The sequence below is a fragment of the Bombina bombina genome, chromosome 1 (assembly GCF_027579735.1).
Source record: "Bombina bombina isolate aBomBom1 chromosome 1, aBomBom1.pri, whole genome shotgun sequence".
Lineage (NCBI taxonomy): Eukaryota > Metazoa > Chordata > Amphibia > Anura > Bombinatoridae > Bombina > Bombina bombina.
In genome coordinates this window covers 1,030,804,338-1,031,381,053 of record NC_069499.1, presented here as the reverse complement: position 1 = coordinate 1,031,381,053, position 576,716 = coordinate 1,030,804,338, and the positions used below count along the sequence as shown (strand labels likewise).

Here is a 576,716-nt window from a genome sequence, read left to right as displayed (position 1 = left end):
TGGGAGTTTTACGTTTTTCTAGGGATGGAATTGCTAGAAAATGCTGCTGATACCGGATTAATGTAAGTTTAAGCTTAAATACAGTGATTTAATAGCGACTAGTATCAGGCTTACTATTAGAGATATATACTCTTATAAATGTGCAATATAAAACGTTTGCTGGCATGTTTAATCGTTGTTTAATCGTTTTTATATATGCTTTGGTGATAAAACTTATTGGGGCCTAGTTTTTTCCACATGGCTGGCTTGATTTTTGCCTAGAAACAGTTTCCTGAGGCTTTCCACTGTTGTAGTATGAGTGGGAGGGGCCTTTTTTAGCGCTTTTTTGCGCAGTTAAAATTACTGACAGACATTCAGCTTCCCTCAGCAGTCCCCTGCATGCTATAGGACATCTCTGAAGGGCTCTAAAGGCTTCAAAAGTCGTTTATTGAGGAAGGTAGGGCCACAGCTGAGCTGTGGCAGTTGTTGTGACTGTTTAAAAAAAAAAAGTTCTTTTTTTGATCCGTTTTTTGCATTAAGGGGTTAATCATCCATTTGCAAGTGGGTGCAATGCTCTGCTAAACTATTACATACACTGTAAAAATTTCATTTGAATTACTGCCTTTTTTCACTGTTTTTCAAATTTTGACAAAATTTGTTTCTCTTAAAGGCACAGTACCGTTTTTTATATTTGCTTGTTATCTTGATTTAAAGTGTTTCTAGTCTGTATAAACATGTCTGAGATAGAGGAAACTCCTTGTTCATTATGTTTAAAAGCCATGGTGGAACCCCATGTGAGAATGTGTACTAAATGTATTGATTTCACTTTAAACAATAAAGATCAGCTTTTATCTTTAAAAAATTTATCACCAGAGGATTCTGACCAGGGGGAAGTTATGCCGACTAACTCTCCTCACATGTCAGACCCTTTGACTCCCGCTCAAGGGACTCACGCTCAAATGGCGCCAAGTACATCAAGGACGCCCATTGCGATTACTTTACAAGACATGGCGGCAGTCATGGATAATACAGTGTCAGCGGTATTAGCCAGACTACCTGAATTTAGAGGAAAGCGTGATAGCTCTGGTGTTAGGCGTAATACAGAGCATACAGATGCTTTAAGAGCCATGTCTGATACTGCCTCACAATATGCAGAAGCTGAGGAAGGAGAGCTTCAGTCTGTGGGTGATATCTCTGACTCAGGGAAACCTGATTCTTATATTTCTACTTTTAAATTTAAGCTTGAGAACCTCCGTGTTTTGCTTAGGGAGGTTTTAGCTGCTCTGAATGACTGTGACACAATTGCAGTGCCAGAGAAATTGTGTAGACTGGATAAATACTTTGCAGTGCCGGTGTGTACTGAGGTTTTTCCAATACCTAAAAGGTTTACAGAAATTATTAATAAAGAGTGGGATAGACCCGGTGTGCCGTTTCCCCCCCCCTCCTATTTTTAGAAAAATGTTTCCCATAGACGCCACCACACGGGACTTATGGCAAACGGTCCCTAAGGTGGAGGGAGCAGTTTCTACTTTAGCAAAGCGTACTACTATCCCTGTCAAGGACAGTTGTGCTTTTTCAGATCCTATGGATAAAAAATTAGAGGGTTACCTTAAGAAAATGTTTATTCAACAAGGTTTTATCCTGCAGCCCCTTGCATGCATTGCTCCTGTCACTGCTGCTGCAGCGTTCTGGTTTGAGTCTCTGGAAGAGGCTTTACAGACAACGACTCCTTTGGAGGACATACTTAACAAGCTTAGAGCACTTAAGCTAGCTAATTCTTTTGTTTCTGATGCCATTGTTCAATTGACTAAACTAATGGCTAAGAATTCTGGATTTGCCATCCAGGCGCGTAGGGCGCTATGGCTCAAATCTTGGTCAGCTGACGTGACTTCAAAGTCTAAACTACTTAACATTCCCTTCAAGGGGCAGACCCTATTCGGGCCTGGTTTGAAGGAAATTATTGCTGACATTACTGGAGGTAAAGGTCATGCCCTTCCTCAGGACAGGTCCAAATCAAGGGCCAAATAGTCTAATTTTCGTGCCTTTCGAAACTTCAAGGCAAGTGCAGCATCAACTTCCTCTGCTACAAAACAAGAGGGAACTTTTGCTCAGTCCAAGATGGCCTGGAAACCTAACCAGTCCTGGAACAAAGGCAAGCAGGCCAAAAAGCCTGCTGCTGCCTCTAAGACAGCATGAAGGAATGGACCCCTATCCGGTAACGAATCTAGTAGGGGGCAGACTTTCTCTCTTCGCCCAGGTGTGGGCAAGAGATGTTCAGGATCCCTGGGCGTTGGAGATTATATCTCAGGGGTATCTTCTGGACTTCAAGGCTTCTCCTCCACAAGGGAGATTTCACCTTTCACGATTATCTGTCAACCAGATAAAGAAAGAGGCATTCTTACACTATGTGCAAGACCTCCTAGTTATGGGAGTGATCCATCCAGTTCCAAAGGAGGAACAGGGACAGGGATTTTACTCAAATCTGTTTGTGGTTCCCAAAAAAGAGGGAACCTTCAGACCAATCTTGGATCTAAAGATCTTAAACAAATTCCTCAGAGTTCCATCATTCAAAATGGAAACTATTCGGACCATCCTACCTATGATCCAGGAGGGTCAATATATGACTACGGTGGATCTAAAGGATGCTTACTTTCACATTCCGATACACAAAGATCATCATCGGTTCCTAAGGTTTGCCTTTCTGGACAGGCATTACCAGTTTGTGGCTCTCCCCTTCGGGTTAGCTACAGCCCCAAGAATTTTTACAAAGGTTCTGGGGTCGCTTCTGGCGGTCCTAAGGCCGCGGGGCATAGCAGTGGCCCCTTATATAGATGACATCCTGTTACAGGCGTCAAATTTCCGAATTGCCAAGTCCCATACGGACATAGTTCTGGCATTTCTGAGGTCGCACGGGTGGAAAGTGAACGAGGAAAAGAGTTCTCTGTCCCCACTCACAGGAGTCTCCCTTCGGTGGCTCAGTGCATGGAGGTAATCGGCTTAATGGTAGCGGCAATGGACATAGTTCCGTTTGCGTGCCTACATCTCAGACCACTGCAACTATGCATGCTCAGTCAGTGGAATGGGGATTACACAGATTTGTCCCCTCTACTAAATCTGGATCAAGAGACCAGAGATTATCTTCTCTGGTGGCTATCTTGGGCCCATCTGTCCAAAGGTATGACCTTTTGCAGGCCAGATTGGACAATTATAACGACAAATGCCAGCCTTCTAGGTTGGGGTGCAGTCTGGAACTCCCTGAAGGCTCAGGGATCATGGACTCAGGAGGAGAAACTCCTCCCAATAAATATTCTGGAATTGAGGGCAATATTCAATGCTCTTCAGGCTTGGCCTCAGTTAACAACCCTGAGGTTCATCAGATTTCAGTCGGACAACATCACGAATGTGGCTTACATCAACCATCAAGGGGGAACAAGGAGTTCCTTAGCGATGTTAGAAGTCTCCAAAATAATTTGCTGGGCAGAGAAACACTCTTGCTACCTATCAGCGATCCATATCCCAGGTGTAGAGAACTGGGAGGCGGAATTTCTAAGTCGTCAGACTTTTCATCTGGGGGAGTGGGAAATCCATCCGGAGGTGTTTGCTCAATTGATTCATCGTTGGGGCAAACCAGAACTGAATCTTATGGCGTCTCGCCAGAACGCCAAGCTTCCACCGTTTCCTCTGCTCCCTCGACTGATTGCCAGAATCAAGCAGGAGAGAGCATCAGTGATTTTGATAGCGCCTGCGTGGCCACGCAGGACCTGGTATGCAGACCTAGTGGACATGTCATCCTTTCCACCTTGGATTCTGCCTTTGAGACGAGACCTTCTACTTCAAGTTCCTTTCAATCATCCAAATCTAATTTCTCTGAGACTGACTGCATGGAGATTGAACGCTTGATTTTATCAAAGCGTGGCTTCTCCGAGTCTGTCATTGATACCTTAATACAGGCACGAAAGCCTGTTACCAGGAAAATCTACCATAAGATATGGCGTAAATATCTTTATTGGTGTGAATCCAAGAGTTACTCATGGAGTAAGATTAGGATTCCCAGGATATTATCTTTTCTCCAAGAGGGTTTGGAGAAAGGATTATCAGCTAGTTCTTTGAAGGGACAGATCTCTGCACTGTCTATTCTTTTGCACAAGCGTCTGGCGGATGTTCCAGACGTTCAGGCGTTTTGTCAGGCGTTGGTTAGAATCAAGCCTGTGTTTAAACCTGTTGCTCCCCCATGGAGCTTAAATTTGGTTCTTAAAATTCTTCAAGGGGTTCCGTTTGAACCTCTTCATTCCATAGATATCAAGCTTTTATCTTGGAAAGTTCTCTTTTTGATGGCTATTTCCTCGGCTCGTAGAGTCTCCGAGTTATCTGCTTTACAATGTGATTCTCCTTATCTGATCTTCCATGCAGATAAGGTAGTTCTGCGTACAAAACCTGGGTTTTTGCCTAAGGTGGTATCCACTAAGAATATCAATCAAGAGATTGTTGTTCCATCATTGTGTCCTAATCCTTCTTCAAAGAAGGAACGTCTTTTACATAATCTGGACGTGGTTCGTGCTTTAAAGTTTTACTTACAAGCTACTAAAGATTTTTGTCAAACATCTGCTTTGTTTGTTGTTTACTCTGGACAGAGAAGATGTCAAAGGCTTCGGCAACCTCTCTGTCTTTTTGGCTAAGAAGCATAATCCGCTTAGCCTATGAGACTGCTGGACAGCAGCCTCCTGAAAGGATTACAGCTCATTCTACTAGAGCTGTGGCTTCGACTTGGGCCTTTAAAAATGAGTCTTCTGTTGAACAGATTTGCAAGGCGGCGACTTGGTCTTCGCTTCATACTTTTTCAAAATTCTACAAATTTGATACTTTTGCTTCTTCGGAGGCTATTTTTGGGAGAAAGGTTTTACAGGCAGTGGTACCTTCCGTTTAAGTACCTGCCTTGTCCCTCCCTTCATCCATGTACTTTAGCTTTGGTATTGGTATCCCACAAGTAATGGATGACCCGTGGACTGGATACACCTTACAAGAGAAAACACAATTTATGCTTACCTGATAAATTTATTTATCTTGTGGTGTATCCAGTCCACGGCCCGCCCTGTCATTTTAAGGCAGGTCAAAATTTTAGATTAAACTACAGTCACCACTGCACCCTATGGTTTCTCCTTTCTCGGCTTGTTTCGGTCGAATGACTGGATATGGCAGTTAGGGGAGGAGCTATATAACAGCTCTGCTGTGGGTGATCCTCTTGCAACTTCCTGTTGGGAAGGAGAATATCCCACAAGTAATGGATGACCCGTGGATTGGATACACCACAAGAGAAATACATTTATCAGGTAAGCATAAATTATGTTTTTTATTTTGTGGGTTTGGGGGGTGGGGGTTTGTATACTGTTAGGGGGGGGGGGTTGTTTATCCTTTTTTTTTTTTTTTTAAAAAAAGAGCTGATTTCTTTAGGGCAATGCCCTGCAAAAGGCCCTTTTATTTTTTGTAATGGTAGATTTTTTTTAATTAATGTTAGTTGTTTTTTTTGTAACGCTAGGTTTTAGTGTAAGGCAGCTTAGTTTTTACTTTTATTTCACAGGTAAGTTTGTATTTATTTTAACTAGGTGGTTAGTAAATAGTTAATAACTATTTACTAACTAGTCTACCTAGTTAAAATAAATACAAACTTACCTGTGAAATAAAAACCTAAGCTAGCTACAATATAACTATTGGTTATATTGTAGCTAGATTAGGTTTTATTTTTATTTCAAGGGTAAGTTTGTTTTTAATTTTAAATAGTTATATTTAATAATATAATAGGTAATATTTTGTTAATAATTGTAACTTTAATTTAGGTCTATTTTAATTATGTTAAAGCTTAGGTTTAGGGTTACGATTAGGGCTAGGTTTAGGGGTTAATATAGTTTAATTTAGGTTGTTGCGATGTGGGGCCGGCAGTTTAGGGGTTAAAATGTTTATTTAGTGGCAGTGATGTGGGAGGCCAGAGGTTTAGGAGTTAATAACTTTATTATAGTGGCGGCGATATCGGGAGCGGCAGATTAGGGGTTAATAAATTTATTTTGGAAGTGGCAATATCGGGAGCAGCAGATTAGGGGTTAATAACATTATGTAGGTTGGCGATGTCGGGGGCGGCAGATTAGTGGTGTTTAGATGTGGGGTTTATGTTAGGGTGTTAGACGTAACTTTTTTTCCCATAGACATCAATGGGGTTGCGTTACGGTGTTTTTCATTCCGCAATCGCAGGTGTTAGTTTTTTTTCTATCACTCTTTCCCCATTGATGTCTATGGGGAAAGTGTTCACTGAGCACATCAAAGCAGCGCTTGTATTTTATGCGGTATGGAGCTTAACGTAACCATATCGCACGCACAAGATGGCTTTTCAAAAACTCGTAATGGCAGCACTATGGAGGGTGAAATAACACAACTTTTGTTGCATTCGTTTCGCACCCTCTATAGCGCAAAACTTGTAATCTATGTGTATGTAAGGCTTCTCTCGTCTCTCTGGGATTTCCAGGTTCCTCCCCTTTTCTTAGAAAATTCAGTGAGTTCTGCCCCTGTGAAGTCAGCATTATATTCTCTCCCCAAATTAGAGAATGTTTGATTATCTGGCCCTTAGAAAGTAATGACGCTCTCTGGGAAACTTTAAGTATTAATTTAAATAAAAGACATGCAAAGTGCAATCTAAATTATACACATTTATATACAAAGTATAAGCCTAATTTGTTAAAGTTACACAGGAATTGTGAAATCATAATCAGAATTTTGAAAAATTGCAATCCTAAATACACAGTTGTATACAAAATAAAATAGAAAATGCAAAGTTTAAATGCAATAAAATTTAATCTGAAGTATAAATGGATATAAAATAGAAAGCACAAAGTGTAAATGTAGCAGAACTGTCATGTTATGTAGTGCTATATTGCACTGGGCTTGTCTCTCCTTCACATAAAGAAATGAAGGGAATGCCCCTTGGAAAAGTAAAGCAAAATCTGCCTTTTGAATATTTCACTAGTGATCTCGCAGTGCTGGAGGATCACTTTAGAATATCTCACCTGAGTGAAGAGGTTTTGAATATCAGGGTCATAGGGGCCTGTCTATCAAGCTCCGAAAGGAGCTTGACGGCCCGTGTTTCTGGCGTGTCTTCAGACTCGCCAGAAACAGCAGTTATGAAGCAGCGGTCACAAAGACCGCTGCTCCATAACACTGTCCGCCTGCTCTGAGCAGGCGGACAGGAATTGCCACAATTCAACCCGATCGAGTACAATCGGGTTGATTGACGCCTCCCTGCTGGGGAGCTGCTGGTGCAATGCGGAATACGCATTCAGCGTGGTCTTGCGGACCTGATCAGCACTGTCGGATCAGGTCCGCATGACCTTTGTTAAATAGGGGCCTTAGTCACAAGACTGCCAAAGGTGTCGCGGGATCCTGTCTGTTAGCCTCCTCCTGTTGGGTCTTCATTGTACTCCATACTTATATCCTCTGCTGTGGTTTACACAGCACTGGATGGGCTCTCTACTGGAAGCAGGCTTTTCATGTACTCACATAGCCCACAGGCTATTAGCAGGTACATGTTCAGTACATCATAGCCAGTGGACACATTTATTACATAGACTATATACCACCTTCAGTACCTAGACTCTTTATTAACTTATGGGTCTAGTATTAATGAAACTACATTACATGGTACTTGCTGCTGGTTGCTTCACAGCTCAGGTACCAGATAATAGGACTTTGTCCTACATCATACCCACTGACATGTAACAGAAGGGTTAATTATTGTATACAGAGTTATTCTCTTTGTGTTTGTGCAGTGTACCTTATATTATTTTAAACTGATCTCCTCTGCAATGACTTTTCTACTTATCTTGTAACTGTCATTTTTTTAAAAAATGTGACTACTCCTTGGATTAATACTCTAGGAGGGGGGTAGGAATATTTAATATTTCATGAGCTGGGATATATTTTTTCTGTCAGTGCACCAATACTATTATATCATTTTAATTTATTAATTATTTAATTACTTATTAAATAATTTTAACAAAGAAGATCCTTTATTTCTAATTACTGTTTTATTTTTCTTAACTCTTAGACGTTTATCATATGTCCCTGGGATACAGTTTATTTACAGTACTTGTTCTGTGTCCTTGTTTGCTCAGTAAAGTATATTATTTGGTGCTCTTTGCTATTATTATCTGTGCTTTGTGTACACATTATGGAGCATACTGGAACTGTCCTAGCTCCTTTAGAAGGTAGATCCACTAATCACTTACTTTAAATCCAAACTGTCTATTTTGCACGTTTATTGCTATTACTCAGCTCCTGTATAGATCACAGTATGCATTTTAATTCAACTGATACTGTTCCCTCTAAAGGAATCTGCCCTCTCTATTTTCAGTACAAGGATGTTCTACAGATTTTGCTCCAGGATAAAAAGATTGTATGTGCTCATCAATTTTCAAAGTATTGTCAGCTATGCAATACAAGTATGCTCAAACATAATGTGTCTGAAATTCATCTTACTGTTGATTTAAATGTTTTTTCTGATACTTCAAGGATGAGACCAGGTAAGGATTTCTTAAATAATCAGACTCAGTTGTAATGCTCGTGGGATATTTCCCTATCAGACCAATCCTGGCCAGTAATCTTCTTATCCTGGCGTCAATTGGCAAGGTAAAGAAAATATCCCAGATAAAAATATAAAATTTGAAAAATGAGGAGGCAATCCAATGCTCACAGTAGTGAAGGGAAAAAACAGGAGCATGGTCACTTGAAAATGCAAGGCTCAATAACAGACAGACAGTCCAATTCTTCACAGTAAAAAAGGGGTTAAGCAGAGAATGGTCAGAGACAAGCAATATCAGGCAGGCAGTCCAATCCTTCACAGTAACAAAGGGGTTAAGCAGAGAATGGTCAGAGACAAGCAATATCAGACAGGCAGTCCATTCCTTCACAGTAGCAAGGGGTTAAGCAGAGAATGGTCAGAGACAAGCAATATCAGGCAGGCAGTCCAATCCTTCACAGTAACAAAGGGGTTAAGCAGAGAATGGTCAGAGACAAGCAATATCAGGCAGGCAGTCCAATCCTTCACAGTAGCAAGGGGTTAAGCAGAGAATGGTCAGAGACAAGCAATATCAGGCAGGCAGTCCAATCCTTCACAGTAGCAAGGGGTTAAGCAGAGAATGGTCAGAGACAAGCAATATCAGGCAGGCAGTCCATTCCTTCACAGTAACAAAGGGGTTAAGCAGAGAATGGTCAGAGACAATCATATCAGGCAGGCAGTCCAATCCTTCACAGTAACAAAGGGGTTAAGCAGAGAATGGTCAGAGACAAGCAATATCAGGCAGGCACTCCTATCCTTCACAGTAGCAAGGGGTTAAGCAGAGAATGGTCAGAGACAAGCAATATCAGGCAGGCAGTCCATTCCTTCACAGTAGCAAGGGGTTAAGCAGAGAATGGTCAGAGACAAGCAATATCAGGCAGGCAGTCCAATCCTTCACAGTAACAAAGGGGTTAAGCAGAGAATGGTCAGAGACAAGCAATATCAGGCAGGCAGTCCAATCCTTCACAGTAGCAAGGGGTTAAGCAGAGAATGGTCAGAGACAAGCAATATCAGGCAGGCAGTCCAATCCTTCACAGTAACAAGGGGTTAAGCAGAGAATGGTCAGAGACAAGCAATATCAGACAGGCAGTCCATTCCTTCACAGTAGCAAGGGGTTAAGCAGAGAATGGTCAGAGACAAGCAATATCAGGCAGGCAGTCCAATCCTTCACAGTAACAAAGGGGTTAAGCAGAGAATGGTCAGAGACAAGCAATATCAGGCAGGCAGTCCATTCCTTCACAGTAACAAAGGGGTTAAGCAGAGAATGGTCAGAGACAAGCAATATCAGGCAGGCAGTCCAATCCTTTACAGTAGCAAGGGGTTAAGCAGAGATTGGTCAGAGACAAGCAGAGTTCAATGTCAGGCAGGCAATCCAAAATATGCACAAGGCAAGTAAGAATACAGCACCCAGGAGAACGCAAAGTAAACCTATATTTTGGCAAAATAGAAATTAAAAGGAGGCACTTACATAGGCACAGGTTTGTGCCAAGGATCACACACAGGTGAATGGGAGCGGCATCAGCGTCAATACCAGCGTGCGGCAATGACGTCATCTTCGCATGCTCACAACAACTGCCGCGACCATAGCAGCGGCCATGTCGATACAGAGCGGCGTGACATCAGTCACCTCAGATATATCTTCTAAGCATGAGATATAATGAGGATTCTATTACTGATCAAGACATAGGGGCATATTGATCACACTCCATATGGAGCTTGATGCCCCTTGTTTGCTCGCCAGAAACAGAAGTTATGAAGCAGCGGTTATAAAAAGCATTAATTTCACTTACACCTCACAAAGGATTTTAAACAATCCTCTGCTTTAGTTGTTCCTTTCTTTGGTTCAAATATGGGTCAAAAGGCTTTAGCTGTTTTTTTTAACTTACAGTTGAAAGCAGTTGATATTTAAGGCTTCATGGAGGCATGAAAGTCTCCCTCAAGACATATTTCTGCCCTTTCTTCTAGTACAGTTTACGTAATTTTGGGTGTTTGAGGCTAATGTTAATCAGATGTGCTATGAAGCTCTAAGTTCTACCATGATGATGTTTTTGGCCCCTTTGAGGCAGTTTTTGTCAGGAAAGCCATACAGGCTATAGGGTATGGTAAATAGGTGCCTGCCTTACTTTTTATCCCACCCATTTACTCATGAACTTCACTGCTTTCATATTAGATCCCATAAGTAATGTCTTGTGGACTCTCACCAGCTTATGAAAGAAAACAAAATCCCTGAGACCTGTCCATATTTATACATTTAATAGGCAGCAGTTACAGCGTGCACCTCAGTTCTCCTGCTTTGTCATTTCCTACATTTCTGTTTTTCTTCTTTCTTGGTTATACGTTACACTGAGATACTGAGAGGTGGGAGGGAGTAAAAGCTCTTGGACTGTAGGGTATCTTTGCCTCCTCATAGTGGCCAGGAGCTGAAACCCAGGAGTTATGACTCATGGACTTCCACCACCATGAAAGAAATTAATTTATCAGGTAAGCAAACATTTTTTGTGTGTGACACAAGTGGTGATGTGGTCATACATTGCTTATATATATAACCATATAACTATGGTTGACGTGGCATTGGTGGTAGGTGGGGTCACGAAATGGCTCTACCTTAAGCCCCACCCTTGACCCTGTCATATGTTTTACAACTCAGCAATGATTGCATTCCTTTGGATAACACAACCACATTATTTGACCTCTTTATATGACAGTAACACACAGAGTAGTGATTTGGTCTCTCTTGAGTGCCAGTAGCACACTCAAAGCAATATGTTTACACTCCACTGTTTACAGTAAAAGAGAGAATAGATTTTACATCCGAGGTTCTCTGTAATACAGACACATCAATTTAACACCCTACTTGGCTGAAAGTAAGACAAATTGTAGTGCATGTGCAGTGTCAAACTTTTCTGGTGATATTTGTATTGCATAGAGGCATAGGAGGACTTTAAGGTTAGTTGCCTTTTACAAGACTTTGAAAATGGATATTATGTCCAGACTAATTAAAAACAAAATCAGAGGTTTTGGAAAAATTTCAGATGTAGATATGGACTGTCATAAAAAAGGTTGAGAACCTTGATTACATTGCAATTAAATGCAATTTTAGCTTAGATGAAAATGCACTAATTAACGCCTAGATTACAAGTTTTTGTCGGTAAGGCTGTGCGGGGCTAACAAGCATTTTTTTCTTACTGCTCACTTAAGCCAAGGCAGGTATTACAAGTTTTCTGCAAGTCGGCGTTAGCCTCAGAAAAGTGAGCGTTGAGAAATCTCACTGTAATACTAGCGTTGCTTACGGTAGCGGTAAGCTGGCAAAACGTGCTTGTGCACGATTTCCCCATAGGAAACAATGGGGCTGAGCTGGCTGAAAAAAAACTAACACCTGCAAAAAAGCAGCTTTCAGCTGCTAACGCAACCCCATTGTTTCCTATGAGGAAATTAATTTTATGTCTGCACCTAACACCGTAACATGAACCCCGAGTCTAAACACCCCTAATCTGCCGCCCCCGCTATCGCTGACACCTAAATAATATTATTAACCCCTAATCTGCCGCTACGAACACCGCCGCCACCTACATTATACTTATGAACCCCTAATCTACTGCCCCCAACATCGCCGACACCTACATTATAGTTATTAACCCCTAATCTGCCCCCCCAACGTCGCTGCAACTATATTAAATTTATTAACCCCTAATCTGCCGCCGCCAACGTTGCCGCCACTATAATAAATTTATTAACCCCTAAACCTAAGTCTAACCCTAACCCTAACACCCCCCTAACTTAAATATAATTTAAATACATCTAAATAAATTTACTACAATTAAATAAATTATTCCTATTTAAAACTAAATACTTACCTATAAAATAAACCCTAAGATAGCTACAATATAACTAATAGTTTTATATTTATTTTACAGGCAACTTTGTATTTATTTTAACTAGGTACAATAGTTATTAAATAGTTATTAACTATTTAATAACTACCTAGCTAAAATAAGTACAAAAGTACCTGTAAAATAAACCCTAACCTAAGTTACAATTACACCTAACACTACACTATAATTAAGCTAATTACCTTTACTACCTACAATTAATTACAATTAAATTAAATAAACTAAATTACGAAAACCCCCCACTAAATTACAGAAAATAAAAAAAAGAATTACAAGAATTTTAAACTAATTACACCTAATCTAATCCCCCTAATAAAATAAAAAAGCCCCCCAAAATAATAAAATTCCCTACCCTATACTAAATTACAAATAGCCCTTTAAAGGGCCTTTTGCGGGGCATTGCCCCAAAGTAATCAGCTCTTTCACCTGTAAAAAAAAAATACAGTACCCCCCAACATTAAAACCCACCACCCACACACCCAAAAATCCTATTGGCTGATGCAATCATGCAAGCTCAATCCTATTGGCTGATTGGATCAGCCAATTGGATTGAACTTCAATCCTATTGATTTTTCCTACCTATTGATTTTTCCTACCTTAATTCCGATTGGCTGATAGGATTCCATCTTGGATGACGTCACTTAAAGGACCAGTCATTCAGTCGTCGGATGAAGAGGATGCTCCGTGTCGGATGTCTTGAAGATGGACCCGCTCCGCTCCGGAAGGATGAAGATAGAAGATGCCGCCTGGATGAAGCCTTCTGCCGGTCTGGATGTCCTCTTCTGGCCGGATAGGATGAAGACTTCGGACCCTCTGGAGGACCACTTGTGCCCGGCTGGGTGAAGACATCTCAAGGTAGGGTGATCTTCAAGGGGGTAGTGTTAGGTTTTTTAAGGGGGGGGATTGGGTGGGTTTTAGAGTAGGGTTGGGTGTGTGGGTGGTGGGTTTTAATGTTGGGGCGGTATTGTATTTTTTTTTTACAGGTGAAAGAGCTGATTACTTTGGGGCAATGCCCTGCAAAAGGCCCTTTTAAGGGCTATTTGTAATTTAGTATAGGGTAGGGAATTTTATTATTTTGGGGTGCTTTTTTATTGTATTAGGGGGATTAGATTAGGTGTAATAAGTTTAAAATTCTTGTAATTCTTTTTTTATTTTCTGTAATTTAGTTTCCCCCCCCCCCCCCGTAATTTAGTTTATTTAATTTAATTGTAATTCATTGTAGGTAGTTTGGGTAATTAGTTTAATTATAGTTTAGTGTTAGGTGTAATTGTAACTTAGGTTAGGGTTTATTTTACAGGTACTTTTGTACTTATTTTAACTAGGTAGTTATTAAATAGTTAATAACTATTTAATAACTATTGTACCTAGTTAAAATAAATACAAAGTTGCCTGTAAAATAAAAATAAACCCTAAGATGGCTACAATGTAATTTTTTATTATATTGTAGCTATCTTAGGGTTTATTTTATAGGTAAGTATTTAGTTTTAAATAGGATTAATTTATTTAATTGTAGTAATTTAATTTCGTTTTATTTAAATTATATTTAGGTTAGGGGGGTTAGGGTTAGATTTAGATTTAGGGGTTAATAAATTTAATATAGTAGTGGCGACGTTGGGGTCAGCAGATTAGGGGTTAATAAATGTAGGTAGGTGTCGGCGATGTTAGGGACGGCAGATTAGGGGTTAATAAAATTCAACTAGTGTTTGCGAGGCAGGAGTGTGGTGGTTTAGGGGTTAATACATTTATTAAAATGGCGGCGATGTCCGGTCGGCAGATTAGAGGTTAAACATTTTAGTTAAGTGTTTCCGATGGGGGGCTCGGTTTAGGGGTTAATAAGTAGTTTATGGGTGTTAGTGTACTTTTTAGCACTTTAGTTAAGAGTTTTATGTTACAGCGTTAGCCCATAAAACTCTTAACTACTGACTTTTATATGCGGTAGGAGTCTTGCCAGGAGAGGGTCTACCGCTCATTTTTTTAGGCGATCGTAATACCGGCATTAGGCAAATTCCATTAAAAAGATAGTATACGCAATTGACGTAAGGGGATTTGCGGTAAGCTAAAATCGCGGAAAAAAAATGAGCGGTAGACCCTCTCCTGCCTGACTCGTAATACCAGTGGGCGTTAAAAAGCAGCGTTGGGACCCCTCAACGCTGCTTTTTAAGGCTAACGCAAGACTTGTAATCTAGCCGAAAGTAATCTCATTTATACAGGTTATGAGGAGCTTGATTAAATGGCTGTACCAGTGTATAAACAAAATGCACATACAGTATATATTAGAGCAATGCAATTTTAAACAACTTTCTAATTTACTTCTATTATCTAATTTGCTTCATTCCAGGGTCGGCTCCAAGGAGGGGCATTGGGGGGCAATGCCCACCCAAATGGAATGCTGTGCCCACTTAAAACTAAGGATTTTATTTTTATTTTTATTTTTTTTACACTAGGCCTCTATGATTTAGTGCAAAATTAGCACAGTGAGGTTGCATCACGCATCTGCAAGGAGCTCCGTGACTTAACCTCTTATTTGGAATTAGAAGTTAGAGACTTTATGGACTTGTCTTTAACCCTATTAATTTTACCTAAATATCATGAGTTACTCATTTTTAGACCATGATAAGAATATGATTGTATCATATAAATATAAGTCTTTAAATGGCTACCGGCTTCTATGGACGCCTCAAAAGTGCACTGTGATCTTAGTCTGGGCCTAAGATCACAGTGTATTTTTGAGGCGTCGATAGAAGCCGGTAGCCATTTATAGATTTATATTTATATAATACAATCATGTTCTTATAGGTTCTTAAAGGTTCACAGTACATAGGTTGTATTAAGTAGCCTGATATCCGTTAGTTATTGCGAAACAGGTATAGCTAAATCTAATCTACAAAATTCCCAGTACCTGAAAACCTACTATCCTCACTGCTATTGCAAACAAAGGAGTTAATTGCATTGGTGGATTTGGGGTGCATGGCTGTTTAGGGGACATGATTGAGATTTGAGAATGAGTTTAAGGGTTTTGGATCATGGTGGTTAAGAGGTGAATTGTTTTAAGGAGCTATTGCACTGGGGGTCTCAAGTTTAATGGCTCTGTTTTAGTGCACTGCAAAGGATTTAGACTTCATTATTTTACCTAGTGATTTAGCACATATTCTCCAAATGTTAATAGTGGGGGATAAGCCAGCCAGCAGCTATACTTTCCTGTAGAATATGTAGGTCTGCTCTTATTTTGACACTCATACATGCTTTGTAAATGCGTGCCCCCTCATGAAAAAAAAATGCCCCCCCATTTAATTCGTTCTGGAGCCGACCCTGCTTCATTCTCTTTATATACTTTGCTGAAAAACATATCTATCATGGACTCTTGCCAATATGAAAGAAATGAATTTATCAGGTAAATTCTTACATAAATTATGTTTTCTTTCATGTAATTGGCAAGAGTCCATGAGCTAGTGACGTATGGGATAGCAAATACCCAAGATGTGGAACTCCACGCAAGAGTCACTAGAGAGGGAGGGATAAAAATAAAGACAGCCAATTCCGCTGAAAAATGAATCCACAACCCAAAACAAAAGTTTTAATCTTTATAATGAAAAAAACTGAAATTATAATCAGAAGAATCAAACTGAAACAGCTGCCTGAAGTACTTTTCTACCAAAAACTGCTTCTGAAGAAGAGACAACATCAAAATGGTAGAATTTAGTAAAAGTATGCAAAGAAGACCAAGTTGCTGCTTTGCAAATCTGATCAATAGAAGCTTCATTCTTAAAAGCCCAGGAAGTAGAAACTGACCTAATAGAATGAGCCGTAATCCTCTGAGGCGGGGATTTACCCGACTCCAAATAAGCATGATGAATCAAAAGCTTTAACCAAGATGCCAAAGAAATGGCAGAAGCCTTCTGACCTTTCCTAGAACCAGAAAAGATAACAAATAGACTAGAAGACTTTCTGAAATCTTTAGTAGCTTCAACATAATATTTCAAAGCTCTTACCACATCAAAAGAATGTAAAGATCTCTCCAGAGAATTCTTACGATTAGGACACAACAAAGGGACAACAATTTCTCTAGTAATGTTGTTAGAATTCACAACTTTAGGTAAAAATTTAAATGAAGTCCGCAAAACCGCCTTATCCTGATGAAAAATCAGAAAAGGAGACTCACAAGAAAGAGCAGATAATTCAGAAACTCTTCTAGCAGAAAAGATGGCCAAATGGAACAATACTTTCCAAGAAAGTAATTTAATGTCCAGAGAATGCATAGGCTCAAACGGAGGAGCCTGTAAAGCCCTCAAAACCAAATTAAGACTCCAAGGAGGAGAGATTGACTTAATGACAGGCTTGATATGAACCAAAGCCTGTACAAAACAATGAATATCAGGAAGATTAGCAATTTTTCTGTGGAACAGAACAGAAAGAGCATAGATTTGTCCTTCAAGGAACTGAAGAAACTGTAAAATTCTAGGAATTCTAAAAGAATGCCAAGAGAATTTATGAGAAGAACACCATGAAATGTAAGTCTTCCAAACTCGGTAATAAATCTTTCTAGACACAGATTTGCGAGCCTGCAACATAGTATTAATCACTGAGTCCGAGAAACCTCTATGACTAAGCACTAAGCGTTCAATCTCCATACCTTCAAATTTAATGATTTGAGATCCTGATGGAAAAATGGGCCTTGAGATAGAAGGTCTGGCCTTAACGGAAGTTGCCAAGGTTAGCAACTGGACATCCAAACAAGATCCGCATACCAAAACCTGTGTGGCCATGCTGGAGCCACCAGCAGTACAAATGAATGCTCCATTATGATTTTGGAAATCACTCTTGGAAGAAGAACTAGAGGCGGAAAGATATAAGCAGATTGATAATTCCAAGGAAGTGACAACGCATCCACTGCTTCCGCCTGAGGATCCCTGGACCTGGACAGATACCTGGGAAGTTTCCTGTTTAGATGAGAAGCCATCAGATCTATTTCTGGAAGCCCCCACATCTGAACAATCTGAAAAAACACATCTGGGTGAAGAGACCACTCTCCCGGATGTAAAGTCTGGCGGCTGAGATAATCCGCTTCCCAATTGTCTATACCTGGGATATGGACCGCAGAGATTAGACAGGAGCTGAATTCCGCCCATGCAAGTATCCGAGATACTTCTTTCATAGCTTGAGGACTGTGAGTCCCACCTTGATGATTGACATACGCCACGGTTGTGACATTGTCCGTCTGAAAACAAATAAACGGCCAAAACTGAAGCGCTCTGAGAATCGCACAGAGTTCCAAAATATTGATTGGTAATCTCGCCTCTTGAGATTTCCAAACCCCCTGCGCTGTCAGAGATCCCCAGACAGCTCCCCAACCTGAAATACTTGCATCTGTTGTGATCACAGTCCAGGTTGGACGAACAAAAGAGGCCCCTTGAACTAAACGATGGTGATCTAACCACCAAGTCAGAGATAGTCGAACATTGGGATTTAAGGATATTAATTGTGATATCTTTGTATAATCCCTGCACCATTGGCTCAGCATACAAAGCTGAAGAGGTCTCATGTGAAAACAAGCAAAGGGGATCGCGTCCGATGCTGCAGTCATGAGACCTACAACCTCCTTGCACATAGCTACTGAAGGGAATGATTGAAACTGAAGGTTCCGACAAGCTGAAACCAATTTCAGACGTCTTTTGTCTGTTAGAGACAAAATCATGGATACTGAATCTATTTGGAATCCTAAAAAGGTTACCCTTGTCTGAGGAATCAAGGAACTTTTTGGTAAATTGATCCTCCAACCATGTCTTTGAAGAAACAACACTAGTTAATTCGTGTGAGATTCTGCAGAATGTAAAGACTGAGCAAGTACCAAGATATCGTCCAAATAAGGAAACACCACAATACCCCGCTCTCTGATTACAGAGAGTAGGGCACCGAAAACCTTTGAAAAGATCCTTGGAGCTGTTGCTAGGCCAAAAGGAAGAGCAACAAATTGGTAATGCCTGTCTAGAAAAGAGAATCTCAGAAACTGATAGTGATCTGGATGAATCGAAATATGAAGATATGCATCCTGTAAGTCTATTGTGGACATATAATGCCCTTGCTGAACAAAAGGCAGAATAGTCCTTATAGTCACCATCTTGAATGTTGGTATTCTTACATCACGATTAAAATTTTTTAGATCCAGAACTGGTCTGAAAGAATTCTCCTTCTTTGGAACAATGAACAGATTTGAATAAAACCCCAGACCCCATTCCTGAAAGGGAACTGGCACAATTACCCCAGATAACTCCAGGTCTGAAACACACTTCAGGAAAGCCTGAGCCTTTACTGGGTTCACTGGAATGCATGAGAGAAAGAAACTTCTCACAGGCGGTCTTACTTTGAAACCTATTCTGTACCCTTGAGAAACAATGTTCTGAATCCAATGATTTTGGATTGAATTGATCGAAACATCCTTGTTAAATCTTAGTCTGCCCCCTACCAGCTGCGCTGGAATGAGGGCCGCACCTTCATGCGGACTTGGGGGCTGATTTTGATTTTTTAAATGGCTTGGAATTATTCCAGACTGGAGAAGGCTTCCAATTGGAAACCGTTCCTTTAGGGGAAGGGTCAGGTTTCTGTTTCTTATTCTGACGAAAGGAACGAAAACGGTAAGCAGCCCTAAATTTACCCTTAGATTTTTTATCCTGAGGCAAAAAAGCTCCCTTCCCCCCAGTGACAGTTGAAATAACAGAATCCAACTGAGAACCAAATAATGTATTACCTTGGAAAGAAAGAGATAGCAACGTTGATTTAGAACTCATATCAGCATTCCAAGATTTAAGCCATAAAGCTCTTCTAGCTAAAATAGCTAAAGACATATATCTGACATCAATTCTAATGATATCAAAAATGGCATCACAAATGAAACTATTAGCATGTTGAATTAGCTTAACAATGCTATACACATTATGATCTGGTACTTGTTGCGCTAAAGTTTCCAACCAAAAAGTTGAAGCAGCAGCAACATAAGCCAAATAAATAGCAGGCCTAAGAAGATGACCTGAACACAAATAAGCCTTCCTTAGATAAGATTCAAGCTTCCTATCTAAAGGATCTTTAAAAGAAGTACTATCTGCCGTAGGAATAGTAGTACGCTTTGCAAGAGTAGAGATGGCCCCATCAACTTTGGGGATCTTTTCCCAAAACTCCAATCTATCAGTCGGCAAAGGATACAGTTTCTTAAACCTTGAAGAAGGAGTAAATGAAGTACCCAGTCTATTCCATTCCCTAGAAATTACATCTGAAATAGCATCAGGAACTGGAAAAACCTCTGGAATAACTACATGAGGTTTAAAAAACGAATTTAAACGTTTACTGGTTTTAATATCAAGAGGACTAGTCTCCTCCATATCTAATGCAATCAACACCTCCTTTAATAAGGAACGAATATACTCCATTTTAAATAAGTATGAAGATTTGTCAGTGTCAATATCTGATGCAGAATCTTCTGAACCAGATAGATCCTCATCAGAGATAGATAAATCAGATAAAAATTCATCGAATTTATGAGAAGTTTTAAAAGACCTTTTACGTTTATTAGAAGGTGGTATAACAGACAGAGCCTTCTGAATAGAATTAGAAACAAATTCTCTCACATTAACAGGAATATCCTGAACATTAGATGTTGAAGGAACAACAACAGGTAATGGATTACTACTAATGGAAATATTGTCTGCGTTTGAAAGTTTATCATGACAACTAACACAAACTACAGCCGGAGGAACAGTTACCACAAGTTTACAACAAATGCACTTATCTTTGGTAGAACCGACATCAGGCAGCAGGATTCCAGTAGTAGATTCTGAAACAGGGTCAGTTTGAGATATCTTGCAATATGTAATAGAAAAAACAACATATAAAGCAAAATTATCAATTTCCTTATATGACAGTTTCAGGAATGGGAAAAAATGCAAACAAAATAAGCCTCTGGAAACCAGAAGCAAAATGAAATAAGGACTTAAAGGGACACTCAATCAAATTTAAACTTTCATTATTCAGATAGAGCATGCTATTTTAAACAACTTTCCAATTTACTTCCATTAACAAAATGTGCACAGTCTTTTTATATTTACACTGTTTGAGTCACCAGCTCCTACTGAGCATGTGCAAGAATAAGTGTGTATGCATTTGTGAATGGCTGATGGCTGTCACATGGTACATGTATGCATTTGTGATTAGCTGATGGCTGTCACATGGTACAGGGGGGGTGGAAAAAGACATAACTTTTAAAATTGTCAGAAAAAAAATCTACTACTCATTTGAAGTTCAGACTAAGTGCTATTGCATTGTCTTGCTATCTTGCATTTGTTGATTATGCATATCTACTGTGTTGACTGGTCCTTTAAATAATGTCAAAAATCTGGCGCCAAGTATGATGCCCACAACTGACAAAATATATTTTGGCGCCAAGAACGTCTGCAACAAACATGAGCGTCATAGATGACGCAACTACGTGAAAACTCTTGGCGCCAACTAAGACGCCGGAAATGACGAAATTACGTCAACAAACGTAATTCTTGCGCCAAAAAAGTCTCGCACCAAAAATGACGCAATAAATTATAGCATTTTGCGCTCCCACGAGCCTAACAGCCTGCAATTTAGAAAAGAGAGACAATTTGAAAAATCTTCAGGTAAGAATTTTTTTTTTATATGCATTTCCCAAAATGAAACTGACAATCTGTAAGAAGGAAATATACTGATTAACCTGAACCATAGCAAATATAAGTACAAAACATATATTTAGAACTTTACATATAAAGTGCCAAACCATAGCTGAGTGTCTTAAATAAAAGAAAACATACTTACCAAAAGACACTCATCTACATAAAGTAGATAGCCAAACCAGTACTGAAACGAGAATCAGTAGAGGTAATGGTATATAAGAGTATATCGTCGATCTGAAAAGGGAGGTAGGAGATGAATCTCTACAACCGATAACAGAGAACCTATGAAATAGATCCCCGATAGGATGACCATTGTATTCAATAGGTAATACTCCCTTCACATCCCTCTGTCATTCACTGCACTCTGAGAGGAACCGGGCTTCAGCATGCTGAGAAGCGCATATCAACGTAGAAATCTAGCACAAACTTACTTCACCACCTCCATAGGAGCCAAAGTTTGTAAAACTGAATTGTGGGTGTGGTGGGGGTGTATTTATAGGCATTTTGAGGTTTGGGAAACTTTGCCCCTCCTGGTAGGAATGTATATCCCATACGTCACTAGCTCATGGACTCTTGCCAATTACATGAAAGAAAAAGGGATTATCTATCTTTTTAAAAAACAACATTTCTGGTGTTGACTGTCCCTTTAAGTACTGGCAAAAAGTCTGCCAGTATAAAAATATAAGTTTTTTCTATTTTTATTAAATATATTTTCTGCCGGGTAGTATCCCCCCTTACCTCCCAACCTCTATGATCCCCCAAACCGCTCTCTAGCCCTCCCCCCGCTACCTATTTGCCGCCATCTTAGATACTGGCAGCTGTCAGCCAGTACCCAGTTTGCTGCAAATTAGGCAAAAAAAAATTTAAATACCATTTTTTTCTGTAGAGTAGCTGCTTCCCTCAATACCCTACCCCACTTCCCCTCACAGATCCCTTTCCCTCAATGGATCCCCCTCATTGCCCGTCCTCCCTCCTTCCCACTCACTGTTGGCTAATTTTTTTTTTCAATGCCTGTATCGTGGCGTAGCGTTCCCACCCGCTCCCGCCCTCCTCCCGCCCCCCTCCAGCGATGGGCCTCCCACCCGCCTCCCTCCTTTCTGGGGCATGCAGAAATAGCACAATCTCACTATTTGTAGCAAGATCACAGCAGAGAAAAGCCCAGGGTACGGCGCTGGTCATTAAGGGGTTAAAGTTAAAATTTTGCTCTCTCATGTTCATAACGTCATGGTAACAAATAGACTTTAAGAAGTTGCGAATACAAAATTGCATCCCCCCAGATTTCAATGGAGCCGAAAAAGTTGAAAAAACGTAGCATAAGAAGATAATATTTCATAATCTAATGTTCTGCGCATAGCAGAATATGTTCTATTTATTCTTAAAGAGATATTTAAATGTATATCAGATGGATATTTGCACAAATATACATTTATAATAATAATAATAATAACTAGTATTTATATAGCGCCTTTCTCCCAGTGGGACTCAAAGCGCTTTCTCTTGGAAATAACCAAATCGGCAGCTGAATAGTAATAGTTGTTATTATTACCCAATTTAATGGTACTCATTTTATCGACCTCGGAAGGATGAAGGGCTGAGTCGGCCCTGCCGGGATTTGAACATATATATGTTATGAGCTGTTTATTCTATTTTCATTATTTTATACTAGTACTAAAGCCCGTGTACACGGGCCATTTTTTTCAGAACAGCGGTCCCACCCCTTGCTCTCTCCCCCCTTTCTTTTGCTCTCTCTTCCCCCCTCTCTTTTGCTTTCTTTCCCCCCTCTCTTTTGCTTTCTCTCCCCCCTCTCCTTTGTTCTCTCTCTCCCCTCTTTTGCTCTCTCTCTCCCCTCTTTTGCTCTCTCTCTCCCCTCTTTGGCTCTCTCCATCCTTTCTTTTGCTCTCTCTCCCCCCCTCTTTGGCTCTCCCCCCCCTTTGGCTCTCCCCCCCCTCTTTGGCTCCCCCCCCCTCTTTGGCTCTCCCCCCCCCCTCTTTGGCTCTCTCCCCTCTTTTGCTCTCTCTCCTCTTTGGCTCTCTCTCTCCCCTCTTTGGCTCCCCCCCCTTTGGCTCTCTCTCCCCCCTCTTTGGCTCTCTCTCCCCCCTCTTTGGCTCTCTCTCCTCTTTGGCTCTCTCTCTCCCCCCTCTTTGGCTCTCCACTCCCCTTTGGCTCCCCCCTCCCCTTTGGCTCCCCCCCTCTTTGGCTCTCCCCCCCCCTCTTTTGCTCTCCCCTCCCCTCTTTGGCTCTCTCCCCCCTCTTTTGTTCTCTCCCCCCTCTTTGGCGCTCTCCCCCCCTCTTTGGCTCTCTCCCCCCCTCTTTGGCTCTCCCCCCCCCCTCTTTGGCTTTGCCCCCCCCTCTTTGGCTCTCTCTCCCCCCTCTTTGTCTCTCTCCCCTCTTTTGCTCTCCTCTTTGGCTCTCTTTCCTCTTTGGCTCTCTCTCTCCCCCCCTCTTTGGCTCTCCCCCCCTTTAGCTCTCTCCCCCCCCTTTGGCTCTCTCCCCCCCCCCTCTTTGGCTCTCTCTCCCCCCTCTTTGGCTCTCTCTCCCCCCTCTTTGGCTCTCTCTCCTTTTTGGCTCTTTTTCCTCTTTGGCTCTCTCTCTCCCCCCTCTTTGGCTCTCCCCCCTTCTCTTTGGCTCTCCCCCCCTTCTCTTTGGCTCTCTTCCCCCCCTTCTCTTTGGCTCTCTCTCCCCCCCCCTTCTCTTTGGCTCTCTCTCCCCCCCCCCTTCTCTTTGGCTCTCTCCCCCCCCCTTCTCTTTGGCTCTCTGCCCCCCCCTTCTCTTTGGCTCTCTGCCCCCCCTTCTCTTTGGCTCTCTGCCCCCCTTCTCTTTGGCTCTCTGCCCCCCCTTCTCTTTGGCTCTCTGCCCCCCCTTCTCTTTGGCTCTCTGCCCCCCCCTTCTCTTTGGCTCTCTGCCCCCCCCCTTCTCTTTGGCTCTCTGCCCCCCCCCTTCTCTTTGGCTCTCTGCCCCCCCTTCTCTTTGGCTCTCTGCCCCCCCCTTCTCTTTGGCTTTCTGCCCCCCCGCCTTCTCTTTGGCTCTCTGCCCCCCCGCCTTCTCTTTGGCTCTCTGCCCCCCCGCCTTCTCTTTGGCTCTCTGCCCCCCCCTTCTCTTTGGCTCTCTGCCCCCCCTTCTCTTTGGCTCTCTGCCCCCCCCCTTCTCTTTGGCTCTCTGCCCCCCCCTTCTCTTTGGCTCTCTGCCCCCCCTTCTCTTTGGCTCTCTGCCCCCCCTTCTCTTTGGCTCTCTGCCCCCCCCCCTTCTCTTTGGCTCTCTGCCCCCCCCCCTTCTCTTTGGCTCTCTGCCCCCCCTTCTCTTTGGCTCTCCCCCCCCCTTCTCTTTGGCTCTCTGCCCCCCCTTCTCTTTGGCTCTCTGCCCCCCCTTCTCTTTGGCTCTCTGCCCCCCCTTCTCTTTGGCTCTCTGCCCCCCTTCTCTTTGGCTCTCTGCCCCCCCCCTTCTCTTTGGCTCTCTGCCCCCCCCTTCTCTTTGGCTCTCTGCCCCCCCCTTCTCTTTGGCTCTCTGCCCCCCCCTTCTCTTTGGCTCTCTGCCCCCCCCTTCTCTTTGGCTCTCTGCCCCCCCCTTCTCTTTGGCTCTCTGCCCCCCCTTCTCTTTGGCTCTCTGCCCCCCCCTTCTCTTTGGCTCTCTGCCCCCCCCCTTCTCTTTGGCTCTCTGCCCCCCCCCTTCTCTTTGGCTCTCTGCCCCCCCCCTTCTCTTTGGCTCTCTGCCCCCCCCTTCTCTTTGGCTCTCTGCCCCCCCTTCTCTTTGGCTCTCTGCCCCCCCTTCTCTTTGGCTCTCTGCCCCCCCCCCCCCTCCTGCTCCCTCTCTGGCTCTGTCTTCGCGGGACCCCGCCCGGCCACGCCCCATCGCGGCAACACCGCCCGGCCACGCCCCTCGCGACGCCCGGCCACGCCCCTCGCGACGCTCCCGTCGGCCACAAACAGCTGTGAGGTCTGGGGAGCGCGTTGCCGCTTCTCACGCAGCAGACCTCACAGCTGTTGAGTAGCTCGCGCTCCCTATCTCACAGCTGCTTGTATGCTGTGTACCTCGCGCTCCCAATCTGTCAGCTGTCAGCTATGCCGAGGTGCGCGAGAATAGAATCTAAGGCCAAGTGTTTGTCTGTACTGCGCATGACGGCTTCAGACAAACACTTGTCTTTTATAATATAGGATGTTTAACCAAACTTTTCCTTTTCTGAACTCTTCTCTGAAACTGCAGATATATTACTTCTGTATTTTCCAGCAATTCACTCCTGACTTAATAAGTGATATATCTTTAACAACTAACTTTTAGCCTAATAAGTATGTATCAGTAAATCTTAAAGTTATGGCTTCTCTCATACATTGTTTTCTAAATATCTGAAACTCAAGGTAAAATCCAAGGCTTCTCTGTACAGTATCAACTTCTCAATCCAATTAGCCAACTAGCCTCTGGTCACATTCCAAGAAAACATATCTCCCAAATTTTAACATAGAGGACCTGTTTTTTTCCCCCTTTCCTAGTAACCACTAATCACGTGAGATTTATTAGCCAATTATTATCAGCCAATTAGCTCTCTGCTTTGTAAGGAACTCTAGGGTATAAAAATGCATGTATATGAAAATGATTTAGTCTTGCGTTGCTGTGTTTTGTGCAGGGACACTGTTGCAACAGTGTAATAAAGATTACCTCTCCTGAGGTGAGCCCTTGTTTGATAAATATCTGGTCTGGACCTCTTTATTACTGCACCTGAGACGAGCTCACTCACGACATATATATATATATATATATATATATATATATATAGGAATATATATATTTAAAAATACATAGAACATACAGTTGTGCTCATAAGTTTACATACCCTGGCAGAATTTATGATTTCTTGGCCATTTTTCAGAAAATATGAATGATAGCACAAAAAGTTTTCTTTCACTCATGGTTAGTGATTGGCTGAAGCCATTTATTATCAATCAACTGTGTTTACTCTTTTTAAATCATAATGACAACAGAAACTACCCAAATAACCCTGATCAAAAGTTTACATACCCTGGTGATTTTGGCCTGATAACATGCACACACATTGACAAAAAGGGGTTTGAATGGCTATTAAAGGTAATGTCAGGGTGCCAGGAATCATACTGAGATGAGAAGTGCAAAAATAAACCTTTATTAATAGCAAAAAATAATAAAAAGTCCACAAGTCAAATAACAAGCCAGGAATCAAAACCAGAGCTGGTAGTCAGACGAGCCGAGTCAGGAGCCAAAGCGAAAAGTCAGATGAGCCGAGTCAGGAGCCAAAGCGAGTAGTCAGACGAGCCGGAATCAGGAACAAGGAGAACAGCAGAGTCAGGAACAAGCCAGAGATCAGGAACCCGGAGGGACATCAGACAGCCAGGTAATACACAGGAGCTTTCACAAACAGGTCTGAGACAACGCAAGGGTAAAGCATACTGAACAGAGGCCCTTTAAATAATAAGTGATGACATCACAATTCTGAGACTGCATCCTGTCTCACACGGATGATGTACACCAGTCTGGCCATAAAAGGAAGTGCAGGAAATGAGCAGCATCACACAGTATGCACCAGAGTCAGCAAGAGAGGTGAGTAAAATGGCTGCCAGCAGCACATGGCAAACAAAACAGGGAAAAAAACCCTTACATTACCTTCCCCTCAACTACCCCTCCCCCACGGGAGGACAAAAAGCTTATTGGGGAAACGGGCATGGAAGGCACGGAGGAGGGTAGGAGCATGAACATCAGAGGAGGGAACCCATGAACGCTCCTCCGGACCATAGCCCCTCCAGTGAACCAAATACTGTACGCGGCCCCTGGACATACAAGAGTCAATAAAGCTCCTCTCAAATCAAGTTTAGTAAAGACCGTAGCTCCCTTGAGGCGGTCAAAGAGTTCCGTAATGAGCGGAATAGGGTAAGTATTCTTAATGGTAAGATGATTAAGACCCCTATAATCGATGCATGGTCTTAACTCACCACCCTTTTTCTTCACAAAGAAGAAGCCAGCCCCTGCAGGAGAACAGGATTTGTGGATGATCCCCTGTGACAGAGCATCAGCAACATACTCCTCCATAGCACAATTCTCTGCAACAGACAGAGGGTAAACCCGTCCCTGAGGAGGAATGGCTTCGGGTTGCAGGTCTATGGCACAATCGTAAGACTGGTGAGGAGGCAATGTACCGGCATGCACCTTGTGAAAAACATCTAGGAACTCTTGGTACTCCTCTGGCAATTGAGATACCAAATAAGTGCACAAGACTTTAACTGGTTTCCGAAGACAAGTGGAAATACATTGTTGAGACTACGACAAAATTTCGAACCTGCGCCAGTCGAGACTGGGATTGTGCTTTTGGAGCCAGGGATAACCCAGAACAACCGGAAAATGCGGAGAGTTTATCACCTGGAACTGGAGGGTTTCAAAATGGAGAGCCCCAACAGCCATGGATAACGGAGCAGTTTCGTGAGTAACGAGTGCGGGCTGAAGGGGCCTGCCATCAATGGCCTCAATAGCAAGCAGAACGGACCGAGGCAAAACAGGAATGGAGTGCTTTGATACAAAAGCACTGTCAATGAAATAGCCTGCAGCACCGGAGTCAACAAGAGCCTGGGTGACTATGGAGGAGTCCACCCAGGATAGGACAACCGTGACCAAAGGTTTCTCCTTTAGCGGTTCCAGGGATGAGGATAAACCACCCAAGGTCTGCCCCCAACAGGACCTTGTAACCCACAATAGAGGCAGAGCCCCTCCCTCCTCCTAAAGGCCCTCTCCGCCGCAGAGAGACGCGTGAATCCCAACTGCATCGGCTCAGCAGTACCTGGTGACTCGGGACCAGGAGGCATGGGAGGAGAGGAAGGCATGGGTGGGAGACAACGGAACAGGAGGCTTCCGCAAGCGCTCCTTGAAAGAGGGCCTCTCACTTAGTCTGATGTCAATTAGGATCAAACAAGACACCAAGGCCTCGAAATCTTCTGGTCAATCTCTGGCAGCAACTTCGTCTTTAATCGCATCAGAGAGCCCATGAAAGAAGGCGGCAACAAGGGCTTCATTGTTCCAACCTACCTCTGTGGCAAGCGTACGGAACTCAATGGCATACTGAGCAACAGATCTTGTACCTTGCTGAATGGACATGAGTCGTTAAGCAGCAGAGGAGGAGCGAGCCGGAACATCAAATACCCTTCGAAAGGAGGCCACAAATTCAGGGTAATTTGAAATCACAGGTTTATTAGTCTCCCACAAGGGATTAGCCCAGGCAAGAGCTGTGTCAGAGAGTAACGAGATGAGAAATCCCACCTTAGCTCTGTCAGAGGGAAATGCCTGAGGTAACATCTCAAAGTAAATGCCCACCTGGTTTAAAAACCCTCTGCACTGATTAGGATTGCCTCCATAACGGTAAGGTAGAGGTGCTGAATCGGACATGCTCCTGGTAGGACTAGGTGCAGCAGCGGAAACAGGAGCAGCCATAACTTGCGGGACACTTTGGTCCAAATGTGCAGTGCGAGTCAGCAGGGTTTGCAGGGCTAGTGCAAATTGATCCAAGCGGTGATCCTGTTCATCCATCCTGGAAATTATGTCAGGTAAAGGTGGATTATTAGCACCATCAGGATTCATGGCCCTTGCTTAATGTCAGGCTGCCAAGAATCAGACTCAGACGAGAAGTGCAAAAATAATCACATCATTATTAATAGCAAAAAATAATAAAAAGTCCACAAGTCAAATAACAAGCCAGGAATCAAAACCAGAGATGGTAGTCAGACGAGCTGAGTCAGGAGCCAAAGAGAAAAACGTCAGACGAGTCAAGTCAGGAGCCAAAGCGAGTAGTCAGACGAGCCGGAATCAGGAACAAGGAGAACAGCAGAGTCAAGAACAAGCCAGAGATCAGGAACCAGGAGGGACGTCAGACAGCCAGGTAATACACAGGAGCTCTCACAAGAGACAACGCAAGGGCAAAGCATACTGAACAGAGGCCCTTTAAATAATAAGTGATAACATCACAATTCTGAGACTGCATCCTGTCTCACACGGATGATGTACACCAGTCTGGCCATAAAAGAAAGTGCAGGAAATGAGCAGCATCACACAGTATGCACCAGAGTTAGAAAGAGAGATGAGTAAAATGGCTGCCAGCAACACATGGCAAACAAAACAGGGAAAAAACCATGACAGGTAACCATCCTCACCTGTGATCTGTTTGCTTTTAATTAGTGTGTGTGTATAAAAGGTCAATCAGTTTCTGGACCCCTGACAGACCCTTGCATCTTTCATCTAGTGCTGCACTGACGTTTCTGGATTCTGAGTCATGGGGAAAGAAAAAGAATTGTCAAAGGATCTGTGGGAAAAAGGTAGTTGAACTGTATAAAACAGGAAAGGGATATAAAAAGATATCCAAGGAATTGAGAATGCAAATCAGCAGTGTTCAAACTCTAATCGAGAAGTGGAAAATGAGGTATTCTGTTTGATAACATACTGTATTCATTTTGCCATCAATTCTGACCATATTTTCTGTGCCTTTGTAGCTCACACATCCCCAAAACATCAGTGATCCAACTCCGTGTTTCACAGTAGGAATGGTGTACCTTTCATCATAGACCTTTTTGACTCCTCTCCAAATGTAGCGTTTATGGTTGTTGCCAGAAAGCTCAATTTTGGTCTCATCACTCCAAATGACTTTGTACCAGAAGGTTCGAGGCTTGTCTCTGTGCTGTTTGGCGTATTGTAAGCGGGATACTTTGTGGCATTTGCGTAGTAATGGCTTTCTTCTGGCGACTTGACCATGCAGCCCATCTTTCTTCAAGTGCCTCCTTATTGTACATCTTGAAACAGCCACACCACATGTCCTGTATTTCAGCTGAAAGTTATTTGTGGGTTTGTCTTTGCATCCCGAACAATTTTCCTGGCAGTTGTGGCTGAAATTTTAGTTGGTCTACCTGACCGTGGTTTGGTTTCAACAGAACCCCTCATTTTCCACTTCTTTATTAGAGTCTGAACACTGCTGATTTGCATTCTCAATTCATTGGATATCTTTTTATATCCCTTTCCTGTTTTATACAGTTCAACTACCTTTTCCCACAGATCCTTTGACAATTCTTTTGCTTTCCCCATGACTCAGAATCCAGAATAATCAGTGCAGCAGTGGATGAAAGATGCATGGGTCTGTCCGAAGTCAAGAAACTCATTGACCTTTTATACACACACACTAATGACAAGAAAACAGATCACAGGTGAGGATGGTTACCTTTAATAGCAATTCAAACCCCTTTGTGTCAACTTGTGTGCATGTTATCAGGCCAAAATCACCAGGGTATGTAAACTTTTGATCAGGGTCATTTGGGTAGTTTCTGTTGTCATTATGATTTAAAAAGAGTAAACACAGTTGATTGATAATAAATGGACTTAGCCAAACACTAATCAAGAGTGAAAGAAAAGTTTTTGTGTTATCATTCATAAGCCTCTATCAAACTGTCAACCGCAAATACGCTGGAATTCCGCAGTGTATTTGTGGCGAGCCTGATTCGCCGTAGTTATCAAACCCTACAGACCGGCAAAAGTAGAATATAGTGACGTAACATCCGCCGGACTCAATCCGACACAGAATGATGGTTACGTCACTACAGATGTTCCGAACGCAAGTTCGGCACAATCTGACAACTTTTGCTAGTTATCAAAAAACTAGCAGGTACGCTCGGCACTATTCCAGGAGGCGGCGGATGCCATAGGAAACAATGGGAGTCTGACAGCAGCGAAAGCTCATGTTCGCTGCTGCCCGATATCCCATTGATTCCTATGGGAAATGTATACACCTAACACCCTAACATGTACCCCGAGTCCAAACACCCCTAATCTGCCCCCCCTACACCGCCACCGCCTACATTATACTTATTAACCCCTAAACTGCCGCTCCCGCACCGCGCCGCAACTAAATAAAATGTTTAACCCCTAAAACGCCGCTCCCGGACCCCGCCGCAACTAAATAAAATGTTTAACCCCTAAACCACCACTCCCGGACCCTGCCGCCACCTACATTAAATTTATTAACCACTAATCTGACCCCCCTACACCGCCGCCACTACATTAAATTTATTAACCCCTAATCTGACCCCCCTACACCGCCGCCACCTCCTACATTAAATTTATTAACCCCTAAACCTAAGTCTAACCCTAACCCCCCCCTATTTTAAATATAATTTAAATTAATCTAAATAAATATTCCTATCATGAAATAAATAATTCCTATTTAAAACTAAATACTTACCTATAAAATAAACCCTAAACTAGCTACAATATAACTAATAGTTACATTGTATCTAGCTTAGGGTTTATTTTTATTTTACAGGCAACTTTGTATTTATTTTAACTAGGTACAATAGTTATTAAATAGTTATTAACTATTTAATAACTTCCTAGTTAAAATAAAGACAAATTTACCTGTAAAATAAATCCTAACCTAAGTTACAATTACACCTAACACTACACTATTATTAAATGAATTCCCTAAATTAAAATAAATTAATTACAATTAAATAAAATTAACTAAAGTACAAAAACAAACACTAAATTACAGAAAATAATAAAATAATTACAAGAATTTTAAACTAATTACACCTAATCTAATCCCCCTAACAAAATAAAAAAGCCCCCCAAATAATAAAAATCCCTACCCTATACTAAATTACAAATAGCCCTTAAAAGGGCTTTTTGCAGGGCATTGCCCCAAAGTAATCAGCTTTTTACCTGTAAAAAAAAATACAATACTCCCCCCAACATTAAAACCCACCACCCACACACCCAACCCTACTCTAAAACCCACCCAATCCCCCCTTAATAAAACCTTACACTACCCCCTTGAAGATCACCCTACCTTGAGACGTCTTTGCGCAACCGGGCAGAAGTGGTCCTCCAGACGGCCAGAAGTCTTCATCCGATCCGGGCAGAAGAGGACCTCCAGACGGCCAGAAGTCTTCATCCAGGTGGCATCTTCTATCTTCATCCATCCGGCGAGGAGCGGGTCCATCTTGAAGACATCCGACGCGGAGCATCCATCCAGACCGACGACTACCCGATGAATGAATATTCCTTTAAATGACGTCATCCAAGATGGCGTCCCTTGAATTCCGATTGGCTGATAGAATTCTAATCAGCCAATAGAATGCAAGCTCAATCCTATTGGCTGATTGGATCAGCCAATAGGATTGAACTTCAATCCTATTGGCTGATTGCATCAGCCAATAGGATTTTTCCTACCTTAATTCCGATAGGCTGATAAAATTCTATCAGCCAATCGGAATTCAAGGGACGCCATCTTGGATGACGTCATTTACAGGAATAATCATTCGTCGGGCAGTCGTCGGTCTGGATGGATGCTCTGCGTCGGATGTCTTCAAGATGGACCCGCTCCGCTCCGGATGGATGAAGATAGAAGATGCCGCCTTGATGAAGACTTCTGCCCGTCTGGAGGTCCTCTTCTGCCCGGATCGGATGAAGACTTCTGCCCCTCTGGAGGACCACTTGTGCCCGGCTGGGTGAAGACGTCTCAAGGTAGAGTGATCTACAAGGGGGTAGTGTTAGGTTTTATTAAGGGGGGATTGGGTGGGTTTTAGAGTAGGGTTGGGTGTGTGGGGCGGTATTGTATTTTTTTTTTACAGGTAATAGAGCTGATTACTTTGGGGCAATGCCCCGCAAAAAGCCCTTTTAAGGGCTATTTGTAATTTAGTGTAGGGTAGGGCTTTTTTTATTTTGGGGGGCTTTTTTATTTTATTAGGGGGATTAGATTAGGTGTAATTAGTTTAAAATTCTTGTAATTATTTTATTATTTTCTGTAATTTAGTGTTTTTTTGTACTTTAGTTAATTTTATTTAATTGTAATTAATTTATTTTAATTTAGGGAATTAATTTAATGATAGTGTAGTGTTAGGTGTAATTGTAACTTAGGTTAGGATTTATTTTACAGGTACTTTTGTATTTATTTTAGCTAGGTAGTTTTTAAATAGTTAATAACTATTTAATAACTATTGTACATAGTTAAAAAGGAAATTTATGCTTACCTGATAAATTGATTTCTTCTACGATACGACGAGTCCACGGATTTCATCCTTACTTGTGGGATATTATCCTCCTGCTAACAGGAAGTGGCAAAGATCACCACAGCAGAGCTGTATATATAGCTCCTCCCTTCCCCTCCACCCCCAGTCATTCGACCGAAGGTTTAACCCCTTAACGACCAAGGACGTACGCCACACGTCCTCAAAAAAAAGTCAGTTAATGACCGAGGACGTGTGGCGTACGTCCTTGGTCTGGAAAGCAGCTGGAAGCGATCCTGCTCGCTTCCAGCTGCTTTCCGGTTATTGCAGTGATGCCTCGATATGGAGGCATCCTGCAATAACCCCCCTTGGCCATCCGATGCAGAGAGAGCCACTCTGTGGCCCTCTCTGCACCGGACATCGATGGCCGGTATCGTTGGTGGGTGGGAGCTTACGTGGGAGGCGGGTGGCGGCCATCGGTGCGCTATGTGGAGTGGAGGGGGGCGGGAGCTACGGGGGCGCGCACGGGCGCGCGCGCGTGCACGGGGGTGGTGGGTGGGCGCGTGCACGGGGCGGGAGCGGGTGGGAACCGCTACACTACAGAAAAAAAAAAGTTGAAAAGTTGAAAACCCCCCCCCACTAAAATGCAATCTAAGGGTCCTGGAAGGGGTTGGGGGTTGGTCTCGGTGGGGGGGGGGAAGCTACACTACAGAAAAGGGAATTTAAAAAAAAAAAAGGCACATTTTGTTACAAAACTGGGTACTGGCAGACAGCTGCCAGTACCCAAGATGGCGCCCATTATTGCAGAGGGGAAGGGTTAGAGAGCAGTTTGGTGGGGGATCAGTGAGGTTGGGGTCTAAGGGGGGATCCTACACATCAGCATATGTAAATATGCTTTTTTTTTTTTTTTTTTTAAAAAGGGCCAAATACCTTTTATTTTAGTACTGGCAGAGTTTCTGCCAGTACTTAAGATGGCGGGGACAATTGTGGGGTGGGGGAGGGAAGAGAGCTGTTTGGGAGGGATCAGGGGGTCTGATGTTTCAGGTGGGAGGCTGAGCTCTACACTAAAGCTAAAATTAACCCTGCAAGCTCCCTACAAGCTACATAATTAACCCCTTCACTGCTAGCCATAATACACGTGTGATGCGCAGAGGCATTTAGAGGCCTTCTAATTACCAAAAAGCAATGCCAAAGTCATATATGTCTGCTATTTCTGAACAAAGGGGATCCCAGAGAAACATTTACAACCATTTGTGCCATAATTGCAGAAGGTGTTTGTAAATAATTTCAGTGAGAAACCTAAAATTGAGAAAAAATTAACGTTTTTTTTAATTTGATCGCATTTAGCGGTGAAATGGTGGCATGAAATATACCAAAATTGGCCTAGATCAATACTTGGGGTTGTCTACTACACTACACTAAAGCTAAAACTACCCCAAAAAGCTCCCTACATGCTCCCTAATTAACCCCTTCACTGCTGGGCATAATACACGTGTGGTGCGCAGTGGCATTTAGCGGCCTTCTAATTACCAAAAAGCAACACCAAAGTCATATATGTCTGCTATTTCTGAACAAAGGGGATCCCAGAGAAGAATTTACAACCATTTATGCCATAATTGCACAAGCTGTTTGTAAATAATTTAAGTTAGAAACCAAAAGTTTGTGAAAAAATTTGTGAAAAGTGAACGATTTTTTCTATTTGATTGCATTTGGCGGTGAAATGGTGGCATGAAATATACCAAAATGGGCCTAGATCAATACTTTGGGTTGTCTACTAAAAAAAAATATATACATGTCAATGGATATTCAGAGATTCCTGAAAGATATCAGTGCTCTAATGTAACTATCGCTAATTTTGAAAAGAAATGGTTTGGAAATAGCAAAGTGCTACTTGTATTTATGGCCCTATAGTTTACAAAAAAAGCAAAGAACATGTAAACATTGGGTATTTCTAAACTCAGGACAACATTTAGAAACTATTTAGCATGGGTGTTTTTTGGTGGTTGTAGATGTGTAACAGATTTTGGGGGTCAAAGTTAGAAAAAGTGTGTTTTTTTTCCATTTTTTCCTCATATTTTATAATTTTTTTATAGTAAATTATAAGATATGATGAAAATAATGGTATCTTTAGAAAGTCCATTTAATGGCGAGAAAAACGGTATATAATATGTGTGGGTACAGTAAATGAGTAAGAGGAAAATTACAGCTAAACACAAACACCTAAAAAATTTAAAAATAGCCTTGGTCCCAAACGGACAGAAAATGGAAAAGTGCTGTGGTCATTAAGGGGTTAAGGAAGAGAAAGGAAAAGCTAAAAGGTGCAGAGGTGACTGAAGTTGTAAAAAATTAAACATAATCTGTCTTAAAATGACAGGGAGGGCCGTGGACTTGTCGTTTCATAGAAGAAATCAATTTATCAGGTAAGCATAAATTTCCTTTTCTTCTACAAGATACGACGAGTCCACGGATTTCATCCTTACTTGTGGGATACAATACCAAAGCTACAGGACACGGATGAAAGGGAGGGACAAGACAGAGACCTAAACGGAAGGCACCACTGCTTGAAGAACTTTTCTCCCAAAAACAGCCTCAGAAGAAACAAAAGTATCAAATTTGTAAAATTTGGAAAAAGTATGAAGGGACGACCAAGTCGCAGCCTTACAAATCTGTTCAACAGAAGCATCGTTTTTAAAGGCCCATGTGGAAGCCACAGCACTAGTAGAATGAACCGTAATTCTTCCAGGAGGCTGCTGTCCAGCAGTCTCATATGCCAGGTGGATGATACTCCTCAGCCAAAAAGAAAGAGAGGTAGCTGTAGCTTTCTGACCCCTACGCTTTCCAGAATAAACAATGAATAATGAAGATGATTGATGGAAATCCTTAGTTGCCTGTAAGTAAAACTTCAAGGCACGAACCACGTCAAGATTATGTAACAGATGCTCCTTCTTAGAAGAAGGATTAGGACTCAAGGAAGGTACAACAATTTCCTGATTAATATTCTTATTTGAAACAACCTTAGGAAGAAATCCAGGTTTGGTACGTAAAACCACCTTATCAGAATGAAAGATAAGATAAGGTGAATCGCTCAGAAACTCTTCGAGCAGAAGAAATAGCAACTAAAAACAGAACTTTCCAAGATAACAATTTAATATCTATGGAATGCATGGGTTCAAACGGAACCCCTTGAAGAACTCGAAGAACTAAATTCAAACTCCAAGGAGGAGTAATTGGTCTAAATACAGGCTTAATTCTAGACAGAGCCTGACAAAAAAACTGAACATCTGGCATATCTGCCAAACGTTTGTGAAGCAAAATCGACAAAGCAGAAATTTGTCCCTTTAAGGAACTAGCTGATAACCCTTTCTCCAATCCTTCTTGGAGAAAAGACAGAATCCTGGGATTCCTAACCTTACTCCATGAGTAACCTTTGGATTCACACCAATAAAGATATTTACGCCATATCTTATGATAGATTTTTCTAGTGACAGGCTTTCTAGCCTGTATCAAAGTATTGATTACCGAATCAGAGAATCCTCGCTTAGATAAAATCAAGAGTTCAATCTCCACGCAGTCAGCTGCAGAGAAATTAGGTTTGGATGTTGGAAAGGACCTTGAATGAGAAGGTCCTGTCTCAAAGGAAGTTTCCAGAGTGGCAGAGAGGACATGTCCACTAGATCCGCATACCAAGTCCTGCGTGGCCTCGCAGGCGCTATCAGGATTACTGAAGCTCTCTCCTGTTTGATTCGAGCAATCACGCGTGGAAGGAGAGGAAACGGTGGAAACACAGAAGCTAGGCTGAACGACCAAGGCACTGCCAAGGCATCTATCAGTTCGGCCTGAGGATCCCTCGACCTGGATCCGTATCTTGGAAGTTTGGCATTCTGTCGAGATGCCATCAGATCCAATTCCGGTCTGCCCCATCGGAGAATCAGTGAGGCAAACACCTCCGGGTGGAGTTCCCACTCCCCCGGATGAAAGGTCTGTTGACTTAGAAAATCCGCTTCCCAGTTCTCTACCCCTGGGATGTAGATAGCTGACAGATAACAAGAGTGGGCCTCTGCCCATTGGATTATCTTGGATACTTCTATCATCGCTAAGGAACTCCTTGTTCCCCTCTGATGATTGATATATGCCACAGTCGTGATGTTGTCCGACTGGAATCTGATGAATTTGGCCGAAGCCAACTGAGGCCACGCCTGAAGCGCATTGAATATTGCTCTCATTTCCAGAATATTGATTGGAAGTAGAGATTCCACCTGAGTCCAAACACCCTGAGCCTTCAGGGAATTCCAGACTGCACCCCAGCACAGAAGGCTGGTGTCCGTTGTCACTATGACCCACGAGGGTCTGCGGAAACAAGTCCCCTGGGACAGATGATCTGGCGACAACCACCAAAGAAGAGAGTCTCTAGTCTCCTGATCCAGATTTATCTGAGGAGATAAATCCGCATAATCCCCATTCCACTGTCCGAGCATGCACAGCTGCAGTGGTCTGAGATGAAAGCGAGCAAATGGAATGATGTCCATTGCCGCTACCATTAATCCAATTACCTCCATACACTGAGCCACTGATGGCCGAGGAATGGACTGAAGTGCTCGGCAAGTACTTAAAATCTTCGATTTTCTGACCTCCGTCAGAAAAATTTTCATGTCTACCGAGTCTATCGGAGTTCCCAAGAAAGGAACCCTTGTCTGTGGAACTAGTGAACTTTCTCTAAGTTCACCTTCCAACCGTGAGTTCTCAGGAAAGACAACACTGTGTCCGTGTGAGATTTTGTCAGCTGATAAGTTGACGTCTGAATCAGAATATCGTAAAGATAAGGCGCCACTGCTATGCCTTGCGGTCTGAGAATCGCCAGAAGAGACCCTAGAACCTTTGTGAAGATTCTGGGTGCTGTGGCCAACCCAAAGGGAAGAGCCACAAACTGATAATGTTTGTCCAGGAAGGCAAACCTTAGAAACTGATGATGATCCTTGTAGATAGGAATATGAAGGTAAGCATCCTTCAAGTCCACGGTAGTCATATATTGACCCTCCTGGATCATTGGTAAGATTGTTCGTATAGTCTCCATTTTGAACGATGGGACTCTGAGAAACTTGTTTAGACACTTGAGGTCTAGAATGGGTCTGAAAGTTCCCCTGGGAACCACGAAAAGATTTGAGTAAAACCCCTGTCCCTGTTCCAAATTTGGAATGGGACAAATTACTCCCATGGTAGAAAGGTCTTTACACAGCGTAAGAACGCCTCTCTTTTTATCTGGTCTGCAGATAATCTTGAAAGATGAAATCTCCCTCTTGGGAGAAAGTCCTTGAATTCTAATTAGTAACCGTGGGTCACTATTTCCAGTGCCCAGGGGTCCTGAACATCTCTTGCCCATACCTGGGCAAAGAAAGAAAGTCTGCCCCCTACTAGATCCGGTCCCGGATCGGGGGCCGCCCCTTCATTCTGTCTTTGTAGCAGCAGTGGGCTTCTTGGATTGTTTACCTTTATTCCAATTCTGGTTGGGTCTCCAGACTGACTTAGACTGGGTAAAATTCCCTTCCTGCTTTGTGGAGGAAGAAGAAGCAGAGGGTCCTCTTTTAAAATTCCGAAAGGAATGAAAATTATTTTGTTTACCCCTCATCTCAACAGCCTTATCCTGAGGTAGGGCATGGCCTTTACCTCCTGTAATGTCAGAAATGATTTCCTTCAATTCAGGCCCGAAAAGGGTCTTACCTTTAAAAGGAATAGCTAAATGCTTAGTTTTTGATGATACATCAGCAGACCAAGATTTGAGCCACAACGCTCTACACGCTAGAATGGCGAATCCTGCATTTTTCGCTGCTAATTTAGCAATTTGAAAAGCGTCATCAGTAATAAAAGAATTAGCTAGCTTAAGAGCCATAATTCTATCCAAAATATCATCTAACGGGGTCTCAACCTTAATAGACTCTTCCAGAGCCTCAAACCAAAAAGCTGCTGCAGTAGTTACTGAAACAATGCAAGCTGTAGGTTGTAAAAGAAACCCCTGATTAATAAATAATTTCTTTAGAAGACCCTCTAATTTTTTTATCCATAGGGTCTTTGAAAGCACAACTGTCCTCAATGGGTATAGTTGTACGCTTAGCCAGGGTAGATATCACTCCCTCTACCTTAGGGACCGTTTGCCATGAGTCCCGAATGGTGTCTGATATGGGAAACATTTTCTTAAAATTAGGAGGGGGAGAAAACGGTATACCTGGTCTATCCTATTCCTTTTATATAATTTCCGAAATTCTTTTAGGAACCGGAAAAACATCAGTGTAAGTAGGTACCTCTAGATATTTGTCCATCTTACACAATTTCTCTGGTGGTATTACAATAGGGTCACAATCATCCAGAGTCGCTAAAACCTCCTTAATTAACAGGTGGAGGTGCTCAAGCTTAAATTTAAAGGACATAGCCTCCGAATCTGTCTGAGGTAACACATTCCCTGAGTCTGGAAGCTCTCCCTCAGACAGCAATTCCCTGACCCCCAACTCAGAACACTGTGAGGGTACATCGGAAATAGCTAATAAAGCATCAGAGGATTCAGTATTCACATTAATACCTGACCTACTGCGTTTACCCTGTAATACTGGTAATGTAGATAATACCTCTGTAAGGGTAGTTGACATAACTGCAGCCATCTCCTGCAGAGTAAAGGAATTAGACGCACTAGAGGTACTTGGCATCACTTGTGTGAGCGTTAAATGTTGTGACACTTGGGGAGAATTGGATGGCATATCCTGATTTTCTTCAGACTGAGAATCATCCTTAGACACACTATCTTTACTTAGAATATGCTCTTTACAATGTAAGGCCCTTTCAGTACAAGAGGTACACAATGTAAGAGGGGGTTCCACAATGGCATCTAAACACATAGAACACTGAGATTCCTCAATGTCAGACATGCTGAACAGACCAGTAAAAACCAACAATATTCGTTTAAACACTTTATTAAATGCTTTAAACAGTTTTCAGAAAACGTGTACTGTGTCTTTAAAAGATAAAAAGTGAACCATTTTTTCAAAATGGCGGTAAACTGTTAATTTATCTTCAAAATTAACTCAATCCCAAATAAGATTTCCAAAAATCATTGCACCTTAAGTATTAAGGGAAAGATTAACTGCTAAAAAGTATTTATAGCCATTTATAATAAAGTCAGCAAACAAATACCCTCTGCACCTCGCCACAGCTCTGATGTGGTGCCTACTTGCCCCCGGGGTACTTTGAGAAGACTCAACAATAATCCGGAGAGGAAAGAACTCTGCTTAAGCTCCACCGGAGCTAATGGCTGCTGCTTCCTAGCCAGAATACAGAGCGCGTCTGAGCGCGCGAAAATAGGCCCCGCCTATCAGGACCGATGACCGAGTAGGACCAAACAACCGAATGGAGGAGCGATTACGATACAAGCCATGTGGAAATGATTACCCCTTAATAAAATACTACAGTTATAATGTGTAACAACCAACCGCAAAACAAATCTCCCAGTGTCTTTATAATGAATCTTCAGTTGCCTTGCTGTACCTTTGAGGCAGCAAGAATGACAATGACATCATAATGCCTGTAAATTTCAGGCCTTTGTTCCTTGTGAAGATGGTCTCTGTCATTATAAACCTTGCCCAAAAAAATGTCAACAGAATAAAATGAATAGGTTTCAGTAATACCCCCTTGAAGATAGGTCTACTGCTTACCCCTTCCCTAACAGGGAATACATTTTCAGCCGTTTTCTGACATACCAAGTCTCCTCAGAATAAAAGGCTGCACATACCTCAATGCTGCTGGTAGCATGAATCGGTCTCCACACTGAAGATGTCTCCTGTATTACCTTCAGATCTGTGGTAACCAACATGGATCTTAGTTACAGCTGCTAAGATCATCAACCTCAGGGCAGAATTCTTATTCCAAATCCCCCTGAGGGAAACAGTACTCACCGGTACCATTTAAAATAAAAAACTTCTTGATTGAAGAAACTAACACTAACACCTCACTTTACCTCTTCCTAGTATAACACAGGCAAAGAGAATGACTGGGGTGGAGGGGAAGGGAGGAGCTATATATACAGCTCTGCTGTGGTGCTCTTTGCCACTTCCTGTTAGCAGGAGGATAATATCCCACAAGTAAGGATGAAATCCGTGGACTCTTTGCATCTTGTAGAAGAAATAAATACAAAGTTGCCTGTAAAATAAAAATAAATCCTAAGATAGCTACAATGTAACCATTAATTATATTGTAGCTATCTTGGGGTTTATTTTATAGGTAAGTACTTAGTTTTAAATAGGAATAATTTATTTAATGATAGGAATATTTATTTAGATAAATTTAAATGATATTTAAGTTAGTGGGTGTTAGGGTTAGGGTTAGACTTAGGTTTAGGGGTTCATAAATTTAATATAGTGGCAGCGATGTTGGGGACGGGAGATTAGGGGTTAATAAATTTAATGTAGGTGGGGGTGGTGTAGGGGTGTCAGATTAGGGGTTAATAAATTTAATGTAGGTGGCGGCGGGGTCCGTGAGTGGTGGTTTAGGGGTTAAACATTTTATTTAGTTGCGGCGGGGTCCGGGAGCGGCGGTTTAAGGGTTAATACATATAATGTAGGTGGCGGTGGGCTCCGGGAGTGGCGGTTTAGGGGTTAAACACTTTATTAGAGTTGCATTGGGCTCCGGGAGCGGTGGTTTAGGGGTTAAACACTTTATTAGAGTTGCTGTGGGCTCCGTGAGTGGCAGTTTAGGGGTTAAACACTTTATTAGAGTTGCGGTGGGCTCCGGGAGCGGCGGTTTAGGGGTTAAACACTTTATTAGAGTTGCGGTGGGCTCCAGGAGCGTTGGTATAGGGGGTAAACAGTTTAGTTTAGTGTGGCTGCTTAGTGACAGGGTACCAAGAAAGCTGCGAATAAGCCAAAGAGCAGCGAGATCGATGACCGTTAGGTAACAACAGTCCGTTGCTCATCGCTCCGTACTTGGTGCGCGGCTTTTTGACAGCTTTCTTGATAATTTTGGAGAACGTATTCAGGTCCGTGGCAGCAATGTTAGGCGAACTTAGGCGAGCATATTGGTGCCGTTGAATGCAAGAAAGTCAACGGCTTGATAAATAGGGGCCACATTCTCTGAAAAATGGCCAAGAAATCATAAATTCTGCCAGGGTATGTAAACTTATGAGCACAACTGTATTCCCCTTTGTGCAGAACATTGGAATGTGAGATATTTACAATAAATACACAAACACTTCATTAAATATGAATATTGCATTTTTTTTTCATTTTTTCATCTACTTAACTGCAAAGGGCTCCAATGCACTTATATATATGTCTATATATGTATACATTTATATTTATGTGTTTAATGTCTGTAAATACATATATACACATATAAATACATAAGTACACACACATAAATATATATATGTATCTCTATGTTAAAGCCCTTTTTTTTATAACACCTGAGACCTCATATCTTTGAGCCCTTATATATAATATTTTTATTTATTATTTTTTATTAGATAGTGTTATTATGATTGTAGTTGTGCTTTTAAAAGTTGAAGTGTTTTGTGACTTCAGCAAAGTATATCAAGGGATTTAAGCACATTTAATAATAGGAGTAAATGGGAAAATCATTTAAAATTGCCTGTAATGTTGTATCTGAATCCTAAAAGAACAAAAATGGGTTTCATATCCCTTTAGTAGGTCCCATAGGTTGTAACCTGTAGTGTTCTGCAAACATTTAACAATAAATGCTGTCAAGATTTAGAACACTATATTTTTTTTATGGCATGAAGAATTTACTAGACATGTGCAAAATTTCATAGTTTATTATTCAGTTTGTTAACAAATAATGTAGTTATCCTCTTTGTTTTGGCATTTACCTTGATCTGACACCAGGGCCTCTATTTATCAAAGGTCTTGCGGACCTGATCCGACATGCGGATCAGGTCCGCAAGACCTCGCTAAATGCAGAGAGCAATACGCCCCCTGCAGACTCGCGGCCAATGGGCCACCAGCAGGGGGTGTCAATCAACCCGATCGTATTCGATCGGGTTGAATTGTGGCGATTCCTGTCCGCCTGCTCAGAGCAGGCGGACAGGGTTATGGAGCAGCGGTCCATTCGGAGCTTGATAGATAGGCCCCCAGGTATTTGATATAAAAAATGCAATTTAAAATATCTAAATAGTTGATTTTTAAGTATTAATAGGACTGTTTTTTATGTTCTCAGTATTCTGTAATTAAGCCTTCTTTACTAGGTGTGTTACAGTGTGATGAGCTTGTTTTGTTACGTCATTTTTGAAAATGTGTGGATTTTGAAGTTTACATTTATACAGTGTGGGTTACATAATAAGGTAGGTTTGTCTGTTTATCCAAGTAGTAGGCCTATTATAGATAGCTAGACCATTACAGCACTGACAAATGAGGAAAGTAGAAAATATGCATGGACATAATTGCTAAGGGTTTTCAGGTGATCCAGTTGCTGCTACCATTAACAGATATTCTTTGTGTCCCCATAAATAAATATACAAACATATATATTGCTGATATGTGCCGAACATCTGACCATTTAATAGTTTTAGGTACAAACCCTTTTAATATGTCAAGGGCACTGGGAAATCAGGCAAAAGTTTGAATCTTATGAACTATGAAAGCCTTCTTCTTCTTCTTCTGTATTCTACCCTATTTATTTTAGTTCTGCCTACATATAAAACCCAGTATAAAAAGAGTGATGTCTTGCAGAGGAAATAATACATTTTAATACTACAAATGTAAAGTGTTTTTTCACTATAGGCAGGTTGTTTTGCCCTCTTTGGGGCTCTTCAGTATGATGTAGGTCCTATGTTATTGGACTCAAACATTGATTTTATCATTGATTTTAGGTTTAAGGCTATATGCCGTTTTGCTGATTACATTAATTTTTATAACCACACTTACAAAGCGTGAAATGAATGCTTGAGCAGAACAACAGCACCAACCATAGACAGCTTGTTAGGCCCGTTTGGGCTCATCATCCCTCCAATGTGTTAATCTTAGCAAAAAAGCAAATATGCTTATCTGTGCAAAATTGCATCACTTATAATTCAAAATTAATTTCAATATAATGGGCAGCCCTATAGCAAAGTGTGAAATGCTCGAGGACATCAGCATCAACCATAATGACTTGAGTGAGAAAGAGTCCCAAAGTAGCGAAACAGGCTGCCTATGGTTGATGCTGTATTATTTAAGCCTCATGTATTTCACAGTTTGCTACACTACTGGTTTAAACAACTGACAGAAGCAAAGGGGTGCCATATTAAAAATGCATTTTGAATTAGTAATACACTCTGTGGGATAATTTGTATATTCTATACATTGTATATTTATTCCTTGCTGAACTAATTTCAATGGAGGGTTAATCTCACTCTATTAACAACAATACATTTATTTGGTACAATGGGAGTCTCTTCTCTAAAGGATTTCCAAGGCTGTAGGTGCAGACCCTTTTTTCAATGAGCTTACAATCTAGTGCTTCAGTGCTTTGCTCAAAGAGTTTACAGTCTTGTGTTTAAGGAGAACTTACCACTGGGTACAGTGTAGAGAAATAAGAGAAATCCCTGCTGTAAAACTGCACTCAGCATGTGACATAACACTAGTCCCTCTTACTGCCACTGCCATAGAGTATTCACATCTTTGCTATACTGGGTGCCACATATGAATAAGTCTATGCACATCTTGTAAGGATTTTTCATCCAATGCAAGAAGATAGGTGCATGACACAATGTACCTTATAATGCAGTATTTTTTTAGTTTCTAATCTGAGGTATAAAATACAGGACCATCCTATGACGTATCAAATTTTGTGCTTCAGTAGGACTCTCTGCTTCAAAAATCCAAGAGTAGTACTTGTCCCACGGTGAGTGTAGACATTCAAGTTTAGTGTCACAGGCATGGTAGTCCTTGTTTGAGGGTGCTGCAGTTCTCAGATAAAATTGTAAACCAGCTGCAAGGTGCTTATCATCTAGTAGTATTATTGGTGTCTCTATTCCAAGGCATTGCAGTGAGGATATACGTGCAAACATATTAATCATATCACTGTATTCTCTTTACCAAGATCCTTAACATTATTACATTATACAGATGTGTGCAGTGACAGTGGATTTAAGCCATTCAATTTGATTTAATATAAGTTTATTAAAGTTATAGCAGAGTAAGTGTGATTATGCTTTATTGTTGGTGGTATGATTCAAGTTCTAGTGTCACAGAGATGATTTCTATATCTTAAATCAATAAGTCTTGAAAAGTACAGACAGCTTTAAAACATACAGAACCAAATAAAAGCTAAAGATTTTTATGAAATCGGAAAGTATAGGAAAAGCATGACAGAAATGTGAGCAATTATCTGACCTCATGGCACATGTCTGTAGGCTCTTGGAGCAGGATCTGTATTTACAATCTAGTGTGGCAATGAGATGTCTTACAAACTTGTTAATCTCAGAAAATCTTACCTTATATACTTACAGTTTAGTAAAATCCTAATAAAAATCATTGAAGAACATCTGCCATCAGCGTGTATACTGCTGGCCAGATGCGCATCAGTCTGATCTGAATTTATTTCAGATCGGCAGTTGTCTTTTCTTCATCCGGGTCAAGCAGATGCTGCACTTTACAGTACAATGTTTAATATGGATCCCAGCACCAGTGAGTTTGCAGCGTATAAATTGCAGACCCATGCGGTGGGGTTTATATGCTAGGCCTTTACTAGAAGTCCTTGCTTTAGATAATTTGCAGACTAATGATAGTTATTCTTACCATCCTTAAAGCTGGTTTAAAGCCTTTACTGCCTGCTGTAAGTCTTATAAAGATATGTAGTGAAAGCACAGAAAGGCATTTACTTACCTATAAAATAAATCCTAAGCTAGCTACAATATAACTAATAGTTACATTGTATCTAGCTTAGGGTTTATTTTTATTTTACAGGCAAGTTTGTATTTATTTTAACTAGGTAGAATAATTATTAAATAGTTATTAACTATTTAATAACTTCCTAGCTAAAATAAATACAAATTTATCTGTAAAATAAAACCTAACCTAAGTTACACTAACACCTAACACTACACTACAATTAAATAAATTACCGACATTAAATACAATTAAATAAATTAAATTAAATTAGCTAAATCACAAAAAACAAAATTTATGCTTACCTGATAAATTTCTTTCTTTTGAGATGTACCGAGTCCACGGTTTCATCCTTACTTGTGGAATATTGTCCTTCCTAACAGGAAGTAGCAAAGAGAGCATCACAGCAGAGCTGTCTATATTATTCCTCAAATAGAAACAAATCTGTTATGATCATTTCTACGCTAATTTGAACACTTTTCCTCTCTATATGATTGCAACCATTCAATTTAAGAATGCGATAATTCTTGAATTGCATTCCATATAAAGAAATATAGATCATTGTTAAGATTCTAATACCCAGTTTGGGTCCGCTAGCTTGTCTTTACATTTGTTGTTATTTCCTGACAGGGAGGCGTGTGCAAATACGTAATTTGGTACACACGCCTCAAGCTGCAACACACCCTCTGCTATTAGCCTATCGCGAGTAGGCATAACGTGATTGGATGACCAAATACAAGACGTCACTCACATTGTGAAAACCTGATTGGCCGCTTGGCCTTTAAAAGGAAGCTACTTGGAAGGCGCGAGCTGCCTTTGATAAAGCAGATGCGAAACGCGCGTCAGGCGTACGCACTGCTTGTCCTCCGTTTTTTATAATGTTGTGGAAATAGAAAGTATTATAGTTTAAAATACCTAATAGTACTTAGCGGTCTAATTGTTGGCCTATCTGGCAATATGTTTTTATAACGCTACTTACCCTACTGTCTAATAATTAGTAATTACTGTGGGGCTTACTATCTCCCCTATGGGAGATCGCTTTTGAATAGATTGTTTAACAATACAGTGGGGTATTTAAGTGTCCACCGCTATATGCTAATGCCATTTATTACTCTCTAAGTAATTTATATTTAACCATTTTATAACTTTAACGCAAGTTGTTACGGTATTAATAGGTAATATATGATGGGTATTTACTTTTGAGCGCACTGCATTGCTATTAAGCTTACTTACTGTGGACATACGATATTACTGTGATTTAGACATCGGTGTGCCAATACATATATACCCTTATTTGTTTAAGCCTATTACCACGGTGTTACAGTTCTTATCCTAGATATATAGCATTGATCCTGATTGATTGTTAGGGCGATTATAGGAGACTACAAACAGAATGTACACAACTACCTTTAATTGATTATTTGACAAAACTTTCAGTTTTGCCTTTGGAGGACTAGCAGTGCTCATCATTGATAAGGCTTTTAAATTACACTAACACGTAAATCACATACACTGGTTTTATTGGTGGCATGGTCCACACATCTCTTTTAATGCATATTGAATAAAAGGTATATTTTAATATTTTTTGGTCTATTTTGGTTATAATATATCTACCTTCCATCTACACTCACCAGGTATTATAAACCTTCAAGTGTGCCACTATAATGCTTCTTTCCTCTACCTACAATATAAACCATGTTATATAGGCATTAGGCACTACTTACTGGTGTACCTAGGAATACACCAATAGGTTTAACCCCTTAATGACCACAGCACTTTTCCATTTTCTGTCCATTTGGGACCAAGGCTATTTTTACATTTCTGCAGTGTTTGTGTTTAGCTGTAATTTCCCTCTTACTCATTTACTGTACCCACACATATTATATACCGTTTTTCTCGCCATTAAATTAACTTTCTAAAAATACCATTATTTTCATCATATCTTATAATTTACTATAAAAAAAATTATAAAATATGAGGAAAAAATTGAAAAAAACACACTTTTTTTAACTTTGACCCCCAAAATCTGTTACACATCTACAACCACCAAAAAAAAAACATGCTAAATAGTTTCTAAATTTTGTCCTGAGTTTAGAAATACCTAATATTTACATGTTCTTTGCTTTTTTTGAAAGCTATAGGGCCATAAATACAAGTAGCATTTTGCTATTTCCAAACTACTTTTTTTCAAAATTAGCGCTAGTTACATTGGAACACTAATATCTTTCAGGAATCCCTGAATATCAATTGACATGTATATATTTTTTTTTAGAAGACATCCCAAAGTATTGATCTAGGCCAATTTTGGTATATTTCATGCCACCATTTCACCGCCAAATGCGATCAAATACAAAATATCGTTCACTTTTTCACAAATTTTTTCACAAACTTTCGGTTTCTCACTGAAATTATTTACAAACAGCTTGTGCAATTATGGCACAAATGGTTGTAAATGCTTCTCTGGGATCCCCTTTGTTCAGAAATAGCAGACATATATGGCTTTGGCATTGCTTTTTGGTAATTAGAAGGCCGCTAAATGCCGCTGCGCACCACACGTGTATTATGCCCAGCAGTGCAGGGGTTAATTAGGGAGCTTGTAGGGAGCTTGTATGGTTAATTTTAGCTTTAGTGTAGTGTAGTAGACAACCCAAAGTAATGATCTAGGCCCATTTTGGTATATTTCATGCCACCATTTCACCGCCAAATGCGATCAAATAAAAAAAAAAAAGTTAAATTTTTCACAATTTTAGGTTTCTCACTGAAATCATTTACAAACAGCTTGTGCAATTATGGCACAAATGGTTGTAAATGCTTCTCTGGGATCCCCTTTGTTCAGAAATAGCAGATATATATGACTTTGGCGTTGCTTTCTGGTAATTAGAAGGCCGCAAAATGCTGCTGCGCATCACACGTGTATTATGGCTAGCAGTGAAGGGGTTAATTAGGAAGTTTGTAGGGAGCTTGCAGGGTTAATTTTAGCTTTAGTGTAGAGATCAGCCTCCCACCTGACACATCAGACCCCCTGATCCCTCCCAAACAGCTCCCTTCCCTCCCCCACCCCACAATTGTCCCCGCCATCTTAAGTACTGGCAGAAAGTCTGCCAGTACTAAAATAAAAGCTTTTTGGGGGGTTTAGGTTTTTTTAAAAAAAAAATAATAATAATTATTCTGCTGTATAGGACCCCCCTTAGCCTCCAACCTCCCTGATCCCCCTCAAAACAGCTCTGTAACCTTCCCTATCTGCCTTATTGGGGCCATCTTGGGTACTGGCAGCTGTCTGCCAGTACCCAGCTTACACAAAAAAGTGCTTTTTTTTCTTAGTTTTTTTTTTCCTGTAGTGTAGCTTCCCCAAACCCCCCCCCCCACCACCACCACAAACCCCAACCACCTCCCGTGCACGCGCGCGCGTCCGTGCGCGCCCCCGGGCATCCCCGCCCACGATCCCGCCCCCCTTCACATCTCCAGGGCCATCGATGGCCGCCACCCGCCTCCCTGTACTGCTCCCACCCACCAACGAAGGAAGCCACCGATCTCCGGTGCAGAGAGGGCCACAGAGTGGCTCTCTCTGCATCGGATGGCTTCAAAAGGTTATTGCAGGATGCCTCCATATCGAGGCATCACTGCAATAACCGGAAAGCAGCTGGAAGCAAACAGGATCGCTTCCAGCTGCTTTCCACACCGAGGACGTGCAGGGTACGTTCTCAGGCGTTAACTGCCTTTTTTTTGAGGACGTACCCTGCACGTCCTCGGTCGTTAAGGGGTTAAGGTTATATACCTCCTTCCCACCTTCCCTATAGGATAATAGGGACCTTCTATTACGTATTACTTTTAGACTATTCAGTAGTCACTCTTTGGGAATAATTATGGCCTCCATCAATTTGATGGAGGACTTCCTCAACAGAGAAAAAAGCAGAAAAGCTAATATTGACAAAACTTTTGCGAATTTCACAGCAGAGGGTATAAACAAGAATGACTTTGAAGACTGGGAATCAGGTCTTAAAATCCTAGGGGAAATATTAAGAAAGCATACAAGGTCTACATGGAACAAAAGTACATATGATAGATACCTTGCTAAACATATAATCCCTAGAGGCCTGAGAGTCAGACTTTTTCCCACATTCAGCTTTCACATTGAAAGCTATAGAGGGAGGTGGGAACAAGCTCTGATATCTTGTTCTGAAACCCTAGTAGCCATCCTGTCAGACTACGAAACCGAGATAGTGGAGGAACTTAACAAAGAAATATCTGAAACCACTACAAAACTTAAGGCATTTGAAAGCTTAGAAAATTTTTAAAACAGCATATAGAAACCTAAGAGATGAACTAGACGCAAAAGAGAAAGAAATAATTAAAACAAAATGTGAAAAACTGAGTCGCGATATAAGAGACTTTGAACAAGGAAGAGTCTTTACCTGGGATGAACGAAACCCCAGACGTAGACGTAATAACTTCCTACCATCTAACACTAATAAAGATGAAGTGTCCACCTCTGAATTTGAATCCTCAGCAGGGGAAGAGGGGTCAGAGGGACCTTCAAACAGAACTCTCTTAGTGCCTAGTGCTGAAGATAGACAAGCCTTACTGTCAAAAAACGAAAGAGAAGGAAAACAGAAAGGAAAAGAAAAAGACGGGGAGGGAAGAACAGAACGAAATTTGAGGAATCGCACTTGTTGGGGGTACAGAAACAACGAGAGATCCCGGGAGGACTGGTCCAGATGACCAAGATGGTAGACAATCTAGAAATAATTAACCTTTCTAACAAAACCCTAACTGTACATCATATAAGGGTTTTGAGTAGAGGTTTGTCGTTTTCACCTACAAACAAAATAGACTATTTTGATGTAATCAAAGATGTAAATCTGTTTGCAAGGAAATTAGCCCTAAAGAAATTATATACTAAACACAATGACAGTGACCTGGAATTACAAGCTGTAATGGATCTGGTCACACTATTAGAGGACAATGAAGGAACAACTCTGAATGAGACAGAATGGCAAAACAAATTGACAAAAAAATCAACATATATGCCACAGATATCTCAATACCCAGAAATAGAGATATTTTTGAGACTAGTGTGCAAAGACATAATCTCTATTCAAGACAGAAATACCAGCAATCTGACCAGAGAGGAATCAGTGGCCCTGAAAGAAATCCAAAAATGGGAAGATGTCCTGATTAAACCTTCAGACAAGGGTGGGAACATTATGATCTGGCCCACAGAAATGTATATTTTGGAAGCTATGAGACAACTGGGAGATACCAATTGCTATAAATCCCTATGGAGCAATCCATCAGGGGACTATCTTAGGATGTATAACATCCTGATTCAAAATGCCAAAGATGAAGATATAATCAATCCCAAAGAATATAAATTTCTGACAGTAGAGAACCCAAAGTGGCAACGTTCTATCTGCTGCCAAAGGTACACAAGAATAAAACAACTCCGCCAGGTAGACCAATTGTCTCCGGGATTGGTAGCCTTTGCGAACAGGCATCTAAATACCTTGACTTATATCTAAGAAATATTGTCCTCACACTCCCATCATATACGAGGGACACTATGGATGTTCTAAACAAAATCGAAGGAATGACTCTAGAGGAGGACATGCTACTCGCGACGTGCGATGTAGAATCTCTGTATACATCCATAGACCACAAATGGGGATGCCACGCAGTTAATTATTTCCTGCAGATGGAAGCATCTGAAAACTCCGTAAAGAATGAGCTCATCGTGAAACTCCTGAAATTTATACTGAGCCCTAACTTTTTTGTCTTCAACGACAAATTTTTCCTTCAGACTCGCGGAACCGCCATGGGCACTGCGTGTGCACCCACATATGCCAATATATATCTAGGGTGGTGGGAACGCGAGTTTGTATACGGGACTGAAATGGATAAATATGCAGAGAATGTTATCTTGTGGCTTAGGTATATAGACAATGTGTTTATAATCTGGAAAGGAGAGGCTTCAACCTTCAAGGATTTTATTGCAGAACTCAATAATAACAATCTTAACTTACGCCTGACGTACGAAATTAAATATGATCATGTAACTTTCCTAGACCTAAGAATATCAAGAGACATGTTCGGAAGGATACAATCGGACCTATACAGGAAAGAAACTGCCACGAATGCCATCCTAAACTATAAAAGTGCTCACCACCCTTCTACTAAAAAGGCAATCCCGTTTGGAGAATTCCTCAGACTGAGACGTAATTGCTCAGACTTAGACACCTTTAAAAGACAATCAAGAGATATGAAGGCCAGATTGAAGACCAGAGGATACCCAAACAGGGTACTCAAAAAGGCATATCATAGGGCCCTACATACGAAAAGACTAGACTTACTAAAACCTAAGTCTAAGACAAACTCTGATAACAAAGTACGCTTTATCTGTACCTTCAATGAAGCCCATCAAGAAATAAAGGAAATTATGAACAGACATGCCCATATTCTGAGAATGGATAATGACCTTTCAAAATGTCTGGGAGAAAACATCTCAATAAGTTGGAGAAAGGCACCAACTATAAGAGATAAACTAACAAGAAGCCACTTTGTTAAACATACTCGAAGGAAGGATAAGACCATAGGCACATATGCTTGTGGCACTTGCATTTTCTGCCCATACATGCTAAATATACAACGAATGGACATTTTTCCCAAGGGGACAAAATACATTTTTCAATTTTCATTTTTCAATTTTCAATTGTAAGAGTAAAAACATAATTTACTGTATTGAATGCAGGTGTAAAAAGAGATATGTAGGGATGTCCACAAGAGAATTCAGGAGGCGTTTGGGAGAACATATAAGTAATATTAAAAATGCTAGGAAAGACCTAGAGAAAGACAAAAAACTGACAACGGTGGCCAGGCACTTCCTAGACAGACATGACTGTAAACCAGATCTTAGATGTTGGATATTACAGAAAATATCCTTAGGTATTAGAGGTGGAAACATTGAGGATGCCCTTCTAAAAGCTGAAACAAAGTGGATTTTCAGACTACAATGTATGAGTCCACAGGGCATGAATGAACAGATCACTTACAGTACCTTTTTAGGATAAATATTACTATATATCACGTGATACGAATCGTCACATCAATAATATAATATGTAAGTGTGAACAACAGGAACGACTCAAAATGAAGAGTCACCAAAAATAATGTGCCATCACATTAATCTAAAAATATTGATTCCAAAAAACAAACCTCTTAATTTGGGACCTCTAATGTAATCAAAATAAAACTCTAATTTACGAAAGGATTAGGGATAAAAATATAAATATCCAAAATAAGGTTTCAATAAATTAATCCTTTCAAAAAACTGAAAAGTCCTCCTTTTCTCTCTTTTAAAGTGAATGTGCACATGAATAGACAAATTCATGGAAGAATTAAAACTAAGCTCCATATCTATAAAATCAATACAATGGGAAAAGGATATTAGATCTACTGTATTAATATTTCGAATAAAATGATGTTTAATATAATAGATGACCCTCTTTAGACCCTCTACCCTTACTGTAGAATATGTTTCCCCAGATGAATTTTTCCCCATACCTGAGAAATGACAAATATATAACGTTCTGTGTGTTTTCATTATGAGGATATCCAAACCACAAAGTATAGGACCAGTGTGTACATACAAGGATTGATAATGAATTTGGTGTAATACATGTCCTAATTGGATCTTTATAAAAACCAAATAGATCCTAATACTTTGTTTGGTGTCAATTATTCCTCAAATAGGAACAAATCTGTTATGATCATTTCTACGCTAATTTGAACACTTTTCCTCTCTACATGATTGCAACCATTCAATTTAAGAATGTGATAATTCTTGAATTGCATTCCATATAAAGAAATATAGATCATTGTTAAGATTCTAATACCCAGTTTGGGTCCGCTAGCTTGTCTTTACATTTGTTGTTATTTCCTGACAGGGAGGCGTGTGCAAATACGTAATTTGGTACACACGCCTCAAGCTGCAACACACCCTCTGCTATTAGCCTATCGCGAGTAGGCATAACGTGATTGGATGACCAAATACAAGACGTCACTCACATTGTGAAAACCTGATTGGCCGCTTGGTCTTTAAAAGGAAGCTACTTGGAAGGCGCGAGCTGCCTTTGATAAAGCAGATGCGAAACGCGCGTCAGGCGTACGCACTGCTTGTCCTCCGTTTTTTATAATGTTCTGGAAATAGAAAGTATTATAGTTTAAAATACCTAATAGTACTTAGCGGTCTAATTGTTGGCCTATCTGGCAATATGTTTTTATAACGCTACTTACCCTACTGTCTAATAATTAGTAATTACTGTGTGGCTTACTATCTCCCCTATGGGAGATCGCTTTTGAATAGATTGTTTAACAATACAGTGGGGTATTTAAGTGTCCACCGCTATATGCTAATGCCATTTATTACTCTCTAAGTAATTTATATTTAACCATTTTATAACTTTAACGCAAGTTGTTACGGTATTAATAGGTAATATATGATGGGTATTTACTTTTGAGCGCACTGCATTGCTATTAAGCTTACTTACTGTGGACATACGATATTACTGTGATTTAGACATCGGTGTGCCAATACATATATACCCTTATTTGTTTAAGCCTATTACCACGGTGTTACAGTTCTTATCCTAGATATATAGCATTGATCCTGACTGATTGTTAGGGCGATTATATATCTTACTTAGGAGACTACAAACAGAATGTACACAACTACCTTTAATTGATTATTTGACAAAACTTTCAGTTTTGCCTTTGGAGGACTAGCAGTGCTCATCATTGATAACGTTTTTAAATTACACTAACACGTAAATCACATACACTGGTTTTATTGGTGGCATGGTCCACACATCTCTTTTAATGCATATTGAATAAAAGGTATATTTTAATATTTTTTGGTCTATTTTGGTTATAATATATCTACCTTCCATCTACACTCACCAGGTATCATAAACCTTCAAGTGTGCCACTATAATGCTTCTTTCCTCTACCTACAATATAAACCATGTTATATAGGCATTAGGCACTACCTACTGGTGTACCTAGGAATACACCAATAGGTTTAAGGTTATATACCTCCTTCCCACCTTCCCTATAGGATAATAGGGACCTTCTATTAACTCAGAAAGGCTGAGGAAGGGTAAGCAGTAATCCTAGTTATATAAGGGGCATTACTAGCTTACATACAGGGCTAATCTTATGGGCACTCAGTTTGTGTATAATATATTGGGCAAACGTTTGTGTTTTATGGGACATATGTTTGAGGGTACACTTGGCTTATTTAAGGGTTTTTATAACCCACATGGCTTTCAAAAGAAGGTTTTTGTGTAGGCCCCAGCAACATCGAGTGAGAGGGGCGAGGCCTATTTTCACGCCTCAGTTGCGCACTTAGTTGATGCAGGCAAGCAGCAAGCAAGTCTCCAGAGGTCCTAGTACTCTTCTGGGGCCCAATCGAAGCTTGCTCCACGTTGGATGTCTTGAAGATGGACCCGCTCCGCGCCGGAAGGATGAAGATAGAAGATGCTGTCTGGATAAAGACTTTGCCCGCCTGGAGGACCACTTCTGCCCGTCTGGAGGACCACTTCTGCCGGCTTCGTTGAGGACATCTTGCCGCTTGGATGAAGACTTCTCCCGGTAAGTGAATCTTTGGGGGTTAGTGTTAGGATTTTTTAAGGGTGTATTGGGTGGGTTTATTTTTTAGGTTAGGGCTTTGGGCCTGCAATAGAGCTAAATGCCCTTTTAAGGGCAATGCCCATCCAAATTCCCTTTTCAGGGCAATGGGGAGCTTAGGTTTTTTTAGTTAGGCTTTTATTTGGGGGTTGGTTGTGTGGGTGGTGGGTTTTACTGTTGGGGGGTTGTTTGTATTTTTGTTACAGGTAAAAGAGCTGATATCTTTGGGGCAATTCCCCCGCAAAAGGCCCTTTTAAGGGCTATTGATTAGTTTAGGCTAGGATTTTTTTTTTGGGGGGGGGGCTTTTTTTATTTTGATAGGGCTATTAGATTAGGTGTAATTAGTTTAAATATCTTGTAATTTGTTTTTTATTTTCTGTAATTTAGTGCAGTTTTTTTGTTGTGATTTAGCTAATTTAATATAATTTATTTAATTGTATTTAATTTAGGTAATTTATTTAATTGTAGTGTAGTGTAGTGTAACATTGTAGCTAGCTTAGGGTTTATTTTTATTTTACAGGTAAATTTGTATTTATTTTAGCTAGGTAGTTATTAAATAGTTAATAACTATTTAATAACTATTCTACCTAGTTAAAATAAATACAAACTTGCCTGTAAAATAAAAATAAACCCTAAGCTAGCTACAATGTAACTATTAGTTATATTGTAGCTAGTTTATGGTTTATTTTATAGGTAAGTATTTAGTTTTAAATAGGAATTATTTAGGTAATAATAGTAATTTTTATTTAGATTTATTTTAATTATATTTAAGTTAGGGGGTGTTAGGGTTAGACTTAGGTTTAGGGGTTAATACATTTAGAATAGTGGCTGCGATGTTGGGGGCGGCAGATTAGGGGTTAAAAAGTGTAGGTAGGTTGCGGAGACATTTGGGGCAGCAGATTAGGGGTTAATAAATATAATGTAGGTTGCGGCGATGTTAGGGGCGGCAGATTAGGGGTTAATAATATTTAACTAGTGTTTTCGAGGCGGGAGTATGGCGGTTTAGGGGTTAATATGTTTATTCTAGTGGAGGCGATGTCCGGAGCCGCAGATTAGGGGTTAAAATTTTTATTTTAGTGTTTGTGATGTGGGAGGTCCTCGGTTTAGTGGTTAATAGGTAGATTATGGGTGTTAGTGTACTTTTTAGCACTTTAGTTATGAGTTTTATGCTATGGCGTTGTAGTGTAAGAATCATAACTACTGAATTTAGGACTTTTGCGTTAGGAATATTGGAGGTAGAGGGTGTACCGCTCACTTTTTGGTCTCCCAGGTCAGACTCGTAATACTGGTGCTATGGAAGTCCCATAGAAAAAAGACTTTACAAACTTTATGTAAGTCCGTTTGCGGTAAGGCCAAAAAAGTGTGCGGTGCCCCTAAACCTGCAAGACTCGTAATACCAGCGGTAGTGAAAAAGCAGGACCTGTTAACGCTGCTTTTTCAGCTAACCACAAAACTCGTAATCTAGCCGTTAGATAACTAATATTTACATGTAAGTGATTACTGAAGCTCAGCAGGATCAGTCTGGAAACCCTAGTAAAGCGAGCAGCAGTTATTAAGGTTGGTGGCTTTGTGTTGTCAGTTGGTTTTGTGACATAACTGCTGCATCACATAAGCCACTCCCCTAAGGCTGTCACCATGACAACCAGGCATTACATTATACCATGAATGTCAGTTTAGCCTTTAGTTATGTTATTAGTGTAGCTTTATCATAAGATGTTTAATTATGCATAATAAAACAACTTTGTAATATACTCATGATTTATTTTGCCCTTTTTCGTGTAATTTAGCTCTGAAAATTGTAAATTGAGTTGAAACTGCATTATGCTTATTTTTTAAAGCTAACTCTGCATGAAATCTTTTCCTACTTGACTTTAATAGATAACAACTGCAAAACAAATCACTTTATACTAACCTGATTAGCCTTGTTGTCTGCCGACTCAAACTTACTTGGCTCCTCCAAATAAGGCGAGGGTTTGGTGTGGTTTGGCTATTGAAAACCAACGGCAGTAAACAGGATTTTATTTTGTTAAACAAATGTTTGCACTTGGTTGATAGGACAATAACAGAAATGTCTTGTAATTACAAGGTGTTTACTGTCCCTTTAAGTTCTAACAAAACTCCCATTATAAATCCTGAGTTTCCAGTGCTTACATGTTGGGAATAGATTATTAAAATTACATGAACTGCTTTGGTCTGGTAATATCTACAGAGCTTTGGCTGAGCCCCAGGATCATGCCATGTGATTACCAAAGGGGTTACCAGCCATACTAATTAGCATATGTAATTGTGCAGTGTAGCTAAGAAACTACAGGTGCTAAGTGTGTCATTAATTAATAGTAGATTCCCCACATTTAGAAGCCTTTATGTCTGTATTAATTTTATATTAATTATAGTTGATCTGAAACATACAAATAAGGTTTCCAGGTTTCCTGTATTTTAGCAGGCTGTCCAGTAAAATCTGTACAAAAATACTGGAAACTAAAATGTCCAGTATCTTTAAAGACTCCTGCCAGCTAAATGTAAAGAGCCCTCAAGGCCTTTATTCATTAGAAAAATGGCTCAAAAAGAAGGTACACTGTGCATTTTCTATTATATGTGTTACAGTCAACCATGGGGGAGTTCAATAATTGCTGGGTCTGTATCTCCCAAGGTGGTCACATCACTACTATGTATATGTGTTACTGGCAACTAAGGGGATACAATGACTGCTTAGTTATGAAAAAATATATGTGGTGGGATTAAGGGTGGGGCCTAAGGTTAAAGGGAAAGTCTACACCAGAATTTTTATTGTTTAAAAGGGTAGATAATCCCTTTATTACCCATTCCCCAGTTTTGCATAACTAACACAGTTATATGATAACACTTGCTAACCAATCACAAACTAATATTCAGATATAGAGACTTCCTGTGGGAGGAGCGTGAAGCAGACGTTAACCACCATACCCCGCCAAAACAGCTCCTATTGCCAGGGGTGAGAGCCCTGCTTGGGGAGGAAAGGTCATCTCGAGACGGAAGTCCCACATAACCAAAATAGAGGCCGGATGGTATTGGCCACGGGCACACGCATCACACTGAGCACTGAAAGACACTTCAGACGGAGACCGAGATCTGATTACCAGCTGCCGCAAACGCTGTAGTTGCTCCGGTCGTGACGGAACCATGCTGCAGTATACAGGCTGTGTGTTGCTGCTACCTTCGTTTTTTGCCCGGTAACGGTCGGGAGGTGTCTCGCCTGAAGTTGGGTAAGTGGAGGAGCAGAGGAAGAGGCCTGGGGCAGAGGCTCAGAATGCCAGTCAATTTCCATGGGAAAACGCAAGTATCGCCTATAGCACGGGGCGTATCAGGGCAATAATTTGTGTGCCTGTTAAAGGAACTCTTGATTTGATTAACCCCGGGTCTAAAAAGAAACTGAAGGTACTGGGGCTAAATAAGAAGTGCTTACTGAGAGCAAATGCACACTCACAGAGGGAGCTATTTTGAGTTGAAAATACAAGCTGTACCTCTATTTGCCAGCGTAAACCTCAAATTTCCAAGGGAGGAGGAAACATCTTTTTAACTTTGCTTGAATTAAATTGTTAAAATAGATGGGACTTGTATCTACACATGGCAGAAAGTCTATAAGCTGTCTCAGTGCGGGCTATGTATAAGTATTGGTAAATACACCTTGTCTTTAGCAGAAGAGTTCGTTCTGAAGCAGTAAAGCGTGTAAATGATTATATACTAATACAGCATAAAGCCCTGGTTGGCAGACCAAGGTCTCTGGCAGAAGGGGATGAGGAGGAGAAGGGGCAAGGAAAGAAATTTGGCTCATGGCTTGCTAGAAACATTCTTATCCTTTCAGTATTACCCTCACATAACGCTTGTATGCAGAAGCTGCAATTTGAATACGTTTCATACAGGGTATAATTGAACTCTCCCAAGCATTCACAGTCTGGTATAATATCTTGAGGGTTAATGGACTATCTAAGTACCAGAAGAAGTGTGCTGAGTACTCTCCGTGAAGTTTAAAATTGTAGCAATGATAAGAGAGCCATTAATATGTAAATGTCTAATTTGCTGACGTATTATTTTTTGTTATTGTTTCACCTTGTATGACACTTTGCTTTAGACTAAGCTATTTTGCCATTGGTTAATTTTGGTTGTCTTTAATATCAGCCCTCTGTGTGGCTGGTGGGGAAGAGGGGTGTAGGCATTGGCAATATTGCCTAGCTAGTATATTATGACCCAGCAGGGTAAACGTTACAGGACAAGATAGTTACTTAGAAAGGATGTGAAGTGAAGTACACTGTGAAGTAGACTCCCTACATATTGCTTTAAATAAGCTTTTTTCTTAAGTAGAAGGCCGTGAAAATATAAAGAACGGGAGCTGGGTCTGGGTCATTGAAAGAGTGTCTGAGCTTAAAAAAAGAAAAAAAAGAGAAAAAAGGGGGGAGAGAAAGGGAAAAAAAAATTACCAACTTTATATGTTTTTTGGCTAGAACTATTACCGCAATTATAACAATAAGAGGTTGACTGGAATTTGTATTGTGTAAAATGACATATCTTATGTAATAATAGAATAGAGTGCGCTAGGTATTTTGAGAAGTTACCTTGGGTAAGGCAGACAGGAATTAGTATTGACAGTGAGACCTGTATGTTAAATATTTTGAAAAATTTCCATATAAACACTAGTATAAGTTAGTAAACCACACCGGTTTACGATAGGATTCTTTTAGAGGGATCCCCTTATTATCACTCCACTAAGTTGGAATATCACTAATATAATTTGTTCACTCAAATATAATAAGTTAGTTGGTACGCAGAAGCGTATTCTGGTTCATAAACTTTTCTTACTACTTAGCTCCCACTGTCCCCTTTCTGTTTTGTTTTTTTTTCTCTCTTGCCTTCTCTTCCTTTTACTTTTCACAACCACACCACACTTATTCCCACCCTATGGAAAAGTTCATACCTAACCTTAAAACTAGGTCTCCCGCCATGCCAACCAAGAGAGACAAGAAGGTTAAAATGCCACAAGAGATAGGATCAGAGGTTACTACTGATTTACAGACAGTAAGCCTAGAAAAACAACTGTCATTGAATCAACTACCTGAAATGATATCACCTCAGTTTGAATCTGTTAAAAAAGAGATAGCTACTCTATCGACAGAAATTAGATAATTTTCGAACAGAATATTGGAGGTTGAGGAGAGATTATCAGATCTAGAGGATAGACTAAACTCACACGAGGTAAATTGGACAAATTATGAAGATAAAATAAAAACAATGCAACAAAAAATTGACGATTTAGAGGATAGATCACGCAGAAATAATATTCGTATTGTAGGACTGCCCGAAGGGAGTGAACATGAAGATCTGGTACTATTCGGTGCAACCACTTTACCACAATTATTAGGGATGCAAATATCAGAAAGAATTCAGGTGGAAAGGGCACATAGTATAGGAACTGTTAAGAGATATCAAGATGGTAGCTCTCGACCAAGGATGATAGTGATAAAATATTTAAATTTTCAGGATAAAATACAGATAATGAGACACTACAGAAAATTCCGGTATTTAAGATAGGCACCAAACAAATATATATGTTCCAGGATTTCTCGGCAGAGACATCCGCAAAATGGCTCCTTTCTGCACAAGTTTAATTAAAGTTGGAATTAAGGCAAATTTGAGGTATACGGCGAAAATTGTAGTCATGAATTCAGAAGGGAAAGCTCTTGTATTGAATACGGTAGAAGAAGCTAAAAAATATTGTATAGAGAAAGGTGTAGAGATATAATTTATTATATTGCAGTGGAACTCTTGATTAGATATAGGATGTTGTTTTTTTTTGTTTTGGGTTGTTTTTTTTTTTTTTTTTTCTTCTCCGAATGGCAGTCGGGCTCCCACGCTCTGGCAGGAAAGTGACATCAGGGAAAATAATTTTTAAGGAAATGATTTTAAAATAAATAATAATTATATGTTGAAGTGTGTTTCGTAGAATGCGGGAGGAATAACCTCCCCTATTAAAAGAAAGAATATCTTTAAAATGCATAAACGCCACACTCCAGATATCGTGTTTCTTCAGGAACTGCACCTAAAAGAGGCGGAAATATTTAAGTTAAAAGTTAATTGGATCTCGGAAATAATGGCAACACCTTGCAGCAGCAGGAAATGTGGAGTGGCCATAATGTTTAATAGAAACTTGGTATATAAGATTAAAAAACAAGTGTTGGATCCGCATGGGAGATTTTTGATTATACAAGTGGAAATTAATAATAGGATTTGGACGTTATGTAATATTTATGGTCCGAACAAAATTAATATGGAATTTTGGGAAAAAATTAAGAATAAATTAACACCTTATCTAGGGCAAAATGTGGTCATGGCCGGGGATTTTAACGCTACTATGTGGCCAGAGATTGATAGGCTACGGTCTAGAGCCAAAAGACGACATAATAGAGAGGCAAAGCTTTTAAGGGAGATCACGAAGACATTAAAATTAAAAGACATATGGCGCCTACAGCACCCAGATGAGCGTGACTTTTCTTGTGAATCTAAATCACACAAAAATTTATGCAGATAGATATGTTTCTGATAGACGAGAAATTATTAGCCCTAGACCTGGAAGCACAAATGGCAGAGATAGCAATATCAGATCATGCGATAATTAGCCTAAAGATAGGAGGTGGGACAAAAAAGTACAATAACATAAATTCATTTAGTTTCCCTAAGCACATGATACATGATGAGAAATTCCAGAATTTTATGGTGGAAAGATGGAAAGAATATTATAAGCAGAATAGACCATATGTGAGCAATCCAGAAATATTCTGGGAAGCGAGGAAAGCAGTTCTAAGGGGCGAGATAAAAAGATACATGATAAAAAGAAAGTGGAAATTTAAAGCTAGAGAGATTCACTTGGCGAACCAACTTAAAAACTCATATGGTAGGTACGTGAATTCTCCAAATGCAAACACATGGAACAGTTATAAAACAGCTAAACTTGAGAGGAAGACCTTTTTAAGAGAAAACTGGGCAAGGGAAGATATGAGGATAAGAGCTTATTGTCAGGGGTATCAGGGGATCTCTGCTAAACAACTAGCAAAAATAATTAAGTTCAGGAAAAGGAACAACTTGATCCCAATAATTAAAGAAGGCCCTAAAACGTTTATACAGTCAGCAGAGATACGAGAGGCTTTTTTCAGGTATTATCAGAAATTATATTCCAGAGATAAAATTAATGAGACTAAGAAGGGAGAATTCTGGCAAAAAAAACATAATTTATGCTTACCTGATAAATTCCTTTCTTCTGTAGTGTGATCAGTCCACGGGTCATCATTACTTGTGGGATATTAACTGCTCCCCTACAGGAAGTGCAAGAGGATTCACCCAGCAGAGTTGCTATATAGCTCCTCCCCTCTACGTCACCTCCAGTCATTCGACCAAGGACCAACGAGAAAGGAGAAGCCAAGGGTGTAGTGGTGACTGGAGTATAATTTAAAAAATATTTACCTGCCTTAAAAAACAGGGGCGGGCCGTGGACTGATCACACAACAGAAGAAAGGAATTTATCAGGTAAGCATAAATTATGTTTTCTTCTGTTAAGTGTGATCAGTCCACGGGTCATCATTACTTGTGGGATACCAATACCAAAGCAAAAGTACACGGATGACGGGAGGGATAGGCAGGCTCTTTATACAGAAGGAACCACTGCCTGAAGAACCTTTCTCCCAAAAATAGCCTCCGAAGAAGCAAAAGTGTCAAATTTGTAAAATTTGGAAAAGTATGAAGCGAAGACCAAGTTGCAGCCTTGCAAATCTGTTCAACAGAGGCCTCATTCTTAAAGGCCCAAGTGGAAGCCACAGCTCTAGTGGAATGAGCTGTAATTCTTTCAGGAGGCTGCTGTCCAGCAGTCTCATAAGCTAAACGAATTATGCTACGAAGCCAAAAAGAGAGAGAGGTAGCAGAAGCTTTTTGACCTCTCCTCTGACCAGAGTAAACGACAAACAGGGAAGACGTTTGTCGAAAATCTTTAGTTGCCTGTAAATAAAATTTAAGGGCACGAACTACATCCAGATTGTGCAAAAGACGTTCCTTCCTCGAAGAAGGATTTGGGCACAAGGATGGAACAACAATCACCTGATTGATATTCCTGTTAGTGACTACCTTAGGTAAGAACCCAGGTTTAGTACGCAGAACTACCTTATCCGAGTGAAAAATCAAATAAGGAGAATCACAATGTAAGGCTGATAACTCAGAGACTCTTCGAGCCGAGGAAATAGCCATTAAAAATAGAACTTTCCAAGATAACAACTTTATATCAATGGAATGAAGGGGTTCAAACGGAACACCCTGTAAAACGTTAAGAACAAGGTTTAAACTCCATGGTGGAGCCACAGCTTTAAACACAGGTTTAATCCTGGCCAAAGCCTGACAAAAAGCCTGAACGTCTGGAACTTCTGACAGACGCTTGTGTAACAGAATGGACAGAGCTGAGATCTGTCCCTTTAAGGAACTAGCGGATAACCCCTTTTCTAAACCTTCTTGTAGAAAAGACAATATCCTAGGAATCCTAACCTTACTCCAAGAGTAACCTTTGGATTCGCACCAATATAGGTATTTACGCCATATTTTATGGTAAATCTTTCTGGTAACAGGCTTCCTAGCCTGTATTAAGGTATCAATAACTGACTCAGAAAAACCACGCTTTGATAAGATCAAGCGTTCAATTTCCAAGCAGTCAGCTTCAGAGAAGTTAGATTTTGATGTTTGAAAGGACCCTGAATCAGAAGGTCCTGTTTCAGAGGTAACGACCAAGGTGGACAGAATGACATGTCCACCAGATCTGCATACCAAGTCCTGCGTGGCCATGCAGGCGCTATTAGAATCACTGATGCTTTCTCCTGTTTGATTCTGGCAATCAATCGAGGAAGCATCGGGAAAGGTGGAAACACATAAGCCATCCTGAAGGTCCATGGTGCTGTCAAGGCATCTATCAGGACCGCTCCCGGATCCCTGGATCTGGACCCGTAGCGCGGAAGCTTGGCGTTCTGTCGAGACGCCATGAGATCTATCTCTGGTTTGCCCCAACGTCGAAGTATTTGGGCAAAGACCTCTGGATGAAGTTCCCACTCCCCCGGATGAAAAGTCTGACGACTTAAGAAATCCGCCTCCCAGTTCTCCACTCCCGGGATGTGGATTGCAGACAGGTGGCAAGAGTGAGACTCTGCCCAGCGAATTATCTTCGATACTTCCATCATTGCTAGGGAGCTTCTTGTCCCTCCCTGATGGTTGATATAAGCTACAGTCGTGATGTTGTCCGACTGGAACCTGATGAACCCCCGAGTTGTTAACTGGGGCCCCAGCCAGAAGAGCATTGAGGACTGCTCTCAATTCCAGAATTTTTATTGGAAGAAGACTCTCCTCCTGATTCCATAGTCCCTGAGCCTTCAGAGAATTCCAGACAGCGCCCCAACCTAGTAGGCTGGCGTCTGTTGTTACAATTGACCAGTCTGGCCTGCTGAATGGCATTCCCCTGGACAGATGTGGCCGATAAAGCCACCATAGAAGAGAATTTCTGGTCTCTTGATTCAGATTTAGAGTGTTGAATGGAATGAAGGACACGGCATGCATTTTGAAGTTTTGTTAACCTGTCCTCTGTCAGGTAAATCTTCATTTCTACAGAATCTATCAGAGTCCCCAGGAAGGGAACTCTTGTGAGTGGAAAGAGAGAACTTTTCTCTTCGTTCACTTTCCATCCATGCGACCTTAGAAATGCCAGTACTATCTCTGTATGAGATTTGGCAGTTTGAAAGCTTGAAGCTTGTATCAGTATGTCGTCTAAGTACGGAGCTACTGAAATTCCTCGCGGTCTTAGTACCGCCAGAAGAGTGCCCAGAACCTTTGTGAAGATTCTTGGAGCCGTAGCCAGTCCGAATGGAAGAGCTACAAACTGGTAATGCCTGTCTAAAAAGGCAAACCTTAGATACCGGTAATGACTTCTATGAAGCGTATGTGAAGGTAAGCATCCTTTAAATCCACTGTGGTCATGTACTGACCCTCTTGGATCATGGGCAAAATTGTTCGAATAGTTTCCATCTTGAACGATGGAACTCTTAGGAATTTGTTTAGGATCTTTAAATCCAAGATTGGCCTGAAGGTTCCCTCTTTTTTGGGAACTACAAACAGATTTGAGTAAAACCCTTGTCCTTGTTCCAACCGCGGAACTGGATGGATCACTCCCATTAATAAAAGATCTTGTACGCAGCGTAGAAACGCTTCCTTCTTTGTTAGGTTTGTTGACAACCTTGACAGATGAAATCTCCCTCTTGGGGGGAGAGGATTTGAAGTCCAGAAGGTATCCCTGAGATATGATCTCTAACGCCCAGGGATCCTGAACATCTCTTGCCCAAGCCTGGGCGAAGAGGGAAAGTCTGCCCCCCACTAGATCCGGTCCCGGATCGGGGGCCCTCAATTCATGCTGTCTTAGGGGCAGCAGCAGGTTTTCTGGCCTGTTTGCCCCTGTTCCAGGACTGGTTAGGTTTCCAGCCTTGTCTGTAGCGAGCAACAGCTCCTTCCTGTTTTGGTGCAGAGGAAGTTGATGCTGCTCCTGCTTTGAAATTACGAAAGGAACGAAAATTGGACTGTCTAGCCTTGGCTTTGGCCTTGTCCTGAGGCAGGGCATGACCTTTACCTCCTGTAATGTCAGGCAATAATCTCTTTCAAGCCGGGCCCGAATAAGGTCTGCCCTTTGAAAGGAATATTAAGCAATTTAGATTTAGACGTAACATCAGCTGACCAGGATTTCAGCCACAGAGCTCTGCGTGCCTGAATGGCGAATCCTGAATTTTTAGCCGCAAGTTTAGTTTAAATGTACTACGGCATCTGAAATTAATGAATTAGCTAACTTAAGGAATTTAAGTTTGTGTGTGATGTCATCTAGTGTGGATGATTGAAGTGTCTCTTCCAGAGACTCAAACCAAAATGCTGCTGCAGCCGTGACAGGCGCAATACATGCAAGAGGTTGCAATATAAATCCTTGTTGAACAAACATTTTCTTAAGGTAACCCTCTAATTTTTTATCCATTGGATCTGAAAAAGCACAGCTATCCTCCACTGGGATAGTGGTACGCTTAGCTAAAGTAGAAACTGCTCCCTCCACCTTAGGGACCATTTGCCATAAATCCCGTGTGGCGGCGTCTATTGGAAACATTTTTCTAAATATAGGAGGGGGTGAGAAAGGCACACCGGGTCTATCCCACTCCTTAGTAACAATGTCAGTAAGTCTCTTAGGTATAGGAAAAACGTCAGTACTCGTCGGTACCAAGCAAAATATTTATCCAACCTACACATTTTTTCTGGGATTGCAACTGTGTTACAATCATTCAGAGCCGCTAATACCTCCCCTAGTAACACACGGAGGTTCTCAAGCTTAAATTAAAATTTGAAATGTCTGAGTCCAGTTTATTTGGATCAGAACCGTCACCCACAGAATGAAGCTCTCCGTCTTCACGTTCTGCAAACTGTGACGCAGTATCAGACATGGCCCTTGCATTATCAGCGCACTCTGTTCTCACCCCCAGAGTGATCACGTTTACCTCTTAGTTCTGGTAGTTTAGCCAAAACTTCAGTCATAACAGTAGCCATATCTTGTAATGTGATTTGTAATGGCCGCCCAGATGTACTCGGTGCTACAATATCACGCACCTCCTGAGCGGGAGATGCAGGTACTGACACGTGAGGCGAGTTAGTCGGCATAACTCTCCCCTCGTTGTTTGGTGAAATATGTTCAATTTGTACAGATTGACTGTTTTTTAAAATAGCATCAATACATTTAGTACATAAATTTCTATTGGGCTCCACTTTGGCATTAACACATATAGCACAGAGATATTCCTCTGAATCAGACATGTTTAACACACTAGCAAATAAACAGCAACTTGGAAATACTTTACAAAGTAATTTACAAATAATATGAAAACGAACTGTGCCTTTAAGAAGCACAGAAAAATATTATAACAGTTAAAATAATTAAGTTATAGCATCAATCTTTGTCAGAATATACAGTTTTAGCAAAGGATTGTTTCCCCTCAGCAAATGATAACTAACCCAGGCAGCAGAAAAAAAATACACAAATAAACGTTTTTTTTTTTTTTTTATCACAGTCAATACAATCAGCACAGCTCTGCTGTAATGATTACTTCCCTCAAAAAAGGCTTTGGAGATCCCTGAACTCTGTAGAGATGAACCGGATCATGCAGGAAGAAAATGAATCTCTGACTAAGGCCTAGATTTGGAGTTCGGCGGTAAAAGGGCTGTTAACGCTCCGCGGGCTTTTTTCTGGCCGCACCATAAATTTAACTCTGGTATCGAGAGTTAAAACAAATGCTGCGTTAGGCTCCAAAAAAGGAGCGTAGAGCATTTTTACCGCAAATGCAACTCTCGATACCAGAGTTGCTTACGGACGCGGCCGGCCTCAAAAACGTGCTCGTGCACGATTCTCCCATAGGAAACAATGGGACTGTTTGAGCTGAAAAAAAACCTAACACCTGCAAAAAAGCAGCGTTCAGCTCCTAACGCAGCCCCATTGTTTCCTATGGGGAAACACTTCCTACGTCTGCACCTAACACCCTAACATGTACCCCGAGTCTAAACACCCCTACCCTTACACTTATTAACCCCTAATCTGCCGCCCCCGCTATCGCTGACCCCTGCATATTATTATTAACCCCTAATCTGCCGCTCCGTAAAACGCCGCCACCTACGTTATTCCTATGTACCCCTAATCTGCTACCCCTAACACCGCCGCCCCCTATATTATATTTATTAACCCCTAATCTGCCCCCCACAACGTCGCCGACACCTACCTACACTTATTAACCCCTAATCTGCCGAGCGGACCTGAGCGCTACTATAATAAAGTTATTAACCCCTAATCCGCCTCACTAACCCTATCATAAATAGTATTAACCCCTAATCTGCCCTCCCTAACATCGCCGACACCTACCTTCAATTATTAACCCCTAAACTTCCGATCGGAGCTCACCGCTATTCTAATAAATGGATTAACCCCTAAAGCTAAGTCTAACCCTAACACTAACACCCCCCTAAGTTAAATATAATTTTTATCTAACGAAATAAAATTAACTCTTATTAAATAACTTATTCCTATTTAAAGCTAAATACTTACCTGTAAAATAAATCCTAATATAGCTACAATATAAATTATAATTATATTATAGCTATTTTAGGATTAATATTTATTTTACAGGCAACTTTGTATTTATTTTAACCAGGTACAATAGCTATTAAATAGTTAAGAACTATTTAATAGTTACCTAGTTAAAATATAACAAATTTACCTGTAAAATAAATCCTAACCTAAGTTATAATTAAACCTAACACTACCCTATCAATAAAATAATTAAATAAACTACCTACAATTACCTACAATTAACCTAACACTACACTATCAATAAATTAATTAAACACAATTGCTACAAATAAATACAATTAAATAAACTAGCTAAAGTACAAAAAATAAAAAAAGAACTAAGTTACAGAAAATAAAAAAATATTTACAAACATAATAAAAATATTACAACAATTTAAACTAATTACACCTACTCTAAGCCCCCTAATAAAATAACAAAGCCCCCCAAAATAAAAAATTCCCTACCCTATTCTAAATTAAAAAAGTTACAAGCTCTTTTACCTTACCAGCCCTGAACAGGGGCCCTTTGCGGGGCATGCCCCAAGAATTTCAGCTCTTTTGCCTGTAAAAAAAAACATACAATACCCCCCCCCAACATTACAACCCACCACCCACATACCCCTATCTAACCCAAACCCCCCTTAAATAAACCTAACACTAAGCCCCTGAAGATCTTCCTACCTTGTCTTCACCATCCAGGTATCACCGATCCGTCCTGGCTCCAAGATCTTCATCCAACCCAAGCGGGGGGTTGGCGATCCATAATCCGGTGCTCCAAAGTCTTCCTCCTATCCGGCAAGAAGAGGACATCCGGACCGGCAAACATCTTCTCCAAGCGGCATCTTCGATCTTCTTCCATCCGGTGCGGAGCGGGTCCATCTTGAAGCAGGCGACGCGGATCCATCCTCTTCTTCCGATGTCTCCCGACTAATGACGGTTCCTTTAAGGGACGTCATCCAAGATGGCGTCCCTCGAATTCCGATTGGCTGATAGGATTCTATCAGCCAATCGGAATTAAGGTAGGAATTTTCTGATTGGCTGATGGAATCAGCCAATCAGAATCAAGTTCAATCCGATTGGCCGATCCCATCAGCCAATCAGATTGAGCTCGCATTCTATTGGCTGATCGGAACAGCCAATAGAATGCGAGCTCAATCTGATTGGCTGATTGGATCAGCCAATCGGATTGAACTTGATTCTGATTGGCTGATTCCATCAGCCAATCAGAAAATTACTACCTTAATTCCGATTGGCTGATAGAATCCTATCAGCCAATCGGAATTCGAGGGACGCCATCTTGGATGACGTCCCTTAAAGGAACCGTCATTAGTCGGGAGACATCGGAAGAAGAGGATGATCCGCGTCCGCCTGCTTCAAGATGGACCCGCTCCGCACCGGATGGAAGAAGATCGAAAGATGCCGCTTGGAGAAGATGTTTTGCCGGTCCGGATGTCCTCTTCTTGCCGGATAGGAGGAAGACTTTGGAGCACCGGATTATGGATCGCCAACCCCCGCTTGGGTTGGATGAAGATCTTGGAGCCAGGACGGATCGGTGATACCTGGATGGTGAAGACAAGGTAGGAAGATCTTCAGGGGCTTAGTGTTAGGTTTATTTAAGGGGGGTTTTGGGTTAGATTAGGGGTATGTGGGTGGTGGGTTGTAATGTTGGGGGGGGTATTGTATGTTTTTTTTTACAGGCAAAAGAGCTGAAATTCTTGGGGCATGCCCCGCAAAGGGCCCTGTCAGGGCTGGTAAGGTAAAAGAGCTTGTAACTTTTTTAATTTAGAATAGGGTAGGGAATTTTTTATTTTGGGGGCTTTGTTATTTTATTAGGGGGCTTAGAGTAGGTGTAATTAGTTTAAAATTGTTGTAATATTTTTATTATGTTTGTAAATATTTTTTTATTTTCTGTAACTTAGTTCTTTTTTATTTTTTGTACTTTAGCTAGTTTATTTAATTGTATTTATTTGTAGCAAATTGTGTTTAATTAATTTATTGATAGTGTAGTGTTTAGGTTAATTGTAGGTAATTGTAGGTAGTTTATTTAATTATTTTATTGATAGGGTAGTGTTAGGTTAATTATAACTTAGGTTAGGATTTATTTTTACAGGTAAATTTGTTATTATTTTAACTAGGTAACTATTAAATAGTTCTTAACTATTTAATAGCTATTGTACCTGGTTAAAATAAATACAAAGTTGCCTGTAAAATAAATATTAATCCTAAAATAGCTATAATATAATTATAATTTATATTGTAGCTATATTAGGATTTATTTTACAGGTAAGTATTTAGCTTTAAATAGGAATAAGTTATTTAATAAGAGTTAATTAATTTCGTTAGATGTAAATTATATTTAACTTAGGGGGGTGTTAGTGTTAGGGGTTAGACTTAGCTTTAGGGGTTAATCCATTTATTAGAATAGCGGTGAGCTCCGATCGGAAGTTTAGGGGTTAATAATTGAAGGTAGTGTCGCGATGTTAGGGGAGGGCAGATTAGGGGTTAATACTATTTATGATAGGGTTAGTGAGGGCGGGTTAGGGGTTAATATCTTTATTATAGTAGCGCTCAGGTCCGCTCGGCAGATTAGGGGTTAATAAGTGTAGGCAGGTGTCGGCGACGTTGAGGGGGGCAGATTAGGGGTTAATAAATATAATATAGGGGTCGGCGATGTTAGGGGCAGCAGATTAGGGGTACATAGGGATAACGTAGGTGGCGGCGATTTGCGGTCGGAAGATTAGGGGTTAATTATTGTAAGTAGCTGGCGGCGACGTTGTGGGGGGCAGGTTAGGGGTGAATAAATATAATACAGGGGTCGGCGGGGTTAGGGGCAGCAGATTAGGGGTACATAATATAACGTAGGTGGCGGTCGGCAGATTAGGGGTTAAAAAATTTTAATCGAGTGGCGGCGGTGTGGGGGGACCTCGGTTTAGGGGTACATAGGGTAGTTTATGGGTGTTAGTGTACTTTAGGGTACAGTAGTTAAGAGCTTTATAAACCGGCGTTAGCCAGAAAGCTCTTAACTCCTGCTTTTTTCAGGCGGCTGGAATTTTGTCGTTAGAGCTCTAACGCTCACTTCAGAAACGACTCTAAATACCAGCGTTAGAAAGATCCCATTGAAAATATAGGCTTACGCAAATGGCGTAGGGGGGATCTGCGGTATGGAAAAGTCGCGGCTGTAAAGTGAGCGTTAGACCCTTTAATCACTGACTCCAAATACCAGCGGGCGGCCAAAACCAGCGTTAGGAGCCTCTAACGCTGGTTTTGACGGCTACCGCCGAACTCCAAATCTAGGCCTGAGTTTTTTCTGATGCATAGTGAAAGCACCAAAATGGCCCCTCCCCCACACACATAACAGTGAGAGGGATCAGTGAACTGCTCTAATTTAAATCAAAACTATTGCCAAGTGGAAAAATAGTGCCCAAAACATTTTTTCACCCCAGTACCTCAGAGAAAAAAACGTTTTTACATGCCAGCAAAAAAACGTTTACCTCAATAATTAATTGTCATTTAAAACCTATTGCAAGTCCCTGCAAATTAGGTTACGTCTATGTATACAGTCTAAAAACCAGAGGAAGTATAAAATAACATTACATGACAGCCTGATATCAGCTACATCTACTGCCATTCAAGGCTGGGTTTACATTATAACGGTATGGCAGGATTTTCTCATCGAATTCCATGTCAGAAAATAATAAGCTGCTACATACCTCTTTGCAGATTAATCTGCCTGCTGTCCCATGATCTGAAGTTTGCCTCTCCTCAGATGGCCGAGAAACAGCAATATGATCTTAACTACTCCGGCTAAAATCATAGAAAAAAACTCAGGTTGAGATTCTTCTTCAAATTCTACCAGAGAAGGAATAACACACTCCGGTGCTATTATAAAAACAACAAACTTTTGATTGAAGATATAAAAACTAAATATATCACGATAGTCCTCTCACACATCCTATCTAGTTGTTTGGGTGCAAGAGAATGACTGGAGGTGACGTAGAGGGGAGGAGCTATATAGCAACTCTGCTGGGTGAATCCTCTTGCACTTCCTGTAGGGGAGCAGTTAATATCCCACAAGTAATGATGACCCGTGGACTGATCACACTTAACAGAAGAAATGAAGGTACCGAGAATAACCAAGAATGATCTACAACAGATTAATTCTCAGATAATAGAGGATGAAGTTAAAAATATGATAGACAGAATCAAAGCTAATAAGGCACCAGGGCCTGATGGCCTCCCAGCAGAATTCTATAAAATTATCAAAGAAGAGATTACGGGTAAACTGGTTGAGTTATATAATAGTTACTAAACCCAAGGGAAGTTAAATTCACTATAATTTACAGACGTCAACTATATCTTTAATACACAAGAAAAGGAAAAGCCCAGAAGATATGGGATCATATCGACCAATTTCACTCCTGAATCAGGACTATAAAATATTTATGTCAATTATAGCAGATAGACTGAAGAAAGGGATTGGAAATCTGATACACAAAGACCAAACAGGATTTATTCCGGGAAGAAACCCAGTACGCAATATGCGGAGGGTTTTAGTTACACTAGACTATTATTATAACAAAATTCAGAACTCAAATAAAAAAAGATCAGTGGATCTGGCAATGCTCACAATCGACGCAGAAAAAGCGTTTGATTCCATTATATGGGATCATTTATTTACCACACTCAAGAAATTCGGTTTTAAGGGTAACATGTTTCATTTAATTGAAAGGATATATGATAGTCCGAGATCCCAACTGCTGGTAAACGGAGAATTATCACAATACATAACGCTGCAAAGAGGGACCAGACAGGGTTGCCCTTTATCTCTGCTATTATTCGACATTGCACTGGAACCTTTGGCCGTTTTACTTAGACAGGAAGTAAAGGGCATGGAAATTGGGGGACAACATTTTCTTATTTCTTTATATGCGGATGATATTATGTTACTTCTACAGGATACTAAGTCAAGCATCCACAAAAGTCTAGCGATTATCAATAATTTTAGTCTTTTTTTGGGGTATAAAATCAATGCGAAGAAATCGGAGTTATTATGGATCAATAAAACTACATAAAGTTTAATGAATCATAGATTCAGGGAAGTAAACTCTATAAATTATTTAGGAATTAAAATAGGTAAAAATCCCAAAGATTGGTATTATCTTAATTACGCTGAGTTCTTTAATAATATTGAGGGAAGATTGGGTAAGTGGAATATCCACTACTTATCGGTATCTGCAAAAATAATGCTGATTAAAACAACTGTCTTTCCTAGGTTATTGTTCTTAATGCAAAACTTACCATTGCTTATTACCAGACAAGATGTCGGCAGGTATAATAGAGCCTGTGCGCTTTTTATTTGGGGCAAGAAAAGACCTTGAATAGCAATGGAGAAACTTACACAAAACAAAAATTATGGTGGTTTTGCATTACCTAATATTGTTAAATATAACATTGTTGCACTTACCAAATTTGGAATAGACTGGATAGCGGAGGCCAACTATGTGACCTACTATGAATTAGAATCGGCATTGATAATGCCCTTTGATCTCAAAGCAATACTGCATCATCCGTATAGAAGATTACCTAGTAATATTAGTAGTTTAGTAACTTTTTCTAATGTGGTTCGTGCATGGCAAAAATACTGTGGCCTCTTGGGTCAAGATTTCCAATTAACACAATATTTGCCTATTGTTGGTACCCCAGATTTCATACCCGGGATAAATAATATGGTCTTTAGAGACTGGAAACAAAAAGGGATACGTTATTTTTCTCAGTTAATGCAGACGGATAGGGGAGTGATGCAATCATTTGAGGTATTAGCAAAACAATATCAGTTGCCGACAAATTTTTTTTTTGCTTATTTACAGGCTAGGAGTTACCTATCTAAACTATTACAAACGTACAGAATTGTGTGGGATCCAGGAATTGATTCAGGAGTGAAATTATATACGGCAGGCAAAAGAGCTATATCCTATTGGTACAAGATATTACAAAATCTTTCAGGGAAAAAACATATAAATAAAATAAAAGAGGTTTTGATGAGATATGATAGTTCGTTGCAGGGCGAGGAAATCGAAAGGAGCTTTAAGTTAGCAGACGCAGCAACAATTTTGGTGAGTTGGAAAGAATCTCAGATTAAGTTACTGATTAACTATTATTTAACCCTGATGCGGATTAGTAAGTGGGCACAGGATGGACATAAGGGGAACTGCTTTAAATTTAATAAAGAGGGGGCAGATTTGATTCACTGCCTCTGGGAATGCCCAAAAATTAGACAATTTTTGAGTAAAATTCAATACTGGGTGAACAGATTCTTGCAAGACGAGTGTTTATTGCAGCTGAGCCATATTTTCTTCTTAAAAGACGAAGGCGACAGACAGCTAATTAATATGGTCATTCTTGCAGCGCGTTATTTGATATTCCGGAAGTGGAGATCCCCTGATGCCCCTAGCATGTGTGAGTTTATAAATAATATATAATTACAAATGATTATAGAAAGACAGCATTTAGTACGAGCGTCGGAAAAGGTATTCAGAATTTTCTTCATCAAATGGAAGAATGTAATTTTATCTTGGCCTTTCATGTTACAGGTTCAATTTGTTGCGCCTCTGAAAAATAAGTTGTTTTTTATAACATTGGTGGCAGAGGAAGTTCTTCCCTCAGACTGGTTATGAAGAATTTCTGGTCGGAGAGTGGGGTCAGACTGGCATCCGGGTCCTTTTTTTTGTGTGTGTGTGAGGTTAAAATGCAAACTTTGCTGGATTTAAATAACATGTTTAGCATAACATCGCCAAAGAACATATCTGAGTATTGAGCTTCTCTGTAAGAGTGATCTTGGTGTTGTAAAGAAAGACATTAGATTGTTAATTTTGTAACAGAATAATTCAGCTAAGGTGAAGAGCAGGAGCTGCGTCTCCTTCGAATGTTATTGTAATCAGGGAAGCTGCGTCTTCCAAGAATTGTCTGTTGTTTTTTGTTGTTTTTTTTTTTCTCTTTCTTTCTCTTTATGATAATGTGATGTGCACAGAATAAATAAAATACCAATTTAAAAAAAACCCCAAAAAACACAGTTATATAAATACACTTTTTACCTCTGTGATTACCTTGTATCTAAGCCTCTGCAAACTGCCCCCCTTATTTCAGTTCTTTTGAGAGACATTCATTTTAGCCAATAAGAGCTGGCTCCTTGGAACTCCACGTGCATGAGCACAGTGTTATCTATATGACACACATGAACTAACACCCTCTAGTGGTGAAAAGTAAATTGGAAAATTGTTTAAAATTACATTCTCTATCTGAATCATGAAACTTTATTTTGGACTAGACTGTCCCTTTAAGCTTTTGTGGGGATATTGTGTTAACCCAGCTACGTCCTGTGTCCAGTCACCTATAGGTTGTCCAGTATTTTTATGGAGCACAGCTGGCAACCCTAGTTACTAACCTGCACTCACCCATCAGCTAATTATTTTACTTGTGCACTGGTTCAGCTATAATGACAACCTGTCCTGTTGGGGGTACTTGAGGACTGCAGTTGAGAAACAATGGCATAAATTATACGACTAGAATTTTATGTGCTTGTTTTGGGGTGGATTGAGTGGGCGGAGTTATGTAAAACCATACATGGGCGTGGCTGTGCTAACAAAGTGTCCATGTCATTTTTTTCAAATGTTGGTAACTATGATATAATAATAAAAACAATAAAAATAAATCTTACAAACTACATGACTGTAATATAATGGAATAAAATCTATTGTTACTGCTAGCTGTCTTTTTAGACAATGTTTTATTAAAAGGTGATCATTTATTCTTTTTGGATTAAATGGGTAAGACGTTTACTTATTTTAGGACATGGGCAGTCATAATGTTGCACAAGTTTCGTTAGTTGATTTGACCTTGATAATACGTTTATGAAACGCACAGTTGAGACGAGGCTAAAGTTGGCTTCTTATTCGGCCAGCTTCTTATTCGCTGAAGTTGGCTTCTTACTCAGCTATCTTCTTATTCGGCAACTGATTACAATTAGCCAAATAAAGCTGTATAAGCAAAATAAGTAGCATTATTTTTATTTTAACCCCTTAAAGACCAAGGATGTACCAGGTACGTCCTGAAAAAAACTGTCAGTTAGTGGACGTACCTGGTACGTCCTTGGTCTAATTGAGTGCTGGAAGCGATTGCGGATTGCTTCCAGCAGCTCTCAGGGTATTGCAGTGATGTCCTCGGCATTTAGCATGCCTGCTATTTACCAAAAGGCAACGCCAAAGCCATATAAGTCTGCTATTTCTGAACAAAGGGGATCCCAGAGAAGCATTTACAACAATTTGTGCCATAATTGCACAAGCTGTTTGTAAATAATTTCAGTGAGAACCTAAAATTCTGAAAAAATGTAACGTTTCTTTTTATTTGATCGCATTTGGCGGTGAAATGGTGGCATGAAATATATCAAAATGGGCCTAGAGCAATACTTGGGGTTGTCTACTACACTACACTAAAGCTAAAATTAACCCTACAAGCTCCCTAATTAACCCCTTCACTGCTGGGCATAATACACATGTGGTGCGCAGGGGCATTTAGCGGCCTTCTAATTACCAAAAAGCAACCCAAAGGCATATAAGTCTGCTATTTCTGAAAAAAAGGGGATCCCAGAGAAACATTTACAACCATTTGCGCCATAATTGCACAAGCTGTTATGTAAATAATTTTAGTGAGAAACCTACGGCTAGATTACAAGTTTTGCAGTAAGCTGAAAAAGCAGCGTTAACAGGTCCTAACGCTGCTTTTTCACTACCGCTGGTATTAGGGGTACCGCACACTTTTTTGGCCTTACCGCAAACCGACTTACGTAAACTTTGTAAACCCTTTTTCTATGTGACTTCCATACCGCCGGTATTACGAGTCTGTCCTGGGAGGGCAAAAAGTGAGCGGTACACCCTCTACCTCCAAAATCCGTAACGCATTTTAAAGTCAGTAGTTATGAGTTTTACACTACAACGCTGTAGCATAAAACTCATAACTAAAGTGCTAAAAAGTACACTAACACCCATAAACTACCTATTAACCCCTAAACCGAGGCCCTCCTGCATCGCAAACACTGAAATAAAATTATTAACCCCTAATGTGCCGCTCTGGACATCGCCAACCACTAGAAATAAACATATTAACCCCTAAACCGCCGCACTCCCAACCTCGCAAACACTAGTTAAATATTATTAACCCCTAATTTGCCGCCCCTAACATCGCCGCCACCTACATTACATTTATTAACCCCTAAACCTAAGTCTAACCCTAACACCCCCTAATTGAAATATAATTTAAATAAATCTAAATAAAATTACTATCATTAACTACATTATTCATATTTAAAACTAAAATAAACTCTAAGCTAGCTACAATATAACTAATAATTACATTGTAGCTATCTTAGGGTTTATTTTTATTTTACAGGCAAGTTTGTATTTATTTTAACGAGGTAGAATAGTTATTAAATAGTTATTAACTATTTACTAACTACCTAGCTAAAATAAATACAAATTGACCTGTACTACACTACAATTAAATCAATTCCCTACATTAAATACAATTAAATAAATTAAATTCAATAAGCTAAATTACAAAAAAACAAATACTAAATTACAGAAAATAAAAAACAAATTACAGATCTTTAAACTAATTACACCTAATCTAATAGCCCTATAAAAATAAAAAAGCCCCCCCCAAAATAAAAAACCCCTAGCCTAAACTAAACTACCAATAAACCTTAAAATGGCCTTTTGCGGGGCATTGCCCCAAAGAAACCCCCCCAACAGTAAAACCCACCACCCACACAACCAACCCCCAAAATAAAATACTAACTAAAAAAACCTAAGCTCCCCATTGTCCTGAAAAGGGCATTTGGATGGGCATTGCCTTTAAAAGGGCATTTAGCTCTTTTGCAGGCCTGAAGCCCTAACCTAAAAAATAAACCCACCCAATACACCCTTAAAAAAATCCTAACACTAACCCCCGAAGAGAACCCCCCCCAACAGTAAAACCCACCACCCACACAAACCAACCCCCAAAATAAAATACTAACTAAAAAAACCTAAGCTCCCCATTGTCCTGAAAAGGGCATTTGGATGGGCATTGCCTTTAAAAGGGCATTTAGCTCTTTTGCAGGCCCGAAGCCCTAACCTAAAAAATAAACCCACCCAATACACCCTTAAAAAAATCCTAACACTAACCCCCGAAGATTCGCTTACCGGGAGAAGTCTTCATCCAAGCGGCAAGATGTCCTCAACGAAGCCGGCAGAAGTGGTTAGGCTTTTATTTGGGGGGTTGGTTGTGTGGGTGGTGGGTTTTTACTGTTGGGGGGTAGTTTAGTTTAGGCTAGGGTTTTTTTTATTTGGGGGGGGGGGCTTTTTATTTTGATAGGGCTATTAGATTAGGTGTAATTAGTTTAAAGATCTGTAATTTGTTTTTTATTTTCTGTAATTAGTGTTTTTTTGTGTGGTAATTTAGCTAATTTAATTTAATTATTTAATTGTATTTAATGTAGGGAATTTATTTAATTGTAGTGAAGTGTTAGGGGTTAGTGTAACATAGGTTAGGTTTTATTTTACAGGTACATTTTGTATTTTATTTTAGCTAGGTAGTTATTAAATAGTTAATAATTATTTAGTAACTATTCTACCTAGTTAAAATAAATACAAACTTGCCTGTAAAATAAAAATAAACCCTAAGATAGCTACAATGTAACTCTTAGTTATGTTGTAGCTATCTTAGGGTTTATTTCATAGGTAAGTATTTAGTTTTAAATAGGAATAATGTAGCTAATGTAATTTTATTTAGATTTATTTAAATTAAATTTCAATTAGGGGGTGTGAGGGTTAGGGTTATACTTAGGTTTAGGGGTTAATAAATTTAATATAGTGGCAGCGACATTGGGGGTGGCAGATTAGGGGTTAATAAGTGTAGGTAGGTTGCGGCGGCAGATTAGGGGTTAATAAATATAATGTAGGTGGCGGCAATGTTGGGGGCAGCAGATTAGGGGGTTAATAAATATAATGTAGGTGGCGGTGATGTCTGGAGCGGCAGATTAGGGGTTAATCAGTATAATGTAGGTGTCAGAAATGTCGGGGACCGCAGATTAGGGGTTAATAAGTGTAAGATTAGGGGTGTTTAGACTCTGGGTTCATGTTAGGGTGTTAGGTGTAAACTTTATTTGGGGCTGCGTTACGGAGCTTTACGCTGCTTTTTGGCAGGTGTTAGACTTTTTCTCAGCCGACTCTCCCCATTGATGTCTATGGGGAAATCGTGCACGAGCACGTACGACCAGCTCACCGCTGACTTAAGCAGCGCTGGTATTGGAGTGCGGTATGGAGCACAATTTTGCTCTACGCTCACTTCTTGCCTTTTAAATTCGGGTTTGTAAAAACCCGAATACCAGCGCTGCAGTAAGTGAGCGGTGATAAAAAACTGCTCGTTAGCACCGCATAGATCCTAACGCAAAAACTCGCAATCTCGCCGCTAAAGTTTGTGATAAAATTTGTGAAAAAGTGAACGGATTTTTTTATTTGATCGCATTTGGCGGTGAAATGGTAGCATAAAATATACAAAAATGGGCCTAGATCACTACTTTGGGTTATCTTCTAAAAAAAATATATACATGTCAAGGGATTTTCATGGATTAGTGCTACTTGTATTTATTGCCTATAACTTGCCAAAATAAGTAAAGAACATGTAAACATTGGCATTTCTAAACTCAGGACAAAATTTAGAAACTATTTATCATGGGTGTTTTTTTGTGGTTGTAGATATTATTATTAGTAAATTATAAGATATGATGAAAATAATGGTATCTTTAGAAAGTCCATTTAATGGCGAGAAAAACGGTATATAATATGTTTGGGTACAGTAAATGAGTAAGAGGAAAATTAAAGCTAAACACAAACACAGCAGAAATGTAAAAATAGCCTTGGTCCCAAACGGTCAGAAAATGAAAAAGTGCTGTGGTCCTTAAGTGGTTAAATAAAATAATAGAATTTCCCGAAACCTAAACAAACATATTTTATACAAATACATGTTATATTGCAATAAACAGATGGTAAACATGGCACAATTTTGGTTATGTTTTAGATAAGTAACTTGTATATTGAAAGGGTTAAAATCCTTTGGGTAACTGATTTCTATGTTGATATATACAGTGTGTGAGCCCCTTCATACAATCCACATATTTTAGCCTGGCCCACGGTTTCTAAGGCAAATGAACTGTAAGTAACTGGTATTTTCAAAGGGTTAAAATAATTTGAGCCAATTATTTCTGTGTGGATATATACAGGGCGTGAACCCCTTAATAGGATAGACATGTTCTCAACCTGGCCCAACGGTTTCTATGGCAAACAAACTGTTGCCAACCATGCCACTTCATATATTTTTTCTTTTCTGAATAACTGGTATTTTGAAAGGGTTAAAATCTTTTGGGACACTAATTTCTGTGTGGATATATACAGGGAGTTATCTCCTTCATAGAATAAACCTGTTTTCAGACTGGCCCAACGCCTTTTTATGGCAAACAAACTGGTGTCAACCACGCCATTTTATATATTTACCTTTTCTGAACAAGTAACTGGTATTTTTAAATCCTTTGGGACACTAATTTCTATAAGGATATATACAGGGTATAGCTCCTTCATACAATCGACATGATTTCAGACGGGCATAATGATTTTTAAGGCAAACAAACCGGTGTCAACATTGCCACTTCATGTATTTTACCTTTTCTGAATAAGTAACTGGTATTTTGAAAGGGTTAAAATCCTTTGTGACACTCATTTCTATGTGGATATATACAGGGCGGGAACCTCTTCATACAATCCACATGAATTCAAACTGGCCCAACGGTTTCTATGACAAAAAAACTGGTGCCAACCTTGCCACTTCATATATTTTTCCTTTTCTGATTAAGTAACTGGTATTTTGAAAGGGCTAAACTCATTTACGCCAATCATTTCTGTGTGGATATATACAGGGTGTGAACCTCTTCATCGCGTAAACATGTTCTCAACCTGACCCAATAGTTTCTATGGCAAACAAACTGTTGCCAACCTTGCCATTTCATATATTTTTCCTTTTCTGAATAAGTAACTGGCATTTTGTAAGGCTTAAAATTATTTGGGCGACTCATTTCTGTGTGGATATATACGTGGTGTGAGCCCCTTCATACAATCCACATATTTTCAGACTGGCCCAACGGTTTTCTAAGGCAAACAAACTGGTGCCAATCTTGCCACCCCATATATTTTACCTTTTCTGAATAAGTAACTGGTATTTTGAAGGGTAAAAATACTTTGAGCCACTAATTTCTGTATTGATATATACAGGGCGTGAGCCCCTTCATAAAATCCACATGATTTCAGACTGTCTCAACGGTTTTTAAGGCAAACAAACTGGTGCCAATCTTGCCACTTCATATATTTTACCTTTTCTGAATAAGTAACTGGTATTTTGAAAGGGTTGAAAAATTTTGGCCGACTAATTTCTGTGTGGATATATACAGGGCGTCAACACCTTTATACTATCTACATGTTTTAAGACTGACCCAACAGTTTCTATGTAAAAAAAAACTGATGCCAACCTTGTGACTTCATATATTTTCCCTTTACTGACTAAGTAACTGGTATTTTGAAAGGGTTAAAATAATTTGGGCCAATCATTCCTGTGTGGATATATACAGGGCGTGAACCCCTTCATAGGATAGACATGTTCTCAACCTGGCCCAACGGTTTCAATGGCAAACAAACTGTTGCCAATCTTGCCACTTCATATATTTTTCCTTTTATGAATAAGTAACTGGTATTTTGAAAAGCTTAAAATTCTTTGGGCCACTCATTTCAATGTAGATATGTACATAGAGTTAGCCCCTTCATGGCCCAATGCTTTTTTATGGCAAACAAACTGGTGCCAACCGTGCCACTTCATATATTTTACCTTTTCTGAATAAGTAACTGGTATTTTGGAAGGGTAAAAATCATTTAGCCACTCATTTCTGTGTTGATATATACAGGGTGTGAGCCCCTTTATAAAATTCACATAATTTCAGACTGGCCCAACGTTTTCTAAGGCAAACAAACTGGTGCTAATCTTGCCACTTCATATATTTTACCTTTTCTGAATAAGTAACTGGTATTTTGAAAGGGTTAAAATCCTTTGTGCCACTCATTTCCATGTGGATATGTACAGGGATTAAGAATAAACATTTTCTCCCAAAATAAGATATAAACCTCACAAACAGTGTTCTTAATAGTAAAGAACTGGAAAAGCAAAGTGGTGCCAACTCTCGACATGTGGACCCGTAGAGTTTCAGAGTTCCTGGAACTTGAGGAATATTACTATATTAAAAACAATAAGATGGAGGTGTACGCAGAGATGCTGGCCACTTGGGAATTTTATATTAAGAATATAACACATAACCTAGCAAATCCATCACTATAATATCTTGGTGCGGTTTTGGTCCCAGTGGATGGATGTGTCACGAGATGAACTACATAATTGAGCAAACTCCTTTATTCTCTTTCCTTCTTTACTATTCTCTCAACTGTTCTTTTTCATCTATTTTTCTTCTTACCCTTATATATATTTCATATTATTTGTGAATAAACAGAAGGGGGTACCTTTATTTATTTTATGCTATACTATCAAAACTTTAAAAAATTTAACTGACTTTGTCATTTCATGAAGGAGCTGCGTCTCCCAATCATACTGTAAACCATTTTTTGCTTTTTCAAATAAAGTTGGTTTAATAAAAAAAAAAAAAAAAAAAGAATAAACATTTTCTCAGCCTGGTCCAAAGCTTTTTTTTAGCAAACTGGTGCCAACGTTGCCACCTCATATATTTTACCTTTTCTGAATAAGTAACTGTTATTTTGAAAGGGTTAAAATCATTTGGGCCAATAATTTCTGAGTGGATATATACAGGGCGTGAACCCCTTCATAGGATAGTCATCTTCTCGACTGGCCCAAGTGTTTCTATGGCAAACAAACTGGTGCCAACCTTGCCATGTCATATATTTTACCTTTTCTGAATAGGTAACTGATATTTTGAAAGGGTTAAAATTCTTTGGGCCACACATTTCTGTGTGGATATATACAGGGTGTGAGCCCCTTCATAAAATTCACATTGTTTCAGACTGGCCCAACGGTTTCTAAGGCAAACTGGTGCCAAACTTGCCACTTCATATATTTTACCTTTTCTGAATAAGTAACTGGTATTTTGAAAGGGTTAACATCCTTTGTGCCACTCATTTCCATGTGGATATGTACAGGGATTAAGAATAAACATTTTCTCAGCCTGGCCCAAAGCTTTTTTTTAGCAAACTAGTGCCAACGTTGCCACCTCATATATTTTACCTTTCCTGAATAAGTAACTGGTATTTTGAAAGGGTTAAATTATTTGGGCCAATAATTTCTGTGTGGATATATACAAGGCATGAACCCCTTCATATGATAGACATCTTCTCAACTGGCCCAAGGGTTTCTATGGAAAAAAAACTGGTGCCAACCTTGCCATGTCATATATTTTACCTTTTCTGAATAGGTAACTGGTATTTTGAAAGGCTTAAAATCCTTTGGGCCACCCATTTCTGTGTGGATATATACAGGGTGTGAACCCCTTCATACAATCCACATGTTTTCAAACTGGCCTAATGGTTTCTATGACAAACAAACTGGTGCCAACCTTTCCACGTCATATATTTTTCCTTTTCGAAACAAGTAACTGGTATTTTAAAAGGGTTAAAATCTGTTGGGAAACTTATTTCTGTGTGGATATATATGCCTGAACCCTTTAACAGAATAAATATGATCTCAGCCTGGCCCAACACTTTTTATGGCAAATAAACCTGTGCCAACCTTGCCACTTCATATATTTTACCTTTTCTAAATAAGAAACTGGTATTTTAAAAGGGTTAAAATCATTTGGGCCACTCATTTCTGTGTAGATATATAAATGGCCTGAACCCTTTAATAGGATAGACATGGTCTCAGCCTGGCCCATTACTTTTTATGACAAACAAACTGGTGCCAACCTTGCCACTTCATATATTTTTCCTTTTCTGAATAAGTAAGTGTTTGAAAAGGGTTAAAATCATTTGTGCCACTCATTTCTGTGTGGATATATACAGGGTGTGAGCCCCTTCATACAATCAACATGTTTTTCAGACTGGCCCAATGGTTTCAAAGGAATAAAAAACTTGTGCCAACCTTGCCACTTCATATACTTTACCTCTACTGAAAAAGTAACTGGTATTTTAAAAGCGTTATTTCTCACTCATTTCTGGGTGGATATATACAGGGTGTAAGCCCTTCATACAATAAACATGGGCCCCTAGTTATCAAGCCGTCAACCTCAAATACGCTGGAATTCCGCAGCGTATTTGTGGCGAGGCTGATTCGCCTTAGTTATCAAGCCCTAGACACCGGCAAAAGTAGAATATAGTGACGTAAGCTTCGATCCGCCGGACTCAGTCCGACACAAATCGATTCTTACGTCACTCCAGATGTTCCGCACACAAGTACGGCACAATCTGACTACTTTTGCTAGTTATCAAAAAACTAGCAGGTACGCTCGGCACTTTTCTGGCCCAGCGTAACTGGGAGTCTGACCATAGCGAAAGTTCATGTTCGCTGCTGCCAGACATCCCATTGATTCCTATGGGAGCTGTCTGCACCTAACACCCTAACATGTACCCCGAGTCTAAACACCCCTAATCTGTCCCCCCCCTACACCGCCGCAACAAAATAAATGTATTACCCCCTATAACCCGGCGCCCCCCGGAGCCCCCGCAACTAAATAAATGTATTACCCCCTAAACCGCCACTCCCGGAGCCCACCGCCACTATAATAAATATGTTAACCCCTAAACCGCCGCTCCCGGTCCCCGCCGCAACTATAATATATGTATTAAGCCCTAAACCGCCGCTCCCGGACCCCGCCGCCACCTACATTATACCTATTAACCCCTATCCTGCCCTCCTACACCGTCGCCACCTATAATAAAGTTATTAACCCCTATCCTGCCGATCCCGGACCCCACCGCAACTAAATAAATTGTTTAACCCCTAAACCGCCGCTCCCGGACCCCGCCGCCACCTATATTAAACTTACAGGGAGTGCAGAATTATTAGGCAAGTTGTATTTTTGAGGATTCATTTTATTATTGAACAACAACCATGTTCTCAATGAACCCAAAAAACTCATTAATATCAAAGCTGAATAGTTTTGGAAGTAGTTTTTTAGTTTGTTTTTAGTTATAGCTATTTTAGGGGGATATCTGTGTGTGCAGGTAACTATTACTGTGCATAATTATTAGGCAACTTAACAAAAAACAAATATATACCCATTTCAATTATTTATTTTTACCAGTGAAACCAATATAACATCTCAACATTCACAAATATACATTTCTGACATTCAAAAACAAAACAAAAACAAATCAGTGACCAATATAGCCACCTTTCTTTGCAAGGACACTCAAAAGCCTGCCATCCATGGATTCTGTCAGTGTTTTGATCTGTTCACCATCAACATTGCGTGCAGCAGCAACCACAGCCTCCCAGACACTGTTCAGAGAGGTGTACTGTTTTCCCTCCTTGTAAATCTCACATTTGATGATGGACCACAGGTTATCAATGGGGTTCAGATCAGGTGAACAAGGAGGCCATGTCATTAGATTTTCTTCTTTTATACCCTTTCTTGCCAGCCACGCTGTGGAGTACTTGGACGCGTGTGATGGAGCATTGTCCTGCATGAAAATCATGTTTTTCTTGAAGGATGCAGACTTCTTCCTGTACCACTGCTTGAAGAAGGTGTCTTCCAGAAACTGGCAGTAGGACTGGGAGTTGAGCTTGACTCTATCCTCCTCAACCCGAAAAGGCCCCACAAGCTCATCTTTGATGATACCAGCCCAAACCAGTATTCCACCTCCACCTTGCTGGCGTCTGAGTCGGACTGGAGCTCTCTGCCCTTTACCAATCCAGCCACGGGCCCATCCATCTGGCCCATCAAGACTCACTCTCATTTCATCAGTCCATAAAACCTTAGAAAAATCAGTCTTGAGATATTTCTTGGCCCAGTCTTGACGTTTCAGCTTGTGTGTCTTGTTCAGTGGTGGTCGTCTTTCAGCCTTTCTTACCTTGGCCATGTCTCTGAGTATTGCACACCTTGTGCTTTTGGGCACTCCAGTGATGTTGCAGCTCTGAAATATGGCCAAACTGGTGGCAAGTGGCAGCTGCACGCTTGACTTTTCTCAGTTCATGGGCAGTTATTTTGCGCCTTGGTTTTTCCACACGCTTCTTGCGACCCTGTTGACTATTTTGAATGAAACGCTTGATTGTTCGATGATCACGCTTCAGAAGCTTTGCAATTTTAAGAGTGCTGCATCCCTCTGCAAGATATCTCACTATTTTTGACTTTTCTGAGCCTGTCAAGTCCTTCTTTTGACCCATTTTGCCAAAGGAAAGGAAGTTGCCTAATAATTATGCACACCTGATATAGGGTGTTGATGTCATTAGACCACACCCCTTCTCATTACAGAGATGCACATCACCTAATATGCTTAATTGGTAGTAGGCTTTCGAGCCTATACAGCTTGGAGTAAGACAACATGCATAAAGAGGATGGTGTGGTCAAAATACTCATTTGCCTAATAATTCTGCACTCCCTGTATTAACCCCTAATCTCCCCCCCTACACCGTCGCCACCTATAATAATTTTATTAACCCCTATCCTGCCCCCCCTACACCGCCGCCACATTAATAAAATTATTAACCCCTAAACCTAAGTCTAACACTAACCCTAACACCCCCCTAACTTAAATATTAATTAAATAAATCTAAATAATATTTTTCTTATTAACTAAATTAATCCTATTTAAAACTAAATACTTACCTTTAAAATAAACCCTAATATAGCTACAATATAAATAATATGCAAAAAAGTCTCCCAAGAAGTTCCAAGCATCCACGACTGTACGCGGTATGTAGAAAAAAGTCCAAAGTCTCTCAGAGGTAGGGTATGATTAAAATAGTAAATTTATTTATAACTATTAAAAAAGGCAGACTCCATACAAAAAAACACAAAGGGTAAAGAGCAGTAAAAAGAAAGTCTGACCGGTTTCGGTCACTCAGACCGTAGTCTTAGACATAAAATGCAGACTACAGGTGTGTGCTATTTAAAGCCACAACCCATCTGCAATTGGTGTAGTTTGTACACTGCACATACGTGCTTTAACCCTTCAAGTGACAGCATATTTTAAATTAAGGTCACAGTATGTTATTAGAAAATTAAAAAAAAATGTTTATATAACTTGAATGCATTAAGTGCATATACAATTTACATGTGATGATGATAATAGTAATAGCAAGAAGGACTTGATACTTTATAGTTAGTACATGCATAGTAAAGTCAATTATTGAAAAAGTGTGTCTGGAGATTTGTTAATCTTAAATGAGAGGGATGAAAATATAATAACTCAAACTAAGGCTAACCATGCTACATATTATTCAGCATAGATAAGGCATATTTATAACAATTTAGTGTAGATAATGTATAATAATAATAATCAATTGCAAAAATATACATCTAAAAAAATTATATATAATATTTAATGCCAATATGATAAAAATCATAAATCTCCTATGGTTTACAGCCGTATTGCTGATGCAAGCTTTTTTAGTAAATGGTACAAGTTTAAACCTTAAGTGTCAGTTCCCTTTCATCATTTGAACTTCCAAAGAATAGCTAACATAATATACTACCTATGCCAGTAATTAATGATGTCAAACTCTGAGTTAAATCCTGTAGGTAGCAGGCTACCGAGTTTATGAATCCAGTAAATCTCCTGTCTGGATAAGATATGAAATTTATTACCACCTCTAGGGGGACTTACAATCTGCTCGATAGCCTGCCACCTAAAGGTGCTCAAATTTCCCTGATGTACTTCCAAAAAATGTTTTGATAGAGCTGAGACCGCTCTCTCTTGATTAACGTATGAAAGGTGCTCTTTTATCCTAGTCCCCACTTCCCTGGTGGTTCTACCTACATATTGGCGGACACACTGGGTGCATTCTATCAAGTATACCACATATTTGTTACCACACTTAACACAACCTTTTGTTTCAAAAACTTCTTTAGTTGTGGCTGAAGTAAAGGTGTTAGATACACATATGTGGTCACAAGATTTGCACGACCTTTTTCCACATTTGTAGGTACCATTGAAGTGTAACCAAGAGTGATTTCTTTTTTCTTTCTTAAGCATACTAGGGGCTAAAAGATTGCCCAGCGTCAGATTCTTTTTGTAAACAAAGTTGCATCCATCTTTAATGACGCCGCGCAGTCTAGTGTCCCCTCTTAGAATCGGCAAATTCTTTCTTATTATGTTGCACACTTGGTAATATTGGTTAGAGTATGTAGTAACCAATGTTGGTTTTGTCTTAGTATCAGTGCTGTTAGTCAGTGTCTTTGTCTTGTGTGTAAACAAATCCTCTCTGTTCATTTGGCTAACTTCAATATAGGATCTTCTGACCAATTTTTTGGAATACTGTCTGTCTGTAAACCTTTTACTAAGGCTTAGACTCTCTTCCTGAAAATCTTCAAAACGAGTACAGTTTCGTCTTGCTCTCATAAATTGACCTTTGGCAATACCCTTAAACACATGCCCAGTTGCTTGCTTGCTTGCCTCTCTAACTGTTTAACCTATTATCACCTGCAGCTCATATCACACAATTTGCATAGACACTAACTCATTCAAAATGACTGCTACTTGCATGCTTCTTTTCCCTCTAAGAGGTTGCTTCATCTAAGCTGCTAATTAACATAAGCTAATGACCAATCACCATCTATACATATGAATATCTATGAATGATTAGTAAATTTGTCCTGCATGACCGCTGCAATTTGCAAACTGCAACACCTCCTAGCTCCCTTTGGTCCTTAAACAGCACCCTACAATGTTATGTCTGTGCTGATTGTTTCTTTCCCTGGATGGGTTGTTGTTTACAAGAGCTCCAGTTTTGCTTGGTTCACAATACCTATTAAGGTCTCTCTCTCAGACTGTCTGTATATTATTATTTTGCCAATACACTGGTATAGCGCTCTTGGAGATATATGGAAGAAATGGCAGGGACTGACTCCTTTTTTTCTTTGAATATTACTGATGATGATGATTTAGATCTTCTAGAACTTAAAGATGTATTTGAAAAAGATGTCCCCAATACACAACTAGGAGATTATTTCTATGATATGGAATCCCTTAAAAGAAAAGAACAAAAACTTAAATGGGACAAATGGATCTTATCTAAATATATAGCTATGAAGATGATACCTAGGGGACTGCGGATAAACAAATTCCCCACATACGACATACAAGATGCAAGTTTTGTTGAAAAATGGAATCAGGCTTTAACTGACTGCTCTCTGAAATTAATTGCATTGCTTATAGAGTATAAGGATATGCTTTTAAATGAAGTTAAACAGAAAATTGTTCTTTTACAGGTTGACATGAACAAATATAAAGAGTATGATGTTTATCCTCAGTATGATAAGATACTTAAGAGTACAATAGAGGAATCAAGGAAATTGATCATACAGATAAAACATTCCAAATTTATCCGTGACCAAAAAGACTACACTAAAGGCACTGTATACATCTGGCGACGTCGCCAGAGGAGTAGGACATGGTCTAACTCTAACTCTATAGTTAGGGGTGGTCAATTTCCTGATTCCAACGAGATGCATAGTCAAGATAATCATAACATCAATAAGTTATCAACTACCAAAACCCAGAAAAAGGTTGCCTTCTCTGACTCAGAGCCCGAATTGACTGATGAAGATCGATTTGCTTCTAGCTTCGATTCGGATGCTTTTTCGGGCTCTGAGGGAGAGGAAGTATCCTTGAGCCAGGCATTTGACACCCAAGTTTTAGAAGACGAGGTAGCACCTAAAGGCATTCTGAAGGATTATCGCAATACAGGGACTATTCCAAAAAGAGGCAGACCAAGAGGGAGAGGTAGAAGTCGATCACATCACTATAGGCAAGTCAATCCTAGAGAGATCAACACTGAATCTGACACTCAGGTTTTTCACTGGGCCCCGAGGCGACCCAGGGGAGGGGGGAGAGGGAGAGGGGCCACACAGAGAAATTCATTACCCCTGATGGAACAACACCAACAGAGATACCCCGTGAGGGAGAATCGGAGGGCGCAAAGACATCAGTACCAATAGATAACACAGTTATCAACCTCTCCTCATATACACTATCCGACTCTGAAAAAAGAGTCTTGAGTTATGGATTAGGTTTTGTGCCTTCACGTAACTTTGATCTCTTTCAGACCATCTTAGATGTCAACAGATTGGTGAGAGATTTAACTCTTAAAAAACATTTTGCAGATACAGATACTATGACATCTACACGTACAGCAGAGACACTCAATACACCAGATTATGACAAGATGTGTTTTACAGATATATGTGCCCTCACCAATCTTGAGGATCTATCTATACAAGGAGAAACTTCCAATACTCAGATATGTGGCAAAATACAACATACGCTGAAGTCTCACTCAAACTTTTATCCTTTGCAAACAAGGGGTAAAAGCTTGGAGGTTTTTCATAAACGAGTAGTGGAGGATCTTACCCTTCTTTCAAAATCTCAGACAGGTAAGGCTTCAAACTTGTCAATGAGAGAAAGAGAGGCTATTGTTACTCTCCAGAACAACCAGCACATTGTTATCCGCCAGTCGGATAAGGGTGGAAGTTTGGTTGTTATGGATAAGAGTACATATATTGATGAAGCACTCAGACAGTTAAGTGATTCTGAAGCATATCAACTAATTCCCAAAAATCCCACCGCAAACTATAAAGATCTTCTTGTGGATCTTTTGGATGATGGTTTGGAGATGGGCATTATTGATCAGCAGACATTTGATTGTCTCATAGTAGATAGTCCAGTGATGCCCATCTTCCACCATTTCCCAAAGGTCCATAAAAGCCTGACTAATGTACAAGGTAGGCCCATAGTGGCCGGAATAGGTTCCCTTTTGGAACCATTGTCCAAATGGGTAGATGACTATCTCCAGCCTTTAGTCTCTTGTCTACCAAGTTATATACGTGACACTGCACATGCGCTATCAAAACTTGAGACCACACAATGGGAACCACAATTCAGTTGGCTCACCATAGATGTGGTCTCACTATATTCAACTATACCCCACGAGTTCGGGATTAAGGCGGTTTCTTTCTTTTTGGAACAACATACCAATATTAAGCAGGAACACAGAAATTTTGTGATTCGAGCAATTGAATTTCTGTTGCAACATAATTTTTTCATGTTCAATGATGATTGCTATCTCCAGAGACGTGGAACCGCGATGGGGGCTAAATTTGCCCCCTCCTATGCCAACCTCTTCATGGGGTGGTGGGAGCGGTTCCACGTCTATGGAGATAGCAATATCTTTTCATCTTCAATAGTGAAATACATGCGTTTCATCGATGACCTGTTGATTATCTGGTCTTCAGGCAACTCTCAGGCACAGGCATTTGTTGAACATCTTAACACGAATAGGATAGGACTGAAGTTCACGTTTGAATGGAACAAGAAATCCATTAACTATCTTGATGTCACATTGACATTTGATAAATGTTCCAAAAAGATAAACTCTACTCTCTTTAGAAAACCGATCTCGGGCAATACCCTGTTAGACGCTCGCAGCAGTCAACCTGGGCATGTGTTTAAGGGTATTGCCAAAGGTCAATTTATGAGAGCAAGACGAAACTGTACTCGTTTTGAAGATTTTCAGGAAGAGAGTCTAAGCCTTAGTAAAAGGTTTACAGACAGACAGTATTCCAAAAAATTGGTCAGAAGATCCTATATTGAAGTTAGCCAAATGAACAGAGAGGATTTGTTTACACACAAGACAAAGACACTGACTAACAGCACTGATACTAAGACAAAACCAACATTGGTTACTACATACTCTAACCAATATTACCAAGTGTGCAACATAATATGAAAGAATTTGCCGATTCTAAGAGGGGACACTAGACTGCGCGGCGTCATTAAAGATGGATGCAACTTTGTTTACAAAAAGAATCTGACGCTGGGCAATCTTTTAGCCCCTAGTATGCTTAAGAAAGAAAAAAGAAATCACTCTTGGTTACACTTCAATGGTACCTACAAATGTGGAAAAAGGTCGTGCAAATCTTGTGACCACATATGTGTATCTAACACCTTTACTTCAGCCACAACTAAAGAAGTTTTTGAAACAAAAGGTTGTGTTAAGTGTGGTAACAAATATGTGGTATACTTGATAGAATGCACCCAGTGTGTCCGCCAATATGTAGGTAGAACCACCAGGGAAGTGGGGACTAGGATAAAAGAGCACCTTTCATACGTTAATCAAGAGAGAGCGGTCTCAGCTCTATCAAAACATTTTTTTGGAAGTACATCAGGGAAATTTGAGCACCTTTAGGTGGCAGGCTATCGAGCAGATTGTAAGTCCCCCTAGAGGTGGTAATAAATTTCATATCTTATCCAGACAGGAGATTTACTGGATTCATAAACTCGGTAGCCTGCTACCTACAGGATTTAACTCAGAGTTTGACATCATTAATTACTGGCATAGGTAGTATATTATGTTAGCTATTCTTTGGAAGTTCAAATGATGAAAGGGAACTGACACTTAAGGTTTAAACTTGTACCATTTGCTAAAAAAGCTTGCATCAGCAATACGGCTGTAAACCATAGGAGATTTATGATTTTTATCATATTGGCATTAAATATTATATATAATTTTTTTAGATGTATATTTTTGCAATTGATTATTATTATTATACATTATCTATACTAAATTGTTATAAATATGCCTTATCTATGCTGAATAATATGTAGCATGGTTAGCCTTAGTTTGAGTTATTATATTTTCATCCCTCTCATTTAAGATTAACAAATCTCCAGACACACTTTTTCAATAATTGACTTTACTATGCATGTACTAACTATAAAGTATCAAGTCCTTCTTGCTATTACTATTATCATCATCACATGTAAATTGTATATGCACTTAATGCATTCAAGTTATATAAACATTTTTTTTTAATTTTCTAATAACATACTGTGACCTTAATTTAAAATATGCTGTCACTTGAAGGGTTAAAGCACGTATGTGCAGTGTACAAACTACACCAATTGCAGATGGGTTGTGGCTTTAAATAGCACACACCTGTAGTCTGCATTTTATGTCTAAGACTACGGTCTGAGTGACCGAAACCGGTCAGACTTTCTTTTTACTGCTCTTTACCCTTTGTGTTTTTTTGTATGGAGTCTGCCTTTTTTAATAGTTATAAATAAATTTACTATTTTAATCATACCCTACCTCTGAGAGACTTTGGACTTTTTTCTACATACCGCGTACAGTCGTGGATGCTTGGAACTTCTTGGGAGACTTTTTTGCATGTTCTATGTGGAGTACTGGGACTCCATTCCTATCATACAGTTCCGGATTTTGCATCACAGTGAAGCAGAGAGAGACGTGACCACGCTGAATCATATGGAGGCGGGACCGGGGGTGAGCGCACACAGAGAGGGATTGTGCAGCGTTCGTGCGTAGGAGAAGTGACATGGTGAGTTTGCAACCAACGGAGCTGAAGCATCGGCCGGATTTCGACATGAGTGAGTGAACAGAATTGCTAACCAGCCATCGGATGTTACTACAACATAGCAAGGAGAGCGACAGGTGATATACGATCATAGAGGTTATTCTGTTTTATATTTCATTCCCACCGGTTGCCTGGTTAACCTAGGAGGGTAATGTTTATTGGAAGCACTATTTCCAAGCTGCCGGGGGTACTGTCTAAATGTTTGAATAGTTGATTGGCCTCCCAATAAGTCACCTGGTTGACTTGGGTTTAGGGCCTTTTCATATGAAAATACAGATTAACGACTTGGGTTTAGGGCCTTTTCATATGAAAATACAGATTAACCCCTTCCTGGACTAACTCAGAACTGTCGCTTTGTTTATCTTCTCTACATAAAAGTATTTAAATCTGAGTAAACGGACAGTTGCTTGCTTGCTTGCCTCTCTAACTGTTTAACCTATTATCACCTGCAGCTCATATCACACAATTTGCATAGACACTAACTCATTCAAAATGACTGCTACTTGCATGCTTCTTTTCCCTCTAAGAGGTTGCTTCATCTAAGCTGCTAATTAACATAAGCTAATGACCAATCACCATCTATACATATGAATATCTATGAATGATTAGTAAATTTGTCCTGCATGACCGCTGCAATTTGCAAACTGCAACACCTCCTAGCTCCCTTTGGTCCTTAAACAGCACCCTACAATGTTATGTCTGTGCTGAATATAAATAATAATTCTATTGTAGCTATCTTAGGATTTATTTATATTTTACAGGCAACTTTCAATTTATTTTAACTAGGTACAATAGCTATTACATAGTTATTAACTATTTAATAGCTACCTAGTTAAAATAAAGAGAAATTTACCTGTAAAATAAAAACTAACCTAAGTTACAATTACACCTAACACTACACTATCATTAAATAAATTATTCCTATTTAAAACTAAATACTTACCTGTAAAATAAACCCTAAGATAGCTACAATGTAATTAATAATTACATTGTAGCTATTTTAGGATTTATATTTATTTTCCAGGTAACTTTGTATTTATTTTAGCTAGTTAGAATAGTTATTAAATAGTTAACTATTTAATAAAAACCTAGCTAAAAGAAATACAAAATTACCTGTAAAATAAATCCTAACCTAAGTTACAATTAAACCTAACACTACACTATCATTAAATTAGTTAAATAAATTAGCTACAAATAACTACAATTAAATTCAATTAAATAAACTAACTAAAGTACAAAAAATAAAAAAAGCTGCGGCGGTATAGGGGGGGCAGGATAGGGGTTACTAGGTATAATGTAGGTGGCGGCGGTTTAGGGGTTAATACATTTATTATAGTTGCGGCGGGGTCTAGGAGCGGCGGTTTAGGGGTTAATAACTTTATTTAGTTACGGGGGGCTCCGGTATAGGGGGTAGAACAGTGTAGTTAGTGTGGGTGCTTAGTGACAGCTTGTCAATAAAGCTGTCAAAAAGCCGAAGAGCAGCGAGATCGGATGAGTGATAACTATCACAGTCCGCTGCTCATTGCCCTGTACTTGGTGCGCGGCTTTTTGACAGATTTTTTGATAACTTTGGCTAACGTATTCAGGTCCGCGGCGGCGATGGTAGGCGAGCTTAGGCGGGCGTATTGGGCCGGCGAAGGCAGGTAAAGTAGACGTGTTGATAACTAGAGGCCAATGTCTCAGTCTGGCCCAACACTTTTTGTAGCACACAAACTAGTGCCAACGTTGCCATCTAATTTATTTTACCTTTTCTGAATAAGTGGTATTTTAAAAGTGTTAAAATCCTTTGGGCCACTCATTTCTGTGTGGATATATACAGGGTGTGATCTGCTTCATACAATCCACATGTTTTCAGACTGGCCAGATGGTTTCTATGGCAAACTAACTGGTGCCAACCTTGGCACTTCATATACTTTTCCTTTTTTCTGTATATGTAAGTGGTATTTTGAAAGGGTTAAAATCCTTTGGGCCACTAATTTCTGTGTGGATATATACAGGGCTTGAACCCCTTTATAGGACAGACATGTTCTCAGCCTTGCCCAATGGTTTCTATGGCAAACTGGTGCCAACCTTGCCACTTCATATATTTTTCCTTTTCTGAATAAGTGCACTTACACTTCTGTTGTTATTTTTTTTGCAGAAAAAGAACAGAGATGCCACCATGGCATAGTACCACCGAAACAGGTAAGGGGTTGATGTAAGATAACAAGTTATACTCACAAACATATAGCACCCCACGGTGCTAATGGAGCAGGCTGGAACTTTGCAGTAGTCCAGCTCACTGTATACAACCAGCAATGATGTCCGGTCAGATGACCTTGGGGAAACCCTCCTATTGCCTGTGTGCAGACAACCATAGCCCAGTAACGTTTAAACCAGGGCAGAAAGAAAAAGATTGATTGCACTTACAGGAAGGAAAGCACCTCCAGGTGCAGTACAAGCAGACTGGGGCTTCACAGCCGCCCAGCTGACTGATATCTCCAGCAGGCAGCAAGCAGCAACATACATGATCTAAAGTACCCAAAAGTGGTGTATCAATGTAATACATCACAAAAGCAAGTGCATGGTTAAAAAGATTCTTTATTAAAATGCGACGCCTTTCTCAGCCTCCAAGGGGCTGTTTCCTCAGGCTGTAATACAAACAAAAGACACTTGCTATATAAAGGGTAACCAACATTCTCTGATAGGTCAACCAATTAACCGGTCACACCTGTATGTATACATAATTAATTAGTTGACATGGTAACACAGGTAAACGATGAGCTCATAGAAGGTATGCAATATACATATGGTTCACAAATAGTCAGTTGACATGGTAACCAAAGCTACCAGTAGCTTCACATATATAGATAACATAAATTGTATGCCCAAAATGATATTTGTAGTATTGAAAAATACATATATAAAAAACTGATAACTTAGCAGATAAAGCCCTTACCCTAAAACTCCCCCCTCCCTCCTCCCCCATTTGCACCACATATATCCTTGTTGGTCTAAGCATATGTAATCCTTAACCATACTTGTCTATATACAAATTACAGTGTTGCACTCCAACCATTAACCCTCTAGGGTGCGCCAATTAGTATGATAAAAAAAAAATGTACATGTCCAATATTAGCTTATTAAACTTGTTTTAGGTTTATAGGTGAGAATAGTGTAAGATGAAGGTGCGCTAGGGGAGTGTATGCCACTGTAATGGAACCTCCTCTAAAGACTCCTATATGTAGATGATGTAGTAATTGTAGGTTTAGAGGGCGCCAAAAAAGCTTATACACTACAGAAGTTAATAAATTGCTAAAAAAACCATATTTTCACAAATAGATAGTAATTTAACGATTATTCCTTGTTTTCTCTTTGTTCTAATTTGGTTTTAACAACTATACACAATTATCCAATATTCTTATCTCCAATCTGCGTCCTATTAATACTTATATCTATGTACCAACCATAAATTTGTAACTAAATGCTGTTACTTCAATAGTTTCACACGCTTATATAAAAATTGTATAATCAACATTTTTTACTTATCGAAATATTGTATTTAATGACAATTTAACATATGACATAAAATTGAACAAATCCTAAAAAATCTTAAAAATATATATGTGTATATATAAGGGACGTCTCCCTTTAAAATCGTTGGAGGCCTTGTTGATAAAACCTTAAAAATATAGAACTAAGTGGCCATAGTTGCATAAGGTAATTGCAATAACTTTTAGAACATTATATCCATTGCTTTAGTTCTATTATAGAACCCTTGAAACACTGCGACAAGTATTTTTATATATAAAATCGTCAGTGTCTATAGAAGAAGCAAACGATCTTGTGACAAAGTTACAATTTTGTGGACAGTTTTTTGTTGATACTGTTGTTGCCGTAATTTTAACTTTAACGTTTTTTGCAATTAGTTGGTTTGCTGTTTCCAGACCAGGTATTACACCTATAGTACACTTATAGTGTCAATCTTTTTGTTTAGGCTATTCACACACACAATTATCCAGCTTTTCAACTTTGTTGTTATATGATAGTGTCTGGTAAACCGGACTGTATATCAGGCTGTTAACAGTTTACAATAGTCATGTGCAATTCTCATGTGTGATTTTCTTATATGGCAGTTGGTGAGAACAAATGGCCAAAAAAGACGTGACAGTAATGATTTTTCAATTTACGAGTCTAATATCGACCTAACTCACCGCCTCAGGTAGTTGCCTTGCTTCTAAAAGGGTTCTTCTTACCACTTCAGTGGCTCGTGTTCCCTTTCGATTTCAGCGTCTTGTCTCCTTAGCGGCGTATGAGTAGGGATTCCCCTTGAAGTTTCCTTGTTTGTCACGTGACCCGTGAACCTTTCTGTGATAGGTTTCTTCTTGTCACTCTTTGCCGTCTCACTTTTTCATTCTTGAATCCGTTGCAATTAGGACAAGTAGTTGTTTATGATAAGATGGTGAACCAGGCACCTCAGCCAATCTATTCAACGCGTTTTGCCCTGTATTGGGCTTTATCCTTGATCCTTCTCTTTAAAGCAGGGGTTAAAGTAAATTTCAGTTTGGACAATGCTAGTGGGAAAATATTGTCGGGGGGTTTATGGTGTCGTGGCGGGGGATTGGGGAGGCATCAAAATGCACCTTCGTCTGTGTAGACAAAAATCCTTGCACCGGCCCTGATGGGTTTTATGACAAACAAACTGGTGCCAACCTTGCCACGTCATATATTTTTTCCTTTTATGAATAAGTAACTTGTGTTTTAAAAGGGTTAAAATCATTTCGGCTACTGATTTCTGTGTGGATATATACAGGGTGTGAGACCCTTTATACAATCCACATGTTTTCAGACTAGCCCAAAGATTTATATGGCAAATAAACCCTTTCAAAATACAAGTTACTTATTAAGAAAAGGTAAAATATGTGATTTGGCAAGGTTGGCATCTTGTTTGTCAAAAAAAGCATTGGGCAAGGCTGAGAACATGTCTATCTTATGAAGTGGTTCATGCCATGTACGTATCGATACATAAATAGGTGTCACAAAGACCTTTACCTTTTTAAAATACCAGTTACTTTTTTAGAAAAAGTTAAAATAAATGAGGTGGCAAAGTTAGCACAAGTTAGTTTGCCAAAGAAATTGTTGGGCCAGTCTTTTAAAAAAAAGTGGATTGTATGAAGTGGCTTACACCCTGTATATATCCTTACATAAATCAGTGGCCCAAAAGATTTTAACCCTTTCAAAATACAAGTTACTTATTTAGAGAAGGTAAAATAAATGCAGTGGCAAGGTTTTTACCAGTTTGTTTGCCATAAAAAGCAGTGGGACCGTCTAAAAACATTTTCTTTATATGAAGGAGTTCACGCCCTGTATATATCCACACAGAAATGAGTGGGCCAAAGGATAACCCTTTCAAAATACCAGTTACTTATTCAGAAAAGGAAACATATATGAGGTGGCAACGTTGGCACCAGTTTCTTTGCTACAAAAAAGTTAGGCCAAGCTGAGAACATGTTTATTCTATGAAGGGGTTTAGGACCTTTAGGCCCAAAGGATGTTAATCCTTTCAAAATACCAGTTACTTTTTCAGAAAAGGTAAAATATATGAAGTGAAAAGGTTGGCACCAGTTTGTTTGCCATAAAACACATTTGGCCAGGCTGAGAACATGTTTGTCCTATGAAGAGGTTCACGTCCTGTATATATCCACACAGAAATTAGTGGCCCAAAGGATGTTAACCCTTTCAAATTACCAGTTACTTATTTAGAAAAGGTAAAATATATTAAGTGGCAAGGTTGGCAGCAGTTTGTTTGCAATATAAACTGTTGGGCCAGTCTGAAAACATGCGGATTGTATTAAGAGGCTCACACCCTGTATATATCCATACAGAAATGAGTGGCCCAAAGGATTTTAACCCTTTTAAAATACCCGTTACTTATTCAGAAAAGGTAAAATATATGAAGTAGCAAGGTTGGCACCAGTTTGTTTGCCTTAAAAAACATTGGGCCAGTGTGAAATAATGTGGATTGTATGGTGTAAGGATTTAGTAGAGAGTGAGGATGGATCACAACTGCAGAGTATGCAAAATAAATGATTTGTATCACTTTTGGCAAATGGACTATTGAACAGCATAGACCAAGCTGCCTTCAGTGAAGTTGTTATTCTCAAGTAATTGAATTGCAGATCAGAAACTTGTCTGGCAACGAATGATGTAAATCATATATGCTGTTGAACGTCACAGCAATAGTATAGACATAAACAAAGGCTGGATCAGAAGAAATATAAAAAATAAATCAGTTTGTTAGTAGCAATCTTTAGAGATCAGCTAGCTCCCAGTACGATAAATCTTGATAAAGAAAAGCAGAGTTCCAGAAAGCAGGTAGTGTTGCTATTAGTGCTGGAGTAAGATATAACAGTTCAGTGTGAAGTGTAACTCTCAGTTTTAGACACTGTTAGTTAGTTTGTCACAGAACGGTATACACATGTGCTGATAGTCTTGCGGTCAGTAGAGCAGCAGGGAAAAGCAAAGTTCAAGGTTTATTTGTACAGCACAGCTTAAAGTAACTACAGTGCTTACCCCCAGTCACCGGATGGTGTGTAATAGAAGCGGAATTAATTCTGAGATGTCCTTGTACTTAGTCCGTGGGAGGTTGTTTGTAGATGAGTTGCACTGTGTTGCAGTGGAAGAGAGGTTGAAGTCCGGTGTGTGAGAAACGCTTCAGTGGCTCAGATGAGATAGCAACTCAGAGGGAGAAGGCAGCAAACACACTGCAGTATGAAATAAGTCTCTGTTGTAGCGTGCACGCTAAAAAGAAAAACTCGCCTCTGTAAAACTTTCTGTAGGCAAAATGAGCATATGAACCGGCAGTAGAAAATAAGTAATCCCAAGGTAGTAGCTGATTCAGAAATTGGAAGAAAAGCAGACTGGTTTGTTTTCAGAAAAAACACACAGCAAGTGGAAAACAGACACGCTTCAGAGCTAGTCTAGAAACTTAATAATTAAGCAACTGTCTGCAGTCAGCTGATGCCTTAAGTACAGGTAAGGCTGAAGTCAGGTGAATGGGAAAGGCATAGGTAAAACATGGAGCGGAATCCATACATAAGGTGAATGGGAAAGGCATAGGTAAAACATGAAGCGGAATCCTTACATACGCCCCCCTTCAAGCAAGCCGATCCTCGGCTTGATGTTTAGGTCTAAGGGGATATCGTCTGTGGAAACGAGAGATGAGTCTAGGTGCATCTATATTGGTATAAGGCTCCCAAGTGTCATCATCAGGTGAGTAGCCTTTCCATCTGACCAGATATTGTAAGACACCTTTATGCCGTCTGGAATCCAGGAGGTCTTGAATTTCATAAGTGTCCGGATCTAGGGGTACAGGTACAGGTGGTAAAATGGTTTTCACTGAAGGATCATCTGAAGCTGGTTTAAGAAGGGACACATGAAAAGTAGGATGGATGGGTATAGAACTAGGAAGGTCCAGAGTAACTGCATTTGGGTTAACAACGTGAGTGATAGTGAACGGTCCGATATATAATCCTGCTAGTTTTTTACTGGGAACAGGGATTTTGATGTTTTTTGTCGAAAGCCAAACTTTATCGCCTATGGCATAAGATGGTGATGGTCGTCTGCGTAAGTCGTAGTATTTCTTCTGTGAGGTCTGAGCCTGTTGAATATTTGTTTTTAGGAAGTGGAAGTTTTCAGCGAGCTTCTGTAGTAGATCATCTACAGAAGGAGAAATTGGGTTATCCGTTTGTTCCAGGGAGAAATGTGGATGAAAAGCATAGTTTGCAAAGAAGGGTGAAACTTTGGTGGATTAATTAACCGAGTTATTGTAGGCAAATTCTGCCAGATATAGGTATTGTGACCATTCATTTTGCTGATAAGAGCAATAACAGCGTAGATACTGCTCTAGCCATTGATTTAATTTCTCTGTTTGGCCATTTGTTTGTGGATGGAAGGCAGTACTTAGGCGATGATCAATTTTCAGTTGAGCAGAAAGACTTTTCCAGAACTTCGAGGTAAACTGAGTACCCCTATCAGTTGTTATGATGGAAGGAATTCCGTGGTATCTGACAATCAAATTTAAAAAGAGTTGTGCTGTCTCACTGGAAGTGGGAAGTTTGTTAAAAGGGATAAAATGAGCCATTTTGGTCAGGATGTCTGTGACAACAAGAATGGTGTTGAAACCTGAACTCACAGGTAATTCAACTATGAAGTCCATGCCGAGATGTAACCAAGGTCTATCAGGTATTTGAATTGGAAGAAGATGTCCATATGGCTTGGCCCTTTCCTTTTTGGAAGTAATGCAGATGGAGCAGTTTGATATATAGTTTTTCACAGATGTTTCCAAATTTAGCCACCAGTAGGATCTGCTGAGAAGTTCCTTTGTTTTCATAATACCTGGATGTCCAAGGAGAGGTGGATCATGATGTTGTTTAATTAGAGCAGGTCTAAGAATCTCGGGGACATACAAGAGAGTCCCATGATAGTAGAGGTTGTTTCTACGAGATAGTCGGAGTTGAGGTAGCTGAGGATCTGACCGTAAAGCTGTTTGAAGTTGCATCTTGAAAGTGGACAGTAGACCCAAAAATCTATCTGGGGGAATGATAGAAGTAGATTCCTGAGTGTTTGGAGGTCTAGGGTCTTTCCTAGAAAGTGCGTCCGCTTTTCCATTTTTAGAGCCGGGCCTGTAGATGATTTGATAGTTAAACCTGCTGAAGTATAGGCTCCATCTTACCTGTCGACTAGAGAGAGTTTTATTCCTCTGTAGGAATTCGAGATTACGGTGATCCGTGTAGATGATTATTGGTAAGACGGTGCCCTCCAGGAGATGCCTCCAATGTTCAAAGGCACGTTTTATCGCCAGGAGTTCCTTTTCTCCAACAGCATAGTTCATCTCAGGTGCAGAAAGAATTTTGGAATAGAAAGCTACTGGATGTAGTGGTTGGGATATACTGCGTCTTTGCGAGAGGACAGCTCCAAGGGCATAATCGGAGGAATCCACCTCCAAAATGAATTGGAGAGAAGGGTCAGGAAATTGAAGTATTGGAGCTGAGCAGAAGGAGTTTTTTAATGAGTTGAAAGCTTCAGTTGCCTTGGAGTTCCAGGTGAAAGGTGTACTGGAACTGGTGAGTACAGTGAGAGGTTTAGCAATTTGAGAGAAATGTTTAATAAACTTTCTATAATAGTTGCTAAACCCGAGGAAACGTTGTAGTTCCTTCCTATTTGTTGGTTGTGGCCAGTTTTTTACTGAATCGACTTTGTTAGCCTGCATTTGGATACCTTTTGGGCCAATGGAGTACCCCAAAAAATCTATTTCCTTGGTGTGGAATACACACTTTTCTAGCTTTGCATATAGCCTATGAACTTGGAGCCTGGAAAGTATCCAACTAACATGTTTAACATGTTCTTCAAGCGTGTTTGAGTACACTAGAATGTCGTCCAGGTATACGACCACACAAGTATCAAGAAGATCGTGAAATATATCGTTAATAAAATACTGGAATGTGGCCGGGGCGTTAGTTAACCCGAACGGCATTACCAGGTACTCAAACAGGCCGTATCTTGTCCTAAAAGCGGTCAACCACTCATCCCCTTCTCTTATGCGGACAAGGTTATAAGCCCCTCTTAGATCTAATTTGGTGAAGATTTTGGCATGTTGGAGGCGTTCAATGAGTTCGGGGATGAGTGGTAGGGGATACCTGTTTTTTATCGTAATTTTATTGAGTTCCCTGAAGTCGATGATTGGTCGAAGGGAGTTATCTTTGTTTCTTACAAAGAAGAACCCGGCTGCTGCTGGAGAGACTGAAGGACGTATAAAACCTTTTTTTTAAGTTTTCATCTAAATACGTCTTTAAATGATCAAGCTCGGGTTGGCAAAGAGGGTAGAGATGACCGTAGGGAGGAGTGGTACCAGGTTTGAGGTCGATCGGACAGTCATACGACCGATGAGGAGGTAGAGTATCAGCTTCCTTCTTACTGAATACGTCTGCAAACTTCTCATATACTTTAGGTATGTGTGGAGTTTCTGTCAAATGGAAGAGAACAGAATGATTTAGACAGGTTTGCTGGCAATATGGTGAATCAAATTTTACTTCCAAAGAACTCCAATTGATCACAGGTTCGTGTAAACGGAGCCATTGCAACCCTAGTACAATGGGGAATAGAGGAGAGGTAATAACATCAAAGGTGATGTATTCCTGATGTGAACCTAGAGTGGATACCAAAATGGGAATTGTATGCTGAGTAATAGGACCAGAAGAAATTTCAGACCCATCTACAACCCGTATAGAGACAGGAGACAATTTAGTGATGAGAGGTATTTTATTTTTTTCAACAATAGCTTTATCTATGTAATTCCCTTGGGCTCCTGTGTCAATTATAGCTTCTTTCGTCATGCGATTGCTGTCCCACTGTAAAGAGAGGGTTAAAGTACAGTGAATTGGTTTATCATGTTCAATCATTGAAGTCAAATGTAAGAGAGACTTACTATTTTTATTTTTACGTAGGGAGGGGCATTCGAGGATAGGATGGTTTGGACTTCCACAATACATACACAGTCCTTTTGATTTTCTTCTAAACCTTTCTTCAGAGGTCAATGGACCCCTCATAAAGCCTATATCCATAGGTTCAGGCACACTTGATGAAGAAACAGTTGGAGGAGGATGGAATGATCTCTTGTAAGAAGAATCCCCAATTTGACGCTCTGACTTCCTTTCGCGAAGCCTTCTATCTATTTGCATTGAGAGCTTCATGAGGCCGTCTAAGGAGTCAGGGAGATCAGTTCGGGCTAGCTCATCTTTAACTGCTTCCGAGAGTCCTAGGCGAAATTGGTTTCTTAAGGCAATCACGTTCCATTGGGAGTCAATGGCATGTTGTTTAAACTCCGTTATATAAACTTCAACAGGACGGTTGCCTTGCTTTAGTTTCCGCATCTTGCTTTCTGCAGTCAATTGTAAATTTGAGTCTGAATAAAGTTCATCCATGACTGCTAGAAAAGACTGTAGGGATGATAGAATAGGATCGTTGGTTTCAAAGAGCGTGTCTGCCCAGATTCGGGGTTCACCCCGTAGATAGGTAATCATTGTGAGCACTTTAATCTTATCATTAGGATATGTGAGTGGCTTAAGGTTGAAAGTGAGGAGGCAGGCATTCCTATATTGGCGATAGAGACTCCTATCACCATTGAACAAATCAGGTGCTGCAATCTGTGGTTCCACAATAGATTCAGCAGCTTTTGCTTTGGGAGGAGTTGTCTCTCTTATAACCTTAGTTAAAGTCTCATTTTCAACCTTTAGATCTCTAAGGCCTTGACTGAGTTCATCTACTCTTTTAGACAGGTTGTAAACGAATTGGGGCAATTCTGCTGGATCCATATTTTTTAAGGCTTAATTATTCTGTAAGGATTTAGTAGAGAGTGAGGATGGATCACAACTGCAGAGTATGCAAAATAAATGATTTGTATCACTTTTGGCAAATGGACTATTGAACAGCATAGACCAAGCTGCCTTCAGTGAAGTTGTTATTCTCAAGTAATTGAATTGCAGATCAGAAACTTGTCTGGCAACGAATGATGTAAATCATATATGCTGTTGAACGTCACAGCAATAGTATAGACATAAACAAAGGCTGGATCAGAAGAAATATAAAAAATAAATCAGTTTGTTAGTAGCAATCTTTAGAGATCAGCTAGCTCCCAGTACGATAAATCTTGATAAAGAAAAGCAGAGTTCCAGAAAGCAGGTAGTGTTGCTATTAGTGCTGGAGTAAGATATAACAGTTCAGTGTGAAGTGTAACTCTCAGTTTTAGACACTGTTAGTTAGTTTGTCACAGAACGGTATACACATGTGCTGATAGTCTTGCGGTCAGTAGAGGAGCAGGGAAAAGCAAAGTTCAAGGTTTATTTGTACAGGACAGCTTAAAGTAACTACAGTGCTTACCCCCAGTCACCGGATGGTGTGTAATAGAAGCGGAATTAATTCTGAGATGTCCTTGTACTTAGTCCGTGGGAGGTTGTTTGTAGATGAGTTGCACTGTGTTGCAGTGGAAGAGAGGTTGAAGTCCGGTGTGTGAGAAACGCTTCAGTGGCTCAGATGAGATAGCAACTCAGAGGGAGAAGGCAGCAAACACACTGCAGTATGAAATAAGTCTCTGTTGTAGCGTGCACGCTAAAAAGAAAAACTCGCCTCAGTAAAACTTTCTGTAGGCAAAATGAGCATATGAACCGGCAGTAGAAAATAAGTAATCCCAAGGTAGTAGCTGATTCAGAAATTGGAAGAAAAGCAGACTGGTTTGTTTTCAGAAAAAACACACAGCAAGTGGAAAACAGACACGCTTCAGAGCTAGTCTAGAAACTTAATAATTAAGCACCTGTCTGCAGTCAGCTGATGCCTTAAGTACAGGTAAGGCTGAAGTCATGTGAATGGGAAAGGCATAGGTAAAACATGGAGCGGAATCCATACATAAGGTGAATGGGAAAGGCATAGGTAAAACATGAAGCGGAATCCTTACATATGGAGGGGTTTACACCCTGTGTATATAAACACAGAAATTATATATATGAAGTGTCAAGGTTGGCACAAGTTTATTTGCCATAAAAAGCGTTGGGCCAGGCTTTAAACATATCTGTCCTATGGAGGGGTTCATGCCCTGTATATATCGACAGAGAATTTTAACCCTTTCAAAATGCCAGTTGCTTATTCAGAAAAGGTAAAATATATGAAGTAGCAAGGTTGGCACCAGTTTGTTTGCCTTAAAAAACATTGTGCCAGTGTGAAATAATGTGGATTGTATGGAGGGGTTTACACCCTGTATATATAAACACAGAAATTATATATATGAAGTGTCAAGGTTGGCACAAGTTTATTTGCCATAAAAAGCGTTGGGCCAGGCTTTAAACATATCTGTCCTATGGAGGGGTTCATGCCCTGTATATATTGACAGAGAATTTGAACCCTTTCAAAATGCCAGTTGCTTATTCATAAACGCTAAACTATATGAGATGACAACATTGGCACTAGTTTGTTTGCTACAAATAGTGTTTGGCCAGGCTGAGAACATGTAAATCCTATAAAGGGGCTCACGCCCTGTATTTATATACAAAGATATTAGTGGCCCACAGCAGCTGTGTGTGGGTATACAGTGCTAGGAGTGACGGATATAAGTAATACTGCTACCGGATGACATATGAAGCGGCCCTCCCTCTTAAGACTTTACCTAGATCCATAAGCTATAGGAGCTTTGTGAAGAGGAGGTGAGATCTGTATCGCATCCAACGTTATTACATCTACACTGTTACTACTCACCTGTACAAGTGACTTTATAGACTCATTAGTCCTCTGTGTTATGACACATTATAACATTAGTGTTATGTGAGATGAGATGTTTGCTAAGTTGAATTGTTTGGGTATTGTTGTCCCCTCACCCCCTTTTGTTTTGGTATATAATTGTGCGCTTACAGGCAGCGCTAGAGGGGCCAATATTCAGCATGCAGGGGAATTTTGCAGTGGGCGACCAAGCAGTGCTACAATATTTTTCTTTACAACCTATTAAGACAGGAGTTGAACCAGATACAGAGCTTTCGAGGATTTTTTCAACTGACAAAGCTTACTCCTCACTTGGAGAACTTTTTGATGATATGGAGAAGCTAAAAATCAAAGAAATAAAGCTACAATGGGACATTTGGTCTATGAATAAATATATTGAACTATGCATTGTTCCAAGGGGTTTGAGAGTGCCTTCGATACTAACGATACTGATTTTATAAAAACTTGGAATGTGATACTAACAGAATGTTCTACTAAGCTTATGTTATTGCTTTGTGAGTATAAATCTAAAATGTTGTCCTCAGTTAGGGACAATATATGTGACATACAAGCTGAACTTAATTCCAGACAGAAGGATGTAGATTATGGAAAATTTGATTCAGTCCTAAGAGATACTATAGCAGAAGCTAAAAAAACTGATTATCAATACTAAACACACTAAGTATATTCGTGATCAAACAGATTACGATACTGATTCAGTTTACATTTGGAACCATACTAGACGGACCCAATTTCGCAGACAGCAGAATCGTAATAGGGGTAGACGCAATAGGAGAGGAAGGAGACATTCACAGGTCACCTTTTCATAAGGGCATCCTTAAACACAATCAGGTTGTGGGAACAGTCACTAATAACAAATCTAATAAGAGTACTGGGTTAGATCCAGTTTTGAGACATAAGGAGACAGAGAGTAAATACAAAGCCAGTGAGTCAATTATCCTTCAAAGGGATGTGAGTGATACTAATGCCACTAACTACGCTAAACCTACTAACTCTGATATTGCTCAGGAACATTTACAGCAGGTTTTTTCCTTGCCCCAGAACAAACCGGACAGAGGGGGGACAGTAGGTCAAGAAAGAACCGGATACAAGCTAAGGGAGACGATACATCAGACAAAGTACAAATATCATGTGTCATAAACCTAGCTGACATAGTCCTGATGGATGCCCAGTTACGTGTATTGAGTCTTGGAATGGGATTTGTGCCCACAAGTAATTTTAATCTATTTAGAACGGTGATTGATGTGAATCGGTTAATCCGCAAAATCACTCTCAAGGGCCATTTCTCAGGAGAAGACACAATGCAATCCACTGTGAGACAGTCCACACAATGGGTTATCACTAATCTGAATACTGACTTGACCTTCTCTGAGTCATGTGACCTGGTCTCACTTAACACTCTTCTGGTTGAAGGGGATGAACCTGGTAATTTGTTAAACACGAATCATGTAAGAGGTTTGAAACCACCCTCAAAGTTTTACCCCATACATAGTAGGGGTCCAGTTGTGGAAAACTTCTACAGAAGAGTGGAAGGTGACCTCAGGGCACTTGCTGACCGTACTAATCAGTCCTCTGATAATCTGGACAAGACTGAAAAACAGACTTTAGCACTTTTGGTTAACAATCAAAACATTGTTGTGAGAAATGCGGACAAGGGTGGCTCGGTAGTGGTACTTAACAAAGCTGACTATATAGGCGAAGCTATGCGTCAGCTTGATGATAATCATTGTTACTCCGAGCTACCTGTTAACCCTACTTGTTGCTTTCAGAGAGAACCTTCTGGATGAGGTAGTTGAAAATGGTTTCATTGATAAAGATACCGCAGCCTATATACTTGTGGAACATCCGGTTACACCTGTTTTTCACCACCTTCCGAAGGTGCATAAGTCTCTCGTAAACATCAAAGGCCGTCCGATTGTTAGTGGCATTGGGTCGCTTTTCGAACATTTGTCTCAGTGGTTGGACATGATATTACATCCATTAGTGGAGGTCTTGCCCAGTTTTCTGAGGGATACTAAGCACCTAATGAATTTGGTGCGTGATGTTACATGGATGGATGGTATACACTTATGGGCTACTGTAGATGTAACAGCCCTGTACTCCTCCATACCACACTCTAAAGGAATGGAAGCACTATCATTTTTCCTTAAAAATTGGTCTTCCTTTACAGTAGGTTTTCAGGACTATGTTTTGCAAGTGTCTAAGTTTTTGTTGACTCATAATTTTTTTGAGTTTGAAGGTGTCTTCTACCTCCAAAGATGTGGGACAGCGATGGGGGCTAAGTTTGCCCCCTCCTATGCCAACCTATTTATGGGTTGGTGGGAGCTGTCCCACATCTTAGGAGACAAGAACCCTTTTCGTAACTGCATTACCTTTTACCGCCGCTTCATTGATGATTTGATTTTTATATGGCACGGTAGTTCTAGTGACCTGGAATTGTTCGTGAAGGGGCTTAATGCCAATGACATAGGCCTGAAGTTTACTAGTGAGATTCAGCAGATTAGCATTAATTTTCTGGATGTGGTATTGAGTGGCAGCCCTGATGGCTCAGTGAAGACAAGTCTGTACAGAAAGCCTATATCAGGTAACTCTTTACTGCATGCCAGGAGCTGCCACCCCAGACACGTGCCGTATGCGATAGCCAAAGGGCAACTCATGAGGGCTAAACGGAACTGTTCAGATGCCAGGGAATGTAAGACTCAAATCACAGAAGTAAGAAGGCGCCTTACCCAGAGAGGCTACTCTAAAAAAGTAGTGGCCAGGGCACAGAGAGAGGTCAATAAACTAAGTAGATGTGATCTACTTAGGGATAGACAACCGGACAATAAGAAAGTCCACAAAGGTGTAACATTTGTCACAGAATATAGCACTCAGTATGAGGAGGTTTGTAATGTTATCAAGCACCACTTTGGTATGCTGATTGCTGACGATAGGCTTATACAGTGTGTTAAGGAAGGGCTTAGGTGCTCGTATCGGCGGAATAAAACATTAGGTAACATTCTTTCCCCCACTGTTTTACCCAAGTCTGTTTCTCAAGGTAGTGCTTGGCTCAGTAGCAAGGGCTCCTAAAACTTAGGTAGCTCTAGATGTGGAGCATGTGACTATTTTATTGTGTCAGTCCATTTCCAGTCCACATTGACTGGTAGGTCTTATGAAGTTAACTTTTGTCTCAATTGTACTTCAACTTTTGTCATATATTGTATAACTTGTACTTTATGTGGCAATATTTTGGGCTAACCACTAGAGACATCAGGACTAGGATTAGAGAGCATCTATCCACCATTAGAGTAGGTAAAGCGACCACCCCCTTGGTACATTACTTTGCTCAAATTCACAAGAAAGACCTGACTTGTTTCTCCTGGCAGCCCATAGACATGGTTCTCAGACCTAAGAGAGGGGGTGATCGGGAAGTAGCATTATGCAAGAGAGAGATGCTATGGATTTTCAAAATGGAAACCAGAATTCCAAAAGGATTGAACTCTGAGTTTGATCTTATTAATTATTGGGAATAATCCGCTTGCTAAATGTAATAACTTACCCCTCTCTCCCTCTCTTGCTCCTTCTCCCTCCATTCTATATCAACAGTTGCAAATGCGTGTATCAGGACCCTATTTACTCTCCCTTTATGTAGGTTGTATTAGAGTTAATATGTACATGGATTGGTGTATATTAGTTTATATGCTATACTCATATAAATATAGATATGGATTGGTAAACCTTCTATATCCACCATGAATACAGTGGAAGTGATTTGAATAATGCATGCAACTAAAATTTGAGATATATATATATATATATATATATATATATATATATATGGTACACCCCTGATGTATATGTAATTATGGACTGGCAAGCTTTCTTTGTATACTTTAATTCTAATGGGCTAAGTCTTTTATGAGCTCGTTATTGCTTGGTAATTCATTTATACATATATATACCTATACATTATACGCATGAGTATCGTAATATTGATGTGCTATTGTCAGGATTCTCCTTAAGGTTTCTGGCTAACAACCTTCTACGCTGCTGTACCTTTAATTGCCTTTTGTGTTACTTCCTGTCCCCTATAAAAGACTGCCTGCTCTGTATCAAATTGCTTGGTATTGAAGTTCACTTTACTATTGAGCTCTCATCTGCCTACAGATTTTGCTTATTGAAATATCACTTACGCTGAGTCTGCTTTTTCGTTTCACTTTGCAGCTATCCTTTTGCAACCATTACCCTGCAGCTACGATACCTCCATTCTCTCCGGCCGGATCTACAGGATTAATCCGCGGTGCCGTCACACGCCAACGGAACGGACCATCCTCGCAAGTACCGCTGCTCGGAGCCTCACAACAGCCCCTTCTCACAGCTACACCGGAGCCCTGAGTTTACCATTTAGAACTTCCTCTACCTACCCACTAACCGACGACTCTTACATAAGGTACCCTTCAAGTTCTAAGCTGATACAATTATCTGCTCTGTCACGCAACTAAACCTGTATAGCATTAGCAGTAACCAGTTCCGCTGTATATTGTGTCTGTAGCTTTACCCTTATTAATCTTGGTGATATTCATGCCAGTATTTGATTCAGTGGGAAAAGTTATTTATTAGCAGCACTCTGTCTGCAGACTATTTCCACCTGTGTACTTCTGTCATTAGTCCACACTCGGTTCTGATTTATTGGCTTAGCTGTATGTTACAATGTTATATCATTGGTGACAGTTATAAGCTAATTAACTAACTTTCCTGTAACCTCACATTAACTGCTTGGTAACATAAATGGGGCACACCAGCCACACTGGTACATCATGTGTTCTCCATATGTTCCTAAGCCACAACTCAAATATTAAATCTCAGCAGCTGTGGTCTAATCGAAGTTCTCTTCTTGTTCTCTAGATATCTTTGTTTCCAAACAAAGTGTGACAGACGCCAACTTCTATCGGAAGTTCATAAAGAACTTCTCGAAGGTCACAAAACCTCTTACTCAACTAACTAAATCTGATAAACCATTTAAATGGAATCCTGATGCACAATCTGCATTTCAAACATTAAAAAACCTGTTTACCTCTGCTCCCATCCTGAGGTTTCCTAACCCCGAATTACCATATACCTTAGAGGTCGACGCATCAGACGTAGCTGTGGGAGCAGTTTTATCTCAACGTTCAGGCATAAATCAACCCCTCCATCCAGTTGCCTACTTTTCTCGTTCTTTAACCAGTTCAGAACAAAACTACCCTATCGGTGATAAGGAGCTGCTCGCTATCAAGTTGGCATTAGAACACTGGCGTCATCTTTTAGAGGGAACTTCAGCCCCCACTGTCATATATACGGACCATAGAAATCTTCAATACCTTAAAACAACAAGAACACTGTCCGCTAGACAAGTCCGCTGGAACCTCTTCTTTTCCAGGTTTAACTTTCAGATTGTCTACCGAACAGCGAAGAAAAATCATAAGGCTGATGCCTTATCAAGATTACCAAATTACACCCGAACCGATAATCCCAAGGACACTATTATTCCATCAGAAAACTTTGTCTCTTTTGCTATTGAGACTAATTCCACACTCATTCATGAACAATCACTGGATTCCAGTAAACCACTTTCCCAACTACAGAAAAGAGATGACGGGATATATTATTTCAAGGAAAAGATATATATACCCCCTACATTAAGACTGATACTGTTACAGTCTTCTCATGAATCCTTACTAGCTGGACATCCCGGTGTTAAAAAAACACAGGAATTAATCACACGTTCTTACTGGTGGCCGGGAATTCATCAAGACATAAAAGATCATGTTCTCACTTGTAAAGATTGTACTATTTCCAAAAGAGCAAAACATCCTCCCTATGGTCTTTTGATACCATTACCTACACCTAGCAGACCTTGGCAAGAGATTGCCCTAGATTTCATCGTCGACCTTCCGAAGTCTGATAACCATACAACCATACTAGTTGTTGTTGACCTTTTCAGCAAAATGTCGCACTTTATACCTTACTACAAACTTCCTTCAGCCTCTGAGACTATTCAACTACTTATCTCCCATGTGTTCAAACATCACGGAATCCCTGAGTCTATGCTTACTGACCGAGGAACTCAGTTTTCTAGCAAACTTTGGAGTGAATTTTGTAAGATCTTCTCAATTAACAAAAGGTTAAGTACGGCTTATCATCCTCAGACCAATGGACAGACCGAGAGGTCAAACCAGTGGCTTGAACAATTCCTTAGGACTTACTGTTCATCTCAACCACTACAATGGTCTAAACATCTTCCATATGCTGAGTTCTGCTTTAATAATACTATCCACTCCACAACTAAACAAACTCCATTCTATGTGAACTATGGTTACCATCCCAAATTCCAATTGCTCTCTGATTACCAGAGCTCCTCACCCAATATCTCAGATCTCTCCATACTTATTTCATCTAATTTCTCCACTGTGAAAGCTGCTATAGAGGACGCAAAGAAGACTCAAAAGTACTACTATGATAGGAAGAGAGTACCATCTCCAACATACTCCATTGGTGACTTAGTTTGGTTATCAACAAAACACCTCAGACTTAACGCTCCTTCTAGGAAATTTGCACCTCTATTCATCGGGCCATTTCCAGTAGTGCACATCGTCAATCCAAATGCAGTTCGTCTTCAACTACCGGATACCATGAAGGTGCACTCCACTTTCCATGTTTCCATGTTGAAACCGTACAAGGCTCTCAGGAATTCTTCTTCTAACACCGTACTTCCTGAGGTTATCGTGGACCCTAATACCGAATATGAGGTACTATCCATCCTGGACTCCCGTATCCATCGAGGTGTTCTCCAATATCTCGTTCGTTGGAAGGATTATACCCCTGATGATGATTCGTGGGAGCCAGCTGTTAACATCTCCGCTCCTAGACTGGTGGCACTCTTCCATCGTAGGAATCCTGACCGTCCTAGCCCTTGAGCCCCGGAGTTGCTCCTTGAAGAGGGGATTCTGTCAGGATTCTCCTTAAGGTTTCTGGCTAACAACCTTCTACGCTGCTGTACCTTTAATTGCCTTTTGTGTTACTTCCTGTCCCCTATAAAAGACTGCCTGCTCTGTATCAAATTGCTTGGTATTGAAGTTCACTTTACTATTGAGCTCTCATCTGCCTACAGATTTTGCTTATTGAAATATCACTTACGCTGAGTCTGCTTTTTCGTTTCACTTTGCAGCTATCCTTTTGCAACCATTACCCTGCAGCTACGATACCTCCATTCTCTCCGGCCGGATCTACAGGATTAATCCGCGGTGACGTCACACGCCAACGGAACGGACCATCCTCGCAAGTACCGCTGCTCGGAGCCTCACAACAGCCACTTCTCACAGCTACACCGGAGCCCTGAGTTTACCATTTAGAACTTCCTCTACCTACCCACTAACCGACCACTCTTACATAAGGTACCCTTCAAGTTCTAAGCTGATACAATTATCTGCTCTGTCACGCAACTAAACATGTATAGCATTAGCAGTAACCAGTTCCGCTGTATATTGTGTCTGTAGCTTTACCCTTATTAATCTTGGTGATATTCATGCCAGTATTTGATTCAGTGGGAAAAGTTATTTATTAGCAGCACTCTGTCTGCAGACTATTTCCACCTGTGTACTTCTGTCATTAGTCCACACTCGGTTCTGATTTATTGGCTTAGCTGTATGTTACAATGTTATATCATTGGTGACAGTTATAAGCTAATTAACTAACTTTCCTGTAACCTCACATTAACTGCTTGGTAACATAAATGGGGCACACCAGCCACACTGGTACATCATGTGTTCTCCATATGTTCCTAAGCCACAACTCAAATATTAAATCTCAGCAGCTGTGGTCTAATCGAAGTTCTCTTCTTGTTCTCTAGATATCTTTGTTTCCAAACAAAGTGTGACAGCTATAATATAAATCAAAGTTTTTTATTAAGGTATTTGGCAATACATAATGTAAAACATAACATCGTATAAATCAGCACAGTAACACAACCTGCCTATGCAGTAGAGAAAAAAAAAAGAAGAAGAGATACAAAACAATAACCCCCTTGTAGCTAATATGTCTAATTACATGTATAATATTGCAGAGGGTTGTAAAATGACAAGCCCAAAATTCAATCATGTCTTACATATTATCTAGTCCAACTATTTTTATGATACCTTAGATTTTCTTTTACATTTTGAGATAACAGTGGCACTTTTTATTTAGTTAAGCTGTCCCCTAGAATATTTGCAATTAAAATATTTAGCATAATATCATATAATGTGAGAGGAGAGGTAAATCTTTTAAAACAAGAAGAAGGCTATAGTGTAATATAATATAACACCTCCCAACCTAAACCAGGTTACTTTTGTACCTTGTTAATAAAACCTTAAACTGGGGAGGGTCTCCACTGACATACATGGTCTCTCTTGGACCCAAACAATCGCCTAGATTTAGAGTTCTGCGTTAGCCGTCAAAAGCAGTGTTAAGGGGTCCTAACGCTGCTTTTGGCCGCCTGCAGGTATTTAGAGTCAGGTAGGTAAAGGTGTACCGCTCACTTTCAAGCCGTGACTTTTCCATACCGCAGATCCCCTTACGCCAATTGCGTATCCTATCTTTTCAATGGGATCTTCCTAACGCTGGTATTTAGAGTCTTGGCTGAAGTGAGCGTTACAACTCTACAGACAAAACTCTTACCGCCCATGGAAAGGCTGTAGTTAAGAGCTTTCTGGGCTAACGCCGGTTTATAAAGCTCTTAACTACAGTGCTCTAAAGTACACTAACACCCATAAACTACCTATGTACCCATAAACCGAGGTCCCCCCACATCGCCGCCACTATAATAAAATTTTTTAACCCCTAATCTGCCAACCGCACATCGCCGCCACCTACATTATCCCTATGAACCCCTAATCTGCTGCCCCTAACATCGACGACACCTACATAATATTTATTAACCCCTAATCTGCCCCCCCCACGTCGCCGCCACCTAACTACACTTATTACCCCTAATCTGCCGATCGGACCTCGCCGCTACTCTAATAAAGTTATTAACCCCTAAACCGCCGCACTCCAGCCTTGCAAACCCTATAATAAATAGTATTAACCCCTAATCTGCCCCCCCAACGTAGCCGCCACCTAACTTCAAGTATTAACCCCTAATCTGCCGACTGGTCCTCGCCGCTACTCTAATAAATGTATTAACCCCTAAAGCTAAGTCTAACCCTAACCCTAACACCCCCCTAAATTAAATATAATTTTAATCTAATGAAATAAATTAAATATTATTAACTAAAGTCTTCCTATTTAAAACTAAATACTTACGTGTAAAATAAACCCTAATATAGCTACAATATAACGAATAATTATATTGTAGCTATTTTAAGATTTATATTTATTTTACAGGCAACTTTGTATTTATTTTAACTAGGTACAATAGCTATTAAATAGTTATTTACTATTTAATAGCTACCTAGTTAAAATAATTACAAAATTACCTTTAAAATAAATCCTAACATAAGTTACAATTAAACCTAACACTACACTATCAATAAATTAATTAAATAAATTACCTACAATTAAATAAACTAAACTAAATTACAAAAACAAACAAACACTAAATTACAAAAAATAAAAAAAGATTACAAGAATATTAGGCTAATTACACCTACTCTAAGTCCCCTAATAAAATAAAAAAGCCCCGCAAAATAATAAAGGTCCCTACCCTATTCTAAATTAAAATGTAACCGAAATAATAATAATATTTAATTTATTTTGTCAGATTAAAATTATATTTAACTTAGGGGGGTGTTACGGTTAGGGTTAAACTTAGCTTTAGGGGTTAATACATTTATTAGAGTAGCGGCAAGGTCCGGTCGGCAGATTAGGGGTTAATACTTGAAGTTAGGTGGAGGCGATGTTAGGGAGGGCAGATTAGGGGTTAATACAATTTATTATAGGGTTTGCAAGGCGGGAGTGTGGCGGTTTAGGGGTTAATAACTTTATTAGAGTAGCGGTGAGGTCCGGTCGGCAGATTAGGGGTTAATAAGTGTAGGTAAGGTAGCGGCGACGTTGGGGGGGGGGGGCAGATTAGGGGTTAATAAATATAATGTAGGTGTCGGCGATGTTGGGGGCAGCAGATTAGGGGTTAATAGTATAATGCAGGTGTCAGCGATAGCGGGGGCGGCAGATTAGAGGTTAATAAGTGTAAGATTAGGGGTATTTAGACTCGGGGTTTATGTTAGGGTGTTAGGTGCAGACTTAGAAACTGTTTCCCCATAGGAAACAATGGGGCTGCGTTAGGAGCTGAACGCTGCTTTTTTGCAGGTGTTAGGTTTTTTCAGCCAAAACTGCCCCATTGTTTCCTATGGGGGAATCGTGCACAAGCACGTTTTGCAAGCTTACCGCTACCGTAAGCAATGCTGGTATTGAGGGTTGAAGTGGCGGTAAATTAGGCTCAACGCACCCTTTTTGGAGCCTAACGCAGCCCCTCAGACAACTCTAATACCAGCGTTGTTTGGAAGCAGCGGTAGGAAAAAAAGCTGCGTTAGCTACGCGGATCTTTACCGACAAAACTCTAAATCTAGCCGAATGTTTGTATAATTATTAAGATGAACTAATGATGCTACATGTACATAAAAAATACTCTGAATCATTTCTTTTCATATATATGTGAGGAGGAACTGCCACAATACACAGATGACGTTGGGAGTTTTACTCAGTTTCTGTATGCCTAGGTGGTAACCTAATATTTGGTAAATTTAAAATGACCATACCTGATACCTTGTACAGGAATAACTGGGAGCAGGCCAGTTCCAACTAGAGTGGGGGTCAGTCTATTATCTATCACCAGAGACTAGTAACTGCAGTCTGTCTCTGTGATCCCAATGATCAATAATAATACCCCTTCAGCATACTAGGTAAGATCTGCATGTCACATTAATGCAGATCCTAGCCTCATATCTAGTGTCACTCATTGCTTGCACCATGTTAACACTAACTATTTGTGGCATGTCCCCACATGAGAGTTCATTAGAGAGCTGTTATATATACACAAAATTATTTTAGGCACCCCATATCCAATATGTAGCATATAGTAGGCAAACCTAAAATATTATTATATAGGATGTAATAGTATCCCCACAACTTTTTCTAATCTGATTGACACTGACTCTGTGTCTGGCTAATTATACATCATTAGCTATATATATTACAAACAAGCACCCATTTGAATTGAATAGAAATAAGTACAATAGGTAGCCATACAACATAATAGCATGTGATACAAAATTAAACCTATATTTTACTGATATAGTATTCCTGCTTTCTAGGTCTGCTCAGGACTAGGAGCTAGTGAAATTATTGCACTATCAATGAGAGTATGCTGTATAGGTCAATCGGTAAGGGTAGTGACATAGCTTTAGTAGACAACCTTATGTTATATTCTTTTCAGACTCCTAACAACAAGTATAAAGGATCTCGGATCATTTGATCACAAAGGGTAATAAACTACAATAATAATAGATGTCATGATGCGGTAGCTAATAATGTCACTATTGCACTGACATAATGATCCCCTAGCATAAACGTGAAATGGGTGATAATGTTTGGTAGTTGACCAAAAATAAGAAACAAACAGTGAACAATATTTAAAGACTAATAAAGTACAACAGCAGCTACTATATAGTAACTATGGTTTGTATGCAGGCCACCAGCTGGTGATCCCCCTAGAGTTATATGTCCCAATAGCATCTTCCTGGCAGTCATTTCCCAAGCCGGATCTTACAACATTGAACCCCATTATAATTGTCCATGTTATGGAGTAAGTAGTATCCAATGCCTCTTCCGGGATAATAATGGGCCAAGTGAAACGTGCACAATGAAGCTCCAGGAACACGGCCGACGAACTCAGGCGGTGTACCTGGTAGGATGACGGACCTGGTCTGAAATAACTCTCTTATGGGTAACTCCCTGTTGCGGCTGCTCTGTTGCATGTCGTAAGCCGAGGCTCTAGTTGAAGGTAAGTGCTTTTTTAGATCTGACGATCTTGCTGCCTGAATGATTACAGACTCCTCATCACCACCGAGGGGATCGGCCGCATCCCACTCCAGCGGATCCGAGGGTAATAACGCACGCTTTATGTCACATACCATAAGTGGAGTTTGTTTAAGCTGCTCCTTGGTAAGTGAATTTTAAAACTTTTTTGCGCTGCCTTCTTCGGGTAAGCCCTGGCTCCTAGGATATTTTCCCAAAAAATATCTAGTTTTGGTATACAGGAGGGATATAGGTTTAGGAGTGTGAGGCGCAAATGGATGCTAATACCCTTATATTTTGAAAGTAAATGACAGGATTTTTACAATCTGTTTCAAATATATTTCAATTATATTTCAAATATTACAACATGCTTAATTTTGAATAATATTTTATTATCTCAAGGAGAGTGAAATATAAGTATACATTAAAAAAGCTTATATGTCTGTACCCCTAATCAGTGGGTATGTGGAAGATCTTGTATGTAGTTTTGACAGAAATTAGATATGTTGTTGGATATCTGTCCAGATATGATCATGCAGATGAAATGGTAATCCTGTAATAGGATAGGAGCTGATCTGAGTATTTTGGGACTAATCTAAGTGTTGTACCTAGTACATAGAATACCTAGTGCAATGGCCTAAAATAGTCAAAAATATACAATATTACATTAATACAGGAAGTGTGTTTGTATTACCATGAATATAGTTAATATAGTTAATATGCCATAAACGAGCTCTTGATTTGTTTGAAAATAAGGTACATAAAAATATTAATAAAAATATTCAACAGAAGTAAGGTTCTAAATAAATATTGTCTTAATAAATGTCTTAATAAATGTTTTCTACTGGTCGGCCGACAGGTTAAAAATATATAGATTGTGAAGAATGTTTTTAAAAAAATATATATATATTGTGAAGAATGTTTTAAAAAAAATATTATTTTGATGCCCAAATTAGGTTAAAATACCACCGGTGGATTTGAAAATGGATGTTCAAAAAGTCTTAGACAATATGTGTCAATTTTGCCATTTCTTAGTATAAACTGTACTCCTTATATTGAAATATATTGAAATAATGTTGCGAGGTCCTTTGTATATCCTCCTCTCGTTGTTACTATATGTGAGAGTGCGGTCCGTGCATTGCTTAACTGTTGCCAGAGCTCTACGGTCTAAAGAGGTAAAGCAGTAAGGAGCGGTATTTTACTTACTGTGCTCTTAGCCGATTCTGGAGCCTGGTGGAAAATAGTCCCGCTCAGCTGGTCTTCTTTTGCCGGTCGTGGATTCTCCGATGGATCAGGGTAATTGTTGTATCCACCTTTAATTTGGTTTGTGGTCTGCGGTTTGGAAAACAGTTCCGGAGGGCACAAAACACCGATGTGTTTAATCTGCCTTGTAGAAAGTCTTTTTGTTGCTTACACTGGAAGCGGATGAAAAGAACTTAAAGTTGGCTTATAGCGGATTGGTGATAATTCCTTTAGCCACAGTGGGGCTGCTCCTTGCCCTGGAGCCCACCATGTCTGAACTCCCGGCCAGGACTGCTTAGCACAGCGCACCGAGTCAGGTCCGGTCCCAGGTCCTCATATTGTAAAGGCCATACTGTGCCTGCAACCTCTTCAGTATCTCCAGAGACTTCCAACAGTGTGTTTCACGGGCTCATAACTTCCCTGCATATGTCACCGAGATCTATAAATCTATAATCCACCAGTTGCCCTAAGGCCTCTAATTTAGCTCTTACGATGAGACTAAAGTCCTCCATATTGATAGCGTTGTGAGATATTCTTATTTATGAAGATGTAGCAGGTGAATACTGCTTTACTCGGATGGTATGATTATCCAAGGGGGGAGATGCATGAGTGTAATGGTGCCGCGGCCTATATTTCAAATCCAATCAGTTTGAATCTAGTAGATAAGATTGTAAATATAAAGGCAATATTCAGCTCTGTGTCTTCTCCTATGTTAGATTGTTAAATTACAGGAGTGGATAACAAGTTTAGAAGGAGATAGGCAATGTTTTGGTAGATTCACTTGAGGAGCTTCACAAAGTTGCTGCTGATCATGGCCGCAGTCAAGACACGCCCCCACAATGTGCTTTTTAACCAATGGTGTTGCTTTAATTATGTATATATTGTACACCTGTGGCTGGCCTCAGTATGCTATGATTACGGCTTTGCCGAAACGCGTAAGCCTTGCCAGCCAGAGGTACCCCATCTCTAGTTGTTTGACAACCTGCATGTCCTATTTTTACTTGCCAAATAAAGGTTAAGTTTTACTTAAAGTTCTAACGCTCTCGCTTTCTTCTTTGTGGACCAAAAGATTTAAACCCTTTCAAAATACCAGTTACTTATTAAGAAAAGGTAAAATATAGGAAGTGGCAAGGTTGGAATCAGTTTGTTTGCCATAGAAACCATTGGGCCAGGCTAAAAATGTGGATTGTCTGAAGGGGCTCACGCCCTGCATATATACACACAGAAATGAGTGGCACAAAGGATTTTAACCCTTTTAATTAATCTGATTCCTCATTGAGAAAAAGGTAAACTATATGAGGTGGTAAGGTTGGCACCAGTTTATTTGACATAGAAACCATTGGGCCAGGCTGAGAACATGTCTATCCTATGAAGGGGTTCACGCCCTGTATATATCCAAACAGGAATGATTGGCCCAAATTATTTTAACCCTTTCAGTAAAGGGAAAATATATGAAGTCACAAGGTTGGCATCAGTTTTATTACATAGAAACTGTTGGGCCAGTCTAAAAACATGTAGATAGTATAAAGGTGTTGACGCCCTGTATATATCCACACAGAAATTAGTCGCCCAAAATTTTTCAACCCTTTCAAAATACCAGTTACTTATTCAGAAAAGGTAAAATATATGAAGTGGCAAGATTGGCACCAGTTTGTTTGCCTTAAAAACCGTTGAGCCAGTCTAAAATCATGTGGATTTTATGAAGGGGCTCACGCCCTGTATATATCAACACAGAAATTAGTGGCTCAAAGTATTTTTACCCTTCAAAATACCAGTTACTTATTTAGAGAAGGTAAAATATATGAAGTGGCAAGATTGGCACCAGTTTGTTTGCCTTAGAAACCGTTGGGCCAGTCTGAAAATATGTGGATTGTATGAAGGGGCTCACACCACATATATATCCACACAGAAATGAGTCGCCCAAATAATTTTAAGCCTTACAAAATGCCAGTTACTTATTCAGAAAAGGAAAAATATATGAAATGGCAAGGTTGGCAACAGTTTGTTTGCCATTGAAACTATTGGGTCAGGTTGAGAACATGTTTATATATCCACACAGAAATGATTGGCGTAAATGAGTTTCGCCCTTTCAAAATACCAGTTACTTAATCAGAAAAGGAAAAATATATGAAGTGGCAAGGTTGGCACCAGTTTTTTTGCCATAGAAACCGTTGGGCCAGTTTGAATTCATGTGGATTGTATGAAGAGGTTCCTGCCCTTTATATATCCACACAGAAATGAGTGGCCCAAAAGATTTAAACCATTTTAAAATACCATTTACTTATTCAGAAAAGGTAAAATATATGAAGTGGCAAGGTTTGTTTGCCATATAAACCATTGGGCCAGGCTAAAAACATGTAGATTGTATTAAAGGGCTCACGCCTTGTATATAGCCACAGAGAAATGAGTGGCCCAAAGGATTTTAACTCTTTCAAAATACCAGTTAATTTATCGGAAAAGGTAACATATATGAGATAACATCATTGGTGCCAGTTTGTTTACTACAAAAGAAGTTGGGCCCGGCTGAGAACACGTTTATTCTATAAAGAGTATCACTCGCTGTATATATCCACACAGAAATGAATGGCCTAAAGGATTTTAACCCTTTCAAAATACCAGTTACTTATTCAGAAAATGTAAAATATATGAAGTAGCGAGGTTGGCAGCAGTTTGTTTGGTATAGAAATCATTGGGCCAGGCTAAGAAGATGTCTATTTTATGAAGGGGTTCACACCCTGTATATATCCACACAGAAACGAGTGGCCCAAAGGATTTATACTAGTTACTTATTCAGAAAAGATAAAATATATGAAGTGCAAGGTTGGCACCAGTTTGTTTGTAATAGAAATCATTGGGCCAGTCTAAAAACATGTGGATTGTATGATGGGGCTCCCACCCTGTATATATACACACAGAAATGAGTGGCCCAAATGATTTTAACCCTTTCAAAATACCAATTACGTATTCAGATAATGTAAAATATATGAAGTAGCAAGGTTGGCACCAGTTTGTTTGCAATAGAAACCATTGGACCAGGCTGAGATGTCTATCCTATGAAGGGGTTCACACTATGTATATATCCACACAGAAATTAATGGCCCAAAGGTTTTAACCCTTTTAAAATACCAGTTACTTATTCAGAAAATGTAAAAAATATGAAGTAGCAATGTTGGCACCAGTTTGCTTGTCATAGAAACCATTGGGCCAGGCTGAGAAGATGTCTATCCTATGAAGGGGTTCACACCCTGTATATATCCACACAGACATGAGTGGTCCAAAGGAGTTATACCAGTTACTTATTCAGAAAAGATAAAATATATGAAGTGCGAGGTTGGCATCAGTTTGTTTGCCATATAAATCATTGGGCTAGGCTAAAAACATGTGGATTGTATGATGGGCTCCCACCCTGTATATATCCACACATAAATGAGTGGCCCAAAGGATTTTAACACTTTCAAAATACCAGCTATTTATTCAGATAATGTAAAATATATGAAGTAGCAAGGTTGGCACCAGTTTGTTTGCCATAGAAACCATTGGGCCAGGCTGAGAACATGTCTATCCTATGAAGGGGTACACACCATGTATATATCCAAACAGAAAACATAGGCTCTAATGATTTAAACCATTTTAAAATATCAATTACTTATTCAGAAAAGATAAAATATATGAAGTGCAAGGATGGCACCAGTTTGTTCGCAATAGAAATCATTGGGCCAGGCTAAAAACATGTGGATTGTATGATGGGGCTCCCACCCTGTATATATCCACACAGAAACGAGTGGCCCAAAGGATTTTAACACTTTCAAAATACCAGTTACTTAATCAGAAAAGGTAAAATATATGAAGTGGCAAGGTTGGCACCAGTTTTTTTGCCATAGAAACTATTAGGCCAGGCTGAGAACATGTCTATCCTATGAAGGGGTTCACACCTAGGGTTGCCACCCGTCCCTTAAAATACGGAATCATCCTGTATTTGAGGCTAAAATAGCACGTCCCGTTTTGAATCAATACGGGACGGGGTTTGTCCCGTATTTTCTACTGGCTGGCAGCCACCGGGGCCATGTTGGTAGGAGTCCAGGGGACCCAGTGACAAGCGGTGCAGAGGTGGTGGACATGGAGTTAGTGGTAGGCGGGGCTTGGTAGTGTTGGTGTGGCGGGAAGCAGTTCAAGCAGAGAGAGTAGAAGGAGACGAAAGAGAGGATTTGCACCCGGTGTCTTAAGTATGCTTAGAAAAGAAAATTACAGCGCTAAAATCTAAAGGTTTATCTTAAGCCACTCTCCTACCACCTCCCCTAGATGGCTGAATGAAAGAACTTAACAAAAAAACGTAAATGAGAGGGCGCTAAAAGCTAAGAGAAACCAACACACTTAATCTACATTAATTAAGCATCTATAGTAAAGAAGACAATACACCAAGTAATTTAAAAAGATTTACTATCAAAAAAATAATAAATTCCACAATATGCGGGACGTCTCCCTGCAGCAATAAAAATAAAATAAATCAGAAGAAAAATACTATATGGAATACCACCCCAAAAATAAGAAATATAAAAAATGAAAAAATATATCAAAAATCAAAAAACAAATTTTTTTTTAAAAAGCAATATTGCTGGCTAAGAGAATGTCCAATCTAAGGTAACTTCAGATGTTCCTCTTTGTTGCTGGGGGATCCAGTGTGTATCAAAAATGGAAAACAAATGTTGCTGATATAATAGTTACTCCTTATGTTTGTATCAACTCCTCAAGTGTTAACACATATAGCAATTGTTTCCCATAATTTTATGTGTAGGCCAAAATACTGCTTCAATGTATGCAGAATGTTATGTGTAGGCCAAAATACTGCTTCAATATATGCAAAATGTGCAGTAGGTGGGACTTTGTTTATGAAGAATTGTATATTTGGATCACTACAGATAAATAAATATTGACTCTATGAGCCTTGTTCGATAGTCACTGATTATTAGTATTTGTATACACTTCTCACCTTAACAGCCTGCTATATGACATTTTACTTGGCAAAATTTACTTATACTTTTTACCGGAACTTTTCCTCGCCAAGCGCGATGACACTCTTATGCGGCTGTATGCCAGATGATCGCTTGTGACAGGCAGCTTGGGGTAATACCGGAATCTTTTCCTCACCAAGTTCGATGGCAATCTTGAACGGCTGTATATCAGATGACTACACTTGACAGGCAGCTGGGGTAATGCCGGAATCTTTCCTTCTCCGAAACCGTTACCTCTCCAGTCAGCGTCTTTACAGATCTTCGCCTCCGTTGGTTGTATGCAGCTGTAGCAAAAGGGTAATCAGCTGGGCTGATATTTTGAAGCAACCTCCGCTCTTAGCGTGTTTCACGCGCGGGTAATCTACTAGGTACCTAGTTGTAAGTTCTTGTCAGGGTCAGCAACTCTCTTTCTCTACGCGTTTCACCCGTGTAGATGGGCTTTCTCAAGATGACAGTTGCTCCCGGAACTCATGTTTAAAAATCCGCTGCTGTGTTTCAATTGGATGATCATTTTCCTCAATTAGATCTTAAGGTGAGTTGCTTGTTAAGGTGGTATGTAGAGATCCAAAGCAAAACTTCTTTGTTGCAACATTTGAATATTCATCATTTAAAGGAATTTTCTATAAGTTTTTTCTGGCCCCAGGAAGTTTCAATTATTTGACATAGGTTATATCCGTACATAATTATTGCAATCCGTACATAATTTAGTATAAAGTGCTAAATGCATTAACAGAAAAAACATAAAAACATTAACAGAAAAAACATTATTAGGGTGGTATATTCCATTAGGCGGTATTCCAAAGTTTAAAAATTTTTTTTTTTTTTTTTTTTTTAAATTTACTCTATAGTTTAAACAATTTTCTCTGAATAGAAGAAGTTAGTAATCAGATTGTACTCTGTATTCTTTACTGGGATAAATAAAATGGACTTTATTCATTAGAATTTGTTCTCCTAAAGGTACATTTTAAGATGTATAGTAGTACTATTAAATTGTCCATGCCTGTCTTAAGTATGCTGGCTGGTGGGGGACCGGCACTATAATAATAACTGGTGAGTTAAAAAGCAACTTAAGGGCTCCATGTACTAAGCAGTCAGCGAGCTACCCGCAACAAATCTCGCGTCAAAACTCGCAAACTGATATGTACAAAGCCGTCAATTATGTAAAAACTCGCATCTTTAAAATTGCGAGCGTACTTATCCGCCATACCTCGCTACCTCTCCATTTTTTACTGTAATTAGACACATTTGACCACCAACTCGCCAAAAACGAATGTACTAAAAAATCTATTTGTCCGCTCGCGTCAATCTCCGCCCCCACCTCGTTATTTTTGCCTCGCCACCTTTTAGGTGGCGGGCAATGTACAAAACAATAGGAAAGCCACTCTAGACGCCAGTCTATACATATATAAAAGGCAGTAATATCAGCATTGTACTTACATTGTTCATTTCAGCAGCTATGGAGAGAATTCTGTTTTTGTTTATTCTCCGTTTGATGCAAATCCGGGCTAGAAGACAGAATACTGGAAATGTAGCTAATCGATTGGTTAGAAGAAGGAGAGTTCGAGTCCCCCGTGTATTCCTTCCACGGGTTGGTTTGCACGGCCTTTCTGACCGAGAGATCATACAAAGATTCCGTCTTGATCGTGAATCGATATTACATATATTACACCTGTATCGAGAGATTGAAGATCATTTGGAGCCGATGACTGCTCGTTCACAAGCTATTCCGGGACTTCTGAAACTATTAGCTGCATTGCATTTTTTTGCAACAGGCTCCTTTCAGGTAGTTTCTAGCGTCATTATTGGAATGAGTCAATCTGCTTTTTCACGCCACTTATCCAAAGTAATAGGGGCTATGATGGTTATTTTTCATCGATATGTTTGTTTGCCATCTACCCCTGAAGAATGGCAATCTATCAAGTCAAATTTCTATAGGATGGCTGGGATGCCCAATGTCCTAGGTGCCATAGACTGTACCCATGTTGCTGTAAGACCACTTCAAGCTCGTGAGGAGATCTATAGGAATAGAAAGCATTTCCATTCCTTGAATGTCCAGATGGTCTGTGACCCCCACATGAGGATTATCAGTGTCCGTTCTAACTTTCCTGGCTCCTGTCATGATTCTTACATTTTAAGGCAGACTGGGTTATACCGGAAGATCGAGGACGGAAATATGCCTGACGGATGGCTTCTAGGTAAGCATAACTGGCGTCTAATATGTCTCTCATTTCAATGTACCAAAATTGCGCCCAATTTGTCGACTGTAATCTGTATAGTTTAAATTTGTATTGTATAGTTCTGAATCTTTATAATTATTCTTATATTAATATTTATATTTATTATATCTTCTATTAGGAGATGGAGGGTACTCATGTACAGAATGGCTGTTGACTCCCTATAACAACCCACAGACCAGAAGTCAAGTACGTTTCAATGAAGCTCACCGATCTACCAGGGGGATTATTGAGAGGACTTTCGGTATTTTGAAAATGCGGTTTCGATGTCTTGATCGTTCTGGTGGTGCTATGCAGTATGCACCAGAGAAAGTTGCAAAAATTATATTGGTTTGCTGCATACTGCACAATATTGCAATTAAAAGAGGCTGTCCATTAGAAGATGAAGATCCAATAGATGCTGATGATTTACCAGAAGAAATATGTGTAGAACAAGCTAATAGGCGTGGAAATGCAACAAGGGACATGGTTTCAGAACAATATTTTGTGTTTGAGGATTAAAGTTTCAGTTGATCAATAAAAAACTTTCTTTATTAACTTGTCTCCATTTTTTTTTTAAGAATTAAGGTTATTAAAAATCACTCATGATAAACAGTTAAATACATAACAGTTGTTGTTCTTCAATTATCAAAGGTTTCAAATAAATAAAGTTTATGCTCAAAGTTATTACAGACAATATATTATAGGTAATACATTGTCTTTGTGACATCACACTAGTGTCTACAGCTGCTCTCACTCTTTTACATTATGTGATTAGTGTAATGTAATCCCTCCATAGCTGATGCTAATCCATTGTATTGTGTCATTGAATTGTAGCTGTAACAAGCGACAGTATATTCAACAGTGCTTTATGTTATCAGATTGGATTTTTGAGTTAAAAAAGACTTGCTAATTTTATTTGTTTTATTCTAACCTCTATTTTTAACAGCTACTAGGTTTTCCCATATTCAAATAAATACCTTAAGGGCTTACTCTTAACACTTATTTTTTTTTTTTTTTTTTTTTTGAAACAGCTTTATTAAGAAATTAGTAGAGTTTGTACAGACAGTGCATGTTACATTACGTTAGAGAAAGAAATCACATTGATGGTATCAAGTACAATGTATACTGACTGTTGACAAAGAATAATGCTGTCAGTTAGGGTTTAACGCTTTAAACATACAAACAAACATACAATAAAATGAAAAATATATTTGTGTAAAAAACAACAATGTCTGAGTGATTAATTTCGTCGTGAAACTGCGTGAGAAACTTCTTACTGTGGAACCTGGGATCTGGAGTTCACATATTCCTCCCATATCACTTTCATTTGGGCATATGAATCTATGTTCTTGTTAGTCATGTAGGAATACTCCTCTAGCTCAAGAATTTGATTAAAAATGTGTAACCATTGTGTTATATCTGGTACTATTCTGCTTTTCCAATTTTTTGCTATTAATTTTTTGAGACTATTGCTACCGATAAAAAGTAAATTTCTTCTATCTTTTGAAATCTTTTGTGGGATGATATTGAAGAGCCACAGTAGGGGGTTCGCAGGCAGAGAAATACCCAACATAGCCGACATCTCACATGCCACTTCTCTCCATATACCCACTATTTGTGGACATGTCCACCATATATGAGACATAGTACCTAAGTGTACTCCGCATCTCCAACATCTATCGCTACAAGTGGGGAATAGTTTATGAAGTCTGGCTGGGGTAAGGTACCATCTCTGAATTATTTTTAAATTCATCTCAATCAATCTGCTGGATGCAGAGATTCTAGTCACTGTCGAGAATATTAGTGTTCTGTCTGTGTCGGTCAAGTCTATCCCCAATTCTTTCTCCCAGCTATCAATATAATATGGGCTATTTGTTGTGGACTGTAGAAGGGCATAGGTTGATGAGAGAGCTCTTCTAATGGGAGCCTTAGAGTTGCATAGGGCCTCAAACGGGGTTAGTGTGCGTAGAAAGTTATTCCTATCTTTATGTTTATAGATATAAGAGTGGCACTGTCTCAAGACGAACCAATTACTGAATGCCAGGAGGCCTGACTCCATCAGTTCAGGGCTAGTATATAAATGCTGTTCATTCCCTAAATGCACCATCATGATTACTCTATTGTTGTCTGTGTCAGGGGCTTGTCTGAGGAGGCCCATCCCCGGGGGAAAGTCTATATTATCGGTAAGCGGAGTCAAGGGTGAGAACCTGGATGAGATGTGTGGATATTCAATCAGGATCCTATCCCATGCTTTCATCGTTTCTAGGATAAGTGTGTTTTGTGTGATTTTATCTGGAAAGATCGTCCGTCTCTGCCAACATAACGCCCCCAGGTGTCTCTGTTCTGTGATATCATGTTCTAGCCTCACCCATGCCTTGTGTTCGTAATTTGTATACCAGTCTATCACCCTTTGCAAGAATACAGCCTGTCTATATTTTGTCAAGTTAGGAACTCCCAAGCCTCCATCCCTGACGTGCATGCACATAATTTTTTTATTTATTCTAGCTTTTCTTCTGTCCCAAATATAGTCGAATATTACGTTCTGTAAGGTATCTAAGAAATTAGAAGGGATAGTAATTGGTACTGTCTGGAGTATATATAGTATCCGAGGCAGAACATTCATCTTTGTGGCCTGGATTCTACCTAGCCACGTTATGTGTTGGGAGCGCCATGAAGACATGTCTGCAATGAGGGTCCTTTGTAGGGTTTTGTAGTTAAGTGTAAACATCTCCTTTTCAGAGGGGGCTAGCATTATCCCTAGGTATTTTAGGCTATTTCTCTGGATTCGGAACGGGCATAATCCCCTAATCCGTTCCAGTGTATGTCCTTCACACTGAATGGGTAGCATTTCAGATTTGTTTTTATTAATCAAAAAGTTGGATGCCATATGGAAGCTATCTAACTCTTCCAACAAGTGGGAAATAGTCTCGGCTGGGGAGGTTAGGAAAAACAGCACATCGTCTGCGAATAGTAAAGTCTTATGTTCCCTATTTGCTATTGTGATGCCTAGTATGTCCCTATTTAGCCTTATCTTTGCTGCCAATGCTTCTACAACGCACGCGAAAAGCAGGGGCGACAAAGGGCATCCCTGCCTCGTTCCATTGGAGATGTCTAGTTTCCCTGAGAATATACCATTCACCCTAACTTTAGCTGTTGGAGAGGTATATAGGGCCATTATTTTTGAAATAAAACTATCGCATATACCAAATTTCTGAAGAATCCTCCTAAGAAAAAGCCAACTGATGCGGTCGAAAGCTTTCTCCGCGTCAGTGGAGACCACTACTGTTGGTATTTTGTTACTTTGTACATAATTGATAAGATGGATTGCCCGTACTGTGTTATCTTTTGCCTCTCGGGCCTGTATAAAACCCACCTGATCATTACTTATGATGGATGGTAGGACTAACCCTAATCTGTTAGCCAAGATCTTTGAATATATTTTCAAGTCCGTGTTTAACAGCGAAATTGGGCGGAAGTTCTCTGGCCTATCTGGTGGTTTGCCCGGTTTCGGGAGCACCGTAATGTATGCTTCTAAATTAAGCTGTGGAAATGGGACCTCCTCTGTTATATCATTAAACAGGGACACCATGTATGGGATCAGAATATTTCTAAATTTTTTAAAATAGTTGTTAGTAAATCCATCAGGGCCTGGGGCTTTATTTGATGGGAGTTGGGAAATAACTTCCTTTATCTCTTCAGGGGTTACAGGGGCTTTAAGAGTATTATTCTGGTCTAGCGTTAGCTGAGGTAAAGGAATATTTCTTAGATAGTTCTGAATATACCTGTCATGACCAGGGTTATCAGTATGTAAGCTTTCCAGGTTGTATAAGCGTTCGTAATATGTCCTAAAGGCTTCAGCTATTTTGTCTGAGGTGTATACTTCCTTATTGTGGATATTTTTAAGTGTCAGGATGTAACTCCTATTAATTTTTCTTTTTAACTTCCTGGCTAGAATTGGGCCACATTTGTTGTCTCCTTCATAGTATTTTTGTCGCAATCTAAATGTCTGTCTCTTGCATTCCTTTCCCATAAGTGAATTAACTTTCTCCCTACATTCAGTTATTTTTTGCTGCAGATCTAAATCTGTAGGGTCTGACTCTCTATGTTTTTCTAAAGTCTCTAGTTGCTGTAATAACTCGTTGAGGGCTCTATTTGTCTGTTTAGTTTGGTGTGATTGAATACTAATTATCTCCCCCCTTACTACAGTCTTGTGTGCCTCCCATACCATTCTGATGTCTGTCTTGGGGGTCGCGGTCGTGTTGATAGTAAAATATTCCGTTATTGATTTTTCTAAGCGTTGGATAATGGTTGGGTCTCCCAGTATGCCTTCCTCCAATCTCCATGAGTATTGTCTATGGGGGATATGTGGCCAGTTAAACTCACAGCTAACTATAGAATGGTCAGACCATGAATTTGGGAGTATTTTTAATCTTGTGACTCTAGCTAGATTGGTGACATCTACCATTATGTAGTCAATGCGTGAGTGTCTTTGATGTGGATTGGAGAAAAAAGTATATTCTTTCCTATCGGGATAAAGTACCCTCCAGGCATCATGTAGGGCAAGATCTTTCAGTTGTACTTTAACAGAGTTAATCACCCGGTGAGGAGTAGAAGAGGTATGGTTAGAGTTATCTAGTATGGGGTTCATTGTAATATTAAAATCCCCCCCCATGACTACCGCCCCCTTAGCTAGTTGCAGTAACAGATTAGATAATTGTTTAAAAAAGTTATCTTGTTTTAAATTAGGGGCATAAACATTCACCAAGGTGACCACTGAGTTAAAAAGTTTCCCTATTAAAATGAGATATCGTCCCTGTTTGTCCGCGATTTTCTTAGTCAGTGTGAATGGGATACCCCTCTTTATTAGGATGGCAACCCCATTTGTTTTAGCAGTGTTCGAGGCGTAATATGAGTCTCCAAATTTATATGTAAAGGTCCTAGGTTCCCTACCTCTAATAAAATGTGTCTCTTGTAAAAAGATCACCTCTCCCTTTTTCTGTTTGAGGTCTTTCAGTGCTATATTTCTTTTGTACTGGCTGTTAAGTCCCTTTGTGTTGGTTGTCAGGAAGTGAAGATTGCTCTTTGTGCCTAACATATTAACTAATTTTCCTTCCTCCACCTATTTTCAAGGTTTTAAAAGTGACTATGCTAAGTGGTGGCTTCTTAAGTGATGGCATGACATTCCCAGAAAGAGGTGTATGTGTGCAGCATTGAATATATTCCCAGTTCCATTTGACTATCATCTTATACTTTGTGCAGCTATATTTGTATTGCATTTGATTCACTCTATGACATTTGATTGTAAGGTTAAAACTAAAATTTAAGCATAAAAATAAATAACAATAAACAGTAAACAAAATCTTTGTCCCTTTGAGAGAACTATCTCTCAGGGCCATAATATAGATGAGGAGTGTGTCCAGGACCACTCCTTAAACATGTAAATTTCTGAATTTCTTTCAACCTAAGGGTATGTGAAAAAAAGGCAGAAAAATATAAACATAAATATTAACGATAATTTTTAAACTTTAAACATTAAACATGGTCACAAGACTGTTGTCCATTATGGGAGGTTCATTGAGTGAGCTGTCTGTGCTCACTTAGTAGGCATAGTAGTGTAATTGTTCTTCCAACGGGCACCTGGAAGGTGAATGTCAATTTGGAGCTACGACTAAAGCCATGGCCCGGGGAAGTCATTGTCTATTATAGTGAACGCTCCATTACATTACATCTGGGAATGTTTATAATCTTTTAGTAAAGAAGAAAAGGAAGAGTAAATTAGATTGATCTCACCCATTACTTGGTAATTTCACCAGAGCTGAGAATTTAAGAGTCCACTTCCACCTCAGGGCTTGATGGTTGTTCTAGATCTTTTGCCTTCCTTCTTTTTGGTGGTACTTTGGTCCATCTCTGAATTGAGTCCTGGTTAGGCTGTATGCGTTGTCTGGTTTCTTCCTTCCCTACATCTGAGGGATGCGGCCGTCGAAAAGAGAGTTTCAAATCTTCTGCTAGAGCAGGTAGATCCTCTTCTGTTTTATATATGATTGTGCGCCCTTCGTGAGTCAAAATTAAACTGAACGGATAGCCCCAGCGGTAACGTATTTGTTGCTCCTGCAACACTTTAGTAATAAACCTTACTTCTCTCCTTCTTTGTATAGTAGCTGGGCTAAGGTCCATGAAAATTTGTAGCTTATGGTCCACATATTGGATAGTAGAGGTGTTACGGGCTGCCTGCCAAATCTTTTCTTTTTCTGCGTAGCGTAGGAATCTTAGGATTATATCTCGTGGCGGGGCGTTTGGAGGTGGGGGTGGTCTGAGGGCCCTATGTGCTCTGTCCAGTTCTATGTCAGGAATTGTTTGATCATCCAAGAGAAGTTTAAACAGACCCTGTAGATAATTAGGGATATCTAAATGTGAAACGGTTTCAGGGACGCCCCTGATCCTCAGGTTATTACGGCGCCCCCTATTGTCCAGCTCCTCTATCTTATCTTGCAAGGTCTCCATCTGAGCTTGGTGTATATTAACCTGTGTGGTTACGCCATCAAATAAAGTATTCATAGTCTCTTGTGTTTCTTCTACATATTCAATTCTCTGCCCCATTTCATTTAAATTCTGCTTCATGTTTGCTAGATCTTTTGTTATTAAGTCCTTGAGAGCATCAAAGTCAGCTTTGGTGGGTAAGTTAGCTATGTCTGCTTTAATCTGCGTGGCGTAAGACCATGAGATATCTGTGGCTGAATTCGCAGAGGATTCTATACTTGTTGAATCTTGGCTGTGTGTGTCTCCCTCTTTTTGATTATTTGTGGGGCATTGGAAAAAATTGCTCACTGAAGAAGAAAGCTGTGAGTGCGATTTGGCCGCTTTGTCAGCTTTATTTTTAGCTTTAGATGTCATGTTGAATTTATAGTGAGGCCTCTGCAAATTGTATGCACGTGGGAGATGATTACAACACAATGAGAATTAATTCACTGTTTGCGTTACTGACTCAATCTTCTCTGTTCCTATGAATCGAACAAATTTTTATGAAGGGTGCCCTGCTTAGGGGCAGTGAGAAAAACGAGGCCTCTCTTCTCAAAGTTATTTCCCAGATCTGCTTGGTTTTTCTACATCGTCCTGTGACCGGATTATAGGGTGCCTTCTCTACATGTTGTTCAGTGTAGGGGGACTTGTTTCAGTTATTAAGAGGCTTGAACGTTCCATTGTAATTGAGCCTGCCTCCGCTCCAAATACTTCAGTATCACCTTTTAGCTAGGCCGTAATGGCGGCGAAACTTTAATTTCGTCAGTTTTAGTAAGTAGCTGCCGCAAGGATTGACGGCCGTCAGAATTAGTATGCCTGATGTTTGAGCTTTAGCAGCGCTTATTGTAGTCAGTGTGTCAGTTCTTACCAAATGGCGAAGCCCTTAGATGTCGGTGGCGACTTTTAGCGTTGTGACGGATCTGTTCAAGTGCCCATGTCGGATCTTTCTGTCACCTCCACCTTTGCTGGGCATATCTTTATCCACAATTTGCATGAAGAAAAATCTTTAGTAGAGGACTGTAACCCTTAGTTAGTGCACAAAAGGAGTAGTCCCGGTGCCGGAGCTTCACACACAAGCGGCCATTCACCTGCGTGGCCAGGCTCCGCCCCTTAACACTTATTTTCTTAACCTTTATAATATATTTTTGCATTCAAGATTTGTTAAAAGAATAGTGGCATATAGAAAATAATGGCAAAATAAATTATTTTATTACAAAATTAGAATCTTTAAACATTATATATTAACAATTGTAAACCAAAGTAACTTGTAATACATATAAACAAATAGGAAAAAAAAGGAAATGTTTAGAAACCAAATAACAATTGTAAACAAAAATAAATTCTAATACATATAAACACATATGAAACAAAGAAAATGTTTAGAAACAAAATAACAATTGTAAACCAAACAACATTTTAATACATATAAACACATCTTAAACAAATAAAATGTTTAGAAACAAAATAACTATTGTAAACCAAAGTAAATTTTAATACATATCAACACATCTGAAACAAAGAAAATGTATAGAAAACAAATATCATTTGTAATAACTATAAACATCGATATTTACAAACCTTCATAAAATACATTAATCTACAGATACATTATAATTTTCTCTATTTTTCGGGGATACATATCTATATCAATGCGCTAATGATTGACATAACGATTAATCACGTCATCGTCTAACATGTCGCGTCCTGAACCTTTTGGTGCTGGAGAATTGGTGATATTAGTTTATGCCATGGATAAATATTTCCCTAAACGGATTGGTGGTGTGAGGGGAGTGAGACAGGAATGCAGAGACAAAATTATATACGAGATGCTGAGAAGAATGCATCGTATTTCAAAAATTAAAAGAACAAGACGACAGTGTCTTAGAAAATATAGTGATTTGAAGAGAAGAGAACCGAAGTACTATAAATCGATTCGAAGATTGATAAGGACATGTAAGTTTCAAAATTATATATGAAATAATGTTTAATAATATAAAAAAAGGGTTTATTTTTGAACTGCGTCATCATTGACGAATCCAGGACAATATTATTTTCTGAGTGTTACTTTGACTATATTAGTATATACAATTGCAAAAAGTTACAAAAGTAAGCATGCAGAACTGAGTTAGTAGATTAAAATTTAACTATATTACTATATACACTTAGAAGGTTAGAAAACTTAGCATACAAAAATGAGTTAGTAGAGTAAAATATAACTATATTAGTATATACCATTGAAACATGCAGAACTGAGTTAGTCGAATAAAATATAAATATATTACTATATAACATTGAAACATGTTAGAAAACTAAGCATGCAGAACTGAATGTTTTGAAAACAAAAAATTACTTGGAATAATTAGATTAAAAATTTTTATTCCAAATTTTTTTTATATATATGTTTATAGATATGAGAAGTAGGAGAATGAAGTGTGCACACCCACCACGCTACCTAAGGTCAATGTTGGTGCAAACACCCAGAAGTGAAGCTCTTTCTCCACCTTTGCCAATAACACTATTGGATATTGAATTATCTCCAAATCCATATGAAATTTGTCATAAAAAGACACAGACAGGTAATGACTTATTATTTAAATTTTAAATCATATATTTTATGTTTTGGCTTAAAAAGTTTTAGCATGCAATATTAATCAAGTTGCTAATTTACTTCTATTATCATTTTTTTCCTCATTAACTTTCTATCTTTATTTGAAAAAGAAGGCATCTAAGCGAAGGAGCCAGCCAATTTTTGGTTGAGCACCATGGACAGCACTCTTTGATTGGTTCTGTCCAATTAGCAAGTACAACACAGTTGGTGCACCAAAAATGGGCTGGCATCTAAACTTAGATTCTTGCTTTTCAAATAAAGATACAAAAAGAATGAAGTAAAATAGAAAGTTTATTTAAATTTCATGCACTATCGGAATCATGAAACTTAGAAATTGGGTTCTATGTCCCTTTTAATGATTATTAATATTGTTTTAAATAATATATCCTATGTTTTTGATTTAATAGTTTTCTATCTTTATCTTTGTAATTACGTTCATAGATATTACCATGGAAGACATGGAAACTAGTATGGAAATGGAAGAATTTCAAAATCCTGATAGTGTGACAATATTTGAAGCATTGACTTCAGATGATACTCAACCAAGGATAGAAGTTTTACCAACAATGATGTTAGATAAAGGTATGTTTCATACTCAGTAATCTTAAATCTAAGAAAATCCAAGTTGTAACTAATACATATTGTATATTTCAAATAGGAGTTGGCTCAGATGAAAGCTTTAAAGGAGTGGACATAAGTGTAGAAGCTAATATAGTAGATATCGTAGATAACAGCACATCAGGAGGTAATATTTGTGATGAAAAACCCTATCATACATTGAATATGTATATGAAAATTTAATTAAAATTTGCTTTGCATTTATTTTTCTACAGATTTATCTTCAACATCAACTATTGAAACTGCAGACAAAAGTACTCAGAGTTGTCTTGAAGATCATGTGAAACAAAACATTTCTAAAATTAGGGCAACTTTGGGAATGTTAATGGAGCAAGTAGATTTTTTATACCGTAAATATGTTATTTGATTTCATTTTTTGTTTTGTCATGATGATTGTCAGAAGAATGACAATTAATAACTGAGAAAAACTTTTGTGTTGAAGAATCAAAAGTGAGTTTGAATTTATGTAAATAAACTTTTTTTTTGGCCATAAAAAAAATTGTCTTTATTAAATAATAACATTTTAAACTTAAAATACACAAAAAATAACTTATTAAACAATATATAGATAAAAAAAAATAACGGTGACTAATATAGTGTTATAAATAATACAATAAATGTTCACTCCAGACGTGGCCTCTTTGGGTCTGTTGTACCCTCCCTTTCACTGACAATAGCCAACAGAGATTGTAATGTCCTTTCACTGATGGTTAAAGCTCTGTTAATTTGCTGGTTTTTCTCTTCATCCATCCGCCTCTGCCACTGGAACATCTCTCTTTGCAGCTGTAATTTCTGCATTTCTATCTCATTCCTTTGCATTTCTATTTCAACATTTTTTTCTGAAAGAGCAGCCCAGCGGTCAATATTTGTGTTAATAATATTTTGCATTTCTCTGTGGTCCTCTCTGTATTGCCTTGCAAGTGTCAACATTTCCCTCAATGCAACATCGCCCAATAGTCCTTCTGCCGGTGTATTGTCAATATTTACACCACCTGTTTGCAGTGCAATTGGTGGTGCCTGTGTTTCAACAGGTTCCTCAATGTTTTCTGGTGTGTGAATTTCATCCGGTTGCGCATCTCCCAAATCTTCAAGAATATCTGGAGTCTCACTTCCATCATGCCCTCCTGGTGGTTCATCTTGAATGGGATTTTCCACTATCGGCATGAGATTGATAGTGATCTCCCTTGATGAGTTTTCTTCTTCTAGATCAAGACATAACAAATTGTTAGTAAATAAAAATAAAATTTTATAAAAACACTTGCAGAAATAGAATAGAAGGAGAGAGCAGATACAACCGTCATACAACAATTTAAGTTATATATATATACATATGTGATACATACCATCAAATAATGGAGATGAATGTCCAGTCAATCCCTGGAAAAGACGTCCCAAATCACCTATAAAAAAATACATAACATAAAAATAAATAAATAAATAAAATTAAAATGTTTTTTTTTGTCAATGTAACTATATATATTCAAAATTATTAATGGAAATGTATTTTGCAATTAACTGGACACTGAAGCAAAAATAATCTTTTTGAGAATAAGATATATTGCATGGAATTTCTATCAACTTTCTTATGTAATACTATGATCAATTCTCAAAAAGAAAATAATGATACATTTTAAAACCATTAGAAAGTTGATTAAAATAGCATGCATGCTCTACACGAATCCTCATTTAAAAAAAATTGTACAGTGTCCCTTTCATGAAAATCTATGATCATTGCTATTTGTCCTTCAAATTACATTACATCTGTAAAAGATCTCGAAATAGAATATGTCAATAATGACATTTGACATTTAAAAAATAAATTAAAAAAAAATAAATTGAGAGATAAAAGAGATAAAACACACAACATTGAAATTATTCATTTGTAAAGTACTTACCAGTTGATCTACCAACACCAGTTTGTGGAGTGCTGGTCCTTAGATCAGGAAGTGTGTCCGCCGAGGAAGCTGTGTGTGTAACATTAGATGTTGAGCGTATTAATTGTCCATGTGTAAAACTGGCCGAAGGTCTGGAAACAGCTGCACTGGGTGGTCTTGACACCGCAGAAGATGAAGTAGAACAAGTGGGCACTTCGTTACTCCTCACAGGCTCGGCTTGTGTTGTTGGCGTCGCTTTAAAAAAAAAATAAAAAAAAAATTAGGTTTATTTTTATTTCTAGTTGAAACTGAAAGCTAAAAGTGTTAATAATAATAATTACAGCAGTGAATGCAGGCTCAATCATTAAAGGGACATGCCAACCACCTTTTTTTATGATTTGGAAAGAGAATGCAGTTATAAACATCTTTATAATTTACTTATATTATCTAATTTGTTTTATTCTCTTGATATTCTTTGTTGAAAAGCATTTGATTGCTGCACAAAGAAGCCTAGTGTGATTGGCTTAACATGTGTATTTATTTTTCTTCAACTAAGAATATCTAGAAAATGAAGCCAAAGAAATAATGGAAGTAATTTGTAATGTTGTTTAAATTTCAATTCTTAATCCGAATCATTAATAAAAGATTTTGGGTTTAGTGGCCCTTTAAAGGGACATGAACAAATATAATTCCCTTTACAAATTGCAGAAAAAAAAGCTTTTTCAAAAATATTTAATTTTATTATGTTTTTGCCTTCATTGGATTTTTATACTTTGAGGAAAAGCAAATCTATACATGCACAGTAAATGATCATTGGTTGATGCAAATAGATGGTTCATGTGACTGCGTCACTATGTGCATAGCTATATCTGAAAAAAGTATATGTTTATAAAGCGGAGAACAATTTGGAAAGATGTTAACAATAATATTCTATAGTCAAATAACGCAACATGGAAGTCAATAGATCAGAAATTTAAGAAGGCATGTGATCTGGGGTTAGTCTCATGATTAATGTCGGACATACAATATTATTTTAATAGTTTCAAATTACATTATTTCTATTGTCATTATCTCTTTAAGGTTTCTATGCAATACTGGTTTGAAAATAAACACATGGGTGTTATCTTTAGGGATCACTATATTAATAATCAACAAATCTTTAGTTACGTTAGACCATTAAAAAAAAAGGCAGTATAACAACACTATTATTGTACAATCCCTTATACATATATGCGACATAAATGATTACTGTATTTGGGGCCTAAATGGCTTGTACAATCCCTTATACATATATGCGAGATAAATGATTACAGTATTTGGGGCCTAAATGGCCTATATAGATTAGGATACTGAAGCGTAAGAAGTCAGATAATGTTATTTTAAAGAAATATATATTGGAGACAATGACCTATCATAACTTTAAAAAAAACATTTACGTCAACTATGTTGTACATTTACCTCTTAAATCACTGTCACAATCATCCGTTATGCCAGTGATGATCTCTGGTCCCAGACGCTGAACAAGCTTCTGCTCATAATCATTGAGGTCTGCCACATATGCTGGTCCACCTCCGGTAGCACGTGCCGAATTTTTTTCTCTGGCCAATTTAGCTTTGGCGAAGCGTTTAATGTCGTTGTAACGCTTCTTCAGCTGATCGACATCCTTTTTTCCTGGACCCTGGGCACTAACAGCGTCGCTGATCCTTTGCCAGATCTGCTTCCTCCTAGAAAAATTTGTCTGTTTGACACGACATCCAAACAAATAATCATAAGAGTCAATAATCATGTCAATCAAAACGACGTTTTGCTGATGAGAAAAGTGAGGATTCTTGGATTTTGAAGCGGTTTCAGATCCAGATGAAGCCATATCGAAATTGTAAATAAAGATCACAAAAACGAGCGCTCTGTAATTACTCTCCAAAAATTTTGGAACAATAATAAAGTTGTTTAAAAAAGTTGTACATTTATAGGAGCAAAATTCTATTCCCGCGACTACTATGACGTTCATGACACCTTACATGTCACGTGTTAACAATTGGCCAGACAATTCAACTGAAAGTTAAGTACATCAGCTTAGTCGCGGCGAGCGAGGCGTCAAATTTATCAATATTCCGCCACTGCTCGCGGCGGGCTAGACGTGTCTATTTATTGTGGGATTATTAGTACATAGCTACAGCGGACACCATTTCGCCCGCGGCGAGTAACGGCGAGTTTAGCCGCGTCTAAAATGACGGATGGATTGACGGCTTAGTACATGGAGCCCTAAAAATGATGTGGTACACAGCAGGATGTGACAATTAAACATTTTGCTTCCAGGACGTCTGGCAGCTGATGCGCAGGGCTTATTTAGCAGCGAATGGGTTTAACTGTGGTAATTGTGGCTTTGCCTTTACCTTGCTATGTGTAGCTGTAGGTAGGATCGCTCCGGTACCAGTGTTTATCTGTATAGTTGTTTACTTCTGGACATTAGTTGTTGGTATCCCGTGAAAGTAAAGTCTGTGATCTTGTGATCTAATGTTGTGACAGGATGAGAGACTGTCATACAGCACAACATTGATTGTCTTTAAATAATACCTAAACAAAAAGCATGGAAGACTGCAGCATTAAGCAAAAAGGCAATATAAAAATTATACTAAATAATTACTATTTTTCCAGTGTGTATAGGTTTCTTGACTCTTTTTGCCCAATGCTTGCTAAGGAGTTTGCCAGCAACCAGATAGGGAATTGATTTGATGCAAATAAGTCTTGGCATGACAAACCTTTTTATTTGTTTTAGCAATTCACACAATATATAATATGGCTGCCAGAGATTAAATAAATGCAAGCTTATATTGTTCCCTGCAAGAATGTACATGCCTGGGAAAGTGTGACACAGGTCTGTTATATGTGATACTTTGCATGATTTTGAATAGGGCTGGGATGAGTATGTGTACCATAGCTTAGGAGCTAAGTGGATATTTGTAGTAGACAGTTGCTATAGGACAGTGCATGCCAAATCCCTGGGCTTCTCAATAATTTATGGCTTATTCTTCATATACCTATATATATCATTGGCTTCCAAGTTTCCCTAAATTTGTCATTCTCTACAATTGTAATTACTAGAGATGTAATATAATGCAATACAGGTACATTCTAGGTTAATGATAAATTACTCTAAATACCATATACATTGTATACAACATTTTGTATTTAACTGCATGTAATAGACACTACTATAAAGAATAATATGCACAGATGCTGAGCTAAAAATCCAGTATAAAACCGTTTAAAAACGTACTTAGAAGATCCCAGTTTAGCACTGTTAAAAAGATTAGCTGGGACACCCACTGCAATGGTTCTATAGCAAAAAAAACAGACCCCCCCCCCCTCCACACTTCTGCATATGAAAAACATGTTTTAAGTTGTGATTTACCACCACTGGCACGTCATCGGGCCTGTGGTCATCGTGGCCCCGAGGGGTTTGGCCCCTGCTGCGTTAGGTGTCCCTTATTTTTCTGTTTTGAAGGTGGCAACCCTATTCACACCCTGTATATACCACACAGAAAATAGTGGCCCAAAGGATTTAAACTATTTTAAAATACCAGTTACTTATTCAGTAAAGGTAAAATATATGAAGTGGCAAGGTTGGCACCAGTTTTTTTGCCATAGAAACTATTAGGCCAGGCTGAGAACATGTCTATCCTATGAAGGGGTTCACACCCTGTATATACCACACAGAAAATAGTGGCCCAAAGGATTTAAACTATTTTAAAATACCAATTACCTATTCAGAAAAGGTAAAATATATGAAGTGGCAAGGTTGACACCAGTTTGTTTGCCATGTAAACCATTGGGCCAGGCTAAAAACATGTGGATAGTATGAAGGGGTTCACGCCCTGTATATATCCACACAGAAATGAGTAGCCCAAAGGATTTTAACTCTTTCAAAATACCAGTTAATTATTCATAAAATGTAAAATATATGAATTGGCAAGGTTGGCACCAATTTGTATGCCATAAAAAGGTGTTGTGCCAGTATGAAAACAAGTGGATTTTATGATGGGGTTCCCACCCTGTATATATCCATGCAGAAATTAGTGGCCCAAAGGATTTTACCCCTTTTAAAATACCCGTTACTTATTCAGAGAAGGTAAAATATATGAAGTGGCAAGGTTGTTAGCAGTTTTTTGCCATAGAAACCATTGATAATAGGAGTAAATTAGAACGTTGCTTTAAATGGCCTGCTCTATCTGAACCTTTCAAAATACCAGTTACTAGAATAGGTAAACCAGAATAGGTAAACTATATGACGTGGCAAGGTTGGCACTAGTTTGTTTGACATAGAAACTGTTGGGCCAGTCTGAAAACATGTGGATTGAATAAAGGGGCTCACGCCCTGTATATATCCACACAGAAATGAGTGGCCCAAAGGATTGTAACCCTTTTAAAATACCAGTTACTTATTCAGAAAAGGTAAAATATATGAAGTGGCAAGGTTGGCACCAGTTTGTTTGACATAAAAAGTGTTGGGCCAGGCTGAGAACAGGTGTATCCTATTAAAGGGTTCAGGCCCAATTTATATCTACACAGAAATGAGTGGCCTAAAGGATTTAAGCCCTTTTAAAATACCAATTTTACTTGTTCATAAAAGGTTAAATATGTGAATCGGCAAGGTCTGCACCAGTTTGTTTGTCATAGAAACCGTTGGGCCAGTCTGAAAACATGTGGATTGTATGAAGGGGCTCACGTCCTGTATTTATCCACAAAGAAATAAGTGGCCCAAAGTATTTTAACCCTTTTAAAATACCAGTTACTAATTCAGAAAATGTAAAATATAAGAAATAACAAGGTTCTCATCAGTTTATTTGCATAAATAGCATTGGGCCAGGCTAAGAGCATGTCTATCCTATGGAGGGGCTCAGGGTCTGTATATATCCACACAGAAATGAGTGGCCCAAAGGATTTTAACCCTTTTAAAATACAAGTTACTTATTCAGAAAAGATAAAATATATGAAGTGGCAAGGTTGGCACCAGTTTTTGCCATAGAAACTGTTGGGCCAGTCTGAAAACAAGTGTTTTTTATGAAGGAGCTCACGCCCTGTATATATCCCCACAGAAATGAGTGGCACAAAGGATTTTAACCCTTTTCAAATATCAGTTACTTATTCAGAAATGGTAAAATATATGAAATGGCAAGGTTGGCACCAGTTTGCCATAAAAAGTGTTGGGCCAGGCTGAAAACTTGTCTATCCTATTAAAGGATTTAGGTCCTTTATATATCTACACAGAAATGAGTGGCCCAAAGGATTGTAAACCTTTTAAAATACCAGTGCTTATTCAGAAAAGGTAAAATATATAAAGTGGCAAGGTAGGCATCAGTTTGTTTGCCATATAAACCATTAGGCCAGACTAAAAACATATGAAATGTATGAAGGGGCTCACGCCCTGTATATATCCACACAGAAATAAGTGTCACAAAGGATTTTAACTCTTTCAAAATACCAGTTACTTATTCAGAAAAGGAAAAATATATGAAGTGGCAAGATTGACACCAGTTTGTTTGCCAAAAAAAGTGTTGGGCCAGGCTGAGATCATATATATCCTATTAAAGGGTTCAGGCCCTTTATATATCCACATACTATAGAAATGAGTGGCCCAAAGGATTTAAAAAAAGGAAAAATATATGAAGTGGCAATGATCACACCAGTTTGTTTGACATAAAAAGTGTTGGGCCAGGCTGAGAACGTGTCTATCCTATTAAATGGCTCATGCCCTTTATATATATATATATATATATATATATATATATACAGAAATGAGTGGCACAGAGGATATTAACCCTTTAAAAATACCAGTTACTTATTCAAAAAATGTAAAATATGAGGTGGCAAGGTTGGCACCAGTTTGTTAACTATAAAAAAGCGTTGTGCCAGGATTAAAACACAAGGATTCTATGAGGGGGCTCACACCCGGTGTATATCCTGACATAAATCAGTGGCACAAAAGATTTTAACCCTTTTAATATACAACTTACTTATTCAAATCATAACCAACATTGTGCCATGTTTCCCATCTGTTTATTGCAATATAACAATGTTATATTGCAATAAACAGATGGGAAAACATGGCACAATGTTGGGCAATTGATTAAAATCAGCCAAATAAAGAAGTAAAAACAAAATATCTACAATTATTTTTATTAAAATAATAAACTTTTCCAAAACCTAAACAATCTTACATTTTATACAAATACATGTTAAACATGTATTTGTATAAAATGTAAGATTGTTTAGATTTTGGAAAAGTTTATTATTTTAATAAAAATAATTGTAGATATTTCGTTTTTACTTCTTTATTTGTATTTGTATAAAATGTAAGATTGTTTAGGTTTTGGAAAAGTTTATTATTTTAATAAAAATAATTGTAGATATTTTGTTTTTACTTCTTTATTTTGGCTGATTTTAATCAATAGCCCAATAAGAAGCGGGCTGAATAAGAAGCCAAATTCAGCATCGTCAGTTTGAGTGTGATTCATATGTTGACATTCACTTTACAATTGCGAAATATTTAAATGACTCAAACAAACGAATCTCTCCATGACTAATTACCAAGAAACATCCTCCTTCCATGACCATAAATGAATCTTGAACAGAATAATTTATATTAGTCTACTTCACTCCTTTAGGGGGCGCTATGCTATAGCCTATAACTATACAATTTGAGAAGCGTAGTTGTGTTGTATACCGGAAGATGTGCAGTCTTGTGTAGGAAATGACATAATATATGTTCCTTAGTCATTTTTTACCGGCCGAATCGGAAGTAATTTTTTGGTTCCGGAATCATGGAGCCCACGTTCGTTCTTCGAAACCTGGCAGATAACCTGCATGCTGTATTAGTAAAGCTGAGAGGCAAGTCCGAGACCATGAGCCTTTTTGCAGGAAGGAATGTGTTTCTTATATTGCTGTAATATATTGAATAAGGTGTCCACCGGCTGCCTTAATTAGCTAATGAACCCTAATTGCAACTAACTTACATTCTAATAAAAGTTAATAAGTTGTATAGAGCTATTATTACTGTATACAGATTAACATGAAACACATTATGCATTCTCGGTAACTAACAAGACCATTGTTTAAAGCCTAATTATGAGTGTGCCTATATTTTGTCTGGGAAGCTCATTAAAACTCATATAATGACGAGACACTGTCATGTCTGCCAAGTAAAAATGTTAAAATATTATTTTGAAATTGAGAAAGGGTTCACTTCAGTTCAGTTTAACTGGACTGTGAATTAAAAAATAAATAGAGCATGTCATTTTAAACAACTTTCCAATTTGCTTCTACTATCACATTTACTTTATTATTTTGGTATCCTTTGTTGAAGAAGAGTAATCCTAGGTAGGCTGATAGGAGCTTAGGAGAGTACACTTTTCTTTAGCATGCTATGGCAGCAGTGTTTGCAACTATGAATAATATTGCTATAAATATTGTTGCAAAAACTGCTGACAGGTGGCTTAAAGGGACACTGAACCCAATTTTTTTCTTTTGTGATTCAGATAGAGCATGCAATTTTAAGCAACTTTCTAATTTACTCCTATTATCAAATATACTTCATTCTCTTGGTATCTTTATTTGAAATGCAAGAATGTAAGTTTAGATGCCGGCCCATTTTTGGTGAACAACCTGGGTTGTTCTTGCTGATTGGTGGAAAAATTAATCCACCAATAAAAAAGTGCTGTCCAGAGATCTGAACTAATAAAAAAGCTTAGATGCCTTTTTCAAATAAAGATAGCAAGAGAACGAAGAAAAATTGATTATAGGAGTAAATTAGAAAGTTGCTTAAAATTGCACGCTCTATCTGAATCACGAAAGAAAAAAAAATTGGGTTCAGTGTCGCTTTAAATGGGCATTCCAGCCTAAATTGGAATCTGCAGACTCAATTTGTTAATTGCTGATATGATACAAGCTCCACTGATGTTCTGAACAGCTGCAGTATTTAAAATGCTGACACACTGAAAATATCTAGCTATGCAAAGAAAAATGACTAAAACAGTGTTAACTTTTACTAGAAGCCTTTTTGCCAGTACATGTATATTGCAAATATGTTTGTATTCAAAGATGTATTTCATCTATGTGCATTTACATTTCAACTGGAATGTCCCTTTAAGGCACAAGCGCACTCCTGAGCTCACCTAGGATTACTCTTTAACAAAGGATACCTAGAAAAGTTGATAACTGTAGTAAACTGGAAAGTGGTTAAAAACTTCATGCTTTATCCGGTCTATTTACGTTTAATTTTGACTTTACGTCCCTTAAATTTGTTTTTATATCAATCATAAAATTAATTGGAAATGCATTCTAGTAACATACTAATTCCTAGGGATAGGTTTCTGACTGGTAATGAAAACTCTGAGTTGTTGGTGGACAAACACGGTTCCAAAAGCATAACACAAAAAAGTAGTTTTTGTTTAGTAAAAAATAAAAATAATATTTTTTTAATACAGTATATATATATATATATATATATATATATATATATATATATATATATATATATATATATATATATATATATATATATATATATATATATATAGTACTGTGCAAAAGTCTTAGGCCACCATTAGATTTGTTGTTTTAGCTATGGTATAATGACCATGTATCATTATTAATTAGTCTCTTTGTTAGAATACAACTAGAATTATATTTGTGGAAGGGTAGCAGCCAAGAAACCACTTTTTTGGAAGGGGAACAGGGTGAAAAGGCTAAGATATGCTAAAGCTCACAAAGATTGAATTGAAGATCAGTGGAAAAGAGTATTATGGGGAGTGACAAACCCACATTTGAAATTTCTGGGTCCAATCGTCAACAATATGTGAGAAGAAGAGTTGGGGAGAGAGCTGTAAGAATGAGTGCTTGCAGCCTTCAGTGAAACCTGGTGGAAGGTCTGTCCTAGTTTTCCGGCTGCATTACTGCCAGTGGTGTTGGCGATATTGTCCAAATTGATGGAATCATGAATACTGAAAAGTACAGACACGGTTTTAAAGGGACAGTCTAGTCCAAATAAAGTTTCATTATTCAGATAGGGCATGTAATTTTCTTGGTATTCTTAGTTGAAAGCTAAATCTAGAAGGTTCATATGCTAATTTCTAAGACCTTGAAGGCCGCCTCTTAGCTCAGGGCATTTTGATAATTTGTCACCACTAGAGTGTTCATGTGTTTCATATAGATAACACTGTGCTCACGCACGTGGAGTTCCTAGCAGCCCGCACTGATTGTCTAAAATGCAAGTATGTCAAAAGAACTGAAATAAGGGGCAGTTTGCATAGGCTTAGATACAAGATAATCACAGAGGTATTAATATAACTGTGTTGGTTATGCAAAACTAGGGAATGGGTAATAAAGGAATTATCTATCTTTTAAAACAATACATATTCTGGTGTAGACTGTCCCTTTTATTTATCATGCCATTCCTTCTGGAAAGCGCCTGATTGGGGATGGTTTTACTTTTCAGCATGATAAAAACCCAAGTACACTGCTAATGCAGTGAAATCATATTTGGAGAGAAAAAAAGCTGATAAAACACTGACATTCATGGACTGGCATCCGCAGAGTCCAGACCTCAATATTATAGAGGCAGTATGGGATCACCTGGACAGAGAAATAAATAAAATACAACCTGAATCTAAAGAAGAACTCTGCGAAGTGTTGAAAGAAGCCTGGCATAATATACCAGAAGATTATTTCAGAAATCTTCAGGACAGTCTCCCAAAAGACTTCAAGATGTGCTTAGTGCCAAGGGAGGTCACACTAAATACTGACTTTTACCTAAAGAAGCCATTTTGTTCGGAAAATTTAAATAAATATGGATGGTCATTAAAGCTACACAACAACAAATCTAATGGTGGCCTAAGATTTTTGCAAAGTACTGTACATATATATGTGTTAATATGTGTATCTACACATAAATATAGATTTATATGTTCATATACATATCTATTTATTGCTGCGCAAATTGCCCCCTGCGCTGTGCTAGATGGTTTGCATCAGAAGGAGGCTCCCTTTGCTGAGCGCAAAGCTTCCAAGCAATGCGTTTGCATTGCAATACTGGTATTACTGAGTGAAGTGCAAATATCGCTCTCTCAAAAGTGCAATTTATTTCTTGTAATTGGCAAGAGTCCATGAGCTAGTGACGTATGGGATATACAATCCTACCAGGAGGGGCAAAGTTTCCCAAACCTCAAAATGCCTATAAATACACCCCTCACCACACCCACAATTCAGTTTTACAAACTTTGCCTCCTATGGAATTGGTGAAGTTTGTGCTAAGATTTCTACGTTGACATGCGCTTCTCAGCATTTTGAAGCCCGATTCCTCTCAGAGTACAGCGAATGTCAGAGGGACGTGGAGAGTATTACCTATTGAATGCAGTGATTTCCCTAACGGGGGTCTATTTTATAGGTTCTCTGTTATCGGTCGTAGAGATTCATCTCCTACCTCCCTTTTCAGATCGACAATATACTCTCATATACTGTTACCTCTACTGATAACGGTTTCAGTGCTGGTTTGGATATCTGCTATATGTGGATGGGTGTCTTTGGTAAGTATGTCTTTATTTCTTAAGACACCTCAGCTATGGTTTGGCACTTTATGCATTTATATAAAGTTCTAAATATATGTACTTATATTTGCCTTGAGTCAGGTTCATGTATTTCCTTTTGCAGATTGTCTGTTTCATATTTGGCAAAGTTAATATTGAAGAAATATTTTTCTTACCTGGGGTTTAGTCTTTTTTTCAATTGACTATTTGTTTATATTTGCGGGCTGTCTTAGGCTCGCGGGTGCACTAAATGCTACACTTTATTGTGTCATTCTTGGCGCGAGAATTTTTTGGCACGAAAAAAGCACGTCCGTTGACGCAAGTTCGTCATTTCCGGCGTCGTAGTTGACACAGGGGTTCACACAGGGTTGCGTCAGTGACGCGAGTGTGTCATTTCCGGACCCGGTTGGCGTCAAAAAAGCATTGTCTCTGAGGGGTACCGAATTGGATTCAGAGTAAGACATCCTGTGAGGAGATTTTTTCTCTCACGCATCCCAGTGAATCCAGTAAAAGCTCATGCTTTCCTGAAGTGTGTTTCCGATCTGGAGTTTTCAGGGATAATCATGCTGGTTCCTTTTCAGGAACAAGGCCTGGGGTTTTATTCAAATCTATTCATTGTCCCAAAGAAAGAAAATTCATTCAGACCAGTTCTGGATCTGAAAATTTTGAATAGTTATGTAAGAGTACCAACTTTCAAGATGGTAACTATAAGGACTATTCTGCCTTTTGTTCAGCAAGGACATTATATGTCTACAATAGACTTGCAGGATGCTTACCTTCATATTCCGATTCATCCAGAACATTATCTGTTCCTGAGATTCTTTTTTCTAGACGAGCATTACCAATTTGTTGCTCTTCCATTTGGCCTAGCAACAGCTCCAAGAATCTTTTCAAAGGTTCTGGGTGCCCTGCTCTCTGTAATCAAACAACAGGGTATTGCGGTGTTTCCTTATTTGGACGATATCTTGGTACTAGCTCAGTCTTTACGTTCTGCAGAATCTCACACAAATCAACTTCTTGTGTTTCTTCGAAAACATGGTTGGAGGATCAATTTACCAAAGAGTTTTTTGATTCCTCACACAAGGGTCACCTTTTTAGGTTTCCAGATATATTCAGTGTCCATGACTCTTTCTCTAACAGACAAGAGACGTTTGAAATTGGTTGCAGCCTGTCGGCACCTTCAGTCTCAGTCATTCCCTTCAGTGGCTATGTGCATGGAAGTTTTAGGCCTCATGATTGCAGCATTGGACGCGATTCCTTTTGCTCGTTTTCACATGAGACCTCTCCAGCTTTGCATGCTGAATCAATGGTGCCGGGATTATACAAAGATATCACAATTAATATCCTTAAATCCCAATGTTCGACACTCTCTGACATGGTGGTTAAATCACCAGCGTTTAGTTCAAGGGGCCTCTTTTGTTCGGCCAACCTGGAATGTGATCACAACAGATGCGAGTCTTTCAGGTTGGGGAGCTGTATGGGGATCTGACAGCACAAGGAGTTTGGAAATCTCAAGAGGCGAGATTACCAATAAATATTTTAGAACTCCATGCAACGGTGGCATATGTCAATCATCAGGGTGAAACTCACAGTCCCCTAGCTATGAAAGAAGTATCTCGGATACTTGTTTGGGCGGAATCCAGCTCTTGTCTAATTTCTGGGGTTCATATCCCAGGTGTAGACAATTGGGAGGCGGATTATCTCAGCCGTCAGACTTTACATCCAGGGGAGTGGTCTCTCCATCCGGATGTGTTTTCTTAGATTGTTCAGGTATGGGATCTTCCAGAAATAGATCTGATGGCCTCTCATCTAAACAAGAAACTTCCCAGATACCTGTCCAGGTCCAGGGATTCTCAGGCGGAAGCAGTGGATACGCTGATACTTCCTTGGTGTTATCAACCTGCTTATATCTTCCCGCCTCTAGTTCTTCTTCCGAGAGTGATCTCCAAGATCATCATGGAACAATCGTTTGTGTTGCTGGTGGCTCCAGCATGGCCCCACAGGTTTTGGTATGCGGATCTTGTTCGGATGTCCAGTTGCCAACCTTGGCCACTTCCGTTAAGGCGGACCTACTGTCTCAAGGTCCATTTTTCCATCAAGATCTCAAATCATTAAATTTGAAGGTATGGAAATTGAACGCTTAGTATTAAGTCATAGAGGTTTCTCTGACTCAGTAATTAATACTATGTTACAAGCTTGTAAATCTGTCTCTAGGAAGATTTATTATCGAGTTTGAAAGATTTACATTTCATGGTGTTCTTCTCATAAATTCTTTTGGCATTCTTTTAGAATTCTTAGAATTTTACAGTTTCTCCAGGATGGTTTGGAGAGGGGTTTGTCTGCAAGTTCCTTGAAGGGACAAATCTCTGCTCTTTCAGTTTTATTTCACAGAAAGATTGCTAAACTTCCTGATATTCACTGTTTTGTACAGGCTTTAGTTCGTATTAAGCCCGTCATTAAATCAATTTCTCCTTAATTTGGTTTTGAAGGCGCTCAGTTTGAGCCTATGCATTCTTTGGACATTAAACTACTTTCTTGGAAAGTGTTGTTCCTTTTGGCCATCTCTTCTGCTAGAAGAGTGTCTGAGCTATCTGCTCTTTCTTGTGAGTCTCCTTTTCTGATTTTTCATCAGGATAAGGCGGTTTTGCAGACTTCTTTTGAGTTTTTACCTAAGAGAAATTGTTGTCCCTCCTTGTGTCCTAATCCTAAGAATCCTTTGGAAAGATCCTTACATTCTTTGGATGTGGTAAGAGCTTTGAAATATTATGTTGAAGTTACTAAAGATTTCAGGAAGACTTCTAGTCTATTTGTTATATTTTCTGGTCCTAGTAAAGGTCAGAAGGCCTCTGCTATTTTCTTGGCTTCTTGGTTAAAGCTTTTGATTCATCAAGCTTATTTGGAGTCAGGTCAAGCCCCGCCTCAGAGAATTACAGCTCATTCTACTAGATCAGTCTCCACTTCATGGGCTTTTAAGAATGAAGCTTCAGATGATCAGATTTGCAAAGCAGCGACTTGGTCCTCTTTGCATACATTTACTAAATTCTACCGTTTTGATGTATTTGCTTCTTCTGAAGCAGTTTTTGGTAGAAAAGTTTTTCAGGCAGCTGTTTCAGTTTGATTCTTCTGCTAATGTTTTAAGTTTTTCTTTTCTTAACTTATATTTTGGGTTGTGGATTAATTTTTCAGCATATGGCTGTTGTTTATTTTTATCCCTCCCTCTCTAGTGACTCTTGCGTGGAGTTCTACATCTTGGGTATTTGATATCCCATACGTCACTAGCTCATGGACTCTTGCCAATTACATGAAAGAAAACATAATTTATGTAAGAACTTACCTGATAAATTCATTTCTTTCATATTGGCAAGAGTCCATGAGGCCCACCCTTTTTTTGGTGGTTATGATTTTTTGTATAAAGCACAATTATTCCAAATTTCTTTGTTGATGCTTTTTTCTCCTTTCTTTATCAGCCCACTTCTGGGCTATTCGTTAAACTGAATAGTGGGTGTGGAGAGGGGTGTATTTATAGGCATTTTGAGGTTTGGGAAACTTTGCCCCTCCTGGTAGGATTGTATATCCCATACGTCACTAGCTCATGGACTCTTGCCAATATGAAATAAATGAATTTATCAGGTAAATTCTTACATAAATTGTTTTTGTGCTCTACTCGTAATCTGGCTTAAATTTACATTTGATGATCTTTTTCTCTTAGAAAAAAAATCCATAGAGAATAACTAATTGATCTTTTGTTTGTGCAGATGGGGAATCCAGACCATGTGAGAATTTTAATCCACAGGACTTCTGGGAAAAACTGGGTAAGAAATGTTTGCTTTGTGCTGCTTAAATATAAGCAATATTCATAACTGTCCCACATTTCAGAATAAGACTCATGTGGGCCTTGACATGACAGTATTTTTTTTAGAGATTGTTGGTATTTTGGAGTGTGATTGTAAATATTTATTTTAGTCAACAGAAATGTTTCCAAATTTATATAATATTATAACATCTATATTAGAAGGAAATTGTAGTCGAAAGATAGGAAGGCAAACAAGCATCTACTAACTGTATAATTTCCTATCCTTCATCTCTCTCAGAGCTGATACCACAAATCTTACTACTAGATTGTTACTTCAGTACGCCTTATGGCAAAAGTGGACCTCTATACTACTTATAGAAGGCACAAAACTAATATCCAACCATTAAGGAAATATGTACTGTTATTTTACATTTGTTAAAAGATACCTCCAGTAAGCAAACACATTTATTTAAATTGTAATTGCAACATGTTTTAATTTCTTCTACAGAACAGACATTTAAAGCCACATCTCAGGAAGCTACCAAGATGAGCCTGGCATTCTCCAAGGCTCCTCTGCCTTCAGGAGAGGTGGGTGATATCCTGGGGAAGGGATGTCTCTTGACCATATTAAGTATCATACTAGCCCTAGTTTGCTTTCTGATTTTTTTCAGGATAGTCAAAAATTAAGTGACGGGCTTGTCAATGCTGTCTTAGCAGCGGCCACTGTATATTGCTCTCTCCCGAAAACACAAGGTATGGTATGATATTGGTTAACATAAGTTTTGTATTTACCTGTTTGATAAGGCATTGCATAGTGTTAGATATGAGGGTATTAAAACTCTAAATAGTTTATCTGAGATTTTGTAATATTATTCTGTTTATACAAAGAAATGATAACTTTACATCTTGCTAAACCCTTACAATAAAGTTTAACCATTACTTCAGGTACAACCTTGCGTAAGGCTGTGCGGGAGTCTGTTGCAGAAATCATAGAGGGTATTATCCAGCTTGTGGAAGGGATCTTGCGTTCCCTATTACAGAGGTAGGTAATGCATGCTGGCTTTTGTTGACCTCTGCGTAACACTGCATGATCTACCAAAAAGTATTATTGAAATATTGCATTTTTAATTTCATCAGCAGTTCTTTTTTTGTAGATTTTCATTTCCCTAAACTAAATCTAGAAACCATTTTGGTTTCGAGGTTTAATGCTTACTAAAAATGTGTGTACATTGTTCATATATCTCTCATGTTGCAGTGTTTTGAGTTCACTGTTTGTTTGCTCATCACCCCGTTGCTTTATCGCTCACTTTAATTACACATTGTTTTTAATCTTCTCACATTCTTAGACTGCTCTATTTCTTGCACAATCTTTTCTCATGGGACACCTTCTGTCTCTTGAGTCTATCATCTGTAGCTTCCTTGAGGTTCAGTTTTCTATTTGTATTTTACTCCTATCTCTCTTGATAAATAAATAAAAAAAAAAAAAAAAAAAAAAAAAAAAAACATTTTTAAAAAATGTCTTTCTTGGGTTCTTCTGTGAGCTTTTTCTCTGACATCTTTACTTGTATTGCTATGTATACATTGTTTGCGTCTTGACTTCTGTTGCCCACCAGCTTTATCTCAATTTTTGTTAATATGGATGCAGTCTCAACATTTCATGGAAACATTAATTTTGCCTATTATGCTTATTACAAATCTTATCTTTTTAGTCAACCCCAGGCACAACTGGTGTCCACAGGCAATGTGTGGGAAGCATGTGACCAGTGGCCACAAATCCCCAAAGGTTTGTAGTTTCCCATTGTTCCCCTTATAAATTTCTGCCCTTTGTTCCCCTCTCATTCTTTTTCTCAGTGTTCACTGATTTTATTCTCTATTGTGGGTCTATGGTTAGTTTATGATATACATATCATATATTGGCAATTAAGCACTGCATTGCAAAAGATCTACATACAAAATAAATGTTTGAAAGCATTTAAAACTTGTTTTGTTAACAGAAAATGAATTGTGTTACAATCCAGGGATATACCCCATGATAAACTTGTTGAGTTCTGTTAAAACATTTTTGCTGGGGCCAGGTAGAGGAAAATATAAATGAGCTCCTGCACAGACCAAGCAATTACTGTGTAGCAGGAAGCTGGGTCAAGGATCTTAATGTTGTAGAATGCACTCCAGTCTCTATGTGGGGAGAGAAAAACACAATTCCCACTGTTAAATTATGGTAATAGCAAGCAAAATAAATGCAGAGAGTACATTGGAAAGTATTGAGTACACAGAAATAAACATTTTATTTGGGGAATTACATTTTGTGTTTAATGTCCTTTTAACAGAAAATCGAGCGGCTGTGATAGTGCTAGTGTCTGGATATCTGGCTGTTGTGAAGGATGCTGTGGAGGAAGTTGAGCAGGTAACTCCTTGACCCTACATGGAACAAGTATATGACTGATAATAGTTGCTCTAAAAATGATTAGTTATATAATTATTATACACATACTGGAAGCAACTAAGTAATAATTAATTGTGGGGAAAAATATTAATGAAGGGATTGTTTTAGGGGATTTTTTTTTTACTGCACAAAATATGAAGGGGGTACAAGATTATAGCAAGCTTTTTTTATATTTCCTTTTTCTTTGGAACACATTTTTTACATTACAGGTTTATTCAATGCATTTGTAGTGAAGAGACAAGCTAAATCCTTACCATTCTAGAAGCCACAAGATTCCTATTAGCTAAGTTCTGGCCTCCCAATTTCTCCAGCATTAAAATTCTTAAACAGAGTATACAACGTTACTAGTTGTATACTCTGTATAAAAAACAAAAACATAGGCTTGGTGACTTCAAAACAGCCTTTATTGTGTTACTTTGTATCTACTCATGTTACAAATTACACTTTTAGTGATACTTTTTTGTATTTTATTTTATACTGACCTTACTTCAATGTGTCATACTGGCTTCCATTGTAATAATATATTTTGTATTAGCCTGTTTATTTTCCTTTTTCCTCCCTGTCTTCTTTGGTCAGTTGTGTCATTTTGTTTGTCTATTTATCTAGTGCTTTGGAGGACAACTTAGCGAAGTGCTCAGGTATCATTGCATTTCTCCTGCCTATTAATTAATCCTTTTGTGGCTGTACTAATGTTTCCGATGTAAACACTATTAGTAAAAATGAAATCACGTGATCGTCAATGCGATTGCGTTATTTCAAGGCCAGGATCGGATCTTGGGGGACTGCCTACGCTGCTAGGCATGCCCCCAGGACGATCCTTGCCTATGTCAAAGGGGGAAACTGAAGGACGCTGTATATAGTAGGGCGTTTCATGCCAACCTAACTGCATTAAAGCCCAGCATTGTTAGGACGGCATGAAACATCCTAACAGTGTAAAGGGGTTAAAGGGACATACCATTGCAATAATGGATTTTTCTAATGCTTGTGTGTAGCTATTGTATGTTTAGTCCCTTTAAAGTCAAGAAACGTATAATTAAAAGGATATGATATTCATAAATGTTCTGCCATGTATTATGGGTAGCCGTTATGGGTCTTGGATAGGCCTCAATAGGGCTTTGTTTCTCTAGTGGCATCACTGGACTTACCTTTCTTACTGGACCAGCTGCTAAGATTTGCCTTTGGCTTCTAGCTGGGGTACTTCCCGATAACTTGATTCGGTCCTGAAAACAATTGTCATTGGACCTCGATCCTCCTAAAAATGACTGGGCTTGCTTGCAAAAGCCTTCTTTTTGGCCAGTGAAAGGTTTGGTGGGTGATTCCATCTTGCTGTGATGTCAGATAATGGAGTGAACTCCTAGGGTCCTGTGAATATTCATACTTTATTTTCATTTCCCATAGCGTCTTCATCATAGGAGAGTTGTTTGCACTTCCTTAATACATGCTGTAGCATGCAACAAAGCTGGCAAATCTTGAGTATGCATCAAATACTGTTTTCCATTTCATGATTTTGGGACTCTATCTTGTTCTACTTTTACATATTTTTTTAGATGGCTGAACCATCATTATTGCCTCTGTCTTATGTCCAAAAATATTTTTATATACAGGAATTAAAGGGATAGAAAGGTCAAAATGTAAATCTACATGGGTGCATTTCAATGTTAAAGGGACAGTCTACACCTTAGTCATCTTAAAGTCTTACTTTAGATGAAGCTGCAAATAGCCTCATGCACCCCTTTCATGCTGCAGGAACAGTAAATAAGTTATTTTAAAAATAATATTGTTTCTGGCCACTTGGAAATGGCTGCCAAGCTCAGCCCACCGATGACATCACAATCTGGGCTGCATCTAAGCACCCTGGCAGTCTGTTGAATCCAACTAGTGAGCCTTTTGTGATTGGGCGCCATATGCAACCCAGACAGTGATATCATCAGTGGACTGAGCTTGGCAGCCATTTCAAAGTTGCCAGAAACATAATTAATTTTAAATTAACTTTTTTTTTATCATTCCCGCTGCATAATATAGAAAAGGTGGAGAAGAGTATTTGCAGCTTAATCTAAGGTAAGACTTTAAGATAACCAAGGTGTAGACTGTCCCTTTAAATTTACAATACACTTCCAATAGCAAAAATGCTTCTAATAAAAGTTTTTTATCGGCATAAGCACATATGCTGTGAGTTCCATGCACTAATATCCAAGCTCAGAGAGCTGGCGGTAGTGTGTATTGTATCTGTGAAGACTTAATTTATGTCATGCAAGCCACTGCTAATCTTAGAAGGTGTGGTGCATGGGCCCTCACTGCATTTGTGCATATGCTGCTTAAAAAACAATAAATGGAACTTTATTGGAAACATGCTTCTATTTAAAAGTTAAATGCACCCATGCACATTTTAATTTTGACCTTTCTATACCTTTTTAAGATTTTTTTTTTTTTTAACAACAAGCTACAGATGTCTTTATATTACACAACAATATATCTATAGTATATTTATATTACATAACATTAGCACGGTTAAAGTATAAGGACTCAAAAATGTAGCAAGTGCTGCTTTCCTGCACCTGATAGACCTACAGTATGATTAGTTTTCTCTACATGGTTACCTTAGTAGCAGATTAGTCTCTGGAGTGCAGGCAGTTGAAACTCATATTCAACACACTGCTCCCTGACACGTTGTATTAGCTTCCTGAACTAACTTTCTCTGACAAGTTGCCTTTCTCTGCTAAAGACAGATTACTGCTACCTTCTATGGTGTACACACTATGTTCACAGCTAGTATCATTGCATCCAGTGATATCTGGCTTCTGGCCTAGAGGGTTGTTGGTCCTGTTGGTCCTGTTGAGGGCCAACTCAGCTTGACCTTGGTAGAGGGAGTTGAACTATTTTTAGCCTGTTTGCAGAGGTAAACACATAGTTACACAGATACATATAAACAGTTTGTATTGTATTTTATTTTTACTTAAATGGCCACTAAACCCAAAATCTTTCTTTCATGATTCAGATAGAGAATAGAAATTTAAACAACATTACAATTTACTTCCATTATTTATTTTGCTTCATTTTTTAGATATCCTTAGTTGAAGAAAAAGCAATGCACATGGTGAGCCAATCACATGAGGCTTCTATGTGCAGCAACCGATCAGCAGCTACTGAGCATATCTAGATATGCTTTTCAGCAAAGAATATCAAGAGAATAAAACAAATTAGATAATATAAGTAAATTAGAAAGATGTTTAAAATTGCATTCTCTTTCCAAATCATAAAAGAAAAAATGTGGGTGTCATGTCCCTTTAAGACTTGTAATGTCTGTTTCTATTATTTGTTTTGTCTCATTAAGGCAATGGCAGATGGGGAAGATCCATTTCATGATGTGCTGGAAGATGATGTTACAGGAATTCGTGGTAATCAGGACACATACTGGTCAGAGGCAGATCGACAACTTCTCACCCCATGTGTGGGTTTAATGAAGGCCTCCAAAGCTTGTCTGAAAAAGGTGCTAGGTGCTTTGAAGGCACATGGGAATGTGGATTCAGTGGAAAATGTTGCTCAATTAGATGACATTGCTGAAATTACACAGGAGATCAGCCCCAGGTATGTGTGATCTTTTCACATCCTTCCCAGCAGATTTTGGGTTAGACTTTATTTCTGATCTAAGGTGCTTTATCCCAAATCTGATTATGATTAACAAACGTTTTCCAGCAAACATATAAGGTGAATTCGATATACCTGTTTTGCTATTAGAATGGAAGAGCTGTTTTCAAAATAAATGGTATATTCACCATTCTGCCTCCATACCGGGCAACAAACCATTAAATATTTTAAAGGTGTAAATATAAATGGAATTCTCTGGTGTGATCTAAATGTAAAATAAAACATTTATGGAAATTAAACACATAAAACTACCACAAAGAACAAACATTAATCTCTGCACTATAAACATGTTGAATTTAATGGCAACAATATGGATTAACACATTTAAAACACATACAGAATAGTTAAACATTGGATAAACTATTTTGCTGTAGGTTGTTGCTTTGGGATACAGATAAAGCAGATGTTTTTATATTTGTAATTGACTTCATAATATAGACTACTGATTGAGCTGGGATATAAATATTCAGTTCCCCAGTGACATTTGTGAAAATGTATTTTGATATTACTTCTATCCTTTGTTAACTGATTTTCACTGTCTAACGGACACGGCTTGCAAACTATGTTTTCCTAACTCCAGGACGCCTAGGACTTGGGTTTAAAAGGACATAAAAGTGCAAAAAGTAAATGCTCTAAAATGTTTGAGCATTTTATTACTGCACTGTTGATTGCATATAACTATGGGGTTAACCCCTGCATTGCTGGGAATTAGCTGCACACTGGTGAGCCATTGACAATAGAGGTGTGTAGCATCCAATCACCAGCTAGCTTCCAGTAGTGCAATGCTTCTGCTGTGGATATGTACATTTAATTTTCAACAAAGAATACCAAGAGGATAAAGTACTTTTATAAATTGGTCCGGTTTTGAAAAATGGCTCTATTTAAATCATGAAAGTTTAATATTGACTTTCATGTCCCTTTAATTTAGAAGCTAGTCAGAATATTGAGGAGCCACGAAAAGGTTTTTCTCTAAAGATATATTCTGAATAATACAAAAAGCTAGGAGCAAAAAGTAAAATTCTAAACGCTGTGGCTTTCTAGGTCTGGCAAGGCTCATTTAAAGTCGTTCTCTCTCTAAGCCCAAATTAATCCATAACATTGATGCAGCCACTGTTCAGCCCAAACAAGGCAATCTTTATAATCCGGCCTGGTTTTGAGAAACACTTATGTAAATCCTTTACTTATATAAACTATATACAGTGAATCTTATTCTTAGAAGAACTGCAGCCTGTATATTTGCCTTTGGTACAAATTGAGCATACATTAAACATACTCGGCTCATGGCATACATGTTAATGTCCAAACTTAGATGTCATAACCACAGTTATGGTATTAATTCTTATTTCTTAAACCAAATGAAAGAATATGAATGTCAAGTGTTTCTGGTAATGAGGCTAGAGGATGACAAAGTTAATGACCACCACATTTCTTCTTCTTTTTTATTGTTAGAGAAGGTTTTATAGCAGGGATAGGCCGCTCATGACCCATGGGCCATATGTGGCCCTCTGGAACTAAAAATGCGTGCTTTGGGAACATTGTTAAATGAGATAGCCACAACTCAAAAGAGCTCTCCTATCCTGCATCCTTAACTAAATCTAAACCTGTTTAAGAAACCATTTTAAGAACTATATATATTATTAGTGTGTTTAATACCACAAATTTATATGCAGCCCTTAAGGCTTCTAAAATGTTGATCTGTGGCCCCCACATGTACAGAAATTGTCCATCACTGTTATAAAGTATAGGATGTCAATAACCAATATTTGCATGTGATGATAATAATAATAATAGTAATAATGTCACTGTGTAGCTATTATTTTTACTGTTCTTGTTTCATGCAAAAAAATCTAACTATAACAAGTGTTCTCTTTTATCAGCGTTGATGAGTTGGCCCTGAGTATGTATCCTCCAATGAATCACACAGCTGTAAGATATAATGTAAGTTCTCTTTTCTGCCATACTGCTTTCTTTACTCAGCACAGTTTGGATTTCCTTTTGTGTGTGCTTGGCATATATTCTTACTTTTTATCTGTTAATTTTACAGGCTGCAAAGTTATCCTCAGTACTGAAAAAAGTGCTAGAAATCATAAGGTTTGTGCTACCTATATTAGTTATGTCTTTCATAATAAGATGAAGTGCTATTAGTTCTCTACTTCTATGTAAGGCTATAGGGAAGAACTTATGCTCACAGTAAGTTACCTTATTACCAAATGTAAAAAATGAGGGACAAATATGTGGTACTCATTTTCATAAACTATGATCAAATCATATTGAATTGAAGCAGATGTAGTAGTTTTTTAACCTGTTTTAGGAAAAAAGTTGATGAATTATTGTATTTAATTAACTTTTATTAATTACACAAGATCACATTTTTTGGGATATGGGGTGGGAGGGGCATCATGAAACAGGAAGTCTAATAGATGTGTGTTTGTTATTCTTCTCCTAGGACCAGCCATGTTTGTCCTGACTCAGAGTCCCCATGGGTGCAATTTTTAAATGGAGCCATTGACCACAACCTGGATAAAATAAAGAGCTTAACACAAAATGCTCAATGATATTTTGTACTTTTAAATTCTCATTAGCTTTCTGTCCTTGTTAATTTAGGAGTCACAGTTATGAGAACAACTTTGAAAGGTAGAGACAGTTTGTTCATAATAAGTGTGAAAGAGCTTTTAGCCTGGGTATAAAAGTATACTCTCTATAAAATGTAAGTTTTAAGCTCTTTTACTGACCAGTCATTTAAATAACATTTGTTTAAAAACTTTGTTAATGCTCCACAGCATTGCATATATAAGCATTCTAATTTGTATCTGATTTTTCTTTCTCTGTCTTGTTTCTTTTTTGTTTTTTTAAGTCATGGTATTTTATAAATTGTCTTAAATGTATCAAAGTTACCTACTGCTGTCACAAATGATGTTATTGTGCATGAACATAGGATTACATGAAAAGAATGAATGGAAAGTTTCTGCTCAGCAAGAAAGCAAACCTACTACAATGAACGTTAATTTAATATTATTTTGCATAGGTCTGCATGTAGGGGACCAGGTTTATTATATTAGTGTGAAAATATTTATACATAAATATATTTTTTTAAAGCTGTAATAGAGGTGTTTCAGTTTAAAATTTGCATTTTGCATGGAAGTTGAAAAGCTGTTTTCTCTAAAGTATATTAAAGTTTTGTTTGTTCAGTAAACTATGTCTTAGATCTTGATGTTCTTTTTGAACTCGCAATACACTTGTTCATATGCTGTATGATACAATCGTACATAAAAATTACCAAATAAAAAGAAAAAATATGTGCTTCTGTTTTACCATTCTAACCCTAGACGGCAAAAGGGAAAGTTAATCCCTAAGTGAAAAGTCTTGAGAGGAATGTCCCTTAAAACATCATGCAAATATGAATTTAGTGAGCTAAAAATGGACTAAACCCCCCCCCCCCAAAAAAAAAACAGATCACATACATAACCTATTAATTTTTTGAAAAACATAAATTGACATTTCCAAGAGTTTATAAAGTTCTATTATAGCTCCAAAACAAATGCTTATGCTTCCCATGTATTATCTGACATGCTCATGACAATAAAATGCATAAACCAAAATATTTTTTGTTTAAACAAATTTATCCATGTTTTAGTGGTGCATCAACAAAAAAGGCACAAAAATAATTTCTGCTAACACCCATCAGGATATATATTCAAAAATTATTAGAAGCTGTCTTACCTGGGACTGTTTTGATTGTTTTAAAAAATAGTTAATTTAAAACTGTGCAGAATGACAATAACTTTGTTTGGCAAAATTATCAAAATATATAAATATCTAGAAACCAGAATAATAAAACAAATGTGATAGGTTCAGTTCTAGAAAAGTCTTGCAGACAAGAGTGTGAGGAAGTAATAATAGATGAGGAGAGAAGTCGGTCTTGGGCAGAGTGTGGGGTGGGGAATATTTGCAGACAAAGGCAGAAATAACAGAGGGTGCAGTGTTGGTGAGAGCTTTGTATGTAAGAGTCAAAATTTAGAATTTTATTCTTGAGGCTAAGGGAAGCCAGTGGAGGTGTTGGCAGAGAGGTGCAGCAGATGTGGAGCGATGCTTAAGGAAGATGAGCCTGGCAGAGGCATTCATGATGGATTGCAGTGGGGACAGACGGTAGCTTGGGAGACCAGGGAAGACAAAATTGCAGTAGTAAAGGCGGGAAATAATAAGGGAGTGAATAAGAATCTTAGTTGTGTCTTGAGTGATAAGTGGCAAATTTCTTTCTAATGACACGGTGAGTCCACGGATCATCATCAATTAGTGTTGGGAATATCACTCCTGGCCAGCAGGAGGAGGCAAAGAGCACCACAGCAAAGCTGTTAAATATCACTCCCCTACCACAATCCCCCAGTCATTCTCTTTTCCTGTAGTGCAAGGAGGAGGTGAAGTTTATGTGTCTGATGAGAAGTTTTCTTCAATCAAGATTTTATTATTTGTTTAGCAGAGTAAGCTTACTCTGTTCTTTTCTGGGGTCTAGCCTAGTCCACATCAGTCTCTTCAGTAGGGCAGTGGGGGCTTTTGAGCACTTGAGAACTTGTGAGGTACAATCCTCACTGTGTTTTCTCAAGAATGTGCTGCCCTAACTAGAAAACCTGAGTAGGTTTACTCAGTTTTTCTCTCTTCACAGGTCCATGTGAGTTGCTGCACCCTCTAAAACCAGGTGAGCTGTCCTGCTGCCAGACAACACTTTCAGGTAAGTGCCATTTTAATTTTCTTTTGCAAGGAGATTGCTGGCACTTGTTACAGCTAAAAGCTGTCTTATTTAATATGGGACTTTATTAAACCTTCATGTTTGGGGTTTCTTTTAGGCAGTTTGGGCATTGAGACTGTGAGGGGATTTATGGTGGCTCAGTGTGTTATAGTAGTTTTTATACTTTAACTTTTGGTCATGGAGATTACTGTTGTAAGACATTTTTTTCGGCAGTTAGGGCTCTGTAACCGCTCTGTATTTAAAAATGAGCTGCAGGACAGGTAGGCACCTCAGTAAAGCTACTGAGGTTATAGGTAGCCTGTGATCTATTTGGTTTGTTGCGCTAACACGCACTTCTATTTAAAGAAACAGTACACATTTATTTTTTATTTTCAAATAAAGAATTTTTACACCTTATCCTTATTTATTACATAAGATGAATCAAGAGGCTTTTCAAACCATTATTCCAGGTGAAGTTGCTGCTTGTCAGTTATGTTTTAATGCTCAAGTGGAACCCCCAGTTCCTTTTTGTTCCTCATGCATTGAGAGAACTTTGTTATAGAGATAAAATATTTGACCATGAGCCACCATTATCCCAGGCAAATGCTGTTCAGGTGTCTTCTGTTGCAGATATGCCGCAGTTTTCTCCTCAAGCGTCCCAACTTTTTCAGTCTCCACATACAGTTCCCTGTGTTTCCTCTTGCAATCCTGTAGAATTTTCTTCACAAGTCCTTGCTTCCCAGGTATCCCTTGCGGTATCTGAGGCCTTTTCAGCTTTTCCCATGTTGCAGTGAAGGCGTAAAAGGAAATTTAAGGAAACCGGTTTCTGATCAAGTTCTGGCTATCCAGAGTGTCCCTTCTCATAAGCACGAGGAAGAAGACATGTTGGTAGCATCTGAGGGGGGAATCTCAAACTCAGACAGTGTAATTCCTTCTTCTGATGCTGAAGTGGTATCCTTCAGATTTAAGCTAGAACACCTTCGCTTATTACTTAAGGAGGTTTTGGCTACTTTGACCGACTCAGACACAACTATCGTAGTCAATCCTAGAAAGTCTAGTAGATTGAACAAATACTTTGATGTTCCCTCCGCGGTGGAGGTTTTTCTGGTTCCTGACCGTGTTGCGGAGATTATTTCTCGAGAATGGGAAAGACCTGATATTCCATTTTCCCCATCTCCTATTTTTAAGAAGATGTTTCCTATAGCGAATTCTATTAAGGAGTCGTGGCAGACGGTTCCTAAGGTAGAAGGAGCGATCTCAACTTTGGCCAAGAGGACTACTATTCCCTTAGAGGATAGTTGTTCTTTTAAAGATCCAATGGATAAAAAATTGGAGGCTTTACTAAAAAAGATGTATGTCCACCAGGGTCTACAATGGCAACCTGCGGTGTGTTTCGCCACTGTTACCAGCGTTGTGGCTTACTGGTTTCATGCGTTGTCTGAATCTCTTCAAACGGATACCCCTTTTGATGAGATCCAGAACAGGATTAAGGCTCTCAAGTTAGCCAATTCCTTCATTACAGATGCTTCTTTACAGGTTATTAAACTGGGAGCCAAAATTTCTGGTTTTGCGGTCCTAGCCCGCAGGACCTTGTGGTTGAAGTTCTGGTCTGCTGGTGTTTCATCTAAATCTAAGCTCATGGCTATTCCTTACAAGGGTAAGACCTTGTTTGGACTTGGTTTGGCAGAAATTATCTCAGATATTACTGGAGGGAAGGGTTCTTTTCTTCCTCAAGATAAAAAGTTAAACAGATGGGACGTCAGAGTAATTTTCATTCCTTTCGTAACTTTCAAGGCAAGTCTTCCTCCCCTTCTTCCAAGCAAGATCAAGCCAAGCCATTCTGGAAGCCTAACCAGTCCTGGAATAAGGGAAAGCAATCTAAAAAGCCTTGAGCTGATTCCAAGTCAGCATGAAGGGTTGGCCCCCGATCTGGGAGCGGATCTTGTAGGGTGCAGACTCTCTCTTTTTTCCCAGGCTTGGGTGGGAACTCTGAGTTCCTTGGCCATGACAGTGGTGACCCGAATTATTCAGTGGGCGGAGACCCACAATTGCTGTCTTTCTGCGATCCACATCCCAGGAGTGGACAATTGGGAAGCGGATTTTCTGAGTAGACAGACTTTTCATCCCGGGGAGTGGGAACTTCATTCAGATGGGTTTGTCGGCAAGTACTCTAAAGGGTCAGATTTCAGCATTGTCTATTTTGTGCAATCGTTTTGTCAGGCCTTGGTTAGAATTTGGCCTGTGTTTAAACCTGTTACTCCTCCATGGAGTCTTTACCTTGTTCTTAAAGTTTTACAACAGGCTCCGTTTGAGCCTATGCATTCTTTAGATATTAAAATGTTATATTGAAAAGTTTTTTCTCTTGTTGCTATTTCCTCTGCTCGGAGAGTTTCAGAACTCTCTGCTTTACAGTGCGATTCCCCTTATCTTATATTTCACTCTGACAAGGTGGTTCTGCGTACTAAGTTTGGTTTCCTGCCCTAGGTTGTTTCGGTCAAGAATATTAATTAGGAAATCGTTGTACCTTCTTTGTGTCCTAATCCTTCTTCTCACAAAGAACGCTTGTTACATAATCTGGATGTTGTGTGAGCGCTAAAATTTTATTTGCAGGCAACTAAGGACTTTCGTCAGTCTTCTGCATTGTTTGTTCCCAAGGGTCAGAAAGCTACGGCTATTTCACTTTCACCCTTTGGCTGAAGAGCGTAATTCGCTTGGCATATGAGACTGCTGGACAGCAACCTCCTGAGAAAATCACAGCTCATTCCACAAGGGCTGTTTCTTCTTCCTGGGCCTTCAAAAATGAAGCTTCTGTGGAACAGATTTGCAAGGCTGCAACTTGGTCATCTTTTCACACTTTTTCCATATTCTATAAATTGGATACTTTTGCCTCGGCTGAGGCTTCTTTTGGGAGAAAGGTTCTTCAAGCAGTGGTGCCTTCTGTTTAGGTTCCTGTCTTGTCCCTCCCTTATCTGTGTCCTCTGGCTTGGGTATTGGTTCCCAACAGTTATTGATGATGATCCGTGGACTCACTGTGTCATTAGAAAGAAAACAAAATTTATGCTTACCTGATAAATTTCTTTCTTTCTTGACACAACCTGCCCTGTATTCAGACAGTTTCTTTTTATATAAACCTCAGGCACCTCTGCACCGTGTGTTACTTCCTTTCTCTCCTTTCCCTTTGGTCGAATAACTGGAAGATTGTGGGTAGGGGAGTGATATTTAACAGCTTTGCTGTGGTGCTCTTTGCCTCCTCCTGCTGGCCAGGAGTGATATTCCCAACAGTAATTGATGATGATTTCGTGTCAAGAAAGAAATACATTTATCAGGTAAACATAAATTTCGTTTTTAGAGATATTTCTAAGGTGGAAGCATCAGAAGTTAGCTAAGGACTTAATGTGGGGAGCAAAAGAAAGTTTAGAGTCCAGTATTGACCCAAAGGCAGCGGGCCTGAGGGATAGATGTGATGTCAGATTTGTCAAAAGTAAGTGAGATTTGGGGAATGTGGAGATTTATAGAAGGAGAAATTAGGAGCTCAGTTTTAGAGAGGTTCAGCATTAGGTAGTGAGAACTTATCCAGGATGACAAGAGTTAGCAGAGAAGAAGAAATGTCTACTGCAGAAAGATAAATTTGGGTGTATAAAGCATACAGATGATACTAAAACACACAGGACTTAAGAGCCTAGAGATGAAGTGTAGACTGAGAAAAGAAGGGAACCTAGAACTGAGCCTTGAGGTATCCCAACAGAGAAGGGTAGAGGCGAGGATTTAAGATTAGCTAGGGGGGCAGCATTTGCAGGGGGGAGAATTTGCAGGGAATTCTATCTAAGTGAACATCTTTTGGCCTCTAGTTATCAACGCGTCTACTTTACCTGCCTTCGCCGGCCCAATACGCTCGCCTACCGCCGCCGCCGCGGACCTGAATACATTCGCCAAAGTTATCAAAAAAGCTGTCAAAAAGCCGCGGACCAAGTACGGGGCGATGAGCAGCGGACTGTGATAGATATCACTCATCCGATCTCGCTGCTCTTCGGCTTTTTGACAGCTTTATTGACAAGCTGTCACTAAGCACCCACACTAACTACACTGTTCTACCCCCTATACCGGCGCCCCCGGAGCCCCCAGCAACTAAATAAAGTTAGTAACCCCTAAACCGCCGCTCCTAGACCCCGCCACAACTATAATAAATGTATTAACCCCTAAACCGCCACTCCCGGAGCCCACCGCCACCTACATTATACCTAGTAACCCCTATCCTGCCGCCACCTATAATAAAGTTATTAACCCCTATCCTGCCGATCCCGGACCCCGCCGCAACTAAATAAATAGTTTAACCCCTAAACCGCCGCTTCCGGACCCCGCCGCAACCTATATTAAACTTATTAACCCCTAATCTGCCCCCACTACACCGTCGCCACCTATAATAAATTTATTAACCCCTATCCTGCCCCCCCTATACCGCCGCAACCTATAATAAATGTATTAACCCCTATCCTGCCCCCCCTACACCGCCGCCACTATAATAAAATTATTAACCCCTAAACCTAAGTCTAACACTAACCCTAACACCCCCCCTAACTTAAATATTAATGAAATAAATCTAAATAATATTTCTCTTATTAACTAAATTAATCCTATTTAAAACTAAATACTTAACTTTAAAATAAACCCTAATATAGCTACAATATAAATAATAATTATATTGTATCTATCTTAGGATTTATTTTTATTTTACAGGCAACTTTCAATTTATTTTAACTAGGTACAATAGCTATTAAATAGTTATTAACTATTTAATAGCTATCTAGTTAAAGAGAAATTTACCTGTAAAATAAAAACTAACCTAAGTTTCAATTACACCTAACACTACACTATCATTAACTAAATTATTCCTATTTAAAACTAAATACCTGTAAAATAAACCCTAAGCTAGCTACAATGTAATTAATAATTACATTGTAGCTATTTTAGGATTTATATTTATTTTACAGGTAACTTTGTATTTATTTTAGCTAGTTAGAATAGTTATTAACTATTTAATAACTACCTAGCTAAAAGAAATACAAAATTACCTGTAAAATAAATCCTAACCTAAGTTACAATTAAACCTAACACTACACTATCATTAAATTAATTAAATAAATTAGCTACAAATAACTACAATTAAATTCAATTAAATAAACTAACTAAAGTACAAAAAATAAAAAAAGCTAAGTTACAGCCAACAGAATGCAAGCTCAATCTGATTGGCTGATTGGATCAGCCAATCGGATTGAACTTCAATCTGATTGGCTGATTCTATCAGCCAATCAGATTTTTCCTACCTTAATTCCTATTGGCTGATAGAATCCTATCAGCCAATCGGAATTGAAGGGACGCCATCTTGGATGACGTCCCTTAAAGGAACGTTCATTCGTCGTTAGTCGTCGGGAAGAAGAGGATGGCTCCGCATCGGCTTGTCTGAAGATGGCTCCGCTCCGGATGGATGAAGATTGAAGACGCCGCTTGGATGAAGACTTCAATCGGATGGAAGACCTCTTCAGCGCCGCCTGGATGTTGACTTCAATCGGATGGAAGACTTCTTCAGCGCCCCTTGGATGATGACTTCTGCCGCTCCGGATCTCCTCTTCGGTTCCATCGGTGGTCGGCTGGCTGAAGACGGCTCAAAGTAGGATGATCTTCAGGGGGGTAGTGTTAGGTTTATTTAAGGGGGGCTTGGTTTAGATTAGGGGTATGTGGGTGGTGGGTTTTAATGTTGGGGGGGGTTGTATTTTTCTTTTACAGGCAAAAGAGCTGTTTTCGTTGGGGCATGCCCCGCAAAAGGCCCTTTTAAGGGCTGGTAAGGTAATAAGAGCTGGTAACTTTTTAATGTAGAATAGGGTAGGGCATTTTTTTATTTTGGGGGGCTTTGTTATTTTATTAGGGGGCTTAGATTAGGTGTAAGTAGCTTAAAATTGTTAAAATATTTCTGAAATGTTTGTAAAAATTTTTTTTTTTTTTTTTTTGTAACTTAGCTTTTTTTTATTTTTGTACTTTAGTTAATTTAATTGAATTTAATTGTAGTTATTTGTAGCTAATTTATTTAATTAATTTAATGATAGTGTAGTGTTAGGTTTTATTGTAACTTAGGTTAGGATTTATTTTACAGGTAATTTTGTATTTCTTTTTGCTAGGTAGTTATTAAATAGTTAATAACTATTTAATAACTATTCTAACTAGCTAAAATAAATACAAAGTTACCTGTAAAATAAATATAAATCCTAAAATAGCTACAATGTAATTATTAATTACATTGTAGCTAGCTTAGGGTTTATTTTACAGGTAAGTATTTAGTTTTAAATAGGAATAATTTAGTTAATGGTAGTGTAGTGTTAGGTGTAATTAAAACAGGTTAGTTTTTATTTTACAAGTAAATTTCTCTTTATTTTAACTAGATAGCTATTAAATAGTTAATAACTATTTAATAGCTCTTGTACCTAGTTAAAATAAATTGAAAGTTGCCTGTAAAATAAAAATAAATCCTAAGATAGATACAATATAATTATTATTTATATTGTAGCTATATTAGGGTTTATTTTAAAGTTAAGTATTTAGTTTTAAATAGGATTAATTTAGTTAATAAGAGAAATATTATTTAGATTTATTTCATTAATATTTAAGTTAGGGGGGTGTTAGGGTTAGTGTTAGACTTAGGTTTAGGGGTTAATAATTTTATTATAGGTGGCGGCGGTGTAGGGGGGGCAGGATAGGGGTTACTAGGTATAATGTAGGTGGCGGCGGGGTCCGGGAGCGGCGGTTTAGGGGTTAACATATTTATTATAGTGGCGGTTTAGGGGTTAAACAGTTTATTAGCGTGGCGGTGGGCTCCGGGAGCGGCAGTTTAGGGGGTAATACATTTATTTAGTTGCGGCGGTGTAGGGGGGGCAGATTAGGGGTGTTTAGACTCAGGGTACATGTTAGGGTGTTAGGTGCAGACATCTCCCATAGGAATCAATGGGATGTCTGGCAGCAGCGAACATGAACTTTCGCTATGGTCAGACTCCCATTGATTCCTATGGGATCCGCCGCCTCCAGGGCGGCGGATTGAAAACCTGGTACGCTGGGCCGGAAAAGTGCCGAGCGTACCTGCTAGTTTTTTGATAACGCCCAAAAGTAGTCAGTGGCGAACTTGCGTGCGGAATATCTGTAGTGACGTAAGAATGGATCTGTGTCGGACTGAGTCCGGCGGATCGAAGCTTACGTCACTAAATTCTACTTTTGCCGGTGTCTAGGGCTTGATAACTAAGGCGAATCAGCCTCGCCTCAAATACGCTGCGGAATTCCAGCGTATTTGAGGTTGACGGCTTGATAACTAGAGGCCTTTAAGTGATAAGAATTGTTCAAGAATTACACAGAATATTTGAGTACTACTCACTTGCTACTTACTAAGCCTAACATCTGCTGAAACTAACCATGCTCTTTCTCATTTACCCACTCAAATCACTGTCTCTTCTGGGGTAATTTTTAAATCTGTTTTGGTACATGTTTTTCACCCTCTGCAATCATCGTCTTTTTATCTTTTAAAATCCTGTTCACAGCATGTGCAATTCTTTAATCTGCTAATTTTGCTAAATTGATTAACCCCCCACTCAATGTGGTTTACTTGTATTCATCCCTCTAATCTTGGTCTAAATTGTACTTTTTTTCACCTGGGCAGCGCTTATCTTTCTAACTGAACACATATTTTAAGTGATAGCACATAGAATTATACAAGAATTTAACAATATTTGAAGAAGATTTTAACTACCTCTGAGGCAAGTAAATATATTTTCTTTGTTATCACAGTTTTCTGCATTTACTGTTCTGATACATTTTCTATTTTACTTTTCCTTCACAGTTAGACTTTTATAGGATATTGGTTGTTGGATTACAATCACTGACTTTGTTCTCTTTTTTTCCTTTTTTTTTTTTTTGGATCACTGACTTTGTACTCTTTTTTTCATTTTCTGCGCAACATTTTTTCAATTTTTCCTTTGCAATTTTTTTTTTATTTTTTATTTTTCAAATTTTTTCATTTTTGAATAAGCAAGTTGACACTGTTTGTTTTCTTTATATTTGCAATCAAAAAGGATCATTTTTCACCCTCTTTTGACCACTCTTATAATTTTGTACACATTATCACAACTAACACTGGTACACAATATCTCTTACGGTATCCTCTTCCTAGTCGATATCAGCAATCCATACATTTGACTTTATTGTATTTATTTTTTAAATCCACACTTTGGATTGATTTCTTTTAGACATTGTTTGAATTTTAATTTTCTTATATTTTCATTGGAGGTTCTATCTTTGCCTCTACATCAATTCATTATTCAGTGTTTTTATATAGATATATTCAATATTCAATTTGTACAAGAGTGGATCCACATCTTATTGTTTTTATTGTCATTTATTACCACTGTACTCATCGTGGCATGTTTTATTCTTGTGTAAATTGCTAGATCTACAATTAAAATATTTATAAACACAAACTCTATACATTGTACAACATTTAGCCCATTTTGAGGTGCTCTGAACATATTTATTTTTCTTAGTATATCTTCTAAGCTAGATAGTTAGCTCACTGTTCAGAGCTATAGGTGTCCGTCTTTGGCGCTATACCCCATTGAAATTCTTTTCCTTCATGAGTACTTTACAGACAGGGTCACTCATTCATACCTGTCATTTATCATCCCCCCTGAGTCACCCACCCTTTTCATTGACCACTTTGCTTCATTGCTACCTTACTTCCTATCCTGTGACTCACCTGCCCTCATTCTTTGGGACTTCAATATTCCTATTGATAACCCTAGCACTCCTGTAGTTTTAAAGCTCCTGGAGCTCAAATCATCATTTGACCTCTCACATTGGACTAATTCCCCAACTCACAAAGATGACCATTCAAAAGACCTAATCTTCAGGCACCACTGCTCTGTTTCTCAGTTTACTAACTACCCACTCCCACTTTCTGACCACCATTTCTTGAAATGCACACCCACCACCTAACCATTCAAATATAAATTTACACACCATAAACGCATAACTACTCTCTCACACTTTAGGTCTTTTGAATCTCCCTGCAATCTCCTCCCTTTCCTTTCCTGAGGAATCTATTTCCCTGTATAATTCCATTCTGACCTCCGCCCTTTACAAAATAGTAGCTTGCACCCCACGGAAGCACCCCCAAACCATGGCATGCACATCTGACATGTTACTTGCAGAAATGCACCCGAACTGGTGAACGGCACTGGAGGAAATCTTGCTCCTCTGCCGACTTCTTGCATTACAAATTTATACTGCACTCCTACTCCTCCACTCTCAACTTCTCCAAGCAAAACTACTTTTCAACTTTCATTTCATCTATGTCAGCACTTGACAATCTCGGGTGCCAATTCACTACTGGTGCCCTAATATTACACCATGGCGCCCTGCTGGCTGAAGGTAACACGCTAGGAGAGGTACTAAGAGTCAGGAGTGGCAGCGGATTTGGGTTTAAAAAGTTAGTTCTGCTCACATTGCACTTACAGGAGTATAATCTATTTCTGTATATAAGATGTGATAATGTGATGTGTAAGTAACATTATTGATATTGACTATTAAAGAAAGTTTATTTGGCTCTAAAATTCACTTTCATTAATATATATCAACATTAAGGGCTAGATTAAGGGTGGAGTGATATCTTGCACTCCTGCTCTCTTTTTACACAGTGCGTTAATCGGACATTCAATATTCATATTTCACATTCCAATGTTCTTCACATAGTACATATTCTGCTATTTATTCTTAAATAATTATTGATATATATATAGATATATACATACATATATATATATATATGATTATATATATATATATATATATATATATATACACATATTAAAACATGTATATGTACTGTATGTATCTCTATGTTAAAGCCCTTTGCATTCCTTTTTGCAGTTCTGAGACCTCATATCTTTGAGCCCTCATAAATGTTAATAACATTGAACCTTAGCAATATCCCAATGTGCGTTAAATTTAATTGCGCTCAAGTGAACACGTTTACTTTCAACCTGTAATATGTGCTCTACTTCTGATATGCGCAAAGACCTGCAATAAACCCCTTTCTGCTCACGGCAACAGTTAAAGCGCCACTCCTAATCTAGCCCTTAATTGAGTGTGATAAACATACAATTTGTTTTAGGTAACAAAATATAGACACGCAATCTGTAGGATTTGATGTTATGAAAATAAAAAATATATATATTTCACATGCTTTCATTGGGGTCAAAAGACGAGGAATCTTCCCATTTGCCTGTGCATAATTTAAAATGCAGTTTAAAAATAAAAGGCAAGCCTTTTAAAAAAAACTTCACAAAAAAGTGTGCATTTATTTATTTAAAACAAAGCAAAATATGCTAAAGATAGTTTATTATGGCGTAAAAATAAAAGATGACAAAACAAAATACATACACCGTGGATGCCTGAAAAATACCTGGCTCCTAGATTTTTAGCATACTTGTCAAGCATTGATATATGTTCTACAATTCTAAGCTACTTTTCTTATCTTTTCATACCCTCCTGTGCCCTCTCTCTCCTCCAATCAACTTTCCCAAATGATCCTTTTGGATCCCATTACAAAGCAATATCAATTATGGTGGATAGATAACCAGTCAATTTCTTTGAGGACATCATTTGTCTGTCTAACATGGACAATAATTACAACAGACACAAGTCTCACAGGTTGCGGTGCAGTATGGGTGTCAAGGAGAGCACAGGAGGCAAGATTATCAATAAATGTAACTAAACTCCATGTAATCTTCAGGACTGTTGAGAGATGGTCTCTTCTGAAAGATGAAACTTATCTGTGCTTTCAGTAAGACTATCACAGCTGTGTCTTATATTAATCATCAAAGGGAACACACAGTTCCCTAAAAATGATTGAGGCCACTCGGATTCTAAATTGGGCAAAAAAGAATTTCTGCATATTTTTTGCAATTGATATGCCAACAATATGTGGACCTCTGGGAAGCAGATTATGTAAGTCTACAAAACCTTTACCCAGGAGAATGGTCTCTTTATTTGGATGTCTCCAAACAGATTGTAGAGAAGTGGGTTCTTCCAGATATAAACCTGATGGCTCCTTGTTTAAACAAAAAGCTTCCTAGACAATCTGTGAGATCCTCAAGGATCCTCAGGTGTAGTTTGTAGATGCTCTAGTAGCTCCTTGGTCTTTTTGTCTGGTATAAATCTTTCCACCAACTTTTCTGCTTCCAACAGTGATAGCTTGAATCAAGCAAGATTTAATGTCAGTAATTCTCATTGCTCCAGCTTTGCCACACAGAACTTGGTTTGTGGACCTAGTCCAGATGTCCAGCTCTCCTCAATGATCTCCTCCTCTACGTTACAACCTTCTGTCCCAAGGTCCATTTTATCTTCTCAAGATCTTGAGTCTCTGAACTTGATGGCTTGCAGATTGAATGCATAATTTTAAAACAGGTTTTTCTAGTGCTGTTGTAAATATCTTGATCCAGGCCAGGAAGCCTGTCACGAGGAAGATCTATCACAAAGTATGGAAGGTTTTTCTTTCCTGATGTGAAACAAGGTTTTAATTGGCATTCTTTCAGGATTCCTTGAAATCTTCAAAATTTAGATAAGGGTTTATCTGCAAGCTCTTTAAAGGGTCAAATTACGGCTCTCTTGGTTTTTTAACCACTAGAAAATGGCAAGACCTTCTGAAATTCAAAGTTTTGTTCAGGCTTTAGTCAAGTTGAAACTAGACATTAAACCTATTTCTCCCCCTGGGAACCTTAATTTGGTTTTAAAAGTTTTACAAGTCTCTCCATTTGAACCTATGCATGCTTTAGAAATGCAGCTTCTGTCTTGGAAGGTCCTGTTTCTTTAAGCATTTTCTTCTGCCAGAAGAGTTTCTCAATTATCTGCTATTTCTTGTGAGCCTCCTTTTCTGGTTTTCCACCAGGATAAAGGTGTTTAAGGACTAAATTTGATTTTTTGAAATGTCATCCTTACATACCTTTACTAAATTCTACAACTTTTATGTTTTTGCTTCTTCTGAAGCGGCTTTTGGTAAAAAAAAGTTATCCGGGTAGCAGTGTCTGGAAATGAGGTGTTTGACTTATTAAAAAAACAAAAACAAAGTATCCCGCCCAAATTAGTAATAGACTTATGAACTTACCAAAAAAAAAGGTCCAAGAGTCTTTTAAAAAATCCACTTTATTAGCATCTTATCACTGAAAATCCTGATCACTTCCCCAGAATGCACATGGCTAGACCATTGTTCATTTCTACAAGATCTTCAAGACACATTAGTATACATTTTTTTTCATAGTGTTACATGCACAGTATCTCTTTAATATAAACATAACCTAAAACCAGATTAATGCAAACCAATAAATCAGTTTGCTCAAGGTTTATTGGTATAATACTTCGCACTGGTATACAAAAATCTTCCTATAATCTTAAATGAGGTAGAAATATTGTTTTCAAGGAATCCTATATTTCCTGCCAGATATAAATTAATACCTAGGCAAACTAGGGCCTATTCAGATATCAATGAAGAAATAGGTTTGTCATACACTATATACTGTATCTGGAAGCATTCCATTAAAAAATGTAAATAAATTAATAAGATACAATACACACACCCTGAGCCTGGTTATGTATGGACTATTTGCGAGAAGTAAACTTTTAACATAAACAAAACAAAAACAAAGTCTTGCTGCACAGCCCTTACTAAACAGAATTAAGCAGTCCTAACTGTCGTTGGGTGGCTGTTCCACACTTACTACAAAATGTCAAAGCAGAATAACAACTTTACAGACCTAGAACCTTTAGACAGCAGCTCAGCATCTGCATGTTTCTGTCTCACAGGTTCTCTCTAACTGCCCCAGCACACATTATTTAACATGTGCTAATAGCCATTTGTTAGCTGCAGGTGAGTGATAATTAGATTGTGGGGAAAACCTGGACTGGATTCTTCACCTGCAGTTGTTTGCCACATCCAAACTGTGGAGTAGATAACTAGCCCATAATACACAACTGAATAGTACATTTTTAATACCACCAAGAATATTGCATAATTTGTGGGTAAACATATACACAATTTCTTGTACTCACATATCTTATCCCATCTCAGACCCACTGGGATAAGCAACCTTATCAAAAAGTGTTTGCATTCTGGAAAGACTACTAGCATTTCCCTGCGTAATCCCTGCTCTGTGTTTAAAAAAAAAAAAATATATGGTTGCCAATTTAGGAACCAACGGGTAACTATTACTTTTCTCTTTATTCTCCCTCACCAAGGTAAGTCTCTTACAGATAACAATTAAAGGGGCATGAAACCCATTTTTTTTCTTTCATGATTTAGAAAGAGCATACAATTTTAAACAACTTTCCAATTTACGTCTTTTATCTAATTTGCTTCATTCTTGATATCCTTTGTTGGAAAGCATATCTTAATAAGCTCAGTAGTTGCTGATTAGTGGCTGCACATAGATGCCTCATGTGATTGGCTCACCCATGTGCATTTCTATTTCTTCAACAAAGGATACCTAAAAGATAGATAATAACATTATATTGGAATGTTGTTTAAAATTGTATTCTCTACCTGAATTATGAAAGAAACATTTTTGGTTTCATGTCACTTTAAGGTTGTCACACTATTGAATACCTTATTTCATGAGGATCAAGCTTTCTAATAAAATACAAGATAAGGTGCTCTTTCACTTGTGTCAGGATATCTGTGAGTGTTATTAAATTATATCTATATCTATATATATATCTATATATATCTATATATATATATATATATATATATATATATATATATATATATATATATATATATATATTTTATACATGATAAAAACAAGAATTCATTTTATTTGTGAAACTGTTTGTGAGGCAGCCCCCTCTTGTTCTGAAACACAGATGTGTAGAACAAAAGAAATAGACACTTGTAAAACTCAAGATATCACTTTAACAGAAGATCCCTCTTCTATGTAATAAAAATGTTTAGGTAATGACCTCATGTGGAGATATACAGACATCATTTCTGAGATGGGCCTTTGAGGCTTAAGTGTATGCAGAGAAGAACCTATTTTTACAGAGGGAAATGACAGTTTATAATGAGGTGTTAATTGCCCCTGAAACTCAGATACACATAGGCGTCTGGGCTCATGTTACAGCTAACATATGGGACGTTGAAAGCCTAAGAATCAAGATTTCAAAATATCTTGTCCTATGTACTTTTGATAACAAAGTATCTACATAGTTCTTAAATAAATTAATGTATACCTAGAGAGTCATATAAATGATTTGTCTATAATTTTCAAGTCTATTTAAAATACTCAAATGGCATATGTGTATGAACCTGGGAGATGTGTCTAGCGCATAAGATACCTTTAAATCTAAAGTGAATATGTAACTGTCTATTTTAAGTGTTTAACCAACTTACTTCAGAATAACAACATTGTTTCTTTCATTTCAGACCGAGGAGAAAACAGTAAATTGTCCCATTAATTATATATAAATTGTGTTTTTCATGCACTCAAAATAACACTATCAAGAGATGTACAAAGATGTGGGCTATATTTATATTGAAAATGAATGAGACTCCAATAAGCATATTTTAACATAGAATTGATAATATACTCGTGTTTGATCTCAAAATGTACATTTTAAATTATATTAAATGGAATATATATGTTGAACAGATAAGTTTATTAATACAAGAAATTATAGTTTATTAAATAAACATTTTAAGGTGAGATATTTAAACTGCAGCAATAATTCATGGTGAGACTGCATTCTGGTTATCTGCTGCCACCAATAGTTCAGAAATGGTATGACAGCCAAACAAATTGACTATTAGAACATATGCAAATCCAAATAAGACAATCAGGGAGGCTTCTCCCAAATAACCAATCAATGCTCAGCTCCGTTAAGGGTGAATCATGGACAAGCTTCTGTAAGGGCCTATCAAAATCTTGTGGGAATGATTAAAGAAAAGAAGGGGTTATATCTTTGATAAATGCCCACACACAGTAGACAAATGACACCCAGACTCAAAGAAGCATAAAGTTTTGGAGAGGAAAATACACAGGCTTTGTGCCAAGTATATTCTCTGCCATTTTGGGACACTTTCTTGAATAAAGGAAGATAACAGTTTTGAGGCCTGTACCTTGTTGCTATAGTTAAATTGCAGCTAATGATTTAAAGAACATATTTGGTGTTTTAAGTTATATCCATAGTCCTGTGTAGTTTTAAATAGTCACAAATGCTAAATAATTGTATTTGCTAGATAAAGGTATTTTGTATTTCATATCACTAAGTCAGGCTTTTTATTGCTATATTTATATTTTAGAATTTGCCTTATTGTAGCTAAATAAGAGGTTATTTCAGCTCAGATAAATTGGCATATCAATTGGATGTTAAAGGACCAGTCAACACATTAGATTTGCATAATCAACAAATGCAAGATAACAAGACCATGCAATAGCACTTAGTCTTAACTTCAAATGAGTAGTAGATTTTTTTATAACAAATGTCAAAGTTATGTATATTTCCACACCCCTTGTACCATGTGATAGCAATCAGCCAATCACAAATGCATATACGTATAGTCTGTGAATTCTTGCACATGCTCAGTAGGATCTGGTGACTCAAAAAGTGTAAATATAAAAGACTGTGCACATTTTTTTAATGGAAGTATATTGGAAAGTTGTTTAAAAGTACATGCTGTATCTAAATCATGAAAATGTAATTTAACCTGAGTGTCCCTTTAAAGTATCTTGGTATATTGTTTATCTAAACACTGTAAAGTTAGCGGTCCATATTCTGGTATTTTATTGGGGTATTTTAATGTTATTCATTGTGAGTAAGGTTAATTTTAAAGGTATATTTTTATGATCTGTTGTATAGAATATTGCAACGGAATAAGCATGCATAGTTGATTCATAAGCTAGTCTCTACTTAATATATTTCAATGTGTTTATAAATTTAACTAATCTCAAGAATTTAGGAATAAATATTAATTTCAATTCTTCCATATATATATTTAAATTGGTGGTTATTTTAAAGAATAATATAAATAAATTATATTTATAACCTGGTATATACTGACATATTATCTGGAGGCACTGCTAGAAGATTATTATATTTATCATATTGTGCTCGTATTATGAGTTGAAAGTAAATTTATCTCACGGCAACCCGATTATCGAAAAAATCTGAAGTTTATGTATTACCCCATAGAAGTCAATAGAGACAAAAAAGTAAGACAAAAACCCTAACACTCCACACTCGCCCAAACTTGATCGCATATTCTCATTTGCGCTAAACCAACATGAAAATAGGAATATTTTTAAATTCCAATGTTCTTTACTTAATAGAATATGTTCTATTTATTCATAAATACATATCTCTATATCTGATGGTATTTTTGTACAATATATATCTATATGGAAAAGAGTGTGTGTATGGGCCTCTCTTAAGTGGAATATATGAATAAAAAAGTGTATGGGGTTGCGATTCCCCTATCCCAAAACACTTATTTCTAGGAACCTCAATCACTATGAGGTAAGTGGTCACCAAAAAATATCTGGCCTCCGTAATTGGCTGCGATATCCAAACTCCCCAAATGATCAGTCAGGAGTGTCGAGGTGAATCGATCAGCTGTGTTTCGCAAGAGATGCTGACCTCCCACTGTATATCTTGGCTCAGATAAGACTCCAATTGCATGTGAATGGAAAAAGACAAACGCCTTGATGTGCTCCGCAGCTCTCACTGCCAGCAGCATGCAGAGATAATGGTAGAGGAAAAAGTTGCAAGTGCTCGTGAACTGGTTACTAAGGTAACAAAAAGCCTGACTGGGTAGGTGCTCGTGAACGCTTTAACTACTGGCGTCTGGCACCACTTTAGTTGTTCTCAGGTCCCAAGCACAGGAATGAGCCCAAACAGTTCCTCTCAACTCAATCTGCTATGTTATACACAGACATCAGACACGTTCTTTTCTATCTACGAATTTCAGGACGTTGCAGATATGTAACATTCAGTACAGCGTCTGTAGAATCGCAGTATACAGAGTGTAATACTATTAATGAGAACAGCTAACTCATGGACCTCATAGAAGCAAACACCGCTATTACTCTTCCACTCCGTGCACTGCGCATGAATCCAATGAAAAGTTGACTGTTGTTGTCCCGAAACGTCACTAAATTAAACTTGTTTGCCACAGTTGCAGATAGATCAGTGAGTGCTTCTTCTTTGCATTTTTTACAATTACCTTCAAAGCACCCTGACAGTTGCTATCGTTGGTGAGAGTGCACATACACCAATTGCTGTATGTATATATATATATATATATATATAAGAATATCTATTTACAAATACATAGAACCTATTTTGCTATGTGCAGAACATTGGAATGCGAAATATTTACAGTAAATACATAGTTTAAGCCTTTATTAAAAATTCATATTACATAAATATGGGTTTACATGTTTTCATCTACTTAACGGCAAAGGGCTTCAATGCACTTTTATATATATATATATATATATATATATATATATATATATATATATATATATATATATATATATATATATGTATTTATTTGTAAATACATATATACACATATAAATGCATATGTACATATATATAAACATGTATATATATATATACAGTGTATATATATATATTTATACACATACATATCCATTTTTAGACATGTAAATGTATATCTCAATGCTAAAGCTCTTTGCCTGCTTTTTTTCTAACAAAGATTTCATATCTTTGAGCCCTTATAACTTTTGTGTGCAATATTTATTTTTAATCATTTTTATTAGATGGTGTTGTTATGAGTATAACTATACTTAGTGATATGTTTTGAGATATATATATATATATAGTGATGTGTTTTGAGCAACTTTTATGTTTTGCGAAACAGTTAACCAGAGCTCTGAAGTCACGGTAATCATTCTAGCATAAATCCATTGCGTTTACTTTCAACTCGTAATACGAGCGATAAGCCTTATGAGTGCAAACCCTCATAATATACCCCTTATCACGCAGGCATAAATGTTTGCGCTCCACTCATAATCTAGCCCTAAACCAAGAAAAGCTCTTAGTTAAGGGCCTTGGCCACTTTTGTATGGCTTTAATTTTAGCAAGCTGGAGTTCCACCATTACCCTACCAGTGGAATAACCCAATAGTACATTTACTTGGGTTAGCTATTAAACCAACATTTTGTATTGAATTCATAACAGCTTCTACTTTTGGAAGATGGGATTCCCAATCCTCACTGTGTATTAGATCATCATCTAAGTATGCCGCTGCATGCTGTGCATGTGGCTTTAATATTCTGTCCATTATACTTTCGATTGTGCCTCATGTAAGTCAAGGTAAGACTGTATTGAAATAGAACATCAGGTGTGATATTGCTGAGAAAACACCAATCCAACTAAAACCTTCTGAGAATTCTTTTACTTGCCTTTTCAATCCATAGATAGCTCTCAAAAACAAAATGTATGCTTATCTGATAAATTTATTTCCGGTCATAGAGAGTCCATGATGTCATTCCAATTACTAGTGGGATATTCAACTCCTGGCCAGCAGGATGAGGCAAAGAGCACCCCAGCAAAGCTGTTAAGTGTATCTTCCCTTACCAATAATCCCCAGTCATTCAGCCAAAGGAAAATGGAAAGAGAAGAAACACAAAGGTGAAAAAGTGCCTGAGGTTTACTCAAAAAAACTACCGAATTATAAATAAAAAGAGGGCGGATCGTGGACTCTCCATGTCCGGAAAGAAAGAAATTTATCAGGTAAGCATGAATTTTGTTTTCTTTCTTATGACATGGAGAGTCCACAATGTAATTCCAATTACTAGTGGGAACCAATACCCAAGCTAGAGGACATGGAGGGAGAAAAAGGCAGGAGGCCCTAAAGAGAAGGCATCACTGCTTGAAGAACCTTTTTCCCAAAAGAAGCCTTAGCCGAGGCAAAAGTATCAAAGTGTAGAATTTGGAAAAAAAAGTATGCATAGAGGACCATGTAGCCGCCTTGCAAAATTGTTCCACAGAAGTTTCATTTTTGAAAGCCCAAGAAGAGTAGACAGCCCTAGTGGAATGAGCCGTAATTCTTTCAGGAAGCTGCTGTCCAGCAGTCTCATAAGCCAAAGGAATCAAACTTCTCAACCAAAGAGACAGAGTAGTAGAAGTGGCCTTCTGACCCTTACGTTTTCCAGAGAAAACAACAAACAGGACAGAAGATTGCTGAAAATCTTTAGTAGCTTGTAAGTAAAATGTTAGAGCTTGCACAACATCCAAGTTATGCAAAAGACGTTCCTTATGAGAAGAAGGATTAGGACAAAAAGAAGGAACAACAATTTCCTGATTAATGTTTTGATCCAACACCACCTTAGGGAGAAAACCCAATTTGGTACGAAGGACCACCTTATCAGCATGAAAAATAAGGTACGTTGAATCACACTGCAGAGCTGAAAGCTCAGACACTCTGCGAGCAGAAGAAATAGCAAGAAGAAACAAAACCTTCCAAGATAAAAAATTTATATCAACAACATGTGTCGGCTCAAACGGAGCCTGCTGCAAAACTTTAAGAACTAGATTAAGGCTCCACGGGGGAGCAACAGGTTTAAACACAGGCCTGATTCTAACCAGGACCTGAACAAAGGCTTGAACATGTGGTAAGTCTGCCAGATGTTTGTGCAAAAGGATAGATAGAGCAGAAATCTGACCCTTTAGAGTACTGACCGATAAACCCTTCTCCAGGCCTTCCTGAAGAAAAGACAAAATCCGGGGAATCCTCACCTGGCTCCAGGAGAACCCTTTAGATTCACACCAATAAAGATATTTACACCATACCTTATGGTAAATCTTGCGAGTAACAGGTTTGCGAGCCTGGCACATAGTTTCAATGACCGCTTCAGAAAAACCACGTCTAGACAGAACTAGGCGTTCAATCTCCAAGCAGTCAGCTTCAGAGAATCTAGTTTTGGATGGAGAAAAGGACCCTGAATGAGAAGGAGGTAGAGATGACATCCATACCAGATCCACAATCCAGATCCTGCGAGGCCATGCAGGAGCTATTAGGATCACAGATGCTCTCTCCTATTTGATACGAGCAATGACTTGTGGAAGGAGAGCAAACAGAGGAAACAGATATGCCAGAGAGAACCTCCAAGGAACTGCTAGAACATCTATCAGAACGGCCTGAAGATCTCTTGACCTTGAACCGTACTTTGGAACCTTGGCGTTTTAGCAGGATACCATCAGATCCAACTCTGGAACTCCCCACCTGAGAGTTATCTGAGAAAACATTCCGGATGGAGAGCCCACTCCCCGGGATGAAAGGTCTGTCTGCTCAGAAAATCTGCCTCCCAGTTTTCCACACCTAGAATGTGGATGGCAGATAGAAGACAACTGTGAGCTTCCACCCACTGCAGAATGTCACCTCCTTCATGGTAAATGAACTCCCGAGTCCCTCCCTGGTGGTTGATGTAAGCCACTGAGGTGATGTTGTCCGATTGTAATCTGATAAACCGGACTAAAGACAGTTGTGGCCACACTGCTAGGGCATTAAAGATAGCTCTCAACTCCAAGATGTTTATGGGAAGAGAGGACTCTTCCTGAGACCATAGGCCCTGAGCCTTCAGAGACCCCCAAACAGCTCAACCAGCCTGACAGGCTGGCATCCGTAGTCACAATCTCCCAGGAAGGTCTCAGGAAGCAAGTGCCTCGAGACAGATGCTCCTGGGACATCTACCACGATAGAGAGTCTCTTATTAGGGGGTCCAGATTTATCCTTTGTGACAAATTTAAATGATCTCCATTCCATTGACGGAGCATGCAAAGCTGTAGCGGTCGCAGATGGAACCGAGCAAAAGGTACGATGTCCATGGATGCCACCATTAGACCAATCACCTCCATGCATTGAGCCATTGATGGATGAAAAGCAGACTGGAGAGAAAGGCAGGAAGCAAGAAGTTTGGATTTTCTGACCTCCGTCAGGAAAATATTCATAGAAATGGAATCTATTATTGTCCTTAGGAATCACACTTTTGTAGATGGAATTAGAGAACTCTTTTCCAAATTCACCTTCCACCCGTAAGAACGTAGAAAAGATAACAGCATCTCTGTATGAGATTGGGCTAGTGGAAAAGATGGCGCCTGAACCAAGATGTCGTCTAGATAAGGCGCACAGCAATTCCCTGGGATCTGATCACTGCCAATAGCGCCCCCAGAACCTTCGTGAATATTCTGGGAGCCTTGGCCAGACCAAAAGGAAGTGCAACAAACTGGAAATGTTTGTCCAGAAATGCAAACCTCAGAAACTGGTGATGTTCCCTGTCAATAGGAACATGAAGGTATGCATCCTTTAAGTCTATGGTCGTCATAAATTGACCTTCCTGTACCAAAGGAAGAATGAAACGAATAGTTTCTATCTTGAAGGACAGAACCATGAGGAATTTGTTGAGGCACTTGAGATCTAAGATTAGACGAAAAGTCCCCTCCTTTTTAGGGACCACAAATAGATTTGAATAGAATCATAGACCTTGTTCCCTTAGAGGGACTGGTACAATAACTCCCAGGGAAGATAGGTCCTTTACGCAATTTAAGAAGGCCTCCTTCTTTACCTGGTTTGAGGATAGTCTTGACAGGAGAAATCTGCCCCTCGGAGGGCAAGACTTGAATCCCATTCTGTAACCCTGGGATACTATGTCCACAGCCCATGGATCTGGAACATCGCATATCCAGGCTTGACGAAAAAGAGAAAGCCTGCCCCCCACCAGATCCGCACTTAAATTTGGTGGGGGGGACCTTCATGCTGATTTAGAGTCAGCGGAAGGCTTCTTGTTCTGCTTTCCCTTATTCCAGGGTTTCCTGGATTTCCAAGTGGACCTGGATTGGTCTTGTTTGGAAGAGGGAGACTTCTGTCCCTTAAAGTTCCGAAAGGAACAAAAATTAGATGTCTGCCGACCCCTAGGTCTATTCTTCTTGTCCTGAGGCACGAAATAATCCTTTCCAACTGTAATCTCTGAGATGATTTCCGCCAGACCAGGTCCAAACAGAGTTTTACCCTTGTAAGGTAAAGCCAAAAACTTAGGTTTTGAAGAAACATCAGCCAACCAGGACTTCAACCACAGAGCCCTGTGAGCTAGAACAGTGAAACTCAACATTTTAACTCCCATTCTAATTATAATAATACTTTTTTAAGTAAGCCTCTAGCTTCTTATCCATGGGATCCTTAAAAGAGCAACTATCCTCTGTAGGAATAGTAGTTCTCTTAGCAAGAGTAGCAATAGCTCCTTCTACTTTTTGCACAGTTCGCCAAGAGTCGCAAATAGAAACATCTTTTTAAAAAACAGGGGAAGGGGAAAAAGGAACCTCTGGCTTATACCATTCCTGAGCTATAATTTCAGACATCTTTCTAGGAACAGGAAAAACTTCCTCAGAAGATGGAGAATCATAAACTCTATCCAGCTTTGAAGACTTTGTGGGTTGACCACAACCAAAGGTTCAGAGTCGTCTAAGGTAGCTAGGACCTCTTTCAGTAATAACCGGAGCTGTTCAAGCTTAAATCTAAAATTTACCTCTTTAGATTCTGAAAATTTTCCTGTCAAAGTGTCAGAGTCTGACATTTTGCCTTCAGAAGCTATGGAAGTATGCTCCTCATCAGACAAATGAGAAAGGTTGACCAGCGCAGAATTAGAGGGGTCAGAAGCCTTAGTAGCAGACAAAAGTTTAGATGTCCTCTTATGCTTACCTGAAGTAGGTAAAGCAGACAAAGCCTCCAAAACCACAGAAGTTATCTGCGTGGCAAAATCCCCTGGCAAATAAACACCCCTAGGAGGTTGAGAGGACATGCAAGGCACTCTATGCGAAACTGATAAGGCTTGGGACGTTTGAGGAGAAAGCTGAGGCATATCTAGAACAGCAATATCCTGAGAAACCTTAGGTTCACAAGGGATTAATTTGTCCTTATATTTTAAGGTCTTAGCTAAGCAATTGGTATAAAATTGCATAGGCAGTACAATTGGGACTTCCAAGCAAAGTAAACATTTATCCATATTGAAAGAAGAATCCTTTTCAGATTCCATAGCAGATATCAGTTCCCACAAAAATTAAAAATTACATTTTTAGTATATATAGAACTAATAAATTACTTCAAAGAAACTTTGAAAATCTTATAAATATTATGTAAAAACAAACAAAACAAAAAAAAAACTCTGAGTGCCTGAGGCTCCTACCGTACTGGGAGACAAATAACCCACTAGAATTGAACTCTCCAGGAGAGATGAGATTCACAAGCTTAGACCGGCAATCCGATCATCAGAAAAGCTAGCCGCAGCAGTCCAGACTCAATGACTGTAAGGCTCTCACCTTCAAAATATATAGTTTTGAATTTATGGTTTTGTAGCTAGCTAAGCAATCCCAGATAAAATGTAAATAAATCTGGGTGTTACTTATATAGCAAAATACTAGATTGTAGTATGTTGAAGTATAATGAAACATATCAGTTAAATGTGCTACCAATTTTAACAGTTTGACTGTGAATCAAGATTAGTACATTTAATATTGATAGGATGAACTGCAGTGAGCTTATGGTTGAGTTCAAAAAGCAAGTTGATGCAAACACACTGATTATGCAGGAGATTAGATATGTTGAATTCGTTATGAGAATGATCAGGTGTAAAGGAAACTATGACTTACGGCAGCTGATATATTCACTCAGAGCTGGTTAATATGGTAAGTAATATCCAAAGGTTATAAACAAAAGTAAAGATACTTACGGTAACATTGATACAAACAGTATGAAGTTTACGATGTGTTGATGGAGCCGAAGCAATTGGAAAGAATTCACAGATGACGAAGGTAATCCTTAGTAGCAGCGTTCAGGTCAGAGCAGCGGAAGCATCCGGGAAGGCTACAGGAGCGAGAAGCAACTGATTCGATGTGAACAATGGTTCATAGGTCACGCAGTGGAGAGCAGCTGAGCACACAGGTGCGATCGATCCAATGAGCAGTAGTTCCGTAAAAAGCAATACAATAATACAGCATACAAAGTACAAAGTCAATAAGTGATAAAGAGAATAAGATAAATTCTCTGAGAGACAAGAGTTAGGCTTGAGTTGAAAATTAAAGGTTACACCAAACAGACTTCAATAATCAGGCAACATGGTAGTGTTGCTATTGACTTTAAATAGGGTGTACCTGATAATGGGAGGAGTGAGATTTAAAGAGACATGTAAATGATTGACTAAACTCCACTCTTCATACACACGGAAGAGCGGAGAGTCACGTGAGTGGACTGAAAGTAAAAAGAAACTGCGCCACAAGTCACAGGAAAAAACGCCACAAATTTCAAAACGGCTGAATTAATAAACATAAATTTGGTCTGGGCTCCAAAGCCTGAGTTTGAGCATACATAATGTGCCAGCAAATGTGCCCCAAAAAAGTATCTAAGACCACTTAGATAATTTATGTCCCAATTATTAGATCCACTAGAGATTTTACCTCTAAAGTTCTATCCTTCAGAACCTAGAAGGAAAATGCACTTACCTGTGGATCCAGCTGTAGGGCAGGCAACAGCTACTTAGGTGTGAACGCCACTCCACTCCCCGTCAGGAACCTGTAGTAAAAGAAAGAACAGAGTAACCAACCCTGGCTTTCTACAAAGGGGTAGCAAAATGTTAGAAGTAAAGCAAAGACTTCCTCACTGCCTTCTAACTGCTAAAAGCCACCACTACTTTTACTCAAAAGATTAACATGGAGACAGCTAGACCCCAATCCTTGCTTTCAGGGAAAGTACCCATAAAAGGATTATTATCTTCAGACATTAAATTCGCACCACCTCCATTGACAGAGGCAAAGGAATGACTGGGGATTATGGGTAAGGGAAGTTACACTTAACAGCTTTGCTGGGGTGCTCTTTGCCTCCTCCTGCTGGCCAGGAGTTGAATATCCCACTAGTAATTGGAATGACGTTGTGGACTCTCCATGTCAAAGGAAAGAAAAATAATTACAAAAGCAGTGAAACCAATGTCACTGCTGTTTGGCTCCCCCTTTTATTAACTCTTCCTGTGTATATAATCATATTGAAACTATAATTTATTATTATATTGAGGGGAGTCTGGTGCTGTGTACCATATAGCTATTTACAATTTCAGCATAGACACTAAAGCAGAGTACACTTATCAGCACTCCCAGTCAAGTTCCAACTATCGGGGGACTGCAAAATGAAAAGGAGGATATGTTTCAGATGAAAGAAAATTCTTGAGAAATAAGTTTTTTTGCAGCCCTGTTGAACTATGATCACCAAAGACATCAACTTGGGTGGGTTGCAATTGTGAAATAATCTAATAGCATAAAGCAGATGTCCTCTCTTCCAATATTTATTTCAGAATCAGATCACCCATTGCAGTGAGTTCCTCTTTAGAGCCCCAGCCTTCACAAGGAGTTTCCTCCTAAAATGGTATTTGTGGTAAGATGTGGCATATACTGGCATAAACGAGTGCAAGAGGGCATGCATGTGATTAATGGGCTGATGTGCACATACCTGGAATAGAAGGGTGCAGTGGGTCATGAATCTGGTCTGGGGTCTGATGTGTCATAAACATGGTATAAGCTGTGCAGGGGATCTGTCTACAGAGGTCTGATGCAGCATTTGCGTGGTATAAGAGGGGCATATGGACACGCATTAGACAAAGATAATGTGAGCCGACAACATACATTATGAGGAGGGACCTATGGTATCTTAGACTAACAAAAAATTAAAAATAAGGTTTTCTGATTACAGAGGAGGTGTGGAGTTTAATTACTAGTGCATAACCATGTACAGTATATGCAGATATGGAACTGATACAGTGATAACTTATTTTCCAAGAAATATTTATTTATTGTTTGTCAGCAACATTACAAATAACATAAATATGACCTGTAGAAACATCAAATTATTGTATAGTTTGTTAATAATATCCATCAAATTGAAAATTACAATTACAGAGTATAAATCACAGACGCAGGAAATACGTCAAAGGTTCCATTTTAAAGGTCACATGTTGAAAATCAGCATACTGCTCAATAAACTTATTGATAAAGAAGTGTATGTAATTAGGTAACCACTAGGGTACAAAATAGAGAAGAAGGAGGTGGGAGTGTTTCTCTGATTCCTCTTATAATTTAACCCCATGGATGGCAGACATCATATGCTATATGGTCAAAAGTATGTGGACACCTGACCATCAAACCTATATGAGCTAGTTGGACATTTCATTCCTTTAAAGGGATTGTAAACACCAAAAATTTTATTGTTTAACCACCTAGTGACCAGACCATTTTTCAATTTTCTTCCCGTTAATGACCAGGGCTGTTTTTACATTTCTGCTGTGTTTGTGTTTAGCTGTTCCTCTTTCTTATTTACTGTACCCACACATATTATATACTGTTTTTTCCGCCATTAAATGGACTTTCTAAAGATACCATTATTTTCATCATATCATATAATTTTCTATAAAAATATTATAAAATATTATAAAAAAATTAAAAAAACTATTTTTTTCTAACGTTGACCCCCAAAATCTCTTACACATCTACAACCACCAATAAACTCCAATGCTAAATAGTTTCTACATTTATTTATTTTTTAAATTTATTTTTTAAATTTAATTTTCAAATAAGTACAGAGAAACGGCAGAATACAGATAGTCCACCGTACAAAAAATATTGTATACAAAAATATCTTGAGATACATATTGAAAATATAAAAAGGCTCCTCAATATGATAGAACATTAGGCACGTTGATAGACCAAGAGGAACCCTTTAAGAAAATAAAAGCATTTCTCTTTTAAGAACAAAATAATTAGAGGAGCTTTCCACGTGAAAAAAAGAAATCTAATACAAACATTACAAGTTATGGTACGATGTAATAACAGAGATGTGAGAAGTAAACAATTTATAGTGCTGTGGGGTAATTAAGGAAATAGTAGCAGCAGGAGCTACAAACTACCAGTGAAGGGCTACTACCCCCCATTGATATACAATAATCCAGAAAACGAGTAAGCGTCTCCCTAGATCATATAGACAGGGAAAGGAGGGGCCAGAGAGGGAGAGGGAAGGAAGAGGAAGGAAAGAAAAGGGAGATAAAAAAACAACACCCCACATAGGTGGGGGAGGAGGAAGTAAATTATTGCTTAACAAGCTTGCCAGCAGAGTCCATGAATCAGGAGTTTAGGGTGTCAACAAAGACAATTCAGGTCATTCACTGGGGTTATCTCCTGGCATCAGGCTATGTCTCCAGAGCTCCCAGCTTCTCGATATTGAAGTTAGCAGCGAAGATGGGACTCTCCATGGATTTCAACTGAGCCATGATTACCAGGACCTGGGACCACCCAGGGCCCTTGGGCTGTCACCAAGACCTGGCCATAGCCAGTTTAACTGCAGTAAACAAGTAAACACATATGTTGAGGACATGAACTGGGAGCTTTTCTGAGAATATGTGAAAAAGGCCCTTTTGAGGGTGTCCCCCCCATCTGCACACTGAATCTTCTACTACACAGAAGAGCCCTGGTCCAGAGGTTTTGAATTTTAGGGCCCTCCCACCACATATGGGCTGCAGTCCCAATCCGTCCACATCCCCTCCAACATAATGGAGAGTGAGAGTGCGAGATCTGGAATAATCTAAGAGGAGTAAAATGCCATTGGGTTAAAAGTTTATAGAATAATTCTATATAAGAGACATTATGGATCGCTCTTTTAGTGTGGAAGATAGGTCTAGATCAAGACTCCTCCTACGAGGCCTCAAACCTAAATTGGGTTTTACAAAAAGTAGGAGTGTGCAAAATATCTGTGTAGGCAAGTGAGAAAATTCAGGAGGTACGTGTAGCCATATACCATCTTTTTTAGTGGGGCCTCTACCCTCTCAATCTGCTCTCGCGACAGGCACAGAAGTTTTAAATTAGACAGAAAGGTTTGTATAGAGTGTGGGGTTAGGGTTGAGTGCAAATTGTATAGTTGAACGTAATAACTAGCAAATTCCGCACCTATATCTTTTGGATTAGAGATCTTTGTCTCCCCCTTATTCAAAAAAGGGATTCTAGAATGAGCTGCGCAATTTTTTAATTTCCAAGCTAAAAGGAAATCTGGTCTATTGCCTTTATAATAGAATAGGCGTCTATTGGCCACAAGCAATCTTGGACTTTTTGGTTTTCCAGTAGCTTGATAGAATTCCTAGTGGAATCAATAAGGGGTTATAAAGACGGGTCTAAAGAGGCCATATGTTGGGTAATAAGGGATCAAAGGGACCCATGCAATTGAGCCAGAGATGCTGTGGATCTCTTGCGAGTTTGACTTTGTATTTTAATGAAAAGACCCCTAAGAAAGGCTCTTAAAGAGCTCCATAAGCAGAAGTCATCAACTTCACCTGTGTCATTGTGTTGTAGAAAGTAGAAAATTTCCTCAGAATTTTCCTCAGCCGAGATAGAGAGGAGAGAGTCTAACAGGCGCCAGGGGGGTCTAGATCGCATAGTCGGTGATAACGGTAACTGAATGGTGATGGGAGAATGATCTGACCATGTACAGCTGCCAATTTGCGCTTTCGAGATTTGGTCTAAAAGCCAGGAATTACAAAAGAAGAAGTCAATTCTGGAATACCAATTATGTACCAGGGAGAAAAAGGTAAAGACTTTGTCCGTGAAATGAAGGGAGCGCCACACGTCAAAATGTCTGCCTGAGCTAGAAGAGAGAAAAATTGTTGGGAGGTAAACAAAGCTTTATCCAATGTGCGCCCCTGGGAATACGTTTGTCAGTTTTGGGATCCAGAACCATGTCGAAGTCTCCCGCTATCAGTAGTGAGCCTTGCTTAACAGTGTGCAGTTTAGCGAGAACTGCCTCTGACACCAAAATTTTGTTAAGGTATCAGAGAGCTAATGTGTGCAAAGTTAGGGGGATATATATAAGCAGCCAGCCGGGCCAAAGGGCAACAGTAGTTAGCCCTTCTTATGGGTATAAAGAAAGTGGAGAAAGGGGACAAGGGGGGAGAGGGTTTCAAGGATCCAAAGGACAGTCAGACCTATATTTCTGAAATAGGTTTACGGGCAAAGGCACATTTTAATAAGGCATTTGGAGGATACATCCTAAGAACATGGGGATTAGTACAATAAAAAAAAATAATTCACAGCATAATTGGTTAGTATACCGACAATACAACAGAGACCCATATCCTAATAGGCCCGGGTCCGCTGCCGCAAACATAGACCAGGGGTATTAAACCCCAAATTTTTATGCAGCTAGTGTCAATATAGCCGAAGGGGGCATACCAATGAGTGCAGCAGCACACCAGAGTCTAGCTTTGTGTTGCTACACCCCTAGACTTTATCATTATACTATGGGAAAAGCAAACATATGTAAGGGTCAAGTCCCACACAGGCAAAGTCATGTGGAAGAATTATCTAAACATAATATGAAAAAGCAATCATAGAGAACATATAACAGAGCTAGCAAGTTATGAAAAGTTTTCCTAACATTTCCCTGCAAGGCAAAATAAATGAACAATTATCAAATAGCGTAACCAAGTGCATATCTAACTTCTCCCTGAAAGAACACATACTAAAACTGTACCTGCCTCAAGCAAGCCTAGCATCCTCAATTTAGGAACCAGGCATACGGTTATATGACTTTGTGTTTCTACACACCTAGGTGTGACCATTGTACTATGTGAATAGTATATATAAGCGTGGGTTATGCCTTACACATATAGAGTGACGTAAGAAAATTATCAAGGCATAGTATGAAAAGACAATCAGGTAGAACAATTAACATGACAGGCCATTCGTTATAAGTTTTCCTAACGTTTACCTGCAAGGCAAAAGAGGTTAACATGAGACAAATAACATAACCAAGTGCTAGTCTAGCTTCAACCTAAAATAACACAAACTATAATAGCTTTGTTAAGTCACATTTTCGAGCCTTGGCCATTTATAACAAGGGTCTTTGCATAGATGAAAAAGTTCAAGTGTCATTTGTGATATGCAAGATACATTGTGGCAGTTCTTTTTGAGGGGAAGAATTGAATCAAAGTCCTCACTTAACCAGGCCAAACCAGCTCGGCATAGTGTACCATTCTGACTGTATTACAACAATATATGAAAAAAAATGCAGTTAGTCAAAATATGTGGTACTCATCTTTATAGGAACATCACAGGAGCGTCTACTCCCAATCGACCTTCCAGGAGCTGTCCAGAAGGAAGCGTGCCCAAGGGAGCTGAAAGGAAAGCATCTATGTTAAATGGTTTGTTCCCCGTAGCCAACCTCTGTGCTGTATTGGATGTACTGGGCCTGGGAGAGGACAAGGAAGCATCCTCGCTGCACTGTAGATTCCATGATTGAATCAGCTTTAGGCCCTGAGATACCTCCGAGATGGTGAAAATATATTCGTCTCTAGGCACGATCAACTTTGTTGGGAACCTCCACCTATATCTGATGTTGTGTTGTCACAGGAGGTGGGTGACTTCGCTAAAAGACCTGCGTTGCTGGAGGGTACGGGGTGCCAAATTGGAGAATATTTGGATGTCCTGAAATTTTTCTGGAAGAGTAGGCTTTTGTAGGTGTTCTCTTTGGACTCTTTTCTTGTAGGTGAAAAAATGTAACCTCACTATGATGTCCTTGGGTTGCTCCACAGCAGCACCTCTAGGCTTAGGAACCCTGTGGGCCCGATCAATGAGGTTCTCATTTTCTGTCAAAGGCTTAGCAAGGATAGAAAAAAATGTTCAGTGAGGAAGCTTGAGATATCTTTGTTGGAGATTTCTTCTGTGACCCCCTTTAAGTCTCAAATTATTTCTGTGCGACCTGTTTTCCAGGTCCGTCACTTTATCTTCAAGGTTGGACAATTGTATTGCTAGGTTTTGCGTATAGCTTGATTGGTTAGAATGATAGACTCCGAAGTCCTCCTGTTTGCGTTCAAGTATATCAATCCTAGCATTAGTAGCATTTAGGTCTTTGCGGATTTCAGCTAGAGAAGATGTCAGTTGGTTTGAGAATGAAGAGTGATGGGTGTCCAGCATAGACTTTAGAGAGTTTAAGATAAAGGATGGGGTCACGGTATTAGGTTCCCAGTTGTGAATATCTTGCAAAGCTGACTCAGCTAGAGGAGATGTCTCAGGGCTATTAAGCACAGTGTTGTTATCATTTCCAGGGTTATGCGAGGGGTTAAAGTGATCTAGTACTGTTTTCTTTATCACATTAGCTCCCTTCTGGTTCTTTTTTCTCTGAGAGTGAGAAATCTTTGTCAGGCAGTTACAGGCACCAATATATTTAGATCCAGCAAATTAAAACAGGCACTATGCTAGCTAGTTGGAAGAAGAAGAGGGTGCCTCAGATGGTTAAAAGTGTCACAAAATAAGAGAGTAAATGCTCACCAGATGTAGTTGCACCGTACTGTGACCAGTGCTGGAACATAGGCTAGCCCTTAATACAGCGGCTAGTAAACGGTCAACTAGTCTCTTAGCCGAAGACAGGAAGAAATATCCCAATTCAGGTATTTGAATACAGGTATTGCCACCAATCACAGGCTGCTGGGCTTTGAGCCGGTCTGGATGCAATGCATACACACTGGTAATGGTTCGTGTATAAAAAACAACTTCCCAAATTATTAAAAATAAAACTTTAATGTCTCTTTGGATGCAACGCGTTTCTCGACCGTTCAAGGGTCGTTTCCTCAGGCAAATGTTAAAAGAAAGATACAAACATGCTACATTAGCCTAATTAAGTACACAGTTGCGGTAAAACAGGACGTCGTCAAATCAGAATAGAACCAATAGGCATATAGATCGTCATCTCTAAAAATGTGTTACATTATATCAATTACTAACCATTTAAAACAGCCAATAAACTTGTATACAATACAGATTTGTGCAAGATGATTGCAACAGTCACCCAATCTATACAAACATTTTCTTTAAAAACATCAAAACAATTAGGTGACCAAAATGTAAAAACATTAAAAATACAAGTGTATAAATAACTATCTTATATCACATTGCTACTCATCTGTCATAGTTGAATAGTGAAATTAGACTTCTAAAAGTTATATATATTCAAATATCTCCCAACATATAAATACATATATAAATATGTGTTTTCTGAAGTTACGTGTTGGGAAATAAAAGGATTGTATATAAATATGTGATTTAGTGGTGTCTGAAAGTGTGTCCCCCGAAATGTATATGGGTGTATCTAGGATATAATTATATCCCTTATTTATGATTTCTTATTGAATGCCTACAATCCGTGAATCTAATGTATCATAACCAATTGCAGTGTTTTAAAAAAAAATGTTTTGTGTGCCTCTGTGTGAATCTAATGTATAAGATATGTATCTTAGAATAACAGTATGTATGTATTTCGTCAGTGATTGTCCCTTGTCGTTGTGCCTTAATGGCATGTCAAAGTCAAATTATCAACTGCATGTTTAATTGCATAACCTCTAATACCATATGGATTTGACGGAGGTTTAAAAAGATCCAAAATGTCAAAAATATACCACAAATTACAGATGCAAGCAGTCCAAGATCCCACAACTGTCAATCTAGGCTGATATGGCTAACAGTATGATAAATAATATATCTCCTAACTTAACCTGATATTTGGCAAACTTATAGATATATCTATGTCAGAGCTGACGTATGTATTACAACACAGCACATCACAAAAAGATTGGGGCTTCATCTTTACTATACATCACGTATCACCGCACATTATGCACATAACGTATATATTACAATACAGCACATTACTGATAGTTTGGGACTGATTTACATCCACTAGAATAGGAAATGTTATCTCATATTACACACACTTTCAAATCGTACTAATATTAATGGAAACATATATACTGTTAGGACTTACGGTCAATAATACAGTTTTTTAAGAAAAACATATATACATATTTCTTTCATGTAATTGGCAAGAGTCCATGAGCTAGTGACATATGGGATATACAATCCTACCAGGAGGGGCAAAGTTTCCCAAACCTCAAAATGCCTATAAATACACCCCTCACCACACCCACAATTCAGTTTTACAAACTTTGCCTCCTATGGAGGTGGTGAAGTAAGTTTGTGCTAAGATTTCTACGTTGATATGCGCTTCTCAGCATTGTTGAAGCCCGAATCCTCTCAGAGTACAGAGAATGTCAGAGGGACGTGAAGGTAGTATCACCTATTGAATACGATGATTTCTCTAACAGGGGTCTTTTTCATGGGTTCTCTGTTATCGGTCGTAGAGATTCATCTCCTACCTCCCTTTTCAGATCGACGATATACTCTCAATTTACCATTACCTCTACTAATAACTGTTTTAGTACTGGTTTGGCTATTTGCTATATGTGGATGGGTGTCTTTTGGTAAGTATGTCTTCATTACTTAAGACACTCTCAGCTATGGTTTGGCACTTTATGCAAATTATATAAAGTTCTAAATATATGTATTGTACTTATATTTGCCATGAGTCAGGTTCATGTATTTCCTTCTGCAGACTGTCAGTTTCATATTTGGGAATATAAACACTTTAAGAAATTTATTTCTTACCTGGGGTTTAGTCTTTTTTCAATTTGACTACTTTTTGCAATTGCGGGTGTTAGGCCCGCGGGTGCGTCAAATGCTAGACTTTATTGCGTCATTTTTGGCGCAAACTTTTTTTGGCGCGAAAAAATACATTTTTGATGCAACTTCGTCATTTCCGGCATCATACGTGACGCCGAGACCTTTCACACGGCGGCGTCATTAGTGACGCAAGTGTGTCATTTCCGGTCTTTTTTGGCGCCAAAAAAGTTTATGTTACATTGTGCGTCATACTTGGCGCCAATTTTTTTTCATTATTTCAATACCCCATTGTTTGCCTCCTGCTTTCTTCTCTATCAAGAGGCCTATGCTTTTGCATTTTTTCCCATTCCTGAAACTGTCATTTAAGGAAATAGATAATTTTGCTTTATATGTTGTTTTTTCTCTTACATTGAGCAAGATGTCTCAATCTGATACTGTCTCTGAAGTTTCTGCTGGAACATTGCTGCCTGACATCAGTTCTACCAAAGCTAAATGCATTTGTTGTAAAATTGTAGAAATTATTCCACCGAATGTCATTTGTAATAGTTGTCATGATAAACATTTACATGCAGATAGTGTTTCTATCAGTAATAGTACATTGCCAGTTACAGTTCCTTCAACTTCTAATGTGCATGATATACCTGTAAATTTGAAAGAATTTGTTTCTGATTCTATTATGAAGGCTTTGTCTGCATTTCCACCTTCTAATAAACGTAAAAGGTCTTTTAAAACTTCTCATTTAGCTGATGAAATTTCAAATGACCAACAACATAATAATTCATCCTCTTCTGATGAGGATCTATCTGAAACAGAAGATCCTTCCTCAGATATTGACACTGACAAATCTACTTATTTATTTAAAATAGAGTATATGCGTTCTTTATTAAAAGAAGTGTTAATTACTTTGGATATTGAGGTAACCAGTCCTATTGACGTTCAGTCTAATAAATGTTTAAATGCTGTTTTTAAACCTCCTGTGGTTTCCCCAGGTGTTTTTCCCATTCCTGAGGCTATTTCTGATATGATTTCTAGGGAATGGAATAAGCCAGGTACTTCCTTTATTCCTTCTTCAAGGTTTAAGAGATTGTATCCTTTACCAGCAAAATCTATAGAGTTTTGGGAAAAGATCCCCAAAGTTGATGGGGCTATTTCTACTCTTGCTAAGCGTACCACTATTCCTATGGAAGATAGCACTTCCTTTAAGGATCCTTTAGATAGGAAGCTTGAATCTTATCTAAGGAAGGCCTATTTATATTCAGGTCATCTTCTCAGACCTGCTATTTCTTTGGGTGATGCTGCGGCTGCATCAATTTTCTGGTTGGAAAATTTAGCGCAACATGAATTGGATTTTGACATATCTAGCATTGTTCGCTTACTGCAACATGCTAATCATTTTATTTGTGATGCCATTTTTGATATTATCAAAATTGATGTTAGATCCAAGTCTTTAGCTGTATTAGCTAGAAGAGCTTTGTGGCTTAAATCTTGGAATGCTGATATGAAAAAATCTAGATTACTATCTCTTTCTTTCCAAGGTAATAATTTATTTGGTTCTCAGTTGGATTCTATTATTTCAACTATCACTGGAGGAAAAGGAGTTTTTTTGCCTTAGGATAAAAAACCTAAGGTTAAATCTAAGGCTTCTAACCGTTTTCGTTCCTTTCGTCAGAATAAGGAACAAAAACTCAATCCTCCTCCCAAGGAATCTGCTTCCAGTTGGAAGCCTTCCTCAAATTGGAATAAATCCAAGCCATTTAGGAAACCAAAGTCTGCCCCTAAGTCCGCATGAAGGCACGGCCCTCATTCCAGCTCAGCTGGTAGGGGGCAGATTAAGGTTTTTCAAGGATTTTTGGATAAAATCTGTCCAAAATCATTGGATTCAGAGCATTGTCTCTCAAGGGTATCGAATAGGATTCAAAGTAAGACCTCCCGTGAGAAGATTTTTTTCTCTCACGCATTCCTGTAAATCCAGTAAAAGCTCAGGCTTTTCTGAAGTGTGTTTCAGACCTGGAGTCTTCAGGGGTAATCATGCCAGTTCCTCCTCAGGAACAAGGTTTGGGGTTTTATTCAAACCTATTCGTTGTACCAAAGAAATAAAATTTGTTCAGACCAGTTCTGGATCTGAAAATTTTAAATCGTTATGTAAGAGTACCAACTTTCAAGATGGTGACTATAAGGACTATTCTGCCTTTTGTTCAGCAAGGACATTATATGTCCACAATAGACTTGCAGGATGCATACCTTCATATTCCGATTCATCCAGAACACTATCAGTTTCTGAGATTCTCTTTTCTAGACAAGCATTACCAATTTGTTGCTCTTCCATTTGGCCTAGCAACAGCTCCAAGAATCTTTTCAAAGGTTCTGGATGCCCTACTATCTGTAATCAGAGAACAGGGTATTGCGTTGTTTCCTTATTTGGACGATATCTTGGTACTAGCTCAGTCTTTACATACTGCAGAATCTCACACAAATCAACTAGTGTTCTTTCTTCGGAAACATGGTTGGAGGATCAATTTACCAAAAAGTTTCTTGATTCCTCAGACAAGGGTCACCTTTTTAGGTTTCCAGATAGATTCAGTGTCCATGACTCTGTCTCTAACAGACAAGCGACGTTTAAAATTGGTCGCAGCATGCCGGCACCTTCAGTCTCAGTCATTCCCTTCAGTGGCTATGTGCATGGAAGTTTTAGGTCTCATGACTGCAGCATCGGACGCGATCCCCTTTGCTCATTTTCACATGAGACCTCTACAGCTTTGCATGCTGAATCAATGGTGCAGGGATTATACAAATATATCACAATTAATATCCTTGAATCCCAATGTACGACACTCTCTGACATGGTGGATAGATCACCATCTTTTGGTTCAAGGGGCTTCTTTTGTTCGGCCAACCTGTACTGTGATCTCAACAGATGCGAGTCTTTCAGGTTGGGGAGCTGTTTGGGGATCTCTGACAGCACAAGGGGTTTGGAAATCTCAAGAGGCGAGATTACCAATAAATATTTTAGAACTCCGTGCAATTCTCAGGGCTCTTCAGTTTTGGCTTCTGTTAAAGAGAGAACCATTCATTTGTTTTCAGACAGACAATATCACAACTGTGGCTTATGTCAATCATCAGGGTGGGACTCACAGTCCCCAAGCTATGAAAGAAGTATCTCGGATACTTGCTTGGGCGGAATCCAGCTCCTGTCTAATCTCTGCGGTGCATATCCCAGGTGTAGACAATTGGGAGGCGGATTATCTCAGCCGCCAGACTTTACATCCAGGGGAGTGGTCTCTCCATCCAGATTTGTTTTTTCAGATTGTTCAGATGTGGGGTCTTCCAGAGATAGATCTCATGGCCTCTCATCTAAACAAGAAACTTCCCAGATACCTGTCCAGGTCCAGGGATGTTCAGGCGGAAGCAGTGGATGCACTGACACTTCCTTGGTGTTATCATCCTGCTTACATCTTCCCGCCTCTAGTTCTCCTTCCAAGAGTGATCTTCAAAATCATCATGGAACAGTCATTTGTGTTGCTGGTGGCTCCAGCATGGCCACACAGGTTTTGGTATGCGGATCTGGTGCGTATGTCCAGTTGCCCGCCTTGGCCACTTCCGTTATGGCCGGACCTACTATCTCAAGGTCCGTTTTTCCATCAGGATCTCAAATCATTAAATTTGAAGGTGTGGAAATTGAACGCTTAGTTCTGAGTCATAGAGGTTTCTCTGACTCAGTGATTAATACTATGTTACAAGCTCGTAAATCTGTCCCTAGAAAGATTTATTATAGAGTTTGGAAGACTTACATTTCATGGTGTTCTTCTCATAAATTCTCCTGGCATTCTTTTAGAATTCCTAGAATTTTAAAGTTCCTTCAGGATGGTTTGGATAAGGGTTTGTCTACAAGTTCCTTGAAAGGACAAATCTCTGCTCTTTCTGTTTTATTTCACAGAAAGATTGCTATACTTCCTGATATTCACTGTTTTGTACAGGCTTTAGTTCATATTAAGCCTGTCATTAAATCAATTTCTCCTCCTTGGAGTCTTAATTTGGTTCTGAAGGCGTTACAGGCTCCTCCATTTGAGCCTATGCATTCTTTGGACATTAAACTACTTTCTTGGAAAGTGTTGTTCCTTTTGGCTATCTCTTCTGCTAGAAGAGTTTCTGAGCTATCTGCTCTTTCTTGTGAGTCTCCTTTTCTGATTTTTCATCAGGATAAGGCAGTTTTGCGGACTTCTTTTCAATTTTTACCTAAGGTTGTGAATTCTAACAACATTAGTAGAGAAATTGTTGTCCCTTCCTTATGTCCTAATCCTAAGAATTCTTTGGAGAGATCCTTACATTCTTTGGATGTGGTAAGAGCTTTGAAATATTATGTGGAAGCTACTAAAGATTTCAGGAAGACTTCTAGTCTATTTGTTTTATTTTCTGGTCCTAGGAAAGGTCAGAAGGCTTCTGCTAGTTCCTTGGCTTCTTGGTTGAAACTTTTGATTCAACAAGCTTATTTGGAGTCGGGTCAGGTCCCTCCTCAGAGAATTACAGCTCATTCTACTAGATCAGTTTCCACTTCGTGGTCTTTTAAGAATGAAGCTTCAGTTGATCAGATTTGCAAAGCGGCGACTTGGTCCTCTTTGCATACATTTACTAAATTCTACCGTTTTGATGTATTTGCTTCTAAGGAAGCAGTTTTTGGTAGAAAAACTGTCAGCTGTTTCAGTTTGATTCTTCTGCTTTTGATTTAAGTTTTTTTCTTTCAAAGATGAAATAAACTTATTTTTGTTTTGGGTTGTGGATTAATTTTTTCAGCTGAATATGGCTGTTTTTATTTTTATTCCCTCCCTCTCTAGTGACTCTTGAGTGGAAGACTCCACATCTTGGGTATTGATATCCCATATGTCACTAGCTCATGGACTCTTGCCAATTACATGAAATAAAACATAATTTATGTAAGAACCTGATAAATTCATTTCTTTCATATTGGCAAGAGTCCATGAGGCCCACCCTTTTTATGGTGGTTATGTTTTTTTGTATAAAGCACAATTATTTCCAAATTTCCTTTGTTGATGCTTTCTACTCCTTTCTTTATCACCCCACTGCTTGGCTATTTGTTAAACTGAATTGTGGGTGTGGTGAGGGGTGTATTTATAGGCATTTTGAGGTTTGGGAAACTTTGCCCCTCCTGGTAGGATTGTATATCCCATATGTCACTAGCTCATGGACTCTTGCCAATATGAAAGAAATGAATTTATCAGGTAAGTTCTTACATAAATTATGTTTTTAGGTAGACTCTTTTTTCCTATGCGCACACTATAATCAGTTCTGACATAGATATGTCTATAAATTTGCCAAATATCAGGTCAAGTTAGGAGATATATTATTTATCATACTGTTAACCATATCAGCCTAGATTGACAGTTGGCGGATCTTGGACGGCTTGCGTCTGTAATTTGTTGTATATTTTGGACATTTTGGATCTTTCTAAACCTCCATCAAATACATATGGTTTTAGAGGTTATGCCATTAAACATACAGTTGATAATTTGACTCTGACATGTCATTAAGGCACAACGACAAGGCACAAGCCCTGACGAAATACATACATACTGTTATTCTAAGATACATATCTTATACATTAGATTCACACAGAGGCACACCATTTTTTTTTTTTAAACACTGCAATTGGTTATGATACATTAGATTCACAGATTGTAGGCATTCAATAAGAAATCATAAATAAGGGATATAATTATAGCCTAGATACACCCATATACATTTCAGGACACACACTTTCAGACACCACTATTTCACATATTTATATACAATCATTTTATTTCCCAACACGTAACTTTTGAAAACACATATTTATTTATGTATTTATATGTTGGGAGATAGTCCATTTGAATAGATATAACTTTTAGAACCCTAATTTCACTATTCAACTATGACAGATGATATAAGATAGTTATTTATACACTTGTATTTTTAATGTTTTTAAATTTTGATCACCTAATTGTTTTGATGTTTTTAAAGAAAATATTTGTATAGATTGGGCGACTGTTGCAATTATCTTGCACAAATCTATATTGTATACAATTTTCTTTGCTGTTTTAAATGGTTAGTAATTGATATAATGTAACACATTTTTAGAGATGACGATCTATATGCCTATTGCTTCTATTCTGATTTGACAACTTCCTGTTTTACAGCAACTGTGTACTTAATGAGGCTAATGAAGCATGTTTGTATCTGTCTTTTAACATTTGCCTTAGGAAACGACCCTTGAACGGTCGAGAAACGCGTTGCATCCAAAGAGACATTAAAGTTTTATTTTTAATAATTTGGGAAGTTGTTTTTTATACACAAACCATTACCAGTGTGTATACATTGCATCCAGACTGGCTTAAAGCCCAGCAGCCTGTGATTGGTGGTAATACCTGCATTCAAATAGAATTGGGATATTTCTTCCTGCCTTCAGCTAAGAGACTAGCTGACAGTTTACTAGCCACTGTTTTAAGGGCTAGCCTGTGTTCCAGCACCGGTCACAGTAAGGTGCAACTACATCTGGTGAGCATTTACTCTCTTATTTTGTGACACTTTTAACCATCTGTAATACACTATGAGGTGCCCTCTTCTTCTTCCAACAGTCTTTTAGTTTATTCCTCACACCGGCATCACAAGTGGAGCAGCCTCTTCAATTCGCCAATCAAGAGTAAAGTACATTTTAAATTTTATTGTCCAATTTTATTGTTCTAAGTTTTAGTTTTATATTTAGTTTTTATTATCATCCTATATATATCATTTACCAGTTCAGTTTATCTCATGCCATCACATTTTAAATTGTAATACCATTATTTGATTTTAATGCATTTATTTGAATTATGAGATTTTTAATATTTATTATATAGAACATTAAGAGAATTACAAGGTGCACCCCCAATTGGAATCCTTCTTAGGTTTCCTTTTTTTGCACTATGCTAGCTAGATTTTAGAACAGAATATCAACCCCTCTGTAAGGCTTTCAGGGTGTTAGGCACGTTGATAAAGAATTCCCAGGACTTGGGTATATTAGTGCCTAAAGGATCCCTCACGCCCCTCCCCCTCAAGCATTACTTTAGGTCTCCATGTTACTTTCTCACAAACAGTCCACAGAAATCATCAGTAATACTGGGTCATGAATGTTAACATAGGTGGGTGGAGGTCTAATACTCTAGAATCTCCAGGGCCTGATGTGCCTTATAGATTATTGTGGCTTATTAGCACGGTGACTTCACTTAATGTGCCTAGTATCAGAATCTCAGCCCTAATAGAGATAGGTGGCTACTTGGGCCTAAACGTCAAAGTCCCTTTCTGGTAGGGTAGCTGGTGCCCTTTATGAGGTATCTGGAGGAGGGTCCCCTCTTTCCCCCCACTCCACCCACCACTTCAAGCAGCTAACCAGAGCATGTATCTTCAAGGCTGCCGGTCTCAGCATTCTGCAACGTCCTGTTCAGAAAATCCAATATGGCCACCGGATCTTCTCCGAACAACAGTCCGCTGCAGGGAAATTGAATATTCACTCGGTAAGTTCAGGGGAGTCCCCTCTTTCTCCTCTCCCCACTCACCACTCCAGAGTACTAATGTGGGAGCCGTGCACCTCCTGGGCAAACGGCTCCTGCAAAGGAAATGGCGTGGCACACTGGCTCGAAGATTGCCACCGGAGCACCTCCTGAAGAGCTGTACACAGCATGTACTGTGTTATGGACCGGGTCTCCTCAGCTTTCTAAGTGGCAGCCTGCAATCCTGTCCAGAGGGTTCCCGGAGCAATCCGGTGCTGACTAGAATAATTTAACCTTCTTAGACTTAGAAAAGTATGGATGCGAGATAACACTGCACGGAGCCGCTCAAAGTGTGTGTGTTCTCTAGCCCGGCTGGCTCCATCCCAGTTTCTAAATTTTGTCCTGAGTTTAGAAATATCCAATGTTTACATGTTCTTTGCTTTTTTTGCAAGTTATAGGGAAATAAGTACAAGTAGCATTTTGCTATTTCCAAACAATTTATTTTTTTCAAAATTAGCGAAAGTTACATTGTAACACTGATATCTGTCAGGAATCTCTGAATAACCCTTCACATGTATATATATATTTTTTTTAGTAGACAACCCAAAGTATTGATCTAGGCCCATTTTGGTATATTTCATGCCACCATTTCACTGCCAAATGCGATCAAATAAAAAAATGTGTTAACTTTTTCACAAACTTTGGGTTTCTCACTGAAATTATTTACAAACAGCTTGTGCAACTATGGCACAAATGGTTGTAAATGCTTCTCTGGGATCCCCTTTGTTCAGAAATAGCAGACATATATGGCTTTGGCATTGATTTTTGGTAATTAGAAGTCTGCTATTGCAGCTGCGCACCACACTTGTATTATGCCCAGCAGTGAAGGGGTTAATTAGGTAGCTTGTAGAGTTAATTTTAGCTTTAGTGTAGAGATTACCCTCCCACCTGACACATCCCAACCCCTGATTCCTCCCTGATACCTCTCAAACAGCTCTCTTCCACCACCCATCTCTCAATGGTCACCCCCATCTTAAGTACTGGCAAAAAGTCTGCCAGTATAAAAATAAAGTGTTTTTTATATATATATATATATATATATATATATATATATATATATATATATATATATATATATAGTTTTTATATATTTTCTGCAGTGAAGGATCCCCCATTACCCCCTAACCTCCCTAATCCCCCCAAACAGCCCCCATTACCCCCCAACCCTCCCCCTCTACCTATTTGCTGCCATCTTAGGTACTGGCAGCTGTCTGCCAGTACCCAGTTTGCTCTAAATTATTGTCATTTTTTAAAAATAAATAAAAAAAATACACTTTTTCTGTAGTGTAGCTGCCCCCCTCATTATCATCCAGAGTACAAAGAAAATCCAGCACTCACTGTTAAAATCTTGGGTGCAAGCTGTAATAGGACACTGCACAAACCCTATATCAATATCCAAAAGTACAAAGCAAAACAGCAGCACTCCACATTAATAATATTTACCAATTCTTTATTGCAGCATGAGCACAACTGAAGCAGCATCCCCTTCCAAGATCCCTTTCCAGACACGGATCCCACATAGAATCCCCCTTGCCTTCTCCCTCCTCCCCACTCACTGCCGTGCTGTAGTGTGGCGTAGCGGTCCCACCCGCTCTCGCCCCCCTTTCTGCCCTCCTCCCACCTCCTCCAGAGATGGGCCAATTAACCCACCTCCCTCCGAGCCCTCCCACGCCACCAACGATCGGCACCATCGCTGGTCGATGCAGAGAGGCCCACAGAGTGGCCCTCTCTATGCCTCAGTTACTGCCTAAAGGGTATAGCACGATGCCTCAAAATCGTTGCTTCGCTGCAATATCCTGAGAGCGGCTGGAAGCGATCAAGATCATTTCCAGCACTCAATTTGACTGAGGATGTGCTATGTACGTCCTTGGTCATTAACTGACGTTTTTTTTGAGGACGTACATAGCACGTCCTTGGTCATTAAGGGGTGAAAAAGATAATCCCTTTAGTTACCATTCCCCAGTTTTGCATAATCAACACTGTCATAGAAAATATACTTTTTACCTCAGTAATTGCCTTGTATCTAAGCTTCTGCTGTCTGCCTCCTTATCTCAGATCTTTTGACAGACTTGCATTTCAGGCAATTAGTGTTGACTCTTCACGTGCATGAGCACAATGCTATCTATATGAAGAACATGAACTAACGCCCTCTAGCTGTGAAAAACTGTTGAATGCAGAGGCAGCTTTTAAAAACTTATACATTAGCATATAAGCCTACCTAGGTTTAGCTTTCAACTAAGAATAACAAGAGAACAAAGCAAATTTGATGATAAAAGTAAATTAGAAAGTTGTTTAAAATTACATGCCCTATCTGAATCATAAAAGTTTAATTTGCTATATCTTTAAATAGCAGGTGGTACCAATTAAATTATATTTGAACTTCCAATGAAATGAAGGCATAACTTGGTGTAAAGTGATTCCTAACTCATATGAGAGACTTCATCCTAAGGTTAAATAGGTTAAACGGACATAAAACAAGCTGTGATAGAGACAAAATATAATATTATGTACTTTAATTACTTTACCTGCAAATTTATACTGCAGTGCCTTGCCATTAACCCTTTCTTTTAAGTTTTTGAATTGTACACCTCAACTCCCCCCATACAATTCCTTCTATGGCTGCATCTATATACACCTTTGATTTAGTAGAATGCAGACTTTAACACTCATTATCTGCTGGAGCTTGCCTAGAAGCAAATAACCAGCTGTGAACTCAGTTGAAATACAATGCCTGTGTTTCTGATGCTAAACACTGATAATGTGGGGGGGTGGAACAGACCGTGGCCGGACTGTTATTCGACGGACATTTGTCCGACAGATAATATTCCGACAGACAAGTGGCCGTTGGATAACAGTCCGACCACAAGATAGATAGATTCGAGAGATAGATAGATTCAATAGATTGATAAATTTGATTAGATAGATAGATTTGTTAGATAGATACTGTAGATAGATACTGTAGATAGATAGAGTATTATAGAGACAGAGAACCACAAGATGTGCGGCCTGGGACCCATGGTTAGGTTCCCAGAGGCGGTTGCGGTGCCCAAGGCTCTGATTAGAACAAAGCATTTTGGAGCGTATCTGCCCTTGGCAGAACTTGGAAAATGCTTCGGCATTCTGTCCGTAGGCATTCTGTCCGAGAACCAGATCAGACTACTGCAGACAGCATGGCTATGTAACTAATTTTGATTATTTTGGAAAATCATTTTAAAATACTTGCCAGCAATTTTTAAACAATTTTTTTATGCAAACTATTTTTTACTTAATCTTTTCTTTATCTTTTAAGATATTCACAGATCTCAACATGTTTTAAGGCACTTTAACATTTTCCCACATAGCTGTTTCTAAATCTCCTGATATTCTAGTATCCTACATCACACAAAATAAAAATGTAGCTCCTTCAAATAATAATAATCACGTTTACATTATACTTTGAGGCTCTTAAAAAGAGTTTCTGGCTTCCATATGAGAGAACAGCATTTAAAAAAGATAAGAAGTAAAAGCTATTTGAACTGATGTCTCAGTTGTGCATTTGGTAATTAGCTTATCTCTGAGCACTATTAAGAAAACAGGAAGTGCATATCAGCCTATGAACATTAGTAGGAAGTGCCAGTAAGCCCATGAGCTGCCCCTTTAATTACAAAGCTGCGTAAAATAATATTTAGTTTGTGTTCTGTCTGTACCCTATTTTCCTCTTAACAGGTATATATTGTTATATTAGCAATTTTTCTGTTTTTACAGTTTATTTCTTAGTATGCAAATACTGGTTTAAACTCTTGTTTCTTCTAATTTTGGAAGGCACTCTTGCCTTATTTTGCTCACATTCTGAACCTCTTCGTGCTTGCTGGTAATCTTGTGATTACTCCATTGCAGTATGTCTTAGCTAAGGGGCTTATACACACAATTATCCAGTCTGGCTCGTATATCCATAAAACCAACTTTTATTCTTGCAGTTAAAATGTTACAAGCAGTGTAAAACCAAACTAATAGAAGCTATCAATGTAGGGAAGCGCTCCCCTAAAATCTCTCTAACGTGTTTTGTCTGAGAGCTGTAATTGTAGATGCTGTGTCATCTGGGGCGTGAGCTATTTGAACTTTCCAATTTCATTTATTTGGTTGCTACTTCTCTGGTTGGACTACATACATCAAATGCAAGAGAAAGAAAACCCAGAATATGGTCGGCAGTCCGTAATATATAGTCAGCAAAAAAGAGATATCTCCTAAAGTGCAAAGTGCTAAAGCATGAACTACAATGTTCCTTAATGTACCACTCATTCACTCGCTCCTATGCAGATAGTGGAGCTCTCACTCACCCAATCCGATGGGGAAGGCGGGTATCGCCGTTCGCGGCTGTAGGTTCTGTCCGGACGCCTCTATGGGGGCACGGCCCAATCCTGGCCAATGAAACACACTCTGGAACGAGGCAGAGATCCCTTGCTCCGCCTCAACTTATTCCAGACACTTGTTCCTCCGGTAAAACCAGTATCCCTCTGCCAGTGACGTAGCAGAAAACAGTTCCTGTTAGCAATAGTGAACTGCTGGAAGTAGGACAGCACACAATGCACTCTTTTTTGCGAAGTACACAAACTTGTAATGCACAGCAGGAAACAGCCAAACTCCGGACAATGACAGCTTCAATAAGAGAAAGTGGAGGCTGCTTCCATAAAACAATTCCTTTATTGATTTAGTTTAAAAACGGCAAAACACAGCAAGGATAGGACATGGTGTAGAAGGCGCAGCACAGTCTGGCTTATTTATATTATATTTATTTGTGATGTAGTTCCTAACTTTCTTACGACATAAGTAAATATTATAATACACTTAGTTAAAACTCCATTTTCGCTATATACAATTAAGAATTACTAATTAAATATATATCTTATTCATCTCAATTGCCTTAGTTCTACTAGTATTACTATTGATACTTTTCTTATAACAATGTATTGTCTGTATATTTGTGGTATCCATTTGCTATGTTAACTTGATACATTAAACTAATACATTAAACATTTCATATACTGTAGGTCATATTTCTAAAGCTTGTATAAGATTTGCTATTCCTTGCTGACTTTATATGTCCTCTCAAGATACATTTTCATTACCAAATAGGGCAATCTATAAATGTATACAGGCAGATTGCTTAATTCTACTGCATTTAATGGTCCATTAAGCAGAAAACAGACAGTGATCGGCAGTTATATGACTGACCAGCCAGGTCTTGATTGCTGCTCACAAGTTGAACGTTACCTTTGCAAGGGTGAAACGCATTTTTTTATAGGGTCACTAATGCAAGAAATACATGTTCTAAGAAAACTATCGGCTAGATTACGAGTTTTGCGTTAGAGTTAAAAAGCAGGGTTAAGAGGTCCTAACGCTGCTTTTTAACGCCCGCTGGTATTACGAGTCTTGCAGGTACAGGTGTACCGCTCACTTTTTTGGCCAGACTTGGAAATACATGTTCTAAGAAAACTATCGGCTAGATTCCGAGTTTTGCGTTAGGGTTAAAAAGCAGGGTTAAGAGGTCCTAACGCTGCTTTTTAACGCACGCTGGTATTACGAGTCTTGCAGGTACAGGTGTACCGCTCACTTTTTTGGGCAGACTTGGAAATACCGCAAATCCACTTACGTCAATTGCGTATCCTATATTTTCAATGGGACTTGCATAGCGCCGGTATTTCGAGTCTGACAAAAAGTGAGCTGTAAACCCTCTCCTGTCAAGACTGATACCGCACTTAAAAGTCAGTAATTAAGAGTTTTACACTACAACGCTGTAGCATAAAACTCTTAACTAAAGTGCTAAAAAGTACACTAACACCCATAAACTACCTATTAACTCCTAAACCGAGGCCCCCCCACATCGCAAACACTAAAATTAAATTATTAACCCCTAATCTGCCGAACCATACATCGCCACCACTATAATAAATATATTAACCCCTAAACTGCCACACTCCCGCCTCGCAAACACTAGTTAAATGTTATTAAACCCTAATCTGCCGGCCCTAACAACGCCGCCACCTACCTAAATTTATTAACCCCTAATCTGCCACCCCCAACGTCGCCGTCACTATAATAAAGTTATTAACCCCTAAACCTAAATCTAACCCCAACACCCCCTAACTTAAATATAATTTAAATAAATATAAATAAAATTACTACAATTAACTAAATTATTCCTATTTAAAACGAAATACTTACCTATAAAATAAACCATAAGATAGCTACAATATAACTAATAATTACATTGTAGCTAGCTTAAGGTTTATTTTTATTTTACAGGCAACTTTGTATTTATTTTAACGAGGTACAATAGTTATTAAATAGTTATTAACTATTTAATAACTACCTAGTTAAAATAAAGACACATTTACCTGTAAAATAAAACCTAACCTAAGTTACAATTACACCTAACACTACACTACAATTAAATTAATTACCTAAATTAAATACAATTAATTACAATTTTAAAAAATTATCTAAAGTACAAAAAAAAACAAACACTAAATTACAGAAAAAATAAAGAAATTACAAGATTTTTAAACTAATTACACCTAATCTAATCCCCCTAACAAAATAAAAAAGCCCCCCAAAATAAAAAAGCCCTACCCTACACTAAATTACAAATAGCCCTTAAAAGGTCCTTTTGTGGGGCATTGCCCCAAAGTAATCAGCTCTTTTACCTGAAAAAAAATTACAATTCCCCCCCTCAACATTAAAACCCACCACCCACACAACCAACCCTACTCTAAAACCCACCCAATCCCCCCTTAAAAAAACCTAACACTAACCCCCTGAAGATCACCCTACCGGGAGATGTCTTCACCCAACCGGGCAGAAGTGGTGCTCCAGACGGGCAGAAGTCTTCATCCAACCGGGCAGAAGTGGTCCTCCAGATGGGCAGAAGTCTTCATCCAGATGGCATCTTCTATCTTCATCCATCCGGTGCGGAGCGGGTCCATCTTCAAGACATCCGATGCGGAGCATCCTCTTCTAAGGTAGAAAAAAATCATATTGGCTGATGCAATCAGCCAATAGGATTGAACTTCAATCCTATTGTCTGATCCAATCAGCCAATAGGATTGAGCTGGCATTCTATTGGCTGTTCCAATCAGCCAATAGAATGCCAGTTCAATCCTATTGGCTGATTGCATCAGCCAATAGGATTTTTTCTACCTTGATTCCGATTGGCTGATAGAATTCTATCAGCCAATCGGAATTGAAGGGATGCCATCTTGGATGACGTCATTTAAAGGAACCTTCATTCGGTCGTCGACCGTCGTTAGAAGAGGATACTCCGCGTCGTATGTCTTGAAGATGGACCCGCTCCGTGCCGGATGGATGAAGATAGAAGATGCCGTCTGGATGAAGACTTCTGCCCGTCTGGAGGACCACTTCTGCCCGGTTGGATGAAGACTTCTGCCCGTCTGGAGGACCACTTCTGCCCGGTTAGGTGAAGACGTCTCCCGTTAGGGTGATCTTCAGGGGGTTAGTGTTAGATTTTTTTAAGGGGGGATTGGGTGGGTTTTAGAGTAGGGTTGGTTGGTGGGTGGTGGGTTTTAATGTTGAATAAGCCAATCAGATTCAAGTTCAATCGGATTGGCTGATCCAATCAGCCAATCAGATTGAGCTCACATTCTATTGGCTGTTCCGATCAGCCAATAGAATGCGAGCTCAATCTGATTGGCTGATTGGATCAGCCAATCCGATTGAACTTGAATCTGATTGGCTGATTCAATCAGCCAATCAGATTTTTACTACCTTAATTCCGATTGGCTGATTGAATGAAGATGTCTACCGGTCCGGATGCCCTCTTCTTGCCGGATAGGATGAAGACTTCGGACCCTCTTCTGGACCTCTTCTTGTCGGATAGGATGAAGACTTCGGACCCTCTTCTGGACGGATCGGTGATAACCGGCGTGGTGAAGATAAGGTAGGAAGATCTTCAGGGGCTTAGTGTTAGGTTTTTTAAGGGGGGTTTGGGTTAGATTAGGGGTATGTGGGTGGTGGGTTGTAATGTTGGAGGGGTATTGTATGTTTATTTAAATGCAAAAGAGCTGTTTTCTTTGGGGCATGCCCCGCAAAAGGCCCTTTTAAGGGCTGGTAAGGTAAAAGAGCTGTTAAAATTTTTATTTTAGAATAGGGTAGGGCATTTTTTTATTTTGGGGGGCATTGTTATTTTTTTAGGGGGCTTAGAGTAGGTGTAATTAGTTTAAAATTCATGTAATCTTTTTTTATTTTTTGTAATTTAGTTTAGTTGATTTAATTGTAGATTGTAGGTAGTTTATTTAATTAATTTAATTATAGTGTAGTGTTAGGTTTAATTGTAACTTAGGTTAGGATTTATTTTACAGGTAATTTTGTAATTATTTTAACTAGGTAGCTATTAAATAGTTATTAACTATTTAATAGCTATTGTACCTGGTTAAAATAAATACAAAGTTGCCTGTAAAATAAATATTAATCCTAAAATAGCTACAATGTAATTATTATTTATATTGTAGCTATATTAGGGTTTATTTTACAGGTAAGTATTTAGCTTTAAATAGGATTAATTTATTTAATAAGATTTATTTTATTTCGTTATATTTAAATTATATTTAACTTAGGGGGGTGTTAGTGTTAGGGTTAGACTTAGCTTTAGGGGTTAATACATTTATTAGAGTAGTGGTGAGGTCCGGTCGGCAGATTAGGGGTTAATAATTGTAGGTAGGTGGCGGCGACGTTGGGGGCGGCAGATTAGGGGTTAATAAATATAATATAGGGTCGGCGGTGTTAGGGGCAGCAGATTAGGGGTACATAGGGATAATGTAGGTTGTGGCGGGGTACGGAGCGGCAGATTAGGGGTTAAAAATAATATGCAGGTGTCAGCGATAGCGGGGGCGGCAGATTAGGGGTTAATAAGTGTAAGGTTAGGGGTGTTTAGACTCGGGGTACATGTTAGGGTGTTAGGTGCAGACTTAGGAAGTGTTTCCCCACATATGCAGGTGTCAGCGATAGCGGGGGCGGCAGATTAGGGGTTAATAAGTGTAAGGTTAGGGGTGTTTAGACTCGGGGTACATGTTAGGGTGTTAGGTGTAGACTTAGGAAGTGTTTCCCCATAGGAAACAATGGGGCTGCGTTAGGAGCTGAACGCTGCTTTTTTGCAGGTGTTAGGTTTTTTTCAAGCTCAAACTGCCCCATTGTTTCCTATGGGGGAATCGTGCACGAGCACGTTTTTGAAGCTGGCCGCGTCCGTAAGGAACGCTGGTATTGAGAGTTGCAGTGGCGGTAAATATGCCTGTAAGCTCCCTTTTTGGATCCTAACGCAGCCCTTCTGAGAACTCTAAATACCAGTGTTGTTTAAAATGCGCGGGGGAAAAAAACCACGCGTAGCTAACGCACCCCTTCTAACGCAAAACTCTAAATCTAGGCGATAGTTTGCTAAATTATAATACCATGGGGCCGATTTATTAAAGTGCGTATGGACATGATACGATGTGAACTGCTTGTGCAATGCCTCCCTCTGCAGATTCGCGGCCAATCGGCCACTAGCAGAGGGTGACAATCAGCCCAATCGTATAAGATCGGGCGGATTGATGTCCACAGCCTCAAAGCAGGCGGACAAGTTATAGAGCAGTGGTCTTTAGATCGCTGATTCATAACTGCTGTTTCCGGCGAGGCTAAAGGCTCGCTCGGAAACAGAGGCATCAAGCTCCATTCAGAGCTTGATAATTCGGCCCCCATGTGTTTAATAAAGGGGAAAAAAACTAACTGCAAGTTTATATAGTGTTTGCCCATCACTGAAATTAGTTTATGATAGAGCAGCCAATGCCGAAAAGACCATACTGTGGCATTCTGAGATAAGGTTATATGTAAAAAAAAAATCTTTATTAGGAAAATGTGGATAGTATAGTGTATAGCTACTTTATATGTCATTTAAAATTTATTAGAATCATGCCGTTTTATTTTATTCTCTCAGATGACATGAGTGATTATTCAGTATTTTTAATGGAGTTGCAACATTTTGTGTTTTGCTTGCAGGATTAGTGAGCAAACTTTACTTGTCTAATTAAAACAAAACATATATTTCTATATTGATTCTGTGTGTTGCAGATGTGGAGAGGTAGATACAAGTGACAATTTGACAAATGTTGAAGTAGTAACCAGATAAGAAAGCACTGAAAAGCCACATTTTTATTTGGATTTTAGTTTTGACAAATGTTTTTTTTACACATATTGAGACATAGCCCATGCATAGCCTTATAAAACATTTAATGTTTCTCCAGTTATAACCTATTTTGATGAATACCACATTATAGCCTAAATTACAAGTGGAGCACAACATTTTTAGGGCTATAGTGATAAACATCTCATGAGACCAATCAATAGCGCTTCTATTTTTGTGCAAAGTTTTTTTTTTAACACTCAAATGATAGTCTAGGGTGTGCTAACATCTGCTGATATGGCGGGTGCACTTAACACCTAACTTTTATGACGACGACAGAGTTAAATTCATGTATGCCAGGTGCATTAAGCTGATGGTGCACAAAAGTAGTTAAATTCTTCATGTAGTTCTGTGCTATACTATTAATAATAATGGCTTACTTCAGGTAAAAAAATTTGAACAACAACACTTAACTCACCACTTGTAATACAAGCGCAATAAGCTACCTGCGCTATCCATCCTAAAGTATAGGGCAGGATAAAAAGCTTTGGCTGCGTTAAGATGCTTTTAATAATATATTTAACCATCCACTTGTAATACCAGATTAAACATTATTCTTTGCACAAGTTTGTGCAAAAAATAGTGCACCCTGTGCTATTGATTTCACTCCACTTGTAATTTAGTTATATGGCCCCCATTTATCATATGCCAGGCAACCAAGGTTCACTATCAGGAACCTTGTCCACCAGGCTTCACCCAATGCAGCCCCTACTTGTGTGCAGCTGTTAAAGGGACAGTCAAGATTCAGATAGGGCATGCAATTTTAAATAACTTTTCATTTCACTTTTATCATCAAATGTCCGTTGTTCTTTTGGTATTCTTAGTTGAAAACTAAACCTAGATAGGATCATATGATAATTTCTAAGCCCTTGAAGGCCGCCTCTTATCTCAATGCATTTGACAGTTTTTCACAGCTAGAGGACGTTAGTTCATGTTTTCTATATAGATAACATTGTGCTCATGCATGTGGAGATATGTATGAGATGGCACTGATTAGGTAAAATGCAAGTCTGTCAAAAGAACTAAAATAAGAGGGCAGTCTGCAAAGGATACAAGGTAATCACAGAGGTAAAAAGTACATTAATATAACTGTGTTGGTTATGCAAAACTGGAGAATGGGTAATAAACGGATTATCTATCTTTTTAAACAATACAAATTCTGGTGTAGACTGTCCCTTTAATCATCTGTGGTCTTAAGACTGCAGCTACTTAACAAGCATTGCCTGGATCACCGAGGCCCAAACCTTAATTCACAGCTTAATAAATGGGGCCCTGTGTGGGAATTTGCAAAATAATAAGAAGAACAGGAAATACCATAATTAATGTATTTTTAAAACTGATACACAATATTTCAGGTATTGTAAAAATATTTTCTGGATTTAAGAGTAATACAGAAGTATTTTTAATGTATTTAAGCATGCAGAGTGGGTGGGTCTTACTCTAGACTAATAGAAGTCTATATTGAGAAAATCTAGTATAAATGTCCATTCTGGTCTGTCACCAATGTTTTCTTTTTCTTTTTTAAGCCTTTTAATAATGTTCTGACATTCTTTTAGAACTCTTTTTGTATTTGTCATTAAAATATATGAACGTATGAAAATGTACAAATATATTTATGGTTATAAACTTAATTTTCACAAAGACATTGAGTAAAAATGCTTATCCCTGCCTAAATACTGTGGTATTGGATGGAAACACCACTATACTTTTGCTGATTTTTACATCACAAAACTGTCTGCAGTTGAATCTCACACAAAGTTTCAGAGCGCCTGTCTGTGTTGGGGTAAATGTAATATTATATTCCTGAGTAGTTCCAGGGTCACAGTTGCTGCATCTGAAAGTGAATGACAGGAAATCTGATGAAATACACTTATCATACCACTCACTATAACCAAACACAGTTTATCTAATCATAACTAGGCACCTCGCCCTATCAAAACTGTAATAGCTCAATTTTTTTAAGTAGTAGTATGATTGGAAATGAGGAACAATCATTTAAAATGATGTCCTATTGCCTAATGTGGTTTGTTTTATTTTGTTTGTTACCATTACATTAATTATCTTCAATGCCTTTCTTATCTTTCTTGACTGGCCTGACATGCTTTTGGAGGGTGGATAACAAGAAAGTGAATTTCATGACTGTGGCCATTTGCTGACTGCTGATACTAGTTGTAGGTTTGTATCAACTGTTGTGCACTACTCTTGCTTGCTAGAGATAAGAATATACAGACCTAGAAGTCAATGAAACATAAATTACTTAAAAACAAAAAGGTTTTCTTTTGCAATAATTTGCTAGATATGAGAGAAAAATGTGAGTTACCACAATAATAAAAATGTAGTTATATTTGTATTAGTAAAAAATACTTTTAGTAAAAGTTATCACTGTTGTAGTTGCATATTCTGTTGTAGGTGCCCTACGCACATGAATTCAAACATTCTGCCTGTTCAGACAGCCAGGGGTATTGTGTTAGTAAAGAGTTTGGGCCTGATTCTCTAAAGGTCTCTGGGCTGGTGAAATTCTCTAACAATGCTCACCAGTACTTCTATTTCCAGGGTATTTGTGCGCATCTGGCTTACCACTCATGATTGCTTGAGTGCAATGTGAATGTGAAAATCCAAAGTGAAAATCCGTTTGGCGTGGTGCCGTAAAACCGGAAGCGAGATAAAAAAAATGGAAGTGACGCCACTTCCTTGTGATACATTACGCATTTCGTGGAACACTAATCCACTTCGTCAGAGGTTTATCTGTATCCTTGGATTAACCTTGAATTTCCACATTCACTTTTTTGGATTCAGATAAGCTCCTTTTATTTACATATTTTATCTTTTACCCTGTGATATTTTGATTAGACTTGTGCGCGGCGGAAAAATTTGCTTCGGTTCGTTTCGGACCGATTCTGATTTTTTTTAATTTCATTTTCAGATCCATTCAAATTCGGATACATTCGAATATATTCGTTTTGGATTCATTCAGATTCGAAAAAATTTGGATGTATTCGGTTTGGATTCGATTCGGAAGTTCGGTATGTGTTAGGTGGGATGTGCTGTGTATTAGACTAGTATTATGTACTGTATATTAGGTGTAACCCATCTGAATCAACTTAAAGGGACATAAAATAAGTTGAGATAGAGACAAAATATAATAAGATGTACATTCATTACTCTACCTGCAAATTTATACTGCAGTGCCTCGCCATTAAGCCTTTCTTTTAAGTTTCTGAATTGTAAAGCTCTAACTTCCCCCACACAACTCCTTTTATGGCTGTATACATTGTTGTTTTGGTAAAATACACAAATGAACAGGGATTATCTGCTGGAGCATGCCTAGAAGTTGTGAACTCAGTTGAAATACAATGCCTGTGTCTAAACACTGATAAGAGGGGTGGAGCACAGTGTCTAGGCAGCATGACTATTTTCTTTCTATCCTTTTAGGATATGCACAGATCTCAACCTGTTTTATGGCACTTTAAGTACCAACCTCACAGGTACCAGCTACACAATATGCACAGAGCTAGCAGAGGTATATAACCTAATATACAGTACATAATACTAGTGTAATACACAGCACATCCGACCTAAGTACCAATCTCACAGGTATCAGCTACATAATGTGCCCTGCACACAGCTAGCAGAGTGATATCACCTAATATACTGTACAATACTAGTGTCATTGTGATTAGTCCATGGCCATTCAAATGTAACGAATAAATCCGAACTAACTCGGATTTATTTGTTACAAATGTATTTGGATTAGTTTAGTTTCGTTGCTAGCGAAAATTCTGAAATTTGAATCGATCTGAAGCTCCGAATTTGACCAATTCGTCAGAATTTCGATTCGAAACGAAACACACATGTCTAATTTTGATATTTGTATGCTTTATGTGTTATCTTACAAGTGTGATCACCTTGATTTTAACCATTGCCCGTTTTTTTCATACTCTGTTTTTAACTCAGCATTTTACTTAGTATTTTTTTGCTTTGGATCTGTTTTTATTCAGGGTCTTTTTCTATTTATCTGGTCATTTGCTTTACCCTCATACTTTCAATGAGTTAGAGGGTGTTAGGTTGTACAATTTATATTAAGTAATTGGCCTTATTTGTTTTTAGTTTTTATGTTTTTTCACTTGATAATAAAGTCTTTTTTATGTCTCATATTCGGTCTTAGGACCTATGGAACACTGATATTCATTTGATCAGTGCATATTGATACTGATGTTCCTGTTCCCACATATATTGCAGTCCTTTTTATTTCTAAATATAATTAGTAATTTATTACTGGCAATCAGTTATTTATTTCATTTTTTACTACACACCTAATGTTAGGTTCAAACTACATCTATTTGCTTATAGTTGGTGAAATATCTTCAATTCATGCACTTTATATATAGGGATAGATATATATTTTATCAAAATACCATCAGATATGTGTAGAAATATGTTAGCACCATTGAGAATATGCAATCGGGTTTACACGCAAGTAGTGTGTTACTCTTCCCCCCACATTTTTTTCCTCCATTCATTTCTATAAGGGAATATTTGAGCATGCACATGATATTCTAACTTTGGCTTTTTGTGCACATTGGGTTACCGCTTGTGCAAAAACTCTTTAATTTCAACTTGTAATATGAGTGCTACCCGATGCGTGCAAAAAGCTTACTTCTAGCAGAGTTAGCACGTGAGTGGAAGCGTTAAATAATTCTCCGCGTAATCCGGCCATAAATACATTTCATGCACCTCTCTGTAATTTTGGGTGCTGCCATTTTGGAACCTATGTATGAATTTTGCTGCACATATTCAAACACGTCAACACTAGAATGCAGCCTTGACTAGAGAGAGGAGAGGAATAACCTCAATACTAAGCTTATAAAATGTGCTTCTGGTAAGCACAGACTACTCTTGATTTGCAAAAACACAATAGGCAAAAACAAAACAAAAATACATTACTCTTTTGTTTAATTGTCTGTACCCACCTGTAGGATCTTTCTCTGTATATCAGGCTTTCACCAGAAACTGTTATTACACAGCCATCGAGAGTATCCTCCAAAGGGTTTGTGATGTTGATTTTTGCTGTGATAAGCTGGTATTGTATCGCTGTCTCGTGCATCTGTTAAGAAGGATGCATCACATATCTGTCATTGTGTATTTATTTCTTTAACCACCATCAAAACAAGCTAAGCACTATCATAGAAAAATTATCATTAAAAACATTTCCATATAATAAAGATGATGATGAATGTATATAACGAAAAAAGGTGTAAAGAGACATGGAAGGCAAAATTATACTTTGATGATTCAGACAGACCATACAATAAAAAAACAAAACAAAACAGTTTACTTTTTTTTATCAAATTTACCTCTTCCTCTTGGTATCATTTGTTGAAACTTAGATCTTTTTCATGAAAGCATACTGAGATAGGAGAGGAGTGTGCATGTATCTTGAGATATTTTTGCAAAACAGTTTTTAACAATATTATACCTATAGAGCTAGATTACAAGTGAGGCGCAATCAATAGCGCAGAGTGCATTCATGTTTGTGCAACCTTGTGCAAAGAATAATGCACAATATGCTATATAAGTGGATGGTTATATTTGTTTTATTGAGGTTTAGTCCATTAGTGTTGATCTGCATACTCTTATCAAGGCAAATGTACCTTCTCCAATTGCCATTAGTGAACAGGGCCAAGCAACCAGTCTGTAAAACGATTCGCTACATCAGTCATCAGACCTCTACTATAGGATAGGGAGCCACCTGAGTCAGCATCTCCCCTGATGCACGAACCTCCCTACCTCCCCTGATACCGGTGCCCAGCTGACTTTTGGATTTACTTATGGTAGTCTGATCTTAGACCCAAAGCTCTATTTAAAGGGACAGTCTAGGCCAAAATAAACTTTCATGATTCAGATAGAGCATGTAATTTTAAACAATTTTCCAATTTACTTTTATCACCAATTTTGCTTTGTTCTCTTGGTATTCTTAGTTGAAAGCTTAATCATATGCTAATTTCTTAGACCTTGAAGCCCACCTCTTTCAGATTGCATTTTAACAGTTTTTCACCACTAGAGGGTGTTAGTTCACGTATTTCATATAGATAACACTGTGCTCGTGCACAAGAAGTTATCTGGGAGCAGGCACTGATTGGCTAGACTGCAAGTCTGTCAAAAGAACTGAAAAAGGGGCAGTTTGCAGAGGCTTAGATACAAGATAATCACAGAGGTTAAAAGTATATTATTATAAATGTGTTAGTTATGCAAAACTGGGGAAATGGGTAATAAAGGGATTATCTATCTTTTAAAACAATAAAAATTATGGTGTAGACTGTCCCTTTAAGACATAAGAGGCTCCGCTCCCCAAAGGTACCAAGTCACAATGAAACCAGAGTTTTCTGTGCAGGAAGAGGAATAGAGGTTGCCAGCATATTTGAGACCTTGGAAGTTTGCTAAGAACAATGAAGGATCGACATTTCTTTCCAAGATGCAGTTGTGTAAAGCTCAGGTTATAGCTGGTAAGACCACCACTCTGTAGGTTGCAATTTTTTTTTAAATATTTTTTTAAAGGATACATTTTTTTTCCCTTAGGGCTTTTTTTTTTAGAATAGGGCTTTTTTTTATTTTATGGACAAAAGAGCTATATTTACTCTAGGTCACTGCCCTACCAAATGCCCTTCTAAGGGCAATGCCCAACCAAATGCCCTTTTCAGGGCAACATTTTTTTAGGATATTTTGTTTTTTTAACTTATTTTTTTTTTTTTAATAAAAAGGGGTTTTTATGGCTATTATCACTTTAGGACAATGCCCTACCAAATGACCTTATCAAGCAGGGGTGGACTGAGACCAACCAGGGCCCCCGGGCAAAAGTGTGGCTGGGCCCCCCACCCCCTTTTTGCTCCACCTACCTAGCTCCTCTGCCCCTCCTCCACTTTATTGCCCTTCCCACGTCCTGTGCTCCTACCACTTCATATGCCCCTCCCCTGCCATGTTTTTAATTTCCATTTAAAGAGAGACAATTTTTTTCATTAAACGAACATTATACACTAAATTTTTCTTTACATAAATGTTTTGTAGATGATCCATTTATATAGCCCATGGGTGAGTCTTTGTAAAAATGTATAGTTTTGCTTATTTTTAAATAACATTGTGCTGATTTTCAGACTCCTAACCAAGTCCCAAAGTTTTAGAGGTATAAATACTGATGTATACTGACTTCAGACTGCTTATGTTTGTATAATAGGGCTTTTTCATATGCAGGGAAGGGGGAGGTTCTGCTATAAGCCCCTTTCCGTGGGTGTGTATTCCTATATGCTGTGCCTTATTGTCCTGTAACCTCTTATTGCAGCACCCCAGCTCCTGAGTGCCTTATTGTCCTCTAACCTCTTATTACAGCACCCCAGCTCTTGAATGCCTTATTGTCCTGTAACCTTATAGTAATAGGATGTTACAGGACAATAAGGCACTCAGGAGCTGGGGTGCTGCAATAAGAGGTTAGAGGACAATAAGGCACTCTGGAGCTGGGGTGCTACAATAAGAGGTTACAGGACAATAAGGCAGTCAGGAGCTGGGGTGCTACAATAAGAGGTTACAGGACAATAAGGCAGTCAGGAGCTGGGGTGCTGCAATAAGAGGTTACAGGACAATAAGGCAGTCAGGAGCTGGGGTGCTGCAATAAGAGGTTACAGGACAATAAGGCAGTCAGGAGCTGGGGTGCTACAATAAGAGGTTACAGGACAATAAGGCACTCAGGAGCTGGGGTGCTACAATAAGAGGTTACAGGACAATAAGGCACTCAGGAGCTGGGGTGCTGCAATAAGAGGTTAGAGGACAATAAGGCACTCTGGAGCTAGGGTGCTACAATAAGAGGTTACAGGACAATAAGGCAGTCAGGAGCTGGGGTGCTACAATAAGAGGTTACAGGACAATAAGGCACTCAGGAACTGGGGTGCTGCAATAAGAGGTTACAGTACAATAAGGCAGTCAGGAGCTGGGGTGCTGCAATAAGAGGTTACAGGACAATAAGGCACTCAGGAGCTGGGGTGCTACAATAAGAGGTTACAGGACAATAAGGCAGTCAGGAGCTGGGGTGCTGTAATAAGAGGTTACAGGACAATAAGGCACTCAGGAGCTGGGGTGCTACAATAAGAGGTTACAGGACAATAAGGCACTCAGGAGCTGGGGTGCTACAATAAGAGGTTACGGGACAATAAGGCACTCAGGAGCTGGGGTGCTACAATAAGAGGTTACAGGACAATAAGGCACTCAGGAGCTGGGGTGCTACAATAAGAGGTTACAGGACAATAAGGCACTCAGGAGCTGGGGTGCTGCAATAAGAGGTTACAGGACAATAAGGCAGTCAGGAGCTGGGGTGCTACAATAAGAGGTTACAGGACAATAAGGCACTCAGGAGCTGGGGTGCTGCAATAAGAGGTTACAGGACAATAAGGCACTCAGGAGCTGGGGTGCTGCAATAAGAGGTTACAGGACAATAAGGCAGTCAGGAGCTGGGGTGCTGCAATAAAAGGTTACAGGACAATAAGGCAGTCAGGAGCTGGGGTGCTGCAATAAGAGGTTACAGGACAATAAGGCAGTCAGGAGCTGGGGTGCTGCAATAAAAGGTTACAGGACAATAAGGCAGTCAGGAGCTGGGGTGCTGCAATAAAAGGTTACAGGACAATAAGGCAGTCAGGAGCTGGGGTGCTACAATAAGAGGTTACAGGACAATAAGGCAGTCAGGAGCTGGGGTGCTGCAATAAGAGGTTACAGGACAATAAGGCACTCAGGAGCTGGGGTGCTACAATAAGAGGTTACAGGACAATAAGGCACTCAGGAGCTGGGGTGCTACAATAAGAGGTTACAGGACAATAAGGCACTCAGGAGCTGGGGTGCTAAAATAAGAGGTTACAGGACAATAAGGCACTCAGGAGCTGGGGTGCTGAAATAAGAGATTAGAGGACAATAAGGCAGTCAGGAGCTGGGGTGCTGCAATAAGAGGTTACAGGACAATAAGGCAGTCAGGAGCTGGGGTGCTGCAATAAGAGGTTACAGGACAATAAGGCAGTCAGGAGCTGGGGTGCTACAATAAGAGGTTACAGGGCAATAAGGCAGTCAGGTGCTGGGGTGCTGCAATAAGAGGTTACAGGACAATAAGGCACTCTGGAGCTGGGGTGCTGCAATAAGAGGTTACAGGACAATAAGGCAGTCAGGAGCTGGGGTGCTGCAATAAGAGGTTACAGGACAATAAGGCACTCAGGAGCTGGGGTGCTGCAATAAGAGGTTACAGGGCAATAAGGCACTCAGGAGCTGGGGTGCTACAATAAGAGGTTACAGGACAAAAAGGCAGTCAGGAGCTGGGGTGCTGCAATAAGAGGTTACAGGACAATAAGGCACTCAGGAGCTGGGGTGCTGCAATAAGAGGTTACAGGACAATAAGGCACTCAGGAGCTGGGGTGCTACAATAAGAGGTTACAGGACAATAAAGCACTCTGGAGCTGGGGTGCTGCAATAAGAGGTTACAGGACAATAAGGCACTCAGGAGCTGGGGTGCTACAATAAGAGGTTACAGGACAATAAGGCAGTCAGGAGCTGGGGTGCTGCAATAAGAGGTTACAGGACAATAAGGCACTCTGGAGCTGGGGTGCTGCAATAAGAGGTTACAGGACAATAAGGCACTCAGGAGCTGGGGTGCTACAATAAGAGGTTACAGGACAATAAGGCACTCAGGAGCTGGGGTGCTACAATAAGAGGTTACAGGACAATAAGGCAGTCAGGAGCTGGGGTGCTACAATAAGAGGTTACAGGACAATAAGGCACTCAGGAGCTGGGGTGCTACAATAAGAGGTTACAGGACAATAAGGCACTCAGGAGCTGGGGTGCTGCAATAAGAGGTTACAGGACAATAAGGCACTCAGGAGCTGGGGTGCTACAATAAGAGGTTACAGGACAATAAGGCACTCAGGAGCTGGGATGCTGCAATAAGAGGTTACAGGACAATAAGGCACTCAGGAGCTGGGATGCTGCAATAAGAGGTTACAGGACAATAAGGCAGTCAGGAGCTGGGGTGCTGCAATAAGAGGTTACAGGACAATAAGGCACTCAGGAGCTGGGGTGCTGCAATAAGAGGTTACAGGACAATAAGGCACTCAGGAGCTGGGGTGCTGCAATAAGAGGTTACAGGACAATAAGGCAGTCAGGAGCTGGGGTGCTGCAATAAGAGGTTACAGGACAATAAGGCACTCAGGAGCTGGGGTGCTGCAATAAGAGGTTACAGGACAATAAGGCACTCAGGAGCTGGGGTGCTGCAATAAGAGGTTACAGGACAATAAGGCACTCAGGAGCTGGGGTGCTGCAATAAGAGGTTACAGGACAATAAGGCAGTCAGGAGCTGGGGTGCTGCAATAAGAGGTTACAGGACAATAAGGCACTCAGGAGCTGGGGTGCTGCAATAAGAGGTTACAGGACAATAAGGCACTCAGGAGCTGGGGTGCTGCAATAAGAGGTTACAGGACAATAAGGCAGTCAGGAGCTGGGGTGCTGCAATAAGAGGTTACAGGACAATAAGGCAGTCAGGAGCTGGGGTGCTACAATAAGAGGTTACAGGACAAGAAGGCACTCAGGAGCTGGGGTGCTGCAATAAGAGGTTACAGGACAATAAGGCACTCAGGAGCTGGGGTGCTGCAATAAGAGGTTACAGGACAATAAGGCACTCAGGAGCTGGGGTGCTGCAATAAGAGGTTACAGGACAATAAGGCAGTCAGGAGCTGGGGTGCTGCAATAAGAGGTTACAGGACAATAAGGCAGTCAGGAGCTGGGGTGCTACAATAAGAGGTTACAGGACAATAAGGCAGCCAGGAGCTGGGGTGCTGCAATAAGAGATTACAGGACAATAAGGCACTCAGGAGCTGGGGTGCTACAATAAGAGGTTACAGGACAATAAGGCAGTCAGGAGCTGGGGTGCTGCAATAAGAGGTTACAGGACAATAAGGCACTCAGGAGCTGGGGTGCTGCAATAAGAGGTTACAGGACAATAAGGCACTCAGGAGCTGGGGTGCTGCAATAAGAGGTTACAGGACAATAAGGCAGTCAGGAGCTGGGGTGCTGCAATAAGAGGTTACAGGACAATAAGGCAGTCAGGAGCTGGGGTGCTGCAATAAGAGGTTACAGGACAATAAGGCAGTCAGGAGCTGGGGTGCTACAATAAGAGGTTACAGGACAATAAGGCAGTCAGGAGCTGGGGTGCTACAATAAGAGGTTACAGGACAATAAGGCACTCAGGAGCTGGGGTGCTGCAATAAGAGGTTACAGGACAATAAGGCACTCAGGAGCTGGGGTGCTGCAATAAGAGGTTACAGGACAATAAGGCACTCAGGAGCTGGGGTGCTGCAATAAGAGGTTACAGGACAATAAGGCAGTCAGGAGCTGGGGTGCTACAATAAGAGGTTACAGGACAATAAGGCACTCAGGAGCTGGGATGCTGCAATAAGAGGTTACAGGACAATAAGGCAGTCAGGAGCTGGGGTGCTGCAATAAGAGGTTACAGGACAATAAGGCACTCAGGAACTGGGGTGCTGCAATAAGAGGTTACAGGACAATAAGGCACTCAGGAGCTGGGGTGCTGCAATAAGAGGTTACAGGACAATAAGGCAGTCAGGAGCTGGGGTGCTGCGATAAGAGGTTACAGGACAATAAGGCACTCAGGAGCTGGGGTGCTGCAATAAGAGGTTACAGGACAATAAGGCAGTCAGGAGCTGGGGTGCTGCAATAAGAGGTTACAGGACAATAAGGCAGTCAGGAGCTGGGGTGCTACAATAAGAGGTTACAGGACAATAAGGCAGTCAGGAGCTGGGATGCTGCAATAAGAGGTTACAGGACAATAAGGCAGTCAGGAGCTGGGGTGCTGCAATAAGAGGTTACAGGACAATAAGGCACTCAGGAGCTGGGGTGCTGCAATAAGAGGTTACAGGACAATAAGGCAGTCAGGAGCTGGGGTGCTGCAATAAGAGGTTACAGGACAATAAGGCAGTCAGGAGCTGGGGTGTTGCAATAAGAGGTTACGGGACAATAAGGCACTCTGGAGCTGGGGTGCTGCAATAAGAGGTTACAGGACAATAAGGCACTCAGGAGCTGGGGTGCTGCAATAAGAGGTTACAGGACAATAAGGCAGTCAGGAGCTGGGGTGCTGCAATAAGAGGTTACAGGACAATAAGGCAGTCAGGAGCTGGGGTGCTGCAATAAGAGGTTACGGGACAATAAGGCACTCTGGAGCTGGGGTGCTGAAATAAGAGGTTACAGGACAATAAGGCAGTCAGGAGCTGGGGTGCTGCAATAAGAGGTTACAGGACAATAAGTCAGTCAGGAGCTGGGGTGCTGCAATAGGAGCTCCTGAGTTTACTACTTTACTCACATCAGATACATAAAACAAACAAATAACCTAGTGAATGATTTATTATTGAATAAATACATTGATTGAAAAGTTAGGACAATAAGCAAAACATAGAAAGACAATAGAGTGTCCTATAAAAAAGTTTAATTGAATCCACAGTAAATACATTCAGGCCTCACAACTTAAATGCACATCTAGGTGCTGATATATGCATACTGGGCATTTACAGTCCTCCAAATAAACTGATAAACTGTTGTATGTATGGATGAGATTGCTTGTCTACATGTATGTGTGTTAGTTTATGAGCGTATGTTTATGTGTGTGTGTATGAATGTACAGGGAGTGCAGAATTATTAGGCAAGTTGTATTTTTGAGGATTAATTTTATTATTGAACAACAACCATGTTCTCAATGAACCCAAAAAACTAATTAATATAAAAGCTGAATAGTTTTGGAAGTAGTTTTTAGTTTGTTTTTAGTTATAGCTATTTTAGGGGGATATCTGTGTGTGCAGGTGACTATTACTGTGCATAATTATTAGGCAACTTAACAAAAAACAAATATATACCCATTTCAATTATTTATTTTTACCAGTGAAACCAATATAACATCTCAACATTCACAAATATACATTTCTGACATTCAAAAACAAAACAAAAACAAATCAGTGACCAATATAGCCACCTTTCTTTGCAAGGACATTCAAAAGCCTGCCATCCATGGATTCTGTCAGTGTTTTGATCTGTTCACCATCAACATTGCGTGCAGCAGCAACCACAGCCTCCCAGACACTGTTCTGAGAGGTGTACTGTTTTCCCTCCTTGTAAATCTCACATTTGATGATGGACCACAGGTTCTCAATGGGGTTCAGATCAGGTGAACAAGGAGGCCATGTCATTAGATTTTCTTCTTTTATACCCTTTCTTGCCAGCCACGCTGTGGAGTACTTGGACGCGTGTGATGGAGCATTGTCCTGCATGAAAATCATGTTTTTCTTGAAGGATGCAGACTTCTTCCTGTACCACTGCTTGAAGAAGGTGTCTTCCAGAAACTGGCAGTAGGACTGGGAGTTGAGCTTGACTCCATCCTCAACCCGAAAAGGCCCCACAAGCTCATCTTTGATGATACCAGCCCAAACCAGTACTCCACCTCCACCTTGCTGGAGTCTGAGTCGGACTGGAGCTCTCTGCCCTTTACCAATCCAGCCACGGGCCCATCCATCTGGTCCATCAAGACTCACTCTCATTTCATCAGTCCATAAAACCTTAGAAAAATCAGTCTTGAGATATTTCTTGGCCCAGTCTTGACGTTTCAGCTTGTGTGTCTTGTTCAGTGGTGGTCGTCTTTCAGCCTTTCTTACCTTGGCCATGTCTCTAAGTATTGCACACCTTGTGCTTTTGGGCACTCCAGTGATGTTGCAGCTCTGAAATATGGCCAAACTGGTGGCAAGTGGCATCTTGGCAGCTGCACGCTTGACTTTTCTCAGTTTATGGGCAGTTATTTTGCGCCTTGGTTTTTCCACACGCTTCTTGCGACCATGTTGACTATTTTGAATGAAACGCTTGATTGTTCGATGATCACGCTTCAGAAGCTTTGCAATTTTAAGAGTGCTGCATCCCTCTGCAAGATATCTCACTATTTTTTACTTTTCTGAGCCTGTCATGTCCTTCTTTTGACCCATTTTGCCAAAGGAAAGGAAGTTGCCTAATAATTATGCACACCTGATATAGGGTGTTGATGTCATTAGACCACACCCCTTCTCATTACAGAGATGCACATTACCTAATATGCTTAATTGGTAGTAGGCTTTCGAGCCTATACAGCTTGGAGTAAGACAACATGCATAAAGAGGATGATGTGGTCAAAATACTAATTTGTCTAATAATTCTGCACTCCCTGTATGTGTCTGTGTATGAATGTGTGTTTGCGTGTGTATGTGAGTGTCTATCTGTATTTAAATTGTCTGTTTATGTTTTTGTCTGTATGTGAGTGCTTGTCTATGTCTGTGTGTATTTGTCTGTGTGTGTGAGTGTGTGGTGTGTTTCATGCCTCTTTTTGGATTCTTAGCTTTCAATACAAAATCCAGAGGACTTTCTTCCACTTAAATGCAGCAAGAATAATGTTTTGATTGAATTAACATTTTGTCTATTCAAATTAAGTAAAATAACCTTGTGTTCTAACTATACCATTATGTCATGTACATGCCCAAATATCAGACTTTAGACAAGAGGCTTTCTTGAAGCAAACCACATGCCATTAATGCCAACACAATAGTTCTCAGACCAACTGCTTACCTCAGTGCTCCCTTTGAGCTAGCTGACCACTGACCAGATTAATGCCACTGTCAGCTCTTATGCAGGGACATCCACAGGTCCAAACATGGCACTTCATCATGACCACACTTTCTTGCCACCAGCCCTTTGCGCACTCGCACCCGCCCTCCCTCAAGCAGCAGAAAGCTGAGCATGACTGGGGCAAGCCTGGCCAACTTGTAATGTTACATAGTTTTGCTAAATACAATGGCTGTTATTTTTTTTCTTACAAAGGCCTTAAGCCGCCCAATAGGAAATGAGTGTTCTAATTAATGAGTAGATATATTATAAAATATAAAAAAATAACTATTCTTATTATGTCAATGACATAGCGGTGGGGTTGGCACAATGTTTAAGTCTGGAATTTCCTGACTTTTGTGCAAATAAGGCTCTTTTTCTCCAGAACCCAGGGTAGCTGTAGAACATGGATAGGATTTATTTGAAAAGAGTGCATTAAAGGGAAAGTTAAAGTACAATTTTAGAGTCCTGTCCCATCTAGTATTCAAAGATGAGTAGGGATGAGGAACCAGAGAACAGTCAGTAAACTGTCATATTGTTCTTTATGTTGTTAGTGGGCATAAAAGTATGTGGTCTGAAAGTCTGGCTCTAAAAGACTTTAAGTGGTTCATAAGATTCTTAAAAGAACATTGAAAACACTAAATACATTTGATATGCATAGTATTCAGGTTATGCCCCGCCTCCCTCTAATCATGGGTGCCGCCATGTTGAAATCTTTCACTTACATTCCAATGCTAACATGATTGCACATGTGTGGTAACTCTCCCTCAGATGCCTGCAGTCTAACCTAGGCTCCATAATGGCACCACCTATGATTAGAGGGAGGTGCATAAAAAATATGTTTAGTGTTCAGTGTCCATTTAATACTTCTAAGGGAGCTTTTTGCTGATTTATGGTAAAATAAACAACTCTCAACAAAATCTTCCATTCTAACAGTTTTATGAATATTTTTTTGCTATAAGTGGGTCACTGCCAAGACCCCAACAAACACCAACAGTCCCAATATAGTTGCTAAATAAAAATCTTCTTTTATTCAGGTAAATAATCCACTGTAAAAGCAACAGGATTCCTCCCTTAACCATGAAATACTGACATATAATATATGGCAAACACTATATATATATATATATATATATATATATATATATATATATATATATATATATATATATATACCACATGATCACACTTATTTTTTCATTTTAAAGCAATACTGACAGATCTAGATTCCTGTTAATACATTGAGATTCCATTTTATCACTTAACAGATCCAATCGGCTGACCATTATTTTGAAATGAGTTACCTGGTTTGCTTGATTTTTTGATAGTAATGGCACTTCATCATGACCACACTTCCTGCCACTCATACCACCAGCCCTTGAGCAAGCACCTGCGCCTCCCCCGCCGGGCCGCCACCCCCCCACACTCTGCACCCCCCCCCCCCCAGAAAAGTTACAGAAAAAAAAAAATTTGAATGTAAAATATTAATAAAATAAACAAAAAACAAAACCTAACACCTAGATTATGAGTTTTGCGTTAGAGGCTGTGCGGTGCTAACGAGCAGTTTTCCCTCACCGCTCACTTACCTACAGCGCTGGTATTACGAGTTTTCAGAAACTCGTCGTTAAAAGACAAGAAGTGAGTGTTGAGCAAAATTTTGCTCATTACCGCACTCCAATACCAGAGCTGCTTAAGTCAGCAGTGAGCTGGTGTAACGTGCTCGTGCACGATTTCCCCATAGGAATCAACGGGGAGAGCCAGCTGAAAAAAAGTCTAACACCTGCAAAAAAGCAGCGTAAAACTCCCTAATGCAGCTGATTGGAACAGCCAATAGAATGCGAGCTCAATCCTATTGGCTGATTGGATCAGCCAATAGGATTGAACTTCAGTCCTATTGACTGATTGCATCAGCCAATAGGATTTTTTCTACCTTAATTCCGATTGGCTGATAGAATTCTATCAGCCAATCGAAATCTAAGGGACGCCATCTTGGATGACGTCACTTAAAGGTACCTTCATTCAGTTTTAGTCGTCGCCAGAAGAGGATGCTCCGCATCGGATGTCTTGAAGATGGACCCGCTCTGCGCCGGATGGATGAAGATAGAAGATGCCGTCTGGATGAAGACTTCTGCCCATCTGGAGGACCAGTTCTGCCCGGCTTGGATGAAGACTTCTGCCTGTCTGGAGGACCACTTCGCCCGGCTTGGATGAAGACGTCTCCCGGTAAGTCGATCTTCAGGGGGTTAGTGTTTTTTTAAGGGTGTATTGGGTGGGTTTTATTTTTAGGTGAGGGACTTTGGGCGGCAAAAGAGCTAACTGCCCTTTTAATGGACAATGCCCATCCAAATGCCCTTTTCAGGGCAATGGGGAGCTTAGGTTTTTTTAGATAGGTTTTTATTTGGGGGGTTGGTTGTGTGGGTGGTAGGTTTTACTGTTGGGGGGGTTGTATTTTTTTTTACAGGTAAAAGAGCTGATTACTTTGGGGCAATGCCCCGCAAATGGCCCTTTTAAGGGCTATTGGTAGTTTAGTTTAGGCTAAGGTTTTTTTTTATTTTGGGGGGGCTTTTTTATTTTAATAGGGCTATTAGATTAGGTGTAATTAGTTTAAATTTCTGTAATTTGTTTATTATTTTCTGTAATTTAGTGGGGGGTTTTTGTACTTTAGCTAATTTAATTTAATTTAGGTAATTATATGTAATTTATTTAATTGTATTTAATTTAGTTAATTTATTTAATTGTAGTGTAGTGTTAAGTGTAATTGTAACTTAGGTTAGGTTTTATTTTACAGGTACTTTTGTATTTATTTTTGCTAGGTAGTTATTAAATAGTTAATAACTATTTAGTAACTATTCTACCTAGTTAAAATAAATACAAACTTGCCTGTAAAATAAAAATAAATCCTAAATTAGCTACAATGTAACTATTAGTTATAGTGTAGCTATCTTAGGGTTTATTTTACAGGTAAGTATTTAGTTTTAAATAGGAATAATTTAGTTAATGATAGGAACCTTTAGTTAGATTTCTTTTAATTATATTTAAGTTAGGGGGTGTTAGGGTTAGGATTAGACTTAGATTTAGGGGTTAATAACTTTAATATAGTGGCGGCGACATTGGGGGCGGAAGATTAGGGGTTAATAAATGTAGGTAGGTGGCGGCGATGTTAGGGACGGCAGATTAGGGGTTAATAATATTTAACTAGTGTTTGCAAGGTGGGAGTGTGGCAGTTTAGGGATTAATATATTTATTATAGTGGCGGCGATGTCCGGTTCGGCATATTAGGGGTTAAAATTTTTCTTTTAGTGTTTGCGATGTGGGAGGGCCTCAGTTTAGGGGTTAATAGGTAGTTTATGGGTGTTAGTGTACTTTTAGCACTTTAGTTATGAGTTTTATGCTACGGCGTTGTAGTATAACACTCTTAACTACTGACTTTAAAATGCGCTACCAGTCTTGACAGGAGAGGGTCTACCGCTCACTTTTTGGCAGACTCGTAATACAGGCGCTATGCAAGTCCCATTTAAAAAAGAGGATACGCAATTTACGTAAGTGGATTTGCGGTATTTCCAAGTCTGGTGAAAAAAGTGAGCGGTACACCTGTACCTGCAAGACTCGTAATACCAGCGGGCGTTAAAAAGCAGCGTTAGGACCAGCTAACACTGTTTTTTAAGCCTAACGCACAACTCGTAATCTAGCCGTTAGTTAGTTCTGCATGATGCAGGCAGTGGTGGCGGGCCCTCCAAAGATGCTGGCCCTCGGACAAAGGCCGAATTGCCTGACTTGTCTGTCCGCCCCTGTTATCAAGGCAATTTTTAGAGTAGATTTTTTTAAGGTAGGCTTTTTATTTGGGGGGCTACTTTGGTTTTAGAATAGGGGTTTTTGTGCCAAGTAAAAGAGCTTAATGACTTTAGGGCAATGTCCTACAAAATGCCCTTTTCAGGGCAATTGTTAGAGAAGGTTTTACTGTTAGTAAATGTTTTTTTATTTTGGGGTGGGAGTTTTTTTAAAGGGGACTTTAGTTTTAGGATAAGCATAGCTGTTTTTTTTAAAATTTTTGTAGTGGTTTGGTTTTCTTTTTTGTAGTGTGTGTTTTTATTTTGTATAATTTTAGTGCTTGTTACTTTGTGTAATTAGGGGGTGTTAGGTTAGAGGTCTTGGGGGTTAGCTGTTGCTCAAAGGGCTGGTGGTATGAGCGGTAGTTAAGTAGTGTAGGGTTAGTTTGTGTTGAAGGGTTGTGGCGGTTTAGGGGTTACTAGGTTAGGGGATGTTTGCATTGGGGGTTTGAGGTGGTTTAGAGGTTAATAGGTTAGGGGGTGTTTGTGGTGGGGGTTTGTGGGTGTTTAGGGTTTAAAAGGTTATATAAGTTGGTCAGGTTAATAGTTTATGGCAGATTACTAGTTAATAGTTTAGTGGAGTAAGATTGCCCCGGAAGTTAGGTGTGTAATGTGTTAATAGTTTAGAGAAGCAGTATATGTACAGGGAGTGCAGAATTATTAGGCAAGTTGTATTTTTGAGGATTAATTGTATTATTGAACAACAACCATGTTCTCAATGAACCCAAAAAACTCATTAATATCAAAACTGAATAGTTTTGGAAGTAGTTTTTAGTTTGTTTTTAGTTATAGCTATTTTAGGGGGATATCTGTGTGTGCAGGTGACTATTACTGTGCATAATTATTAGGCAACTTAACAAAAAACAAATATATACCCATTTCAATTATTTATTTTTACCAGTAAAACCAATATAACATCTCAACATTCACAAATATACATTTCTGACATTCAAAAACAAAACAAAAACAAATCAGTGACCAATATAGCCACCTTTCTTTGCAAGGACACTCAAAAGCCTGCCATCCATGGATTCTGTCAGTGTTTTGATCTGTTCACCATCAACATTGCGTGCAGCAGCAACCACAGCCTCCCAGACACTGTTCAGAGAGGTGTACTGTTTTCCCTCCTTGTAAATCTCACATTTGATGATGGACCACAGGTTCTCAATGGGGTTCAGATCAGGTGAACAAGGAGGCCATGTCATTAGATTTTCTTCTTTTATTCCCTTTCTTGCCAGCCACGCTGTGGAGTACTTGGACGCATGTGATGGAGCATTGTCCTGCATGAAAATCATGTTTTTCTTGAAGGATGCAGACTTCTTCCTGTGCCATTGCTTGAAGAAGGTGTCTTCCAGAAACTGGCAGTAGGACTGGGAGTTGAGCTTGACTCCATCCTCAACCCGAAAAGGCCCCACAAGCTCATCTTTGATGATACCAGCCCAAACCAGTACTCCACCTTGCTGGCGTCTGAGTCGGACTGGAGCTCTCTGCCCTTTACCAATCCAGCCACGGGCCCATCCATCTGGCCCATTAAGACTCACTCTCATTTCATCAGTCCATAAAACCTTAGAAAAATCAGTCTTGAGATATTTCTTGGCCCAGTCTTGACGTTTCAGCTTGTGTGTCTTGTTCAGTGGTGGTCGTCTTTCAGCCTTTCTTACCTTGGCCATGTCTCTGAGTATTGCACACCTTGTGCTTTTGGGCACTCCAGTGATGTTGCAGCTCTGAAATATGGCCAAACTGGTGGCAAGTGGCATCTTGGCAGCTGCACGCTTGACTTTTCTCAGTTCATGGGCAGTTATTTTGCGCCTTGGTTTTTCCACACGCTTCTTGCGACCCTGTTGACTATTTTGAATGAAACGCTTGATTGTTCGATGATCACACTTCAGAAGCTTTGCAATTTTAAGAGTGCTGCATCCCTCTGCAAGATATCTCAATATTTTTTACTTTTCTGAGCCTGTCAAGTCCTTCTTTTGACCCATTTTGCCAAAGGAAAGGAAGTTGCCTAATAATTATGCACACCTGATATAGGGTGTTGATGTCATTAGACCACACCCCTTCTCATTACAGAGATGCACATCACCTAATATGTTTAATTGGTAGTAGGCTTTCGAGCCTATACAGCTTGGATTAAGACAACATGCATAAAGAGGATGATGTGGTCAAAATACTCATTTGCCTAATAATTCTGCACTCCCTGTATATACAATGTTTAAATGATATGCATTTTCCTTTATAATGCATATTAATTTAAGTATTGTATAGATTTTTTTTTTCTGTGTTAAAACATCCCCCCAACATGTTTAAAATCTATACAATACTTAAATTAAAGTGATGATAAATCTGAGCGTTTAAAAAACACTAGGATAAGCATAAGAACACTCAGCCTTGCTCAAGATTGATATAGGGAAGATATTTCTTTCCTTCAGCCCTCTGGCTCACATTTGGCTATTACATTTTTTTACATCCGGTATAATTATAGTTCCATTTATTCTAGTCGGCTTTGCTTCCAGGGTTGGAAAGGTCCTGAGTACTTGATAGGTGTTTCCCAGTTTAAACATCCAAAGCCAAAACATCCTCGGATAACTAACCTGCTTTTAATGCATAGCAATACTTGATATAGCCTGTTTTGGGGTAACCTAAGAAAACTGCGTATCATTACTATAAATATACAAGAGAATACTTGCGCACAATAGTTATTCCTATTCCTTTTTTTTAAATATATATATATATAGATTTAGGATCCCACGCACTTTATTTTTCACAACACTGCTGATTTAGGCACTATGGAGCGGTTGCCAGCGGCCGAGGCAGCGCTCTGTATTTTATTTTATTTATTTGCTAGCATATCTAATATAAAATATTGCTCCCTTCACGCAGACTGTTTTCAATTCCTATTAATACCCGTACCCATTATAGTACCTCACACAGGCCATACATCCATAGAATCCGCTGTATCCTCAGTCCTAGAGGTGTCAGCATATGTGTTTATCCTCAGTCCTAGAGGTGTCAGTGTATGTGTTTATCCTTAGTCCTAGAGGTGTCAGTGTATGTGTGTATCCTCAGTCCTAGAGGTGTCAGTGTATGTGTATCCTCAGTCCTAGAGGTGTCAGCGTATGTGTGTATCCTCAGTCCTAGAGGTGTCAGTGTATGTGTGTATCCTCAGTCCTAGAGGTGTCAGTTTATGTGTGTATCCTTAGTCCTAAAGGTGTCAGTTTATGTGTGTATCCTCAGTCCTAGAGGTGTCAGTGTATGTTTGTATCCTCAGTCCTAGAGGTGTCAGTGTATGTGTGTATCCTCAGTCCTAGAGGTGTCAGTGTATGTGTGTATCCTTAGTCCTAGAGGTGTCAGTGTATGTGTGTATCCTCAGTCCTAGAGGTGTCAGTGTATGTGTGTATCCTCAGTCCTAGAGGTGTCAGTGTATGTGTGTATCCTCAGTCCTAGAGGTGTCAGTGTAGGTGTGTATCCTCAGTCCTAGAGGTGTCAGTGTATGTGTGTATCCTCAGTCCTAGAGGTGTCAGTGTATGTGTGTATCCTCAGTCCTAGAGGTGTCAGTGTATGTGTGTATCCTCAGTCCTAGAGGTGTCAGTATATGTGTGTATCCTTAGTCCTAATGGTGTCAGTTTATGTGTGTATCCTCAGTCCTAGAGGTGTCAGTGTAATTATGTGTGTATCCTCAGTCCTAGAGGTGTCAGTGTATGTGTGTATCCTTAGTCCTAGAGGTGTCAGTATATGTGTGTATACTCAGTGCTAGAGGTATCAGTGTATGTGTGTATCCTCAGTCCTAGAGGTGTCAGTGTATGTGTGTATCCTCAGTCTTAGAGGTGTCAGTGTAGGTGTTTATCCTCAGTCCTAGAGGTGTCAGTGTATGTTTGTATCCTCAGTCCTAGAGGTGTCAGTGTATGTTTGTATCCTCAGTCCTAGAGGTGTCAGTGTATGTGTGTATCCTCAGTCCTAGAGGTGTCAGTGTAGGTGTTTATCCTCAGTCCTAGAGGTGTCAGTGTATGTTTGTATCCTCAGTCCTAGAGGTGTCAGTGTATGTGTGTATCCTCAGTCCTAGAGGTGTCAGTGTATATGTGTATCCTTAGTCCTAGAGGTGTCAGTGTATGTGTGTATCCTCAGTCCTAGAGGTGTCAGTGTAATTATGTGTGTATCCTCAGTCCTAGAGGTGTCAGTGTAAGTGTGTATCCTCAGTCCTAGAGGTGTCAGTGAAGGTGTGTATCCTCAGTCCTAGAGGTGTCAGTGTATGTTTGTATCCTCAGTCCTAGAGGTGTCAGTGTATGTGTGTATCCTCAGTCCTAGAGGTGTCAGTGTATGTGTGTATCCTCAGTCCTAGAGGTGTCAGTGTAATTATGTGTGTATCCTCAGTCCTAGAGGTGTCAGTGTATGTGTGTATCCTTAGTCCTAGAGGTGTCAGTGCATGTGTGTATCCTCAGTCCTAGAGGTGTCAGTGTATGTGTGTATCCTCAGTCCTAGAGGTGTCAGTGTATGTGTGTATCCTCAGTCCTAGAGGTGTCAGTGTAATTATGTGTGTATCCTCAGTCCTAGAGGTGTCAGTGTATGCAGAGGAGTAACTAGAAACCACAGGGCCCAGGTGCAAGAATCTAAGAAGGGCCTCCCCCCAACAAAAAAAGGGTGAATTTAGTACATATCATTTTTTTTTTTACATTACACAGAAAAAATGTGAATCAGATTACATGTCTGCAAAAGGAGGTACCCTGTGCCCACAGTCTCTGAGATGGTCTGACCCCCTATTACTGTATATATATATATATATATATATATATATATATATATATATATATATATATAAAAAACATGGAAGGGAACTGCACTCCAAGACCGGACCAGGTACACATCCTGTGACTCAGCAACATCCAGCCCTGGGTGCTAAATAGCACTCCAAAAAAGCTGTGATGTCACCAGAGCCACAGGCAATTAACCCCAGCCCGGAATGGGTGCAAGAAACAAGCGGGATTACAAACAAAAAGTAATACAACACATAGAAACACCCAGCACTCACCAGCTAGCTCACAGCTAAGATAAAATCACAACTGGAAAGGTTAGTTACCGCATCTGGCCAAATGGGAAAGCTCAGGCACCAAGTCAAGGTCCTTTGCATTGCCTGAGTCCCTAACACAGCCACACCATCATGCGAGCTCACAAAGCCAAACTGACTGAGAACAAAGAAGGGGTGCTCAGGTGGATGTAATCACCCAGAGAAAATACAAAACATAGAAGGGAACTGAAATGGAGCTGCAGTGTATGTGTGTATCCTTAGTCCTAGAGGTGTCAGTGTGTGTGTGTATCCTCAGTCCTAGAGGTGTCAGTGTATATGTGTATCCTTAGTCCTTGAGGTGTCAGTGTATGTATGTATCCTCAGTCCTAGAGGTGTCAGTGTGTATTTTTCTTTCATGATTCAGATCAGGTATACAATTAGAAAATTTACAATATACTTCTATTATTTAATTTGCTTCATTCTCTTGTTATCCTTTGCTAAAATGTTTATCTAGGAAAGCTCAGGAGCAGCAAAGAACCTAGGTTCTAGCTGCTAATTGGTGGCTGCATATATATACCGATTGTCATTTGCTCACCCATGTGTTCAGTTAGAAACCTGTAGTGCATTGCTGCTCCTTCAACAAATGATACTAAGAGAATGAAGGTGATTACATAAAAGAAGTAAACTAGAAAGTAGTTTCAAACAATTGTATGTTCTACCTAAATCATGAAAGAAAAATGTATGGTTTAATGTCCCTTTAAGAAATACAATTGCAGTTGCTTTGTAAGGAAGGATAAAACCTAATAGAGAATAATGTGTTACTTAAAGGGATAGGAAAGACAACTTTAGATTTTTTACTTCTGTTATCTATTTTGCTTTCTTTTTTTGGTATCATTTGAAAAGCATACCTAGGTAGGCTAAGGAGCAGAAATGCGCTACTGGTAGCATCTAGTGATTGGCTCATTTAATGTCTTCAGTTAGCACCCAGTAGTGCATTTCTGCATATTCTTCTACAAAGGATACCAGGAGAATGAAGCAAATTTAATAATAGCATTAAATTAGACCTTCAACCTGCCTATTTAATCGTAAATTTAAGCTGCCCTTGTCGGGTTCATATATATGATATATGGCATATGGCATATCACAGCCGGTGCCTCACCAGCCTCTGACCTCACTGCACGTCACTGATCCAGATGGACATGTGTATTTTTTGTTTAGCATGCTCTGGACTATTTCTGCTATATATCCTCTACACATGACGATCAGGGTGTATGATGTTAAGTCTGGTCCTTTTCAATCTGCTGATTTGAGTGCACTACAGTCTTACTCTTGAGTCCTTTTTTGTTTCCATGCTGCTATTATAATCTATTTTCAGTTATGGTAATTCAGGTCCTTATATCTGTTATATTTGAGACACTGTCATTGATTATGTTTTTTGTTTGTTTATGAAGCCAGTCTGTATGGTTACTTTTTTATTCTCACTGCAAGATATGATGTGCAAACCTATTAACCTGTTGATGTGGTCTCTATTGGGGTGACGCGTGGTATAATAATGTAATATTTGTTATGTCAATATGGTGGGCTGGACCCACACTGATATCCTCATCCATGGTTTCCCTGCCTTTTATATTTGATGTTTATCTTGTTATTATACTTCCCTGAGCAACTATTATACTAATATTTAAGTCCAAAAAGACCTTGAATGTTTACTGAGGGAATAACTGATCTGATATTCATAATATATCACTTGTATTGTTGGAACTTTCCTACCAGACTCTATTTTATTAGCCTTGATATCTGTCTAAAATGTTTGATGCGCCTCTATTTGAGGTTTACCTCATCTGCCTATGATATTCCACATTTTAAAAGCCTCCTCAGCTATATATCTTATTCATCGTATTCAACTTACCACCTCCCCCCCATCCCCATAATAAACCTCCTAATCTAGGAGGGCTAACTATGAGGCTTTTCTTGCCTATGCCGCAACCTACCTATACTTATATATCTTACCATATTATTTACATACAGGGAGTGCAGAATTATTAGGCAAGTTGTATTTTTGAGGATTAATTTTATTATTGAACAACAACCATGTTCTCAATGAACCCAAAAAACTCATTAATATCAAAGCTGAATATTTTTGGAAGTAGTTTTTAGTTTGTTTTTAGTTTTAGCTATTTTAGGGGGATATCTGTGTGTGCAGGTGACTATTACTGTGCATAATTATTAGGCAACTTAACAAAAAACAAATATATACCCATTTCAATTATTTATTTTTACCAGTGAAACCAATATAACATCTCAACATTCACAAATATACATTTCTGACATTCAAAAACAAAACAAAAACAAATCAGTGACCAATATAGCCACCTTTCTTTGCAAGGACACTCAAAAGCCTGCCATCCATGGATTCTGTCAGTGTTTTGATCTGTTCACCATCAACATTGCGTGCAGCAGCAACCACAGCCTCCCAGACACTGTTCAGAGAGGTGTACTGTTTTCCCTCCTTGTAAATCTCACATTTGATGATGGACCACAGGTTCTCAATGGGGTTCAGATCAGGTGAACAAGGAGGCCATGTCATTAGATTTTCTTCTTTTATACCGTTTCTTGCCAGCCACGCTGTGGAGTACTTGGACGCGTCTGATGGAGCATTGTCCTGCATGAAAATCATGTTTTTCTTGAAGGATGCAGACTTCTTCCTGTACCACCGCTTGAAGAAGGTGTCTTCCAGAAACTGGCAGTAGGACTGGGAGTTGAGCTTGACTCCATCCTCAACCCGAAAAGGCCCCACAAGCTCATCTTTGATGATACCAGCCCAAGCCAGTACTCCACCTCCACCTTGCTGGCGTCTGAGTCGGACTGGAGCTCTCTGCCCTTTACCAATCCAGCCACGGGCCCATCCATCTGGCCCATCAAGACTCATTCTCTTTTCATCAGTCCATAAAACCTTAGAAAAATCAGTCTTGAGATATTTCTTGGCCCAGTCTTGACGTTTCAGCTTGTGTGTCTTGTTCAGTGGTGGTCATCTTTCAGCCTTTCTTACCTTGGCCATGTCTCTGAGTATTGCACACCTTGTGCTTTTGGGCACTCCAGTGATGTTGCAGCTCTGAAATATGGCCAAACTGGTGGCAAGTGGCATCTTGGCAGCTGCACGCTTGACTTTTCTCAGTTCATGGGCAGTTATTTTGCGCCTTGGTTTTTCCACACGCTTCTTGCGACCCTGTTGACTATTTTGAATGAAACGCTTGATTGTTCGATGATCACGCTTCAGAAGCTTTGCAATTTTAAGAGTGCTGCATCCCTCTGCAAGATATCTCACTATTTTTGACTTTTCTGAGCCTGTCAAGTCCTTCTTTTGACCCATTTTGCCAAAGGAAAGGAAGTTGCCTAATAATTATGCACACCTGATATAGGGTGTTGATGTCATTAGACCACACCCCTTCTCATTACAGAGATGCACATCACCTAATATGCTTAATTGGTAGTAGGCTTTCGAGCCTATACAGCTTGGAGTAAGACAAAATGCATAGGATGATGTGGTCAAAATACTCATTTGCCTAATAATTCTGCACTCCCTGTAGTAGAACCATATTCTCACTTTTCCTTTCATTTAACAATTGCTAAACCATTCTAAGTTTATAGATCCAAAAGTGACCACTCAAACTGTTAATTAAGAAAAAGAGGTTCCAGTTTTTTCTCTAAGATTATTCATATTGAGAATTTTATTTTCTATCTATATAGAAGTTGTCAAATTGAAATGTACCATCTATATTTGTTTTACTGATATGATGTTTCATTTAAGTTGCATCGTTCTCGCACAACCTCAATAAAAATATTTATAAAAAAAAAAAAAAGTAGTTAGAGGGAAGAGCAGAACATAATATAATTCAACGTCTGTCCCCATCAGAGGGTTAAGTAGTTGTGTATAATCTACATTTTAATAGTGGGTAACTTTTATACTCCTAACATGCCTACTAGAAAAGAGATCTGCACCTCGCACCCCGCAAACCCAGCGATCCTACCCACCCCTTATATTAACAAAAATCTATGCTAGTTCCCTCCTGTAACAGAGGAAGAAGTCTCTGCACTCCTATCCTCGGCTCATCTCACAACCTGCCCACTTGACCCTATTCCTTCATGACTTATTCCCTCTCTCTCTGCTTCACTAACCCCTACCCTAACTCATCTCTTTAACTAATCTCTCACTGCTAGCACATTTCCTGACACATTCAAGCATGCGTCAATCATACCAATCCTAAAAAAGCCCTTGCTTGACCCCTCCACGCCTTCTAACTATCGACCGGTCTCCTTACTTCCCTTTGCTTCAAAATTATTGGAACGACTAGTGTATAATCGGCTAACTCAATTTCTCACAACTAACTCCTTACTTGATCCACTACAATCTGGTTTCCGCCCTAAACACTCAACAGAAACCGCTCTTGCTAAAGTAACAAATGACCTGTTATCAGCTAAAGCAAAAGGCCATTACTCCTTACTAATTCTTCTTGACCTGTCCGCAGCTTTTGACACAGTTGACCATCCTCTCCTCCTAAAAATACTACATTCATTTGGCATCCAAGACACAGCCCTCTCCTGGTTTGCATCATATCTTTCAAACCGCTCGTTTTCAGTTTCCTTTAGCAACATATCTTGTGATCCTATGCCTCTCTCAGTTGGAGTACCGCAAGGCTCTGTCTTGGGTCCCTTGCTTTTCTCTCTTTATACATCCTGCCTTGGAAAACTTATAGCCTCCTTTGGATTCCAGTACCACCTATATGCTGATGATACCCAAATCTAGCTTTCCTCTCCTGATATCTCTCCCTCTATACTCAACCAGATTTCTGACGGCCTCTCTGCAATTTTCTCTTGGATGTCTTCACACTACCTCCAACTCAATCTGTCCAAAACTGAGCTGCTTCTTATCCCCCCCTCTTCGAGACATCCGACACCTGACATTTCTCTGATGGTTGGAGACTCTATTCTCAACACCTCACCCCAGGTCAGCTGCCTTGGGGTCACACTAGACTCAGAACTCACATTCAACCCACATATACAAACGCTTACCAAATCCTGCCGTTCACACCTATGCAACATTTCCAGAATTCGTCCCTTCCTTAATCAAAAAAACTACAAAAATACTTATTCATTCCCTCATCCTGTCACGCATTGATTATTGCAATCTACTCTTAAATGGCCTTCCAAAACACTGCCTTTCCTCCCTCCAATCTATTATGAATGCTTCTGCTAGACTCATCCACCTAAGTCGATGATCTACATCAGCTGCTCCGCTCTGCCAGTCTCTACACTGGCTCCCCATACACTCCAGAATACAATTTAAAGTATTAGCCCTAACCTACAAAGCACTCAACAGTCTAACTCCCAACTATATTTCCTCTCTCATCCTGAAATACTCCCCATCCCGTCCTCTTCGATCAACCTCTGACCTACGTCTCTACACTCCTGTTATCTATACATCCCACTCCCGTCTCCAAGACTTCGCACGTGCTGCTCCTGTCCTCTGGAACTCTCTACCCCGCTCCATCAGACTGTCTCCAACCTTGTATAGCTTCAGACGATCCTTGAAAACCCACCTATTCAGAGAGGCTTACCATCTCTCCTCCATCCCGCATCCGAACCAAGCTAATACATGTACTTGAACTGCTTGACTCACTGCTGCAAATACAACCGATGTAACAAGCTACCCCAACCTTATGTCTCTGCACCCTAAACCTATAGACTGTGACCTCTCCGGAGCAGGGCCCTCTTCCTCCTGTGCTAGATTTGTTTAGTCTTGTTATGTTTTGTATTTTATCACAAATCTTTGTCATTGAATACCCCTATCATTGTACGCAGCGCTACGGAATTTGACGGCGCTATACAAATAAATGATAATAATAATAATACTAGCTATTGGTTATAGGGCCCATGCCCACATGGCAAAGCTTACCTACACATTATAGTTACAAACATGACATTATTCCCTCACAGGAACTGCTTAGATACCTCGTCGCTTAAGCCCTATATAACTGCCTTGCTTCACAAACTTATCTCCCCACACATTAGCCAACAAAGAAACATCTCATAAGAGGCAGTCTCAGTCTAATTGTAACTGTAAATTTGAAGATTACTCGCTTCTTGGTCAGGCTTTTAGCCCCCAAACTAGTAATATATACTACTGAAACCTAGGTCTCTGAGAAATATTCTATTTTTATTTTTATATATACCCTTTCTCATTTTATTCATACGCTATTATCCTAGTTACTATTTTACCAAGGTCCAAGAGTGACCGTCTGTATCATTGAATTTCCTCTATGTGTTATTTTGGTTTTCCTGGGTACAAAAGTGACCCTCTGAAGAGTAAGAGGAATATTTAAAGTTAAAGAAAGAGGTTTCAATTTATTTTGTTATGTATAAATATTATTGTAAACTTCTATGTTTTCAGTCACTATTGAGCTGTATGTGTAAGATGTACATATTTACATATCTTAGTGACATAATAATATAACAACTAATGTATTTTAAAAAAAAAAGTTTCTGTAACCTGTTTACTTGGTGTCATATCCTCTAACAACCTCAATAAAAGATTTTTAAATAAAAAATAAAAATTATAATAAAACTAAAAAACCCTAGGATTTACTAAAAATAATGTGGACTTCCAGTGATGACTTAGTAAAAAAAGGGTGCTAAACTCACATGGCAAAGTGCTCTTTACCAATGATGTGACGTTTCCACCTCTAAACCAATAGCCGTGCTGCTAGCATACAGAACACTGCCAGATGACTAGAATGGCTAGTGAAAGAAGAGCGCTGTGCCACGCGTGGCCAGAGGTGCTGACTTTAGTGAGGAGCCACGCCACAGAAAGGGTGAGTTTAGCACTAAAAGTCCACTCTATTTTTAGTGATGGTAAATCCTAGCGTTTTTTAAACACTCGGATTTACCATCACTTTAATATGCAGTATACAGGAAAATGCATTTAATTTAAACATAGAATATACCTGTATTGCCATAGCTCTTATAGTTTTTGTTTGTGTCTTTATAAGTCAGGTATAGCGGAGATGTGGGAGTTAGCTGGGTGTTCCAGGGGAGTAACCTGCATTTTGATTGGTATAAATCACCAGTAGTGCAATATATTCCAATCTCTGAAATACAGGTTACATGTAGGGTTTCAGCTATGTTTGTCTCGCCACCTTTCAGTGGTGAGACTGTATAGTGTGAGGCAGGTAGTGTAAGTGTAGTTACAGTTAGGTTACACAGGCATTTTTTGACGTGTTCCTACATAGAAACAGTGTTTGGCTTTAGTCAATGCGGTTTGTGTGCTTTTTAGGAACACTTCAAATATGGCCCCCCACACACTCGGGGCGATGTTGGCGGACTTTTCCAGAAGTCGTAATCCCTATTATTTCTTATGGGAGAGACATCGCAACTCGTCTGCCCCCTTTTATAGAATATATTGACTGACTGAAAACAATTTGCCTTTCTGGCCTTGTTAGCCTTGCAGTGCGTCATTCTGTTGATATATTCTAAAAAAGTGTGCAGATCTGGGAAGTGCAGATGCGTGGCGATGTGTCTCCAATAGGAAATAATATGGATTGCCACTTCTGTAAAAGTCTGCCGATATTGTCCCATGTCGGCAACTTGCTTTGAATATCTGTGACTTATGGAGACTTCCCCAGGGTCATAATTTAAATGCATACAGAATGAGAAGCTCTCTACCAGGAATAAATAACAGGTTGTTCTATGGCGACTTAGCAACTAGGAACAGCATTTTTTAGCCTACTTGTGCTTTTCACAGAAAACTTTCCTGAAGTATATCAGTATTTTCCCTCCTAGTAAGGTCAATCCAGCCCCAAAAAAAGGACAATCCTCTTCTGAACAAGGCAACTGGCAACCCCAGATGATCGTTTCGGCCTTCTATGTGCCTCGTCAGTGAGGTGCAGCCATATTCCCCTAAGCATGTTAGGCAAGGAGTCCACATCTGGTTTGCCCCATCACCCTTAAAGGGACATTATACACTCATTTTTTTCTTTGCATAAATGTTTTGTAGATGATCTATTTATATAGCCCATAAAGTATTTATTTATTTTTTTTAAATGGATAGTTTTGCTTATTTTTAAAAAACATTGCTCTGATTTTCAGACTCCTAACCAAGCCCCAAAGTTTTAGGAGAATACAAACGTATACCTAATCCAGCTTTTTTCTGTTTGTGTAAAGGGTCTTTTCATGTGCAAAGGAAGGGGGAGGGGGGAGTGTCTCATCTTTCCCTCTTGCAGTGGGTGTTACAGTAACCTTTTAAACAGAGCTAAACTGGAAACTTCTAAGTACATTTTTAAACGGTTTTATACTGGATTTTTATATCAGTATCCGTGCATAATATTCTTTATAGTAGTGTCTATTACATGCAGTTATATGAAAATTGGCGTATACTGTCCCTTTAAGGAGACTTCCCCAGGGTCATAATTTAAATGCATACAGAAAGAGAAGCAATCTACCAGGAACGAACAACAGCTCAGCAGATTTTTATATGGCAAGTTTCCACCTAGGAGCAGCCTCTTTTAACCCAATTGTGCTTTTCACAGAGGAGAACTTTCCTAAAGTATATCAGTTTGATCCCACCTAGTAAGGTCAGTCAAGTCCCAAAATACCAGGCAATCCTCCTCTGAACAAGGGAAATGGAAACCCCAGACGATCGTTTTGACCTTCTATGGACCTCATCAGTGAGGTGCAGCCATATTCCTCTAAGCTCATTGGGCAAGGAGTCCACGTCTAGTTTCCCCCATCACCCTTAGGAAGACTTCCACAGGATCATAATTCAAATGCATACAGAAAGATATAGCGCTCTACCAGGAACAAATAACAGGTCAGTAGCTTTTTCTATGGTGAGTTACCACATAGGCCTTTTGAATTAGCCTAGTTAGGCAACATCTATAAATTGCTTTCCTCTTAGTGGTTAGTTATTTTACATTTGTAGCTGTACTGATCACCATCTCTCTATATATATATATGAAGGGAAATCTTACTTTAAGACAGGATGACTTCTAATATTTAGGGGCATATTTATCAAAGCGTCAACTGAAAATACGCTTGAATTCCGCTGCGTATTTGTCGCGAGATAGATCCGCTGTAATTATCAAAGCATCAAAATCGGCAAATGTTGAATTTTGTGACGTAATATACGATCCCACAATCTCAATCCGACGCAGATTGATGCAAGTTAAAAACAGTGGTATTCAAGCGGAAATTCTGTTCTTTCACCCTCCTAATCGACGCTATTTGAACCTCTCCCTAAGTTATCAAAAATTCTACATTTACGCTCACGTCTTTTCCGACTCAGTGTACCTAGTTTTCAATTCGCCACCCTGGAGGTTGCGGATGCCATAGAACTCAATGGGAGTCTGAAAACACAGAAAGCTTCGATGTTCGATGCTGAAAGAGAATGAAGCATATTACATAATAAATGTAAATTAGAAACTTTATTAAAATTGTTTACCCTTTCTAAATCAAACAATATTATTGCATCACATTTGGTGCTCTAGTAGATAAAGGGATAAACATGAAAATTACATTACTACTTATGGATTATGCTACAACTTTGTCTCTCATTATTTCTTGAAATTTGGTGCAAAGTTTTGCCCCAAACTTGTTGAACTAATAGATATAGAGATAAACAACATAATATAGCAAACTTCCTTTTTATTTTTTTGAAAAATCTATCGGCTAGATTTAGAGTTTTGTCGGTAACGACCCGCGTAGCTAACGCCGGCTTTTTTCTGGCCGCACCTTTAAAATAACTCTGGTATTGAGAGTCCATATAATGTCAGCGTTAGGCTCCAAAAAAGGAGCGTAGAGCATTTTTAACGCAACTGCAACTCTCGATACCAGAGTTGCTTACGGACACGGCCAGCCTCAAAAACGTGCTCGTGCACGATTCCCCCATAGAAAACAATGGGGCAGTTTGAGCTGAAAAAAAACCTAACACCTGCAAAAAAGCCGCGTTCAGCTCCTAACGCAGCCCCATTGTTTGCTATGGGGAAACACTTCCTACGTCTGCACCTAACACCCTAACATGTACCCCGAGTCTAAACACCCCTAACCTTACACTTATTAACCCCTATTCTGCCGCCCCCGCTATCGCTGACCCCTGCATATTATTTTTAACCCCTAATCTGCCGCTCCGTAAACCGCCGCTACTTACATTATCCCTATGTACCCCTAATCTGCTGCCCCTAACACCGCCGACCCCTATATTATATTTATTAACCCCTAATCTGCCCCCCACAACGTCGCCTCCACCTGCCTACACTTATTAACCCCTAATCTGCCGAGCGGACCGCACCGCTATCATAATAAAGTTATTAACCCCTAATCCGCCTCACTAACCCTATAATAAATAGTATTAACCCCTAATCTGCCCTCCCTAACATCGCCGACACCTAACTTCAATTATTAACCCCTAATCTGACGACCGGAGCTCACCGCTATTCTAATAAATGTATTAACCCCTAAAGCTAAGTCTAACCCTAACACTAACACCCCCCTAAATTAAATATAATTTTAATCTAACGAAATTAATTAACTCTTATTAAATAAATTATTCCTATTTAAAGCTAAATACTTACCTGTAAAATAAATCCTAATATAGCTACAATATAAATTATAATTACATTGTAGCTATTTTAGGATTAATATTTATTTTACAGGCAACTTTGTAATTATTTTAACCAGGTACAATAGCTATTAAATAGTTAAGAACTATTTAATAGTTACCTAGTTAAAATAATAACAAAATTACCTGTAAAATAAATCCTAACCTAAGTTACAATTAAACCTAACACTATACTATCATTAAATTAATTAAATAAAATACCTACAATTACCTACAATTAAACCTAACACTACACTATCAATACATTAATTAAATACAATATGTACAAATAACTACAATGAAATAAACTAACTAAAGTACAAAAAATAAAAAAGAACTAAGTTACAAAAAATATTTTTTTTTTTACAAACATAAGAAAAATATTACAACAATTTTAAACTAATTACACCTACTCTAAGCCCCCTAATAAAATAACAAAGACCCCCAAAATAAAAAATGCCCTACCCTATTCTAAATTACTAAAGTTCAAAGCTCTTTTACCTTACCAGCCCTGAACAGGGCCCTTTGCGGGGCATGCCCCAAGAAGTTCAGCTCTTTTTCCTGTAAAAAAAAACATACAATACCCCCCCAACATTACAACCCACCACCCACATACCCCTAATCTAACCCAAACCCCCCTTAAATAAACCTAACACTAAGCCCCTGAAGATCATTCTACCTTGTCTTCACCTCACCAGGTATCACTGATCCGTCCTGGCTCCAAAATCTTCATCCAACCCATGCGGGGGCTGGCGATCCATCATCCGGTGGCTGAAGAGGTCCAGAAGAGGCTCCAAAGTCTTCATCCTATCCGGGAAGAAGAGTAGATCCGGACCGGCAAACATCATCTTCCAAGCGGCATCTTCTATCTTCATCCGATGAGGACCGGCTCCATCCTGAAGACCTCCACCGCGGACCCATCTTCATCCGGCGACGTCCAACTGAAGAATGACGGTTCCTTTAAGGGACGTCATCCAAGATGGCGTCCCTCGAATTCCGATTGGCTGATAGGATTCTATCAGCCAATCGGAATTAAGGTAGGAATATTCTGATTGGCTGATGGAATCAGCCAATCAGAATCAAGTTCAATCCGATTGGCTGATCCAATCAGCCAATAAGATTGAGCTCGCATTCTATTGGCTGATCGGAACAGCCAATAGAATACGAGCTCAATCTGATTGGCTGATTGGATGAGCCAATCGGATTGAACTTGATTCTGATTGGCTGATTCCATCAGCCAATCAGAATATTCCTACCTTAATTCCGATTGGCTGATAGAATCCTATCAGCCAATCGGAATTCGAGGGACGCCATCTTGGATGACGTCCCTTAAAGGAACCGTCATTCTTCAGTTGGACGTCGCCGGATGAAGATGGGTCCGCGGTGGAGATCTTCAGGATGGAGCCGGTCCTCATCGGATGAAGATAGAAGATGCTGCTTGGAAGATGTTGGTTGCTGGTCCGGATCTACTCTTCTTCCCGGATAGGATGAAGACTTTGGAGCCTCTTCTGGACCTCTTCAGCCACCGGATGATGGATCGCCAGCCCCCGCTTGGGTTGGATGAAGATTTTGGAGCCAGGACGGATCGGTGATACCTGGTGAGGTGAAGACAAGGTAGGATGATCTTCAGGGGCTTAGTGTTAGGTTTATTTAAGGGGGGTTTGGGTTAGATTAGGGGTATGTGGGTGGTGGGTTGTAATGTTGGGGGGGGGTATTGTATGTTTTTTTTTTACAGGAAAAAGAGCTGAACTTCTTGGGGCATGCCCCGCAAAGGGCCCTGTTCAGGGCTGGTAAGGTAAAAGAGCTTTGAACTTTAGTAATTTAGAATAGGGTAGGGCATTTTTTATTTTGGGGGTCTTTGTTATTTTATTAGGGGGCTTAGAGTAGGTGTAATTAGTTTAAAATTGTTGTAATATTTTTCTTATGTTTGTAAATATTTTTTTATTTTTTGTAACTTAGTTCTTTTTTATTTTTTGTACTTTAGTTAGTTTATTTCATTGTAGTTATTTGTACATATTGTATTTAATTAATGTATTGATAGTGTAGTGTTAGGTTTAATTGTAACTTTATTATAGTAGCGGTGCGGTCCGCTCGGCAGATTAGGGGTTAATAAGTGTAGGCAGGTGGAGGCGACGTTGAGGGGGGCAGATTAGGGGTTAATAAATATAATATAGGGGTCGGCGGTGTTAGGGGCAGCAGATTAGGGGTACATAAGGATAAGTTAAGTAGCGGCGCTTTGCGGTCGGCAGATTAGGGGTTAATTATTGTAGGTAGTTGGCGGCGACGTTGTGGGGGGCAGATTAGGGGTTAATATAGGGGTCGGCGGTGTTAGGGGCAGCAGATTAGGGGTACATAAGTATAACGTAGGTGGCGGTCGGCAGATTAGGGGTTAAAAAAATTTAATCGAGTGGCGGCGATGTGGGGGGACCTCGGTTTAGGGGTACATAGGTAGTTTATGGGTGTTAGTGTACTTTAGAGTACAGTAGTTAAGAGCTTTATGAACCGGCGTTAGCCCAGAAAGCTCTTAACTCCTGACTTTTTCCTGCGGCTGGAGTTTTGTCGTTAGATTTCTAACGCTCACTTCAGCCACGACTCTAAATACCAGAGTTAGAAAGATCCCATTGAAAAGATAGGATACGCAAATGACGTAAGGGGATCTGCGGTATGGAAAAGTCGCGGCTGAAAAGTGAGCGTTAGACCCTTTTTTGACTGACTCCAAATACCGGAGGTAGCCTAAAACCAGCGTTAGGAGCCTCTAACGCTGGTTTTCACGGCTACCGCCAAACTCCAAATCTAGGCCTTTGTGCACCATGTTTAAGCCATGTAATACAAGTCACACTCTCCACTTCACGCCAAATTTGACTCAACACTTTTCGCACCAATTATGATGCAAACTCCTAAACAACTCACACACTAGTGAATTTTTCCACCACTTTTGATTGGAATATGCATAATTACATAATTTATGACATCAGCCAATCTGATTCAAATACACATTATAAACTATCACTAACGAATCATATTGCTAGATACTTGTGTCATTGATCACTCATCAGAACTTGTAAGTGCCATTTGTTACATTGTGTATTATACTTTGAAAGTATGTATATGTGAAATTAGTATTAAAGATAAACATTGATGCTGACATTAGGACACACAGTGTAATATTTTAGACAAGGATTTTAAAATTCGAATTGATGTTTGATTCAATGTAACAGATAAAAAATAAAGGATTAGCTTTAGAGAAATGTGCTTGTTCATGGACAATAATGAAATGGTGTAAATAAAGTTGGGAAAAACACGAATAACCGCAACATCGATGACTGTTAGTTAACACCAGTCCGATGCTCTTCGCACCGTACTTGATGCGCGTGCTTTTGACGGCTTTTTTGATAAATAAGGGGATTGTATTCAGATCCGCAGAAGCGATGTCTGGTGAGCGTATTGACGCCAGCGAATGCAACATAGTTGATGCTTTGATAAATAGGCCCCTTAACCTTAATCACAAATAAACAATATTCAGCTTCTCAGTCCCTCCTCTTGCATTTGTAGATCCTATAAGGACAACAAGAGGCATTTCTGTCTACAAAATGGAGGCTGGTAAAGTGGCTTCATTTATACTCAGCTTGGTTATGAATTTCCTCCTGGCATTTAAATTATCTTTCTCCTTAATCCATGAATTTAAAATTTGAGGTTACATGGTTGTTTCATATTCACAGTTTTACCTGCAAATGGCTTTAAGTGCTATTCTCTATGTTTTACAATAACGTGCTTGTTTTTATTGCACCTTTGCTAACGTCAACAAAAACAAAATGTATTCTTAAAATTACACTACATATGCTTAGAGCAGCAGTAATGCACTACATGGGACTTGTGATTGGTGGCTACACACATTTGTTTCTTGTCATTGGCTCAACAGATGTGTTAAGCTAGCTAACAGTAGTGCATTGTTGCTTTGGAGCTGACTTTGAATACATGTTTAATTCCTGAAGGGATTAAACACATAGGGCACGATTACAAATGGTGCTCTAATGATAGCTTGGAAAGTGATGCGCAATATCACTGTAGCACGCTAATGTTAACATGTGACTTGATATTACAAGTCCATGGTAAATTGCATTTACCAGAGAAGAGTTAGCAAGGTGGATATCCACCTAAACTTTCAGTCAAGATCGCGAACCCACCTACTTGCATATTACAAGTTGTTATAGTTGTTACAAGTTATAGTTTGTGCTCGAAAGCAAAAGTGCGACTTAAGACCAGAAGTAAAATGTAAGGGTTAAATAAAAAGTTGTACAAAACACATCAAAATCATATTGAAATAAATTAGTACACTCATATAAACCCTTTTTTATTAAAACATAGCATAAATATTGATAAAAGGGTTTAAAAATAATAAAATAAATAAATAAAGGTATATGGCAAGGTGTTTAACTGGAAAGGGCTACAATGTATGTATGTGTATATGTGTGTATATGTATATATATATATATATATATATATATATATATATATATATATATATATATATATATGTGTGTGTGTGTGTGTATATATATATATATATATATATATATATATATATATATATATATACTGTATATATCACATCAAAAATCAGAACTAAACCAGGGTTTTCATCAAATACAATAGTCAAATTTATTGACTTTTCGGGGAATTGTTTCCCCTTGTTCAGAACAGGTTTCCCCGAAACGTCAATATATTTGACTATTGTATTTGATGAAAACCCTGGTTTAGTTCTGATTTTTGATGTGATATTATACCTTCACGGAGCAACCAGGTAGTTGGCCTAAGGAGAGCGGATTCATATTGGGACTGTGTATGGGACTGTGTATGTATATATATATATATATATATATATATATATATATATATAAAAATAGTCTATTTATCTATATATTTATCAAGCTTATTGAGTTTGATGCCCTGTGTTTCTATCAAGCCTTCAAGCTTCAAGCCAGAAACAGAAGACTGCTGCTCCATAACTTGTCCGCCTGCTCTGAGGCCACGGACAGAAATCTACCCAATCGAATACAATCGGGTTGATTGACACCCCCTGCTAGCGGCCGATTGGCCGCGAATCTGCAGGGGGCGGCATTGCACCAGCAGTTCATCAGAACTGCTGGTGCAATGATAAATGCCGAGAGCGTATGCTGTTGGCATTTATCAATGTGCAGCGGACATGATCCGCAATATTGGATCATGTCTGCTTGCACATTAATAAATAGGCCCCTATGTGTGTTTGTGTGTGTATATATATATATATATATATATATATGCACACATATATTTGTATATGTTGTAGAGATAAGTGCACTCTCACTAAAAGCATCAACACATGCCAGGGTGCTAAGAGGAAATCACAGGGTTAATTAGAGGAAGCACTCACTGGTCTTATCAAGTGTATAAAAACTTTATTCCTTAGTGACGTTTCGGGGTGTTTACCCCTTAATCAGACCAACCAGGTTGGTCTGAGGTCTGATGAAGGGGTGAACACCCCAAAACATCACTAAGGAATAAAGTTTGGATACACTTGATAAGACCAGTGAGTGCTTTGTCTAATAAACTATATATATATATATATATATATATATATATATATATATATATATATATATATATATATATATATATACAGTATATACTGTATATACTGTATATATATATATATGTATATATATATACGTATATATATATATATATATATATATATATATATATATTGCTTGGGGATATGGTCTTCCCAATCAAATACCTTGAAATATGCAATATCATTTTTATTCATTTTGTAATTTGTTTATATATAGATATAAAGATATAGATATATAGGTATAGATATATATTGTAGAAATAAATATTCAGTTATATATAGAAATATATATTTTAAAATAAAAAGAACATTCTTATACGTAAAGATAGTAATGTAAAGTATTCCTAACGCACTTTTGGCTTTAGCGCACTTGATCTAGCAGAGTGCCTGGTTAGCGTGCGAGCGATAACTAATATTTTTTTTCTGTAGCGCGCCCCATAGAAGATATACAAAGTCTTGAAGCCAGCGCACTTCTGTTAATATTTTAGTTTCAAAGCAGTAATTGCGAGCAAAAAAAAATTACCGTGCCACTTGTAATCTGGCCCATGGTTATTTGCAAGCAACAGTGCAAAGAAAACCCCCAACACTCTAACATTCTGTGGTAGAGCATTTTCTTTTTACAATTTTATGTCCTTGTAATCAGAGTTGGAAAAACAATTGTGCTTTATTTCATAAAGGAGGAAACATAATTTACAAGTTTTCAAAGCATTGCCAATATTCAATATAAATCAAAATATAGAGCTAGTTAAAGACATAAAGCACAATAAAAGCAAAACTGCACAACCTATTGGGTACAGACCAGTTCTGTTTTATGTTATAGTAATAGGAGTGTCAGCTGCCCTCGACAAAAACATAAATTATGCTTACCTGATTTTCTTTTCTTCTGAAGGGAAGAGTCCACAGCTGCATTTATTACTTTTGGGAAATACAGAACCAGGCCACCAGGAGGAGGCAAAGACACCCCAGCCAAAGGCTTAAATACCTTCCCCACTTCCCTCATCCCCCAGTCATTCTGCCAAGGGAACAAGGAACAGTAGGAGAAATAACAGGGTGAAAAAAAGGTGCCAGAAGTACAAAAATTACCGCCACCTCATAGATAAAAACACGGGCGGGAGCTGTGGACTCTTCCCGTCAGAAGAAAAGAAAATTATCAGGTAAGCATAATTTATGTTTTGAGTCCACAGCTGCATTCATTACTTTTGGGAAAACAATACCCAAGCTATAGGACACTGAATGCAAACAACTGGTGGGTACAAAAGGCGCCCCCTTCGAAAGGAACCACAGCCTGAAATTACCCGACACCCTATAAAAATATAGACGACACGGGTGAAAACCCGAAGCCCAGGTAACTGCACACCAGTTACACCGCCAGCAAGCCGAACTAGAGATCACTCAGTCCCAGAGTCAGCAGAACCCAAACAGCCCCCGAGGAGTCAGCCCCAGAGGGTCACGACTCCCATGAAGGTACCTGGCCGAAAGACAAGAACCGCTATCTGCCCCCAAAAAGGAGTACAGATTCCCAGGAAAAATCCAAAGGATCATTCCACATGGCTCAACAAACATAGAACAACTCAAGGTTGTCTTTCGATAGTAGCGCCCAGGGAGAGAAACTCCCTAGAAACGCAAGGACCGAATAAAAAAGAGATCCATACACAGGGAAACACGTCCCAAAAAGGACTCGAGGGACACCCTCATATCCCTGATCCAGTCACAAACCCTAAGGTACTCCAGAAAAACAAGAGTTCCCTGTTGCCACGTATCAGATCGAAACCTGCAGGCTAGGCCAGCAGAGACAGTGGCAATAGGATAACTATCCCAGCAGTTATGAAGGAGAACACCAAGCCGTCTGAACAGGAACTCTCAATGATCAACTTCCAGGTAGGAAAGCTGACTCCACCATCACGAAACCCAAACCACCGAAAGGCGTTTTAAAGCCTGCTAGCACACATTCAAAGCTCAAATAGCAGTAGCTGGTTTCAAACTGCTAACCTTCGAAATGTTAACAGCCCTCCGAATACCGGGCTCTAAGGATTGTCCCCTCCCAGTATCAAGCACCAGTAGAAAAGAAGAGGACATCAAAAGTCCTCCCACTAAAGGGGAGGACTGACTCTGGAAGAAAACGGTCAACAGTACATAGATAACCGATCCCGAACTTCCCTCCAGGGTAACGGTCCCAGCCCAAAGGCTAGTCAAAGACCGAAGACAAGAGTCCCATACCTCTGGAAGAGAAAGGAAGGGTCAATGAGGAACAAAGCCCCCGAGTAGACCTCTGACCGCTACTACAAATGGCATTCTACTGTGATTCAGGATAGGCATTGTGCACGGGTACGAGACCCCCTACACTGCTGCCTTCCCCAAAAATGGAACACTTCCCAAGGGAAGAGGGCCCTCAGACCCCCAACATCTATATATCAGAATCCAACATTTAGCAGGAGCTCCAACAGGGTTCAAACCCTCAGCCTCCCGCTGCAGGAACAGTGGGACCAGTCACTACATCACATCTCCCTTACCAGGATTCTGAAAATGCAAGAAGGGAAAAGACCCTTACAAGGCAGGAAAAACAAGGACCCACAGGTCACCATACAAAGCTGCTTGAGGCAAGGATATTTGTATCACCTTTCAAGGAAACATAGTTTACCACTAAGTCATCGTGGGACACAATCAGATACTAAGGTAACTCTGAACCAGGAGGACCCAACCCCTGCTCTAGAAGAGAAGAGAATGAAAGCAATGGGAAACCACCCTACCATAGAGGTGAGAGACCTTGATCATATCACCAACACAGTTGAAAGACACCTGGAGTCTACAGGAGCATCAAATGCACCAGAAGACCAGTAGGGACCCGTCGGAAAGACCTAGAGCCTAAGCCACAGGCAGATTGACATCTCCCACGAAAAACAGAGTTCCGCCCCCCTTCTGAGAGAGACACACAGGACCACAAACACCACGGTGAGACCGAACCGTCCACACCCATCTAGGGAGAGACATGGACCTAGGCCAGGGTCCTCAAAAAATGTAATTGATCGAAAGATCTAACTTCCATAGGAACCCTAAGTTGCCTCTTACGATTAAGAGCGCACCATGTAATGTCCGTAGACTTGGCGATCTAGCAACAGCCTCAAACCCGAGAGTCTGAAAGAGCTCATGATCAGTTTAAGAATTCGGCACTCAGTGCACTTGGATCGCAAGGAAATCTTGTAGACAAGCGTTAACACGTGTTAAACACACTGGCAACCAACACCGAAGGTGAATGAAAACCCTGGGCCTTGCTTGCCATCCCAAGAGTTAGACATAAGGCACCCTCCATGAAACATCGAGGAGAAATGGTCAACTACTTGACCCCAGAAGGGTGACCGTCTGTAACCGACCTTGACTCTTCACTGTTAAACCCCAAGACTAGAGTTGCAACAAGGATGCAGAAACACCCGAACATCGAGACCATGGTTAGACCAAGGGTATAATATGGAAGAGACAACAGCCAGAGATCCTTGTAGGATCGATCTTCCAAAGAGAAACCTCTGTAACAAGGTAAAAGCTGGAGCCTCACAGCTCCCCACAGAAGGCAGGGAACCCCTGCACACCCCCTCTTAGAGTAACGCAACTCTGAGCAGAGGAAGAAGGCCATGCCCGCACTTCCAGATGATCCACCCACAGCGGGAAGGAAGGAGACTCCGCCACCGTAGAAAATGTTTAATAGGCTTAAGAGTCAGCATCCGTAAGAACTTTGAGTGAAGACACAAATCGTTCATCACACCAGACCACATAGGTCACTCACATCTCCCAACTCCAAAGGAATGGAAATTATGGTTCTGAGTCCCCAGGGACCTGAAAGAACCATGATGATGTCTGCAAAAAACAGATCTGTATCCCAGGCGAGTAGCCCGAAACAGCCAACCTTAGATCGGTAATTACAACCCTCCAGTCAGAGGCGTTGCATTTAAACAGTAGGCCTCATACTTCGATAGGATCCAAGCCCAGAATCTGTAGCAATAGGCCAATTGACATTCCAAATCCGAAAGGATTAAATTATCACCACAAGGGTGACATGAACCCAGGTAAGCATCCGACCAGTACCTGCCAGGTATAAGGATGCTCCAGAACTACCCAAGGTCCAAGAAAATTCGACCCAAAGGATCGATAAATGAAAAATGAACTAGAAAACATAATTCTATTATTCAAAAATTGCACAACTTCCAAGGAAGTGCCCACGCGACCAAAATCGCAAGTATCGGTTCCAGAGAAGAACGTTCTCAAAAACGAAAATCTAGCAGACATGAGCTTAAGAAAAAACAAATTAAACACATCCATCCGGATCAAAAAGAGAATGAAGGCAGCACCCATCGGGTGAATGCCCGGCCCAAGGTGAATGATAATGCCAACGGAACCAGCCGATCAGAGGCCCCATTGACCCAAGCTCAGAACTGGAACCGAAACATAAAGAAAAAATAAAACAGAGACGTTAAGTAGATTGGCTTCATCCCCAAACGTCATATCCAATTTACCTTCCAACATCTAAGGCCTCGGATCCCTCAGCCCACTAGGACTGGGATCCTCCAACATCGCCAAAACATGCCTTAAAACAACACGAAGACGTACCAGCCTATAACGGAAGGCAAAATCATCTCTCACCGGATCAACAAAAGACCCTGGCCCCGAGGTTGGGGCCCCTGAAGCCTCAGAGGCCAACCCTTCCCCAGAAGGCCGTACTGAAGCAGGCGATCCCACGACCGACAGGCCCTGGTTAACAGAACACGGACAATATCTTAGCAATATTTCACTTGGGAGATATAAATGAGACAGCACCATAGAAATGGCCATGTGGAACCATGCCGTAACCTCTGGAAGAAACAAACCACCCTCCGGAGAAGGGGTAAAGGCCCTAGGGACACCTGCTTGCGTAGTCGAGAAAGGGTCTGGGACACGCGCCTGTCGGGACATGGAAACTTCGGAGGTGGATGGCTCAACACACTCTAAGCTCCCTGATTCGGGAGAAGAGAGTACTCTAGAACAGCAATCAGAACATAACTGATGGGCATTGGTTACCGGGCCCATTTCATATTCATCACAAGAAGCATTCTCCGTATCGGAACTGGCACCCTTTTAACACCTCCAATGGCTGGGGCACTCACCACCTCCTGTGAACCTGACAACCTGCGAGCTAGACTCTCTCTGTTGCACACAGTCAGCATACGGAAGTAAGTCCCACTGGGACCCTACCTTGTTTCATTAACATTACATTCACATATCGAAATAAAATGAAACGATCTTACCGAAATCAACGCCATGGAATAGGAACATGGCCCTTCAAGTGTGACAGATAGTAGCCTCGCTTCTGACATGGACTTGAGTGAATAAAGGTAGGCAGAGAAACTTGTCAATGCTGATTACCAAGGAGCTGTTAATATGATGGGTTTGCAGGAAACCTCTCCCTGCATCTCCGGACTCTAACTTTCATCCATGCTCTCACTGAGAGGCTGATAGGATTACTTAAAACTTTAGTCCCATTGCGAAGAGTACTACCCTCCATAAGAGACTATCTCGAACTTCAGATACTTCTCTGCTAATCTCCTGTGATGAAAGGCAAAGAATGACTGGAGGATAAGGGAAGTGGGGGAGGTATTTAAGCCTTTGGCTGGGGTGTCTTTGCCAGGTTCTGTATTTCCCAAAAGTAATGAATGCAGCTGTGGACACTTTCCGTTTAAGAAGAAAAATACTAGACAATCTGTCAGTGACTGGGCACAATGGCAGGTAGGGTTACACAATGCCCCTCCCCGCAAAAAAAGCTCATCCCTAGACCTCACTTATGAACCCACCATGTATTTTTTTATCATCCGAGCACTCATTTTACCCTTTGACTGCCAGTAACATACAAATAAATAATATTACCTCTTTGTCTGACCCCATCTTCACAATGTGTTGAGGCATAGAAGGCCTTTTAAATGTAGCTTACACTCAGGGACTTTTAAGTGTCCTGTATTTTTGTGATGATTTTACTGGACATTCAAGCAAAAAGAAATACACTGCGATCCTCCAAAGTGAGCATACTATTTTTAATATCCAAATGTAGATAAAAACATCTTGATAGGCAACAGTGAAGTTAAAATCAAAAGAATAGGCAGAACATTTTCAGGAACTGGTCTGTCCTACATGTTTCGGTTAGTCCCTTAATCATGAACATGACCTGTTACCCTTCCTTCCTGCCTTTTAAATCTGATGGTAATCTCCTATTGGTGCCTCAGTCTAATGAGATTAACCCCTAGTTGGTCAGTTACTTGTTATTTATGTGTCTGCTCTACCCCATTAATTGCTTTAAATAAAGGAATTTATTTAATACACATAGATATATACAAATAGTGCTCTTATGCATACTTTCTCTGCTAGTTCTGAATTTTGTGTATAATTGAAAAAACATAAGAGCTAATAATAATTAGCCCATTGTTGAATACTTATTTGTCCTATTTCAACTAATATATAATTCTAAATCAATTATCCTTCTTGACTAGCAATATATACATTTCTGGTATCTAATATCCTAAGATTTCATGTTTATGCACCATATTTATATATATGTATTTATTGTGTGAGTTGGCAATCACTACTGTACTGATCAAATAGGGGACCCTATAATTTTAATAAAGGAATAGGGAAAACTACTATCTCTTCCAGAAATGTATTATATCCCCCTCTATATTGAAGCCCTGTGGCCTTCTTGTCTTCATTTTGAAGATCCAAAAGGCTTCACGCAGCATTAGGCGTGCTGCTCTGTCCCCCCCTCTAGGTGGTGTTCGTACACATTCTATAACCTGCCATGCACAGAGATAAAGTGTTGTGAGAGGCCTGAGCTGTCTTTATCAGATTTTACTGGACAGCCTACTTAAATACCTGACTGCCCGGTTGAATACTGGACACCTGGCAACACTAGATAGTAAAGAACAAAATAATTGGCTAGTTTTCTGTGGACTCCAAATTCCTATTAGTGTGGATTCTTATTTATTTATCTATTGTCCTAGTTACCTGGATGATTAGATCGGGCTTGAGGATTGTGATCTTCTTGCTTGAGGATATGGTATTGGTGACATCTGTGACAAGTGCCGTAAGTCTAACAAGGTGACTCTCCCAAGGGAAGTCTTCGTATTGCAGGAGGGAGATCCCAACATGGATAGTTATGTCTGTAAACATAGAATTAAAATATGTAAACTCAAGAGTGGTTTAAAATACAGCTGTAAATGTATAATTCAGTAATTTTAGGATTATGGGGGTGATCACAATCTTGTACTTTTTGCAGTACATAACAACATCTGATTGTCATCTGGTATTTTCAGTGTGTTTTTCTACTGATCACTATCCTAGAGTTAGAGTTTGTATCTGTTAGGGGCCAATATATCATGGCCCGAATAGGGCCAAATACCCCTGTTTCCGCGCGAGCCTGCAGTCTTAAGACCGCTGCTCCTTAACTGGTCCGCTGCCTCTGAGGCTGCGAACATCAATACGATTGACACCCCCTGCTAGTGGCCGATTGGCCGCCAATCTGCAGGGGGTGGCATTGCACAAGCAGTATACTAGAACTGCTTGTGGAATGTTAAATACCGACAGTGTATGCTGTCGGCATTCAGCGATGTCTGGCGGACATGATACGCTACAGCGTATCATGTCCGCCAGACATTGTTAAATCGCCTCCGCTAATGTCATCCAATGTGGCAGCGGCTAATGTCAATGGGCAAGATTACAAGTCGCACTGCAAATCAGTTGCGAAAACCCTGCGCCCATTATGGCTTTTTTGCATTTAGCATTGCACAGTTATTACAAGTTTCAAAATAACTTACTTTTTGCCACGTAATCCAAATAGCCAAATCGCATGTGCGTTCACGTACAGTTGTGCTCATAAGTTTACATACCCTGGCAGAATTTATGATTTCTTGGCAATTTTTCAGAGAATATGAATGATAACACGAAAAACTTTCCTTTCACTCATGGTTAGTGTTTGACTGAAGCCATTTATTATCAACTGTGTTTACTCTTTTTAAATCATGATGAAAACAGAAACTACCCAAATGACCCTGATCAAAAGTTTACATACCCCAGTTCTTAATACCGTGTATTGCCCCCTTTAACATCAATGACAACTTGAAGTCTTTTGTGGTATTTGTGGATGAGGCTCTTTATCTTCTCAGATGGTAAAGCTGCCCATTCTTCCTGGCAAAAAGACTCCAGTTCCTTTAAATTCTTTGGCTGTCTTGCATGAACTGCACGTTTGAGATCTCCCCAGAGTGGCTCAATGATATTGAGGTCAGGAGACTGAGATGGCCACTCCAGAACCTTCACTTTATTCTGCTGTAGCTAATGACATGTCGACTTATCCTTGTGTTTAGGATCATTGTGATGTTGGAATGTCCAAGTACGACCCATGCGCAGCTTCCAGGCTGATTACTGCAAATTTTCCTCCTGTATTTTTTGATAACATACTGCATTCATTTTGCCATCAATTCTGACCAAATTTCCTGTGCCTTTGTAACTCACACATCCCCAAAACATCAACGATCCACCTCTGTGTTTTACAGTAGAAATGGTGTACCTTTCATCATAGGCCTTGTTGACTCCTCTCTAAATGTAGTGTTTATGGTTGTGGCCAAAAAGCTAAATTTCGGTCTCATCACTCCAAATGACTTTGTGCCATTAGAATAGAATATAATAGAATGAGAATAGAATGAATAGAATGAGAGCTGCTTAAACCCTATTGGCTGATTTGATTGATTTTAGCAGCTCTAATTCCTATTGGCTGATTCAAAAATTTCAGCCAATAGGAATGCAAGGAACGCCATATTGAATTGCATACCTTGCATTCAAGATTCAGTTTATTGTGGCGACCGTATGAAGAGGATGCTCCGTGCCGGATGTCTTCAGGATGGACCCACTCCGCGCCGCCGGGATCAAGATAAAAGATGCTGCCTGGATGAAGATTTCTCGATGCCTGGATGAAGATAGTTCAAGCGGGACTTCAAATACTGTAAGTGGATCGTCGGGGATTAGTGTTAGGCTTTTTTTAAGGTTTTTTTGGGTGGGTTTTAATTTTAGATTAGGGTTTGGGCTTGTAAAATAGCTAAATGCCCTTTTAAGGGCAATGCCCATCCAAATGCCCTTTTCAGGGCAATGGGTAGCATAGGTTTTATAAGATAGTTTTTATTATTTTGTGGGTTTGGGGGGTGGGGGTTTGTAATGTTAATGGGGGTTTGTAATTTTTTTTCAGAAAAAGAGCTGATATCTTTAGGGCAATGCCTTACAAAAGGCCCTTTTAAGGGACATTGGTAGTTTATTCTAGATAAGGTTTTTTATTTTGGGGTGTTTTTTTTGTAAATGGTATTAGAATAGGAATAATTTTTATTATTTTTGATAATTTGTTTGCTATTTTGTGTAATGTATTTTTTTCGTTTTGGGCTGGGTTTTAATTTTTAGGTGAGGGTTTGGGCAGCAAAAGAGCTAAATGCCCTTTTAAGGGCAACACCCATACAAATGGGTAGATTAGGTTTTACTTTTTATTTTATTTTGCGGGTTTGAAGGGTGGGGGTTTGTATACTGTTAGGGGGTCTGTGTTTTTCTTTTGTAGGAAAAGAGCTATTATCTTTAGGGCAATGCCCTACAAAAGGCCCTTTTAAGGGCCCTTGGTAGTTTATTCTAGATTAGGCTTTTTTATTTTGGGGGTGTTTTTTTTTTAAAGGGTATTAGAATAGGAATAATTTTATTTTTTTTGGATACTTTCGTGTTTTTTTTGTAATGGTAGTTTTTTTTATTTTTTGTGATTTTAGTGTTTTTTTATTTTTTTGTAATTTTAGGTTTTAGTGTAAGGTAGCTTAGGATTTATTTGACAAGTAAGTTTGTATTTATTTTAACTAGGTAGTTAGTAAATAGTTAATAACTATTTACTAAATAGTCTACCTAGTTAAAATCAATACAAACTTACCTGTCAAATAAAAATAAAACCTAAGCTAGCTACAATATATTTATTAGTTATATTGTAGCTAGCTTAGGTTTTATTTCACAGGTAAGTATGTATTTAGTTTAACTAGGTAGATAGTTATTATTTAGTTAATAATTGTAAGTTTAATTTAGCTAGGGTTAGGGTTAGGGTTACGTTAGGGTTAGGTTTAGGGGTTAATATAGTTTAATTTAGGTTGTTGCGATGTGAGGGGCTGGCGGTTTAGGGGTTAATAGGTTTATTTAGGGGTAGTGATGTGGAAGGCCAGAGGTTTAGGGGTTAATAGCTTTATTTAGTTGCGGCGATGTCGGGGAGCGGCGGAATAGGGGTTAATAGATTTATTATAGTGTGGGCGATGTTGGGGTGCAGGGGAATAGGGGTTAATAACTTTAGTATAGTGGTGGTGATATCGGGAGCGGCAGATTTGGGGTTAATAGTTTTATTTAGGTGGCGACGATATCGGGGGCGGCAGATTAGGGGTTAATAACATTATGTAGGTGCCGGCGATGTCGGTGGGGGGCAGATTAGGGGTGTTTAGACGTGGGGTTTATGTTAGGGTGTTAGGTTTAAACTGTATTTTTTTTTCCCCATAGACATTAATGGGGCTGCGTTACGGAGCTTTTCATACCGCGATCGCAGGTGTTAGACTTTTTTCTGACCGCTCTCCCCATTGATGTCTATGGGGAAAGCGTGCATGAGCATGTAAAAACAGCGCTTGTTTTTTTTGCGATATGGAGCTTAAAAGCACCATATCGCCCACACAAGCCAGGTTTTTTAAAACTTGTAATGGCAGAACTATAGGGGGTTAAATAAATAATTTGTTTGGTTCGTTAATTTTCCTATAGCGCTCAAAACTCGTAATCTAGCTGATTGCTGCAATTGTATTTTCCAAACTCCTCCCACCACTTGCCTTATTTGGAATAGCCAATCTAGGTTTTAGTCTGCAGACAACAAGGCAAGCCATAGTCATTAAGTTAGTAGAAAGTTAATTGTTTTGCAGTTGTTATCTGGAAAAGTCAATTAGATATACCAGGGTTTTCCGGAAACCTACCCACCAGATAAGCCGCCCATGGGCGCTTATTTTAGGTGGGTGGTCCTAAACATTATCTGAGCTCATCTCTTTTGGAGATTATGTTACCGGTATATGATGCTTCTAAAACAACTCCTAACGTATAATTGACAGTGCCGTAAGAGGAATACTAGGAATAATAATAGCACATTGCACAGCTCCTACCTGGATCATCCAGAGACTGGAATACATTACAGAGCTTACTTCCGTGTCAGTTGGACGTCATAGATATGCCCCCAACCCAGCCAATCCTATTGTGAAGCCAAATGCCCGGGTATACTACGGCCAATGAGGATATGCATAGGATCACACCAATCAGGTTGCTGAGAATGAAGCTGCTAACCAAGTTGCTGTAAATAAATAACGTTAGATATACGTGATCAAGCAACCATGTATGTAAAAAAAAAAAAAAAGTCCAGCATCTATATGTGTTTAAAAACAAATCATGCCAAATATGTACGGTACCAAAAAATAAATCACATCCAACCGCAAAACATGAAAAAATATACCGGGTCAAACCTGTTATGTAAAAACAGTCAATGTGAGTCTCAGCACTTATTGATAAGATCTATAAATAACAAGCGTTCTCAGTGCCTTTTAAATATTTGGCAAATGATGGTACTCCCTATGGGGGCCAAGTTAGTGTCAAAAGTATCCAATGGTATAATACTTATAAATTCTCCCAATGTATATACGGTATATATATGGTGTAATGTTCCGATTTTAATTAATGCAAAAAGGGCTTACCGGACATTCAATCATGTGCGCTGTCATCTTAAACTTAGTCCTGTTGTTGTCGGCTAGGTTGGTCCACAGGAGAAGGCAGCATATACAATGTCTCGCACCGAACTCAGCAGCGTGCTTCCTCTCCCTACATCAACCTCCGGCGTCCCCAGATGATTTCACACCCACTTGATTCTTGCCGGTCACCTGCCCTGCACTCTCAAATAGTGATGTCGCGAACCTAAAATTTTCGGTTCGCGAACCGCGGACTCGAACTTCTGGTATTGTTCGTGAATTCAATAGGCAGGCAAACTTTAAAACCTACAAGGACTCTTTCTGGCCACAATAGTGATGGAAAAGTTGTTTCAAGGGTACTAACACCTGGACTGTTGCATGCTGGAGGGGGATCCCTGGCAAAACTCCCATGGAAAATTACATAGTTGATGCAGAGTCTGCTTTTAAGCCATAATGGGTCTAAATCAACTAACATTCCCAAAGTGGCTGTCTCAAAACATCCCGGACAGAAGATAGATTGATAGTGATAGATAGGATAGATAGATATACATAGATTGATAGTTAGATAGAATCGATAGAAGAGAAATAGATAGATTTGTTAGATATATAATTACCCTAATAAATTCTAATAATCAAACATGCGTTCTTGGACCCAACTAGCTTGTGTCAATTAGTACTTTTCTTAGCACTTTAATCCCTGTTCCCCCCCCCCCCCCCCCTATCGGGGGAGTGCTATATGGCCTGCCAGATTACCCTGAAAAATTATAATAATAAGACATGTGGTCTGCTACCTATTTTAACAAGGTTGTGTTTTAAGTACTACCATTCTTAGCACTTTAATCTCTGTAACTCCCCCTATTTGGTGAGGTCTATACGGCCTGGATGATTACCCATACAAAATATAATAATAAGACATCTGCTCTTGGTCTGCGACCCATGGTAACTATGTTGTGTTAATTAGTAATGTCCTTCGCATTTTAATAGCTGTTACTCATACTTACCCTATCGGTGGAGGTCTATATGGCCTGCATGATTACCCTTACAAAATATAACAACCAAACATATGCTCTGGGACCCATGGTAAGTAGGTTGTGTTAAGTAGTACTGTTCTTTGCATTTTCATACCTGTTACAACACCAAATGGTGGCAGGTCTATCTGGCCTTCATGATTAGCTGCACCCAAACCTAAAAAAAAAGCTGAGTGGTCTTAGACTAACACCCATGGCTAACTCTGTTGTTTCAATTAGTACTATTCTTAGCACTTTCATCCCTGTTACGGGCGGTCTACATGGCCATCATGATTAGCCGAACAAAATACTACAATCCAACCTTTGCTCAGTCTTCATAGGCCCTTCATTGTCTGTATTTTGATAGTACAGTTCTTATTATTTTTATAGCTGATACAACACCGAATGTTGTCAGCTCTATATGGCCTGCATGATTAGCTGCACCCAATACAAAAATAAATCCAAGCGGTCTTGGATTAACACCCATGGCTAACTCTGTTGTTTCAAGTAGTACTATTCTTAGCACTTTCATCTCATCATCCCTGTTACTTCCAGGACTCTCGGTGGTGGTGGTCTACATGGCCATCATGATTAGCCTAACCAAATACTACAATCCAACCTTGGCTCAGTCTTCCTAAGGCCCTTCATTGGCTGTATTTTGGTAGTACTGTTCTTATTACTTCATGGAGTCCAAAGAATTATGTTTTTTTATTTTTTTATTACTGTTACAAGAATTGTGATTGGTGCCACTAATTGGCTACTTGGGCCTGGCAGACAGGCTGGCAGATATGAGTCGTGGATGGTAGGTAGGGCAGCAATTTAACACAGTATGCTGTGTAAGTGACAAAAACACAGGACTGATAGAAAATTAAGTTACATTACACTAGCAAAATATTTTAAAATTTTAGATTTTAATATTAAAATTATGTTAAGAAGTGCAATGCACATATGACTCTATGAGTGGTCGCACTGGCTGGCTGCTACCTAGGGCAGCAATTATAACAACAGTATGCTGTGTAAGTCAGATAGACAGTTAGACACAGGCCTGATAGAAAATACAATTAGATTACACTAGCATAATGATTTAAAGACTTTTTTTTGGAAATTTTAAGAAAAAGGTTAAGCACATACATATGAGTCGTGGCTGATAGCCTTGGAAGGGCAGCTATTAAAAACAGTAGGCTCTGTATGTCGGATACACACACGCCTGATAGAAAATACTATTAGATTACACTAGAAAAATGATTGAAATTATTTTTTTGGGGGGGAAATTAAAAAAAGGTTAAACACATATGAGTCGTGGCTCATAGACTAGGGAGGGCAGCAAGTAAACACAGTAGGCTCTCTATGTCAGCAAAACACACAGGCCAGATAGAAAATTATATTAGATTACACTAGCAAACAAATTTAAACTTTTTTTTTTTTATATTAAAATTAAGGTGAAAGAAAAATAGATATGAGTGCTGGGTGGCTGCCTGGCACAGACCAATTAACCAAAAGACTGAAAAAAAAGAGGTATATTAATGCTGAGTGAGCCTGACAGACACAGGCATGATGGTAAATGTAATTAGATTACACTAGAAAAATATTTTTTTGTGTTTTTTTTTTAAATTAAAAATAATGTTATAAACGGATATTAACACTGCTGGCTGCTGGCTGGCACAGAGCAATGAACCAGAGTATATGCTGTGTGACACTGGCCTGATAGAAAATGAAAAAAAATTACACTAGAAAAATAATTATATTTTTGGGTTAGTTAAATTTAAACTAATGTTGTTAGGGAGATATCAGTGGTGGCAGTAGTCACAGCATATGCTTTGAGCCTTAAACACACAGCTGAAAGCCAGGCAAATGCTAATAAAAAAAAAAAGAAAAAAAAAAAAAATGGCACGAAATATAGCCCTAAAAAGGGCTTTTTGGGGTGCTGTGCTTGCAGCAGAGATGAGTGGAGTCCTTCTGGACTGTAAATACACTAGCCTAGCTATGTTTTTCCTATTAATGTCAGGAGCAAAAACACAACACGTCCTCTCATTAAAAAAGCAAGGTCGTTATGAGTCTAAAATGGCGGATTCCGAGTAGCTGGGAGTGTCTGTGAGGAAGTGTCTGATGTTGATTGGCTCTAATGCGTCAGGCGGCTGTGACATAAAGGGTCAAAGTTTCCACAATGATGACACATAGGGGCGGATCGAACATCGCCATGTGTTCGCCCACAAACGCGGACGCGAACAACCTATGTTCGCTGTGAACCGTTCGCGGGCGAACAGTTCGGGACATCACTACTCTCAAATGCTAACGGCTCCCCTGGGATGGATCCTAATATATACGCCTGTTCTCTCTTTGCCCTCAGCAATGTAGGTAGTAGAAAAGATGTTCCAGGTTTCATCCATAAAACTTCGATGCAGAAACATGTTAGCGGGTCTGCCATTCACCCTCCTGTCTGGCACACTTTGTTTATTTGCATTTATTGCATTTTATCCCTTTTTTGCTGGTTTTAAATTGTACCAATAAATCTAAGTTTTATGGATGAAGCCTGGTGCCCCTGAACATCTTTTCTACTACCTACAAACCTGTTATGTATCCGGAGCAGCTGCGGAGGCACATCCTGACTCGAGTCACACAGGGACACAGTCTGAATGCTTTGGTTTGTAAAGCACTTTTTATTGCTCTTGAGAAAGACGGCTGGGACCGTTGAAACGCTTTTGCGTTGAGCCAAATAAAGACAAACTTTTTTACTGAATCTGTGATATTGTCTTTTCATATTGGGAAGGAGCCGGTAACCTGCAATATACACTGTGAGTAGATATTCACCTTTGTATGGTGTATTGTCTGATATTTCAGCACCACTATTTTGCACCTAGAGTTATACAACCGAGGAAGGAAAGGAAAGGAAGATACCAACGACTGATACAAGCTGAACCAGCGCCTCCAGCTAGCACACCTGATATATTCACACAGACCTTGGGAGAGACTGTGGGACGGCTGCGGTTCACCAGAAGGGGAAAGTATTAATACATATTATACACCTGTTTGCATGTATGACTGACAGTCTGCCCAAAAAGTAGGACGGCCGCTCTGTAAATCAAAGTGGCAGCCTGCCCTATGCCTGAGCCTGACACTCAAGCTCCATAGCCTCCATCCGGTCAGGATCTTCACTGTATTGCTGCTATTGCCAAGAGAGTTGGGTATTGATAGAAAACGTTTACATGAATGGTGCCAAAGGGAATCTGAACTGACAAATATCCCAGACAAGAAGAGGCGCAGATCTGCTGGTGGTGGTCGAGGACCATAACATGCACATTTAGAAACTGTACTATTACAGTGGGTTAGGGAATAACGTGCAAATAAACTGATTTTTAATTATCGCCGTTTACGTGAACAGGCTTTTGTAATTGCACAAGAGCATGAAATAGAAACAGCGGAATTCAAGTGCTCTGATAAGTGGATATCAATCTTTATGAAACGTAACAAGCTATCTGTGAGAAAGGTTACACATGTAGGTCAAGCAGACAATAAAACTCTAGGAGAAAAGGCACAAATTGCACGCGGCTATTTGGACAGCATTCCTTCACTAACAGCAGATTTGGAAGCTGACCACATTTACAATATGGATGAGACACCTGTATATATTGACATGTTAAGCTCTCCCACCATAGACTTTGTTGGCAAAAAAATGTGGATGCTAGCCACTGTGGTGCTACCGCTGTGTTAATGCTGCTGGCAGTGTTATAAAAACAATGATAATCCTTAAAGGTTTAAATTTTTTTCCAAAAGTTAAGGTACCAAAAAATATTTATTTAATGGTATCTAATAAGGAATAAATGACATATGAACTTATGCTTTTGTGGATTCAAAATGTGTTTGGACAGCGAGCATCTCGATTATTCAATATAGAGAAATCTGTATTGTTCATGGATGAATGCTCAGCACACAAGAAGTCTGAGTTGTTGGAGGCATTTCAGCGTAGGAATACAGTTGTCAAACTTATCCCTACAAAAACAACATCCTATCTACAGCCATTAGATGTAGCAATCAATGGTCCATTCAAAAAAGCACTTTGTGCTCAATGGGAAGATCGGTTTGCCAATGGTGAAAAGGAGTATACAAACAAAGGTTATCGCAAAAAACCTTCCTTTCAACACATAGTGGACTTTGTGGCTCATGCTGTAGTCAGTCTCAACAAAGAAAACATAAGTCGTGCTTTTGAATGCTGTGGAATAGCACCCCGTGGGCAGACAATGAAAAACGAACTGTTGAACATACGCTTAGTTGAGGTTTTATCTGTCTCTAATGGAAATGAAAGAGAAGATGATGATGATGATGATGACAACGATGCAGAAAGTGAAATTTCCAGTACCAGTACAGATGAATATATGCTTGCATTATTCAAAAGTGATGACGAGTTGGAATTCAAATGCTTTGAAAGTTCATGAAGATTTAATTAAACAATATGGACTATGGTACCGTATATATGTTGGTTACTTGGTTGTATTAAAAATGTTGAAAGTCAGTTTACTTATTTGATGTTACCGTAATAAAAAAAAAAAGTTCCTATTTGAGAGTTACATGAATATTTTACCAGATGCCATATGTATCTGGTTATATTAACAAATTTGAAATGCCAGTTTGATTTAACATGCTGTTTTTTTTTTTTGTTTTATTTAAAAAAAATGTACATGAAGTAATAAATGTACTTATTACAAGAAAATAAATCATCCTCTTTTATTTGTTATGGCTTAGCGCTTTAAAATCATTTGGAGAGGCTATCAGCGTCCTACAGAGTGGTATAAGTGACTACCGTATTATAGCCCTGGGCTGTTATTTGGTCCAAGAATGAAGACCAAAAAAACAGGTTTTTCCATTTAACGGCCCTGGGCGGGTTTTTGGAAAAACTCCGGTATTAGCTTTTAAAGACTGCAGGGCACATTTCCAGCTCTAAGATTTAAAAAAAAAAAAAAAAAAACCCCATAATTTTTACAGCTAAATTACATGAAAAGGCAGCAAAATAAATATTGAGAGTATGTTGCTTTACTATTCACAACTAAACATATTATATGGAAACCTCGCCTCAAGGTGTTTATTATGCCTTTAATTTCTGTTAACAGATTCACCATTATCTTGTTTTAATATGCTTTTGGCTTGTTTGTGGTGGTTGGTTGTGAAATTGCTCAGATCTTTAAGGGGCATTATTCCCATTAAATACATTTTTTACTTCATTGTTTTTATTAAACAAAAATCCCCAGTTAAAAATTGGTCATAGTGAGTAAACCCAAAGACTGAAATGCTCTTTACTATAAATACTATTCAGTGAAATAATTTATTGTGTAGTACATTTATACATGACTAATAAATCTCCTGACTTGTCTGGATGTGTAATTGTGCTACCCAATAAATTATGTTACACAATAATAAAAAAAAATCAGAAATACTTCTTTCACCCACTAGCAGGATATTTTTCATATATTTTACATTTTACTTCTGTTTTTTACAATATAATTGTTCTAGAAGAAATCATGTTGTATACTCGACGTAGTGTAAAATAAGGGTACACTGAAATCTAATGTTGTCTTTATGATTCTATGGTTATACATTAGCCTCACCTTCTTTTGCTGAAAGGCCTAGGGAACATTCCTCCTTCCAAAACCATGGGCAAAAGTTCCAGTTCTCATGTACATACTGGGCATAGAATAGGATGTTTAAATCTTTCTCCATTACACTTTGATTTGATACTCTCACAGTACCATGGATTTCCTGCCCATAGAGCACAAAGTCATCTGACTGGAGGGTGACAGAGATGGACGCCATATCCTCTGTTTTTGTGCCAAATGTTTGCTCTTTTGCAGATTTTTGGAATTCTTCCCAGTTTTCAGGTGACCCTGTCAATGACAGAACAATAGTCCTATATAAAAACCAATGGTTTAGTGTATATTAACAATTTGTTGTTTAAAAGTGGTGTTATTAAAAGAACATATCTCTAACCATTAGCGAATGAAGATAGATTGCAAAGTAATGAGCTTGATAAACAGTTACTGTTTTGTAGTATTCTGGCATATGGTACAATCATGTACTGTATATAAACTCAAAGATAAAGCTCAGTTTTACAAGATTAGTTTTATTTGCTTCAAGCTGAAGTGAAAACAGAATAACGTAGATCTACATTTTCAATCCATGCTGCAAGTTTGTCACAATAACAATTGACAATATCTTACCTAGCCCTTCTCACACCCTTCCCCTCATCACCTATATTAGTAGGTACCCCAGATATCAGGAACATACCAGTTTATGTTGGGAAACTGATGTGTAAACTGACATATTGCACTATAGATGAATTCTAAGTAAAAATAAAGAAACAAAAACAAATAAAGGCATTCAGAGCTTACCACTCCATATGCAAGCCGAGAGGCTCAAAAAACAACACAGAAGTATTTCCTTAAGGGCATTGAGAGGTCAAAATTAAAATGTGCATGGGTAAGTATTTTCCAATATACTTCCATAAGCAAAAATGTTTCTAGTAAAAGTTATTACTGGTTTTCAGTGGCATACACACATATGCTGTGAGGGCCTGTGCACCAGTATTCAAACATTACACCTTCTCAAAGAGTCAGCAGTGGGTTATATGACACAAATTAAAGGACCAGTCAACACAGTAGATTTGCATAATCAACAAATGCAAGATATCAAGACAATGCAATAGCACTTAGTCTGAACTTCAAATGAGTAGTAGATTTTTTTTCTGACAATTTTAAAAAAGTTATGTCTTTTTCCACTCCCCCTGTACCATGTGACAGCCATCAGCCAATCACAAATGCATACACGTACCATGTGACAGCCATCAGCCATTCACAAATGCATACACACTTATTCTTGCACATGCTCAGTAGGAGCTGGTGACTCAAAAAGTTTAAATATAAAAAGACTGTACACATTTTGTTAATGGAAGTAAATTGGAAAGTTGTTTAAAATTGCATGCGCTATCTGAATAATGAAAGTTTAATTTTTATTGAGTGTCCCTTTAAGTCTGCAGACACAGTACACACCACCAGCTCTCTGAGGCCCTCACAGGATATGTGTGTAGGCTACCAAAAAACAGTAATAACTTTTTTACTAATGGAAGTTGTGATGAGAGCAGGATGTGATGTCACTAGCATGTGGGCGGGGCTTAGGTCCGGTGTCTGTGTCGCAGTTAGTTTAGTACAATCAACCTGTCTGGATGTGTATTGCTATGCTCTGTAATAAAATAGAGTTGTACCATCATTGCTGTGTCCTGCATATGTCCTGCATCTCATGACATGGTGTCAGAAGTTCTGGACTGCGCTTCTGTTCCTGATCGATTGCAATGTCAAAGTTTACCCCACCTGAGCCTTTTGACTTTTCTCAGCCTGCAGCTTGGCCCACATGGCGTCAGCGGTTTCAGCGCTTCAGGATTGCATCCAAACTGAACAAGGAGAGTGGTGAAGTACAAGTTAATTCTCTTTTATACTCCATGGGGAAAGATGTAGAGCCAGTGTTCAATGCTTTTACTTTTCAAGAAGGGGAAGAAGTTAACTTTGATATAGTTATGGATAAACTCAGTGCCCACTTTGTGCCCAAAAGAAATGTGATTCATGAGAGAGCTTGTTTTCACAAACGTAATCAGCGTGTGGGAGAATCTGTGGAGTCATTTGTGCGCAGCCTGTATGAATTAGCTGAATTCTGTGAGTTTGGTGTTGCTAAAGAAGAGCAAATCAGAGACAGAATAGTTATTGGAATTGCAGATGCTGAAGTCTCCCTGAAGCTGCAGTTAGAGCCTGATTTAACGTTAGAAGGGGCTATTAGGATGGCCCGCCAGAGTGAACTGGTGAAAAAGCAAAGTGCTGATCTGAGGTCTGAGAGTATTGTGGATGAAGTGCAACAGTCTAGAAAAATTACTAGTGAAAGGCACAGTGTGAGCGGTAGATCAAAAGTACTGGAAAGGCCTAGAAGTGGATGGGCGCAACATGGCCGATGCACACGGTGCTACCGGGCTCATGATCAGAGTGCCATATGCCCGGCCAGAGATAAAAGATGCAGAAAATGTAACAGAATAGGCCATTTTGAAGTGGTGTGTAAAACTGAATACATTAAGGAGATGCAGGTGGACAGTGACCAGGAGGGTCAGGAAGTGTCTTTTGTGGGGTCTGTTGTGGAACGGACAAGCTCAGAGGAAGATTGGAATGTTACTTTTACTGTAATGGGAGCCAATGTTGATTTTAAGATTGACACAGGAGCTGATATCACTGTAATGTCTTTTGCTGAATTTATGAAACTGCCTCGACAGCCCCAGCTGGCGAAGGTTACGACAAACGTCCATAGTCCTGGTGGCCGCATTGATTGTGTGGGGAAATTTCTCGCCAGCTGTGAGTACAAACAAAAAAAGTTCACCATGTGGGTGCATGTGATCCGAGGTCAGTGTGTTAACAGTTTATTGAGCAGAAAAGCAGCCTGTGATTTGGGCCTCGTGGCCAGAGTGAATGAGGTCTCTGAAGATATGTTTGGCGAGTTGGGCCTACTGAACTGCAAACCTGTCCGTATAGCACTTAAAAGTGATGCAGTCCCATACAGTATTTCTACTCCTCGTAGAATTCCGTTCCCGCTCATGCCTCAAGTGGAGAAAGAGCTCATGCGCATGAAGTCTATGGGGGTTATTGAAGAGGTTGTTGAAGCAACTGATTGGTGTGCCCCCATTGTTCCAGTTGCAAAGAAAAATGGGAAGGTGCGCATCTGTGTGGACCTGAAAAGGTTGAATGAGGCAGTGAAGAGGGAGAGATTTGTGCTGCCGACGTTGGAAGATATAGCCCCGAAGTTGGCTGGGGCGAAGTTCTTTTCCACATTAGACGCTTCTAGCGGCTTTTGGCAGATCCCCCTGGATCCAAAGTGCCGCAAACTGACTACCTTTATCACTCCGGTAGGTCGGTTCTGCTTCTGCAGACTTCCCTTTGGGATATCCTCCGCTCCTGAGATCTTTCAAAGGGAAATGAGTTCTCTCCTGAGTGGCCACGTGGGCACAGCAGTCGTCATGGACGACATTCTGGTGTATGGGTCTACAGCGGAGGAGCATGATCAGCGTTTGAGTTGTGTGCTGCAGGCTCTCAAAGAGTCTGGGCTGAAGCTGAACAAAGAAAAATGTCATTTTAGGAAAACTGAATTATGCTACTTTGGGCATATCATCAACGGAGATGGCATCAAGCCGGACCCCGAGAAAATTCGGGCTATCGAACAGATGAAAAGCCCTTCTGATGTACATGAGCTGAGACAGATATTGGGCCTTGTAAATTACGTGGGCAAGTTTCTTCCAGATTTATCTACAGTTTTGCACCCTATCACAGAGTTGCTTAAGAAAGATGTTGCCTGGGTCTGGGGACCCTCACAAGAAAAAGCGTTCCTGCATGCTAAGTCTCTGCTGGGGTCTGCCCCAGTGCTGGGGTTCTACGACCCTTCAAAAAAGACTGTGGTTAGTGCTGATGCAAGCAGTTATGGGTTGGGGGCTGCACTCCTGCAGCTGAATGACAACAAACTACAGCCCATCGCCTACTGTTCCCGCACACTGACGGCTGCGGAGTCAAAATACGCTCAAATTGAGAAAGAGTGCCTGGCTGCAGTTTGGGCCTGTGAGCGCTTTCAGCGTTATCTAGTGGGTTTGGAGAAATTTAGTCTGGAAACTGACCACAAACCGCTAGTCCCTCTTATCAATTCTTATGACATTGACAAAACACCCTTGAGATGCCAGAGACTTTTAATGAGACTGCTCAGGTTCAATGTTCAGGCAGTGCATGTGCCGGGGAAGCAGCTGGTTGTGGCAGATACACTGTCCAGGCTCCCGCTGGCTGCTGCTGAAGAATCCTCCACAGAGTCGGATGTAAAAGTGTATGTTGATTCAGTTCTGGCCTCTAAGTCCATTTCTTCAAGGAAACTGGAAGAGATAAAGAAAGAGACATATTTGGACACAGATCTGCAAGAAGTTATAAGGTACATAAGAGATGGCTGGCCCGAGAGCCGGGCAGCCTGGATGTCTTTAAATGCTTACCAGCCAGAGAGGTCGCAGCTCACGGAGCTGGAGGGGTTGGTGCTGTTCCAAGACCGTATTGTAATTCCTGTCAGCATGAGGAAGGAGATGTTAAACAGGATTCACGATGGCCACTTAGGCATTACAAAGTGCAGAGAAAGAGCAGCTACAGCTGTGTGGTGGCCTGGGATCAGCTCCGACATTGCAAATCACGTGTCTAAATGTGCCTTTTGCCGGGAACGCCGGCCTACTCAGAGAAGGGAGCCCTTAATGTCTACTCCGCTGCCTGCGGGGCCGTGGCAGAAAATAGCTGCTGATTTGTGCGAACTGCACGGGAAAAAGTTTCTTGTTGTTATCGACTACTATTCCAGGTATTTGGAAATAGCACCCCTGAATGATATCACAAGTCAGGCCGTTATCATTCGCCTGAAGAGCTTGTTCGCCCGCTGGGGCATTCCAATGGAGCTGGTGAGTGATAATGGCATGCAGTTCGCTTCTACAGAGTTCAGTGCTTTCAGCAGGGAATATGATTTTGTACATTCCACGTCAAGTCCACATTATCCGCAGGCCAACGGAATGGCTGAAAGGGCAGTTCAAACAACAAAATTCATTCTAAAGCAATCTGAACCGTACCTAGCCCTCTTGTCATACAGGGCGACGCCCATTCAAGCCACCGGGTTTAGCCCGGCACAGCTGATGCTAGGACGCCAGATTCGCACCACTTTACCCTCAGTGGGTGTCTTCAAGCCGCCTGGCCCTGTTCCTCGGGACGAAGTCCTTAGGAGGGATGAAGAGGCCAAAAAGGGTTATCGTTTCTTCTACGACAGGAGACATTCTGTCAGGCCTTTACAGGAACTGAAAGCGGGCCAAAGTGTCAGAATTAAACTGGATGATGAGAAGAAATGGAAGACGCCTGCTACGGTAGTGGGCCGCTCTCCAGAACCAAGGTCTTACACAGTCCTTACAGAGGGAGGGACGGTTACACGCCGTAACCGAAGACATCTTCAGCCTGTACCTGAGAGTCTGGAACCGGATACCTCAGTACCACCGCCGGTGGGATCCCCTGTTCTAAGAGAGGTGCCTTCCCCTCAGCAAGATCATAGCGGGGATATATCTTTGCCTCCAGCAGACTCTTGTTCACCATCTTCTGTATCAGAGGACAGTTCATGCAAAGTTACATCAAGCGGAAGAGTGGTGAAACTTCCGGCCCGATACAGGGACTGACTTTAGCTAGAACAGTGACCGGAAGTATGGGCAGAATAATCCCATGGTCACTGTGGACTAGGGTAGTCTACCCCGATGTCCAAGTCAGGATGTAATTTATTTGTTCATGTTTTCTAATCTATCTGTTTTATAATGTTCAAAAACAAAATGTTGTTGTATACCCTGTTGGTGTACCTTGTTATTTAATATATGCGAATGTATGCTTTGCCTTTGAAAAAGGGGAAGATGTGATGAGAGCAGGATGTGATGTCACTAGCATGTGGGCGGGGCTTAGGTCCGGTGTCTGTGTCGCAGTTAGTTTAGTACAATCAACCTGTCTGGATGTGTATTGCTATGCTCTGTAATAAAATAGAGTTGTACCATCATTGCTGTGTCCTGCATATATCCTGCATCTCATGACAGAAGTATATTGCCAAAATGCTTCTATTTAAAATGGAACTGTACCCATGCATATTTCAATGGTGACCTTTCTATTTCTTTAAGTGAGGCTCAGACATACACTGGAACAAAACTACAATAGTAGATTATGGTGAGATATAACTAGTTATTCACTCACATATTTAAATGTTTCTCTAAAGGCTTCATTTTTCTTCAGTATGACTCTGCCATAAAAACATAATCAATATATACAGAAGTATTTCATTAAAATCATTTAACCTGATAATGGGAACAATACTCACTGGGAAAAAATATTTAATAAACCATATTTATTCGTAAATCTTCTAAAAAATTACATTTACTGCTTAATGCATTTTGACAAGTCACTTCCGCAGGAGTAATTCTTATGAGAGTTGAAAAATACTATATTTTCTTTTATATTTCCTTTGGGCGTGTAATAATTTTAATTCCATGAAATTAATATATACACACACATCACTAAATCCATAATACCACAATCCAAACTTATTCTGAAATCCAAACTTTTTAATTAATAAAATGATCAAAAAGTACTTTTTTCCACAGTCTGTAAGTCACAATCTTTTATGCCTGTGTATTTAGTAATGATTTTTGGATTCTAAAATGCAAATAATAGTCTATATTTATTTTAAACAACAAATATTACCTTTCTGATTACAGTACTGTACTATCTTTCTGTGGGTACTGTGTATACAAAAGTATTACAAATGATATAATACTACTTTTATATTACATGTATAAGCTGTAGTATCACATGTAAATATTGCCTAAAGGACATAAGATATTGTTGTTTACACTTGGTGCCATCCCAACTCCAAACTGACCCATTTTACAGATGCAAATATTCTGAAATATAAACTATTCTGAAATCCAAACATTTTCTACATACATATCTATATACCTATACATACACAGGGGCGGAACTCCAGGGGGTGCAGATTCACATTTTTTTTTCTGTTAAATGTAAAAAAAAAAAAAGATATGTATCAAATTCACCTTTTTTTGGGGGGTGGGTGGGGTGAAACCCTTCTTAGATTCTTGCACCTGGGCCCTGTGGTTTCTAGTTACGCCTCTGTACATACACATATACATACACTCTCTATTTTACATGGTGCAGTGATATTGAAGAAAAAGGAAGCCTTAACATTTCATAAATTATGATGATATTAGTGCATAGAGATACTAATATCTTAGCATAAAATGATGAATGTGAGTATTGTACTTCTCTTAATTCTTACATGTTTTTAGAATGTACATAACTATCATTTTATGCAATTTCTCAGTATCATGCCTGTGGGTCTACTTGATAAGTCAGGTTTCAGGAATTGTCTAATATGTATTTTTTATATTGTTTCTTTCTGTGACTGGTAACATCCAGATAGAGTGTTAAAACGTTTTGAGTGTGCTTTCATAAGCACAGGTATAATATGACACTGACATTGCTGTGCATTAGCCGGCAGGACTTCCAACTTCTGGTAGCTGATTATTTCCTTAAGTTTGTTGCTTTTCAGTTGTACACAAAGCCTCCTGGACCCAACTAGGGTTGGTGTGAAAGTCAATGGGTAACAGAGCTGTCCTCCGGGAAGCACATCGTCACACCTAGAAACCACAGGAATACAGAAAGCATGAGTAAGTGTTACCATAGAACAGTCAGCACTTTTACAGTATTTTTACAATCTTGAAAGTTAATGACTAAAATTCCTGAACATCCATATTTTGCAAGGTACAGACTGTGCAATCAAGTCACTTATGAGACAAGGTGTGTTTATGAAAAAAATACACTATAAAAATAAATGTTAAAAAACAGCTATCAAACCTTGTCAATTTGAGTTGTTTCACATTATTGTGTTTCTTTTGAACCTTGGTAAATGCTAAGAAAAAATGTCACGCTAAATAGCAAAACTCTTAAAGGGATATTCAACCTGATTGATTTAGATAGAGCATTTCATTTTAAGCAACTTTATAATCTACTCCTATTATCAATTTTTATTCATTCTATTGGTATCTTTATTTGAAAAAGCAGGAATCTAAGCTTAGGAGCCGGCCCATTTTTGGTTCAGAACCCTAGGTAGTGCTTGCTGATTGGTGGCTACATTCAGCCACCAATAAGCAAACTCTTCCCAGGTGCTGAACAAAAAATGGGCCAGCTCCTAAACTTATATTACTGCTTTTCAAATAAAGAAAGCAGGAGAATGAAGAAAATTGATAATAGGAGTAAATTAGAAAGTTCTTTAAAATAGCATGCTCTATCTGAATCATGAAAGAAAAAAAATGGGTTTCATATTCCTTTAACCCCTTAACGACCAACGACGTATGGGGTACGTCCTGCAAAAAAATGCAGTTAATGACCAAGGACGTACCCCATACGTCGTTGGTCTTTGAAAGCAGTGGAAGCGATCCTGATAGCTTCCAGCTGCTTTCATGTTATTGCAGTGATGCCTCAATATTGAGGCATCCTGCAATAACTGTTTTTAGCCATCCGATGCAGAGAGAGCCACTCTGTGGCCCTCTCTGCATCGGCTAGATAACCATTACCGTTGGTGGGTGGGAGCTCATCCAGGGAGGCGGGTGGGCAGTTATTGGTGGAGGAGGAGGGAGGGATCTTGTGCGGGTGCGCGCGCGTGCACGGGCGCGTGCACGAGAGCCGTGCACGCGCGTGCACGTGAGATCAATGCAAACAGCATCAATATGCTGTAGATCTGGAGGGTGGTAGAGAGGACTGGGGAGGGTGGCATTTTCAAATCAAGGCATCTGGGAGAGGGTGGGGGGTTGGATGTTGAGGGGGGGGGGGGCAGCTACACTACAAAAATATTTAATAAAATAAAAAAATTTAAATACATTATTATTTTTCAAAATGGGTACTGGCAGACCCAATATGGTGCACAATAAAGGCAGAGGGGGGGGGGGGTTAAAGAGCTGTTTGGGGGGGATCAGGGAGGTTGGGGGCTAAGGGGGGTCCTACACAGCAGAAGAATTTTTTTTTTTAAAAAAAAACCTAAAACCCCCCAAAAAACTTTTATTTTAGTACTGGCAGACTTTCTGCCAGTACTTAAGATGGCGGGGACAATTGTGGGGTGGGGGAGGGAAGGGAGCTGTTTGGGAGGGATCAGGGGGTGGGATGTGTCAGGTGGGAGGCTGATCTCTACACTAAAGCTAAAATTAACCCTGCAAGCTCCCTACAAGCTACCTAATTAACTCCTTCACTGCTAGACATAATATACGTGTGATGCGCAGCGGCATTTAGCGACCTTCTAACTACCAAAAAGCAACGCCAAAGCCATATATGTCTGCTATTTCTGAACAAAGGGGATCCCAGAGAAGCATTTACAACAATTTGTGCCATAATTGCACAAGCTGTTTGTAAATAATTTCAGTGAGAAACCTAAAATTGTGAAATATTTAAAGTTTTTTTTTAATTTGATCGCATTTGGCGGTGAAATGGTGGCATGAAATATACCAAAATGGTCCTAGATCAATACTTGGGGTTGTTTACTACACTACACTAAAGCTAAAATTAACCCTACAAGCTCCCTACATGCTCCCTAATTAACCCCTTCACTGCTGCGCATAATACACGTGTGGTGCGCAGTGGCATTTAGCGGCCTTCTAATTACCAAAAAGCAACGTAAAAGCCATATATGACTGCTATTTCTGAACAAAGGGGATCCCAGAGAAGCATTTAAAACCATTTGTGCAATAATTGCACAAGCTGTTTCTAAATAATTTCAGTGAGAAACCTAAAGTTTGTGAAATAATTTGTGAAAAAGTGAACATTTTTTTTTATTTGATCGCATTTGGCGGTGAAATGGTGGCATGAAATATACCAAAATGGGCCTAGATCAATACTTTGGGATGTCTTCTAAATATATATATATATATATATATATATATATATATATATATATATATATATATATATATACATGTTAAAGGATATTCAGGGATTCCTGACAGATATCAGTGTCCCAATGTAACTAGCGCTAATTTTGAAAAAAAGTTGTTTGGAAATAGCAAAGTGCTACTTTTATTTAGTGCCCTATAACTTGCAAAAAAAGCAAAGAACATGTAAACATTGGGTATTTCTAAACTCAGGACAAAATTTAGAAACTATTTAGCATGGGTGTTTTTTGGTGGTTGTAGATGTGCAACAGATTTTGGGGGTCAAAGTTTGAAAAAATTGTTTTTTTTCCATTTTTTCCTCATATTTTATAATTTTTTTTAATAGTAAATTATAAGATATGATGAAAATAATGGTATCTTTAGAAAGTCCATTTAATGGCGAGAAAAACGGTATATAATATGTGTGGGTACAGTAAATGAGTAAGAGGAAAATTACAGCTAAACACAAACACCGCAGAAATGTAAAAATAGCCTTGGTCCCAAACGGTCAACAAATGGAAAAGTGCTCTGGTCACTAAGGGGTTAAAGGGATACTAAACTCCAAAATGTAATCTCCATAAACTAATTAATTTACTGAAAATACAATATAACAACATTGCAATATGCAGTTTTTAATTTATGCTTTCCATAAAAATAAATATTAAAAATGAACCATTTATTAGTCAAAATTAGACCTTCATTATTCAGAGCGAGCTTACAATTTTATAAAACTTTGAAATGTACTTTTTTTTATATAAAAATGCAAGGGCTAGATTACAAGTGAGAGGCAAATGTTTTTGCACAAGTTATATTGTGTTTTCGCGCTCGGTTTTAATTGCGCTTATATTGCACTAGCGCAACTAGCGATTTATGCTACAATTCTTACTGCGATCTCAGAGCTGTGGTTAACTGTTTTCCAAAACTAAAAAGTGTCACAAAACACATCAAAAATACATTACAAAGTACAGTTACACTCATAATAACACCATCTGATAAAAATGATAAAAAAAAATATTGCACAAAGATATGAGATCTCAGGTGTTAAAAAAAAAAAAGAAGCCGCCAAAGTACTTTAACATAGAGATACGTACAGATACATTGCTAAAGATGTATTTGTATGCATATACAGTATATATATATATATTTATATACAGTATATGTTTACTGTAAATATTTCACATTCCAGAATATGTTGTAAGTATTTTTAAATAGATATTCCTATATAAATCTGTATATATCTATACACAGTATATATAGCTATTGTGATGATAGCAGGATGTGATGTCACTAGCATGTGGGCGGGGCTTAGGTCCGGTGTCTGTGTCGCAGTTAGTTTAGTACAATCAACCTGTCTGGATGTGTATTGCTATGCTCTGTAATAAAATAGAGTTGTACCATCATTGCTGTGTCCTGCATATGTCCTGCATCTCATGACATGGTGTCAGAAGTTCTGGACTGCGCTTCTGTTCCTGATCGATTGCAATGTCAAAGTTTACCCCACCTGAGCCTTTTGACTTTTCTCAGCCTGCAGCTTGGCCCACATGGCGTCAGCGGTTTCAGCGCTTCAGGATTGCATCCAAACTGAACAAGGAGAGTGGTGAAGTACAAGTTAATTCTCTTTTATACTCCATGGGGAAAGATGTAGAGCCAGTGTTCAATGCTTTTACTTTTCAAGAAGGGGAAGAAGTTAACTTTGATATAGTTATGGATAAACTCAGTGCCCACTTTGTGCCCAAAAGAAATGTGATTCATGAGAGAGCTTGTTTTCACAAACGTAATCAGCGTGTGGGAGAATCTGTGGAGTCATTTGTGCGCAGCCTGTATGAATTAGCTGAATTCTGTGAGTTTGGTGTTGCTAAAGAAGAGCAAATCAGAGACAGAATAGTTATTGGAATTGCAGATGCTGAAGTCTCCCTGAAGCTGCAGTTAGAGCCTGATTTAACGTTAGAAGGGGCTATTAGGATGGCCCGCCAGAGTGAACTGGTGAAAAAGCAAAGTGCTGATCTGAGGTCTGAGAGTATTGTGGATGAAGTGCAACAGTCTAGGAAAATTACTAGTGAAAGGCACAGTGTGAGCGGTAGATCAAAAGTACTGGAAAGGCCTAGAAGTGGATGGGCGCAACATGGCCGATGCACACAGTGCTACCGGGCGCATGATCAGAGTGCCATATGCCCGGCCAGAGATAAAAGATGCAGAAAATGTAACAGAATAGGCCATTTTGAAGTGGTGTGTAAAACTGAATACATTAAGGAGATGCAGGTGGACAGTGACCAGGAGGGTCAGGAAGTGTATTTTGTGGGGTCTGTTGTGGAACGGACAAGCTCAGAGGAAGATTGGAAAGTTACTTTTACTGTAATGGGAGCCAATGTTGATTTTAAGATTGACACAGGAGCTGATATCACTGTAATGTCTTTTGCTGAATTTATGAAACTGCCTCGACAGCCCCAGCTGGCGAAGGTTACGACAAACGTCCATAGTCCTGGTGGCCGCATTGATTGTGTGGGGAAATTTCTCGCCAGCTGTGAGTACAAACAAAAAAAGTTCACCATGTGGGTGCATGTGATCCGAGGTCAGTGTGTTAACAGTTTATTGAGCAGAAAAGCAGCCTGTGATTTGGGCCTTGTGGCCAGAGTGAATGAGGTCTCTGAAGATATGTTTGGCGAATTGGGCCTACTGAACTGCAAACCTGTCGGTATAGCACTTAGAAGTGATGCAGTCCCATACAGTGTTTCTACTCCTCGTAGAATTCCGTTCCCGCTCATGCCTCAAGTGGAGAAAGAGCTCATGCGCATGAAGTCTATGGGGGTTATTGAAGAGGTTGTTGAAGCAACTGATTGGTGTGCCCCCATTGTTCCAGTTGCAAAGAAAAATGGGAAGGTGCGCATCTGTGTGGACCTGAAAAGGTTGAATGAGGCAGTGAAGAGGGAGAGATTTGTGCTGCCGACGTTGGAAGATATAGCCCCGAAGTTGGCTGGGGCGAAGTTCTTTTCCACATTAGACGCTTCTAGCGGCTTTTGGCAGATCCCCCTGGATCCAAAGTGCCGCAAACTGACTACCTTTATCACTCCGGTAGGTCGGTTCTGCGTCTGCAGACTTCCCTTTGGGATATCCTCCGCTCCTGAGATCTTTCAAAGGGAAATGAGTTCTCTCCTGAGTGGCCACGTGGGCACAGCAGTCGTCATGGACGACATTCTAGTGTATGGGTCTACAGTGGAGGAGCATGATCAGCGTTTGAGTTGTGTGCTGCAGGCTATCAAAGAGTCTGGGCTGAAGCTGAATTGGGCATGTCATCAACGGGGATGGCATCAAGCCGGACCCCGAGAAAATTCAGGCTATCGAACAGATGAAAAGCCCTTCGGATGTACATGAGCTGAGACAGATATTGGGCCTTGTAAATTACGTGGGCAAGTTTCTTCCAGATTTATCTACAGTTTTGCACCCTATCACAGAGTTGCTTAAGAAAGATGTTGCCTGGGTCTGGGGACCCTCACAAGAAAAAGCGTTCCTGCATGCTAAGTCCCTGCTGGGGTCTGCCCCAGTGCTGGGGTTCTACGACCCTTCAAAAAAGACTGTGGTTAGTGCTGATGCAAGCAGTTATGGGTTGGGGGCTGCACTCCTGCAGCTGAATGACAACAAACTACAGCCCATCGCCTACTGTTCCCGCACACTGACGGCTGCGGAGTCAAAATACGCTCAAATTGAGAAAGAGTGCCTGGCTGCAGTTTGGGCCTGTGAGCGCTTTCAGCGTTATCTAGTGGGTTTGGAGAAATTTAGTCTGGAAACTGACCACAAACCGCTAGTCCCTCTTATCAATTCTTATGACATCGACAAAACACCCTTGAGATGCCAGAGACTTTTAATGAGACAGCTCAGGTTCAATGTTCAGGCAGTGCATGTGCCGGGGAAGCAGCTGGTTGTGGCGGATACACTGTCCAGGCTCCCGCTGGCTGCTGCTGAAGAATCCTCCACAGAGTCGGATGTAAAAGTGTATGTTGATTCAGTTCTGGCCTCTAAGTCCATTTCTTCAAGGAAACTGGAAGAGATAAAGAAAGAGACATATTTGGACACAGATCTGCAAGAAGTTATAAGGTACATAAGAGATGGCTGGCCCGAGAGCCGGGCAGCCTGGATGTCTTTAAATGCTTACCAGCCAGAGAGGTCGCAGCTCACGGAGCTGGAGGGGTTGGTGCTGTTCCAAGACCGTATTGTAATTCCTGTCAGCATGAGGAAGGAGATGTTAAACAGGATTCACGATGGCCACTTAGGCATTACAAAGTGCAGAGAAAGAGCAGCTACAGCTGTGTGGTGGCCTGGGATCAGCTCCGACATTGCAAATCACGTGTCTAAATGTGCCTTTTGCCGGGAACGCCGGCCTACTCAGAGAAGGGAGCCCTTAATGTCTACTCCGCTGCCTGCGGGGCCGTGGCAGAAAATAGCTGCTGATTTGTGCGAACTGCACGGGAAAAAGTTTCTTGTTGTTATCGACTACTATTCCAGGTATTTGGAAATAGCACCCCTGAATGATATCACAAGTCAGGCCGTTATCATTCGCCTGAAGAGCTTGTTCGCCCGCTGGGGCATTCCAATGGAGCTGGTGAGTGATAATGGCATGCAGTTCGCTTCTACAGAGTTCAGTGCTTTCAGCAGGGAATATGATTTTGTACATTCCACGTCAAGTCCACATTATCCGCAGGCCAACGGAATGGCTGAAAGGGCAGTTCAAACAACAAAATTCATTCTAAAGCAATCTGAACCGTACCTAGCCCTCTTGTCATACAGGGCGACGCCCATTCAAGCCACCGGGTTTAGCCCGGCACAGCTGATGCTAGGACGCCAGATTCGCACCACTTTACCCTCAGTGGGTGTCTTCAAGCCGCCTGGCCCTGTTCCTCGGGACGAAGTCCTTAGGAGGGATGAAGAGGCCAAAAAGGGTTATCGTTTCTTCTACGACAGGAGACATTCTGTCAGGCCTTTACAGGAACTGAAAGCGGGCCAAAGTGTCAGAATTAAACTGGATGATGAGAAGAAATGGAAGACGCCTGCTACGGTAGTGGGCCGCTCTCCAGAACCAAGGTCTTACACAGTCCTTACAGAGGGAGGGACGGTTACACGCCGTAACCGAAGACATCTTCAGCCTGTACCTGAGAGTCTGGAACCGGATACCTCAGTACCACCGCCGGTGGGATCCCCTGTTCTAAGAGAGGTGCCTTCCCCTCAGCAAGATCATAGCGGGGATATATCTTTGCCTCCAGCAGACTCTTGTTCACCATCTTCTGTATCAGAGGACAGTTCATGCAAAGTTACATCAAGCGGAAGAGTGGTGAGGCTTCCGGCCTGATACAGGGACTGACTTTAGCTAGAACAGTGACCGGAAGTATGGGCAGAATAATCCCATGGTCACTGTGGACTAGGGTAGTCTACCCCGATGTCCAAGTCAGGATGTAATTTATTTGTTCATGTTTTCTAATCTATCTGTTTTTATAATGTTCTAAAACAAAATGTTGTTGTATACCCTGTTGGTGTACCTTGTTATTTAATATATGCGAATGTATGCTTTGTCTTTGAAAAAGGGGAAGATGTGATGATAGCAGGATGTGATGTCACTAGCATGTGGGCGGGGCTTAGGTCCGGTGTCTGTGTCGCAGTTAGTTTAGTACAATCAACCTGTCTGGATGTGTATTGCTATGCTCTGTAATAAAATAGAGTTGTACCATCATTGCTGTGTCCTGCATATGTCCTGCATCTCATGACAGCTATAAATATATATTTGTGCAAAAAAACATCAGATATATGTAGAAATATTTAATTATGAATAAATAGAACATATTCCATTATGTTAAGAACATTGGAATATGAAATATTCATATTTTCATGTTGGGTTAGCGCAATTTGCGAAAATGCGATCGTATTTGCCAAATAGTCGAGTGTTAGGTTTTTTTCCACTTTTTTTTCTATATTGACTTCCTTGGGGGAATATGTGAACTTGCATGCAATATTTGATGTTCATGTTTTTGTGCTAGTTGGATTACCGCTTGTGCAAAATCCGTTTTTTTACTTGTAATATGAGCGCAACCCAACTAGTGCAAAAAGCTAGATTGCGAAAATGCAATATACCGTGCCACTTGTAATCTAGCCCTGTTTTACTTGTTTTCTTTTTTGAGACTTTCTTTCTCTGTCTTAGCTGTGATAAGACCCATTTGTGAAACCAATATCTAATGGAAAAACTCAAAACAAAGATTGTACCCTCCTCTCATCACATTCACAAGTTCTGAGTACCTTTCTATTATATTCAGCGACACATCCTCTATCTTGTAATGTTTCACCTATCAGTGCATAGAACAAGCTCCACTGGGAACGATAGAGGTGTCCCAAAAAATATATTCAAAACGTTACAGAACAAATAAGTTATAACTTTAACCCCTTAATCCCTTAATGACCACAATGTACTCTGTATGTCGCTGGTCATTAAGGGTTTTCCTGCCCTATAATAGTGTTGGTCTCACCGCCAGTGATTTTATACCCTCCCTCCTGCAAGCGTTCTAAAATAGCGAGATCTTGCCACTGGCGGTGAAACCGCGCTATTGAAAAAACAAGCCCCATAGAAAGACAGTGTACTTCGCTGGTCGTTAAGAGGTTAAAAAAATGCCCTCTATAATAACAGTCTTCTCCAACATATGCAATAAATGATAATGTTAAAGAGAAATAAATTAAAAACCTCATCAGCTTTGGAAAAAAATGGAGACACAACCATGAGATGCGATACTTTACAAAAAGTATAGATTTTAAAAAATCCTGACCAATGCTTATGGGCAGACCCTTTGGTTCTATCCAGCAAGGCTACTTTATTAAAAAAACAAACAGATGTGAATATTTTACAATTATATTTAAATAAACTACATTGCAAACATGGTTCCTAAGTGCTGCTGCTTTTGTAATTGCTGTCTCCCCCCACGTTGCTAGAATGTCCCATTCAATGTGCGAGATATCACATTAAAAGAACCTGACATAGCTCTAGATTTTAATTGTAAGAATTGGCACTAACAAAGCTATGAATCTGCGCCTATGAGAGCTTACTGAGGTAGTCCCAGGCTTTGAGGGTGATATGGTAACAGTGATTGTTATACATACGGTTCTCACCTACACCCTGCTAGGCTTCTCTCTGTATACTCCCATACAAAGTAGTACATATGAAACCCACAAATGTTCTTCTGGGATTCAGACAGAGCAAACCATTTTGAAAACGTTTCAAATTTACTTCTATTACAAAAATTTGTTTTGTTCCCATGATATTCTGTGTTGAAGAGATACCTAGGTAGGCATCTAGAGAACTACATAGCAGGAAATAGTGCTGCCCTCTAGTGCTCTTGCAAATTAGATGACATTCTTGTAAAACTGCTGCCATACACCTCTGCTTTTCAACAAAAGACACCAAGACAACAAATAAAAATAGATAATAGAAGTCAAATAGAAAGTTGTTTAAAATGACAAGCTCTGTTTGAAAGGAACATTTTGTTTTTCATATTCCTTTAAGCCTCATTGTAATGCTACTTTTAAGTTTGCATTGTTGCAGCGTTTGATGATCATGCGTATGCTTTGAGGTCAGTACTGGTTATGAGGTTATTAGCAATGCTGAAATAGGATATGCATAGGACTTGACTTACCAATATTCTCTCTCTTTGTATAGTAGCCCTTTCCCTGATGCCTGGATCACACATTCCCTTAGGGCCTCTCCCAGAGGATTTGTGAAGACAGCCATTGCTGTGGTGGGTTGGAATTGTATAGCAACTTTAGGCATCTGCGCAGAAAGCAAGAAGGGTATTAAGGCCGCCATTGCATAATCTCTTCAGGGATACAAGTGACATAGACATGCTATATGCTTTGTCCTCTTTAGAACTGTTTCATCCTTGGCAGACTTTATATACATGCACATGAGGGTTATTTGGCTCATACAGTATATAGGTTAGAGTTTATGTTAATATAGGCCCAATATTATAGCTACCTCTTAATTCATATCTCCTCCCACCTTAGCCTTATTTCTCTCTAGCTGGTGTTCAGAGCTTACACTCATATACTCATAAAAGAACAATTGAAAGTGAATAGGAATATTATTATGCATAGAATGACAGGACACTATGCTCATTGTTTGCTCTGATATATGCACCTTGTTGGTATATGCATGAATATGATGATGAATGATACTGACATATTTTTAGTTATCTTTCTCTTTTTCTCTTCACACCATCTTACACTTTACTATCTCTTATTAATACCTCTTCAGGGTTTAGCAGATTGGTCATTAGTTTGGAGACAGCCTAAATGCTTCTTATACATAGACTAGATGTATTATAACTACCAGTCACAGATGAAGAAGACATACTGTATATAGACAGTAACATCCTCCTTCTGTGAACAGCTATGTAGACAAAAAATACACATTCATGGAGCATGTAAACAGCTATTTAACCCCCTTTCACTCTCTCCTTTTCCTTCCCATTTCTCACTCTCCCATTACTCTTTCACTCAGATCCTTCTTACATCTCACATATAACCCTTTGGGGTAGATTTATCAAATTTCGAGCAGACATGATCCCCTGTAGCGGATCATATCCGACCAACATTGATAAATGCTGACAGCATATGCTGTCAGCATTTATCATAGCACAAACATTTCTAGTGAAATGCTTGTGCAATGCCACCCCTGCACATTCGCGTCCAATTGGCCACTAGGAGTGGTGTCGATCATCGGGATGATTGCTGTCCGTCACCTCAGAGGTGGGGAATGAGTTAAGGAACAGCGGTCTTACAACCGCTGCTTCTTAACTTAAGTTTCAGGCGGACCTGAAACTTCAGGGGTAGATTGCAGCATCCGCTGCTTGATAAATCTACCCCCATACCTCAATTGTTGTTGCTTCCCCCCCCCCACTTTTTAATTCTCTATGTTTGTCCCATGTCCTTCCCTCTGTCACTGCTGCTTTTCCCTCACCTTTTTTTAAACCTTTGTTTGAGGTTACAGACAGTTGATGCTTCTGGTCACATGATCACAATGGCATCTATACACATTACACAGTATTGATCAGCAGCCATCAGTAGAGATAGACATATGTAATAAAGGTCCATACTGTCAAAATCAGGGGTTTCAGACACAAATCCAAACTGAGGTGCTGCTGTAGCGCTGGAAAAGTTAATCACTCATCTCTATTGGCCATTGGCCTAGAGCGTTTAAATGGACATTAAGCGCATATTTCTTGTGTGTAAGATTTGTACTTTGTGCTATATCGTATAGAGAATCCAAAAAGTAAAATTTGTTATCTAGGTTTTCAAAATGCTGCAAATTGTTTAAAGCAGATATTTTATTTGCAGCATTTGCTGATTACTGAACTTGCTTTTTGGTTTCTCTATGGGGTGCGGGACAAGCACCATTTTTATGCAAAAGCAAGAGGTGTCTAAGGTCCCTTAAAAAAGCCTTTGTGTTCCATAGTGATGCTTCAACTTTCAGTAATATCTTTCTTTGTTTCTCTGCATCTCCCTAACTGCTTCTATTAAATCCACCTGCCCTGTTGAATACCATATGCAAATAAAGTGTAGGACTTTCCTTTTAATGTGTGTGCATTCATATTTTTGTCAGTCATGTAATCATAGTACCCTGCAGATTATGTTTGTGCTTTATAAATAAATTATAATGATAAGAATGATGTCAGGCTGAAAAGGCTTAGCACATCAGAGTTGTCTGATCTTAAAGGTACTGAGGAGATAGTCTAAACAAGGTAATCTCACCTGAAGAACAAGGGCGGGTTTGCAGACTATCACATTCTGCTCTGCAAGAGCAAACCTGCTTCTCACACCCTTAGGTTGCTTTACCAGAGCAGTGACTCTGAGAAGGTTATTGTTCATCAGGGCATCTCGATAGAGGGAGTAACTCAGAAGGCAGGATACACTTTTCCCTGCAATAGGAAGATCATTTTAATAATGTTTGTGTAAACTGATCTAGTGCAGTTATGCATTATCAGGTTATGGGTATTTATTGCATCATATTTTGGTTTCAGTCTTAGCTAGTTTTAAGGGTATGATGGATAAATGTACTGTTGAAATGGTTTATTCTATGAGATATCAAAAGTCTTAATGTTACATGTTTGCCACTAAAATAGCTGGCTGTAATTGTATGTATATTATAAAGTATATGATTTTAAAGGGACAATCTAAAAATAAATTGCTATATTTTGTTAGAGCATTTTATTTTTAAACAAACTCCTTTCTTTTACTATGTGTTAGCCCCTGCAGTCGTTCTTGTGCTCCTGTGCCACTCAAGATGGCTGGTGACCAAATTAGTAGCATGCATATGCTCCATTCGCTACCTCTATCCTCATCAACTTTGACTGTGTGTTTAACCCATTTGAAAAGAACGTGAAGCTGCCTAAAATTGCATTAATGAAAAAGAACATTTTACTTTTACACTTGAATTATTATGTAGCGTCTATGTATTAGTAGATAACTCATATTTGAGAGAGTAAATATCTTAGGATATGAGGGCTACAAATTTGTTGCAAAATAATTAGATGTAAACTTTATTCTATGAGCAAATAATCAGAATGTTTGAGACATGAGCCCCAATTTATCAATTTCTGTTGGACCTGATCCGACATTGCGGATCAGGTCCGACAGACCTCGCTGAATACGGCTAGCAATACGCTCGCCGTATTCAGCATTGCACCAGCAGCTCACAAGAGCTGCTGGTGCAATGCCGCCCCCTGCTGACTCGGGGGGTGTCAATCAACCCGATCGTACTCGATCGGGTTGATTTCCGGCGATGTCTGTCCGCCTGCTCAGAGCAGGCGGACAAGTTATGGAGCAGCGATGTTTGTGACCGCTGCTTCATAACTGCTGTTTCTGCCGAGCCTGCAGGCTCGCCAGAAACACGGGGCATCAAGCTCCATTCGGAGCTTGATAAATATGCCCCAATATCCCAGTCTGGTACTTCAGTTTTGCTGTGATTACTTTCTGTGGCAAAAGGAGCATTAAGCTGAAATTTTAAGCAACTTAACTTACTCCTATTATCACATTTTCTTTATTCTCTTGGAAGCTTTATTTGAAATGCAAGAATGTAAGTTTAGATATTGGCCCATTTTTGGTGAACAACCTGGGTTGTCCTTGCTGATTGGTGGATAAATTCATCCACCAATTAAAAAGTGCTGTCCAGAGTTCTGAATAAAAAAAAAGCTTAGATGCCTTCTTTTTCAAATAAAGATAGCAAGAGAACGAAGAAAAATTGACAATAGGAGTAAATTAGAAAGCTGCTTAAAATTGCATGCTCTATCCGAACCACGAAAGAAAAAATTTGGGTTCCGTGTCCCTTAAATCCCCTCCCCCAAAAAGTTTAATTATGGAAGAGAAAAAACTTTGATTTGCTGCATTTCCTAGCAAAAGTTGCTGCAGAGCACATTCTGTGATATTTGGAACTCTGAGCCTCCTACATGGTACACTGTGCTTGGTTGATATGTACAGGAGCTAATTCTTTCCCTATCTGTCTACAGTTAAGGAGTTAAATGGACATAAAATCCAAACATGTTCTATCATGATTCAGATAGAACATACAAATTTAAACAACTTTCCAATTTAATTCAATGATCAAATTTGTTATTCTTTGTTGAAAAGCAGGAATGTAAGCTCAGGAGTGTGCACGTGTCTGCAGCACTATATGGCAGCAGTTTTGCAACAATGTTATACATTAGAAAGAGCACTAAATGGCAGCACTATTTCCTGTCATGTAGTGCTTCAGGCATGTGCACGCTACCTACCTAGGTATCTCTTCAACAAATAATAACCTGGGAATGAAGCAAATTTGATAATAGAAGTAAATTGTAAACTTTTTTTTAAATTATATTCTCTATATGAATCATGGAGGACATTTTTTGGGTTGCATGTCCCTTTAAGATAAACAGCACTATTAAGGCTTTTCATAGGGTATGCCCCTGGACTGCAAATAATGCACAGCTTGCTAACAAAATATGATTTGTATGTAGATCTTTTGCAAATCAGTTATTATAACTAAAAAAATGATGACACGAATGTCCCTATGCATTAAAAACTACCATAAAAACACCCAGTCACAGCATTGAAACACCCAGCAATGCATATGGACTTCCCCGACTCTGCCAAAGGAACTCTTATAACAACCAGGCCAGTGGGATTCCATCTACAGGATGTATAGAATATTAGCACAGTCTTTGTTAAAGAAGGGTAAGACATATATTTAGGGAGAATAAAAGCTAAAGTACATTTTAATATATATATGTTATTTATAATAGTTTAAAGGGACATGAAACACACAATTATTATTTTATGATTTAGATAGAGCATACGATTTTAAACAAGTTTCCAATATACTTATATTATCAAATGCTTATAGTGCTTTATTCTATTGGTATCCTTTGTTGAAAGAGCAGTAATGCACTTTTGTTACCTAGCTGAACACATCAGGTGAGACAATGACAAGAGCTATTTAAGTACAGCAACAAATTATTAGTTAGCTCCCAGTAGTGCATTGGTGCCCCTGAGATATGCATTTCTACAAAGGATATATAGAGAACAAAGGTAAAATAGGCTAATAGAAGCAAATTGGAAAGTTGTTTAAAATTGTATACTTTACATGAATCATGAAAGTTTAATTTTGACTTTCATGTCCCTTTAATATTTTGTCATTTTAAGGAAAAACTCTTATGCCATTGTGCAAACTTTTATACTGTAGAAATGTTTCATAGAGTTTAGATAATATACTGTTGTCCTTCCATAAATGAAAAAAAGGTATATGTAAGTGTACTCTGATGGTGCCTCTATGTAGCCATGCAAGTGACATTCTGATGTGGGTATACAACTCCTTAGATATATATATATATATATATATATATATATATATATATATATATATATATATATATATATATATATATATATATATATATATATATATATATTATAAATTACCAAGGACCTGTGCCACATGTGTTTATATCTCAGTGTGTTTGGTTGAAGGCATGCATTTTGTAGCTGTAGGTTAGGGAATATAGCTTTGATTTGTAATTTTCTTTATGGGCTTTGCACCTAGCCTTGTCTGAGGTTAACTACCTGAGTCCCTGCAAGCTGTGCAGCTGTCTGTGAGTACTGGTGAGCACCCACAGATGTGAGTTTGCAGGGCCATGGATCTGTACACTGTCCGGTTTGAGAGTGCAGTCCATTTCCGTGTTGTGTGTGTGTGTGTGTAGATCTCATTATTTTATGTGCTTGTTTTGACTAGTTTAGATTTATTTAGACAAATGCTTTGCAGCAGCAGCCAGCATAGCACATTTGAGATACCTGTTTTGAAAGTCTCACACTTGCAGTGTACTCTGGGAAACTTGCTTATCATCCACAGCTGTTTTGTAATTACCTTCTCCTCGGCTGAGTTGACAATTGTATTCCTCTTTCCAGAATTGAGCTCGAGTGATACCATAATTGTATTCAGACTGAGCTCCAACCACCAACAGCAGGTCCTGCTTGCTGTCACTTATATTGGTCACAGTTGCAGTAATTTCAACATCTTGCCCATACAGCTGGGTACTCTGAGAAGTCACCGAAACTATGAAGGGACTGAGAGACGTTTCATTGTCCTCCTCAGGTTTGTAGTTCTTTAACTTCTGCTTGACCTTTTGAAACACTTTATATTCCTCTTCTGATCCTGTTGTCCAACATAAGAAATCAGTGGTTAGAAAAACTGGGAATAGATAACTAATATGTAATGATCATTAAAGGGACATAAAAAAACCCAACATTTTATTTTAGGATTCAGATAGAACATACAATATTATACAACTTTCCAATTTACATCTATTATCACATTTTCTTAGTTTTCTTTTTATTCTTTGTTGAAAAGCAAGGCTGTAAGCTCAGGCGTGTGCATGTGTCTGCAGCACTATATGGCAGCAGTTTTGCAACAATGTTATACATAAGCAGGAGCACTAGATGGCACTGATGTGCAGTCATTAGAGGCAGGTGAGGCAGTGCCTCACCTGTCCTAATGACTAAAAACATTTATTTTTTGAATTATTATTATTTTAAAAAAAATTGTTTATTCCCCCCCCCCGGTCCGGCATACATGGTATCATCCATGTTGCGTAATAGAAGGTAGGCAGTGAGCTGGTCCACTGCCCTCCATCCATTGCACAACATGCCTGCCTGAGCCACAACTGAGCGAGCGCCACCCACTGGTGCCTAAAAGCTGAGCCCATTGCTGCCCATATGCTCCCATTTGAGGCTGCTCTTCTAGCAGCCTCGGGGAGCCAATCAGCAGCAGTCTTGTCAGTCATGTCACGTGACTGCTGACGAGGCAGAGCAGTTTACGGAAGTGCTGAAGGGAACCTTGGAGCCCTCAGCCGAGTCACGTGGACAGTGCACTGTGAGAAGCCAGGCTGCTGGAAGGAAGATCCAAGAAGATCCAACGCAATCAGTGGAGTCAAGCAGCCAAGGAGTGAGCCGCACCCGCTGAGGACCGTTACTTGTTGTTGGTATTAGGTAAGTCATCTATTCTACTACTTTTTTTTTTTTCACACTGTTTTATCCTAATGAGCCGGCCACCGCCTGAGAGAGTAAGTTACACAACCCACTACCACTTACACACTAGTGAGTCTAGGTACATGCATTGCCAGGGCACTTACTAGACATCTGTGAAAATGTGTGCTCCTCATATTATCAATGCTGCAATGCTGCTAAACAAGTTTGTAACAAAGAGAAATATGTTCCTAACCACTCTGGTATGCAAGGGGTTACAGCTATTAGCTATGTAGCTGTGAGACATGTCTGCGCCTATGTATTTGTCAGTGAATATGGCAGCAGATGGGTGCGATCTGTTCTTTGGATATGGGCATATTATCTGTTTGCTTGGTACTTCAAGGGTGCCTCAGCCTTTGTTTACTGGATGTAATCCCCTGATAACCTGCCATTAGCAGAAACTGCACAACTGGGGGGAAAGATGTTTGCTGTGAGGTGGGAGTTGACAATTCATTTAAGATGGTGGTTTTAACATTGGAACTTTATGTGTTTTGCCTTTGCACATGACAATGCTGCTGAAAGGAGGGCAATGTTTTGGGGCTCTTGAAGGTCAGGAGTGGGATGATATAGGTCTTTAAGTTAGCACTTCTGTGATTGAAGAGCTGACCTCAGATTGAGTGTATATATCCACATCAAGCCAAATAATCGCATTACAGTGTTGTGCTTTTAATGGGAAACCACAATATTCCTGCAGTTCTTTTTTTTTTACCTGATAGAATCAACACCAGGACTTGATTTTTCTCCTGCAGATAATGTGTGTGTAGTAGTAGGACTGCAGTGATATAATTAAATGAGATAGTTTCCCCTTGCTTTAGGTTTTAGGTTTGAACATTATAAAAGTGCGAGCTGCCCCACAAAGAAAAGTTAAATGAATGTGGCTAACATGAGGGACACACTAGTTAATAAATGGCACAGTATGTGTATTATTACTATATAGACTGTGTGTAGTCAAGTGGTTATGACAGTCAGCTCTCAGGAAATTAAATGCAGATTTTCAGAACAGCAGCCAGCAAGTGATTTGTAGTGTTTAAAAATGAGTAATGTATCCTTGGAAGCTATGCAAGTCTCCTGTTAAAAAGTGAATCAGCTGGATTAATTAATGTATAAAATGGTCTGAGTTATATTGTCATGTTCACCTAGTTTCTTTATAAAACAATTAAATCGAGTGCAGGGGGTTATACTTATTATCAGGCCTGTAGAGTGGTACATACTGCTAGCAAGATTGTTATACTGACATAAATGTAAAATAATTGTGTTGCTCAGCCATACGCATACATGCAAGTCCTATACACACACAGAAGTCTTCCCCTGAGGGACAGGAGAGTTTATGCTTTGCATAGGGAACTGTGTTAAATGTTTGACTGAAGAAAAAAAAAAGTATTATTTCCTCTTTTTCTTACTCTCTCCTCTCTTTGTTCCCCCTCTTTCTTTCCTCTTCTCTCGCTCTTTCTCCACTCTCAGATCTTACTGTCTCTCTCCCTCTTATCTTCTTCTCTCTCTCCCCCTGTGTATTGTGCCCCCATTTCCTCTCTCTCTCTCTCTCTCTCTCTCTCTCTACAGGCTCTCTATTCTCTCTTTGATCCAACTTTCTCCATTCTATATCCCTTCTCTATCTTTCTTCTCTCACTCTATTTCCACTTTCTCCCTACTTTATTCCCCTCTCTACCTCCTCCCTCTTCAACTCTTCCTCTTCTCCCTCATCATTCTCTGTCAGGGTGCGGTAATCCCTAGTATAACTTTGAAGGATCTCAACTGCAGACTAGCTCTATAAGAAGTGGATATCAAACTTTAGAAGAGATTTGTATTTCTTTGTTACAGGAGTAATCTGGAAACTTCCTGTATTACTGAATGAATGTCTGTTTAATTTCCTTATATCAGTGTTTGCCAAATAATCCTTAATAAGTGGTACAGTCTTTAGGAATTCTTATCAGTGCTTAACCTTGTTATTAATACATATAACTTATATCGACCAATAGTGACAAGCAAACAGTTCAACTTTGTAGTGTGAGCGTACCTTGTATGCCTTGTGAATGGGAGAGGTGTCCGTGCAGCAGCAGCTGCGCGAGTCTTGTACCTGTGTGATCTTCCTCCAATCACAGTGCAGGATTAGCTGACAGGCAGTCAGCGTGGATGTGCCTCGACCGGGTCTATGTGGTAGTAAGCGTGTACAGACCGGGAGGTGTGTTGCTGTAGTCCAATCACAGTGCAGGATTTGCTGGCAGGCAGAACGGTGCTAAAACAAGCACAGTGTTTATCGAGAGCGGGTATCACCCGTGAATAACAATTGTAATCCAAATGAAGTGGAACTATGGTAGCGGTGAGTCTTTTGTATGGAATCTAACCCACAACTGGAATTGGTTTAAGTTTGCAGTTAGAGTGCGGATAACTTTGAATTTGGAGCCGAGTCGGCTTTGCTTTAAACTGTGAACAGATCTTGAAAGGATAAAACCTTAGGTCCTTAATAGTATGAGAATAAGTCAGTTCTTTAGATATGTTTTGTAGAAATAGCCAGGACGTTCAGAGCATGCTTCCTCTCACCTGAGATTCAGGTAGACTAAACATTAATCGGCAGGTGGAAGGGGGAGGAGTAGGAATAAATAAGTTTGGTTTAAAGGTACAGGAGCCAACCCTGACAGGTCCCCCCGTCAAAGGTGCTGCACCGTAGCAGAGAGAGCAGGTTTATCTGGATGAAGCATGTGGAAACGTCTAACCAAACGACAGGCATTGATGTTGGAGGAGGGCTCCCAAGAGTCCTCATCTTGGGAGTATCCTTTCCAACGAATGAGGTACTGTAACACTCCACGGGAAATTCTTGAGTCGAGAATGTCAGACACTTCGTAAACTGTTTCCTCTTGTATCACAGGTGGGGAGTCTGAGGAAGTAACCTGTTGACGAGTAGGTACATAAGGTTTCAACAAGGAAACGTGAAATGTGGGATGAACAGGAATTTCAGGTGGTAGTTCAAGGGTCACAGCATTTACATTAACGATCTTGATGATTTTATAAGGTCCAATAAAGAGATGAGAAAACTTCCGACTAGGAGTTCTCAGCTTCATATGCCGAGTTGACAGCCAAACCATATCACCTTCTTGATATCTGGGGGCAGGACGTCTCTTCTTATCAAAGTAATGTTTTTGTCTCTGCTGGGCTGCCCTAACATTCTCCTTTAGGAAGGTGAACACTTCAAGAAGCGTATTAGTCGTGTCATCTATTACAGGTGATGTAGTGTTGAGATGAGGGTGGAGATGAAAGGTTGGATGATACCCATAGTTGGTGAAGAACGGAGTTATCTTAGTAGAGCTGTTGAGTGTGTTATTGTAGGCAAACTCTGCCATAGGTAAGTTATACAGCCACTGATCCTGTTGGTGGGAACAATAACACCTAATGTATTGTTCAATCCACTGGTTGACGCGTTCCGTCTGACCATTAGTTTGGGGATGGAATGCCGTACTGTAGCGATGATCAATTTTGAGAACTTTACACAATTGCCTCCAGAATTTAGAGGTAAACTGTGAACCTCTATCGGATACAATAACGGACGGCAAACCATGTATGCGGACTATATGTGAGAGGAATAAATTGGAGGTTTCTGCAGCGGTGGGTAATTTCTTGTAGGGTATGAAGTGTGCCATTTTAGTTAAGATGTCCACAACCACCATGATCGTAGTTGATTGATTGGATGCAGGTAAATCAACTATAAAGTCCATCCCTACAGTATGCCAGGGTCTGTCTGGGATAGGAAGAGGGTTTAACATACCATAAGGTTTAGCCTTTTCGGATTTCGACAGAGCACATACACGACAACTCTTGACAAATTGGTCAACAGATTGTTGAATGTTAGGCCACCAATAGTTTCTCTTGACTAGATCAGTTGTTTTATTGATCCCAGGATGTCCCGCTAGAGGAGAATCATGATGATCGTGGAGTATGTCATCCCTTAATGCCGGGGGTATATAAATCCTTCCTTGTACATGAGCTATACCCCTGGAATCCACTTGTTGGTTATGATTTGGGAGAGTCGTATCATTCCTTTGATGTGTCTTCAAGGTTTGGGTGGAATCTTTAACTACCCCAATGAATGTATGGGGCGAGAGTATGGGTTGTACCGGTGAAGATTGGCTTGGACGAGGGAACTGTCTGGACAGGGAGTCTGCCTTACAGTTTTTTGCACCTGGTCTGTATGTGATATGAAATTGGAATCTTGTGAAGAACAGACTCCAACGGACTTGACGTGCCGAGAGGGCTTTGCTTGATTGGAGATATTCGAGATTACGGTGATCCGTATATATGAGAATTGGAAACGAAGCTCCCTCAAGTAGGTGTCTCCAGTGTTCTAAAGAGGCCTTTATAACGAGAAGCTCTTTCTCCCCAATGGGATAGTTACGTTCAGGAGGAGTCATCAGTCTTGAATAGAAAGCGACAGGATGTATCGGATCAGAGGGAGATTTCCGTTGGAACAGTATGGCACCCAGAGCATAATCTGAGGCATCCACCTCAAGGATGAATTGTAACCCAGTGTCTGGGAATTGGAGAATAGGAGCTGTTGTGAATGATGTCTTGAGACTATCAAAAGCTGATTGTGCTTCTGCGTTCCAACGGAAATGTGACTGAGAGCCTGTAAGGGCACTGAGTGGTCTGGCGATATTGGAGAACCCTTTGATGAATTTTCTATAGAAGTTGGCGAATCCTAGAAACCTTTGAACATCCTTTTTAGAAGTGGGTGTGGGCCACTTCTGTATAGCTTCAATTTTTCCTTCCTCCATTTGTACTCCGGATGAGGATATCTTGTAGCCGAGGAAGGTAATCTCATAGGTATGGAAGGTGCATTTTTCAAGCTTGGCATATAATTGATGTGTTCTTAGGCGTTCTAGGACCCACCGTACATGCTTCTTGTGGTCTTGCAGGTTGTCGGAGTATATCAGGATGTCGTCCAGATAAATGACAAGGCACACGTCCAATAAGTCCCTGAAGATGTCATTAATGAAATACTGGAACGTGGCCGGGGCGTTACAGAGCCCAAATGGCATCACCATATACTCATAAAGCCCATAACGGGTCCGAAATGCGGTGAGCCACTCATCGCCCTCCCTGATTCGTACAAGATTGTAGGCACCCCTGAGGTCCAGTTTCGTATAGACAGTTGCCTTGCTTAACCGCTCAACTAATTCGGGTATAAGCGGAAGGGGATATCTATTCTTCTTGGTCCGTTTGTTCAATTCCCTATAGTCGATTATAGGGCGTAGGGACTTATCCTTATTCCTCACGAAGAATATGCCTGCTCCAGCAGGAGAGGTAGATGGTCTGATGAACCCCTTTTTGAGGTTCTCCTCGAGGTATTCCTTAAGATGTTCTAATTCAGGCTGGGACAGAGGGTAAACGTGCCCATAGGGTATATCAGAACCGGGTAGTAGGTCTATAGGGCAATCGTATATACGGTGGGGAGGTAAATGTTCAGCTTGTTTTTTATTGAACACATCCATATACTCAGCGTATTCTTGGGGTATAGCCCCTTGTGAAGTGTGGAGGAGTTGTTGGTGAGGGTAACAAGTATTGAGACAATATGTAGAATTTAGATCAACATGTAGAGTTTGCCAAGAAATGGTGGGATGGTGTTTTTGCAACCATGAGAGACCCAAGACTACTGGATAAAGAGGAGAAGGAATGACATCAAAGGTGATGTGTTCAATATGACCTTCTCCAGTAGTAACCTTAAGAGGGATAGTGTGGTGAGTTACAGGACCAGAGGTAACATAGGTGCCATCAATAACACGAATGGAGACGGGTTTTGCTTTCAGAATTAGTGGAATTTTATTTTTTTTTACAAGTGTTAGGTCAAGGAAATTAGAGTAAGCTCCTGAATCAACGATTGCTTCAGCTTGTAGCACTTGTTGATCCCACTGTAAAGAGAGAGACATGGTACAGTAAGCAGCATTCAAGATTTTGTTAGTCAAGCAATGATATACATTTTTTGGCTTACTTCTTTTCTGACGCTGTAGTAGTGGGCATTCTTTTACAAGATGGGTTGGAGCTGCACAGTACATACAGAGATTCTTCTGTTGTCTTCTGTGTCTCTCTTCAACCGTGAGTGGTCCTTTGGTAAACCCAATCTCCATAGGAGTGGTAGTATCCTTGGGTTGGGGTGCTGGGTAGTACTTTTGGGTTCCCTCTGCCTGTTGGCGTTCGGATCTTCTTTCGCGAAGTCTCCTGTCTATCTGGACACTGAGTGCCATGAGATTTTCTAGGGATCTTGGAAGTTCGATTCGGGCTAACTCGTCCTTAAGACTGTCAGATAGTCCTATCCGGTATTGGTTGCGGAGAGCGATCTCACTCCACTCTGAATCTTTTGTATAGAGCTTAAACTCCGAAAGATACTCCTCGACAGGACGTCTACCTTGTCTGAGGGAGCGCATCTTTGCCTCTGCTGTCAGTTGTTTTTGGGTGTCTTCATATAAGGAGCTCATTTCAGAGAAAAATTCAGTGAGTGATCCCAAGATAGGGTCTTCATTCTCTAGAAAGGTATCCGCCCATACCCTGGGCTCTCCCGTGAGGAAAGAGATAACTGTCATAACCTTAATTCTTTCAGTGTTATATGTCCTAGGCTTCATCTGGAACAATAAATAACAGGCGTTCTTGAACTGTCTGAAAAGCTTCCTGTCTCCTGTAAAGCGTTCAGGTAGACATACCTGAGGTTCAGGGGTGTTATCCCTAACTGTAGCTCTGAGGCTATCGTTTTGCAACTGAAGTTCCCTTAAGCCTTGGGAAAGTTGTTCAACCCTCTGTGAGAGGTTATACACAACAGTAGGTAGGTCTGCTGGATCCATGGTTAAGGCCGATTAATATGTCAGGGTGCGGTAATCCCTAGTATAACTTTGAAGGATCTCAACTGCAGACTAGCTCTATAAGAAGTGGATATCAAACTTTAGAAGAGATTTGTATTTCTTTGTTACAGGAGTAATCTGGAAACTTCCTGTATTACTGAATGAATGTCTGTTTAATTTCCTTATATCAGTGTTTGCCAAATAATCCTTAATAAGTGGTACAGTCTTTAGGAATTCTTATCAGTGCTTAACCTTGTTATTAATACATATAACTTATATCGACCAATAGTGACAAGCAAACAGTTCAACTTTGTAGTGTGAGCGTACCTTGTATGCCTTGTGAATGGGAGAGGTGTCCGTGCAGCAGCAGCTGCGCGAGTCTTGTACCTGTGTGATCTTCCTCCAATCACAGTGCAGGATTAGCTGACAGGCAGTCAGCGTGGATGTGCCTCGACCGGGTCTATGTGGTAGTAAGCGTGTACAGACCGGGAGGTGTGTTGCTGTAGTCCAATCACAGTGCAGGATTTGCTGGCAGGCAGAACGGTGCTAAAACAAGCACGGTGTTTATCGAGAGCGGGTATCACCCGTGAATAACAATTGTAATCCAAATGAAGTGGAACTATGGTAGCGGTGAGTCTTTTGTATGGAATCTAACCCACAACTGGAATTGGTTTAAGTTTGCAGTTAGAGTGCGGATAACTTTGGATTTGGAGCCGAGTCGGCTTTGCTTTAAACTGTGAACAGATCTTGAAAGGATAAAACCTTAGGTCCTTAATAGTATGAGAATAAGTCAGTTCTTTAGATATGTTTTGTAGAAATAGCCAGGACGTTCAGAGCATGCTTCCTCTCACCTGAGATTCAGGTAGACTAAACATTAATCGGCAGGTGGAAGGGGGAGGAGTAGGAATAAATAAGTTTGGTTTAAAGGTACAGGAGCCAACCCTGACATTCTCTCACTCTATTTGCTTAATTTCTCTCCTCTCTCACTTCCCCATTTCTCCCTATATATTTCTCTCCACTTTACATTCTTTTCATGTTCTCTCTCCATTCCCCCTTCTCTCTCTTTTCTCTCACCTTCCATTCCCTTTCTTCCACTATCTCATTCCCACTGTTTTCTCCACTCTCTCCAGAAGAAATAACAGCTTATAGAATGTTCTTAGGTTTGATGGAAAATTATGTGGATACTGGTTAATATTGATAATATAAAAGGAACTTTTAAGCAAGCATTCAGGAAACACCATATTTCATTAATAATAAGACAGTGAAACAGGCAGTAACCACAGTGCTGAAATTACAGCATTGAGTCTAATCACAGGTGAAAACTCCTGTATTTTCTACTTAGTGGAAACATTACTTGCCAGGGGTTGTTAGCTTTTTATTGTACCCAAAAGCTAGAATTCACTTTGTATCTTCATCTTTAGTAACCTCCACAGATGGAGGATTTTTGCAGGAAGGAGAGCATTTGTGTTTGTGTGGGACAGAGCATCTTTGTGTGTGTGTGTGTTTGTGTGCAAGTATGAGCGAGCATCTGTGTGTGTGTTTGTGTGAGAGAGAGATCATCTGTATGTGCATGTGTAATTATGAGAGATCATCTGTATGTGCATGTGTAAGTATGAGAGAATCTATGTGTGTATGTGTGTGTGAGAGATCATATGTATGTGCAAGTATGAGAGCATGTGTGAGTGACAAAGCAGGTGTGTGGGTGTTTGCGTGTGTGTGTGTTAGAGAGATCATCTGTATGTGCATGTGTAAATGAGAGAGCATGTGTGTGTGCATATACGTGTGTCTCGGCATATCATGGCCACTGCCTCACCAGCCTCTGACCTCACCGCACGCAGCACTATTTCCTATCATGTAGTGCTTCATGCATGTGCATGCTACCTACCTAGGTATCTCTTCAACAAAGAATAACATGAGAACGAAGCAAATTTTATAATAGAAGTAAATAGGAAACTTTTTTTTAAATCTTATCCTCTATCTGAATAATGTAACAAAATGTTTGGATATCATGTTTAGATATCATGTCCCTTTAATATACATTTTTATAACTTGCATTTAGAAATAATTTTTTAATTTATATTTTAACTAAATTTTTCATGTAAAAAACAGGCCTAGATAACAAGACGAGCTCAAAAGTGCAAATAGTGTTGAGTGTTAATATTGTTGGAGCACAATCCATACTTCTTTTATTTTTGTGCTCAGATTAATTTTTTGCTGGAAAGCTTACCTAGCTAGGCTGAGGAGCAACAATGCACTAGTGTGAGCTCGCTATTGGCTACACACGTGTCTCTTCTCATTGTGCAAAACGTAACCAAAGCCTTGTAATACTACTGCAACAAGCCCAATATCACCACGTCCCATTGAAAATACAGGGCACTCTATATATTTATTTATTAACTCTGTTCTAAATACTTTGGTTAAGCAGTGTTGTTTGTGTGAGCCCCAGTGCAAAATAACGTGCCGTACGTGCACTCATCTTGTAATCTCGAGCTCTATGAGTATTTATGCTACGTTGTATAACCTATTTGTGTCTGGGTTGTCTCAACTTCGTGTTTCCTGATTAATGTAAAACATGTATATAAATATGTAGCCAGTCACATCTATGTTTGTTTGTTGCAACAGTTTACACAAATTTACTCCCTATAACGATAAGATGAAAATCAGGTAATCCAACAGTGTAATTACGCATGTTACAACATTTTCTTATCATTTTAGTATCTCAAAGATAATCCTCAATGCACGGAAACTGCTTTTTAGACCAACTCAACAAAGGGAGCGGGCAATTGTTTTTAGTGACCACCTGCCCGTCCCCCTGAAGGTAACTAATTAATAAGAAACAGTAATAATTTATATGCTTCTCTAGATAATGTCAACTTTGCAACATTCCTCAGCTGAAAATGGTTGGTGATTGATGGCTATGCACATATGACACCCTGATTGGCTCTGAAACGTAATATTTGGGTGAGCTAAGTGGGGGGCTAACAAAGGGGGTAAACAATGATCCCATCACAGCTCAATGGGAGTGCTACAATTGTGTTTGGAAGGTTCAGTAACCATGTTCGGCTCTGGACCACTAATACATTGCTACTCTGGTTCTAACTTTAACTATGTGTTTAATTCCATTCCGATAATAAAAGCACATAGGTATAGGCAATTTTTTAAAAATACTCTAATGCATTACAGTAATTTTCTAATGGTAGTTGTAGGTCCTTTTCTAGTTTCCAGGTCTATTGGATGTGCAGTTGTTTCATTTGCAGTATACTTACCTTTTGGGTATTTATAGTTTAAGGTAATGTCTTGCCGTGTGTTGCTCCCAACACTCTTTGTGCTGATACTTTCCCCAACATGTCTCGTGTCACCAAGTGCCTTTGTGAAAAAGCCTTCTGAGTTTCGCACCCAGACCGTACAGTCAGTGTTCACTTTAGAGAAGATGAGGTGAACATCATAATTTATATCCACATCCCCATTTTTGATTGCTCTAACTGGAGCAGGACCACTGCAGTTCATTGTACCTATAGTAAATAAGATGATGGCACGTATTTATATGCATTGCTGAAAACATGATATCGAACATGTGTTTATTGTTAGTCTTCTTAAACTGTGAATTATTTTACTCCTGTCCTTATGTCTGGCCAGCTGGTAAACATAGATCTGTCAGACTTTACCATGTACCCATATACGTTATCATATATATTATCGTCCAATACATTATTTGTCTTATACTGCATGTATACAAATATTTATTGAAGATGAGAGGCAATACATTAGCAAATAATCATGTAGACTATAATCTCTTCCCAGAACAGGACCATCCTCTTGTCATGTATGATATGTAGGTTTTAATAATATGTATAGGTGTAATGTATTTTTATCCTCATGTACTCATTGATACTTAATAAGGTTTAGCTTTTCAAATGAAAAACAATAGTAACTATATGGACAAGAAATTTGTCCAAAACCTCTACACACTCGCTCTTTCTCTCTCTCTCTATATATATACATACATAGATATGGAGAATATTATATATATATATATATACAGTATATATATATATATATATATATATATATATATATATATATATATATATATATATATACTGTATTTATAGTTCATGATTGTTCCCTTATCTCTTTACAACCTCTAATATATTTCAACTAATATAGGGTTTTATAACAATAGGCTTTATAAAAAAATTATTATTTTATACAGAATAAAATTGAGTCTTTAGAAGTAGAAACTAGGGATACAGGGGCAATAAAGCTAAATGGAATATTACCATCATATTTCTGTTGTGCTGTGGCATCTACAACTTGCCAGCCACTATATTCCTCCGGAAGATTCCGTCTCTCCATCCAGCACTCATTCCACACATGGAAATTCCTGTAAATATAAAGTCATAGACACCATAACTAGGCCACATGTAGCCTTCAGTTCACCAGTTCTCCATCCCTGGTCTAGTGTACCCACTAGTTGGTGGATGTTACTCTTCGACTACTTTTTACTTGTATGTATGTATGTATGTATTGGGTACTTGTAAAGTGTGGCTAATCACCCGTTAGGGTCTCAAGGCGCTGCTCATTTTATTGACCTCGGAAGGATGAAAGGCTGAGTGGACCTCGCCGGGGATCGAACCTGCAACCCTTAGGTTGCTACAGAGCTCAGCCACAGTGCCTTAGCATGCTGAGCTATCTGCCTGCAAGTGTTTCCTTTTTTAATCATCTTGGTATGACTGCTGCTTTTGGTGCTCAGAGGCTGCTTCTCTGGGGTCATCACACATGTTGGTGAGAATATTTTGATATTCTGTGTTCCTAGCAACTTGGGACTTCGGTTTCAGTCGTTTGTTCAAGGCAATTGCTCTGTTTTTTTTCAGGGAAGTTTGCTTCTCTGTTCTGTTTCCCGATCCAACCTTGTGGTTCAGTGCTGTCGGGGTCTGGGCGTTGCCTTCCCTTGTTTCTGGAAACCTTGGGGTCCCTATGAGCGTGGTTCGCTTTTTGGGTTCCACTTTTATGGCGCCCTGTTTAAGGTTTTCTGAAAATCCTTGTTCTTCCTCCATATCCTCTCCTTTTAGGAGTTTTCCATTGTCTCCCTTTCTATGAAGGGTTGTGTGGTTGAGGTTCGTCCTTTGTGGACTATCTGTGGATCAGTGTCCTTGGGCCGTGTTTTCATTTTCAAATGTTTTCTGGCTTCGAACGAAGCAGAATTTCTTCTGGGGTTGTGGTTTCAGGTTTGGTGCCTTCAGAATGGGCCACCTTTTGTACCCTCCCGTTTTAGCATTCAGTGTCCTCTATAGCTTGGGTAGTGTTTTCCCAAAAGTAATGAATGCAGCTGTGGACTCTTTCCATTTATGAACAAAAACATAAATTATGCTTACCTGATAATTTTCTTTTCTTTAGATGGAAAGAGTCCACAACTCCCCGTCCGTGTTTTTATGGGGGCGGCTGTGATTTTTGTTCTTCTGGCACTTTTTCACCCTGATATTTCTTCTACTGTTCCTTGTTCCTCGGCAGAATGACTGGGGATGAGGGGAGTGGGAGGAGTATTTAAGCCTTTGGCCGGGGGGGTGTCTTTGCCTCCTCCTGGTGGCCAGGTTCTTATTTTCCCAAAAGTAATCAATGCAGCTGTGGACTCTTTCCATCTGAAGAAAAGAAAATTATCAGGTAAGCATAATTTATGTTTTTTTTTTTTTTTTACTATTAGGTTGGGGCAACGAGGACTTCCCATGCTAAAAATGCCCTGGTGGTGGCAGCTTACATAGTATTAGTATGGGTGGCGTTAAAAGGGTATTTTTTTAAATCATTTTTTTGGTCTAGTGCATACAGAAAGGGATTTAATATTAACACTTGCATCTACAAAACTACCTCACGGACTTGCTTGGAGTAGTTGGTTTAATTACTATTGATTATTACTGAGTTACCTTCAGGGAGTGGGGCTCAAAATATTTTTTGCTCCAGGGCGCTCTGTTGTGTTGGTTGAGTGGGTCTGCTACTGGTTTCAATGATATTCCAGTCTGTTAAAATCCATTAAATAATGCACTCATCATGTTTTACAGTGACTGTGCACCAATATTTGACAACATTTTTCTAATTAATCAGAAAACACTTTTCAAGCAGCGGTTTGCATGTTTTTTGGAGCTTTTCTATATTAACAGCCTTGAACTCTATAAACCCTGTTTGCAATGTTTGGCTGTTTATACTGCTAAAAGTGTTTGTGTATGCTTATTTAAAAAAAAAATCACAAACTTGTGTGTTTCAAGACTTGCTAAAAAGATGAAAATATAGCTCGATTTAGCTATGAACCGTGTAAACAAATAAAAATCATTAGTATGTTAAAGGGACACTGAACCCAATTTTTTTTCTAACGTGATTCAGATAGAGCATGCAATTTTAAGCAACTTTCTAATGTACTTCTATTATCAAATTCTTTTCATTCTCTTGGTATCTTTATTTGAAATTCAAGAATGTAAGTTTAGATGCCGGCCCATTTTTGGTGAACACACTGTGATGTTCTTGCTGATTGGTGGGTAAATTCACGCACCAACAAATAAGTGCTTTCCATGGTTTTAAACCAAAAAATAGCTTAGATGCCTTTTTCAAATAAAGAAAGCAAGAGAACAAAGAAAAATTGATAATAGAAGTAAATTTGAAAGTTGTTTAAAATTTCATGCTCTATCTGAATCACGAATGAAAAAATTTGGGTTCAGTGTCTCTTTAATTTATGATGACAATGACATTTTTTTGTACATTAAAAAAGTTAATTTCTGCAACATTTACTGCGCTGGCTGCATTTTTTGGTTAGGAAAACACAATCACATTTTATATTGCACCATTATACTTTAATCATATTTAATTAAATAAATATTTATACATATATAATATTTATATGAGCAAATATGTGCACTCACAATTCTATTGAGTCCTACTACAGGGTGCTAAAGAATTTGTATGAAAATATAGATTTTAAGATGAAAACATTACATGACATTAAAATAATGTATATAATCTATATACTTTGGGCCTGAGATGACTCCTCTGTCTCACCCACTTAATGTGCAATAGTCCTATTTCTGTTGAGGGGAGCTAAATAACCCTAGAGCAAACCACACAAAAATGTATGCACCATGTGTTTCACACAGTGTGGCGGGATCACACAGCAGGACTGCTGAGAGACTTGCATTTAGTGTATTGTAGGAAGTGTTACTGCCCATTACTAGGGGATCTCACTATCCCTCTAACCAGACTGTGCTCCCACCAACAGCAGCAGTGTTTACTAAAGCATTTCTGTTCTCTTTTAAGGAGCAACTTAGTTCCACCTGCAAAAATAGTGCAGGAACTCCGTTCCCAAGCATTCCCTCTGGACTTGACCCCTGCTCTTATCATTGGCTCACCAGATGTGTTGAGCTTTCTCTCAGAAGTGTATTGCTTCTCTGGAACTGACTTCAACTATGGGTTTAAGAAATTACTCAAAATGTTTTGTTATTTTTGTAAAGTTATTTGAGGGACTGTTCACTACTAACAAGACTTCTTGTCTGACCAGAGAACTTTAGATAATCGGCTATAGTTACTTGCAAGCAGCAGTACATTAATAAAATATTCTACCACATTGGAGTATTTTCTATTTTATGTCCCTTTAATAACAGTATTATATGATTCTCTGTAGCAATATAGAAAGTGAAATAAGACTTCATTATTACACTTATATTGTTTTCAAATATACTTTATAAACATAATCTGTATTCATTTACAAGAATCACCTCAGGCATATATATTATGTTCGCCTGCAGGCACTCACTTCCACTACATGGTGTATTCACCAGGATGTTGATGAATCAAGCCCAACCTGTTTCACGTTAAATTCATTTTTGATATCATATGTATTCTCAAGTCCTTGTTTTGCTAAGAATTTTATTGTGCATACATACAACACACTGCTTTATTCAACAGTAAAATTCTCCATATTCTGGACTGATAGACAATCAACACATTTTCTATATGGTGAAGTATACGTGTGTAATGAAATTTTGGGCCACTAGATGGTGCTCAATCACTAGATGTATAACACTGGAACCATCTGTGTATAATTTGGGTTAATTAAAGGGCCATAATACCCAAATGTTTAACCCCTTAATGACCGAGGACGTGCAGGGTACGTCCTCAAAAAAAAGGCAGTTAACGCCTGAGGACGTACCCTGCACGTCCTCGGTGTGGAAAGCAGCTGGAAGCGATCCTGCTCGCTTCCAGCTGCTTTCCGGTTATTGCAGTGATGCCTCGATATGGAGGCATCCTGCAATAACCTGACATGGCCATCCGATGCAGAGAGAGCCACTCTGTGGCCCTCTCTGCACCGGACATCGATGGCCGGTATCGTTGGTGGGTGGGAGCCGACTTGGGAGGCGGGTGGGCGGCCATCGGTGTGCCGTGTGACGTCGAGGGGGGCGGGATCGGGCGCGGGACCGTCGGGGGCGCGCACGGACGCGCGCGCGTGCATGGAGGGTGGCGGGCGGGCGCGTGCACGGGGCGGGAGCGGGTGGGAACCGCTACACTACGGAAAGTGAATAAAAGTAAAATGTTAAGTGGCCTAGGCACACCAAAAAAATAAACACTAAAAGAGATCGTGGAGGGGTGGGGGGTTGGTTTTTGTGTGGGGGGGAAGCTACACTACAGAAAAGTCTAAAAAATGTAAAACAAATACATTTTTTCTTCTAAACTGGGTACTGGCAGACAGCTGCCAGTACCCAAGATGGCGCCCATTAAGTTAGAGTGGGAGGGTTATAGAGCTGTTTGGGGGGGATCAGTGAGGTTGGGGGCTAAGGGGGGATAGTACACAACAGCATATGTAAATATGCTTTAAAAAAACACCAAAAAATACAAATATAGCTTTTATTTTAGTACTGGCAGACTTTCTGCCAGTACTTAAGATGGCGGGGACAATTGTGGGGTGGGGGAGGGAAGAGAGCTGTTTGGGAGGGATCAGGGGGTCTGATGTTTCAGGTGGGAGGCTGAGCTCTACACTAAATCTAATATTAACCCTGCAAGCTCCCTACAAGCTACCTAATTAACCCCTTCACTGCTAGCCATAAAACACGTGTGATGCGCAGCGGCATTTAGCAGCCTTCAAAATACCAAAAAGCAACGCCAAAGCCATATATGTCTGCTATTTCTGAACAAAGGGGATCCCAGAGAAGCATTTAGAACCATTTGTGCCATAACTGCACAAGCTGTTTGTAAATGATTTCAGTGAGAAACCTAAAATTTTGAAAACTTTTACGTTTTTTTTAATTTGATCGCATTTGGCGGTGAAATGGTGGCATGAAATATACCAAAATGGGCCTAGATCAATACTTGGGGTTGTCTACTACACTACACTAAAGCTAAAATTACCCCAAAAAGCTCCCTACATGCTCCCTAATTAACCCCTTCACTGCTGGGCATAATACACGTGTGGTGCGCAGTGGCATTTAGTGGCATTCTAATTACCAAAAAGCAACACCAAAGCCATATAAGTATGCTATTTCTGAACAAAGGGGATCCCAGAGAAGAATTTACAACCATTTGTGCCATAATTGCACAAGCTGTTTGTAAATAATTTCAGTGAGAAACCTAAAGTTTGTGAAAAAAGTTGTGAAAAAGTGAACGATTTTTTTTATTTGATCGCATTTGGCGGTGAAATGGTGGCATGAAATATACCAAAATGGGCCTAGATCAATACTTTGGGATGTCTACTAAAAATATATATATACATGTCAATGGATATTCAGAGATTCCTGAAAGATATCAGGGTTCCAATGTAACTAGCGCTAATTTTGAAAAAAAAATGGTTTGGAAATAGCAAAGTGCTACTTGTATTTATTTCCCTATAACTTGCAAAAAAAGCAAAGAACATGTAAACATTGGGTATTTCTAAACTCAGCATAATATTTAGAAACTATTTAGCATGGGTGTTTTTTGGTGGTTGTAGATATGTAACAGATTTTGGGGGTCAAAGTTAGAAAAAGTGGGGTTTTTTTCAATTTTTCCTCATATTTTATAATTTTTTTTATAGTAAATTATAAAATATGATGAAAATATTGGTATCTTTAGAAAGTCCATTTAATGGCGAGAAAAACGGTATATAATATGTGTGGGTACAGTAAATGAGTAAGAGGAAAATTACAGCTAAACACAAACACCGCAAAAATGTAAAAATAGCCTTGGTCCCAAACGGACAGAAAATGGAAAAGTGCTGTGGTCATTAAGGGGTTAAACACTTAAAAGTGATGCAGCATAGCTGTAAAAAGCTGACTAGAAAATATTTCCTTAACATCTCTATGTAAAAAGGAAAGATATTTTACCTCAAAAGTTCCTCAGTAGCCACCTCCCATTGTAAAGGATTTCTAAGCAGCATTTTAGTGTGTCTGTCCTGGGACAGCTGAAAGGATGAGCCTCGTGAACTCTCATATTATTTCACCAATCAGGTAAAGGAAGCTTACTATGAAATCTCATGAGAGTTAAGTCAAATCTCATGAGATCACAGTAAGAGTTCATGACCTCAGCACTGCTGATGCTGATTGGCTGCTGTTCATTTCTTCATTTTTTTTATTTATTTTTACCTGCAGCTGGGAGCAGGTGAAGTATAACTTTTTACACAGAACTAACTCTGCTGAGCTGAGGTAAAATATCTTCCTTTTTTACATAGAGATGCTCAGGTGATATTTTCCTGTCAGCTTTTTACAGTTATACTGCATCAGTTTCAAGTGATTTAGTATATGAGTATTATGTCCCTTTAACAAGTCTATAAATCACAGGTATAGGTGAGCTGGTATCATATGCATGATTAAGGCCAGTGGGGCCAAAACGTTGCATGATGTATTGTAAAATAAAATAATAATCTTTTAAAATAACCTGTGGTGCTACGGAATTTCTTCTGGACATTTACAATCAACACATCAATGGTATAATAAAATAATAAAAGAACTATGAGCCACTGTCTTTTGCAAAATAATATATGAGGAATAGCTGACATTACTGAAACATCACATAATAAAAAATATAATTACTTTAAAATCCAGAGAGTGCAAGGGTATCTGTGTCACTGTTTACTCACATTCATGTATAATGTTTTCACTTGGATAACACATTTATTCTTTTCTCTCACTAAGGGTAGAATGTTATCATTACCCATGAATTTGAAGCTAAAACAAATTGTTTTTAAGTCTAATGTTAATAGAAATAAAAAGTTATCCAATGTTGTTCTTGCTGTCCAAATGGCAGATTTGCATTTGGGAAACTAAAAGGGAGTTTCATACACCTAGATTTAGAGTTCTGCGGCGAAAGGGGTGCGTTAGCTATGTGTGCTTTTTTCCCCCCGCACCTTTTAAATACCGCTGGTATTTAGAGTTCACAGAAGGGCTGCGTTAGGCTCCAAAAAGGGAGCCTATAGCATAATTTACCGCCATTTCAACTCTAAATACCAGCGGTGCTTACGGACGCGGCCAGCTTCAAAAATGTGCTCGTGCACGATTCCCCCATAGGAAACAATGGGGCCGTTTGAGCTGAAAAAACCCTGCAAAAAAGCAGCGTTCAGCTCCTAACGCGGCCCCATTGTTTCCTATGGGGAAACACTTCCTAAGTCTGCACCTAACACCCTAACATGAACCCCGAGTCTAAACACCCCTAACCTTATACGTATTAACCCCTAATCTGCCGCCCCTGCTATCGCTGACCCCTGCATTACACTATTAACCCCTAATCTGCCGCTCCGTACACCGCCGCAACCTACGTTATCCCTATGAACCCCTAATATGCTGCCCCTAACCCCCACCGACCCCTATATTATATTTATTACCCCCTAATCTGCCCCCCCCAATGTTGCCGCTACCTACCGACAATTATTAACCCTTAGGGCTAGATTTATTAAGCCCCTACGGCAGCAAGTTCTCTCAAGAACTTGCTCGCCGTGATTTATCAAGCAGCGGTCACCAGACCGCTGCTTCCCTAACATCGACGCCACCTCTATTGTGGCGAAATTCAATCTCCTTGTTCAAGTTCGACCGAGGAGATTGACAGCTCCTGCCCGCGCGTGATTGGCTGTGCGCGGGCAGGGGGCGGGATTGCACGCGAGTGCAAAATTGCGCTCGTGTGCAATGTTAATTACCTGCAGGTAATTTCGCCCCGCCACAGGCGAGCTGAGGTGTACAGGGGCGCGTATACGCGCCCCTGTACGCCTTAGCATTGATAAATCTAGCCCTTGATCTGCCGACCGGACCTTACCGCTACTCTAATAAATATATTAACCCCTAAAGCTAAGTCTAACCCTAACACTAACACCCCCCTAAGTTAAATATAATTTTTATCTAACGAAATAAAATAAATCTTATTAAATAAATTAATCCTATTTAAAGCTAAATACTTACCTGTAAAATAAACCCTAATATAGCTACAATATAAATAATAATTATATTGTAGCTATTTTAGGATTAATATTTATTTTACAGGCAACTTTGTATTTATTTTAACCAGGTACAATAGCTATTAAATAGATAATAACTATTTAATAGCTACCTAGTTAAAATAATTACAAAAGTACCTGTAAAATAAATCCTAACCTAAGTTACAATTAAACCTAACACTACACTATCAAAAAATTAATTAAATAAACTACCTACAATTATCTACAATTAAACCTAACACTACACTATCAATAAATAAATTAAATACAAATACCTACAAATAAATACACTAAACTAAAACAAACTAAAGTACAAAAAATAAAAAAAGAACTAAGTTACAAAAAATAAAAAAAGAACTAAGTTACAAAAAATAAAAAAAGAACTAAGTTACAAAAAATAAAAAAATAATTTACAAACATTATAAAAATATTACAACAATTTTAAGCCAATTACACCTACTCTAAGCCCCCTAATAAAATAACAAAGCCCCCCAAAATAAAAAAATGCCCTACCCTATTCTAAAATAAAAATTGAAAAGCTCTTTTACCTTACCAGCCCTTAAAACGGCCTTTTGCAGGGCATGCCCCAAAGAATTCTGCTCTTTTGCCTGTAAAAAAAAACATACAATACCCCCCAACATTACAACCCACCACCCACATACCCCTAATCTAACCCAAACCCCCCTTAAATAAACCTAACACTAAGCCCCTGAAGATCTTCCTACCTTGTCTTCACCATGCTGGGTATCACTGATCCATCCAGAAGAGGGTCCGAAGTCTTCCTCCTATCTGGGGCTGAAGAGGTCCATCATCCGGCTGAAGTCTTTATCCAAGCGGGGGCTGAAGAGGTCCATCATCTGGCGGAAGTCTTTATCCAAGCGGGGGCTGAAGAGGTCCATCATCCGGCTGAAGTCTTCTATCAAGCGGCATCTTCAATCTTCTTTCTTCCGGCTCCATCTTCATCCCGCCGACGCGGAACATCCATCCTGGCCGACGACTTCCCAATGAATGATGGTTCCTTTAAGGGACGTCATCCAAGATGGCGTCCCTCGAATTCCGATTGGCTGATAGGATTCTATCAGCCAATCGGAATTAAGGTAGGAAAATTCTGATTGGCTGATGGAATCAGCCAATCAGATTCAAGTTCAATCCGATTGGCTGATCCAATCAGCCAATCAGATTGAGCTCGCATTCTTTTGGCTGTTCCGGATGATGGACCTCTTCAGCCCCCCCTTGGATAAAGACTTCGGCTGGATGATGGACCTCTTCAGCACCGGATAGGAGGAAGACTTTGGACCCTCTTCTGGACGGATCGGTGATACCCGGCGTGGTGAAGACAAGGTAGGAAGATCTTCAGGGGCTTAGTGTTAGATTTATTTAAGGGGGGTTTGGGTTAGATTAGGGGTATGTGGGTGGTGGGTTGTAATGTTGGGGGGGTATTGTATGTTTTTTTTTACAGGCAAAAGAGCAGAATTCTTTGGGGCCTTCCCCTGCAAAAGGCCCTTTTAAGGGCTGGTAAGGTAAAAGAGCTTTTCAATTTTTATTTTAGAATAGGGTAGGACATTTTTTTATTTTGAGGGGCTTTGTTATTTTATTAGGGGGCTTAGAGTAGGTGTAATTAGCTTAAAATTGTTGTAATATTTTTATAATGTTTGTAAATTATTTTTTCATTTTTTGTAACTTAGTTCTTTTTTTATTTTTGTAACTTAGTTCTTTTTTATTTTTTTGTACTTTAGTTAGTGTATTTATTTGTATTTATTTGTAGGTATTTGTATTTAATTTATTTATTGATAGTGTAGTGTTAAGTTTAATTGTAGATAATTGTAGGTAGTTTATTTAATTAATTTATTGATAGTGTAGTGTTAGGTTTAATTGTAACTTAGGTTAGGATTTATTTTACAGGTAATTTTGTAATTATTTTAACTAGGTAGCTATTAAATAGTTATTAACTATTTAATAGCTATTGTACCTGGTTAAAATAAATACAAAGTTGCCTGTAAAATAAATATTAATCCTAAAATAGCTACAATACAATTATAATTTATATTGTAGCTATATTAGGGTTTATTTTACAGGTAAGTATTTAGCTTTAAATAGGATTAATTTATTTAATAAGAATTATTTTATTTCGTTAGATTAAAATTATATTTAATTTAGGGGGGTGTTAGGGTTAGACTTAGCTTTAGGGGTTAATACATTTATTAGATTAGCGGTGAGGTCCGGTCGTCAGATTAGGAGTTAATAATTGTAGGTAAGGTAGCAGTGACGTTGGGGGGGGGCAGATTAGGGGGTAATAAATATTATGTAAAGGTTGGCGATGTTAGGGGCAGCAGATTAGGGGTACATAGGGATAATGTAGGTTGCGGCGGTGTGCGGTCGGCAGATTAGGGGTTAAAATTTTTTATTAGAGTGGCGGCGATGTGGGGGGGCCTCGGTTTAGGGGTACATAGGTAGTTTATCGGTGTTAGTGTAGTTTAGAGCACAGTAGTTAAGAGCTTTATGAACCGGCGTTAGCCCAGAAAGCTCTTAACTCCTGGCTTTTTTGTGCGTCTGGAGTCTTGTTGTTAGATTTCTAATGCTCACTTCAGCCAAGACTCTAAATACCGGCGTTAGAAAGATCCCATTGAAAAGATAGGCTACGCAATTGGCGTAGGGGGATCTGCGGTATGGAAAAGTCGCGGCTGGAGAGTGAGCGTTAGACCCTTTCCTGACTGACTCTAAATACCAGCGGGCGGCCAAAACCAGCGTTAGGACCCCCTAACGCTGGTTTTGACGGCTAACGCAGAACTCTAAATCTAGGCGATAGTCAGGAATGAAATGAATTTGATGATAGAAGTAAACTGGAAAATTTCTTAAAATGTCAGGCTCTACCTGAACCATGAAATCATAAATTTAACTTTCATATTTGTCATTAATAATTTTCAACATGAACATGAAAAAAATAGATTAGTTAAAACAAGAGGAATCAGTGAATTACCAAATGCTGTCATTCCTTCCTCTGTGAATCCGTGCCCCAAGCTCATTGTAAAATTTGTCCTTCTGAAGGGTTCTGTCAGTGTAATGTGCCGAGTTAAAATTTGTTACGACTCTGGTAGGAATTCCGAGACACCGTAATACTGTAACAAATCAGGGGACAAATTCAACATTACTTTTCTATTATTATTTATTGCATGTGGAATTATGAAAAATATGTCAGGCAGTGTAACAAATATATTAGGATGAGGTCCTAACTTAATTTAAATCTAATGAACAGGAACAAGGTACTAACCACTTAAAAGCTGTAAAATGATCATACTGATTCAGATAGAGGGAAAGAGATAGAGAGAACAAAATGAACCAAGTGGAGGGTTAGGCTGTGGCCATGAATGGCTGCAATATCTGAGGCTGTAGAAGCGATCCTGTCAAACTGCAGATGTTCTTGGGAATCTTGCAGTATTCATGCACCTACCTATCTTCTTTGGGTACTCCATGTTGCCCTGTACAGCTTGATACCATGATTGCTGATCTCTGAGCGAGGATCTGGACCGTATCTCGCATCTTGCAGTCACATAGAGATGTCACTGCTTTCATGGAGAGAGACTTTTTCCTCAGCTAATAATCTGTCTACTGAATTGCCAAACTCCTAGGATAGCCTGAGATTCCTCTGGTAATTGACAACTACTATCTTCCTGAATAACTTGGGGCATTGGCTGAGCCCTTTGAAACATAGGGACCTAGCTATTATGTAATGGGACTGCTATCTTATTGCCTGCTAGGTTTTATCCTTTGATGCAATCCAGATTGTGTTTTATCCCATCTCACAGAAAACTCATGATGGCTGAACCCTAGAGACTGCTTTCATTTAGATATTACAGTGTAATTTTATAGCTCAGTACTGATTGTAATTATATAGACTCAAGTTTTTTATATTTTTTTTTACATTTACTGTATGCAAACATGTTGCATTTTACATATTTGTCTTCCAACTTGCAAAACACATATTTTACATTCCTATGTTCTTCACTTATGCCTAGATTTAGAGTTCTGCGGTAGCCGTCAAAAGCAGCGTTAAGGGCTCCTAACGCTGCTTTTGGCCACCCACTGGTATTTAAAGTCATGTAGGTAAAGGTCTAACGCTCACTTTCAAGCCGCGACTTTTCCATACCACAGATCCCCTTACGCCAATTGCGTATCCTATCTTTTCAATGGGATCTTCCTAACGCTGGTATTTAGAGTCTTGGCTGAAGTGAGCGTTACAACTCTACCGACAAAACTCCTACCGCCCATGGAAAGGCTGTAGTTAAGAGCTTTCTGGGCTAACGCCGGTTTATAAAGCTCTTAACTACAGTGCTCTAAAGTACACTAACACCCATAAACTACCTATGTACCCCTAAACCAAGGCCCCCCCACATCGCCGCCACTATAATATTTTTTTTAACCCCTAATCTGCCGACCGCATACCGCCGCCACCTACATTATCCCTATGAACCCCTAATCTGCTGCCCCTAACATCGCTGACCCTATATTATATTTATTAACCCCTAATCTGCCCCCCAACGTCGCCGCTACCTTACCTACACTTATTAACCCCTAAGCTGCCGACCGGACCTCGCCGCTAGTCTAATAAAGTTATTAACCCCTAAACCGTCACTATCCCGCCTCGCAAACACTAGAATAAATAGTATTAACCCCTAATCTGCCCTCCCTAAAATCGCTGCCACCTAACTTTAAGTATTAACCCCTAATCTGCCGACCGGACCTCGCCGCTACTCTAATAAATGTAGTAGCCCCTAAAGCTAAGTCTAACCCTAACCCTAACACCCCCCTAAATTAAATATAATTTTAATCTAACGAAATAAATTAAATCTTATTAACTAAAGTATTCCTATTTAAAACTAAATACTTACCTGTAAAATAAACCCTAATATAGCTACAATATAATGAATAATTATATTGTAGCTATTTTAGGATTAATATTTATTTTACAGGCAACTTTGTATTTATTTTAACTAGGTACAATAGCTATTAAATAGTTATTTACTATTTAATAGCTACCTAGTTAAAATAATTACAAAATTACCTGTAAAATAAATCCTAACCTAAGTTACAGTTAAACCTAACACTACAGTATCATTAAATAAATTAAATAAATTACATACAATTACCTACAATTAAATAAACTAAACTAAATTACAAAAAACAAACAAACACTAATTTACAAAAAATAAAAAAAAATTACATGAATTTTAAGCTAATTACACCTACTCTAAGCCACCAAATAAAATAACAAAGCCCCCCAAAATAAAAAAAATTCCCTACCCTAATCTAAATTACAAAAGTTAACAGCTCTATTACCATCCCTTAAAAGGGCTTTTTGCGGGGCATGCCCCAAAGTAATCAGCTCTTTTTCAGACACTAAGCATGTCCTCAATCTCCTCTCACGTGTGAAGTGGGCTGAAGATTTCTTATGGGTAACAGCTGACGTAAGGTCACTCTATACCTCCATTCCACATGAGAGGGGATTGGAGGCCATTCGCTTCTTTATGGAAAGATACTGGGGGTCAGACTCTGCCTTTGTGGACTATGTAGTAGAGGTAACACATTTTTTATTGAGCCACAATTATTTTGAATTTGGAGGGGATTTCTTTCTCCAAAGGCGTGGGACAGCGATGGGGGCAAAGTTTGCCCCCTCATATGCCAACCTATTCATGGGTTGGTGGGAGCTGTCCCACGTCTTTGGAGATGGCAATCCCCACAAAGGATGTATTATTTGGTATGGCCGTTTTATAGATGACCTCTTGTTCATATGGAGGGGCAATAGGTCTGACCTACAGATCTTTCTGGACAGCCTTGATGATGACGCCATGGGAATCCACTTTACCCATGAAGTACAAAGTAGGAGTATCAACTTTCTAGATGTAACATTGGTAGGTGAGCCAGGACAGACAATAGCCTCAGAAACCTATCGGAAGCCAATCTCGGGAAATTCCCTTTTACATGCAAAAAGTTGTCACCCGCAAGGAGTTTTCAAGGGGGTTGCAAAGGGACAGTTCATCCGCCTGAAGAGAAACTGCAGCGATGCAGCAGTTTACAATAAACAGGCGGATGACCTAGAGAGAAGGCTTAGGGAGAGAGGCTATAGGGATTCGGTCATCTCCAAGGCTAGGAAAATTGTAGAGAGTATACCTAGGGACAAACTCCTTGGACCATCTAGGGCTTCGAGGGAAAGACTGAGTCCGCAACAAAGGACAGATGACAAGATCATTTTCCTAACAGAATACTCTAAACAATATGATGATATTTGTCAAATCATCAAGAGAAACTTCTGCATGCTGTCTGCTGATGACAGATTGAAGGAGGTAGTAGAGAGAGGCTTGAGAGTATCCTATAAGAAGAATAAAACCATAGGCAACCTAATAGCACCTACTAGATTGAAAACACAAGGCCAAAATGTGTCATCATGGTTGAGCTGTAAGGGCACTTTCCGCTGCCACCATCGAACTTGCGTGGCATGCGAGAAAGTGACAACAGGAAATCAGTTCAATTCACTAACAACTGGCCAAGCTTTTGAAATAGACACATGTCTAAATTGTAGATCCACCTATGTGATATATCTCATTAGCTGTAGGAAATGTTCACTTCAATATGTGGGTCTCACGACCAGGGAAGTCAGGGTTCGAATAAAAGAACACTTAGCAGATATTAGGGCGGGAGTATTATCCACCCCTCTGGTACAACATTTTGTAGGTATACATGCTAAAGATACCTCTAACTTTTCTTGGACCGTCATAGAAAAGGTCCCCCCACTGAAGAGGGGACAAGATAGGGACCGAAGGCTGGGGGAGAGAGAAGTATTTTGGATTTTCAAACTCAGGACAAGAGTTCCTGAAGGTCTCAATTCTGAATATGACCTAATAAACTTTTGGTGAGAATTTATTCTCCCCTGTTGTTACTTATTTCTCTCCCAGCCCGAGGTCCTGCTCACCTCTCTATGCCTCTTCATCCAAAACCGAGTAAGCAACATCTCGGGTTAGCTTTACGTAAGTGGAACTATAGCTTACTGCCCACGTATTCTCACCATCCTCTTGGCCCCTGTTCCCGGTAAACCTCCATTAGCAAGGTTATCTAGACAACAATTGCTATTGATGCAATACCATTATTTTGCTAGTGGATACTTGTTCACACTGGAATAACCTAAATTTTACCTTCCCTTCCAGGAACATTATCTAGGACTAATTGGTGTTGTTTACCGTCTGTGCATTCAAAATATTTAGAATTTAGAATTTAGAATTCAAATGATAATCTGTATAATGTCTTGAATAACTATTCTCATATAATTTTCTGTATTATGTTTCAGAGTGTATGGAAGCAGAAGTTCCACTTTAAATCAAAGAGAAAAAATGATGAACTGCATATTACCCATGAAACACATGACATAGCTAGATTACAAACCCTCATCTGTATTTTCCTGCATTAGGTCACCCTTACCCAGATAGTTGAAATAACTTGGATAAATTGGTGCCCCTTTATTTAATTTATGCAGTAATGATAAGTTTGTTAGTTTGTTTGTTCTTCAGATTATCACATAATACTTTAGGAGTTTCAATGTTAACACTGGTAGTGATTTTCTGTGTATCTACAGAACTTCGTAATTGGTTTGTTGTTTACACCTAGCAACAAGGGGGTGGGTCCCTAGTAACCAATAGGAAGCAGCCTACTAGTCTTTTTAAAGAGCACACACATTTACTTTTAACCAGGTAATGAGTAAGGCATTCTGCTGAAACGCGTATACCTGTCTTTTTTGTAGTCTGCTTTCTAACAGTAGATTCTGTTTGTCATGTATTAGCCCCGGGGAGCATGTTTTTCTCCCCTCACACTGTTTGTTTTCTGTTTCACTCATTTGCGTTGTAACATTGCAAGCCGTTTCAAATAAACCTTTTTGTTGCAACTCATTCTCACCTGTGCTCCTCAATCACTTTCACATAATCAGCTCTTTTGCCTGTAAAAAAAAACACAATACCACCCCCCAACATTACAACCCACCACTCACATACCCCTACTCTAACCTAAACCCCCCTTAAATAAACCTAACACTACCCCTCTGAAGATCTCCTTACCTTGAGTCGTCTTCACCCAACCGGGCCGAAGTCTTCATCCGATGGGGCAGAAGAGGACATCCAGACCGGCAGAAGTCTTCATCCTATCCGGGCAATCAGCCAATCAGATTGAGCTCGCATTCTATTGGCTGATCGGAACAGCCAATAGAATGCAAGCTCAATCTGATTGGATCAGCCAATCGGATTGAACTTGAATCTGATTTTTCCTACCTTAATTCCGATTGGCTGATAGAATCCTATCAGCCAATCGGAATTCGAAGGACGTCATCTTGGATGACGTCACTTAAAGGAACCTTCATTCGTCGGGTAGTCGTCGGGGAAGGAGGATGTTCCGTGCCGGAGGTCTTGAAGATGGAGCCGCTCCTTGTCGGATGGATGAAGATAGAAGATGCCGCTTGGATGAAGATGTCTGCGGGTCCGGATGTCCTCTTCTGCCTGGATAGGATGAAGACTTCTGCCGGTCTGGATGACTCAAGGTAGGGAGATCTTCAGGGGGGTAGTGTTAGGTTTATTTAAGGGGGGTTTGGGTTAGAGTAGGGGTATGTGGGTGGTGGGTTGTAATGTTGGGGGATGGTATTGTGTTTTTTTTTACAGGCAAAAGAGCTGATTACTTTGGGGCATGCCCGCAAAAAGCCCTTTTAAGGGCTGGTAATAGAGCTGTTAACTTTTGCAATTTAGATTAGGGTAGGGAATTTTTTTTATTTTGGGGGGCTTTGTTATTTTATTAGGGGGCATAGAGTAGGTGTAATTAGCTTAAAATTCTTGTAATCTTTTTTTATTTTTTGTAATTTAGTGTTTTTTTTTGTAGTTTAGTTTATTTAATTGTAGGTAATTGTAGGTAATTTATTTAATTTATTTAATGATAGTGTAGTGTTAGGTTTAATTGTAACTTAGGTTAGGATTTATTTTACAGGTAATTTTGTAATTATTTTAACTAGGTAGCTATTAAATAGTAAATAACTATTTAATAGCTATTGTACCTAGTTAAAATAAATACAAAGTTGCCTGTAAAATAAATATTAACCCTAAAATAGCTACAATATAACGAATAATTATATTGTAGCTATTTTAGGATTTATATTTATTTTACAGGCAACTTTGTATTTATTTTAACTAGGTACAATAGCTATTAAATAGTTAATAACTATTTAATAGCTATTGTACCTAGTTAAAATAAATACAAAGTTGCCTGTAAAATAAATATAAATCCTAAAATAGCTACAATATAATTATTCGTTATATTGTAGCTATTTTAGGGTTTATTTTACAGGTAAGTATTTAGTTTTAAATAGGAATACTTTAGTTAATAAGATTTAATTTATTTCGTTAGATTAAAATTATATTTAATTTAAGGGGGTGTTAGGGTTAGACTTAGCTTTAGGGGTTACTACATTTATTAGAGTAGCGGCGAGGTCCGGTCAGCAGATTAGGGGTTAATACTTGAAGTTAGGTGGCGGCGATGTTAGGGAGGGCAGATTAGGGGTTAATACTATTTATTCTAGTGTTTGCAAGGCGGGATTGCAGCGGTTTAGGGGTTAATAACTTTATTAGAGTAGCGGCGAGGTCCGGTCAGCAGATTAGGGGTTAATAAGTGTAGGTAAGGTAGCGGCGACTTTGGGGGGCAGATTAGGGGTTAATAAATATAATATAGGTGTCGGCGGTGTTAGGGGCAGCAGATTAGGGGTTCATAGGGATAATGTAGGTTGCAGCGGTGTCCGGAGTGGCAGATTAGGGGTTAATAGTATAATGCAGGTGTCAGCGATAGCGGGGGCGGCAGATTAGGGGTTAATAAGTGTAAGGTTAGGGGTGTTTAGACTCGGGGTACATGTTAGGGTGTTAGGTGGAGACTTAGAAACTGTTTCCCCATAGGAAACAATGGGGCTGCGTTAGGAGCTTAACGCTGCTTTTTTGCAGGTGTTAGGTTTTTTTTAAGCCCAAACTGCCCCATTGTTTCCTATGGGGGAATCATGCACGAGCACGTTTTTCCAGCTAGCCGCTACCGTAAGCAACGCTGGTATTGAGGGTTGAAGTGGCGGTAAATATACCTTTACGCTCCCTTTTTGGAGCCTAACGCAGCCCTTCAGAGAACTCTAAATACCAGCGTTGTTTAGAAGCAGCGCTAGAAAAAAAAGACGCATAGCTAACGCACCCCTTCGGCCGCAAAACTCTAAATCTAGGCGATAGAAAATAATGTACTTTTAATTATTAAATATATATATATATAATCTGATACTTCTCATGTAAAATACATCTCAATGCCTATATATTTATAGGAATAGATATGCAGGGATAGGTATATACACACACACACATTTGTGTGTGTGTGTGTGTGTATATATATATATATATATATATATATATATATATATATATATATATATATATATAAATAAACTGGAACAGAGAGTACACTCACCAGGACTTTTTACAATTTGTATTACTTGAAAGTAAAAAGTCCTGGTGAGTGCACTCTCTGTTCCAGTTTATGCACTTTCTTCTGTTGCACCCCGGGCATTCGACCGGGCATTTGATCATTGGAATGCTAAATATGTATAGTACATATACAGTAAAAACATAAATACATCTTATATCGCACATCCACTCGTAATATAGCCGCTTATCTTTTGAAAGATGTTCCAAGGACTAATTATTGATCTATGGAAATTTTTCAGTGGCTTTGGGGGCAACAAAAGGCTAGAAATACTGCTAAAATATGACTCATGTTTGTACGCTTGCGAGTCTGTTATCTGGGTGATGGAACATCTGAATTTCCATCTACCTGGTCTCTACTGTAATAGTAGAGATTTTCTTAAAGGTATGGGCGCATATTTATCAAAGTGCGGGCGGACATGATACGATGTAGCGTATTATGTCTGCTGCACATCGATAAATGCAGACAGCATACGCTGTTTGCAATTATCATTGCACAAGCAGTTCACCAAAATACCGCCCCTGCAGATTCGCGGCCAACCGTTGTTCTTGCAATAATGTTCTAAAGGTAATTTATTTTGCATTTTCTGTGCTTGATAAACTTGATCATATCTCTGTGGGCCCAAGATTGAACAATATGTCACTGAGACCTTGAGGACCTTAAAGGGACATTAAAAACTTTGATAGATGGTAATAAAATGATAAATCGTATATATATATATAAAAAAAAGTCTGCAATATACGTTCATTATTTATTTTGTCTCCTTTTCCTGTAATTCCATTCTGAAATTGTAAGCTTCTCAGTTCATGTTATAAATAGAAGTGCAGAACACTGTTAATTTCCAAACAGCCATTGGCTGTACACTCTATTGACCTATTTATACCTGTCCCTAATTGGCCACAGCAGAGAAGGCAATCTAAGTTACAACATGGCAGCTCCCATTGTTTTATAGACACTAAAACTTTACACTTATTTTGTCAATATTTAAACAGCTAATGAAACTTTAAAAATTACATCTACCTGTTATTCTCAGACTAATATTTTCTATGAATGCATTACCCTATCTAGCATTTATTTACGGCTAGATTTAGAGTTTTGTCGGTAAGGACCCGCGTAGCTAACGCCGGATTTTTTCTGGCCACACCATAAAAATAACTCTGGTATTGAGAGTCCACATAAAGGCTGCGTTAGGCTCCAAAAAAGGAGCGTAGAGCATATTTAACGCAGCTTCAACTCTCGATACCAGATTTGCTTACGCAAGCGGCCAGCCTCAAAAACGTGGTCGTGCACGATTCCCCCATAGGAAACAATGGAGCTGTTTGAGCTGAAAAAAAACCTAACACCTGCAAAAAAGCCGCGTTCAGCTCCTAACGCAGTCCCATTGTTTGCTATGCGGAAACACTTCCTACGTCTGCACCTAACACTCTAACATGTACCCCGAGTCTAAACACCCCTAATCTTACACTTATTAACCCCTAATCTGCCGCCCCCGCTATCGCTTACCCCTGCATATTATTATTAACCCCTAATCTGCCGCTCCGTAAACCGCTGCTACTTACATTATCCCTATGTACCCCTAATCTGCTGCCCTAACATCGCCGACCCCTATATTATATTTATTAACTCCTAATCTGCCCCCCACAACGTCGCCTCCACCTGCCTACACTTATTAACCCCTAATCTGCCGACCGGACCGCACCGCTATTATTATAAAGTTATTAACCCCTAATCCGCCTCACTAACCCTATAATAAATAGTATTAACCCCTAATCTGCCCTCCCTAACATCGCCGACACCTAACTTCAAACATTAACCCCTAATCTGCCGACTGGAGCTCACCGCTATTCTAATAAATGTATTAACCCCTAAAGCTAAGTCTAACCCTAACACTAACACCGCCCTAAATTAAATATAATTTAAATCTAACAAAATTAATTAACTCTTATTAAATAAATTATTCCTATTTAAAGCTAAATACTTACCTGTAAAATAAATCCTAATATAGCTACAATATAAATTATAATTATATTATAGCTATTTTAGGATTAATATTTATTTTACAGGCAACTTTGTATTTATTTTAACCAGGTACAATAGCTATTAAATAGTTAAGAACTATTTAATAGCTAAAATAGTTAAAATAATTACAAAATTACCTGTAAAATAAATCCTAACCTAAGTTACAATTAAACCTAACACTACAATATCAATAAATTAATTAAATAAACTACCTACAATTACCTACAATTAACCTAACACTACACTATCAATAAATTAATTAAATACAATTCCTACAAATAAATACAATTAAATAAACTTGCTAAAGTACAAAAAATAAAAAAGAACTAAGTTACAAAAAATAAAAAAATATTTACAAACATAAGAAAAATATTACAACAATTTTAAACTAATTACACCTACTCTAAGCCCCCTAATAAAATAACAAAGCCCCCCAAAATAAAAAAAAATGCCCTACCCTATTCTAAATTACTAAAGTTCAAAGCTCTTTTACCTTACCAGCCCTGAACAGGGCCCTTTGCGGGGCATGCCCCAAGAAGTTCAGCTCTTTTGCCTGTAAAAAAAAACATACAATACCCAAGCCCCCCAACATTACAATCCACCACCCACATACCCCTAATCTAACCCAAACCCCCCTTAAATAAACCTAACACTAAGCCCCTGAAGATCTTCCTACCTTGTCTTCACCTCACCGGGTTCACCGATCTGTCCAGAAGAGCTCCTCCGATGTCCTGATCCAAGCCCAAGCGGGGGGCTGAAGAGGTCCATGATCCGGCTGAAGTCTTCATCCAAGCGGGGCAGAAGAGGTCTTCCATCCGATTGAAGTCTTCATCCAAGCAAGATCCATCCGGAGCGGAGCGGCAGCATCCTGAAGACCTCCGAGGCGGAACATCCATCCTGGCCGACGACTGAACGACGAATGACGGTTACTTTAAATGACGTCATCCAAGATGGCGTCCCTCGAATTCCGATTGGCTGATAGGATTCTATCAGCCAATCGGAATTAAGGTAGGAATATTCTGATTGGCTGATGGAATCAGCCAATCAGAATCAAGTTCAATCCGATTGGCTGATCTAATCAGCCAATCAGATTGAGCTCGCATTCTATTGGCTGTTCCCATCAGCCAATAGAATGCGAGCTCAATCCGATTGGCTGATCGGATCAGCCAATCGGATTGAACTTGATTCTATTTTCTTGGAAAGGTGGTCTGACAAATACAAAGTTACCTGTAAAATAAATATAAATCCTAAAATAGCTATAATATAATTATAATTTATATTGTAGCTATTTTAGGATTTATTTTACAGGTAAATATTTAGCTTTAAATAGGAATAATTTATTTAATAAGAGTTAATTTATTTCGTTAGATTTAAATTATATTTAACTTAGGGGGGTGTTAGCTTTAGGGGTTAATACATTTATTAGAATAGCGGTGAGCTCCAGTCGGCAGATTAGGGGTTAATATTTGAAGTTAGGTGTCGGCGATGTTAGGTAGGGCAGATTAGGGGTTAATACTATTTATTATAGGGTTAGTGAGGCGGATTAGGGGTTAATAACTTTATAATAATAGCGGTGCGGTCCGCTCGGCAGATTAGGGATTAATTATTGTAGGTAGCTGGCTGCGACGTTGTGGGGGGCAGGTTAGGGGTTAATAAATATAATAAAGGGGTCGGCGGTGTTAGGGGCAGCATATTAGGGGTACATAAGTATAACGTAGGTGGCGGTCGGCAGATTAGGGGTTAAAAAAATTTAATCGAGTGTCGGCGATGTGGGGGGACCTCGGTTTAGGGGTACATAGGTAGTTTATGGGTGTTAGTGTACTTTAGAGTACAGTAGTTAAGAGCTTTATAAACCGGCGTTAGCACAGAAAGCTCTTAACTACTGACTTTTTTCCTGCGGCTGGAGTTTTGTCGTTAGATGTCTAACGCTCACTTCAGACACGACTCTAAATACCGGAGTTAGAAAAATCCCATTGAAAAGATAGGATACGCAATTGACGTAAGGGGATCTGCGGTATGGAAAAGTCGCGGCTGAAAAGTGAGCGTTAGACCCTTTTTTGAGTGACTCCAAATACCGGAGGTAGCCTAAAACCAGCGTTAGGAGCCTCTAACGCTGGTTTTCACGGCTAACGCCAAACTCTAAATCTAGGCCTTAGTGTTTAAGGTAAACAGGAATAGAACCCTAACTTCCTTTACATTTCTGGTGTTGACGCTGGTCGCTCAGCTGCATGTCTTTCTATTGAATCAAGTAAATGAGGTTCCTCAATAACAGGGGAAGGCACAAGTATGCAATAAATTTAATTTTTTTTTTTTTTTTATAAAGTTTTTATTTAAGGTTTGATATAAGGCATACATACAGTACGGAAAAATGTAACATCTTAGCATTAATGGAATACATACAGCATGCGACAAAGCATTATAATTGACATTATGTATTCCTAAATAAAGGAGAAAAAGAAAAGAACATGATAAGCAGTTATTATGCCCAGTACTCTAACCACCTCCAAAATAAACAGTGAGGTCACTCTTGGACTTCCGCACTAAATAAAACAAACTAGTGAAAGTGGATACCAACAAAGGAGACCACTTTTGGATCTCTAATGGAAAACAAACCTTATTTTTTGTTTTTACTGTAATACCTAACAATTGCTACACTCAGATATGCTAGATAACTTTAAAACCAATTAGCATAAATATCACTCAGGGCATAGCTAGAGGTATAATTGATAACTGTAGAAGGTCAAGGTAGGAATGCTACTAGACAAGATAGGGCTATATATGAAATTCAAAACACAGTACATATATATACATGCTTAATATTCTATATATACACATTTGCATCAAACAATCAATATGAATAGCAAGTAATTAAAACTGCTACTGTTTCTGACGTATCTTGCTTAACTTAGACAATTATGATTGTATTATTGCCATATAATATGCGCTAAATTATAGCATTAAGAGAGTAAGGTCGGTCAGCCTGATATAGGGGGAGATGATTATTATGCAGCTTATTGGCCACTATAGAACCATAGGAAATTAAGTCTATTCAGCCTGGTATATGGGGAGAAGGAATAGAAAGAGTTGCATTTTCTAACGTGTGACTCCTAGAAATAACGCCTCTAATTTGCATGAGGTAGTGTACGTGCAAAGAGGATTGAAAAAACGTGCAATCTATTTTACTCACATGTGGCATATAGGGCAATATATGGCAAGAAGGACTCTTTGAACCAAGTCTAATGCTGCAAACATCCTAATGCTAAGGGTCCAATTATTAGTCTAAGTTCAATGAATTACCCCTGATAACTGTGAATAACTAGCATGAGAACCACTATCAGACCGACCAGTGTAAACATATGAAAACAGTTCAAAATATAAAACCTACACAGTCTCAATAGAAATGGTTTTAGGAAGAATAAACTTTAAATGAAATCCAAGCTAATGATGATAAACAGAACCTAGAGTTAGGCAGAATACATACACATTATTAGATAGAGTGTCTCAGGCAAGTGCCAAAGTCCTGTATAGGGGAGACTTGTATAATGTCTATCATCTACTTGTTGTCGATGTCAGACAGAAATCATGGCAGGTGTCATGAGATGCAGGACATATGCAGGACACAGCAATGATGGTACAACTCTATTTTATTACAGAGCATAGCAATACACATCCAGACAGGTTGATTGTACTAAACTAACTGCGACACAGACACCGGACCTAAGCCCCGCCCACATGCTAGTGACATCACATCCTGCTATCATCACATCTTCCCCTTTTTCAAAGGCAAAGCATACATTCGCATATATTAAATAACAAGGTACACCAACAGGGTATACAACAACGTTTTGTTTTAGAACATTATAAAAACAGATAGATTAGAAAACATGAACAAATAAATTACATCCTGACTTGGACATCGGGGTAGACTACCCTAGTCCACAGTGACCATGGGATTATTCTGCCCATACTTCCGGTCACTGTTCTAGCTAAAGTCAGTCCCTGTATCGGGCCGGAAGCCTCACCACTCTTCCGCTTGATGTAACTTTGCATGAACTGTCCTCTGATACAGAAGATGGTGAACAAGAGTCTGCTGGAGGCAAAGATATATCCCCGCTATGATCTTGCTGGGGGGAAGGCACCTCCCTTAGAACAGGGGATCCCACCGGCGGTGGTACTGAGGTATCCGGTTCCAGACTCTCAGGTACAGGCTGAAGATGTCTTCGGTTACGGCGTGTAACCGTCCCTCCCTCTGTAAGGACTGTGTAAGACCTTGGTTCTGGAGAGCGGCCCACTACCGTAGCAGGCGTCTTCCATTTCTTCTCATCATCCAGTTTAATTCTGACACTTTGGCCCGCTTTCAGTTCCTGTAAAGGCCTGACAGAATGTCTCCTGTCGTAGAAGAAACGATAACCCTTTTTGGCCTCTTCATCCCTCCTAAGGACTTCGTCCCGAGGAACAGGGCCAGGCGGCTTGAAGACACCCACTGAGGGTAAAGTGGTGCGAATCTGGCGTCCTAGCATCAGCTGTGCCGGGCTAAACCCGGTGGCTTGAATGGGCGTCGCCCTGTATGACAAGAGGGCTAGGTACGGTTCAGATTGCTTTAGAATGAATTTTGTTGTTTGAACTGCCCTTTCAGCCATTCCGTTGGCCTGCGGATAATGTGGACTTGACGTGGAATGTACAAAATCATATTCCCTGCTGAAAGCACTGAACTCTGTAGAAGCGAACTGCATGCCATTATCACTCACCAGCTCCATTGGAATGCCCCAGCGGGCGAACAAGCTCTTCAGGCGAATGATAACGGCCTGACTTGTGATATCATTCAGGGGTGCTATTTCCAAATACCTGGAATAGTAGTCGATAACAACAAGAAACTTTTTCCCGTGCAGTTCGCACAAATCAGCAGCTATTTTCTGCCACGGCCCCGCAGGCAGCGGAGTAGACATTAAGGGCTCCCTTCTCTGAGTAGGCCGGCGTTCCCGGCAAAAGGCACATTTAGACACGTGATTTGCAATGTCGGAGCTGATCCCAGGCCACCACACAGCTGTAGCTGCTCTTTCTCTGCACTTTGTGATGCCTAAGTGCCCATCGTGTATCCTGTTCAACATCTCCTTCCTCATGCTGACAGGAATTACAATACGGTCTTGGAACAGCACCAACCCCTCCAGCTCCGTGAGCTGCGACCTCTCTGGCTGGTAAGCATTTAAAGACATCCAGGCTGCCCGGCTCTCGGGCCAGCCATCTCTTATGTACCTTATAACTTCTTGCAGATCTGTGTCCAAATATGTCTCTTTCTTTATCTCTTCCAGTTTCCTTGAAGAAATGGACTTAGAGGCCAGAACTGAATCAACATACACTTTTACATCCGACTCTGTGGAGGATTCTTCAGCAGCAGCCAGCGGGAGCCTGGACAGTGTATCTGCCACAACCAGCTGCTTCCCCGGCACATGCACTGCCTGAACATTGAACCTGAGTAGTCTCATTAAAAGTCTCTGGCATCTCAAGGGTGTTTTGTCGATGTCATAAGAATTGATAAGAGGGACTAGCGGTTTGTGGTCAGTTTCCAGACTAAATTTCTCCAAACCCACTAGATAACGCTGAAAGCGCTCACATGCCCAAACTGCAGCCAGGCACTCTTTCTCAATTTGAGCGTATTTTGACTCCGCAGCCGTCAGTGTGCGGGAACAGTAGGCGATGGGCTGTAGTTTGTTGTCATTCAGCTGCAGGAGTGCAGCCCCCAACCCATAACTGCTTGCATCAGCACTAACCACAGTCTTTTTTGAAGGGTCGTAGAACCCCAGCACTGGGGCAGACCCCAGCAGGGACTTAGCATGCAGGAACGCTTTTTCTTGTGAGGGTCCCCAGACCCAGGCAACATCTTTCTTAAGCAACTCTGTGATAGGGTGCAAAACTGTAGATAAATCTGGAAGAAACTTGCCCACGTAATTTACAAGGCCCAATATCTGTCTCAGCTCATGTACATCAGAAGGGCTTTTCATCTGTTCGATAGCCCGAATTTTCTCGGGGTCCGGCTTGATGCCATCCCCGTTGATGATATGCCCAAAGTAGCATAATTCAGTTTTCCTAAAATGACATTTTTCTTTATTCAGCTTCAGCCCAGACTCTTTGATAGCCTGCAGCACACAACTCAAACGCTGATCATGCTCCTCCACTGTAGACCCATACACTAGAATGTCGTCCATGACGACTGCTGTGCCCACGTGGCCACTCAGGAGAGAACTCATTTCCCTCTGAAAGATCTCAGGAGCGGAGGATATCCCAAAGGGAAGTCTGCAGAAACAGAACCGACCTACCGGAGTGATAAAGGTAGTCAGTTTGCGGCACTTTGGATCCAGGGGGATCTGCCAAAAGCCGCTAGAAGCGTCTAATGTGGAAAAGAACTTCGCCCCAGCCAACTTCGGGGCTATATCTTCCAGTGTCGGCAGCACAAATCTCTCCCTCTTCACTGCCTCATTCAACCTTTTCAGGTCCACACAGATGCGCACCTTTCCGTTTTTCTTTGCAACTGGAACAATGGGGGCACACCAATCAGTTGCTTCAACAACCTCTTCAATAACCCCCATAGACTTCATGCGCATGAGCTCTTCCTCCACTTGAGGCATGAGCGGGAACGGAATTCTACGAGGAGTAGAAATACTGTACGGGACTGCGTCACTTTTAAGTGCTATACGGACAGGTTTGCAGCTCAGTAGGCCCAACTCGCCAAACATATCTTCAGAGATCTCATTCACTCTGGCCACGAGGCCCAAGTCACAGGCTGCTTTTCTGCTCAATAAACTGTTAACACACTGACCTCGGATCACATGCACCCACATGGTGAACTTCCTTTGTTTGTACTCACAGCTGGCAAGAAATTTCCCCACACAATCAATGCGGCCACCAGGACTATGAACATTTGTAGTAACCTTCGCCAGCTGGGGCTGTCGAGGCAGTTTCATAAATTCAGCAAAAGACATTACAGTGATATCAGCTCCTGTGTCAATCTTAAAATCAACATTGGCTCCCATTACAGTAAAGGTAACTTTCCAATCTTCCTCTGAGCTTGTCCGTTCCACAACAGACCCCACAAAAGACACTTCCTGACCCTCCTGGTCACTGTCCACCTGCATCTCCTTAATGTATTCAGTTTTACACACCACTTCAAAATGGCCTATTCTGTTACATTTTCTGCATCTTTTATCTCTGGCCGGGCATATAGCACTCTAATCATGAGCCCGGTAGCACCGTGTGCATCGGCCATGTTGCGCCCATCCACTTCTAGGCCTTTCCAGTACTTTAGATCTACCGCTCACACTGTGCCTTTCACTAGTAATTTTCCTAGACTGTTGCACTTCATCCACAATACTCTCAGACCTCAGATCAGCACTTTGCTTTTTCACCAGTTCACTCTGGCGGGCCATCCTAATAGCCCCGTCTAACGTTAAATCAGGCTCTAACTGCAGCTTCAGGGAGACTTCAGCATCTGCAATTCCAATAACTATTCTGTCTCTGATTTGCTCTTCTTTAGCAACACCAAACTCACAGAATTCAGCTAATTCATACAGGCTGCGCACAAATGACTCCACAGATTCTCCCACACGCTGATTACGTTTGTGAAAACAAGCTCTCTCATGAATCACATTTCTTTTGGGCACAAAGTGGGCACTGAGTTTATCCACAACTATATCAAAGTTAACTTCGTCCCCTTCTTGGAAAGTAAAAGCATTGAACACTGGCTCTACATCTTTCCCCATGGAGTATAAAAGAGAATTAACTTGTACTTCACCACTCTCCTTGTTCAGTTTGGATGCAATCCTGAAGCGCTGAAACCGCTGACGCCATGTGGGCCAAGCTGCAGGCTGAGAAAAGTCAAAAGGCTCAGGTGGGGTAAACTTTGACATCGTCATCATCAGAAACAGAAGCGTAGTCCAGAACTTCTGACACCATGTCATGAGATGCAGGACATATGCAGGACACAGCAATGATGGTACAACTCTATTTTATTACAGAGCATAGCAATACACATCCAGACAGGTTGATTGTACTAAACTAACTGCGACACAGACACCGGACCTAAGCCCCGCCCACATGCTAGTGACATCACATCCTGCTATCATCACAGCAGGGTTAGTTAATTAGCCAACTCCGGTTTTGAGTCCCCTCATCACATAAAATCGTGGGCAGTCTTTAGCTTGGAGGAGGCTGTATGGCTCATCTAGTGGGGACAGTTTAGGTCTAATGTAAATCCCAATGCAGTAAACATCTTTCAAAATGTCAGACTGTGTCAGTAATGCGCTGATTGCGCTACTAATGTTAGGGAAAGAGAGCTGGTTAGACTGTACCGCTCGGTAGCGTACTGGTACCATCTCAGTTGTCAGCATGTCCTCTAGTTTACCCTCATGATGGTAGGGCTGTTCCGATATCTGGTCGACAGGAGCATCGCCATCAGGTCCCATAAGCGGGTGTAGGAAGGTAATCGGATCCAAGTGCGCAAAGCGCTCAGCCCCACAGACAGCCCCCAGCTCCGAGGTCTGAACACCGGTAAACCTCCCAGAATGCAATTGTCTAAGCCTCAGGTAACGATCGTGCAGTAGTGGAAGGATCCTCTCCTCGGAAAATGAGTCCCCGATAGGGTCATAGGTTATTCCCTTCATTATGCAGATCCGCTCTGTCTGAGTCTGGTCCCCCTCTGCGACCATGTCATCCGATAGCCTCTCACTAGTAGGGGAAAGGATTTGAGAGAGCTGCTGTTTGAGCATAGAGAAGTGGCTCTGAATCGCTTGTTGGAGCGACATCTCCCATCTGTCAAGTGCATCCATAGTTTTGCTGCGCACTTTACTTCTTAATAAAACTGGTTGATTTGTCTCAAAGTGTTGTTTCAGTACGTTGTGAATTGTTAAGTCCTTACTGGTTACCCTCAGTCCCAGCTAAGCGGGTAGGGATTGGGAAATGATCAGCGTGTACCGCTGCTGGTCCTGTGTCTGCAGGATATTAGGGAGGGCGAGATGCAGGCTGAGGTCGTTAGAAGGCCTCCGCTACGCACCACATCTATTAGGTCTTCCGGGCTGAAATCTAGGTGAATAAATATATCTTTCTATTCAGTAGCTTCTGGACTGTAAAATATCGCTGAAAGATAATTCAGAATGTAAGATTTCAGAGCAGTAAATAGCGGTTTTATCTGCTCCTGTAGTCAGCCTTAAAGAAAAGCAGCCATCTTGGTTGCTGTTTCAACACGCCCCCTTAATTTTTTGTGAAGTTTATAAAATGCCTTTTGCAGTGGATGCTTAGGACCCTCTGGTTTTAAATTGATGCTGTCGAGATTTGAGGAAGGGATTTAGACATGTAGAGCTTGGAAAGGTGGTCTGACAAAGTGATTTTTCTTGAGAAGCAGGTGACACTTTTCCTTTGCTCCTAGAAATTATGGGTGGCTTAGTTTTATAACTGGAAGAAAGGCTCTTCTTCAACCAAAGTTATGGGATATGAACTCCTCCAGCTTTGGTCTATAAACCAAACCCCAGATATTACATTTAAATCTAATATCAGTATGTTATGACTAAAGCCAAAGATAATTTATTTATTCTCATAACTGATAGCATAATACCCTATAAGACTAGATGGTTATCTGCATTGAAAGGTAAATCTTAAAAGCTCACTGAACAAACACAAGTTTTACATCAAGTTTGGAGATGACATCAGTAATAGGGGTATCTAGGCTGGTATTCTAAAGGGATATATAAATTTAACCCTATGTACAGTATGTAAGGATATGATTCCATTAGCTAAATAAAGCTAAGTAACACCTTGAAGGGGAGGCTTCATAATCTCTAATTTCATTTTCAAACCGTTTCACTCTCTCAGCTAGCAAATGAGAAATGCCTTCATACCTATCTTCTGTCATAAGGTATGGGCTAATTTAGAAATCCTTAGGGTTTAAAAGTGACATTTCGCCCCAGGAAGGAAATGTGCATATTGTAACCCACAGTGTGTTTTGCATGTGGCCATGATTATTATTATTATTATCGGTTATTTGTAGAGCGCCAACAGATTCCGCAGCGCTAATCTCCCCTATATGATGATATCATAACATTAAAAAGCAATCAGAAAACAATATGACACAAATAGGCCAGTCAGACATAGATTCAGACTGATGGTAGTCATATTTTGCACAATAGGCCTATAAAGCAGGATTAATCAAACTAGCAAACTTCTTTCAATTACTCTTTCCTGAGCAGAGTGACATATCTAGGGGTAAAATAGGTGCTGGGGGATTGTGTAGGAGGTTTACATACAAAGAGAGAAGCACTCTACCAGGAACGAACAACAGCTCATCAGCCAGTTCAAAGGCGATTTACCACCCGGACGCAGCCTCTTTTAGACCAGTGTGTATAGGAGACTAAGGATGCTTCAGGGGCCTATAGTTAGTTAGGTTTGCTGGCTGGGCCATGACAGATGTTTTTACTTGTGGTTTGCTATAAAGGAGTTCTCAGTTATGGTTAACATTTGGGTTAACACTGGTGTGTTAGGTTTTTGCAGTGGGGGTTAATGTGCTGGAACAAAGTCACGGTTAGGAGCTAATGTAAACACAACTAGGGTCAGAACAGTTCAGCATCCGCACAATATTAATTGCAAAAGCTTCCTAATTCTCTTGCAGTATTTTGCAAGGTCCATATAAAGAATACATCCCTTTAAAAAAAATAATAATTAAGTGCCTTTTGGAAAACTTTTGAGTGCTTCACTAATGCCCACCACCAGCTGTCTCCAGTTACACTGGTTCTTTCTTGTAACGAAAATGAGCAGTACAGCCAATTAGACTTGTACTATCTGCCCAAGAGTAATTAATGCAATGTGAGCTTCAGCACAGAAATAAATAGTGAACCACAAGCACTAAATTAAAGTCTATAGGGGGGGTGGTATCGAATCTGATTGGGTGTATTGTTCAAACTCTACTAAAATAAAAAATAACCCACTGTAGAACTGGGGGACAGCCAGTGGTGGGCATGTAATGAAGAACCTTAGATCTTCTAACTGTCCCTATTTGGACAGCAACTAATTCTGAGCTCTGTCCCTCTGAGGCAGCCATATGTCCCTATTTGCAAAACTTACATTAGCCCCACCCATAGACCCTCCACCCCTCTCCAATGCTGCCCCACTCACAAAATGGTAATAACCCCTCTCAACCTCCTGAGTCCCTAATACCTAGACACAAATGTTGGGAGGTATGGCACCTGAGAGGTTCCAAAAGATATATTAGCAAACATCTGTTTTTTTAAACTGATGAGCAAGGAGGCCACATCTGTTTTCCCCTTTTTCCCTTAGGGAGAAATAATACACACAGAGAGATATCAGTATCAGACACTGCATATGAGGAATACTACCTGTGCACAGCACAGCTGCAAATACCCAGTGTTGACCATAGATAGGTTGGCATTCAGACAGGAACCACTGCTGTAGGATGGGCACACTGCTTATCCATGTAGTAGAGGGTGTTGTATTTTTCACCAAGTGTGCAACCCTGTCTTCCTCATCTCTTCTGCTAATCTGTAGGTGAGATGTAAATATCATATAGATTATAGCATTACAGGATATTTTCATATATGCATAATATATGCAAACAATTAACCATATATTTCATATTTTTTATTTTATTTTATTTTTTTTATTTTATTTGATTTTATTAATACATTAATCAGCAAAGGAAAAAAAATACAATACTACTAATCTATAAATAAACAATTATTGTAATTCAATTGTAAGGGAAAAAGTAATAGTATTAGTAAAAACAAGGTGAAATATTTTCCAGTACTCACAAGTAAATACCTTAAATAAAATGAAGAGGCAAATAATATACAATTGGAGGTGAAAGATTGTGGATATTAATCCCTTGCAGGGAAAAATAACCTATAATAACAGAAAATAAACCTCACAAATCTCATTTCATTCTGAGAAATATTTGAGGATGAAAATAAAAATGTGTATCTTATCTCCTTTGCTGAGGCCAACCCATATAATTTAGTTCCTGTGTAGAATGTTTGCACAGGTTCAAAGTCCTGAATCCTACAGGATGTACTTCAGCCTCTCCATAAATATGTCCACTACATTTTTAATGAATTACCATGTCACTAATCACTTGACTAATATAGACAGGATCATTTCTCCTCAGATAGTTTTTTTCTGGATCTCTCTGGTAGTTTGGGTGCATGTCCATGACCTTGATACAGATGTCAGCAATTTCCTCTTCAAACTGCAGAAGGAAAGTTTAAATGATTAGTACTCATCAAAGCCATTTATTTAAGATACTTTGCCGCTGGTGTGGTTCAGCAAAAGGGTTGCTCCAAAGTGCATTTAATAATTGGCATTAAATACAACAAACTGTATAAACCATACAAAAGTTATCTAATTTATTATCAACTTTTTCTCTAATGTATATATAAAATAGTAGAACCAAAGCACTCACTCAGCTAACATAATGGTTATGGTTAATTGCATTGGGAGAATTGTGTCAGGCTCAGCCATTATTCGTATTGGTGGTGTTGGAAGTGACTCTTAAGGTTATTTGCTGTGGAGTCATCAGGAAATTATAGTTACATTTATTTGCTTATGGGGTTATTTATGGTAGTGGATCCAATTACTGGAAGTTAAATAGTGGGGAGGGGATCAGGTAAGCTGTGGTAAGAGTTAATTAATTTAAACACTGGGACTTACAGTATGTATTAAAGGTTCTTTTGTTATAGTAGTTTGATCTGAAGCTCTCAGGTGACTGGTCATAGTGTGAGCCTTCAGGAGTCTGTATTATTTTTTTGAGCTGCATATGGTGCCCTGCTACTATATAATAACAGTGTGATTGTGATCAGGAGGCTGAATTGGAGTAGAAATGAGATATGTCCTATATCTTACATATAGTAAGTTAAGTAATTCAACTAGTGGATGGAGATGAAATACTGAAGAGGAGGAACGTAGGTTATGAACACAACTATTAGGGGGCTTTACTGAGACAAAAAATGAGTGAAGTATGAGTAATGATTTTGTGTGTTAGGTTCAGAATTTTTACTTTATGTCAACATTAGGTGGAGCCAGTGTAGGAAGAAACAGAGTGAAATGCAATAGTGGTACTAACATTAGATGTAAATGTAATGTTTTATCATTAACTTAATTGTTTTTGTTTGAAAAATAAGTATAATTTCAAATTAGCAGTAGTTTTTTTTATCTGACAAATTTCAGTTTCCTTCCATTTCCATGTTCCCTATATAATGTGACAACTATCAGCCAATGACAGACTCATTTATGTATATCTTGTGAATTCTTGCACATGCTCGGTAGGAACTGGTGCCTTAGAAAGTGTAGTGCAGTCAATTGGAAAGTTTTTTTTTATTGCATGCTCTGTCTGAATTATGAGTTGAATTTTGACTTTATTCCCTTTAACTTGTATAGGGAGTGACTTCTTGTAGTGTTTATGGTATTTTACAACCATTGTGGAATATGCTGAGGTCTAATTCTACTTTTTTTCTCTCAAGCTTAATGGCAGTGGGTAACAGTTGTGAAGCAGCAAATTGACTATATAAATTACATTTGGATGACATATACAGGACACATTTTGAAGATAAGAACTCACCTGACCAAAATGCCAAGGGTGTGATTGAATACAGTCTGCAGTACCCAAGTAGATAATGCCATCCTCACTGAGAATATATTCTTCCCTTTGAGTCTCATTCCACAGGAATACAGAATCATCTATTTATGAAAAGGAATTAGGATTAGATTAGTCAGTTGACAAGGCCTATTTATCAAGCCGTCAACCGCAAATACGCTGGAATTCTGCAGCGTAATTGTGGCAAGCTTGATTTGCCTCATTTATCAAAGCCTACAGACCGGCAAAAGTGGAAATCTGTGACCTAACATACGATCCGCCGGTCTCAGTCCGACACAGATCGATGCTTATGTCATTACAGATGTTCCGAATACAAATTCGGCACTATCTGACTACTTTTGCAAGTTATCAAACTTATAACAGGTACGCTCGCTACTATTCCGGCCGAGCGTACCTGGTTTTCAATCCGCCACCCTGGAGGCCGCGGATGCCATAGGAATCAATGGGAGTCTGAAAGCAGCGAAAGCTCATGTTCGCTGCTGCCTGATATCCAATTGATTCTTATGGGAGAATAAAAGTTATGTTTACACCTAACACCCTAACATAAGCCCCGAATCTAAACACCCCTAATCTGCCGCCCCCTACACCGCCGCCACCTACATAATGTTATTAGCCCCTATTCCGCCGCTCCTGGACCCCGCCGCCACCTAAATAAATATATTAACCCCTATCCCGACGCTCCCGGACCCCGCAGCCACCTAAATAAATATATTAATCCCTATCCCGCCTCTCCCGGACCATGCCGCCACTTAAATAAATATATTAACCTCTATCCCGCCGCTCCCTGAGCCCACAGCAACTAAATAAAGCTATTAATCCCTATCCCGCCGCTCCCGGAGCCCACCACAACTAAATAATTATATTAACCCCTAAACCCCTGGCTTCCCACATCACTACCACTTACTAAACCTATCAACCCCTAAACCGCCAGCCCCCCACATCTCCATAAACTAAATTAACCTATTAACCCCTAAACCTAACAACCCGCTAACTGTACATTAAAATTACATCATCACTATCTTATAATTAATTTAAACTTACCTGTAGATTTAAATTAAACTATATTAAAATATTAATTAATCTACCCTAACTGTTATACTAAAATTACATTAAACTATATTAAACTACTAATTAACCTACCCTAACTATTATACTAAAATTACATTAAACTATATTAAACTAATAATTAACCTACCCTAACTATTATACTAAAATTACATTAAACTACAAATTAAATTGTTACACAAAATAAAAAATAAATTATCAAATATTTAAACTAATTACACCCAATCTAATAGCCCTATCAAAATAAAAAAGCCCCCCCCCAAATAAAAAAAAACCCCTAGCCTACAATAAACTACCAATGGCCCTTAAAAGGGCCTTTTGCGGGGCATTGCCCCAAAGAAATCAGCTCTTTTACCTGTAAAATAAAATACAAACACCCCCCAACAGTAAAACCCACCAGGGTTCTTAGATTAGGTGTAATTGTAATTAGTTTAAATATTTGATCATTTGTTTTTTATTTTGTGTAACTATGTGTTTATTTTTTTTTTGTTACTTAGTTTTTGTTATTTTGTGTTAGTTTTTTGTAACTTTGCAATTTTTAATAGTATATTTAAATTATTTGAGTAGGGTTAGGTTTTTATCTATGTAATTTAGTTAATTTAATTTGTAGTTTAATGTAATTTTAGTATAATAGGTAGGGTAGATTAATTAATAGCTTAATATAGTTTAATGTAATTTTAGTATAACAGTTAGGGTAGATTAATTAATAGTTTAATATAGTTTAATTTAAATTTAAAGGTAAGTTTAAATTTATTATAAGATAGTGATGATGTAATTTTAATGTACAGTTAACGGGTTGTTAGGTTTAGGGGTTAATAGGTTAATTTAATTTATGGGGATGTGGGGGGCTGGCAGTTTAGGGGTTAATAGGTTTAGTAAGTGGTAGTGATGTGGGAGGCCAGGGGTTTAGGGGTTAATACATTTATTTAGTTGCAGTGGGCTCCGGGAGCGGAGGGATAGGGGTTAATACCTTTATTAGAGTTGCGGTGGTCTCCGGGAGCGGAGGGATAGGGGTTAATAACTTTATTAGAGTTGCGGTGGGCTCCGGGAGCAGAGGGATAGGGGTTAATACATTTAGTTAGTTGCAGCAGTGTCAGGGAGAGGCGGAATAGGAGTTAATAAGTTTATTAGAGTTGTGGTGGGCTCCAGGAGCAGAGGGATAGGGGTTAATAACTTTATCAGAGTTGCGGTGGGCTCCGGGAGCAGCGGGTTAGGGGTTAATAACTATATTTAGTTGTGGCGGGGTGTGGGAGCGGCGGGATAGGGGTTAAACATTTTAGTATAGTGGTGGTGTTTAGTAGCAGTATATAAATAAAGCTGGGAAAAAGTCGAATAGCAGCGAGATCGATGACTGCTAGTTAACAACAGTCTGCTGCTCATCGCCCCATACTTGGTGCGCGGATTTTTGACAGCTTTTTTAATAAATATGGAGAGCGTATTCAGGTCCGCAGTCGCGATGTTAGGCGTTGTCAGGCGAGCGTATTGTTGCCGTTGAATGCAAGAAAGTTGACGGCTTGATAAGTAGGCCTCGACATGTTTATTACCTTGACAGGTATGAAGTAAAAGCTGGACCAAAAGTCACAGTTTTAACAGGTTTGTCACGTTTTTTTTTAAACACCTTGTTCTGTTGTCCCCATTACATTTTTAAGGGATGCCCAACGTCTTGTGTTTTTTTTTTTACTAATATTGCTTTATTATAAAAAAAATAATAATGATTTTCCTTTAAACCAGTGCTTGCACTACAATGCTCATGTGAACAGGCTGATAATTGTTGTCACAATACCTGTGCTATGCATTTTATATTGCAGTTAGCTTAGCAGCCAAGGTTACTAAAGTTTCATTGGTAATCTCTTTCCTGCGACTGATTCCTTTTAAATATATTGCCACATCGTGGATGCTTCCATCATCGGCGCCTGAATCTCTGACAGACACTTAAGTCAAGAGACTGCCACTGGTAACTAATGAGTACTGCAATCTTATCAAGAGGAGGATGTTTCTATAGTTTGCACCATGCATAATAATAATCCTCAGCCTTTTTAGTTTCTCATTAAAAAATGTTTAACTACTAAGTGTTGAAAGTTGTAAATGAAGTGTCCCCTTCCCCCCCCAAATCTGTTCACCCTAGTTTAAATAACATGCCAGTATCAGTTGTGCATTTCCTACTGATGTTCACTGGCGTATATGTATCTTCTACTAATGCTCAAAAAACATTCCGCTAGATTTAGAGTTTTGTCGGTAAAAACCCGCGTAGCTAACGCTGCTTTTTTTGCCAAAACATCCTTCCAACAACGCTGGTATTTAGAGTTGTCTGAGGGGCTGCGTTAGTCTTAAAAAAGGGTGCATTGAGCCTAACTTAGCTCCACTTCAACCCTCAATACCAGCCTTGCTTACTGTAGCGGTAAGCTGGGAAAATGTGCTCGTGCACGATATCCCCATAGGAAACAATGGGGCTGAGCTGGCTGAAAAAAAAACTAACACCTGCAAAAAAGCAGTGTTCAGCTCCTAACGCAGCCCTATTGTTTCCTATGTGGAAACACTTTCTAAGTCTACACCTAACACCCTAACATGAACCCCGAGTCTAAACACCCCTAACCTTATTAACCCCTAATCTGCCGCCCCCGCTATCGCTGACCCCTGCATATTATTATTGTGATGATAGCAGGATGTGATGTCACTAGCTGGGGGGCGGGGCTTAGGTCCGGTGTCTGTGTCGCAGTTAGTTTAGTACAATCAACCTGTCTGGATGTGTATTGCTATGCTCTGTAATAAAATAGAGTTGTACCATCATTGCTGTGTCCTGCATATGTCCTGCATCTCATGACATGGTGTCAGAAGTTCTGGACTACGCTTCTGTTTCTGATGATGACGATGTCAAAGTTTACCCCACCTGAGCCTTTTGACTTTTCTCAGCCTGCAGCTTGGCCCACATGGCGTCAGCGGTTTCAGCGCTTCAGGATTGCTTCCAAACTGAACAAGGAGAGTGGTGAAGTACAAGTTAATTCTCTTTTATACTCTATGGGGAAAGATGTAGAGCCAGTGTTCAATGCTTTTACTTTCCAAGAAGGGGAAGAAGTTAACTTTGATATAGTTATGGATAAACTCAGTGCCCACTTTGTGCCCAAAAGAAATGTGATTCATGAGAGAGCTTGTTTTCACAAACGTAATCAGCGTGTGGGAGAATCTGTGGAGTCATTTGTGCGCAGCCTGTATGAATTAGCTGAATTCTGTGAGTTTGGTGTTGCTAAAGAAGAGCAAATCAGAGACAGAATAGTTATTGGAATTGCAGATGCTGAAGTCTCCCTGAAGCTGCAGTTAGAGCCTGATTTAACATTAGACGGGGCTATTAGGATGGCCCGCCAGAGTGAACTGGTGAAAAAGCAAAGTGCTGATCTGAGGTCTGAGAGTATTGTGGATGAAGTGCAACAGTCTAGGAAAATTACTAGTGAAAGGCACAGTGTGAGCGGTAGATCTAAAGTACTGGAAAGGCCTAGAAGTGGATGGGCGCAACATGGCCGATGCACACGGTGCTACCGGGCTCATGATCAGAGTGCTATATGCCCGGCCAGAGATAAAAGATGCAGAAAATGTAACAGAATAGGCCATTTTGAAGTGGTGTGTAAAACTGAATACATTAAGGAGATGCAGGTGGACAGTGACCAGGAGGGTCAGGAAGTGTCTTTTGTGGGGTCTGTTGTGGAACGGACAAGCTCAGAGGAAGATTGGAAAGTTACCTTTACTGTAATGGGAGCCAATGTTGATTTTAAGATTGACACAGGAGCTGATATCACTGTAATGTCTTTTGCTGAATTTATGAAACTGCCTCGACAGCCCCAGCTGGCGAAGGTTACTACAAATGTTCATAGTCCTGGTGGCCGCATTGATTGTGTGGGGAAATTTCTGGCCAGCTGTGAGTACAAACAAAGGAAGTTCACCATGTGGGTGCATGTGATCCGAGGTCAGTGTGTTAACAGTTTATTGAGCAGAAAAGCAGCCTGTGACTTGGGCCTCGTGGCCAGAGTGAATGAGATCTCTGAAGATATGTTTGGCGAGTTGGGCCTACTGAGCTGCAAACCTGTCCGTATAGCACTTAAAAGTGACGCAGTCCCGTACAGTATTTCTACTCCTCGTAGAATTCCGTTCCCGCTCATGCCTCAAGTGGAGAAAGAGCTCATGCGCATGAAGTCTATGGGGGTTATTGAAGAGGTTGTTGAAGCAACTGATTGGTGTGCCCCCATTGTTCCAGTTGCAAAGAAAAACGGAAAGGTGCGCATCTGTGTGGACCTGAAAAGGTTGAATGAGGCAGTAAAGAGGGAGAGATTTGTGCTGCCGACACTGGAAGATATAGCCCCGAAGTTGGCTGGGGCGAAGTTCTTTTCCACATTAGACGCTTCTAGCGGCTTTTGGCAGATCCCCCTGGATCCAAAGTGCCGCAAACTGACTACCTTTATCACTCCGGTAGGTCGGTTCTGTTTCTGCAGACTTCCCTTTGGGATATCCTCCGCTCCTGAGATCTTTCAGAGGGAAATGAGTTCTCTCCTGAGTGGCCACGTGGGCACAGCAGTCGTCATGGACGACATTCTAGTGTATGGGTCTACAGTGGAGGAGCATGATCAGCGTTTGAGTTGTGTGCTGCAGGCTATCAAAGAGTCTGGGCTGAAGCTGAATAAAGAAAAATGTCATTTTAGGAAAACTGAATTATGCTACTTTGGGCATATCATCAACGGGGATGGCATCAAGCCGGACCCCGAGAAAATTCGGGCTATCGAACAGATGAAAAGCCCTTCTGATGTACATGAGCTGAGACAGATATTGGGCCTTGTAAATTACGTGGGCAAGTTTCTTCCAGATTTATCTACAGTTTTGCACCCTATCACAGAGTTGCTTAAGAAAGATGTTGCCTGGGTCTGGGGACCCTCACAAGAAAAAGCGTTCCTGCATGCTAAGTCCCTGCTGGGGTCTGCCCCAGTGCTGGGGTTCTACGACCCTTCAAAAAAGACTGTGGTTAGTGCTGATGCAAGCAGTTATGGGTTGGGGGCTGCACTCCTGCAACTGAATGACAACAAACTACAGCCCATCGCCTACTGTTCCCGCACACTGACGGCTGCGGAGTCAAAATACGCTCAAATTGAGAAAGAGTGCCTGGCTGCAGTTTGGGCCTGTGAGCGCTTTCAGCGTTATCTAGTGGGTTTGGAGAAATTTAGTCTGGAAACTGACCACAAACCGCTAGTCCCTCTTATCAATTCTTATGACATCGACAAAACACCCTTGAGATGCCAGAGACTTTTAATGAGACTACTCAGGTTCAATGTTCAGGCAGTGCATGTGCCGGGGAAGCAGCTGGTTGTGGCAGATACACTGTCCAGGCTCCCGCTGGCTGCTGCTGAAGAATCCTCCACAGAGTCGGATGTAAAAGTGTATGTTGATTCAGTTCTGGCCTCTAAGTCCATTTCTTCAAGGAAACTGGAAGAGATAAAGAGAGAGACATATTTGGACACAGATCTGCAAGAAGTTATAAAGTACATAAGAGATGGCTGGCCCGAGAGCCGGGCAGCCTGGATGTCTTTAAATGCTTACCAGCCAGAGAGGTCGCAGCTCACGGAGCTGGAGGGGTTGGTGCTGTTCCAAGACCGTATTGTAATTCCTGTCAGCATGAGGAAGGAGATGTTAAACAGGATTCATGATGGCCACTTAGGCATTACAAAGTGCAGAGAAAGAGCAGCTAAAGCTGTGTGGTGGCCTGGGATCAGCTCCGACATTGCAAATCATGTGTCTAAATGTGCCTTTTGCCGGGAACGCCGGCCTACTCAGAGAAGGGAGCCCTTAATGTCTACTCCGCTGCCTGCGGGGCCGTGGCAGAAAATAGCTGCTGATTTGTGCGAACTGCACGGGAAAAAGTTTCTTGTTGTTATTGACTACTATTCCAGGTATTTGGAAATAGCACCCCTGAATGATATCACAAGTCAGGCCGTTATCATTCGCCTGAAGAGCTTGTTCGCCCGCTGGGGCATTCCAATGGAGCTGGTGAGTGATAATGGCATGCAGTTCGCTTCTACAGAGTTCAGTGCTTTCAGCAGGGAATATGATTTTGTACATTCCACGTCAAGTCCACATTATCCGCAGGCCAACGGAATGGCTGAAAGGGCAGTTCAAACAACAAAATTCATCCTAAAGCAATCTGAACCGTACCTAGCCCTCTTGTCATACAGGGCGACGCCCATTCAAGCCACCGGGTTTAGCCCGGCACAACTGATGCTAGGACGCCAGATTCGCACCACTTTACCCTCAGTGGGTGTCTTCAAGCCGCCTGGCCCTGTTCCTCGGGACGAAGTCCTTAGGAGGGATGAAGAGGCCAAAAAGGGTTATCGTTTCTTCTACGACAGGAGACATTCTGTCAGGCCTTTACAGGAACTGAAAGCGGGCCAAAGTGTCAGAATTAAACTGGATGATGAGAAGAAATGGAAGACGCCTGCTACGGTAGTGGGCCGCTCTCCAGAACCAAGGTCTTACACAGTCCTTACAGAGGGAGGGACGGTTACACGCCGTAACCGAAGACATCTTCAGCCTGTACCTGAGAGTCTGGAACCGGATACCTCAGTACCACCGCCGGTGGGATCTCCTGTTCTAAGAGAGGTGCCTTCCCCTCAGCAAGATCATAGCGGGGATATATCTTTGCCTCCAGCAGACTCTTGTTCACCATCTTCTGTATCAGAGGACAGTTCATGCAAAGTTACATCAAGCGGAAGAGTGGTGAGGCTTCCGGCCCGATACAGGGACTGACTTTAGCTAGAACAGTGACCGGAAGTATGGGCAGAATAATCCCATGGTCACTGTGGACTAGGGTAGTCTACCCCGATGTCCAAGTCAGGATGTAATTTATTTGTTCATGTTTTCTAATCTATCTGTTCTTATAATGTTCTAAAACAAAATGTTGTTGTATACCCTGTTGGTGTACCTTGTTATTTAATATATGCGAATGTATGCTTTGCCTTTGAAAAAGGGGAAGATGTGATGATAGCAGGATGTGATGTCACTAGCTGGGGGGCGGGGCTTAGGTCCGGTGTCTGTGTCGCAGTTAGTTTAGTACAATCAACCTGTCTGGATGTGTATTGCTATGCTCTGTAATAAAATAGAGTTGTACCATCATTGCTGTGTCCTGCATATGTCCTGCATCTCATGACAATTATTAACCCCTAATCTGCCGCTGTGGACACCACCGCAACCTACATTATCCCTATGAACCCCTAATCTGCTGCCCCTAACACCGCCGACCCCTATATAATATTTATTAACCCCTAATCTGCCCCCCCCAACATCGCCGCTACCTAACTACACTTATTAACCCCTAATCTGCTGACCGGACCTCGCCGCCACTATAATAAATGTATTAACTCCTAAACCGCTGCACTCCCGCCTCGCAAACATTAATAAATAGTATTAACCCCTAATCTGCCCTCCCTAACATCGCCGCCACCTATCTACAATTATTAACCCCTAATCTCCCGCCCGCACCGTCGCCGCTACTATAATAAAGTTATTAACCCCTAAACCTAACTCTAACCCTAACATAAATATAATTTATATTAAACAAAATAATATTCCTAAAATTAACTAAATTATTCATATTTAAAACTAAATACTTACCTATAAAATAAACCCTAATATAGCTACAATATAACTAATAATTACATTGTAGCTATTTTAGGATTTATATTTATTTTACAGGCACTTTGTATTTATTTTAACTAGGTACAATAGCTATTAAATGGTTAATAACTATTTAATAGCTACCTAGTTAAAATAAATACAAAATTACATGTAAAATAAATCCTAACCTAAGTTACAATTAAACCTAACACTACACTATCATTAAATTAATTAAATAAATTAACTACAATTACCTAAAATAAAATACAATAAAATAAACTATTCTATAATACAAAAATAAACACTAAATTACAAAAAATAATAAAGAATTACAAGCAGTTTAAACTAATTACACCTAATCTAAGCCCCCTAATAAAATAAAAAAGCCCCCCAAAATAAAAAAATGCCCTACCCTATTCTAAACTACCAAAGTAACCAGCTCTTTTACCAGCCCTTAAAAGGGCTTTTTGCAGGGCATTGCCCCAAAGTAATCAGCTCTTTTGCCTGAAAATAAAAATACAATACCCCCCCACATTACAACCCACCACCCACATACCCCTACTCTAACCCACCAAACCCCCCATAAAAAAACCTTTCACTAACCCCCTGAAGATCTCCCTACCTTGAGTCATCTTCACCCAGCCGAGCCGAATTCTTCATCCAAGCGGAGCAAGAAGATGTCCTCCATCCGGTAGAAATCTTGATCCAAGCGGCAAAGAAGAGGTCCTCCATCTGGGCGAAGTCTTGATCCAAGCTGCAAAGAAGAGGTCTTCCATCCGGGCGATGTCTTCTTCCAAGCAGCATCTTCTATCTTCTTTCTTCCGGATCCATCTTCATCCCGCCAACGTGGAACATCCTCCTTCACCGACAGACTAACGACGAAAAAAAACACTAAATTACAAAAAATAAAAAAGAATTACAAGCAGTTTAAACTAATTACACCTAATCTAAGCCCCCTAATAAAATAAAAAAGATATAACCGCAAGTTAATACATGCAAGTCACAATCTGTGACCGCAAAGACCTTGCTGTATAACATCACTGATGTCCGGTAAAGATTCTACTCCTAGTCACCACTTGTGACCGCAAAGACCCCACCACTAGTCACCTCCGTGACCGCAAAGACCTCATTACAGTCACTACAAGTGACGGCCAAGTCCACACTGAGAGGATTGCATTATAGTCACTGCACGTGACCGCAAAGTTTAACATCCAAGTCACTGAATGTGATCGCAAAGACCAATTACCCTCTGGGAAATGTTGAGAAGTACAATGTTCCTTTAAAAGCTTTTAATACATTTATTTTGTATTCAAATGTTTTGCAATTCAGTGCTTAGTTGCTGATATATACTATGCATAGATAACATTTTATTTAATGTCTCTTTGAGTGCCCCCTATGTCGCTATACACTTAAAAAAGGAACTCTAAGCATGCAGGCAGCAACCAGGATTTTTGCATTCCTGAAGCAAATCATGTCTAACTGTTACAATGGAGCATCAGGATATTTCTGGCTAAATGCATAGTTTAAGAAGCATTAAAACCCCTTGGCTGCTAAAGTGGGCTGAAACACATTGTGATAGTTTCTGACAAACAGGGGGTTAACACTCTTGGTATTGTGTTGTATTCCCTTATATAGTCTGCACCTACCTACCTGAACACCATGGGTTAAAAAGCAACATAAACTTCCCCAGATCTTGTACAAAAGTGTGAAATGTGCTGGTCACTTTGATTGACAGTGTGTAATTTCCAATGAGGGCATTCGCTGGGCAGGTGATGGCCACTGTCCATGAATTAACGTCACTGGATGTTACCCTGGCACTCCAGGATTTCCTGTTCCCAAGACTGGAGATCTGAAATTTGTTCTTTGTACCATTTTGTTTGGAAGGATTTGGGCCTGAAAAAAAAAGTTTGAAAAGTGAGCACAGGGTTCCCCTATATGAAACCTGACTTAAAGAGACAGTCTACTCCAGAATTTCTATGGTTTAAAATGATAGATAATTCCTTTATTACCCATTCTCTAGTTTTGCATAACCAACACTGTTTTATTAATAAAAAAAGCACCTAAAGTTAAATTAAATTAACTATCAAAAGTGGGTGCTCAGAAACATTAATTGTGTCTAAAATGCATACAAATGCATCACCTGAGGAAGTCCCTACACGGGGGAGTATATATCTCTAATATTCAGTTGAATAAACAAATGCCCCTATTAGTTGGGAATATAATAAAAGTTCTGGATACCAACTGTAGTATATATTGTCTAATAACCACAGCGGTCTAGGTCCTCTATATACCAATCTGGATAGGATATCAATACTTTCCAATGTGGTAAAAGGATGGCTGCGCTCTTCAAACACAATCAGTGGAAGATAACTAAAATAAAAGATTCAGAGAAAAGGCGCAGCATGTGTGTACCATTCAAAAGGTAAATGTGTACAGAGTTGCTCATACACAGGGTAATCACATTTATCCTAGCACCCGGAAGTGCTAAAGACGCATGTTAGATACTCTCAGCAATCCAGCTTGCTGACACCAGGCAACCGGAACAGCAGCTTTCAGAGTTCCTCCAATGGCCCGACTAGATGGTAGCAGCTCAAATTCAATGAGGCAGTTCAAATTAAATCACAATTTATTAAAAACAGATAGAAATATAATTGTTAAAACAACCTAAATGTCTAGCGAGGGGTTGATAGCTCACCCTCTCAAGGCTTTGCAATGTGTTTCTTGGTGTATCCAAACACCTGATGAAACGATGTTTGGATATACTGAAAAAATGCAAAGCCTTGAGAGAGTGAGATAGCAACCTCTTGCTAGACATTTTGGTTCATTGTTTTAAATTTTTTTTTTAGATCTGTTTTTAATAAATTGTGTTTTAACTTGAACCGCCTCATTGAATTTGCGCTGCTACCATCTAGTTGGGCCATTGGAGGAACTCTGGAAGCTGCTGTTTAGGTTGTCAGTTTTATCCAGCTGGATTGCTGAGAGTATCCAGCATACTGTACATCTTTAGCACTTTTGGGTGCTAGGATAAATGTGAGTACCCTGTGTATGAGCAACTCTGTGCACATTTACCATTTGAATGATACACACATTCGGCACCTTTTCTCTGTATGTTTTATTTCTGTTTTATTAATATACTTTTTACCTCTGTGATTATCTTGTTTCTATGCCTGTGCAGAATGCCCCCATATCTCAGATCTTTTGACAGACATGCACTTTAGCCAGTCAGTGCTGACTCTTAAATAACTCTACGGTAGTGAGCACAATGTAATCTATATGACACACATGAACTACTTCAATTCTCACTGTTCTTTCTTGCCAGTTAAAAAGTAGCAAGTTTTCACCAAATACTTAAACCACTAATTACTCTGAAAGGAAAACCTAAAAATTGCAGCAATTTTAAGATACAATGCACTGAAAACAGCATCATTTGATTTGCATTAAGCGCAATATTCAAGTTTTAAAGCACACTGGCTTCCCCCTCTGTACTTCGCTCTCCATTGCAAACTTTTACCGAACAGAAAGCTCTCATTATTTTTATGGGAAACTTCTCACCACTAGCAGGGACAGCCCCTGTTTTTTTTATAGAATTCCATGAGGGCTACTACCCCTGCGAGTGTCGGTGTGGAAAACCACATCTAGACTTGCATATTTTATAGAATCTTCCCCTTAGTATATTAATGAATGTTTGATTCTCAGCGTATTAGTAAGTTTTCCTGAATACAGGATTATATGTGTGATATGGTTATTTGAAGCAAAATCATGAGGCATTACGCTCATAATTTGCATATTTGCATATTTTTACCCAGAATGCTCTGCTTAAGTGGAAAACACTGATAGTTCAGGTTTCCTGTGGAAAGGTTTACAGATGGGCTATAAAATGAGTGTGTTTATTTTTCACCCTTAATGAAATTCCAAACAGAGTTCATGCATTAGAAATTGATAAGAAATGTGCACATGTATTAGACAGCATGTAAATTACATGATTTAGTTTGTTCTTAGGCTTTTATGGAGTGAAAGTAAAAGATACACCCTAAGATTTATGACTTACCTGTTGTTGTAATGAGAGATACTTTGCCTAGTTGCAGCTGCTTTTTGAAGCCCAGAACTATGGTGAATTCCTGCCCCCGTCTTAGGAAGAGGCGACTCTCTGTGCTCAGATCACTGGTATGATGATTCTTATTATTATTTGACACTTGAAGGTCACACTTTACCTTCAGCGAATCTTTAGTCGGCAAAAGAAGAACACAGTTATTGAGGATGACATGAATGTTGTTTTGCTAATTGTGCTATGATTTAAATTTCGTTTTATATATCATGCCACTTTGTGCCATACTAGGTCTAGATCATTCAGTTTCAGAACTAAGCCTTCTTCAGTCTGTCATAATTGGTTAATAACTTAACTAATTAGGATTACAGAAGAAAACTGATCCAGGCCTAGACTTTTTAAATTTAATTATGTTAAGCTTTTACTAGGTCTCTTTGTTGAAGGGTGGTCTTTAAAATTATAGGTGTATAACCTTGTGTGGAGAGGAGTAGTTGTACTGGGGATGTCAAATGTAGGAGATTCCCTGGGTGATAGGACTTGTTCTAGAGTGTAGGGTAGGGAGGCAAGGTGTTCTATTATGAGTTTGGATAGAATGCTAGTGATAGAAGGGGCTGTGCGTGAAAGAGGTAGTGAGTCCATGGTAAAGGTTTATAGCAAATAGCTCCCATTTAGGGTTAATGGTGGTTGGGAGGTCCACAAGGTAAGGGTCATTGGTAGCAGATATATTGCAGTTGTGGTAAATTGCAGTGGAGGAGAGGTTGTAGTTAGGGTTAAATATTGCAGGGGTTGCACTTATATAAGGAACACAATTAAGTTTACTGGGAGATCAGGGGTTCTCTCAACATAAGTTACTATATGATATACTGCAGATACCAATGCTTAATGTGGCTAGTATAATGTTTAAATAGTTACATTTAATATACTCACTGTTGAGAGGTTATAGCCAATTTCAGGGAATTTTTCATAATTAGAGATTAAATTTGTCACAGAATGAGTAATGAAATAATAAAGTGGTTGTATTATTAAAAGGCAGATATGTGTCAAATACTATGACACATGGAGACAATTTACAAACAAAGTATGATATTGATCATGTCGTTGAGGATAAATCAAGATGACTCAATGATGCTGTCATGAAATGGATAATATAGTTGTTTTAAATAATTATGTATGTTTGATAGTGAATGTGTTTACAAATACATGATAGTTATTTACATAGTCACATGATCATCGATTACATGATTGGGAGATGCCGATAGCACATAGCGAACAGATATGAGTTAGATCATTTATTTTGTATCATCTCTGTCTTTGAATAGTTTATGATGGACTATAATATGCTTTAACATTTTTAATGTTTTTGTAACATCATGCTAGATGTACAGTATTAGTATGGCTTTGATCAGATACTTGTAACGTGATCGCATTGTATATTCATAATGAGTTATTTATAGTTTATCATGTGATCAAGTGTTGATATGATGTGTTTGGTGAACTAATTGGTATATCATTTATTGGGTATTATGTTGATCATCAAGCAAGGCTGGACAGGAAATAAAAAGCAGCCCTGGAAAAATTTGAAGATCAGCCCTAATTTCCATTAAGTCTGTCTTCAGAATGCATTCTTCCCATTTTTCTCAAGGTGATTAGTGGGATGATCCATCCCTAAATATATTTTGTCAGAATTAAATTATATTAGTTTGTAATAAATAAAATGCCAGATGTTTGTTATTTAGGCACCCTTCAACTCCCTTTCATAGTATAAAAATGATTATCCATTATTCCCACTATGTAATTGAGATATTGATTAAAAATACACAATGACTATAAAAAGTCTACAAACCCTTATGAAATTGCAGTTTTTTAAATGTAAAGACAGAAATAACACCAATGTAAATATCAGACTTTTTCCATAAGTTATGTGATCTTACCACAAATGAAAAATTAAATTTATGCTTACCTGATAAATTTATTTATTTCTTGACACTGTGAGTCCACGGATCATCTATAATTACTATTGAGAATATCACTTCTGCCCTGCAGGAGGAGGCAAAGAGCACAGCAGCAAAGCTGTTAAATATCACCTCCCTTCCCTCCAACCCCAGTCATTCAACCGAAGAAAAAGGAGAGAAAGGAAGTAACAAGGAGCAGAGGTGCCCGTGGTTTATAAAACGAAAAAAACTGTCTAAATAAACAGGGCGGGCCGTGGACTCACTGTGTCAAGAAATAAATACATTTATCAGGTAGCATAAATTTTGTTTTCTTTCTAATGACACGGTGAGTCCACGGATCATCTATAATTACTATTGGGAATCAATACCCAAGCTAGAGGACACAGATGATAAGAGAGGGACAAGACAGGGAACCTAAACGGAAGGCACCACTGCTTGAAGAACCTTTCTCCCAAAAGAAGCCTCAGACGATCAAAAGTATCGAGTTTATAGAATTTTGAAAAAGTGTGTAGAGAGGACCAAGTTGCAGCCTTGCAAATCTGTTCCACAGAAGCTTCATCTTTGAATGCCCAGGAAGAGGAAACAACCCTCGTAGAATGAGCCGTGACTCTCTCAGGAGGCTGCTGTCCAGCAGTTTCATAGGGCAAGTAAATTATACTCTTCAGCCACAAAGAAAGAGAAGTAGCCATAGTTTTCTGACTCTTGCGTTTCCCAGAGAAAACAACAAATAAAGCAGAAGACTGACGGAAATCCTTATGGCTAGATTACGAGTTCTGCATTAGCTTTAAAAAGCAGCGTTAAGGGGTCCTAACGCTGCTTTTTAACGCCCGCTGGTATTACAAGTCAGGCAGGAAAGGGTCTACCGCTCACTTTTCTTCCGCGACTTTTCCATATCGCAAATCCCCTTACGTCAATTGCGTATCCTGTCTATTTAATAGGATTTGGCTAATGCTGGTATTAAAAATCTTGGAGAAAGTGAGCGGAAGAGCCTCTACCTCCACGACTCCTACCGCATATAAAAGTCAGTAGTTAAGAGTTTTATGGGCTAACGCCGGAACATAAAGGGGTCCATCCGATAAAAATCGTCGCCCGCAAAAGCCGACGACGCCAATATTTGCGCGGGTTTGGTATCACATATAGGGTGTAACCTAGAAGTTACGCGCGTATATTTCTGCCGTCGCCCGTAGTTTTTTGGGCTATAGGCAGGTATACCAAACCAGCGCAGTTTGGTATCCAATATGCAGCGTAAGGACTTACGTGGCGAAAATGGAGAAAACTTACTCCATTTTCACCTCGCCACAAAAAGCAGCCGTAAGAAGCCTTACGCTGACTATTGGAGCCCCGTAACTCCCTAAACTGGCTGCTAAAATAAACCTAACACCTAACGCATGCGCAATGTCTATCTCCCTGTCAACCGCGATCTTCTAAAATAAACCTAACACCTAATGCATGCGCAATGTCTATCTCCCTGTCAACCGCGATCTTCTAAAATAAACCTAACACCTAACGCATGCGCAATGTCTATCTACCTGTCAACCGCGATCCCCCCCCCCGAAATCCCTAATAAAGTTATTAAACCCTAAACCGCCGCTCCCGGACCCCGCCGCCATCTACATAAACTAACCCCCTACTGTGAGCCCCTAAAACCGCCGCCATCTACCTTATCTATCCCCTAATTAGAACCCCTTACACCGCTGTCATCTACCTTATCTATCCCCTAATCTGACCCCTTACACCGCCGCCACCTATATAAAAATTATTAACCCCTAATCTAATCCCCCTATACCGCCGCCAGCTATATTAATATTATTAACCCCTAATGTAAGCCCCTTACACCGCCGCCATCTCTATTAAAATAATTAACCCCTAATTTAATCTACCTACCCCGCCGCCAGCTATATTATCTATATTAACCCTAAGTATATTATAGTTAATATAGGTATTACATTATATATATTAACTATATTAACCCTAATTATATTAGGGTTAATATAGTTAATATAGTTACTATAGTATTTATATTAACTATATTAACTCTATCTAACCCTAACACCCCTAACTAAATTTATATTAAATTAATCTAATTCATTTATAAACTAAAATATTCCTATTTAAATCTAAATACTTACCTATAAAATAAACCCTAAGATAGCTACAATATAATTAATAATTACATTGTAGCTATGTTAGGGTTAATATTTATTTTACAGGTAAATTGTTAATTATTTTAACTAGGTATAATAGCTATTAAATAGTTATTAACTATTTAATATCTACCTAGTTAAAATAATTACCCAATTACCTGTAAAATAAATCCTAACCTAAGTTACAAATACACCTACACTATCAATAAATTAAATAAACTACAAACATCTATCTAAAAATACAATTAAATTAACTAAACTAAATTACAAAAAAAAACAAACACTAAATTACAAAAAATAAAAAAAAGATTACAAGATTTTTAAGCTAATTACACCTATTCTAAGCCCCCTAATAAAATAATAAACCCCCAAAATAAAAAAAATTCCCTGCCCTATTCTAAATTAAAAAAAATTCAAAGCTCTTTACCTTACCAGCCCCTAAAAGGGCCTTTTGTGGGGCATGCCCCAAAGAATTCAGCTCTTTTGCATACAAATACAATACCCCCCCCCATTACAACCCACCACCCACATACCCCTATTCTAAAACCACCCAAACCCCCCTTAAAAAAGCCTAACACTACCCCCCTGAAGATCTCCCTACCTTGTCTTCACCACACCGGGCCGAACTCCTGATCCGATCCGGGCGATGTCTTCCTCCAAGCGGCAAAGAAGAATTCTTCCTCCGGCGATGTCTTCCTCCAAGCGGCAAAGAAGAATTCCCTGCCCTATTCTAAATTAAAAAAAATTCAAAGCTCTTTACCTTACCAGCCCCTAAAAGGGCCTTTTGTGGGGCATGCCCCAAAGAATTCAGCTCTTTTGCATACAAATACAATACCCCCCCCCATTACAACCCACCACCCACATACCCCTATTCTAAAACCACCCAAACCCCCCTTAAAAAAGCCTAACACTACCCCCCTGAAGATCTCCCTACCTTGTCTTCACCACACCGGGCCGAACTCCTGATCCGATCCGGGCGATGTCTTCCTCCAAGCGGCAAAGAAGAATTCTTCCTCCGGCGATGTCTTCCTCCAAGCGGCAAAGAAGAATTCTTCCTCCGGCGACTTCTTCCTCCAAGCGGCAGCAAAGTCTTCATTCTTCAGGCTGCATCTTCAATCTTCTTTCTTCGCTCCGCCGCCGCGGAGCATCCATCCAGGACGACGACTGAACGACGAATGAGGTACCTTTAAATTACGTCATCCAAGATGGCGTCCACCGAATTCCGATTGGCTGATAGGATTCTATCAGCCAATCGGAATTAAGTTAGAAAAATCTGATTGGCTGATTGAATCAGCCAATCAGATTCAAGTTCAATCCGATTGGCTGATCCAATCAGCCAATCAGATTGAGCTCGCATTCTATTGGCTGTTCTTTGCCGCTTGGAGGAAGACATCGCAGGAGGAAGAATTCTTCTTTGCCGCTTGGAGGAAGACATCGCCCGGATCGGATCAGGAGTTCGGCCTGGTGTGGTGAAGACAAGGTAGGGAGATCTTCAGGGGGGTAGTGTTAGGCTTTTTTAAGGGGGGTTTGGGTGGTTTTAGAATAGGGGTATGTGGGTGGTGGGTTGTAATGGGGGGGGTATTGTTTTTGTATGCAAAAGAGCTGAATTCTTTGGGACATGCCCCACAAAAGGCCCTTTTAAGGGCTGGTAAGGTAAAGAGCTTTGAAATTTTTTTAATTTAGAATAGGGCAGGGAATGTTTTTTATTTTGGGGGTTTATTATTTTATTAGGGGGCTTAGAATAGGTGTAATTAGCTTAAAAATCTTGTAATCTTTTTTTTATTTTTTGTAATTTAGTGTTTGTTTTTTTTTGTAATTTAGTTTAGTTAATTTAATTGTATTTTTAGATAGATGTTTGTAGTTTATTTAATTTATTGATAGTGTAGGTGTATTTGTAACTTAGGTTAGGATTTATTTTACAGGTAATTGGGTAATTATTTTAACTAGGTAGATATTAAATAGTTAATAACTATTTAATAGCTATTATACCTAGTTAAAATAATTAACAATTTACCTGTAAAATAAATATTAACCCTAACATAGCTACAATGTAATTATTAATTATATTGTAGCTATCTTAGGGTTTATTTTATAGGTAAGTATTTAGATTTAAATAGGAATATTTTAGTTTATAAATGAATTAGATTAATTTAATATAAATTTAGTTAGGGGTGTTAGGGTTAGATAGAGTTAATATAGTTAATATAAATACTATAGTAACTATATTAACTATATTAACCCTAATATAATTAGGGTTAATATATATAATGTAATACCTATATTAACTATAATATACTTAGGGTTAATATAGATAATATAGCTGGCGGCGGGGTAGGTAGATTAAATTAGGGGTTAATCATTTTAATAGAGATGGCGGCGGTGTAAGGGGCTTACATTAGGGGTTAATAATTTTAATATAGATGGCGGCGGTGTTAGGGGCTCACTTTAGGGGGTTATAGATATAATATAGCTGGCGGCGGGGTACGGGAGCGACGGTTTAGGGGTCAATAACTTTATTAGGTTGCGGCGGGGTACGGGAGCGGCGGTTTAGGGGTTAATAGCTTTTTTATTGTTAGGATAATGAGGGGGGATAGCGGATAGAGGGTTAGACGTGTCGGGCTATGTTAGGGAGGCGTGTTAGACGTGTCGGGCTATGTTTAGGAGGCGTGTTAGACGTGTCAGGCTATGTTTAGGAGGCGTGTTAGACAGTGCGGGTGATTTAGACTTTAGTCAGGTTTTATAGGCGCCGGCAGTTTCTAACATGGCGCAAGTCACTGGCGACTCCAAAAATCTGTACTTACGCAGATTTCTGGACATCGCTGGTTTGTGAGACTTGCGCCACTTTAGCAAGTGACGGCGCCGCATATTGGATGGCTCGAGTTGCGAGCTGAAACTGCGGGCGACGTGGGTTCCCTCGCTTGCGCCGCAAACTGCGATCTATATCGGATCGCGCCCATAGCTCTTAACTACAGTGCTACAAAGTACACTAACACCCATAAACTACCTATGAACCCCTAAACCGAGGCCCCCCCACATCACAAACACTATAATAAAATTATTTAACCCCTAATCCGCTGCACTCCCGCCTTGCAAACACTATAGTAAATTTTATTAACCCCTAATCTGCCCCCCCCCCACGTCGCCACCACCTACCTACAATTATTAACCCCTAATCTCCCGCACCAAACGTTGCCGCTACTATAATAAAGTTACTAACCCCTAAACCTAAGTCTAACCCTAACCCTAACACCCCGCTAATCTAAATAAAATGACTATAATTAAATAAATAATCCAATTTAAACTAAATACTTACCTATAAAATAAACCCTAATATAGCTACAATATAACTAATAGTTACATTGTAGCTATATTTTAGGATTTATATTTATTTTACAGGCAACTTTGTATTTATTTTAACTAGGTACAATAGCTATTAAATAGTTAATAACTATTTAATAGCTACCTAGTTAAAATAATTACAAAATTACCTGTAAAATAAATCCTAACCTAAGTTACAAATACACCTAACACTACACTATCAATAAATTAATTAAATAAATTAAATACAATTATCTAAAATAAAATACAATTAAATAAACTAAACTATATTACAAAAACAAACACTAAATTACAAAAAATAAAAAAATATTAAGGTTTTTTAAGGGGGGATCGGGTGGGTTTTAGAGTAGGGGTGTGTGGGTGGTGGGTTGTAATGTTGGGGGGGTATTGTATTTGTTTTTTTTACAGGTAAAAGAGCTGATTACTTTGGGGCAATGCCCCGCAAAAAGCCCTTTTAAGGGCTGGTCAAAGAGCTGATTATTTTGTAATTTAGTTTAGGATAGGGAATTTTATTATTTTGGGGGGCTTTTTTATTTTATTAGGGGGCTTAGATTAGGTGTGATTAGATTAAATTTCTTGTAATATTTTTTTATTTTTTGTAATTTAGGCCTAGATTTGGAGTTCGGCGGTAAAAGGGCTGTTAACGCTCCGCGGGCTTTTTTCTGGCCGCACCATAAATTTTACTCTGGTATCGAGAGTTCAAACAAATGCTGCGTTAGGCTCCAAAAAAGGAGCGTAGAGCATATTTACCGCAAATGCAACTCTCGATACCAGAGTTGCTTACGGACGCGGCCGGCATCAAAAACGTGCTCGTGCACGATTCTCCCATAGGAAACAATGGGGCTGTTTGAGCTGAAAAAAAACCTAACACCTGCAAAAAAGCAGCGTTCAGCTCCTAACGCAGCCCCATTGTTTCCTATGGGGAAACACTTCCTACGTCTGCACCTAACACTCTAACATGTACCTCGAGTCTAAACACCCCTAACCTTACACTTATTAACCCCTAATCTGCCGCCCCCGCTATCGCTGACCCCTGCATTACACTTTTAACCCCTAATCTGCCGCTCCGTAAACCGCCGCCACCTACGTTATCCCTATGTACCCCTAATCTGCTGCCCTAACATCGCCGACCCCTATGTTATATTTATTAACCCCTAATCTGCCCCCCACAACGTCGCCGACACCTGCCTACACTTATTAACCCCTAATCTGCCGAGCGGACCTGAGCGCTACTATAATAAAGTTATTAACCCCTAATCTGCCTCACTAACCCTATCATAAATAGTATTAACCCCTAATCTGCCCTCCCTAACATCGCCGACACCTACCTTCAATTATTAACCCCTAATCTGCCGACCGGAGCTCACCGCTATTCTAATAAATGTATTAACCCCTAAAGCTAAGTCTAACCCTAACACTAACACCCCCCTAAGTTAAATATAATTTTTATCTAACGAAATAAATTAACTCTTATTAAATAAATGATTCCTATTTAAAGCTAAATACTTACCTGTAAAATAAATCCTAATATAGCTACAATATAAATTATAATTATATTATAGCTATTTTAGGATTAATATTTATTTTACAGGCAACTTTGTAATTATTTTAACCAGGTACAATAGCTATTAAATAGTTAAGAACTATTTAATAGTTACCTAGTTAAAATAATAACAAATTTACCTGTAAAATAAATCCTAACCTAAGATATAATTAAACCTAACACTACCCTATCAATAAAATAATTAAATAAACTACCTACAATTACCTACAATTAACCTAACACTACACTATCAATAAATTAATTAAACACAATTGCTACAAATAAATAAAATTAAATAAACTATCTAAAGTACAAAAAATAAAAAAGAACTAAGTTACAGAAAATAATAAAATATTTACAAACATAAGAAAAATATTACAACAATTTTAAACTAATTACACCTACTCTAAGCCCCCTAATAAAATAACAAAGCCCCCCAAAATAAAAAATTCCCTACCCTATTCTAAAATACAAATATTACAAGCTCTTTTACCTTACCAGCCCTGAACAGGGCCCTTTGCGGGGCATGCCCCAAGAATTTCAGCTCTTTTGCCTGTAAAAAAAAACATACAATACCCCCCCCCCAACATTACAACCCACCACCCACATACCCCTAATCTAACCCAAACCCCCCTTAAATAAACCTAACACTACCCCCCTGATGATCTTCCTACCTTGTCTTCACCATGCCAGGTTCACCGATCCGTCCTGGCTCCAAGATCTTCATCCAACCCAAGCGGGGGCTAGACATCCACTGAAGAAGTCCAGAAGAGGGTCCAAAGTCTTCCTCCTATGCGGCAAGAAGAGGACATCCGGACCGGCAAACATCTTCTCCAAGCGGCATCTTCTATCTTCTTCCATCCGATGACGACCGGCTCCATCTTGAAGACCTCCAGCGCGGATCCATCCTCTTCTTCCGACGACTAGACGACGAATGACGGTTCCTTTAAGGGACGTCATCCAAGATGGCGTCCCTCGAATTCCGATTGGCTGATAGGATTCTATCAGCCAATCGGAATTAAGGTAGGAATTTTCTGATTGGCTGATGGAATCAGCCAATCAGAATCAAGTTCAATCCGATTGGCTGATCCAATCAGCCAATCAGATTGAGCTCGCATTATATTGGCTGTTCCGATCAGCCAATAGAATGCGAGCTCAATCTGATTGGCTGATTGGATCAGCCAATCGGATTGAACTTGATTCTGATTGGCTGATTCCATCAGCCAATCAGAAAATTCCTACCTTAATTCCGATTGGCTGATAGAATCCTATCAGCCAATCGGAATTCGAGGGACGCCATCTTGGATGACGTCCCTTAAAGGAACCGTCATTCGTCGTCTAGTCGTCGGAAGAAGAGGATGGATCCGCGCTGGAGGTCTTCAAGATGGAGCCGGTCGTCATCGGATGGAAGAAGATAGAAGATGCCGCTTGGAGAAGATGTTTGCCGGTCCGGATGTCCTCTTCTTGCCGGATAGGAGGAAGACTTTGGACCCTCTTCTGGACTTCTTCAGTGGATGTCTAGCCCCCGCTTGGGTTGGATGAAGATCTTGGAGCCAGGACGGATCGGTGAACCTGGCATGGTGAAGACAAGGTAGGAAGATCATCAGGGGGGTAGTGTTAGGTTTATTTAAGGGGGGTTTGGGTTAGATTAGGGGTATGTGGGTGGTGGGTTGTAATGTTGGGGGGGGGGTATTGTATGTTTTTTTTTACAGGCAAAAGAGCTGAAATTCTTGGGGCATGCCCCGCAAAGGGCCCTGTTCAGGGCTGGTAAGGTAAAAGAGCTTGTAATATTTGTATTTTAGAATAGGGTAGGGAATTTTTTATTTTGGGGGGCTTTGTTATTTTATTAGGGGGCTTAGAGTAGGTGTAATTAGTTTAAAATTGTTGTAATATTTTTCTTATGTTTGTAAATATTTTATTATTTTCTGTAACTTAGTTCTTTTTTATTTTTTGTACTTTAGATAGTTTATTTAATTTTATTTATTTGTAGCAATTGTGTTTAATTAATTTATTGATAGTGTAGTGTTAGGTTAATTGTAGGTAATTGTAGGTAGTTTATTTAATTATTTTATTGATAGGGTAGTGTTAGGTTTAATTATATCTTAGGTTAGGATTTATTTTACAGGTAAATTTGTTATTATTTTAACTAGGTAACTATTAAATAGTTCTTAACTATTTAATAGCTATTGTACCTGGTTAAAATAATTACAAAGTTGCCTGTAAAATAAATATTAATCCTAAAATAGCTATAATATAATTATAATTTATATTGTAGCTATATTAGGATGTATTTTACAGGTAAGTATTTAGCTTTAAATAGGAATTATTTATTTAATAAGAGTTAATTTATTTCGTTAGATAAAAATTATATTTAACTTAGGGGGGTGTTAGTGTTAGGGTTAGACTTAGCTTTAGGGGTTAATACATTTATTAGAATAGCGGTGAGCTCCGTTCGGCAGATTAGGGGTTAATAATTGAAGGTAGGTGTCGGCGATGTTAGGGAGGGCAGATTAGGGGTTAATACTATTTATGATAGGGTTAGTGAGGCGGATTAGGGGTTAATAACTTTATTATAGTAGCGCTCAGGTCCGCTCGGCAGATTAGGGGTTAATAAGTGTAGGTAGGTGTCGGCGACGTTGAGGGGGGCAGATTAGGGGTTAATAAATATAACATAGGGGTCGGCGATGTTAGGGGTAGCAGATTAGGGGTACATAGGGATAACGTAGGTGGCGGCGATTTGCGGTCGGAAGATTAGGGGTTAATTATTTTAAGTAGCTTGCGGCGACGTTGTGGGGGGCAAGTTAGGGGTTAATAGATATAATACAGGGGTCGGCGGTGTTAGGGGCAGCAGATTAGGGGTACATAAGTATAACGTAGGTGGCGGTCGGCAGATTAGGGGTTAAAAATTTTAATCGAGTGGCGGCGATGTGGGGGGACCTCGGTTTAGGGGTACATAGGTAGTTTATGGGTGTTAGTGTACTTTAGGGTACAGTAGTTAAGAGCTTTATAAACCGGCGTTAGCCAGAAAGCTCTTAACTCCTGCTATTTTCAGGCGGCTGGAATCTTGTCGTTAGAGCTCTAACGCTCACTGCAGAAACGACTCTAAATACCAGCGTTAGAAAGATCCCATTGAAAAGATAGGCTACGCAAATGGCGTAGGGGGATCTGCGGTATGGAAAAGTCGCGGCTGTAAAGTGAGCGTTAGACCCTTTAATCACTGACTCCAAATACCAGCGGGCGGCCAAAACCAGCGTTAGGAGCCTCTAACGCTGGTTTTGACGGCTACCGCCGAACTCTAAATCTAGGCCTTAGTGTTTGTTTTTGTAATATAGTTTAGTTTATTTAATTGTATTTTATTTTAGATAATTGTATTTAATTTATTTAATTAATTTATTGATAGTGTAGTGTTAGGTGTATTTGTAACTTAGGTTAGGATTTATTTTACAGGTAATTTTGTAATTATTTTAACTAGGTAGCTATTAAATAGTTATTAACTATTTAATAACTACTGTACCTAGTTAAAATAAATGCAAAGTTGCCTGTAAAATAAATATAAATCCTAAAATAGCTACAATGTAACTATTAGTTATATTGTAGCTATATTAGGGTTTATTTTATAGGTAAGTATTTAGTTTTAAATAGGATTAATTTATTTAATTATAGTAATTTTATTTAGGTTTATTTAAATTATATTTAACTTAGGGGGGTGTTAGGGTTAGGGTTAGACTTAGGTTTAGGGGTTAATAAATTTATTATAGTAGAGGCGACATTGGGTGCAGGAGATTAGGGGTTAATAATTGTAGGTAGGTGTCGGCGACGTTGGGGGGGCAGATTAGAGGTTAATAAAACTTACTATAGTGTTTTCAAGGCGGGAGTGCGGCAGTTTAGGGGTTAATACATTTATTATAGTGGCGGAAATGTCCGGTCGGCAGATTAGGGGTTAATAAGTGTAGTTAGGTGGTGGCGACGTTGGGGGCAGCAGAATAGGGGTTAATAAATATAATGTAGGGTTCAGCGATGTTGGGGGTAGTAGATTAGGGGTTCATAGGGATAATGTAGGTGGCGGCGGTGTCCGGAGCGGCAGATTAGGGGTTAATAATATAATGGAGGTGTCGGTGATAGCGGGGGCGGCAGATTAGGGGTTAATAAGTGTAAGATTAGGGGTGTTTAGACTCGGGGTTCATGTTAGGGTGTTAGGTGCAGACATAACTTTTCTCTCCCCATAGGAAACAATGGGGCTACGTTAGAAGCTGGACGCTGCTTTTTTGCAGGTGTTAGTTTTTTTCCCAGCCAGCTCAGCCCCATTGTTTCCTATGGGGAAATCGTGCATGAGCACATTCAGCCAGCTTACCGCTGACTTAAGCAATGCTGGTATTACAGTGAGAAGTGGAGCTAAATTTGATCAACGCTCACTATTCTGAGGCTAACGCAGCCATTCAGAAAACTTGTAATACCAGCATTGACTTAAGTGAGCGCTGGAAAAAAAAGTCTTGTTAGCCCTGCAGGTCTTTACCGAAAAAACTTGTAATCTATGCGTTAGTTGCCTGTAAACAGTATTTTAACGCACGCACCACATCTAGGTTGTGCAACAGACGTTCCTTATGAGAAGAAGGATTAGGACACAAAGAAGGAACAACAATTTATTGATTAATGTTCTAATCCTAAACCACTTTAGGGAGGAACCCTAGCTTAGTGAGCAGAACTACCTTATCCGAATGAAAAAAAAAGTAAGGGGATTCACACTGCAACGCTTAGAGTTCTGAAACTCTACGAGCAGAAGAAATAGCAACAAGAATCAAAACTTTCCAAGATAATAACTTAATATCCAAGGAATGCATTGCATAGGCTCAAAAGGAGCCTGCTAAAGAACTCTCAGAACAAGGTTAAGACTCCAGGGAGGAGTAACAGGTTTGAACACAGGCCTGAATCTGACCAAGGCCTGACAGAACGATTGCGCATCTGGTACATCCGCCAGACGTGTATGTAACAAAATAGACAAGACAAAAATTGGACGCTTCAAGGTACTAGCCGATAAATCCTTCTCCAAACCCTCCTGGAGAAAAGACAGAATTCTAGGAATCCGAACTCTACTCCAAGAGTAGCCTCTGGATTCACACCAATACAGATATTTACGCCATATCTTGTAGTAAATCTTCCTGGTAACAGGCTTAAGAGCCTGAATCATGGTCTTAATGACCGACTGAGAAAACCCCCGCTTAGATAAGATCAAGCATTCAATCTCCAAGCAGTCAGCTTCAGAGAAACCAGATTTGGATGAAGGAAGGGCCCTTGAAGTAGAAGGTCCTTCCTCAGAGGGAATCTCCAATGTGGGAAGGATGACATCTCCACTAGGTCTGCATACCATATCCTATGAGGCAACGCCGGAGCAATGAGGATCACTGATGCCCTCTCTTGTCTGATTCAAGCAATGACCTGAGGAATGAGAGCGAACAGAGGAAATAGCGAACAGAGAAATAGGTAGGCTAGACTGAAATTCCAAGGGACCACCAGAGCATCTATCAGTACAGCCTGAGGATCCCTCAACCTCGACCTGTACCTCGGGAACTTGGCATTCTGACGAGATGCCATGAGATCCAGTTCTGGCTGTCCCCATTTGAGAATCAAATTGGAAAACAATTCAGGATGTACAGGGAGTGCAGAATTATTAGGCACGTTGTATTTTTGAGGATTAATTTTATTATTGAACAACAACCATGTTCTCAATGAACCCAAAAAAAATCATTAATATCAAAGCTGAATAGTTTTGGAAGTAGTTTTTAGTTTGTTTTTAGTTATAGCTATTTTAGGGGGATATCTGTGTGTGCAGGTGACTATTACTGTGCATAATTATTAGGCAACTTAACAAAAAACAAATATATACCCATTTCAATTATTTATTTTTACCAGTGAAACCAATATAACATCTCAACATTCACAAATATACATTTCTGACATTCAAAAACAAAACAAAAACAAATCAGTGACCAATATAGCCACCTTTCTTTGCAAGGACACTAAAAAGCCTGCCATCCATGCATTCTGTCAGTGTTTTGATCTGTTTACCATCAACATTGCGTGCAGCAGCAACCACAGCCTCCCAGACACTGTTCAGAGAGGTGTACTGTTTTCCCTCCTTGTAAATCTCACATTTGATGGTGGACCACAGGTTCTCAATGGGGTTCAGATCAGGTGAACAAGGAGGCCATGTCATTAGATTTTCTTCTTTTATACCCTTTCTTGCCAGCCACGCTGTGGAGTACTTGGACGCGTGTGATGGAGCATTGTCCTGCATGAAAATCATGTTTTTCTTGAAGGATGCAGACTTCTTCCTGTACCACTGCTTGAAGAAGGTGTCTTCCAGAAACTGGCAGTAGGACTGGGAGTTGAGCTTGACTCCATCCTCAACCCGAAAACCAGTACTCCACCTCCACCTTGCTGGCGTCTGAGTCGGACTGGAGCTCTCTGCCCTTTACCAATCCAGCCACGGGCCCATCCATCTGGCCCATCAAGACTCACTCTCATTTCATCAGTCCATAAAACCTTAGAAAAATCAGTCTTGAGATATTTCTTGGCCCAGTCTTGACGTTTCAGCTTGTGTGTCTTGTTCAGTGGTGGTCGTCTTTCAGCCTTTCTTACCTTGGCCATGTCTCTGAGTATTGCACACCTTGTACTTTTGGGCACTCCAGTGATGTTGCAGCTCTGAAATATGGCCAAACTGGTGGCAAGTGGCATCTTGGCAGCTGCACGCTTGACTTTTCTCAGTTCATGGGCAGTTATTTTGCGCCTTGGTTTTTCCACATGCTTCTTGCGACCCTGTTGACTATTTTGAATGAAACGCTTGATTGTTCTATGATCACGCTTCAGAAGCTTTGCAATTTTAAGAGTGCTGCATCCCTCTGCAAGATATCTCACTATTTTTGACTTTTCTGAGCCTGTCAAGTCCTTCTTTTGACCCATTTTTCCAAAGGAAAGGAAGTTGCCTAATAATTATGCACACCTGATATAGGGTGTTGATGTCATTAGACCACACCCCTTCTCATTACAGAGATGCACATCACCTAATATGCTTAATTGGTAGTAGGCTTTCGAGCCTATACAGCTTGGAGTAAGACAACATGCATAAAGAGGATGATGTGGTCAAAATACTCATTTGCCTAATAATTCTGCACTCCCTGTAGTTCCCACTCCCCCAGGTGAAAAGTCTGTCTGCTCAGAAAATCCGCTTCCCAATTGTCCACTATTTGAATGTGGATCCCAGATAGACAGCAGTTGTGGGTCTCCGCTGGGTTACCTCTGTCATGGCCAAGGAACTCAGAGTTCCTCCCTGATGGTTGATGTAAGCCACTGAAGTTATGTTGTCTGACTGGAACCTGATAAACCAGGCTGAAGCTAACTGAGCCAAGGCCAGAAGAATATTGAAGATTGCCCTCAGCTCTAGAATGTTTATGGGGAGAACAGACTCCTCCCGAGTCCATGTCCCCTGAGCCTTTAGTGAGCCCCAGACTGCTCCCCATCCCAGCAGGCTGGCGTCCATTGTCACAATCACCCAGGTGGGCTGCGGAAGCAGGTTCCCTGGGAGAGATGTTCCTGAGACAACCAACAAGGAAGAGAATCTCTTGTTGCCTTATCCAGATGTAATCGTGGAGACAGATCCACATAATCCCCGTTCCATTGCCTGAGCATGCATAACTGCAGAGGTCTGAGGTGGAAACGGGCAAATGGAATGATGTACATGGCAGCTACTATCAGACCGATCACCTCCATACATTGAGCTACTGGCGGTCGAGGAGAGGACTGAAGGGCCAGACAAAAATTGAAGATCTTTGATTTTCTGACCTCTGTCAGAAGTATTTTTATTGATAGGGAATCTATTATGGTTCCCAAGAACATTACCCTTGTAGCTGGAATTAAGGAACTCTTTCCCAAATTCACCTTCCATCCTTGAGAACTCAGAAAGGATAACAACATCTTTGTGTGGGAGTGCGCTTGTTGAAAGGATGGCACCTGAACCAGAATGTCATCCAGATAAGACACCACTGCAATGCCCCGCAACCGGAGCACCGCCAATAGGGATCCCAGGACCTTTGAAAAAATTCTGGGAGCTGTGGCAAGGCCGAATGAAAGAGCCACAAACTGGAAGTGTTTGTCTAGAAATGCGAACCTCAGAAACTTGTAATGATCCCTGTGGATTGGAACATACAGGTACACATCGTTTATATCTACTGTTGTCATGAATTGACCCTCTTGAACCAAGGGAAGAATGTAACGAATAGTTTGTATCCCTGGGACATGATGTCCACCACCCAGGGATCCTGAGCATACCGAACCCAGGCCTGAGCGAAGAAAGAAAGTCTGCCCCCCACAAGATCCGGTCCCGGATAGGGGGCAGAGCCTTCAGGCTCACTTTGAGTCATTAACAGGCTTCTTAGATTGCTTCCCCTTGTTCCAAGACTGGTTGGTCCTCCAGGAAGGTTTGGACTAATCTTGCTTGGTAGGGGGAGGGGAAGGTTTACCCTTGAAGTTTCGAAAGGAACAAAAATTACCCTGATGTCCCTTATGCTTATTCCTCTTAACCTGAGGGAGGAAATTACCCTTTCCTCCCATAATGTCAGAAGTAATTTCAGCCAAGCCCGGCCCAAACAAGGTCTTACCCTTGTAGGGAATCGCCAAAAGCTTAGACTTAGACAAAATATCCGCAGACCAGGATTTTAACCATAAGGCTCTGTGGGCCAGTACGGTAAAACCAGAAATCTTTACTTCCAGCTTAATAACCTGTAGGGAAGCATCTGTAATAAAAGAATTGGCCAACTTAAGGGCATTGATCCTATCCTGGTTCTCTTCAAGGGGAGTGTCTGTCTGAAAAGAATCAGACAACACATCAAACCAGTATGCCCCCGCACTAGTGATGGTAGCAATACACACCGCAGGTTGCCATTGTAAACCCTGGTGAACATACATCTTTTTGAGCAACCCCTCCAACTGCTTATCCATAGGATCCTTAAATAAACAACTATCTCCTATGGGAATAGTGGTTCTCTTAGCCAAAGTGGAAATTGCTCCTTCCACCTTGGGAACCATCTGCCAAGACTCCTTGATAGAGTCAGCAATAGGGAACTGGTTCTTAAAAATAGGGGATGGAGAAAAATGGATACCAGGTCTCTCCCATTCCCTAGCAATAATCTCTGTAGCCCGATCTGGTACAGGGAAAACCTCCACCATGGAAGGTACATCAAAATACTTGTTTAGCTTGCTAGACTTCTTAGGATTGACTACGACCATAGTGTCGGAGTCATCCAAGGTAGCCAAAACCTCCTTAAGTAACACACGGAGGTGTTCTAGCTTAAACCTGAAGGATACAACTTCAGCATCAGAAGAAGGAATTACACTGTCTGAGTCTGAGATTTCACCCTCAGATGCTACCGAAGTATCTTACTCCTCAGACTTCTGGGAAGGAACATTCGGAACAGCTACGACTGTGTCAGAAACCTTACTCACATTTCCTCTTGCGCTTTCCCTGCAGCATGGAAAAAGCAGACAACACATCAGGTACCGCAGAAGACATGAGGGTAGCGATGTCTTGCAACATAACTCCAGGCAGAGTTTGAGAGGAAGTGCAGGGCACTGCATGTGTGGACGATAACATTTGGGACACTTGAGGAGAAAGCTGCGGCATATCTTGAACATTTTCAGGAGACTCCTGAACAGCATCCGCCTTAGACAATGTTGTCTCAGAATCAAAAAGTCTATCCCTGTAATTCAATGTTCTCTCAATACATGAAGAAGAGAAAGGGATTGGTGGTCCCATGTTAGCATCAAAACATAAAATACAAGTAACATTTTGCAGGGCCTCCTGGTCCATCTTTACCTAGAATTGAATAAATTAGAATAAAAGTACTAAATTATTAATCTGAAATTCCCACAAAAAAACATGTTACTGTGCCTTTAAATATAAAATGAAACAGCTTTATTTTTACTTCAAAAAACATGAAAAGTTGTTCCCAAACACCCCTGACAGCCTCCACACCACAGCTTAGCTTTGCTGAGGTGCCTACCTGCCTTGCTGAAAAACTGGAGACAATAGTGTTAGATGAATTCTGGACTCAATCCAGAGCGTTGCACTCAATGTCTGGCGACCGTAGTACACAAATTGCAAGCCGCAACCAAATGTCTCCCCTCCGGAACACAGGAAGATGGAGAAAGGGCGCACAACAGAAACCTTGCTGCCTCAGCTAGCCCCGCCGACTGTGGGTGTAACAAAACTAACCTCCCGACCGGCATGATTATCACTCAAGCAAAACGCCAGGAGCAAGTAAAACACACACCACCTCCTAGACTGGAACATATTAACTGAGCTAATGTCCCCTTGTCCCCAGTGCCTGCAAACACTGCCTTACATTATCCCCTAACCACAATAGGATCAATGTATCTGGTGTCCCATTCAAATGAAGTATTAAAATGCCATATTTTTCCTTAAACTGCTCAGAAAAATAAAAATAGCACTTACCTCAATATAATCTGCCCGGCAGCAGGGCAGCTCACTAGGTTTGAGAGGCATGCTGCCTCAGACTGAGTAATCTTAATCAGGCTTTCAAGTTAGGGCAGCATTAACTACTTGGGAGGCCCAGTGACATGCACAACGGCTACACCCCAGGAGAAAGCGGAACAAACTTCTTAAAACTGATTAATAATACTAAAATCTTGATTGAAGAATCTTCTTCCAGACACCTAAACTGTACCACCTCCTTGCTCTTAATGTAGGCAAAGAGAATGACTGGAAGGGAGGTGATATTTAACAGCTTTGCTGTGGTGCTCTTTGCCTCCTCCTGCTGGGCAGGAGTGATATTCCCAATAGTAATTAGAGATGATCCATGGACTCACTGTGTCATTAAAAAGAAATCCAGAGATAAAATAACAAAAAGTTATTTATCAGGAACATTTTAAATGAAATAAAACCTACAATACCCAGATTGCAAAAGTTTGAACACCCCAAACAACTAATACTTCGTGAAAGAACCTTTGCATTTATTACAGCAGCAAGTCTTTGTGAATAAGTCTCTTTAAAAAAAAAAATTCAAGTTCCTTCAAATTGCAAGGGGATCTCCTGTGTATAGCTCTCTTTAGATCATTACATAGGTTTTCAATGTCATTGAGGTCTGGGCTCTGACTGGGTAATTTCAATACTTTGATTTTTCTTTTTTGAAGCAATGCCTTGGTCGACTTAGATGGCTTGGGGCCATTGTCATATTGGAAAGTGAAATTGCTCTTCATCTTCAACTTTCTGACAGGCCCGGGGGTTGTGATCTAACAAATCTTGCAATTTGGAGCTATTCATCATCCCATTTATCTTGACAAAAGCCCTGATCCAGCTGAAGAGAAGCAGCCCCAAAGCATGATGCTTTCACCACCATGCTTCAAAGTTGCTATGGTGTACCTTGGAGGATTTACTTTATTGACTTTGCACAAAACATATCCTTTACAATTTAGGCCTAAATGTTCACCCTTTGACTCGTCACAACATAGTACATTTTACCACATGGTTTGGGGTGAATGAATTAATCTTTTGGCATAATTTAGATTGTCTTCGATGTTCATATTTGTAAGAAAAGTTTTCCGTCTTGCCACCCTAATCCATAGTCCAGAAGTTCAGAATATGAGAGACAGCGGTCACATGCAAGGAGTGACTCATAGATGCCAGAAATTCCTGTAGCTCCTTTAGTGTTGCTATTGGTCGCTTGATAGCCTCTGTGATACATTTTTTCATCATCCTCTGATCAACTTTATAGGATTGTCCTGATCTTTGCAATGCCTCTCTGGCGCCACATTTTCTCCACTTATTGATGATGGTTTTGACAGTGCTCCATGGTACCTCCAATCCCTTTAATATTCTTTTATATCCCTATCCTGATTGGTACTTTTCAACAATTAGCTCTGGCAGTTTCTTTGGCAACTTTTGTGGGTCATGGCTCTCCCAGTAGAATGCAACCCCAAAGATTTAGCAAATCCTACAGCAATAGCTGACTTTAATTTGGGTTTAATCAGAATCACTTTAATTGATGGGAAGGGTATGCTATTTATCTACAGGCATTGGTTAACTGTGAACACAGCTTCAGCCCCCATTATGAAAGGGTGTTCAGACTTATGCAATCAGGCTGTTGTAGTTTTTTTTTTAATTATTATTATTTAAAATGTTCCTAATAATTAACTTTTTTTCCCCTGGAGTTTAGTTTGTTGGAAGATCACATTAGAGATGGCAAGTATGACATTTACATTGTTATTATTTCCGTCTTTGCAGTTCAAAAACCTGCAATTTTATAAGGGTGTGTAGACTTCTATATCCACTGTATGTTTATGGGTTGGTAAATTGTAGATACAGATGTAGGGGCCAAATTATCAAGCTCTGAATGGAGCTTGATGCCCCTTGTTTTGGTTCGCCGGAAACAGAAGTTATGAAGCATGTGTCCGCCTGCTCTGAGGCCACGGACAGAAATCAACCTGATCAAATACAATCAGGTTAATTGACACCCCCTGCTAGCGGCCGCATATCTGCTGGGGGCAGCATTGCACCAGCAGTTCACAAGAACTGCTGGTGCAATGATAAATGCCAACAGTGTATGCTGTCGGCATTTATCAATGTGCAGTGGACATGATATGCTACTTCATATAATTTCCGCTCGCACTATGTTAAATTTATCCTGTAGTGTAGAAGTTTGTCTCCCTGTGGTATTTGTTCTTTTAATTTTGTCAGTAAATCCTTACCAGGCTGGTAATTGTGTCCCCTATTATATTAAGTCTCATGTAAATAGCTGCAAAATATAGCAAATAGTGGTGTGTGTGCACCAATAAACATCTGTCTAATCTCTGATATCACCACTAGGGGCGCAATCCTAGCATTACGTTGTTTTCTCCCCACAACTTTTCCTTGAATAATTAAAAAAGAATCTGAATATTAAAAAATCATTATTCAAATGTTGATTCTCATAAACATAAGTGCACATCTATGAGAACATTCAAAAGGTAACAATGATTGTCAATTTGATGTTTGCATCATATGCTTAAAGGTATTTGAAGCACACACATTTTCTTTTGTGAATCAAACAGAACATACAATTTAAAAAACAAATCCAATTTGATTTGTTCCCATGGTGTTCTTTGTTGAAGAGATAACTAGATAGGTGCCTAGAGCACTGCATGCTACCATATAGTGCTCCAGATACATGCACGCTCCTGAGCGTACATTCCTGCTTTTCAACAAAAGATACCAAGAGAACAAAGAACATGTGATAATTCAAGTTAGAAACTGTTTAAAATGATATGCTCTTTCTGAATCACAAAATATTGGGGTTCAGGTCCCTAACTCATCCCATACTGTCTAATCTATATGTCATATGCAATTATAATACTAAAAGCTTAACTCTTGACCTGTGTCTGGCTTAGCCCAAACATAGGCAATGCTATTATTTATAAAGTTTGCTATATTTATATACTGTATACTAATATATATATATTCTTTTTTAATGGGGATATGCTTGTTTACAAAATGCACAATTTGTAGCAAATACATTTGTTTGATGCTGAATGTGTTTAAAACAAATAGGAGTAAATTGTAAGGGGTACCTAACAGCTTTGGTAATGTCTGACTAACAATAAATTAAAATAAATCTCTCAATTGCCCATGGTACTTTTCTTTTTATTAAAGCAGTATCAGGTTTTCGTGACTGTTTGCACACAAGTTAAATTCACACAAGGTGAAAGTAAATGCCAATGCGTGAGTACAATACAATTTACGCTAGAATTATTATTGTGACTTCAGAGCTCTGGTTAACTGTTACGCGAGTCAAAAAAGTGACACAAAACACAACAAAAATACATTTAAAATACAGTTAAACTCATAATAACACTATCTAATAAAATTATTCAAAATAATTGCAATAAAAAGTTATGTGTTCAAAGATATATATTTACAGACATATATACAGATATAAACACATAAATACATACATACACACATGTTTACATATTAATGTGCATTAGAGCTCTTTGTAGTCAAGTAGATGATTTATGCACTATTCAATTGTAATAAGTATCATACTGTGTATTTACTGTAAATATTTCACATTCCAATGTTCTGTACATAGTAGAATATGTTCTATGTATTTTTAAATAGATATTCCTATATATAGCTGTATATATCTATACCTACACATAATCATGTATATATATATATATATATATAAATATATTTCTGCAAACATCCATCAGATGTATATTTAAATATCTCTTTAAGAATAAATAGAACATATTCTGCTATGTGCAGAACATAGTATTTTCAAATATACAATATTATCTTCTTATGTTACGTTTTTTAATAACTGTGATCATGTTTGTGCGACTTGTGTTTGTTAGGTTTTTTTTCAACTTTTCTGGCTCCATTGAAGACTATTGGGAATGCGATTTTGCGTTAGCGACTTCTCAAACTCTATTTGTTACTGTGACTTTGTGAACATGAGAGCGCAAACTTTTTACTTTCAACTTGCAATATGAGTGTGAATCTCTGAGCGCAAAAAAAAAATATTGTAGTGGTTTAAAAGCTTGATCGCAAAATACCGATCCACTTGAAATCTAGCCCTATGTTTACAACATACAAAAAAAGTAGAAGAATATAGTAATTTCACACAAAATACCTGCCTTTCAAATCTCTAAAAAAGAATAGCTAATTTGTAAGGTTTATTTATGCTCTTACATAAAATATGTGTATATATGTAAGACATTGTAAAGAAGATCCTTTAAAAACTGGAGAATTTACTTAATAATATATACTATTTCATTTTTGCAAAGAGAATTAAATCAAAGAGCAACATTAATTTGTAAAATATTTCTCTCTTATTAATTTTAGTAAAATTATTTCCTGTCTGTTTAATATATTTACTGGTATTCAATGGTATTTTATTGATATAGTTCATAGTTTCTTTATTTTAAGCTGTATTACTGGCAAGATTTGTGACAGCTAATGTAATGGGTGTATAGTTGTAGTAGCGTAATACTTTCATGCAAAGGACTTCTTTCTGTTGAGTAAATACACTACGTGACATAAAGAGCTCTCATATTTCTCTGTCTATCTAAATACCTTATTCACTAATTGTAAATAATTAAAATGAATTAGAGAGGATAAATACCTCTCAGTGGGAAGTTGTCAATTCACTAAATAAAGATGAGGCAGACTGTGTTGAAAGTGTCTGTAGAATAGCATAGGGACTGCAATGACTGGATGGTGCTGGAAGGGCATTTAATTAATCTAACCCACTAGATATCCATTGAATCTGTCTCTAACCCTCTGCTACTACTACTGAAGGGGTTCACCTTCTCATCTCACCTTGTTTCATGTTTCCTGTAGGTGATGGGTCCCAGTAATTAGCAGACTTTTCTTGGAGATCCAGGCTTGCTTTTCATGCAGTATACCCCAGAAATGACTTTGTATAGAGGTTTCTGTAAGCGTTTTTATCTGTCATTTACACCTTGTTATCTGCAGAATGCCTTGTGTGGTGCTGTGTAACTGAAAAGAGCAGGGGCAGTGGGTGTAGTCATGTTTTTTTTTTCTTTCAATTACTGCGTCATATGGGAATTCTCTGCTAAGTTTTCATTGTGCTCATCAGAGTGTAGCTTGAAAAAATTAAAAAGTTGCTTCTGAATACACATTTTGTTGGGGTTTGCATTATTCCATATACTTGAACACACTGGAGAATGAGAAACAACACTATCAGCACAATTTTATCTATACAAAACTTGTGTTAGCTGTTTGTTAGCACAGTTTAAATGGCTTGGCAATTAAGAGCAGTTCAAGGATACTCCTCTTAAAATGTCTGGTAGAAACCATGTTCCTGGTCTCCATTTCTGCAGCCAGTTAGTGACAGATTGAAATGAGCTTGTGCTCTGATCTAAACAATCACTATGTAGAATGTAAATTTAATAATAGAAGTAAACTGGAAAGTTGTTTGAAATTATATGTTCTCTCCAAATCATGAAAGAAAATGTTGAGGTTTCCTATCCCTTTAAGTATTTTCATGTGTTTTGGTATGCAAACTAGTAGGTGATAATTGTTTACTTCAGATCACAAAAAGTGCTGTCACATTAAAAAATTTAACTACTACACCATTGGTTAAACAAAAATAGTACATTTCCATTTAACCCCATAAAGAAATCTTCTGGATCTTTAACCTTTTAATGCCATTCTGACATTCTATTCTGTCCTAACCGCACCAGGCTTTTGCGCCGTTAGGGTGGAATAGAATGTCCTAGCACTTTGGCTGTCCTGAAGCCAACGGCACTTCCAGGATGTGATCCCAGCATCATCGGGATGCCTCCCCCGATCCGATCCCATCATTGAAATCTTGCGATCGCGTGCCTGAAGGCTCGCACGGAAACTGGTGCATTAGGCACAATACGGGCCGTGATAAATCGGCACCTTAGTATTGTTTAAAATTGTAATTGTGACATTTTTGTGTGGTACTATATATGGTTAAATGGGAGTGTACTAATTTTGTTTAACCAATGGTGTAGTAGCTAAGGTTTTTTAATGTGAGAGTAACAGGTGAATGACATTATCTATGATTAAGGTGCACAACCGGAATGCATAAAATATTCTCTCTTACACACCAGTCTTGTTTTCTACTCTTGATACATTTACATTTTTTATTTTTCTGAATTTTTTTGGATGCTTCTATGAATTTTTATGCACTTTCTCAAGAAAAAATACCCTGCACTATTGATTGCACTTCACATGTAATCTAGCTCATTGTGGGACATTACATTTTGGACTTAGTGTGGTTTATAAAACATACTTTAGTTTTAATTTATCTTAAATTATATACTGTATCTCCATTTTATAAATGTCCTGTTTGAGACAGTTCTATTAGAATGTTGGTTACAGTAGTATTCACTAAAACATGAGTAGGTGTCACAGTAACTCTCTATTTGACATGTACAACTATTAAATAATCCAGATAAATAATGCTCATGATTTGTTGTAATCTCCTACAACACATAGTAGAACAAGTGATACCAAACAACAGAACCTTTTATTTAAAAAGATATTTTAATTTTTTTTTTTGTTTTGTGTACATAGTATTATAGTAACATTGCTGTTTTTACCATTGCATATTATACATCATACTGCTGCCGAAAGACTGTTGAGGGGATATTAATCAGGGGGGTGTTATGCATAATTGTTTTTAATTTGGATTGCTATTTACATACAGGTGAAGCCTCTTCCTGGTTGTTAGAATTCAACTACATTCTATTTCCTGATTTGTCTTTTTTCTTTACAATCGATAGAAAATACAGACTATCTTTGAGTGTCACATGGCAGATTACTGCTGTGATCTCATCATGGAATATGGTACTCTTTATTATTCCAGTGCAAGAATTTCTTGTCTCCCCATATTCCATGGTTAAAACCATCTTCCCCCTTCTTTAATTCTTTTTCTTCTATCTCACCTCCTCTTTCGGAAGAAGAATTGAAAGATGAGATTCAACCATATCTCTAAACATTTATTTTCTCATTCTTTCCTCTTCATTTCTTTTCTTTTCCTAATTTCTTCTCCTTTCCCAACCCTTTCCTTCCTCTTATCCTTGTCTACTATGCATATTATTGGGTACCCAGGGTTACCTATCTTTATATAGTAAATGAAGCAAGAATTCTACCGTGTATGGTTTCTGCTTATTAATTCTTTCGGTGTGTATTATATTTAGCAAAAAACTGGAAAACAGTGACTACGGATTCCTTTTGTATGTACGATTTCCAGTTACCAGTGGTACATTTTGACCTAGAAGTTTTGTCTAGTTTTTATAAATTATGTGCTCCTGATTTTTTCTTGTGTGTGTAATAACAGATCATAATTAGTCAGTAAAACACATTGTTTCACAAGTGTAAAATTTATTTAAAAATGGCAAGTTTTTCATTGACAAAATATGACAAAATTGTGATATAACGTGCTCTTGGTGTGAACACATCCATTCAGCTGGCTCTAGCATATAAAAGCATATAGAAAAAAAGAATTCTAAGCATCCTCATCTTTGTGAGCTTTACAGTCTCTGAAATTTACCCTTCAGGATAGCGTCCCTTCTCCACTTTCTTGTAGTCTGGGACACATCTGTGTTTACTATGATTGACATTGTCCAGTGCTGGTTTTTATTTACTTTGTATCCTGGAAAAGCTGTTACATACATGATTAGGTCTACTAAATCAAATAGAGTCATAAGTCCCATACACCAGGAGAAGACTGTGGGTTTACCCACTTTGACCTCAGAGAATTCATTTATCCCATCCAGTCCACATAAAATAAACTTAGAGTTTCACCATCACACTCTTGAATCCCTTGATGTTCTTGAACTTGTTGCTGCTGAAGTTCACCTGTAGCTGTTTTGGGCCACATTTAAAGGGAACCATTTCAAATTGTAGAATGGACTTTTCTCTGGGCCCCATGGTTCCAACACTAAAAGCAAAACATAGAGATTATAGTTATGGCTAAAAATAAATGACCAATGCTAAATCTATGCATTTTCAGACCACGGCATGATGGCTGAAACTATGTTTGAAAATAGGGGATGCTGGTGATGTAAACATCTGAACCCATAACTGCAAATTCCCCTCCTCTTGGATCCTCAGATTCTAAGGAACTGATTTATCATGGCCCAAATGGGGCCAAATACCCCTGTTTCAGTACAAGCTCCTTAACTCGTCCGCCGCCTCTGAGGCTGTGGACATCAATCCGCCCGATTGCATACGATCGGGTTGATTGACACCCCTTGCTAGCGGACGATTGTCCGCAAATATACAGGGGGCGGCATTGCACAAGCAGTTCACCAGAACTGCTTGTGCAATGATAAATGCCGACAGCGTATGCTACAGGGTATGCTACAGTGGATCATGTCCGCCAGACAAATGATAAACCGTCCCCTGAGCCTTTTTTGGTAGGTGTATATGGAAGGTGCAAGTTATTTCTGTAGGGACTAATCTAATTTTTTAATAAGGCCTATGTATCAAAGGTCTTGCGGACCTGATCCGACAGTGCTGATCAGGTCCGCAAGACCTCGCTGAATGCGGAGAGCAATACGCTCTCCAAATTCAGCATTGCACCAGCAGCTCACAAGAGCTGCTGGTGCAACGCCACCCCCTACAGACTCGTGGCCAATCGGGAGGTGTCAATCAACCCGATTGAGTAATTGTGGCAATTCCTGTTCGCCTGCTCAGAGCAGGCGGACAGTGTTATGGAGCAGCGGTCTTTAGACCGCTGCTTCATAACTGCTGTTTCTAGTGAGTCTGAAGACTCACCAGAAACACGAGCCCACAAGCTCGATACGGAGCTTGATAAATGGGCCTCAATGGGTTAGATTATGAGTGGAGCGCAAACATTTTCATCCAAGCGATAAGCTGTTTATTGTGAGTGTTTGCGCTCATCAGGCTTAACACAATCTCGATTTACATTAGAAAAAAGGTAGGCAAATAGCTTTAACATTGAGATACATACATATACATGTCCAAACATGTATATTTATGTATGTATATATATATATTTATTTATATGTGCATATATGTATTTACAGACATATATACCAGATAAACACTAAAATTAATATGTACACATATATAGAAATAGTGCATTGGAGCCCTTTGCAGTTAAGTAGATAAAAACATTTAAAAGCATATTTATGCAATATTCATATTTAATAAAGGTTTTAACTATGCATTTAGTGTTAATATATTTCACATTCCAGTGTTCTGCAAATAGCAGAATATGTTCTATGTATTTTTAAATAGATAGTCCTATATATATATCTGTATATATCTATACCTATATATAATCATATAGATATATAGGTATTGATATAAATTGTACCAAAATACCATCATATACATATAAAAATATTTATTTATGAATAAATAGTACATATTCTTGAATGTGAAGAACATTGGAATGTGAAATATTCACATTTTATGTTGGGTTAGCGCACATGAGAATATGCGATCAAGTTTGCGCGAGTGTGGGGTGTATTCTAAGTTGGTCTTTTCGTGCTTGTCGGGTTAGCGGCAGCGCATGAGCGAAAACAGTTTACTTTCAACTGATAATAAGAGTGCAAACTGTTGGGCGCAAAAAGCTTACTTCTAGCACAATTAACGCTCTAGTGGGAGCAGTAAGTAGCAATCCACTTGTAATCTGGCCCAATATACTGATCACTTATACCATCAGTATCACTTATACCATCTACATATGAGCTATCTTATTTATTACAACTAACTAGTTAAAAGTTGCATACAATTATTTTACATGTAGTATATATACTACTAATTTCATATAGCATGTGCTCTTGTCTTGAAGTGGCTCAATTACAGTATTTTTTTTTCTAAATCAAGTAATTTTAAAATGTATTGCAGTTTTTTTGATGGGTGTTCCTGTGCTGATTTTTGTATGCTTATTGGGTGTGTCAGTTACTATCCAGGAATCACTTTGGTACCAATATCAATTTCCTTTTAGTTTTAAAATAGTTTTTTTAATTCATGATTTGTTCCCACTTGATTAGATAGAGGTTTTTTTTAGTTTAAAGTGACACAGTTTACTCAAAAAAATACAATGTAAATGTTTAGAAAACACTCTGCTCTTGTCTAGCATCCTTTTACCTGTGATGTGGATCTGTAGGGCGCGATCCGATATACGGCGCAGGTTTCGGCGCAAGCGTGGAAACTTGTGCCGCCCATAGTTTCAGCTCGCACAGCGAGCTATCTCATATACAACGCCGGCAGTTGCTAAAGTGCCGTAAGTCTGACAAACTAGCGATGTCCAGAAATCTGCGTAAGTACAAATTTCTGGAGTCGCCAGTGACTTACGGCACTTTAGAAACTGCCGCCGCATAAAAAAACTTACTAAAGTATACAATCTGCCGTTACTGTCTAACACGCCTCCCAAAAATAGCCCGACACGTATACCCCTCTACCCGCAATCCCACTTCTCACTCCTAACAATAAATATATTAACCACTAAACCACCGCTCCCGGACCCCGCCGCCAGCTACATTAACTATATTACCCCCTAATATGATCCCCCTACACCGCCGCCACCTATTTTAACTATATTAACCCCTAATGTGAGCCCCCTACCCCGCCGCCACCTATTTTAACTACATTACCACCTAATCTAATCCCCCTACACCGCCGCCACCTATATTAAAATGATTAACCCCTAATCTAATCCCCTTACACTGCCGCCACCTATAATAAATGTATTACCCCCTAAAATACTAAAATGTCCCTACCCTAAACTAAATTACAAATAGTCCTGAAAAGGGCCTTTTGCAGGGCATTGCCCCAAAGTAATCAGCTCTATTACCAGCCCTTAAAAGGGCCTTTTGCGGGGCATTGCCCCAAAGTAATCAGCTCTTTTACCTGTAATCTGACCCTCCTACACCGCCGCCACCTATATTAAATATATTAACCCCTAATCTAATCCCCCTACACCGCCGCCAGCTATATTAAATATATTAACCCCTAATCTGACCCCCCTACACTGCCGCCACCTATATTAACTATATTAACCCTAATTATATTAGGGTTAATATAGTTAATATAGTTATTATATTATATATATTATTAATATAGTTAATAATTAATATAGTTATTATATTATATATATTAACTATATTAACCCTATCTAACCCTAACACCGCTAACTTAATTATTATTGCATTAAATCTAAATAATATTAATATTATTAACTAAAATATTCCTATTTAAAACTAAACACTTACCTATAAAATAAACCCTAAGATAGCTCCAATATAATTAATAATTACATCGTAGCTATTTTAGGGTTTATATTTATTTTACAGGTAACTTGGTATTTATTTTAACTAGGTACAATAGCTATTAAATAGTTAATAACTATTTAATAGCTACCTAGTTAAAATAATTACCAATTTACCTGTAAAATAAATCCTAACCTAAGTTACAAATACACCTACACTATCAATAAATTAATTAAATAAACTACAATTATCTAAACTAAAATATAATTAAATACACTGAACTAAATTACAAAAACAAACAAACACTAAATTACAAAAAATAAAAAAAGATTACAAGAATTTTAAGCTAATTACACCTAATCTAAGCCCCCTAATAAAATAACAAAGCCCCCCAAAATAAAAAAATGTCCCTACCCTAAACTAAATTACAAAAAGTAATCAGCTCTATTACCAGCCCTTAAAAGGGCCTTTTGTGGGGCATTGCCCCAAAGTAATCAGCTCTTTTACCTGTGAAAAAAAAGAACAACCCCCCCATTACAACCCACCACCCACACACCCTTACTCTAAAACCCACCCTATCCCCCCTTAAAAAAACCTAAGTCTAACCCCCAAGTGGTCCTTACCTGTCCTGAAGACCGGCGGAGAAGGTCCTGTTCCAGGCGGAGAAGTCTTCTTCCAGACGGCGACCTCTTCTTCTTCCAGGAACCAGCCGGTGTGGAGCAGAGGAGTTGAAGACCAATGACCGCGGAGCTGAAGACTGTCCTCTCTGGAACTGAAGACCGACGATGCAGGAACTGAAGATCGGCGATGCTGGAACTGAAGACCGGAGCCATGGAGCGTGGAGGATCCTCTTCATACGATCGCCGCTGTACACTGAATCGGAATTCAAGGTACGCGATTAAAAATGGCGTCCCTTGAATTCCTATTGGCTGATTTGAGCCTTCAAATTCAAATCAGCCAATCGGATGAGAGCTACTTTAATTCTATTGGCTGATTTGATTAGCCAATAGAATAAGAGCTACTGTAATTCTATTGGCTATTCTAATTGGCTATTCTAATCAGCCAATAGAATTACAGTTAATCATCTCACTCACCCGAGACCCCACCACCGCCAAGAAAAATGTCCACGAAGGACGTACAGCAATCGCCACCTGGATGAACAACAACCGTCTCAAACTCAACACTGACAAGACCGAAATCCTCCTTCTCGGACCCACCAAATCTGCATGGGATGACTCCTGGTGGCCCACAGCCCTCGGACACCCTCCAACTCCAACACACCACGCACAAAATCTAGGCGTCATCCTCGACTCATCACTTTCCATGGACCGCCAAGTCAATGCCGTCTCTTCGACTTGTTTTCACATACTCCACCTACTGTGAAAAATCTTCAAGTGGATCCCCACTGAAACTAGAAAATCTGTCACCCACGCCCTCGTCAATAGTCGACTGGACTACGGCAATGCACTCTACGCCGGGTCCACCATCAAGCTCCAGAAACGACTCCAACGCATCCAGAACACCTTGGCCAGACTCATCCTCGACATCCCTCGCCAAAACCACATCACCGAACACCTAAGGAACCTACACTGGCTCCCCGTCAACAAGAGAATCACCTTCAAGCTCCTAATCCATGCATTAAAGGCTCTCCACAACATCGGTCCTGAATACATCAACCACCGTGTCAATTTCTACACCCCCTCCAGACAACTCCGCTCTGCCGACCAAGCATTCGCAGTCATCCCCCGCATCAAGAAAAAAACAGCTGGAGGAAAATCCTTCTCCTATATGGCAGCAAGGTCATGGAACTCCCTCCCGCTGCACCTCAGACAATCCACCTCCCTTGCAAACTTCAGGAAGGACCTCAAGACCTGGCTTTTCGACTAAATCGTCTTCCCTTAGCCCCCCTCTCCCCCCTCCCATAGCGCCTTGAGACCCTCACGGGTGATTAGTTTGCACTTTACAAGTACCCAATAGATAGATAGTAGCTCTTATTATATTGGGTATTCAAATCAGCCAATAGAATTAAAGTAACTCTCATCCGATTGGCTGATTTGAATTTGAAGGCTCAAATCAGCCAATAGGAATTCAAGGGACACCATTTTTAATCGCGTACCTTGAATTCCGATTCAGTGTACGGCGGCGATCGTATGAAGAGGATCCTCCACGCTCCATGGCTCCGGTCTTCAGTTCCAGCGTCGCTGATCTTCAGTTCCAGAGAGGATGGTCTTCAGCTCCGCGGTCATCGGTATTCAACTCCTCCTCTCCACGCCGGCTGGTTCCTGGAAGAAGAAGAGGTCGCCGCTTGGAACAGGACCTTCTCCGTCGGTCTTCAGGACAGGTAAGGACCACTTGGGGGTTAGACTTAGATGTTTTTAAGGGGGGATAGGGTGGGTTTTAGAGTAGGGGTGTGTGGGTGGTGGGTTGTAATGGGGGGGTTGTTCTTTTTTTTCACAGATGAAAGAGCTGATTACTTTGGGGCAATGTCCCACAAAAGGCCCTTTTAAGGGCTGGTAATAGAGCTGATTACTTTTTGTAATTTAGTTTAGGGTAGGGACATTTTTTTATTTTGGGGGGCTTTGTTATTTTATTAGGGGGCTTAGATTAGGTGTAATTAGCTTAAAATTCTTGTAATCTTTTTTTATTTTTTGTAATTTAGTGTTTTTTTTTTTTTGTAATTTAGTTTAGTGTATTTAATTATATTTTAGTTTAGATAATTGTAGTTTATTTAATTAATTTATTGATAGTGTAGGTGTATTTGTAACTTAGGTTAGGATTTATTTTACAGGTAAATTGGTAATTATTTTAACTAGGTAGCTATTAAATAGTTACTAACTATTTAATAGCTATTGTACCTAGTTAAAATAAATACCAAGTTACCTGTAAAGTAAATATAAACCCTAAAATAGCTACAATGTAATTATTAATTATATTGTAGCTATCTTAGGGTTTATTTTATAGGTAAGTATTTAGTTTTAAATAGGAATATTTTAGTTAATAATATTAATATTATTTAGATTTATTGCAATAATAATTAAGTTAGGGGTGTTAGGGTTAGATAGTGTTAATATAGTTAATATATATAATATAATAACTATATTAACTATATTAACCCTAATATAATTAGGGTTAATATAGTTAATATAGGTGGCGGCGGTGTAGGGGGATTAGATTAGGGGTTCATATATTTAATATAGGTGGCGGCGGTGTAGGGTGGGTTAGATTACAGGTAAAAGAGCTGATTACTTTGGGGCAATGCCCCGCAAAAGGCCCTTTTCAGGGATATTTGTAATTTAGTTTAGGGAAGGGACATTTTAGTATTTTAGGGGGTAATACATTTATTATAGGTGGCAGCGGTGTAGGGGGATTAGATTAGGGGTTAATACATTTAATATAGGTGGCGGCGGTGTAGGGGGATTAGATTAGGGGTTAATATATTTAATATAGGTGGCGGCGGTGTAGGGGGATTAGATTAGGGGGTAATGTAGTTAAAATAGGTGGCGGTGGGGTAGGGTGCTCACATTAGGGGGTAATAATTTTAATATAGGTGGCGGCGGTGTAGGGGGATTACATTAGGGGTTAATAATTTTAATGTAGGTGGCGGCGGTGTAGGGGGATCACATTAGGGGTTAATAATTTTAATGTAGGTGGCGGCGGTGTAGGGGGATCACATTAGGGGGTTAGACATTTAATGTAGGTGGCGGCGGGGTCTGGGAGCGGCGGTTTAGGGGTTAAGCACTTTATTAGGGATTGCGGCGGGGGATTGCGGTTGACAGGTAGATAGACATTGCACATGCGTTAGGTGTTAGGTTTTATTTTGCAGGTAGTTTAGGGAGTTACGGGGCTCCAATACTCAGCATAAGGCTTACTACGCCTGCAATTTGTGGTGAGGTGAAAATGGAGTAAGATTTCTCCATTTCCGCCACGTAAGTCCTTACGCTGTATATTGGATACCAAACTGCGCAGGTTTGGTATACCTGTCTATGGGCCAAAAAACTACGGCCGAAGGCAGAAATATACGAGCGTAACTTCTAGGTTACGGCGTATATGTGATACCAAACCCACGCAAAATTTGGCGTCGCTGGCTTTTGCAGGCGATGCTGCATATCGGATTGGGCCCATAATGCTTAATTTATCTTCTCCAGGTATGTCCTTTCCTCATATAATTTCAGTTGCCAAATATTTTCTCATTGAACCCCTCATCTCATGCAAACTGCCTAATGTTTTTCTTACTCCTCCTCTATTTACTATCTTAAAGGGACAGTAAAGTCAAGAGCTAACTTTCATGATTCAGGTACAGCATGCAATTTAAAAAAAGCTTTGCATTTTACTTATATTATCAAAATTATATAAAGTACTGTGCAAAAGTTTTTGCAGGTGTCACAAAATGCTTTAAATTAAGAATGCTTTAAAAAATAGAAATATTAAGTTTGTTTACCAATTAACAAAATGTAAAGTTTTGCCTTCAAAACAGCATCAATTCTTCTAGGTACACTTGCACACAGGTAGGTAGGAATTTATTCCATAAATCTTGTAGATCTAACTACATTTCTACTGTGTATACTATTCATGTAATCCCAGACAGGTTCGATGATGTTAGGATTAGGCTCTGTGGGGGCCATACAATCACTTCCAGGACTCCTTGTTGTTCCTTAACCTGAAGATAGTTCTTAAAGACTTTGGCTTGGGCTTCTTGCTATACTGTAGAATACAATTGGGGCCAATCAGATGCCTCCCTGATGGTATTGGATGACGGATAAGTATCTGCCTGTATTTCTCAGCACTGAGGAGATCATTAATCCTGATCAAATCCCCAACTCTATTTTCAGAAATTCAGCCCTAAACTTGCAAGGAACCTCTACCATGCTTCACTGCCTGCAGACACTCATTCTTGTACCACTCTCCAGCCCTTCGGTGAAGAAACTGCCTTCTGCTACAGGCATATTTTTTTCGAGCTTTGATTTCTCAGTTCAGAACACCTGTTGATGTTTTTCTGCACCTAAGTTTCTGTGTGTTCTGCATATTTGAGTCACTTAGGGCTCCATGTACGAAGCAGCGAAAGCTGCTCCGGAGCCTTTGCGGGGCAGGTTCGCATATGTAAGAATGACCGCTGCTTCCTACACCCTACGCCACCTCTTAGGTGGCGAAGCAAAATCACAGAGAGCTCGCTCGCTCTCGGTGATTGACAGCCCCTTCAGTCGCGTGATTGGTCGCGCGACTGAAGGGGCGGGCATTACACACTCCGCTGAGTGTGTAATGATACATACGGGCAAGCGGATCAATAGATCCGCTGCCCGTGTGTAGCGGAGGTGGGCGGACAGCTTCGCGAGTTAAGAAGCTGTCCGCCCGCCTCTTAGTACATGGAGCCCTCAATCTTGTATTCACATCAAAGTTAAGGCTTTTTGTCCTCAAGTCTTCCATGAAGACCACTTCTGACCAGACCTCTCCAGACAGTAGATGGGTGTATAAGGGTCCCACTGGTCTCTACCTAGTCTGAACTGATGGCACTGCTGGACATCTTCTGATTGTAAAAGAAAAGTGTGCATGATTTTTCTTTGATCTGCTGCACTGTTTCCTTGGCAGATCACTGCACCTACAGTCCTCAGCATTGCATGTCTCTTTGTTCCTCTTCAGAAGAGCTTGGACAGCACATCTGGAAACCCTCTGCCTGCCTTAAAATTTCTGCCTGGGAGAGACCTTGCTAATGCAGTATAACTACCCTGTGTCTTGTTTCTGTGCTCAGTCTTTGCATGGTGTATGACTTTAGATATTAAACTGTCTTCAGCAACCTCGCTTTGTTAGTAGAGTTTGGCTGTTCCTCATCCAGTTTTATTCCTCCTACACAGCTGTTCAAGTTAATGATTGTTTCAACCTACATATTAAGCTGATGATAATTAGCATCTGTTTGGCATAATTGTTTAATTATGCACCTGACTATATGCCTACAAAATCCCTGACTTTGCCAAGTATACCTAGAAGAATTGATGCTGTTTTGAAGGCAACGGGTGGTCATACGAAATACTGATTTGATTTAGAATGATCTTCTTTTCACTACACATGCTGTGATATTGTCCCTGCTCTTTCCTTTACCCCCCACACCGACTCACTAAATGTAACCTTTTCTATCTATGCAACATTGTTTAAATTTGGAAATTTCTTATTTAAGACACAACACAATTTCTGTCATGCCCCAAAATCACTCTAGCTTGCCCAACCTCAACAGACATTCACTTGCTTCTCCCAGACTCATTAACCTCAGCTGAACTTTTATTATTAATTATTTGAGTGCCAACAGATTCTGCAGAGTATTTGAGTGCCAACAGATTCTGCAGCGCTATAAACCTGGAGAAAATACTTCAGATAATTCTTAACTTTTTAGCTATCACATTATTATTAGATTTCTAATTGTAGAAAAAAATCTCGACATTTGTTCATTGCGTCCTCTAATTTCATCCAAATTTTTATTTTTTTAAATCATGATTTTTGATCATTTTAAAGACTTTACTTATACCTAAGTTTACCATGTTCTAAACCGATGTAATGGTGTATCTCCCATTTGGTGCAACATTTATCCCCAAAACTATATATATATATATATATATATATATATATATATATATATATATATATATATATATATCACACAAACCGCTAGATTTGGAGTTTTGTCGGTAACGACCCGAAAAACTAACGCCGGCTTTTTTCTGGCCGCACCATAAAAATAACTCTGGTATTGAGAGTCCACATAAAGGCTGCGTTAGGCTCCAAAAAAGGAGCGTAGAGCATTTTTAACGCAGCTTCAACTCTCGATACCAGAGTTGCTTACGGACGCGGCCAGCCTCAAAAACGTGCTCGTGCACGATTCCCCCATAGGAAACAATGGGGCTGTTAGAGCTGAAAAAAAACCTAACACCTGCAAAAAAGCCGCGTTCAGCTCCTAACGCAGCCCCGTTGTTTGCTATGCGGTAACCCTTCCTACGTCTGCACTTAACACTCTAACATGTACCCCAAGTCTAAACACCCCTAACCTTACACTTATTAACCCCTAATCTGCCGCTCCGTAAACCGCCGCTACTTACATTATCCCTATGTACCCCTAATCTGCTGCCCTAACATCGCCGACCCCTATATTATATTTATTAACCCCTAATCTGCCCCCCACAACGTCGCCTCCACCTGCCTACACTTATTAACCCCTAATCTGCCGACCGGACCTGAGCGCTACTATAATAAAGTTATTAACCCCTAATCCGCCTCACTAACCCTATCATAAATAGTATTAACCCCTAATCTGCCCTCCCTAACATCGCCGACACCTAACTTCAAACATTAACCCCTAATCTGCCGACCGGAGCTCACCGCTATTCTAATAAATGTATTAACCCCTAAAGCTAAGTCTAACCCTAACACTAACACCCCCCTAAGTTAAATATAATTTAAATCTAACGAAATTAATTAACTCTTATTAAATAAATTATTCCTATTTAAAGCTAAATACTTACCTGTAAAATAAACCCTAATATAGCTACAATATAAATTATAATTATATTATAGCTATTTTAGGATTTATATTTATTTTACAGGTAACTTTGTATTTATTTTAACCAGGTACAATAGCTATTAAATAGTTAAGAACTATTTAATAGCTAAAATAGTTAAAATAATTACAAATTTACCTGTAAAAGAAATCCTAACCTAAGTTACAAATAAACCTAACACTACACTATCAATAAATAAATTAAATAAAATACCTACAATTACCTACAATTAACCTAACACTACACTATCAATAAATTAATTAAATACAATTGCTACAAATAAATACAATTAAATAAACTAGCTAAAGTACAAAAAATAAAAAAGAACTAAGTTACAAAAAATAAAAAAATATTTACAAACATTAGAAAAATATTACAACAATTTTAAACTAATTACACCTACTCTAAGCCCCCTAATAAAATAACAAAGCCCCCCAAAATAAAAAAATGCCCTACCCTATTCTAAATTACTAAAGTTCAAAGCTCTTTTACCTTACCAGCCCTGAACAGGGCCCTTTGCGGGGCATGCCCCAAGAAATACAGCTCTTTTGCCTGTAAAAAAAAACATACAATACCCAAGCCCCCCAACATTACAACCCACCACCCACATACCCCTAATCTAACCCAAACCCCCCTTAAATAAACCTAACACTAAGCCCCTGAAGATCATCCTACCTTGTCTTCACCATACCAGGTTCACAGATCGGTCCAGAAGAGCTCCTCCGATGTCCTGATCCAAGCCCAAGCGGGGGGCTGAAGAGGTCCATGATCCGTCTGAAGTCTTCATCCAAGCGGGGCAGAAGAGGTCTTCCATCCGATTGAAGTCTTCATCCAAGCGGCATCCATCCAGAGTGAAGCGGCAGCATCCTGAAGACCTCCACCGCGGAACATCCATCCTGGCCGACGACTGAACGACGAATGACGGTTCCTTTAAATGACGTCATCCAAGATGGCGTCCCTCGAATTCCGATTGGCTGATAGGATTCTATCAGCCAATCGGAATTAAGGTAGGAATATTCTGATTGGCTGATGGGAACAGCCAATAGAATGCAAGCTCAATCTGATCGGAACAGCCAATAGAATGCGAGCTCAATCTGATTGGCTGATCGGATCAGCCAATCGGATTGAACTTGATTCTGATTGGCTGATTCCATCAGCCAATCAGAATATTCCTACCTTAATTCCGATTGGCTGATAGAATCCTATCAGCCAATCGGAATTCGAGGGACGCCATCTTGAATGACGTCATTTAAAGGAACCGTCATTCGTCTTTCAGTCGTCGGCCAGGATGGATGTTCCGCGGTGGAGGTCTTCAGGATGCTGCCGCTTCGCTCCGGATGGATGCCGCTTGGATGAAGACTTCAATTGGATGGAAGACCTCTTCTGCCCCGCTTGGATGAAGACTTCAGCCGGATCATGGACCTCTTCAGCCCCCCGCTTGGGCTTGGATCAGGACATCGGAGGAGCTCTTCTGGACCGATCGGTGAACCTGGTATGGTGAAGACAAGGTAGGATGATCTTCAGGGGCTTAGTGTTAGGTTTATTTAAGGGGGGTTTGGGTTAGATTAGGGGTATGTGGGTGGTGGGTTGTAATGTTGGGGGCTTGGGTATTGTATGTTTTTTTTTACAGGCAAAAGAGCTGTATTTCTTGGGGCATGCCCCGCAAAGGGCCCTGTTTAGGGCTAGTAAGGTAAAAGAGCTTTGAACTTTAGTAATTTAGAATATGGTAGGGCATTTTTTTATTTTGGGGGGCTTTGTTATTTTATTAGGGGGCTTAGAGTAGGTGTAATTAGTTTAAAATTGTTGTAATATTTTTCTAATGTTTGTAAATATTTTTTTATTTTTTGTAACTTAGTTCTTTTTTATTTTTTGTACTTTAGCTAGTTTATTTAATTGTATTTATTTGTAGCAATTGTATTTAATTAATTTATTGATAGTGTAGTGTTAGGTTAATTGTAGGTAATTGTAGGTATTTTATTTAATTTATTTATTGATAGTGTAGTGTTAGGTTTATTTGTAACTTAGGTTAGGATTTCTTTTACAGGTAAATTTGTAATTATTTTAACTATTTTAGCTATTAAATAGTTCTTAACTATTTAATAGCTATTGTACCTGGTTAAAATAAATACAAATTAATTAATTATAATTTATATTGTAGCTATATTAGGGTTTATTTTACAGGTAAGTATTTAGCTTTAAATAGGAATAATTTATTTAATAAGAGTTAATTAATTTCGTTAGATTTAAATTATATTTAATTTAGGGGGGTGTTAGTGTTAGGGTTAGACTTAGCTTTAGGGGTTAATACATTTATTAGAATAGCGGTGAGCTCCGGTCGGCAGATTAGGGGTTAATAATTGAAGTTAGGTGTCGGCGATGTTAGGGAGGGCAGATTAGGGGTTAATACTATTTATGATAGGGTTAGTGAGGTGGATTAGGGGTTAATAAGTGTAGGCAGGTGGAGGCGACGTTGAGGGGGGCAGATTAGGGGTTAATAAATATAATATAGGGGTCGGCGGTGTTAGGGGCAGCAGATTAGGGGTACATAAGTATAACGTAGGTGGCGGTCGGCAGATTAGGGGTTAAAAATTTTTTTTCGAGTGTCGGCGATGTGGGGGGACCTTGGTTTAGGGGTACATAGGTAGTTTATGGGTGTTAGTGTACTTTAGAGTACAGTAGTTAAGAGCTTTATAAACCGGCGTTAGCCCAGAAAGCTCTTAACTACTGACTTTTTTCCTGCGGCTGGAGTTTTGTCGTTAGATGTCTAACGCTCACTTCAGAAACGACTCTAAATACCGGAGTTAGAAAAATCCCATTGAAAAGATAGGATACGCAATTTACGTAAGGGGATCTGCAGTATGGAAAAGTCGCGGCTGAAAAGTGAGCGTTAGACCCTATTTTGAGTGACTCCAAATACCGGCGGTAGCCTAAAACCAGCGTTAGGAGCCTCTAACGCTGGTTTTCACGGCTACCGCCAAACTCTAAATCTAGGCCAAAGAAAGTCCATCACTCACTTACAAGCTCTCAGCTAAGATTAAAAGCAAAAATGGAAGGGTTAGTTACTGTATTTGGCCAAATTGGACAAGCCCAGGTACCACATCAAGGTCCCTTCCAAAAACCTGGGACCCTACAACAGCCACACAATGCAAGCTCTCAATCCAACAAACTGGGAACAAGTGAAGGGTGCACAGGCTTATGTAATCACCCCAGACATATACAAAACACAGAAGGGGACTGCACTCTCCGACCGGACCGGGTACACATCCCATGAACCTGCAACATGCCCAGCCCTGGGTGCTCACTGGCACTCAAAGGAAGCTGTGCTATCCCCAGAGTCACAGGTAGTTAACCCCAGACAAAACAAAACAAATTAATACAACACACAGAGAAAGTCCAGCACTCACAAGTTCTCAGCTAAGATTAAAAGCAAAAATAGAATGGTTAGTTACCACGTTTGGTAACAATACAATACACTAACTGCAAGCCTGTCATCAGTCTTGTTGTGTAATCACCCCACACTTTGTGGAACACATGGTGCTTTCATTTATGTGTGCCTTGCTCTGGGATAATTCAGCTCCCCTCAGCGGAAATAGGACTATTTCACCTTAAGTGGGTGAGACTCTGTGACAGAGGAGGAGTCTGGAGTTGCTGTCAGACACGGAAGTCTCAGCCCACCCTGGAATGGAAGATGGGGAAGCAAGGGGGGGGGGGTGCGGAACTGAATTAAACAACAGTTGTTCATGTGTGTCTAGTTTATATATTTGAAAGTTGCTTTAAAAAAAGTTAAGTTGAATCCTAAATTACAAATAAAAATTTCACCCATGTTATGTAAAAATCTAACCATGGGTGTCTATCCTCAGGCCCAAAAGCAACCATTCAGCCCTTTATTGGTTTTAATTTGCTAACCAGAGTGTATAGATTTTATACATATAAATACAGTGTGTACAGCATTCATCCCAATTGGTTCTGATCGGGATGATTGATACCCCCTGCTAGCGGCCAATGTGGAGGGGGCGGCATTGCACAAGCATTTCATGAGAAATGCTTGTGCAATCATGAATGCACACAGCGTATGCTGTCAGCATTTATCAATGTGCAGTGGACATGATCCGCCACAGTGGATCATGTCCGCCCGCACAAGGGTAAATCGATCTCATAGTCTTCCCACACTTTTTTTGTAGGACTTGACCCTTGGAAATATTCATATTTTCATGTTGGGTTAGCTCAAATAAGAATATGCAATAGTGTTTGCACAAGAGTGGGGTGTTTTTTTCCACTTTTTTTTCTCTGTTGACGTCTATGGGGGGATTACGTGAACACGCACGCGATATTCTAACTTTTTATTTTTGCGCTAGTTGGGTTACCGCTAGAGCAAAAACAGTTTGCTTTCAACTCGTAATACGAGCACAACCTGTTCTCTGTTCACCAGAAGAAACTCTATACAAGAGCTTTTTGAATTTACTTGGCACTTGAAAACCTCTTACCAATCACTTACCGTAATTTTAATGTAGTTCTCAGCAGCCCACTTCCCTCAATAAAGAGTGCACAATCTTGTATTTGTTCATTCAGAGGATTGGTTAAGGTAAGCTGAACCATGGATCGTTTATTTACCACATTTGGTCCAAGGAACTGAAAAAGGCCAGAAAATTATTATTTACCAATTAGAATAAAAGAATGAAAAAAGACCCGCTTGTCTAGTGATTTGGTGCCTGTGAAGTCTCCTGTCCCTGTGTTTTGTTTTGGACCTTTTGTATTACATTTTGGTGCCTTTATTGATTTGCATAACAACACAGTTATATTAATACATTTTTACCTCTGTGATTACCTTCTATCTAAGCCTCTGCAGACTGCCCCCTTTGAAAAACTGTTAAAATGCACTGAAATAAGAGGTGGCCTTCCAGGACTTAGAAATTAGCATATGAGTTTACCTAGGTTCAACTTTCAACAAAGAATTCCAAAAAAACAAAGCAAATTTGATGATAAACGTAAATTAAAAAGTTTAAAATAGCATGTCCTCTCTGAATCATGAAAGTTTAATTTTGACTAGACTGTCTTTTTAATAAGGGAATCACACTTTGCAGTCTGCATTGTTTATTGTTTGTTAATTGTTCTAATTAACTGTTTCACTACTTGGCCTTAGAGAGAACACTGCTCAGAAGCAAATTGTCTGTACAATTAGAAAGAATTAATAAAGTTTAATAGGTATCATTTTTATAGTAAAAAAAACAGCAACCTAATTTTAGTTAACTCCAAGCCATACTGTTGTTTTTACTAATCTTTCTTTTTCACTTAGGAGTCATCGACTCCCATTTGAGGAAAGCATAGACTATTGTAAACTCCTTTAGGTGTTTTAAAAGGATACTGAACACACATTTTTTTTCTTTCATGATCCAGATAGAGCATGCAATTTTAAGCAACTTTATAATTTACTCTTATTATCAATTTTTCTTCGTTCTCTTGGTATCTTTATTTTAGAAAGCAGGAATGTAAGCATAGGAGCCAGCCCATCTTTGGTTCAGCACCTGGGTAGCGCTTGCTGATTGGTAATTAATCATATTTAACGTGCAACAGGTTAGCGTGACTGATAACCTCATGTAAAGGCTGAGTTAAAAATAATAAGGTGCACCAAACACAACACAAATACAATGAAATAAAGTTACACTCATATATACAATATCTGAACTATCTAATGAAAATTAATCATAAAAATATTGATTAAAAATATTTTATAAGGGTTTAAAGGCATATAGTATATAACCATGTGTTTGACTGCAAAGGACAATGATATATACAGTATATATATATATATATATATATATATATATATATATATATATATATATATATATATATATATATATATATATATATATATATATATACTATATATATATATATATATATATATATATATACATACATATGTTTGTGTATGGGTGTGTACTAATATTTACCTATCTTTCTATATACATACAGTACATACATAAGTTGTGTATGGGTGTATATAAATATAAATATATGTATATATATATTTTTTTATATATATAAAACATGGAAGGGAACTCATGCGAGCTCACAAAGCCAAATAGAACAAAGAAGGGGTGCACAGGTGGATGTAATCACCCATAGAAAATACAAAACATGGAAGGGAACTGCACTCCAAGACTGGATCAGGTACACATCCTGTGACTTCGCAACATCCAGCCCTGGGTGCTAAATAGCACTCCAAAAAAGCTGTGATGTCACCAGAGCCACAGGCAGTTAACCCCAGTCCGGAATGGGTGCAAGAAACAAGGGGGATTACAAATAAAAAGTAATACAACACATAGAAACACCCAGCACTCACCAGCTAGCTCACAGCTAAGATAAAATCACAACTGGAAAGGTTAGTAACCACATCTGGCCAAATGGGAAAGCTCAGGCACCACATCAAGGTCCTTTCCATTGCCTGAGTCCCTAACACAGCCACACTATCATGCAAGCTCACAAAGCCAAACAGACTGATAACAAAGAAGGGGTGCACAGGTGGATGTAATCATCCATAGAAAATACAAAACATGGAAGGGAACTGCACTCCAAGACCGGATCAGGTACACATCCTGTGACTTAACAACATCCAGCCCGGGTGCTAAATAGCACTCCAAAAAAGCTGTGATGTCACCAGAGCCACAGGCAGTTAACCCCAGTCCGGAATGGGTGCAAGAAACAAGGGGGATTACAAATAAAAAGTAATACAACACATAGAAACACCCAGCACTCACTGGGGTTAACTGCCTGTGGCTCTGGTGACATCACAGCTTTTTTGGAGTGCTATTTAGCACCCAGGGCTGGATGTTGCTAAGTCACAGGATGTGTACCTGATCCAGTCTTGGAGTGCAGTTCCCTTTCATGTTTTGTATTTTCTATGGGTGATTACATCCACCTGTGCACCCCTTCTTTGTTCTCAGTCTGTTTGGCTTTGTGAGCTCGCATGATAGTGTGGCTGTGTTAGGGACTCAGGCAATGGAAAGGACCTTGACGTGGTGCCTGAGCTTTCCCATTTGGCCAGATGCGGTTACTAACCTTTCCAGTTGTGATTTTATCTTAGCTGTGAGCTAGCTGGTGAGTGCTGGGTGTTTCTATGTGTTTTATATATATATATATATATATATATATATATATATATATATATATATATATATATATATATATATATATATATATATATATATATATATATATATATACACTATGGTGCCCTCCCTAATATTGGTACCCTTGGTAAATATGAGCAAAGAAGGTTGGTAAAAATTGTCTTTATTGTTTAACCTTTTGATCTTTTCTTCAAAAAATACCCAAAAATACTCTGCTCTCATGGATATCAAACAATTGCAAACACAACACAGGTTTATATAAAAAAAATGTGTTCAATATATGTGTGGCACAATATTGGCACCCTCTTAGTCAATACTTTATGCTATTTCCCTTTGCCAAGATAACAGCTATGCGTATTCTCCTATAATGCCTGAGTTTGGAGAATACATAGCAAGATATAAAAGACCATTCCTGATTTTGATATATGTTTTGGATCATTGTCCTGCTGGAAGATCCAACCACGGCCCATTTTAAGTTTTCTGGCAGAGGCAGTCAGGTGTTCATTTAATATCTTGATATTTGATAGAATCCATGATGCCATGTATCCAACAAAATGTCCAGGTCCTCTGGTTAGAAAAGCAGCCCCAAAACATTAAAGAGTCACCACCATATTTAACCTTGGGCATGAGGTACTTTTCCATATGGCTATCTCTCTGTGTGCTCTATTTGGTTTCATCTGACCAAAGAAACGATCCCAGAGAGTAGAAGCTTTTTTCTTGAAACCCTTCCAAACAACTTGTGGTGATGTAGGTGACGTCGGATTGTAGTTTTGGAGGATTTCTGACCCCAAGATGCAACTAACTTCTGCAATTCTCCAACTGTGATCCTTGGTATTTTGGCCACTCAAACCATCCTCTTCACAGTGCTTCGAGACATTTCCAGCTGACTGGAACATCTTAATTATTGCCCTGATGGTGGAAATGGGCTTTTCTTTCATGTAATTGGCAAGAGTCCATGAGCTAGTGACATATGGGATATACAATCCTACCAGGAGGGGCACAGTTTCCCAAACCTCAAAATGCCTATAAATACACACCTCACCACACCCACAATTCAGTTTTACAAACTTTGCCTCCTATGGAGGCGGTGAAGTAAGTTTGTGCTAAGATTTCTACGTTGATATGCGCTTCTCAGCATTGTTGAAGCCCGAATCCTCTCAGAGTACAGCGAATGTCAGAGGGACGTGAAGGGAGTATCACCTATTGAATACGATGATTTCTCTAACAGGGGTCTTTTTCATGGGTTCTCTGTTATCGGTCGTAGAGATTCATCTCCTACCTCCCTTTTCAGATCGACGATATACTCTCAAATTTACCATTAACTCTACTAAGAACTGTTTTAGTACTGGTTTGGCTATCTGCTATATGTGGATGGGTGTCTTTTGGTAAGTATGTTTTCATTTACTTAAGACACTCTCAGCTATAGTTTGGCACTTTATGCAAATTATATAAAGTTCTAAATATATGTATTGTACTTATATTTGCCATGAGTCAGGTTCATGTATTTCCTTCTGCAGACTGTCAGTTTCATATTTGGGAATATAAACACTTTAAGAAATTTATTTCTTACCTGGGGTTTAGTCTTTTTCAATTTGACTACTTTTTGCATTTGCGGGTATTAGGCCCGTGGGTGCGTCAAATGTTAGACTTTATTGCGTCATTTTTGGCGCAAACTTTTTTGGAGCGGGAAATTACGTTTTTGACGCAACTTCGTCATTTCCGGCGTCATACGTGACGTTGAGACCTTTCACATGGCGGCGTCATTAGTGACGCAAGTGTGTCATTTCCGGTCTTTTTTGGCGCCAAAAAAGTTTACGTTACGTTGTGCGTCATACTTGGCGCCAATTTTTCTTCATTATTTCAATACCCCATTGTTGTTTGCCTCCTGCTTTCTTTTCTATCAAGAGGCCTATGCTTTTGCATTTTTTCCCATTCCTGAAACTGTCATTTAAGGAAATAGATAATTTTGCTTTATATGTTGTTTTTTCTCTTACATTGAGCAAGATGTCCCAATCTGATCCTGCCTCTGAAGTTTCTGCTGGAACATTGCTGCCTGACATGGGTTCTACAAAAGCTAAGTGCATTTGTTGTAAAATTGTAGAAATTATTCCACCGAATGTCATTTGTAATAGTTGTCATGATAAACTTTTACATGCAGATAGTGTTTCTATCAGTAATAGTACATTGCCAGTTGCAGTTCCTTCAACTTCTAATGTGCATGATATACCTGTAAATTTTAAAGAATTTGTTTCTGATTCTATTATGAAGGCTATGTCTGCATTTCCACCTTCTAATAAACGTAAAAGGTCTTTTAAAACTTCTCATTTAGCTGATGAAATTTCAAATGACCAACAACATAATAATTCATCCTCTTCTGATGAGGATCTATCTGAAACAGAAGATCCTTCCTCAGATATTGACACTGACAAATCTACTTATTTATTTAAAATAGAGTATATGCGTTCTTTATTAAAAGAAGTGTTAATTACTTTGGATATTGAGGTAACCAGTCCTATTGACGTTCAGTCTAATAAACATTTAAATACTGTTTTTAAACCTCCTGTGGTTTCCCCAGGTGTTTTTCCCATTCCTGAGGCTATTTCTGATATGATTTCTAGGGAATGGAATAAGCCAGGTACTTCCTTTATTCCTTCTTCAAGGTTTAAGAGATTGTATCCTTTACCAGCAAAATCTATAGAGTTTTGGGAAAAGGTCCCCAAAGTTGATGGGGCTATTTCTACTCTTGCTAAACGTACCACTATTCCTATGGAAGATAGCACTTCCTTTAGGGATCCTTTAGATAGGAAACTTGAATCTTATCTAAGGAAGGCCTTTTTATATTCAGGTCATCTTCTCAGACCTGCTATTTCTTCGGGTGATGTTGCGGCTGCATCAACTTTCTGGTTTAAAAAATTTAGCGCAACATGAATTGGATTTTGACATATCTAGCATTGTTCGCTTACTGCAACATGCTAATCATTTTATTTGTGATGCAATTTTTGATATAATCAACATTGATGTTAGATCCATGTCTTTAGCTGTATTAGCTAGAAGAGCTTTATGGCTGAAATCTTGGAATGCTGATATGACATCTAAATCTAGATTACTATCTCTTTCTTTCCAAGGTAATACTTTATTTGGTTCTCAGTTGGATTCTATTATTTCAACTATCACTGGAGGAAAAGGAGTTTTTTTGCCTCAGGATAAAAAACCTAAGGGTAAATCTAAGGCTTCTCATCGTTTTCGTTCCTTTCATCAGAATAAGGAACAAAAACTCAATCCTCCTCCCAAGGAATCTGCTTCCAGTTGGAAGCCTTCCTCAAATTGGAATAAATCCAAGCCATTTAGGAAACCAAAGTCTGCCCCTAAGTCCGCATGAAGGTGCGGCCCTCATTCCAGCTCTGGTAGGAGGCAGATTAAGGTTTTTCAAGGATTGTTGGGTAAAATCTGTCCAAAATCATTGGATTCAGAGCATTGTCTCTCAAGGGTATCGAATAGGATTCAAAGTAAGACCTCCTGTGAGAAGATTTTTTCTCTCACGCATCCCTGTAAATCCAGTAAAAGCTCAGGCTTTTCTGAAGTGTGTTTCAGACCTGGGGTCTTCAGGGGTAATCATGCCAGTTCCTCTTCAGGAACAAGGTTTGGGGTTTTATTCAAACCTATTCATTGTACCAAAGAAAGAAAATTTGTTCAGACCAGTTCTGGATCTGAAAATTTTGAATCGTTATGTAAGAGTACCAACTTTCAAGATGGTGACTATAAGAACTATTCTGCCTTTTGTTCAGCAAGGACATTATATGTCCACAATAGACTTGCAGGATGCATACCTTCATATTCTGATTCATCCAGAACACTTTCAGTTTCTGAGATTCTCTTTTCTACACAAGCACTACCAATTTGTTGCTCTTCCATTTGGCCTAGCAACAGATCCAAGAATCTTTTCAAAGGTTCTGGGTGCCCTACTATCTGTAATCAGAGAACAGGGTATTGCGGTGTTTCCTTATTTGGACGATATCTTGGTTCTAGCTCAGTCTTTACATACTGCAGAATCTCACACGAATCAACTAGTGTTGTTTCTTCGGAAACATGGTTGGAGGATCAATTTACCAAAAAGTTTCTTGATTCCTCAGACAAGGGTCACCTTTTTAGGCTTCCAGATAGATTCAGTGTCCATGACTCTGTCTCTAACAGACAAGAGACGTTTAAAATTGGTTGCAGCCTGCCGGCACCTTCAGTCTCAGTCATTCCCTTCAGTGGCTATGTGCATGGAAGTTTTAGGTCTCATGACTCAGCATCGGACGTAATCCCCTTTGCTCGTTTTCACATGAGACCTCTACAGCTTTGTATGCTGAATCAATGGTGCAGGGATTATACAAAGATATCACAATTAATATCCTTGAATCCCAATGTACGATACTCTCTGACATGGTGGATAGATCACCATCGTTTGGTTCAAGGGGCTTCTTTTGTTCGCCCAACCTGGACTGTGATCACAACAGATGCGAGTCTTTCAGGTTGGGGAGCTGTTTGGGGATCTCTGACAGCACAAGGGGTTTGGAAATCTCAAGAGGCGAGATTACCAATAAATATTTTAGAACTCTGTGCAATTCTCAGGGCTCTTCAGTTCTGGTCTCTACTAAAGAGAGAACCAATCATTTGTTTTCAGACAGACAATATCACAACTGTGGCTTATGTCAATCATCAGGGTGGGACTCACAGTCCCCAAGCTATGAAAGAAGTATCTCGGATACTTGCCTGGGCAGAATCCAGCTCCTGTCTAATATCTGCGGTGCATATCCCAGGCGTAGACAATTGGGAGGCGGATTATCTCAGCCGCCAGACTTTACATCCAGGGGAGTGGTCTCTCCATCCAGATGTGTTTTCTCAGATTGTTCAGATGTGGGGGCTTCCAGAGATAGATCTCATGGCCTCTCATCTAGACAAGAAACTTCCCAGATACCTGTTCAGGTCCAGGGATGTTCAGGTGGAAGCAGTGGATGCGCTGACACTTCCTTGGTGTTATCAACCTGCTTACATCTTTCCGCCTCTAGTTCTCCTTCCAAGAGTGATCTCCAAAATTATCATGGAACAGTCTTTTGTGTTGCTGGTGGCTCCAGCATGGCCACACAGGTTTTGGTATGCGGATCTGGTTCGGATGTCCAGTTGCCCGCCTTGGCCACTTCCGTTACGGCCGGACCTACTATCTCAAGGTCCGTTTTCCATCAGGATCTCAAATCATTAAATTTGAAGGTATGGAAATTGAACGCTTAGTTCTAAGTCATAGAGGTTTCTCTGACTCAGTGATTAATACTATGTTACAAGCTCGTAAATCTGTTTCAAGAAAGATTTATTATAGAGTTTGGAAGACTTACATTTCATGGTGTTCTTCTCATAAATTCTCCTGGCATTCTTTTAGAATTCCTAGAATTTTACAGTTTCTTCAGGATGGTTTGGATAAGGGTTTGTCTGCAAGTTCCTTGAAAGGACAAATCTCCGCTCTTTCTGTTTTATTTCACAGAAATATTGCTATTCTTCCTGATATTCACTGTTTTGTACAGGCTTTAGTTCGTATTAAGCCTGTCATTAAATCAATTTCTCCTCCTTGGAGTCTTAATTTGGTTCTGAAGGCTTTACAGGCTCCTCCATTTGAGCCTATGCATTCTTTGGACATTAAACTACTTTCCTGGAAAGTGTTGTTCCTTTTGGCTATTTCTTCTGCTAGAAGAGTTTCTGAGCTATCTGCTCTTTCTTGTGAGTCTCCTTTTCTGATTTTTCATCAGGATAAGGCAGTTTTGCGGACTTCTTTTCAATTTTTACCTAAGGTTGTGAATTCTAACAACATTAATAAAGAAATTTTTGTTCCTTCCTTGTGTCCTAATCCTAAGAATTCTTTGGAGAGATCCTTACATTCTTTGGATGTGGTAAGAGCTTTGAAATATTATGTGGAAGCTACTAAAAATTTCAGGAAGACTTCCAGTTAATTTGTTTTATTTTCTGGTCCTAGGAAAGGTCAGAAAGCTTCTGCTATTTCCTTGGCTTCTCAGTTGAAACTTTTGATTCATCAAGCTTATTTGGAGTCGGGTCAAACCCCGCCTCAGAGAATTACAGCTCATTCTACTAGATCAGTCTCCACTTCGTGGGCTTTTAAGAATGAAGCTTCAGTTGATCAGATTTGCAAAGCAGCAACTTGGTCCTCTTTGCATACATTTACTAAATTCTACCATTTTGATGTATTTGCTTCTTCGGAAGCAGTTTTTGGTAGAAAAGTTCTTCAGGCAGCTGTTTCAGTTTGATTCTTCTGCTTTTGATTTAAGTTTTTTTCTTTCAAAAGTGAAAATATTTTATTTTTTGGGTTGTGGATTATTTTTCAGCAGAATATGGCTGTTTTTATTTTATTCCCTCCCTCTCTAGTGACTCTTGAGTGGAAGACTCCACATCTTGGGTATTGATATCCCATATGTCACTAGCTCATGGACTCTTGCCAATTACATGAAAGAAAAGATAATTTATGTAAGAACTTACCTGATAAATTCATTTCTTTCATATTGGCAAGAGTCCATGAGGCCCACCCTTTTTATGGTGGTTATGATTTTTTGTATAAAGCACAATTATTTCCAAATTTCCTTTGTTGATGCTTTCTACTCCTTTCTTTATCACCCCACTGCTTGGCTATTCGTTAAACTGAATTGTGGGTGTGGTGAGGGGTGTATTTATAGGCATTTTGAGGTTTGGGAAACTTTGCCCCTCCTGGTAGGATTGTATATCCCATATGTCACTAGCTCATGGACTCTTGCCAATATGAAAGAAATGAATTTATCATGTAAGTTCTTACCAAAATTATGTTTTTTAATGCTCTTGCTATTTTCTTATAGCCACTTCCCATCTTGTGAAGGTCAACAACCTTTTGCCGCACATCACAGCTATATTCCTTGGTCTTACCCATTGTGATGAATAGCTAAGGGAATTTGGCCTATGTGTTACAGTTAGTCATGGTTGAACAATTTCCTGTTCCTAGTCACCCAGGTGTACTAAAAAATGTAAAATATCAATGGGAATATACTTCAAATATATTTGTCTCATTTGAATTCATAGGGGTGCTAATAATTGTGGCACACATATATTTAACAAAGATGATTATTTTTGGTTAAACCTGTGTTGTGTTTGCGATTGTTTGATATCCATGAGAGCAGAGTATTTTTGTGTATTTTTTTTAACAAAAGATCAAAAGGTTAAGCAATTTTTCACTTTGGAGCCCTTTCCACTCAAATACCTTGAAACATGGAAATCATGTTTATTAAACATTAATATTTAGTAATGTGTTTTATTGTGAATTTACTGTAAATATTGAAAAAAATTCCAATGATCTCCACATAGGGGTAACTATTCTTTGTATTTTTTTAACAAATATTCCTATACACATTATATCTGTACATATCTATACCTCTATATCACCTAGATTACAAGTTTTGCATTAGAGGCTGTGCAGTGCTAACGAGCAGTTTATGCTCACCGCTCACTTACAGACAGCGCTGGTATTGCGGGTTTTTACAACCCAGACAAGAAGTGAGCGTTGAGCAAAAGTTTGCTCCTTACCGCACTCCAATACCAGCACTGCTTACGTTAGCGGTGAGCTAGTGTAACTTGCTCGTGCACGATTTCCCCATAGGAATCAACGGGGAGAGCCGGTTGAAAAAGTCTAACACCTGCCAAAAAGCAGCGTAAAACTCCTTAACGCAGCCCCATTGATTCCTATGGGGAAATACATTTTATGTCTATACCTAACACCCTAACATGAACCCCGAGTCTAAACACCCCTAATCTTACACTTATTAACCCCAATCAGCCAATAGGATTGAGCTTGCATTCTATTGGCTGTTCCAATCAGCCAATAGAATGCAAGCTCAATCTTATTGGCTGATTGAATCAGCCAATAGGATTTTTTCTACCTTAATTCCGATTGGCTGATAGAATTCTATCAGCCAATCGGAATTGAAGGGACGCCATCTTTGATGACGTCATTTAAAGGAACCTTCATTCAGTCTTAGCTGTCGTCAGAAGAGGATGCTCCGCGTCGGATGTCTTGAAGATGGACCCGCTCCGCGCCGGATGGATGAAGATAGAAGATGCCGTCTGGATGAAGACTTCTGCCTGTCTGGAGGACCACTTCGCCTGGCTTGGATGAAGACTTCTCCCGGCTTCATTGAGGACTTCGGCCCAGTTGGATGAAGACTTCTCCCGGTAAGGTGATTTCAAAGGGGTTAGTGTTAGGTTAAGGGGGTATTGGGTGGGTTTTAGAGTAGGGTTGGTTGTGTGGGTGGTGGGTTTTAATGTTGAGGGGGGGATTTGTACTTTTTTCTTTGCAGGTAAAAGAGCTGATTACTTTAGGGCAATGCCCCACAAAAGGCCCTTTTAAAGGCTATTTGTAAGTTAGTGTAGGGTAGGGCTTTTTTATTTGGGGGGGGGGGGGCTTTTTTATTTTGTTTGGGGGATTAGATTAGGTGTAAATAGTTTAAAAATCTTGTAATTTGTTTATTATTTTCTGTAATTTAGTGTGTTTTTTTGTACTAGATAATGTAATTTAATTGTATTTAATTTAGGGAACTAATTTAATTGTAGTGTAGGGTTAGGTGTAATTGTAACTTAGGTTAGGTTTTGTTTTACAGGTACTTTTGTATTTATTTTAACTAGGTAGTTATTAAATAGTTAATAACTTTAATAACTATTGTACCTAGTTAAAATAAATACAAACTTGCCTGTAAAATAAAAATAAACTCTAAGCTAGATACAATGTAACTATTAGTTATATTGTAGCTATCTTAGGGTTTATTTTACAGGTAAATATTTAGTTTTAAATAGGAAAAATTTAGTTAATTATAGTAATTTTATTTATATTTATTTTAATTATATTTAAGTTAGGGGGTGTTAGGGTTAGGGTTAGACTTAGGTTTAGGGGTTAATAACTTTAATATAGTGGTGGCGACGTTGGGGGTGGCAGATTAGGGGTTAATAAATGTAGGTAGGTGGCGTTGATGTTAGGGATGGCAGATTAGGGGTTAATAATATTTAACTAATGCTTGCGCTGCTGGAGTGCGGCGGTTTAGGGTTTAATATATTTATTATAGTGGCGGCAATGTTAGGTTCGGCAGATTAGGGGTTAAAAATTTTATTTTAGTGTTTGCGATGTGGGGGGCCTCTGTTTAGGGGTTAATAGGTAGTTTATGGGTGTTAGTGTATTTTTTTAGCACTTTAGTTAAGAATTTTATGCTACGGCGTTGTAGTGTAAAACTCTTAACTACTGACTTTAAAATGCGGTACCAGTCTTGACAGGAGAGGGTGTACCACTCACTTTTTTGTCAGACTCGTAATACTGGCGCTATGCAAGTCCCATTGAAAAAGAGGATACGCAATGTGGATTTGCGGTATTTCCAAGTCTGGCCAAAAAAGTGAGCGGTACACCTGTACCTGCAAGACTCATAATACCAGCGGGCGTTAAAAATCAGCGTTAGGACCGGCCAACGCTGCTTTTTAAGCCTAATGCAAAACTCGTAATCTAGCCATATATATTTTACATTACATTATCAGATATATATGAAGAATTAGTTCTCTTAAGGTGTTTTATGCAAATATTAGAAATAAAATATTGAAAAGTATTAATAATTATTAATAGTCATACGGCTAGATTTAGAGTTCTGCGACCAAAGGGGTGCGTTAGCTACGCGTGCTTTTTTTCTCCCGCACCTTTTAAATACCGCTGGTATTTAGAGTTCACAGAATGGCTGCGTTAGGCTCCAAAAAAGGGAGCGTAGAGCATATTTACCTCCACTTCAACTCTCGATACCAGCGGTGCTTACGGACGCGGCCAGCTTAAAAAACGTGCTTGTGCACGATTCCCCCATAGAAAACAATGGGGCCGTTTGAGCTGAAAAAAAAACAAACACCTGCAAAAAAGCAGCGTTCAGCTCCTAACGCAGCCCTATTGTTTCCTATGGGGAAACACTTCCTATGTCTGCACCTAACACCCTAACATGAACCTCGAGTCTAAACACCCCTAGCCTTACACTTATTAACCCCTAATCTGCCGCCCCCGCTATCGCTGACCCCTGCATATTATTATTAACCCCTAATCTGCCGCTCCGTACACCGCCGCAACCTACATTATACCTATGTACACCTAATCTGCTGCCCCTAACCCCCGCCGACCCCTATATTATATTTATTAACCCCTAATCTGCCGCCCCAACGTCGCCACCACTTACCTACACTTATTAACCCCTAATATGCCGACCGGAGCTCGCCGCTACTCTAATAAATGTATTAACCCCTAAAGCTAAGTCTAACCCTAACACTAACACCCCCCTAAGTTAAATATAATTTTATTCTAACGAAATAAATTAACTCTTATTAAATAAATTAATCCTATTTAAAGCTAAATACTTACCTGTAAAATAAACCCTAACATAGCTACAATATAAATTATAATTATATTGTAGCTATTTTAGGATTAATATTTATTTTACAGGCAACTTTGTAATTATTTTAACCAGGTACAATAGCTATTAAATAGTTAATAACTATTTAATAGCTACCTAGTTAAAATAATTACAAAATTACCTGTAATATAAATCCTAACCTAAGTTACAATTAAACCTAGCATTACACTATCAATAAATTAATTAAATACAATACCTACAAATAAATACAATTAAATAAACTAACTAAAGTTACAAAAAATAAAAAAATATTTACAAACATTAGAAAAATATTACAACAATTTTAAACTAATTACACCTACTCTAAGACCCCCAAAATAAAAAATGCCCTACCTTATTCTAAAATTAAAATAGAAAAGCTCTTTTACCTTACCAGCCCTGAAAAGGGCCCTTTGCGGGGCATGCCCCAAAGAATTCAGCTCTTTTGCCTGTAAAAAAAACCCATACAATACCCCCCCCAACATTACAACCCACCACCCACATACCCCTTATCTATCCCAAACCCCCCTCAAATAAACCTAACACTAAGCCCCTGAAGATCTCCCTACCTTGTCTTCACCACACCGGGTCCCGATCTGTCCAGAAGAGCCTCCGAAATCTTCATCCAAGCCCAAGCGGGGGCTGAAGAGTGACGTCCATTCTCCGGCTGAAGTCTTGATCCAACCAGCAAATGAAGAAGTCCATCTTCGGGAAGAAATCTTCATCCTATCCGGGCAGAAGAGGACATCCGGACCGGCAAACATCTTCCTCCAAGCCGCATCTTCTATGTTGTTCCATCCGATGACAAGCGGCTGATCTTGAAGTCCTCCGGCGCGGATCCATCCTCTTCGTTCGACGTCCAACTGAAGAATGAAGGTTCCTTTAAGGGACGTCATCCAAGATGGCGTCCCTCGAATTCCGATTGGCTGATAGGATTCTATCAGCCAATCGGAATTAAGGTAGGAAAATTCTGATTGGCTGATGGAATCAGCCAATCAGAATCAAGTTCAATCCGATTGGAACAGCCAATAGAATGCGAGCTCAATCTGATTGGCTGATTGGATCAGCCAATCGGATTGAACTTGAATCTGATTGGCTGATTCCATCAGCCAATCAGAATTTTCCTACCTTAATTCTGATTGGCTGATAGAATCCTATCAGCCAATCGGAATTCGAGGGACGCCATCTTGGATGATGTCCCTTAAAGGAACCTTCATTCTTCAGTTGGACGTTGAACGAAGAGGATGGATCCGCACCGGAGGACTTCAAGATCAGCCGCTCGTCATCGGATGGAACAACATAGAAGATGCGGCTTGGATGAAGATGTTTGCCGGTCCGGATGTCCTCTTCTGCCCGGATAGGATGAAGATTTCTTCCCGAAGATGGACTTCTTCATTTGCCGGTTGGATCAAGACTTCAGCCGGAGGATGGATGTCACTCTTCAGCCCCCGCTTGGGCTTGGATGAAGATTTCGGAGGCTCTTCTGGACAGATCGGGACCCGGTGTGGTGAAGACAAGGTAGGGAGATCTTCAGGGGCTTAGTGTTAGGTTTATTTAAGGGGTTTTTGGGTTAGATTAGGGGTATGTGGGTGGTGGGTTGTAATGTTGGGGGGGGTATTGTATGTTTTTTTTTTACAGGCAAAAGAGCTGAATTCTTTGGGGCATGCCCCGCAAAGGGCCCTTTTCAGGGCCGGTAAGGTAAAAGAGCTTTTCTATTTTAATTTTAGAATAGGGTAGGGCATTTTTTATTTTGGGGGTCTTTGTTATTTTATTAGGGGGCTTAGAGTAGGTGTAATTAGTTTAAAATTGTTGTAATATTTTTCTAATGTTTGTAAATATTTTTTTATTTTTTGTAACTTAGTTCTTTTTTATTTTTTGTACTTTAGTTAGTTTATTTAATTGTATTTATTTGTAGGTATTGTATTTAATTTATTGATAGTGTAGTGTTAGGTTTAATTGTAGATAATTGTAGGTATTTTATTTAATTTATTTATTGATAGTGTAGTGGTAGGTTTAATTGTAACTTAGGTTAGGATTTATTTTACAGGTAATTTTGTAATTATTTTAACTAGGTAACTATTAAATAGTTATTAACTATTTAATAGCTATTGTACCTGGTTAAAATAATTACAAAGTTGCCTGTAAAATAAATATTAATCCTAAAATAGCTACAATATAATTATAATTTATATTGTAGCTATATTAGGGTTTATTTTACAGGTAAGTATTTAGATTTAAATAGGAATCATTTATTTAATAAGAGTTAATTTATTTTGTTAGATAAAAATTATATTTAACTTAGGGGGGTGTTAGGGTTAGGAATAGACTTAGCTTTAGGGGTTAAAAAATTTATTAGAGTAGCGGTGAGCTCCGGTCGGCAGATTAGGGGTTAATACTTGAAGTTAGGTGTCGGCGATGTTAGGGAGAGCAGATTAGGGGTTAATACTATTTATTATAGGGTTATTGAGGCGGGAGTGAGGCGGATTAGGGGTTAATACATTTATTATAGTAGCGGTGAGATCCGGTCGGCAGATTAGGGGTTAATTATTGTAGGTAGGTGGAGGCGACGTTGGGGGCGGCAGATTAGGGGTTAATAAATATAATATAGGGGTCGACGGTATTAGGGGCAGCAGATTAGGGGTACATAGGGATAACGTAGGTTGCGGCGGTGTACGGAGCGGCAGATTAGGGGTTAAAAATGTTAATAGAGTGGCGGCGATGTGGGGGGGCCTCGGTTTAGGGGTACATAGGTAGTTTATGGGTGTTAGTGTACTTTAGAGCACAGTAGTTAAGAGCTTTATAAACCGGCGTTAGCCCAGAAAACTCTTAACTACTGACTTTTTTCTGTGGCTGGAGTTTTGTCGTTAGATTTCTAACGCTCACTTCAGCCAAGACTCTAAATACCGGCGTTAGAAAGATCCCATTGAAAATATAGGATACGCAAATGGCGTAGGGGAATCTGCGATATGGAAAAGTCGCGGCTGGAAAGTGAGCGTTAGACCCTTTCCTGACTGACTCCAAATGCCAGCGGGCGGCCAAAACCAGCGTTAGGACCCTCTAACGCTGGTTTTGACGGCTACCGCCCAACTCTATATCTAGCCGATAGTTTCTGTAAAACATACGTATATATATCAATGTTTTATTTTTAATTTTTAAGAACATCTATTATATAATTATTATTAATATGTTTTTCAACACCGCGTCAGACCTACAGCGCCAAATCTGAAACATGTTACACATTGTTCATATTCCAATATTCTTTACATAGAAATAAATGTTGTTTTTATTTTTAAATATATATTTCTATATGTATCTAATGATGTTAAAGTGTCAGTAAACCTTAAAAATAATGTTATATAATTCTGCATTATATAGCCAAACTTTGTAAAACCTAATATACCCTTTTAATTTTTTTAAAAAACGGCTGTTTTACAGACCCGCTCTCTGTGCTCTTCTGAGCGGGTCTGTTTGTTTCACACAGCGCATCGGGCCAACTGTATAGTCACAGCCCGGCCCAACCGCGCCTTTATACACAGTGCAGCTCGCTCCTGCTGTCAGACAGAGCAGGAGCGAGTTGCACTTAGTGTTATGGCGCGGTCGGGCCGGGCTGTGACTATACACATATATATATATATACCTATATAAATATATACAGGTATAGATATGTATATATATATAGATACTGTATGAATACATTTATCCCATTGCAAAGAACATTGGAATGTGAAATATTAATAACAAATGTTGGGTGTGGAGCTGTGGGTTTAATTTGGTGTTGGATTAGTGCAGGAGCGATAAGTTTAGGATTTTATAACCTCTTTCTCATTTCGTCTCTCTCTTTCTTGCTTTCTCTCTCCTTTTCTTTATAAAGCTCACAATTGAATATTTTTAGTGTCATTTTTATTTTAATTAGGCTTTCCTCTTGCTTTTCCCTATTATTATTATTATTTTTATACTTTATTTATAAAGCGCCAGCAAATTCTGCAGTGCTGCCCATGTGTTCAAAAGAAAAAAGTACAACAATACAATATATTTAAAAGACAGGACAAAATTAATCAAACAAATACAGGAGCAATTGAGGGCCCTATTCCTAGAAGGGTACAATCTAGAAGGGTAGGAGGGGTGAGAAAGAGGAGGTGGGAACTGCAAGGGGGAGAAATATGTTAGTCCAGAGTTAGATGAGGGCAATTATTAGTAAGTTGAATTAATTTGTTACTGAGTTGGGTGGTAGGCTTCCTTGAAAAAAATAAATTATATATATATATATATATATATATATATATATATATATATATATATATATATATATATATATATAGTATCTCACAAAAATGAGTACACCCTCACATTTTTGTAAATATTTTATTATATCTTTTCATGTGACAACACTGAAGAAATGACATTTTGCTACAATGTAAAGTATTGAGTATACAACCTGTATAACAGTGTAAATTTGCTGTCCCCTCAAAATAACTCAACACACAGCCATTAATGTCTAAACTGTTGGCAACAAAAGTGAGTACACCCCAAGTGGAAATTTCCAAATTGGGCCAAATTAGCCATTTTCCCTCCCCGGTGTCATGTGATTTGTTAGTGTTACAAGGTCTCAGGTGTGAATGGGGAGAAGGTGTGTTACATTTGGTGTTATCGCTCTCACACTCTCTCATACTGGTCACTGGAAGTTCAACATAGCACCTCATGGCAAAGAACTCTCTGAGGATCTGAAAAAAAGAATTGTTGCTCTACATAAAGAAGGCCTAGGCTATAAGAATATTGCCAAGACCCTGAAATTGAGCTGCAGCACGGTGGGCAAGACCATACAGTGGTTTCACAGGACGGGTTCCACTCAGAACAGGCCTCGTGGTGGTTGACCAAAGAAGTTGATTGCACGTGCTCAGCATCATAGCCAGATGTTGTCTTTGGGAAATAGATGTATGTTATACAGGCTGTACATTAACTACTTTATGTGGTAGCAAAGTGTAATTTCTTCAGTCTTGTCACATGAAAAGATATAATAAAATATTTACAAAAATGTGAGGGGTGTACTCACTTTTGTGAAATATTGTGTGTGTATATATATATATATATATATATATATATATATATATATATATATATATATATATATATATATATATATTCACATTTAAATAATATCTTCTAATTCACATGGGTTGTTCACTTAGATCAAACTTTGCTAAGCTATGCACACTAAAAAAAAAAAATCTGGCTCTTTGACTGGATCAACAACGCTTTCAAACTATGGGTCTGTGTGTTATTATTATAGATTTTTTTTGCAAAACTTATATTTTCATATATATGGCTTGAATTATAGAGATTAATTTAATATTTACTTACATTGATAATAACTTCTGGTAGAGCCAAGGTAATGTCCTTTTTTACTAAAAGCTTCTCCCAGGTTACATTCTGTTCTCCAAGAGCAACAACTCTTATTAGATTGTTGTCATCTATAAACTGGCCATACTTTGCATGTGGAATTTGTAATACTATCCATTTCTCTGCAGAAAAAATATTGTTTTTCATTACAATAGTGTTATATAGCACTTAATATAAACAATCATTTGTTTTTTCTATCCTTTTTCATAGCAAATATTTGGGTTGATTCAAATCTTTCCATTTTTTTGGTCTATATATTGAAAAAAAACCGTGAATAGTTGTTTCTTTAACAAAGTGAGCACAATATTTCACAGTCAAACACAGCTGAGATTGTTAACTCACACAAAAGAATGCTTAATTTTCCCACATGGGCACCTGGAATTGCTGGTAATGGATGACGATCACTGAAAAGGCAATCACTGAAGTTGGGATCATGATTTCCATTTTATCATGTTTCATGCAGATCTCATTAGCTGTATGACATATCATATATATCTATTAAATGCATATTTAAATGTCTGACCCACTATCAAGCATGACATGAATTAATGCATGTAACTGTACATTTCATAAAACAGAGTTATATATCTCAATAAAAACAATCAATAAAAAGTCCAGCTAGATCATAAAGCTGTAGAGAACAAGGAGGACAATAATGTCCGTATTTATATACCTGTACAAAATAAAAATCTCGCTGCAGTGGATATAGATTGAAAGTCAAATTTTGGTATAGGTGCTGTGGAGTGCTGACCAAGTGGCGTCTATGCAAAAAGAAAAGCCGGCTGTCCATGCACACTTCCGGATCACGTGGGATGATGATTGTGGGTCAGGGATTGGATGATACCGTTATACCCTCCGTGTCAGTTTTATAGATGGTCCGTGTGTAACCGGACTTTGGTGATCCAATTTGTATGTGCCCTGTTGTACAGGGAAAACTAAAGTTTGGATCTCCTATGTGTGAGGGTAGTATTTGTAACCAATTCCTTAGTGATCTTTTCGCCCACGAATAAAACGTTCCTGTGGGGTTGCTCTTCTGGTGGGATTGTTGTAGGAAGCAGGAAACAATGAACAACAATCTACGTATTTCGGCCTTCGGCGTTTATCAAGATGTTCACAGGCTGTGGGAATTGACTTTATATAAAGCATTATATACCATCTATTGGTCAATCTGTAATTGCTTGTGTCCAACGGGAATCTGTTATTTATTGATTCAAAATTTCCTTAATTGGTAAGCTAGATGGTCAATATATACAAGAGCTATGTACTTTGCAACATTTGTTGTTAGATAGATAAACAAAAGAATAGACAATGTTACAAAATTAAATAAAGTTGTTACTGTTAACAAAATAAAATATATTCATTTATATATAGTGTCCCTAATAAACATAATGTGAATATGTGGTTATATTAAAACAAATTGAAGTGTTGAAATATGACAGTAATCACATGAATTAAACTTCACAAATTTGTTCGTGATAATAAATGTAATATAATAATTCAATTAATATAAATGAATGTGATCTTTATGTATGTGTGTGTGCAAAATTAAATATATATACTATACAATTAGTGTATTAGGTGACATTCTAATGGTGATTTAAAATGTCTAATTAGCTCTGTAGATAATTATTTACAACATAGTGTAGGATTATCCTAATAAAGAGAAATAATGAGATGATATATATATATATATATATATATATATATATATATATATATACGTATAAAGGTAATTTATGAAGAATATATATATACTTTTACTTGAGAACTATACTGCACAAATCACTTACAATATAAAGTGTCTTTGTGCATTAATAAAAAAATAGTAAATTCATAATATTAAATAAAAAAAATATATTTTGAAAAAAGTATTTTTAAAGAAAATAGTATATATTTTGAAAAAAATGTGTTAATATATTCAGAAGAAAATAATAATATAATAAGAAAGAAATATATAATAAGAAAAAAATAATTTTAGAATAAAAAATTCAGATCAAACTCCATGTCGCAAAATATTACTCAAAATGATAATAAAGATTCCACCACCACTACCAGTTCACCTAGGAATCTTCAAGATTTATGTGGAGAACTAGAAAATTTCCTTTTAAAATAATTAAAACACACTATTGAGGTTAAATTTACACAAAAATACATAGATCAAAATATAGTCTCAAGGGGCCTTAGACTAAAGAAAAACTGTACTTTTCCATTTAATGACAAATTATCAAACAAATGGTTTGACATCTTAGAGACAGCTTCTATAGGTCTTATAAGAATTATAGTTGAATCAAGAAATATTTCCCTTACTAAAATTAAAGCAGAAATTGAAACTTATAGAAACAATTTAAAAATATATGAAAATAATGCTGATTAGCAAAATAAACAAAAATAAATGATGATAAGAATCTCTGAATTTAAAGAGAATATTATGGAAAGTAAAAATGTAAAATATAACCGTGATTTAGGAGATTATGCTGAAGAAGAAGAATGTAAAGAAAAAGAAAAAAGATTTAGAAACAGGACATATTATAGCTGATGATACTAATATTCCACCTAATAGGAAAGACAAACTCACATTTTTAGTAAAGGCAGTTATCAAAACTACAAAATTTGAACCCCGAACTAGACCCTATAAGACTTCCTATCACTTAAATAGGACAGAGAATCGAAACTTGAATACTAATATGAATCTAAGAAATAGAATCTAGAAATAGACCTGCCAGTCCCGTTAACCCACACTGGAGAACACATAAAAATAAGAAGTATACACATAATAAAAACTGGAATTCTAGAGATTATTCCCATCCTAGAAAAGAATTCTATCAAGGACGGAGACAATAAAAAACTAAAGAGTATACATATAATCATAATCAAAATTTCAGAAACCAATCTTTTTCACAAGCAGAATATAACAATAGAAGTTACAACAAACCACAACCACATATAAGAAAATATGAGAAAAATTTGAGGGTACCCACTAGAAATAGATTTCAACCTCTTTAATCTGAACAATATGAGGACCCCACTCATAACAGTCTCCACCATGACACCCCCTCACATGTTTTTTGAGGGCACCTCCAAAAACCTAACACACCAAGGAATAGAAAACTACAGATACCTAAGGAGCAAAAGAAATTTAGAGGTAGGAGAGGTCGAGGACAACCAAAACAAAACACCAAAAAAGACAGAAATAACTAATACATGTATTTTTAATCTAGGTAAATACCCAATAAATAAGACACAAGAACAAGTTTTAAATAAGGGTCTATCGTTCGCTCTATCCTGTAAACTGAATAAGTTTGAAACATGAATTAACATTAACTAATTTGTTTGCAAGTTAACTTTAAAAAGATACTTCTTAAAAAAACCATAGAAAAAAAAGAACACTAACAGGGAAAGAATGTGAATATACTCACACTGATTTCAAACCTCAATCTTCCTTTTTCCCTACTCAAGAAAAGAGTGAACATATAAGAATATTCGAACAAATGGTAAAAAAAGACTTAAATACATTAGATAAGTCTAAATATCTTAATTGGAATATGACGAAAAAAGAAATAGAATTCTCAAAAGAATTACAGAGTAACAAAGACTTAATGATAAAACCAGTGGACAAGGGGGGTGGGATTGTCCTCATGAATACAATCTATTATTTGGAGGAATCCGGAAGAGTATGAAATGATAGCTCAACATACAATAAACTTTATAGTAATCCCATTAGAAAGCAAGAATCAGAATTACGAATATTACTCAAGGAAGCTAATAATATAGGGATATTAACAAATTCAGAATATGATTTTCTGACCATCAAAAATCCAATTACTCCAACATTTTATTTTCTGACCAAAATTCATAAAAGTTTAACTAAACCTCCTGGTCATCCAATAATATGTGGAATAGGGTCATTAACATCTAACCTTTCACAATACATAGATTTTTTTATCTACAAAGCTATGTTACCAAATTGCCCACATATTTAAAAGACTCCACACAACTACTGAATATTTTAAAAACTCTAATCTGGGAGGAGAATTATCTTCTAGTTACATGCAATGTCAATTCGCTCTATACTAATATTGACCACACTCTGGGCTTAGAAGCCACTAAATATTTCCTTGATCAAGACCCAAATTTATCAAAAGAACAAAATAAGTTCCCGCTCAAATGCATTGAATTCATACAATTGTTTCCATTCAATTGAGACATTTTTCTACAGATCAGAGGCACAGCGATGGGCACAAGGTTTGCCCCCAGTTATGCAAATCTATTTATAGGCTACTTCGAAATTTGTTTTATAGAAGAAGGCCACTGGGGTGCGAACCTTGTGCGCTACTATCAATATATAGAAAATATATTTATTGTTTGGAAAGGAGAAGTGGAACTCCTAGAACTTTTCATTGAAGACTTGAATACTAACACATTAGGTTTGAGCTTTACATATGAACATAGTGCTAAAACAATACATTATTTGGATATAGAAATTTAAATAGAAGATAAAGCAATTAATACCAAAACATATTTCAAAACAATTAATGAAAATAACTATATCCATAATGATAAAACACAGGAATGGCCCGCACTCACAGACTGGACTGGGTACACATCCTAAGCCACAGCAAACTCCACAACCCTGAACACTGACGGATAGCTGCGAAGTTCCCAGCAACCCAGGCAGTTAACCCCAGAGCAGCCTGGGTGACAAGCACGCAGGGAAGCATTACAAACATTATTAATACAACACACAGAAAACCTGACACTCACCAGCAGATTCACAGTAATGTTTAAAAGCAAAACTGGGGGAAGTCAGTTACATTTGGCGCCAAAGGATCAAGCCCAGGACCATGACAAGGTCTCCCCTTTCCTGGGACCCTAAACCAGCACCCACACAATGCATACTTCCAAACAAACCAACTGGGAACTGGCGCCAAATGTAACTGACTCCCCCAGTTTTGCTTTTAAACATTACTGTGAATCTGCTGGTGAGTGCCAGGTTTTCTGTTTGTTATATCCATAATGAAAGCTTTCACTTAAATAAATGGAAGACTAACATCCCAAAAGGACAATTCCTCCATATGAAGAAGAACTGTTGTAACATTAAACGTTTTAATAAAGAATCAGAAACACTTTCAAAGAGGTTTGAAGAGAAGGGATATAATATGAAATTGGTTAATGAGGCTAAAAACGAGGTCCAAATTTAGAAACCAAAAAAGATAAACATACCTCGAAAGAAAAAGAAAGCTTTTTTTATACCATTTGTGACTAATTATAGTTCACAATATAACAAAAATAAAAAAAAATCCTTACAAAACATTGGCATTTCATTAAGAAAGATCAAATACTAGGAAATAAAGTAAAAAAAACATCCAGAAGTAATATTCAAAAAGGCTAAAAATTTAAAAATGATTATATCCCCTAGTGAATACAAAGGGAACAATATAGTAAGACCATTAGAAAAAAGTCTATATGGAGAAAGAATAGTGTTCTTTTTCCTGTGCACTAATTGTAAGGCATGTAAACATAGCACTAAAATAAAGGAGATTAAATCCAATAACACAGAGCATTTTATTAAAATCAGAGACATTATAAGATGCCCTGATAAAAACGTAATATATTGTATTCAATGTTCATGTGGTTACCAATATTTTGGCCAAACGAGCCGATAGCTAATGGACAGAATAAGAGAACACCTATTACAAATTAAACAAAGAGGTACACCTTAACAAAAGAGGAGGAAATATAGGGACCATTCTTTTGAGGCAAGAAGCAGAATGTATTTTTAACTTTAAAACTTTACACCCCTCTGGGCTAAACATGGAGTTTGATCTGAATTTTTTATTCTAAAAGATATTTTTTTTCTTATTATATTACTATTTTCTTCTGAAAATATTAACACATTTTTTTTCAAAATATATACTTTTTTCTTTAAAAATATTTTTTTCAAAATATATTTTTTATTTAATATTATGAATTTGCTATTTTTTATTAATGCACAAAGACACTTTATATTGTAAGTGATTTGTGCAGTATAGGTTTCAAGTAAGAGTATATATATTCTTCATAAATTACCTTTATACGTGTATATATTATATATATATATATATATATATATATATATATATATATATATGTGTGAATATCTAAAAAAACAAGCGCATAGACACCCCTCTCATAGTGCAGATCAATTAGGTTTAATACAAATACATATAAAATACATAAAAACTTTTTAGGGTAATCCCTACTCACAAATAAAACCTCAATCGAATGAGGTAAGTTGAGGCAATTGGATTCTTAAAGTGTCCCCACTTATATCCGGAAAAACGCCAGGCTGTAGTCCCAGTCTCAGATTCTCAAGTCCGTATATTTAGTTTTTTCCGGTGGGTTAAGCAAATAATCCTGTTTTGCTAATTGGTGTTAGAAAGTCACTTCTGAAATAGTAAAATATCGCTCTATGTTTGAGCTGAAAAACAGACGCTGTGGATCTCCTTACAGAACTCAGAGAAACTCTTCAGCGTGTGTGTCGAAAATGACGTAAGGTGGGCGTGGAAGTTTTAGTTATATCTTACTACACTGATCATATTGTTACAGTTATATCCAATTTTACTGTTTACATTGTTATTTACATTTGGAAGTCTGCTATTAATTAGCAGGGATAGGCACAGACAAAGGCTGTGGCGGACATTTTCCAAAGTACAGACCTTAATGAAGGACACCAAGGTACATTTGAAATTAAAAACATTATTTTATAGTGCTTGGTGTTATTATACTGATGCAGATACCACTGATCCTATAACCAGCCCTCCTCTGGCTATACCCATGAGCCAGTGTCACTACTGTGTCATTATATAGTGCTGGGTGTTATTATACTGATGCCGATACTACTGATCCTATAACCAGCCCTCCTCTGGCTTTTACCCATGAACCCAGTGTCATTACTGTATCATTATATAGTGCTGGGTGTTATTATACTGATGCAGATATCACTGACCCTATAACCAGCCCTCCTCTGGCTATACCCATGAGCCAGTGCCACTACTGTGTCATTATATAGTGTTGGGTGTTATTATACTGATGCAGAAACCACTGACCCTATAACCAGCCCTCCTCTGGCTATACCCATAAGCCAGTGTCACTACTGTGTCATTATATAGTGATGGATATTATACTGATGCAGATACCACTGATTCTATAACCAGCCCTCCTCTGGCTATACCCATGTGCCCGTGTCACTACTGTGTCATTATATAGTGATGGGTGTTATTATACTGATGCAGATACCACTGACCCAATAACCAGCCCTTGTCAGGCTATACGCATGTGCCAGTGTCACTACTGTGCCTTTGTATAGAGCTGGGTGTTATTATACAGATGCAGATACACATCCAGTATTTCACTCAGGCTTTAATTTATTCCATAACTTATTACCCAATATCACTAGCAGTCTCTTGACAAGCCACTAACTTAATTTACACTACATTTTTTTTTTATTCCTATTATTTAATCAGAAAGAAAAGATATACTAAGGTAGTGGCAAGGGCATAGTCATGGACAACAGTGTCCGTGTACGGACACCTTGCCTATCCCTGTTAATTAGGATATAATTATTAGGATTCTATTTACAATTCTATTTACAATTTCACTGTGACACATTGTGTTAAATCATAACCCGTGTAGTTATTTGTTGTTAGTGTGCGCAACTCTTTTTGTTTTTTGTAAAAGTGTGATCCACTTGTTGAGTCCACTTTTGCATTTTACTATTTGAAATATATATATATATATATATATATATATATATATATATATATATATATATATATATATATATGATAAAGTAAAAGTGCAGCATACTACAGCCCAGTAGAAAAGCAGCCTCTCTATAAAATCCAAAAAAGTTTATTAATCCATTTAAAAGCATAGACAATGGCACTCATAAAAACACTTCTCTTCACAAAGTAGAATCACAATGAACACAGGTCCACCTGCATACGCGTTTCATGCATGCGCACTTGGTCTTTGCAGGCGAAAAGATAGCTGAGGAATTGGTTACGAATACTACTCTCACACATAGGAGATCCAAACTTCTGTTTTCCCTGAATGACAGGGTACATACAAATTCGATCGCCAAAGTCCGATTACACACGGACCATCTATAAGACTGACACAGAGGGTATAACGATATCATCCAATCCCTGACTCGCAGTCATCATCCCACGTGATCTGGAAGTGTGTGCAAACACACCACTGGCAATGCTCCGTCTGCTTTAACAAGCAGAAGGAATGCATATGACCAGAGCATCATAAGGGATGGGCTCCTAGCTGGAATAGCTGGGAAAAAGGGGGTGGATTTCTTGTTAGGAATAGAGGAGGGGTATACTGATAAGGAGTGTGGTGTGGGATTACAAAGATAGCTGGTAGGAGGTGGGGAAGAGATATATAAACAAAAGAAAACAGGAAGTGCATCATGCTAACCTTTTTTGTTTCCAGGTGCTGTAATAGCTGTGTTGCAGAGATCGTTTGTGGTAGATGGGAGCAGGAAGATTTCTAAGCGTTTACTAACAGATGATGAGACTATTTGGAGGACGAAAGCGATAAGGGCACAGAAGAGGCTAAAGAAAATGGAGATGAAACAAAAGGAGGGTCAGATTCAGCAGGAAGGATTGGCGTGTAGAGAGGAGACAGTAATAACACCTGAAAAGGTTAATGCGGCTGGCGGAGGAGTTGGAGTATTAATAGGACGGGGGCAGTGGATGATGGGGCTCTATCGGACGCATCATGTGGGAGTATGGGGGAGCTGGTCTTTTTCAGCAATACAGATCGCTCATCTAGCCCGGATATTCCCTTAGGCCAAGGGGGCAGATACAGGCAGTAAGGGGTGAGCATGGCAGCACCTCAGCTTGGGTTGGAGCAGGCTAGTTATTACGATAGGCCGGCGGCTAGACACAATGTGCGGGGCAGGAATCGCGCTTGCTACAAGGCTATGGGTCTGGACAGCTCTGACAGGTCCTTACCGGATGTTGAGGAAGGCGCCCTCCATGTTTTTGGTCATAGGGGTAGTGTTGCTCCTCCTCCTTCATCGCCAGGCAAGTCAAGTCATGAGCGCACATGCACACTGGGCGTCAGCATGTCGATGTCGTCATTTCCATGCGCAAGAGGGTGGGCACGGCTGGTGGATCTCAGGCCTGCGTGAGGGGTAGTGATAGGGAATGCGGCTAGGACCGTGAGTCACTAGATATGGACATAGCGTTTAGGATAGGGGGGAGCGCACAGGAATAGGCGAGGCCCGGAAGAAGGATTCAGTTGTGGATCCGGCGGTCCAAACTGTTTTCCCCAGTTTCTAGCAGGGATCGATACAGGAAGTCAAGGAAGGGATGACTATAGGGGGCACCCAAGATATTTAGAAGTGTTTGACAGTGAGTCAGTTGAAGCGAGACCCAGGAAGAGAATATGGCAGTAGGGGGTTAGGTGGGAATGCCCCAGGATGATTAGGGATGTAGAGGGGAACACATACGTGATGCTAGACCCGCTAGAAATGGGGGATAGAAGGGATAATCAAAAGGACAGTGAAATAGGATGTAGAAATGGAAAAGCTGGTCAGCGGCCTGTGTTTACTTGCAATAATAAGGGGGGATGATACTAATCCAACTGTGAATATTTTACAGAGACAGGATGTAGGTCAGTTGTGGAAAAAAGGACCAAGGGACAAAGCTGGAGCAGGGGACAAAGCTGGAGCAGCATGTAAGGACAACTGGAATCTAACAATGCAAAGAATGGCAGCATCTGGCAAGGAGGGACAGATGGTGGTAGCCATGCAACAGCAGAGACAAGGTAAGAAAATATGTTGTGGGACGGGTAGCGAGTCTGATTCGTCTGACAGTTTTACTAAAATTGATTCTGAGGAGGAAAAAGCGTAATGGTAGCGGGCATAGGAAAATATTAACAAATTGTTAGAAGGATATATGCAAAGGAAGGATTGAGAATGCGGTGTCTAATGATGTAGATAGCAGCGATAATGAAGTAAATTTGGATGATGAGGTGGCAGGCACTAAGCTTCTCCCATTAGCCACTCATTTGAAAGCACAGGTAATAAAGAAAGCACAGAGAGGCAGATACGTGTTTGAAATAACTAGGGATGCAGTGGCTTTAAAATCTAGGGGAGAGGAGGTTAAGGGGAAGAGGACAAAACAAACATTCCCAGAATGGGTGAAGGGAATATTAATTTATGCGGAATGCTTTGTATCAGTTAACCCTTATAAAGCAAAAGGGGGTATTGCGTTACAGTCATTTGATAGCTGATTGCTATACCACATATGGGGGTTTTGCAATGAAGGAATATGATAGGGAATTCAGTAGGGGAAACTTACAATTAGGGGGCAAAGGAAGAAGGGATTTTTGAGGTAAAAATACTGGATATGTGGACAAGGTTGATGACGGTATATGATGTACAAACACGCATGTAGATATTAAAGTGGAGCTCATCAAGGCGTGGATTGTAGAAGGAATAATAGTGTGAATGTTAGTGAATTTTCCTTTCAAGGGCATGGTAACAACGGCAGTGGGGCAGGAGTGGGGAATGGCCAGAACACCACTGAAAATAGATAGGATTGTAGAAGAGTTGGCAGCATATCCGTTAAGGGATGAAAAAATGTTATTGACAAATGTTTTGCGTCAAGGTTTTATTGTTTCTGTTAGAACAGAGGTTAAGGGTTCAATGCAGGCTAGAAACCTGAAATCAGGATCAGAATTTCAAGAGGTGTTAGCCGAAAAGTTGGAGAAAGAAGTGAGATTGGGTAGAATGGCAGGGCCATTTAGAGAAAAGCCTTGTGTAGATTTGGTTGTGTCTCCTCTAGGGGTGGTACCTTAAAAAAAAAAAGGCAAATACAGGATGATATGTTGTTTAATAAAAGGACAGGGTGTGTGACTATGGCACACACTACTTGGAGGATTTTCTGGTAGTGGGGAGGGCTGATGCGGGAGAATGTAGAACTTAGAAGGAAGAGTTGGAGTTCATGTTAAAGGAATTAGGGGTGCCAGTAGCAAAGGAAAAATCAGAGGGACCAGGAACAAGGTCCCCCCCCCCCCCGGGAATCATGATAAATTCTGTGAAGGGGCAGTGTAAACTCCCAGCCGATAAGATTGATAAGGCAAGTCAGATGATTAAAGGGATGCTAAAGAAAAATAAAGTAATGTTCAGGGAGATACAAAAGCTGTTGGGGTTTTTTAAACTTTGCATGCAGAGTAATACCAGTAGGCAGGATATTTAAAGAAGATTGGAGATGGGACCAAAAGGGGGCTAAGCGGCCAGAGCATATGGTTTGGATAAATGCAGAAATGAAGGAAGATCTCAGAGTGTGGGATTAATTTTTGAGCGATTTTAATGGAATCAGGATAGGGGAGGAGGTGAAGTCAATGGAGGAATTAGAGTTGTACTTGGACGCAGCAGGCAGTATTGGTTTCAGGGCATATTTGCAGGGAAGATGGAGTGTGGGCAAATGGCCAATGGATTGGAAATAGAAAGCTTGGGTAAAGAACTTGACATTGCTTGACTTATTACCCATTATAGTGGCAATAGAACTTTGGGGCAATATATTGGAAAACAAAAGAATAATATGCTGGTCCTATAATAAAGCAGTAGTTGAATAATTTATCATCATCCTCTGGTCCAGTAATTAAATATTTAAGATATTGAGTTTTGAAGTGTCTTAAGCACAATGTTTGTCTCAATGCAAAGCATATAACCGGGTATAATAATGTGGTGGCGGATGCATTATCACGTTTTAAGTGGGACGTATTTAGGAAGGTTACTCCAGGAGCAAGAAAGGAAGGTGATTCCTGCCCTGTTTTTCTTTGGTAGATTGGCAGCGAATAAACGGAATCGGGGAAATGGTTGAGAAGCCTGTGGCGCCAAAAACATGGGCGGTATACAAGAAGTATTTAGAGCAGTGAAATGAATTTAGAGGGAATATGGGGCAGAGTGTGGAAGTCAGGTTTTTAGAATGGTTATGAGAATTAAAGCAGGTTGGTATGAGTAAAGGACAATTAGGTACGGTGCTAGCAGGAATAGCGTATTTCACCAGTTACATGGTAGGACGGATTTAACAAGGAGATTTTTAGTAATGAAAGTAGTAAAAGGCTGGGAGGTGGGCAAAAAGAAAGGAAAAGATAAAAGGGAGCCTATAACTGAAGATAGACTTGAGGATATGATAGCAGTGCTGAAAGAGGTATGTTGTGACAGAGATGAGGCGTTGATATTTAAGGTGGCATTCTCATTGGCTTTTCACAGAGCTTTAAGGATAGGAGTATTGTTGTCTAAGAATAAGAAAGATACAGATAGAGGCTTAAAACATGAGGATGTAAGATGGGGTGAAAAGGCGGTATCGGTTTCGATCAGGAAGTAAAAAACAGATTTTGCAGGTAAAGGGGCATGGGTGTCAATGAAGGCAGCAAAAGGATTATCTTATCTAGTGGCATGTATGAAAGAGTATATGTTAACGGAAAGGATAGGGGGGTCCCCATTTCCTGAGACATAGGGACGGGTCTAGTGTCACAATTTTTCAATTCAGAAAAGTATTAGAGCAGGTGGTGGTGAAGTTAGGCTGGACAAATGCAACCCCCCCAAAAAAAACAACAACATTTTCTCCTGAAATAAGAACCAAGTTAAATGACAATGTTTTTCTCTATCTCATTGCAGGAAGAGCTTTGAGATCATGGGTGGTAGGGCATTCTTATGTAAATTGGGAACATGTCAGGGCATTAGTGCAAGGGGCTCATTTAGGTTTTAGACATACTGAGGCCATTATTAGGTGGATAGGTAAGAGGGAATGAAGTTGGATGAGTTGGTGGGCACTATACAGCAGGCAAGGCTGAGATGGGGGCGCCCTTATGTGTTAATTATGCATCTGGGTGGTAATTATATTGGATCATATCCACTGAGAGAATTGGAGGAGAAAATAAAAGAAGTAATGTGTTGGCTGGCGTTAGCATGGCAGGGTGTAAAAATAATATGGTCAAATATAATCTTGAGATTGTTTTGGAGGCATACAAAAATGCAAAAAGTGGGCTACAGATCTAGAAGAAAGATTAACCAAGTAGCAGCTAAGGCAGTGAAGAGCATAGGGGGTTTAGCGCTAGAATATCCTTTAATAGCAGCAAAAATGGAGGAGATAGACAAGATGGAGTGCACTTAAATGACGCAGGTAACAACCAGTTCCTGGAGGACATCAGGAGGATACTGGAGGATATGATAAAGGTAAGGAAAGGTCACTGTAGATCGCTAAAGTGGTTTAGTAGCGGAAAGAGTTATCTTTGTTGGCGGTGAAATTGGGATCTGGCACGTAGGCGGGGCATATGAGGGGTGGAGAGGATCCTATGAAATGCCCCAACCTAAGTCGTGATTCGGTGGTCTAGCTAATGGTTGGTCTATGCTGCAGGTTCTCTCCTCCCCCTCTTGCTCTGCCACATGGGGGTTTTGTGGTCCTCCCCTCTGACATGTGAGATCCAAGTTCATGTTCAAATGCTGGTGCATTTTTGTGATTTTGAATTTGCTTTGGGGTATGTTACTACCCAATAAGAAATTTAATTTAAATTATTAAACGTGACCTTTCCATATTTCGCCAAATTCTGGTGTCATTGTCTTTATTTCAAAGGTAGCCATAATGGAAAGATTTGGGGAAGTTAATGGTCGTGACAGGTTACAGGGGTAAAGGTTATAGATATATGAAAGATAAATGTAGCCTCTAAGACCTTAAACAAGCAGACGGAATGAATATGACCAGAGTGTCATAAGGGATGGGCTCCTAGCTGGAATAGCTGGGGAAAAGGGGGTGGATTTCTTGTTAGGAATAGAGGAGGGGTATACTGATAAGGAGTGTGGTATGGGATTAAAAAGATAGCTGGTAGCAGGTTGGGAAGAGGTATATAAACAAAAGAAAACAGGAAGTGCATCATACTAACCTTTTTTTTCCCCTCCCACCCACCCTAGATTCAATAACCATTTAGATGGAACTATCCGGAGAGGTCACGGCGAGAGTTATGAAGGAATTGGCACGGTTATGGGCAGGATGTTAACTATTTAGTTGGATTGTAGTAAGACAGCCCATGCTCCCTAATAAGCAGCTGAAGCTAGTAGGTGACTCGAGTGGTCTACACTAGTTGACGGCGATAAGGTAACAAGCAGCTATATATATATATATATATATATACATTTTGTTGTACAGTGACAAAGGTTTTGCGGTGAAATTGGGATCTGGCACATAGAGGTGGAGAGGATCCTCCCCCCTGACACGTGAGATACAAGTTCATGTTCAAATGCTGGTGCATTTTTGTGATGTTGAATTTGCTTTGGGGTATGTTACTACCCAATAAGATTTTTAATTTAAATTATTAAACGTGACCTTTCCATATTTCACAAATTCTGGTGTCAGTGTCTTTATTTCAAAGGTAGCCATAATGGCAAGATTTGGGGAAGTTTATGGTCATGACAGGTTACAGGTGTAAAGTTATAGATATATGGAAGATAAATAGAGCCTCTAAGACCTTATCTGTTTGCATAGACGCTGCTCGGTCAGCACTCCACAGCACCTATACCAAGGTTTGACTTTCAATATATATCCACTGCAGTGAGATTTTTTATTTTGTACAGGTATATAAATACGGACATGTTTGTCCTCCTTGTTCTCTACAGTTTTATGATCTAGCTGGACTTTTTATTGATTGTTTTTTATTGAGGTATATAACTCTGTTTTATGAAATGTACGGTTACATGCATTAATCTGTGTCATGTTTTATTTTGTTTTACTTATGTTTATATCCAGTACATTATATATTTTATAAGCATCTTATCTCCCTTTATACATAGTGTTCTTCATTTTTGGTCAAGTATCAATTAGCTAATGATTTAGCACTCTCCCTTATTGTTGGTTCTTAGTCTTTTTTAACATTTGTTGAGGAGCATTTGTTATTCTTAGGGTGCAGCCACATTGAGAACCTCTAGGAGTGTTTTTCTCTTACCTGTTTTGTACCACAACCAAGCGACTATACAATAGTGCTAATTATAGTTTTAATGAATATATGATATTTACACCTAAAAGGTTATCTGTGACCATTTCACAGTGTATTGTACATGCACACAATAGTAGAAATATTTCAAATCATCTTTGAATACTGGCAAACCTGTCAAAAAGGCCAGATTTGAACTTTATCAATAGCCTTGATTGTTGAATTTGATTTGTCTATTTTGTTATCAAAATAAAGTGCAACGCTCATGGTCGGCGGCTCATTGCTGAAGCTGTTGCTGTCCATGCACTGTATGGGTGATTTTCCCATGATACAATCTGAATTTTTCCCAATATAGAATTTTATTATTGGAATTGGATTATGATCATTCAGATCTTGGAAAACACAAATTTAGAGACTAAAAAACGCAAATACATGGTATCGGAAAGATTGGAATCTACCCATTTATGTATTTATGAGATCAACATTTGAGATGCAGTTCTACATAGACATGAAATGATGTACAAATAACTAGAAATATAATTGTTAAATTATTTAAAAAAACACCTGGAAGTACACTTGTCATGCAATTATTATTTATAATAATTAAAACAATAACTTAACAAAGGCATCCCCCCAAAAGTTTCTCATTGGCAACATTTTAATTTAAAATTAAAAATGATTACTTATTGTTAATGTAGATGAGCTATCATATAATTTAATTAGAACACTAAATCAAATTAGTATATCTTAGAAATTGTAATTGTAAAAAAAACAGACCAAACAAAAGTAAAAAAAAAATTAAACAATATTCTACAGCCTTTGAATAAATCAAATGCTCTTTACCTTCAGAAGGCCCGAGGTCAATGTACATAGAATCCTTCCAGAACAGGTGAAGGACTTCACCATTATGTTTCACAGACTGTGCATTTAGTTTTAGCTTTAAGGTTTTAGGAATTGAAGCTAAGTTGGCAGCCAGTAAAACTAAATTGATCGGTTGTCCAATTTGGGGAGAATCTGCCAACTTAAACTTAAGCAATAACTTTGCATCTTGTAGAGGTTTATTGACAGAAGTATCCTGGAAAGAGGATCCATTTAGGGAAGATCTTCTACAATAGGGTAAAGTGCCATTTTCTGAAAAGCCATTTGATGCAAATTCATTGGTGCCATTATAATGTATACTTCCATTGGTTAGTGACTGGGGATGTTGTTTGTGTAAATTATTTGTAGCTTTTTGTAATATTTTCCTTTCTTCTATGGTACCTTATTTAAAAAATAGAAAATAAAACATTTTCAGGATTTGTGTTTCACAGAAAAAAACGTTCTGTATACATATATAAATATATTTTATCCAAACATCTCTAAAGAATACACCCCTTTACAATATGGCGATACCTAAAGGGACATGGATGTCAAAATTAAACTTTAATGATTCTGATTGTTTTAAAAAAAATATAACCATTATCAAATGTACATCCTTTGGGGCCGATCTATCATATGTCCGGCAGACATTATCCGCTGTAGCGGATCATGTCCGCCAGACATCGATAAATACCAACAGCATACGCTGTCGGCATGTATCTTTGCACAAGCAATCATTGTGCAATATTGCCCCCTGCAAATTCGCGGCCAATCGGCTGCTAGCAGCGGGTGTCAATCAACCCGATCGTATGAGATTGGGTGGATTGATGTCCGCAGCCTCAGAAGCGGCGGACAAGTTGATGAGCAGCGGTCTTAAGACTGCTGCTTCTTAACTCCTGTTTTTTGGTGAGCCTGAAGGCTCGCACAGAAACAGGGCCATTAAGGGCCATTCAGCCCTTAATAAATCGGCCCGATGTCTTAACAATTTTGCCATTTCTTTTCCTAAAGAGCTCCAAGCATTATTGCTTACAGAGCGCAATAGAGCGCATAGCCTGTACTCCTATAATGTTTGGTGGATTCCATTATCACACTGATTGGAAAGTTTGATTATGTTATGTACATTTAATACAGACCATCTAGTTGCATCAACATTAGTCCTATGATCAAATGTGCCTAATATTATTAACTAATATTAATAATAACATATTTATTTATATGCCTAATGATTACTATTGTATTTAGGGTACATTGTACTGTAAAATGTTCTCCCCTTTAATGTGCTCCCATTTTGTCATTTGATATAGTTACTCTTGCCTGTTCAAACCCACACTGAAAATATGAGTACTGCAGTATTATCCAAGAAAAGCTATGTAAACAACAGGCAGCAGCATAAATCAACCTCGCAGTAGAGAGTGGAAGAGAGAGACCAGCCCATGTAGGGTTAGATTACGAGTGGAGCGCTAACAGTTACGTGCAAGCTATAAGGAGTTTATCTAAGGTGTTTGCGTGCAATTGTTTTTTCCGCTCGTATTACAAGTTGAGAGTGATCGCTTGAGTGCAATTGAAGTTAACTCTTGTCAGATTAGTGCAACCTCAGATCTCTGGTTAACTTTTGCAAAACAAAAAAGTGTCACAAAACACATCAAAAATACATGTAAAAGTACAGCTACACTCACAATAACACCATCTAATAAAAATTATTCCTGCAGGGCATTGTAAAACAAATCTTATCCGCTACTTGCCTGAGTAAATAGTCCCTTTAACCCTTTTAATGCTAAAATATAGATATAATATCCTGACTTGTTACTTTTGGATATGCAGGATGATCACATGTTTTATGTTAATAAAGCGTTTTTATCTATTTAGGGTTTTTTTGCCCCTAAATTTTATTTTCTACCCTTGACGATAAAGGGGTTAAAAAAGCGCCTACATTTTATAAATATCTAATCAAGTAAATTTCAACATTAAACCAATAATTCCATCTTTGTAATATGTGGGCAATATTTGCTAAATAACTTATGGGGTATTTGTAAAATCAAGACAAAATAATGATTTCATTTTTGCCCCATTTTTCAGTGTTAAACTCCTATTTTTTGTTATTTTATATACCGGTATAGGGTATCATAAGAAATGCTTGTTTGTTTAAAAATGGAATATAGTATGTATGGGTGCACTTAACAAGACAGCACCTGATTAAGGTGAAACCAGTAGTAAGAAAAAATGCCAATATTGCCCAACTCCTTTAAGGACAGAAACTGGGAAAAACCACTGCCCTTAAAGGGTTAAAGACACTTTGTGGTTTGCTAATTGCTAATGTTACCAGTTCTCTGAGTGAGTTATACCTTCTTCATACTTGTAATTATGTGTAACATCTTCTCGGTCATCTCTACCCACACTTTTTGTGCTGATGTTTGTGCCAACCAAATGAGCGTCACGTAAGTGCTTTTCCTCTCTTGTCCCATTAACTGTCCAGGACACACAGTCAGCATTCACCATAGCAAACACAAATGGGCAATCGTAGTAGAGTCCCACCTCTCCCTCTTTGATCGCTTTAACAGGTGCAGGTCCGCAGCAGAATGTTCCTAATGATATACAAATATTTTACATTAAACACGGTGTTGTTAACATGAAAGAAAACAGTAGCGTAATGTGCATAGCTGGCAACAGGATCTGACTCCGATCTTAGCTTAATTCTCAGAATTAAGCAGTGTTTGCACCAATTCCTCAATTTGTTAGCTCCTGGGGAACAGAGTAATATAAGACATTTTGAAAGTTTTAGCCCTGATTTGGCCCTAATGCTATAAATATATATTGACTAGGGAACTATGGCCCTCAATTTAACTTAGACACTGGTGAGAGGCAAATGTAATATTTTTTTAGGATTTTGGTGTGTGCTGTAGTTGCAGCATATTCTGATGTGAAATGTGATGAGGGCATGTGACTTATAGAGGAGCTGTAGTACCAGGGGCCTGGTGTTACCTGTGAATAAGATATGGGGCTTTTAAGACAAGGGTCTGATGAGATGGCTTTCAGAGGAGCTGTATCATAACTCCCACGATTTCCTGAAGGCTTTCTGAGACAGGGAAGTAAAAGAAATTGTGCACTGTGGCCCATCTGTTTATTGTAGGTGGGTCCTGGGTGTGTTATTGGTGGGAAAGGGCATATCTCGGGTGGAGCTGGGGCAGTTTTGAGAAGTACGTCCATGGTCTGATGTGTAAAGTGTGATAACGGCATGTTGCTTTTAGATTTCTGCTGGCGCTCATGCTTGGAGTTTAACAATCTTTTTATCTACTGTAAAACATTTTAGTACTGTGCTATGATGACATTGGGCTAGATTCATGGATGCCCATTAGGCTGTTGAGGGATCTTGTTGTAAAGACAATGGCCTCTAGTTATTAAGGTCTGGCGGACCTGATCCGACAATGCGGATCAGGTCCGCCAGACCTCGCTGAATACGGTGAGCAATACGCTCGCTGTATTCAGCATTGCACCAGCAGCTCACAAGAGCTGCTGGTGCAACGCCGCCCCCTGCAGACTCGCGGCCAATAGGCCGCCAGCAGGGGGGTGTCAATCAACCCGATCGTACTCGATCTGGTTGATTTCCGGCGATGACTGTCCGCCTGCTCAGAGCAGGCGGACAGGTTATGGAGCAGCGGTCTTTGTGACCGCTGCTTCATAACTGCTGTTTCTGGCGAGTCTGAAGACTCGCCAGAAACAGAGGCCATCAAGCTCCTTACAGAGCTTGATAACTAGAGGCCATAGTCTGAAATTCATTGAGCTTAACTTCACCTTTCTTTTCTATCTTTTTTAATTACAACAGTGGCCCAATACATGATGTTCACGCACATAAAAATTAGAGTAAACAGAGATTTGTATATAAAATATTTAGTTATGCATAATAAAGCTATTTTGCAATATATTTTCATTATTTTACCCCCTTTTCATGTAATTTAGCTCTGAAACTTGAGCAATTTCTAATACGCAGAACTCGATATGCTGACTTTTCAGGGCTTACCCTGCTACATATCTTTCCCTAATTGGCTTTAATGGATATGAACAACAAATAAATGCATTTATACTAAATTTATGACCGTAGCTAGCCTGTTTTAAGCTGACTAAAGCCCAGATTGGTTCCACCAAATAAGCCAAATGGTGGGTGGAGTTTGACTATTAAATATTTGCAGAAAAAAAGGATGTTTAACATTGATACATTTGATTAATATGTTATTCGTTAGCATTTGATTAATATGTTATTCGTTAGCATTTGATTAATATGTTATTCGTTAGCAGCACAACAGTAACGTCTTGTAATTACAAGGTGTTTACTGTCCCTTTAAATCAGAACACCTAGCAGTGCGTAAAAACAGTAATTGTAACCACAGCACTGCAGAAACATGTTTGCAAAACGATAGCATATGCGCATGATTGTAATGGCAGAGTCATACTGGATACAGCAAAGTTTGCCTTAGCAGTCTTGCAGACACAAACAAATGGCTGTTCTTCGGTGCTCTTGAGGCATATTCTGGATTTTTTTATCTAAACCTAAACTGTTTTTTTTGTCCCATTTCTTTCCCCTTCTATATCAAAACTGACCAGATGTTGCGCTCCATGTACTAAGCAGCGACTGCTTATGGGAGCCTAGTTACTGCGGCTTACAAAGTGCTATTCATATGAACACTGCTGTTTGTTTGCACAAGAGCAGGAACAGAGCTGCACAAGGAAATAACGTATATGTCCAATGCCCGCTCGCGAAGATGGACAGACAGATTACATAGTTGGGAGCCTTGTCCGCCTATTTGTATTTCTTTTATTTTTGTTGATCTTTTTTCAAGTTTTATTTTTTGCATACGTTAGAGTGGAGTGTTTTATAGACATTTTTATTTTTGTTTTATTGTTTTTGGTTTAATTTGTCTATTTTGAAATGATTTGAAAGCAGATTTGTGATGTAGGAATCCTTCCTGTTGCAGCTGTTCACTTCTCAATGCATAGAACACGTTCTTAAAGGGACACTATACCCAAACATTTTCTTTCATGACACGTAGAGAATATAATTTTAAACAACATTCCAATTTACTTCTATTACCTAATTTGCTTTATTCTTTAGATATACTTTAATGAAGAAATAGCAATGCACACAGTGAACCAATCACACAAGGCATCTATATGCAGCTACCAATCAGCAGTTACTAAGCATATCTAGATATGCTTTTCAGCAAAGAATATCAAGAGAATGAAGCAAAATAGATAATAGAAGTAAATTAGAAAGTTGTTTATAATTGTATGCTCTATCAAATTATGAAAGAAAAAATTTGCGTTTCATATCCCTTTAAGAAGAATGGGACTTCATTAATTATGGTGGAGAAGACTTTGTTGTGACAGGTGGCAGTTACAAATATTTAGGAATTCTAGGGGTTGTGAAATTGTGGAAATATTTTCTCAGTGACACATTTAGTTTGAGAAATATATTTTATTGAATCTAACACACTGACTTGCAAGTGATAAGCAATAATAATTGTAATAGATTCCACATGGTACAGCACTTAAAGGGACAGAAGTAAACACCTTGAGATTTGTAAATTAAATGTTTATTTATGCATAATGAAACTACTATGCAATATATTTTCATTATATTTTTTGCCCCTTTTCATGTAATTTAACTCTGAAATTGTAGCAATTTCTATTACTCAGAACTTGAAATGCACCTGCCGATTTCTCAAGGTTAAGTCTGCTAGAAATGTGTTCCTAATTAGCAAATAAATGTATTTTATACTAACTTTATGACCGCAGCTAGCCTGGTGGTCTGCAGACTAAAGCCCAGATTGTCTCATCCAAGTAAGACAAATGGTGGATGGAATTTGGCTATTGAAAAATAACTGCAGTAAAAATGATGTTAATTTGTGTTAAAAAGTTAACACTTGGCTGATATGTTATTCTTTAGCAGCACAACAGAAAATGTTTTGTAATTTTCAAAATTACAAGATGTAAACTGTCCCTTTAATCCATTTTCTACCTGCACAGAACTGTGTTGAAAGGGTCATCTTGTTCTGAAATGTCTCAGGTATGGGCATGTGCGCCTCCCCCTTACCGTTACTTGTTTCCTGTGGAGTTGGATCCAGTACTTGCCACCCTCCATATCCTGGTGGCAAATCCCTTCTAGTCATCCAGCACTCACACCACACATGGAAATTCCTGCAAGAGGGTGTTAATGTCAATCTGTTAATTATGAGCTATATCATTGATGCATAACAAACTGGGATGTTTTTAAATAGGAAACAGGTTTTTAGAAAGGAGAAACATATATATTTTTTTTATAACAATGCTTCAATATTTTACCAAAATAAGTGACACAAACCTACGTATAGACGGAGTAACACAGACACTGGCTCTGTAACCTGAGGAAAAAATGAACTAGTTTCAGAGAACAGGAAAACTGCTAAATTCAGAAAGAGATCTCTCCAGCCTCACCAACCCATCCAGCCTCTACCGGGGCTGATTTATTCTAGGCATCTAGTTTACTAAATGACACTTATTTCTCCACTATTTAGTGAATAATCTGCTTACAATAAAATTGGTATTGGTGAAGCTGCTGAGGCCATGAATCTGGAGAAACCTCTTGTATGAAATTTTCCCAAAAGTATCTTCCAAATGTGAAGGGACTAATATTGAATGGAACTGTGGGAGGAAATATACTGAATGGAATGGAATTATTCTGGCTTTCCATTTTACTTGAATTTTGCTTGTTTCTCTTGGTATCCTTTGTTACGAAATAAACTGACGTACACTCATAGGACCTCAGGAGCACTCACGTGCCTTTAGCACTCTATAACAAAAATGTTTGTATCAATGTTATATATTTCTGTAAATATCACTGCCATAGAGTTTTAAAAATATGTGCACACTCCTAAGCTCCTATCAGCCTATCTAGGTTTACAATTCAAGAAATGATATCAAGAGATGCAATCAGCCAATCTGATTGAGCTCGCATTCTATTGGCTGATTGGAACAGCCAATATAATGCGAGGTCAATCCGATTGGCTGATTGGATCAGCCAATCGGATTGAACTTCAATCCTATTGGCTGATTGCATCAGCCAATAGGATTTTTGCTACCTTAATTCCGATTGGCTTATAGAATCCTATCAGCCAATTGGAATTCAAGGGACGCCATCTTGGATGACGTCATTTAAAGGAACCTTCATTCATAACCCGAATTGTTTAGAATTATTAGGTGGTTATGAATTGCTGTATATGAATTGCTGTATAGATTTTCACTTTATACCTTTGTTTTATTTAAACACACTAGACTGATACCTTTGCAAATAAACACTGAAACAGTCAGGTGTAGAAGGTTACCAATTAAGGGTACACGCCCTTATAATAGAGAGGAAAAATGTTAGTTAGCACTAGATAGTAGGTATATAAAGCAGGACAGTAGCAGGGTAAAAAACATGCCTGAGGAAATGGCGTATGAGCCGAGAAACGCGTTGCATTTACAGGGGGCTTGATTGTATGCCCCTAGTTCACTCCTTTGTATATGTATTTTAATTTGTTTTTAATAAATAAAACTTTTTAATTTTTAAAAAATACTCTTGTGAGTGATTTTACCTGCCTGCACCTGCTTGGAGTGGAACCCAACACACAGAAGTCTGCCACTTTTGGATATTGCATCCTAAGGAAAGGTCCCTTGGTGGTGAGCTGACACACCTTACCATAGTATGCCAGCTTGCTCCTACTAGCACATAAGTGTGCTCATCTAATATGTGAGTACCCAATCTTTCTTTGTGCTAAGTTAAACACCATATCCTTTGTGATCTGCACAATTTGGTGCTTTTCCTGTTTTTTATTTTGCTACTTCAGTTAATGACTGATATCCTCTGTGGGTGAGCTGTCACACCTGATAAAATCTGCAGCCTGTCCCTACAAGCACATAGGTGTGCTCCAGAGCCTTGTGAGTACCCATTTTTTTTTTTCTGTGGCTTTATGCTTATTTGATGATACTACACATGAGGCGCCCCTTTGTTTTGTCTTTTATATAATATCTCTGGACCATTGTTGGTGAGGAGGAGGCTGCCATCGTTGGGAAGAAAGATACACTTCTTAATCTGAAATTGAACTTTCCTTTAACATGTTGGCAATTCTAATTGTATTTACATGCTTATATATCATTGAGGTTATCACTAGCTATTTATTAGCGCACACCCTTTTGTTGTGTAGATAGTTAATATATTATCAGTTCATATAAAACTTTGCTTTGTTCAACATATACAAGAATGTGTATCTTACCAAATGCTGTCAGATGTCTTTTTGGGCAATAATTTACCACTAATATCATAATATTCATCGATTAGAAGATTTCCATTTGTATCATGAGCAGAGTTGAAGTTTGTTATTACACGGGAAGGAATGCCTAAGCATCTCATAACTAGAAAAAAAGAAGAAGAAATTCTTTGGAAAAAAATACACTTATATAATTTCCACTTAATCTAAAAGAAATATAAAGAAGAGCGAGCACCTCATGGTGCAGTTATCCAAGGTAAAATTCAGGAAAATCAAACTGGCTGACACATGGTTACTCACAAGGGTGTAACCATTTGTTAGCCACCTTGATTTTACTGCATTTTACCTTGGATAACTGCACCATAAAGGTGCTCTTCTTTATATTTCTTTTAGATCATCCTTGCAAGCCCAATCCGCTAGAGCTGACTCGAGGACTTTTTATCACAGTTTCATTGACTTTACTTTTCATTTTATTCATTATTCTTTTTTATATATCTTTTTTTAATATATATTTTTTCATATATATATATTTTTGGATCTGAATAATTTTAGATCTTTATTTTATATATATTTATTCTATTAGATTTGACGCACAAGAATTTATTGCACATATCATATACACACTAATTTAAAGGGGATCACATATTTGAAACCTAGGTTTCACACCTTTTTTCCATTTGGTTTCTTTACTTATATCCAACAATTAGTTTTATTTGCGCCCTCTGCAGACTTCCTACGTATAGCAATCTGCATTATATAATTTCCACTTAATACCTGCTCCATCCATATTCTAGGGGTGGATAAGACTCTTAAGCGCTTGTGCTTAATTACCCACTAAGGAAAGATATATAATGTGACTGTGTAGTTCAAATCAATAAAAAATAATTCATATGTGTAATTCAAATCAATAAAATAAATTTATTAAGGAAAATAAATACAATTAAAAGTTATAAAATTGTATGTTCAAAAACAATCTTAATAGCTGAATCTTAAAACAGTATTGTGCTAGTCCCACTGGTTGGCCAACCAGAATTAACTTGTATTTTTCTAGCGTGATTATTATGTCAAAACAGTTCAAGTTTAAAATGTCAAAATATTTTTTGTGGACACGATTTGCAAGACTTTCAGAATAAAGTCGGATGGATTTATGGTTTTGTCTATACTTGGATTGTAGTATCCACAAAGAGTATTTTTTTGCAATAATTAATAAATCACATTTTTATGTACATTTATGTATATATTATCAGAGATGCGCTAGTTTCACAGTAGTGTCTCTTTTACGTTTAAATCGTAACAAGTGGAAACAAAGTAATCAAGCCGATGATGTAATCATATACAGTGATTCAAGGTTAAAGTCTTTTTGCAAGAAATGGAAGTGGGTGGCTAATGTATCAGGAGGTAATTGGCTAATGTCTCGAAAGGTATAGGTCTGGCCCCAAGAAAAAAAGTCTGTTTGTGGGCGTGTTTAAAAGAAGTTTCTGACCTTGATCATTATTCTTTATACAATTTTGTGCCAATACTTTCTTTCATTTGGATTCTGTTTATAGTTTGTATCCGCTTATTTAGAGCGGACCTTACCGGTTTTTATAGGGGTTCGTTTTGTAGATGAATTTCTTGTAGGTCTTATTCTTGTGTACTAAATGTACACTCAGTGTGGTTTGCGCGGAGAGAAGCTTTGCTGCTGTAGTTGTTAGCAATGTCGCGAGCCTTTTCAGCCTGTCATCGCTGATTGGTCCTTTTGAGCCGGTCTGTGTTTTCAAAAGCCCCTTTGTATGTTGCAAGCGGGTTTTTCAATCTTGTTCTTTCGTGGGTGTCCGTGCTCTTTATGCTTTAATGTAGAGTAGTTGATTTGTGGGATCTTGAGTAAATTCCTCTTCATAAAGCGTAACGTTCGCTTTTCTTGGCGGTCCACTCGATTGTGGACTAGTGAGTTTGTAGATCTCTCCAAAGCACTTATAAAAGTTTTTAAGCGTGTTGATAGGTCGAGCTTTGTTGGTGATAATCTTGGCGGTCCTTTGTAAATGTGGACTATGGAAGTAGTCTTTGTGGTAAAGGATAAGCAACGTGTTTCGGTTAGTGCAGCCTTTTTCAAGCATATCCTTGATCAATCAGATTGAGCTCGCATTCTATTGGCTGATCGGAGAGTAGTGTGGGTGGAGACAGGGAAGTCATGGGAGGAGAGACTATGTTCATGGTTGTGGTTGTCTTGGGCCACTGCTGGGCCTAATTACTCAAATTCAAAGAGGAAGGAAAATGGTGGGAATGACAAAGGACCTGAGCTCCCAAATTGCATAAGTAGACCCATAGCTGACTGCCATTTTGTGTCTTATTGCTCTCTCCATTATTTACATAAAGAGACTTACAATAATTTATTATGAATGAATGAAATGCTTAATAAGTAATTATTATATGTTTGACATAGTCTGGTATAACATTGTAGCATTCAGTTTTGTCACATTTTAGTAGATGTGCAATAGTGGGGCTTCAATTTGTTCATAAAGGGTTTTAATTAATGGCCTGTAGATAGGTATACGTAATTGACAGAAATCTGTTATCCAGTCTTCATCAGTGATCATTAAAAATGAAAAAATTATATGAATCAGTTAAATTCTTTTCATATATTTTAGGGCAAAAGTGCAGATTTTTTGAATTTTACATTAGGAATTAAAGAGAAATAATTAGCTGTGTATATAAATGTAAATCTTTCATTAGTGTAGTGTAAATACTCCTTAGTCCAGTATGAATTTAGGCAGTGTACCTACACAACTTATATTACATTTAAAATAGCTTTAAATCTGTCTAAAAACAGACTAATATTCGGGTGTTATCATTTATCCCAGGAGAAGATATCTGTCCAGTGGTCCCTCTTGTAGCGTTCCATTTAAAGGGACATTGTACTCAAAAGGGAGTAGTAGGAAATACCTATCAACCAATCGGAATTAGTAGCAATTACTTATCCCCCATTGAGCATTTGATGGAAGTACCTATCACGCACTGTATTAGTTTCAGCTTAAATTTAATTACTTCAGATTTACAGGGAAAACTATTTCAATATGTTTTAATTATTCTCTTTCATACGAATGATAGAAAATTATTTAGTACAATGTCCCAATAAGAAAAGAAACCTGTGACTAGACTAGCCAGACAATGTTCCCCCAGAAATAAGCAGACTGTGTGTCCTGAGTAGTGATGTCGCGAACCTAAAAATTACGGTTCACGAACGGCGGACTCGAACTTCCTCAACTGTTCGCGAACGGGCGAACCGCCATTGACTTCAATAGGCAGGCGAACTTTAAAACCAACAGGGACTCTTTCTGGCCACAATAGTGATGGAAAAGTTGTTTCAAGGGGACTAACACCTGGACTGTGGCATGCCGGAGGGGCATCCGTGGCAAAACTCCCATGGAAAATTACATAGTTGATGCAGAGTCTGGTTTTAAGCCATAAAGGGCATAAATCACCTAACATTCCCAAATTTTTTGGAATAACATGCTTTAAAATATCAGGTATGATGTTGTATCGATCAGGTAATGTAAGGGTTACGCCCGCTTCACAGTGACAGACCAAACTCCCCATTTAAAGGTACAGTCTACAACAGAATTTTATTGTTTTAAAAGATAGATAATCCCTTTATTACCCATTTCCCAGTTTTGCATAACTAACACATTTATAATAATATACTTTTAACCTCTGTGATTATCTTCACAGTCAAAAAAAGTTTTTTTTAAAAAAAATTTACACTACTGTTACAACAGATATGAGTGGTGGCACTAGTTGGCAAGTGGGCCTGGCACACATGCTGGCAGGCAGGCAACTGCAATTAGATTACACTAGCAGACTGATGTTTCACAGTCAAAAAAGTTTTTTTTTTTTTAAATTTACACTACTGTTACAACAGATATGAGTGGTGGCACTTAGCAAGTGGGCCTGGCACACATGCTGGCAGGCAGGCAACTGCAATTAGATTACACTAGCAGACTGATGTCTCAAAGTCAAAAAAGTTTTTTTTTAAAAAATTGACACTACTGTTACAACAGATATGAGTGGTGGCATTAGTTGGCAAGTGGGCCTGGCACACACGCTGGCAGGCAGGCAACTGCTATTAGATTACACTAGCAGACTGATATTTCACAGTCAAAAAAGTTTTTTTTTTTTAATTTACACTACTGTTACAACAGATATGAGTGGTGGCACTGCAGGCAGGCAACTGCAATTTGATTACACTAGCAAACTGCTGCTTGGCTGAAATGTGTCTGCAGACTGTGAGATACAGGGTCAAAGTTTACTCAATGATAACGAATAGGGGGCATATTGAACATTGCATATGTTCGCCCGCCGCGGCGAACACGAACAAGCTATGTTCGCCGGGAACTATTTGCGACATCACTAGTCCTGAGCCTCTTGGTTGAGATAAGAGGGTCACAATATTGGGAGATATGTGGATGTATGTTTAAATGTTTATATGATACATGTATTTTTATTTTTATTGGTATGACAGAAAATGTTGTAGGCCCATGTTACTGTGTGATATAGATAGCCATTGATAATGTTAAATGCCTTACCTGTACACATTACTGAAGCAAACACCCAACACTGGCCATATTTTACAGGGCGGCAGTCATTTTTATACCACTGTCTTAAAATAGCAATACTCCCATTCCATGAGGATGGACAGACTCCAGTATCATAGTCTCCACTCCAGTTACCTTGAAGCAACCCATTGTCATCATTGCTGTTGGTCTGCAAACATAGAAAAAGGTGAATTGTCTTGAAAACAAAACGTTCTCTATGCATGACTTTGAATAAATACATTTAATGGCTATTTTATTGATTTATTTGTTTTCAGTCAGATGCCTTATTTAAAAATATGATGTGTCATACATTCAACTTGCAAATATAAAAATCCCTGTGGAAAAATATACACATTTCCCACTGTACACCAAGCTAAATAACCCATGCTTTGTTACGGAACTTTCAGTTTGCGCTGGAAATTTAAAGGACATTTTTAAGTATCTATAAAGCAATTAAGCAAATAAGCAAATTGAGCACCACACATAATATTTATGTTTAAATAAAAAAATCATGTTTTTTTAACTTCCAAAGCAGCACAAGAATTCACAGACTAAATAAAGAAAGTACATTGAATTTTTGCAATGATCACTTTAATTAAAAATTAAGCTGTGGTTTAAGTTATTCTGTCTCTAAAGAAAGGTTTTCGAGGGCTTTAAAGGGATAGAAATGTAAAAAATGAAATGTGCATGGGAGCATTTTAATTTGATTAAGAAGCATTTTTGCATTATACTTACATTAGCAAAAATGCTGCTACTTAAACTTTTTACTGTTTTTCTGCAGCATACACACATATCCTGTGAAGGCCCACACACCAGTATTCAAACACAACATCTTCTCAGAGAGCTGACAAAGGTTTGTATTGCGCAAGAAGACATAACTTGTGCCATACAAACCATTGCTGACTCTGGGCTAAATTACAAGTGGAGCACTAATTAGTGCTTTTGTTAGAGTGCTAACAGAAGTAAGCTGCGCGCGTCAGGTTGCTCTATTATTACAATTGGAAAGTAAAAATGTATCGCTCCAGCACTAACCGGACGAGCGCAAAAAGCCAAACTTACGTTATTGCACTCGTGCTAACATATTCCCCCATAGAAGTCAATCGAGAAAAAAAAAACAACAACACCCTACTCGCGCGCAAACACGAATTGCCATAAGAACCATACTCCAATAACCCCTAAACCCCCCACATAGCTCACCGCAAAGTCCCTTCTACACTATTAACCCCTAAATGGCCAGTCCCCCACATCGCAAAGTAGCCCAGAGAAAGAAAAAGGTTGCATAAAGAGTTTGTTCGGAGGAAACAGTTGCACTAAACTACACTTTCAACCCCTAAACCACGACCCCACCACATCAAAACTACCTCTTTACACTATTAACCCCTAAACTGCCAAACCCCACTGCAAAGTAAGTTTCTACACTATTAACCCCTAAAGCACCAGCCCCCCTATGCAAATTAATCCACTAATATCTAAACCCCCATACCTAACACCCTCTAAAAATATACTAACCCTACCTTTACAAAAAAAAACTTACTACCTTTAAAAAAATAATAACTTACCCGAGAAAGTAAAACAAATCTAACCTTACCTTTAAAAAAACAAAAAAAACAAACTAACATTACTATTAAAAAAAATTAAAAAAATTGCACAAAATAAAAAACCTGTAAGTGCGCGATCACATTTATTTTCAACTTGTAATACGAACATATATATTACCGCTTAACCCTTCCCATAGAAAATATGAGGAGCATAAATTACCGCAATTTTGCGCAAACAAATTTGATGTAATTTTAACAGCGCGCCACTTGTAATATAGATTTGAGCTTAAAGAACACCGCAATCTTGCAGTTGCGTTTACGCTCCTCGTGCTAATGATAGCGCTCCACTCGTAATCTAGCACTCTCTGAAAAGGTGTGGTGATGTATGGTCCCTCACAGGATATGTGCGTATGCTGCAGAATAACATTAATAACTTTTGCTAGAAGCATTTTTTGCAGAAGTATATTACTTTTATGTATTTCATTTTTGACCTTTCTATCCCTTTAACTCTATACGTATTTATGAAATACCACAGGTAAAACAACACTCTAAATTCTTAAGCAGATAGGAGAGTGTGAAACCTCGCCAGGAAGAGAAAGCAAGATTGCTATGTGATAATTTGCCTGTTATGCTATGGGTGTATTAAAACTTGTTAAATGGACATTAAACATTTTGAGATCGTAATATAAAATGGTAAATCGTATATTTGAAAAAAGCTCTGCAATATACTTTCATTATTTATTTGATCCCCTTTTCCTGTAATTCTATTCTGAAATTGTAAGCTTTTCACACTGTTATATGCCACACAGCTATTGGCTGCACATCCTGTGACCTATTTATAATTTTCCCTAATTGGCCACAGCAGAGAAGGTAACCTAAATTACAACATGGCAGCTCCCATTGTTTTAAAGAAGCTAAAAGTTTACACTTATTTTGTCAATATTTGAACAAATAATTTAACTTTAAAAAATACATCTACATGTTATTCTTAGACAAATCTTTTCTTTGAATGCTTCATTCTATCTAGCATTTATTTAGTATTTAATGTCCCTTTAAAGTGAAGTCTTCTGGCTTGATTGAAAATTAAATTACTTTTCTCCCTATGTTCATAAACATCCACATGATTATAAGATCACTAAATAATTATAACATGAGCTGCATAATGTATTACCGTATTGTTCCAAATATAGGCCACTCCTGATTATAAGCCGCACCCTTAAAGTTTGGTACCATTTTAAAGAAAAATGTTTAGCTTAACAAAAATATACACAAGTTGGTTGCAAGATACGGTAACCATAAAAGTACCGGTAGTACAGCACATGTGTATCCCAAGCATTCCCAAACATTCTGCCAGTGAATGAGCCATATTTCATATCAATGCAAAATCCATACCGTATACAGTACATCTGCAAGGGATCCCAGATAGTTCTTCACACTTGCCTTAGTTCCCTGCTCCTGGTGATTAACCAGTACGGTCCTCGCTCCGTCTTATCAAGACAAGTCTCCTCCTTTTTTCTTCCGGAACAGGTATTCATTAACGGCATCAAGATGCATTCAGCTTTGTTTATGTTCCTGTTTTTATACGGAGAAGTGCTGGCATCTTTTTTACATTTCATTCACAAGCTTATCCTTTGAGCCTAAACACCTTCTTTTGGATCAGGGACTCTAATCATTCATTGGTTGCTCGAGGATCACATGGACAGTGGCCATATCTGGATTGGCTGTGGTGCCTACGGAACCTAAGGAGCTCGAAGCTTATACCTTAAGCCTGTCCACTTTCTATTGGATCCGGGACTCCACCAGATTAGCAGAAATTACGATCCTCACTTCAGCGGTTGTTGGGATTCCGGCCACTGGAGGGATTTGAAAGAGGCTGCAAACAATCCGGATACATTGCTTGAAAGGTAGGAGTCCTAGAACTAACTAAATTAACAGCTGTGACTAGCATGTTGCCGGCCCCGGTCTCTGTCACTATTTTACATCAACTTGCAAGAAAGTGCACTGTTCATACACTAACAGACTGCCGTATACAAACCACATTACCAGTAATTGTGCTAACCACGCTTCCACCCAACCCCAACCGGACCATTCAAGGAAACATCCCAAGTATAGGCCGCACCCCTGATTTCAAGACTTACATAAGGGGAAAAAAGTGTGGCCTATACTCGGAACAATACGGTATATTAAAACTGAAAAACTTTATTTAAAAACTGTAGTTTTTACTTTAAAACTGACCAGTAAACAGCTCAGTAGACACTTCCCTTAGTCGTAAGAGGTGGCAGTCGTAAGAGGTGGCGGACTGCAGTCATCCCAATCAGATACGATCCCTCCCTGCTAGCGGGCGATTGGCTGCGAATGTGCAGGGGTTGGCATTGCACAAGAATTTCACCAGAAATGCTTGTGCAATGTTAAATGCCCACAGTGCATGCATTTGATAAATCTACCCCAAAGTATGTGATTGTAAACAAATTTCCAAATTTCTTCTATTATCTAATATGTTATGTTCTCTTGGTGTCCTTTGTTAAAAAGGATAGCTAGGTAGGCAGTGTCAGAAGCTTATAATTGGTGGCTGTACATATATGACACGTTATTGGCTCACTTAATGTGTTCAGCTAGCTCCCAGTAGTGCATTGCTGCATGTTCAACATGAGAATGAAGCAAATTATATAATAGAAGTAAATTGGAAAGATGCTTAAAATCTGAATCATGAAATAATTTTTTGGGGATTCATGTCCCTTTAATTTAACTTTCATGTAGTATTTAAACCCCAGGGCTGTGGATATGGATCAATGTCTGTTTGATCCCGTGAAGACAGGAACAAACAAACCCCAGTGTGGCTATCCAATGAGGATTAATCTAAATAGAATGTCAAGCATTTAACTTACCCCCCTCTTCACGGCCGCTCATCTCGGTGTATTCGCCTGTGTCAGTTAGAGCCCTTCGGTGAAACTTCTCAATGTGCCGCTGCAAATCCAGCCCGGAGCTCAAACAGGCTGCTCGAACTGGCGTCGCACTCTGATGCACCCGGCTCACAGGCGTGACGTCACCAGGCGGATACCGGCTTATGGGGGGTAAGGAGTCCCCGATTCTTTGTTTCAATCGCTGGTCCTCATGCTTACAAATCCGGCTGGAACTTAGGCATCAAGGGTAATATACACCTGCTGACTCCACTGCGGCTTGTTGCAGCAAACGTAGAAACAGATTTCAGGAGTCGCAGGTGAGGTCAATTCAAAAATAGCATGCTATTTTTTAATTGACCTCACCTGCGACTCCTGAAATCTGTTTCTACGTTTGCTGTGGATATGGATACCTTTCTTAATCCCTTTACTTAATCATAACCCCCAACTGCACTGATTTCAGAATTGCATTAAGCTTTTCTTGAGCCCTGACTGCATAACTATCCCCTTGACCTCTGGACCCCAAATGTATTATCCCCTTCCTGATTCCCTTCCTGTATTCCCTGTCTAATCTTCAGCCCCCCTCTGCTTTACTAACTAACCAGAAAACTACTGATGTATAAATCAGGAGCTGGAAACAAATGTCCAATCAACATCTATCCAGAATCAGTTATGATCATAGCTTATAGCTTCAATCAAGGATGAAGAAAACACAGGAAATTGTTGGAACATGGAATAGGGTAGCAACATATTTTTTATTGGTGTTCCAGGTATCTGAAGGTGGATGGGAGTCACAGGGTAGGGATTGTTTTTAAAGATAGATAATCCCTTTATTACCCATTACCCAGTTTTGCATAACCAACAGTTATATTAATATACGTTTTACCTCTGTGATTACCTTGTCTAAGCATCTTCTGACAGCCCCCTGATCACATGACTTTTTATTTATTATCTATTGACTTGAATTTAAGCCAATTAGTGCTGTGTTGTGGTGAATCTTAAATAACTCCCCGTGCGTGAGCAAAATGTTATCTTTATGACACACATGAACTAGCAGTCTCTTGTTGTGAAAAGAAAATAACATGTGATTAAGAGGCTGTCTATAGTGGCTTAGAAACAGGCAGAAAGTTAGAGGTTTCAATGTTATAAAGTATATTAATATAACAATGTTGGTTGTGCAAAGCTGGGGGATGGGTAGTAAAGGCGTTATCTATCTATTTAAACAATAATAATTGTCCAACTGTCCCTTTAAGTTGGAGGAATAGTTAGAGTTGTAGTATTTATCGTAAGGATGAATGAATGGTTAGGGATTGTCATTTGTGGGGTTTCCATATGGCAGGTTTTGTGAATTTCATAAGGGTCACTTGAGGGGCTTGCAAGAGTTGTGCTTTATGCGAGTATACAAGCAACTCAGTGTCTTTCTCTTAAACTTTTTGACATTTTTTCTATATTTAATTTCAACAGAGCTGCATTACTTCATAGCATAGCTTGGAATACGTGAAAATAATATAAATGATAATATAAAATAATATTAATGATAATATAAAATAATATAAATGATAATATAAAATAATATAAATAATAATATAAAATAATATAAATGATCATATAAAATAATATAAATGATAATATAAAATAATATAAATAATAATATAAAATAATATAAATGATAATATAAAATAATATAAATGATAATATAAAATAATATAAATTATAATATAAAATAATATAAAAATAATGTATGAAAAAAAAACACATTGGTATTAATAACTGACCCACTCACCATGGCGCAGATTACTCTACTGACGTATACAGGATTGTTTCTCTGTGCTAAATCTTTAAATGCATCTTGAAGAAAGTTTAAATTCTTGTCCAGCATTTTGAGGCAGATATCCACAATATCATCTTCAAACTGCAATCACATGGTCTAACATCAGTGTTTGAATGTAAATAAATACAGTATAAAAATACAGTACGCTATAGCATATGGATTTTGATAACATTAAAAAGATCATATTTAACTTTCATGATATTCATAGAGCAAATCACTTTAAACAAATTTCCAATTGACAAAGGGGTAGATTTAACAAGTTGCAATCTACCCCTGTAGTTTCAGGTTCCCCTGAAACATAAGTTAAGAATCAGCTGTCTTAAGACCGCTGCTCCTTAACTCCTCCGCCACCTCTGAGGCGGCGGACAGCAATCATCCCAATCAGATATGATCTGGATGATTGACACCACCTGCTAGCGGACGATTGGCTGCAAATCTGCAGGGTGCGGCATTGCACAATAATTTCACTAGAATCATAATAAATTGGCCCCCATACCTAGATGGAGGACCTCAGGAGTGTGAACCTGTCTTTAGAATTCTATGGCAGCAGTGTTTGTACCTTTGTATAGCATTGTTACAAACATTGTTGCAAACACTGCTGCCATAGAGTGCTAAAGACACATGCACGCTCTTGATGTCCTACAAACTAACCTAGCTTTACTCTGCAACAAAAATTATCAGTGATCAAAATTTGATAGTGGAAATACATTGGACAGTTTTCTAAAATTGTATGCTCTATCTGAATGTGAAAGTTTAATTACTTTGTATGCTCTATCTGAATGTGAAAGTTTAATTACTCTCCCTTTAAAGTAGTGAAAGAGCAGTTTACTTCTGTACACCTTGCCAGTAATAAACACACGCATGCACACTAGATCATTGTTAGGCAATACGGAAAGAACATTTACTACAAAAAAAGTACTTTCTCTAAGCAAATTCATGAATCTTCGTTTTATGAATTCTTCCTCGTATTTCTATCACTGAAAAATAAATGCTCACTATGGCCTAATTTCCATCGAGGTGGTAAAGTTTGGAAACAGATGGTAAAATAAAAAATCTCCTTAGACTTTAATGGAGACTTTAATGGAGATAAAGGTTTTTTTCTACCAGTTTCCAAACTTTACCATCTCAATGGAAACGAGCCCTAAATCAGCTACCACAGAGAAACTTACAGAGACAAGCACTTTAAGAGGCTGAATAGTATACCAGATTACTGGAGCCAGACACAATGAGGGCATATTTATTTTTATATGTTTACAATAAAATGTTATGAGCTATTGAACATGAAAAGACATGATCTCACTGTATGATTCATATTTCATTCCATTAACATGAAGATAGACGCTATGCTTTTCTTTTGTGTGGTAATGTAAACTTGTAAAATATTTACTTTTCGCTCCTTCTAATTGCATCACGAAGCTTGAGTGAACAAAATGTGAATATGCCTCTTAATCTTGTTGTTGAAATGAACAAGATGCTACATGCTAATACATGTGTGTTACCTGTCTATATATGTATGCTATATATTACCATGTGCCAATATGTGCTTTATACATGTCCATATGTGTATATTACATGTATATGTGTATATTAGCTATCAATATGTGCTCATTATCTATGAATATGTGTATATTACCTGTCAATATGTGCTCATTATCTGTGAATATGTGTATATTACCTGTCTATATGTGTATATTGCCTATCTATATGCAGGGCCGGCCTTAGGGCCAGGCGATCTAGGTGGCCACCTAGGGCCCCGCGGTTAGGGGGGCCTTGCCGTGCGAGTTCAAACAAACTTTTTTTTTATATAAACATTTTTTGTGCACTGCCACTTTTTAAAAAAAAATGGGGTTTTTTTGCCACCATTTTCATTTAAATTTTTTGGGTGCAAGTTTTCTCCCAGGAAAGTTCAGGGCATGAGGAGGCAGAGCGGTGGCACAGGAGGAGGCGTGACAGGCAGTTGGGGACCGATTCAGGAGGCAGCCTGAAGGTATGTATGTATGGATGTTTTAGTGACTTGCAGATGTCCCTCTAACAAAGCCTAGATAAATATATGCAATGCGTATAACCGTCAGAGAGCGACGGCTGAACTTGCCATATGCTATGCACTCTGCTGTGAGAGGACGAGAAATGACACGAGAGTTTGCCATCACCAGTGATGTATTTAGTTTATTGCTGCCCTAGGCACTGAGAATTCTGATACTCTAAACCCCTTAGATTAGATATTTAATTCTCACAACCAGGGGCCAGAAGCATGCAGAGGGAGAGGGTTAAAGGGGCAGTCTAGTCAAAATTAAACTTTCATGATTCAGATAGGGCATGCAATTTTAAACAACTTTCCAATTTACTTCTATTATCTAATTTGCTCAATTATTTAGATGTCCTTTGTTGAAGAAATAGCAATGCACATGTGTGAGCCAATCACACAAGTCCTCTAGGTGCAGCAACCAATCAGCAGCTACTGAGCATATCTAGATATGCTTTTCAGCAAGTTATATCAAGAGAATGAAGCAAATTAGATAATATAAGTAAATTAGAAAGTTGTTTAAAATGACATGCTCTTTCTAAATCACGAAAGAAAAAAAATTGGCTTTCATGTCCCTTTAATATGCCTGACAACCAATACTCATAGATTTTCTAGTAAAATGAATAAATGATCTGGAGAGCACTGGAGTGGGAAGGCATATTTGCATATAACTACTTTTTATAATGTGTTCCCCTAGGCACAGGTCTAGTTCACCCTCAAGAACCAAACTGGCATATGCACACAGACTCCTAACAAGCTCTATATAAGGTGCTGGCACATTGTTTATTTTCACCCACAGCCGCAGGTTCTGAGGCCAGCTGGGCTTCACTAGTAATACACAGGTACCATGTGTTATGAGGGGCACACTATTTACACTGTATGTTGGTTACTTGTGACCACAGAGGCATTTATACAAGTCACATCTCAGCTTACACAGAACTATAGACCGCTTGCTGAGACTCTGGCTACAAGTCAGACACTAAAGCAGAATGTTAGGCACCTAACTGGGTCATGGCTGTGCCTTATAAATGTGGGTAGTCGCTCCGATACACCAAGCTTCACAGGAACAAGTCACCCTAAGTCATGTAATATAATGCTGGCGCATTAGTTAATGAATGCTCCATCAGTAACTCACAGTAGAACAGAAATAAAGCTCTTGGTGTCAGATTAAAAGCCTTACTTTTCCAATTTCTGAGTATGCAATATCTAACCACCAATATAATTGTATTAAAACTATTTACAGTATTACTATTAAGGCCGTTATTACGCAGTAATAACAAGATAACATCCTCCGCCGCTAACGCAATTACAACTTTATATAGTTTATTAAACCAGAAAATGATTTTCAACCATAGTTGTTTAACTTTAGGGCATGTCCAGAACATGTGGAGAATATCTGCTTTATGATGTGCACATCGTGGGCACAAGTTAACCGTGGAGGGGTAATACTTATTCATCTAGCAAGCATAAAACCGGTTTGATCTGGGTGAATGATCTTATGTAAACACTTAGAGACTCTCGCAGCTATAATTGCCATTAATATTTTATAATCTATATTCAATACTGATATAGGCCTATAAGAAGCCGGATCTTCTGGATCCTTATCTTTCTTTAGGATAAGAGAGATGTTCGCTGCAGAGAAGTAATTTGAAATGGGATGTCTTGTACTATAATACAAGTTGAAGAGTTTTTCTAACATTAGGAGTATATCATTGCCAACACATTTATAGAATTCGGCGGGGAACCCATCGGGACCAGCAGCTTTGTTCATTTTTAAGTTATCTATCGCCTTCCTAATTTCCTGTATTGAGATCGGGGCATTGATCAGCAGTAGATCCTCTTTAGCTAACTTAGGAACCTTGATCGTATCCCAAAACAGATCATGATTAGTATTATCTATTGCAGATTCAGCATAAAGCTGCTGATAATAAGAATGGAAAGTTTTTAAGATCCCTTTAGTTTCTGTTACTCTCCCTTTATCTGAATTGATAGCTACAATAAGATTTTTTTTTTTTTCTACTTTTAACCAATTTGGCTAGGAATTTAGCCGAACAGCCATGGACACCTCTGTAGTAAAGATTTATTTTTGCTTCGTCCTCCACTAATTTTTGTTTTAAGAAAAGATCTCTTAGCTTTCTATTTTCCCTATATTTGCCCCAATTTCCTACTGAGGGATTCTGGCGATATTTTGTGTAAGAATTCCTAACTTGACTTTGAATTTGAATTTCCCGAGCACGGCTCTTCTTCTTTCCAATACTTACATAAGCTTGAATTTCTCCTCGTAGAACTGCTTTAAAAGCTTCCCAACATATTTCGGGTTTATCAATATAATTTAAATTCTCTTTGTAGTAGCGCTGCCATGATGTTTTCAGAAAATTAACAAATTTCGGATTGGTGTATAGATATCTGGGGAAACTAAATCTAGGAATTTTAAGTCTATCTTTGTTAGCGGATAAAAGAGCTACTGAAATAATAGCGTGATCCGACACATTTTTAAAAAAAAATCTGTCCAGGATAGGGCAGAGTGTTGCGTTAAAAGCACCCCCTAAAATTAAATTTTCAGAAAGGAATGGAAATAATTTTACTTTTATATTTTCCCAAAATACTCTAGAGAATTTGTTAGGGGCGTACACGTTACAAATCACCAATTTTACATTATTTAACTGAATTTGTAAAATGATATATCTAGCTTCCTCATCTAGCTCTATTTTGAGTAACTTGTAATCTAAATCTTTATGTAGAAGAATAGCTAAACCACATTTCCTAGCTCCCCCGGATGTAGATATAACTTCCCCTACCCATTTTATCTTTAGTTTCGCTGCTTCTAGCTTGTTTAGGTGTGTCTCCTGTAGAAGGACTATATCAGGTTTATGCGTAGATAATTTTTTAATAACCAGTTTACGCTTAATGGGGGAAGTTATTCCCCCTATGTTCCATGATAATATCTTAATATGTTCACCCATCTAGTCTAGCCACTCCACTGGGAGGGGAGGGGAGAGGAGAGAGGGGAAAAAAAAAAAAAAAAAAAACCCACATTACACCCCACATCACAAGTAACACACATGCAACTTCGCTAACCATGATAAGAACCATCAATTCTATACTGAAAGAGGATTCGGGCTAACTTACATTTCAAAGCCAGCTCTACGACTATATACTCTCAAGGGAGTCTATACATTTTTTAACCTCTGAGACCTCATCAAAGGAATGTCTCGTGCCTCGATCTTCTACTAAGATACAAGCTGGATAAATCATCCGCGCTTTTAACCCTTTGTTGATAAGATGGGTACAATGCAGTGCCATAGCTCTCCTCCTAGAGGAGATCTCAGAGGAAAAGTCTTGGAACATTAGCACCCTAGAATTTCCAAATGTTGGAGGTTCAGCTGTTTTAAATAGTCTCAGCATTTCAATCTTGTCTTGATATTTTAAAAGTTTAAATAGACATGCTCTATTTTTCAAGGCTCCATCAGGAAAAACTTTCTTGGGACCTAGCCTATGCGCCCGTTAAATCATGAGTGGTAATACATGTGGGGGCATCCCTAGAGCAAGGGGAAGCGTAGTGGAAGTGAATTTTAATAAATCATCAAATTCTGGTGATTCTGGTAGCCCAACCAGTCTGATATTCCAGTAGATATATTCCTTACCTCCCCTACTGGTTATCTGCCCATATTACCTACTGAAGTATAACTGTATGTGTACCCCAAACATTCCTGTATTCCTTACCTCCCCTACTAGATATCTGCCCATATTACCTGCTGAAGTATAACTGTATGTGTACCCCAGACATTTCTGTATTCCTTACCCCCTACTAGATATCTGCCAATATTACCTACTGAAGTATAACTGTATGTGTACCCCAGACATTCCTGTATTCCTTACCCCCTACTGGTTATCTGCCCATATTACCTACTGAAGTATAACTGTATGTGTACCCCAAACATTCCTGTATTCTTTACCTCCCCTACTAGATATCTGCCCATATTACCTACTGAAGTATAACTGTATGTGTAGCCCAGACATTCCTGTATTCCTTACCTCCCTTACTAGATATCTGCCTGTATTACCTACTGAAGTATAATTGTATGTGTACCCAGACATTCCTGTATTCCTTACCCCTACTAGATATCTGCCCATATTACCTGCTGAAGTATAACTGTATGTGTACCCCAGACATTCCTGTATTCCTTACCCCCTACTAGATATCTGCCAATATTACCTACTGAAGTATAACTGTATGTGTACCCCAGACATTCCTGTATTCCTTACCCCCCTACTGGTTATCTGCCCATATTACCTACTGAAGTATAACTGTATGTGGACCCCAGACATTCCTGTATTCCTTATCCCCCTACTGGTTATCTGCCCATATTACCTACTGAAGTATAACTGTACGTATACCCCAGACATTCTTGTATTCCTTACCTCCCCTACTGGTTATCTGCCCATATTACCTACTGAAGTATAACTGTATGTGTACCCCAGACATTCCTGTATTCCTTACCTCCCCTACTAGATATCTGCCCATATTACCTACTGAAGTATAACTGTATGTGTACCCCAGACATTCCTGTATTCCTTACCCACCTACTGGTTATCTGCCCATATTACCTACTGAAGTATAATTGTATGTGTACCCCAGACATTCCTTTATTCCTTACCTCCCCTACTGGTTATCTGCCCATATTACCTACTGAAGTATAACTGTATGTGTACCCCAGACATTCCTGTATTCCTTACCCCCTACTAGATATCTGCCCATATTACCTACTGAAGTATAACTGTATGTGCACCCCAGACATTCTTGTATTCCTTACCTCCCTACTGGTTATCTGCCCATATTACCTACTGAAGTATAACTGTATGTGTACCCCAGACATTCCTATAATCCTTACCCCCCTACTGGGTGTCTGCCCTTATTACCTACTGAAGTATAACTGTAAGTGTACCCCAGACATTCCTGTATTCCTTACCCCCTACTGGTTATCTGCCCATATTAATTACTGAAGTATTACTGTATGTGTACCCCAGACATTCCTATATTCCTTACATCCCTACTGGTTATCTGCCCATATTACCTACTGAAGTATACCTGTATGTGTACCCCAGACATTCCTATATTCCTTACCTCCCCTACTGGTTATCTGCCCATATTACCTACTGAAGTATAACTGTATGTGTACCCCAGACATTCCTGTATTCCTTACCTCCCCTACTGGTTATCTGCCCATATTACCTACTGAAGTATAACTGTATGTGTACCCCAGGGCCCAGACATTCCTGTATTCCTTTCTTCCCCTACTGGTTATATGCCCATATTACCTACTGAAGTATAACTGTATGAACTATATGTGTACCCCAGACATTCCTGTATTCCTTACCCCCCCTACTGGGTGTCTGTCCATATTACCTACTGAAGTATACCTGTATGTGTACCTCAGACATTCCTATATTCCTTACTTCCCCTACTGGTTATCTGCTCATATTACCTACTGAAGTATAACTGTATGTGTACCCCAGACATTCCTATATTGCTAACCTCCCCTACTGGGTGTCTGCCCATATTACCTACTGAAGTATAACTGTATGTGTACCCCAGACATTCCTGTATTCCTTACCTCCCTACTGGTTATCTGCCCATATTACCTACTGAAGTATAACTGTATGTGTACCCCAGACATTCCTGTATTCCTTACCCCCTACTAGATATCTGCCCATATTACCTACTGAAGTATAACTGTATGTGTACCCCAGACATTCCTGTATTCCTTACCCCCCCTTCTGGGTGTCTGTCCATATTACCTACTGAAGTATACCTGTATGTGTACCCCAGACATTCCTGTATTCCTTACCTCCCCTACTGGTTATCTGCCCATATTACCTACTGAAGTATAACTGTATGTGTACCCCAGACATTCCTGTATTCCTTACCTCCCTACTGGTTATCAAGCTCTATATAAGGTGCTGGCACATTGTTTACTTTCACCCACAGCAGCAGGTTCTGAGGCCAGCTGGGCTTCACTAGTAATACACAGGTAACGTGTGTTATGAGGGGCACACTATTTACACTGTATGTTGGTGACTTGTGACCACAGAGCCATTTATACAAGTCACATCTCAGCTTACACAGAACTATAGACAGCTTGCCGAGACTCTGGCTACAAGTCAGACACTAAAGCAGAATGTGAGGCACCTAACTGGGTCATGGCTGTGCCTTATAAATGTAGGTAGTCACTCCGATACACCAAGCTTCACAGGAACAAGTCACCCTAAGTCATATAATATAATGCTGGTGCATTAGTTAATGAAGGCTCCATCAGTAACTCACAGTAGAACAGAAATAAAGCTCTTGGTGTCAGATTAAAACCTCTCAGTCTCAGGCTCATCCAGCCTCCCCATATTACCTACTGAAGTATAACTGTATGTGTACCCCAAACATTCCTGTATTCCTTACCTCCCCTACTAGATATCTGCCCATATTACCTACTGAAGTATAACTGTATGTGTACCCCAGACATTCCTGTATTCCTTACCTCCCCTAAAAGATATCTGCCCATATTACCTACTGAAGTATAACTGTATGTGTACCCCAGACATTCCTGTATTCCTTACCCCCTACTAGATATCTGCCCATATTACCTACTGAAGTATAACTGTATGTGTACCCCAGACATTCCTATATTCCTTACCCCCTACTGGTTATCTGCCCATATTACCTACTGTAGTATAACTGTATGTGTACCCAAAACATTCCTGTATTCCTTACCTCACCTACTAGATATCTGCCCATATTACCTACTGAAGTATAATTGTATGTGTACCCCAGACATTCCTGTATTCCTTACCTCCCCTACTGGTTATCTGCCCATATTACCTACTGAAGTATAACTGTATGTGTTACCCAGACATTCCTGTATTCCTTACCCCCTACTAGATATCTGCCCATATTACCTACTGAAGTATAACTGTATGTGTACCCCAGACATTCTTGTATTCCTTACCTCCCTACTGGTTATCTGCCCATATTACCTACTGAAGTATAACTGTATGTGTACCCCAGACATTCCTATAATCCTTACCCCCCTACTGGGTGTCTGCCCATATTACCTACTGAAGTATAACTGTATGTGTACCCCAGACATTCCTGTATTCCTTACCCCCTACTGGTTATCTGCCCATATTAACTACTAAAGTATTACTGTATGTGTACCCCAGACATTCCTATATTCCTTACATCCCTACTGGTTATCTGCCCATATTACCTACTGACGTATACCTGTATGTGTACCCCAGACATTCCTATATTCCTTACCTCCCCTACTGGTTATCTGCCCATATTACCTACTGAATTATAACTGTATGTGTACCCCAGACATTCCTATATTCCTTACCCCCTACTGGTTATCTGCCCATATTACCTACTGAAGTATAACTGTATGTGTACCCCAAACATTCCTGTATTCTTTACCTCCCCTACTAGATATCTGCCCATATTACCTACTGAAGTATAACTGTATGTGTACCCCAGACATTCCTGTATTCCTTACCTCCCCTACTAGATATCTGCCCGTATTACCTACTGAAGTATAATTGTATGTGTACCCAGACATTCCTGTATTCCTTACCCCTACTAGATATCTGCCCATATTACCTGCTGAAGTATAACTGTATGTGTACCCCAGACATTCCTATATTCCTTACCCCCTACTAGATATCTGCCAATATTACCTACTGAAGTATAACTGTATGTGTACCCCAGACATTCCTGTATTTCTTACCCCCCTACTGGTTATCTGCCCATATTACCTACTGAAGTATAACTGTATGTGGACCCCAGACATTCCTGTATTCCTTATCCCCCTACTGGTTATCTGCCCATATTACCTACTGAAGTATAACTATACGTATACCCCAGACATTCTTGTATTCCTTACCTCCCCTACTGGTTATCTGCCCATCTTACCTACTGAAGTATAACTGTATGTGTTCCCTAGACATTCCTGTATTCCCTACCTCCCCTACTAGATATCTGCCCATATTACCTACTGAAGTATAACTGTATGTGTACCCCAGACATTCCTGTATTCCTTACCTCCCCTACTAGATATCTGCCCATATTACCTACTGAAGTATAACTGTATGTGTACCCCAGACATTCCTGTATTCCTTACCCACCACCTACTGGTTATCTGCCCATATTACCTACTGAAGTATAATTGTATGTGTACCCCAGACATTCCTGTATTCCTTACCTCCCCTACTGGTTATCTGCCCATATTACCTACTGAAGTATAACTGTATGTGTACCCCAGACATTCCTGTATTCCTTACCCCCTACTAGATATCTGCCCATATTACCTACTGAAGTATAACTGTATGTGCACCCCAGACATTCTTGTATTCCTTACCTCCCTACTGGTTATCTGCCCATATTACCTACTGAAGTATAACTGTATGTGTACCCCAGACATTCCTATAATCCTTACCCCCCTACTGGGTGTCTGCCCTTATTACCTACTGAAGTATAACTGTAAGTGTACCCCAGACATTCCTGTATTCCTTACCCCCTACTGGTTATCTGCCCATATTAATTACTGAAGTATTACTGTATGTGTACCCCAGACATTCCTATATTCCTTACATCCCTACTGGTTATCTGCCCATATTACCTACTGAAGTATACCTGTATGTGTACCCCAGACATTCCTATATTCCTTACCTCCCCTACTGGTTATCTGCCCATATTACCTACTGAAGTATAACTGTATGTGTACCCCAGACATTCCTGTATTCCTTACCTCCCCTACTGGGTGTCTGTCCATATTACCTACTGAAGTATACCTGTATGTGTACCTCAGACATTCCTATATTCCTTACTTCCCCTACTGGTTATCTGCCCATATTACCTACTGAAGTATAACTGTATGTGTACCCCAGACATTCCTATATTCCTAACCTCCCCTACTGGGCGTCTGCCCATATTACCTACTGAAGTATAACTGTATGTGTACCCCAGACATTCCTGTATTCCTTACCTCCCTACTGGTTATCTGCCCATATTACCTACTGAAGTATAACTGTATGTGTACCCCAGACATTCCTGTATTCCTTACCCCCTACTAGATATCTGCCCATATTACCTACTGAAGTATAACTGTATGTGTACCCCAGACATTCCTGTATTCCTTACCCCCCCCCCCTACTGGGTGTCTGTCCATATTACCTACTGAAGTATACCTGTATGTGTACCCCAGACATTCCTGTATTCCTTACTTCCCCTACTGGTTATCTGCCCATATTACCTACTGAAGTATAACTGTATGTGTACCCCAGACATTCCTGTATTCCTTACCTCCCTACTGGTTATCAAGCTCTATATAAGGTGCTGGCACATTGTTTACTTTCACCCACAGCAGCAGGTTCTGAGGCCAGCTGGGCTTCACTAGTAATACACAGGTAACGTGTGTTATGAGGGGCACACTATTTACACTGTATGTTGGTGACTTGTGACCACAGAGCCATTTATACAAGTCACATCTCAGCTTACACAGAACTATAGACAGCTTGCCGAGACTCTGGCTACAAGTCAGACACTAAAGCAGAATGTGAGGCACCTAACTGGGTCATGGCTGTGCCTTATAAATGTAGGTAGTCACTCCGATACACCAAGCTTCACAGGAACAAGTCACCCTAAGTCATATAATATAAAGCTGGTGCATTAGTTAATGAAGGCTCCATCAGTAACTCACAGTAGAACAGAAATAAAGCTCTTGGTGTCAGATTAAAACTTCTCAGTCTCAGGCTCATCCAGCCTCCCCATATTACCTACTGAAGTATAACTGTATGTGTACCCCAAACATTCCTGTATTCCTTACCTCCCCTACTAGATATCTGCCCATATTACCTACTGAAGTATAACTGTATGTGTACCCCAAACATTCCTGTATTCCTTACCTCCCCTACTAGATATCTGCCCATATTACCTACTGAAGTATAACTGTATGTGTACCCCAAACATTCCTGTATTCCTTACCTCCCCTACTAGATATCTGCCCATATTACCTACTGAAGTATAACTGTATGTGTACCCCAAACATTCCTGTATTCCTTACCTCCCTTACTAGATATCTGCCCATATTACCTACTGAAGTATAACTGTATGTGTACCCCAGACATTCCTGTATTCCTTACCTCCCCTAAAAGATATCTGCCCATATTACCTACTGAAGTATAACTGTATGTGTACCCCAGACATTCCTGTATTCCTTACCCCCTACTAGATATCTGCCCATATTACCTACTGAAGTATAACTGTATGTGTACCCCAGACATTCCTGTATTCCTTACCCCCTACTGGTTATCTGCCCATATTACCTACTGTAGTATAACTGTATGTGTACCCAAAACATTCCTGTATTCCTTACCTCCCCTACTAGATATCTGCCCATATTACCTACTGAAGTATAATTGTATGTGTACCCCAGACATTCCTGTATTCCTTACCTCCCCTACTGGTTATCTGCCCATATTACCTACTGAAGTATAACTGTATGTGTTCCCCAGACATTCCTGTATTCCTTACCCCCTACTAGATATCTGCCCATATTACCTACTGAAGTATAACTGTATGTGTACCCCAGACATTCTTGTATTCCTTACCTCCCTACTGGTTATCTGCCCATATTACCTACTGAAGTATAACTGTATGTGTACCCCAGACATTCCTATAATCCTTACCCCCCTACTGGGTGTCTGCCCATATTACCTACTGAAGTATAACTGTATGTGTACCCCAGACATTCCTGTATTCCTTACCCCCTACTGGTTATCTGCCCATATTACCTACTGAAGTATACCTGTATGTGTACCCCAGACATTCCTATATTCCTTACCTCCCCTACTGGTTATCTGCCCATATTACCTACTGAATTATAACTGTATGTGTACCCCAGACATTCCTGTATACCTTACCTCCCCTACTGGTTATCTGCCCATATTACCTACTGAAGTATAACTGTATGTGTACCCCATACATTCCTGTAATCCTTTCTTCCCCTACTGGTTATATGCCCATATTACCTACTGAAGTATAACTGTATGAACTATATGTGTACCCCAGACATTCCTGTATTCCTTACCCCCCTACTGGGTGTCTGTCCATATTACCTACTGAAGTATACTTGTATGTGTACCTCAGACATTCCTATATTCCTTAATTCCCCTACTGGTTATCTGCCCATATTACCTACTGAAGTATAACTGTATGTGTACCCCAGACATTCCTATATTCCTAACCTCCCCTACTGGGTGTCTGCCCATATTACCTACTGAAGTATAACTGTATGTGTACCCCAGACATTCCTGTATTCCTTACCTCCCTACTGGTTATCTGCCCATATTACCTACTGAAGTATACCTGTATGTGTACCCCAGACATTCCTGTATTCCTTACCTCCCTACTGGTTATCAAGCTCTATATAAGGTGCTGGCACATTGTTTACTTTCACCCACAGCAGCAGGTTCTGAGGCCAGCTGGGCTTCACTAGTAATACACAGGTAACGTGTGTTATGAGGGGCACACTATTTACACTGTATGTTGGTGACTTGTGACCACAGAGCCATTTATACAAGTCACATCTCAGCTTACACAGAACTATAGACAGCTTGCCGAGACTCTGGCTACAAGTCAGACACTAAAGCAGAATGTGAGGCACCTAACTGGGTCATGGCTGTGCCTTATAAATGTAGGTAGTCGCTCCGATACACCAAGCTTCACAGGAACAAGTCACCCTAAGTCATATAATATAATGCTGGTGCATTAGTTAATGAAGGCTCCATCAGTAACTCACAGTAGAACAGAAATAAAGCTCTTGGTGTCAGATTAAAACCTCTCAGGCTCATCCAGCCTCCCCATATTACCTACTGAAGTATAACTGTATGTGTACCCCAAACATTCCTGTATTCCTTACCTCCCCTACTAGATATCTGCCCATATTACCTACTGAAGTATAACTGTATGTGTACCCCAGACATTCCTGTATTCCTTACCTCCCCTAAAAGATATCTGCCCATATTACCTACTGAAGTATAACTGTATGTGTACCCCAGACATTCCTGTATTCCTTACCCCCTACTAGATATCTGCCCATATTACCTACTGAAGTATAACTGTATGTGTACCCAGACATTCCTGTATTCCTTACCCCCTACTGGTTATCTGCCCATATTACCTACTGTAGTATAACTGTATGTGTACCCAAAACATTCCTGTATTCCTTACCTCCCCTACTAGATATCTGCCCATATTACCTACTGAAGTATAACTGTATGTGTACCCCAGACATTCCTGTATTCCTTACCTCCCCTACTAGATATCTGCCCATATTATCTACTGAAGTATAACTGTATGTGTACCCCAGACATTCCTGTATTCCTTACCCCCTACTAGATATCTGCCCATATTACCCACTGAAGTATAACTGTATGTGTACCCCAGACATTCCTGTATTCCTTACCCACCTACTGGTTATCTGCCCATATTACCTACTGAAGTATAACTGTATGTGTACCCCAGACATTCCTGTATTCCTTACCTCAACCAACTAGATATCTGCCAATATTACCTACTGAAGTATTACTGTATGTGTACCCCAGACATTCCTGTATTCCTTACCCACCTACTGGTTATCTGCCCATATTACCTACTGAAGTATAACTGTATGGGTACCCCAGACATTCCTGTATTCCTTACCTCCCCTACTGGTTATCTGCCCATATTACCTACTGAAGTATAACTGTATGTGTACCCCAGACATTCCTGTAATCCTTACCCCCTACTAGATATCTGCCCATATTACCTACTAAAGTATAACTGTATGTGTACCCCAGACATTCCTATAATCCTTACCCCCCTACTCGGTGTCTACCCATGTTACCTACTGAAGTATAACTGTATGTGTACCCCAGACATTCCTGTATTCCTTACCCCCCTACTGGTTATCTGCCCATATTAACTACTGAAGTATTACTGTATGTGTACCCCAGACATTACTGTATTCCTTACCTCCCTACTGGTTATCTGCCCATATTACCTACTGAAGTATACCTGTATGTGTACCCCAGACATTCCTGTATTCCTTATCTCCCCTACTGGTTATCTGCCCATATTACCTACTGAAGCATAACTGTCTGTGTACCCCAGACATTCCTATATTCCTTACTTCCCATACTGGTTATCTGCCCATATTACCTACTGAAGTATAACTGTATGAACTATATGTGTACCCCAAACATTCCTGTATTCCTTACCTCCCCTACTGGGAGTCTGTCCATATTACCTACTGAAGTATACCTGTATGTGTACCTGAGACATTCCTATATTCCTTACTTCCCCTACTGGTTATCTGCCCATATTACCTACTGAAGACAAGTATAACTGTATGTGTACCCCAGACATTCCTGTATTCCTTACATCAACCAACTAGATATCTGCCCATATTACCTTCTGAAGTATAACTGTATGTTTACCCCAGACATTCCTGTATTCCTTACCCACCTACTGGTTATCTGCCCATATTACCTACGGAAGTATAACTGTATGTGTACCCCAGACATTCCTGTATTCCTTACCTCCCCTACTGGTTATCTGCCCATATTACCTACTGAAGTATAACTGTATGTGTACCCCAGACATTCCTGTATTCCTTACCCCCTACTAGATATCTGCCCATATTACCTACTGAAGTATAACTGTATGTATACCCCAGACATTCCTATAATCCTTACCCCCCTACTGGGTGTCTGCCCATATTACCTACTGAAGTATACCTGTATGTGTACCCCAGACATTCCTATATTCCTTACCTCCCCTACTGGTTATCCGCCCATATTACCTTCTGAAGTATAACTGTATGTGTACCCCAGACATTCCTGTATTCCTTACCTCGCCTACTGGTTATCTGCCCATATTACCTACTGAAGTGTAACTGTATGTGTACCCCAGACATTCCTGTATTCCTTATCTCCCCTACTGGTTATCTGCCCATATTACCTACTGAAGTATAACTGTATGTGTACCCCAGACATTCCTATATTCCTTACTTCCCATACTGGTTATCTGCCCATATTACCTACTGAAGTATAACTGTATGAACTATATGTGTACCCCAAACATTCCTGTATTCCTTACCTCCCCTACTGGGTGTCTGTCTATATTACCTACTGAAGTATACCTGTATGTGTACCTGAGACATTCCTATATTCCTTATTTCCCCTACTGGTTATCTGCCCATATTACCTACTGAAGACAAGTATAACTGTATGTGTACCCCAGACATTCCTGTATTCCTTACCTCAACCAACTAGATATCTGCCCATATTACCTTCTGAAGTATAACTGTATGTTTACCCCAGACATTCCTGTATTCCTTACCCACCTACTGGTTATCTGCCCATATTACCTACTGAAGTATACCTGTATGTGTACCCCAGACATTCCTATATTCCTTACCTCCCCTACTGGTTATCTGCCCATATTACCTACTGAAGTATAACTGTATGTGTACCCCAGACATTCCTGTATTCCTTACCTCGCCTACTGGTTATCTGCCCATATTACCTACTGAAGTATAACTGTATGTGTACCCCAGACATTCCTGTATTCCTTATCTCCCCTACTGGTTATCTGCCCATATTACCTACTGAAGTAAAACTGTATGTGTACCCCAGACATTCCTATATTCCTTAATTCCCATACTGGTTATCTGCCCATATTACCTACTGAAGTATAACTGTATGAACTATATGTGTACCCCAAACATTCCTGTATTCCTTACCTCCCCTACTGGGTGTCTGTCCATATTACCTACTGAAGTATACCTGTATGTGTACCTGAGACATTCCTATATTCCTTACTTCCCCTACTGGTTATCTGCCCATATTACCTACTGAAGACAAGTATAATTGTATGTGTACCCCAGACATTCCTGTATTCCTTACCTCAACCAACTAGATATCTGCCCATATTACCTTCTGAAGTATAACTGTATGTTTACCCCAGACATTCCTGTATTCCTTACCCACCTACTGGTTATCTGCCCATATTACCTACTGAAGTATAACTGTATGTGTACCCCAGACATTCCTGTATTCCTTACCTCCCCTACTGGTTATCTGCCCATATTACCTACTGAAGTATAACTGTATGTGTACCCCATACATTCCTGTATTCCTTACCCCCTACTAGATATCTGCCCATATTACCTACTGAAGTATAACTGTATGTGTACCCCAGACATTCCTATAATCCTTACCCCCCTACTGGGTGTCTGCCCATATTACCTACTGAAGTATAACTGTATGTGTACCCCAGACATTCCTGTATTCCTTACCCCCTACTGGTTATCTGCGCATATTACCTACTGACGTATACCTGTATGTGTACCCCAGACATTCCTATATTCCTTACCTCCCCTACTGGTTATCTGCCCATATTACCTACTGAATTATAACTGTATGTGTACCCCAGACATTCCTATATTCCTTACCCCCTACTGGTTATCTGCCCATATTACCTACTGAAGTATAACTGTATGTGTACCCCAAACATTCCTGTATTCTTTACCTCCCCTACTAGATATCTGCCCATATTACCTACTGAAGTATAACTGTATGTGTACCACAGACATTCCTGTATTCCTTACCTCCCCTACTAGATATCTGCCCGTATTACCTACTGAAGTATAATTGTATGTGTACCCAGACATTCCTGTATTCCTTACCCCTACTAGATATCTGCCCATATTACCTGCTGAAGTATAACTGTATGTGTACCCCAGACATTCCTATATTCCTTACCCCCTACTAGATATCTGCCAATATTACCTACTGAAGTATAACTGTATGTGTACCCCAGACATTCCTGTATTTCTTACCCCCCTACTGGTTATCTGCCCATATTACCTACTGAAGTATAACTGTATGTGGACCCCAGACATTCCTGTATTCCTTATCCCCCTACTGGTTATCTGCCCATATTACCTACTGAAGTATAACTGTACGTATACCCCAGACATTCTTGTATTCCTTACCTCCCCTACTGGTTATCTGCCCATATTACCTACTGAAGTATAACTGTATGTGTTCCCTAGACATTCCTGTATTCCCTACCTCCCCTACTAGATATCTGCCCATATTACCTACTGAAGTACAACTGTATGTGTACCCCAGACATTCCTGTATTCCTTACCTCCCCTACTAGATATCTGCCCATATTACCTACTGAAGTATAACTGTATGTGTACCCCAGACATTCCTGTATTCCTTACCCACCTACTGGTTATCTGCCCATATTACCTACTGAAGTATAATTGTATGTGTACCCCAGACATTCCTGTATTCCTTACCTCCCCTACTGGTTATCTGCCCATATTACCTACTGAAGTATAACTGTATGTGTACCCCAGACATTCCTGTATTCCTTACCCCCTACTAGATATCTGCCCATATAACCTACTGAAGTATAACTGTATGTGCACCCCAGACATTCTTGTATTCCTTACCTCCCTACTGGTTATCTGCCCATATTACCTACTGAAGTATACCTGTATGTGTACCCCAGACATTCCTATATTCCTTACCTCCCCTACTGGTTATCTGCCCATATTACCTACTGAAGTATAACTGTATGTGTACCCCAGACATTCCTGTATTCCTTACCTCCCCTACTGGTTATCTGCCCATATTACCTACTGAAGTATAACTGTATGTGTACCCCAGACATTCCTGTATTCCTTTCTTCCCCTACTGGGTGTCTGTCCATATTACCTACTGAAGTATACCTGTATGTGTACCTCAGACATTCCTATATTCCTTACTTCCCCTACTGGTTATCTGCCCATATTACCTACTGAAGTATAACTGTATGTGTACCCCAGACATTCCTATATTCCTAACCTCCCCTACTGGGTGTCTGCCCATATTACCTACTGAAGTATAACTGTATGTGTACCCCAGACATTCCTGTATTCCTTACCTCCCTACTGGTTATCTGCCCATATTACCTACTGAAGTATAACTGTTTGTGTACCCCAGACATTCCTGTATTCCTTACCCCCTACTAGATATCTGTCCATATTACCTACTGAAGTATAACTGTATGTGTACCCCAGACATTCCTGTATTCCTTACCCCCCCCCCCTACTGGGTGTCTGTCCATATTACCTACTGAAGTATACCTGTATGTGTACCCCAGACATTCCTGTATTCCTTACTTCCCCTACTGGTTATCTGCCCATATTACCTACTGAAGTATAACTGTATGTGTACCCCAGACATTCCTGTATTCCTTACCTCCCTACTGGTTATCAAGCTCTATATAAGGTGCTGGCACATTGTTTACTTTCACCCACAGCAGCAGGTTCTGAGGCCAGCTGGGCTTCACTAGTAATACACAGGTAACGTGTGTTATGAGGGGCACACTATTTACACTGTATGTTGGTGACTTGTGACCACAGAGCCATTTATACAAGTCACATCTCAGCTTACACAGAACTATAGACAGCTTGCCGAGACTCTGGCTACAAGTCAGACACTAAAGCAGAATGTGAGGCACCTAACTGGGTCATGGCTGTGCCTTATAAATGTGGGTAGTCACTCCGATACACCAAGCTTCACAGGAACAAGTCACCCTAAGTCATATAATATAATGCTGGTGCATTAGTTAATGAAGGCTCCATCAGTAACTCACAGTAGAACAGAAATAAAGCTCTTGGTGTCAGATTAAAACTTCTCAGTCTCAGGCTCATCCAGCCTCCCCATATTACCTACTGAAGTATAACTGTATGTGTACCCCAAACATTCCTGTATTCCTTACCTCCCTTACTAGATATCTGCCCATATTACCTACTGAAGTATAACTGTATGTGTACCCCAGACATTCCTGTATTCCTTACCTCCCCTAAAAGATATCTGCCCATATTACCTACTGAAGTATAACTGTATGTGTACCCCAGACATTCCTGTATTCCTTACCCCCTACTAGATATCTGCCCATATTACCTACTGAAGTATAACTGTATGTGTACCCCAGACATTCCTGTATTCCTTACCCCCTACTGGTTATCTGCCCATATTACCTACTGTAGTATAACTGTATGTGTACCCAAAACATTCCTGTATTCCTTACCTCCCTACTAGATATCTGCCCATATTACCTACTGAAGTATAATTGTATGTGTACCCCAGACATTCCTGTATTCCTTACCTCCCCTACTGGTTATCTGCCCATATTACCTAGTGAAGTATAACTGTATGTGTTCCCCAGACATTCCTGTATTCCTTACCCCCTACTAGATATCTGCCCATATTACCTACTGAAGTATAACTGTATGTGTACCCCAGACATTCTTGTATTCCTTACCTCCCTACTGGTTATCTGCCCATATTACCTACTGAAGTATAACTGTATGTGTACCCCAGACATTCCTATAATCCTTACCCCCCTACTGGGTGTCTGCCCATATTACCTACTGAAGTATAACTGTATGTGTACCCCAGACATTCCTGTATTCCTTACCCCCTACTGGTTATCTGCCCATATTAACTACTAAAGTATTACTGTATGTGTACCCCAGACATTCCTATATTCCTTACATCCCTACTGGTTATCTGCCCATATTACCTACTGAAGTATACCTGTATGTGTACCCCAGACATTCCTATATTCCTTACCTCCCCTACTGGTTATCTGCCCATATTACCTACTGAATTATAACTGTATGTGTTGTGTACCCCAGACATTCCTGTATTCCTTACCTCCCCTACTGGTTATCTGCCCATATTACCTACTGAAGTATAACTGTATGTGTACCCCAGACATTCCTGTAATCCTTTCTTCCCCTACTGGTTATATGCCCATATTACCTACTGAAATATAACTGTATGAACTATATGTGTACCCCAGACATTCCTGTATTCCTTACCCCCCTACTGGGTGTCTGTCCATATTACCTACTGAAGTATACTTGTATGTGTACCTCAGACATTCCTATATTCCTTAATTCCCCTACTGGTTATCTGCCCATATTACCTACTGAAGTATAACTGTATGTGTACCCCAGACATTCCTATATTCCTAACCTCCCCTACTGGGTGTCTGCCCATATTACCTACTGAAGTATAACTGTATGTGTACCCCAGACATTCCTGTATTCCTTACCTCCCTACTGGTTATCTGCCCATATTACCTACTGAAGTATACCTGTATGTGTACCCCAGACATTCCTGTATTCCTTACCTCCCTACTGGTTATCAAGCTCTATATAAGGTGCTGGCACATTGTTTACTTTCACCCACAGCAGCAGGTTCTGAGGCCAGCTGGGCTTCACTAGTAATACACAGGTAACGTGTGTTATGAGGGGCACACTATTTACACTGTATGTTGGTGACTTGTGACCACAGAGCCATTTATACAAGTCACATCTCAGCTTACACAGAACTATAGACAGCTTGCCGAGACTCTGGCTACAAGTCAGACACTAAAGCAGAATGTGAGGCACCTAACTGGGTCATGGCTGTGCCTTATAAATGTAGGTAGTCGCTCCGATACACCAAGCTTCACAGGAACAAGTCACCCTAAGTCATATAATATAATGCTGGTGCATTAGTTAATGAAGGATCCATCAGTAACTCACAGTAGAACAGAAATAAAGCTCTTGGTGTCAGATTAAAACCTCTCAGGCTCATCCAGCCTCCCCATATTACCTACTGAAGTATAACTGTATGTGTACCCCAAACAATCCTGTATTCCTTACCTCCCCTACTAGATATCTGCCCATATTACCTACTGAAGTATAACTGTATGTGTACCCCAGACATTCCTGTATTCCTTACCTCCCCTAAAAGATATCTGCCCATATTACCTACTGAAGTATAACTGTATGTGTACCCCAGACATTCCTGTATTCCTTACCCCCTACTAGATATCTGCCCATATTACCTACTGAAGTATAACTGTATGTGTACCCAGACATTCCTGTATTCCTTACCCCCTACTGGTTATCTGCCCATATTACCTACTGTAGTATAACTGTATGTGTACCCAAAACATTCCTGTATTCCTTACCTCCCCTACTAGATATCTGCCCATATTACCTACTGAAGTATAACTGTATGTGTACCCCAGACATTCCTGTATTCCTTACCTCCCCTACTAGATATCTGCCCATATTATCTACTGAAGTATAACTGTATGTGTACCCCAGACATTCCTGTATTCCTTACCCCCTACTAGATATCTGCCCATATTACCTACTGAAGTATAACTGTATGTGTACCCCAGACATTCCTGTATTCCTTACCCACCTACTGGTTATCTGCCCATATTACCTACTGAAGTATAACTGTATGTGTACCCCAGACATTCCTGTATTCCTTACCTCAACCAACTAGATATCTGCCAATATTACCTACTGAAGTATTACTGTATGTGTACCCCAGACATTCCTGTATTCCTTACCCACCTACTGGTTATCTGCCCATATTACCTACTGAAGTATAACTGTATGTGTACCCTAGACATTCCTGTATTCCTTACCTCCCCTACTGGTTATCTGCCCATATTACCTACTGAAGTATAACTGTATGTGTACCCCAGACATTCCTGTATTCCTTACCCCCTACTAGATATCTGCCCATATTACCTTCTGAAGTATAACTGTATGTGTACCCCAGACATTCCTATAATCCTTACCCCCCTACTCGGTGTCTACCCATGTTACCTACTGAAGTATAACTGTATGTGTACCCCAGACATTCCTGTATTCCTTACCCCCCTACTGGTTATCTGCCCATATTAACTACTGAAGTATTACTGTATGTGTACCCCAGACATTACTGTATTCCTTACCTCCCTACTGGTTATCTGCCCATATTACCTACTGAAGTATACCTGCATGTGTACCCCAGACATTCCTATATTCCTTACCTCCCCTACTGGTTATCTGCCCATATTACCTACTGAAGTATAACTGTATGTGTACCCCAGACATTCCTGTATTCCTTACCTCGCCTACTGGTTATATGCCCTTATTACCTACTGAAGTATAACTGTATGTGTACCCCAGACATTCCTGTATTCCTTATCTCCCCTACTGGTTATCTGCCCATATTACCTACTGAAGCATAACTGTCTGTGTACCCCAGACATTCCTATATTCCTTACTTCCCATACTGGTTATCTGCCCATATTACCTACTGAAGTATAACTGTATGAACTATATGTGTACCCCAAACATTCCTGTATTCCTTACCTCCCCTACTGGGAGTCTGTCCATATTACCTACTGAAGTATACCTGTATGTGTACCTGAGACATTCCTATATTCCTTACTTCCCCTACTGGTTATCTGCCCATATTACCTACTGAAGACAAGTATAACTGTATGTGTACCCCAGACATTCCTGTATTCCTTACCTCAACCAACTAGATATCTGCCCATATTACCTTCTGAAGTATAACTGTATGTTTACCCCAGACATTCCTGTATTCCTTACCCACCTACTGGTTATCTGCCCATATTACCTACGGAAGTATAACTGTATGTGTACCCCAGACATTCCTGTATTCCTTACCTCCCCTACTGGTTATCTGCCCATATTACCTACTGAAGTATAACTGTATGTGTACCCCAGACATTCCTGTATTCCTTACCCCCTACTAGATATCTGCCCATATTACCTACTGAAGTATAACTGTATGTATACCCCAGACATTCCTATAATCCTTACCCCCCTACTGGGTGTCTGCCCATATTACCTACTGAAGTATACCTGTATGTGTACCCCAGACATTCCTATATTCCTTACCTCCCCTACTGGTTATCCGCCCATATTACCTACTGAAGTATAACTGTATGTGTACCCCAGACATTCCTGTATTCCTTACCTCGCCTACTGGTTATCTGCCCATATTACCTACTGAAGTGTAACTGTATGTGTACCCCAGACATTCCTGTATTCCTTATCTCCCCTACTGGTTATCTGCCCATATTACCTACTGAAGTATAACTGTATGTGTACCCCAGACATTCCTATATTCCTTACTTCCCATACTGGTTATCTGCCCATATTACCTACTGAAGACAAGTATAACTGTATGTGTACCCCAGACATTCCTGTATTCCTTACCTCAACCAACTAGATATCTGCCCATATTACCTTCTGAAGTATAACTGTATGTTTACCCCAGACATTTCTGTATTCCTTACCCACCTACTGGTTATCTGCCCATATTACCTACTGAAGTATACCTGTATGTGTACCCCAGACATTCCTATATTCCTTACCTCCCCTACTGGTTATCTGCCCATATTACCTACTGAAGTATAACTGTATGTGTACCCCAGACATTCCTGTATTCCTTACCTCGCCTACTGGTTATCTGCCCATATTACCTACTGAAGTATAACTGTATGTGTACCCCAGACATTCCTGTATTCCTTATCTCCCCTACTGGTTATCTGCCCATATTACCTACTGAAGTATAACTGTATGTGTACCCCAGACATTCCTATATTCCTTAATTCCCATACTGGTTATCTGCCCATATTACCTACTGAAGTATAACTGTATGAACTATATGTGTACCCCAAACATTCCTGTATTCCTTACCTCCCCTACTGGGTGTCTGTCCATATTACCTACTGAAGTATACCTGTATGTGTACCTGAGACATTCCTATATTCCTTACTTCCCCTACTGGTTATCTGCCCATATTACCTACTGAAGACAAGTATAATTGTATGTGTACCCCAGACATTCCTGTATTCCTTACCTCAACCAACTAGATATCTGCCCATATTACCTTCTGAAGTATAACTGTATGTTTACCCCAGACATTCCTGTATTCCTTACCCACCTACTGGTTATCTGCCCATATTACCTACTGAAGTATAACTGTATGTGTACCCCAGACATTCCTGTATTCCTTACCTCCCCTACTGGTTATCTGCCCATATTACCTACTGAAGTATAACTGTATGTGTACCCCAGACATTCCTGTATTCCTTACCCCCTACTAGATATCTGCCCATATTACCTACTGAAGTATAACTGTATGTGTACCCCAGACATTCCTATAATCCTTACCCCCCTACTGGGTGTCTGCCCATATTACCTACTGAAGTATAACTGTATGTGTACCCCAGACATTCCTGTATTCCTTACCCCCTACTAGATATCTGCCCATATTACCTACTGAAGTATAACTGTATGTGCACCCCAGACATTCTTGTATTCCTTACCTCCCATACTGGTTATCTGCCCATATTACCTACTGAAGTATAACTGTATGAACTATATGTGTACCCCAAACATTCCTGTATTCCTTACCTCCCCTACTGGGTGTCTGTCTATATTACCTACTGAAGTATACCTGTATGTGTACCTGAGACATTCCTATATTCCTTACTTCCCCTACTGGTTATCTGCCCATATTACCTACTGAAGACAAGTATAACTGTATGTGTACCCCAGACATTCCTGTATTCCTTACCTCAACCAACTAGATATCTGCCCATATTACCTTCTGAAGTATAACTGTATGTTTACCCCAGACATTTCTGTATTCCTTACCCACCTACTGGTTATCTGCCCATATTACCTACTGAAGTATACCTGTATGTGTACCCCAGACATTCCTATATTCCTTACCTCCCCTACTGGTTATCTGCCCATATTACCTACTGAAGTATAACTGTATGTGTACCCCAAACATTCCTGTATTCCTTACCTCGCCTACTGGTTATCTGCCCATATTACCTACTGAATTATAACTGTATGTGTACCCCAGACATTCCTGTATTCCTTATCTCCCCTACTGGTTATCTGCCCATATTACCTACTGAAGTATAACTGTATGTGTACCCCAGACATTCCTATATTCCTTAATTCCCATACTGGTTATCTGCCCATATTACCTACTGAAGTATAACTGTATGAACTATATGTGTACCCCAAACATTCCTGTATTCCTTACCTCCCCTACTGGGTGTCTGTCCATATTACCTACTGAAGTATACCTGTATGTGTACCTGAGACATTCCTATATTCCTTACTTCCCCTACTGGTTATCTGCCCATATTACCTACTGAAGACAAGTATAATTGTATGTGTACCCCAGACATTCCTGTATTCCTTACCTCAACCAACTAGATATCTGCCCATATTACCTTCTGAAGTATAACTGTATGTTTACCCCAGACATTCCTGTATTCCTTACCCACCTACTGGTTATCTGCCCATATTACCTACTGAAGTATAACTGTATGTGTACCCCAGACATTCCTGTATTCCTTACCTCCCCTACTGGTTATCTGCCCATATTACCTACTGAAGTATAACTGTATGTGTACCCCAGACATTCCTGTATTCCTTACCCCCTACTAGATATCTGCCCATATTACCTACTGAAGTATAACTGTATGTGTACCCCAGACATTCCTATAATCCTTACCCCCCTACTGGGTGTCTGCCCATATTACCTACTGAAGTATAACTGTATGTGTACCCCAGACATTCCTGTATTCCTTACCCCCTACTGGTTATCTGCCCATATTACCTACTGAAGTATACCTGTATGTGTACCCCAGACATTCCTATATTCCTTACCTCCCCTACTGGTTATCCGCCCATATTACCTACTGAAGTATAACTGTATGTGTACCCCAGACATTCCTGTATTCCTTACCTCGCCTACTGGTTATCTGCCCATATTACCTACTGAAGTATAACTGTATGTGTACCCCAGACATTCCTGTATTCCTTATCTCCCCTACTGGTTATCTGCCCATATTACCTACTGAAGTATAACTGTATGTGTACCCCAGACATTCCTATATTCCTTACTTCCCATACTGGTTAACTGCCCATATTACCTACTGAAGTATAACTGTATGAACTATATGTGTACCCCAAACATTCCTGTATTCCTTACCTCCCCTACTGGGTGTCTGTCTATATTACCTACTGAAGTATACCTGTATGTGTACCTGAGACATTCCTATATTCCTTACTTCCCCTACTGGTTATCTGCCCATATTACCTACTGAAGACAAGTATAACTGTATGTGTACCCCAGACATTCCTGTATTCCTTACCTCAACCAACTAGATATCTGCCCATATTACCTTCTGAAGTATAACTGTATGTTTACCCCAGGCATTCCTGTATTCCTTACCCACCTACTGGTTATCTGCCCATATTACCTACTGAAGTATAACTGTATGTGTACCCCAGACATTCCTGTATTCCTTACCTCCCCTACTGGTTATCTGCCCATATTACCTACTGAAGTATAACTGTATGTGTACCCCAGACATTCCTGTATTCCTTACCCCCTACTAGATATCTGCCCATATTACCTACTGAAGTATAACTGTATGTGTACCCCAGACATTCCTATAATCCTTACCCCCCTACTGGGTGTCTGCCCATATTACCTACTGAACTATAACTGTATGTGTACCCCAGACATTCCTGTATTCCTTACCCCCTACTGGTTATCTGCCCATATTAACTACTGAAGTATTACTGTATGTGTACCCCAGACATTCCTGTATTCCTTACCTCCCTACTGGTTATCTGCCCATATTACCTACTGAAGTATACCTGTATGTGTACCCCAGACATTCCTATATTCCTTACCACCCCTGCTGGTTATCTGCCCATATTACCTACTGAAGTATAACTGTATGTGTACCCCAGACATTCCTGTATTCCTTACCTCCCCTACTGGTTATCTGCCCATATTACCTACTGAAGTATAACTGTATGTGTACCCCAGACATTTCTGTATTCCTTACCTCCCCTACTGGTTATCTGCCCATATTACCTACTGAAGTATAACTGTATGTGTACCCCAGACATTCCTATATTCCTTACTTCCAGTACTGGTTATCTGCCCATATTACCTACTGAAGTATAACTGTATGAACTATATGTGTACCCCAAACATTCCTGTATTCCTTACCTCCCCTACTGGGTGTTTGTCCATATTACCTACTGAAGTATACCTGTATGTGTACCTCAGACATTCCTATATTCCTTACTTCCCCTATTGGTTATCTGCCCATATTACCTACTGAAGACAAGTATAACTGTATGTGTACCCCAGACATTCCTATATTCCTAACCTACCCTACTGGGTGTCTGCCCATATTATCTACTGAAGTATAACTGTATGTGCACCCCAGACATTACTGTATTCCTTACCTCCCTACTGGTTATCTGCCCATATTACCTACTGAAGTATACCTGTATGTGTACCCCAGACATTCCTGTATTCCTTACTTCCCCTACTGGTTATCTGCCCATATTACCTACTGAAGTATAACTGTATGTGTACCCCAGACATTCCTGTATTCCTTACCTCCCTACTGGTTATCTGCCCATATTACCTACTGAAGTATAACTGTATGTGTACCCCAGACATTCCTGTATTCCTTACCCCCCTACTGGTTATCTGCCTATATTACCTACTGAAGTATAACTGTATGTGTACCCTAAACATTCCTGTATTCCTTACCTCCCTACTGGTTATCTGCCCATATTACCTACTGAAGTATAACTGTATGTGTACCCCAGACATTCCTATATTCCTTACTTCCCCTACAGGTTATCTGCCCATATTACCTACTGAAGTATACCTGTATGTGTACCCCAGACATTCCTGTATTACGTACCCCCCTACTGGTTATCTGCCCATATTACCTACTGAAGTATAACTGTATGTGTACCCTAAACATTCCTGTATTCCTTACCTCCCTACTGGTTATCTGCCCATATTACCTACTGAAGTATAACTGTATGTGTACCCCAGACATTCCTATATTCCTTACTTCCCCTACTGGTTATCTGCCCATATTACCTACTGAAGTATACCTGAATGTGCACCCCAGACATTCCTGTATTCCTTACTAGTGATGTCGCGAATAGTTCGCCGGCGAATAGTTCCCGGCGAACATAGCTTGTTCGTGTTCGCCGCGGCGGGCGAACATATGCAATGTTCGGTCCGCCCTCTATTCGTCATCATTGAGTAAAACTTTGACCCTGTACCTCACAGTCAGCAGACACATTCCAGCCAATCAGCAGCAGACCCTCCCTCCCAGGCGCTCCCACCTCCTGGACAGCATCCATTTTAGATTCATTCGGTAGCTGCATTGTTAGTGAGAGGAGGGACAGTGTAGCTGCTGCTGATTTAATAGGGAAATAGATAGCTAGGCTAGTGTATTTAGTGTCCACTACAGTCCTGAAGGACTCATCTGATCTCTGCTGTAAGGACAGCACCCGAAAAAGCCCTTTTTAGGGCTAGAACATCAGTCTGCTTTTTTTTTTTCCTGTGTAATCTAATTGCAGTTGCCTGCCTGCCTGCGTGTGTGTCAGGCTCACAGCGTATACTGTGCCCACTTGCCCAGTGCTACCACTCATATCTGGTGTAACAGTAGTGTACATTTAAAAAAAACAACACTTTTTTGACTGTGAAATAATAGCAGTCAGTTTCCTTCACACGTGTGCGTTTCAGGGCCTGCCAGGACACAGTGTCACACCAGTGCAACTCAAATCTGGTGTAACAGTAGTGTACATTTAAAAAAAACAACACTTTTTTGACTGTGAAATAATAGCAGTCAGTTTCCTTCACACGTGTGCGTTTCAAGGCCTGCCAGGGCACAGTGTCACCCCAGTGCAACTCATATCTGGTGTAACAGTAGTGTACATTAACCCCTTAATGACCACAGCACTTTTCCATTTTCTGTCCGTTTGGGACCAGAGCTATTTTTACATTTCTGCGGTGTTTGTGTTTAGCTGTAATTTTCCTCTTACTCGTTTTTTGTACCCACACATTTTATATACAGTTTTTCTCGCCATTAAATGGACTTTATAAAGATACCATTATTTTCATCATATCCTATAATTTACTATAAAAATAATTATAAAATATGAGGAAAAAATGGAAAAAACACACAATTTTTCTAACTTTGACCCCCAAAATCTTTTACTCATCTACAACCACCAAAAAACACCCATGCTAAATAGTTTCTAAATTTTGTCCTGAGTTTAGAAATACCCAATGTTTGCATGTTCTTTGCTTTTTTTGCAAGTTATAGGGCCATAAATACAAGTAGCACTTTGCTATTTCCAAACCATTTTTTTTTTCAATATTAGCGCTAGTTACATTGGAACACTAATATCTGTCAGGAATCCCTGAATAGCCATTGACATGTATATATATTTTTTTTTAGAAGACATCCCAAAGTATTGATCTAGGCCCATTTTGGTATATTTCATGCCACCATTTCACCACCAAAAGCGATCAAATAAAAAAAATTGTTCACTTTTTCACAAATGTTTTCACAAACTTTAGGTTTCTCACTGAAATTATTTACAAATAGCTTGTGCAATTATGGCATAAATGGTTGTACATTTTTCTCTGGGATCCCCTTTGTTCAGAAATAGTAGACATATATAGCTTTGAGGTTGATTTTTGATAATTAGAAGGCCGCTAAATGCCACTGCGCACCACACGTGTATTATGTCCAGCAGTGAAGGGGTTAATTAGGGAGCATGTAGGGAGCTTTTTGGGGCAATTTTAGCTTTAGTGTAGTGTAGTAGACAACCCAAAGTATTGATCTAGGCCCATCTTGGTATATTTCATGCCACCATTTCACCGCCAAATGCGATCAAAAAAAAAAAAAAAAGTTACATTTTTCCAAATTTTAGGTTTCTCACTGAAATCATTTACAAACATTTTGTGCAATTATGGCACAAATGGTTGTAAATGCTTCTCTGGGATCCCCTTTTTTCAGAAATAGCAGACATATATGGCTTTGGCATTGCTTTTTGGTAATTAGAAGGCCGCTAAATGCCGCTGCGCACCACACGTGTATTATGCTCAGCAGTGCAGGGGTTAATTAGGGAGCTTGTAGGGTTAATTTTAGCTTTAGTGTAGTGTAGTAGACAACCCCAAGTATTGATCTAGGCCCATTTTGGTATATTTCATGCCACCATTTCACCGCCAAATGCAATCAAATTAAAAAAAATAGTAAACTTTTTCACAAACTTTAGGTTTCTCACTGAAATTATTTACAAACAGCTTGTGCAATTATGGCACAAATGGTTGTAAATGCTTCTCTGGGATCCCCTTTGTTCAGAAATAGCAGACATATATGGCTTTGGCGTTGCTTTTTGGTAGTTAGAAGGCCACTAAATGCAACTGCGCACAACACATGAATTATGCCCAGCAGTGAAGGGGTTAATTAGGTAGCTTGTAGGGAGCTTGCAGGGTTAATTTTAGCTTTAGTGTAGAGATCAGCTTCCCACCTGACACATCAGACCCCCTGATCCCTACCAAAGAGCTCTCTCTTCCCTCCCCCACCCCACAATTGTCCCAGCCATCTTAAGTACTGGCAGAAAGTCTGCCAGTACTAAAATAAAAGGTCTCTTTTTTTATATATATATATATATATATATATATATATATATATATATATATATATATATATATATATATATTTTTTAGCATATTTACATATGCTGTTGTTTAGGATCCCCCCTTAGCCCCCAACCTCCCTGATCCCCCCAAAACAGCTTTCTAACCCTCCCCCTCTGCCTTATTGGGGGCCATATTGGGTACCCAGTTTGCAAATAAAATGTTTTTTTTTTTTATTTCATTTTTCTGTAGTATAGATCCCCCCCTAATCCCCCACCCGCTCCCAGATCACTTAGATTTCCAAGTACTAAATATTTTGCACCCCTTTCTTCCACTTATAAAAACATTTTTTTCTGTAGTGTAGTGGTTCCCACCCGCTCCCTCCCCGTGCACGCGCCCGCCTCCTCCCGTGCACGCGCGCCCCCAGCGATCCCGCCCACGATCCCGCCCTCCTCTCTGACAAGGACCGCATCGATGGCCGCCCACCCGCCTCCCACTTCAGCTCCCACCCACCAACGAATGCGGCCATCGATGCCCGGTGCAGAGAGGGCCACAGAGTGGCTCTCTCTGCACCGGAGGGGTAAAATTTGTTATTGCAGGATGCAATGTTTGGGCTGTGTGTGTGTGGGGGGGCTGTCTGTGTGTGTGTGGGGGCTGTGTGTGTGTGTGGGCTGTCTGTTTGTGTGTGTGGGCTGTCTGTGTGTGGGCTGTCTGTGTGTCTGTGTGTGCGCTGTCTGTGTGTGTGCGCTGCCTGTGTGTGTGTGGGCGCTGTCTGTGTGTGTGTGTGGGCGCTGTCTGTGTGTGTGTGGGCGCTTTCTGTGTGTGTGTGTGGGCGCTTTCTGTGTGTGTGTGTGTGGGGGCTGTCTGTGTGTGTGGAGTGGGCTGTCTGTGTGTGTGTGTGTGTGTGGGGGCTGTCTGTGTGTGTGTGGGGGGGCTGTCTTTGTGTGTGTGTGTGGGGGGGGGGCTGTCTGTGTGTGTGCGTGGGGGCTGTCTGTGTGTCTGTGTTGTGTGTGTGTGTACACCTGTTTATGTATATCTGTGTACCTGTGTATGTGTCTGAGTGTGTGGATGCATGTGTATATAATTATCAATGTGTGTGTGTATTATATCTGTGCACTGTGTTTGTGTGGTACAGTGCATTGCCCCATTTCTTTTAAGTATTTTTTGTTCTGGGTAGAGGCCCGCGCTGTCATTCTGCCTAGGGACCTGCACTTGCTAGTGTCGGCCCTGGCATCTCTGTAATGTTCTTGTTATCATAAGAAAGCACATAAAAATAAGGCCCAGTTCAACTCAACTGTTCCTAATTGTCAGCATAATTCTTCATTATATACATAAACCATTGTTCCAATAGTACAAATGGTATATTGCAATATTTAAAATATTATAGTGCTCCACTTTAGTGGATTTATATGTTTTTTTATTTAAAATGTTGTGCATTACCTTCAATAATTTTTCTCCCAATTTTTTAATTGTAAAAACTGTGGGGGCGGGGTTGGGGCGAAGATTGGGCGGGGATGGGCGGGGTTGGAGGCGGGGAGAAATGGGGCCCCATTTTGTCATCCTGCCTTAGGCCCCGCAATGGCTAGGGCCTGCCCTGTATATATGTGTATATTACCTATCTATAGGTGTATATTGCATGTATATGTGTATATTAGCTGTCAATATGTGCTTATTATGTGTGAATATGTGTATATTACCTATCTATAGGTGTGTATTACCTGTCTATATGTGTATATTAACTTTCAATATGTGTATATTACCTGTCTATATCTGTATATTAGCTGTCAATATGTGCTTATTATCTGTGAATATGTATGCATTACCTGTGTATATGTGTAATAACTGTTTATATGTGTATGTTAGCTGTTAATATATTATCTGTGAATATGTGTGCATTACCTGTGTATATGTGTAAATTTACTGTTTATATGTGTATATTAGCTGTTAATATGTGCTTATTATCTGTGAATATGTATGCATTACCTGTGTATATGTGTAAATTTACTGTTTATATGTGTATATTAGCTGTTAATATGTGCTTATTATCTGTGAATATGTATGCATTACCTGTGTATATGTGTAAATTTACTGTTTATATATGTATATTAGCTGTTAATATGTGCTTATTATCTGTGAATATGTATGCATTACCTGTGTTTATGTGTAAATTTACTGTTTATATGTGTATATTAGCTGTTAATATGTGCTTATTATCTGTGAATGTGTGTATTACCAGTCTACATGTGTATCTTACCTGTCTATATGTGTATATTAACTGTCAATATGTGTTTATTATCTGTGAATATGTGTGCATTACCTGTGTATATGTGTAATAACTGCTTATATGTGTATGTTAGCTGTTACTATGTGCTTATTTTGTCTGTGAATGTGTGTATTACCTGTCTGTCTACATGTGTATCTTACCTGTCTATAGTTGTATATTAACTGCCAATACGTGTTTATTATCTGTGCATATGTGTGCATTACCTTTCTCTATTTGTATATTACCTGCAAGCTTGTGGTAGCAATAACCAACCATGTTTACGGGCGCGTGATAAATTAACGGTCCATTTGAAATCTAGCCCTATATGTATATATTACCTGTCTATATGTGTATATTAGCTATCAATATGTGTTTATTATCTCTGAATATGTGTATATTACCTGTCTATATATATATTTTAGCTGTCAATATGTACTTATTATCTCTGAATATATGTATATTACCTGTCTATATATATATATATATATATATATATATATATATATATATATATATATATATATATATATTTTAGCTGAGCTGTCAACATGTACTTATTATCTGTGAATATGTGGGCATTACCTGTCCAAAGTTCCAAGGGCAGGGAGTAATCCAGTTCTGATGGCCTTGGTACACAAAGCCATAGTCATTCATTACATATTCCTGTCTCCATGTCTCATCTTGCATGTACACATCGTCATCTGTTAAGTTCAGACAAAAGAGAACCAGCTTGATAAATGCCAGTGCTGTGGTACATTTGACAACAATCTACAAATCAACACCACAGAATAACCATATTTATAAGTTGCGTTGTGCTGTCCCTCATGCTTTACCATTCAACTAGTAATGTAAAAAACATTGATGTGATCACTGGAAATGGACAACTTGTTGCAGTAAGTTCTAACATTTGCTAACTTACATTTAAATACATTTAAATATGGTTTATTACATGCATTACACATATTTTCAAAATTTATATAGCCTTAAAGTAATTTAAATATTTATTTAAGTATAAATTTTACCATATACATATATTTTTGATTGCCTAGCAGTTCATCCTCCCAAATTACCGGGTGCTCCTACGGTGTTAATATCAGCAGGCTCACTGGACCAGACTTCTATTTGTGCACATGCTAAAACAATGGCTGTATAATTTCATATAGAGGGCTAGATTATGAGTGGAGCAGTAGTTTGCACTCCCGCTCACTTGTTGACCTCACTAGACTTTGGCTTTTTGCACGTGTTGTGTTGCGCGCGTATTACAAGTTGAAAGAAAAATGTTTTCAGTTGCATGCTAACTCGATGTGCGTAAAAAGCCAAACTATGAATATCGTGACTGCGTTAACCTATTCCCCCATAGACTTCAATGGAGGCAAAAAGTGGGGAAAAACTAAAACATGCAAACTTGACCGCATTAGTGTATGAATATTTCCATTCCAATGTTCTTCACATAGAAGATTATGTTCTATTTATTCATAAATATACAACCCCAAAGTTGGGACTATATGGAAAATGCAGAAAAACAAACAAAGAATCATTTGAAAATTCAGTTCACCATGTACTATATTGAAAACACATTATTAACACATTATTTGATGTTTTACTTTGTAAATTTAATGTATTTTTAAAAATATACACTAATTTCAAATCTGATGACTGCAACACGTTCCAATAAAGTTGGGACGGAGCAATTTAGGACTAATAGCAATGTGACAAGTTAAAATAAGAAGGTCATGTGAAACAGGTGAGGCAATCGTGTAATCATGAAATATAAGGAGCCTCCAAAAAAGCCCTAGTCCATTAAGAGCAAGGATGGGTCAAGGCTCACCAATCTGCCAACAGATGCATCAGCAAATAATTCAACACTTTGAGAACAACATTCCCCAAAGACAAATTGGTAGGATTTTCACCTTCTACAGTGCACAATATAATTAAAAGATTCAAGAAATCCGGTCAAATCTCGGTCTGTAAAGGGCAAGGTTGAAAACCACTTCTGAATGCGCATGATCTCTGATCCCTCAAATGTCCCTTTCTCAAAAACCAACATGAGTCTGTAATGGATATTCTGATATCGGCTCAGAATACTTTGGTAAACCTTTGTCAGTCAACACCATTTGCCGCTGCATCCATAGAAGCAAGTTAAAGCTTTACTATGCAAAGCAGAAGCCATACATCAACACTATGCAGAAGTGCCGTCGACTTCTCAGGGCTCGGTCTCATCTGAGATGGAAAGTAGCACAGTGGAATCGTGTTTTGTGGTCTGACGAGTCAACGTTTCAAAAGAGGAAAATGACCATCCAAGCTGTTATCAGCTTCAAGTCCAAAAGCAAGCATCTGCTATGGTATGGGGGGTGTCAGTACCCATGGCATGGGTAACTTGCACATCTGTGAGGGCACCATTAATGCAGAATAATATGTATAGATTTTAGAGCAACATATGCTGCCACCCGACTTCTTCTTTTCCAGGGACATCCCTGCATTTTCCAGCAGGACAACGCCAAACCACATTCTGCCCGTATTAGAAGTGCATGGTTGTGTAAGCAGAGAGTGCTGGTGCTAGCATGGCCTACCTGTTGTCCTGACCTATGTCCAATTGAGAATTTGTGGTGCATTATGAAGCACAAGCTAAGGCAACAAAGGCCCTGTACAGTTGTGCAGCTGAAGAAATGCATAATGGACTGGGGGAAAATGTTGTCTTCAGTGCCCAAATGCTCAGTAAGTGTTATTAAAAGAAAAGGTGATGTTACACAGTGGTAAACAGTTAACTGTCCAATCTTTTTTGGAGTGTGTTGCAGTCATCAGCTTTGAAATGAGTGTATATTTTAAAAAATGCATTAAATTCACAAAGTAAAACATCAAATAATGTGTTAATAAAGTGTTTACAATATAGTACATGGTGAATTCAATTTCCAAATTACTCTTTTTTTTTCTTTTTTTTCTTTTCCATACTGTCCTAACTTTTTTAGAATGGGGTTGTACATTTTCATCTACTTGACTGCAAAGGGCTCCAATGTGTTTATATATGTCAATATATGTATACATATGTATTTGTGTTTATTTGTCTGTAAATACATACTGTATATACACATATAAATACATATGTACACACATTTATGCAGGAGTTATGAAAATGTCATATTTCAATGTGCTTTACATACAGAACAACGTATTTTTTATTGTAAATACATGTTTCTATATATATACTGTATCTACAGGGAGTGCAGAATTATTAGGCAAATGAGTATTTTGACCACATCATCCTCTTTATGCATGTTGTCTTACTCCAAGCTGTATAGGCTTGAAAGCCTACTACCAATTAAGCATATTAGGTGATGTGCATCTCTGTAATGAGAAGGGGTGTGGTCTAATGACATCAACACCCTATATCAGGTGTGCATAATTATTAGGCAACTTCCTTTCCTTTGGCAAAATGGGTCAAAAGAAGGACTTGACAGGCTCAAAAAAGTCAAAAATAGTGAGATATCTTGCAGAGGGATGCAGCACTCTTAAAATTGCAAAGCTTCTGAAGCGTGATCATCGAACAATCAAGCGTTTCATTCAAAATAGTCAACAGGGTCGCAAGAAGCGTGTGGAAAAACCAAGGAGCAAAATAACTGCCCATGAACTGAGAAAAGTCAAGCGTGCAGCTGCCAAGATGCCACTTGCCACCAGTTTGGCCATATTTCAGAGCTGCAACATCACTGGAGTGCCCAAAAGCACAAGGTGTGCAATACTCAGAGACATGGCCAAGGTAAGAAAGGCTGAAAGACGACCACCACTGAACAAGACACACAAGCTGAAACGTCAAGACTGGGCCAAGAAATATCTGAAGACTGATTTTTCTAAGGTTTTATGGACTGATGAAATGAGAGTGAGTCTTGATGGGCCAGATGGATGGGCCCGTGGCTGGATTGGTAAAGGGCAGAGAGCTCCAGTCTGACTCAGACGCCAGCAAGGTGGAGGTGGAGTACTGGTTTGCGCTGGTATCATCAAAGATGAGCTTGTGGGGCCTTTTCAGGTTGAGGATGGAGTCAAGCTCAACTCCCAGTCCTACTGCCAGTTTCTGGAAGACACCTTCTTCAAGCAGTGGTTCAGGAAGAAGTCTGCATCCTTCAAGAAAAACATGATTTTCATGCAGGACAATGCTCCATCACACGCGTCCAAGTACTCCACAGCGTGGCTGGCAAGAAAGGGTATAAAAGAAGAAAATCTAATTACATGGCCTCCTTGTTCACCTGATCTGAACCCCATTGAGAACCTGTGGTCCATCATCAAATGTGAGATTTACAAGGAGGGAAAACAGTACAGCTCTCTGAACAGTGTCTGGGAGTCTGTGGTTGCTGCTGCACGCAATGTTGATGGTGAACAGATCAAAACACTGACAGAATCCATGGATGGCAGGCTTTTGAGTGTCCTTGCAAAGAAAGGTGGCTTTATTGGTCACTGATTTGTTTTTGTTTTGTTTTTGAATGTCAGAAATGTATATTTGTGAATGTTGAGATGTTATATTGGTTTCACTGGTAAAAATAAATAATTGAAATGGGTATATATTTGTTTTTTGTTAAGTTGCCTAATAATTAATCACAGTAATAGTCACCTGCACACACAGATATCCCCCTAAAATAGCTATAACTAAAAACAAACTAAAAACTACTTCCAAAACTATTCAGCTTTGATATTAATGAGTTTTTTGGGTTCATTGAGAACATGGTTGTTGTTCAATAATAAAATTAATCCTCAAAAATACAACTTGCCTAATAATTCTGCACTCCCTGTATATACCAATAACTATATATCTATTCCTATACATATATTGGTATAGATATATACTTTACAAGAACAGTATCAGATATTTATAGAAATATATATTTAATTATAAAAAGAACATTATTTTCATGTGAACAACATAGGAATCTAAAATGTGTTTTGCGCATTGTGTTTCGAGATTTAGATTTTAACGCAGTCAGGTTAGCACACATGAAAATTTAGTATTCTTCAGGAGCATTATTGAAATATTAAATGTAAAAAATAGTAAAATTATTAAACATACTTTAAAATATTCTAAATAATCCAAAGCATGTCTAAATTTTTTACAATATGTTTATTAACTTTTAATAAGTTGTAACATAGTAATATAGTAGATGAAGTTGAAAAAAGACCGAAGTCCATCGAGTTCAACGCTTTACAAAACTAATATACTGTACTTAACCCCTCTAAAAGGTGACCCATTTAATGCAAGCAAACATATCCATGAATTCTGTTTCTAGCCAGAAATGTATCCAAACCATTTTTAAATGTATCTAAGGTATTGGCATTACTACCTCCTTTGGTAATGAGTTCCACAATTTTATTGCTTTTACAGTGAAAAAACCTTTCCGTTGCAGGATATTAAATCTCCTTTCCTCCAGCCTTAAATTGTGACCTCTTGTCACAAACGTCACCTCTCAAGCGCCTTTTTTCTAGAGAAAACAGACCCAGTTTGGCTAACCTCTCCTCATAGCTTAAACTCTCCATTCCCCCTATTAGCTTTGTGGCCCTTCTCTGAACTTTTTTCTAGGTCTGCAATGTCTTTTTTTGAGATCGGTCCCCAGAACTGCCTTCCTTACTCAAGGTGAGGTCTTACCAGGGATTTATATTGACAGAATTATGCTTTCCTCCCTTGAATCAATGACTCTTTTAAAACATTTTAGTATCTTATTAGCCTTAGAAGCCACTGCCCTGCACTGTGCACCCATCTTTAGCTTGTTATCTATTACTACTCCTAAATCCCTTTCCTCCTCTGTTTGGCTAAGTCTTGTCCCAATTAAATAATACATTGCCTGCTTATTTTTACTTCCAAAATGTAGAACCTAGCATTTTCCTGTATTAAATCTCATTTTCCATTTACCTGCCCATACTTCTAATTTTTGCAGATCCCCCTGTAACGAAAGTTCATCTTGCTCTGACCTAATGACCTTACTTAACTTTGTATCATCTGCAAAAATATAGATGTTGATATTTAATCCTTGCTCCAAGTCATTAATAAAAATATTAAAAAGAACAGGGTCCAGTACTGATCCCTGGGGGACTCCACTGATTACCTTGATTATCTGTCGAATCTGAGTATGATCCATTTATTACTACTCGTTGCTCCCTATCTTTTATCTGGTTATTTATTCATGACCTAACATGTTTAGATATTCCCAGTTGCTTAGTTTTGTACATTAATCTCTCATGTGGCACTGTATCAAACGCTTTTGAAAAATCTAAGTAGCTCACATCAACTGATTCCCCTTTATCTATATTTTTAAGTACTTCCTCGTAGAATCTAATTAGATTAGTTTGACATGATCTATTTCTCATAAAACCATGCAGATTTGAACTCATAATCTTGTTTACATGAATATGCTTATTAATATAATCCCTTTTAATCCGTTCAAGTATCTTCCCCACTATTGATGTCAGACTAACTGGTCTATAGCTTCCTGGATCATCCCTGCTTCCTTTTTTGAAGAGTGACACCACATCAGCTTTACGCTTATCCTGGGGTACTATGCCTGAGGATAATGAGTCTTGAAAAATTAAAAGTAGAGGTTTGTCAATAACAGTGCTAAATTTATGTAAAACCCGTGGGTATATTTCATCTGTATTATTTTTTTTATACCTATTATTTCAATAACACGTGTTAAATCTAAATCGTGAAACACAATGCGGAAAACACATATTTCACATTCATATTTTTTTCACATAGAAAATAATGCACTTTTTATTACTAAATATATATTTCTATATATCTATCTGAAAATGTTCATGTAAAATAGATATCTATACCTATAAATCTATAGGAATAAATATACAGGTATAGGTATATGTAGAGTATATAGAAATATGCATTTTCAATAAAAAGGACATCTTGTAAGTGAAGAACATTGGAATGTTAAATATGTACATATTTAAACATGTTTATGTATGTATCTCTATGTTAAAGCCCTTTGCATACCTTTTTTTTCTAACACCTGACATCTCATATCTTTGAGCTCTTATAACTTTTTAATACAATATTTTTTAAAACAATTTTTATCAGACAGTGTTAATTTGAGTGTAACTTTACTTTTAAATGTATTTTTGATGTGTTTTGTGCAACTTTTTGTCTTGCGTAACAGTTAACCAGAGCTCTGAAGCTGCGCTAAACCGATGTGCGTTAAATTCGATTGCGCTCAATCGAACACGTTTACATTCCACCCATAATATGCAAGCTATTTCCAAGTGTGCAAAGAGCTGAAAAATACTGCTTATCAGTCATGCGCAACAGTTAGTGCGGCACTTGTTATCTAGCACTTTATTGGTCCCCACAGCAAAAGTGTTTAAAACTACTATGAACATGGGCTAGAGTGGATAAAGATGGGAAATGGGATTGGAGATGGAGTAAAGAATTTATTTGGGTTACAATAGAATGTTTCTGCTTCCACAACATAAAAATAGGATTGTTTTCTTGTTCCAGAGGAAGGGTATAGGCATGGGAAGCCTCTGACGGTCAAATGTTGCCTCACAACCACTAGCTGTCCACTAACTGCTAGGGAAGTTTTTTGTGAGATCTTATGGACAAGTAAGGCCTCCTATGTGACCCTCTAGTTATAGTGAGTCATAGCATAGTGACAGCTGTTTTGCGCTGAGTAGTGGTGGGTCATCCATCACACTTGAGCCACACAACTTTTGGGTGTCTCCCTTAAGAATGAGAAGTCCAGGGCAAGGAAAACGAGAAGCTGAACCTGGTGCTAGATGGTTGTAAGTAGACATTTCAACCAGATTTCAGGTAAATGATATGTGGGATTTTTTGAAAAACATTTTAATAGTATGTTCAATGTTTTAGCTTTTTGGAGAATTATGTGATCTGCAGCATTTGCAAGAGAGGTATTAAAAACAGGGGAGTTTAGATTTATTTGTGTTTATTTCCAACGGGGAAGAATGTATTAATGGTTATTTAGAGTTAATGTGGATCACATATGTCACATAGATATAAGTTTTATAGTGGCTGTGCAAAAAAATTCTCTGTTGGTGCTCATAGCGACCACCCTTTAGAAGCTGATATTGTTTACTGAACTCGTAATGTGCTGTTTGAGTTTAATTTGCTAAAATTGGCAATTAATAATCTGCTGTTGATAGATTTTTTGAATAGCAGATCAATTTTAGCAGCTTGCATGATCTAGCACAAAATTGTTAGTTGTTAAAAGTTTTTTTTTAAATGTTGCATACCGCATTTCACAAAAAGTAAAGCCAGACACAGTGATTCTGTGAAGATATACAATTGAGAAAAGTTTTTTTTTAGCAAAAGCATGTGCCAAAACATTTACAAGGTATGTGTCACATTTACTCAATGACCCGTTTTTCTTATGTAATACTGCTTCCCTTTGATGACTTCTTTTTCAATTATCATACAACATACTTGAAATTAGATTCTTTTGGGAGGCTCTTAATTGCATCTATTATACCTTATGACTCGAACTGGCTAAAAAATATAAAAGCAACGTATAGGGTGTATCCATTGTGAGCAGTTTCTGAAGGCCTAAGAAATATAATGGGCCAGATTACAAGTGTGCTAATTTTTTTTCTTGCATGCTGACTGTGCTTAGAGTAAAATTTTATGTGGCTGAGTTAGCGCTGGTATTAGAATTTGAAAGTAAAAAATTAGCATGTGAGCAAAAACTCAGGTGTGCTAAGTTCAGGACTTTGAATATTGCGACCTCGCTAACTCCTCCCCATAGACTTCTAAGGGGCATCCTACAGAAAAAAAAACAGTTATCGCTTGCACACGAACCCAACACAACACTAGACCAACTGCACTAAACCCGTGAGTTAGGAATACTTTGCATTCCTATGTTCTTCACTTAGAATACAATATTATCTTATTTTTAAACAGATATTTATATATACATCTGAACATTTTTTTGTAAAATATATTTCTATACTAGAGACGTGTGCTTGGCAGCGTTGTTCACTGCCAAATGTGAAAGAAGGCGGCTGCGGTATTTGGCTTTTTTCAGAGCCAGATTTATTCTTGTGAAAGTGCAACACACTAAGATCTGGATTTATTGTGTTGCAATTTAAAGGGACAGTTTAATAAAAAAAATGTCTCTACTTTAATTTGTTCCCAATGATCTATCAAGTGTATTAAATTATTTACAAATAGCCCCTTAGCCTTAATATTGGCATTTAAAATAGCTGTTTTAACCTGTAGTATCCCTACCTATACTGAAAGTTTCTATACCTAGGTATAGGCTTGTGAGAAACTATGCAGAATAAATTACATTCACAGTGGGTGGTGGAAGAGATAAAGCTCTAAAATGTTCATTTTTAATTGTTCTTTATAAGTATTGCACAGAGACAAATATAAGAAAGGGAAGCATTTGAGTGATAAGATGAGATCTGATCTGTGTGCAAGTCAAGCCTAACAGTTGTTATCTGGTAAAGCCAATTAGGTAAAGATATGTAATAGAGAAGTCAGCAATGTGCAGTTCATACTCTGAGATATAGAAATTCCAATTTCTGAGCTACATTTCACGAAAAGGGGCAAAATAAAGAATGGAAGTATATATATATTACAAAGTTGTTTTACTATCCATAACTAGGGATGGGCGAATGTGTTTATATTCTAATTTGAATGTTAGAACGAATGTTATTGTAGAAATTATATTTACATATTTGAATGCTGATAAAACGAATATTCTTAAAATTCTATAATTGAATGCTATTTACAGTTTTTGAATGTTACTTTCAAATTCGAATGTTTATAATAATTTCGAATGTAACATTCGATTTAACAAATACTATTCAGAAGTTCACGTGGTAGGGGATTTATTAAAATTATACATAATAGATACAAATATATCAATTTGAAAGCTTATATTTTGAATAATGCATAATTCAAATATTACATTTAAAGAAAGCATTAGAAATACTTTTACAAATATATTAAGTCTAATTTTTCAAATTCGAATGTTGCATAATTTGAATCAAATTAGAAAATTTGAATAGAATATTACATTAAAGAATGCATTTAAAATACTAATACATTAAAAGAATGTTAAAATGTTATACAAACATTCGAAATTTGAAACGAACGAACAACTGTGTTAAAATTTGTTTCATTTTTAGAATACTGCAAAACATACGCCCATCTCTATCCATAACTCAACATTCCATATTAGAATATTAAGGTGTTTACTGTCCCTTTAAGCAGCTCACTATTTATATATGTGTTTACTTTACCTGGACACCATGGATTGAAAAGTAAAATAAATTCTCCGAGCTGATAAGAAGCAGCCTTTTTTCCCGTTGTAAATTGGATCTTTAGAGTGTAGCGTCCAATGATAGCGTTGGCTGAAGCAACCATACCAATTGTTATTGAATTTGAATCATCACTCTCCAAAGTCGCAGACCATATTTTCTTATTTAAAACCTTTGTTAAGGGAAATATGGCTTTAGTTCCAGAAGACTCGTCAGGCCAAGGTCCTTTATCATAAAGACAGTTATAGAAACGTAATTAGGGAGGATCAGGTTATTATGCTATATAATCTTAAAATACAGAAAGCATCAAATAGGATTTTAATAGTCATTAGTTTTCAAATTAATATTTATTAGAATGCAGTTGTACACACTTGCCTGTTTCTGCAATTAGAAGCACTCTGTCCATTCCTTGCTGAAATTCTCTCGTCTTGAAGTGCAGAATTATTGAAAATGGTTGTCCTCTTCTAATTATAAGGCATCTATTACTCATTTCATCTGTGTGGTGCAATTTGTTATTTTTCTTGCTTTGGAAATCAGTGAATGATACTTCTAGTACTGTGCAAAGCAAAAAAATAAATAAAATATATATATAAATTTATGTGCAAATGTATTTTTCAACACCAGCAATACATCAGTAAATCTTCTTAATTCTTGGTTGCAAATTTATCTTAAAGGGACATTCAACACCAGACTTCTTATTGTTTTAAAAGATACTGTAGATAATCCCTTAATTACCTATTCCCCAGTTTTGCATAACCAACACAGTTATAATAATATACATTTTACCTCTGTGATTACCTTGTATCTAAGGCCTCTATTTATCAAGGTCTGGCAGACCTGATCCGACAGTGCGGATCAGGTCCGCCAGACCTCACTGAATACGGAGAGCAATACGCTCTCCGTATTCAGCATTGCACCAGCAGCTCACAAGAGCTGCTGGTGCAACGCCGCCCCCTGATCGGGTTTATTTCCAGCGATGTCTGTCTGCCTGCTCAGAGCAGGCGGACAGGTTATGGAGCAGCGGTCTTTGTGACCGCTGCTTCATAACTGTTGTTTCTGGCGAGTCTGAAGACTCACCAGAAACACGGGCCATCAAGCTCCTTTTGGAGCTTGATAGATAGGCCCCTATGCCTCTACAGACTGCCCCCTTATTTCAGTTCTTTTGACAGACTTGCATTTTAGCCAATCAGTGCTCACTCCTTGGTAAATTCACGTGCAGGTGCTCAATGTTTTCTATATGAAACACATGAACTAACGCCCTCTAGTGGTGAAAAACTGTAAAATGCAGAGGTGGCCTTCAAGGTCTAAGAAATTAGCATATGAACCTCCTAGGTTTAGCTTTCAACTAAGAATAACAAGAGAACAAAGCAAAATTGGTGATAAAAGTAAACAGGAAAGTTGTTTAAACTTACATGCCCTATTTGAATCATGAAAGGTTTTTTTTTTACTTGACTGTCCCTTAAACTAAATTGCTGATTAAGTAACATTAAATAAATAGCAGTCACATTATATAAAAAGCAAAAAAAAAACAAACAAAAAAAAAACCTGGCATCAGTAATGGTTTTTCTTGTCTTGATTGTGTGATTGATGATGTTTTGTAATCTATGTGCAGTTTTATTGTTTAGTGTTGCAAATGATAACTAAAATGCCTAGGTAGTGGATGAATAGTTTCATAAAGAATAATTTAGTATAAAGCATTCTGAATCAGAATATTATTATTGTAATTCCTCTAGAAAAAAACAAGTTCCCCAGTTGTTCATGCTGAGTAATGCAGTTTTCAGTATCGCTTGTTTTTGTGATCACTGCATGTTCACACACAACAGGGCTGGATTTAGGTGTGGGCAGGTGCTTAAAGGGACAGTATACTATAAAATAGTTTTTCCCTTAATGTGTTTCCAATTACTTTTTTTACCAGTTGCTGAGTATAAAATTTATGATATTTGCTTTTTTAAGTCTTATTTGTGTAAATGAATTAGCTGATTTTGTGTTTTGAAGCCACAACCTAATACAATGGGTAAAGCTTGTAGGTATAATCAGATCTCATTACTTTATAACATTGTGTAAATATACCTGCTTCTTAATCTTATATCTGTCCGTAAACCAATCATTAATACTTAGAGAGAACAATGGAAAATTAACATTTTATTACTTTATCTCTTCTATAACCCACTGGGAGTGTAATTTCTTCTACTAGTTGTGTTAACACAGCTTGGCCTTGAGGTCAAAAACTTTCTGGGTGGGTGGGGATACCACAAGCTAAATAAACTATTTCAAATGCCAATATAAGGGTAATGATAATGCTTGTAAACAATTTAATCCACTCCAGCAGGTAAAGTGGATCATTGGTAACAAATTAAAGGGGAGAACATTTTTGAGTAAACTGTCCCTCTAATTTGCCTAATGATAATGAGGTTCCTGTCTGGCTATATGTATTGCAGTTTTACAAATCCACATATAGATTTTTTTTGTGCTGTTTACCTGGAAGTGTAGTGCAACTAACTAGAAATCAGCATTTGGAATTTTATACTTCTTTTGAAGGGATTTGGAGGTCAACATTAAACTTTCATAATTCAAACAGAGCCTATCATTTTAAAATTCTTTCTTTCAAATGTACTTATGTTATAAAATCTTCCTCTTGACATACTTTCTCCTTTCCATGATGGCATATTGTGGTAGGTCCAACAGTGTGCATGTGTATAGAAGGGTAAATTTGGTAAGTAGAAATAATTGTGAAAGTGTTTATTTTTAATTGTATTCTCTATATCAGTATTTCTCAACTCCAGTCCTCAAGTACCCCTTACAGGCCAGATTTTCATGATATCTGAGCTAGAGCACAAGTGAAATAATCAGCTGATCAGAAACCATGGTTACTATCCTGCTCTCATCCATCAGCTGATTATTTCACCTTTGCTGTAGTTAACACATCATAAAAATCTGGCATGTTTTGGGTACTTGAGGACTGGAGTTGAGAAATACTGCTCTATATGAATTATACATGTTTTGTTTTGACTTCTATGTGCCTTTAAGCAGAGCTAGACACTGGCACAAATGGAGAGAAACCCTTAGGTAACTGCTTCAACCCTTTATATAGGAAACACTGATGGAATGATGACCATCAGTGTAAGGAATGTGACAGCAGACGCTCAATAGCCATTCTTACATTGTAGAAAGAAGTGGCGCTAAGGACCCCTAATTTGCCTAGTACAATAAGGTCCCTCATACACGGACCCAAAAGATACAGAATGTGGCAGATAGAACAAAGGTAATACTGGCGCTCAGAGCCTAGGGAGTAGTGGATATGTTATTTATATATGGATGTATTAGTATGTACCATAGGTCGTATACCCTAAATGGTCCTGTACATAAATCAATTATACAAATCGTAAAAGGTTCGTAAATGTGTCCCACGTTTATTGCAATACCCACAATACTAAGGACTAGCTCGGTGTAAAGCAGGTTACAAAAGTAATGGGGAGGATGAATAAATATATATATCAGTTTCTGATTAAAAGTAAATGAGTGATCATAAAATATAATTTCTAGAGTGAGAAAACAGTAATCAATTACGGAGTAAATACAAAAATAAATAACATTTATTGTACAAGTAAATCTAATACAGCTAATGAAGGTATAATGTGGTTTACATAAAATAATGCTATCCACAAAGCAAAGGTAAAATTGGACGTCAAATATATGTTTAAAAAGAACAGTAATACTACATTCGGTAGAAATGGTAAAAAGTGTATGAACAACAAGAACTTTGTGTGTAGTAATCAGGGCAAATTCATAAAAGAGGAACGTTGGAAAGGTACCTTGAGATATGCTGACACCTCTCTCTACGTCTAGAGAGAGGATAATATGTGTCAGCGTTAAGTTAGAATGGACCCGCTCTCATTAGTCAGCGTTCTCAAGTAACGCTATCACGGCAGTCTCGATGTGCAGACTCGGTGTGCAGAATCTTCTCCTGGGCCCAGGTAGTGTTAATGCCTGCAGTGTGGAGACAAAATCTTTGGCGATGAGGGTACTCCGGTTCACTTCTAAGCCGGACACCTGTCTCCTCGGTGTGACGTAAGTCTTGATGTCAGCCCTTGTGACCCGGTAGGCGGTGTATCTCCGATTGACACAGTGTGTCTAACTGAAGTGTGGTCCTGGATAATATCCAACTTCAGGGTGGGAGATGTGATGATTCCAATATGCTTGATCTTTTATTTGTAGGGTATCTGGGTGGTAGAATTGTAAAGTCCCAAATTCCGCTGGATGTTTCAAAATTTTGCCTGTTATGCCTGTAACTTGCATACACCAGGTTGAAGAAAAAGTTCAGAAATATAAAGCAATTCACTTCGACATGTTTCGCCCCTCACTTGGGGCTTTTTCAAGAATGAATTGCTTAGCTGATATGCTGGTTTATGTAGAGGTCTAATTCCATTCCCATAGGTTAATTGAAAAATGGGTGTGAGCTTTCTAAGTCCAAGTCTATTAAGGTGGTATGGATCTTAGACAAGATATAGATATGAGTACAGAGCAAAAAATGTCATCCTTGATAGTATTAGGTTCATCCTGGACAATAACACATTCTCTTTTAACTCCAAAATGTATGTTCAAATCAAAGGAACCGCCATGAGCACCAGATTTGCACCAAGCTACGCCAACCTCTTTATGGGTCACTGGGAGACAGAATTCCTAGGTGGGAGCAGCTTGGTGCAATATCTGGTGTCCTTCAAGAGGTATATAGATGATATTCTAATCATCTGGAAAGGTAGTGAAAGTGACTTATTAAAATTCTTTGAAGATATGAATAGAAATAATAAAGAACTCAGCAAAACCAGTATATCATTCCTTGATCTGGACATAAATATTAATTCAAATAGCGTGAACACAAAAACTTTTTTCAAAAAAGTGGACTCGAACAATTTTATCCATGCAAAATGTTGTCATTTAACTAAATGGAAGGATAATATACCCAAATCACAGTTTCCTACCGGGTCACAAGGGCTGACGTCAAGACCTACGTCACACCGAGGAGACAGGTGTCCGCCTTAGAAGTGAACCGGAGTACCCTCATCGCCGAAGATTTAGTCTCCAAACTGCAGGCATCAACACTACCTGGGCCCAGGAGAAGATTCTGCACACCGAGTCTGCACATCGAGACTGCCGTGATAGCATTACTTGAGAACGCTGACTAATGAGTGCGGATCCATTCTAACTTAACGCTGACACATATTATCCTCTCTCTAGACATAGAGAGAGGTGTCAGCATATCTCAAGGTACCTTTCCAACGTTCCTCTTTTATGAATTTGCCCTGATTAGTACACACAAAGTTCTTGTTGTTAATACACTTTTTTACCATTTCTACCGAATGCAGTATTACTGTTCTTTTTAAACATATATTGGATGTCCAATTTTACCTTTGCTTTGTGGATAGCACTATTTTATGTAAACCACATTATATCTTACTTAGCTGTATTAGAATTACTTGTACAATAAATATTATTTATTATTGTATTTACTCCGTAATTGATTACTGTTTTCTCACTCTAGAAATTATATTTTATGATCACTCATTTACTTTTAATCAGAAACTGATATATATATTTATTCATCCTCCCTATTACTTTTGTAACCTGCTTTACACCGAGCTAGTCCTTAGTATTGTGGGATATTGCAATAAACGTGGGACACATTTACCCACCTTTTACAATTTGTATAATTGATTTATGTATAGGATCATTTAGGTTATACATCCTATGGTACATACTAATACATCCATATATAAATAACATATCCACTACTCCCTAGGCTCTGAGCGCCAGCACTACCTTTGTTCTATCTGCCACATTCTTACATTGTAGGCATTGCCATTCTAAATTTCATGGATAACTAAATCAGAATCAATAGAACATTGTTATTACCATAGACCTATTGGATGCATTATATATTATATATATATATATATATACTATATATACTATAACATATATAATGCATCCAATAGGTCTATGGTAATAACAATTTTTACTGAGATCTGGCAACTCAATAACCACGTACAGTTGGACGCTTATTTACATCATCCCATCTATGAGGGCACTCATAGAAGGAATATAACATAACCAGCCACTGTAGGCATTATAAACCCTTATTGCACAACGCTGCAACATGGTGAATACAAAAGATGTCATATCAACTATTCTTATAACCATACTAATTCCTACATAGGATAAGTAGATATGTGGTAATATTAATATTGTTATTGTTTGCACAAAGCATTTACACCTAATTGGGGGATAATAATGTATAAACCCCATATTCTATCCTGAGTAGCACAACCGTGCCCAGAGGGTCTAACTATTATAAACTCTTCAACAGACTAACCCTCTTAATATCCAATACCATTGTATTACACAATAATTAACCCTAATACCCTAGTTGATTTTAAAGCACCCATTTTTAAAGTATATTCAATAAAGTTTAATTTTTAATTCTATAGTGGTACTATACCACCCTCGGCAATCTAAAAAATTTAGGTGAAAACAGAGTGCTTCAAGTGTATACTTTTTCACAGCTATTCTTTAGTTGTATCTGTATAACAGTCAGTAAAGTGTCATTAAGTCTGTGATGAATGTTTGGATTTTTCTTCCCTAAATGCATAATTTTACACTTTGCTGTGTTAAACTTTAGATCCCAGTCATTTGTCCAATCTTCCAATTGTTGTATATCACTTTTAATTTTGTCTACCCCACCTGGAACATCTACTCTATTACAAAACAGACCCATCAGGGACACCACTAGTAACAGCCCCCTCTGCTGAATGTTCTTAATTTACTAAGACACATTGTTTTCTGTCCTTAAGCCAGCATTCTACCCAGTTCGCAATTTTTGAGTCTAGAACAAGGAGATACAGTTGTGAATTAATTTGTTGTGTGGGATGGTGTCAAATGCTTTGCTGAAATTTAGATATGCTACATCAACTACTCCACCCTGGTCTAATAGTTTTGTTACATAATCAACGACGTCAATTAGATTAGTCTGACATGATCTCCCTGAAGTAAAACCATGTTGGTTTTGGTCCTCTAAATTGTTTGTCTTTATGTAAGTCGTAATTCTTTCTTTTAAGAGACTTTCATTTAATTACCCTACTACTGAAGTTAAACTAACTGGGCTGCAGTTACCAGATTCTTCCCTACTGCCCTTTTCATGAAAAGGTACTGCATTCACTATTCTCCAATCATCTGCAACAGCTCCTGTAAATAGTGATTGATTACACAGATCAGTTACTGGGGCAATTAGCACTGATTGACGTTAGTTTAAAACCCTTGGATGAATATTATCAGGACCCACTGATTTTTTTACATTTATTTTTTTATAATGCTAACAAACCTCATCCTCTGTAAAAAGATTAGTGTTAAGCTTGTTTCCATTTTTTGTAGCATCCCTTAATGTAGACATTCTATCTTCACAATCTTTTGTGAAAACTGAACAGAAGTAATCATTGAGACAGTTATGCAATGTGCTTATCTCCTTCTATTATTCTACCATCAACTGTTTTCAGTTTTACTATCCCAACCTTGTTTTGTCTGCTTTAACTGATATATCTAAAGAATGTTTTTTCCCCATGTTTTACTGACTGTGCTTTCTTCTCTTCCGCATGAGCATTAATCTTCCTAATTAACTGCTTAGTCTTTTTTTGTTGCAGTCTCCATATTTGCATATCATCTTCTGACTTTGTGTGTCTGTAATTTTTATTAGCTATTTTTTTTGTCTTTACAGCATATGCTGCTTCTTTGGTAAACCATATTGGTTTCCGCTTTCTTTTCCTTTTACAGGCCTGTCTAATACAGTATGTGGCACCCTTAAAAAATTCCCACTGTTCTTGAATCATTGTAATAAGAGTTTTCCCTTTTAAATAGTTGATTCAGTATTCTCCCATGTATGAAAAATCAGCCTTCCTAAAGTGTAAAACTTTTGTTTTAGTCTGGGTGGACAGTTTCTGTGCATGAATATTAAACCAAATAGATGATAATAACTGGATCATAAGTTCTCACCTACAGACACATCTGAAACTGTATCACTGTTTGTAAGTATTAAATCTAACATAGCTTCCTTTCGAGTTGGTTCCTTAACTAATTGCTAAATATATATAGGTTTAGATAAATACAGATATACATAGAAGTATCTATTTAAAACATTCTTAGAACATATTCCCCTATATGAAGAACATTGGAATGTTAAATATTTACAGTACAAACACAGTTAAACTCTTTATTAAACATAATTATTGCATAAATATGGTTTTTCATTTTTTCGGCTACTTGACTGCAAAGGGCTCCAGTGCACTTATATAGCTAACACCTGAGACCTCATATCTTTGATCCCTTATAACTTTTTAATGCATTTTTAATTTCTTTTTAATTAGATTGTCTTAATATGAGTGTAACTTACTTTTTAATGTATTTTTTATGTGTTTAGTGGCACTTTTTAGTCTTTGAAGTCTCACCCAACTAGTGTAAATCGCAAGTGCACTCACGCATTCCCCTTTACTTTCAACTCGTAATATGCGCGCTATCGCTAGTGTGAAACAGTTAGTGCGGCACTTGTAATCTAACCCTTTGTAACCAAGATTTGGGATAGGACTATACATTCCTCTCCCTTCAAAATAAAAAGGTTAGTTCGAGCTCCCTTTGATTGTTATTTGCATTCATACATTTATCCCAACATTGCCATTTAGTAAGCTGCAGTGCATCTTCTGGGACCAAGCATTAGCCTGAAGCACTAATTAAGTAGCTGTGGTCTTTAAACCGCTGCTACTTAACCTCTTCACCACCTTAAAGGGACACTAAACCCAAATGTCTTCTTTAATGATTCAGATAGATCATGCAATTTTAAGCAACTTTCTAATTTACTCCTATTATCAATTTTTCTTTGTTCTCTTGCTATCTTTATTTAAAAAGCAGGAATGTAAAGCTTAAAAGGACATTCTTTCATGATTTAGAAACAGCATGCAATTTTAAACAACTTTCTAATTTACTTCTATTATCTAATTTACTTCATCCTCTTAATATTCTTTGCTGAAAAGTGTATCTAGTTAGACTCATAAGCTGCTGATTGGTGGCTGCACAGAGATGCCTCATGTGATTGGCTCACTCATGTGCATTGCTATTTCTTAAACAAAGGATATCTAAAGAATGAAGCAAATTAGATAATAGAAGTAAATTGGAATATTGTTTAAAATTGTATTATCTATCAGAATAATGAAAGAAAAAAATTGGGTTTAATGTCCCTTTAAGAGTTGGCCCATTTTTGGTTGAGAATCTGGGTTTTGCTTGCTTATTGGTTTGCTAAATGTAGCCACCAATAAGCAAGCTCTTTCCAGGGTGCTGAACCTAAAATAGGCTGGCTCCTAAGCTTGAAATGTTTGCTTTTTAAATAAAGATAGCAAGAGAACAAAGAAAAATTGATAGTAGTAGTAAATTAGAAAGTTGCTTAAATTTGCATGCTCCATCTGAATCATTAAATAAAAAAAATGGGTTTAGTGTCCCTTTACAGCCCCTGCTTGTACTCTATTGGCCGGGTGCAAGCAAGGGGCAGCACAAGCAGAGGCTCACTGCGAGGCAAGGCAGATAAAGTTTATGATACTGAACCTTACCTGCCCTGCACATGATAAATGGGACCCATTGTATGTAAAGAAAAAGAAAACAAATACCATCAGCTAAGCTCTGGACCCTGCCCATAAATATCTCAAATTCTTCCTAATTTCATGTTAGGTATTTAAATTCTGTAGACTCAATTTTACCCTGTTTAGATTCAGAAAAATATGAGAAAGGAGAAATGGAGGCGCTTCATAGGGTGAGTATGTTAGGACAAGTGAAATGCTGCAAGAAACAGACAAATGGCAACTCACATGTTTGCAGGCACCACCAGTGGTGCGTGAGAGGCGAGCTGGGGCACACCGGTCCCCCCAGCGAGACAAACCCTGGTTATTTCAGGAAGCTTGAGTGGAAACAGATCCCCAACACAGCATCAACACAGTTATGTAGAAAGGATTCCTGCAGGGTGTCAGCTCAATTAGCTGAATGTACAAACAGTTTAGCCAGGCAGGCTGGAAGGCAGTGCAAAAGAGCACCCAGGGTGCCAATTAGGCAATAAAAGGTAATAAAAAGTGCTGCTGAGATTGTATATAAAGTATACAATACAATGATAGTTTCAGTTAAAAGGGGTTTATTTAAAAGCAAGCTTCCTGTAATAACCAGGGTTTGTCTCGCTGGGGGGACCGGTGTGCCTCAGCTCACCTCTCACGCACCACTGGTGGTGCATGCAAACACGTGAGTTGCCATTTGTCTGTTTCTTGCTGCATTTCACTTGTCCTAACATACTCACCCTATGAAGCACCTCCATTTCCCCTTTCTCATATATCTCTAGTATCATTTGGGACTCAGGATTCCTACCATTGGAGAGCCGATTCGCTGGGTCACTAATGCACTCTGAACCCTGTATATCCTATGGGTTTTGGTTTGTGGATCACCATCTGATTAAAAGAACATTACATTGCACATTTAATTCATATAAGGACATATTTTATGTTATTCCCTGATCATACACTTGTGTTTTGTATTTTTACACTTTCTAATGTTGTAGTGATTAATTATACACTACCTTATTGCTATTATTTTTAGTTTTGATATTTTACTGGTTATTGATTTTGTCACATTTTATCTAATCTATATTACCTAGATTGGATATTGTTACAGTTACATCATATTCACTACCTGTTGCACCTTTTATTGTTGCATCTTACATTGTAGCACCTTATATTAACACTTCATGTAGTGTTATATAATCGTTTTTTCACACCATTTTAGCCACATATATTTTAGCGCATATATTTTTAGGTATGTACATGTGTAAATTTATTTAGATATACTAGGTTCCTTGTGTTTGTCTCACATACTAGTATCACTGAATATTGGTGGGCGCCCCCTAGTTTGGTATAGTGCGGCGCTGGTACTTCATCTGGTGTACTTACATACAATTGTTTTAGATTCAGAAAAGCTGAGGCAAAAGAGAGAATTGTAAATGCATTTTTCCCAGAGTTTACCAGAGGAGTAGGGTGACCATATTGCCACTTTAAAAAGGGACACATATGAAAAATACATATGTCAGGGCTGTTTAAATAAATGTTTTGTATAAGAACCCTGACATATGTATTTTTCATATGTGTCCCTTTTTAAAGCACCAATATGGTAACCCTACAGAAGAGGAACAAACATTATTTACATACAAAAAACTATTTATTTACAAATACTTTTTTTTTTACATGAATGTGACGTGTGTCTTAATTTGAAAGATTTATTATTACTCCATAGGTAAGTTGTAGTATTCAACAGTAATTATTGTGTATCATCAACAGAATAAATAAATATTTTAGAATTTATTAAAAGTTATATTAAATTGAAATAGCTGCATGTCATTGTTCTAATTAATTTAATCAATCAATCTATATAAATAAAGAAATACATATATACAGTGCTTTTTGTGTTAGAAATAAAGGAGCTGATACTCAAAAACAAAGTGCAGGTACTCAATGATTATTGATTAATATATTATGCTCAGTAACTGAGAATTTCAAAGGGACAAAGTTATTTACAATGCTTGATATATTTTGCAGCCCCTCTTGTGAAAACTAGAGTAGTTACATAAAGATTACAAAAATGACCTGTTATAATATGGCATAGGTGGTGGTACTCCCACAAAAAAGGCTTTTGTATATGTATTTATTTATGTATATATGTATTTATTTATGTATATATGTATTTATTTATGTATATATGTATTTATTTATGTATATATGTATGTATATATATATATATATATATATATATATATATATATATATATAAAAAAATTCACAATTAAATAGCAAAAGAAAGTTCAATTCATTTGCTGAATTTATGTTGCTTTGATATTATCTTTGTCATCCAGTTTAAAAGTGACCTCATCTTATTTATATCCATGTATTTTATTTACCTTGCATTTTCAATAGCAATGTATGTGTTATTCTTTATTCTGCTTACCTTCCGCCATCATTTCTTGTTTGTTTCTTCTTTTATAAAACCACTTTCTTCTATACTGAGACTGTGTGTTTCCACAGTTCAGACATCAAGGTGACAGCTTCTGCGTCCTTTCTTGCAGGATGGTATCATTTAAAACAAAAATGGGTGGGGCAACATTATTCTGTGCCTTAATTCTTACTTTATAGATCATAACTGGTTTGCTCACTTAAGAACAGTTTTTTTTTTTACTTGGTAACTTTTCTACTGGAGAAAGAAGAAGAGGGCGGAAGATTATTAGTCAGCTCCTCATTTCATCATTTCTTTAATTTGCTCAGTCTCTGCACGTTTATATTTATGTCTCCTGAATGATACATTAATTCTGAGTCTTTTAACCTTTTTTATATTGAATGAAAATCTTAATATCTTAATTTAAATATATCTGCAAAACTTGGTGTAAGAATCATATATATATTTAAAGAAATCTCAATTTTTTTGTTTGTTTTTTATTTTTCCAATTGTGTCTAATACTGATAACATCATCTCTATATCTTAGCTTAAGAACATTTTTTTTTTTAGTTGGCAAGTTTGTTTTCTAGAAGTGGAAGATTATAAATTAGCTCATAATTTCATCAATTTAACTTGCACATTGCACACTAGTCTATACAGTTCTATTCCTATCTACCAAATAATCTAATGCTGGCTAATTGTGTAATAAAAAATATTTTACATACAAAAAAAATCTTACTTTAAACTATTTCCCCAAAGCTTTGTGTAAGAATCAAATTAAAATGATTTTTTAGAAGTCAAGAATTTACCCCCCCCCCCCCGTCCTATGCAGTACTGATATTATCACTTTAATATTTTAAGAATAAATTATTGTTATTAGTTATATCCATTTATTATATTAAAGAGCATAAGTATAACTTTTTCCTTTACACTTCACACAGTAATATATTTGCTATTTCTCCACCAAAAGCCTTCAGGCAAAGAGCTCTTAGTTCAAACTTGTCTGGCTGTTTCCCTGTATTGTTTTTCTTGGTGTTGGCTAGTATTATTACGCAATGAGCTACTGTATTATTCATTAGCACGTGTAATGGATTCTTAAATGCTTTGGTTTTGGGAAATTGTTTCTATTGTTTAAATAGGCAATGTTTTTTTTATTTTTATTTTAAGAATTCAATAATCTTTATTAAATGAACATTACATTTAAAATGTAATTACCATAAACTTTGTGATGCATTTTTATTATAATTTTTTTTTTTTGGTTGATTTTCATGTGATTTGTTTAAATATTGTTTCTACTCTTTTTGAGAGGCTGTAGTTTATTTAAATTAAATGTGAACTCTGACCCCACCCCCCCTACATGCTACACTGTGATTTCTTGATATGTGCAGGAGTTCATTTGTATCTGTCCTTAAAAAGAATTTAAAGTTTAAACACTAAGGACCAGATTACAAGATATTACTACCATATCTAGGCCAGAACCTTATATTGGCTGGTGATATGAATAACACACTGTGCCCTGACATAGATCGATTTAAACTCCGCATGAAGGCGGCAAATTATAGAGAGGCGAAATTTTTTTGTAATTTCACCAGCACCATAAAGGTGCGGGATGTTTGGCGGATACAACACCCGGATTCACGCACATACACCTGCGAGTCTATAACCCACAAAAACTTTTCTCGCATAGATATGTTTTTGCTGGAAGAACAAATCATGAAACATAAAATAGAAACGCAGATCGCAGACATATTCATATCGGATCATGCGATTGTTAGAATAAACATAATTTTGAGCTCCCCCCCTAAAAAATCAGTCAATAGCTTTCGGTTCCCAGGGTATATGTCTAACAATGTACATTTTTGTAATTGGTTGAAGCAAAGATGGAAAGAGTATCTAATCCAAAACGTGGAATATGTAGATAAACCAGAGATACTTTGGGAGGCTGGAAAAGCGGTAATCCGTGGCGAGATTAAAGTTTAAATGGTCAAGAGAGACAGGAAGATTAAGGCTAGGGAGACTCAACTGTCGAATCAAGTAAGAAATAAGTATGCAAATTATCTAAGGGAACCTAGTAATGAAACTTGGGCAAAATATACAGAAGCACGTGCAGAAAGGGAACATTATCTTAAAAAAAACTGGGCACATGATGAGTTAAAAATAAGGGCATTATTTCAGGGATATCAGGGTATTTCTGCCAAGCATCTTGCTAAGCTGGTGAAGTTCAGGAAAAAATCAAATCAAATTCTGGCCATTAAAAGAGGAGAGAAAGTCCATACCGACGCAGCAGAAATCAGGGCGACATTTTATGATTATTATCGCAAATTATATGCCAGGGAGGAAGTGAATGTTAGACTTAAAGAACAATTTTGGCTGGGGTTGAATACTACAAAAATTCCACAGGAAGCCCTGCAGACGATTAATGCTCCTATTACTGAAACTGAGGTATTACATATAATAAAAAGGTCCAAATCTGGAAAGGCCCCTGGGCCGGATGGCTTATCAGCAGAATTCTACAAAATCGCAGCTGATGAGATTATTGCCACACTAACGAAATTATTTAATCACTATTTTCTAAAGAATGGCAGGATTTCAACTTATTTCGCTGATTCGGTAGTCACGCTAATACATAAAAAAGGGAAAGACCCGGAAAATGTATCTTCATATTGCCCTATCTCTCTCTTAAATCAAGACTATAAAATCTTAATGTCATTGATTGCAGAAAGGTTAAAAAAATCAATCACTGAAATTATACATCCTGATCAGGCCGGATTTATCCCGGGCAGAAATTCTGTTCGCAATATGCGTAGAGTACTTACCACAGTGGATTATCTATATCAGGTTGCTCAGGACGTCGTGGGCTATCGGGGGTCGCATAAGGGAACTGATGTTGCAGTAGTCACTGTAGACGCTGAAAAAGCATTTGATTCAATAATCTGGGACCATTTATTTACTTCTCTGGAAAGATTTGGTTTCTCCGGCGCCCTGACTGACCTGATTAGATCGATTTATAATAAGCCAAGATCCCAATTACTCATAAATGGGGAACTATCCCAAAGCATTATTTTAGAAAGAGGCACTCGCCAGGGTTGTCCTTTATCACCTTTACTTTTTGATATTGCACTAGAACCATTAGCTATCTATATCAGGAATACACTTCCTCCGGTTAGGCTCGGCAAGCAAAAAGTCTCAATCTCTCTGTACGCTGATGATCTTTTAATTTTTCTAGGTCATACAAAAAGTAGTATTCCCCGCTTTATGGAGATTATAAATTTATTTAGTTCATTTTCAGGTTACAAAATTAATCCCAGCAAATCTGAAATACTCTGGCTTATTAAAGATAGGACTAGCTATTCAGAGGTTTTTAAGGAGGTCCAGAGTATCAGCTATCTTGGGATCAAAATCAGTAGAAATCCTAAGGATTGGTATCAGCTTAACTATAAAGATCTGTTTGAGAACATACAACATGACATAGGAAAATGGAACATTTATTATTTATCTTTATCAGCCAGAATAATGGTGATTAAAACTATTATATTTCCAAAGCTTCTCTTTTTATTACAGAATCTGCCTCTTTTTATTCAGAATAAAGATATACTTAGTTATAATAGAGCATGCTCTACCTTTATATGGGGGAAAAAAAGGCCACGAATATCTCTCAGAAAGTTGACCCAAGAAAAACAATTTGGGGTGGTTTTCGTTCCCCAATATAAGGTACTACAATCTTGCTTCCCTTGTTAAATTTGGTATAGACTGGCTGAGTAAGGTGGACTACGTCACCTATTACGAGCAGGAAGCGGAGCTAGTTAAACCATTTGATCTTCAAGCTATTCTTCATCTTCCTTATAGGCAATTACCTAGTAATGTAAGTAGAATGGTTACAATGGCAAATATTGTTCTAGGTTGGCAAAAATATTGTAAGTTGTTGGGGCAGGAGTTTCAGATTTCCAATTTCCTCCTGATTATGGGCAACCCAGGTTTTTCACCAGGTTATAATAATAAAGTGTTCCATAAATGGAAAGCACAGGGACTGTCATATCTATCACAATTGAGAGAACCACAATCGGGCATAATAAAATCTTATGGAAACCTGACCAGGGAATATAAACTGTCTCCCAAACATTTTTATGCTTTCTTGCAAGTTCGCCATCTAATAGATGACTGCATAAAACGGTTTGGCCAGGATTGGTCTCATCCAATCACCGACCCCGGATTAGTATTATATAAAGCCGGAATTAGATCCATAACAATCTGGTATCGATATATCATGAAATGCGAGGGAGCTGAGCATTTAAATCAGATTAAAGGAAATATACATTATATTTTCCAGACATACAAAATAAAGATATATCAGATAGTCTTGTAAGGACTATGGAAGCATCAGACAGAGTTAATTTACGAGAGACACAATAAAAGCTCATAAACAATTTTTATTTAACCCCAGCCAGAATTGCTAGGTGGTCTACACAACAGAGTACATGTCCAAAATGCCATAATCCAAACGCTGATTTGATACATTGTTTTTGGAACTGTCCGAAAATTGTACAATATTGGAGGAAAATACAGCATTGGACAAATAGAAATGTGTCGACTAAGATTGAATTAAATGCTACACATATTTTTTTTTTACACCCTGCCCAGACTCCGAGTGATAGACAGTTTATTAACTTAACGATCTTGCTAGCTAGGAATTTAATATGTAAAGGTTGGAAACAGAAAAATTCCCCTTCTATAAAAGAATTTCAGAATCAAATGAGATCGCAAATTATTTTAGAGCAAATAGGACTGAAAAAAGAGGCAGAGAAACAGATAGGGTTATTCTTTAAGAAATGGAAAAAATACATATGCAGGCTACCGCTACCATTACAACCGCAGATTATAGCCCCATTCCAAGATACTCTCCCCTTTTTGAATATGACAGTATCGGGGGCTCTCCCTTTGAACTGGGCGAGTTCCAGATAAAAACTGAAAGTTAGAGAGAAGGGGGAGGGGAACAGTAGGTAGAAGAATTTAATTTCTGTGTTTTTTTTTTTTTCTCTCTCTCCCGCTCTCTCTCCCTCCCCTCCTGGGATGGATGTAGATGATTCTGTATATATTGTTTCAAGAAAATGTCTAGACTGTATGGATTTCCTTATTTTCTTTAAATGTATATCATGTTTGAAATCATTATGTGTATGACTCTGTTCCATATTCTCTTAAAAAAAATAAAAAATAAACAGATATTAAAAAAAAAAAAAAAAAGGACCAGATTACAAGTGGAGTTGTATTTAACATATTACAAGTTGAAAGTAAACTGTTTATGCGCTAACCCGTTGCGCTAACATAGAATATTGCATGCGCACGATAACGCATTCCCCCATTAAAGTCAATGAGCAAAAAAAGTTGGGGAAAAACCCTACTCGTGCGCAAACCCTTTTGCATATTCTCAAGTGTGCTAACCAAGATGAAAATATGAAAATTTCACATTCCAATGTTCTTCACATAGCAGAATATGTTCTATTTATTATTAAATACATATTTCTACATACATCTGATAATATTTTGAAAAATATATATCTATACCTATATGTATAGAAGATTATATATAGGTATAGATATATACAGATATATATATATATATATATTTATATATATATATATATATATATATATATATATACTGTATATATATATATATATATATATATATATATATATATATATATATATATATATATATATGAATATCTATTTAGAAATTCATAGAACATTTTCTGTTATGTGCTGAACATTGGAATTTTAAATATTTACAGTAAATACAAAGAATAAAACTTTATAAAATATGAATATTGCATTAATATACATTTATAAGTTTGCAGCTACTTATTGGCAAAGGGCTCAATGCACTTTTATATATATATATATATATATATATATATATATATATATATATATATATATATATATATATATATATATATATATGTGTGTTTATATGTGTACATATGTCTTTAAATACATATCTACGCATATAAATAAATAAATACATATGTACACACACACACATATATAGTGAATGATCACTGAGGAAGTACTGTATATGAATTATACGAAACATGTTTGACCTGATCTTATGTGTGAATTGTTATATGAAGCCGATTTTTATGGAAAAGTGATGTTTCAATAAAATAGACTATTTTTGCTTTTATGCTGGAGAGTTATAGTTTGTTGGATTCCTTGGATTGCATACCAGTAATATCAAGTGCTGTGTAGCTGTTCAAATTTAGTTGTCTGTAGACCGGGTGCCTTATTTTTGTTGTTTTAATACATATATATATATATATATATATATATATATATATATATATATATATATATATATATATATATATATATATATATATATATATATATATATATATATATAATATATAAAGGAGTGATAAGGTGTTTTGACTCGCACTGTGTTTTTTGCAAATGTTTATTTTTCTTTTATAAAGTTCCTCCTGATGTATTTCAATAGCAGCTATATCTGGAAATTCCACTATCAGAAAGTGTTTTTAGGGGTGAGGAGTAAGGGTGCTAGATTGCAGCGCTCATAGAAGGGAGGGAACATAAACAGAAAACAATTTATGGTTCAGTATGAATATACTAGTATACAGTGTAGCACAAATAGTTAGAATAATGCTCACCTTTTTTGACCTCAAACATATGAGGTATGTTGAAAGTGTTGAGGGGAATTAATGCTCACCCTATCTTAAAAAAAGGGGGATTGATTGTCTGAAGATGGGGAGTGTTTCCCTGAAACGTTACACATAAGGGAATAAAGTGTTTTCACCCCTTGTTAAAGGGACAGTATACTGTAAAATAGTTTTTCCCTTAATGTGTTTACAATTGCTTTTTTTACCAACTGCAGAGTAAAAAATGAATGAATATTAGCTTTTTAAGGCTTATTTGTGTATATTAAAGCTCTGATTTTGTGTTTTGAAGCCACAACCTAATAAAATGGGTTGAGCTTGTAGGTATAATCAGATCTCATTACTGTATCACATTGTGTACATATACCTGCTTCTTTATCTTATATCTGTCCTTAAAACAATCACCAGTACTTTGAGAGAACAATGGAAAATCAACATTGTATTACTTTATCTCTGCTATATCCGACTGGGAGTGTAATTTCTTCTGCTGGCTGTGTTTACAAAGCTTATCTATAGCTGGTATGCGCGGCCACAAACTTTCAGAATAGGTGGGGATACCACATGCTAAATTAACAATTTCAAATGCCAATATAAGGGTAAAGGAGCTACTTGTAAACAATTTAATACACTCCAGCAGGTAAAGTGGATCATTGGGAACAAATTAAAGGGGAGAACATTTTTGAGTAAACTGTCCCTTTAAATCCGCAGCTATAAGGGCACGCCCACTTTGATGTCACTTCCGGTCCGGTGAGACTGCAACAATCCTGACAGCAACAAACGAAGCCTGTATGTAACATGCTTCTTTTGTTGCTGTCCGGATTGTTGCGGTCCGGCGAGACCGCAACAATTCTGACAGCAACAAACAAAGCCTGTTACATACAGGACTTGAATCCATCATCATCCTTTTGTTAAGATCATCTTATGTGAACAAGAACCATCTAGACGTTCACTGGACACTTCAAGGTAGTGTCTACAACAAACATTTCCTCACTTTGAAAAAGTATATTCACGAAATTGACATTGATTTATCTTTATTACAAACTTGTATCTGAGTTTTTACTGAGTTTTTTCTAAGATTAACTCATTGTATTGCACACTTTTTAACAAAGAAAAGGAGCATTTTCCTTTACTCCTTATCACCAGAAGCTTTCTACCATAATTCCCCTTTTATAAGAAAAATTTTACTATACTCCACAGAGGAGAAGTACATCATTGTTTCTATAAAAGGAATATACCACACTCCATAGAGAACGAAATTATCAAACAGTGTACAGAAGAAGTTCACCATCTCCTATAGAAAGATAAAGATACCATACTTCACAGAGGAGAAGAATATCACATCTTAAAGGGACATTAAACACTTTGTGATGGTAATATAAAATGATAAATTGTATATATAAAACAACTCTGCAATATACTTTCATTATTTATTTTGTCCTCTTTGCCTGTAATTCCATTCTGAAATTGTAAGCTTTTCAGTTCCTGTTAGAAATGGAAGTGCAGAACACTGTTAAATCCAGCACAACCATTGGTTGCACACTCTAGCGACCTATTTATAACTGACCCTAATTGGCCACAGCAGAGAAGGTAACACAAGTTACAACATGGCAGCTCCAAGTGTTTTATAGACACTAAAACTTTACACTTATTTTGTCACTTTTTAAACAACTAATGAAAATTTAAAAAATACATCTACATGTTAGTCATGGACTAATCTTTTCTTTGAATGCATCATTCTATCTAGCATGTATTTAGTGGTTAATGTCCCTTTAAAGACACCATAAGAAGGAAGCAACATACTCTAACAGGTCACCAAGGGATTATCATCTTTAACACAGATAGGGATTAATTCCCCTCAACGCTCTCAACATACCTCATATGTTTGAGGTCAAAAAAGGTGAGCATTATTCTAACTATTTGTGATACACTGTATACTCTGTATACTAGTATATTCATACTGCACAATAAATTGTTTTCTGTTTATGTTTCCTCCCTTCTATGAGCGCTCACCCATATATATATATATATATATATATATATATATATATATATATATATATATATATATATATATATATACCCCTCACCCATATATATATATATATAAATCCTAACTAACAGTTCAAATGCCAGGGTGCTAAAAGGAATCCACAAAATATAATAAACAAAGCACTCACTGGTCTTATCAAGTGATACAAACTAGTACTTTAATCCATAGTGAAGTTTTGGGGAGTTCGACCCTTCTTCAGCTAATTTTTCCTTCATACTTGTATCACTTGATAAGACCAGAGTGCTTTGTTTATTATACTTTATATATATATATATATATATATATATATATATATATATATATATATATATATATATATATATATATATATATATATATATATATATATATATATTCCTCTTGCCAAATGCACTCTCAGGTCTTTTTCTGTGAACAAAATATGTTTTTTTTATTGGAACGTTTTCAGGGAGAAGTTCCCCTTCATCAGCATAATAACAAACTGAAAAATGCACTCTTAATATACACTCTTGTGAAATCACAAATTGCAAATACCTGTGTACACACTCAGTGAAGGCGCCAACTTGCCATGTTGGACTGCACTCAATGAACCCTAACTGGAAGTGTTTCTAACAAGGTCACTTCCAGTGTAAACAAACACACACCACATCCTATTTTCTCTTGTAAGGTGTATCCAGTCCACGGGTTCATCCATTACTTGTGGGATATTCTCCTTCCCAACAGGAAGTTGCAAAGAGGACACCCACAGCAGAGCTGTCTATATAGCTCCTCCCCTAGCCCCCACCCCCAGTCATTCTCTTTGCAACTCTCGACAAGATAGGAAGTATAAAGAGATATGTGGTGACTTAGTGTAGTTGTAACATATCTCAGCCTAATGTCACTATCCCTTTAAGAAATCCTTCTCTGACTGCTGCATTTGGGCAGTATTCACATTCAGCTTGCTTGCCTGCCTGATTAATCATTCATGCACCTGATTACCTCAGCCTCTTTTTAAGCCTTCTCAGGTCTAATGTGCTTTGCATTAACATTGAAGTTGTGATCCTGAACAACAGAGGTCTGTGACTGTTTCCTGTATGAATTTACCAACTATTTCAACCTACAGCATTTTCTACTCCAATGCCTAAAATCATCAAATCGCAAGTATCCAAATAATTCCATTTTCTGTTTCCTGGACACTGCTACTTAACAAACTCAGAACTTTATTATAAATCAAGCATACTTTTGGTTATCATCACTCTCTAATTACAACAGCATCTTACTCAGAACTTTATAACTATTTCTCTGCTACAAGTTGTCATTGCTGAAATATCCTGCTGCAAATATGTTAACATATTCTGAACTCTGCATCTATGTGTTCAATTAAAAGCTTTCATGTGATTCTCCAATATATGTGCAAACAGTAATTGATGCCTTAAACTTAACTTTCACCTGTGCTGCTCTGCTAATTACTGACATACAGCTCTTTATAATATTATACACTGTGAACCTGCAACAAACCAAGTTTGCATCTAAATGCACAAACAGTAATTAATGCCTAAACTTGCAGCTTTTCTAAGTACCTGTGCAGCTGTGCTTAAACTCTGACATACAGCTTTATATAATATTATGTACTGTGAACCTGCAACAAACCTTAGTTTGCATCTAAGTGTCAATCTTTTACTAGATTACTCTGAAGCCTGAACATTCCACATTGCTATATTTTTTCTCTCATGGAATCCTGCAGTTACTTCTATTAACTAACTATAAGTCACAGTGAAGTCAGAATATATTGTATACAAATGTTGCACTCTCCATTTATTCTACAATAACTTCTAGCAACTATGAATCACAGAATATCATCTATCCACGTCCAGGATACTCTTCCCCGGGTCAGGGGTCGGTGTCTTCAAATCCCTACCACTGCCCCGAGGGTCTGTGTCCTGAGCGCATGTACACCGGATCATGACAGTAGTTTTACCTTCAATCAAGAGTTTGTTATTTTTATTTAAATATTTTCTTTTATTGAGGTTTCAAAAGCAAATCACAAAATGAAACTGGAAAACAATATGCACAAGAAATCATTGCGAAAAATGTCAAATACATTACAACGTTAAATGTATACAAACATCTAGGAAGGAGAACAAGCAGTAATGAACAATTCAATTGTACAGTTGTGATTTGCCTGTTTAAATGAAGGCCTTCTGATTAACTCAAGAGGCCTCTCCTGGACACCCAAACAAACCTTTCTTTTTTTTCTATAGAAAGTGAGTTATGATGAGTAGGAATGAATGAGAGAGTATAGTTACGTTGCGTCTGATGGGATATGTGATAAAGTTAGTTATTGTAATTGAGTATATGAATAGGTTGTGTTTAAGGATATAACTTAACAAGTGGTAGAAATAGTATGGTAGAACTAGTATAACTTGCATTGAAAAATAAGTAAATAAAATTAAGCAGGATATGGCATAGGCAAGATAAACCATGTAGTTAAATCTCCTAAATTAGGAGGTGTATTATTATGAGGGGGGGGGGGAGGTGGGCAATTAAGTATGGGAAGTATGACAAAATAAACTTCACATTATTAAAATATTTGATAGAAGCAAATGGTAGTAAAGATGTATAGCTCCACTTATAATAAGAACCTGTAGACACTTAAAATGGGCTAGGGTGAATTGTGTTTCAAGGGTATGCACCAAAATAAGGTAGGGGAGACTACCCATAATAAAGGGATATAGCAAGCACTTAGCGGGACAAACCAAATTTGATTATATGGATGGGGGTCTTCAGTATCTGTCAGCTTATCAAGAATGGAATAGGGAAATGTGTTAATCATATACATTTGCTCTGGTTGTGTAGCAGTTAAACATGTATTAATGGCAGGATGTAGCTAGAACTAAAGTTCTTCTATGAAGCCACTCACCTGCAAAAAACTGGCACCCACTGCTCCGGCCGCTAGCAGTAGTGTGTCCAGATCAGAGGCAGCACCATGGCTCCATAAGTGTAACTACTACAGTAGAGATCTCTATAGAATTGGGAAGTACATGGAAGGGCAAAGGTCCAGCCTTACCCAAGTAAACATGGGAGTGAGATACAGATATCGCTATGTAAAAATGCCTATTATCTCACAGAGTGCATGACTAGAATGCAAGGAACCTGTAAGTGTACATCAATAAACATGTATGAGCTGGTACCTGATAGTGTCCAGATCTTGAGGTTGTCAAGATGTTAATGCAACCACAGTGATATCTGAAAATAAACACCATCTAAGTTGTTAAGAGAGTGCTACAAACAATCAGAGCTTAGAACTGAGAAGGGTGTACTGAAATATATACATTATAAAAATTTACTCTCATTGTCTATATAAGAGATAACCCATGGTAATTGAGCAGAGAACATTGAAAGCATACAGTTAGAATAACATTTATAGTAGGCATTAGCAAAGAAGCATTTAAACAGAAGTACTAATATGTGAAATATCCCTCATTCCACATATTCTGTGAACAGTAAAACAGGTATTGTCCTAATATAGAGTTCAATGCATTGAGGGGACACCCTCTACAAATTTGACAGGTTATGACTAAAATTTAAAGCAGTTAAACATAGCAGTGAGGGCCACTGTAGATTGGAGGTACAATAAACAACTGGCTAACACAGAGGAATATGTGACATACTTAACATTTAGGAGTGCATATAGGGAGACAGTGCAATAATGCATTGAGGGGGACACCCTCTACATATTTGACAGGTTATGACTAGAATTTGAAGCAGTTAAACATAGCAGTCAGGGCCACTGTATATTGGAGGTACAATAAGCAACTGGCTAACACAGAGGAATATGTGACATACTTAACATTTAGGAGTGCATATAGGGAGACAGTGCAATGCCTATCTGAGATATAACGTGATGATAGCAGATTCAATCAATAGCAAGCAATCATTCAGAGAGATACACAAAACTTTGGATAAACTATAGTATGAAAATCCTTATTAGTAATGGCAATTGTCGTAAGCGTTTGATCCCAGGAACAGAGTCAATACTCTAAAACTTCAGACCGTAAAGTCTTCATATAGGGTTCCTGTTAGAGGGATTACACCGTAGTGGGAATCCAGGGGAAGTGTTTGAAAAGTTATAGGGACAGTGAGAAAGCGTTGCCAAGGTTCAGTTATTAGGACTAGGACAAATGTCTAGCTTGTACATGAAAGCAACTGCACGTGTCCACATCAACTTACACTGCATAGTCCTTACAGATAATGTACGATTCAAAGTCCCTGGACACCTTAGTAGAATAGGACACCATGTTAGCAAGCTCAAACTAGATAGCCAATGTCCAGGTTAACCAATCCCCTCTCTGAAATCACCAGGGGTTCCCCTCACCTGCTGAGACAGCTTCAACAATTGTGGATAATTACCACCAGCGACCGGGTACCAGAGGACTCCGCAGGTTTGTGGCATACAGATTGCAGGACCTTTTAGCCCTGGGTCAATAGTGTGGACTGTGACGTGTATCACGGAGAGGTGTTGGCATATCAGTTGGCAGACGGAATCCATGCGGTGGTAAGTATCTATCAGCAGTGCCTCCTCTAAGGCGCTGCAGAGCTCGTTCAGCTGTGGGTCATGTAGTACGGAGACGAAATCTAGCTCTCCATCAGCCTCTCGCCACTCGGGCTCTTTGTTGTTGTCGGGCAGTGAGAGAAATCCCGGAGCGAGGAGTGAAGATGGCAGCTGCTGTGTATTAATTGTGTCTGCTGCGCACGGCTCCTCGCATGCAATTAGAACAGCTGAAGCATTAGTGTGGATATTGAGAGGTCTAAAAGCCTCGTTATTGCCTCCAAAAGAGAATCATTGTGTTGGTCTAATAGATCCTTAAGCTGAGTTAGAAGGAGCACAGCCATACTTTCATATATTCGGTATCACCATGGAGGGTAGAGAGCAAGGATTGAAAAAACTCAACTTTTTAGTGCTGCAAGGTTCTTCCAACAATACCCAAAAGGTAGTTGTCGATATGAATCTCCAAAATAAAGGCATAAGAGGAAGTTATCGATAGTATAATCTGTTAAAATTATGGTATATGTTAGGAGCTCCCAAGATATGCGTCCTGCTTCTGTGGTAGCTGGCTCCGCCCCCGAGTTTGTTATTTTTGAACGGTACCGGCGTTGTACTGTTTTACTCTCAGGCAGAAATTAGAAGAAGAGTTCTGCCTGGAGGTTGATGATCTTAGCGGTTTGTAACTAAGGTCCATTGCTGTTCTCACACGTAACAGAAGAGTATGGGATAACTTCAGTTGCGGGAACGGTCTGCAGATTACCTGCTTTGAGGTATGTTCAGTACTTTTATTTCTAGAGAAAGGATACATTTTAGAAAATGGTGACAGAACCTTGTGTATTTGAGGTAAGCTAGATGCAGTGATTTTGCAACGACTGGGATCATGCTTACAAAATAGGGTAATACTCATGTTAATACTCATATTAATTAGTGACAAAACGTTTACATGTTTCATAAATGGGACTTTTTTTCTCTGAGGGTGATAAGTCTTTATTTGGGGCCTAGTTTCCACATAGCTAGTCAGATACTCCTAGGAGTATTTCCTTAAGGCCCCTCTGACATCGAGTACATGGTGGGAGGGGCCTATTTTCACGCTTTAGTTGCACAGTTTTCTTTCAGACTGAGACATCCAGCTTCCCTAGGGGAGTCCTCTTGCATCTGAGGACCACTATAGAGGGCTTATTTCTTCCCTAATTTCATTTGAGGGCAGGTAGGAGCCACAGCAGAGCTGTGGCAAGGTGCTTAACCGTCTTTTACCGGTGGTTGACGTTTTTTTAAATCCGGTTTGGGGGCTAAGGGGTTAATCATACATTTGCAAGTGGGTGCGATGTTGCTTTAGTCCCTTACACACACTGTAAAAATTTCGAAGACTTTATTACATATTAACACTGTTTTGCAGTTTAAGTGCTAGTTTTTTCTCTTAAAGGCACAGTACCGTTTTTCTTTAATTGCTGTTTCACATTTATTAAAGTGTTTTCCAAGCTTGCTGGTGTCATTAATAGTCTGTTAAACATGTCTGACATAGAGGAAACTCCTTGTTCAATATGTTTAGAAGCCATTGTGGAACCCCCTCTTAGAATGTGTACCAAATGTACTGAAGTATCTATTAACTATAAAGACCATATTATGGCTTTTAAAGATTTATCACCAGAGAATTCTCAGACTGAAAAGAGGGAGGTTATGCCATCTAGCTCTCCCCATGTGTCAGAACCTATAACTCCCGCCCAAGTGACTCCAAGTACTCTAGCGCGTCTAATTCTTTTACCTTACAGGACATGGCGGCAGTTATGAATTCTACCCTCACAGAGGTATTGTCCAAACTGCCAGGGTTACAAGGAAAGCGAGACAGCTCTGGGGCTAGAACAAATACAGACCTTTCTGACGCTTTAATAGCTGTGTCGGATATACCCTCACTAGGCTCCAAAGCCGGTGCAAGGGAGTTTCTATCTGAGGGTGACATTTCAGATTCAGGGAAGGTTTTACTTCAGTCCGATTCTGAAATGACAGCATTTAAATTTAAGCTAGAACACCTCAGCTTATTGCTCAGGGAGGTTTTAGCAACTCTGGATGACTGTGACCCCATTGTAGTTCCAGAGAAATTGTGTAAAATGGACAAATACTTTGCAGTGCCTATTTACACTGATGTTTTTCCAGTCCCTAAGAGGTTCTCGGAAAATATTACTAAGGAATGGGATAGACCAGGTGTGCCGTTCTCTCCACATCCTGCTTTTAAAAAGATGTTTCCCATAGATGTCGCCATACGGGACTTTTGGCAGATGGTCCCTAAGGTGAAGGGAGCTGTTTCTACCCTAGCTAAGAGTACAACTATCCCTGTCAAGGACAGTTGTGCTTTCCTAGATCCTATGGATAAAAAATTGGAGGGTCTCCTTAAGAAAATTTTTATTCATCAAGGTGTTATTCTCCAGCATCTTCCATGCATTGCTCCAGTTACTGCTGCAGTGGCTTTTTGGTTCGAGTCTCTTGAGGAGGCTCTACAGGTGGAGACCCCGTTAGATGGTATCTTAGACAGGATTAAAGCTCTTAAAGCTCTTAAAGTTAGCTAATTCCTTTATTTCTGATGCCGTTTTTCATTTAACCAAGCTAACGGCTAAGAATTCAGGTTTTGCCATTCTGGCACGTAGGGTGCTATGGCTTAAGTCCTGGTCAGCAGATATTACTTCAAATTCTAAGCTTCTTAACATCCCCTTCAAAGGACAGACCCTATTCGGAGATCATCTCTGACATTACCGGAGGAAAAGGTCACACCCTTCCTCAGGATAGGTCCAATAAATTAAGGACCAAACAGAATAATTTTCATTCCTTTCGAAACTTCAAGGGTGGTGCAGCTTCGGCTTCCTCTAATGCAAAACAAGAGGGAAATTTCGCCCAGTCCAAACCAGTCTGGAGACCTAACCAGACTTGGAACAAAGGGAAGCAGGCCAAAAAGCCTGCTGCTGCCTCTAAGACTGCATGAAGGAGTAGCCCCTGATCCGGGACTGGATCTAGTTGGGGGCAGACTTTCTCTCTTCGCCCAGGCTTGGGCAAGAGACGTCCAGGATCCCTGGGCACTAGAGATTGTTTCCCAGGGATATCTTCTGGAATTCAAAGGTTCATCTCCAAAGGGGAGATTTCATCTCTCACAATTATCTGCAAACCAGATAAAGAGAGAGGCATTCTTACGTTGCATTCAAGACCTACTGGTTATGGGAGTGATCCACCCAGTTCCAAGAGAGGAACAGGGGCAGGGTTTCTATTCAAACCTGTTTATAGTTCCCAAAAAAGAGGGAACTTTCAGACCAATCTTGGATCTCAAGATCCTAAACAAATTTCTCAGGGTCCCATCCTTCAAGATGGAGACAATCCGAACCATCCTCCCTATGATCCAGGAGGGTCAATATATGACTACCGTGGACTTAAAGGATGCTTATCTCCACATTCCGATTCACAGAGAGCATCATCAGTTCCTCAGGTTCGCCTTCCTAGACAGGCATTACCAGTTTGTGGCTCTTCCCTTCAGGTTAGCCACGGCACCAAGAGTCTTTACGAAGGTTCTAGGGTCCCTTCTGGCAGTTCTAAGGCCACGGGGCATAGCGGTGGCTCCTTACCTAGACGACATTCTGATCCAGGTGTCGACTTTTCAAATCGCCAAGTCCCATACGGACATTGTTCTGGCCTTTCTGAGGTCTCACGGGTGGAAAGTGAACAGAGAAAAGAGTTCTCTCTCTCCTCTCTTGAGAGTTTCCTTTCTAGGAACTCTGATAGATTCAGTAGAAATTAAAAATTTTCTGACAGAGGTCAGGATATCAAGGCTTCTAACTTCCTGCCGTGTTCTTCATTCCACTTCTCGGCTGTCAGTGGCTCAGTGTATGGAAATGATCGGCCTAATGGTAGCGGCAATGGACATAGTTCCGTTTGCCCGCCTACATCTCAGACCACTGTAACTTTGCATGCTCAATCAGTGGAATGGGGACTACACAGATTTGTCTCCTCTGTTAAATCTGGATCAAGAGACCAGGGATTCTCTTCTCTGGTGGTTATCTCGGGTCCATCTGTCCAGGAAAATGAGTTTCCGCAGGCCAGAGTGGACTATAGTGACGACAGATGCCAGCCTTCTGGGCTGGGGCACAGTCTGGAACTCCCTGAAGTCTCAGGGTTCGTGGACTTAGGAGGAAGCCCTCCTTCCGATAAACATTCTGGAACTCAGAGCGATATTCAATGCTCTTCAGGCTTGGCCTCAGCTAGCTGCGGTCAGATTCATCAGATTTCAGTCGGACAATATCACAACTGTAGCCTATATCAACCATCAAGGGGGAACAAGGAGTCCCCTGGCAATGATGGAGGTTTCCAAGATAATTCTATGGGCAGAGGTTCACTCTTGCCATCTCTCAGCTATCCATATCCCAGGAGTAGAGAACTGGGAGGTGGACTTTATAAGTCGGCAGACCTTTCATCCGGGGGAGTGGGAACTCCATCGGAGGTATTTGCCCAGCTGATTCAACTATGGGGCAAACCAGAACTGGATCTGATGGCGTCTCGTCAGAACACCAAGCTTCCTTGTTACGGGTCCAGGTCAAGGGATCCCCAGGTAGCACTGATAGATGCTCTAGCAGTGCCCTGGTCCTTCAGCCTGGCTTATGTGTTTCCACCATTTCCTCTCCTCCCTCGTCTGATTGCCAAGATCAAGCAGGAGAGAGCTTCGGTGATTTTGATAGCACCTGCGTGGCCATGCAGAACTTGGTATGCAGATCTGGTGGACATGTCATCTTTTCCACCATGGACTCTACCGCTGAGGCAGGACCTTCTACTCCAAGGTCCATTCAAACATCCAAATCTAATTTCTCTGCGTCTGACTGCTTGGAGATTGAACACTTGATTTTATCAAAATGTGGTTTCTCCGAGTCGGTCATTGATACCTTGATTCAGGCTCGAAAGCCTGTCACCAGGAAAATCTATCATAAGATATGGTGTAAATATCTTCATTGGTGTGAATCCAAGGGTTACTCATGGAGTAAGGTCAGGATTCCTAGGATTTTATCTTTTCTCCAAGAAGGATTGGAAAAGGGATTATCAGCTAGTTCCTTAAAGGGACAGATTTCTGCTCTGTCTATTCTTTTGCACAAGCGTCTGGCAGATGTTCCAGACGTTCAGGCGTTTTGTCAGGCTTTAGTTAGAATAAAGCCTGTGTTTCTGTGTTTAAACCTGTTGCTCCACCATGGAGTTTAAATTTAGTTCTTAAAGTTCTTCAAGGGGTTCCGTTTGAACCTTTGCATTCCATAGATATCAAGCTTTTATCTTGGAAAGTTCTGTTCTTAGTAGCTATCTCTTCGGCTCAAAGAGTTTCTGAGCTATCTGCCTTACAGTGTGATTCCCCTTATCTGATCTTCCATGCAGATAAGGTAGTTTTGCGTACCAAACTTGGGTTTCTTCCTAAGTTAGTATCTAATAAGAATATCAATCAGGAAATTGTTGTTCCATCACTGTGTCCTAATCCTTCTTCAAAGAAGGAACATCTAGTACACAATCTTGACGTGGTTCATGCTTTAAAGTTTTATTTACAAGCTACTAAGGATTTTCGTCAAACATCTGCATTGTTTGTTGTCTACTCTGGGAGGAGGAGAGGCCAAAAGGCTTCGGCAACTTCTCTTTCTTTTTGGCTGAGAAGCATAATCCAGTTAGCTTATGAGACTGCTGGCCAGCAGCCTCCTGAAAGAATTACAGCTCATTCTACTAGAGCAGTAGCTTCCACTTGGGCTTTTAAACATGAGGCCTCTGTTGAACAGATTTGTAAGGCGGCGACTTGGTCTTCGCTTCATACTTTTTCTAAATTCTACAAATTTGATACTTTTGCTTCCTCGGAGGCTATATTTGGGAGAAAGGTCTTGCAGGCAGTGGTGCCTTCCGTTTAAGTTCCTGCCTTGTCCCTCCCTTCATCCGTGTCCTAAAGCTTTGGTATTGGTATCCCACAAGTAATGGATGAACCCATGGACTGGATACACCTTACAAGAGAAAACAAAATTTATGCTTACCTGATACATTTCTTTCTCTTGTAGTGTATCCAGTCCACGGCCCGCCCTGTCACTTTAAGGCAGGTGTTTTTATTTTTAAAACTACAGTCACCACTGCACCCTATAGTTTCTCCTTTTTCTTACTTGTCTTCGGTCGAATGACTGGAGGTGGGGGTTAGGGGAGGAGCTATATAGACAGCTCTGCTGTGGGTGTCCTCTTTGCAACTTCCTGTTGGGAAGGAGAATATCCCACAAGTAATGGATGAACCCGTGGACTGGATACACCACAAGAGAAAGAAATTTATCAGGTAAGCATAAATTTTGTTTTTCATATTCATTACCATTAATACGTGAGGCTCGTCTATAGCCTATATATAAAAAATGTGACATCTCACAATGACTTTTCTTGCAAATACATGCATAACTCCATATTACCTCAGTATGGCTCTAATTGTTAATACTAGCAGAAAATAATGTACATATCTATATGTGATCCTGATCCTAACGAGTTAAGAGACAGGAGTCTCGCAACCGTAACGATCGTGTTATTCCTAAAAACATCTCACCCTTACACCATTGAATCCGTGCAGTATAATGTACGCTCAAACATCTCATTAGTCGCTATGTCAGGAAGTGACGTATCCCCAATCTGTCAAACTGCATGTGATCCATATTACGAGTGAAGTCCCATAGCTATGTACAATGAACATTATGTTTAACTCTCATAGTAACAAACACCCACATAAGTCCCATGTAGCTTTTGGGAATATGGCATATTTGCTAATAAAAACATAGCTATGGGACTTCACTATGGGACTTCACTCGTAATATGGATCACATGCAGTTTGACAGATTGTGGATATGTCACTTCATGACATAGCAATTAATGAGATGTATGAGCATACACTATACTGCACAGATTCAATGGTGTAAGGGTGAGATGTTTTTAGGAATAACACGATCATTACGGTTGAGAGACTCTGTCTCTTAACTCGTTAGGATCAGGATCACATATAGATATGTACATTATTTAGTGCTAGTATTCACAATAAAAGCCATACTGAGGTGATATGGAGTTATGTACGTATTTGCAAGAAAAGTCATTGTGATATGTCACATTTTTTATATATAGGCTATAGACAAGCCTCACGTATTAATGGTAATGAATATGAAAAATAGGATGTGGTGTGTGTTTGTTTACACCGGAAGTCACCTTGTTAGAAACACATCCGGTTAGGATTCATGGAACGCATTGAGTGCGGTCCATCACGGCAAGTTGGCTCCTTCACTGAGTGTGTACACAGGTATTTGCAATTGATGATTTCACAAGAGTGTATATTAAGAGTGCATTTTTTCAGTTTGTTATTATGCTGATGGAGGGGAACTTCTCCCCGAAAACGTTCCAATAATAAAACATATTTTGTTCACAGAAAAAGACCTGAGAGTGCATTTGTCAAGAGGACTATTCATTATATTTATGCACCCGGGTGGATGACTCTGGGAGGGTAACACTGTGGTTTGGATTGGAATATATAATTAAAATGAAAATAAATACGCTCACCAAACCAATCTAGAAATTCCGGTTTAGACCAAGCGTCCTTTTATTAAGAAGACTTCACTGGTGGCTTGAATTCTCATAGAAAAAACAGAAACATGGGGGTCTATTTATGTAGGTGCGGACAGACATGATCCGCTATAGCGAATCATGTCCGCTGCACATCGATTAATGCCGACAGCATATGCTGTCAGCATTTATCATTGCACCAGCAGTTCTGGTGAACTGCTGGTGCAAAACTGCCCTCTGCAGATTCACGGCCAATTGGCCGCTAGCAGGGGGTGTCAATCGACCCGATCGTATTCGATTGGGCTGATTGCTGTCCGCCACCTCAGAGGTGGCAGACGAGTTAAGGAGCAGCGGTCTTAGGACAACTGCTTCTTAATTTCCACATAAGTTGGAACTGAAGCGGAGAGGGTCTGAAGCAGCATCTGCTGCTTTATAAATAGACCCCATGGAATCATTACATAACAATGTTGTAATAACAAGTCTTCTTTATGATGGTTATAAGTACTCTTCTACATTTTTTCAGAGCTTTCCTAGCTCTAAGTAAACAGCATTTAATCAATCCCAGTAGGTCTCCAGATTACTTTTTAGAAAACATTTATTTTAAAACAATGTAAAATAAAAAAAAAACAAGGAGAGTTTACAACCATATATCTGGCACTTTGCCGGTAACATCCCAAAAATCTCCACCCACTGAAGGGATATATAACAAAAGAACCGTGTACAACAGGCCCATGTGTGATAACAGAGTCTATGAACATCAACACTGTATACCAGATTGTCCCTTCCTTGTGGAACTCATCCCTTTCACACACTGATGTACTTTTCACCACTGTATGTGACTTTTTCAAGGACGCTTGATTCAGGTTTCACTAGGGATTTTAAAGTCCATTGTTTATTCCTATTAGTTTTAACCCTTCATGGTACAGCATTCTTTACTCAAACATCCACAAGCAACATAGGAAATAAAAATAACCATTATAAGAATAACATCAATTTAAGAATAGAAAAAAATAAGCTTAATTTATAAAGGACAGATAAGTTACTTTTAAAAAAACAATATTACATATCCCAATAGGTTCCTTAATAGATTATTGGAATTTATAATCTTCATAACACTTAAGTCTATAATTCAAGTTACCTTACTTTAAAAATTGATTTCCTGCTGATAATTTTCATTCGAATCCTAATCATTTCAAGGTTAATTTAAAAAATGATTTCAAAATAAAAAAAATAATATACAAAATTAATCATCCACCAGTGTCTATATCTTCTATTATACAATTTATCTATAATGGAACTCCTTTAACATTCACTACTTTATAACTTTTATTATATTGATAACTACCTAAACCATTTATTCCGCTTTGATAAACTTATTATAAACATACTTCTTTCTTATTCTATACTTAATTTAAAACTTGAATATTATCAAGTGTTAGATACATTTAATACTTTTTTTTTATCCTATTTATTAATTTAAAAAATGGTGTAGCTCAAAATCCTTATTTAAAGGACCAGTCAACACTGTAGATTTGCATAATCAACAAATGCAAGATAACAAGACAATGCAATAGAACTGTCTGAACTTCAAATGAGTAGTAGTTTTTTTTCTGACAATTTTAAAAGTTATGTCTTTTTCCACTCCCCCTGTACCATGTGACAACCATTAGCCAATTACAAATGCATACACGTACCATGTGACAGCAATCAGCCATTCACAAATGCATACACACTTATTCTTGCACATGCTCAGTAGGAGCTGGTGACTCAAAAAGTGTAAATATAAAAAGACTGTGCACTTTGTTAATGGAAGTAAATTAGAAAGTTGTTTAAAATGGCATGCTCTATCTGAATAATGAAAGTTTAATTTTGATTGAGTGTCCCTTTAACCATCCTGGGATTAAGGTACCTAATAATAAAACCCATTTCATTTCTAACTATCCTTATTGATGAATTATGTCGCCTCCCTTCCACTGTTTATAAGCTTTCCTAATGACCATAAATCTGGTTATATGGTTGGGGTCTGAATTATGTTTAAAAATATTGAGACTGCATGTTTGATGAAGCCCTTCCTATGGCTGTCTAATAATGGACCATATGTATTAGTCAGTGTGAGTGACTCCGAGCTCACTAGTGAGACTGTGAGTTTTATTAACTTACCGGTAAGATCCCAAGTCCAGATAATCCTCCTCCTTATAACTGTACACAATTTTGCTTGCTGCCAGTGCCAGCCTGCAACCACCCAAGTACGCCTGTCGTCCCGCTCTCTTCCTTTCCTCCTTACTTGCGCAGTGGTATAGGTCATGTGGCACGTGCATTGCACTTGCTCCTCCCCCCTAGCCTGTTCATATCTGGTCTAGAGGGGAGATTGTGTGAGGCGATGGCTGGGATCTAGGATGGTGGTGGGGCCATGAGAGAGACTGTGAGCCAGCTGATATGTGTGAGGGGGCGGGTGCATGCCACACGGCGGCGCACTATCTTTACTCCAGCCCCAGAGAAGAGGCCAGCCCGGCACTATGAGCACACCTTTAAGAAATTCTTATTTTATGGAGCTATGTATATGAATTTATGACACAGATAGTAAATTGTGATTGCACAACCAAGCAGGCACATAAAAGGGACATAAAGATCAAAATGAAATGTTCATGGTTTAGAGTAAATGATCAAATTTGCTTTATTGTTTTGGCATCATTTATTGAAAAACATACAGGGCCTGATATGCAAAAGCTTGCCTGCATGGAAAGAAATCATGCAACATCTTTGGGATTTTTTTTTAAACCTTGTAATGTAGGTGTCTCCTTCACATCAAGAACCCTGCATAGTGATATAAAAAGCTTTCAAATTAAAATTTGTGTTTCTAACATTTTTTTTTTAGGGACCTCTCCATACTGACGAGATGTCTTAGAGTATCTCACCTGAGCGGCGAGCTTTTGAATATCAGTCCCACAGAGTTAGGCTTAGGAGCAGCAATGCACTGCTGTCAGCTAGTTGGTGATTGGTGGCTTGACACATTTAACTGTTGTCATTAGCTCACCATTTGTGTTCAGCTAGCTTCTAGAAGTTAATTGCTTCTCTGGAGCTGACTTTAACTATGCGTTTAAACACTTTGCGGGGGTTAAAAACATGTTTTTTATGCAAGCAACATTTTAACAATTACAATACATTAGAGACATTTTTTTTTACTTTTATTACCGTTTAAATTAGACCTTGGCAGTGAACTACCAAACATTCTTGGTAAACGTTTATCATACAATTTGAAAGTGAATGCAAAACTATAGTCTGTTTTTTCTCATTGCTACTAGATGAAATGCAAAGCTCACAACAACAAAAAATAGAATATATAATATTAGCTTTGCTTAGGAGCAGAATTGTCTTCTTCTTCCTCATGCACTTTTATTTCCAGATAGCCTTTAATATTGAAAAACTTGTTACATGTCAAGTCGACCAATAGATGTCTGCAGCCTGACTTGTATGGTGTCATAATGATAGGAACTGTGACAGCTTCCTTTGGTTTTGCATTTCCAGCCCTGAAAGAAATATTAAGATGTGAGAAGTATTGACTCATTTCTTGGTCTGTCATTTGTAGCAAAAGTAAAACCCAATTAGAAATATGTTGTGTTTTTAAAAAAGCTAAAAGAAAATATTAAAGGGACATTAGTGTAAAATACATGGCTTTCTTTCAACATTGTATTTTTCAACATATCCACTTATTTAATTAAAAACCTAGAACACCGCTTTTCCACACCTAATTAGGATAGGGCCAGTGATTTAAGGACAGTATGCCTGCTTCTGTATTTTCATCTGGAGTGGCAGAGGAGAATACATTTGACCATGTATTTAAAAGGACCTGGAACTCCAAATTTTTCTTTCATGATTCAGACAGAACTTATAAGTTAAAAAAAGTTTACAATTGTATTTCTATTATCAAAGTTTCTTAATTCTTATGGTATTCTTTGTTGAATAGTACACCTAGGTAGGTAGTGTGCACATATCAGGAGCACTATATGGCAGGAAACACTGCAAATGTATAACATTGCTAAAAGCAGTCTTGCAAAACTGCTCGGGCGCGATCCGATATACGGCGTAGTTTGCGACGCAAGCGAGGGAACCCACGTCGCCCGCAGTTTCAGCTCGCAACTCGAGCTATCCAATATATGGCGCCGTCAGTTGCTAAAGTGCCGTAAGTCTGATAAACCAGCGATGTCCAGAAATCTGCGCAAGTACAAATTTCTGGCGTCGCCAGTGACTTACGGCACGTTAGAAACTGCCGGCGCCTACAAAACCTGACTAAAGTATGAAATCACCCGCACTGTCTAACACGCCTCCCTAACATAGCCCGACACGTCTAACACGCCTCCCTAACATAGCCCGACACGTCTAACCCTCTATCAGCTATCCCCCATCACTAGCCTAACAATAAAAAAAAATATTAACCCCTAAACCGCAGCTCCCAAACCCCGCCGCAACCTAATAAAGTTATTAACCCCTAAACCACCGCTCCCGGACCCCCCGCCAGCTATATTAAATCTATAACCCCCTAAAGTGGGGGTTTGATTGGTTCAGCCAATCGGATTGAACTTGAATCTGATTGGCTGATTCAATCAGCCAATCAGATTTTTCTACCTTAATTCCAATTGGCTGATAGAATCCTATCAGCCAATCAGAATTCGACGGACGCCATCTTGGATGACGTCATTTAAAGGTACCTCATTCTTCGTTTAGTCGTTGGCCGGGATGGATGCTCCGCGTCGGAGGAGCGACGAATGAAGATTGAAGATGCCGTTTGATGGAAGATGCTGCCGGATGGAAGAAGACTTTGCTGCCGCTTGGATAAAGACATCGCCCGGATCGGATGAGGAGTTCGGCCTGGTGTGGTGAAGACAAGGTAGGGAGATCTTCAGGGGGGTAGTGTTAGGTTTATTTAAGGGGGGTTTGGGTTAGATTAGGGGTATGTGGGTGGTGGGTTGTAATGTTGGGGGGTGGTATTGTGTTTTTTTTTTCAGGCAAAAGAGCAATTTTCTTTGGGGCATGCCCCCACAAAAGGCCCTTTTAAGGGCTGGTAAGGTAAAAGAGCTTTGAACTTTTTTTAATTTAGAATAGGGTAGGGAATTTTTTTTATTTTGGGGGGCTTTATTATTTTATTAGGGGGCTTAGAATAGGTGTAATTAGCTTAAAAATCTTGTAATCTTTTTTTTATTTTTTGTAATTTAGTGTTTTTTTTGTAATTTAGTTTAGTTTATTTAATTGTATTTTTAGATAGATATTTGTAGTTTATTTAATTTATTGATAGTGTAGGTGTATTTGTAACTTAGGTTAGGATTTATTTTACAGGTAATTGGGTAATTATTTTAACTAGGTAGCTATTAAATAGTTAATAACTATTTAATAGCTATTATACCTAGTTAAAATAATTAACAATTTACCTAAAAAATAAATAGAAACCCTAACTTAGCTACAATGTAATTATTAATTATATTGTAGCTATCTTAGGGTTTATTTTATAGGTAAGTATTTAGATTTAAATAGGAATATTTTAGTTTATAATATAAATTAGATTTATTTAATAAGAATTTAGTTAGGGGTGTTAGGGTTAGATAGAGTTAATATAGTTAATATAAATACTATAGTAACTATATTAACTATATTAACCCTAATATAATTAGGGTTAATATAGTTAATATATATAATGTAATAACTATATTAACTATAATATACTTAGGGTTAATATAGATAATATAGCTGGCGGCGGGGTAGGTAGATTAAATTAGGGATTAATAATTTTAATATAGATGGCGGCGGTGTAAGGGGCTTACATTAGGGGTTAATACCATTAATATAGGTGGCGGCGGTGTAGGGAGGGCAGGTTATAGGGCAAAAGAGCTGTTAACTTTGGGGCAAAGCCCCGCAAAAGGCCCTTTTAAGGGCTGGTAATATAGCTTATTACTTTATGGATATTAGATTAGAGGTTAATAATATTAATATAGCTGGCGGCAGTGTAAGTGGTCAGATTAGGGGATAGATCAGGTAGATGGCGGCGGTTTTAGGGGTTCACATTAGGGGATAGATCAGATGGTGGCGGTTTTAGGGGCTCACATTAGGGGATAGATCAGTAAGATGGTGGTGGTTTTAGGGGCTCACATTAGGGGATAGATCAGTTAGATGGTGGCGGTTTTAGGGGCTCACAGTAGGGGATAGATCAGTTAGATGGTGGCGGTTTTAGGGGCTCACAGTAGGGGGTTAGTTTATGTAGATGGCGGCGGTTTAGGGGTTAAATACTTTATTAGGGATTGCGGCGGGGGATCGCGGTTGACAGGTAGATAGACATTGAGCATGCGTTGGGTGTTAGGTTTTATTTAGCAGATCGCGGTTGACAGGTAGATAGACATTGCGCATGCGTTAGGTGTTAGGTTTATTTAGCAGCTAGTTTAGGGAGTTACGGGGCTCCAATAGTCAGCGTAAGGCTTCTTACGGCTGCTTTTTGTGGCGAGGTGAAAATGGAGTAAGATTTCTCCATTTTCGCCACATAAGTCCTTACGCTGTATATTGGATACCAAACTGCACGGGTTTGGTATACCTGCCTATGGCCCAAAAAACTACGGGCGACGGCAGAAATATACGTACGTAACTTCTAGGTTACGCCGTATATGTGATACCAAACCAGCGCAAATATTGGCGTTCGCCAGCTTTTGCGGGCGACAATTTTTATCGGATCGAGCCCCTCCTATATAGCCCTCCAGACATGTGGACACTCCTAAGTCTACCTACCTTCTTTTCAACAAACAATAGGAAGAAAATGAAATAAATTTGATAATAGAATCAGATTTTTTTTTAAAATTGTTACAGTTTATCTAAATCATGAAATAAAATTTGTATATCTCTTTAACCCATTTGCAGAATTTTTTTTAAATAAAATGCTCTAATAAAATAAAGCATATAACCCTTTAGCATTATTGGCTGTTGAAATTATGTTTTTCTCTTGTGGGTGTATTACAATTATTGTTACATTACCATTTAACAGCATGTAACAATAATATGATAACACAAAGCCCCTATATTTGAAATGACCCTAATTACAGTAAAGCAATACTCCATTTAAATATATGTAATTGGCAATTAAAAATTCAGTATAGCAGTGTCACCATCTAGTGGCAAATTTTAAAAATTATTCTTGTGGATTTTAACAAAATGCACATTTCAACAGTGTTGTACCACCTAGTGGCCAAAAGGTGAACTATATATTAGCAGTTTTATTGTGACATATTATTCTCTATACTTTATTGTATGGCATTTGTAACCAATAGATTTTTTTAACCAACATGTAAAAGAAAAAATCTCACATTTCTTTTTATATGTAATTGGTATTTTTGTATTACTAGGAAGGACTCTAGTATGATGACAATTTTGAAAAACAAAGCTAAAAACACTTTGCAGACCCCCCCCTATAAAATATATGATAGTCAAAATTAAACTTTTAAAATTTTTCAAATGGAGAATGTAATTCTAAGACAATTTTTAAATTCACTTCTAAATATATTAACTTTGTTCTTTGTATCCTTAGTTGAAAAGCAGTAGCAATGCACTACAGGGAGATAGCTGGTTAATAGTAACTACACACATTTGTCTCTTGCTCAGCAGATGTGTTCAGTAGGAGCATTGCTGGAGGTGACTTTGCAGGGGTTAAACGCGTGGTTATAAACAAAAAACAATGGAGTAATAAAATGCTCTAACACATTAGAATATTTTGGTTTTGTACTTTTATGTCCCTTTAAAGCCTGAATACTTATATTAACATATAAACTATTGTAAACTATCAAAGATGAAATAAGTATAGTGACTTTTTCTATGACTATTTAAACCCCATTTTACTAAATTAATTAGGTGTAAGCTAATATATATATTTATGCAGTATGGTTATCTATACAAAACACGAAAATGGACTGCACTCTTAAACTGGACTGGGCAACATCATATGACCCAGCAAAATGCACAGCCCTGGGTGCTTTCAATCAAACAAACTGCAAACCACAGTGTTCTCCCTAGACACATACAAAACACGGAAATGGACACCACTGATGTGGCCGTTTCCATCTGCCCGGGGTGCCTTCTCTCCACCTGCCAAAGCGCACCAGTTAAAAGCTTTTTTAAAAAAAAATATAAAAAAAAAAAATTAAAGGGCCAGTTAACCTAAAAAATAATGTTATATAATTCTGCACATAGTGCAGAATTATATAACATTATATTAGCAGCAGCTTTATGCAATCTAATATTGCCTGTAAATTTTTATTAAAAAAGACTGTTTTTGAGACCCGCTCTCTGTGCTCTTCTGAGCAGGTCTGTTTTTATCACAGAGCGCATCTGGGCAGCTGTCTATTCACAGCCCGGCCCGACTGCGTCATTACTCTCAGTGCAGCTCGCTCCTGCTCTGTCTGACAGCGGGAGCGAGCTGCACTGAGTGTAATGGCACGATCGGGCCGGGCTGTGACTAGACAGCTGGCCAGATGCGCTCTGTGACAAAAACAGACCCGCTCAGAAGAGCACAGAGAGCGGGTCTGAAAAACAGTCTTTTTTAATAAAAATTTACAGGCAATATTAGATTGCATAAAGCTGCTGCTAATATAATGTTATATAATTCTGCACTATGTGCAGAATTATATAACATTATTTTCTAAGTTTACTGGCCCTTTAAATGCTGGACTTTTTAATGGTGGCAGCTAGCAGATGGCGCTGAAGAGCACCATTCAGCATGACAAACAAGAGGAGGTGCAGTTAGCAACAGTGTAGCATGTGCTTCAGTGTCAGACAGTGGAATGGCTGCTTGTCAATAAGAGGAGGTAAGCCTTTTAGTAAGGATTTTTTTTTTAGCAGTGTCAGTCTGTGTTTGTAAATATGGCAGTAGGGTCCAGGGCTCTGAGCTTAACATTAGAGCACATTGAATGGTGTGTTAGGAAATAAAGGGTGCAATTGAGACTTTTTTTGTAACCTGCAGATAAGGGGTTTATTGGTCAAAGCTTCACTTTGTATTTGCAGGACTCTTTAGGGTAAGGTGACCAGATTTTTAAAATGAAATTTATTGGCAAATGGTAAAAAACTATTTTATTAGCATATTTTCCTCAAATTATATATGCAGTGTATTTGGTATGGGTTTATAAGTTATTTCTCAAATTTTCTCTCACACACAAACAAGCATACATATACATGCATGCACATGCGCACACACACACAAGCATAAATATATACACATACATATACACATACACACACAAGCATACATATACACACATGAACACACATACAAGCATACATATATTTACACACACACACAAGCATACATATATACACACACACACAAGCATACATATACACACATGAACACACATACACAAGCATACATATATTCACATACACACACAAGCATACATATATTTACATACACACACACACACAAGCATACATACACACACAAGCATACATATATACACATACACACACAAGCATACATATACATACACACAAGCATACATATACACACACACAAGTATACATATATTTACATACACACACACACACAAGCATATATACACACACAAGCATACATATACACACATGCACATACACACATACAAGCATACATATATACACACAAACACAAACATATATATACACACATACACACACAAGCAGACATATACATACATACACACACAAGCATACATACATATATATATATATACACACGCATACATATAAACACATAGTCACATACATACAAGCATACATATACACACACAGTATACATATACACACATGAACATACACACACAAGCATACATATACACAATCATACATATACACACACAAGCATACATGTTCACACATACACACAAGCATACATGTTCAAACACACATATACACATACACAAGCATACATATAAACACATACTCACATACATACAAGCATATACACACATGCACATACACACACACAAGCATACATATATACACATACACACACACAAGCATACATATACACAATCATACATACATACACACACAAGCATACATGTTCACACATACACACACAAGCATACATATACACAATCATACATATACACACACAAGCATACATGTTCACACATACACACACACACACACACAAGCATACATATACACACACACAGTATACATATAGACACATGCACAAACACACACAAGCATACATATATACACATACACGCACAATCATACATATACACACACAAGCATACATGTTCACACATACACACACAAGCATACATATATACACACACACGTATACACAGACACAAGCATACATATATACGTTCACACATATACACAGACACAAGCATACATATACACACACACACAAGCCTACATACACACATATGCATATACACATACATATGCACAAACACACACATATAAATAAACATACATATATACACATGCACATACACACACACAAACATTAATATGCACACATGCACATACACACATACCCAAGCATACATATACACACATACACAAGCATACATATACACACATACACAAGCTCTTCCCTCCTGACCTGTGCGCTGCCTTCTATACGCTGGGACAAAGTGATGTTATCAGGACGATCACTTCCTCCCAGTGCTTGACTGCAGTACAACTGGAGCCGGGGACAGTTCAACAGGAGCCAGGGACATTTCCGGGGACATAATTTTTCCGGGGACGGTCCCCTCAATCCCGGGACTGTCCCCTAAAATCGGGGACGTCTGGTCACCCTACTTTAAGGAGTGATGTGGGGTCTTTGCAGGAGTCTTTAGGGGGAGCAAAAAATTGCTTGCACCTCCTTGTGTGCCCCATGTGTGTGTTTGTGTCATTGAATGTTTGTGTGTGTCCTTGTGTGCTCTCCTGTATATATGTTTGTGTGTGTCCTTGTGTGCTCTCCTGTATGTATGTTTGTATGTGTCCTTGTGTGCTCTCCTGTGTGGGTTTGCGTCACTGTACGTATGTTTGTGTGTTTCCTTTTGTGCCCTCCTGTGTGTGTGTCAGTGTGTGTATGTTTGTGTGTGTCCTTGTATGCCCTCCTATGTGTATGTGTCACTGTGTGTATGTTTGTCTGTTTCCTTTTGTGCCCTCCTGTGTGTGTGTCACTGTGTGTGTGTGTGTGTCCTTTTGTGCCCTCCTGTGTGTGTCACTGTGTGTATGTTTCTATGTGTCCTTTTGTACCCTCTTGTGTGTGTGTGTCACTGTGTGTATGTTTGTGTGGGTCGTTGTGTGTGTCACTGTGTGTATGTTTTTGTGTGTCCTTGTGTGCCCCCCCCGTGTGTGTGTCACTGTGTGTATGTTTGTGTGTGTCTTCCTGTGTGTCACTTTGTGTCCTTTTGTGCCCTCTTGTGTGTCTCACTGTGTGTATGTTTGTGTGTGTCCTTGTGTGCCCTCTTGTGTGTGTGTCACTGTATGTATGTTTGTGTGTGCCCTCCTGTGTGTGTCACTGTGTGTCCTTTTGTGCCTTTGTGTGTGTGTGTGTCACTGTGTGTATGTTTGTGCGGGTCCTTGTGTATCCTCCTGTGTGTATATTTGTGTGTGTTATTGTGTGCCCCCCTGTGTGTGTGTCCCTGTGTATGTTTGTGTTTGTCCGTGTGTGCCCCTGTGTGCATGTTTGTGTGAGTGTGTGTCCCTGTGTGTATGTTTGTGTGAGCATGTGTGTACCTGTGTGGGTGCCCCTGTGTGTTTGTTTGTGTGAGTCTGTGTGTGTGTGTATGTTTGTATGTCCCTGTGTGTATGTTTGTGTCCCTGTGTATGTGTGTTTGCCCCGTGTGCATGTTTGTGTGTGTTTGTATGAGTGTCCCTCTGTGTATGTTTGTGTCCCTGTGTGTATGTGTGTGTATGTTTGTGTGTGTCTGTCCCTGTGTTTATGTGTGAGTGTGTGTCTCTGTGTGTATGTGTGTGTCCCTGGGTGAGTGTGTGTCCCTGTGTATATGTTTGTGTGTGTTTGTCCCTGTGTGTATGTTTGTGTGTCCCCCTGTGTGTATGTGTGTGTGTGTATGTTTGTGTGTGTGTCCCTGTGTTTATGTTTGTGTGTGTTTGTTCCTGTGTATATGTGTGTGTATGTTTGTGTGTCCCTGTGTGTTTGTACCTGTGTGTATGTTTGTGTGTGTGAGAGAGAGAGTGTGTCCCTGTGTGTGTGTGTCTCCCTGTGTTCATGTGTGTGCCTGCCTGTGTCCCTATGTGCCCTATCCCTGTGTGTTTGCATGTATGTGTGTGTATGTATTTGTGTACCTGTTTGCATGTCCTTGTGTTCCCCATGTGTAAATGTGTGCAGCTAAACTGTCTGATGTTGATGATTGGAGGATACTTACCTTTGTTTTTCTAGTAGGAAGCTGAGTGTGTAACTTTTCCTTATTTATTTGGGCCACCGTTGACAAGTAAAATATATAATTTTCCCTCATTAGGAAAACATTAATTTCTCCATTCTCCATATCTTATTCAGTGTATCAGATTATGACTGAATTGCATCTGCTGTAAGTTAGGGTCTTATTTACCGTAGCTTTAATGGTGTCTCTTTGTTAGGACATAAAACGTTAGACCAGGGTTCAACACATACGGCTAGATTATGAGTTGTGCTTTAGGGTTAAAAAGCAGCGTTGAGAGGTCCCAACGCTGCTTTTTAACGCCCGCTGATTTTACGAGTCTTGCAGGTACAGGTGTACTGCTCACTTTTTCGTCCAGACTCGAAAATACTGCAAATCCACTTACGTTAATTGCGTATCCTATTTTTTCAATGGGACTTGCATAGCGCCGGTATTACGAGTCTGACCAAAAGTGAGCGGTAGACCCTCTCCTGTCAAGACTGGTACCGCATTTTAAAGTCAGTAGTTAAGAGTTTTAATGCCGTAGTATAAAACTCTTAACTAAAGTTAATGCCGTAGTATAAAACTCTTAACTAAAGTGCTAAAAAGTACACTAACACCCATAAACTACCTATTGACCCCTAAACCGAGCCCCCCCACATCGCAAACACTAAAATAAAAATTTTAACCCCTAATCTGCCGAACCGGTCATCGTCGCCACTATATTAAAGTTATTAACCCCTAAATCAAAGTCTAACCCTAACACCGCCCTAACTTAAATATAATTTAAATAAATCTAAATAAAATAACTAGCATAAACTACATTATTCCTATTTAAAACTAAATACTTACTAATAGATACATTGTAGCTAGCTTAGGGTTTATTTTTATTTTACAGGCAACTTTGTATTTATTTTAACTAGGTACAATAGTTATTAAATAGAAAAAATCCTATTGGCTGATGCAATCGATTGGCTGATGCAATCAATTGGAACAGCCAATAGAATGCCAACTTCAATCCTATTGGCTGATCCAATCAGCCAATAGGATTTTTTCTACCTTAATTCTGATTGGCTGATAGAATTCGGACTTGAAGGTACGCCATCTTGGATGACGACAGTTAAAGGAACCTTCATTCCGAAGAAGACGTCAATGGAAGAGGATGCTCCGCGTCGGATGTCTTGAAGATGGACCCGCTCCGCGCCGGATGGATGAAGATAGAAGATGCCGTCTGGATGAAGACTTCTGACCGTCTGGAGGACCACTTCTGCCCAGTTGGATGAAGACTTCGCCCGGCTTTGTTGAGGATTTCGGCCCGGTTGGGTGAAGACGTCTCCCGGTATGGTGATCTTCAAGGGGTTAGTGTTAGGTTTTTTTAAGGGGGGATTGGGTGGGTTTTAGAGTAGGGTTGGTTGTGTGGGTGGTGGGTTTTAATGTTGGGGGGGTATTGTACTTTTTTTTACAGGTAAAAGAGCTGATTACTTTGGGGCAATGCCCAGCAAAAGGCCCTTTTAAGGGCTATTTGTACTTTAGTGTAGGGTAGGGCTTTTTATTTTGGGGGGCTTTTTTATTTTATTAGGGGACATCAGCCAATATGATTTTTTCTATTTAATAACTATTATACCTAGTTAAAATAAATACAAAGTTGCCTGTAAAATAAAAATAAACCATAAGCTAGATACAATGTAACTATTAGTTATATTGTAGCTATCTTAGGGTTTATTTTATAGGTAAGTATTTAGTTTTAAATAGGAATAATTTAAAACTAAATACTAATTGTAGTAATTTTATTTAGATTTATTTAAATTATATTTAAGTTAGGGGGGGTTAGGGTTAAACTTAGGTTTAGGGGTTAATAACTTTAATATAGTGGTGGCGACGTTGGGGGTGGCAGATTAGGGGTTAATAAATGTTGGTAGGTTGCAGCGACATTGGGGGCAGCAGAGTAGGGGTTAATAAATATAATGTAGGTGTCGGCGATGTTGGGGGCAGCAGATTAGGGGTTTGTAGGTAGCGGTGGTGTCCGGAGCGGCAGATTAGGGGTTATTAATATAATGTAGGTGTCGGCGATGTCAGGGGTGTAAGATTAGGGGTGTTTAGACTCGGGGTTCATGTTAGGGTGTTAGGTGTAAACGTAAATTTTATTTCCCCATAGGAATCAATGGGGCTGCATTAGGAGCTGAACGCTGCTTTTTAGTAGGTGTTAGGTTTTTTTCCAGCCGGCTCTCCCCCATTGATTCTTATGGGGAAATCGTGCACGAGCACGTTTAGCCAGCTCACCGCTAACGTAAACAGCGCTGGTATTGAGGTGAGATGTGGAGCAAAATTTTGCTCTCCGCTCACGCCGGGTTTGTAAAAATCCGTAATACCAGCGTTGTCTGTAGGTGAGCGGTGAGCATAAACTGCTCGTTAGCACCGCACAGCTTCTAACGCAAAACTCGTAATCTAGGAAATCATTTTTTATAATTTGTGAGCCAGACATACTTTTTAACTGCAATCAGTTTTCTGTAGCCAAACTCCATCCACATTTTTGCCTTATTTGAAGGAGCAAATCTGAGATTAAGTCCACAGACAACAAGGTTAGTCACTGTCATAAAGTTAGAATAAAGTACAATACTTTGCACTTGTTCTCTGATAAAGCAAATTAGGGACTGATATGTAACTTTTTAGGTTTATTTTTGTATATACAATAATGGGTTTGCTAAATGAAACCACAACCCATTTTAATGTGCTGAATTTGCAAGGAGAGCATACGTAGAGTGGGAGAGGGACTGTGTGAGAGAGAGTGCGCGTGAGAGAGAGTGCGCGCATGTGTGAGAGTGCGCACATGAGTGTGTATGTATGTATATATATATATATATATATATATATATATATATATATTAGTAGAGGTGTCCACATACCTTTTGTCATGTGTATCTATCTATCTATTTCTCTTTCTCCATATCTGTATGTCTATCTATTTGTCTTTATAGAAAAAATAACTCATTGTGTAGTTCATTAACAAATCTAGACAGGCCCGAAGGCTTGTTTTCCCAAAGAAAACCTCTGAATTACATTGTTTCCAATGCAGCAAAGGATTCTGGGTAAGATATGCAAATTAAGTACACAATGACACACCTTTTTACTTCAGTCTGCTTTTCAGCAGATTCCCTTTACGCCAAAGTATCGCTGTTCACACAGCTTATAAAATTAGCTAGGGATTCAAACCTTCTCCCAGACAGTATAGCTGTTCACACAGCTTATAAACTTAGCTAGGGATTCAAACCTTCTCCCATGAGTAGCAAAAACTACGAAACAGTCTGTCCTGGGATGGTTATGAATCACTGCTTTAACCCTAGCTAAGTTTCTAAAGATCCCTTTTCCGCCCTATTCTTCCATATGTTAACTTTTTTAGTAAAACTTTCAAATTTATCTTTTAACACAAATATGTTACAATTTTTTCCTTGAAGCGACATGTTTAAATCATTGAGTTTTTCAAAAATATCCGACAAATAACAGTTTTGAAAGCCATAAGCCATTATGAAAAAAATTAACAAAATTGGATTTCTGCTCAGTCAAAAATATAACAACTTCATCTTTCAATTTCAATAATCTGTTTAAACTTAGCCCGCTTGAGAGCCACCTTACCTCTGCATGTAACAATAAGCTTTTGTAATCGGAGTCCATGTCTTTGCAAAGGTTTGAAAACAAACAACTGTTAATGAAGTTAATGATTTTGATACTATCGCGAAGCACAACATCTAAATCTGGTGATAATTTTTTGGCTACGAGTGCCTCCCGATGGATCATGCAGTGAGTAAAAGTGATATGTTCATTGACACCAGCTTTAACTTTTGCTAAAAATTTAACATTTCTGCCCATCATTGCTCCGGCGCCGTCTGTACAGACTCCAACACAGTTTTTCCACTGTAGCACTTCTTTTTTGAAAAATTCATCCACTTTAAGATATATATCTTCCCCTCTTGTGTGCCCTTCCAAAGGGCGACAAAACAATAATTCCTCATGTATGCTTCCTTCATAAACATATCTTACATAAAGTAACAAATGTGCCATGTTAGAAATATCAGTTGTTTCATCTAACTGAATTGCAAACTTCAGGCTGTCCTTAAGCCTGGTAATAAGCTGCTGGAATTGGTCATTACTAATTTCAGAAATTCTTTTGGAAACAGTTCGATAAAGAAATTTTACAAATCCCCATACTTTTTCCCATGAACTATTTCTGACATTTTAATAGCAGCAGGTAACACAAGATCTTCACCTATCATGTAGGGCTTTTTAGTTTTCGTAAGATGCAAGTAAATACTTTTCGTTGACAGTAACAAATGTCTCAAAAGTTTTTTTTTCTTTATTTGAAAATTTTAAAAGGCGTTCAAAATATTCCTTTGGTTTATTGCAGTACGCTGCATGCTTGGTATTAAGATGTCTTTTTAGTTTGGCTGGTTTCATGCTCTCCGCAGCCAAAACTTCCTTACAAATTAGGCAAAGAGATTTTCCCACACCATCATAATCATTATAAGTAAATCCATATTGCAAAAAATGATTCATCATATTTTCGTTTTCTGGTCACTTTCGGTGTGCTACAAACTGGTAGCGAAGACTCGGCCGCATTGTCACCAGTATTTTTACCTCTTCTGTCTACATTTAGCCACTTATCCATAATGAAAAACATTTTTGTCCTAAACCGAAAATATAAATAAATACTATCTTTAGTTTATAAAATTACATTTGTTGACCGCGATATTATGATGTCACTAAACACACTGACATTAGCACCGCCACATTATGATGTCACTAAACACACTGACATTAGCACCGCCACATTATGATGTCACTAAACACACTGACATTAGCACCGCCACATTATGATGTCAATAAACACACTGACATTAGCACCGCCATATTATGATGTCACTAAACACACTGACATTAGCACCGCCATATTATGATGTCACTAAACACACTGACATTAGCACTGCCACATTATGATGTCACTAAACACACTGACATTAGCACCGCCACATTATGATGTCACTAAACACACTGACATTAGCACCGCCACATTATGATGTCACTAAACACACTGACATTAGCACCGCCACATTATGATGTCAATAAACACAATGACATTAGCACCGCCATATTATGATGTCACTAAACACACTGACATTAGCACCGCCATATTATGATGTCACTAAACACACTGACATTAGCACCGCCATATTATGATGTCACTAAACACACTGACATTAGCACCGCTATATTATGATGTCACTAAACACACTGACATTAGCACCGCCATATTATGATGTCACTAAACACACTGACATTAGCACCGCCATATTATGATGTCACTAAACACACTGACATTAGTACCGCCATATTATGATGTGACTAAACACACTGACATTAGCACCGCCATATTATGATGTGACTAAACACACTGACATTAGCACCGCCATATTATGATGTTACTAAATTTTGATTTGAGGTAATTCTTCCAACCTCTAATATGAACCCGATGATACATATTCTCTTGTATCCATTATTAATAAACTACAGTCATGCAATTCGATGTTCACATTGTATTCTTCTATTCGCAAATGTTTATGATTTTTTGCTTTGTAAACAACCATAAATACTCCGCTATACCTTATTCTAAATTCCTGTGCAGACAGTATCCTATTCTTCACTAAGAAACTGTGAACACATATACTGTATATATATAATATATATATATATATATATATATAGTTAAAGGAAAGAAAAGTCCGGAGGCGGTGTTCACGGTAATTAAAAAGTCAATACTTTATTCCAAAAGTTAAAAGCAGTATTTTCCAAATAAGTGCTTAGTTAGACGGTGTACCTAGTCTAACGCGTTTCAGCCGTGCAGGCCGTACTCATAGACTGATGGGGGACACCGTGCATACAGACAATATATAAAGGTGCATATTATTCAATTAATTAAATCAAACAATTAAAAACAGTAATTGCTAACAAGCACAAAAGGGATTTTATTAATTCTATCATAACATTCTTATAAAACAATACTGTCAAGAATTAGTAATAAATTATTATGAAGTATTTTGAAAAACTACTTATGACCACTTGGATAGTGTGTAATTCTAGATTGAGAAACCCTTGTTTGTCTGACTATAGTTTCTTAGATAGTGCGCCAACATAAATTTAAAAGCAATATATGCATTAATGCTCATACAAAAAGGTTACATAGAATAAACTTAGTATTCTTATCTGGTATATGATATAGCAACGTTTATGTTGTTACCTATGTATGCATAACATAATTGGTACTGGTAAATAGATATACATTCTATTTTATTAACCCTTATGACATAAGACATTAGATTTCTGTAAAGATTCTATAATTATCATTAGAATACTAACTAATAATATAGATTATGTATAAACTCATAGGGAGGACACCTATTTAACAGATGTTATTGCCAAAAATTGACCAAATCAAATCTGGAGTTAAAACCTAGAGGTATTTTTGTTTTTAAGCACCAAATCCAATATACCTCTCTTTTGCTTAAGATTTTATCAAGATCTCCTCCTCTAGGTGATAAAGATACTTTTTCTACAATTGTCCATTTAAGTGCTTCAGTATTCCTCATGTGTTTTTCAATAAAATGTTTAGTAATGGGTAACAATTTGTCTTCTCGTTTTTTACTTGATTCAGTGTCTACTGTAATGTTAGAAATATGTTCTCTTATGCGTGATCTTGTTTCTCTTAAAGTCTTACCTATATATTGAAGATTACATTGTGTGCATTCTATAAGGTATACTACTCCCTTAGTTCTACAGTTTACATGAGTGTTGATGTCATAATTATTACCTGTAACTGAGGATGTGAAGGTTTTGCCTGTCTTAGCATGTTTGCAAGCTATGCAGTCCTTAAAGCTGCACTTATGTAACCCCTTAACTTCTAACCAAGTTGATTGTTTAATAATGGTTTTAGGTACAGGCGGGGTAAATAATGTTCGCTAATGTTTTGCCTGTACGGTAAACAAATTTTACCTGTTTTTGTAAGTTAGTGTCAAAACACTCTTCCGCTGTAAGCATCGGCAGATGTTTCTTGATAATGTCACATATTTTATAAAATTGATTAGAATATTGTGTTATAAATTGTATATTGAAATCTCCCTTTTGAGTGACCTCTTTTTTTGATTTTGCAGTTGTCTTGTCCTGTAAAAGTGTATCTCTATCTATTTTTGAAACAGAAAGTTTAGCATTCCTTATAGTGGTATTATTGTAACCATTTCTTTTAAATCTTGGTCTAATTTTCTAGCTTCCTCTTCATAGATCTTGTTGTCAGTGCAATTCCTCTTGAACCTCAGATATTGACCCTTCGCTATGGCCTTAAATGTGTGTGATGGGTGATTACTTTTGGCATGTAGTAGTGAATTTTTTGATATTTTCTTTTGATATATTCTTGTTTCTGTGTTTGATTCCAACACATTACCAACTAAGGTCAGATCAAAATAATTTATTTCTCTATCATGTACTTCATTCGTAAATTTAATCACAGTGTCGGAGGTTTTTACATAATGTAAGAAATTTTCCAAATCTATAGTGTCTCCCTCCCACACAATGAGCAAGTCGTCAATATATCTCTTATATAAAGAGATGTTATGTTTGAAGGGGTTGCCATCTCCATAGATGCGGCACAGCTCCCACCAACCCATGAAAAGGTTGGCGTAGGAGGGGGCAAACTTGGCCCCCATAGCTGTGCCGCATCTCTGGAGATAGAAACCCCCCTCATAACTAAAATTATTATGAGTTAGTAAAAATTCAATAATTTTAATCACATATTCCTGAAAATTTGGACTAAGGTTGCTCCTGTGTGAGAGGAAGAATTTAACAGCCTGAAGGCTTTTTTCATGGGGTATACAGCTGTACAACGAAACAACATCAAGTGTAATCCACTTGTGTGAATTCGTCCATTTATGTTCTTTCAATACTTGTATAAGTTGCTTTGAATCCCTGAGATAACTCGCTAATTCTAAAACTAGGGGTTGTAAGATGGAATCAACCCATTCTGATATTGGCTCCAGTAGAGAGCCAACACCAGAAACAATATACACACACACACACACACACACACACACACACATGTTCTACATTTACATTGCAGCTCAGTAGGCTTTTTGTTGAAATATGAGTCACCCCAAATTAGAATAGCTTCTTTTTACAGAACTTCAGAAAATGACTATACATTTTATTTAACTGAGTTTTGGCTAAGGATCCTTTTCTCTTTGTAGCTTAGTTTTGTTGGATCCTACAAGAAAAGGGTCATGTCTATACATGTAAGGCTAACTGCCTGCCCCTGCAGTGTAAAGTTGTAAAGCGCAGGGGGAAACTGTTGTTGATGGGGAAACCATTTGCAACATTGCAGCTGATGATAAAAGCTGAAATACAAGTGGCTGAGTGCAGCAAGAACGCACATAAGCCTGGATGGTTCATGCGTAGTGGTCCTACTACCTGTTGCAGATCTGCACGTAGCCCTGATGATTGCCGAATGGCTTTTGCTGTTTCAGATCCCCGGATTGTGAGCAACCTGGAGTGGTACCCCTGACAACATGTTTGTAACGCACATTCAAAACCCTCCTGGAGATAATCTGCCTTTGTTGCTCCTCATAGAACTGGGTTGGCTAAAATTCAATGTTATTGATTTGTAAAAGGCTTTTTTTCTAACTTGGTTTAATTGGAAGTAGATATGACCTCTAATATGATATAATTATAGTTACATGTTACTAATTGCCATACTAAATATATGCTGTAAACATGTCTTGGTTTGGGGACTTGCTAAAAGTAATTACTGTATGCATGCTGCCCATGTTCCCCTTATGTACGGACTTCCAATACGTAAACTAATCAGGTGAAGGGGAATACTCAGTTTATAGCTTTTTTTTTTTTGAGACAGTTATGACTAGTACAATGTTGGTTTTACAATGGTGACACACAGATTTATACTATAATGCTTTATCTCACCTCATGATGTTGATTTGTTTATATTATTCTTAAATGGGCATAATTTCCCTTTGCTATATCATATCTTAACCTGTGGAAAGCCCCACTCTGTTTTAATCACTTTAGGAAAGAGTTTTTGATATTATTTTACTACTATACACTGCAGAAAAGGGGGATAAGCCACCTAGTAATTCATATATAAAATATAAGGAAGCAGATCTGCAACTGTGCTTAAAATTGGAGCACCACACTATGGCCATCATATGCTGAGGCTTGTAATCGTGAGGACCTGAACCGACACTATCTCTGGATTACTGGGTGCTAGTTGAAAAACGGCTGCAAGATTTACATGCCGCACCTCTCATCGGGTGTTCTGTTAATACATTTCAACTCTATCAATCTCAAATCACTTGATATTTATAACAGAACACCCGATGAGAGGTGTGGCATGTAAATCTTGCAGCCGTTTTTCAAATAGCACCCAGTAATCCAGAGATAGTGTCGGTTCCGGTCCTCACGATTACAAGCCTCAGCATATGATGGCAATAGTGTGGAGCTCCAATTTTAAGCACAGTTGCAGATCCGCTTCCTTATATTTTATATATGGATTACTGGGTGGCTTATCCACCTTTTCAGCAGTGTATAGTAGCAAAATAATATCAAAAACTCTCCTATAGGAAGTACTGTGTGATTAAAACAGAGTGGGGCTTTCCACAGGTTAAGATATCTTATTTAAGAATAATGTAGACAAATCAACATCATGAAGTGAGATAAATCGTTATAGTATGAATCTGTGTGCCACCATTTTTAAACCTACATTGTACTAGTCATAAGATAACTGTCTCAAAAAAAAAAAAAAAAAAAAGCAATAAACTGAGTATTCCCCTTCACCTGATTGGTTTACGTATTGGAAGGCCGTACATAAGGGGAATATGGGCAGCATGCATACAGTAATTACTTTTAGCAAGTCCCCAAACCAAGACATGTTTACAGCATATACAGTGGGGCAAAAAAGTATTTAGTCAGCCACCAATTGTGCAAGTTCTCCCACTTAAGAAGATGAGAGAGACCTGTAATTTTCATCATAGGTATACCTCAACTATGAGAGACAAAATATGGAAACAAATCCAGACAATCACATTGTCTGATTTGGAAAGAATTTATTTGCATATTATGGTGGAAAATAAGTATTTGGTCACCTACAAACAAGCAAGATTTCTGGCTCTCAGAGACCTGTATCTTCTTATTTAAGAGGCTCCTCTGTCCTCCACTCATTACCTGTATTAATGGCACCTGTTTGAACTTGTTATCAGTATAAAAGACACCTGTCCACAACCTCAAACAGTCACACTCCAAACTCCACTATGGTGAAGACCAAAAAGATGTTGAAGGACACCAGAAACAAAATTGTAGACCTCTACCAGGCTGGGAATACTGAATCTGCAATAGGCAAGCAGCTTGGTGTGAATAAATCAACTGTGGGAGCAATAATTACAAAATGGAAGACATACAAGACCACTGATAATCTCCCTCGATCTGGGGCTCCACGCAAGATCTCACCCCGTGGGGTCAAAATGATCACAAGAACAGTGAGAAAACATCCCAGAACCACACAGGGGGACCTAGTGAATGACCTGCAGAGAGCTGGGACCAAAGTAACAAAGGCTACCATCAGTAACACACTACGCCGCCAGGGACTCAGATCCTGCAGTGCCAGACGTGTCCCCCTGCTTAAGCCAGTACATGTCCGGGCCTGTCTGAAGTATGCTAGAGAACATTTGGATGATCCAGAAGTGGATTGGGAGAATGTCAGATGAAACCAAAGTAGAACTGTTTGGTAGAAACACAACTCGTCGTGTTTGGAGGAGAGAGAATGCTGAGTTGCAACCAAAGAACACCATACCTACTGTGAAGCATGGGGGTGGCAACATCATGCTTTGGTGCTGTTTCTCTGCAAAGGGAACAGGACGACTGATCCGTGTACATGAAAGAATGAATGGGGCCATGTATCGTGAGATTTTGAGGGCAAACCTCCTTCCATCAGCAAGGGCATTGAAGATGAAATGTGGCTGGATCTTTCAGCATGACAATGATCCCAAACACACCACCCGGGCAACGAAGGAGTGGCTTCGTAAGAAGCATTTCAAGGTCCTGGAGTGGCCTAGCCAGTCTCCAGATCTCAACCCCATAGAAAACCTTTGGAGGGAGTTGAAAGTCCATGTTGCCCAGCGACAGCCCCAAAACATCACTGCTCTAGAGGAGATCTGCATGCAGGAATGGGCCAACATACCAGCAACAGTGTGTGACAACCTTGTGAAGACTTACAGAAAATGTTTGACCTCTGTCATTGCCAACAAAGGATATATAACAAAGTATTGAGAGGAACCTTTGATATTGACCAAATACTTATTTTCCACCATAATTTGCAAATAAATTATTTCCAAATCAGACAATGTGATTGTCTGGATTTGTTTCCACATTTTGTCTCTCTCTTAGTTGAGGTATACCTATGATGAAAATTACAGGCCTCTCTCATCTTCTTAAGTGGGAGAACTTGCACAATTGGTGGCTGACTAAATACTTTTTTGCCCCACTGTATTTAGTATGGCAATTAGTAACATGTAACTATAATTATATCATATTAGAGGTCATATCTACTTCCAATTAAACAAAGTTAGAAAAAAACGTCTTTTATAAATCAATAACATTGAATTTTAGCCACCACAGTTCTATGAGGAGCAACAAAGGCAGATTGTCTCCAGGAGGGTTTTGAATGTGTTTACAAACATGTTGTCAGGGGTACCACTCCAGGTTGCTCACAATCAGGGGATTTGAAACAGCAAAAGCCAGTCTGCAATCATCAGGGCTACGTGCATATCTGCAACAGGTAGTAGGACCACTACGCATGAACCATCCAGGCTTATATGCGTTCTCGCCGGAACCGACACTCTCTCTGGATTACTGGGTGCTATTTGAAAAACGGCTGCAAGATTTACATGCCGCTCCTCTCATCGGGTGTTCTGTTACTACATTTCAAAACTATCAATCTCAAATCACTTGATATTTATAACAGAACGCCCGATGAGAGGTGCGGCATGTAAATCTTGCAGACGTTTTGCAAATAGCACCCAGTAATCCAGCGATAGTGTCATACACAGTCACACTGTTCCAGGCATAACAGATGAGGAAGGACTGCTAACTACCTACTCCAAAAACCCTGTCCCTCTTCCCATTCATTCACTAACTTACCTAGTCAGTCTCCTGCGCGCTGCCTCGCCAAACGGAAATGCTGACGCTGTGACTCACTACAGTGTGTGTGTGTGTACAGGACTCAGGAGCGGGAAAAAGGAAATACTTCCTCCCCCGAGAACTTTTTGCAGAAACTTTGTGCAAGATTTAAATTAAAAAAAAATTAAACTGCTCCCGCGACCTCCACAGCTCCTGCAACCCCCACATTAGGGTTCTGCGACCCCATAAGGGGTCGCGACCCTCAGTTTAAGAAGGGCTGCTCTATAGCAGCAGTGTTTACAACAATTTACAACACTGCTATATAAATGTTGCAAACACTGCTGACATGCTAAAGATACGTGCACGCTCCTAAACCCAGATGAGCCTACTCTTTAACAAAGCATATTAAGAGAACAAATCACATTTTATAAAAGAAGCAAATTGGGACGTTGTATAAAATTACATGCTGTACGTTGTATAAAATTACATATGTAAAGTTCTGCAAATAGGGTTAACTGTCACTGGACTTATAAAATAACAAATTTATTAAGGTCACATTTCAGAGAACGCCATCCCTTCTTCAGACCAAAAGGTCTAAAGAATGGATGTTGTTCTCCGAAACATCACCTTAAAGTGAAAGTCAATCCTAGCTTTTGTGAAATGGTACGATTGCCCATTGGAAAAAATAAAGGGAACTTTCATTCATGAATTATAAAATACTTCATATTGAAAGATCCTTTATTTGTTTCAAGCGTTTGCCGCACTAAGCTGCTCAGGCAGCCCACGGCAGAACGCTGTTTTGCTCTAGAGGTGATATTTTCACCTCTAAGCCAATAGCTGTGCGGGATATCTGGCTTGGCACTATGTGGCTCCGAATTTCCCCGCAAGGGTATTTGCTAAGAAGTAGAAACATCACCTCTTAGCAAAACAGCGTTCTGCCGTCGGCTGCCTGAGCAGCTCGGTGTGGCGAATGCTTGAAACAAATAAAGGAGCTTTCAACATGAAGTATTTTATAATTCATGAATGAAAGTCCCCTTTATTTGTTCTAATGGTGAATCGTAGCGTCATTTTAATAAATGTATTTCATAAGTCCAATGAGTGCACACTCTATTTGCGAACTGTGTGTGTATATGTATATGTGTGTGTGTGTGTATATATATATATATATATATATATATATACATACACACACACACACACACACACACATATATATACATACATACATCGTGATATAAACTATTGTTATGGAAAATGTAGCAAAACAGTAAAGTAATATTCTACGTACTTTATTGTAATCGGATCTTTTATCAAGCCGCTCCCTTCTGCAATGACGACAATATCACGTACTTCTTTATTCAGTGGATTTGTAAAAATAACATTTGCAGTCACGGGTAAGTTCACCTTGGCCTGCCCCTGAAGCTGTAAATAGAATTCTCTTATTGTTAATAATTTTGTTTAGACTATTTAAGAGAATATTTAACTGATGTATAAATAAAACACTTTCAGGTGCATTTACAAGAAATACAAAAAAATGACAGAAGCATAAAGGTTAAGAAATATATTTTACTCTCAAATCAAAGACATGTAAAAGTGGTTACAACTTAATATGTTATTGTTTTTTCTTCTGTTCTGCAGCTCTCAAAGCTTTTCCCCTTTTAACTTTTTTTTTTAGCATTTTTTTCTTTCTACTGGAGGCTGCCATCTTGGAGCACAGGTATTCTCACACTCTTTCATAATCAGTGTGTATTTACAGATCATTGAGGTTGCTGGCTTTTTGACATATGTATAATGTGCTTAAAGTGATAGTAAAGAAAATCCAGTTGTTTTTGGTTCATTATCTGCAATTATTCTAAAGGTTTATATTGTATTTTTCATTCTTACTTACATGTAGTTCTGCTGCCTGCCCCCTCGATGAACACTATTTTTCCCCCCAGGTGACATTTTTCACTGTCACCCAATCAGCACCTTTGCCGAGCGGCTTACTTTATGCTACCCCTTTATCTTATTTGCAGGGACCAACGGGCACTTGAATCTAGAGAAGACAGAGTTGCCACTGTCATGTTAACAAAATCTCCATTGTTTGGCCTCAGCAGAAACAATAACTTAAAGGCCCATTTTTCAATCTCTGTATGGAGCTTGTGGGCCCGTGTTTCTGGCGAGCCTTCAGACTCAGAGTTTCTCACTCTGGTGCTGATGACGGCTCAGAGCCGTCATGAGCACTCTCCCACCTTGAGGGAGATCTGGGGGCTCCTTACTGCTCCTACCCCGGCGATCGTGCCTGTAGAGTGACAGGCATCGCCGGGGCTTCACGTGATGACGTCACCACGCAACTTTATTTATACTTAACAATGTTAAGTATAGGAGGAGGGGGCATGCTGCTTAGAAGCCTGTATCTACAGACCCCCAAGACCCACTGTTGGAAAGGTAATCGCCTAACCTTTCCAACAGTGTAAGTCTGTGGGGTCTGTAAAAAAAATAGAAAAAGTTAAACATTTTTAAAAAATTTCAAAAATAAAAAAATTAAAAGAAAATATTAGCACCCAGGTGGTAAATGGCTTAGCAGCCAAAGGGTTAAAGCTATGCATTTGGTCAATAGAAATATTCATATTGGCCCTAATGTCAACAAATGCACATCACTAAAAATATAAATACATATTTCCAGATAGAGGAAATTCATTATGAATCTAATGTGAATCTCTTATCAACATCTAATAATCTCTTGCAATTTTTGAAAAGAAAGAAAAAAGAACAATATATTGTAAAACTACCTTTATTTCAATTTTTGGATTTTCTAGGACAACATTTGTCTGTGCAATCATGGTCTCGTTGTTTTCAGTAGAACATATTGCTGTGACCTCAACTGTATTATCTGCAGTCAGAAGATCTTCATATTGAACATATGCTATAGTCACTGGAATTTCCTTTTCTGTAGGAACAAACATAAAAAGCATGTGTCAGTTTATTGTGACATCAAGATGTATTCATTTATTTTTAATTTTGGCACTTGACATGTATGGGGAGGCCACTGCTTCTGTAGAGCAGTTTATTAGTATTATTGTTTTTTAGTTTTTAAATGTACAATCTTTACTCGAAAAAAATAAATTAACATATAAAATATAAAAAACAGTTACATTGAAGATTAGACCTATTTAACAATTAACAAAGGATGATAGTCGCACCACCAAGTTCAATGAATAAATTTCTTTATTGAGCCAAGATCAAAAAAATCAGCTGATTTTTTTGATCTTGGCTCAATAAAGAAATTTATTCATTGAACTTGGTGGTGCGACTATCATCCTTTGTTACATTTACTGGGGGTATTGTGCAGTGCCCCCGTGTTTGCACACCTTGGATCCCAGGTGCTGGACTTTTGGAACTTTTTACCTATTTAACAATTGTCATAGAATAAAATCTATCTCTCTCTCTATCCATGAAACACATACAATGTCTGGTACATAGGTAGATTAAAAGCAAAATGGAAGAGTTAGTTACAGCATTTGGACAAATGTTGATAGGCCCAGGACCACGTCAAGGTCTCCTCCCTGGGTCCCTAACCTACAGACACCCAATGTTTGCCTTCAACCAAACACACTGAGATACAAACAAGGGTGACCCTTTGTAATTTCCCTAGACACATACAAAACACGAAATAGACTGCACTCTCAAACCGGACTGGGTACACATCCTATGAAGCCGCAATATTCCCAAACCCGGGTACTCGCCAGCACTCACAGACAGCTGCACAGGTTTCAGGGTCTCGGGCAGGTAAGCCCAGACAAGTCTGGGTGCAAACCCTATAGGGAAAATGACAAAACAATTTGCATTGTGTGGCTGTAGGTTCAGGACCTAGGGAGGAATAGACCTTGGCCAAATGCTGTAACTAACTCGTCTATTTTGCTTTTAATCTACCTGTTTGCATGCAAGAGAAAGCTATACATTGTATGTGTCATATTGATAATTTTGTTTTGTAATTTTCCCTATGGGTTTCCTGGTGAGCACCCGGGGCTGTGAATTCAAAACAGCATCAATTCTTCTAAGTACACTTGCACAAAGTCTGGTATTTTAAAGGCATATAGTCAGGCGCATGATTAAACAATTATACCAAACAGTTGCTAATGATTATCAATTTAAAATGTAGATTGGAACACAGTCATGAACTGAAACAGGAACAGCTGTGTAGGAGGCATAAAACTGGGTAAAGAACAGCCAAACTTTACTAAAAAGGTTGGGTTGCTGAAGAGTTTGGTCAGAATTAATGGTCTCTTCAATGCTGAAAAGTACAGGCAGATATTAATCCCTCATGCAATACCTAGAAGAATTACCAGGGCTGTCTTTAATATTGATTGGACCCTGGGCAAACATTTTCTTGCCCCCTCAGCAGCATTGTATAACTGTTACACTTTTGCAAGAACAATAGGTGACAGCAGTGTTACCAGTTATGTACTGCACAGTGCACACTACCTATCTAAATATATCTTCAACAAAGATTACCACGAGAACAAAGTATATTTAATAACACAAGTACATTGAAAACTTTTACAAATTGTATGCTCTGAATCACAAAATAAAAAATGTGTGTTTCATGTCCCTTTAATTTTTTACTTTGTTGCTTTTTTTTATTTATTTATTTAGTAACCAGACCAGACAGGGAATTTAAAGGGATACTGAACTCAAATTTTTCTTTCATGATTCAGATAGAGCAGCAATTTTAAGCAACTGTCTCATTTACTCCTATTATAATTTTTTTCTTCGTTCTCTTGGTATCTTTATTTGAAAAAGCAGGAATGTAAACTTACCAGCCGGCCCATCTTTGGTTCAGCACCTGGGTAGCACATGCTGATTGGCTGCTAAATGTTTGTAAAAATGTGTGTAAAATAAAGGGATACTGAACTCAAATTTTTCTTTCATGATTCAGATAGAGCAGCAATTTTAAGCAACTGTCTCATTTACTCCTATTATAATTTTTTTCTTCGTTCTCTTGGTATCTTTATTTGAAAAAGCAGGAATGTAAACTTACCAGCCGGCCCATCTTTGGTTCAGCACCTGGGTAGCACATGCTGATTGGCTGCTAAATGTTTGTAAAAATGTGTGTAAAATAAAGATACCAAGAGAACGAAGCTCCTATGCTCTATCTGAATCATTAACCCCTTAAGGACACGGCCATTTTTCAATTTCTTTCCCTGAAGGACCAGGGCTATTTTTAAATTTCTGCGGTGTTTGTGTTTAGCTGTAATTTTCCTCTTACTCATTTACTGTACCCACACATATTATATACCGTTTTTCTCGCCATTAAATGGACTTTCTAAAGATACCATTATTTTCATCATATCTTATAATTTACTATAAAAAAAATTATAAAATATTAGGAAAAAATGGAAAAAAACACACTTTTTCTAACTTTGACCCCCACAATCTGTTACACATCTACAACCACCAAAAAACACCCATGCTAAATAGTTTCTAAATTTTGTCCTGAGTTTAGAAATACCCAATGTTTACATGTTCTTTGCTTTTTTTGTAAACTATAGGGCCATAAATACAAGTAGCACTTTGCTATTTCCAAACCATTTTTTTTCAAAATTAGCGCTAGTTACATTGGGACACTGATATCTGTCAGGAATCCCTGATTAACTCTTGACAAGTATATATTTTTTTTTAGAAGACATCCCAAAGTATTGATCTAGGTCCATTTTGGTATATTTCATGCCACCATTTCACCACCAAATGCAATCAAATAAAAAAAATTGTTCACTTTTTCCCAAATATTTTCACAAACTTTAGGTTTCTCACTGAAATTATTTACAAACAACTTGTGCAATTATGGCATAAATGGTTGTAAATGCTTCTCTGGGATCCCCTTTGTTCAAAAATAGCAGAAATATAGGACTTTGGCGTTGCTTTTTGGTAATTAGAAGGCCGCTAAATGCCACTGCGCATCACACGTGTATTATGCCCAGCAGTGAAGGGGTTAATTAGGGAGCATGTAGGGAGCATCTAGGGTTAATTTTAGCTTTAGTGTAGTGTAGTAGACAACCCCAAGTATTGATCTAGGCCCATCTTGGTATATTTCATGCTACCATTTCACCGCTAAATGCGATCAAATTAAAAAAAACGTAAAATTTTTCACAATTTTAGGTTTCTCACTGAAATTATTTACAAACAACTTTTGCAAGTATGGCATAAATGATTGTAAATGCTTCTCTGGGATCCCCTTTGTTCAGAAATAGCAGACATATATGGCTTTGGCGTTGCTTTTTGGTAATTATAAGGCCGCTAAATGCCGCTGCGCACCACACGTGTATTATGCCCAGCAGTGCAGGGGTTAATTAGGTCATTTGTAGGGAGCTTGCAGGGTTAATTTTAGCTTTAGCGTAGAGATCAGCCTCCCACCTGACACATCACACCCCAGGATCCCTCCCAAATAGCTCTCTTCCCTCCCCCATCCCACAATTGTCCCCGCCATCTTAAGTACTGGCAGAAAGTCTGCCAGTACTAAAATAAAAGGTATATTTAAAATTTAAAAAAAAATTGTAAAGCATATTTACATATGCAGCTGTGTAGGATCCCCCCTTAGCCCCCAACCTCCCTGATCCCCCCCCAAACAGCTCTCTAACCCTCCACCTCTACCTTACTGGGAGCCATCTTGGGTACTGGCAGCTGTCTGCCAGTACCCTGTTTGCAAATACAAATGTTTTTTTTTTGTTTTTTTTAAAAAAAAATTCCATTTTTTCTGTAGTGTAGCTTCCCCCCCCACAGACAAATCCCCCACCCGCTCCCAGATCCCTTATATTTATTTTTGTTGGGGATTGTATCCCCCCTTAATGCCAATTTTATATAATTCATTTGCTGTAGTGTAGCGGTTCCCACCCGCTCCCTCCCCGTGCACGCGCCCACCCACCGGCCCCCGTGCACGCGCGCGCTCCCGTGCGCGCGCCCAACAACCCCGCCCCCGATCCCGCCCCCCTCTCTCTTCAATTTGTCACCGATGGCCGCCCACCCGCCTCCCACGGTCAGCTCCCACCCACCAACGATTGCGGCCATCGATGCCGGTGCAGAGAGGGCCACAGAGTGGCTCTCTCTGCATCGGATGGGGGAAAAAGGTTATTGCAGGATGCCTCGATATCGAGGCATCACTGCAATAACCGTAAAGCGGCTGGAAGCGATCAGGATCGCTTCCAGCCGCTTTAATCCCCAAAGTCGTACAGGGTACGTCGCTGGTCTTTAAAGACCAGGTTGTGTGCGACGTACCCTGTACGACTCGTGTCGTTAAGGGGTTAAAGAAAAAAATTGGGTTCAGTATCCCTTTAAGTGGCATAAGTGTTTTATTATTGCACTAAGGCTTATATATAACTATTTGATTAATCCCTGGCAAAGTGAGTTAAACACATACTTGAAGTCAGTTCATGAGCAACAATACTACTGGGACCTAGCTGAGCACATCAGGTGAACAATTAACAAGAGGCAGGGCCGCTACTAGAAATTCTGGGGCTCCTGACTTAACCATTGATCAGCCCCCCCCCTTTGACATGTGCAATTTTTGACCAGGTGACTAAAACGTATATGCACTTTATTCTTAAGTGTAGTCAAACTTGGAAATGTTGTAAAGGTAGTAACACACAAACACACTCATACACTGAAACACACACTCACATATAGACACTCTAGCAGACACGTAAAGAAACACACAATCACACTCAGACACAGACACCCACACAGACACTCAGCACTTGTTTTCATTGACCTGACAAGTAATGCGGTATACTACAGTTTTGTCAAAAAGGAGATTTACAAAACAAAATATGGATTTCTGATGATTTTTTGTCAAGGAAGATGACAACTGCATGATGACAACAGCATGCAGTAGCTGAAAGGAAGGGCCCTGAACTGCCTAAGCAATAATTGAAAGGTTAAATGGTGGATTGGTGACTTCCGGAAAGGTCTCATTAGTCTCAAAGTCTGTAGAAAGATGTGAATAATCAGTAGTAAGGTCAAAATGTCCTAAAAAGGAACAGACCATGGACACACACACACACACACACACACACAAACTCAAAAACAAACTTGAACATACACCCAAGGAAACGCCGACAGAGACAGCCTCAGAAAACACACAGACATACACATACAGAGAGACAACCACATAAAACACACAAAGACATACATACACACACACCCTCACTAAGACATCCACAGTAAACACACAAAGACATACACACACTCTCACAGAGACACCCACAGAAAATGCAGACATACACACACCATCACAGAGACACCAACAGAAAACACACAGACATATGCACACACCCTCTCAGAGACATCCACAGAAAACACACAAAGACATACACACCCACCCTCACAGAGGCATCCAGAGAAAATACACAAAGACATACATACACACACCCTCACAGAGACACCCATATAAAAATCATAAAGACATATGCACACACCCTCACTGACATCCACAGAAAATGCACAAAGACATACACACCCACCCTCACAGAGAGACCCACAGAAAAAAAATACATACACACTCATAGAGACACAAACAAAAGCACAAATACATAAACACAGACACCCACAGAAACACTCACAGGAGGTAAAATTTCTGCACATTGCATAACCTAAATCAACAGTGTGTGACATGCATGATAAAAAAAATTGCAGAAATTAAGAGATCACTTTTTAAAGAATCATATTTTTAAATGTGTAAACAAAAATAATTCTGTGTACGATCGGGTTGATTGACACCTCCCTGCTGGCGGCCGATTGGCCACGAGTCTGCAGGAGGCGGCGTTGCACCAGCAGCTCTTGTGAGCTGCTGGTGCAATGCTGAATACGGAGAGCGTATTGTTCACCGCATTCAGCAAGGTCTTGCGGACCTGATCCACACTGTCGGATTAGGTCCGCAAGACCTTTGATAAATAGGCCTCAATGTGTTAGCTGTGCAGCTGCTTGTGTTAGAATATTCAAACTGGTGTTGATAAAGGGACGACAACATAATACATATAAATGATACATATAAATTAATGTTTATGTTGAATTGGTGAAGAGTGAAAAAAACACTATTAAAAATTGATCTGCCGTCTGACTCGTGCACACACTGAACAAACTTAAAGGGCCATGATACTCAAATGTTGAAACACTTGAAAGTGATGCAGCATAGCTATAAAAAGCTGACTAGAAAATATCACCTGAACATAAAATTCCTCAGTAGCCACATCCCTTTGCAAAGGACTTCTAAGTAGCAAATCAGTATGTCTGTCCTGGAACAGCTAAGGGAGTGAGCTTACGTGCACACTCATCTTATTTCCCTATTCAGTTTAAGGAAGTTTACTATGAAATCTCATGAGAGTTAAGTGAAATCTCATGAGATCACAGTAAAAGAGTTCATGACCTCAGCACTATTGATGCTGATTGGCTGCTGTTAATTTCTTCTTTTTTTTTTTTTTACCTGCAGCTGGGCAGCAGCTGAGTATAACTTTTTTTTTACGTAGAGATGCTCAGGTGATATTTTCCTGTCAGCTTTTTACAGTTATACTGCATCAGTTTCAAGTGATTTAGCATATGAGTATTATGTCCCTTTAAGTGCCACGTCTGTCTCACACTGTGCATAGTGGTTTAGTGCACACTCAGAAATCCTCTCAAATGCTAATGCTTTGCTCCTTGTAATAACATTTCCCACGCTCAATAGCACTCTGCTGTAGTACCCTCTGGTGGCTGACAAAATTAATTTTTTAAATAAGTTGTTCTTGCCTCATGGGGCATCCTGGCCCATTGGGCCCCTGACAGGAGTCACCCCTGTCACCCTATGATGGCGGCCCTGACAAGAGGCATCTGTGAGTAGCTACGTTGCGTTGCTCCTCCTGAGCATATCTAGGTATGCTTTTCAACAAACGGTACCAATAGTAAAAAATCATTTTAAAAGTAGACATATTGAAATGTGTCCTAAAATGGCTTGCTCTGTCTAAACCATGACATTTGAATTTTGATTTTCATGTTTCTTTAATATGAAACATATTTGACCTAATTTCTTGGGTCTTTGAGATTGTTAAATACACAGTTTGAATTGATTGGTCTTTAATACACACTTTGATTGGTCTTTAATTGGATTGAATTAAAATATCCCTTTAAATATTTTGTTGCCCCAATGAGTACCTGGCGCTATATATGTATGTATGTATGTATGTGTGTGTATGTATTTATATATATATATATATATATATATATATATATATATATATACACACACTATATAGGGCTATATATATATATATATATATATATATATTATACATATATAAGTGTAGAACAAACCTATATGATATGGACTGTATCTATGCCAATGCCACTGGTGTGTGGTGATGTTTTTGCAGTGGGTCTGTCCATGCGTGACGGGACCAGCCAGGCTAGCTAGTCCTACCCCTCCTCACTGCTACCTGCAGACTGTAATGAGTGCTGCCAGCCTGCCAGCCTAGCCTAACTACTTCTTGCCGCGGTGCCCTCAGACTCTCTATCAGCAAGTTAAGCCCGCTGCTGCTTCCCTCTCTCACAGTCTCCTGTCTCACTATTCCCATGTGTGCAGCTGCGTGCAATGAGACAGGAAGCTGGGAGTGGTGGGAGGAAGTGATGTCAGCGGCCTCTAAGAGGGAGTTCGCAATACGCAGAGTAGACTGTCACTCAGGTCACATGAGGCCCCTGTTCCTCCCACCCAGCCCCAGCACACCGGATCAATAGTTTGTTTTGCAAGAGCAGCGGCCCATTTATTTTATGTATAATCAGATCTAATTATATATCAAAATAAAATAAATATCAGTCAGCTGAGTGGGCTCAAGAGGCAGCTGCTTTGGGCCCCCAACAAAGACTGGGGGGCAGCGGCCCCTTTTGTCCCGCGTTAAAGACGGCCCCGAGAATTACTGCAATTTTGATGGAAAAGGTTGGTCACACTAAATATTGATTTGATTTAGATTTTTTCTTCTGTTCATTCACTTTTCAATTTGTTAATTGATAAAAATAAAGTATTAACATTTCTATTTTTTTTTTAACATTCTTTTATTGAGGTTCGACATAAAAAAAGAAAACATAACTGTTAACATACATGAATAGTCAGATTTTGGGCATGTTGAGGATTATACATAAAAGAGGTAGGTATCTTAAATAAAAATACATTGAGAGTATACATCATGCTGTTATCATATAATTGAGAACCTCATTTTACCATATACATAATAGTGTTTGAGAGTGGCTAATGGTTTGGCTACTTATGAGCCAACTGATACAGAAGGGTTGCTCTGATAGTGATAGCCACATACTGTATATGACCCTAGTGGGTCCAAGGAAGTTTTTAGGGTAGTGGATAGATTGGTATTATAAGTAATGTGTGGTAGATGAGATGAGTATATTTCAGAAGCATACTACTTATAGGTATAAAAGTCAAATGATAAAACAGAATGGATCTTATAGCAGTATAGTTATACTAAATGGAGAAAGGATGATTCAGCGGGTAAACACTGCTTTAAAATAGTATTTTCGTGTGTGTATCAATCATTACTGATGAATTAAAAATGGTGGATATTTATGTGGGGGGGGGGGGAGTGGATAGAAGGTACCATGCAGCAAACAATGAAAGCAGAATATAATATGAGCCATATAGCATTTCTCTTAATAGTATAAAACATAAACTAAGAACATGTGGATATATTCTATAGTATTGGGAAGTGTCTCCTACTCATAGTCTTAGTAGGTTTGTATATGTCAGAGGTTTTAAAAAGTTAGATAAGCTAAGTAATCTCACCCCTACATACCCGAACCTCAAAGGGAGTATATCTAAGAGATTTGGGGGAGTACTTTAAGAGAGAGGTATAAAATTATGAAAACAGGGCAGTCCTTAGAATAGTGCGATTTAAAACATTTCGGTTATAGAACGTAGCATTATATTTTGGGCTAGGCTGACGAGATGCAGCTATTATATAATTAGGAAACTCTGATTTATTTAGCTATAAGTTATGAATACAAAAGGCGCCAAATATTGAAGGCAAAGACAACTAAAATATAGATGAAAAATCTGAATGACTTAATAATGCTAAAAATATTTAATAAACATATAGTAAGATTAGTAATATAATTTGCTCTGGATTCACATCATCAAAAGGAGGATTGCTTTGGAAACTTAAAAATCAGAGGATAGACTATCCAGTGACTATTACTTAAGAGGTTCACCATGGTATTTTAGATACTAGAACTGGTGACATTTTTATTTATTTGTATTCATAATTTTTCGTTTAATTATCATTGTTTTATTGTCATACTTTTAGTGGATCCACTATATTTATTGTTATATTTTACTAATCTTACTATATGTTTATTATTAAATATTTTTAGCATTATTAAGTCATTCAGATTTTTCGTCTATATTTTAGTTCTCTTTGCCTTCAATATTAGGCGCTCTTTGTATTCATAACTTATATATTCTATATCTAGGGTAGCTAGGAACCCCTTTTTTCGCAAGGAGCTACAGACAAATATTTTTGGTTTAGCGCTGTGAGATATATATAATTTTTCACTCTGATTTATTTAGCCTCAGGATAACCTCTCTCCTCTTGCCGGCTAAGAGGGAAAAAGGAACTTGATAGCCCCTATAATCCGTATAAAAGAGCTACTTTCTATTTGGAATTGACATTCAAATATACTGTGTCTATTGAGGTAGGCTACGGTACTATCTATACATATAGAAAATATGAGATATGGTTGCCCTTTAGTTTTACTATTGCATATGCTGCTCTCTGGGGTTGATGGTCCTAGTGCAAGCGGCCGAGGTGTTGGGGCCCCCTATACTTAACATTGAATAGCAGTAAATAGATGCCAAGAGGGTTAACTTGCTTTACTTTGTCCCCAATAAAGGTTTATTGAGTCTTTCAATCTTCCTTCACTAGCAAAATTCCATAACTAGATCGCTGTGGATGAAGATGATGGACCCGCCTGGAAGAAGACCTTCTCCACCGGACTTCTGAAACCGTGAGTACCTATTTGGGGCTTTAGTGTTAGTTTAGTTAGTTTTTGTTTTTTTAGATTAGGCTTTATTGGGGCATTTGGTGGTTGGGGGGTTTTACTGTTAGGGGGGACTTTGTTTATTTGTAATGTAAAAGAGTTGATTTCTTTTGGGCAATGCCCTACAAAAAGCCCTTTTAAGGGCTATTGGTATTTTATTTTTAGATTAGGGGGTGTTTTTATTTTGGAGGGGCTTTTTTTATTTTTATAGGCATTAGGTTTATTTTTTTATTTTGGATAGTGTTGTTTTATTATTTTTTGTTAGACTTTTTTATTTTCTGTAATTTTAGATTAATGTAATGTAATTTTTTAAATTTTAATTGTAATGTAGTATTTTTTTTTAAATGTAATTAAGGGGTTAATTTAGGGGGTGTTAGGTTAGGGGGCTTAGTCATGTTGTGATTGGTGGATTTAGGGGTTAATCTTTTTTTTTTTTTTTTTAATACTTTGCGCGGGCGGTTATTATTATTTTTTATTACTTATAGCAGGCATTTATTTTTTTTAACACTTATTGCAGCGTTTTTTTTTTTTGTAATGCTCCGTTTGCCTTCGCTGCATCCCGGTGGATTCCGAAAATGGGTGTGGTGGATTCTTTCACCACCCTGCCATTTTCAGAATCACCCTGGATGCAGCAAATTATTTTGACTGCGCGCGCAGCCAACATTCTGTTGGCTGCCTCGTGCTGCCAACACTCCTTTGAGGATGTGTGCGCAACTGGTGACACCGATGGACGCGTTAAAAAATGCGATTATAGAATAGATATTATAACACCTCTGGTGATGCTTTATTGGAAGATTGCTGCCTCTGAAATTTGGAGATTCCGGGAGCCAGCTAGCTGATAGGCTGATAGTTATCAGCACGCTTCTATTAGCACAAGAGAGTGCTATCACCAAATGTGAGTAACCATTTTTCATCGTATCCAGTTATTGTGATGATTATAATAGATACACACATGGGCCCATCTTTGTTTTGTGTTTATTTTAAAGGGACAGTCAACAGCAGATTTTTTGTTCTTTAAAAAGAAAGATAATCCCTTTATTACCCATTCCCCAGTTTTGTATAACCAACATAGTTATAATAATACACATTTTACCTCTGTAATTACCTTTTGCTGATTGCTCCCTTATTTCAGTTCCTTTGACAGTCCTTTGACAGTCTTGCATTTTAGCCAATCAGTGCTCACTCTTAGGTCACTTCACATGACCTCAATGTTATCCATTGTAAAGTGAGTTGTGAAACGAAGCGCTATACTATTCCCACCTTGCCACTCAGAATAACTACCTCCTTCCTAGATAGTCAAAAAATACAATCAAAACCCAAAATACAGTGGACACTAAAAGCTATTGGGTTAATTTGGATATTTTTTTAAAGCTTTTTATAAACTATCCTCTTAACAATGTCCTCTAATAGAGGCTACCGTTGATTCTTAAATTGTTTACCACAATATATGGACAACCTTTTTAATATATATAAAAAGCACTTTTAGGTTCTTTTTCACATATAAAAGTTAATATATCCTCTGTCCTCACCTTAAAAGTCAAACATTCGATGTTAAAAGTTGAAAATATTAATTCATTAAATCTATACACACATTTTTAAAAAAATCTCATTCCTCTTGCTACTAGTACAATGTTTCCCCTAGATTTTCTATCATTAACAGTTTTGTATTCTTAAAATTAGATACAAAGAACTTTGTATACAAAGTCATACACGCTAGATACACTCACTCCTGAAATCAATCTCACAGTTATACAAGGTTAATACTAACTGTGACATTGATTTCAGGATTTAGTGTATCTAGCATGTATGACTTTGTATACAAAGTTGTATGCAAAAGTTTAGGCACCCCTGACAATTTCCATGATTTTCATTTATAAATAATTGGATGTTTGGATCAGCAATTTCATTTTGATCTATCAATTAACTGAAGCACACAGTAATATTTCAGAAGTGAAATGAGGTTTATTGGATTAACAGAAAATGTGCAATTTGCATCAAAATTAAATTAGACAGGTGCATAAATGTGGGCACCACAACAGAAATATCACATTAATATTTAGTAGAGCCTCCTTTAGCAGAAATAACAGCCTCTAGACGCTTCCTATAGCTTGCAATGAGTGTCTAGATTCTGGATGAAGGTATTTTGGACCATTCCTCCTTGCAAAACCTCTCCAGTTCAGTTAGGTTTGATGGTTGCCAAGCATGGACAGCCCGCTTTAAATCACCCCACAGATTTTCAATGATATTAAGGTCTGGGGACTGAGATGGCCATTCAAGAACATTGTACTTGTTCCTCTGCATAAATGCAAGAGTAGATTTTGAGCAGTGTTTTGAGTTGTTGTCTTCCAGCCCCGGCGTAACTTCAACTTTGTGACTGATTCCTCAATATTATTCTCAAGTATCTGCTGATATTGAGTGGAATCCATGCGACCCTCAACTTTAACAAGATCCCCAGTACCGGCACTGGCCACACAGCCCCACAGCATGATGGAATATCCACCAAATTTTACTGTGGCTAGCAAGTGTTTGTCTTGGAACGCTGTGTTCTTTTGCTGCCATGTATAACGCCCCTTGTTATGACCAAATAACTCAATCTTTGTTCCATCAATCCCACAGCACCTTCTTCCAAAATGAAGCTGGCTTGTCCAAATGTGCGATTGCATACCTCAAGCGACTCTGTTTGTGGCGTGTGTGCACATACAGCGTGTGTACAGCTTCTGAATTGTTGAACAATGCACAGTGACACCATCTGCAGCAAGATGATGTTGTAGGTCTTTGGAGGTGGTCTGTGGGCTGTTTTTAACCATTCTCACCATCCTTTGCCTCTCCGATATTTTACTTGGCCTGCCACTTCTGGCCTTAACAAGAACTGTGCATGGGGTCTTCGATTTCCTCACTATGTTACTCACAGTGGACACTGACAGCTTAAATCTCTGTGATAGGTTTTTGTAGCCTTCCCCTAAACCATAATGTTGAACAATCTTTGTTTTAAGGTCATTTGAGAGTTGTTTTGAGGCCCCCATGTTGCCACTCTTCAGAGGAGAGTCAAAGAGAACAACAACTTGCAATTGGCCACCTTAAATACCTTTTCTCATGATTGGATGCACCTGTCTATGAAGTTCAAGGCTTAATGGACTCACCAAACCAATTATGTGTTTCCATTAATCAGTGCTAGGTAGTTACAGGTATTCAAATCAACAAAATGACAAGGGTGCCCAAATGTATGCACCTGTCTAATTTTGTTTTGATGCATATTGCACATTTTCTGTTAATGCAAAAAAAAACTAATTTCACTACAGAAATATTACTGTGTCCTTCAGTTATTTGATAGATCAAAATGAAACTGCTGATCCAAACAAAATTTTGCTCCACACTGCACTCCAATACCAGCGCTGTTTAAGTCAGCAGTGAGCTGGTCGTACGTGCTTGTGCACGATTTCCCCATAGACATCAATGGAGAGAGCCGGCTGAGAAAAAGTCTAACACCTGCAATAAAGCAGCGTAGAACTCAGTAACGCAGCCCCATTGATTCCTATGAGGAAACAAATGTTATGTTTACACCTAACACCCTAACATGAACCCCAAGTCTAAACACCCCTAATCTTACACTTATTAACCCCTAATCTGCCTCCCCCGACATCGCCGACACCTGCATTATACTTATTACCTCTAATCTGCTGCTCCGGACACCGCCGCCTACATTATACTTATGAACCCCTAATCTGCTGCCCCCCAACATCGACGACACCTACATTATATTTATTAACCCCTAATCTCCCTCCCCCAATGTCGCCGCAACCTACCTACATTTATTAACCCCTAATCTGCCGCCCCCACTATTCTAAATTTATTAACCCCTAAACCTAAGTCTAACACTAACCCTAACACCCCCTAACTTAAATATAATTTAAATAAATCTAAATAAAATTCCTATCATTAACTAAATTATTCCTATTTAAAACTAAATACTTACCTGTAAAATAAGCCCTAAGCTAGCTACAATATAACTAATAGTTACATTGTAGTTAGCTTAGGTTTTATTTTTATTTTACAGGCAAGTTTGTATTTATTTTAACTAGGTAGAATAGTTACTAAATAGTTATTAACTATTTAATAACTACCTAGCTAAAATAAATACAAATTGACCTGTAAAATAAAACCTAACCTAAGTTACACTAACACCTAACACTACACTACAATTAAATAAATTACCTACATTAAATACAATTAAATAAATTAAATTAGCTAAATAACAACAACAAAAAACACTAAATTACAGAAAATAAAAAAAATTACAAGATCTTTAAACTAATTACACCTAATCTAAGAGCCCCCCAAAATAAAAAAAAACCCTAGCCTAAACTAAACTACCAATAGCCCTTAAAAAGGCCTTTTGCGGGGCATTGCCCCAAAGAATTCGGCTCTTTTACCTGTAAAAAAAATATACAACCAACCCCCCAAATAAAAACCTAACTAAAAAAACCTAAGCTCCCCATTGCCCTGAAAAGGGCATTTGGATGGGCATTGCCCTTTAAAGGGCATTTAGCTCTACTGCAGCCCAAAGCCCTAACCTAAAAAATAAACCCACCCAATACACCCTTAAAAATCCTAACACTAACCCCCTAAGATTCAGTTACCGTGAGAAGTCTTCATCCAAGCGGCAAGATGTCCTCAACGAAGCCGGCAGAAGTAGTCCTCCAGCGGGCAGAAGTGGTCCTCCAGACGTGCAGAAGTCTTCATCCAGACGGCATCTTCTATCTTTTTCCATCCGGCGCAGAGCGGCTCCATCTTCAAGACATCCAGCGCGGAGCATCCTCTTCAAACGACGTCTTCTTCGGAATGAATGTACCTTTAAGTGACGTCATCCAAGATGGTGTCCCTTAGATTCCGATTGGCTGATAAAATTCTATCAGCCAATCGGAATTAAGGTAGCAAAAAGCCTATTGGCTCATGTATCAGCCAATAGGATTGAGCTGGCATTCTATTGGCTGTTCCAATCAGCCAATAGAATGCAAGCTCAATCCTATTGGCTGATTGGATCAGTCAATAGGATTGAAGTTCAATCCTATTTTCTGATTGCATCAGCCAATAGGATTTTTTCTACCTTAATTTCGATTGGCTGATAGAATTCTATCAGCCAATCGGAATCTAAGGGACGCTATCTTGGATGACGTTGCTTAAAGGTACATTAATTCCGAAGAAGACATTGTTTGAAGAGGATGCTCTGCGCCAGATGTCTTGAAGATGGAGCCGCTCCACGTCGGAAGGATGAAGATAGAAGATGCAATCTGGATGAAGACTTCTGCCTGTCTGGAGGACCACTTCTGCCGGCTTCGTTGAGGACATCTTTCCGCTTGGATGAAGACTTCTCACGGTAAGTGAATCTTCGGGGGTTAGTGTTAGGATTTTTTAAGGGTGTATTGGGTGGGTTTATTTTTTAGGTTAGGGCTTTGGGCTGCAATAGAGCTAAATGCCCTTTTAAGGGCAATGCCCATTCAAATGCCCTTTTCAGGGCAATGGGGAGCTTAGGGTTTTTTAGTTAGGCTTTTATTTGGGGGGTTGGTTGTGAGGGTGGTGGGTTTTACTGTTGGGGGGGTTGTTTGTATTTTTTTTTTACAGGTAAAAGAGCTGATTTCTTTGAGGCAATGCCCCACAAAAGGCCCTTTTAAGGGCTATTGGTAGTTTAGTTTAGGCTAGGGTTTTTTTTTATTTTGGTTTTTTTTTTTAATTTTGATAGGGCTCTTAGATTAGGTGTAATTAGTTTCAGGATCTTGTAATTTGTTTTTGATTTTCTGTAATTTAGTGTTTTCTTTGTGATTTAGCTAATTTGATTTAATTTATTTAATTGTATTTAATGTAGGTAATTTATTTAATTGTAATGTAGTGTTAGGTGTTAGTGTAACTTAGGTTAGGTTTTATTTTACAGGTCAATTTGTATTTATTTTAGCTAGGTAGTTATTAAATAGTTAATAACTCTTTAGTAACTATTTTACTTAGTTAAAATAAATACAAGCTTGCCTGTAAAATAAAAATAAAACTTAAGCTAGCTACAATGTAACTATTAGTTATATTGTAGCTATCTTATGGTTTATTTTATAGGTAAGTATTTAGTTTTAAATAGGAAAAATTTAGTTAATGATAGGAATTTTATTTAGATTTATTTAAATTATATTTAAGTTAGGGGGTGTTAGGGCTAGACAAGGTTTAAAGGGTTAATAAATTTAGAATAGTGGCGGCGACGTTGAGGACGGCAGATTAGGGGTTAATAAATATAGGTAGGTGGCGGTGATGTTGGGGGCAGCAGATTAGGGGTTAATAAATATAAAGTAGGTTGTGGCGATGTCCAGAGTGGAAGATAAGGGGTTAATAAGTGTAATGTAGGTGGCGGCGATGTTAGGGGAGGCAGATTAGGGGTTAATAATATTTAACTAGTGTTTGTGAGGCAGGAGTGCGGCTGTTTAGGGGTTAATATGTTTATTCTAGGGGCAGCGATGTCCGGAGCGGCAGATTAGGGGTTAAAAATTGTATTATAGTGTTTGTGATGTGGGAGGGCCTCGGTTTAGGGGTTAATAGATAGTTTATGGGTGTTAGTGTACTTTGTAGCACTTTAGTTATGAGTTTTATGTTACTGCGTTGTACCATAAAACTCTTAACTACTGACTTTAAAATGCTTTAGGAATCTTGACGGGGTAGAATGTACCGCTCACTTTTTGGCCTCCCAGGACAAACTCATAATACCGGCGATATGGAAGTCCCATAGAAAAAAGGGTTTATGAGCTTTACGTAAGTCGGTTTGCGGTAAGGCCAAAAAAGTGTGTGGTGCCCCAAAACCTCGTAATACCAGCGGTAGAGAAAAAGCAGCGTTAGGACCTGTTAACACTACTTTTTCATCTTACCGCAACACTTGTAATCTACCCGCATGTATGGCACCCAGTTGTGACTCCTAGCTCCCTTACTAGCCAATCCTTCCCTAAGATTGACAAATAGTTAAGACAAGATAAAAATATTAAAGTAGAGGAGCGTTAAAAGCTCAGGGGTCTAGGAGGCAAATAAATCTTATTGTCTGTTAATTAAAGCAAGTAGTATTTATTTCAGTTAAAAATCTTAGCTATGTATTTATTTTTAAAATTTTGGATGTCTCCCTTACAATAAATGTGATTACGCTGATAATTCCAGTGGATAAGTAGCAACAGTTATATACTAAATTACAATATACAGAAGTGGTTAAATATATGGTTGCAATATGTGATGAATAATAATTGCAACTTTAGTTGCAGTTAACTAAAACACAGTATACAGGGAGTGCAGAATTATTAGGCAAATTAGTATTTTGACCACATCATCCTCTTTATGCATGTTGTCTTACTCCAAGCTGTATAGGCTCGAAAGCCTACTACCAATTAAGCATATTAGGTGATGTGCATCTCTGTAATGAGAAGGGATGTGGTCTAATGACATCAACACCCTATATCAGGTGTGCATAATTATTAGGCAACTTCCTTTCCTTTGGCAAAATGGGTCAAAAGAAGGACTTGACAGGCTCAGAAAAGTAAAAAATAGTGAGATATCTTGCAGAGGGATGCAGCACTCTTAAAATTGCAAAGCTTCTGAAGCGTGATCATCGAACAATCAAGCGTTTCATTCAAAATTGTCAACAGGGTCGCAAGAAGCGTGTGGAAAAACCAAGGTGCAAAATAACTGCCCATGAACTGAGAAAAGTCAAGCGTGCAGCTGCCAAGATGCCACTTGCCACCAGTTTGGCCATATTTCAGAGCTGCAACATCACTGGAGTGCCCAAAAGCACAAGGTGTGCAATACTCAGAGACATGGCCAAGGTAAGAAAGGCTGAAAGACGACCACCACTGAACAAGACACACAAGCTGAAATGTCAAGACTGGGCCAAGAAATATCTCAAGACTGATTTTTCTAAGGTTTTATGGACTGATGAAATGAGAGTGAGTCTTGATGGGCCAGATGGATGGGCCCGTGGCTGGATTGGTAAAGGGCAGAGAGCTCCAGTCCGACTCAGACGCCAGCAAGGTGGAGGTGGAGTACTGGTTTGGGCTGGTATCATCAAAGATGAGCTTGTGGGGCCTTTTCGGGTTGAGGATGGAGTCAAGCTCAACTCCCAGTCCTACTGCCAGTTTCTGGAAGACACCTTCTTCAAGCAGTGGTACAGGAAGAAGTCTGCATCCTTCAAGAAAAACATGATTTTCATGCAGGACAATGCTCCATCACACGCGTCCAAGTACTCCACAGCGTGGCTGGCAAGAAAGGGTATAAAAGAAGAAAATCTAATGACATGGCCTCCTTGTTCACCTGATCTGAACCCCATTGAGAACCTGTGGTCCATCATCAAATGTGAGATTTACAAGGAGGGAAAACAGTACACCTCTCTGAACAGTGTCTGGGAGGCTGTGGTTGCTGCTGCACGCAATGTTGATGGTGAACAGATCAAAACACTGACAGAATCCATGGATGGCAGGCTTTTGAGTGTCCTTGCAAAGAAAGGTGGCTATATTGGTCACTGA

At 39.0% G+C, this 576,716-nt stretch overlaps 4 protein-coding genes across 6 annotated transcripts in view; 1 reads left to right on the top strand and 3 right to left on the bottom strand.

Moving 5' to 3' along the window:
* Nucleotides 1-146,715: 146,715 nt before the first annotated feature.
* CCNDBP1 (cyclin D1 binding protein 1) lies at nt 146,716-163,601 on the top strand. Its single transcript, XM_053719336.1, has 11 exons — nt 146,716-146,835; nt 154,283-154,339; nt 154,829-154,908; nt 154,992-155,073; nt 155,266-155,362; nt 156,030-156,103; nt 156,648-156,724; nt 160,095-160,348; nt 162,286-162,346; nt 162,453-162,499; nt 162,855-163,601. Exons 1-11 carry the CDS (start codon nt 146,769-146,771, stop codon nt 162,961-162,963), a joined length of 1,005 nt encoding a protein of 334 aa, XP_053575311.1. The 5' UTR covers nt 146,716-146,768; the 3' UTR covers nt 162,964-163,601.
* A 52,901-nt stretch (nt 163,602-216,502) lies between these two features.
* LOC128664454 (protein 4.2) lies at nt 216,503-381,908 on the bottom strand. Its single transcript, XM_053719290.1, has 17 exons — nt 381,774-381,908; nt 357,429-357,602; nt 355,031-355,273; nt 344,636-344,754; nt 343,139-343,267; nt 342,402-342,564; nt 321,458-321,596; nt 310,334-310,437; nt 309,320-309,565; nt 298,079-298,366; nt 294,433-294,599; nt 292,320-292,453; nt 282,218-282,378; nt 274,718-274,993; nt 263,351-263,505; nt 221,522-221,655; nt 216,503-218,385 (listed from the first exon to the last, which is right to left on the bottom strand). The coding sequence occupies exons 1-17, from the start codon at nt 381,781-381,783 to the stop codon at nt 218,211-218,213; spliced, it is 2,817 nt and encodes a 938-aa protein (XP_053575265.1). The 5' UTR covers nt 381,784-381,908; the 3' UTR covers nt 216,503-218,210.
* Nucleotides 381,909-384,312: 2,404 nt separating this feature from the next.
* On the bottom strand, nt 384,313-509,906 carry LOC128640878 (protein-glutamine gamma-glutamyltransferase 5-like). Of its 2 annotated transcripts, XM_053693331.1 has the most exons (13): nt 509,788-509,906; nt 498,097-498,276; nt 497,704-497,946; nt 488,041-488,159; nt 453,647-453,775; nt 447,420-447,597; nt 442,864-443,002; nt 440,667-440,770; nt 436,924-437,163; nt 434,567-434,983; nt 418,694-418,854; nt 400,229-400,362; nt 384,313-384,891 (listed from the first exon to the last, which is right to left on the bottom strand). In XM_053693331.1, exons 1-13 carry the CDS (start codon nt 509,798-509,800, stop codon nt 384,744-384,746), a joined length of 2,205 nt encoding a protein of 734 aa, XP_053549306.1. In that variant the 5' UTR covers nt 509,801-509,906; the 3' UTR covers nt 384,313-384,743. The 2 variants fall into 2 exon arrangements, with proteins under 2 accessions (XP_053549306.1, XP_053549313.1); XM_053693338.1 differs by lacking the exon at nt 509,788-509,906 and having other exon boundaries at nt 498,093-498,129.
* Nucleotides 509,907-533,215: 23,309 nt separating this feature from the next.
* LOC128640863 (protein-glutamine gamma-glutamyltransferase E-like) overlaps nt 533,216-576,716 on the bottom strand; it is a 241,011-nt gene continuing 197,510 nt past the window's right edge. For both annotated transcript variants that reach the window (XM_053693311.1, XM_053693320.1), the window contains exons 3-5: nt 557,910-558,067; nt 556,427-556,560; nt 533,216-534,093 (exon numbers count right to left, since the gene is read on the bottom strand). In XM_053693311.1, the coding sequence (XP_053549286.1) occupies nt 533,913-534,093; nt 556,427-556,560; nt 557,910-558,067 (473 nt within the window). In that variant the 3' untranslated portion in view covers nt 533,216-533,912. The remainder of the gene's footprint in view (nt 534,094-556,426; nt 556,561-557,909; nt 558,068-576,716) is intronic.

Excerpts from the sequence above, each read along its gene's own strand:
- CCNDBP1 (XM_053719336.1), top strand. The coding sequence starts at position 146,769 with ATGGAGCCCACGTTCGTTCTTCGAAACCTGGCAGATAACCTGCATGCT. Across the intron at positions 156,725-160,094 it reads CTGTGGAGGAAGTTGAGCAG|GCAATGGCAGATGGGGAAGA; the intron begins GTAACTCCTTGA and ends TGTCTCATTAAG. Across the intron at positions 162,500-162,854 it reads AAAGTGCTAGAAATCATAAG|GACCAGCCATGTTTGTCCTG; the intron begins GTTTGTGCTACC and ends TTCTTCTCCTAG.
- LOC128640878 (XM_053693331.1), bottom strand. Across the intron at positions 497,947-498,096 it reads GCTTCTAATTGCAGAAACAG|GACCTTGGCCTGACGAGTCT; the intron begins GCAAGTGTGTAC and ends TTTATGATAAAG. Across the intron at positions 384,892-400,228 it reads AGAACTACATTAAAATTACG|TGTTGGAACCATGGGGCCCA; the intron begins GTAAGTGATTGG and ends TTTTGCTTTTAG.
- LOC128664454 (XM_053719290.1), bottom strand. Across the intron at positions 342,565-343,138 it reads GTCAAGTGATTAGTGACATG|ATTAGCAGAAGAGATGAGGA; the intron begins GTAATTCATTAA and ends TCTCACCTACAG. Across the intron at positions 292,454-294,432 it reads AACCCGCCCTTGTTCTTCAG|ATGCCTAAAGTTGCTATACA; the intron begins GTGAGATTACCT and ends CTTTCTGCGCAG.